This window comes from Daucus carota, chromosome 6 (genome assembly GCF_001625215.2).
Source record: "Daucus carota subsp. sativus chromosome 6, DH1 v3.0, whole genome shotgun sequence".
Taxonomy (NCBI): domain Eukaryota; kingdom Viridiplantae; phylum Streptophyta; class Magnoliopsida; order Apiales; family Apiaceae; genus Daucus; species Daucus carota.
In genome coordinates, this window is record NC_030386.2 from 33498287 (window position 1) to 33957239 (window position 458953).

The window sequence follows — 458953 nt, forward strand, 5'->3', positions numbered from 1 at the left end:
ATCTGAATCTTATATAAAGATGGACGTTGACGACAAATTGAGTACATTAAAATTGAGTTGACTAAGCGGATTTTAAGAATTTAAACCAAAATGATTTGATATATTCAAACCTTTTATGACATAAATTATTTATGATTAATATTATCCTTTCTAACTCATTATACTATTTATGTTATTTCTTGAGAGATAGTGCCCTAAATAATATATTTTTTAAATGTAAGTGTCTATAATATCAGATTCTGCATTACGTGTCCAAAATACCCAATGAAACTCGCATAGCATTACGTGTCCAAAATACCCAATGAAACTCGCATATTTAGTACGCGTATACTTAGTTTAAAGCTTATCCTCTGTCGTCCCAGGTGCTGGGTTCGACCCTGGCTCACTCCGAGAGTTTCGTAGAACAGATACTCATTTGTAAGGTTATAAGCCATATTTGTCAAAAAAAAAAAAAAGATCAAGATACTAGTGTGGGACCTATATCTAATTGCTCCTTTGCTTTAATCTAAATATTGCTTCTCTGGATATGTATTATACCAAGTTTTCGCATATTTTATATACGTGTACTAACCTTCGCATCTTTCATATGCGTATACTACCTGAAAAGAAAGATAAATACGCAACCGCTAGATGCGTGCCTGTGACTAGATGAAGAAGATATACCGACACTCGCATTTATCAAATGCGTATTACTCTAAACGCATGTCCATGATGCGTATCCAGTTGGGTATTTAGGACACCTGTTCCGTTCGTGGTTATTTCAGACCTTTCTCTTTTAAAATTAGTTAAAAAAGGCCTTCACCCATTTGTTGAAGTATCTTAATTTTAAGTTAGAACTGATTTGTATGAAAAAAATATTATATATATTTTATCTAAAAAATAAAAATTCAAATATATCAACTTTAGCCGTTCAGAAAGTTTTTTATACAGTAAAGTTTAGGGGAAAAAAAGAAAAGAAAAATCGGCTCAAAAAATATTACCCAGAAGGCCAGACCTGAAGAACCGATAAGACTGGGGTTTTACACTACTAATCCAACCCACAAAACCCTCACAAAGGCCTGATCCAATAACCCTCGCCGGAACAAAATTCCGATGGCCGGAGCCACCAGGTTCCTCCTCGTTGTCGGCAGCCCACTCTCTCTCATCCTCCACCGCCGCTCTTTCTCTCTCTACAAACGTCTCTCCCACACCCCCTTCTCTCACTCCCCTCTCCACATCCGCCGCAACTTCAATCTCTCTCTACAACACCTCCCCATCAATACCAACTGTTCCGCGTCTTCTTCACAACCCCTTCACACCCAATCAAATTCTATTAATGATGATCATTACAATAGCTATTCTGGTAATAATCAACAGCACCCTTGGCCTGAATGGTCTAATTTTATTCACACCTTATCTTCTTCTGTAGCTGCTGAGCCACAGGGGATTGTTTCCGATGATGGTTTCGTGTCGAATGAGTACTTGTCGCGGGAGTTTGTTGATGATGCTGCTTCTTGCTTGGCGTTTGCTCGAAACCGGCCTCAGCTTCTGGGGTTCGATACTTTCCTCATTGTATTTAATTTATTGTATATGTGTGCTAATGTTGATACCAAACAACTTAAAACCCGACGAAAAGTGAATTTTATGTATATAAATTCAGGGAAGTTTGTTAGAGAGATGAAATAATATAATGGGAAACAGAAGAATGGATATAATTATATGCTGATACCAAACCAATTTTGGGTTACCAAACCAATTTAGGGTTACAACTCGAAAAGTGAATTTTATGTTATATTATGGAAAATATGAAAATGCATAAATATATTTTAGGCAATTGTATGTGTTTGAACTTGTTTGGGAACTCCAATAGATTGGCCATCAAAGGAGCGATGCGCCCATTCCCCATGAGCATTGCCAACCTCTATGCAACCAGATACGTTTAATTAATACTTTTGATTTCCTTATGAATTTATGTGCAGGTTTCTATCGAGGAAGGATATGGAGGTAGTGGTGCAAAATGGGACTCCTTTTCTTTTTCAGAGTGCTGTTGATACTTCTCGGAGAATGAGGGCATTTCTGGGCTCTGCTGGAACTACTGTAAGCATAATTATCTCAGTGCAATATTGAAATGTCATGTCATATATTCACGTTTGTGCTGTGTTTTTTTAGTTTAGCAAGACAAGTGTAGGAATGCCAAGACCACTACTTTGTAATGACGAATTTGTATGAAATGATATACAATGATTTAATAGGATTATTTTTACTGTCCATCAACTATGAAGAGAACCGAAATGTGGAACCCAAGTTTAGAATCTTACGCAAACTAACAATATGAGGATTAAACTGGAAGGGCATTGAGGAGCAGATGACTTGAAAATGGCGCACCTCATTTGCTTAGGGGCCTCTTCTGATAGTAAAATATTAGTAAAATAGAACTATATAATTTAGATGCTGTATATATTTGGCTTTGATCAGTTGACTATATAATTTGTTATAATCATTATTTTGTACTGTTTCCACTATTTATATTTCAACATAATCTGGTTCTCATGTATTATACAATTGTTATTATTTACTAGCCTAATGGCTTTATTTTTAATGATATATCATTTTAATTACTATTTATTTCTTCTCATTTGAGTTGCTTGTGAATGTCAGTAATTGTTAATATCATTGATTTGCTATCTATCAATTTTAATATACCTTTCGCTCCAAGGATCGAGGAGGGTCTTTTGTGTTGGATCATCGTTCACCTTAATTAACATTGCCGCAACCATATAAAATACCTATTAGGAAACTCCGAGACCTAACTATCTCCGTCCTAAACAAATTTTCAATCTAGTAGTGTTAATTTCGACCAAGATGTGGAATGAGGGAGTTGGTGATGAAATGTGAAGAACGATAGAAGGTGAGACATTGGAGTTTGTTGACTAAAAATGTTGACCATGTTGATAATTGGAAAAAGCTAACCAAAGCAGAAAAACCTCCTGAAGGCAAAGCAAAATGTGCAATTAGAAGTGCACTATATATGTAGTATGCTAAAAAAAAGGAAAAAGAAAATATAAAAAGGATTACAATCCGCTGTGCTAGCAATATCAGGATGAAACTGGAAGGATGTTGAGGAGCAGGTGACCTGAGGAAGGCGCACCTCACCTGCTTAGGGGCCTCTTCTAAGTGAAGCGTAATTCAACCAATTTAGAGAAAAAGGTTATGAGTTGGCCCAGATCATATTGAAAAGACTGGTTTATGCATAACAATTTGGAAGTATGTGTGGAGACAACCCTAATTAATATCCCTCCCTCCTTGCCTGCCAAGGGGCCACTTCCAACTGATGTCTAATTTGACCTGTTATTAAAAAAACGGTTATGATATAGCCCTGATCCGAATCATCAGATTGAAGAATATAAGTTTATACATAAGACTATATAATTTAAAGGCTGTATATTTTAGCTTCAATCACTTGACTGTGGAATTTGTTATGATCATTATTTTGCTCTGTGTTCACTATCTATATTTCCACATAATCTGTGTTTCATGTATAATATAGAATGTTGCTATTATTTACTAGCCTAATTGCTTTATTATTAAGATATTTCATTTTATCACTATCTATTATTTATTCTCATTTGTGTTGCCTCTGAATGTTAATAATTGTTACAGTAATACTTAATATCATTGATATGGTATTTATTAAGTTAATTTTATCCATTTTAATTTTACCTTTCATTTCTAGGATGAAAGAGGGTCTTTTGTGTTAGTGCATCATTCACCTTAAATAAGATTGCCGTAACCATATAATATACATATTAGGGAACCCCGAGTCCCTAATTATCTCCGTCTTAAACAAATTGTCAATCCAGGAGTGTTAGATTAACCGAGATGTGAAATGAGGGAGTTGGTGATGAAATGTGAAGAAGGTCGGAAATATTGAAGTTTGTTGACTGAAAATGTCAACCATGGTTACTAATCGGAAAAAGCGAACTGCAGTGGAAAGGGACCCCTGAAATTTAAGCACAAAGCAGAATGTCCACTCCTAAGTGGATTGTATATGTAGTATGCTAAACCAAACACAAGGATATATAATAAAGAGTATGGAACATAGCATAAGCAAATACTAAAAACTGTTTAATACTTAAGCAAAGCATACTTACGTATACTTAGGTGATAATGATCATTACACTAGAATCACTAGACTTGCATAAAATGAAACATAATTCTATGATATAATCGCAGCAAAAAAACCCAGAGCAGAACTAAAGGGGAGAACGAGACTGAAGCTTATAAAACTGAAGAGAGGAGAAGAGAACTTTAGAAGGCAAAGTAAATGCTAAACCTTGTCCGGAGGATGACCAAATATATTTCTTTAAGAGTTTGTTAAAGATGTCGCAGGTCAAGACTTGCCCAACTGCTAATTGTGTGCTAAAGCCCAATAGGATCAAATAATCAACCTGCTAGGGCACCGAAATTAGATGATCAAGTCAAAATTTCTCCTCTTCTAAGTAGTGTTTGTTTAGCCTTTTCTGTCTGCACTTTGTCTGCCTTTTGCCCACTGCGAATACAGTCATGTGTGCTTCTAATACCATGATGTTTATAGTGATTAATCGTATTCTTAGAATCTAATAGATCCAATTTGGCTATATTCCTTGCCTTTCTTCCACAAAAATACACATGATCTCCCATATCTGAAATATATAACACCTTGTATTCCAAACATATATACCACTCCACCTTGTAAGTTGTAACCTTTTTCAGCAATAATGACTAGTTTTTGCTACCTGTCCAGCCTAGAGATTGATCTAGCCGGAATTTTAAAGGAATAATGCATCCACTGACAGTTGAGATTCCAGTGAGACCACTTATAAACAAAATAACTTACTGAACGGAGCTTGAGCAATATGCACTTTGATATTTATGCCAAACATAAAATATGCTATATATCTCACAGTGATCTTTACAATTGGACAGTGGTTGGCTCATTGTTCTCTTTTCTTTTGCTGTTGGAAATAGGAGTTAATATATTAGTATTTAGGTAAGAGTTATGTTCTACTAATTATAGCCAACATCCTGTGGTTATAGGGTTGATTTAGGATATGCTATTGCCGTTTTATGTGATGTGTGAGTTTTGATGGCCCCTTGGCTTTTTTGTATTAGCCAGTCTGACATCCTGTGCCCACCAATAGACATAGATATGCGAAACTGATATTAAAGCTTAAGGCAGCTATATTCTCATGGTTTTCTTCTCTTGCTATGTTAGCCATATTGTGACAACATGAGTTATCTTTTGGCATTTAGTTATTCCCCGACTAAATATGACCAGTCAAAACTCACAAAATTTCATCAGTGACATCTTTCTGATTGTTTTCATTGACTCTTGATTCTTTCTAGTCAGCTATTTTCATGTTAATGATATATTTTTCTTATCACTGTTTATTCTAATATATAATATTTGGTTTGACTCGTCCTTGTGACTCTCTTATATATATAAAATTTTAATTAAGGTGTTGGAGACTGATAAAGCACAAACAGTTGATTTGATGAAGTATGTATTGAGTTATGCAAGCAATCCAACGGTTTCGTTGGAAAAAACCGACTACAGTGTAGAGCTTGTTGAATCGTCTGTTAGGAACCTGTTAAATGAGTTGGCAAAGGTTGTTAATATGAAGGCAGGTGACTGGATATGCCCACGGTATGTCATCTTTTTGTTTGCATCAATTCAGAGCTTTAAAGTTTTAAACCAATCCACTGCAGTTTGTTTGGCACACAAGGCTTTAAAACCTAGATGGCTGCTATTATTATTATATGCTTATGTAGCACCATATTTAGTGGTATACTTTGGACTATAAAAGCTTAAAATTTTCCACTATTCATTTGCAAATGGCATATCCGCTCATGCATAAACAGGAGTTGTACTGTGGCTGAAAAAGAATGTTGGGTTTTAATATTGACCTAATTTCTTTTTAATATTGACAGCTGTAGCTTCATGAACTTTGCAAGAAATGGTAAATGTCTTGAATGTGAGGAGGCTAGACCAAGGAGACAGCTGACAGGTAGAGAGTGGGAATGTCCCCGGTAAGTTTTGTTTAGTCTTGTGATCTAGTACGTGATTGTAATGACAAAGTAGAGAACCATTATTGTGCTTATGTCAAAACCCACTTCATGTAGGTGTTATTTCTACAATTTTGGAAGGAATACAATGTGCCTTAAATGTGACTGCAAACGTCCAGGTGAACCTTTGTCATCTCCTGTCAGCTCTAGCTCAGGTTTGGGATACAATAACGGAGACAATGCAAATAAGCGTCAAATTGATAGAAAATTGGCTGACAACGAAGAGAAAGCACAGCTATGGTTCAATAAAGTCTCGCAATTAGGCAATTCCTCGGATCTGAGCAGTGCAGCAGCTGATGAAGACTTTCCTGAAATCATGCCAATTAGAAAAGGAGAAAACAGGTTCGTTGTAAGCACTAGGAAGACACCATTGGAAAGGAGACTGGCCAATACCCAAAATCAAAGAAGCGTGGCTAGTGAATTACCTCCCGAGAGTAATGATTTCCAAAATGCGGGTTCAAACCTCGGAACATCATTTGGCCGCAGGTTGGACCAAATTATTACTCGCACACCGACCATTCCTGAAGCTGATAATAGAAATATTTCTGAACAAAGTAAAGATACGTTTAGATCCAATAAACCTGGATCAGGTTCTCTTCAAGACGGACTTTCTAAAAGCAGCAATTCTGGATATGTTCCATTTGTGCCATTACCTGCAGATATGTTTGCTAAAAAGACAGAAAGTTCAAGTAGTGAGAAAGTTAGTGCAGAGAGTTTAAAATCAGTCTCTTCTGAGACATATAATAGTCAAGCTGGTACTGTTCCTATGAGGAATGCATCTCGAGAACTAGCAGAGCCTTTCCAGATGTCTGAGAACCTAGAGAATACAATTGAAAATGAGAACAAGGAGAAAGAACAGGTGGACAATTCAGATGGATGGTTTAAAAGGGTAGCTGAGCTGCACAATGCTCCTGGCAGTACAAATGCTATTTCAGACAAAGACTTGCAGGATATTATGCCAATGCGCAAAGGAGAAAATAGATTTGTAGTTAGTAAAAAGAAAGACCGTTCATTGACTTCATCTGTGTACAAAAAGCAGATGGCCATGGAACAGGCAAACAATAATAGTTTTGTCCCTTTTGTTCCATTTCCACCAGACTATTTTGCTAAAAAGAACCAGCAGCAGGCAGACAATACGACTGTAGATGCTAAAAAGGAGGATTCAGGGAGGAGTCCTGAAAAATCAGATAATTCAAGACAGGGGTACTTAAATCTTAATCAAGAATCAAGCAAGGAAGATCAACAAACCGACAGTGCTGTAGTTTCTGGAACACAGATAAGTGGTTATTCTTCTGGTTCGCGTGCTCTAAAAAATGAAAGGTGGAGTACTGATGCATATTCAGGTAAAGACGAAACATCTTACACCGGACCACCAAGTACTGGCGATACTAACAGAATTATGTTTAGCTCTCATAGTAGTGTCATTGAAAATGCTAGTAAGAAAGACAGTGTATCTCGTACTGAAGGACCAAGCACCAGTAATTCAAGTCAATATTTCTCCAATACTCAATCTTCAGGAAATATGGCAGGATCTACCACCTCTTCACCAGAGACCCAAAAATTTAATAGTGGGTGGAGTGGCAAGAGCTTGGAGGGATCAGCAGTTAAGGAGACTGATCCTTTAGACATGTCGGAGGAGGCCAAGGCAGAAAGGTGGTTCCGACGTGTTGCTCAGATAAAAGACTCCTCTGAGCTTAGCCAGATCCCTGATGAGGACTTCCCTTCAATAATGCCAATGCGGAAAGGGGTGAACAGGTTTGTTGTGAGCAAGAGGAAGACTCCAATGGAGAGAAGGTTGACCTCTCCCCAATACCGAAGGAATCTTCCAGTCGTGAGCTCAGATCCTGTGAAGAAAGAAGACGATAGTAACTGAATAATAAGAAACTCAATTGTTTCCCTTTTAGAGTATCAATTTTTAGCCACTGCTAATCGATTTCTTGAAATTTTGTTCCTCATCTACAGGAATTAGCAAAACAGCTGTTTATATATATGCATGCGCATTGTTAAGTGACTGAATACTTGATTTTTCAGGGTTGGCCTGTTGTTGCTCTGCTCAATGTTATATCATCATGGTTCCGAATTTCCCATTCTTATCTGCAAACATACTAAGCTAACGATAATTTCATTTTCAATTACTCAAATAAATAAATAAATATTAAATAATATTTTACGTGTCACAAACTATATCTCAGGTTCATTCTATTTACACGTTATATATGTGATAAATCTTGTAAAGTTGAATCTCAATTAAGTAATAATTGATAAAAATAGTATTTTTATAATATTGTAATATTTTTTCTGGTCCAAACATTATATAGACAAGTATATTTTTTCTCTCGATAAACTAATATTTTTCTAATACCAATATTATTATTTTAAGGGGGTTTAACTTAATTTTTTTATATGATTTCAAAGTTTGTAAAGAGTACCTGGGAATCTGGGATGTATATGTTTAGGGAGGGGTTCGGGTAAAATCTCTGTATTATAATATAAAAGTATTGATAGCGTGTAGAAAACGTATAACGAATTTTCTATGGTGTGCCCATGAGCACACAATAATTACTAACTTTCATGAGAATACTAATTTTTGATTGGTAGATGGATATTAAATGTTGATGGCCCCTCTGCATTCACACCAATTCCACCAATCAAATGAAGCTATTTTCATGAGAGTTTGTGCTTAGCATGTGCACATGAGCACACACTAGAAAAACCGAACATATAAAACAAATGTGCTCATCAGAGGAATTTTTTTTTTTTTCTGCTACGTAATCAGAAAGTTGAAGCATGTGTATTAACAGACGTGCAAATTTAATGATGATTTTAACAGTTGGATGGTGAAGATATAGCCGAGATCATAAGTCCTGTGTTACGATAAATATCTATTAGATATCTTGTGGGATTTTTTTTATCTCTATTTATAATTTATATGATCCTTCTCACTCCTTGAATTAGAATAACTACTTAATGAGAAATATAAATGTTGAAAAAATTAATGATTTTTCAAGCACCGAAAAGTAAGAAAAGTACTCTTTCCATTCCAAAATAGTTGTCACATTTGATTTTGTGCCGATCAAATTGACTAAAGTTTGACTGAAATTTATTAATATTTTATCAATTGACAAAATAAAAATAATATGTCACCGGAAATAATTTTTAATCCACTTTAAGATGTAATTTTCAATTTTTTAAAATAATGAGTGATTGATTTATAAATTTTGATCAAAATTTAGTCAATTTGATCAAAAAAATAGAAATGTGATAAATATTTTGGGACCGAGGGGAGTACAAAACCAACATTAACGATAACTTAACTGCAAAACGTGTCATAGATTGGAGATAATCATTAATCACACGTAAGTTTAAATTTAGAGACTTTTTCACACGTTTTTAACACTGTCCACTGTCCTTTCTTTTTATCTCACCAGCTTCTTTCTCATTGGCCTCCACGCTACACGCGTGGCTCAATATACATCGCATCTCTATCTTCTTACAACTAACTCCCCAGTCTCTCTCACTCTCAATCTTTGCCCCAAGATGCCGCCACTTGTCTTTCCAAAATGCCTGACAAAAGCTTCACAATTTCTTCTTACCTCCCTCAATTTTATTACATTCTTGTTTCTTGATTTTCTCGACTTTATACTCTGCATTTACTTTTATTACATTGATGGGTTCTTGGAAGGAAAATCAAGCCCTTGTTATTGTAGAACTGGGAGTGAAGACAAGAAGTGTGATACTGAGGTTTCTGAGACTTTGTACATGAGAAGAAATGTGTTTAGGAAGCTGAGGTTTGTTCGAAAATTTGAGAATTTGAAGGAGAATGGGAATGGTGTTGTGGGGAATAGATGGTCTGATTGTGGGTGTGAGTCTTGTGTGGCTTGGATGATGAATGCTCATCAGAGGCTTTTTGTTGCTGTTAGTGAAACATCATCTCAAGGTAGCCTTCTTCTTAATTTTATGATTTGTTTGCTTTTATTTGAATGTTCATTTTGAGTTTGTTAATTTACATGGTATCAAGTCCTGAAAGTCTTGGAAAGTGTTGATTAGCTTACATGTGAATTCGTATCAACGTGTTTCTGGTGTGTTGACCCTTTCATTGCATAAAGTTTGCCTGATATAAAAAAATTTGAGTAGCAGGCCACTTTCACCGACTCTGGTCACTCAACTCAAGGGGCATTAACCGCCTAGTTTTGTAATTTTTTAAATTTCTTTTTTGTAAATAAAAATTTCGAATTTTTATATATTTTTTAAAAAATAAGTTACGTACTTATGGGGTTTACGACCTTAAATTGTGTGTCTAAAGTCAACAAATTCATCTAATTTGAGATGAAGGGAGTATGTAGGATGCACAATGCGAATTATTCTCAAATGTGTGCTACACTGGCCTTTTGAAAACATATTTCAGTAGATGAATATTTTCCAAATACGTATTTCATAGATTCGGATCTCTATTAAACAGGCTGAACTTGTGTATGTTCTTTCATGCATCTAGATGCACATGTTGGAAATGCGTATTTCATGTTCCTAGTTGGGCCCTTCTTCACGAATGGGTGATATTTGGACCAATTCTTGTTGTAACTGTGGTATTTTGGCCATTATTTCTAATAATTAAGTTAGTTTGTTGATCAACAGATCATGAAATTGAATCTTTTATATATGAAGGGAAATAAAAAAAGCAACACTATGAAGCTGAACACATAAGCCAGAGAAGTTTTAAGTTTTTACAAAGTTAACCCTGACATTACTCTGGTAGTCATATATGTTGAGGCAAAAAAGAAACCTTACTCTTCGTTATGCTTCTTGACTCAGTATACAGTATCATAGCTTATGACTCTAATTTAAAGACTACCGCATGATAAGATACTTCATATTTTAAGCATTACGAAGTCCACATGCCTGTTTGCACTTGTTTGTATTTTCAGATTAATATATAGAATAATATGACACTTATAATCCGAATAAAAAGGTTGTTGACTGTAGAGAAATAAATATTGCAGGGTGTTTGTAGTATATGACGTATGTTATGCAACAATAGTGGTTGTTAACATTTGCATTAATTATGTCTGTCGGTTCTTTAGATATTTGTTTTATGGCTCCAGTGCTCCCTCGGTTTATTGTAGGTCGTAATTCCATTAGAAATATCCACCCCACACAATACTGTAGTGAAGTTGGTGTCGTTGGGGGACCATTTAGATCTGTCATCCAACATTTGTTTTGTTTTAACTGATAAATTATGGAACACATGCTGGCCAATAGACAGAGAAAGACGTGAGAATCATATTATACAAACAAAATATGAAAACAGGAGTAGAAGGAATCAAGATTAAACATATATGGTGTTTAGTTAGCAGGCAGTCACTTTCTACCATTAATGTTAGATAGCTAATGTTCTTTCTCTGAGGTCATTTTACTTGGAACTGAGATAGTATTGTATTTGAAATTGTCACGCGGAAGTCATTATGTCAATTTGTTTTCTGTCTGGCAGCCAGCCTAGAACAGGTCCATGCAAAGCCTGCTGAAGATGTACTGTTCTTGCATGGATTCCTCTCATCTTCAGCATTTTGGACAAGATCTGTCTTTCCAGCATTTACTGAATCTGTAAAGGATAACTACAGATTATTTGCAATGGACCTGTTGGGATTTGGAAGAAGCCCCAAGCCAAGGGATTGCCTATATACTTTGAGGAATCACTTGGAGATGATTGAAGAATCGGTTATCCATCCATTCCAGTTGAAGTCTTTCCATTTAGTTGCACACTCCATGGGCTGTGTACTTGCACTAGCATTAGCTGCCAAGTACCCAGACACTGTGAAATCAGTCACTCTAGTAGCTCCTGTAATTGAACTTTGTTCTCTCTCTCTTTCTTAATATTATACTAGTATCTTTTTGAAAATCTAACTATATTGATTTTATAAATGCAAATGGTAAAAATTTTGCTGGCTGGTGTATGAAGCTTTGGGGGGAATACAAGCTCCTCTTTCGCAATCATATAATTGCTTGGTATAAGCTAGTTATGTTCTTGGTGTGTTTTGCAGCCCTACTTCCCATCTTCAAGTACCGATGCTGGCACAATAGCGCTTAAAAGACTGGCTGGAAAGAGTTTATGGCCACCCATTTTATTTGGTTCATCTGTAATGACCTGGTACGAGCACTTGGGCAGATGTGTCTGTTTCTTTATCTGCCGGAACCACAGAACATGGGAAAAGATTGTAAAGCTATTTACTCGCAAAAGGTAACAACTGTAATATATGCCTGCTATAATATGCAGCATTAGTAAATCATAATTTGCTCATTTTGTTTTTCTTACAGGGATCTGCTTCTTACCCTTAATACTATAACACAACACACACATCATTCAGCTTGGCATTCAATGCACAATGTGATATGTGGAGGAGCAAAATATATGGATGAATATTTGGAAACAGTAAGGAAATCAGGAGTAAAAGTTAGTGTTATTCAGGGCTCTCAGGACCAGGTAGTCCCCTTGGAATGCAGCAATAATATCAAGACTAAAGTCCCAGATGCCGAAGTCAGAGTAATTGCAGATGAGGATCATGGTAGTGTAATTTTAGGTAGACCGGAAGATTTTGCTAGGGATCTGAAACTTATATGGGCATCAACAGCAGATGCAAGAGTGCAAGGTGTATGATTTCAAGTAACAAATTAAATTCAAACTTGCTATTAAAAAAACTTGAAAGCTATGTTGCTGATCTAGAATATGAATACTTTGGTGAAAGTAAGTCTAACAATGTATTAACTCATTTTAATATATAATATGAAAAATAGATTATAGTAATTTAACTTGGAAGTTTCATTTGTTCCTTATTTTAATTCAATATTTGAAATTTTATTATTGAAGTACTTAGTATTATTTACAATATAAAGAAAGCGAAAGTTAGTTTTTTTTTTACTATTTATTATTAAATATATGTTAAGATAATCTAAAAGAAGAGACAATTTTTCAAAAAAATATAAGTAACAAAAAGAATGTTACAGTCATTTAAGAAATCCTCATTAATCACTTAATAAATATGTTTTATTCTTTTGGACACCAATTTTCTTCCGAAATTTTATTATACAATATTTACCCTCATATTTTTCTCTTTTGTAAAATATTCCTCCTCCCTCCATTACCTCTAACATAAGCTTTTAGGAATATTCATCTTAGGAATGTTCTCCTTGTTCTTAATCAATAAACTGCAGCACGTTGATGCTCAAATGAAATGACCTTTGTTAATTGTTACTTACTTCATCCCTTATTAGATTACATGAGCTGTGCAATCACATATTATGAACCGGGCAAGCATGTTCATTGGTCCCATAATTATATAATTTATTTTTAAAATTTTAGTTTTACAAATAAAAATATAAATATAAACTTTTTATTTACAGAAAAAAAGATTTAAAATAAAATTTTAAAATATCAATATTCAAAAAACAACCGACTCAACTAGCTTAATTTGGAATCGGGAGAGTAATCAACATAGCTGAGAGAGCGTTTGATCATGGAAAGGAAAGAATATTACACTACTGAAAAATTTGCTTCGAATATTACTCAACAAGTGGCAACCTAATAAGATGATCGATTGTGTGGAATCTTGAATTCAGATCTGTATATAAGATTAACATTACATTATATATATAAGAAAACTTTCTGGACACCTTAAAAGTATGTAGTACTCCTTGTAATTAATTAACAAAACAGGCTATTACTTAGCTAAGACTAAAGTGAAGCTGAAGCTCAATCTCAGCCTCTCTCTTGTGGAAGTTCCGATGACAAGAACAAGCATGACAAGACAATGCAGCCGCAGATCCCTCTTCTCCGGCCGGCATGAACTCACAACAACCATCCACAGCATATCTCCCCAAGCTCGCTGCATGGTTCTTTCTGCACTCCTTGTACTTGACCACCTCTTCATGCAACTCCGTTTTCTTCTTCTCTTTTATCACAAAATGCCCCGCAAAAACCTTCTTGGCTTTATGATGATCACTTTCATCCTCTTTGGGCTTCATATAAGTGTCTAAGTATAAAGAGATGCTCGAAAAATATGGAACCTTGGTGGAGAAGTTGAGGGATATATAAAGAGATGGAATTGAAAAATGATGAACATGAAATGAGTAGTGTGTTCTACATATAGATATGTTTGATGTATGAAAATAAATAGGGGACATATGTGAGAGTGGGAGCTGGAAAAGTGGGTTCTCGTGAAATTGATAGGTGATATAGGGCTTTATTTCTCGCCTCCTTTCTGAATGAAAAAGTAGGTTTTCGGGTTTTGGTTAGTTGAGTTAGTCGGTTGCTTTTTAATAGTATTTCTTTTATTAATTCAAATGCATGCAAACTACATTATGGTATATACACAAACAATAACCTTTTAGATTTGTTATGACACAAAAAATAATGAAATATTGATTTCGTAGTGAGTACTTGGATTTTTTCTTTAAGTGCATGTAAATGTAACATGTTGATGTGAAGACTGGCAGAGGTGGAGAATGCTTATTTCAAACTGGGGAATTTTGAAGGACAATTTGTATTGACTTTAAGGGTGATCGACCATGCGCATATTAATTCTAATGAAAACTCGAACGGCTGATCTGTTTTCAGCGTGTGGTTAGGAATGTGTAATTCCACCTGCCTGATATCGACCCGCATTCAGAGTGATGAACTGAAATAATAATGAAATAAAACAGTCTAACACATTAAAATATTATATATTATAAGGTGAATAAGAAAAGAATACGGATACAATATTTTCTTAAATACTCTTGAAGTAACCGTTCTTCTTATTATTATTTTTATTTAAATAATCTTTTGATTAGATTTGGTTTGTTTTTTTAGATCTACATCATTGGAACTTGAGATTTATTTTTTTCTTACATTCAAGCATAATTTATCGGATTCGAGAGTTAATCAAGTATCTTGTGATTTCGACCATCATATCTAAGTTTTTTTTATTTGTTTTCAGTTTGTTTTTATTTCGGTTTTTGGCTTGTTTTTTCAGTCCCTGGGTTTTTTTCTAGCTTCTTGATTGTAAGCGGGGGTTTGATTTGATGACAAAATTTTGTATGGAATCGCAGTTTGGCCGACAGCTCGGCATGATGAAGAGGGTAACATTAATTTAATGAAAATACATTAAGTGGATACTTATATTTGTATATACATTATTTTCAAAATATCGTTTAACCATCTCTTCATGGCGATTATAATTTAGGGAAATATACAAAACTACCTACCTTTTCTTTTATTGTTTTCAAAAATACTACCTTCCAGAATTATTTTTAAAAAATACCTTTTCATAAATTTTTATTTTCAAAAATACTGTTTGCAACTTTTGCAACCTCATTTGCAACTACAGGCGGCGCCAGCCGTGTTGCAACCTCTTTTGCAACTTCATATGCAGCTGAATTCCTGATTTCAAGTTCCAGTTTTCAAATGTCATTTTCGACCTCATTTTCGGAATCGATATATATATATATATATATATATATATATATATATATATATATATATATATATATATGGTTGCATATATGGTTGCATATGGTTGTATTCAGTTGCATATGGTTGCATTCAGTTGATTCTATTGTAATCTAATCAGGATTTGTAATTGCATATATGGTTGCATATGGTTGTATTCAGTTGCATATGGTTGCATTCAGTTGATTCTATTGTAATCTAATGGCCCCGCCAGGGGCACACCATACATCTGTTGTTACTTACAGTTTTCAGTTGCATTTAGTTGCAACTGAGGTTGCAAATGAAGTTGCAAAAGTTGCAACTGCAGTTGCAACCTCATTTGCAACTTTTTGCAATCTCATTTACAACTATATATAGTTTTCAGTTGCATTTAGTTGCAACTGAGGTTGCAAATGAAGTTGCAACTGCAGTTGCAAAAGTTTCAACTGCAGTTGCAACTTCACTTGCAACCTCATTTGCAACTTTTGCAACCTCATTTGCAACTTTTGCAACTTACAGTTTTCAGTTGAACTAGTTGCAATTGCAGTTGCAACAGTTGCAACAGTTGCAACTTTCCATTTTTATTTGCAACCTCATTTGCAACTTTTACGGCTGCGCCGCCCAAGGTTGCAAATGAGGTTGCAAAAGTTGCAAATCGTATTTTTGAAAAAAAATTTTTATGGAAAAGTATTTTTAAAAACAATGAAAAAGATGGTAGTATTTTTAAAAAAATAATTTTACAGATGGGTATTTTTAAAAGATCCCTATAATTTATTGTTTGTTTATAAATACAATCAGAAATGTCACAAAATCCCCCGCACTTCGGGGCCATATAATTTTTTATTATTAAATTACACATTCTTTTGCAAAAAAAACGAAAAAATATAAATTTCTGAGTTGTGCCTCAAACTCTGCACTCTACGTGACGGACGTAGTCCTTTACATAAATAATAATAATAACAAAATACTATCATAATATCTTGTTTTTTTTATTAAAACTAATGTTTAAGATTATATATATTAAATTTAACAATAATTAGGTATAATATATTAGTTTTTATCTAAATTTTAAAAGTCAAATCTATGTCTACAATCGAACATGAAATCTAAAATACATTTTTTAAATAATGACATCTATACAAAATTATATTATATTTAATTCAAATTGTTAATTTCATGTGAGATTCCATTATTATAAAAGTTTAGTTGGTTTGAAATTTCAAACTTGACAAAAAGGTATAAAAAAACCTAAATCAAATATTTGATTATACTGTAGTATTTTTTATTTTCATACAATGTTCTTTATATGACAATGGCTTCTCTAGTCTTACTTCCGTTACACGCGGCATATTTTAATTAGTGATAAAATTAATAAATAAGAATTAGTCCATATATTCAGGCCAATCATATCAATAAAAAGAAAATTCATGAACTTTAGATATGGGATAAATATCAAGTTGGTGACTCGTTTCGTCCAAATGTATCAATTGAGTGACTGATTCCTAAATTGACTCAAATGAACCACTCATTAGAAAAATTTGTATAAAAAATATCACTCTATCGTTAGTCAAAATTTTGAAAGTACTATATATTGAGTTTCGCACATTTTTTATGAATGGTATTACATCTAAATGAAAGATTCCGAGTTCTAGTATTTTAGATAATATTTTTAGATTTTTAAAAATTTATCTCCTATTTATTTTTATTTAAATCAAATAAAACAATCAAAAAATTAAAAATAAATAGTTGATAAAATTTTAAAAATCTAAAAATATTAGCAAAAATAGTAGGACGCGGAATCTTTCATTTGGATGTAATATCATTCATAAAAAATGTGTGAAACTCAATATATAATATTTTCAAAATTTCGACTAACGATAGAGTAATATTTTTGATACAAATTTTTTTAATGAGTGTCTAATTTGAGTCAATTTGGAAATCAGTCACTCAATTGATACATTTGGACGAAACGAGTCACCAACTTGATATTTATCCCCTTTAGATATCCTGTACATGTTATCAAGCACTAGTGTGAATCAGAGAGCTTATGAAATACTATGTACTATGATTTACTTTTTTTTTTTTTTTGTCAGGTACTATGTAGTATGATTCACTTTGATGGTTCTCTGACAGTGCAAGTCTAATAGATTCATTGTGTTTCAGATGCAAAGCTGCTCCCTTCATCCCAATTAATTGTATACAGTTTTATTTTTGGGCGTCCCATATACATTCCAAAAATAGTAAACTTTTATAATATAAAATATCATTACACCAACTACATTCTTTTACTATCTCCATTTTATAATAATATACACATTATTACACCCACTACTTTCCTCCAGTATCTCAAATCTATTACTCCCTCCGTCTCAATTTATAGGTCCAGTTTGGGAAAAAAATTTGTCCCAAAATACTTGTCCCTCTCTTCTATCAATACAAATTTATCTACATATTAATTATGATTTTTTTGAAACTCAACATTATTCTCATTTCTCAATGCACTAAATCCCTATATTTATTGTGATTACTCAACAATATTCTCACTTATCAATGCACTAATTAATGATACATGAGATAAGATTCTATCTAACCAACTTTTTTCTTAATATGCGTGTTTATTCCAAAATGGACCTATAAATTGAGACGGAGGGAGTATTAAATATAAATGGGTCCCACCACCATACCCACTTTTCATCTAACTTTACCCCTTTCTTACACACTTTCTTGGTCTCCGTGTCAAATGGCTGGAACGGTGGGAGTAATATATTTTTGTTTGTTAGTTGTATCTTACTCCCTCCGTCCCCCTCAATTGTTTACATTGGAGGGGGACATGGAGACCAAGACAATGTATAAAAAATGAGTAAAGTTAGATAAAAAGTGGGTAAAGTGGTGGGACCCATCAATAACACGGACAGAGGGAGAGGGAGTAATTCTTCATCGGCTCTTTTAAAGCTTAGAAATAACAGGAACTGCAAAGAACAAACAAACCAACAGTAAACAACTCCTGCAAATCTGTAAGCCAATAAGTATTGTTTTTGTTACTTTCTTGATTATACCATGTTAAAATATATGTGAAAAAACTACACTTGCCTCTATTATTCAAGTAATTGCCTTCACATCACAATTATCTATTTTTATCACTATATGGAAACCATGGTGTCTGAAAACTCTGTTTCTTGTATATATTGTTTCCTTTCTATTGCTTGTTTACAAGAAATACAAGTATATGCAATTCCGAACTTTTTTCAGATACACTGAAAAAACAGCTTCATTTTCCTCTAACTGTTCCTGAATACTTGCCAAGCCCTTTACGGAAAATTTCTTGGCAATGGAAATGATATCCAGTGTTTCTCAGCAGGTGATTGGAAACGAGAGTATCGGTTAGATCTGTGTACTTTCAATCTTATAGCAGGAACTTTGCGAGCCACAGCTTGCCATATCATTTGAACAGCATCACCCTTCTGTGATGGATATTGATACTCAAACAAATGCTCAATCTCCTGAAGCCTTGTCCACATTCTAGTCCACTCGTCTCTACTTATGCTCCTAACTAAATTTATGAGAAAATTTTCTTTGACAGCATCTGAATTACGAACAAATATGCAGAACTCTGAGTAGTCAAGAACATCTTCATAAGGAAGTTCAATTTCATTGCTGATGATAACAGGAACACAGTGGCTAGCTATAGCATCAAATAAGCGGTTTGATGAAGGGGTGTCACCCGCTATATTGAGGCAAAATTTAGATGAATGCATTCCATTTGTAGCTGTGCCTATCCCATCTTTTTGTACAGTACCAAATGAGAAGTGCACATCCTTTTCCTCCTTTAAAAGGTAATATATTTCTTGTCGAATAATTCCACCCTGTAAATGAGATACATAATCAGATTTACACTAATAAAGCATTAAAGTTACAAAGATAGAAGGCGCTTAAAAGCAAAATATTAGACAATGTATTATTTAAGGGTTTTACGCCCCTGAACTAATCAGACCTTCACACTTAAATTTTCTTCTTCATTAAACATCCTTTTCTCATTAACTATTATCGTGAATGGAAGGCAAATTTTTACAACTGACAGTTGCTCGTCTGTACTGAAGTTTCTCCGTCGTTTACTTATCTTGCACCTATGCTAAAAATCATACCATTTATAACCCTAATGCACATCAGCTTTAAACAATCCTTGCAGATGTTTATGATTGCAATTCTAGGGTGAGTTAAAAATTTTGAAAAACTTAAAAGGAATGTAGCGTTAAGTTGCAAATCCTTACTGTGTTTCTCTACAAAATAAGATAGAACTCTGCGCATTTTAAAAGAAACATGTCCAAAGATAGCTGAGCCTACATAAATTTAAACATCTCTATTTTTCCCAGCTAAAGATTAAATTAATCAATAAGAAGAATATTGAGAAGAATCACTTACATCTTTTCTATATATGGCTCCCTGGAAAAACAGTAAAGTTGGGCGGCTGTCAAAGTCGGAGGTGTCATTGACATAGCTTTTGATGACATGTTTGTATGGTGCAATTATATCTTTTTCAACATTAGCTATATTCGGTGGATATCTTCCAAAATCTGAAAGGATGAACATGCTAGGCCACAGCTGATTCCTTGCATCTAATAGGCTGTTTGGATGGTGTGCAAGAATTATATGATCTCTGCCCCCCGACTTCTTCCACTCCTCTTGAGCTGTCACATATTTAACTAACTTCTGTTGAAGCAAGTTGTTATTGGTACCCTTTTGGTGTGGATTTAGCCTAGAAAATCGGTTATAGCTAATGCACGAAAAGAATGGAACAAATATAACATCAGCTTCACTTGAATTCCGAACTCTTATTGCACTCCGTCCATCTAAATTAGAGGCAAACTCTGAAGACAGGAGATCAAGTGTAAGATAATACTCTATACTGTGTTGCGAGTTCAAACCACCAGGGTAATGAGGAACTTCAGTCCGAAGATCTGGCCAAACACTTTTACCATCACCCTTCCATCCTAAGAGCGCAAAATGAAACACGGGAGGCAAATCATACATGTATACTTTAAGCCTATCTTTATTGTTACCACATTTCACTAAGATTGTCTTTCGAGGTACATTGTCATTACTTCGATTCCTGACCCCATTATCAAACACGCCAAGAAACTTGGAATTGGTTAACAAAGGACTATCAAGGAAGTTAGGTCGACCGGTGGAACGCAATATAGAGAGCCAAGAAATTATGAACAAGAGTGATGCCAAAGTGAAAAAGCAAAACATGGATCTCTGAGAAAGAAGCCCAATTCGGGGGGCACATCTATCTCCTCCCATTGCAAGACAAACTCAAATAATATTCAAAATACTTTCTATAAAATGCCAACCAAAATCACATGAAAACCAAAGGCATTCTAATTTGAACCAAGATAGCCACATAGAGATCACATGATTTCAACAAAAACCAACCAATCATCAATCAAGAAGATTTCTCAAGGCCAGAAAAACAATGAAACTCCTTTAGTCTCTGAATAAGTACACTCCAAATCAACGAGACTCCCAACAAAGAACCAAAAGAATCCAATCTTTTTATCAAGAACCTAAACAACCCAACTCAAGAAACACAAAAAAAGTGGGTAAAAACGCAAACCCAAATCAAGAAAGTGAATGGAATGTAAGATTCGCTAACCAGGAAAACGGAAGATGAAAGAAAAGAACAGTTGTTGACCAGAATGTAGTTTGATTGGTACCCTTGAAGAGTAGACGAAGACAGAAGTTTGTTGATCAATCACTCTCTCTTTCACACACACAAACACACACAAAGGAGAGTTTTGTAACAGATATTCAAGCAAGCATAGAAATAGGAGGGTCTGTGAAGAAGCGGGCTTGTGGTTGTGTTAAAAAACACATACCATGCTTTGGTTCCTTTTTCTTCGTTTTCGTGCACTAAATTTATTTGTACTCTAATTTCATATTTGATGTCATTTGGTGCTTTTATATTTTAATTATTTTTTTATTCAATTGAGACAGTTTTTTTTCCTTGACAGGCAACTAAGACAGTAACACTAATAATAAAAAGGAACTGAGTTCTGTTGGGAATCTTGATTGTGTCAATTTGGGTTCATTCATATTTTATAGAAGAGTTCAAATTTTTTAAATTAAATTTTTGTCAACAGGGGGCTGTCATATTTTCTAGAATTATGTTGATGCATATTTATTATTAAGTGCACTAATTCAAACTTTTTATGAAAAATGCTAGTGATATTAGAATATGTTTTCAGAGAATGTAATGGTGAAGTAGAGAGTTTACTTGGAAAACAATAGGAGAAGCTCACCTAAACTTGTTAAAGTAAAGTATGAATATTGAATACAAGTAATATTGAAAGCAGTTAACCAGTGCACCTGTTTTACTCACAGGCAGAACTGGAGTAGTAGTATTAAATTGAACCAGTGTTTAAATTGTTTTTAATGCAACCATTATTGTATTAAATTAAATACAATTGGTCAGATGCCCACATGGTAAGCAGTATTTGCCCAACTTAGATTTTCTTAAATACAATTGTTTTTGTCTTATACATTGATTTTACCGTTATAATCATGATCATAATCGAGATTAACTGGTGTAGGTGCTGACTAGAGACTAATTGAAATAAAAATTAGATATCTAATAATATATAATAATATTTGGTATATTGGTTTTACTTATTTAAAAATTTGAATCGAGGAGATATCTTCGACGGGATTAATCGGACAAATATAGGAATCGAGGGTTTTTAGAATCATATTTTTCTCATTTAAAAATGCGCGTATGATTGTATTCAAAAAGTATTTAAGCAGCCTGTTTTGCGAGTAATGGTCACTGCCAATGGCGGCGTACTGGAAAACGGGCGTCAAGGGCCTTGTGAATTCTCAACTCAATTAAAAAAAATTTATTCATATTATAATTATAATTATTTCATATCTAAACTCCTTTCTAAAAAATTTAATCTAAAAGTTTCTTTTCCAGATATACACGAAATTTTTTGATCATATAAATTTTTTATGTAACTAAAGTCTACTTCTCAGGACCACTACTGCCATCTAATTTCTTCCCATTAATTTCATGTTATTCTCAGAGTCTCTTTTGTGATTGTTTAAACTAGCTGGAGAGGCTTCAACTACAAGTCTGCAGGGACTGCTGGTGCATTTCTTGGATCTTGTGAGAGTATAGCCCGGGAAACCAGATTATAAACATAAGTAATTTGTTATAGTAATTTGTGCAGATCTGTATCCGTCAGATCCACATCGTATTAGTAAATGAAGTCTTCCCTGTAATGCGTGTGGAGTAAAATTCCAGGGCTCTGGTCGGAAATTTCTTGATAATCTACTCAAATCTGATACTCCTTCCGTCCTTATTTATCTGTCCACTTTTAACATTTTCACGCATATTAAGAAAATTTAAGTTTGATAAGAAACTTCTATCAATACCCTTATTTAATGTCTTAATTGTAGGAAAATACTAATGGGATTACTCCATTATCCAATACAAATTTGATGAATCAGTGAATAATAGTCATGATATTTATAGCTTGAAGAACAAAGTCAAAGACTCTTTAGGAAATGAAAATTTTTGCTTTGGTTATATAAATGGACAGATAAATAGGGACAAGTTTTTACTTCCAAAGTGAACAGATAAATAGAGACGGAGGGAGTAATTCACAGTTGACAAAATATATGAAAGCTTGTGAAAACAAATCATTTCAAGTCATCCCTGACAGAAGGAAAAAAAAATCAATTCAAGTCATTTAAATTAAAAATGATGCACTGTTGTAAAGATTGTCTGAGTTTAGGAGTCTGTACATGAGTTCAGATAGTCAAGCATTGACCCCCTTGGATACTATACCTAACTTTTTAAAGATATTAGAAAAGGTACTATTTCATGTCAAGCAATAACAAGAAATCTAACTGTAAAACCTCTAAGAAGGTGGAACTCTACTTAAAATTGTTTTGACAAAGTAATCATAGGTCTGAGAATGTCATTACAATCATCTGGACCGGGTTCAAGCATTACACATGAATCTAGTAATGTTTCAGCAACTTCACCACCAAAGATTAAACAAAAATTGCAGATGGATTTATAACATATTAGCAATTTGAAATCAAAAATTTAACTGAAGAATAATTTCATTGGCAATATTCTCATTATTGAAGCTTTAAGAGCTGTTATGTAAGCAGCTGCTCATCTATATTACAGTTTCAATCAAAAGCAGATTAAGTGAGGACTATATTACGCGAGTGCATCTCAACTTAATCAAAGAATTGGGAGAGCAAAGTTCCCACTGCAAGGTCAGAACTGAAACTGCATTTCAGGTAAATATCCCAGAGCTTCAAGGTTACCAGCCATTGCTTTGTTCATTGGTGGTGGTCCACACCTAAGAACCTGCATGTCCAATATTAAAAGATTAAAATCTGTAGGCCTTCATACCCTCTCTTTCTTTCTACTGTAAGTAAACATCTTACGGTATTCTGCCATTTAAAAGTATATAGAGGAAATAAAAACAATACTTTTTCTATCTATAATGTTCTATGATTAACTTTCAAAAGCCGTTTTGCATTATACTGATAAGTCATAATCAATTTGAATGTGGAAAGAAATAAGTTGCAGTTATTAGTGTATATATAAACCAATCTGTCTAATATTGACAAAATCATAATAGTCATTAGTAAAAATGTATTTTCAATTGTATATCTGAAGTGCATAGTTACATATTTCTGAGTAACCTTTCTTTTATATTTCTATAGTTTAAGACTCACAAAAATGATTATGCATAAATGAGATCTTACAAGAAACTAATGTTATAAATACTGACAACAATAAATGAAAAAAATCATTCATCTTCATGTAAATTACTATAATTTTCGTGATATCACCCTGAACAGAAAAGCATTATATATTACTAGTATTTACAGGAAACTAATATAGAAAGGTTAAGATAATACTGAAAATAGATTCAGGGTCCAGTTACAAGTTTAATGAGTAGCCTATTGAATTTAGATGAATATAGTTCAAAATCTGAGATCATAATAATTAACTATGATGATAAGTTTCAGGAGTGTTCTAATAAATTTAGATGAAAATAGTCCAAAACCTACCTGAATATCAGTTGCTGGCGCTGGACAATGCTCTTGGATCATCTCCTTGGTTACAAACCCCACACCGCCATTCCAAACTTCTGGTGGCTGCAGAATTATATGAAGCTATTAATTGATTACATACACGACACAAAGTTATTTACGACCTGCATTTTGGCTAGGCATTGAACAAGCTGGGTAACAAATCTCTTATATTTTAAACAACAAAGATTAGCTTTGAAGATAGTCTTCAGGCTTACAAGCTCAGAATATTTATTTATAAACACGACAGATCTATTGATAACTAAGAGCATCTCCAAGAGACTCTTCATTTAGGCTCTTAACTTGAGATTTGAAGAGGGAGAGAAAAAATGTTGCTCCAAGAGACTCTTAAGTGGCTCTTAAATCTTAAGAGCCTCTTGTTTCTCCTCAAAGTTAAGAGCCACCACATGGCTCCTAACTTATTTTTTTACAATAAAAAAATCTTTCCCTCCAATTCACCTCCATCTTTCACTCTCTTTTGTTGTAGTGGAGCCCAATATATGAATAAAGTATGAAATATAAAAGAGATATAGAGAGTATTGTTGGAGTTTACACTCTTAACTTTGTCCTAAATTGCTAAGAGCCACATTTTTTATATTATATTTAGGAGCCAATAAGGAGGCTCTTGGAGATGCTCTAAAGATCTAGCAGTATGCCTCTTCATGACTAAAGATCTAGCAATATTCCGTGTCACAGGGGCGGGGCAAAACAATTGGAGGCCCTGTGCGAAATCTAAACCTTCGGCCTTTAATTATTACTCGATACAAATTCAAATAATTTTTTTCCACATAAAATGAACTATCTTTTTATAAACAAGAAGCATACTAAAAAATTCACTTAAAAAAAGCAGAATCATGAACAACACTTTCAATATGTATAACTAACTTTTTGTTGTGAATTTCAATATGTATATAGCATGGAGTCATAAATTCAGGGGGCCCTTATTTCCAGGGGCCTGTGCGGTCGCTCAATCCGCGCCACCCCTGCCTTATCAAATACTAAATGATATTATCACAGACATTACATCAGATGACCTAATTTTACAATATCCATTTTATCATATCTACCAATAAAAACAGGGTACAAAGGACAGAAGTAATGCTCCAGATTTATTTATATAAGAAAGCAAGTTACCTGGTTCAGCACATAGTATATTTTGAAGCGATCAGGGTAGTTTGTAGCAAGCCCATCAAGTTCTTCCTGTAAATATCAAAAATTTTAAATGACATTAGTTTGTAATAAGTAGAAGCTTCATAAATTGTTGGGTTCTTTTGACATTCACAACATCAAACACAGTCTCATTCCCAATAGATTATTCAAGCATGGTAGTGCAAAAAATTTCCTTGCAATGGAAGAGTTTCACTTATACCTTCAATCACCATATAATCTCATTCCCACTATGGCTTGCAACACAAGAGTTTCACTTAACCTTTAAATAAGATATAGTCTCATCCCTAATCTAGGCTTTTCATATAAATACCATATAATGCTTAAACTCTGGACTTTGTAGTCCAGAATTTCTAACATTGTACATTTAGAAAGGATGCATATATTTGATTTGAACATATGTAGGAGATACAATAAACATTACCTTTAAAAGAATGTCATCAACTGTAACATTTGCATAGATAAGATGCACCTTTGTGGTATCATGTGGGTTCTCTAAGATAGCTCTAGCAACCTGAAATTCAAAAAGAAATTTTGACATATCAATACCAGAATCTGAAAGATAAAAGCCCATAGCAGAAGCATATATCTCTCCCAGAACAAATACAGAGCCGAAATTCATACCTGAAACATTGGGGTGATACCAGAACCACCAGCAAGCATCCCAAAGGCTCTCACTTGGCCCGGTTGATACTTAAAACGGCCCTGTTAAACATAAGTGTCATCAAATCAACCCCTTTTGCAGCATTTTCATAATTTTATCAAGCAACAAGCTAACAACAATTTGTTTAGCATATATTGTGCAGTTTGCAGATTAAAAAAAATTTAACAGAGTTGACATCAAGTATCGTATGTTTTAAGTACTTGGGATAAACAAGCCGGAATTAAAAATGATACTACTAAATAAAACTACACAAGCTTTTAATAACAAGTAACCTGTATGACAGTGTGTCCTTATCATTCTGGCCTAGCTTAGTAAAAACTTACTTTACACTTAAAATCAATATATTTTTGGTTTAGTAGGCACACAAAAATATCCCAAGCTCAATCTTAGTTGATACTGACGTAGTTGCAGAAGTTCGGTGCGGTGCACATTAGCACATACCAAGTTTGGAGTGGTGATATTATGAGATATTACAGGTACGTTATAAGTCTTACAACCAGTTGTACTAAGACATGAAAAGACTAAGTCCAGAATATTATGATAAATTCTTTCATCCCTCCTATAATTATGTATAACCAGCTAATGAGGCTACGTGGAGATCATGGTTTGTCTGGGACCCCACAAGAATATCATATCAAAGTAGATTCAAACTTATCCTGATACATTCAACAAAACAGTAAAGATTTTTCAGAATGTCATGTACACGGCTTTTTACCTTGGGTCCCTTTACTTCCATATAATCACCAACGCGCATTTCACGGAAATGATGAGACATCCTTCCTTGTGGATACATCTATATGAAAAAATAGATCAGCAATCAATCTAAATGAAACTTTGAACATTAGCATGTGACCTGTGAAATTCAAACTAGTATCTCCCAAAAGGAAGAAGTTTGAACAAATACCTTTATCACTAACTCGAAATATCCAACATCGGAGTCCAATGTAGTTGGAGTGTATGGCTTTATCACATCTTCACCTTGGCTGTCCTTACCCCTGTATAAAAAAATTTACATTCACAAATTTCATAAGATTATACAATGGAACAGGTATAAATGATTAATTGCTTGTAAATCATACAATCTCAAATTCTCAACGTAACAATAAACAAAGCAATATCTGGACAAAAAGGATTGGAGTCAAACAACTAACTTGCAACTTATGTGTTGTCCAATTGGAAGGCCAAGAACTGAGGTAGGACTTGGAAGACCAAATTTAAATTTGGCAACATTATGACTCAGTTGTTTGCGCTCCACAAGCTTGAATTTCTTAAAGCTATCCGCACTTAAGGATCCTTAAGAAGATATCAACAATTCAATCAATTTACAGCCACTTGCAAATCATATTTGAAAACACAACAGATGAGATAACAAGAGAGACAAATAATCAAAATTTTATTTTTTTAATCAACATACAAACAAGGATCGAATTCAGTGCATTTTATCCAGTTCCAAATAATATTTCAAGATGCAAAAGATGAGGTACAATTGGGGGACAATAGTCAAAATTGGACAGGAGAGAGAGGGGGGTAGGTAGGTAGGTAGGGAGAGAGAAGAGAGGCAGGTAGGCAGGGACTAGGGAGGTAGGGGGAGAGAGAGAGAGAGAGAACCTTTAGATTTCTTGGAGGAGATAACAAAGGCAGCAGTGGCAGCAACAACAATAGCAGCCACAGCAACACCCAGAAGCTGGATCTCAGAGAATCCCATATAATCCCCCATTGTCCCAAATGACCCTGGAAGAAAAAACTACTTTGTATATTATATGAGTGAGCGAGTCAGCCAAAGAAGAAAGTCTTCTGAAAAAACGTATATTGAAGGGGTTTTAGTCAAGAAAAGTGAGCGCCCGAAACACCATGGCTGGCTAATCTCTACACATGTGAATGTACATGCATACAAAAGTTAGTATAAAGGGAGTATATGGTTACAGAAAATACCTACGACTGAGAAGATTAGCCGCCGCCGGCTCGCCCCTGGTATTGGTTCTTGGTAGAGGACAAGATAGGTAAAATGTTCTCTAATTCAAATTCTAGGAAATTCACCCACTCGCCCGTTTTCAATATGCTCATTCACTATTTATGATTCTCTTCCAATTCATATTACTTTGACCGATATTTAAATTTTTTCCAAACACCCAAATAATTTATTTAAAAAGATTATATAATTTTTAGAAAATACTTACTCTATATTTTAGAATTTATTTTTATTTTTTTCAGAAAGATTATATAACAAAAATATTTTTAAATCTAATTCTAAAAATACAATTAAATTAGCATTCAACGTTGTAATATTGCTGAAAACAATTGCTTGCAACTTAAGTTGCATACATGCTTGCACCACATTTTAAAAATTATTTCTGTATTATATGTTATTGAAAAATCCATTTTTTGGAACCAAAATCGAACAGAACACGCATTTTGCCATTTCCAGCTCAAGAAGCCTCAATCGTGCAAGTGTGTAACTTATAAACTATAGAAGTAATTTCAATCCATATGGCTGTTCAGCTTGTTTCTGTTTATTATGATACTGTAATTGATAGATAGATCATAGTCCTTACTCCTTATTGTCCTTAATACCAACCATACGATGAGTAATACCATTGTGTGCGGCAATATCAGGCCCGACCCGAAACCCGACTTACTGAGACAAAATCTGAAAGTGATCCGAAATGACCTGAAATTGAAATTTCATTTCTAATAACTTCAATTTTCAGTTTTATTCAATTTTAATTGATTTTAACTTGACCCGAGATCGACCCGATTATTGACACAAACACGACCTATTACCTGAAATTGCCACCCCTAAACCACTACCACATGACAACCATTTGTTCATTCGCAGCATACACGTTTGTTCATTTGCTGATTAACTCATAGCAGCTGGAAGGGTTTATCACACTCTTTTCTACTCCCACGATAATAAGAAAATGGAAAGAAGAGCGCCTCTCCCTGTTCTGTCACTACATGTTCACTAAAAATTAACCATGATGCTGCTAACAAGGAAATGGAACTCACAGCAGCACGCCAGTTCAACTATCTATAGATAGAAAACATCATTCATGGGAACGTTAATTTTGCAACAGATTTGTTTTGACGGGAGATAGTACGAAGCTATCTTCCAACAAATATGTCCCCTAATTCACTATGTTACACTCCCCCCACATACTAAGCAAGCATAACAAAAGCCTCTGATATTTGATTTCTGCATTACCTTTCTCAAGTATCACAGTAAATAACTCAAAAAAAGGATAATAAATATCCATAGAGATCATTTGGAACAACTCAGGCTTCCGAATTCAATTTTATACACAGCATAAATAGGGTTAGTATGAGGTAGTTGCATAGGTAAACCCAAGTTCCTATAGTTGCACAAATCATACTTATAACCAGATACTGTCAACCAACATAATGCAAACAAAAAAAAAAATCTGCAAGTTAGATTTTCTACTACATATGAGGACATCTATCCGAAGATCATTCTGAACAATGTACATTTATGACAGTTTTCCATTCTGAATTGCTAACCATCTACGTCATCTATATTATCTTCGAACAGTATAACCATGAACAACAGACATATCTCAGCACATGTTCGGGTACTAAAACATCAACAAATTTGTGGATGTTCCAACAACAAAGGGTTCCAATATCAAACGAGTTAAGAAGTAAAACATGATGCCCAGTGTGATAGAAATAGGAAGGGCGGGTAGCGCTTGACGATGCACAGCTAACAAAATAAGAGTGCAACCCAAACCCGATATAATCGCAAGATAACAAGCATAGACAGTCATCAGATCATACATTGCGGCTCTACCCACAAGAACGCTATAGAAAACAAAGTCACCAAGACCAAGCTTAATACCTCTACTTGTGGTCACTTCAGTATCCAGAGCATCGGTACTCACCTCACCTGCAGCATCCCTCATCCCTAACAATTCAATAAGTGGAGATCTCTCCCCTTGCATATCTCGTCTCCCATGTTCTGAACCACCTGAATTAGGCACCAACGGAGAAGTCTCCCCTTCATCTCTTACTACTTCAATGTCATCACTTTCAACCTGAACAGATGTATACTCCACACCACTATCCCGATTCCGAGTATCATTTCCCCTTGCCACCATTTCAACCTCTACAGACTCTGAATCCGAAACCCCGCCAACCAACATTCCTAAACCAGTCCTACCACCCCGATTGGAGACCACCGGCCTCGCCTCATAAACCAAAGCCGGGAGCTCCCCATCCCTACTCGACGCCAACTCAACCAAAATCTTAAGCGGCCCACCTGGCGCCAAAACAGCAACCAAATCATACAAAGCCAAGGCAATCAACAACGTCCACGTGGTCCACTCGGGCAACTTAGTGAACCAAGCAGCAACAATAATCCCCAACACAACCATATAACTCTGCCTCAAGAAAATCGGAAACCCATCCGAAAACAACGAAAGCACGCCCACCAAAGTAAAATTAACCATCAACACGAAACAAGTGATCGAATCAATGGGTATCGAAAAATACTGAATAACACTTAAAAAAATAGACCCGCCCATTGTCCCAAGCACAAAAAATGCAGAGAAACGCATATAGTTCTTCAAGAAACCAGTAAAATTATAATAATACAATAATACTAACAAGAAAGTAACAGCAGCAATCAAGATTACAAAGACAAGGGCATTAAGAAGCGAGCCTTCAAGCTTTTGGGTGGTTGAATCTGAGGCTGTTTCGACGTAGACAAGATTGGCGGCGGTTCGGATCTGGTCGGCGCCGGAATTTGAAGAGGACGAGAGACTGTAGACTAACAGAACGACGAGAAACATACAGATGGATACAGGGGACATGACGCCGATGATTTCGGACCCGATTGATTCGAGAATGCTGCCATTTTCCATTTTTTCGGGGAGGGTTTTGATCGGGAAAGTTATTAGGGTTGTAGATACAGGGGATTGTGTGTAATTGCCATTTGTGTTTGTTAATTTTTAATTTTGTTTTTCAGCTTCGGACTGTAGACTTGTAGCAGATGACATTACAGGCTCCCTCTCGTTTATAACCACTTTGTTCCACCACTTTTCAAAACTAACCAGTTTTTTTTCGAGTTTTCAAAACTAAACAGGCTAAATCAAACGAGAAACAGCGACCTGAACGAAAATTTTTTAGGTCGCGCTTTGAAACAGCGACCCAAACATAAAAAACCCCATTGGGGTCGCGTTTTCAAAGAGCGACCCAAGCTGGGTAATATGTCCTAATTTCTTAAAAACAACCCTAATTATAATATAATAATTTTCTTTAAAATAATATAATATTTTTATAATATTATATTATATAATGATATAATATAAAAAAATCATTTAATTCTTATACATTATTTGTGATATATTTTTTTTAAAAATAAAATCATTAATCGGATAATTCTTATACATTATTTGTGATATTATATTTTATATTATTATATTTTGTAATGATATAATATATATTTTATATATATATTCGAATATGTTAAAAGTGAATTTTTTTCGATATATTTATATTTTTGGATAATTTAATTCAAATAATGTATTTATATAGGTTCAATTATATTTATATATTTATTCGAATGTGTTAAAAGTGATTTAGTTCGATATATTTTTTTTTTTGAAATTTTAATTCAAATAGTATATTTATATATGTTAATATTTTCTTATGAATATTATATTAATATTTTAATTCCGAATATATTATATTCGTATATTATAGCATATTAATATTTATATTTTAATTCAAATATTAATATTTTAATTTAAAATCTAAATATTTATATTTTAAGTCAAAATAAGCATAATTTAAAATCTAAATTCAGATATTAATATTTAAGTTACAATATTAATATTTCGAATATTATGTTTTTCATTTGATATTTTAATTTCGAATTTTAATATTTTAATATTAATATTTTAATTTGAATATTATGTTTTTCGAATATTATAATATTAATATTTTAATATTATAATATTAATATTTTAATATTATGTTTTTCGAATTTTATGTTTTTCGAATTAAAATATGAATATTATGTTTTCGAATATTATAATATTAATATTTTAATATGCTTGATTGTATGTTGTGGCCTGTGGGTAGGGTTTTGATGGTGGTTTTTAAACAGCTTGGGTCGCTGTTTGAAAACGCGACCCTTATGTGGCTTTTTCAAGCTTGGGTCGCGTTTTCAAAGCGCACACCTAGCTTGCAAAACTCTCCCACTCGGGTCGCTCTTTCTCGATTCATTTAGACTGGTTAGTTTTGAAAGCACGAAAAAAAACTGGTTACTTTTGAAAAGTGGTCGAACAAATTGGTTAGAAATGATACGGAGCCGACATTACAGTATGTTGATTTTCTTTTTGTTACGTACAATACCATTTTACTTCCTCCGTCCCATTTTATGTGGGCTGGTTTGACTTTCATGAAGATTAAGAAAAAGGTAGTGTATATAGTTGAAAAGTATGTAAAGTGGTGGGACCGATCAATATTTAATACTCCCTCTGATTCTTTATACTTTGCCCATTTCAAATGTCGGCACTGTTCATGACACGAGACAAATTACTTGTTTACGTCTAATTTATAAGACTAAATATAATCATGAGTGATCTCGTTGGATTCATATTTACGAGTACTTTAATACAGTGAAACTTTTATATTTAATACTAATACAAAATTAAAGATATTAATGATCAAAAGTGTGTGTTGGCAAACGTGACAAAGGCAAACGGGAAAAGTATTTAGGGACGGAGGGAGTAATAGATTTGAGATAGTGGAGGAAAGTAGTGGGTGTAATAGTGTAAAAAGAGATTATAAAATATAGAGGTAGTGAGTGTAATAGTGAAATGTAGCATTCAAAAATAGTAAGTATTCATTCTTTTTGGTACGTCCCAAAAAGCATTTGAGATCACATAAAATGAGACGGAAGGAGTAATATTTTGAACCGGAATGTATAATTTTTCCGATATTGTCCGGTGGAGTAATTTTCAGCAATAAAAACCTAAATACCATTATCGGAAAAAATTGTTCAAAAATCATTGTACAATCTAAATTATTAAATTATATCATTTTTATATTTCAATTTTTAACAAGATTGTCTAGACTTAAAAGTCGTAAACATCATTTCATATAGCGTTTTATACTAAAGTCACATCATGTTATGTTTTGTGAGATTTTAAGGCCTTAATATGAACAATCTACTATTTGATTAAATTTATTTTTTAGAAACAAAAGTATGTTTTTGAAAAAAGTACATGTAACTCTACTTTTTTCTGAAATAATAATGTTTTTCACATCATGAATATGGAAAACCTATCTAACCTTTATATCCAAAATTTTTGTAAAATTATGCTTTTTTAGAAAAAAAAAATAAACACTTAATAAGAACTTAATTTTCATAGCCAAACACGCGTATGTAACATTTTTTTCTCAAAAATCAAAATGGTGGACTATTCGACACTAATAAGTGATATTTCAATTCATTTATCCTAATTCTAATATTTTAAATATTACTTAAGAAAATTATGCTATACGAAACCTTTTTTTTTTATTTTCTTTCCTTTTATAATCTAGACTGCCTTATAATCTTTACTCGTAAGAAATAACTATTCTTTTTGAATATGCGTAGCGTTATAAGAATACAAGTATTTTTTATTTTTTTTCTGAAAATAAGAATACAAGTATTTTAAATTTACCTAGTTTCGGTTCTCTCCGTATTCTGTTTTATTAACGGAAGTGACTCGTTAGAGAAAAAGATTCATGGCAATCATCAGCTTGTTTTATTTCTTGCCGAATAAAATTAGTTGCTTCATGCACTTATTAGTGCAAACTAAAAGTATTGAGGGGCGATATGCCAATATATATTGACATACATTCATGGCCAGGGAAGCTATCAGCCACTCGAGGCCTCAGGTCTGCAGTATGAGAGCAGATTAATTGAAACAAACCAGGGAGTGATATTAAAACAGATCAAGGCAACTTAAAACAGAGCCGATTGAGGAGTACATTTATCACATCCATGTTACATTAGTACCAATTCTTGTGTCTAAAATACTTATTTCATCCTAGCTTCTAAAGAATGCCAATAGTTTGTTCCTGAGTAATATATTACTGTCATTTTACAATAAGTTGCTGGTGCTGCCAAGGAACAGTGATAGTTCTACACTTAGTACAAAAACAGTAATATTGGATTTGATGGAAAAACTAACATCATTTATGATAGATAATACATGTGTGCGTTGCTTTGGGGGTGCGGATGTGTCGGCCAAAACTGGTGACTACCAATTCCCATCCATAGAACACCACGAAGAACGGTGATGGATCAGTCGTCTGAGCTTCAGTTAAAATTGCCTCAACAACCCGATTGTCAGCAACTCGACTTCAGAACGACTGGTTGCAGTCCACTGTGCAGACTGAAGACAACAGATAAACAACCATTGTTAAAAAGAGTTTACCTAGTCACTAATTTCTAGAATTTTACTTATAAGTCGGTTATGAATTATAAGTTGTCCAACAAGTTTACTGGTTAAGTTGAACGTGCCCTTAATGAATTATGGTGAGGACCCGATTTATTAAGCGTAGACTATTGGTACAAAATTGAATTTTTTAGACTTAAACATGAATGCGATGTTTTATATAGTATTAATGATCAGCTTGCCAGCTAACCTAAATTATTAACTACTAATTCTTGAGGAGTGCAGAGCTAAAGAGGAGAATTGTAAAGCTTTCTATCTCGGGTGAGTTTTGGATTAGCAACCTGCTTAAGCAAGTGAGCCTCACTGGGAAAAGAGGGAGAGAGTAATGGAGTAGCAGAAAGAAATTCCTCTCTTTATTGCTTAATTTCTAATTTCAGGCTCATTGACTTCTGTTGATGCCATTTCTTTTAGTAAAGGTTTCCAGAAAGGTGAGCATTTTCCTCTTCTCTAGATCACTTTTGTGTACATTCACATGTTCATGTTACTATTTTATAGAGAGATGCTTCTCACAAGCTAAAACACAGAAGATATATACACTCGTAGAGGAAGGGGAATATAGAGAGAGAGCGTGCTATGGGGAGACCTCATTGCTGTGACAAAGTTGATATCAAGAAAGGTCCATGGACCCCTGAAGAAGACATAATTTTAGTCACCTACGTCCAAGAACATGGTCCTGGAAATTGGAGATCCGTGCCTACCAACACTGGTAAGCAATCATGAAAAAAGATCAATTTTTATAAAGATGTGTTTGTTTCAAATTTTGCACTTCGGAATTCAGAATTCTTATAATCAGGTCCTGAGAAATATTAAAACCCTCTATACGAATCATTTGTAAATATCTTTTACCAAGACAAAAGGCTATTAAATAATCGTTACTGATCTTTGTTTTGAAACAAATGAAAGGGCTGCTAAGGTGCAGTAAAAGTTGCAGACTGCGGTGGACTAATTACCTGCGGCCAGGAATCAAGAGAGGCAATTTTACCCCACACGAAGAAGGAATGATCATCCATCTCCAATCTTTACTTGGTAACAAGTATGTTCATATCGTATTTTTCCCTCCACTCTTTTTCAGTTTCTTTAGCAAACGCAGCTTCAGGCTTCTTACCTGAACATGCATGTACAGTTCAGTTGAAAAAGAGATAGTATTTGTTAACATTTGACTGTAAGTAACATATTTTTGCAATGTTAATGTGGTCAGATGGGCAGCCATAGCTTCATACCTTCCGCAAAGGACAGATAATGATATAAAGAATTATTGGAATACACACTTGAAGAAGAAGATCAAGCAGACAGCTTCTTCAGAAGATCACGTTCCCCACATACTAGCATCATCAGATCAGTCCAGGAAAAGGAAAATATCTGATATAGCCACAAGAGATCTTGCCCCAACAGATCCTACTTTCCATAATAACTGTTCCAGTTCAAACATCTACGCCTCGAGCACAGAGAATATCTCAAGGCTCCTTCCTGGTTGGATGGGATCTTCCATGAAAACAACAGTTGATACTAATGATGTCGATGCTTTTTCCAGTGGTGGCTCCAATGGAAAGATAATTGGAGACTCTTTTACAACAGTTCCTCCACGTGACAATCGTCCCAAGGCTGAGCAACCAGAAGGTATAGAATTAATGTCTAATGAAGTGTCTGAATCCATATTATCATTTGATAAATTAAATGCCACCATTGGCAATTGGGATTACAAGAACCCTTCTAACAAAGATTCAGATAACGATGCTGATGCCAATATGAAAGATGATTATGACGCGCATATGAGAAAACCAAGGCCAGCCGATGAGCATAAGAACAATCACCCTCCACTGTCGTTTCTGGAGAATTGGCTTTTGGATGAAGCCTCTCCTGCTCAAGTGGGAGAAATGATGGAACTTCCCTCCATTTTCTGATGAATTTGTAGAATCCATGTACTCTACTCTTTAATTATTCTGCAGAGTAATCTTTGTTTGCTTGGTTCTAAAAATTGGAATCTATTGGCAAATTGTAACTTGGCAATAATAAAACATAATCTTAATGAAATTTTCTCAAGACTGTTAGAGCTCTTGATACATCTATTGTTCTTATTCTTGTTATAAGGCCTTGGCATTATAACTCTACAGGTCTTTCATATATGTAAATCATTGGACCTTGAATTAATGCTTTCAGCGCTTTAATCAACAGAGCCACATACTTGGAAGCTTATTGCTTCATTTTTGTTTCACTCGTCTTCAAAATTTAAACTAATTTGAGGAGGGTAGTAGATATAGATATCTTCAACAGTTAAATGATTTTCACTTGTATTTCCATGAACTTAGTAGACATCATACAGTTATCCTGACCATATTTTTGATAAATGGTCTGTTTCTACCGAATTAAAAATTGTATTTTGGGTGATTTGATATTTTAATGAAATCTTGTTCTTCTCGTCAATATAAATATATAAGAAAATTGATTTACGCAACATTTATAAAAGAATATGCACTGTCCCGTTTTATTAAATAATTTAAATTATTATTTTTTAGCACTTAAACATGAAAAAGAATATTTTTAAACAGTCAAAATATTTTCATATATGTGCATAAAATTCAAAGGAGATAGTCCTGACAGAATAGTAAATAATGATTTAAAGTAGCAGTTCGAAACAACTTTCTGGGTAAATCGTAAGTGTTCACTAGCTGCAAAAAACAGTAACTCGGTTTGTTTAGACAGAGTTTTTCTTGCTCCTGGAAGTTGTGTTATTGTAAGTTTGCCGGAGAGAAATACTATTATTTTTTAGTTTTATTTTAAAAGCAGATGATTAATCATAATTAATTATCGATTAATTCTTGATTAGTATCTCGTGAACTGATTAAATTCTTGATTAATCCCTCATTGCTGCAGTTAATTTTCTATTAATTTTTATTTTCGTGATTTCACCGATTAAATCTTATTTTATTTTTTTATAACACCATCTTTGAGTATTAATTACGAATTTGTAAGATTAATGTTGTTTGGGGTTGCTATATTTAAGTGGCCAGCATTGGTAGGTAGCCTCACCAATAATACATACTAGTTGATAGCCCGTGCCAAGCACGGGTTTAAATAAAATTTTAAAATTTGTTATTTATCGGAATAATAATGTCTTTTTAGTTACATTGTCATATTTTTATTATACCTATTTAAATTATTGTTTTTATATGATATTTAAATTATTGTTATTTAATATAAGACTTTCTATATATTAAAATTTGATCCTACTTTGAATTTATTTCATAACAATATGGGTCCCTGTTCTATGGAGTCCACAAAATAAGAGTATTGGCGTCCAAAATTATTTAAAAATAATCTACTCGTTTCAATTTTAATTGTTTTTAGTCTACAATATTTGTAAACATCTGACAATTTGCAGGTTATGTTCTACAATATAATCATTGCAATCAAAAGATAAAACAATTATATTATAAATCACTAAACACTATATATGTTCTAAAATATACTCCCTCCGTCCCTTTGGGATGTATACGTTTGGAATGGACACGGAGATTAAGGAAAGTGTATAAAGTAGTGTAAAGTAATAGGAAAGAGAAAAAAAAGTAGTTAAAGTGGTGGGACCCATGTATATTTAATTGATAGATTTGAAAAGGTAGATGGAAGTAGTGGGTACGTGGGTGGGATTTTTATACTATAAAAATTTACTATTTTGGGAAAGTTTTGAAATGTATAGAATTGAATGGGACATCCCGAAAAGGAAAGTGTATAGAAATCAGAGGGACGGAGGGAGTAACTCATAAGTTGAATAATGATATTAATGATTGTAAATGTTGGAAGATGTTAATGATTAATTGATAATTATATATTTAAAACTACTTAAAGATGGTAAATTATATAAAAAAATTTGAATAATTAAAGATATTGTTTATGATTAAACTAAAAGATTATGACTGGTACTTACTGCGTCTTAAATGCGTACTTTATGGAACTTAACTCTAACATTATGCTTTATTTTAGTAAAATTACTATGTTGTTTGATGATTTTTAAATAGTGAAAATAATATTCAAGATCAACACATATAAGTTCGTTTATAGCGTCTTTAATCTTGAACAAAAATTCAAAATTTTAAGTCACAATTATTTTATTCATTTAATAGGCAAACATTATATATAATTCTAGTTGGAGTTTTTGTAGATCTAACAGTTGTTGTAGTTGTTTGATAAACTGATATTGTAGTTTGACAAAATTAATTAACTTTTCAAAAATAATTTGATATCAAATATTTTGACGTATGTGTAGAGCTTCTTTTATTATAAGTTGAAATATGGATAATGACTTCATTTTCTTTGAGTTTCTATTTGTCAAAGTCAGTGTTACCACCGCCTTATTCGTCTTTATCGCAATCTTCTGAAAAACACTGAATATTAATAATAATTATTATTAAAAAAAATATGACCAAGTTTTTTGATACTTTGGTATCAATATTGAATCTTGTTTGTTTTAATTCTGAAATATGATAGAAATTTTATAGATTTGTTTCGTAAATTAAATTGTATGAGTTTTAAAAATTAAAACGAATATTTGACGCATGTCTAGAGTTTCGGTTCTTTTATTATATATTGCAATATGGACAATGACTTCGTTTTTTTGAGTTTCTATTTGTCAAGTCAGTGTTACCACCGCCTTATTCGTCTTTATCGTAATTTCCTGAAAAACACTAAATGATAATAATTATTATTATTAAAAAATATATGATCAAGTTTTTTGGTACTTTGGTATCAATATTGAATCTTGTTTATTTTAATTCTAAAATATGTTAGAAGTTTTATAAATTTATTTCGTAAATTAAATTGTATGAGTTTTAAAAATTAAAAAAAATATTTTTGTTGACATTATTACTCTATTGATAGGATATTATATTACTATCAATATGAAGTCCCTATTTATTTAAACTCTAAAGCATAATAAAAGATTTATTGAGTTGTTCCGTATATTAAATTATTTGAGTTTTAAAAAATTAAAACAAATAATTTTGTTGGTAATATATTTTTATTAGTGAGATAATTGTTATAATACAAAATCCTGTCAAATATAGAATTTTTTTGATAATAGTAATAATTGTTAAATAAAAAATAATATGATTATAGCCAAATTTTGATATGAATTTTATAGAACTGTTTCATAAGTTAAATTGTTAGGGATTTAATTGTGCGTATAGGATAAATGTTATATTACAAAATCCTAAACACTATGGAAATCTTTTTATAGCAGGATAATAATCTTAATCAATATTGAAAATTTTAATAATAAAATCCGAATTAATATAGAATTCTTTTCATAAATGTATAATAATAATTATAAAATCCTTAAAATGTATAATAATAAGTATAAAATCCTAACAGTATGAAAATCTTTTCATAATTCTATAATGGTTATTGTTATTAAATAAAAAATTCATATAACATTGTCCTAATCAATATTAAAGTTTTTAATAATAAAATTCTAATCAATACAGAAGTCTTTCATTGTCCTAATGAATATTGAGGTCTTTAATAATAAAATTTTATTCTATATAGAAGTCTTTTGATAATAATATAATAATGACTATAAAATCCTAATCAATACGAAAGTGACCGAATTTTGGTACTTTGGTACCGATGTTCCACCGAAACGTGGTTTCGCTTATTAATAAAGGGTATTGATGGGCACCACTAAATACCCTTGAAAGAGAGGCAATGTGTATACCAATTTTCGCTTTCATACAATCTCTGGACATCCACTAATATCTCTTTCAATCTTTTCATCCATAACTTACTGCGATTGCATATCGAGCGAGTGATCCGGTCGCTTAGAGCGTTAATAAGATGGCCTCAAACGACGTTGGCTATAATAGTCGATTAGATTGGACATCTAAGACATTATATAAAATTTGTTGAATTAGTAAATGATATTTACTATATTGGTTGGTTATAATTTAATAATAGTATGTTATTAATATTTAGATTGTTATAAATAAAATATATCAGTTTAATATGGTAAATGATGTTTGATCATTCGCAGTCACACCGCAGATTTCTTACAAAGCTGCAGAGGTTCGACAAATTTAGTCATCCATAAAATGTTGGTTATAATTAGAGCATCTCCAACGGCTTTGGCTACAATGGGTGACTAAATTGGACATGTAACAGATTATGTAAAATTTGCTGAACGTGTAATACATTTTGCTTCGACGGTATTGGCTATATTGGTTGGCTTTAATTTAAAAATAGTATGTTATTAATATTTTGGATTGTTATAAATAAAATATATCATTTTAATATGATAATAAGTGATGTGTAATCTTCCGGATTTTTTTTCACGAAAATTATCGATTTCCTGCAGATTTTCTTACAGACCTGTAGCGGATCGATAAATATAGTCATCCATAGGAAGTTGGCTATAATTATTGATAACAGGTGGGGGATGGTTGGAGCGCGAATTTTTGCTATAATTTTTATTTTTGGCATGACAACTAGAATTTTAGCCAAAGGGTCTCCATGGTTGGAGATGCTCTTATACACCGCTCCCTCTGTTTTTTTTTATTTTTTATATGACGCTTTGACTTTTGGCACACACTTTTAAGTGCTTTGAACGGGTAGTTAAAAATATTATTTTTTGAATTTTCTTTTTCTGAATAAAAAATTTGATTATATATTATTATTCAGAGAAAAAAAATTAAAAAATAATATTTTTAACTATCCGGTCAAAGCACTGAAAAGTGTGTGCCAAAAATTAAAACGTCATATAAAAAAACAGAGGGAATAGTGGATATGGTTGGAGTGGTGATTTATGAAGACGTTGTTGTAAATTTTATTTTTGATAACCTAACTAAACTTTTAACAAGGATTTTTCATGATCGGACATTGTTCTAAACTCTGTTTAAAATTTCACTTAAAGCATATTCTCCTTTACTATTTGATGTTAAAAATCCCTCTCGTCTTAAAATGTTCTTTGGCAAGACGGTTCAAAATTTGGATGTCAATGTGCTAAACTAATTTAGAAGGGTTCTTTTTCTTTTTTTTTTTTTTGGTTTCTTAGTGATATAATATCGTTTATTTTACATATAATTCAACTCATTTTTTTTTTATTTTTTTTTTTGACGAACAATAAGATTTTATTAAACATAGAATTTAAGAACACAGTCGGGACAAACCCCCAAACTGACAACTACAACCTGATTGTGAAACAAAAATCGAGCTAAACAAATAGCCGTTTTGTTTTCAGATTGCTTAACAGATAGAATATAAATATTCTTGATATTAAAAATGATTACAAAAGTTTCTCGAGCAATCCAGTCGACACCGACATCACTGAAAATAGTAGAATCACAATTGATCTGCGCACATAAAAAACCGGTGATAGGCCAGTGTTCATATCCATCAGTTACACCAACTGAGGTAGGGGGTACAGATGCCCCATATATTGAACAATCATTTGTTGTGCGAGGTGAGCTCTCGCGATAACCACAATTCCAGATTTGAAGCGGGTTGTCCAGATCTCCCAATACACCGTAGAAATCATTCTTCACGCAACATGACAACGAATCAAAAACGCAACAAGACATACACCCAAAAATTGGGGACAACCAACAACCCAAGCACAGAAATCAACAGGCTTAATTCAACTCATTTAATGCTAAATATTTAAATAATTTATATATGAAAAACTCTTTTTCGTTGGAGTAAGTCCATAATATCTCGTATATAATTAAAAATATAGAAAGGTAATTAATTTTTATTTTTACAAATTTAATATTATCATTGACGATAATAGAATGATAAGAGTCTATATTCAACTATTAAATCTTTTATTCATCAATCTATTTTCTTATGCACAATTTTTTTTAATGATAATTACAACAATAACGGCTAGAGTTTTAAAATACCTATATAATTTATGTTTAAGATTTTTCTAACTAAAAGAATCCACTTTCAAGCGTTCAATATAATTTCGTTATAAGTATGTTTGCTAACATACACGACCAACTTTTAATTATTCAACTTCAAAATTTTTTTCGATATTTTAATCATAATAAAAGCCTTGAGGCTTCCACTCACAATTTCACATATATAAATTTCAACTAATTTTGAATGATATATTTTTATTTTTTAATTTAAAACAAATGTCTATAAACATGTATTTATGAAAACGGTGTTGGGTCTGTCCCTATAATAAAATATGTATTTTTTAAAAGAATACTATATTTTATTAAACAGGAACTTCAACAACACTCTCTATTTATATTCCATAAAAACAATACCTGATTTCTTGGTGTCACATTTGCTTCCATATCATCTTGTTAATGAACCCATAATCATCAGACTCGATTAAATTTCTCCGGGTTGCATTTTTGTATGAATAGTATACATGCAAAACCAGAAACTAATAAAAATGCACTACTTGCTACTACTTGCTAATCTCTTGGAAACAAAATATGATGCTTAGGAACCATGAGAGTACTATCATACTCGAGCATAATTAGAACATTAATTCGTCTCCTCCCCGGATTTCAAGTAAAAGCGATTGAGACGTTCCGACGCTCTTAGCACCTGTAGGAATTGAAATATAGACCAACCTTGTCAATTTATAAGGAAAAAATTATGTCATTCTAAGATCAAAATTTAAGCAATGAAATAGCTCCAGCTCCCTTTCAAATTTTCAATCACTTACTTGTACATCCCAATTTGTTCTATATGTCAATACAGACAGTGTGATGGACTGACAAACAATCCCACATATCATTCCAATCCATATGCCCTGTACAGTCAAGGTAGACAATCAAGACAAGAGATATATGCAATATAAGAGGCATTTTGATTTTAGTTTACTTTTTATATAGTTGAACACCGGTTTGCTGCAGATATGGTAAATATAAATAAATCATGTATTTTAATTACTCTATTAATCCTGAATACTAATTTGCTCAAAAACTACGGCAATGGTTTTGTATTTGATATTGATTCATTTAAGTAGTGTCCACGAACCAGTGGTAACAACTAACACTATACATTTTCCTTTTTAAAGCTTACTTTCATATGGAACATATAAATTAAAGGAAAATTATACCTTAACTTGAAGACCAACAACATATCCGAGGAAAACTCCAACCGGAATGCCAATCAAATAATAGCAAACTAAATTGACAATTGCAACAGTACCCTGCAAACCGGCCCCAACTGCCACCCCTGCAAAGGTTAAAATACAATAACAATAGATAATTAATTCAATGCTATATTTTCTTCAAACGTACTTGATGTGTCAAGGCTTTGGAATTGAAAATATTAGAAGACATGACTTACCTGAAAGAACAGGGTATATACTATTCAAAAACACCGAGAAAGTGAGTAGTACTGAGAGATCAGATACAGTGTCTGCGACTTCCTTGTCATTTGTGAAGAAATATGCGAGTTCTTTATGGAAGAAGAAGCATAAGCTAGAGAAGATAACTCCAATTAGCAACGAGGTGGCCATTAAGACTTTAATAGAGAATCTCACTGCGTTAGCATTCCCCTTGCCGAGTTCATTTGCAACCCTTACACTGTAGAAACAACAACCAGAGGTAGAAGTAAACAAAATATGGCTGCAAGCACACAGAACTATAAGGAGTACGCATTTATTGAAGAGTGACATACCATGCAGCTCCCAGAAAGCCAAGGCATATCATAAATTCCCATCCATTAATGTTGAGGCTGCAAATTTATGACAATGAGCAGAGGATTCTTTGGTGTAGAAAACATAAAGAATAAATGATTAAAGAGAGCTCTCACCAAATGGAGAAGGCAGATATAGCAACCTCTGCATTATCCATATACCCTGCAATCAAGACTAGAACAGCATTGTACCACAACTCTAGGCTATAGAGATAAGAAAGAGAAAACTATTTAGTATAAAGAAAGTATAAACCATTATCAGTAAATGCTAGAAACTTTGTACTCGGAAATTTCTTACACTTTTAATCACAACCACAATGCACAAAACATAAATTATATCATCAATCTTTTTCTGCGTGTGTGCATGCGTGCTTATATGTGAGTAACTGAGTATACTCTGCCTTGCAGACAAATTTATCACTAGAATATTGGATAAAGATGATGGCAAAGCATGAGCGAATATAACTAAAGTTAAAAAAAGTGAGAATTCAAACACTTACCAGACCATCAAGCCAGATGACAATGAGAGCTTGACTACAGGGAGAATATCCAAGAAGGCAGCTTTGGAAAATCCTTTCCATGAATGAGGACACCAACCACCAAAGATGTATATAAATTCTCCAATCACCAGAAACCAAGATGATATAGATAATGCACTCATCGCACCAGGAACCCCCCAACTGAAGTAAGTAACAAAGAGCCACGACAAAGGTACATGGAGAATGAACTGGAAAACTGAGATCCAGGCAATAAGCTTGTTCTTTAACTGAGCTTGAAGGTACATCTGAATAGTCAGGCTAAAAACAAAATTGTACACGAATGGAATGAACCACAGTGATATATATCCTCCCCTTTTTGCTATAGACTCTTCCTGGCCGAGTAGCATGAATAACTGGCTTCCAAATATGAATACTGGGAGCAAGATAGTCAAAGTAATCAAATCAACAATCCATGACCGTTGCAAGTAGATACCCATCATATGGTATTGTCCTGCTCCAAATGCTTGCCCACAAAGGGTTTCAGTTGCACTTGACATTCCTAACTGCAAAAGGAAATAATAAGTATGATGTAATATTTACAACTAACAAAGAAGTTTAAAAATTCTCAGTTCCAAGTGCAAAGGTAACTGAAAGAGTTTATAGATATTAACTCACCAGTATTCCATTTACAAATCGAACTGTGATGGTTTGCACAAGAGCATAGCCAGCAAGGTCCAGTGGACTTATATGACCAATAAATGATTGTGTGACCACTATGGTTCCAAATGAACCCACTCTTGATATGACTCCAGGTAGTGCAACCCTCCATATATTCTTAGATTCTTGTAAAATCTTTGATTTTAAATCAGTTTCTTCTTCTTGAACTTTTGGCACTATAAGCCTCTCGTTCAATCCATTCTCCATACTTCTGCAAAGTGTTCCAGAATGATCATCAGAGGGGTACAAAATGTGCTTCTCGCCACAAAATTTTGATGCAAAGAAGTGCTAGAGCATTTTCTTCTATGTTTTGCTATTTAAATATACAACTTACCAACTTCAGGTTGCCCGTTTATATCAGTAAGAGACTATTACTAAGGTTTTCATAAACAATTCTATGTGTAAGAATCAGAATTTTTGTTAATATAAAAATACCACATATCACTCCCAACACCACTAAACACATGTTGAAAAATGAAGCAGTGACATGGGAATTATATTCCCATGGGCCATGGTCATGGACTAATGCCATATTTAGCTACATTTCCTAAAATACAATAAGCAATAACACCATTACTCCATGAATATTTCCATGAACTATGGCCAGAGCAGTTGATTGATTGTTGAAAAACATGCATATCTCCATGGATCCGGATCTAAGATGCACAAGCAGTCAATTAAAATATTACCTACTTTATATTTCTGGGCCAAATGACCCCAGTACCAACTACTACTTTTTACTACAAAATAAAGTAGGAAAGCTTCTTTTTCTCTTCAATAAAAAGGGTGTCTGCTCCTATTGTTTTATTCAACATATTACTATAAATCAAAGTCAGAAACCAACAGACCAGATTCACTTTTTCCGGTGAATGAGGCCTTTATCTTCTACCAGTTATTGTATTAGAATTTAGGAGGCAAGACCAGAGAAGATGATCTTAACTTGAAATATACATGATCAGATATCATGAGAGGGTCAACTTAAACTGATCAAACATGACTACAAGAGTGAAGAGGTAATAATGGAAATACAAGTACCAAAAAAGAACCACAAAATCATCAAGTATGTAATATGTTTGTCAATGATTATAGTGGGACTAAAGCAGAGCCATGTTTTATTTGCTTATCATCTAAACAGAAGTATAAGTGTGCATATAAATTTCAGAGTCTTGATTATTGGGTAGCCTAGCAATATCAGCATAACATGAAAAAGATGAGAAAGGAGATGAAATAAATGCATTATATCGAATACCCACAACAAAATTCAAACTCGGGTACAAGTTCTTGCATCAACTTAAATAGAAAAACAGAGGGACAGAGAGAGAGAGAGAGAGAGAGAGAGAGCGAGAGGGAGAGGGAGAGGGAGGGAGGGAGGGAGGGAGAGAGAGAGAGAGGGAGAGAGAGGGAGAGCGACTTACAAATCAGGCAGGAAAGAGACCGAGTTAGGCAGGTGGAGCACAAGAGGAGATCGGGAAGGAGAGGGGGATTATAAGCAAAAATGGACAAGTAAAAGAGCAAGAGTGATTAAGAGCAGCAGGATGTATCACATGGTGAGGTTTACGTCCACGTTAGTAAATTTTAACAATCTTTATTTGCAGGTAGGTTGTTTTAAAGTTTATACAAGGCGATGAAACGAGAGAATGTAACAGCCACCGGGTGGTTAGGTGGATTCTATGGTTCTCGTGTTTGACAAGTAGCTAGCTCAAACTTACTTTCTTTTTTACTGGGATTTATTAGTAGCACAACTTGTCTTCTTTTGTTCCTTAGAAAAGTATACCACTCATCTCTTTTCGGTCTTTTCGTATCTATGTCGAATTTCCACCCCACTTTTGTTCCGTAAAATAATAAATTAAATTTCTAAATATAAAATTTTAGCCGCTCATCTGAAAAAAGTTCATTGTCTTTTAGATGTAAACCCGAAAACACGGGTACAACTTGTATGACTATAAGTCTATAATTCTGTGAATTTCTATTAATAAATTATTTTAGATATTTTAATTTTTGAACTAGTTACAGTAACAATTAATTTGGAATGAATGTAACTGCCAGTACAATAATACAAGATGAATGGTTGTTCAGAGTGCATGTCGCGCGTAATCCCGTGTAGGCTGTAGTTGTGTGCATTAGTCAACGAGTCCCTGTAAATAATGGAGACTGGGTTGACTGGTTGGTGTGTGTTTTTTACACTCCAGTCTTGACAATTTACACGTACATTTTCACCAGTCTTGCATTTGGGAGATATTTGGATCGGCAAGTTTTAAAATTTATCAAATATTTTCTCGTATCATGTTTGCACCATTTAAGCTGATACGAGGACAAAGAATTTTGCAGTCCTTGCTCCTTAAGAAGGCATGAGCAGTACACTGAAGTGAACCCTTCAAGTTTGCATTTGTTATTCATAAATTAATAATGTATGCAACCTCAAATTAGTAGAAATGCAGTGCTAACTACTGCCTAACGAAACAAGAAACGACACTTTATTTAGGACAAAAAAAATATAGTAACATGTGTGAAAGGTTCTCTAATCTCAAGCATGATTAGAACTTTGGTGCCTCTCCTCTCCGGAACTCAAGTAAAAACGGTTGAGACGTTCCTTCGCTTTTTGCACCTGCAGAAATTGAAATTTACGTTTTGATCAGTTTAAAAAAAGTAATGCTATACGCACAAAATTGGCGTTATGCCCTCAACCCAACATTACCAGTATTAATCTTTTCTTTTAATTCGTGCACTGTTTTAATGAATATAATAGCTCCCTTAACTTTCAAGTTTATAATTACTTACTTGAACATCCCAATCGGTCCTCCATGCTAATATGCACAGTGTAATAGACTGGCAAGCAACTCCACATATCATTCCGATCCATACTCCCTGTACAATCAAGCTTCCATAATCAAATTATACTCAACAATAAGAGGCAATTTTATATAATTTGATTTCTAAAGTTGAACAGCATTTGCAGAATGCTGCTGACAAGGTGAAACAGAAACAACCCATGTACTAAAATAGACTGCTGACTGCCTTCCCGGAGTCGATGTAATAGTAGGAAATTGAGATAACTATATCTACTCCATTAGCCCTGATCGACGACTTCACAAAAACCACGGAAAATGGTTTTTGCTTAAAATTGATTCTTTAATTAGTCTCCAGGAAACAGTTTCATTTTTGTAGCTTACTTCTAATTTAGGTGGTACATATCAATTGAAGGAACATCATACCTTTACTTGAAGACCAACAACGTATCCAAGGAAAATTCCAACTGGAACGCCAATCAAATAATAGCAGACTAAATTCACAATGGCAACAGTTGCCTGCAAACCAGCCCCGACCGCCACCCCTGCCAAGGTTTATAATGATCAGGTAAAATTAACTGTCACTGTGAGCGCAGAAATCACTCCTACACTTTGTTATAATGATTATTCTTAAAATCTCAGGGCATTGGAAATGTAAATTGTGGAAAATATGGGACTTGCCTGAGAGAACTGGGTATATACTATTCAAAAACACCGAGATGCCTAAGAGCACAGAGAGATCTGAGACAGTGTCTGCGACTTCCTTGTCATTTGTAAAGAATTGTGCAATCTCTTTATGGAACAAGAAGCAGATAGTAGAGAAGAATACTCCTATAACCAACGAAGTGGCTATTAAGACTTTGATAGAGAATCTCACTGCATCAGCATTTCCCTTGCCGAGTTCATTTGCAACCCTTACACTGTACAAAGAACAGATCAAGGCAGAATTTAATAAATACAGGCAACAAAATTATCAGGAGTACGCCTGTTGTAAAAGAGTGACATACCATGCAGCTCCTAGAAAGCCAAGGCATATCATTAGTTCCCACACGTTAATGTTGAGGCTGAAAAACTACGACAATGAGTAGCAGATTGTTTGGTGTCCCAATCACAAAAAGATTATTAAAAGAGGAGAATTATTACCAAATGGAGAAGGCAGATATAGCGACCTCTGCATTTTCCATATACCCCGCAATCAAGACTAGGACAGCACTGTACCACAACTCTAAGCTACAAGGATTAAGACAGAGAAAAATAATCAGTGTATGCAAACCATTTCAAAGTTGAGCAGAAGTCTTTTAATATGAATAGCAAGCAAAATGAACACCACACTGATCCTATACAGAGGTATCTTCCTTACTCTACTCTCTGCTTAGTGGATACAGAATGATTGCACACATGTGTGTGTTGCAACTGCCTTGTAGACAAATTTATTATTAGAATATGAGAATAATCATAAAAGTAAAACATGAGTGAATATAACTAGATTTAATAAATGAAGTGAGAAATGCCTTACCAAACCATCAAGCCTGATGACAATGAGAGCTTGACTACAGGAAAAATATCCAAAAAGGCAGCTTTGGAGAATCCTCTCCATGTTTCAGGACACCAACCACCAAAGATGTAAATGAACTCCCCAAATATCAGAAACCAAGATGATATATTTAGTGCACTCATCGCACCAGGAACCCCAAAATCGAAGTAACTAACTAAGAGCCACGACAAAGGCACATGGAGGATGAACTGGAAAGTCGAGATCCAGGCTATAAGCTTGTTCTTTAACTGTGCTTGAAGGTACATCTGGATAGTCAAGCTAAAGACAAAACTGTACACAAATGGAATGAACCACAGTGATATGTAACCTCCACTTTTTGCTATAGACTCTTCCTGGCCAAGTAGCATGAATAATTGCCTTCCAAATATGAATACTGGGAGCAAGATAGTCAGAGTAATCAAATCAACGATCCATGACCGTTGCAAGTAGATACCCATCATATGGTATTGTCCTGCTCCAAATGCTTGCCCACAAAGAGTTTCAGTCGCACTTGACATTCCCAACTGCAAAAAGGAACAATACATAGGATACAATTTTATAGGTTAAGAAGACAAAAAAAAAATCAATTACCAAGTGCAGAGGTGATTGGGAGAATTATTGATTAGAACTCACCAGTATTCCATTTACAAATCGGACGAGGATGGTTTGCACAAGTGCATAGCTAGCAAGATCCAATGGACTTACATGGCCAATAAATGATTGTGTGACCACTATAGTTCCAAATGAACCCACTCTTGATATAACTCCAGGTAATGCAACCCTCCATATATTCTTGGATTCTTGCCAAATCTTTGTTTTTAGTTCAATTTCTTTTTCCTCTTGAGCTTTTGGTACAAGAAGCCTCTCGTGCAGTCCATTATCCATTCTTCTGTAGATTAATGACCATAAGCGGCGGAAAAACATGCAAAAAACATGTACCAACAAACCTCGCCCCCTCCCCCCTCTCTTACCCTAACCCAACACACACAAACAAATTTTAATGTGAAAAGATCCTGCAGTGCTTGCTTCTAAGTTTTGCTATTTGACTAAATCATTTATCTAATTTCTGACGGAACTGAGCAAAGATGTTTAGAACATCTGTTTTGTAGCAAATAATTTACTTGTTAGCTGGTTTATGATAGTTATTATGCATCTCAAACTATGTATACATATAAACAGAATTCAAATTACTTTTAGCTGAGATCATAGCCAACACCTGCAACTCATTTCTGTACAAGTTCTGGATGCGGAGAGAGACTTAAAACAAGGAAGAAAAGAAACATCAAAGGATCATCATTATTTTAATGACAGATGTAGACAACAAGAAACAAATTTAAAGTGTGAATGAAGTCATAACAGACAAGAGTGGTGGGGGACTGGGGGTGGCCGGGTGGCTAAAGAGAAGAACATATGATTCAACCAATCAAATATGACCACAGGAGACCACAGGAGTCAATAACGAATTAACATAAACTAGTAAAGTACTACAAATCGTCAAGATGTTAATAATTCAAGTTGGGCCGAAGAAGAGCTATATGATTGTAATATCCTACATGATCATCTGCATATAAATAATGAGTATCGACCATATAAACAACATAAAGACAGGCGCACACAAATACGGACTATGGAGGGGAGAGGAAAGGGTGACTTACAATGAGGAAGAGCAGCTTGAGCACGATGGAGAAAGACTGGAATGAGGAATGAAGGGGCTGGCTTATATGCAACAAAAATGGACAAGTAGAAGAACAAGTCATTGAAGGCAACAATATGTGCCACTTGATGTAGTAACAAGATGTGCCACATGATAATGATAATGTAGTAATATCTTTTACACATATATGAGTGTAAATATTAACAATCTGTCTGTGTGGGTACGTTGTTGCAGACTAACAGAATTTTTACAAGGAATAAGAAGCAGCAGAAATGCAATAACCACCTAAGACATCGTATTTAGTTAAAGTGTATAGTAGTAATTCATTAAGGAATAACTTCAATTGACCAGTTGGTGTGTCTTTGTATAACTAAAAAATCTGAATTTCGCAATCCGTCAAACATCAACCCCATATGGCCATTAATATTTTGAAGAAGACAGGGGAGGGGAAGTAAATGATATGGACAGAGTCTGCAGAAAGATGATGATTCAACATTTTTCTTTGTGCATCTACTGTCATCAAATTATTTCGGGCAAGACCCAGGTCCCCGCAACTCAATTAAACCCGGAAATATCAAGAATCTCATGTTGCACAACATTAGGTACATTACCAAAATAGTTTCAAACTAGAGATTCGAGAAAATTGTTTTAACCAAAATTTGCGGGGTTAAAAGCCAAGCCTATTTAATTTCTATAACAATGGAGTATGTGTTTTATGTATGAATATTTAGAAGATCGAATGGACAAGTATCGAAAAGAAAGTAAAAGATAAGAACACAAGCAATTTTGGTGACGCGGAAAACCCCTTGTAAAAGGTTAAAAACCGCGGGTGGAAATGTCCCAGCCAAATGTCCACTATAATGTTGAAGTACATCTTACAAGCATGAGAAATACAAGATACAAGTACAAAAAGATGCTGTCATCGGCTCCAAAGCAGTTCACGTCCGTCAACAATGTCCACACGTCGGCAGCAGGTTGCACCCGTCGGCAGAATGATTTTGGGGAGATGAATATGTAGAGCTCAGTTGGTAGAAGATGAAGAAGGCCAGAACTCATATGTTAATGTATGTATGTGTACGTGCATTGGTTTGTATATCTAGGGCTTGATTTAGGGTTTATAAGTAAGAAAAAGAACGATATTAGGTAGAAGATGAAGTTGTAGGCTTATAGAAGTGGGTTGATGATGATAATGATTCTGAGTTGTAGTGCAGTTATGTAGTATGTGGGAGATATATCAGAATGTGTAATGTAGTTATCCTCTCATACATATTTGAGGCTATATATAGCTCATGTAGTTAGACTCCTACTCTCCCTCTAACTCCTATTTTTCCTTCTTCTCTTGCTCCACGTGCATGTTAACTCCCTCCTATATTGCTGGCACTTCTTCAACTACTGTTTGAATTCTCCTCCTAAATAGGTGGGCTTGTTAGGACTCAGTCTTCATGCTTATCCACTTGTTACATCACAGTTGCTTTCTCGTCATGTCGATGATTCATCCCGTCATGTTCATGTATGTCCCGTCATGTCTTGACACCTGTAAAATCTGGGTACAAACAATAGTCAAGACATGACGGGTACCAACTGAGCTCTACATATTCATCTCCCCAAAATCATTCTGCCGACGGGTGCAACCTGCTGCCGACGTGTGGACGTTGTTGACGGACGTGAACTGCTTTGGAGCCGATGACAGCATCTTTTTGTACTTGTATCTTGTATTTCTCATGCTTGTAAGATGTACTTCAACATTATAGTGGACATTTGGCTGGGACATTCCCACCCGCGGTTTTTAACCTTTTACAAGGGGTTTTCCGCGTCACCAAAATTGCTTGTGTTCTTATCTTTTACTTTCTTTTCGATACTTGTCCATTCGATCTTCTAAATATTCATACATAAAACACATACTCCATTGTTATAGAAATTAAATAGGCTTGGCTTTTAACCCCGCAAATTTTGGTTAAAACAAAAATTTAGACAGGCTTTTTAAGCTGCTGAACATATTTAGCATCCCATTCACAAAACATGTATCATCAGCAAAAAAAGGTGGGAAATACCCGAATCTTTAGATTTTCGTTGAAAGACAAGTCCGAGATGTAGTAGCTCGAGCTATAAATGCTGAGAAGACTTCCATTGCAAGAACAAATGACAGAGGGTCGCCTTGTCTGATGCCCGAAGCTCCTCTAAAATATCCTTCTACCGCACCATTCACTTCAACTGAAATCATGGCAGATGTGACACATTTTTACCCTGCTGAGAGGATTCGAAACTGAGTTAGAGCTGTCTCTGTATGCTCAGTGATTGATGGGGAAGTGAGTCGTGAAACTGAGTTGGAGTTGCCTCTGTTTAACTCGCTCGGGTCAGGTTTGATCTTGATTAGTCCATTCATTAAGTTATGTTGAGTTATCGTAATCACGGGACTTTGGACATAGAGGGCTTGCAATCAGGAAAATGAAAGGATCAGCTTCATCAATGGCTCCACCATGCCAACAAACACTCAGATTTGCCATAATTTTACATTAAATATTACAAAATATAAATTGTGTAAATACAATAATCTACTTTACACAACCCTCAAAGTCCCACACACCAGATCAATGCAAACCAAACATATATATTCATTTATCTCAAACTAGGATACATAAAAGTAAGGTGTATGCGGAATTCAGCCTTACTCATAAGAGAAACAGAGGCAGTTTCCAGGGAAGTAGGTTGTTTACCAACTCTCCCACAACTATAACAGCAAAAAGGTAACTTTGAACTTCAAGAAATCACAAAAAACTCGTTCTTGAAGGGATCAATATGGACACTCAAAGCAAGCGAAACAAAATCCAACACCCAAACCAAATTATATACTAACTAATACAAAGCCGCTAAAACTCAATCTCCCTAGGGGGAAAAATCAAAATCGGAATACCAAACACAAAATCATCTTCTTTTTCTCCTCATATGTTATTCTTCATCAGAACTGCTTGAACTGGAACCTGAACTGGAGCTGGAACTAGAGCTTGATTTATGAGACTTAGTCTTTTTATGCTCGACAGTGGATTCCTTCAAATCTTTTGTCGTTTCAGCTTCTTGGAATAGCTTCTCTGCAGTCTCTGAGCTAGTTTCTACCACACCAGATACTTCCCTCCTGGATTCAAGAGAATTACTGGAATGCAATTCATCTACCATTAGGTCCGCTGTCTCTATTTCAGAATCTGCAATTGGCAGCTTCTCTGCATTAGCTGGAGATACATGCACTGTTGCTGCATCAAAGTCATCATTAGATCTTGCTTCATCAACATGCACACCGAATACAGTTTCAACTGGATCGTGGGATTCAGCAGAGTCTAGATCATCACCATCTGAGCCACGAGGAATCAGTCTGTCAACGGATTCTCCAAGCTGCTGTGCTACAGCTGATTGACTGTCTTGAACTAGTTTGGATTTAGTAACTGTTATATCAGATTCGCTCTCATGAGGAACCAAACCTTCATGCAGCATCTCAAGTCGAGAATATTCACCCACAGTTTCCTCCAGAGACAGCTTAGCATTGAGCAAACTAAGAGCATATTGTTTCTCATTATCAGTTCCAATAACCTGATCTATGTCTGATTCGATATTATTGAAAGAACGTGGTTCAAGAACTGGCATCACAAGTTCAGTCTCTGCATTCAGTGAATCTTGCTGTAGTTCGAGAGATGATTTTACATCATTGATTAAATTGGATTCAGGCAATGTTGGGTTGAATTTGCTCTCAGGCAGAACTGAACCTTCATTTATCATCTCATGTTGAGAATACCCATCCAAACTTTTACATGGAGACAGTTCTGTATGCACCAGATCCAAAGCATATTGTTCCTCACTTCCTTTTGCATCAACCTGAGCTGAGGCTGATCGAATACCATCAAGAGAAAGTGTTTCATAAACCGGCATCCCAACTTCAGACTTAACATGCAATGGATCTTGGGGAAGCATGTCAGATTCCCCAGAACCAACATACAATTTTTCTGACATAGCTTCAGCTGTTTTATAACTGTATTCACTATCATGGATCTCTTGCACCTCAAAACTCTGAATGCCAGTATCTATCTCTCCCTCATTTGGGTTTTGCAATATATTTGAATTGGCAAGTTCTGAGGCAGTTTCTGCTGGAAGTGGTTTATCTTTGGTTTTCTCTAAATTTGATAGATCCACAGCATGTTCCTCACATACATTTGCATCAAGCTGACCCAAGACAGATTGTATATCATCAATAGAACGTGCTTCAAGAACCGGCATCCCGACTTCAGATTCCCCGAGTCCAACATACATTTTCTCTGACACAGGTTCAGCTGCTTCATAACTACATTCATTATCATGGATTTCTTGCATCCCAACACCCCAAATGCCAGAATTTGTCTCCCCTGCATTTGGGTTTTGCATTATATTTGCATCGGCAAGTTCTGTGGCAGTTTCCTCTGGCAGTGGTTTACCATTAGTTTTTTCAGAATCCAACAGATCCACTGCATATTGTTTCTCACTTACATTTGTATCAACCTGTCCCAAGGCAGCTGGTACATCATCAACAGAATGTGCTTCAAGAACTGGCATCCCAACTTCAGTCTTGACATGCAATGAATCTTGGTGAAGTATCTCACGCTCCCCAAACCCAACATACACTTCCTCTAGCATAGGTTCAGCTTCTTTATAGCTGAATTCATTATCATGGATAGATTGCACCTCAACAGCCGGAACACCAGAATTAATCTCTCTTGCATTTTGATTTTGCTCTGTGGCAACTTCTTCTGGCAGTGGTCTATCGATAATTGTTTCAGAATCCAATAGATCCGCAGCTTCCACCTTAAAGATCTCTCTGTTATATGAATCAAGACGCTCGCCAAAACTTGTTTCAGAAATCTGAAATGCTGAAGCCTCTTCCATTTCCTCAGAAATAGTTGCCGGCTCCTCGACCCCAGATGCTCTGAATTTCTGCTCATCACCTAGAGCAACTCCAGTACAATCATTTCTGTTTTTTTGTTCTTCAGAAGAGTTCATAATATTGTGCATCATGAGGAAGCTCTCTCCACGAGATTCATGAAAATCTGATTTATAATCTTCAATACCAAAGTCACCAACAGTGTCCAATTCATGTAGCAATTCTTCGTCTATCTCCTCAATATAATCTAGATCCTCAACGTTGTCTTCCATATTACCAGTAGTAGAATCTGCTTCAATCCGAAATGTGTCGTGCTCTAAGACATGAATTGTCTCATCACATCCAACTCTATCAAGGATGTCCTCATCTAAATCTGCTCCAGGTGCTTCAAGTTCTATAGCCTCAGGTAGGATGGATGAAGATTCAAAAGTTTTAGGAGGGTCGATATCCTGATGAATTTTATCAAGTTCTTGGAAGTCCAAATCTATCAAGTTGGTCGACTCCTGATTAGAAATAAATGGTCTTAGTTTATCTTATTACAAAGCTTAACAAAATCTTTGTGCTTATAATACTGAAGAGTTGCACAGTAACCTTTTAAGTAACATTAACACATCTTGCAAGTATTAAAATGAATAACAACAAATGAAAACCTTGCTTTAAAGATACAAAATATGTGAAGATGCCAGAGTTATAGATAGATAAAACTTAATCAGTACTATTAGTGCTCTTACATGCCACAACTAACAAGAAGCTAAAGAAAGCTGAACTTTCAGTTTGCATTTTACACTCAATTACTTAACACTTCTAAACAAACTATTTATGCAACATAAGAAGTTGAAGCTTGTTTACCAAGAAACTGAAATAAAGCATGGCATATACAAATAGGCAAGTTTAAACATGCATCAAATTACTTAGCAAAAAAAAAAACAAAAAAAAACATGCATCAACTTTCGCAGTTTACTCGTAAGTTTGTCCCAGTATAAAGTAGCAATAAATTGCTGACAAGATAAACAACTCTTAACAAAGTATTTCACCTCACTCTTATATACTAGTATCAATATACTCTTGATCCATCTATTACCAAATTAAATATGTATAAGAACTAGATGATGATTAATAACATACCTAAGTCTGAAAACAAGCCGAGTGAGTTACTATATATCTAAAACAAACACTAGATAGCTAACCAGCATATGAGCATATCACATATAGGATTTCTGGCCAGAAACATAATGTCTACGATTCAAGATATTGTGCAAATGCAATGCCAATATTGCAGAAAAATTGTTGTTGACATTAGAATAGTTTGTTTTAATAACAAGTAAGTCACACATATTTGAGGCAAATTATCAGCATGTAATGAAACAGAAATTAACTACTTACTTGTAGTCCTTTAGTATTCCTTGGGAATTGTTCATTTTCAGATTGATCCGTCAAAGGCAAACCTCTCTCAAACTGTGACATGTGCTCTTCTGAAGGAGGTTGATGCTGTGCAAGAACCAACTTCTCATCTACTTCATCAACAGGAGTTTCGACAACGTCTTGATTATTGACTTCATATTCTTTCTGGGTAAATGAGATCATTCTCGGAACAAAACTTGGTGGTGAACTGGTCACAGCCTTTTCCGTGAGCAAATTAGATTCTACAGAGGAAGAAGAGACTTTCTCATCTAACGCTCTAGGGGTTGAATCATAAACCGGCTCCTTCTTTTGAGCATCATCCACCAATTTTCTGGTGATTTCAGTATCTGATTTTTCCATTGACGATTGATGTAAAATGGTAAAATTCTCATTGGAGTTGCCTCCCAATGGTTCTGAAATTGACAATAGTTCATCTTCATTCCCTGCATATATCTCTTCATTTACTTCCGAAACTGATGACAAACTCTGAGTAGATTCTACTGCTTCTGTATTCAGATGAACTTCATTTGTGTTGGGTTCTACAGAAGTAGCTGCAGTAGTTGTAGCAAAAAAGCTTGACACCTCCCGATAATCTTCCGCATCTAACAAGTGGACTTTGTATTCATCGTTTACGTCAACTCTCTCCTCTTGATCTATATCATTTGAGTCTTCATCTTCAGACGAATCACTTCCATGTCCAACATGTTCAGAAGGGTGCTCAGGGATGGAACCAAGTTCCGGTTCTGCAATAGAATTCAACTCCGTTTCATTCACTAAATCTTCTTCAATGGGCTTTTCATGTTCTAAATCTCTCTCAATTGGCTTCTCATGTTCCAAATCTTCTTCAATGGTCTTCTTATCTTCCAAATCTTCATCAGAAGTAATTGACTCTGTTTCAGGCACAGAACTTGCCTTAGACTCACTAAGGTCACTTGATTGTCTATGAAATGAACCATAGCTTGTTCCTTCTGAAGTCATCCGCTCTGGAATAAAGTAAGGTTTAAATTTGCTTTCATGTCTCGAAGTTCCAAATAAGGAAGGACCAACATTGAAAGTTTCATTCCTACGGAAGATGGGCTCCTTTGACTGAAGTGTCATCACATCTTGTTGAAAATCGTCTCCCATCAGATCAGGTTTCTCTTCGCTCGAATCATAAGGAAGATCGAAAGGGTTCCTTCTCTGTGACATAATTGATGGTGCAGAACCAGGAATAGGGGGCAATCCCATGTCATCATCATATGGAAGATCAAAGGGGTTGCGCCTTGCAGTTGATATGTGTGCAATACTGAAAGGAAGATCGGCACTATCAAAGTCTATCAAGTTTCTCTCTGTCATCATCTTCATGCTTTTCCGTAATCTTCGTCTTGCAATGAGACTCTCCAAACGCTTGTTTCTTTCCAGCTCAGAAGTACCCAAATCCATAAGATTTTTTTGGTCAACTTCTGTCCATCTGATAGCAGATTTATCCTCATCAATATTATCTGCATGTCCCTCTTGTTCTTCCTCATCATCTACATTTTCTAAGTCATCTTCATGGTTCTCAATATTGCCATCCAATTCATTATCCTCACTAGATGATGACTCTGAAGAACTTTCTGATGTACCATCAGATCCCTCAAGGGACATACGAGTAAGTTGAGGAGCATTTTCATCTAAAAGAGGGTGAAGCTCATCAAGCAATGGTATAATATCTGCCATTGAAGCATCCGGAGAGGAACTTTCAGCCCCATCTGACTCAGAATCTGATTCATCATCATCATCATAATCATCATCATCCTCTTCATGTTCCTCATCCTCATGTTTCCTCGGTGAACCTAGTGGAGATGTTCGATCCAAGGTCTCGGCACCAACATAAGCCTCGAATAAGTTTGCATTTTCAAATTCATCAACAGTCTGTTGAACCGGAGTGTACAAATTTGTCAGTACTTCACCATCCCCCTCCCTCCTTTCATTCTTATGCCCAAATACCACATCATGCGAGTCACTCTCTCCATGATTTTCCCACTTCTCAAACTGAAACTCACGAGAACTCTCCTCTATCAGCGGTGCACTTTCAGCTAAACCATCGTGATTACCAACATCACTGAAATCATTACCAGTTGATCTCACTTCTTCAACCAATTTATCCATATCACTTCTACTCTCACTGTATCTTTCAACCCTATAGCTCCCATCCCTCTCCACCACACTATGATCCCACCCACCCCCAGTCCGAAGCGACGCAATCTCATGATTAACCTCTTCTTTTTCAATTTCAGGTATATTAGGCTGCCCAAAACTCAACAAAGTCCCAAGCAAAACAGCAGTGGAAACAAGAACAGGGGACGCAGAAACCAAAAAGGAAAACAACAAAGGAAAAGATCTGTGCATAAAAAACAAAACAATCACCATACCCACAAAGAATGGATGCTTACACACTGATCTATAACATGTTCTAACACTAAAGATCACACCTTTTTTAACCTGAACACCATCCATACCTCCCACACCTAATCACAACTTCCTTCTGCACAATCTATACAGTAAATAACCAAGAAAATCAAATATAAAGAAACCCCACTTGCTCAATCAAACAAAATCTCAAGAAAACCAAAAAAAACCCAATCTAGACCAAATCAGGCAATAAAAAAATGTAGATACAGAGAAAAAAGTGTATATTACCAGGCTGAGTTGATGAAATAGTGATGAAATAAAAGCAGAGTAATATTATTTAGGCAATATGAAACAGAGAGACAGACAGCTATGAAATGTGTACATGCGTTTCACTTGAGGCATTGAATTGGTAAGTGATAGCAACATGGTGGGGGCGTGGGGCGGTACCGAAAGAAAAGATGTGTGTATATATTCAACAGTACAGTGTTAAAGGAAGATAAAGTTCATTTTCTTACCTTTTTCTTTTTCGAAAGAGAATGGCACCTAGTATTTAGGGTTGTTAATTCAGACAGACAGAGACAGGGTTATGGACTATTATAAAACTAACGACTGTTGTAATAACAACTAACAAAAGCCCATAAACACGAGTTGTGTTTTTTCCTTGCGTGCACGTTGTGTTATAAATGGAGACGAAGATCTTGTCCAAACAATTTTTGTAAGAGCAATGCTAGGTACCCCAAAAGATTTTCCCAAAAATTGTTACCAAATGATGTGGCAAACAAGTGGAGAGTTATGATTGGGTGATGGATGAATCTACAAGGGGGCCTCATTATTTTGGGAGTAAATGCAACCAATCAGGATTAGACACCTCATTTGGGAAAAAAATTTGGGACAATTTTTTGGGGTCCCTAGCATTTTCCTTTTTGTAATTAATGTGACAAGTTGTAAGATAATTTTTGGAGTTTGTGTTATAAATTGAGATGGGTAAACTATAAAACATAAATTAATGTTGTGCATTAGCATGTAAGAATGCTTTCAAAGTGAGGTTATTGAATACTCCTATTATTGACGAGTTCAATCAAAGGTTGATCAAAATTAATTGAATAAAAAATTTATCATTTAGTTTATTCGGCATTTGCGTTGACGGGTGTATCTAAAAATATGCGTGCTAAGCACCATAATTTCTATTACAAGTACATTAAGATCTGACGTGATTTTGAGATTGAAGAATCAGCTAGGTTATATACACTTTAGAGCATCTCCAACTGCGTTGGTTATAATCGTTGGTTAAATTGGACCTGTAAGATATTATGTAAAATTTGCTGAACCTGTAAAACATTTTGCTTCAATGATACTGGCTATATTGGTTGGTTATAATTTAAAAATAGTATGTTATTAATATTTTTAATTGTTAAAATAAAATATATCGGTTCAATATAGTAATAAATGATGTACAATCTTCCTACAGATTTTCTTACAGACCTGTAGAGATTCGACAAATTTAGTCATCCATAGGAGGTTGGCTAAATTTATAGATAACAGGTGAGCATGGTTGGAGTTGAGTTTTTGGAGTTGTTGGCTAAATTTTTTTATTTTAAGTAAGCGAACTCATTTTTTAGCCAAGGGCTTTAGATAGTTGGAGATACTCTCATATGCTTATTTTCTTATAAGAATGTCATTAATTTGTATGTACATATATCCAAGTATAGAAACTAAAATAAATTCTGCATGCAATTTTTCGGCTAAATGAATACATCAGTCAATTTTGAATACGAGTAGTTTGAAATGTTCATTAAAGGTACCTCATCTCAAATAAAATCATAATTTATTTTTAAATTAAATTTAGATTGAACAAACTTTTTCTGTCAAAAAAAAAAAAGGAAGAAAAAGAAGAGAAGAACAAACCTTACCAGTTGTTTGGTGTAAATATGTAATACGTATTTTCTAAAGCATACGTGACCATTAAGAAGAGCGCCCATCTGAGTTAAAGTTTAACCAATTACCCTTCAATTATTCGATTTGAATGCTAATCACGTCTTAATACTCAACCAAAATCTGATTGCAAGCATGTAGGGTTCTTCAACGTCATAAACACAATCATTCTCAACTGAGCAAACGATCACAGTATACATCTACTTTTTATTTACGTTTTACACAAGCTTACAATGGTCATATATCAGTAACAACCCTCCACCTTTTGTGAATGGCTTTTCTGTTCCAGGATTTAAACTGTGTACCCTGGCACCTTCGCGTATCCTAGTGATACTGGAGTCTTGTTCTTTTCCGATATCAGTCCAGCATTTCAAATCAGATCGGATTATCTGTTTTGAAACTTTTAACCATATCTGAGTGTCGATGACAAGATTTGTATATACTTATTCTGAAATTAAAAAGGATAACTAAAAAACAAACTATCGTGGTAACTAACATGGATGGTCCTGTTTAGGCGTGGCCATGTCTGCAGCATCTATTCCAACATTTGCCCCATTCTTGGTGCTCTGAGATTCAGTTCCAGTTTCTTCATTGATGCTGTCCAAGTGTGATTTCATCATTTAAGTGACATTCATGAAGATATTCCTCAGAGGACTCAGATTCTCCGTCAGTCAGAGAATGTTCATGCAGTGATTCAGGCAAGTCAGATGAATGTGGACATCCAGAGTTTAAGTCAGACATATTCATATCTTCCCCCTTCATTCTTTGTGCATAGGTATTATAGTCAAACCCAACCTTGTTATTACCACCAAAAGCAGATTCTAACTTGTCCATGTCGAATATAGATTCTATTAACTTTCTGCACTGTGGATCATTTGAGTACACAAATTTTACTTTTTCGTACATCTTCTGGTCAATTATCGGTCTTACCATCTGCAAGAAATGATAAAAAAAATTACTTTAACTCATATAATCATGTTCAGAATTTTGGAGATCTTTATCAAGTACAGCTCAACAACGTAAAAAGAAAAAGAACTTTTTCAGCAATTTTATTTAGATAAGATGAGTTTGAAGCATTCAAACAATGTTAATGTTTAAGCTATTGTTTAAAGATCTCCAGAATATCTGCTTACCGAGCGTTGGGACAAAGTTGTAATGAATTAACCAACATTTTGCGTCTGATTAGAGAGTAATATTCAATTTGATTGGTGGAGAAAAGTTCACACTTAAAAGTCAAGAAGGTTTTTTTAGTTAGGGTACATGACAATATACTTTCTCTCTTGGATTATTGCTATAATTATCATCTTTTGCTACATTCACTTTCAGAGAATCAGAATTCACAATTTCTATATGCTGTGGTCATATCAATTTTCTGGAGAAAGGCAAGTAATAACTAACAAGGCAAGGTCACTATCCATACACTTGTGACTTTAATGACATATCAAGGTGAACGTAGGCATGCTGGTTAAAATGCTAACCTCAAGAAAAGTACATCACATAACTGAAGAAAACAGAGAGTACATACTGGGTAGAAAGCCTCAAAGACTTTTGGTGGATTATACAGTATTGCCAGGCCCAGCCTTTCTGGGTAACAGTTCTGCAGTATGTGAGCCACATCCTTGGTGATCTTCAATGATAATTTGGACTTGGTATAGCCTTGAAAATCAATAAGCCACACCATCTGATCCTGACCTGATCCCATTTTCTTTATGGCTTTCTCTATACAATAAACTAAGTACTTAATTTTCCCTTCATTCGACGTGGAATTCTGACATAATTTAGATGTAAAGAAAAGTTTAAAAAGAAAACAAGCAAATCCTAATATATTGCTTGATGTAAACCTAATGTTAATTTTTGATATATTATGGATAAAAGTTTTATCGACCTCATAACCTGGTCTCATGACAACTATGGACCTCCCATGCTTGTCAAAGTAATCAGCTCTGTAAATTTCTCCCGTCTCTGCTTCATGAGCAATATCTTCCTACATAGTGGTAAAACATATATCAAGAAATCATTCAAGATAGATATCAAACATTCAATACAAAGATTCCAGTTTGATCTTGATTCCACAAGAAATTATACCCGTACTGTAGAAATATCACACTGATATAAAACATCGTTTCTCTAACCACAAAATCAAGAATTCACTGCTCGAAGAGAGAAAATACAAATAGTTGCTTGAAAACTCCCTAAGTAATCAGGAGGAGTCGTCTAAATTTTTGAATGTAAAAATTTTTCAATTCACGGAATTGATTATTCTACTTGCATGACACATATACAATGGTTTACTGCCACTGATGGATCAGTAAGTTGCTTTAGCTTTAAGAGTCAGCTGGCAACCTTGGAGAGGGGTACCACCACGAGGGATCAGTAAATAAGAAAAAAAAATTAACAGAAACAACAGTACGGGTAATATCAACCATATAAACTGAATACACACCCATTGAATCTTCTCGGGTTTGAAAACCAATCGCCACTTATAGGCATCCTTCAGCATTTTTGTTGTTTTTTTAATGTTCCAGTTATTTGCTCCTAGAAACCTCAGCATTGATGCTTCTGAAAATAGAGTTGGATACTTATCGGCAGCAGGACCTATCTGCTTCTTAATCTGACAGATCTGAACTAAAGGAGAACTTGATTAATTTACAACATTAAGAAAAACATTACGTCTGCTATATAACTATAACTGAGTTTTTTCTCTCTTTCTTTTGGAGCAGCTACATGAATTTAAAAATTGTACGCACTTTCGTAGCAAAAAGGAAGAAAAAAAACTGTATGCACACTATGCCTCTATTGAGGCTTGAACCTTACACCTCCAGTAAACTAGTACCTGAACTTAGGAGTGGAACTAAGAGTCTTTCTATTTCTATTCAGATGTTCTGATGTGTTTCCACGAGTCCTTGAGACCCCGAGAAATGGAAATTCTCCCTGGTAAAGTTCATTACACGTGCCACCATTTGAATTAAAGAAAACCATGAGTCCACAACTGGGCTGAACACTATTGTGAATTTTCTGAAGTTATGGGGCTCAAAGTTGCAACAATTACAACCAATGTCTGACATGTTTAATCTTCAATACAAATCTGACTATGATTTAGCAATTCACATAAATGATGTATTTTGGCATTTATATCTTGTTCTCAGTATGTATAAGTATAACACATAAACTATCAGTATTTATGAAAGATTAAAAGATTTTTTAAAGGCCGATGCTTAAGAGGTAAGATACTGGACCCGAAACAAAACAAATAATCTGAAAAGAATTTGGCATTGAACAAATTAGGAGAGAACTCCCACATAAAGTATGCCGCTAACTAAAATGGACACAGATTTTCTATATTCATCCAACACTACAAAGTACATGCTCTCTTGACGTCGTGCTAATTCACTGTATCAGTGTCAGGGGACATGATATGTTAAGCACTTAAGCATGTTGCCCGCAAGATGTTCAACTTCTACATCGTGTATTGGACACAATGTTTAACTATGACCACCCTAAACTTGAGAAGAATTATACATTTCAGATTTTAATACGCTTGCATAAAAAGTGAAACAACTAAGATGATCTTTATTTGATACAATTGTAGAAAATTCTAGCGAGATTCTTAAACACTTTAAAGAAGTGCTAGTTGTGTTTGTTCATAGATCTGCGAATAATGTAGCCCATAAGATAGCACAGGCTGCATATTCTATGTCAGGTGCTCAGGAGTAGTACGATGTTGCTCCTGAATTTATTACATGTGATCTGGTTTTGGAGGAGGTTTAATATATGCAAGTGCTTTATTTTCAAAAAAAAAAAAAACATAGCAATATAATCTATACCAGGGATTGTTGCTCCTCAGGTGACCAGATCTTCTCCTTGGCATTTGCTCTGAACTTCTTGGACATAATTTCAAACTTTGTGATAAGGTTGAGACAGCACAAAAAATTGCAGATCACTCACACTGCATGCGGGTGTGGAGGCAGTGTCACAAAGGGAAAAGATCGTATTAAACAAATTAATAAGTAACACTGCCATTAAATCACCAAAAACGCACTAGATATGCACAACCAACTCCTATTATTAGAACAAGAAATGATCTCAAACTACAAGAACAACTAAATGTACAAATAATATTCATAACAGAATCCAATCTTAAATAATATCTACACTACATAAATATACAATCTACTACACATACTGATAAGTATTGAGAACCAATCCATCTAAAACCTTAAGGTGTTAGAGGCCAAATGGATCTTATGTCATATTTCAACACTCCCGCTACTCGAAATCTCATTTCTACTTGAGAATCTAAGCTCTGATACCATGTTGAAAACCAGCCAATCTAAAATCTTGAGGTGTTAAAGGAATGCCCCAAATGGATCTTATGTTATATTTCAACAATAAGTTCGGCACAAAATACAAATACCTTGCACCCTAGTTTAGTAGTTTGTAGGCGAAGTTGGATTGTGTTTTAAACATGAAGCTGCACACACACCCGAGAATACATGAACCTATAATATGACATAGAATCCACAAATGTGACACCGCCAGGCGCCACACGAGTTATTAAAAGTAGAACACAAATTTATGAATAAAAAGTGCATACGAGACAAAGCGATCAAGCAGGATTAACAAAGATAGCATAGAGTTCAACTTGCGATATTCATATAATACATACTATAAATAAAGTATGAGAAATGAGATGAACCTAAAATCATAATACCAAAAGCAGGAAGGAGGAGACAGATTTAGGTATTACCTTAAGAAGCTTGGACAAGAGTTAAATGAAGATCCTGGTGTCGACGTGTCGTGGTGTGTTGTGTTTTTTTCTTTACATTTTGTTATTTAATAATTGAAACAAGTGAGAGAGAGCGTTTCGTGTGGGATGCATCAGTTCAAGACTTCCGGTGCACTTTAAAATGTCCTTTTCACACATTATCAGAAATCGTATAGTTTTAACTCAATTTTAATCGTTTCCACAAGTATCAAGGACTGAAATTCTAATAAATGTATATTTAGAATATAAAAAAAAGGAAAATCTACAAAACTACCTACCTTTTCTTTTATTGTTTTCAAAAATACTACCTTTCAGAATTATTTTTAAAAATACCTTTTCATAAATTTTTTTTTCAAAAGTACTGTTTGCAACTTTTGCAACCTCATTTGCAAAAGTCGATTCCGAAAATGAGGTCGAAAATGACATTTGAAAACTGGAACTTGAAATCAGGATTTGTAATTGCATATATGGTTGCATATGGTTGTATTCAGTTGCATATGGTTGCATTCAGTTGATTCTATTGTAATCTAATGGCCCCGCCAGGGGCACACCATACATCTGTTGTTACTTACAGCTTTCAGTTGCATTTAGTTGCAACTGAGGTTGCAAAAGTTGCAACTGCAGTTGCAACCTCATTTGCAACTTTTGCAACCTCATTTGCAACTATATATAGTTTTCAGTTGCATTTAGTTGCAACTGAGGTTGCAAATGAAGTTGCAAAAGTTGCAACTTCATTTGCAACCTCATTTGCAACTTTTGCAACCTCATTTACAACTTACAGTTTTCAGTTGAACTAGTTGCAATTGCAGTTGCAACTTTCCATTTTTATTTGCAACTTTTGCAACCTCATTTGCAACTTTTGCAACCTCATTTGCAACTTTTACGGCTGCGCCGCCCAAGGTTGCAAATGAGGTTGCAAAAGTTGCAAATCGTATTTTTGAAAAAAAAAATTTATGAAAAGGTATTTTTAAAAACAATGAAAAAGATGGTAGTATTTTTAAAAAACTAATTTTACAAATGGGTATTTTTAAAAAGATCCCTAAAAAAACCCGTAACATCCATCCACCCAGCAAATTGTTGGTATTGCATATATCTGTAATCTAAATATATTTGGTATATTTTACCCACTTATTTAACAAAAATAAAGACTTATTTTAAGAAAAAAAATTATATTTATATTAAAAATTTTATATAAATAAGTCATTTATTTTTAAAAATATAATAAATCACTTATTTTCAAAAAATATACACATTTTCGTACTTTTCTCGTAAATAAGTGAATGTACAGCATCATTAATGCATGTCAATATTCACAGATGCTAACATATACTCCCTCTGGTTCTTTTTACATTTCCCGTTTGAAATGTCGGAACTGTTCATGACATGAGACAAATTACTAATTTGTGCATAATCTATAGGATCAAATATAGTCATGGGTGATCTCGTTGGATTCGTATTTATGAGTATTTTAATACAATGAAATTTTTATATTTAATACTAACACGAAATTAAAGATATGAATGATTAAAAGTGTGCATTGGCAAACGTGAAAAGGACAAACGGGAAAAGTATTAAGAGACGGAGGGAGTATTTATTATTATGATTCATACAACTACTATTATATGATTCATATATGAAAACAAAGGAAATAGGAGTGACCTGAGAATCATCAACCATGTCTTACCATGCAAGAGTGCAAGACAGAGCCTACTAAATTATACATGTTTCAAGTATATTAATTTGATTAGTTTTCCATTGTTTAGAGTACATCAGTTACAGGGGTTTTCTTTACAAAAAGGAAAAAAAGGTTCCAAATCAAGCCACATAGGTGTACAAATTTAACATAAGCCTGCGATAATTAGAAGCTTTCTACTGTGCTCCAGTTTCTTCTGCGGTTTAGTTTTCATGCACTTTGTCCTCATCTTCAGTGTGCTCAGCTTTTGATTTTTCTGAAACAATCTGCCCAACCTTCATGTACTTCTCCATAAATTTGTATTCCCAGTCTTGCAGAACTTCAAGCTCATCAGGACTTAGACCATCTATATTTCCTGTTAGATCTTTAGACTCAAATGACATGAGCGCTAAAGCTCGGCTTGCATCTCTACCAGCAAACAGTGCATATGGCCCTCCAGGACCATAGAACATCCTGTAGTCAGGTCAAAATGTAAGATACGATATGGATCTATGCAGATAGACCTACTAGAATATTATGTACAACCATTACTCACATTCAACATACAAGACCATTTCACATAGTAAATAAAGTAATACATTACATTGGCTCCTGTTCATGAAGATTAATGTCAAACATCAATTTCTATGTAAGTTTTTTTGGGCTAAATACCTTCTATCTATGTTCGCTTTAGTGAATCCAGATAGTTCAAAAATAACATAATAATATCCAACTTCTTTTAGTATTAATGCAGTATAATTATAAAGCCAATAGGAATGAATATTGCCTACCAAACAAACAGCTATCAAACCTAAGGAGACGCTACTGGGATGAATCTCTCAGAAACAAAAGAAACACATCCGCATCAGTATTGTTATCCACTTATCTGTGCACCAGATATTAACAACCACGTTATAGTTAACATCTATGACTAGCATATCCATTTCATCTGTTGAAATAGAATTACAATTGCATCACCGTTAACACCTCTAAATAGCATATCCATTTCATTTGTAGAAATCATGTGCTGTTTCCGCTTAAAATTGTGCAGAACTCTGCATCCTTTACTGTAATATTCTTCAACACTTGCGGAATTACCACTTCCCTGATGCCACCCAAGAGCGAGAGATCAGCCACTAAAGTTGCCACAGGGTTACAACTGTTAACATAAGAGTGAGTTGTCTGTATATCATAGCTTAAGAGGTCTCAAGAGAGCTAGAGCCAACCCTGGGTGTTTGAACTAATATTCTCATAGTACAATTGTCTTGTTGTTCTGTGAGTTCGACAAATGATTCTCGTTTATTTTCATTTTTTGCAAAGGGAGTTGAAATTAGGAAAGACTTTATTCCCCCTCATATCCGCCTGCTGCTTTTGTATTTGCAGCACACTGGATGCACTCTACATATAACTTGTATTCTATATCCGCAACCTTTTGCATTCCATCCGAGGTTCTTGATAGAATATATTTTTATATATATTTTATATGATTTTATTCTCATATTTTATTATATTTTGCACTGATTTGGATTTTATTTAATATATTTTCATGTTTTATTGTAGGAAATAAAGAATTCTAAGTTGAGAAGGATTTGGAGATAAATTAGCTATTTTGGAGCTAAATTCTATTAAAATTCGGATTTATTGGGTTCTACCCGATTTATGCACTGTTTGGGCCATATCTTGAGTTCTGGATGTCGGATTTGGACGATCTTACAGCCCACGCGAAGCTCTTGGAATTTCCTTTAATTCAGAAGTGGTTCAGTAAGCAAAGTCCAACTGAAAAAGCCCGAAAACAGAGCAGCAAAGGAAGTTGCGAATTTTGACAAAGAATCCTACCTTGCTTGGGAGTTCTATTTTGTATATTAATTTAAAATATTAGAAAGACTTTTAATATAAAAATAGGATCAGATTTTATTATGAGGGGATTACCATTAGAATAGACATACGCTACTTTTAGTCTTTTACAGAGAGTTAGGTTTTCTTCTCCTTCTCTCCATACTTTATTCTAGACATTGTTTTCTCCATTAATATAAGTTTGAGGTATTCCCTTTTCATCTCTTGTTTTACTTGTTAATGTTTTATATGGCTCTCTTCGTTACTTTTGTTGCTTTAGTCGTTAGTATGTGTGAGTAGTTCCATTCTAGGACGGAAGGGGAGCCATGTTTGCACCATTATAATGCTTTATTTTCATTAATGGTTTAATGGGTAATGTGTAATTCTAGTCTATATGTCTTAATGTTTGATCTGTGTAATTGGCCAATATCATAGATTGATTGTATGCAAATAGGAGTACAAGATCGAGAGATGTACTTACTAGAGGCACACATAAGATTAGCGGGATTGAAATTGAGTGCGAGAGCATCAATGGATTCCTGAGAGTGTTAATGCTTGAGAGAGATTAACAATTGCTCTAATTACATGACTTGTTGAATTATTATATGAATAGCTAGTTTTGGTGTAAGCATGGTGAACCTGAATTGTCCTAGACTTTAGTTAATTGATTTAAATCATCTTTGCATTGCTTTATTTAGTTAGTAAAAAATTCTTAAATATTCGTTTGTCTTGTGAAACAATTTGCAATAGTCAGATTAAGATTCGTGAAACTTGTCTCCCTGTGGATTCGACCCGTACTTGCTAGTATCTGTTTACAACGGGCACCGTGCACTTGCGGTAGATATAAATTTACACATCAGTTCTCCTCTTATTTGTAGATTAACATCCAGACCATCCACAACCGATACAGGACACAGAACAGTTATTGGGTATTGGTCGGCCTTCTTAGCACCATAGGTTAGGTTCAAAGGCAGGCTCTACCTAAACTAACAGTTTAGCATCTAGCTTCATCTAAATATAAGATACCCAAGCACCTGTACATAGTTGTTACTTATGATTTTTTTTTTTTTTTTTTTTTTGAGTATGGCTATAAGCTAGCTAATAAGTAATATCCATTCTATAAAATAAATATCCTGGCTCGCGCTCTAATCTGTTCCAAATATAAAACCTAATCGCATCATAAAAGCTTCAAATACAGAATTAATACTAGACACGCAATATAAGATAAGATAGGTATACCTGGAGCGAGAGACATCATAGATTTGACCTTTAATAGCCATGAGCAAGGGCTTGTTTGGATCAGAGCCATCATAAGCTCTCAATTCCTCAACAGTAACATCGCCTAACTGAACAGGCTCCCGGAGAACAAAGTCGTTGCTGCGTTTGACTGCCCTGTAATCATCGGCGGCGACGAACATGCCGCAAACGACTTTGTAAACAACATACATAAGTGCGAGAATAGTGAAGAAAGCCGCCGGAGATAGGCCGGTGTAGTAGCTGATTGTATCCGTCACCGTCGCGTACAACCCCATTGCAGAAGTGTCTGTGTGTGTGAGGGAGGGGGTTTTAATGTTGGTAGGTGGTTTTCTTACACCTCTGCCCAATTTTTAAATAAAGTGGACTGTCGGTGAAATCGAGGCGAATACAGCAGTAACTTATTTATCATTAAATTTTTCCTGGAAAACTTAGGGAATTTACCGTATACAGTTTTTTGGAACTTATTCGCAAATATACCAAGAGCATCTCTAGCGAATCCTAACATAAACTATGTGATTATGCATTTTTTAAGAAATCACTATATTTTATTGAATGGAAACTCCAACAGCATTTCTTTTTTTTTTTGAAGGTTCCAACAGCATTTCTTATTTGTATTCCCTGTTATTATTATGACATTATATTCAACTTGTAAGTAGGAGAGAGAGGTGAGGAAAAGAGTGGAGAAAAAGAGAGAAATGGATATTTTATTGTTCAAAATAGTATGAGGAATGAAGTGAGCATCCTAACTTTTCAAGGAATTGCTAGGACTCCGCCAGAGTTGTGTTTTATATCATATACTTTATTATAATAGCTTAGGACACCATATAACTAGACTACTGGAAATATTCTAACTTTTCTAAAATCCTGTAATCATATTATCTTTTGTAATCATATTATCTTTTTGGTCTTATTCACAAATATACTACATCCTCTAATTTATCTTTTTCTTTTTTTTTTATTACCCATTTCTTTTCATCTCTCACCTCACTATGTCTGTCATTCCACAATCACGACTCCCTCATCCATCAACCGCCGCCCTCGCTCGAAGACGTCACCGGCGATTCACGAGTCTTCTACGATGATAACCCATCACCGCAACTCAATAACACAGTGAACAATGATGATAAGAAAAAGACTAAGCAGGAAAGAGGCGGGCGATGAAATTATAAGTGAACCCATAAACTTTGATACGTAAGAATTCAGGCAGAGTTTAGTTGATATGGGATGATTTGCTGACAGATATGTTTAGCATATTCATCTGCTGAAGCGGAGTAAACTGTAGGGATTTTTGTTCTGTCGATTTTTTGATTGCAATGATTGTTGATTTTGTTTTATTCATTTTTCTGTTTTTTACTTATTATGCAACTAAATATGATTTTTAAAGGATTTTTAAGAAGTTGTATTTCTGATTACATGTACGATTGCTAACATTTGCAGATATGATTGCTTACGCAATGACCGTATTTTTACGAATATTTTCAGAAAAATAATATCTTTATAATTTGTTTAAAAAATTATAGTATTTTTGCAAAAATTCTTTTAAACTTGATTATTTATATATAAAAAAAAGCTCTATTAAATATATACACATTAAACCGTGTTTTTTATTTTTGCCACGTAGACATAAAATCGTATTCGTGTTTGTAAATAAGTAGCAATCCCGCGGCGGAAGCAACGCCACGAGGCCGGTGTTTACGCCGACCCATTCTCCTCTCTCTATACAAAAACAACAGACAACCAAAACCAAATCAAACAAAACAACGATGGATTATTACAGAGTACTGGGTCTGAACAAGAGCGCCACAAAATCAGAAATCAAAGACGCATTCAGAAAACTCGCCGTCAAGTTCCACCCGGACAAGCACACCGCCTCCTCTAAATCCGTCAAAGACAGCGCCACTCTTAAATTCAAACAAGTCTCCGAAGCTTATGATGTTCTAAGTGATGATCGCAAACGCGCCGACTATAATTCACGATCATCATATACTTCTCACACCTCCTCTGCATCTTCTTCTTCTTCTTACAGTCGTAATTATAATTATGGACACGGGTATGGATCCGGGTCCGGGTATTCAAGTCATAACACCACCGGGTATGGGTATTCATATAGAAGGGCTTCTAGTGGGCTTGGTTTTAAATTCGAGAAGTTCGCTCGTTATCTGACTACCCGGGACTTTCTTCTCCATGCTACGTTTATTGGGTATGTTGCCATTTTTCACTCATATTTTTTATATATATATAGTAGTTTTGATCAGGTTGATTATTATTGTTATATGATTTTTAAATGTCTGTTAGTACGGAGCGTCTTAACCAGCAATTCCAGCTAAGGGTGTTGTGAATGATAGTATCTATTAGTGATTGCGATTTAAACTAAATTATTGATCGGCAATTTTTAGTGCAAAGAATTTCATAGGGTAAGTTGTTCAAATAGGCCAGTTAAAATACATATTGGAAAACAGTGAGTCGAGTGTCCACAAAACTTAATGAAATCCTACTAATCAAGTAACTCTGTTTACACGTGTTAATATTGTTTGTAATTTATTATTAATAATGTTATTGTTATTACTATTGCCTGGCCCTGCATTCGCGCACATACTGAAAAAAGAAAAGAACTATGGATTTTTACAAGGTGTTGGGTATCGACAAGAATGCTACCACATCTCAAATTGAAGAAGCCTATAGAAGATTAGCTCTGAATTACCACACGGATAAGCATGTTGCTTCTTTTAAATTAGTTGCAGACAGTGCTGCTATCCTGATAAAGCAAATTTCTGTAGCTTACAATATGTCCAGCAATGATAACAAACACGCAGACTATGATTCCTGTCACTTCGGATCCTCCTCTTGCTCTTCTTCTATGTAATTTAATAATTGTTATGTACCTGGGTGCTTGAAACAAAGTGAGAACATAAATTCTGGATACAAATATAAAATGGGTATTGTAGTAGTTGCACCAGTTCCTCTTCTTGTTATACTTGTGATGAATGCGGGTTAATGTATCAAAGGGCTTATAATGCTGCTGTCGGGTATCAAAGGGCTTCTAGTTCTAATACTGTTGGTGGGTCTACTTTGATAGACAAGGGTTCTGCTTTGAAACATGAGGGTTGTGCACGTTACTTCACTGAATTTACTACCCATCACTTTTATCTAGGTGCTGCCTGTTTTGGGTATGTTATATTTTACACTCATTACATAAATAAAGCGGAATCACACACAAACACGCTAACCTAAATTATTCAAAACCTAGATAGTGGCGTAGAACCGTTAAAGATATATCCCCAGTTATTAAGAAATGAGATGATGGTTGTGAAGTGTGTTCATAGAGTGTTTGTGATAATAGCTTTTCTCTAGGCTAGAATTGTGTTCTGACAGATGTTTTCTATCAATTAAGTTTTAATGCTACCTATAGTATTAACAGAAATTGACAAATCGTGGCTTTCAGTTTTGAGTGATCACCGATCAGAATTTGGGAAAATTTTTATTTTTGATGTGCTAATAGAGACTCTGTACCTTATAATACATAAACGTATCCACTTTGGCTGTGCCATATAGATGACATACTGTTGGTTTAGCCGGGCTTCATTAAGTTGCCCTTTGATCACATCCAGACAGCTCTTTATATTAGGAGCTTGTAAATGCGTGATTTCTTCAAGATGATTTATTCAACTTAGATCTGTTTAGGTCAGGCCCAGCTCTTAATCTGGCAAATTTTTAAAGCTTTTTAGTTTAAGACGGTACAGGGAAGATTGTGTTATCTGCTTTGCTGCCCAGCGCACATATAACAATGCAGATGTTAGCTGCTACTAGATGCTGATTGTTCTCTAATGTATATATGTTCATTCGAATTAATTCGTTGCGCCACTTGAAGAACCCTTTCACTAAACTAGAAATAAGCAATAGTATTTCATTCGTAGAAATCAATACATAAATAGATTGTGAAATCTGCTTTAATTTAAAAGGTTTGTTTTCTCCGAGCTGTGAGATTGTTGTAATTTCTCTTTATATTTGAGTGATTTGAATGCCGGATCCTGCTTTCTTAGAATGCAATGCATAAAACAACCCTTGTGTATGAAGTGCTCTAAAAAATGAAGCACCTAAGATCAGTTTAAACTAGAATGTGTTTCCTTGGATAATAATGACTGGGGATGACTGGATAAAATATAGTTAGAACTTCGAACTGATTTTGCGACATTTAGAGTTGTATAACTAGTATGTAACTTATTCCTCTCTTCCATTGTACAAGTCTATGTTGGGGTCCATTCCTTGGGATTTCACTTGAGCTGTCATTCATTACTTCCACCTTCTCCTTCACTGATTCTATCATGTTGATTTGCATCCACCTCGTATTTCAGTTTAATATTTTGAATGTTTACATTATGCCGAGCCTTTTAAAATATATAATTATTAATGTATTGAATTTAAGCAATTGTTGTGTGGTTTTTTACTAATATTTTTCGTGTACATATATTTTTGCAGTATAATACTTAGCGGAACTTTCATCATCGACAAAGGCAGAGGGCTTATATGGAATCTACAAAATTCCGGGGTAACGTGCTACAAATTTTTGTTTATATGAATATTAGAGCTTGAGGGTCTAAAGCATCTTGTTATAGTTTTCTTTTGGTTGTATCAGAACAACTTTAATTTCTTATTCTGAAATCAGGGATATCAGAACAACTTTAATTTCTCGTTCTGAAATCAGGGATGAATCATTACTAATGAGGTGCGTATATTTTTCAGAAATCTTTTGAAGCTGCCATGGACAATATACAGAAAGCTAAAGCAGACAAGGAAAAGGAATAAATTTGAATGTTATCTGTTCTTCCTCTACACTTACCTTCCGATATATATACATAAGTTGTTTTTATTCCCTACTCATGAAAGTTCCATTTTAGTACATGGATGGGTTGTAGAGTTTTCTCATTGAGGTGTTGAAATCTTTTAGATAGTTATAAAATCGGAAACCCCAATATATACGTGTTTTTTTCCCAGAAGATGAGTTGAAATGTATATAATAGTTTGTGAAGCATATGAATTGAAATTAATTTTTGTACCATTGGCAAATAACACGGAACTGGCTGTGAAGATAGAAGTACTGAGACACAAAGAAGAAAGAAGCATGAGGATGGGTCTAAACTCTAAATGGAGATGGTTTGTTGCCAATTATTCAATTGAAATGATGACTTGTTTATCTACAGTTGTATACATGTCCAATCTTATCTCTCTGGTAGCAGAATAGCAGATGACCCATCTTTTGTACTAATCAACAGCAATATCTTAAAAATGAATAAAAATGGGAAGATAGAAAGTGAGGTTTCTTTTGATGAAAAAGTGAGATGCAGATGTAAATCCACTGAAGAAGAAGACAGGAAAACACATGGCAAGCAAGTCCAATCTTTACAAACCTAACCTCATAAACTACACGTTTCATTCCTTTTTAGGCGCGGCGAAAAGCAATTATATTGTTCCTTTTCTATCAATTATCATAGACACTTGACAGTCTTTTCACCACCTTTGTGCTGTCCAACAATTAACTAATCCAAGATAATGCCATCGAGTAATGCTCGTGTTGAGAATGACTAATATACATATACAGAGTTAATGTATCTACATGACTATATTGTCATATAGAAGGACAAATCGACAAATATTCTCCAGATCTTTCTCTGCCATTACTCTAAGTTATTTTTTATGAACAACACCATCGACAAAAATTCCGCTCCTCAGAAATTCAATACATCTGTGAGGCAGTCTGTGGCCATATATACTCGTTTCTCTGATAAGCAGTCTGTGGCTCTATTAAATTATGCACCACTGATTTTTTTAATTTAATTTATTTTTCTCGAGCTACGTGATAAAACAAAATCATTCCCAGTATCGTTTATGTACAAATTTAAAGATCGATAATGAAGTATTTTTCAGGAATTTTGCAAAAATATTCATGTTTTCAAATTTATTTTCAAAAAAGGGTGAAAGTTGCAACAAAGTTGATTTTTAGAATACTGGCGTTGCAAACGAGGTTGCATCGTATTTTTGAAAAAAATTCTGCAACTCTGAGTATTTTTGGAAAAAATCCTTTTTTTAAACCAAGAACAAAATTTTCTAAATTGCATCATAGTCAGATAGATTTTGTTTGTATTATCATGATATACATACATAATAATTTTTTTAATTATATCAAAACTAATATTATTTCTTTTTCTAAAATAATACTGTAGATAAAGTAATTAACATATTTATTTTTGTAAAGAAAAAAAAGTTCCCAAAAGAAAAAACAAATTATAAACCCTCACTTGCCAAGTTGCCATCCATGCCCTTACAGTGTGTGTGTGTATATATATACCCGCACAAACCACCAGCAAACAAGGCGGTGCGAGACGCAGGGACATTAGTACCGCAGTTTCAACGCCACCGCTTCTCCACTTATCATGTATATTCATTATATCTCTCACGCTCACTGCCTGCATATTCTTTTATTCTTATGCATGTTTATACGTTAACTCTTTTCAATTTAATCTATCCTTTTAACAATAAGTTTCAATTTATTCTTGTATGTGTCGATTGTGTTCTTTAAATTCTTCACTATGTTATCTTGATTCGAATAACTATGTTTTCTTGATTCGAATTATGTTTAGTATCTATAGTAGACGATGAGTACACACACTCGTACAAGTCAGTTGTATAATACAAATCACCGGTGACGCTGGTAGTCTAGTATGTGTTGTATCTTATTTTTTTATTTTTTTTTTATTTTACTGTTGATATGATATCTCTGTTATTTTAATTAGGATAAATTAGAAACAACTGGAATGATTATTCGTGGACTTGCTTTGGTGTTGTAATGCGCCTCGTGGAATTTGTAACCGATTTTTGAATGAATATTGTCTTCATTATGTTTTCTTCTTTCAACCTGATTCTTTGCCTATTTATATGTTTCTTGCGATTTTATATAATCATATAATGTAATTACCAGAGTTTTTAATTGGCATTCAAATTTGGTGTACATGTGCAGTTCTGTTGAAGCAATGGAAGGTTTTAACAATTCGGTGTCGATGTGCCCTGTAGACCAACACTGTTCTCAATGGGCGGAAGAAAACATGAGCTATTGCCTGTGCAGCACCACAGATTTGATCTCGTTGACATTGGGTGTGATTAGTGTTCTTAGCTGGGGGGTTGCTGAGGTACCTCAGCTTATCACTAATTACAAGGAGAAATCGGTGGAGGGTCTTTCTCTCATGTTCATAACGACTTGGATACTCGGGTAATGTCACTACCATCGAAACTGTATCTTTAATGAACACGTGTCTGTGAAATAGTTGTAGACTGTTATACACTCAGCATACCTCATGCATACTCTCCATTTGAGTCTATTTACAATTCCATATTAATCCCTATTATCGTAACAAGAGTTTAATATATTCTTAAAAAATATGCTTGGCAAATGGAAATAAACAAAGTCGCTGATCACACGTCAATTCTGTTCGTGAAAACATTACAAAGTAAATGTTGGATTATAATTTTAATCTGTATTAAGGATTATCGTTTCTTGTGCGCCAGAGAGAGGGTACATCTGACAAGTAACGCGTGGTGTGTGCATAGTTGTGGCGATAGTTCTCTATATTTAGTTTGAACTAATACAAGATTTTGTAGTTTCTCCTTGATACCTGTGGCATGATGCCCCATTCACATAATTTAGTTGTCCTTTATTTTATTTTTCTATTTAAAAATAACTGATTCATATATATTCGAATAGTTCACTTATCATATTTTCCTGCTAAAGGTTCAAATATATAATAAGATGTAATAATCTTAGCAGTAATTGAAACTGGTCAACCAGTGCCTGTTGTTATAAATGATTACTGACATGAGTCTACGTGTCCTCCAAGTCTGTTCTGCATTACTTTCTTCCTCCTTTCTGCCATCATTTCCATTATGGGGAGGACTCTTGTCAAATTTGTAATGAATATCTGTTCTTTTTCAATAGTGTTGCTTAAACTTGATCTCATTTTGCTTTGGCTCTATAGGGTTTTAGAATAATGGAAGCCATGCATATTTTTTAAAGTCTTGCCTCACCTGGTCTTTTATAGAAGAAATGCTTTTTGTACTGATACTTTTAGTCGCCAGGTGGGAGTTTTCATCAGCATAGCATAATTATTTGGAATTTAGAAGCTTCGTTTTCTCTGTTTTTTTTCCCTGCCATCCTCGGCCATATATGTTTCTCCGGTCTGAGGATATATTAATCATAAGCTTCAGATAATTCTCTCTGTAAAGGCATCGGGGAACTGAATAAGTTAGACTTTGAAGTTACTCGTTCAGATGTTGAGAACAGATAAATTTGTTCCATAATTCAATAATTCGATGTTTTAGTACCCTCAATATTATATAAGAGTATTTGTTGCTATCAGAAGCATGGAGGTGTGAGATTCTATCTTCTTTTATTGTTGACTCATTTAGTCAATCTGATTCGAGGTATTAATCAAAGGGACCTGATGTTTTGAGGTATGGAAGTGGGAATCCTTTCTATTTGTTTGAATTTTAATAAATCCATCCACCACATTAATTAAAGAGGATTCAATTTTCTCATTGAAAGGTACGTTCAGTTTCATTCTATAATGATGCACAACAATTTTTTTTAATGTTTATTACACAGACTTTTGTTCTCTATTTTGTCAGAAAGATGCAAGTAGCCAAGTATTATCTTAAATTTATTTTTACTACACTCCTGTGTATCTTTTGTGTAGTTCCAAAAAACATCTCACGCATATTGCTCATCATTTTAACTTTTAAATCATCTAGTTGTTTTTTAGCTTCTAAAGTTAAAGCTTTGGCACACCTTTTTTTGCAGAGATTTGCTTAATCTGATTGGATGCAAGCTAGAACCAGCAACAGTGAGTTGTTCTTTTTCTTTATGTGCTAAGAGAAAAGTCTTTAACTCTGTATCAATTTATTTGCCCACACAAGTTTTAATGGTTCACCCAAATGGAGTTCAGAAAGGATTGGCACCAAATATATTGATTGTCGAACACTTCATTTATTTATGTAAGATATTAAAAGCAGTATTTCTTGATTTATTAAGTGAACTATCTTTGATGGATGTAAAAAATTTGATGAAAGTTGAGAAGATTCAGATATTTCTGTACATATAAATCTTAATATGGAGAGATAAAATTATAAAAAAATAACCATAACTGATCCAGTTTTTTTATAAGTCCGCAGTGTTATTATAAGCATCTAACCAAATTAATTGTCTGGGGGTGTAAAGGCGCATAATTTGAAAAAATCTTCGATGCATTTTACACATCCATTATATGCTTGTGTAATATAAACATTTGACAAATTTTCAAGCTCATTCCACATGACTATAAACAGAGTTCTCTTGATTTACATCTTCTGTTTGTTATTAATGTGGGGTGTGCTTTAAATTTGTTTCAAGAATTAGTGCACTATTATTCATCCGTTTTCTTTTCTCTACAGCTTCCAACCCAATACTACATGGCATTGGTAAGTACAATTTCTAGTCCTTTAAGATTAAGTGTAGTAAATTTATAATAATGAATGTCTTCTTGTATGTCCTTGTCCCTTTCAACGCCATTTTCATCTGACTACATTCTTATCTTGGCAATTTGCAGTTATATACAGTGACAACCTTGTCTCTTGCTACACAGACCATATACTATGGTCACATTTATCCGCGTCTGAAAGCCAATAAACGACACTGCAAGGTTAGAAATCTTTTCCTTGCTGATATTCTAGTTTGTACAGCTTCTTAGCTGCTTGGTTCTTCGGTTTCATATGTGTGCTTGCAGTTTAATGTCGAATGTACTATTACTATATTTGTACCTGTGACATTTATGGCGTGGAACAAGAGTGTCCTGTTTTAACTTATATCTAGTACTAATATACTTATTTCTAGTTATTTTTTTTGTTGATTTTCTAGGCAGAGTATGAGAAATATATGGTAGTTGTACTTGGTACTGTTGTCAACTATTTCAAAACAATTTCCATTTGTCCTCTTAAATCAAAAGATTTCTGCTTGTTTTGGACTCATGTAGACTGCTTTTAGTGTTCATGTTAACATAGTGTTTTGTACTTTTAACAACTTGTGGTGTTATCCAATTGGTTTACTTTGTGACTTGTCAATTTTATCCAGATTGATAATGTAGAGAAGCGCAGACCACATAGTAATGATATTGACAAAAAACAAGCTGATAGTCCTCGTGGGTTGGAAATTAGAAGCCAGTTGCTAGCATGTGGAGTTGCTCCAAGTATACCAATCCCTCTTCTATCCAACGATCGTGGTTCTGTTGGGGGAGAGTTTTACTACACGTAATTTATCCTCTCTTAATCTCTTTAGCTGTGTACACTTTAATTTGTCATTATTATGTCAATAAGTTTAATTAAAAGAAGCAAACTAGCTATCTAATATAGGTGATGCAATAAAACCATAATAAGAAACTGGTTGAAGTGACATAGATTTACATTTTGCGCTCAACCTTATAATTGGTAATAATGTGATGTACTAGTTGTGAGTACACATATCTCTGTAAGTTGTATTTTTTGTTCAAATATGTTTTTGGCTGATTTTGTACTCCTATAACACCTATGAGTACCAGATGCTTGAAAGTCTTGATACTTATGAACTCTTGGTTTCGGTCATAAGCACTACACACACTTTCTAAAATGTGGAAACGTGAAGGTACGTTGATAACTTGTTAGCATTCCGAGATGGCAATAGAATTTAAGCTGCAACCAATTGGCATGGAAATCGGAATTGATTAGATCAGATATTACATAATAAAACTTGCAAAATTTATTACTGTTCAGACCCAATACTTGATTCCCAGATAGTGATCATATATAAAGAATCTATAGCTGATACTATGATTCATTTGTATTTGCAATGGTTTGTCTGACCTATATAGTTGACTTGTAGATGTACTGTGCATTTTCTGGTCTGGTATGCCTTCATGCATAATTTTAGGCTTTTATAAATTTCAGGTCAGCAAGATCCCTATCACGAAGTCATACTCCAACATGTGGATTTTATATGCCAAAAAGGAGTAGTTCTGGCTATGAATGTATCCCTGCTGAAGAGTCCTTATTTGGGGAGCATGAGTCAACTCAGTCTACACCTCCTTCAAAGACTAAATCCTTGATGTGTGCTGTGAGTGTTATATAGCTTTTTTTCTTAGCTTTGCCGTCATTTACATTCATTATAGACATTCTTTAGACTCACGTACCTAATTTTCAAATTTTTTGTGGTCTTCAGGTTTCTACTCTGACATTCTTTCTAAGCATTTCTAATCTACGGCATGTCGATAGCAATGCTGCTGTTATGCAAAATCAAGGATATGTGGTGCATATGGGTAGAAAGCTATTACAGGTAGGAGAAGCTGTATATTGCACACATCTGGTGGTAACATACTTGGTATATCTATTTATAGTCAATAGCTGCACCAATTTTTTGCTATTAGCTCGAAAGCAACACATCTTTATATATCCTTACCATCCACACCAGCAAGTGCATCAATCTTTCTGTCCTCCTCTATTGATGTGTGCCAAGATCTTGTCATCTTATTGCATCCAGTATTTAGTCACATTCTGCTGCAATTTGTACATATAAAGGATTGATATGAAAGGTTAAGAGATTTTTTTTAATGCAATTTTTAGGATCTTAATGAAAATTTTAGGATAATGAAGGAACTTGATTATTCATGACTATGAGCCATGAGGTGCATGTGGAACGGTTTAACTTTTAGTTAAGAGTTGCTTTGTGATTCTTATTGTAGATTACTATATAATTGCGAATTTGAAGCTGGAATTTTTTCGAAAGTTGTAGTGGTGGTTCTATTCTTAATTGTACCTCAACTGCAGGTAAATGAAAGCTTATTGATAGAGTACGGAAGCAGTGGGGCTGCTGATATTGGCAGCTATCTTGGCTGGGGAATGGCAATTATATACATGGGTGGACGTCTTCCTCAAATTTTTTTGAATGTGAGACTTTAAAATTCGTTAAAAAATACTATACTAAAAAAGTGCCAGTAATTTTTTCTCTTTTACTGTGATTATATTTTGGTAAAGCAAGTACATCATAATACATCAGTATTCTTAGAACAGACTACTTTTTGTTTTCTAACTTCTATTTTTAGTGTGGAATTGCTGTCCTCTAATATTGTTACAACAGAATATTCTGTATTTATACAAAAGAATTTATAAGCAAGAATATATTTGAAGCTGCAGTTGTGTATTTATGTTTTGGAGATGTACACTTCAAGCATTAAACATGACTACTTCTTCCTCACTTAAGTAAAGTGATATTAATAAATATAAATGACTTACAGCAGTGATATGGTATCTAACTTGGTCGTGTTTGACTTGCAGTTCAGAAGAGGCCATGTTGAGGTAAATCCTGTCTTTTAATGTTGGTAGAACTTGATTCCAAAAATCAAAAGCATCTCTGGACGATGACGAATATATTCCTCTACTAATATAAAACAGTTGCTATAATCTATACAATTGCACACAATTTTGTACTCCCTCCGTCCCCCTCATTTGTTTACATTGGGGGACGGGGGCTTGGCATGCATTCTAATGCTCTCGTAAAACGTAGTTCGATAAATTATTTTGTACCTTTTTTTCTTCTGAATAAAAATTTGATATTTAAATTTTTATACAAAAAAGAAAATTTTTAAAAATAAATTATAGAACTACGTTTTATATGCGCCTTAAAACGCGTGTCGAGCAGTGTGAAAAAACTGTAAAGAAATGAGAGGGACAGAGGGAGTAGTTGCTTAACATTTCTTCACTGATGTGCAGGGGCTTAACCCACTTATGTTCATATTTGCTCTCGTTGGGAATATCACATATGTTGGAAGGTTAAGATTCTTCATAGCAATATTAGTAGTTAATTATTTTATTTTTTATTTCATATTTTCTTTGTAAAGTTCCGCTAAAGAAATTTATTTAACTGACAAAAACATGCCTCTACCAAGGCTTGAATCCTCGACCTCTTGTTACCAAGAGAAGAGGGGTATCTACTGGGCTACAATGACTGGAATTTTTATTGATTTATTGAGAGCATCAAATCTGTTTTAAGAGAAAAGTTAATAGTATCTAAGGTTGATGGTCTTATATATTTTCTGCAACTATGAACTAATTGAAACCTACTTTTTATCTAGTCTAAATAGCTTAATCAGCATACTTTGTTAATATTACGTGTGGATATTTGCAGTATACTTGTGAGCAGCTTGGATTGGGCAAAACTAAGGCCAAACCTGCCATGGCTGGTGGATGCTGGAGGTTGCGTGTTTCTTGATACTCTTGTATCCTTAACATATTTGCATTTGATGGACTATGAGTGTCGTGTGGGTACACTTTTAACAACTTGACTTCCAAATGCATATGCAGATCACTTCACTGTCAAACTGTATTTATGTGATCCAAGAAGATATAGTGTGTGTTCCTTAATCTTTTTTACAGATACTAGTTCAATTTATTTATTTTTGGTATCATCCACCACAAAGTCACGAGAGTAAGGATGAAAGCTCCAACATTACTTAGATGAAGACAGACTACCTGGCAGCCAAAGGTCTCCCCCCCCTTCTCTCTCTCTCTCTAACACACACACACTCACTCTTACTTGTGCATCCAAACATGAATACACTGCTTGGTTCTGTATTATGTATCTGCTTACAAATACCATAAGATGCATCTGTAATCCTTCCTCAGCTCCCTAGTTCTCACCATATCTTAGCTTTCAGGAAATTAATATGATTCTATGGAGATGCATGAGTTATGTGCCGGTTTCTCTTATATAGAGCTGATACATCTCTAGCTAAATGTTTGGCGCGTTTTTCTTTTATACCTGACTCTAATAGAACTAGTAAAAAGAACGTTCTTCTGAAAAAAATTTTGTGAGAATCTTGGTTGTGGACCTCCTGGTAAAAATGAGGTGTATCATGCATAAAGGTTAATTGAACTATAATGAATTAAATGGTATTGTCTAATTGAGTAGTTGTTACTTAACTAAAAGCAATTGAGAAAAAAGTAAGTCTAGTTAGCAGTGTAGTTTCAAGAATATGACTTGTTTGATGTTACAGAATATAGTGTATCATTGTTTATGAAATTTACAATTTTCCAAGAGAATATTGTATAATGGGGTGCACAGCTGATATTCGATTTATCACTGTTATCACTTTTAGTTGTTCACTCACTGTAATGAGGATCGAACTAAGATAGGAAATTTCTAACAGAATCCCTGAGTTTAAGATCCTTATACTGTTAAAAGTTAAGTGTCATGCAACAGCAGTTTTTTCTGTCGGAAGTTGTATACAAAGTTACATTTTTCACTTAATAATATTGTAGGTCATGCATCTGGCAAGAAGCTGCAACTTCAAATCTTCTGTGAGAGCTGCTCGCGGTAGTCATCTTAGCTGCTCCTTGCCACCTGATAAGCTCTTGCACACAAATTAAGATTTGACCTGGACGTGGTTTACGGGGGCCTTGCTTAAGATGAATTGAGACATCTGTTTCATCTTATTTTGTCAAATGGATATCAATTTTGTATTATATTTTTCCCATCCGCTTACATGTTCTTTAAAATTGAGAATCTTTTAACATCTCTACAAAATTTTCTGTCGATAATGTCCTGTCCTTCACCTATACTTGAAAATCATCTCAAATTCAGTGGTTGATTCATTACTCTTTGTGAGCCATGCAACTGGAGCATAAAAGATTTGTTGAGTGCAAATTGGCAAGTTTTATAAAGGAGTACATTTGTTATCTTTAACTGCAAAATTTTTTTTTAAAGCTTAAAGCCATGACAGAAACCTAATCAGGCAGAAGCATGTATGGTTATTGGGATTTCTGGGGCTTAATCTGTTAACACTTCATTTCTGATGGCAAACAATAGAGTTTTCTATGCTGTCAAATCCTATCCAACTATGTTTATGAACTATAGCGTCCACTGAACAAGATTTATGAAAAGACCTCAACAGGTAAAGCCTTGGCAATACAACGTTTTTGAGATATCAACAAACTTGAATACTTGGTAGTTGGTATACATCATCAAATTCTTAGATTCTTTGTGACACATGATGCATTCCTTCAAAATTGGCCCTAGTTTTCATTACCCGCGTTAAGACAGGCGATGCATTCCTTCAAAATCAGCACACAGTTATCATTAAACAACCTTGTCCTTCCCCCTCCCCCACCCTCTCCCCCTCAGGTCCATCTGATAATGTAAAAACTCATTGATAAATGCAGTTATAGCCGATCACCACAGCAGCGATATTACCGTCACAAGGTAACTTCACTGAGAGATGTTCAACACTTGAAGAGCTCAGGAACACCTCCAAAGTTTGAGAACTGCTATCCAATTTAGATTTAGTATTCGAGAGTTGAATTTCTCTCTCAAAAAATGTAAATCTTTTGTGTCTGGATATTTTCACAGTAATGTAACAACTCCAAAAACTTACACAGTAAACACAAGCTGGCATACACTTGCCAGGTCCTTCATGTTTGTTTCACTATGATCAATCTGCACCATCCAACCTTGAGGACGGACTTCCAAATTTTCAACTAAGTTGCTTGCAATCTGCAACTTTCACTAAAGATGAAATCCCCATTAACACAGTTCTATTATTCTGAAGAATCTTCGATATCACTAGCACCATAGTCATAATTATGACCATGACAGTTCTCTAGAATCGAGATAACAAAGTCAGTGTCCCGTCCTCCTCTTTCACCGTCATTATAAAGTACCTGGTTTGCAGTCCTGTCCTTGATTTTCTCCTTTTCAATTTTCAACTCTTTAGTATTCCTACATCCCATCAACATAAGCTCTAACATTTTTCTCCGAACATCATGAATTGGGTTAGTCTCAATTAAACACCCACTGCTATATGCTTCTCTAAGAAAAACCAATTGATTGCTTCCTTTGGTGGATATGTAAAATATTCCAGGGTGCTTCAAAATAAGCTCCCGGAGATTAACTTCAATCCCTAAATCTTTCCGAAAGTGTACAATCCGCTCAACCTCAATCATCTTCTCCACCGTCAAACTCAACAACTCATGAAGGATTGCAACAGCACGTTTCTCAAACCGTTCAATGCCTCCACAAGTACGAACCCGCACGACCTCATTAACATCATAAGGCTTAACATAATTCATTCTTTGCCAATTCTTTAACTTCTCCTTAAACCCCGCCCCGATCTTAAAACCAGTCGGGAAATCAATAGGAAAAGCATACTTGGTCTCATACTCACTCAACCACTTCTCTCTATACTCCCTCTCCCTCCACTCCTCAATCTTCGCAACACGCAAACTCTCATCATCTCTATCAACCAATTCCACTACTTCCAAATCAACTAATCTAAAATCCTCACTATACTTCCCAAGTACCGAGTCACGAAAATCTTCCGGTAACCCCAACTCCCTCCTAACCAACCTCAAAGCATGTACATGAATTCTCCCATTAACCGACATCAACAAAATCTTCTTAACCCTTTTCACATTCTCCAATTCCAAATCCCTAACAACATCTTCTTCCTCATTCAACAACCCCTTCATCTTCTCCGTAATTCGACAACACACATTCCGCTTAACTGGGTGAGTAAATACATCAAACACATGGGGGTACTTGCGGAGAAAAGCGCCAATGCCAATGTTAAGTCCAATGATGTTGTTCCAGCGAGACATTAGTTGAAGAGAGACAAATGGGCCTCGTTTTTTATCAATCATGAGCTTGTGGAGGTGAAGAATGAGGTTGAGTTTCTTGAAACGGGCTGAGAGTTGGTCGAGTTTGAGGTCTCGGGTACGGGTCTCTAAACGGGTTCTTGCGGTGCTGGTGGGTTTTTTCTTCCATCGGAATTGGGTGGAGGAATTGAATGGGCCGAATGAGATTGAACAAGGGGGATTGAGTTTATGTTTTGTGAAGGTCTGTAAAACCCTAGTCATTTTCACAAGTAAGATGCTGAGGTTTTACGCCAGAGTTTCTTGGAACCTCTTTTTCTTGCTGAGCTGTCCTTTTTCCGAAAAGTAAGCTGACTTATAATTATTATTAATCATGATTCATGATATATTATTTTCAGAAATAAGTAACTTGCGAAACAAACGCGTTGTGCCGTTGCATAACAATAACAAATTAGGAAAAATTAGAAGCTAGGTAGCAAGGCGGGAATCAATTGAGTGCGTAAAACCCTAGGAATACACACTAGTTGCTTTAGTTCCCCATTGAAGCTGAGACTCGAGAGAGAGACAGGGCAGCAATTGAAGAAGAAGAATGCCGTCGTTCCCTCATCCAGAATCAGTCACCATCTGTGAAATCAACCGAGACCTCAGTATCTCTCTCTCTCCCCCCCCCCCCCCCCCATCCTCCCTCCCTCCCTCTCTCTCCCCCTCCCTCCCTCCCCCCATCCTCCCTCTCCCTCCCTCCCTCTCTCTCCCCCCATTTTCTCTTACTCTTTCTATCTCCTTTCACTCTACCACTTGTTAACTCATATGTGACTATGTGTATATCTATCACGCAGTTACTGCCGACAGTCTCTCCGATGATCAAGCCAAAGAGGCTTATGGCAAATCACTTGTATGTTCATTAAATTTTCTTTGATTAATACTCTCTTTTTTTGTTCTTAATTTCTGTGTTTGTATACTGTATCTTTATTACATATTTTTTGTTTGTTCATTTGAAGGGGATTACATTTACACCCATTCCGTTTCAATCTGATTATCTAGTAAACACCGATGATGATACCGGGGTCCAGACCAAAACTGTATTGCAATCAATCCTCAGTGGTTCCTTGGAAAGCCTTCTTCGCCCCAACACTGTATGTTATTCTCGTATTTGAGCTAATAGATAATGACTGTAATAGTAGAGTTAATACTGAGCTGCTTGATTCAAAACGTTATTATGGTTATTGGTGTATACATAGCATACTTGTTATTGCTTATGGTTTAGTTTTTTTATATAAGAAGCTAAAGCTAGTGGAATTGCCAACTTCCTATCAGTACATTTGTAGTGTTTTATTCTGAGTTGGATCACACAGCATTGTTACTTATTTAATACGTTCTATTTTGAGTGCTTCTACTACTTGAGAATTATATGTTTAGTATAAATACTGTGCTTACTGCTTAGGGATATATAATTATTAAATTCCCCAAACTATGAAGGTGAAACTGTTACCAGAAGTTGATTTTCATGGAATTAGTTGGCATCAGCATAAACGTATCATAGCATTCACTTCTGGCCCAAATCAGGTGACTGTATGTGATTACGATGATTCAGGTCAGTCTTGTTTCTATATAGTGTTTGTAAAGAGTCTATCATTATAAATTTTCTGCCAATTTTTTCTGCTGGATCATTACTTATTTAACAATCTCTCAGTACTGTTGAGAATGTTATTTTATACCATCCACTTCCCTCCTTTTTTTGGTTGAAGGAAAGGAGACATGCATTTTGATAAGTGAGTCTCAGAGAAGTGTTAAAGCTTTGGAGTGGAGGCCAAATGGCGGCAGGACACTTTCTGTAGCATGCAAGTAATACTATGTTCATCTTTTTCATCTTCATAATTAATCTTTCTGTTCATAGATTTGAGTTGTTTTAACTTAAAGTACAATTTCATTCTTTAACTTCATGTATCAATTTCATTATTCATGATGAAGCTACTTGTACACACAGAGGTGGAATTTGCATCTGGTCTGCTTCTTTTCCTGGCAATGCAGCGCCTGTGAGATCTGGAGTTACTGCAGGAACCATTTCTGGAAGTTCTGGAATTCGGTGGACACTAGTGGATATTCTCCGAGGACATGCTGATGAGCAAGTTACTGCGCTGTCATGGAGTCCAGATGGAAGATATCCAAAATAATATTCATGAGCACTCTTTCTCTAGTCAAGTAGTTCTGATGTGAATCTTGGATATAGTATCATCTTTATCATCCATACCATTGTAGTAATGCATGTCAGTATCCTGGACTCCTTGTTCTATTTGCCCGTAGGCCATACTCTTTCCTAGTGTTTGGTGTCCAACTGTAAACTGTTTCTGTTGAATCGCATGACTAAATTTGAGATTCCTTGACTGCTTCCCACATATTTGGCATCTGCATCATACGAGAGCTCGTCTTTCACAATCTGGGATGTTGCACAAGGTAATTTGCCATCGTTTCTATCAGCACTAGTAGAACTGGGCAGTATAAATTAGCAATTAGTTTTCTCGTGGATGATAATTGTTCAATGATGAAAATTTAAGAGTATGCTCTTCTTTATTATTCCCTTGAACTTATGTTTAGTTAAATGAGTGATGATGACATGCCACTGCAATTAAGTTGTTAAATTCCAGTAACTCTCCTTTTGTACTATTTTTAGTTGAGTGAGCCTACATCTGCGAAACTGTTTACCTCAATTATATATGTGATGGGACTTGTTGGACTTCTAATTCTCATTTCACATATTGAATATTCATCGTTACTTCTATACAATTATATTTGACTTGCCTGAGGATATGCCATTGTAAACTTTGTTAATGTGTGAGGCTTCTTTTTGAAGATTGAAAGAATCTCAGTTATGACCTAGCTTGTGCAAGCCTTAGTTATGGACTATGTTTGTCCTGGTGCATGAATCTTTGGTGCCAATTTGCCTATTTTGGATCATATATCGCCATATCTTAAAAGACCTCTTGTTAAGCTATTCCTATATCTAAATCGTAGTGTGTTTTGATCTGCATTTACTTTTTTCATGTGCAATTATATGCAGCAGACCAATATTGCACACTGGCACTCTACTATGTTTGCTATAATATGTTTACAATATCCCAATATTTAACCTAATTTCTTCGTCTTTATTCGGTTATTGCTGCCTCCCTTACCCAATTGATGTCTAGATTTTACGTTATTATACATGTGGCTATCACATTATATGTTTGGAGTCCCTTGCGTAAATTTGTGGCTTCACTTTATATTCTCTTAATCATGTAAATACATTTCTTTTGAAGATAATTTTTACAAGAATTTGTTTCATAAGTGTGATTCTTTTTTACATCTTTTTTTTCCAAGTATAAGTGTGATTCTTTTACCTAGCTTGTAATAACTTAAATATGTATAACAGGGCTAGGTACTCCAATTCGACGGGGCTTAGGGGGGATATCAATTCTTAAGTGGTCTCCTACTGGAGATTACTTTTTTGCTGCAAAACTGTAATGTCATTTAGCTGCTGTCTTGCAGTAATCTACTTCGATAAATTAATTTAATAATTTGAATTATATGGTGATGCAATTTCATTGTTTAATTTTCTTTCACAGTGATGGGACATTTTACCTTTGGGAGACGAGCACATGGGCGTCAGAACTATGGTCTTCAACTAGTGGTCTTGTCACGGTTAGTAAAATTTTCACCGAGTTCTGTAAGGGTAGTGATTAATTACCAAGTTCACTTGTTAGGGGGAGAATTATCATTTGAGTAATGTGAGTGATACATCTTCGTCAGGACTTGAACACTTGGCCATTGTATCACAGAAGTTTATGAGCTCTTTTTAAGCTATTTGTAATAAGCTTCTGAAATATTACTAGCCTAACTAAAGTTTCTTTAAATTGTAAAATTTACCGTTTCCTGATCTTTCAGGATCGAAACATAATGGGGCCCATTCCTGAGTTTCAAGAGATTTAGGTAGCAGAATGGAAGTTGTTTTTTTATAAAATAAAATAAAATTTGGTGTTGTTCACCGCGTCCCATTGGGGAGTTTGATTCTGACTTCCCCCAATTCTAATTTCATGATGTAGTAGACTAGTATTTTGCACACAAAATGTATTCAAGTGCTGTATATTTTTTTATGACTTGTAATCTCTTAATATGACATGCCATTTTCGGGTTCATATGTTGTAGGTCACATTTATATGCTCTGATATTTTCTTAAATTTTGTGGGTGTGGTGTGTACTGCACCCAGTTCCAACACTTTAGTGATATTACAGTTTTTAAGAAACAGCTAAAAAACCATAAGAAGTTTAAGCTGTCTTTAGTAATTCGTCTACTGTAATATGATAAAATTTTAAAAAATTATTGATTTATATTTTTCACTGAGTTTGTATGTCAGAACCACAACCAAGCAAGAAACATCCTGCACTAAGGTTTCTGGTTATTGTTTGTTGTAGTAAGTATGATGCTGTGATCTTATCCGATTTAGACAGAAATTAGAAAGCTTAAGATGTCTATAATGCAATTGGGAAAGAATCAGTAACATTACTTTAAATTTAAAAAGAGAGTGAGGAATTCTGTTCTGAAATATAGTTCCACATGAAGCAATGACTTTGCAGGAGAACTAAGTTACAAGGACATGCTACATGTTTCCATGTCACTGCTAGTAATACTTTACAAAGAATTGATACTTGTTTGTGGGTCAGTTTGAGTCATCATTTAGGCAGAAATCAGATTATCCTTGTTTATGATATGTTAACTAATTTGTAAGCATTACCAGGGTGCATCATGGGATCCTGATGGGCATATGGTACTCATCGCTTTCTCAGAATCTTCAACATTAGGTTCTATCCACTTCGCATCAAAACCACCATCACTGGGTATGTAATTTCTTTCAACTTTTTCTTTTAACTTTTTCTAACTCCTTACATTGTTCAAGAAAATGTAGTAAAATTTGGTTTTGAGGCTCGAACTTGGGATCTACTATCTGTTGAATATTTTGAGGACTTTACAGAATCTAATCAGAGCATGTACTGGTTAATTTTAATATGAATTTCTGGGATTATAGGTTGTAGATATGCCTATATTTCTGTTTTTTATTTTTCTAAAATGATCTATGGGCGTGGGCCTGTTTGCCAAACTCTACTTTTAAAAAATAAGCCCTTATTTTTTTTAAAAAAAATGTTTTTTTTTAAATTTTTGTTTGGATATAAAAGTTAAAGAGGTGTTTCATATTCGTTATTTAACAAAATAATAAGGCCTTTTTAAAAAAAGTACAATGCTATGTACTTTCTTCAGAAATAAGCCCTTATTTCTGAAAAATTAGTTTAGCTTAACAGCCTGTATGTCTGGTGTTCAATAGCGGCTAGCAGTCTTTCTGAACTCTCTTCTGGTCAAAGGCCTCCTTAGCTAATGTTGTGCTTGGTTGGGGTGAATGAATATGGAAGGAATGGAATGAAATTTAACCTATGTTATGGACAAATGTTTATAAATTTTTTTTTCCTCCATTCCATTCCTTACACCCTATACTAGAGATCACACCCCCAATTTGGGAATGAATGCTTCATTCCTTCCGATACTCATTTTCTTCTCAAATCTTATCATAACAATTTTGCAGTCACTCAATATTTTTCAAAACTTTTCTCCTACCTCGACTATTTTCATTTAATTTTAGCCATTCCATTCTCCCCAACCAAACACAACATAAGGAAACAATATTTCTTGATGGACAGGATCGTACTACACTTCTAGTGGTGGGTTGTCTTAACCTCACTGGACTTACAAATATATTCTAGCTTGAATCTATATTTATTTGAAATTCATTGAACTTATTGTGTACAGCAGAACCTCGATAAATACATAAGCTTGTCAAATGAAAAATTTTCCGGTCCCAACATGATGGTGACAACATATTTTATCCTCGAAAAATGAACAGTATCTTCCGGTCCCAATGGGTATTCATTTGTTGAGCTTTAAGTGTGTTGTATTTTTTTGCTTAAGAAAATGTACACACGTTGTTGCTCCTTACATTTCTGTTCCTCTATATTATTCTCTTTTTTATTTCTTTCTTTGTAAAATTTAGCAACACATACTAGAAAATTTTATAAAAATTTAGTAATGGTGATATAATTATTTAAGATTAAGAACAATATGTCATGTAGTTCCAATATCTTTAATGATAATATATCAATTTCATATGTAAATAATAATAGAGTGAGACTACTAAATACTACTCCCTCTGTCTTAATCATTTCTTTTTGGGTTGCCCCTTCCAATCCTTTACATTCAAAACTTACCAAAAATAGTATAATTTTATGATATAAAAATTAACTACATCCACTACTTTCCTCCACTTTATACATTATATATCAATCGGTCCCACCACTATACCCACTTTTCTCTCTCTCTTTCCCACCATATTTTTTTCTTAGAATTTGTGACCAACCATTTGTAAACTAATGGGAGGGACGAAAGGAGTAATAATTATTGTTTTGTTATTTTTTATAATTGTTTGGGATGGAACCATTGACGTTTGATAAAACTTTTGAAAAAGTGTTATATTAATTGTAATAAATAGTCGAACCTTAAAACTTTGGTATTGATTAAATAAGATCCATTTACGCTTCTTATGTACTGCCTCCAGAGTTTATGAAAATATATAAAGTAAGATTAGTGAGGATAGTGGTGAGACCGATTGATATTTAATGTATTAAATAAGTATAATGGAGAAAAGTAGTGGGGTAGTTGATTTTTATATTATAAAATTTTACTATATTTGTTAAGTTTGGAAATGCAAAGAATTGGATGAGACATCCAAAAAAAGGAAAGTGTTAAAAAATGGTTGGGACAGAGGGGGTAGAAGAGATATGATGTACTTAATGGGGAAAATGCCCCTGAGGATGACCTCCAAGAGGTTTTCATGAGAATAGGCTAAATTTCAACACAAAAACAAGACAGATCTTCAAATACCACAATCGTTCCCAAAAAAACTTGCATACGAATTTTAAATTTTGATCCCATTAACTTAAGTTTTGTATGGTTTTATGATTTCCCAAAAAAAAGGTCAGGCATGGATGATATTTGTTCATTGTTATTTTCTCATGCATAAATTATCCATCTCGATCTTCAGTTATTCTGTGCTCTCCTTGATGTGAAGAGTGATATACAACTCTTGTTTGGTACTGAAACTATATAAAGGGCAGATCGTGCCACATCATGTACGTACATTTTAAAGTCTACAATAAAGTGAAAAAAGAAAGAAGAAAGTTAGACTGTGTTCTGTCTGTTGGATCAAAAGAAGCTGCAGAAGAGGTCATTGAGTATATTTTTATATATAAAGGGGGAGATGAAGAAATCAAAGAACTTGAAAAACTGCAACCCTCGAATACCATGATCCTTTTTATAGTCTAGATATTCCATCCTCTAAATTTGGTTGACATGATAATGTATCTTTTAGAATTGTTGTAGTTTACTAATCTGAAATGTTTTCTTGGTCCGATTATATATCACAGATGCACATTTGTTGCCGATTGAATTGCAAGAGATCCAGTCCTTGACCCTCAGGTAGTAGCAATATGTGGTTCTGATTGAGAAATATTCTGTCCTACATTATTATAACCAGATTTTTTGGTGTACTGAATTGCTAATAAACTTTTACCTTGGTAATGGCTAGATTGCAATTACATAAATGTAGCGCCTATGTGTCCTAGAATTTTGCTTTAATAACAATTCCAGTGTTAATTAAAGATTTTGTTTAGTTGTGCATGTAGATGATATGTAATTCTCTCTCTATATATAGACACGTACTCGAATTGAATGAAGAAAATTTAGTTACTTAATACAAAATTGTCATCAAGTTTTATCCGACGTTAGTTGGGGACTGATTCTTAATTATACTCCCTCTGTCCCTTTCATTTCGTAACATTTTTTTTCGTTGCTTGACACGCACTTTAATGCGCATATAGAACATAGTTCTATAACTTTTTTCTAAATTTTTTTTTTTTCTAAATAAAAATTTAAACATCAAAGTTTTATTCAGAAAAGAAATTTATTTTAAAAAAGTTATAGAACTATACTTTATAGGATCATGTGCCACGCCCCTGTCCCCCAATGTTAAGAATTGAGGGGGACGGAGGGAGTATAACTTAACGAGTTCAATTTTAGTTAAATACATTGAAGAGAACAAGATCATTCACTCAATATGCAAGAAGATAATTTCTTTTTAGGCGAAATTTCGAAGTATATATCTTGTTTATGATGTACTTTGATAATTTACTTTATTTAAAAAAAATATTTATATACATTAAGGGTCCAATTTTGGGATTTTGCACAGGGCCCCTAATTGGTTTGCCCCGCCCCTGTATATGTCTGTGTGTGTGTGTGTTGTGTTGTTGCTTCGTTACCGGGAATATTTTCTTGCATGGGACCTTGCAAACTATGGTTAATGTGAATTTTGACATGGCCTAGAATGCATAATTATAAGAATAGTCATGATGCTTTCCGGTAATATTTGCAGCCGAGGTGTTGAGAAAATAGCATGGGACGCTTCTGGAGAGCGGTTGGCTCTAACATATAAAGTTGGGGAGAAGCTTTACGAGGGTCTTATTGCCATATATGATGTGAGGAGGACTCCCCTAATATCGGCGTCACTAGTGTGAGTTGATAAGTTGTCAGTGTAAGATATTTTGTGTGAACAAGTATTTCGTTGTAGATAACACTATCTCTTTTCTCTCTAATTTTATGATCGCTAGTGGGTTCATTAGAGGTCCGGGTGAAAATGTGAAGCCAGTTGCACTTTCTTTTCATGACAAATTCAAACAGGGAGCACTACTGTCTGTGGTAAGCATTCTAAAACTAGTTCACAGTTTATATATGGATATTAACTGATTAAAATAACAATTTCATTGTGGATATTTACTGATTTTGTTTTGGGAATTGTTGAACAGATAGTATCATTTGATGCTTATTTGCCAACACGTATATTATTGCTGTATGATCTTTTTTTGTTTCAATGTGCAAGAACAACTATCTAACTAATAAAATTATATTCTTTTACAGTGTTGGAGCAGTGGTTACTGCTGCACCTACCCCCTTATATTTCATTAACAGTTTCCTCAATCCAGGTAATCTTATCTTAGCTCAGGTTCTCTCATGTAGTGCTAGCTTCTGGTTGATAAGATTTTATTTATAAGACTATTGATTATCACAAGATGGTGTTTCTGTTTTCCAGCTGTGAGTTAAAAATAAAAAAGTAGGCTTCAAGTTCCAGAACCCAAAAATTTAACTTTTAACATGATAGATGTACAATATGTGATTAGCATGCTGTGTGGATATCTTCACATACTTCCCATATCAATATAATTCCTTTTCTTTAAGGTCAAAATTATTAATGTTCCTCTATCGCTCTAAAAAATGCGCCCTTCCTCTTGTATGTATATGTTTCAGTGATTAAAGTTAAAGATTCTAATCACCGGTTCTGCGACTTCATCTTGTATGTATATGTTTCAGTGATTAAAGTTGAAGATTCTAATCACCGGTTCTGCGGTTATTATAGAAGACACAGTATGGTTAACCAACTAAAGCCACAAGAAGAATGGCCTCTAGCAAGGCTGGAATTGCAGCTAAAACATTCCGATGTTGAATTCAATTATTTTTTTTTAATTATTTGAATTCAAGTTTGAAGCCTAAGGAATGGATTTTAAATTTTCATGTCAATAGAAACTTGTAAAAAGAAGCCAATTGTGCAGTTTGATTGAAGATTATGAGTAAGGATTCAGATAATTTACTCTAGTGGAAGATGGAGTTATGTTGGCATATGTCAACTTGCTTGCCTTGTTAGGTGTGTGATATACATGCTAGTTTATGATTTGTGTCATGTTCTATTATTTTACTGGATATATTTTTATATTTAATTGTTTATGAAAATAAAATTATATTAGACTAATATCTGTGAAGAAAAAAATTAAAATAATTTTTTATTATAATAATTGCTAAAAAGAATTATTTGCATCATATTTGATTTTATATTAAAATTACAAAAGGTGATGTAATTTATGCAAAGTTATTATTATTATTTTATTATCTCAAATAAAAGTAGGTATTCAAATCATATCAATTACTTCCTCCGTTTCAAAATATATGTCCACTTTAGAAAAAAAATTTGTTTTAAAATATTTGTCCACTTCAACTTTCAATGTAAATTTATATTTCCAAAATCAACTCTCCTTCACATATTACCAATTTATATTTTCAAAATCAACCCTACACCACATATTATGTTCAATTAATGACTTAATGCACCTCTTTTTTCTCACAATCCACTTTTCTTAAACTGTGTGATTTTTTTAAAATGGACATATAATTTGAAACGGAGGGAGTATTTTTTATCACTGAAATTAATGATATTAATTAAGCATGGGTTTTAGGGAAAATGAATATGTACACATATTAGTTTATGTTGTGTGGTTTTTTTTGAGTAATATTTTAATATTATTCATTTTTAAAATTAGTTTGAAGACATTTTTATAATACCATATATCATGACAGAATTTATAACAATTAGTTAAAATGGATCTAAGTTAAGTTAATAATACTTTTGTTTTATTTGTTGTAAAATGTGAATCATTTAGAATATATTTAAAGATAAATAGACGTGATTAATATATTTGAATTAATAATATCTAGTAGTATAAAGAAATTAAGGTATAAAATATTTTGGCAGGAGAACCATATATAACTTAGAGAACTAATTACCCAATTTTCTTTGAGAGTAAAGAAACTGCTCACTGTGTATAAATTTATTAACATAAATGTCATTTTATAAGCAAAGTTTGTGTAGTTGTGCACCCTCCACCTCTATAATATAATTAAAGATCTCCGGTTTATCACCAAGAAACAATGACAATTACTCATGTTAAGGCTTGGAGATAACCAGAAACATGAAAAAAGTAAAGAGCCTTTTGAGTTCCATCACTTTGTTTTTCCCTCACTGTATATTAGTTATGTTGTTAACACATCTATGCAAGTTAAGGAATGCTGAGCAAGAGTGAACGTCATTCCTGTGTCATCAGCTTCAACGTCAGCTGTAAGTGGTGCCTTAACTGGTGTCACCTGGTATACGTAAATTGGACAACATTATTTAGCAAATAGAATAACTGTTAACTCAAGTATTAAGTTCTTACAGATGCTAAAAAGCAAAGTGACTCATACCTTTGCTGGCTTGTCAAAAGAATTCTCATCCATAACATTGTCTGAAGTAAGAACAGTACTGACTGCTGATTTTGTGTTGATCTTCACCCCATCAATGCCAATCTTCATACTCACCGGGACACTACCAATGTTGACAAACTAAACAGAAAATACAAAGTAAATATTGAGGAACCAAAATAAGATGCAGAACCAAAAATGTTCCTTGTTGATGGAAGAGGCAGATGGCAGTTATAAGAAGCCTAAGAGTGTGAGTAGAACTAAAAAATGTTCTGATTGCTCCGAATTTTGAGTTGAAGTACCTTTAATCTCAAGTAATACGTAACATCATCTGTATTTTTCCATATAATAGCAGATGCATGGAGTGAATTCGTTGAGCTTGCTTGAAGTGTCGAATTAAGAAGGGTTGCGCCATTTGACTCTATGAAAAACTGTTGCATCCAGTAACTAGGAGTACCATACGCCTTCGCAGAGTTTAAGACAATTGCATCGGGGTTCCAGCTGTAAGAAAAATAATTCTGTGTTGTAATTCTCTGGTACTGGGAAAAATCTTCTAAAATTTAGATAGCAGAATGCTTTTAAAGATCGGGAAGGCAACATACCGTCTGTCATTTGTGTTCACAAATAGAGGGGCATAGCTTGCCATTTCAACAATATCACTGGAGCAAAACACACAATACAAAGCCTCAGCATCTTATTTTATAGATGGTTAAAGATGCAATGATTATGCAGAAAAACAGATAATTTTTTGTGCAGATCGCCTCAAAGACATTCAAATATGCATAATAACAAACCAAAAACATAAAATTAAACTCGATAAACAAGACTGACCTGTTCCTTTCAAGCCCGAGAAGAAATCCAGCTTCTGCCAGTGCTGCCAAAAGACTTCCTGTCCCGGCATCTTCTTTCGGGGTCACAGCATATTCACTTACAAAAGCCTGTTTGAAAGTGTTATTAGTGTAATGAGTGGCTCCCTGACCTGAATACAGAATTAAGGATATCAACAGAAGGAGGTGTATGGACGTACCTTCGGGCCATCTCGTGCTACATAATCGAAAGCATTATACTTTGAAAACATGTTGTTTGCGCTGGTATATATCTAATTGGTCCAAAGCACCGAAAGAATTGAAAAAAGAAAAAGAAAAGGGATTTAAATTATATGAAAGCTCCGATTTTGTAATCATATTCTGGGATTCCAGACTGATATACTTTTGTAATTAATAATTGCAATAGAATCTTACATGATAATCATACAGATCTGCAGGGTGATCCAATTTCTGAGAAGAACCATCGCAGTTGGATATTATTTTAATCTCTGGGTAATAATGTTTTATAGCTTGGTAGAATTTAAGGTAGTTCCCTGAATCAGAAAAGTGAATTATGGAATTAAAGAGGTGAACATCAGATTAGATTGAATTTGGCTCTCATGATAAATTTAGATGATTTTATGAACTCAATTTTATGAAAGCATCTAGTTTTGCACAATGGCATAAAAATATCACAAAATGCATACCGCGGTAACCTTGGATTGGGCATTCCTCATTCCCAATAGCAACATATCTCAAGTCGAAAGGTTCTGGATGTCCCAGTGCTGCTCGAACAGAACCCCATGTCGTTGAAGCATCGCCTTTGGCGAACTCAAGACCATCTAGTACTTCCTGCAAGTGAGAATATAGGAATAAATTAGTATATGCTTGTCTAATACTTCTGGATGTGTAACTAGAAGAAAGATAGGAATGGTGATCTGGATGTGTAACTACAGGAACAATAGGGATGGGATGGTGATTGGTGAATATCATGTCATAATAGTGGACTGAGATCATCTTCAAGTATTACAGAGCAAAAGTTAAGAAACATACATGAATAAATGGTAAGATAACGGACATATTAACTTCGCCATGGAGACTGATTCCTGAGGACATAAACATTTAAAGAAGAGCAAAGATAAATATCCATTTGAACTGTTACGGTTCTAAGACAGAATATACTGGATCTACGAATCCTGTATGTGCAGATTACCATTGTTAAATACCCATATTGGCAATGCACCCAAGTCTTCTGCTAGCTGAAAAAAACACTATCATATCAGCATTGACTTCATTAATATGAAAGTTCATCAAACAACTAACTTAAACTAGTGGATATTTAGTGCAGGGAAGCATATGACGTAACCTGGAAAAACTCGAAGTGCCCTAGTCCATCATCTGTCCAGTAATCCCAAACATCACCATAATGTCCAGGCCTCTCTTCCCAAGGACCAATAGTATCTTTCCAGCGGACTGCATTAGGTAATCTACCACCTTCAACAAAGCAACCACCTATACCAATATATAAGTTCAGATTCTTTAGTCATGATGCTAAAGCTTTTTACTAAATAGGCTCACAGCCAGAACATAGAAATAGTTCTCCCAATAATGTGAGAAGTTAGCAGCTAGCTCAAAACAATAAAATGTTTCATGCTATAAGCATAAACTCATGCTGTAATTACCTGGAAATCTGAGAAATGCTGGTTTAAGATCCGCTAGCAATTGAAAAAGATCTTTCCGGAAACCAAGACCCTGAGGAGATATGTAGAAAACTGTCAAGTAAAAGGGTGCGTACTGAGCATACCAAATTTTTGAGGATATCAAATTCAAACTCCCAAAACTAGCTAAGTAGCAATTATCAATTTAATGTAAAAACCAGTTAAGCTATTACAACTATAAAGAAGAGACCAAATGGCCAATACATTCAAATATAAATCAGACATGGTTGAAGTGTTCTGAATAGGTATAAGAGAATCTAATGATTATGTGCCTAAACAGTTACATACCTTGTATGTGTCCACTGGCATTAATGAAACTTGATCAAACCATATAACTCCTGCCTGAGTTGTTGTGAACTGCAGTCTTGAATTAGGATTGGTTGCTTTCGCTACAAACAAAAACTCCATCCTAGTCCAATTTGAAACACTAGAAGCTCTGCAAAAATAATAACAAATCAAGTGTGGGCTAAAATTCTAACAATCCACACACAGCTGCACTGTATCTTACATAATGTTAGAAGTAGCCAGTGGTTGTGATCCAGTTGAGTCTGTCAGGGATACAGAAACGTTAATCGGATTATATGACCGGAGATATAAAATCAGTTTATAGCTCTTCCCTTGTTCAATATTCTGCAACAGAGAAGGGTCCAAATTACAAGAGACTTGGTAAACTAGCTGCAGTAAGACCCCGGAGTCTTACACAGATAACCTTGAAGAATACAGCAATATTTGTAGTGAAAGACAAAGTCTAATAAGATAAGGCAGGGATGATGACAGTAATTAAGCACAACTGTAGTATACATATATTTACCATCCCCCAAAATCCAGGGTTGTAAACCCCAACCCCTCCAGCTGGACAGATCAATGGACCTTTGCTATCGCAGAGAACATCCATCCGAAGTGCAATTTTATTACGATCAAAGCATGACGAACGGTCTGTTGATAAAACTACCAATGATTCATCTCCAATTATGAACCAAGGAGCAATATCTGAGGGAGTGGCCTGGCCCCCAGCTTCAAAACCTGGACTTGGATCAAGTAAATATCTTTTAACAACTAGTTTCCACAACAATTTGCTGAGCAAACATACTACCTCTAAACCAATAAAAAGTATAGCGTCATGTTAGTACTTCAAATAGGGAACACATTTTCCCACAACCAACATTCAGGTAAGTGTGTACCAAAAGCTTTACCTTCTTCAAATAATAAATTTGTAACTAATTCCACTACTTTTGCAAGTTTAATCAAGAAAGCAAGTAATGACTAATCAATAAATGGTGATTAAATAATGTGTCGGATTGATTGCAGTGTTTTCCCAGGCTCTGAGCACATTTGACAGAATTCAGAAATTACCTCTGTTGTCTACAAGCTCTGCCCACAAGCCACCAGCCCCGGCATGGTTGATCTCCTGCAGGATGACCATATCAAATTTTATCTTCCAGGATGAGCCAGATGTTGGGCATTCTATCCACACATATATGCATCAATATTTTGTGCATTTAGCAAGACCAGCATTATTGCTTGTTAGAATCTTATAACAGAAATCATAACATTCTAAAATTCATAAAATTTTAGTTCACTCTACTATCCTTTGCTTTTGGTTCAGACTTCAGACCATCATAAAATTCATGAAAATTGAAGCAAAATTCATCATAACATACAATTCCAGAAACTCACCTCAAAGAATATACCAAACAATGTATCTGGTATGGTTCTTGCAGACTGTTTAGAAGCATTTACGAATAACTGCGCAGTAATATCAGTTCCAGAACACGGATAAAAAGAACACAACCCAACCAAAATGCAAACCAGAACACTGCAAGGACCTCTGCTAAAACCCATTTTCCTCACAGCATTCCAGTGCCTGGAGAATCAAGATTAAAGTACCTTCTTAACCAATGTACACAGAGCTATTATCAAGGCAAGCATACAAAGATAAGCAAAGCAAGACTGCTAAAGTCAACATGAACTTATGTTATCTACACTGAAGGGTCTTGACTGCTTGCATCATCCAAGTGGAATGCAACAAAATAGAGCTAATAAATTCAAGCAAGTGGCCACAGCTGTTACTAAACATCTTAACTGAAAAAGATATGCAGCATTTAATGAATGAGGAAGATATTATACAAATTAATGGTTGTAATTCAATCTTTTATCATACTGCATAAAATGACATTAATCATTAGTACATGTGACATAATAAACCAGTTGATATTAGTAGCAGTAATCATAAGTAAAATTATGATGTGATGAGTTGAATGATCAGTGAGCTTGCCTGGAACAATAAAGGCTACTAAAAGTTCTCTCCTATGAGGCTGTGATTAAAATTCAGTAATTAAGACTTGAGTGAATGAGTGTTGGAATAAAAAGAAAAAGGAGCAGGATATATAGAAAAATAAAATGGACAAAAAAGTGAGGAAGAGAAGGTAGGGAAAAGTGCAAAGAATAGAGTAGTAAAGGGAAACAAGTGGGTGAATGTGGACAGTGAATATGTAGTGAAATGGAAATCATGGTTTGGAATTTAAGGCTGGATACATTGGAAAACTGCTTTACTACTTTTGTCCTTTTTTTTTCTTATCACAAGATTTTGTTTCTTAGCTTCACTTTCTTTGCTTGTTTCCGTCATCCGCGGAATCAAGTTTGGGAACACCGAAATGAATATGTAAGTGGTTGTTTGGTTAGGTATCAGGTAAGGGGTATAAAATCAACCAAACTCATACTCAGATTATGAGTTTTTGAAACTCAAGGGCACGAGGGCTGGTATGAGTATTTCTTATTTTTCAAAAAAAATATTATATGTACAGAAAAATGTTATTAATAATATATAAAAATATTTATAATTTTTTTCAGATAAAATAATTTAATTTAATAAATAATATAATAATTTTAAAATTAAATAAATTCATTCTAATACTCAACCATACACATAATATCAGCGATGATACGTACCACCTCTAATTTCTTTCCAAGCCCATATGGCTCCAAGAACCAAACAACCCTCAAAGGATTGGAGTACGACTGGGTTCATAATCAAAATATACTCCCTCATCCTAATCATTTCTTTATCTTTTTTCTTTATTTTTATGATGTTCATGGATGTTTTTATATTTTAAAATTTATCAAATAAAATAAAATTTTATAATATAAAACAACATTTCACCTATTTTTCTATTCTATAATTATTTTATAATATCAGCCGGTCGCATCATTATCATTCAAACGTGTGACTGAGTCACTGAGGGAATATAAGATTTGGATTACGATCACTGTTAATAATTATTCTTTTTATTAGTGTTTGAGTGAAATATTGCTTCACAAAAATCTGTTATTAATTTTTCTAATAATTAGTCCGAGCTCTAATTTTTAGACTTCAGCATGGGCTTCGGTTGGCTCATGCTGCCAATCTGTACGTTCGTCTCCTCCCTCCCTTAATAGTCCTTTTTCATTTTTAAATGATCATTTTTTATCCAAAAAAATTAAAAGTAACTTTTTATATTTTAATAATTGAAAATTATATTTTAAAATAATTATATTATATTTTACAATAATATAATCTTAATATTTTTCCAATTATAGTATGTATATATATATATATATATATATATATAATATTCAATCAAACTTCATTTCATTTGACCAATAAAAAATAAAAATGGACAATCAGAAAAACACATAGAAAATATTATTTATTTCTTCTCATAGCGCCAAATTGTCCATCTTATATTATTTATCTGAAATAAGTTGTTTATTTATGAAAGAAATTCTATAAACAAATAACTTTTTATAAACATAAGCAAACCAAATAGATTAAACACTTTCAAAATACTTAAATCTAGATTATATATCTCTATAATTTTTTTTATCAAAATAAGTCTCTCGTCTTAATATACCACGCAGTGGTCAACATCAATTGAGGGAAGTGGTATAGTTTCATGTTCTGCAACTTTAATACTCCCTCCGTCCCACCCATTTCTTATCAAATGGGCACGGAGGTCAAGGACCATCCTTCTGCATCACTGCATGTATGGTTGTTGAACCTTTTTGACAACATTTAACTTGATACTAGCCAGTAGCAGGTAGCACCGGCTATTATTCTGCCCATAGCGCCCAATATTATAGTTTTAAAATATGGGTATCTTATCTTTTGACGTATACTTTTAAATTTTTTGATTATGTAATCAAAATTATAATATTTTCGAAAAATAGAAATATAACATTAATCATAATATTATAATTTGAAAAAATAAAAGTAATAATTTTAACTATAAAATGAAAAAAACTTAGAAACTCTTATCAATAGATCAAGGAATTTATATTTCAAAGACAGAAACGTTCATCAAATTTAAAATTCTGATTTTAGTTTAGTATATTATTCTAATCTTGTATGCCTATGCTGCTAATATCTTATTTATTAAACTATAGAAAATTATTGGTTTCCAAATCTTATGAAAATACACCATGGCCCCTAGTTTGGTTGATATAGAAAATTCTTGACGTAACAAATTAAATAAACTAAACAAAATCAATGAGAGGTTAACCGACTAAATGTAACTTTTGTACCTTCTCGCAGAGCATACGGTTTGTAGAAAACGATAGAGCAATCATTTGTTTTAATTCATCAGAATAATAGAATATGTGGAATAACAGGCTTACTTGGATTATACCAGTATTATAATATCAACTCAACGTGACAATGAACTATTCTAGTAACAGAAATAGAGTAATCAATAATCATGAACAGCTGGCTCTCAAATCTTGAAAGAGATAGTTGAATTTGGCAATATCAAAATTGCAAACTGAAAATTTATCTGAACCAGAAGAAACCAAATGTTAAATGTGCATTGCTCTCTCGCAACATCCTAAGTCTAGTGTTTTTGTAAGAAAGTCTATCACTTTGTGTTCCGTTAGATTGTGTTCACTTCATGGAATGAAATGAGAGGAGAATGGAAAGAAATTATATGAACAAGTTTTGTGGAGATTGGAGAAAGTATGAGGCAATAATGATTAAATATGAGTGAGTTAAAAAATTTCATGAAAAAGATGATGAGAAAAGATGATGAACAAATGGAATCAACATTCCTTTCAAAACATGTGGGTTAGATTTTTAGTTAAAATAGTTAGAATGGAATGACTCAAGGAATGAAAATTATAAACAATTTCACTAATCACTCACAATTTATAATACAAATTTCATTCCATTCTCCCCTCATTCCATTCTATAAAGTGAACACAACCTTAAAGTATAAGATCCATAAAAAGGCATCTTCTAACACCTTAAAATTTTAGAGGGAATGATTCCTACATGGTATTAGAGCTAGCTTTGGCGGGAACTCATACATTCTCAGTCATTCTTATTAAATAATGTGATTTTTTTAAACTGTTTTTATACTTATTGCCTATTTATATATTATTTTTATTTGAAGAAAAACTTAAAGATTATTTAATAAAATAAATATTAAATTTACAAATGATAATATTTAGAGTGTCTTAATATTTTTCTGAAAGAAGTAGAGTAACAAAGCCTTTAAAATCTGTTAAAACATTTATATTAAATATTTTTGTCAAATTTAAATTTACTTGTTTAAACACCCGAGATGCTCTGAGAACTCCCTAGTCCAACAGCAGTTACAGGCTTACAGCACCATCGTATTGTTTGGTGGTACTGCAGTATATATAAGATAGAGTATACATACTATATAAGATAGAGTATACATACTCCTGCAAACATATTTCACACGAATTAAAATAAGCGAGGACAACGTAAAATAATGGGGCCGTTTGGGTGATTTTAAAATAAATGCTTCTTATTTAAAATAAATAAGTGGAGTAGAAGTTATAAATAAGATAAAACTTATAAGTTATTAAAGTGTTTGGAAAATAAGTTATAAATAAGATAAAACTAAGTGATTAAAGTGTTTGGCAAATAAGTAGAATTCCTCAAACAAAAGCTAACTTTTTATAAGTGTTTTTTGACTTATTAGACAAATGATACTCTTAACTTATAATTCAAAAGCTGGAATTATAAGTCCTAAACAAACCCCCAGAATATGCCGACATCACTCCTTTAACAGCAATTATTTCTGCGAAGACTGGGGTGCTAAATAAACGTGAAATCGGAGTATATATGATAGAGTATATTTTTACATATATTTTATATGATTTTATTCTTCATATTTATTATATTTTGCATTTAATTGGATATTTATTTAATAGATTTTAATGTTTTATTGTAGGAAGCAAGGAGTTCCTAAACTTGGAAGAAATTGGAATAAAAAGCTTAATTTGGAGATTAATTCGAAGGAAATTCGGATTTATTGGATTGCTTGCACATGACTCACTGTTTGGGCCATATCTTGGGTTCTAGAAGTCAGAATTGGGTGATCTTACAGCCCACGCGAAGCTTAGAGAATTTTCTTTAATTCAGAGATGGTCCAATATCCAAAATCCAATAGAATCAGCCCAGAAAAAGGACAGAATAATCTGCTGCGAATTTTCATTGGAAAAAAACCAATTCCGTTTGGGAAACTGTTTTGTATTTCCTTGTAAGCATTAAAATCATATATATTTATAGGGATAGACATTAGAAAAGAATTGTATTGTATAATTAGGTTAGGTTAAAAACACTTTGTCTCTTCTTCTTCAAGACTTCGGGATTGAAGATTTCATTGTATAATCCATCTTTATTTTCTTTTATTTTATTATGCTAGAGTAGATTTTATTCTGGGATTGAGTTGAACCCTAGTTGTGGTTGATGCATGATTTTTGATGATCTCTAGTTGATTATGTTATTTGCTCTTGCTTATTGAGTTGTGCTAATTAACAATTACAGGTCAGACGTGATTATGTGTATTGTTTGAACCGATATCTATCTACCATCGGAAGTTGGATTTAGATGGTTGTGATTTATCCAATAAGGACATGAACTTCTCCATGGAAATAGGTAGAAGGAATTGTTTGGAAGTTAGGATGCTGTGTTTAATGTCTCTAAATTGCATGATACCATGGAAATAGGCTTGATTGTATGTTTAGAGAAGCCATTAATACTCGGAAGAGGTTATTGGTATTTTATAGGGCGCATTTTTCCTCTTGGGTGAATCATCTGATTAATTGGGGGAGAAAATCATAATTGCATTAATTCATGGTAGTGGGGAGACTTGATTCTAGATATGTTTATTTAATTGTTTTCTAGATTTTATTTGTATTAGTATAATATTAGTTTAATAATCTCCATATTTTTATTGTGTTACTTGTTAGTTGGATTAAATCGAGAATAACTAGTATTTGATACATTTGTCTCTGTGGGATCGACTCTGACTTACCCTACTACATAGTTAGAAGGTTTGTTAGATATTTTATTATTTGATAGGCACGCGACAGCCTTGTCAAATTTTTGGCGCCGCTGCCGGGGACAAAGCGGTATTAGATTAGTTTGTTTTTGATAAGATCCAACTAATTTATTTTTTTTTTTCTGTTGCTTCGGCTATTATTCTTTTTCCGTTTAATCTTTCACTTGTGGTTTTTCTTGTTTCTTGCAATTTCTGAGTTTCAGGTTTTTACGACAGGAAAGTAAGCAAGTGAATGGAGGAAGAAGAAGAAAGCATGGAAGCACTGACTAAGGCTATGCATTCATTATCTCGGACAATCGATGAAATCAAGTCTATACCTTCATATTTGGTTACTACTTGTGAAGTTTGTGGTATGCGGGGACACCATCGAAATTTTTGCCAATTCAACACCCCTTATTATCCAAACCAAGCACCTTATTGGGATGGTAATTTCGATTACACTACCAATTACAACTCTAACCAAATACCACAGTACAATCCATATCCTAGCACATACAACTCTGGTGGGGAATATTATCCTAATTTTTCCTACCAAAACCACTCACATCCACCACAAAAATCTAGCTTGGAAACTGCCTTGGAAACTTTTATCTCCGAATTTTCTCAAAGTCAACCATTTAATCCTCAGTTTGACGAGATACAAGTTAGTCCATGCCAAGCTCAATTACCTGAAATCATTTACCCTCAACCACCACAAAACTCCAACTTGGAAATTCTTTTGCAAGAATTTATTTCATCACAAGAGAAAAAGAATGAAGAGTTTAAGACACATCTCAATAAGATGCAAGCTCATATGGCGCAAATGACTCAACAGGTAACTCAACTCGTAGAGATGCGCACTCAAACGGATAGAGAACCTACGAGTCAAATTAATGATGCAACTTTGTGGAATGGTGGAGAGGTCAAAGAGTCTACAAACGAGGTTAGTAAAAGTAAGATAATTTTTGATTACTTTGATGATGAAGATGATGATGATTTTGAAAATATTATCTTTGCTGACCCATATGCTTCTCAAGAAATTAACTTATGTGAAAAATCTTGTGATAACAATGATGTTGATTTCTTAGATGACTCTTTATGCATCCTATTTGATGAGGGTGATAATATGTCTGTGGTGAAAATTGATTTGAGTAAGGATATTGTGAATTCAATTGTGGTAGATGAGATAGAACCAAGTTTGAATGAGATTGACTCAATTGATGTTAGAATTGAGAATTTGTATATGCCTTTTGTCGATCCGATTTGGGAGGATTTTGTGAAAAGTAGCTATAAACGTGTTGGTGATGATTTTTATAAATACTTTCACATACCCAATTTTCTTGAGCATCATATATGTTTCATGTGTCAATTTATATATCTCCTTCATAATTTGATTGGTGCTCAAATGATCAGATTAATTGAAATTAGGAGATATGTACATTTATTTGCTTTTTCACCTCATTGATAAATATTAGTTATTTAAATAAGTCGAGCTAATGACAATAAACAAGCGCTTCTTGGGAGGCAACCCATGATTTTTAAGGTTAGTAAATTTTTATTTTTATTTTTTGTATTTTTTAGGTTAAAATTTTTTATTTGTTGGTTATTTTTACTCCCTCAAAATGCCTTGATAAATTTTGTGAACTGTTTCAGAAAAAAATATGATAACAGTTTATTATGGCGCGAAAAAAATAAAATGCCTGCACTTCCGTGCTGATTATCAGCTGGCGGTGCAAAAGCCACTGCTCACTCGTTAACGCTGCTACAGAACAATAATACGGCCATTCTCTCTTTCAAGACCGGGCGTCTCGACTTACTGCTGTTTGTCTGATTAATCTCTGCTCACTTGCTGTTGGTCTAATACAAGCCCAAATCGGGCCCATTTGGGGTGGACTAATCAATCAGTCCGGAGGCCCGCAACTGCTCAGCATGACACGTCAATGTCCAGTCCTTGATCATCTGCCTAGTTAGCAACAGCCAGCAGAATATGTTCAAAAATAGTGCTTGCGAACGGAATCGAACCCAGCCTATTGAATTATGAGACCTGCTACACCACCACTGGAGTAACTAAAGTTTTGAGCTATATTCCAAAATTTTAATATTTGAAGAGAACATGGAGCTGGAATATCAATTCAACGAAGCCACATATTATTTTTCCGAGCTGGCACTTCGTGCTTATGCACTAGGGGAGTATTTCTAATCTTTCTTTGTATAATATTTTAGTTTATTCTCTTTTAAGAATATATTATTATTAATTTATTCATTGAGGACAATGAACCATTTAAATGTGGGGATGAGTTCTTAATGAATGAAAAAAAATCCAAAAAAATTTATATATGATTAAAATTTAAAAAAATAGAAAAATTTAAAAAAATTGTATATTGCCATGTCTCTTAAGTTTAGGATTTTCATGTTAGTTGCATTTAAATTAGAGCATATAGTGATTTGATTTTGTATGCATTTTTTTAGTAGATTTTTAGATATTATTTTCTTTTTAGTTCGCATTTGCATAATTCATGAAAGTATATGGTACCAAGTTAATTTCTTGTGATGAGCTTATTTGCATAATTTCTTGGCTAGTAATCTTGATCATATGTGATGTCTTGCATGCTTAGAAATTGCTTGTGCGGAAATTTTAATTACACTGTAATTGCTCTAGAAACGAGACTTAGGCTTGCTTAATTCTTGAGTCTTTGCTATGAGTCGAGCGTAGAATTTTGACTATTCTCTTTTAAGCTTAGAGTATGTAAATCTTAAGTTTGGGGAAGCCATGGGATGTATATGCCTTTCTAAAAAAACATGAAAAAAAAATAGAATATTGCAAATAAAATATCGAGTACTCCTTTGAGATCAATGGGTGACAATATAATGTCATGTGAAAGGGACGATCCATGTACTTGTGTTGGTATTAAGCGCAATTGTACTAGAAATAAATTTTCTTGGGGACTTTTCACAACCCTTGGTTACTGGAGAATTACTTGACTTAAAGAAAAAAAAAGAAAAAAAATGAATAATGAGCTTGCGAAGTCTTATGGTGGTCGTGACTCACTTACCCTGAGAAGCGTCCCAACCTTAGATCGAGTATGTAAAAAAAAAAATTATAATGGATAAGAAAAATATAAGAGAGGCATAGAAATTCCTTTGTGACCCTGAGCTATAGTTGACTCTAACGTAACAAAGTGTTTAAGCATTATTCTGATTAACGGCTCATGGTTAAGACTCTGTTGAAGTTTGTTGGTCTCTGTTTTGTTTCATTAGAGAGCATGTTGAGCACACACGATGCACTCCGTACTTGCAGTGGATGAGTTGCATGACTAATATGTGAGATAGATGAAATTCTTGATTGTTGCATATTCTGAAGATTTTATGTTGACGAGGTTAATGCTTTCATGATCGGATTCTAGGCATATTCATTTAGATTGCATTCATATTAGTTGCATGTTTGAGACTTGGCAGAAAAAAATAGATTTTGTGGGTAAATCTTCTATAAACCCTCACGAGACAAAACTCGTCCTACTAGGGCTGCCTAGGGGTTTAACGGCTTGTTGCATGCGCTCAATGCAATCGTGTCATCTACGAAAGTGATGGTAGTTAGTTATAGATATTTTTATTTCTTTTATTTGCCCGAGGACGTGCAAAAGCTAAGTGTGGGGATGTTTGATAGAGTATATTTTTACATATATTTTATATGATTTTATTCTTCATATTTATTATATTTTGCATTTAATTGGATATTTATTTAATAGATTTTAATGTTTTATTGTAGGAAGCAAGGAGTTCCTAAACTTGGAAGAAATTGGAATAAAAAGCTTAATTTGGAGATTAATTCGAAGGAAATTCGGATTTATTGGATTGCTTGCACATGACTCACTGTTTGGGCCATATCTTGGGTTCTAGAAGTCAGAATTGGGTGATCTTACAGCCCACGCGAAGCTTAGAGAATTTTCTTTAATTCAGAGATGGTCCAATATCCAAAATCCAATAGAATCAGCCCAGAAAAAGGACAGAATAATCTGCTGCGAATTTTCATTGGAAAAAAACCAATTCCGTTTGGGAAACTGTTTTGTATTTCCTTGTAAGCATTAAAATCATATATATTTATAGGGATAGACATTAGAAAAGAATTGTATTGTATAATTAGGTTAGGTTAAAAACACTTTGTCTCTTCTTCTTCAAGACTTCGGGATTGAAGATTTCATTGTATAATCCATCTTTATTTTCTTTTATTTTATTATGCTAGAGTAGATTTTATTCTGGGATTGAGTTGAACCCTAGTTGTGGTTGATGCATGATTTTTGATGATCTCTAGTTGATTATGTTATTTGCTCTTGCTTATTGAGTTGTGCTAATTAACAATTACAGGTCAGACGTGATTATGTGTATTGTTTGAACCGATATCTATCTACCATCGGAAGTTGGATTTAGATGGTTGTGATTTATCCAATAAGGACATGAACTTCTCCATGGAAATAGGTAGAAGGAATTGTTTGGAAGTTAGGATGCTGTGTTTAATGTCTCTAAATTGCATGATACCATGGAAATAGGCTTGATTGTATGTTTAGAGAAGCCATTAATACTCGGAAGAGGTTATTGGTATTTTATAGGGCGCATTTTTCCTCTTGGGTGAATCATCTGATTAATTGGGGGAGAAAATCATAATTGCATTAATTCATGGTAGTGGGGAGACTTGATTCTAGATATGTTTATTTAATTGTTTTCTAGATTTTATTTGTATTAGTATAATATTAGTTTAATAATCTCCATATTTTTATTGTGTTACTTGTTAGTTGGATTAAATCGAGAATAACTAGTATTTGATACATTTGTCTCTGTGGGATCGACTCTGACTTACCCTACTACATAGTTAGAAGGTTTGTTAGATATTTTATTATTTGATAGGCACGCGACAGCCTTGTCAATATATAAATGAAGTGGGTGCTGATTAAACTTTATTGGGAATATAAATGATGATACTGCCTTTTCTGCTAGGTATCCAAATATATAAATGTATGCAGTGCATTATTAATCTCATGCATTTTTGCTACTGCATAATGTGAAGGAGGTTGTTCAGACATCCAAATCCTACCAAAACCATCACTACTCGATCCACAGTATAATAGAATAAACTGTGCATGCAAGGGAAACAGCACAGCAGCTCCATATATTCTTTATAGGCTCCATTTCTGTACGCGAATGAGTCACCGGCTCACGGGCATGTTGCTTAAATAATTTCAGTGTCGTTTTGTCGAATCACTCTAGTTGTTGCCAGCAGGGTAGATCTTGTTTATATCTGCTCCATTTCAGTCCGTGTATCCAAAATATTTACACAAATTTTGAAATATAAAAAATTGAATTGGATATAGTGTATAAAAAGTGATTGGAATAAAAATAATTTTAAAAATCTAAACTAATTTCTTTTCCAACTCTTTTTAACACAAATTTCTGTATTTTGTTAAAAATCAGCATAAGATATCTCATTACACTTTTTAACACATTTATATTTTAATCAAATATTTTAAGTTGAGATCTAAGATTTCTTCTTTCATAATTTTTTATAACATATTTTTTTTATATCTCTTAATCAAAATTATAATAATATATATTTTATTCAAAAATGATAATTCATAAATAAGGTACAAGTCTCACTTGATCTAAGCTATTTTGTTACGTAATGATTAAATTATGAGAAATAACAGAATCAATGAGTAGTGGATGTTATATGAACTTGTTGAAACTATTGTTGGGCCAGATTGGCTGTTTAATTTATTTATGGGCCGCTGTTAAAACAAATATGGATCCTTTGGAGGCAGCCAGGCCTATATCTAATTATTATTCTTTGTCTTAAATCATCTGATAACTAAATTTGTGGTATTTATAAAATAAAAGTATATTTATTATTATTCATATAAAAATAATTTTTTAGAACAATATATAGTTTAGTTTAAACCTCCTTCCCAAAATCTTAAAATTCTCTCTGCCTTCCCGAAAGTTAGGGCAGTAATACTCTCTTCAAAAAACCTTTTTGGTTGCATTTGGAAATGAAAAGATTCAACGGTCATGATTACATGTTTGTTCAATTTCGATAATATCTGTAGACGTCATAGGATTTTTTATTATTAAATTATTTTTCTTTTTCAAAAAAAACAAAATATAGTTTAAAATTTACATTATTTGTTTTGATAGTATTTTTCACATGGAGTAATAATTTGATGTGCCTACAATAATAGATATTTCTTAATCGAACCTATAATAAGAATTAATATCAACTTATATTTCAATTCATGCAAATAAATATTATTATAATTCATTTAATTTATTTTATTTTCCATAAATAAGACATTTTATAAATTAATCAAATATTTAATACGTTGAAAATTATTCCCGGCGGGCTAAATAAGTTTAGGGTCCGTTTGGTTCGAATTAAGGAAACGGAATGGAATTCGGAAAAGGAAACGAAGAGAAAGGAAAAGAATGATACTGAATTGTATTATCTGTTTGGTTTTGATTCGGAAACGGAATGAAAAATTATATGATTATTCCTATATTTTATTTTTAAATATTAAATAATTTTAAAAGAGTCAAATATATTTACCTTTATAATTTGATATATTTTATTATTTAAAATTTTCATTAATTTATAAATATCTTGACTTATAAATTACACTAAAATTATTTTTAATATGTAAAAACTAAATTAAAATTTATTTTTGATCTTCAAAAATATTTTACATATTATTTTTTAATGTTATTGACTTCTGAAATAAATTATAAACGAAAATAAAAAAGAATGAAGAAAGGGAAAAAAATACCTGGTTGGGGGTGGAGAATGGAGGATGAAAAATTTGGGTAGAAATGAAATGACAGATTTCATAAAACAAAGGACACCAAAGTGAATGAAACTGATTATTTTTTTTTTCTTTATTAGTTACCTCTGACCAAACGGCCTCTTAGTCTTACTCTGCGTAGCACAAGATTTTTTTTCTTAATATAAATAGAGGGACTCCACAGCATCCCACGTGGCAGCATAGTCTTGTGAAATTTGGACAAACATGCATCCATTCATATCCAACACAACACTAGTGAGCATCGGGAAATATGAAATATCACATAACAAAACTCAAAGTAATAAAAGCTTATGAACAAGGGAGCAAGCTTAAAAGAAAAACATACACTACACTTTTGTTCAAACAAATCGCTCCACCGCACTTTCTTTGTAGCTCACTAGCTGGTACATTTCCATTCAACCTAAGATCTGCTTTGTTTTATTTTTATATTATCCGATTTGGTTACTCTTATTTTTTTGCATGTATATATTAGGTACTAAGAAGAAGTGTTCTTTAGGTGTTTTTATGTTGTTGCATGTTGGGATGTATTTTTTCATCGATTTGGGGGTTTAAGGTTTCAGTTTGGTCTTTGAGTGTTGGTTTGTATATTTGCTTTACATTGTTGTGAAGAAATGTTTGATTGCTTCTTCTGTTTAAATCAATTGTGCTAGTTATAATGTGTGATTATGTTTATGGAGATTTGTTAAAGACAACACAGATGGAAATAAAATAACTTATCTGCTTAAATTGTAAGTTTGGCCTTGACATGTTGGCAAATAAACTTGATATGTCACTCCCTTGTGGTAATTACTATTTCTGTTGGTTGATGACTACAAGTTCTAAGAGGACTGTATAAGGTTTTTAATTTTTCATTTTGTATAAACTGTAATAGTGTAGGCTTGACAAATGGGAAAAGATTCAGGATCATCTTCTGGTTTTATTAACAAGAATGAAGTGTTAGATGTTAAGCCATTGCGAACCATATATCCCGTATTCCCAAAGCAATCCGGTAATCCATCACTAACAGGATCTTCCTCACCCGGTGTCACACCGTTTTACCCTTTTTTGGTTCAAAAGGAGTCTAAAGGACCAAAACCTAATCAAGCAGGGCCTTCCACTTTTGACAAGACATTACTATCACCAGTGCCACTAAATTCTTACAAAACTCCATCCCAGTATTCAGATGGAGATTCAGGACCATCAAGAAGGGACATCAGGAGTCATAAAGGTGTATCTGCACTCGATGATGGTTATAGCAACTACCATAATCAGAGTGACCGGTTTGGAGAAGGTACCAGTAAGAAGCGAAAAGGAAAAACACCGAAAACAACTGCTGTAGTTGATCGCTCAGCTTCAGTGGATGTAGACGACATTGTTGCCAAATCTTTGAAAGAGTTTAAACTTATTGACTTGGAACCTGCACAACAAACTGATGGGAACAAGGAGTTAATTGATCAGATACTCATGGTTTATAATTTGTTGCGGAGAAGGATTATTCAACTTGAAGAATCCAGGGGAGATAATCCCAAGTTTACAAGACGTCCAGACATGACGGCAGGACAAATGCTGATGAGGAAAGGTATTCGGACAAATAAAAGGAAGATAATTGGAGCTGTACCTGGGATCGAAGTTGGTGATGTTTTCTTTTTCAGGATGGAAATGTCTCTTGCAGGTTTGCATGCTCCAGTTATGGCTGGGATAGATTACATGGGTGTGCACATGAGTGGTTTGGAAGAACCTTTGGCTCTGAGCATCGTTTCATCTGAAGTATATGGAGATGTAGATGAAGACGGGGATGTCTTGATTTACAGTGGACAAGGTGGAGTTGATAGGAAAGATGGAAAAGTGGCTGATCAAAAGCTGGAAAGAGGTAATCTTGCTCTGGAGACAAGCATGCATAGAGGTAATGAGGTAAGAGTTATAAGGGGTCTGAAAGATATTGCTAATGCAACCGGAAAAGTATATGTGTATGATGGCCTGTACAAGATCCATGAGTCATGGAAGGAGGAAGGGAAGGGTGGATGCAATGTTTTTAAGTACAAGCTTGTTAGAATACCCAAGCAGCCTAAAGCTTTTACTCTATGGAAATCAATTGAGCTGTGGAAGGATGGTGTTACTTCAAGAACCGGTATGATCTTGCCTGACCTTACTTCAGGAAAAGAAATTCTGCCAGTTTGTCTTGTAAATGAGGTGGATAATGAAAGGGGTCCTGCTTACTTTACATATACACCTTTCCTCAAATATGAAAAACCATTTAATTTACCAAAGCCTTCACCGAGCTGCACCTGTAGAGGTGGATGCCAACCTGGGGACATTAAGTGTCCTTGTATTCAAATAAATGAAGGTTTTATTCCGTACGTTTCTCCTGGGGTTCTTGTGAGTCGCAAAACAATGATACATGAGTGTGGTTCTTCTTGCTTATGCCCTCTTACTTGCCGAAATCGTGTGTCTCAAGCCGGTTTAAAAGTCCATCTGGAGGTGTTTAAAACAAAGAATAAAGGTTGGGGGCTTAGGTCTTGGGATCCAATCCGCTCCGGACAGTTTATTTGTGTGTACGGTGGAGAGGCAATTGATACATCCAAAACAATGGAACTTCGTGGTGAGGAAGATAATTATTATATATTTGACTCCACTCGTGCATATCCTTCAGTAGAATGTTTCCCGGATGGTCATGCTGAAGTCCCTCTTCCCCTTGTTATAAATGCATATAGGTCTGGTAATGTTGCTCGTTTTATGAACCACAGCTGTTCGCCAAATGTGTTTTGGCAGCCAGTTGTAAGAGAAAATTACAATGAAGCATATGCTGATATTGCCTTCTATGCATTTGGACACATTTCTCCTCTGCAAGAGTTGACATTCGATTATGGTATGGTCCAGGAAAACACACAGATGAAGAAAAGTTGCCTATGTGGTTCTTCTGAATGCAGAGGTTTTTTCTATTGAACTACATGGAGCTGTTGCTAAAGCTGCCTACAATAAAAGGTCATTTCTACACCATTTTTAATGTTTCTCTCATATGATGTGGTCTCGATTGTGCATTCTAATTACTGTTACTTTATACTGCATATTTGCCACCCTCAAATAAAACAATGCTTAGGCCCAACAGATATCAGAAATGTCACTCAGGCAACCTCCTAATCTTAATAATACGTCCCACCTCTAAGATAAACCTCCTGAATACCAAATAGAAATCATCAACTTTTTCTAACCACAAACCTTGAAATGAACTGCTAAAGATTGCTGCCAAAATAACTGGCAATCCACCATAACCCCCCATAGTCTGCTGTCATCAAGTCTTAAACTTTTTTGTTGTTTGACATTTAGTGGTCAAATTGACCGATTAAATAATGCAGATTATTTATATTATTGGATTGAAATAAATTTTCTTAAAATATCACATGAATTTTTTTTTAAAATTAAATTTAAAATGTACTCACCAGTTAGACTTAAAAGAAAGACTTTATATATTAGGTAAACGTTTGGTCAAATTGACCACAAATTCAACGTAGGACGGTTAATTTGGGATGACTGACACGATATTATTAATGCTTCGGTTTCATCCTTGCACAATGGTTGCATCATCCTTTTGGTGCAAATTTTCATAGAATTGTAGATTATGATTTTAACCAAGCTCTCTCTCTACTCACTTTAGGCAGGTGGTAATAAAACATTTATGGATGCATCTCCTCTCTGTCTGCACACAACCAGAAGCTGTTATGTAGCTAGGAGGACCATGATGTTGTCGAATGCAGCAGAAATGTGAACTTCTGTGGGTGTTAAAATTTTAGATTGTATAATGAACTCTTGCTGGGGCATACTTTTGTTTTTGTTAAAATGCATAGTGTGGTTCCAGGCTGCAGCACAGGTCAATGCAGTAGTAGGTGACAGTAGTTTTCCCCTTTACTCTTCACCTGTTTTTTGCAAAATCTCACTTTATGAATTTGTAAAATCTTTTGCTGATGGTAAATTCCGATTGATGTGTCTGACCATGACTTTAGTCTATGAGAGATTTGCTATTACTCGCCACTAACTTTCAAGGCATTGTTTTCCTGAAAAGTTGCAGCAGTTCATTCATTCATGAATCAATGCGATTCTCACGGTTACACTGACCTGGTAAATGTTTGCAAGTCTTCAGTTGTTGCTCATTAATCAGTTTCTGGTAGCAAGAATATTTGGATCGAGTACATTTCTTGTTTGTTCAAACCTATGATAGAACTATAATGAGTCCGTTTATATCATGAGTATCGATTTAAAGGGAGGTTTCGTTATCCAGTTTAATTTCCTTCCCGGAGTTCTGCCAAGTCTAAAGATTGATCCGCCTTTATCATACAACAAGCAGGCAAAAAAGACCAAATAAAATCGAGGTATCTGATGATGCATAGCAAAACATAAGAAAGCCAATATTAAGTTTGAAAGAAAATGATCACACACGAAGGAAATGTAGATACTTGTATAATGTAAACAGGAAAGAGACTTGTCTAACATATTTATTCATTGTTGTGCTCCAGAGTTTCATGAAAGAAAAAAGAGAAGAGAACATAATGAAGGGAAAGAAACAAAAAATATTTAAAAAATTCTTAAGTTTATGAGTTATTTGTAAAACAGTGAGGGCAAATTTTGAAAAGAAAAGAAAGGATTATTTTATTTATTTTCAACAGAAGATTGTGAGAGCTTGTATTTCAATTTCAGCTCTGGAAGAATATCCAATCCACAAACAAGTGTATTATTACTTGAAAGTTGTGTCCTTTTCCAATTCGTCAACGTCAAGTACTTATACAGAGACATATTTCTCAACAGCACCAGTGGTCTAGTGGTAGAATAGTACCCTGCCACGGTACAGACCCGGGTTCGATTCCCGGCTGGTGCATACAGAGCAATGAGGAAGTTGCCATTTGCATTCATAAGGGTTCGAATGACATCAGAATTGTCAGTTGAAATGGCTTTAACTTGAGCTCTGTCTTTTTACGCTTTGCTGCGATTTTTGATCAAATGCATGCTGAGTTTGTAACATCTTGTACATTGACCATCTATTGGCGTTACATTTTGAAATAAAACTTATACTTGACTATAACTTATACTTAAACTTAGACATGAAAAATTCTAAAAACAGCTTACACTTATCCTAAAAATTAAAACATAATTATGGACGGATACCTTTTAGTCAGATTTCTTAACGTTTGCCTTTGCATTGTCCCGTAACAGTGGCCGGACAACCACCCTAAAGACCCGTACTGCAAGTAAAGTTCCCCCGATCGGAGCGATCCAGTAAACAAGAAGATGCTCCTTTGATAAATGTGTGCCGCTAGCATAATCCCATCCGATAACCTAATGATTGCAAATAATGTTCATATTAATATTACCTTTAAAAGTTAAAATATGTCTGCGACAATTTATCACCTTGATATATTTCCCCCTGGTAGTATCACTGTATTCTACTTTCTTGGTGCAATTGCAAAAGGTTTAGGAGAAGGTATGGGAATATTAAGTCAAATACTTACAGATGCTGGATTTATATATCCACCAGTAAGATCTGAGAAAACTATATGTAGAGCGATCTTTGAAATACTGGAGATCCATGTTTTCCTGAAGAAGCTTCCAGGAATCTTAGCAGCAAGGCTAAGTGAAAGCAGGACAATCACAAATGCAAGAAATCCTTCTGTTAGTGCTCCTTGATGGATGTCAACATTTAGAGGCGATCTGTGTCCTAATTCAGGAAATGTTCTAATGATGTAGCTAACTCCGGTAATTGATCCAATAATCTAACAAGATAAAAAAACATCTCACAATCAAAATTCTGGGAATTGATTTGATTACTTACAATAAAGAATTTAGTTTCTTTTTCAGAACACAGGACTACATCCCTATCTCCCAATGAAAAGATATTTACTTAGAGAAGTTTGTCCAATCTTCACTTAATTTTGCTGCACCTGGAAACAATTTCTAGATACGCCGCTGACTGACAAGACTTCTGCCTAAAAGAATGTATTGAAATTGCAACTACTAATATTTGTACTTTATATACACAGTTAAACTAAAGCAATCCCTCTACTCTTATTTGAGACGATTTCCATCTTATTAAAGTCTTTTCTGTTGCTTTCTTAAACTTTACGCTCTATGCATCAATAGTGCGTTTATAAAAAATTATTGTACCTTTTTTTTCTGATTGAGGTAGGCATGGTACTATATTAGCAAGAAGTACATCAATGTCGTGAACATTGTAAACCATTTCTCAAGCATATTCAGTCATGACATAGAGAAAAGGCCAGATATGAGAAAGCAACTGAATCGCACATCATATATAAAGCTAAACTAATATGGGGGCAGTTACTATCCTCACGTGTGCTGTGCTGTGTGCCATTACTGGCTAGCATGTAGAGATTTTCTACTGCAATAAAATGGAATGTAATAATCTCTTTATGAAAAATAAAAGAACCTTATGGGTTTGTAGGATGTGCTATATAACCATAACTACAACCTCTGTAATCTAATAACTAAAGTTCATAAGCAAACTACATGCACAAAGGTGGACCAGATTCAGTCCATTAATGATTTAACCGAGACAATATTGTGAATAGGCGCAACTAGTATTGTTATGCTCCTGATAGCTGGATCACTTGAGGTACAGTCCAAATTGTCCAGTATGGATCTGTGCCCTCTATGCTAACTCTTGACGTTTTTTTCTATTGTATCAATATATGTGAAAAAGGCATATCGGTGGTGAAAGAGACCTTATAGCTAAACAAACTGGTGATTTCATGGCAGCAAAAAAGACAACTCAGGAAAAGGGGGGTTACAGCCCCTAATGCAATTCTGAAATTCATAGCAATAAAATTGATATTCAAAGCTCATTAAAATGTTATGTTGTAGCTCAAATCACACTAGTTTAACACATGCTAAAACTACATTAGTTCTTGAACTTTTAGCATTAAGCCAATGATATGATCTGTCATATATATCAGATGGTAACAAGAACTTGTTGCACAAATTAACTCAAGTCCGGATACTTGTTAGAACTACAATATAACAACCAAGAATAAATGAGTGTGAGGGCAGTGGTGAAGGTGCTTCGAGTAGCGTGAGTGCTAAGAAGATCTGGAGATTTATAAATACAAAACAGAAAAAAAACAAAATTCAAGAACAATAAATTCAGGCATGAATTGACAGTTAAAGATTGCGGCTAACCTGGGCAGGAATTCTTGCACCAACTGTATATAGAAAAGTAGAGGAATCACCAGACAATGCAGGAACAAGTACCATGAGGGGATTGTAGGCCCCACCCTTGGTGAGCATACCCAACCATGCAAAGAAAAACATGTTAATAACAGAGATAGCACACTTAATGATTTCATCTTTGGTTTCAAAACCTAACCCTAATGGCTTGTGTACAAAAATCTTTATGAGAATGCTTGACCATGGCCACATAAAGCACATCATAAAATCTGATGCAATCAATCTTAACCCACCCATTTTTTTGAATATATATTGAAGATCTTATGGGTCTGTTTTCTCTTCTTTGATATGGTGAAACAGAGATGGGATTTAATTCTCTAACAAAGAATTAATTAATGATGAAATGGTTCATCATAGAATTACTGTTAAGATTGCATAACATACAGATCACCATGCAACAGTTTCTTAATGGAGTGGGTGTCCAAGAAAATGTCTTACTCTTTGGATTCAGTTTGGTATTTACTTTGAAGAACTTACCTAGTCGGAAATTTAAATTAAAAAATAAAATAAAATTTGTTCACCTCGGTTTCTCCGGTTTTTTGGCCACATGGAAAGAAATGTGTATTTTTTAGTAGAAAATTAGATATAAAATTATGATAAATTCTTTACATAATAATTTGAAATTGTATGATATTTGGTATGATTATGATTTGTAACTATATTTTTCATTGGTTGTTAGAAACATAAATATAAATTATGCTCACAGTACTTATAATCTCTCATTGATTTTAAAAAAATTTAGACAAGCAAAACTATGCGGAAAAAGAAGATTTATAAATAAGATAATTACTTACAATTATGTGATAAATGACATGTAATCATGAAAATTATTTATTTATAATATTAATTGTTATTTTTATTATAAGATAAAATGAAAAATTGAGGGAGTAAGAAAAATAATATTATAAAGATTGAAATATTCATCTGAATAAAAATATTTTTTAAATAAAATTTCACAAAATTCGCTTAAAATAATAATTAAAGTACTCTCATGATCAATTTTTCTTTAACTACAAAGTCGAACAGGTGGAATCGATATCTTGTTCCAAAAGAAATTCAGGCGGGGCAAGCAGTAAGAAAACACTAAACACAGTTTAGCAAGCAGCAAATCAGAGGAGAGATGGCTAGTATCGGAACAGGCTACGATCTATCGGTGACGACATTCTCGCCGGACGGGCGTGTATTTCAGATCGAGTACGCCTCCAAAGCTGTCGACAACAGCGGCACCGTCGTTGCCATCAAGTGCAAAGACGGCATTGTTATGGTACATCACTCCCTCTTTTCTAGGGTTTCGTGTCTTTCTGTCTTTGATTTTTTTTTATATATATTTTTGCTGATTGTTATAATTAGGGAGTTGAGAAGCTGATTGCATCTAAGATGATGTTGCCCGGATCTAATCGCAGAATTCACTCCGTTCATCGCCATTCCGGCATGGTACTTACTGTTTCTCTACGCTCCTTTCCCAGATACAGACCTATAAATTTATATTTGTGTGTGCGTATTGGTTGTAATGTATGTTTTACTAACTGATGCACCGAACGTGTTTGGGTTTTGTTTTGATTGTACAATTGAATTCAAAGTGATAACTACTGTATCATATAAACCAATGTATTACCATTTGGCTCGATTTATACTTTTGTGCCCATGTTCTAATAATATTATTATTACACTGTCGGACATAATCTAGGCTTTTTATCTGTCAACATTACTTATCACTGCCTCATTTTTGTTCCAGCACTTCTTTTATGATTTCTTTGGGGGATACACCCAAAAACCTAGGGCTGTGTGTGAATACTATTCACCAAGCCGTAAAACCATTTTGTTTTGATTGACCTCACAATTCACAAATCTTATAATTATCATCATTAACATTCTTCTCACAAATGATTATATAGTAAGTGGACCCTTTGGTGCTCTAGTCTATATCAAATATACTGTGAAAATTGGGATTAGGTTCTGAGTATAGCCTGCGCACAAGCTTAGGATTATTTTCACCCTTGTTGTTCCCACTCTCGCTTACAATTAATATCTCTTTCTCATTTCTCCGGTCTTTGGTTTAGTTTGTACTCCCTCTGTCACACCGGATTCTTTACCATTTCCTTTTTTGGACGTCCCGCTCAATTCTTTACATTACAAACCTTTCCTAAAATAGTTAATGGGTCCTATCACTTTCTCACTTTTCCTGTCTTTTCGCAGTACTTTTACTCCATTATCTCTCTTTTATATATTAAAAATCAACGGGTCCCACCACTTCACCCACCTTTTTTCTCTTTACCACTACTTTATACATATTTCTTAACCTCCGTGCCCAAACCCAATGTAAAGAATTGGGTGGGACACTATACGAAAAATACAAATTTAACATGTTCTTATAAAAAAATTTGCAAATTAGTTGCCCTTTTTCCTCATTTTGCCTTCTTTATTACGTCCTGTGATGATTCTACTTTCGTCATAAGTTCTCAGATTGTGTCATTTAGTTGGTCAAAGTGTCGATGTTATAGTCAAAGGATAAGTTTCATTATTGCCTGTTTTCTTAGCAAAAATTGTTCATGGGTTAAGAAAATGTCTAGCAGCCCCTTTGTTATTTTTTTGCGTGCAACGGATAAGGGGTGTTTTTTGAATAGGGTCTCTATAAAGTTATATGACTGATACAAATATGGTTGTCTAAGTGAGTTTGTTGAATGCATGCTGTGGATAGTGGGTGTTGTTCACGTGCTTTGGATAGGATGTTTTGTTCACATGCTTTGTATAGGGGTGTTGTTCATGTGCTTTGGATAGGGGGTGTTCTTTACATGCTTTGAATAGGGGGTATTGTTCTACTAGGATCTATAAAAAGGTATATGACTGATCTCAATCTGGTCGTTAAGAATCTCACACACCTGGGGGGTCAGTATTGATATTTTTCTACCAACATAATAGACAAAAAGAGGAAGAACTATAGATAAAAAATTAGTGAGGATTTTGCAGCCATTATGGAGTCGGCACCCCCAAAAATATTTGCCAAACACATTTGGTATGATATGGTTGATAATTAGGAAGATTGATTACTTTAGGAATTGTATATAAGTTTAAACAGCCAAGATAGGATCTAATGGGCTGTTTTTGTGTTCATGTATGTGACTGACATCATCATCCTCATATTGGAATTTTTTGTGGGATTTTTCTTTATTAACAATGTAGTGCTCATTTTGAAATTCTTATTTTGTTGCCATACTGATATGTTTTCTTGTATAGGCTGTTGCAGGATTAGCCGCAGATGGAAGACAGATTGTTGCACGTGCCAAATCCGAGGCTAACAACTACGAGAAGTAAATAGGCATTTTTTTTCTCTTAATAAGATTGAAATATTATATGGATTTGAGTTACTTGACAACTGTGAGCAATGCAAAGGGCATAGAAATTAGTAAAAAAAACACGTGATTAGAATATCGTAGGGTTATGATAAAGCAGGACCTTGTGAAATAGTCACAAGGGTCCCATACTCCCATCCCATACACGGTGATAACAATCCTTAAGGAAAGAAGTTTTGAACATAAAGTTGTTAATTTTGTGCGAGAGGTGGATGTTATTAGACCATGGTCTATATAGGGACAATTTTTAAGCTAAAAAAAATGCCCCTGGAATCTTTTTGTCCATTGCATTGAGTGATAAGTTGCTCATACCATTTAGATACCCAGACAACAGCTCTCCGCCACATTGATTGTGGTGCGCATGTCATAAAATATAATGTGCATCATATATACATATACAGGCCAACATTCAAGAGAGGGACTCCTTATATGGAGTTACATAGCGCGCCACTATAAATCATCAATTTTATTATAAAGTCTGTTATAGAATAAATATAAAACGTGATTCTAATATAAAATACTATAAAATAAATCTATTTTAAGTAATTTAACACTTAAAATTTGATTAAAAAAAGTATATTTTCGAAACTGATTCTACAACAGAATAATTCTGGATGATTATCATTCTGTTATAGAATCATGTTGAGATATTGCATAATTTTAGATGATCTTTGGAATAAAAAAATTGTATAACTTCGTTTTCGGTTTAATAATCAAAATTTGCAATTATATTTCATAAAAAATATAATAGAATATATATTATGTATATATTTATAATGGTGTGCTAAGTAACTCCATATAAGAGGGTATGCTATGGAGTGCTACCCTACATATACATACTGACAAGAATATTGGAAGGGAAAAAGTGTCCTTTCCATTGCTGGAGAGTCCTCATTATATAACAATAATACAAGCTGAATTTTCTCCTGATATCCAGCTAATTAGCAGATTTTCAGCCTTTACAACAGTTGTTATAGTCTAAACATGGAATGTAACTATTTACAATGACACCAAATCTGCTTATACAGCTAATATATCTAATATCTAATTAGGACTGCTAATACATTTGACACCCTCCCTCAAATTGATGCTGCTGGTAAATCTTCAAGCATCAATTTGCCAACAAGAAAGTTGTGGCGGTGACGTGGCATCGATTTGGTAAAAATATCAGCAACCTGTAGAGTAGTGGAGATATGTGGGAGAGTAATAACCAGGTGGTCATAAGCTTCACGAATAGAGTGACAGTCAACCTCGATGTGTTTCGTCCGTTCGTGGTAAACAGGGTTAGCTGCAATTTGAATGGCGCTGGTGTTATCAGCATGTAATGGAGTTGGGTGAGCTTGAGAGAATCCAAGTTCTGCAAGGAGCCCACGTAGCCAAATAATTTCAGAACAAGCAGCAGACATGGCACGATATTCTGCTTCCGTGGATGACTTCGACACACGGTTCTGCTTTTTGCATTTCCAAGATATAAGAGCATTTCCAAGAAACGTACACCAACCAGTAATGGATTTTCTAGTGTCAGGGCAGCCAGCCCAATCTGCATCACTGTACGCTTGAAGCTCGAGTGAAGAAGTAGCAGGGAAGAATAGGCCACGACTAGGAGTTCCAAGAATATACCGAATGATTCGTTTGACAGCTGATAGGTGGAAATGTCGAGGACATTGCATGAACTTACTTACTATATGTACAGCGTAAGAGATATCCGGTCGAGTAATGGTAAGATATATAAGACTGCCAACTAGCTTCCGATATAAAGTAGGATCAGAAAGTAGCTCTCCTTCTTCTCTGCTATATTTGACATTAATTTCCAGTGGGGTTTCAACAGAATTAGAGCCCTTGAGTCTAGCTAATTCAACCAAATCTTGAATATACTTCTGCTGATTCAAGAAGATACCTTTTGGTCGATAATGTACCTCTAATCCCAAGAAGTAATGGAGCTGACCAAGATCTTTCATCTTGAAAGTAGAATTCAACAGATTTTTAAGATGATCAATGGCTTGTATATCAGAACCAGTGACAAGGATATCATCCACGTAGACAAGAAGCACAACAATACCCGTACTTGTCTTTTTCAGAAAAAGGGAGGAGTCAAATTTACTTTGCGTATATGAAAAACCAAGGAGAGTCGATTTGAATTTTTCAAACCAGATTCTAGGTGCCTGCTTTAAACCATATAAAGAACGCTTCAATTTGCAAACATGATTAGTTGAAATAGGCATACCATTGGGAAGTGTAATATAAACTTCTTCCTTAAGATCACCATGCAAGAAAGCGTTCTTTACATCCATTTGAGACAATTTCCATGATTGAGACGCAGCAAGGGCTAGTATGGTTCGCACGGTGGTCATTTTAGCTACCGGTGCGAATGTCTCCTCGTAATCTATGCCATACTCTTGTCTGTTTCCAAGAACTACTAGTCGAGCCTTATACCGCTCAACGGAACCATCTGGATTAAGTTTCACAGAAAACACAAACTTGCTGCCCAGAGGTTTCGCAGATTGAGGACGTTCTACAACATCCCATGTTTGGTTTTCTTCAAGTGCAAGAAGCTCAGTTTCAATAGCTTCCCTCCAACACTCATGCTTCATTGCCTGTTTATATGATTTGGGAATAGGAATGGTGGATACAGTAGTTGTCAATGATACAGGATTAGGAAAACCATACCTATCTGGAGGCTGACTCACCCGAGTGCTATGTCTACGAGTGGCAGGTGCAGCTGCTTGAACGGGATCAGCAGCAAGGGAATCATTTCGAGGGGGTGGACTAGCTTGAACATGATCAGCAACAAAGGAATCAGTATGAGAAGGTGGAGTAGCTGGAAGAGGATCAGAAGTTGGTGTTTCTGCTATGGTATTCTGGTTTGGCATGATTTTAGTGCGTCGTTGATACACCAGAAGTGGTTTAGGTGATAGATGTTCAGATTCGGATGTCACTTGAGTGGATAAAGGATCTGTATACAGAGGTACAGCTGAAAATGTTGGGGAATGATGATCATTGTAGGTAGAGAAAAAAGGCTGATTTTCCAAGAAAATTACATTTCTTGAAACCCGAGTACGTCGTATAGTAGGATCATAACAGAGAAATCCTTTCTGGTGTAGAGCGTACCCTAAGAAAGCACATTTGTTTGACTGAGCTGTGAGTTTTGTGCGTTCATGTGGAGGAAGGTGAACATAACATACACATCCAAAATTACGAAGACCTGAATAATCTGGAATGCGACCAAATAATCGAGTGAAAGGTGAAACATGATTTAAGGATGGTGAGGGTAATCTATTTATGAGGTACACAGCAGTGGAGAGAGCTTCACACCAGAACCTAGAGGGCACAAATGATTCCAACAAAAGGGTACGTACAACATCGAGAAGATGTCGGTTTTTTCTTTCAGCTATCCCATTTTGTTGGGGAGTTGAAGGACAAGACCTTTGAGATATAATGCCATTGGCTTGCAAATACTCTTGAAACAAATGAGACATATATTCACCCCCATTATCAGACCGAAGAATTTTAATTTTAGTATCAAATTGGGTTTGAATGTAGGCATGAAAGATCTTGAAGGTGGAGAGTACTTCAGATTTGGAACGAAGCAAATATATCCATGTGAAACGACTATAATCGTCAATAAACGTGACAAAGTACTTATACTTAGCATGAGACACAACTGGTGACATACCCCAAACATCACTATGTATTAAATCAAAAGGTTGAGTTACATAAGATGTATGAATGGGAAATGGTAGAGTTTTACTTTTTCCAAGTTTGCACGAATTGCAATCGAATTGGACAGAACTAAGAGAAGAAAACTTTTTATTGCCAAGTACACCAGATTTCAACAAAACACGAAGAACATCATTATTAGGGTGTCCTAGACGCTTATGCCATGCATGGTAATCAATACGGGCAGAATTACAAGAAACAATAGGAAGCGAGTGACATGGCGAAGGAAATTGGATAGGAAAGAGACGTTCAACTTTAGGCCCCCTCGTGATCACCCTCCCTGACTGCTGATCCTGCACAACACAACCAGATTTTGAAAATGTCACTTTGCAATTATTTTCTACCAATTGACCGACAGAAATGAGATTAGTGGTAAGGGTAGGAGAGACAAAGACATCGGTCAGAGAGGAAGAAATATCACCAGTTTCTGTAATAGGTAAATGACTTCCATCTGCCGTACCGATTTCAAGATTTCCACAATATTTATTTATATTTGTAAGAAAATCAGCATTATTTGTCATATGATTAGAAGCTGCAGAATCAAAGTACCAAGTAGGTGTTTTGAGGGCAGATTTACCAGAAATTCCCAAAGTAGAAAATGCCGAAATGATCATTTGCTGAATCATTTCAGGTGTCACAGGTTGAACAGGAGCAGTAGCATTTCGTGTTGTACCGCCTGTACTTGAGGATTCAACCAAGGCTGTGTAGGCTGTCTCAGATTTCTTTGGTGGACGAGTAGGACATTCCTTGATTATATGTCCATCTTTCTTACAATAATTGCAAAACTTTTTAGAACAGTTTGAAGCATAATGTCCAAAACCTTTGCAAGAGAAACATTGAACATTACGCATATCTCTGCCTCTTGGCTTACCTTGTGTTGCATACGCCACATGAACTAACTCAGATTTCTCTTCTTTCATCGTGTCTTGAGTGAGAAGACGTTGTTCCTCCCGAAGCAGATCATTGAGACATGTATCCAAAGAAGGAAGAGGATCTCGATTCATAAGATTTGACCTAGTAGCTTCAAACTCAGATCGCAATTTCATAAGAAATTGATCTCTTTTAGTAGTTTCATGTACATTCTGAACTGACTTGAGGCCTTCAGCAGGTACAGAAGCATAGACAATATCAGCATATTCAACCCATAGATTCATGAAGTGTGAATAAAAATCAGAAATTGAAAGACCATCTTGTTGAAGTTTGCCTATGTCATGTTCTAGTTGAAAGCGACGAGCAGTGTTTTGCTGACTATATATCTTTTTGAGATAAGCCCACATCTCAGCTGAAGTCTTAAAAGGCCTTAGGTTCAATATAATGTTGGGATCAACGGATCCGAGCAGCCAACCCATGATTTGTGCATCTTTAGTTTCCCACTTAGCATATTTAGCCTTGTCTTTTTCTTTGTCAGGAGCAACAGTGGTGCCACTAACATAACCCCATAAATCCTTACCTTTGACAAAGATCTGAAAGTGAAATGACCATGCTGAATAATTTTTGCCGTTTAGGCGAACCAAGAGAGTATCATACTTATCGAGAGACATGATTCTGAGAGAATGATCAAGAGTAACTAGGAACAAGAATCTTTATCAAGATACAAGAACGATGAAAAAGAATTGATCAGAAACAAAAGGCAAATCAGAACTGTAGCTCTGATACCATGACAAGAATATTGGAAGGGAAAAAGTGTCCTTTCCATTGCTGGAGAGTCCTCATTATATAACAATAATACAAGCTGAATTTTCTCCTGATATCCAGCTAATTAGCAGATTTTCAGCCTTTACAACAGTTGTTATAGTCTAAACATGGAATGTAACTATTTACAATGACACCAAATCTGCTTATACAGCTAATATATCTAATATCTAATTAGGACTGCTAATACATTTGACACATACACATACATACAGATATGCAGACAGACAGACACACACATATATGATACATCATCAATATTAGCATATCTGTTACCGTTTGGTGTTATTTATAGGCATGTCATGTAATACTATATCTGTTGACTTTATCAAGGATTAATTATAGATGCACAGTAAAATATAGACTTCTGCTTTAGAACTATATTGTTTGTGATAAGTTGGAGTCAGCCAAAGACTTATCATGCGGACTTATTATTTAATCACTAATGTTGATTAATTGGTTATGCAGTCTATATGGTGACCAAATTCCGGTGAAAGAACTTGCTGAGCGTGTTGCCAGCTATGTGCATCTGTGTACACTTTATTGGTGGCTCAGGTTTGTTTAGAATTGCAGGGACATGCTTATTATATTTTACCTTATGGTCTCTTTAGTATGCTTTTTTGTACGCACTAATTATGATACTGCAGGCCATTTGGGTGTGGAGTAATTCTTGGAGGTTATGACAGAGACGGGCCACAATTGTATATGATAGAACCTTCAGGAGTATCCTACGTGAGTTTTTCCAAAGATAGTTGTACCATTAATTTTTTTATATGCTTTGAGTACTTATATATAGCTGTTTGAATATACTTCATATGCTTTATAGTACTTGGGTGTTGTTTTAGCTAAATTAGTACTTGGGGATGTTTTGCTTTGGGTTTTAATAAAATTTAAATTTAGTTTTGTAACAAGGTTGTAAGTTTTGTTTTTGTATTGCTGTGAATCGCTTCTCCAGAGATATTATGGTGCTGCTATTGGGAAGGGAAGGCAGGCTGCGAAGACGTAAGTTGTTTTTTATTTTTACTGCATACATGGCGGTCATGTGATATCTTTACTCTTACAATAGAAGATTGTTTATTTTCAAGAGCAGTAACTTTGATGATAAGAGTATTTTTTTATTTTTACTGCATACATGGCGGTCAGGTGATATCTTTACTCTTACAATAAGATTGTATATTTTCAAGAGCAGTAACTTTAATGATAAGAGTGTTTTTGTAATTTATTTTAGAAGATATATCTCAATATCCCAAGCTCTATTATGTACTTGGGGTGTCGTACACCTAACTCAGATTTGATTGTATGCACTGGCTATCCCACAAGTCACTTTATTGAATTTCCACCATTATGTTTGGCTGTTGCAAGCATTATAGTTTCTGCCAGCCTACCACTTCACTTGTAAATTTTCTGGTACACTGACCTTTGTGCTAATAATGCTGTGTGGGTCCTTTAAGTGCTAAATACAGTCACACTCGTTCAGATGTGGTACCCGTACACAACTAAATTGTTGTAGCATTACAGCATAGATTTGCCTGATCTTTGTTGATGTTCAAATTTAATCTTGGTTGTTTGATTGTAAGTTTATAAAGACTGAGATTCCTAATATTTTGTTTTGTATGGGTGATTATTCTTGTTAACTTTTCTTATGATGATAATTTTTTAAACTGATGTGCTCATAGTCGAATTATATGATGTACAGAGAGATTGAGAAATTGAAGCTATCTGAGATGACTTGCCGACAAGGGGTTATAGAAGTTGCCAAGATGTAAGTGCTACTTTAACATGGTAACGATTTTCCATTCTTCTTGATGATCTTAGTTTGTCATGGTATTTTGTTTTTGTGATTTAAATGCAATGTGACGAGATCCTTTAAATCTTGCTTTTTATGGCATCATTGCTGCCATTGCAATGCTGAGTATAAGCAGATATAAACTAATATATTCTTCTTAAGCCTTAGTCTTTACTCTTTAAGTAGGAAATAAGAACAATGTGGTCAACATGTTTCAGATATGTAGTACTCCCTCTGTCACATTTTAACTGATGTTTGACTTTCTAGCACATATATTGAGATGTAAAAAAACAATATCTACACTCAATAAAATAATTCAATTCTTATATCAAATAAAAGTTTAGGTTCTAAACTTTTATCTGATATAAATTTTATAAAAAATTATCATGTTTAGATGTGATTTTTTTAACATCTTAAAATACGTGTAAAAAAGTCAAAAGCAGTTAAAATGAGACGGAGGGAGTATCATTTAATTGACATTTCTCTAGACTATACATATTTTGTCGGTGCAAGAAGCAAGTTGTTATCTTTATCAACTTAGATATTAAAACTTAATTTATGTTGTCTTCAAAATGCTAAAAGAAATGGCAACATTACAAATTATTTTAAGTCCCTTTGGTGTTTACTTTTTTATTTGCACATTTTGTGCTGATTCAAATACTAATACACCTTGCCGGTTTTTCTTATTGCCAAGCAGAATTTTTGGTGTACATGATGAGGCTAAAGACAAGGCATTCGAATTGGAAATGAGTTGGGTTTGTGACGAGTCAAAACGCCAACATCAAAAGGTAATATGATTTCAAGTTTTTGTGGTTCTTCATCCTTCCCCTGGATATGATTCTTGTATTATTAGTATTATACATCAGATATCTACGGTAATAATGTTTATTGCCTGTTTTAAAAGTATATACATAGCTTTGTATAAAAATAGAACAGGAGATAAACCCATGTTGGTTTTTAGAATTTTCTTAACCAATCTCAAAGTGGTCTATTGTAAAACATTAGTGGGGCTTCTATGGCAGTGCAGTCACAAGCCTGTTTATCATCAGTTAATTCATACTGTACATAATAGAAAACATTTTAGATATCAGGTTCTGTAAAAACATTTTCGCAACAATACATATTAATGAAGTAATGTATCTTAGAGCACATAATTATATGCTCCTAGATTCTTTTACATGAAAAGAGACAGAGACATCAAATCCTTGTTGAAATTCATGACTAAATTGTTTGAGACTATAAAAGGAATGATCCAGGTTTCTGATTTATACAAAATAAAGATTAAAGAGGCATGTTTTGATTCGCACATCTACTCTATATGTTTGAATCTGCTTAAATATCTTTAAAGCTGGAGGCGAGTTGTTCCCTTAGGTGTTCCTGTCAACTCCTGACAGCCTTTTCGTGCATCTTTTCCTGTATTGTAGTTAAGTGATTATAAGAAATAGATGAGTAGATGATTAAAAATTTGAATCTTTTTTCTGATGGCATTGGATATCTGAATTTTAATAATCTAGTAATAAGCACTTAATACAGTACAAGCTGGATACTCTGAACGTGCAAACATATTTTTGTAGAATAACACAATATTCGGATTAAAGTACTTTATTAAAGTGGTTAATTTGCATATTGGTTGTCAAAAATGTGTTGTTTATAAGGTGGTTCGTAATTTTTACTTCTTGGTTTGAATATCTTCATATCTTCATGTTGTAGTTATAATTAGAGTATCTAATATTCTGTCTGTAACTCTGTATGTTGTAGGTTCCCGATGAGCTTTTAGAAGAAGCCAAGTCTGCAGCAAAAGCTGCACTTGAAGAGATGGATGCTGATTAGTTAGCAAGGAATGTTTACAGTGTTTAAATATGTAATTCTGTCTGGGCATCTCTTCAGATTATCAAGCTTAAAATGATGGGTTAGTCTAATCCAGTTTAAGCTAACCCCAAAAATAGTGCTCAAAGCTTAATTATTCACTTGACCTAGAGCTAGCCCTGTCTATTTTCGGAATGTAACAGGACTATCTTGGATATGTTAATTGCTGCTTCAGTATTATGTACTTACTTGCACTGTATATGGTGCTTTTATGATCTCTGTGCACTATATATGGTGCTTTTATGATCTCTGTTTGCATGTATATTTCATAGCACAATGTTCTGAACCCTAAACAGGAAAAATTAATATGCTTGGTGCATAATGGGAACTTCATTATAAAATTATCTCTGGTAAATTAGATTTAAAAGCTAAATTAAATATAATGTTATGGGTTGTTACTTGCTACGTCTATTTATTATCTTAAACAATAAAAATCAACAATTTTGGATTCATTCTTGACATTTTCCCCGTACTTTCGCCTATTTAATAAGAGTATTTTTACTCATTTAAAATTTTTAATGAAAATTTTTAATACATGTTATAAAAAAAAAAGAAATATAGAGATTATGTAAAAAAAAATGTACTCAATGGTATCTTTCTATAATCTATGATTATAGCCAATCTCGTAAAAAAAATTAAGAAGATTTCATATTATTTATTATCATATTTAATAATTTGATATATTTTATTTATAATAATCTATAATATTAATAAAACACTATTTCTAAAATATAGTTCATGTATGATTGAAACAAAATGTTTCAGGAGTTCAACAAATATTACACAATATTCTACATGTCTTGCATATCAAATTTAACTAACTACTTTTAATTAAATACAGCTAATTATGATCTAATGAATAATTATTTATTTTATGATATTTTTGACGTGTTATCTCATATATTTTTGATGAGATAAAAGTTTTAGATCTGTTTTGAATAATCTCAATTTAAAAAAGATATTAATAATAAATTGTTAATATTTTATTAAAAGTATAACTAGCATAAATTTTTGATTTTAGTAGTGCAATCATTTTTGCGTATTCAATCTATAAAATAACAATTTTGTATTCGTAGTAATTTATATTAGGCTTAATTATACATTTGCCCTTGAAGTATGATCATGTATACACATTAACCTTTGAAGAAAAAAAGCATACACATCAACCCTTGATGTATTGAATGTGTATATTTTGGCCTTGCCTCTTCAAAAATTAATAAATCGGTTGACCAGGGACATCATAGTTGAGGATAATCTTGGGAGTAAAGTTTGGCATATACATATTAGGGCCCTGTACCCTGACAACCGCGTGTTAGATAAGAGTTATCTAACACATTGTACGGGGGCCGTTAGATTTATATTTCAAGGGCCTGGATCCAATTTGAGATTTTAATGTATCCGTTATAAATAACCGCGGATAGGGAAAACTCCCTTCCGCGGAAAATATCCGCGGATACATTAAAAACTCAAGATTGAATCTGAGCCCTTGAAATATAAATCTAACGGCCCCGTACAGTGTGTTAGATAACCCTTAACTAGCACGCGGTTGCTAAGGAATAGGATCCTACATATTATGACGATAATTGTACAAATATCATTACTTGGATAACAAAACACACTGTTCTTAAAACCCTATAGGAGCTTAAATATTATGTGTTTATTTGGGTTGGGTAGGTTTGTAAAAGCCTTATCTACTGAAATATTTCAACGTATGGCTTTTTTAATAAAAAAAAAATATCCACCACATAAATTTTATTCTATTTTAAATTAATTTGAAACTTGAAATATTTTATATTTTAAATATTTTAAAGCCTAATCTACTGAAATATTTTAATTTAATTTTATATTTTTGTTAAATAAATTAAGTTTAAATAAAAAAATAAAATTACATATAAGTTAATTGTATATGTATACTAATATTACGGGGCTGAAAATTTGGGATCCGCAATTTAGCTTCTGCGGAAATTACCCTAGCTGTGATGTCCTGGTCAATTGTGTTTTTAAAGAGGCAAGGGCTTGAATGTACACATTCAATACATTGAGGGTTGATGTGTATGATTTTTTTCTTTAAGGGTTTATGTGTACACATGATCATACTTTGAGGTCTAATATATAATTAAGCCTTTATATTACATATTTGTATCTAATAAACTTTTGGCTTAATTATACATTAGACCTCAAAGTATGATCATGTGTACACATAAACCCTTAAAGAAAAAAATCATACACATCAACCCTCAATGTATTGAATGTGTACATTCAAGCCTTTGCCTCTTTAAAAACACAATTGACCAGGACATCACAGCTAGGGTAATTTCCGCAGAAGCTAAATTGCGGATCCCAAATTTTCAGCCCCGTAATATTAGTATACATATACAATTAACTTATATGTAATTTTATTTTTTTATTTAAACTTAATTTATTTAACAAAAATATAAAATTAAATTAAAATATTTCAGTAGATTAGGCTTTAAAATATTTAAAATATAAAATATTTCAAGTTTCAAATTAATTTAAAATAGAATAAAATTTATGTGGTGGATATTTTTTTTTATTAAAAAAGCCATACGTTGAAATATTTCAGTAGATAAGGCTTTTACAAACATACCCAACCCAAATAAACACATAATATTTAAGCTCCTATAGGGTTTTAAGAACAGTGTGTTTTGTTATCCAAGTAATGATATTTGTACAATTATCGTCATAGTATGTAGGATCCTATTCCTTAGCAACCGCGTGCTAGTTAAGGGTTATCTAACACACTGTACGGGGCCGTTAGATTTATATTTCAAGGGCTCAGATTCAATCTTGAGTTTTTAATGTATCCGCGGATATTTTCCGCGGAAGGGAGTTTTCCCTATCCGCGGTTATTTATAACGGATACATTAAAATCTCAAATTGGATCCAGGCCCTTGAAATATAAATCTAACGGCCCCCGTACAATGTGTTAGATAACTCTTATCTAACACGCGGTTGTCAGGGTACAGGGCCCTAATATGTATATGCCAAACTTTACTCCCAAGATTATCCTCTAACTATGATGTCCCTGGTCAACCGATTTATTAATTTTTGAAGAGGCAAGGCCAAAATATACACATTCAATACATCAAGGGTTGATGTGTATGCTTTTTTTTTTCAAGGGTTAATGTGTATACATAATCATACTTCAAGGCCAAATGTATAATTAAGCCTAAACTTTTTCATCTTACAGAAGGCACATCACAGATATATGAAAAGAAAATATTTCGTGGGAATTAAAAGCGCAAACCCCTAACCAGAAGGCAACCAAATTGAGTGTTTGAAGTCTGTGATTATCGTCTTCAATGGCGTCCGGTAATGAATATTATACTCGCCCTTGTAATTCTTGGAATTGTGATGTTTACATTATGTTTTCTTGGTTTTTTATATACGTACTCAAATTTGTTTATGTTGTTCTGTAGATGCTGATATGGAAGATTATGGGTTTGAGTACTCTGAAGATGAACAAGAAGAGCAGGACGTGGACATTGAGAATCAGTATTACAATTCTAAAGGTACTTTTTCCTTTTTGCCTCTTTTCAAACTATTATATATGATCAATTGTTATATCTATATTTATGTGCTTAGTTATTAGGGTATCTTAACTTGCTTTGCTTCGTAAACAAGATTATCTTATGGGGATTTTGCTGCTGTGAACTTATTGAGATGAGATGGCCTTTTTGGGGTTTTACTGTTAACCCGCACCAGGGGACAATGTAGCTCTTTTGTACTCCCTCCGTCCCAGTCAATAGTATACATTGGGGGACGGGGGCGCGGCACGGACTTTAATGCTTCAATATAGTATAGTTCTGTAGATTATTTTTAAAATTTTCTTTTTCTGTATAAAAGTATAACATTTATACTTTTACTTTTATACAAAAAAAGAAAATCTTAAAAATAAGTTATAGAACTATGTTTTATAAGTGCCTTAAAAAGCGTGTCGAGCAGTGAAAAAGGAACGTATACAATTGACTGGGACAGAGGGAGTAGTTAGGAAGGTAGTTGAATTACGAGCTGTTTGTGTAGTAAATAAGCGTCGAAGTTTAAATTTAGACTCGGGATTTGGTTCTCTTCAACTTGAATATTCGGTTATTTTGAACCTGATGCTATTCACCCTTTAATGATTAAAAAGTTTTTTGGTGGACTTCGACTTGTAATTTGGGTATGACCAGTTTGAGATTGGTAGCAACTCTATGAGGTATTTTAACTACGGTTATGGGTCAGGGTAATAGAAAAATCTTCTGCATTGATATAAAGTACTCATATAGGAAATTTATCTACTATTCAGGTGACTTGGTCCGTTTTTTATTTGGAAAAAAGGGTTGTCAACTTTTTAACCCTAATGCCATGGGGATGTATTTTATTTAAGCTTCACTAACACTGCAAATTTTGAAAACCACTGCTGCTTGTAATTAAGTTTTAGCTAGCAAGTCTAAACTTTAGTTGAATCTTGAATATATTCAATTTAGAAACATTGAAGTTGCTAAACAACGATACTTAAACTTTAAATATAAGTAAAATATACGTGTACAACATCCTGAAGAGAAGAGATCAATTTAAGTTGAACATTGAGTAGCAGTGTTGTGAAAATCGCGCTTAATCGCGCGATTAATCGCGCTTCGCGAGTAAGCGATGGTTCCGCGAGTTGCGTATGAGCGATTTAGCGCGATTTTGAAATTGTCCAAAAATCGCGTTTAACTCGCGATTACTCGCAAAAACTCGCCAAAACTCGCAATAAAAAGCGCAAAAACTCGCAAAAGTATAGGAGGACCGAAATACCCTTAGGTTAAAAAAAAAACTACTTATATCTTTATAAGTTATAAACTACTTCCTCACAACTTATTGTATATCAGCCGTCATTTTCACTCAGGTATGCCCTATCTCTCTCTGTCTACTTTATCGATCTGTCTTCATCTTCACATCTCTGTTTCTCTCGACCTTCTCTCTTCATCTCTCTATATTTCTTTGATATCCTGGCCTTAAATATATAGCATATATGCTAAATTTTATATACTATTTACAGTGTTTGTCAGGTGTTCGATTAAATTCCCCTTAGAAATTACTCTTTTAAAAGTTACTGATCACTTGAGCCATAGTTAAAGATGACTCGAAGTGTTGATATTTAGTGGAAATTTGGGAATCCAGTTAATGGTACTAAATGTTATTGATTTATGATATGATAGTTATGTGATATTTCCACTATGTTGAAACCATTATTTTTGTTTGAAACTAATATTAGAAGTAACATTCTCGAATTTTTATAATTATATAGATAATTTCATTTTTGTCCAAAAATCGCGCGAGTAATCGCGCTTCGCGAGTTGCGCTTCAAAATTGGATCTTGCGCTTTTTTTATTTTGCGTGTTTCACAACACTGTTGAGTAGTTTGTCTAACGATTAATTTCTGCCTATATATATATATATTTGGCATGCCTTTTTAAAACAATTATAATTGAGGGAAGCAAATTGCTTCAGATCTTGTATTTTGCTTCTGCGCAAACCCTGAGAGTGCTTTTTTAAAATCAGTAACTATGTTAAAGTTTGTAATAGTTTCATTGAAAAACTTTGATGCTTTCAATTTGTGCATTATTTCAAAGGACATGATTTTTGTGATTATATGCCACCTATTAATCGTATGAGCCAAGATTTTATAAGTTGTAACACTATAAAACTTTGGCAGGTTTGATTGAGACTGATCCTGAAGGTGCCCTTGCTGGTTTTGCTGAGGTAGTTGAGATGGAACCAGAAAAGGCAGAATGGTAGGCCTATTAATGTATAAACATGTACATGGATATGATTATATGAATACAAGAATATCAATATTGGCAGTTATTTGTTAGCAGGATTTTTTTTTCTCAGACCTGATTCAGTTCATCTGATAAATTGCTCATCACTTTAGGATTGCCATATCAATTTATGCATCTCTGGATCTTGTAGTCGATCTATATCCCGACTGGTTGAAGATAATCCTGATAATAGATCTTGTTTCGGTTTATTTTGTAGAACCTAGACTTGTTTTCGTTTTACATGTGTTTTGTTCTGTCTATGTTCCTTGTGATAAAGCTCATATTCCATGGATTTATTTTTTCTTTGACGCGTGTATAAACAATCTCCTAGATGTTAGGTACATATTAGTATATTACTATCAGCACTCTTTGTTCCTCTGAAGACATTGCACAGAAGTATAATGATCATCTGCCCCATGCGTGTTACAAGTAAAGTCTAAAGGTTCCAGCAGTACAAAATTTAAGTACCCAATGATTTTTCTCGTGTAATTTCTTCCAAAACTGCAACAGAATAGGAAACAGTAAAAATTTAGTAATTTAATTTACTGATGATGTAGTCTAAAGTGACATAAGATTCTGAGCAATTTTCAAATGTTGCAAACTTTTCTGCTACTTTTTTTCATCAACTTTTTTTTTTTTTTTTGACTAATATGGCTTATAGCCTTACAAAGTGAGTATCTGTTCGAAGATATTCTCGGGGTGAGCCAGAGTCGAACCCATAACCTGGGACGACAGAGAATAAACCCTTAACCACTGGGCTATCCGATCGTGCTCTTTTTCATCAACTTAATGCAATGTAAACCATATTACTATACTTGGCAAGTTTTATTATTTGAAAAATCCTTGCTAAGTGTGCGCTAAGAGATCATTGTTCAGTATAACATAAATGAACATGTATTTTGCTTTAAGGGGTTGTTTGGATCATGGGGTTTCAACAACCTGATTGATGGGAATGGCATCAAAATTCTAATACAATAATGTATTGGAATTCCATTCTCATTAAGCGGATTGAAATCCCGTGATCCAAATGGCACTAAAGTTTCAACTGCCCTGAACCTACAAAGTACTTTATTTTGTCTTCAGGGGATTTAAAGCTCTTAAACAGACAGTCAAGCTTCATTATCATTTAGGGAGGTACAAAGATATGATGGAAGCCTATAAAGTGATGTTGACGTACATCAAGTCAGCAGTGACTAGGAACTACAGTGAGAAGTGCTTAAACAGTATTATGGATTTCGTTTCTGGGTCAGCCAGCCAGAATTTTGCGCTTTTGCAAGAATTCTATCAGACTACTCTGAAGGCACTGGAGGAGGCTAAAAATGAAGTAAGGTTACTAAAGTGTCGTTATCTCTTAGAAAATTATTCTAATCACAGAATCATTGATGATATATTTGTTGCTCTTATGTAGAGGTTGTGGTTCAAAACAAATCTGAAGCTTTGCAAGATTTGGTTTGACATGGGTGAGTATGGCCGGATGAACAAGGTATGGGACAACCTAAATGTGTTCTTAGTTGGTTCGTTTAATTTGGTAATGTCAACATCCTAATTCTTGTTAACAGATAATGAAGGAAGTCCATAGATCATGCCAAAAGCCGGATGGTAGTGATGATCAAAAGAAAGGTACCCAGCTTTTGGAAGTGTATGCTATAGAGATTCAAATGTACACTGAAACAAAAAACAACAAGAAACTCAAGGTAAGAACTGTTAAATGGTTGCTTTTTTTGTGTTCTTCTCTTTCTAAGAGTATCATGATCATAATTTAGCTGGCAAAATTCAATATACATTACCATTAGTGTGTAAAATATATGATTTGCGAATTCTAAAGAGTACTAAATTCTTCTGTGCACGGAAGGACTTGTGGCTGAAGTGACATGACATGTTTGAAATTTTATAAATGTTGGACCTATAAGATTATTGACACCTTTGGGTTTTGCTTATGTCGTGCTGACAGGCGACAGCCTTTCTCCTGCTAAATCATGCTGTGAGCGTGAGGGGTGATTAGAATTTAACAACATAATGCATTATACTTTTATATAAATAAATAAGATAGTGATAATCAGCAACTGTGTCCTGAGCTGAATAAGAGTGCAATTTGTAAGAGCTAAATTTGAATGACATATGTGATGTTTTTTTCTGGCGGAGATATTTATTTATTTATCAAATAATCGCATTGAAAGTTCTATTGAACTTATTTTTACAGCAGAGGATTTACAAACATATCGTTGGCAATTTGCTTACATGATAATATGAGTTGCATGGTCCCAGATTCAGAGTCTTTTCTCGGTACCAACATAGTGTCATTTTCTGATTTATCATAAACTTTATTATTTGACATTAGATTAACAAATGGCATTTACATATAGGTGTGCATGTATGTGTGTAGTAATAGTCGACCTATGCAATTCTTGGCTGGATCTTTAGACTTTGTGAACCTTTTCTTGTTTTGCAATTATGCAAATCTTTTTTAGTGGGCCGACACGTGTTTTGTATTTACTATTTTTTGTTGGTTCATGAATTCATTACAGCAACTGTATCAAAAAGCACTAACAGTTAAATCAGCAATACCTCACCCAAGAATAATGGGAATTATTCGCGAGTGTGGTGGTAAAATGCATATGGCAGAGCGCCAGTGGGCAGAAGCGGCGACAGACTTTTTTGAAGCTTTTAAGAATTATGATGAAGCAGGGAATCAAAGGCGAATCCAGTGTCTGAAGTATGTGCAATATATATATGGCATGTTGTTCATGCTTGCTTGCAAATGGGACATGAAATATTTACTCATCCCTCTGTTAACGTGTTATTTTCTCTACTTAACAGGTACTTAGTTTTGGCGAACATGTTGATGGAGTCTGAAGTTAATCCATTTGATGGGCAGGAAGCAAAGCCGTATGATTTGGATTTTAGACATCATCTTCATTATTCTTTAATTTCTTTGTATTCTTCTCTCTGTCCCTCTTTATGCATCAGCTAAGAATGCTATTTTTCTCATCTGGCAGATACAAGAATGACCCTGAAATTTTGGCAATGACTAACTTAATTGCAGCATATCAACGGAATGAAATAGTGGAATTTGAAAAGATACTCAAGGTAAGATTTAATTCGCTTTGTTATTGTATTTTTTTCCCTGTGTGGTAAGTACAATAATTTGTTGTTGATGTTCACAAATATGTTTTATGCAGAGTAACAGAAGAACTATTATGGATGATCCTTTTATCAGGAATTACATTGAGGATCTTCTTAAAAATATCAGAACACAAGTTTTGCTTAAGCTTATCAAGCCATACACAAGGATTAGGATACCATTCATATCAAAGGTAGAGGAGTCTATATTGCTATATACTCGGATATACTTTTGCACAAACATATTTCTTTATCAATGATAGTCTTTGATTCTGATTACTCTGCTAGCTGATCTCCTTTCACATTAGGTCACCTCAACTTGCTGCGAAGTTTGCAATGCTGATACATTTACTAGAGTCAGTCTTGGTAGTTTTTCCTGAATACTTTGCATGTGTTTTACCAAACTTGAATGTCCTTGCACACATTAGAGTTTAACTCTCTAATGGGCAATGGGTAGGTAAAACAAAGAATCTGGGTTGCGTAGCTTTCACATCTTCAACAGTAATGTGCTGTTTGGATCAAATGTATCTCTATTATCCTCTCCCCATCTCCCTCTTTACATGAAGTAGAAAATTTTGTACTTCACAGTTGCACATATGCAACACTAGGGAAATTTTTAAAATGTTATTTGACAAACAACTTAAACTTTTGCAGTGTCCTTTAGTTTTAGTATCATTGTTCCTGCTGACAGATGTGTATGTATTCACATTGATTAGCAAGGGAAATATTGTAATGACCACACAACCCTGCAGTCTGCCGGTCTGTATGTAAAGGCCACTAGATGAACTAATTTGTTTTTGCTATAGTCATTTTTTTGTTTAGATATATTGATAACTAAGTCATGGAGGTATAAATGATCACCTCGAAGTTATTTCTTGTACAGGAGCTTAACGTGCCGGAGGGTGATGTTGAGCAGCTGTTGATCTCACTAATATTGGACAATCGGGTACAAGGACATATTGATCAAGTAAATAGACTGTTGGAGCGTGGTGACAGGTCAATTTTTGTCTCTTGAATAAGTACAGGCTTATATGCTATTTCGTTTATAAATCCAAGTACTAAGTGGACTATCTATTGTGCAGGTCGAAAGGAATGAGAAAGTATGCTGCCATAGATAAATGGAACACACAACTTAAGTCTCTTTATCAAACCGTAGGTAGCAGAGTAGCTTGAGTTCCTAAGAAAGTTGGGGTGATTTGACTGGCACAGGTTCTCTGAACCCAGTTTGGTGAACTTAAAAATGGCAAGGCTTAATTTAGTAAACCGGTAAGAGACTGGGCAGATTCAAGGATTATCGTTGTCAGGTTGTCACTTTTTCAATATGGAGATTATATACAGTACATAATATGCTCAACCCCAAAGGTACAGAGAACATGGGGTTTCTTTGGGGAGCACTTTAGTGGTATTTGTAGTGAAAAATAGGATGGACATACATGAAATACAAATGTTTTACTTTCATATTTCTATTTTCTGTTCTTGCTTTTTCGGTCTCAATCTATCCTCTGGGGTTCCCCTAATCAAAAAAACGTACATAGTATGCTCGAATTGTGGTTATACAGAACTATGGTTAGATTGTAGCTAACAACGAACATAGTTAATATGTGATTACATCATAGTTTATCCAGATACATGCACAACTATAACAGTTTTCCAGAATGCTGGAGGCAACAAAGAAAACTACTACATAATGTGCTCCAGTGAAGTGGACAAGTAAATACGAAACTTGTGTTAGATGGTACTTGACACCTAACATCATTATTATGTAATTTTATTGGTTTTGTTCGATACCAGCACAACTTTTAACAATAACTATATAAGCTTCTTTCCAAATCTTTGTAGCAATGCTCAAGGCAGCATTGAATACTGATACATTGGCTAGAAGCATAACCTGTTTAAGCTCTAGCTTATTTTTACATCTTCATTTACTTACTTTCTTCCTCCCGCAAGTCACATTCTTTCAGAGTTTCCTCTGCTTTCTCTATCGCTGAGTTATTCTCATTTAGCACACCATTTCCCACATGTGAATCTGCCTCGCTCACATCTGCAATCCAATCTCTTATTTTCTTGACAGCTTCCTCATCTGTTTTTTGTTTCAGGTAAAATTTATTTACATTAGATTTGCCAACACACAAAACGAACTTAAAATACTGTTGTTGCTTTTTTAAATAAAACAGATTGAACTTAACACCTAGTCTCGGAACAGTGTGTCCGTAGGGATGATTTATGATGAGAGGATCTTCAAAGGCGGACGCAAGTTTCTCGGAAGGCACTTTGAGCCAGTCCTTGGCTCCAATGCAGTGAACAGATTTGACTTTGATAGGCTCTTTGTAGGCAATTTCACAAATAGATGGAGTTTTAAACTTTGCCCCTGCTATGGACACAAATAGTTTCATGGGTGGATGATCCTTCAATATCTTCCCCTGCACTAATCCACATTCTGTTACATCTTCTTCTCATTTTAGTTGAAAAAGTATTTGTCAAGCGCGAGATTACCTGTGCATGATAGCCCAGGATGAGGGCAGCCAGAATTGATCCCTGATGTTATTAACAGTATGAAAACATAATTCAGATTTCCTGTTTATGTAATTGCAGATACTCAGCTATATCGTAATCTGATAGACATGCCTGAGAGAAGCCGAGCAAACCGTAAAAGGGGCCATTGCTGGTTATGTAGTCGCACAAGCGAGTGATGCATTCTTCTAGGTTAAAATACACGGTGAAGTCCTGTTGCACTATATGGTTAAATAGAATAGTTCACAGCATCATAAAATACTTAATGTGTTTATGAAGATGAGAAAGATTTAGCTTACATTTTCATGTTGGAACCATTCAAAATAAGGGGGTGGGAAGTAGCCTTCTATCTCCGACTTGCCTCCTGCTGGGAAAAATCCGTCGAGAAATTCCTGCATTATGCAGTAATTCAGTCACCCCTTTATATATAAATTCGAAGAACATACATGCGGAGTATATAATAATTACCCATTTGAAGAGAGTGAAGAAGTATACCAAGTGAAAGTCAGAAAAAACAGAGGCGGTAGGAAGATCCCATTTGGAGAGCTGGTTCTTCAGGAAGCTACCGCTGGTTCTGAATCCATGAAGACATAATATCTTCTTCTCCTTGTTCCTGTTATTCTCAACACTAGTGTCTCCCATTACTCTCAGTTCTCACCTGATTCTTTTATGTGTTATGCTTTAATGCATAAACTGGCTTGTTGAGTTCAAGTGTTAAATGAGTGAAAATTCTGTGTTTCAATAGGAGTAAGCAGTTAGGTGGCAACAACCAGCTTTCAGTCCATTATAACTCGGTGGTTGGTAGTTTGCTTGGCTGCTACCAGTTGCCCAAGTTCTGGTAATAAGTAGAGAAGTTAACAACTTGTATTGTTAAAGTTAATTCCATAAAAAAAATTACTCCCTTAGTTCCCTCAATTATGTGTATTGGGTTAATATTCTTGTAATTATAGTTTTATAATTTATTTTGAATTTTTTTGGTTATTAAAAAGTTTTAATATATAAATTTTTATTTTAAAAAAAATAATAATAAATTATAAAATTACATTTTATAGAAATATTAAAATATGTACCTTTGAAGACGGGAAAATGAGTGGGAGGGCAGGTTGACAACTACAGTTTAACAATTTTACGAGGGAAAGATCGTGATAAACTTGATCGACTGTATATTTACGTTGCTATTTTTATTGATAAAACTATTTGGTCTAATATATTTAGACTTAATTATTATTTTTGCTAGTTATGTATCATAATCATGATTCTAAAAATTTCTATTCGGGTGATTGATTCTGATTTGATTGTTAAAATCTAATTAATCACTATAAATTCTTCTTAAATGATATGTTATATAATTAATTAAATTAATATATTAAATATTATTATAATATTTATTCAATTTTTGATCATTCGATTTCCTAATCAGCAATTTATAATTTTTACGATGATCACAATATATAATTCAAACTCTAAATTTGTTACTACAATGAGAATAATTATTATTTTATTATTTTATTAAAAAAAATAGAGTCGGGGTGGCATCACTAATTCGTGTTGTAATTATAAATTTTGCTGCTTATCCGTGCTCTAATCTCTCTCCCTCAAATAAAAATAATAAAATCTCTCTCCTCTCTCTCTCCGGGTGTTTTTAGTCGTTGAAGAGAAGTGCCTTGCAGACTCAGCCCTGCTCCAAGATTCACCAATTCTTGCCCCGGTGCTCTCTCTCAGGTAATTTTTCATACGGGTCTTCACTTTTTTCATACTTGTTTTTCAATTTTTGGAAAATATATTCATTCCATTATCTCCGTGATATTAATATATAAATATGTATGTATTTATGATTCTGCTGTGAATTTGCTCTCTTTGGTTTTGATCTTTCTGCAAAAGATTGTTTTTGAAGTTCAATTTTCTTGGTACATTGAATAGCCCAATTATATACATATTTGGAAGATTGTTCTTGCTTATGTGACTTTCTCATCTTCAAGATTTGTTGTAAAAACTTTGTTGCTTAGTTTATAAAGATATAAATTGAATTAATAGTGTCTCACTTACTGCTGTTAAAAAGAGTTAATTTTTGTGATCCAATTGTGAATGTGTTTAGCCCACAATCGTGGTAACTGCAACCACTACTTGTACATTGTGAATTTGAATCGATTAGGGTTTATATGGAGTTCCCCGATGTTGATGATGCTATATTTGTTATATTCTTGAAAGGTTTGAACAATTAGCAATAGCCTACCACCGTGGTTTATTTTCTTTGTATTTTGGTTATTTGTCTTTTGGTAATTGGTGTGCTAAAAATACGCCAAGTTATTTGCTTTACATGTCAGAAATAAGTAACACACGTCATACTGTCCACCATTGCGATGGTGTGCCAGGAGTAGGCAGTAAAAGAAAAAAAATCTCTTATGGAGACATTGGCAGTTGTAAAGATTTTGCTCACAGAATCATTTTCTTTAATTGCAGGATTTCTGCATCGCCTAACTGTCATCATCTCTTACCATTATAGGTCTATTGCCAAACTAATTCTTATTTTGGTTGAATAACATCTGAAAACTTTATATCAAGGTATTGGCAAATGGTAAGTTCTACTATTCTCTGCTCTCTGGCTGCTAAAAATTTTTTTGGTCTCATTATACCCACTCTGGAAAACTTGTTAATTCTTATTCTTATGTGTGGGTTTCATTATGCTGATATATGTTGTACTAATGGTCACTATTTTGGCCGTGTGCCTGTTACGTGTTAATAATACTTTCATGTTAGGAAATAATTGCACCTCTATTCTAGTCATTTGCCCTTTTATATAATAAATACTTATTGACATTAGTAGAGATCGTGTGGTTTAAATCAATTGCTTCACACATGTTACGTCCAGAATATATAAATAGTATGTTATGATTGTGGCGTGATATGAGAGCAACACGCGTGATTACATGCTTGGATACTTATTGTAGTAATTGCTTCACACATGTTACTTCCAAAATATATAAATAGTATGTTATGATTGTGGCTTGATATACACGTGATTACTTGCTTGGAGACTTATGGTGGTAATTTTTCACAATCATCTCGTTGTAAGTCATTTATCTTCTTACATTTTCTTACAGTTTTCTTACTAATATTTGTAGGCAACAAACGAAAATCTTCCGCCAAATGTTATAAAGCAACTTGCTAAGGAATTGAAGAATCTTGATGAAATTCCTCCAGAGGGAATTATAGTTGGGGTGAATGATGAAGATTTCTCAACAATATATGCTGATATAGAAGGCCCAGGTAATCAACTTTTAGATCCTACTTCTGCTTATTTTTGGAGAATCTGATTTTGAATGTTGAAGTATTTTACTCTGCAGCTGGGACTCCATATGAAAATGGCATCTTTCGCATGAAGTTGATATTATCTCGCGATTTTCCACATTCTCCTCCCAAAGGTTTGTGTCTATATGTCAGCTATGGTGTTCATACAGACCTATCAGCCAATGCAGGATATTATGCCTATTTCTTGGGGCTTGAGGGTTCTGTGATTGAGAACTTGACACTTCTGTTTGAACCATGAAAGATAAACTAATATTATTAGTTTGAACCTTAAAAGATAGAACACACTTACTTTCTTCTTGTTATTTTGTTATATTGTATCGGTCAGGCTAGCACCTATATATATACTAGGCAATGTTACCGATAGAGCTACTAGTGAATTTGTTATGTGCTCGACTGCTTGGTACTTTTATAAACACTTGTACACTTGATACTTTGTAGTTTTGGTTAAAAGTTTACAAATAGTAACTGCATTACTATTAACTTTATTTGTTGCCTATAGAGCGTTCTCAAAAGCTTGTTTTAATGCTATATGTAAACTATCTCTTGTTTTCTTCCAACATACTATTCAAATATATGATCTCATTTGTCTATATAGATCGCGCTACATTAATGTTTGGTTTGTTATCTATTTATTTCTATTTCTCCTATATATTCGTACTGAGTATATATCCGTTTTGATGATTAACAACATATGCTGTCTATTTCAAGTTCCCTCAGCATATCTATATATATTGTATAGTGCATAAAAAGGCAGCAGGTACTCTATTATTGCGTGGCCACTGAGCGTGATTGGATAGCTCAAGTGATGGGTTTATTCTATGTTGTCCCGGGATACTTGGGTTTGACTCTTGCTCACCCCAAGAAGTATTAAAACAATTGCTCATTTTTTTAGGCATATAAGCCTAAATATTCAAAAAAGAAAAAATAAACAAAATTTATGTGGCCACTTAACGTATCACAAATTTATGATATGTTGAGAAATAAGTCTAGGCTGGATTAGCAAAGACATATTAGGTCAAGCTATAATTTTGATGGTGGTATTAGTATCTGTAGAACAAATAGAGATTAAAATAGCTTATACATTGTAATTTTTTGGTGATTCCTGCTTGCAAAGATAGGCTGTGAAGGATTTCTTAGACATGACTAATTTGACTGTTGTCATTTTAGGGTATTTTCTGACCAAGATCTTCCACCCAAACATTGCAATAGATGGTGAGATCTGTGTCAATGCATTGAAGAGGGATTGGAACCCTAGTCTTGGCTTACGACATGTACTAATCGTAAGTTTATTTATGTTCTATCTGTCCTGGCGTATTTCGACATCTTAACTCTCTTGCATGCTATTACATGAACATATTCAATAAATTCTTTTATCTATGTTTTGTGCGCTACAGCATGATCTATGCTCTAATCTGGATTATTTTTTATTTGTGTTGCTGATAATAGGTAGTCAGATGCTTATTAATTGAGCCCTTTCCTGAATCAGCTCTAAATGCACAGGCGGGAAAGATGCTGCTTGACAATTATGAAGAGTATGCTAGACATGCCAGGTGAGAACATGCTGGTGTTTATTGCGTCCTTGCTTGTTTTTGGGAATAATTAAGATAATAGACCTTAATACCTTATCATTTGACTTTCTGACACAACACATCTGAACAATATTAGTTGGTTTCTGCAAGCTGTCCTGATCCACAATCCACATGTCACAATACAATTATTTATTGTATAAATAATTTATTTTGTTATAAGATGGTCTGCATTTACTCAATCACATAGTGGTAGAGAAAATACTTTAATTTGGCTATTGTCATGCATTTATTGCTGCGTCAAAATTTTTTCCATCTGCTGCTTAGACTCGTACAGAAAGACTTAGCCAGCTTGAACATATTGCATCTCACACTTAGTTCATGTAATGCAGACATGTTAGTTCTTGATATCAATTTGCTTTTGCTACTGATTTAGTTGGCAAAAAAAGTTTTGCTAATATATTGCTACGACCTGTAATAAAATGCAGGATTTTCACAGCAACTCATGCTGTAAATTCGAAGCGCATGAAATTTAGAATAGGAGATGTTTCAGAGTCAAAAAATGTGGACCAGGAGAATTCCGCTACAGGTGCCGCACTCCACTTGCCGCAAGCATCTGTCCCTACCTTAATTTCTGCAGCAAAAGGAGCAACCAGTCAAGATCAAGTAGTTGTAGGTACAAACTCTATGGCTGAGATGGGAGTTGTTACATCCGCAACCTCGGCAACAGTGCCACTGACTAAGAAAAAGGAAGTCTGCGGGTCACTAAAAGTTCAGGCAGACAAAAAGAAAATTGATGCAAGAAAGAAAAGCTTGAAAAGATTGTAAGAAACGGGAATTTGCCTATCATATTGTTTTTCCTGGATTAGCATGATTGAACTTTCGGTGTTCTATTTGATAATTAGATGGCAAAAAGAATATTGCCTGAATGTCGGTATCAATGTCTCGAGTACTTTTGACATAGCAAATGGGAAAGCGATATATTAACCATTCTTCTTGACTCTGATTCTTGAATTATTTCCAACTGTCAATTTTATTTTTAGGTTTTGTTTTGTCATTTTCCGCCATTTTCTGGAAAAGTTATTCAACTTGATGCTGCAAGTAAATAGCAGATGTACTTGTTAGGAAATCGGACGAAAGATTATTTCTTTGGTTTATGGAACGAAGACAAATACGGAAATCATCTATTTGGGGCTGTGAAAATCTTGGATTTCCTAACATGTCGCGAGTTAGATTAGAAATTCAAAAACTACCAAAGTGGAGGCCTCACTGCAACTAAATCACAAATGTAACTGATACTTCTTAACTACATTTGGATACATTTCCTCCAACAATGACATTCAAACGTTCTGCATGTGTATACCATTTAGATATAGAAAAGAACCAAAATCAGATGATCTCTTATCAAGAAATCAGCTCTTGTATGCTTTCAAAAGCTCAAGTCAGAAGCTTCTTCTAATCACAAAAATTACCCAAATCAGAGAAGCACTGATGACTTCCGATTCTCAAGAAAGCAGAGGCTTTATAAACAGAAACTTAAAACTACTTGCTCGGCATGATCATACTACATCTCAACCTCTCAATGTGAGCCTGGAAAAAACCCTACTATGAAGAATGTATCTCCCAAAACATAGATGAAATAAATAAGTGTTCTGTTCTATTTGCCACCGGAGCCCAGAAACTGGAAATACTCCCTTCCTGCAACATTCTCGGTACTCACAGTAGAGCTGTACAACCTCTCTAAGCAGGCAAATTAACTGATAATTATGCTAAACAGTGCTATACAAAACCAAAAATAATGGAAGAACAAATTGACAATAGAGAAATAATTTTAAAGCTGCTAATGTTAAGCTCAAATCACATCATAAAAAGGAAACAGAATATCCACAGCCACAATAGCAACTACTAAAACTCTTACAAGTTTGACCTTTAAAACCATTGAATAAAATGGTTACAAAATACTAGGGATCCATTATACTAGTTAAAAAACTTTGCTCTTCCAGATATTTTTTGTAAGCAAATGTTTTGTGGATCTGGTAGAGTTGGCTTATCACTTAGCCATCATCACCTTGACAAATTCTTCATAGTTGATCTGCCCATCACCATCAACATCGGCTTCTCGAATCATCTCATCAACTTCTTCGTCAGTCAGCTTCTCCCCAAGGTTGGTCATAACATGGCGCAACTCAGCAGCAGAAATGAAACCATTTTGATCCTTGTCAAACACTCGGAATGCCTCCTTGAGTTCTTCCTCAGAATCAGTGTCCTTCATCTTTCTGGCCATAAGGTTTAAGAACTCGGGAAAGTCAATAGTTCCATTACCATCAGCATCCACTTCATTTATCATATCCTGTAGTTCAGCCTCAGTAGGGTTCTGTCCAAGCGACCTCATGACAGTCCCAAGCTCCTTGGTAGTGATGCAACCTACATATTTTTCAAATGAAGTTTCAGTCTATATATGAGGAACTGAAAAGATATGTTAGGATTTTTTGAGGACAGCAAGGGAGGTAAAACACAACTAGGTCAAGCAAAATAGATGAACTCGCAAGCAAACCTAAAAGAATGATAGTAATGCCTTTCTTAATTCGCAAACATCCAATTGACTAATAAACTATACACGCATATAGCATAACGACAAGGTTAGTCTAGATTCCTATCCCATAAAAGAACTTTGACACGCAAAGTAAACAACTAAGTTTCAATTATTTAATACACTTATGTATAACAGAACTTTCTTACGTCACCATAATCTTCAGCAGGAAATAGTTATCATTTCAACTAATAAAGGCACAATCAATACACTGGAGAACTTTCTTATTTAATACACTTATGTATAACAGAACTTTCTTATGTCACCATAATCTTCAGAAGGAAATAGTTATATCGTTTCAACTAATAAAGGCACAATCAATACACAGAGAACAGGAGTTCTACCGTCTACGGCCCGCCAAAAATGTCAATATAGGTCTATTTAAACCAGATGAGCAAGGTTTGTGGCATATAATAAGCGACATCACAAAATTATCACGATAATCAGCTTGTCCAGATCAACTTAACAACAAAGGCAGTTGTATATAAACAACTCATTGTCAAAAAAAACATAAGACCTCTATATAAAATGGATGCTATTACATTCAAAAGAAATTATTAACCTAATAACATAAGATCTCTATGTGTACAAATCACAAAACAAATCTTATCCGCCAAACCACACACCCCGAGCTAAAAGATGTAGCTCTAAAACACGATCTAAATCACTAAAGCTCGCAAACAATAATCATAATCACGTAAATCAAAAAATTATCCAACTAAAAACACCGAAACGAATCAAAATAAGCCTAAATCCAGCACAAAAATTAGCAAAAAAACGTACAAAATCCACAAAATTGACAGATACACAAATAAACATATATACATCATATATAAGCCTACATCTATTACTAAAATCCACAAAAATCATATGAAATCCACAAAATGGCATATACATACATAAACATATATAAAAATCACATATAAGCCTACATCGAGAACAAAATATCACAGAAAACAAGTGAAATCAAAGAAAAAACCAGATCTGAGCAATGAAAAGGCGGGAAATGATAGAAAAGCTAACCATCGCCGTCCTTGTCAAACAGGCTGAAAGCTTCCTTGAACTCGGAGATCTGATCGTCGGTGAGTTGATCGGCCATTGACTCGGTTTAGTGAAAAAGAGAGGGTTTGATTAAGGAGATGGAATATACGTACAGAGTATATGTATGTATATGCTGAGACGGACAGGAGGAGAGGTAGCGTTATATATCAGCGAAATGTGGGGTAGTAAGAGAGGAAGGGAGAATAGTAAAAGTAGGGAGGGTCCTACTCTTTATTTTGTACGGACACGCTCTCTTGCTGATTTTTCTTCGGTTTATTTCCATTCTTTTGTTCTTCTCTTTCCACTTTTACCGCTTTGCCTCTCTTTACCCTTTTTCATTATTTTTAATAATTTAAATAGGATACATATTTATTTGAACAACTTTAATAGTGTTTTCAAAAGAAGATATTAACTGTCGTTCATGAAAGTAGAATTATATGGATTATGGATTGATAATGTACTCCTCTGTCCCTCTCATTTCTTTACGGTTACTATTTTGGGATGTCCCTCTCATTTCTTTACGTTACTATAAATAGTAAGTTTTTCTCATCATTACACCCACTATCTTCCTCTACCATCTCATATTTAACAATAAAAACTACTATTATACCCACTACTTTCCTCCACTATCTCAAATCTATTATTAAATATTGATAGGTCCCACCACTTTACCCACTTTTCACCTAACTTTACTCATTTTTCATACATTGCCTTGGTCTCCGTGTCCCCCTCCCATGTAAACAATTGAGGGGGACGGAGGGAGTAGAGATATTAGCAATGTATATGAGATATTATATCATATGAATAGATTTGATGAAACATGGATATGTATATTAATAGAAATAAGTGTCTCTTTCACAGGATATACATATAAGAATGGCATAATTAAATAACCAACTTATCAAATATATATAGTGAAACATCAAATTAAAATATTTTATTCAGATTTCAGACTTTAATATTTTAAATATAGCATATTCAAAATAATGTTCAATAAATTAAAATAAAAATAATGAAAACATCTCGAAACATGACTGAAATTTAAATGAACATCCATCCTCACGCCACACTTAAATTGTTTTATTTACAATTATGTCTTAAAATCTTATTAACATCCTATTTGTTGGTTGATTTTTCTTACAATTTTCACTGTATCAGAAAAATGACTGGCATTATAATGACGAACTGTTCGTGAATATTTACATATCAAAGACAGACTCTGTGGTAGAAGGGTTGAGGTTGATATTAAATGCCCAATCTATAACTTAAACGAAGAAATGTCACTCCATTCACTAGTAACTTGTCCATCAACAATTTTATGTCGTCAATAGTCGGGGCATATTTAGACATGCCGGTAATAATGTTTATAGAAGATTGGATGGTGGAATTTTTTTTTTTGACAAATATGACTTATAACCTTACAAATAAAAATATATGAACAAGATATTTATGATAGCTTGGTCTATATGGAACAATAAGAACGAGATTCTGTGAAATCAGAAGGGACAAAATCATATAGAGATAGTAACATCAATCATGCAAATCATTAACAATTGAGAACATGCACAGAACAAAACTTTCAATAACTTGGTTGGGTTCATATTCATTATTCGAGCGGAAGGTGACATGTGCTCGAACAAGCCACAACGAGAGATAAGGTCAACATGGATGTTGCTAATTTTGAGGATTCAAAACTCTTTAGTTTCGCAATGACAACTCATAACCACAACAGCAAAATGGTAAAGGTTATGTCGAGTTGTAAGGAATTTTTAATCTAGATGTTGTGGAAGCTATAAGTATTCGAGAGGCTCTAAGTTGGATCAAGAGGAACGACTAGCCGACTGCTATAGTTGAGTCTGGTTGTCTAAGTGTAATTCAGGCTATCAGGTGCACGTCAGAGAATATTTTGGGAGAATGATAGATGAATGCAGAAGTTTACTTGAAGATTTAAGTTCTAGTAATGTGATTTTAAAATTTATAAGATGATTCGCGAACATAATAGTTCACTATTTAGCGAGATACTCAAGTTCACTAGTTCATCGTAGGTGGGGAATGGGAGATACCTATCCTCAAGATGATTTGAAGACTGTAATAAGATTATTTGACTTTCTGGCAAAAAATTTGTAAATAGAGAAAAAATTATTTTCAGAATTTGTTTTTTTTTTAATTATCTACAACATATTTCTTTGTATATAGTTTTATCAGAGCAAATGTTGTACGTTACGAGCACCATTGTGAATAAGAAAAATGTGAGAAAAGTAATTTTCATATATTTGTAGGTGTGATATTCTATATAACGGGAAATTTCTTTTGGATTATTATTTCATTCTTTAAAATTGACCATCAATTTCTAACATTGACATATTGCCAATTTTAACGAAAATTCTATACCTTTTCTAGCATCTTTCGCCAAATAGAAAATCGGTTTATTTATATTAAAACTTTAAATAACAACCGATACAAGCAACAAGGCAACGCGGTATGCACACGGACGGCCAACGCGGTGCAGTATATGGCTCATGACCCACCTTGAAAATCACAAGAATTTTAATATTAGATGCCGGCGGATCTTTTGTGTAGCGAGTTCATGGAAATGGTCATGCAATTTCTTTTGGACATCAACCCCTATTTTCTTTTCCTTCTTTCCGCACATGAAGATCGGAAAAAAAATTTCTTGCCCAAAAAATTGTTGGGCCCTGGCCTCTATTTAGCTCGCTATGTCAGGCCCTGAACTAATTATCAACTACATGTCATCATTTTCATTCTTTTCCCAGGTCCATCCTCTGTACAGATTTTTAATATATCTTTATTAAAAATTTAAAATAATTTATATTAATATATATTTTATTAACTCATGTTTTTTAGTATTAAATTTATACTTGTATAAAATATAAATTTGTGACTGAATTTTATACATTCTTTCATCTTTGTTGCAGAGTTTCATATTGTAATAGGGTGATCATGTATTGTTTTAATTTATTGAAAAAGTGGCTAAAGATCACTGTTTTGAAGAAAAAAGAACATGAAAGTGACCCTTAGTCATTTTCCTGAATATAAGAATAATGTATGAATATCTATTTTAAATTTAAAATTCTGACCAATAAAATATGAAAATAGGTATAATAAGATTTTGCATATAAAATAATAAACTTTTGTAATTTTCTTTATTGGTATATTTACAATCTGAAATTCCTAAAATTTATAGTAATATTTACATGATACATGGCCTCAAAATAAGAGCTTGACGATACCAATCTCTGCAAAGACACTAATTTACGTTTAAAAATTAAATTAAATCATGCATGCATACTTTGATTTGCAGCTGAAATTTGTTTTACACGCATATATTTAAGGAATACAACAACTAAAAACAGAGTTTTCTCTTGCATGCTTGAAAGGGCAGTGAGTATAAGTTGCTCGGCTTATAAGAATGTCCCAAGTCCTTAACAAACTCTTCAATCAAGTCTCTGCAAATACAATCCTGTATCACCAATCCTATTCTTCCCACATCCCTCTTTTCTCCCCAAGCAATGTCCTTGCACACCTCTTCTACACTCTCAATCATCGCCTTGCTGCTCCGTGGCAGAGGAGAAGTGACAGCCTCGCGCTTTGCCCTCACTGATTCGATCATGACCTTTTGCACGAACAATGACTCGTAGGTAGCTTCGTCCTTCTTCCTTGGTAGACCCTTCTGTGGTTGTGGCACTGACATTCTACCTGCATTTGGCCAGTTGTTGTTTCCTTTTTAATTTAAAAAAAATTAAACACATCATATATTGAAAATTCAGTGCACTAAACCGTTACATTCATCTGCAAACTGTCATAATGCCTGACATCTTCCATTTTTCTTGACATTTAGGTATAATTCAACTACGGAAGTATGATCAACCAAACATACCCGGTATATACCACCCGAATATAAGATAAAAGGTGGGATTTATGCCGTCAGTAGTCATTACCCCCTCCCCAGACCCATGGAGACGTTCCTACCACCCGACAACTATAATAATAGTAGTAATAAATATAATTAAAAGAAGATTTAAGGTTGTGTAGGACCAAGTACTTGATCAGTGGTTGAAACATGATCTATCCGAATTATGAACATCCCGCGCATGTTGGTGAGGTTGCTCTCTTGTATGCACCAGCCACATGCAAAAAGGCCCCAAATTGAACAAAGTGCTCTGTTGTATATATTCCACTATAATCTGTAATGATGCTGTGTGCTCCTGCTCCTACTACTACTTATTACTTTTCTACCTTTTCTTTTAATATTTAGTTAATTATGCTGCTTAATTCTTCTTCTTTTCTTTCTGGTCCTTTACCCAGGCATCTTTTGACTGAATCATTCAACATATTGCGTAGAACAGTTGGTATGTATAATGACACGCAAATGCCAGGAACAAGAAGAGCAGTACTCTGGAGTCCTGGACCACGCCAATTTACATGCTTTATCTTCACTCAGGATTGATTTGTCATTTTAGATCCAACTTCCAAGCATAAACATCAAATTAACTTGAATTATAACCTCAATTAGTATGTCCCCTTGTACAATACTCCTAATCAAATTACTTTTTTTGACAAAAATAACTATAAACTTAGAGTTGCTCAGAATCAGTTAACAGTCATAAGACTCCTCTGTCAAACAAGGCCGATGTTTTCTTGTCGTGCTCAAAATTACATATCACTTGGATATCCCACATATATGTTCCATGTGTTTTTAAATTTATATACCTACCATGTATTGAAAATGACATTAAAGCTCTGCATTATTAATTATCAGATTTAATGGAGTGACAAGTGAGAATAACTCAGAAATTCAAGACATCGTACTCTATACTTAATATATGTACACGGAGTCCAGAAAGATGAGAGATTCGAGTTCTATGTGTCATCTTGTGTATTGTTTTCACTGGACCACTATATATCACGAGTATATAATATAGTGCAGGCGACTAATTTGAATTATATTAGAGTAAAGATAAACTTGGATTATAATTATATTAAATCTGATGAGGGCAGTTAACAAAAATATTATAGAGAATCTCTTTGTGTTCTGCCTTTATGGCTTTATTAGCAGGAAACTTTGTCTTTCATTTGAACTTACAATTCAGACGTTCATGTCCGATCTAGATTGGTGATTATATATATATTGTCCGACTCTCGAGTCTCGACTACATAACAACTTAAAAGTCCGAGCTAGACTGATGATTAACTATATGTTGTTCCGGTCACACAAAACTTTAAAGTCTAAGGATCGAATGTTAGTCTGAGTAGTACTAATATGAATTCAAGGTCTGATCCATATAACAGTCTAATCAAAAAGAGCGAAAATAAGGATATAGATGCACCTGCATGCTGTAACTGACTAACAATATATTACAATATCCACAAGATGTGTGATTTGTAAGGGAGAGCAGTATGTATGAGCATAATGCCAGCAAGTATTATCAACATATTTTTGCTTATATAAAAATGCCGACACAGCACGCACACATGCTGGTATAAGAATTATAGAGCAAGTAAACCAAAAATAAGATGAGGGATAAGAAAAGTGACTAACCATTTTTAGTAGTCGTTTCCCTGGAACAGTTGGTGCTAATTAGAGGAGCACGAGCCAACTCATCCAGTACTGACACTGGACTCGTATGCTCATTCACAATGCTGTATTTAATATCTTCATCATCTCTTCTTGTGCGTCCACATCTTTCATCCACCACCGTTCTAGTCACCACTACAGACGTCGTCGGGGGCAAAGGCGAGCGCTCACAGTCTGAATATCTGATGGACTCGATAATCATCTTCAGCTCTTTCAAATCCTCGTCGCATCTTTCCAAGTCAAACTTCAGCTTCCTCCTCTCCTCCCAGCTAATAGCATTTATATTATTATCAACACTCGATTTTTTTATTTCCGCTTGACCTGTTGGACTTTCATGCGAGGAGGACACTTTAGGTATAGTGTGGCTGCTGCTGCGATGATCATGTTGTGCAACTTTTTCTTGCTTTTTACCTGAAATAAAAAATACAAACAAACATTAGTTAGTACTAAATATATGTTACAAATATGGCTTATAACCTTACAAATGAGTATCTGTTCTAAGATATTCTCGGGATGAGCAAGAATCAAACTCAGGACTGGTACGACAGAGGATGAACTCTTAACCACTAAGATATCCAACCGTGTTACAAAAACATTTTAAATACATTCTATATGTTAGAAAGACCTGAGGTGAGGAATTTGCGGCGATGACGATGTCTGGAGAGGAGATGGAAAATGCCGGACATGCAACCGACGGATTTAGCATGGTGGTGGTGGTCGTTGGGCGGTTGCGGAACAGACGACATTACACGGCGAGAGGAGGAGAGTGCGGAGTCTTGTCTCTTCAACATCATGTGTGTGTGTGTTGATAGATATACGCGTGTAATTGAATGAGAATTAGGAGGATGTTTGATGGGGCTGGTAGAGTAGCTAGACAGAGGGCTGATATGTAATTAAAGGAGAGAAAAACGGATCAACGGAACGGGGAGAGAGAGAGAGAGAGGAGGAGATAGAAAGGGAGGTTGCAGTAAATAAAGTGACGAGAGCACGGTAATCGCATGAGCTTTGGGGAGGGACCAGGGAAAGTTATTCAACCGGCATGTATGTTCATTATTATTGCAGGAACAGTATCTTACTTGTCTCAACAAATCTTCTAAAGCAAAGACCGAAGGGTGTGCGAGTGTTTGCTAGTTTCACACTTTCTCTTGACGAATGCTAAAATGTAATAGTGGGCTTTGGCTTGAATTCATATTCCAAAGGCCCAATCATAGGCGGTGATCGTCCAAGTTTCATTATTTTATGCAATATAAAGCCCGCTAAGATTCTTCAAAACGGCCGGGTTAGAGAAATAAATCGTAAAAAAATGGAGTTATTTTTTTTTTTTTTGAGTTACTTGTAATGTAAAAATCAATCCTGATTATTACAGTAAGTTTTAAAAATAGCGGACTATTTTGTAAGTTAGCCGTGCGTGCTTGCCCTGTGAACAAGTCCATCAACATCCATGAATTCAGGGGGCACTTTTCTCGTAATAATGTATGAAATGGTTTAATTATTATAAAACAGTCTAAGTAAAATTTACTCCTATTTTTAATATGTGAAATACAATCTTTTCAAAAAATCTATAATCATCAAAAACAATCTGAAAATTCTTATATATATACGTTATGATATTTTATAAAAAAAACATATTTTAAAACTGCAAAAGAAAACTTCCAAAAAGTAAAATTAAAGAAAAGAGAATTTAATGGGAGAAAAGTACATTTACCGGGTCCACAATGAAAGTACAAACCCAAAAGAGCCCACAATAGTAGCCCAATAAATCAAAAGAAAAGGCCCACAAGCCTGCCTACCCACCACAATCCACAAGTACAAAACAAACACCACCACGCTGTTCAAGTGTTTATTACAATCCAGAGACCACAAGTCCAATCTCAATCAAACCCCCCACTTTCTAACTCCACTTTATTACTCAACTGAACACACTTCATCCACCTAGAATCCTGTCCTTACCATCCATCTCAACATCTCCCAGTAATTAGTTTTAATTCCAAACCTGAAAAAACAGCAGAAATGGTTGTGTTTAATTCGCGTGGAAGCGGTGTCGTTTTGGTGGTTGTCCTAACGGTGTTTTTAACGGTGGTGAACGGCAACATAGAAGGGGATTCGCTGTATGCGTTCAGACATAGCTTAACTGATCCAGACAACGTGCTGGATAGCTGGGATCCAACTCTGGTTAATCCTTGTACTTGGTTTCATATCACTTGTAACCAAGACAATCATGTCACTCGCGTGTATGTTTTACATTCACTTGCTCCCCCACGCTCTTCTTTTCATTTATGCATCTGTTTATAGCATTTGTTTATGCATATGCGATGTTTTGTATGTTTAATTTGGGTGTTTATATGTTATAAGTCGAGATTAGAGGTTTTCGGTTTGTTTTTGTGAGGGTTTTGAACTTTGATTTATAATGTTCGGACCATATATATGAATATATTAATGGCTTGGCAGTGGTTAGACAATTAGATTATAGTTGTACTATGGTGTAATGTAATTAAGTTCGTTTTATGTGTTTCTAATTGAGCAATTTTGGTGACATTAGTTTTAACTTTTAACACTTGTAACGAGGAAAGTAATTTAAAAATTAGTTGAAAGAGAAGGATGTTTGAAAGTTGAAATTATACAGCTGGGGAGGGGGATTCTTTTCTCTTGTCATATATTCATTTAGTAGTGTATCCTATTTATACAGGTAGGAGAATGTTTACATTACTAGTTACTACATTTTGTGTGGCTGTGTGCTGCGTCATCCATATGTTGATAGGAGATTTGGTTACTAAACCTCAACCCCGTTCATTGGCAGATATGATATGTATTTTGGACCAATGGTAGGCATAGATTAAAATTTGAAGGATATACGTGTCCGTAGATGGATAGGGACTTCTAAACTGCCTGCTTTTAGTTAAGTTTTAGTGTTTTGCTGATACTTTTAATTTCAGAAATATGAATTTATTATGTGATGTTTAGTAAAATCTATATGCTTCCAAGAAATTAATTTTCACTCATGGCGTCACTACTTAGAGACGATCTTAGATATTGACATCTCATAATGTGACGTTTTCTAAAAATTTGACTTGTCTGACAAAGGAAGGATAATATACTATTTATGTCTTAAATTTTTCTGAGTAAAATTATTTCCACTTAGGTCCAGTTGTGCGCTTGTTTGTCATGGTTCAAGTTGTCATTTACTGTATCTTATTTATTCCTGCAGTGATCTTGGCAACACAAATTTGTCTGGTCTTTTGGTACCTGAGCTCGGAAAGCTTGAACATCTGCAGTATCTGTGAGTACTTTGGATCGATGTATCTGTGATTGTGATATATGCCTGTTAAAATATGGATTAGTAGTTATTTTATGACCTATATGTACAGATATTATTTAACCAACTTAAATTATTAAACAATTTTTTTTATTCAGCGAACTTTACAAAAATAACATTCAAGGAACTATCCCCAATGAGCTTGGAAACTTAAAAAGTCTGATAAGCTTGGACTTGTACAACAACAATCTCACAGGGATCATTCCTCCTACACTGGGGAAGTTGAAGTCTCTTGTTTTCTTGTAAGTTGGCCTTATCTTTGTGTGTGCATTGTATTTATATGTTTGCGAATATGTTATCTGGTAATTATTCAAGAAGAAGAATGATAATCTATACATTGAAGTTTGTTAGTCTATATGTGTTTATGTCACACATGCATACCATAATTTTAATTGTAATTTATAATCTTTCTGGCAGGCGTCTTAATGACAATCATCTGGTTGGCAGAATCCCTAGGGAACTTGTTAATGTTTCCACCCTAAAAGTCGTGTAAGTGATCAAAATTTATTTAAGTTGTCACTGGTCCTTGGGCGTTCAAAATACAAACAATTACAGTATGTTATAATTGTTATTTGCATGTGTTACAGTGATGTCTCAAGCAATAACTTGTGTGGAACAATTCCTACAAAGGGTCCATTTGAGCACATCCCATTGAGCAAGTAAGACTTACAAAATTATGTCATTTGCCTATATCTCGGTTTCATACTAACCCACATAAGGATTTTACTTACTAACCTGCATAAGGATCTTAATAAATACTACACCACCCCTGCAAATTATCTGTTTTTGGACCCTAACTCGTACTCGCATTGCAATAGGAATGCCCTATAGTCTAGAGAGCATTATTTTTACGAGTTGTATATATTATGTAGAAAACTCGTGTGATTACGTCTACCCCTTACCTCTCCCACCCTTGCTCGTGATGTATGATACCTCTATCACTAATTACCTCTGTCAATGGATTTTGCAGCTTTGAGAATAATCCACGACTGGAAGGACCAGAGTTGCAGGGGCTTGCAAGTTACGATACAAACTGCACATGAATAAGATCTGATGTAGAAAGTTTGTGAATCCTCTTGTGTTAATTTAGTCCTGCGGCCCTATAAAAAATATATATTAGGCTAGTTGTCTTGTACTATAAGATGGTGTGGGTATGCAAAGGTTTGTTGCAACTTGCAAACAGCAAACGTTTGTGAAAGATCAGTAACAACAAATCTGGATTATGTTCTGTGTTATTGTAATGCCGAGTTGCATAAATTAGTATTATGGATATTTGGGCAAAGAGTTTCAAAGTAAAAAAGAATAAACAATAGATACTAGCAGAGGTTCTGTATTCTCTGTATTAACCGACATCTTCTAAAAGTATAGATTGATAGCCAATTCAATCGACATCCAAAGTATAGCCAATTTAGTCTGTTATAATTGTCACACCCCTGGAATCTCTGTTCTTCGGTATTAAAGAACATATATATATTATTTATAACAATTTTGAATAATTTCTTCGGTCTTCCTCAAATATTTATATTTGGGTTGGACACGGTGATTAAGAAGGTATTTAAAGTAAGAGTTAAAAGTAAAAAAGTGAAAATAGTAGCGGGACTCATGTATATTTAATATATAAAGTAAGTATATTGGACAAAATTAGGTTGGGTAATTGATTTAATATTATAAAATTTTATTATGGGGTCGTTTGGGCGAGTTTAAAAAAAGTGAAGAAATAGATTAGAAGTGATAAGTAAATAAGTTAATAAAGTGTTTGGAAAAAAAGTAGAAACCGTAAGAGAGAAGCTAGCATTCTCAGTTTCTTAAAAGTGTTTATACTTATTTACACAAACTGGTCAAGAAAATCAGAAGCCCAGAAGCACTTTCGGTTTTTGAGAAACAAACAGCATTTACATTTGGTAAGTTTTAAAATGTAAATAATTAGATGGAACATCTGGAAAAGGAAAATGTAAAAAAATGTTTAGGACGGAAGGAGTAACGTATTACGGTATTTTTCAAAATATATATGATTGTTATGAGTGACTTTTTTATATGATTTTTTATTAATGAGTATAATTTCATAATTTCTGGCTTTTATTTGCTAAAAAATTAGACTTTCCAGCGCTGATATTCGAAGTAATGTTTCATTTTCGTGTTTTCCATTTTTCCGTCACTTAATGCTTTTTAAGTGAACTTTTGTACGAGATGCAACAGGACGTTTAAAGCCTATTAAGTTGGTGGCATTTTAATTCTTAATTGTAATTGGGCGATGAAGACTGATGAGATCTGTACCAAATAAATTAGGTGGGCGTCATTTTATTATTAAATGTTTAGAAAATCCCTTATTCGGACCCTCCTGATCCTGGGCTGACTTTGTAGTACGGGTTGACCTGGCCCACCTTTTGAATGTAAATTCAAGGGCCTGATTGAACAGGCAGCCATGAGTGATAACGAATGCCTCGACTTCATTTACGAAATCTGCTGGTAGCATTTATTTTTTTATTTTGAGGCATAGTAGTAGGAGTCCCTATCATCCATGAAAGTGACCGACTCATGAATGTATTAAATTGGACATCAGAACATTTACCGAAAATCTGGTGACACTTTCGAAAATGGAAAGGAAAATACATAGCTTTCGTATATGCTTTTTTTATGCAGCTTCACTCTCTTTCACGTTTTTTATGTGCTTTAAATTTAATTCGGAACGATGACTACAATAAAAATTTCTTGACAATTCTTTTTCTCCCCTAGTTTGTGGAAGCGTAGCGTTACGTGACAGTTGGGAGCTTGAGGATCCAAAATAAATGCACGGATGATAATCAATGTTTGTGTATGAATGCTAATCAATATCAATATATATAATAAATGGCTTTTATGTAAAATGAATGTCAATGCTTTGATGAATACTCCAACTTCCACTTGATAGTTGATAGTTTTTGCATATGCTTCCTGTGTGCATGGAGATGGAACCAATGCTGTCTGACATTTTTCTTTTTGTCTCTGTCATCTCAAATCTCTACCTTTATTTAAATAATTCTATATTTCATTTTCTACTACTATTTTCTTTCCTATGTTTGTGTTAAAAATTATTAAAAAGTTTATAGTATATGACTTCAAAAGTTGTTCGTCTTTAGACCAATGATGAGGGCATGAATGTATGGATTTTGGATGTAATGACTCTAAGATATAGACATATTGTTATCGTATTATTAATCCATGAATCCTCCCATGGACCTGGGGTACCATGAGTTGTTAAAATAATCATAATTTGAATAAAATAATCATAGTTTGAATCAGATTCAGCAACATGGTTACTGAATCAAAACAAAACAGAGAATCAGGAATTTGCATCCACTAGTCCGGGTCTTCGGTGTATGAAACGCGCAACAACCCTTCAATGTGGCAAACACATGGATTTATCACCTAACCCGGTAGTTAACATCTATTCTGTGTGATATTTTTCCCTTATGAATATAATCATTCATAATGTATTACTCAAGTTTGCTGTTTACTTGATCATATTCTTTTTTCCCTGGGAATTCATCTCGAGACCTAACCCATGTGAATAGGTTTTAAAGTTAAAAGAATGAAAAACACTTTTTTGAGAAAAATAAAAGTACCAAAGGTTTTATTTTTATTTTTTTCAACATTCTCTGATCTTTTTCAAAAGGGAAAAGACATGTGAAAACGAACATTTTGTATATTTGTTACAAGAGAAGTACAGAGTTTTCTTTTCCCCATCTTTCCAAATATTTTGCATACCTAACTAATTTATTTTGAATAATCATAAATTTAATATTCTGAATAATATCAGCTATAAAAAATGCTCTACATGCTTTGTTTCTAAGCTGGTTCGCCCATGTGCATGTGCATATATGCTCCTGAAAAGTGATGCTTCCCGATAACACGATAAGTTATACTGTATCACATCTACTAAGTTTACTAATATTAAATCAGCAGGTCTAGTAAATTGCATTCCTCTTTAAAGATTTCTATAAATATACGGGTGAACGAACCTCTCATTTTTAATTTTAAAAATATTTATATTCAGTTGGGTTTTCTACGTGATTGTATAATTATTCGGAGGTTTGTTCTAATCGAGTATTTTCAAAATATTGATAAAATCTGTTCTGAATTTATTAAAAAAAAACCTACTTAACTGTGGGGAAAAAATGAAAAAAAGAAAAGAAAAGACCTACTTAACCAGATTGTGTGAAAAGAAAGGTAGGTACTTCATACTTAAAACCGCGAGTTCGAACCCGCTGGTCAATCTAAACTACAATCTTTGATGTGATTATTCTATTCAAATCACAACTAACCCTTTTTTTAACAGCAGTTTTTTGTTTTTTTATGATGATCACAACAAACAACTAAACACCAAAACTATGCCCCCACCAAATTAGTTTAGTCAATGACCAAAATGATAGTAGTTCCGTAGCTAATTTTCAGAATTTTTAATTAATTCTGAATCTTATTTTTGTTAAAATAACTTATAAAATTATTATATTTATATATTTTAAGTCAACTGTAAAGTAAATTTGAATTATTATAACATGAGATGTATAAACAATAATACTACCTCCATCCCAAATTAGATGTCCCCGTTGACTTTGGGCACGTAACTTTAGGTGCATTGTCCGTCTACTTCCGAAATTTATTTTTTTATTTTTTCTTTTATAAATGAAAATTTCATATTTTAATTTTTATTTGCAAAAATAAAATTTTAAAAATAAGTCACGTATCTATGCGGTCAATGAACCTTAAATTGTGTGCTCAAAGTCAACGGGGCCATCTAATTTGGGATGGAGGGAGGAACAACTAAAAAGCATATCTAGAAATATTTTAGAAAACAAATAGTTTTGCATTTTATAATATCGTATTACACTATTTTATATAAGCTATAATGGTATTTATACATGTCGAATCCCGATGTTAATGTGATTTAAATTAATCGATGACATGATTTTATAGTGAATGACTATTCAGATTATTATTATTATTGTTTAATATATTGTACTTGTAATATTTGTTAACAAAATATGCAGCAAGATCATGTCAAATTGATAAACTATCAACACTGTCATGTTTTATAAGTTTGTGAATTGGATTAGAAAAAATAAAGCTTGTGAATCGTAATTTTGCAGCGAAAATCAGGACATAAAAATTAAAATAGCGGGATGAATTTATCAAAAGAGAAAAAGGTAAGCAGTAATTACCACCACTAATTGGCGAAGAAAATCCAAAAAAGCACGACTACTGACTAGCCAGTGGGAAAAGGTGACAAATGCAGCCTTCCAAGTTCCTGCGTAAACAGGTACGATAATAGTGTTATATAAATATATATTATATATAGGGAGAGAGGAGACAGGACAAGGAGCTCGTGTTCTGAAGGAGTTACAATGGAAGACAAGACAGAAGCATTGTTGAAAACAACAACATACAACAGCAGCAGCAGCAGCGAAGACGAAGAAAATGAACACAGCCACTACTATGAGAATTGCCCAGGTTGTAAGATTAATAAAGAGAAGGCTTCAAATCCTCGTATTCCTCTCAAACATCTATTCTTCCTCTGGGTTGTTACTCTATGTGCAGGTCATCTCTCTCTCCCTCCCTCCCTCCCCCTCTCCCTCTCTCCCCCATCTGTGTGTGTATATGGGTTTATTTCTTCAAATTAAATACACCCAGATACATATACAATTGTATTCTACATGTTAAGCTTAATTGATGTGTTGTATGCTTCCCAATTACATTATCATCTTTATTATTTGGATCCTGACTCCTGACACGCTTTCTTGTTGTTTTTTTCTTGCAGCATTACCGATTTCATCCCTCTTTCCTTTCCTCTATTTTATGGTATGTAGTCATCAGTAATTACTAATTATAAAATTAATCTTGTATAAACATATACTTACATGATTTTGAGTAAATCATGGTCAATTGTTTTTGTTTTCACCGGTCAAAAGTATGAAATTTGAGGTTAAATTTTAGTATTTTCTATGAGCTTTCCCTGTTCAAAATTAGTTGCTCAAATCTGACAATGATAAACTCCTATTTTAACTTGCAGTTCATGTTTTAGCTTGGTCACTTGAATACCAGAATATGATCTTCATTCAACTTTAATTGTTCGGTTTCCCTTGTTAGTCATGGACGACTATATGTCTCCAAGTCATGCACTTCATCAATATTCTCAATTCCTAATTGTTCTGTATCAAGTGTAATAACTCTGAAGTAGCTCAGTAAGAGCTGTTTTTTAACTTATTGATGCCTCTGTGGAGCAAACAATGAAAAATAAAAACCAGTTAAAAAGAAATAAATCAATGGGGTGGTTTGAAAGTCGAAAGTAGGAACATAAAATGCCATGTCTTACAGTTGGAACTTGGATATAATAAAATCCAACACAAATCAGTGAAATACCAACCTTTTGGATTTCTGATCTTCTTCCTTCACTTCTTGCCAATATATCACTCAATCAACTGGGGAAATATATTACGGTTTTCCCCGCTATGCATATCAAAATAACTGGCTTATTTTATATTCTTGGTTCATGTAAATTTCGAGGAAGGTTTTTGCAGTTATTAAACAAGAATACTGCAACTCTTATGGAAGTGACAGTAGTTGACAATAAACATACAGTCTAACCAGAAAGAGTTAACCATCTAAAATGTGTACATATCTGCCATTAATTTAGGTCGATTGAAACCCATGAATCTGTATGCCCGTCTCTTTCCACAACTCTAATAAAAGAAAAGAGAATCAACGACATTAAGATTATGTCTATTAGTGCCCGTTCTTGAATACATTGGACTTTTGTAGACTTTCTACTTGCAAGTTTTCTATTATAGCCCATCTCAAATTCCATGTTCTGCAGATCAGGGACTTGCATATTGCAGAAAGGGAGGAGGACATAGGCTACTATGCTGGATTTGTAGGCAAGTTTCTGATCTTTTAAATGTCTTTGCACATCAAACATTAATTTTTAACTTCTGATTGCATAAACATCTCTGACCATTCCAGGTTCCTCATTTATGGTTGGAAGAGCTCTGACATCTGTTCTTTGGGGAATGTTAGCTGATCGCTATGGTCGAAAACCTGTAATAATATTTGGCGCAGTTTCAGTGTTAGTTTCATGACACGTGTATTAGTCAATTTATCGATATACTCAAGTAAAGAAGGTATCTGTGGATACTATCTGACTCCATACTTTTTTGTAATTTTAGGGTTATCTTTAACACTATCTTTGGCCTTAGTACAAGCTACTGGATGGCACTTTCTATGAGGTTTCTCGTAGGAAGTTTGTGCGGGATACTTGGCCCAATGAGGGTATGTCACTTGCATATAATACTGGCCAGTTTAATATTCTAAATGCAAATGCTGCCTAGCATTCTTTTTGCTTAATGTTTAACTTACAAAGCAATACACAGTTCCATTCCAGTATCTACACAATCTTATTTAACAATATTGATCAATTTTGTTACTGTATTGATATTATTTGTTTTTTCAACTAGTGTCGGGGGCTTGTATTCAACTCTACAAGACTACGATCAGAACGCAATTAACTCTACATAGGATTAAAATCAACCAAAATCTTCTGAAGTGCATAGTTTATTATTATACTATCACAATCTGTTCAAATCTAGATTGAGTACCCCTCTGCTCCCCCATGTTTTAGTAATATTTAAGATGAAAATAAATTTAGTATACGAATTATAATCATTGCAACCCATGTAATCATATTTTTTTGAAATAGATATTTTTTTTATATTAAGTGTAGAAACATTACTTTATGGATTGTTATCAGTCTTTTTGTCAGGAGATTATTATTAGTTGCACTATGTATAGAGAGAAAAATTCACTTGAGCACTAACTCTGAAAATGGTTCTTAATTTCCTAGTCTGTTAGATGGATTTGGTTAAATTTTTCCACTGCAATTAAAGATACATGAATATCTTTTGCTTTTGATGCAAGCAGGCATATGCTTCAGAAGTTTGTCGTAAAGAACATCAAGCTTTGGGAATGTCAGTTGTATGTTGATTATTCTTTTCTCAATGGTTTTATCTGTATATTTTAGCTCTATTCTTGAATCCTCACGAGTTGTGATTACTACAGATTAGCACATCGTGGGGTGTAGGGCTGGTCATAGGACCAGCTATTGGAGGTTATTTTGCACAGGTACAGATACTTTTTAGTAAGTTCGTCCTTTCTATTACCTGATATGATTAGTTTTTGCTCGAACAACAATATGCCAATGGCTTTTCACAGTTCCACAGGTAAGTTGTGTCAATAAATGTTTAGTTTGATTTGAAGTAAATATTTTGTATCGATTACTTACTTAGCTTGTTTTGATTTGTATGTTTTGTAGCCAGCAGAAAAGTATCCCAATATATTTTCTGAAAAATCTCTCTTTGGGAGGTACAGAACACCCCCCCCCCCCCCCCCCCCCCCAAATTACTATCGATATGTAATGTTTTCTCAATATTTACTGAATCTTTTAATGTGTCAATACTTTGTTTTCAGGTTTCCCTACTTGCTACCTTGCCTTTTAATATCACTCTATGCGTTGTTTGTATCCATCATCTCGTTCTGGCTACCGGTATGTTACCCTGATCTGGCATTTCCAGTTCCATTACAGTAGTATCCTTGCACAAATTTTTTTTTTTGATAATGTTTTTGGCTAAAATGAAAAGTCAAGTTTCCATACCATATTTGAGTGTCGAGTTTAAAACATGGGGACTAGAGGTGAAAAATGATGCCTGGTAAAATGAATGTACAGTATATTTATATGGTTGTTAAAATTCAGATGGAGCTTAAATAGGCACTTGATACCCTTAAATTTTACAGTAAATCTTAGTCATGTCAATTGTTGAAGAAGCTTTCTTATGCTTAAAGATGGTAAATCACATTTATATGGTAGAATTATACAATTTTATGGAGAAACATGTTTTTGGAATTATTTTACTCCCTTTTACTGGTCATGATGTGCAGAGTATAGAGAATAATAACATTTTCCTATTGGTTTATCCTGGTTGGTACAGGAAACACTGCACAGTCATCATGAAAATAAAAAAGAACAAGGTGGTGAAGCTGATGCCTTGGAGGGTGTAATATGTGAGTCTGTTGTTGATGAAGTAACTCATTCCAAAGAGATGCTTCCAAGTGCCAAACAAAGCCTTTTAAGAAACTGGCCCCTGATGTCTGCTATACTTGTGTACTGTGTTTTCCAGCTCCATGATATGGCCTACAGTGAGGTTATTGTCTTCTTTTCTTAAATGCTTCATATTAATTTGAATGATAAATTAGCATTTTGCTGATTCATCAAAGTCCACAGTATGATATGTAGAATGAATACATCCATCGTTGTTGACTTGAACCTCTGTTCTGATTTGGTTGATGGTCCAAACATAGTTTACAGTGCCTGTATCTTGAAACTGATGCTAATATTCTTAGGTGGAAGTGGAAGGCGAGAATTTACATTAGTTCAACTTCTCTTTTGGTTCAGTGACCCTTTATCTCCAGACCTAACATGTGTGCACAGATGTATTTTTTATTGCTTTAGGACGTGTATAGCTTACTGCTACAATGTAGTGTCAATAGTTCATGTGACCTATTTTTCGAAAATAGTCCCATATTGAACTTCTCTGATATTTGTGTTACTTCTATCTTCTTTTATTTCTTTTTTTTTTAAAATTATATTTTATGTTATGTGGTGTATATATTTGAATCAATTCTATCTTACAATCCGAATATATTTAAAGCCATGTCATATTTTTTCAGATATTCTCATTGTGGGCTAACAGCCCGAGGGCGAATGGAGGACTGAGCTATACGTCCGCAGATGTTGGGGAAGTTCTTGCAATTTCAGGTATATAGGTAGGACTTTGTAGTCCTATAAGGTCTTGATTTTGTACAGTGCACTTGCATCTTGATAGTTGAGACCACCACAACAGGACAAATTATGATGACGACATTTAATACATGGGGTGTGGCTAATTTGACTTAAAACTGTAGTAGGAAGTACTATGAAGCATTGCTAAAACAACGCATGGTGAAAGTTATAAATGAAAACACATTATGGGAGGTGCCATGGGGGCAAGTAGGAATGTACATATTAGGATAATATAATTATGTTTGTTGATTCCTCTCTTTCTTTTTTCTATTTTGCCGAGTATATTCCTCAGTAGTAGGTAATATATGTTACTAAATTTGGTGAAACTTATAGATTTGAACATGTTAGGGATCCGCGATGGTGGCAAGTAGGATTATATATATCGGTCTGGTGAAATTAGTTCTTTTCACTAAATTCTGTCTCTCTTTTTTCTTTGCCAAGTAGATTCTTCAGTTCTAGGAATATATGTAGATAAATCTGGACTCTGATAAATGATCTCCTTGTTTGATGTGTCAGGACTTGGTCTATTATTCTTTCAGCTATTTCTTTACCCTGTCGTAGAGAGGAGTTTTGGGCCCATAATGATATCTCGTATCGGAGCTGTATGTTTCTAAGACGTTGATTTTTTCTGACTATACTTTGTGACTTTATCCATTTATTGTTGTTTTAAATCTTTCTATTTTCCGTATGAAGGCTGTTACCATACCTCTGCTATCAAGTTACCCATTTATAGCTATGTTGTCTGGGATCTCCCTTCTCATGGTTCTCAATTGTGCATCTGTGGTCAAGAATGTCTTGTCTGTAAGTAAATATCCAACACTTTCTAACTATTCATTATAATGAATTTTATATTTCATTATTCGATGAGTTATTTTCTTGATGTGGGATAGTTAAGGTATTCTGCTAATGCATCAGTGCTACTGTTTAGTACCATTTCTCCTGGTTTATATATTACAAACTCCCGGTCTTAGGTATATTTAATGCCAAGTCCCAAATTTCTGCGTATTCACTGGATCTCTTCTCTTTAGAATCTCAGTCTCCTTTTATATGCCAATACTAAAAGTGTTAAAGGAATAACAATGGATCAATTTTTGGTAATAAGTTTCTGATTCTGTTTCTTAATCATAACCAGGTATCAATATCTACAGGATTGTTCCTTTTACAGAACAGGGCCGTGGTAGGTGTTGCGGATTAAGTTATAGTATATGTACCCTATTCTACCCCTTTTTTAGGCATTTGATAGTAAGAATAAGATGTTAACAACTCTCTTTCAACTTCAGTCCAGTGAACAACGAGGAGCTGCGAATGGGATTTCCATGTCAGCCATGTCCTTCTTCAAAGCACTTGGTCCAGCTGGTGGAGGGGCAATGTATGTTTTCTTATAAGCTTATTGTGCAAGATTGTCTGTTACTCTCAGTGTTGACAGTTATTGCAAGATTCCCTGAATCCTGATAATGTAAAAATAAATTTCCAACATCAGATCTCCAGAAAACTGAAGCTAAAAGACTAATACACTGATAAATTGACATGTCTCATTACCTAGTAAACTCGCGATATCACTGCCACAACTTGCATTGTTTTTTATGGCAATAAAATCTAGTACGAGAATATGACTATAAGCAAGCAGATTGATCCATTTAACTTATAGTTTACCTCTGAGTTGGTCAAGAATTATGTCAACATAATTACCAGATATAGATCATAGACTCATAGTGTAAAGCTGACCTATGACTTCATGCAGCTTCTCTTGGGCACAAAAGCGGCAGAATGCTAGTCTACTTCCAGGTACACTCTTGATAAAATCGACAAGCATCAAAAATTCCCAGCCAGTAATTTTGATCTTTTTCTATTTACATAATCGTGTTCTTATACATTACTACGTACATAATGCAGGTGTTCAAATGGTTTTCTTCATCCTAAATGTGGTTGAATTCATTGGACTGCTTATGACCTTTAAGCCGTTTCTTGTGCTGCCTAGCACTGATTATTCATAGTGCACTCCCTGCCAGCTCATAGCATTCAACATGAGGAAGCTGCCTTGTTCATAACTCGAGTTTTTGTATTTCGAGTGAATCACTCAGCAGTGAGCACAAAGAACTGCGTCCTGCGAAAGCTGTACATTTTAAGAATTGTTCACGGGGTCAGATTAATGTAGAAATATGTTGTAATCATAAAATAAACCGTCTTTAGAACGTGATTATAGCTATTAGTTTGGTGATATATAAGAAAGTATACTGTCCAGTGTCCATATTAACAATGGCATTAGCTCCCCTTGTAACATGTACAGACATATATGTAGTTAACTCCTTATTTTTTATTTTTCTTAAAATCAGAATTATGAATATTACACAAATTAAAGTCTGACATGTATTCTTTTTTTTTTTCTTTTGACGAAACACGTGAGAACTCTTAAACTCTTTTTTTTTTTTTTTACGAAACACACGACAACTCTTAAATCTATGACAATAGAAGAAATGAATCTAAGAAAATCATGATACAAAATACGAATTCTATGAGAATAGAATAATAATTTGTGCAAGCCCATAAATTCAGTTAATTTAAGGTACTTTTAAATAATCAGTGAAAATTTTAAGCTAGTATGTCTTTAATTATATATTATAAGTAATTTATAAACTATTAAATATATGATAATAAAAATAAATTTGATCTATTGTTAATAGCAATTTTTATTGTATTTCATATAAAATTATAAATAAAAAATAAACGATAAAAAAGACACCTCTCATAGTTTAATCTGATTTTACTTGTTTTAACAATAAACTGCGTAATCATTTTAGCCGTTAAAGCAGTAGAAGACTGTTGAGATCTGGGCCGACTACAAAAAATATTTGGGTCAGTAAACGCGGCCCATGCGTTGGCACCCAATGATCGATCACCTCCCTCCAACACATCCAGCTAGCAACACAGAAAACCCGACCACCGACGGCGACTACAAAACATCCTTAAACAATGAATCCACGTCGGAGTTCTTACACCACCGGCGGCGGAAGCCAGTCGATATCAATAGACCCCAACACATTCTTTCAAACACAACCACAAACATCAAACGTCGTCGCTTCACTCAAGATGTTCTTGAAGAAGCCTCACGCTTTTCCTTTTCTTCTCTTTGTTTTCCTTTTGCTGACGTGGGTTTCTCTCAGGCTCCAACACTCCGCGAGCGTTTCTTCTTCGGCTGCTAAAACGGCGGCGTTTAATGATCAGGATTTGAAATGGGGGGATGAGAAGAAGAGTAGTCATAGTGTTGAAGAAGATTATAAGGCTAATATGATTAGGTTTCCATCTTCTGCGACCCTTTCCGAGATTACTAAAGATAAACGCGGTTGGCTTATGGACCCTGTTTCTGTTGCTCTCGAATCTGGCATTCCTGGTAATCTCTTTCTCTCTCCCTCCCTCCCTCTCGATTGTTGAATAATTGGTTCATTAGCCTTGAATTTATGCATTTGATTGTATGATAAGTTATTGGTAATGTCCGATCGGTTTGTGAATGTTAGCCTTGAATGCCATTTCATGTATGCCAAGACCCAAGTAACTAGAAAAAGAGTTATATACTGTACCCAGATTTGCATGTTTGTGATCATAGGAGTGAACCTATGGTGTATCCTCTCAGACCCTAGGCTTGAAATTTGTAAATTTTGGACTAGTTACTTGGAATGATTGGACTGGAAATTCTATGAGCTTTAGAGTAGACTGCTTATGTTTGTTGTCAAGTGTTGAGTGGGGTGGCAGACTGGCAGTAGAGGAAGAGGACAAGTATGTTTGGTAGGATACAAATTCATACAGTATGTTTTGTGATCCACCTTTTGTGAATTACTGTGTCGATGTGCAAATTACTAACTTCATGTCACTTTGTTGTCTGAAATTAATTCTTGCATATAATTTTTGGGATGTATTTTAAAGGAAATTTTATTTTGTAAGTAATTCATTCCATTGAAGCAAACTATAAATTATCGCAGGTATATAATCTTCTTCGCCGGTGGTAGTTAATTGGAGTGTGATTTGATGTGATTGGCAGTTACCTGTAAGAAATACCAAATAACATTAAGGCCCTCTTATTAGCTACTGCCTATTTAAATAGTATAAAGATTGTCTAAATTCTAGAGCAATGCATATAAAGTGTCTAGGCTATCGAAAATTGTAACCCCGGTACAAAGCATACATGAAGATTCGAGGTAAAGTGATTTAGGTTTAATTTTTATGCCTGCAAGGATTGGGCGGGCTACACTGAAATTGGAGTGTAATATGCGGAATGTAATATATGATAATTTCTCAAGCTAATTAGAAGATCCTAAATCCTTATCGAGTCACTAGAGCAAGTTCAGTGGTGTGCTATATCTTGTTCTATCTTTATATCATTAAAACAAAAACAAAAAATTACCACTCCGATGGTGTTCCATATCTTGTGCTAAAACAACAATGCTATAGTTTGGTCTAAATATAGAACAAAAGATAGAGCTCTACCTATCTTTTGTTAGGTAGAGCTGTAATTGCCACGTCATCAAGTAGCGAAAATAGTGGGGTATTTGGTGCAGAGTTAGGTAGAAAATTAATTTTTCATTCAAAATAGTAATGTACTTGGAGAATAAATTTAATTTGGAACAAGATATAGAACCAACCATTGGAAACATGGTGTTATTTTAGCACCAAGAATCACTTTTTGATGCTACATATAGCAATAGTTCCATCTATTTTTGCACACTCATTGGACTTGCTAATCAGCTTAAAATAGATGCAAAATCCCAATATGCGGTCCCCGCATGTTTAATTCAAAAGAAAAAAAAATGGTATTGCCCTGCATGTTGACTCTGAAGTACTCCCTTTATCCCAAATTATTTGTATTGTTTGATTTTTTGTGGACAAATCGACCAACCTTTGACTGATAAAAACAATTATTCTCTTATGATCTTAAAAACTGAAAATTACTTTTTAAAGTATAATAAATGTAGTCTGTAAAAATATTTTTTTATATTTTTAAATAATCTAATATATGTAAATTTCAATCAAAGTTTGATCAATTTGACCAAAAAAGTCCAACAGGACAAATAAATTAGGACTGAAGGAGTATTTGTTATCATTTTCGAGGGAGTAGTGTATTTGTCTATACTCTTCTTCGTATTAATTTTCTATAAATAAAAGAGTCTAAAACTAATATTATGTAGTAAATGTTGAAGATCGTCATGTCAAAGCTGACAAATACAATCAACCTTTCAATTAGTCAGTCCATGTGTTTCACATAAAGTTTAGGAAACACCAAAGTACATAACACGACACGATTGCCAGGTCTTAACGATCTTTGTGGTCAAGCATAGGCCCAACGTATGAATGATGCTCTCCCAAGGAAATCATGTATTATCTTTTAAAATATATGTTTGCTTGGTTCAAAATGGATGACCTATCTTTACAATTTGAAGGTATTAGATAATTTGTTGATGCCAATGGAGGTTATATTAGTGTAAGCACAACATTATGTAAAATGTGGAGGCCAGTCTTTGGAAGTGTTGGTATACTATTTATTATGCTTTCGATAGTAATGCTTTTCCCTGTATTAATTGGAGCCTAAGTACCAAAGCTCTAGTTGGTCTACAACTACGAGAACATAGGGGCTGAAGGTCGGGAGATGTGGTGAGGTTTCTGTGCTTCCCTCCCCATTCAACCCCGTAGTTTATCTGGAATACATTTTGCATGGTAACTAGTTTGTAATCTATTTGTTCTAAAGTCTTCATAACATCTCTGTTACTCATAAAAAAAAATGTTCTAAAGTCTTCATAACATCTCTGTTACTAATAAAAAAAAATGTGGTCTTTAAGGGGGAGCCCAGATATGTGCATCACTTCATGTTGGTGAGATTCGACCCGGTAGCTTGAGGGGAAATCATAGACACTACACATGTAATGAGACTTTTCTCATTTGGGGAGCCAAGACAAAATTCAGGGTATGTGGTCTGATCTTATTAAAGCCAAAATTATTATTGAAATGGAAGTATAAAGTATCATCTAATACTTCAAAGTTCTTTTATAGACTTGTCAATGTTCCTACTTATAAAAAGGTCGTCTTTTATCAATTCGTAACATACTGACAGCTAGATGTTCTTTTTTGGGTGTTACTGAGTGGGGAAGAAACACCATAAATGTAAAAGCTCTTTCTCTAAATGATTAGAACCAAACTTTTGACAAAGAGCACAATAAAAAGGAAGTCAAAAAGCTTTGATATTATGTTTATAACTATCATTAATCTTGACCCCTCGCTTAGTAAGTATTAAATGACCTTTATGTTTAATTTAGTGTTGTTTTATTAAAACAACTGCCTTTACATTCTTTATAATAATAATAATAATTTTTTGATTTTTTTTCTCTTGGGAACCGAATGGAGTTCATTGATGCATGTACATATGTTGACATGTCCGAAACTGATGTCTGGACCATGAACTGAGTATAGATGCAAAGACAAATTTGAATGTCTCAGAATTACTCAGGTTCTGTAGTGTTTTCATAAAGATGCTACTTTAATACAACCACATACTGTTGTGAAATCCACAGTTGGAGAATAATCTGATGGAAAAAGGGTATACCGAGGTCATGATTGATGCAGATGATGTTGCTGTGATAGTGAGCCCAAGTGGAACTGCCCATGCTCTGGTTAATGTCGATCCTGTACGGACTACTTTCTTCTTGGGGTGCCAAGACAATAGAATCGATTATAATAGTTCTACTTCTGATTTTAATGTATGGAAAGATCTTTAGTTATATGATGAACACTTGTTTATGTAATTATGTATACATAATTTCTTTTCGTAATATATATTAGAGTATACAGCCTTTTTCAATGAAATGATATTGTGGATGTCATTGAGTTTCTAGAGTTGCCAATGCTGGTCTGATCGTCTTGGTTTACTGCCCCCTTTCATCAGAGAATCATAATATCTGTTTTGACCACTTTCGAATATAAACCTTCTAGAATTCTATCCCTAGCTTTGCTTCTCCTCTTTGAATACACAAAATGGTACATATACACCATGTCAAAACTAAGGTTCTATCGCGCTGATATCAGTAACACAACAATAAGATAATTGCATAAAATTTATAATCTGAAACAATAGTCAAGCAATAAAATTTTGATTGCCACAATTCAGTCTCTATAACCACTTAAGATTCAATTAACATCAACAGAAACTTGTGCAAATGAAACGACTTTATTCAAGGTTCAACTTCCTTTTACAATGCTAGTTCTGCTCTCATGGTGCCAAAGTAATAGGAACACAACCATGGTTTCCTAGTGTCTTTAGCCAGGAGGCCAATTCATTTGACGCCCTCCAATGAGGTGGATGTGAATATGATAAACAGATTGACCTATGAACATCAAAACATGTCTGTTAAAAACTGAGGAATATCAAAAATACCCAACAACTGTACAGGAGAACAACAAAGATTATAAAGATACTAACATCCACTTGGGCCGTCATTGATCACTACTCTGAAGCCGTCATCAAGACCTTCTTGTTTAGCAACAAGCTTTGCAGTGTAAAGAAGCTTGCCAAGAATTTCACAATGCTTTTCCTCTGCCTGCAGGATAAGAGCATCCATAAGATAGCAAAAATTAAAAATTTGAAAATTTGAACAAGACAGAAGCAGACTCTGCCAAGTTGTAAATTGCTAGAATTGGGGATCATTCAAAATTAGAGTTACTCAAACCTGCTAGATAATTTAAAGTTTCATCTACAACTGCTCCAGTTTCAACAGAACTTGGAGCAAACAAGGTCATCCGTCTCCTCCAGTAAGTAAATAATAATTCACCATGTTATAACTTATAAGAAATAAATTGAAGGGCACCTTAGAGAGTCCAGTCAATCCATCTCTCACTTTTGGGATAATCACAATGTGTGTTGGAGCTTGTGGAGAGATATCTCTAAAAGCTAGTACCTTCCAACAAATAAATGTGAAAAAGTAAGGATCAGCTATAATGATCATGAACATATTTACAAAGGGCTATAAGCACAACCAACAAAGTTTCAGTTACTTTCTTTAATTTAGAATGATTAGAAAGCAAAGGAGTGCTGTCGGGCTTGACCGTGTGAGTGGCATACAAAGAATAGTTCTATAAAATTTAATAGCCCAACCAAATTTTCAAGTCTTTTTTAAACTTGAAACAGACTCGAGGTTATTTCTATTTATTATTCAAATAGAATATATCAAACAAAGCATCACTATGTAACTACCAGAACTTTAAAAGATCAAAAAGATCAAGTTTCAATCACAGGAGATTATAACAAGACAATTATTTTCAAATTGGCTTCATCTTACTATGACCAGGACCAAATACATATACCAATAGAACACCCAAAATTATAATATAGGTAATCATCCCAATTCCCAAAAATAAGAAGTTGCTGGTGTGTGTGAGTGTGTGTGTGTGTGTGTGTGTGGTGGTTGGGGGTGGGGTTAATTTCATATCACTTTAGATAACTTATTAGCCTAATATGGTCCCACCAAGAAATCTTAGGGTACCAGAAAGTACTATTCTCTACTAGATAAAACTGCAACAAGTATTCGGCCTTGACCAAAGTTTTAAACTTTAAAGCAATGCAGCATTACCTTATCATCCTCAAAAACCACTTTTGCTGGAATTTCCTTTTTAATGATTTTATCAAATCTGCACATGTAAACAGAAAGATTCTGTGAAATATCTTGAAAGCATACTTGAAGTATACCCGGACTTTAGCACTTAACATTTGATTGTACATTATGCAAACCCTATGGTCAAAAGAAATAATTTTTTAAGTACCACTGAATAAGCAAATGAAAACTACATGTGCAGTTAGCCATCTCAACTACATTAGAATTTTAAACTAAAAAGTTTATAAAGTTCTTTTTCTGCAAATTTAATTTGAACAAATAAATTATTCAGAATAGATTTCATCACTTAACATATACTCCTATACAATTAAAAATGAAGAAGTGAGAAATGGAAAAGTAAAAAAAAATTCTTAAAATCGCAATAATATCCGAAAAGGTTTCGATTAAACAATGCCACAATCTAAACCTACAGATGAGAGAGATCCTCAGAGCTAAAAAGATGAAGTTTTAGCGAGTCATATAAATATTGGTAGTTGGAATTTGAGATATGATGTTGTGAAGCAATAAGCTGCGAAGCCAATATGGTGATTACACAGATTAACGTATATTAGCTTTATGAACCAAGAAGCGGCAATTTGTTTGCATCTTAGGGTTTTTGAAGAATTGATACAATTAGAGGTGTGCGTGCGTGTATTTGAGAGAGAGAGGAGGGTATTAGGGAGGGAAAGAGAGAGAGAGAGAGAGAGAGAGAGAGATTACATGGTGGGAGCATCGGAAGGTGCAGCGGCGAGAGCAGCATCTTTTTCGGCAGCCATAGCAGTGAGCTGAGACTTTGGAGTCTATTGAAAAGCAAGGTCACTTTAATCACCAATTCAGCATACACAAACTAATTTCACTATTTCACTCAAGTTATTCGGTTTCATTTTAAGCAATATTTATGTGATTTTTTTGACAGATATCAAATTATAATAAAATAATTATATTTGGTTTTTATTATTGTATGAAATTAATATCTAGATTTAAATTTATATAATATGAAATTATTTTATTTAGACGTCATTTTCTTAATATAAAAATTTAAAGTAAAATGACACATTATTTTTCTTAAATAAATATGCCAGACTTGCTAATATTTACCTTATTTAAGGGGAATTCTTTTCTTTTTTTTTGTCATGGAGGGGAATTCTGTTAAGTAATGACAAAGTGAGGCTAGAAATTATAGATGATTCACTTTCCAATTGCAAAATTATGGAACCTATCTAAATAAAATTTTGAAAGTTCGATCATGAAATAGTACGAACATTGCATGTAACTGTCAGCAGCTAAGAGATTGACTATTGGTTCATGATTAAATCTGGTTAACAGATAAAAATATCGAAACCTCAAATTAAGGTTTGGTATTTATATAATATTTCTTCATCAATTGAGAAACGCATTCTCATCCCTCTCATCCTCGTTCTTATCTATCGTTCAAACACCCCTTTAATTGTTTTTAAACTATTCTGCCATCCTCTCAATTTTGTGAGCGCTTTGCTAGCATATTTGTAGCTGTAATTTTATACAATTAACAATACAAGAGCAGAAAATAACAATACAGGAGGACAGTTGCCCAGTAAAAAAAAAAACAAGAAAAAAACAGCTCTATGGTCTGTTTTTGTGTTTTTTTAAAAAGTTTCAAGTTAAAATGTACAAGGCAACTTATAAGTAACAATAAACTTCCCTCTGGAATCAATCCCCGGGGTACAAGGCAGAGAGTTGCATATTTATATTTCCAAGGAGACTCCACAACTAATTTGACCTACTGAAAACTAGAATAACATTATCAAGCACCATTCTACTTTTTCTTCTTCAGAAATCTGCCGAACTTGTCCGGCGAAGTTGATACTTCGGCTCTGGAAGTTGTACGCAAGGCAACAGATTCTCTGCCTCCTGCAATAACCAAAACAGTTAAACAGTATACATTAAGGATGAGGATGCAGCATCTTGATATCTATTCTTAGCGGAGAAAAGGGGTGTCATGCTGATAATGCCCATGTAGGAGGAAATATTTGCAAATTGATATCTACTGAAAACACAAAATGCAGTGTTACAATATCTTGTATTAATTTCTCATCACTGGTCACCCTCCAAAGGGAATTTCAGCACCACAATGCAGTTTTGTGGCTTTTTTTCTAGATCTGTACCATTGTCTAATAAGATTTTCAGATCTAATTGAATATAAAGGCGGAAGTTGATGGTAGCACCAAAGCATCATATATTAATAGCAAAAAGCCAAGAACATTAAAAAAATTACACAACAAACCCTCAGACTATGAGATGCGAATTAAGAATATAAAGTTCAGTTGTCATCAATAGATAAAAGGCATATACTTGACTACAGTTTATCAACCAGAACAGCTGATCAATATTTATTATTTCACAAGGTACTAGTTATACCAGTCATGACACTGCACATGTATGAAACAGTACTTTAATCACCCATATATATTTTTATATGGATAAAAAAATTTAGTCTCTAAAGAAACAAATGTTATATATGTAGATATATATATATATCTTATGATATATACATATATCATATATCTTAATATGATATCAAGAGGCAGACTCGTAGACTCATTCAGTGTCACTGTATGATTCAACTCATCTAAGGATAACTCAACTTAATAAGAACTATAACATATAAACACTGTTGTAGCTGAAGAAACCAGTATACCAAAATTATGCATGTCCTCTAAGAAAGAATAACCGACACCAACCCATTGACCAAATCTGTTCAAGAGTAAAACGTTATGAATCTTCTTACAAATATAATATAATATAATACTCGTATAAAAATACCAACTGTGATCAATAGTTATTTATTTTCTGTACAGATCTTGTAGTAATAAATGACTAAACTATATATCATATTCCTAATCAATACATAATTTATAAATATTTACTTAAAAGTAATGGATTCAAGTATTCACAATTATATATTTTAAATATTGTGAATGGAACAATCACAAATTCAAAATTATATGGTTACACAGCTGCACTAGGTATTTTTATCAACACAGCAATTATATGTACTGACAAGAAAAACAGGTAAGCTAAATACATCGGACAATCAAGACAAATCAACATCTAATTACTTTACTAGCGTGGTAATCGGTGATGAAATGAATATATAACTATTGTACTTCCTCATTCTGCTACATTGTATTCGGACTCAGTCTATGCCAATTGCCAGCCATTCGCACTTATTAAGGCATCCGGCTCCCACAGTTTATTGGTGAGACACTCCGTTACAATTCAGCTTGCACCATTGTTTGAATGATCGAACTAACTTGTTTTAACTTAAAAAAACATCCCTGATTTTTCTGCCCTTGCATAGAGAATCAGACAAAAATGATGGATTGAATAGGTATTTAATACATCATAATAAAGCAGCACCAACAAGAATGTGCTTTTTTTCCTTGGCCAAAATTCTACTGAAGAATATATTGAGCCAAAAAAAACATTGATACCACATAGGCTATGATGCAGGCGTGGGGGAACAGAGCCTAAAACAGGGTAGTATAGTACTCCGGCCACAATGCTGTGGGCGATGCATCCCAATGTCCCATCATTGGTATATGACATATATGATTAACCATTAATTGTACACTCACTTCATGTCACTGGTGTTTTCAACACTATTTACTAGATCTTTTTATTTGATTGCTTAGTATGCTGCAGGCTGCAGCACTATGGGCTGCAAGGCATGCTGAATTATAAATAAAACGGATGCACATAACAAATCTCAGAACCATTTTAAAATACAAAACAAATTCTCTTTTTGCTAAATGTGCAAGAAAGTGAAAATACTCGTGAATTAGTATTGTCATGTCCAATGCATAGATAAATTTTTATAATTTGAATCATTCAGCATTTAATCTTTTCTAACTTCACCATAAAACCTTATATCTATTACAACCTTTCTGCATATGCCAGATCAGTCAGCGCTTTGTCTACACCTTTTCAAACTGGCCGGGGATCTATTGATAGCACCCGCTTGTTTTCAATATTATACTATTTGTTTAAATAAATATGTGGCTGAAACCCCCTCTTGACCGTACCAAGAGTTGGGCCAGGGCTTGAACCTATGTATATTATGTTCAGCTTTTTTATCAGGAACGTCTTTTGGAAAATAGGAATAGTATTGTTATCTTTCTGTGAAATATAAAGATCTTGAAACCTCGATTCACTTGGTCACCAAACATAGAAAAAACCAATAATTATAACTACCAAGCAACTAAAATTAATTTCAATCCATTATTTCTATAAAATTATTCTAGCTTGAAAACAACAATCAACGGGACAGGAAAGGATACAGTTTTAAATTAAGACATGAACTAAAAGATCAACATAATGGGAACTGTCCCTACTAAAGGAAGCTTTGGACATATCACATTGAAGAGAGACCTGGCCCTTACTAGTCAAATGAGAATACAAAAATAAAATATCCAATGGGAAATATTCTCTTTTAAGTTTATAAATTGAAGGCCAATCGTCCATCTTTTAAATGGATTCTGATTGGCTTGTAAGTTCACATCGTGAGTTACTTTCCTACGTGGTTAGAACTGCTACTACAAATTCTACAGCATCCGAGGCATAATTTTCTAGCACAAATTTTTTTACCATAAACTATTTATGCCATAAGCAACTTATATTACAAGATTTTAGAAATTTTCAAGCATTTCAGACATGATTGTCCAACATAAAAAAATTCTCACACATACAAATATATGGAAAAGTGACACCACTGGTCAGATGAAAATACTTGTTAAATATGCAGTACGAGAACATACAACAATGAACAATACTAAAAATTACCTTTTGTCTCCTAAGCCTTTCATTTTCCTCTTCTAACCGTTGCACCTTGTTCTCAAGCTCGTGAGTGTAAGCCTGTCAATTAAAATAACAAGATTCATTACTTTTTGGGAAAACATAAAGAAAAGTAACTAACATTAAAATGTTTATAATTAACCTGCTTTCTTGCTCGTGACCTAGCAGCAGATTCTCTATTCTTAATCATCCTCTTCTGCCTCCTTTCGACAGTTTTCTCAACAACATCCCCTGAAGCATTCCTTTTCCTCCCAGGAGTCTGAGTATCTGAAAGTGTACCCATTAAAGGGGAAGGTGAAATAGTCATTTGGGTCTCATTATACACATCCAAAATTGTATTTGAACTCAGAGAAAGAGATGGCTGAACTATATTGCCCGGCATGAAAACAGACAGCATATTCTGTTGTTGAGTTGGCTGATGAGTCGAGGGGATCTGGTAGTTCAACCAAGGAGTTTGTGGGGAACTTTGTTGTGGGAGTGCAACCGGCTCAACCCCAAAAACAGGTCCCGAAGCTTTTCCTCCTTCAGTAACTACCCCTGCTTTAACCAAGAAGTCCTCCACAGTCATCTCACCAAAAGTAGAGTTTCTTTCACGGTTACTCATCCGAGTACTATTTTTATTCTGCCCTTGCTGGATGTCCTTCCAAACTTCATCAACAGTTTTCTTGCTCAGATCCCGAGGTAAGGTTACACTTGATTGCCTATACAAACCGGACCCAGAAGCAAGCAGCCCATTTTGTGAAGCCCCATAATCAACCCTCCCAAGTCCCTGATTAGCTTCTACAGTCCAAACACTCTTGAGAAACTCATCAAGATTCATACTGGTCAAAGGTTTCCCCAAATGCCCCAATTGGCTTTGAACCTCATCCAGAGTAAGATTGTACAACGAGTTCTGCTGAGCCAAAAAATCCTTCCCTGACTCTTGCATTTCCCTACTACCACCACTACCATAACTTCCCTGAGATCCCATTGTCTGAGTTCCCATTCACCACCTCTATATACACTATTAATCACCTATCACACAAACCCAGAACCCAAGATCAAATCTTTAATCAACAACAATGCAACTTCCTCAATCTACAACATAACAAAAACCCAAAAAAAGGATCATCACATATCACAATCATATACAATCCATCAAAACCCTACATAATGCTATACCAAGAACTCAAAAGTCACACCAAAAATAATAGCAAGATCAAAACTTTCAACACCCATATAATCACTGAGCCCAAAATCACTTCAATCACAGAAAAAAGACAATCAATACAGCAAAAAAAAATCAAACCCAACAAAATTCGAAAACAAAAAAGCAGCAAACTTTACCTGAAAAAGAGAGAAAGAGAAGAATGGAGAGTAAATGAATCAGCTAAAAGCCCTCATAAATCCAACATTCTCCAGAAGAGAACAAAAAGCCATAAACCATGCTGAGCTCAATCTCTATCTCTAATTAGAAAAGGAGACAAGTGTATATTTCTCACACTATACAAGAAACAAACGCACATTCTATTCCCCAGACCAAATATATACACACACACAAGAGTAGTAATAATATAATATTACGAGTCTATGTATATACTATTGATTATATGCAGTGCTGTGATGATGATGAAGAGAATTAAAAATGGGGGATTGAACAGAGGACAAATGGAAAGAAAATCTGAGTGGAAACAAAAAATCATGTCACATAAAGACTTTCTTGGAGTTATTATATTTTTAAAAAAACATAAGTGTTTTTAATAGTCCTGTATTTACATGCCGGGTGATCAGAACTGAATCTAAAAATGAAGCCAAAAAACGGAAACCATACAAAAGGGGACGTCCCTTTTTAATAATTACACAAGAGGGTCCTTTTTATTTCTTTGGGTCCTTCTAATTGGCTTTGTCCTACTCATTCGAGTAATCTACATTCTACACCAGTTTCAATTTACAAGATTAAGTTGAACATTTTGTACTTGGAAAAGAGAGAGTTGACTTGACTCTGCACATTTTAATCCACATTTTTTTTCCGAAGAGAATTATCATCGCAAGAAATGATAGATGAAAATGAAAAACATGAATTTGTATTCTCAACCTTAATTAATATTAAGATCAACAATCATGTGGATCTTTTTAAAAATATCTTTGAATAAACTAAGTCGCCTGAAAAGCTGACCCATAAGAATTACAGTACTTACTAAGAAAGTCCTTTTTCTCTTATTCTTCATTTTAATAGACTTATAAAACTTAGATCTTGGGACTTGCTGATAATGGCAAAGATATATTCGGTGCCTTTAACTAGGTTTCTTTTACTTAAATATAAAAAGAAAAAAGGCCTTCTCTTACCCCATGAGAAAAATTTTGTTGACAATTTGTCTCCGGCCAGCTCAACTTATGATCCCGACTTGGACCTGCTCACGTCCATTCACAATTTCTTTACTTTTGTAGATCCTTCAGTTAAAAATAAAAAGTTGTTTTTATGTAATTTAAAATTATTATGAAAATTATAATAAATTGAAAATTGAATTTGTGCTTAATATGTTTTACTGTGCGTAAGCTAGTCAGAGAGATCTAGATAAATAACTTCTCATATTTAATAATTCAGAAAATGTCAACGAAATAATTTCATCATATGTCATTTTTCTTTTTCTGATTATAAATAATATGAACATCATTTATATGCGAAGAAATAAAATTTAGCAGATACGTTTGATGTATATTCCAACATCATTCATATGCTTTCTTGTTGTTTCTTCCCATACTACTGAGTCTTCAAATTCCACCGACCACGCCTAATATATGCTCCCAAAGCATAGTTGTAAGTTGTAATCACCGTTTTACATGTACTGAAACCAAACATTTGTACCTTAAAACTCGAACCAAGCCCATTACATTTTCTTTTAATTTTAACTGACTAGTAACAATTATAATAATCTGTACAAGCAGATATCTAAGTTGAATAACTTGCCTGTTATGTATTACAACAAAAACATAATACATGCGCGCAAGGAGATCTGGGAAAAGGTTGCAAGCATGTTGGCGACATGCTTAGACATTCTATAATGGTAGCCCAGGAATATTATTTCATTAAACTACTAACATAATAATCATGCTTTAGGTATCAGCAAGCAAGCAAAAGAAAGAAGAAACAGGAACAAGGGTGTACTCGACGAGCTTCTATAATATACAGGTGACGAGCCAGTGCATATATTCTCTCTCTCTAGCGGATGATACTCGGGGAGCTTTTTAATATGGTGGTTTCGAGCAAGTACATCTGATGCCTTCTCTGGCTTTTACTTGTTGGATTAGGCCGACTGCTCTTCTCCTTGATCATCGTTCATGGTCTTCAATAAACAATCACCGCCACATTCAACAATTTGCTTTGCAGGAACTGAAGTTTATTGGAAGAACCTTAAAACTTAGAACAGAAGGCTACAGAGAGATAAAACAATATGGATCCGGGTCCCTGACAATCGAATGTCCGGACATAAACATACCATCAATGAGAAAAAACAGCTAATGGCTTAACCCTAGATTTTTTGTGCATATGTTGGGGGCACTACATTGTCATCTAGAGGAAAGGTTTTCCTCGTCCAGCGCCTTTTTTTCTGCTGATTGTTCTAGACAAACACCCAAATAATATATGCAAACTATACTTGCTCAAGAATTCTTTTTTCGTATCCTTTTTGGCCAATTCAACATAAACCACCACCACATTCCACACCTCTGTTTCCAGGAACAAAAGTTTAAAGCGCCTTGAGAAAACAGAAGGCTAAAGACATGGAATAAAATAATACTCCCTCTTGGTCGTCCTTTGATTTTTTGCATGTAATTTTAGAAGTTTTGAAAACATATTTAAAATTAGTATTTTTAAAATTTTATTTTTCTGAATAAAACTAACATTCAGAAAAATAAAATCACCAAAATTTTATTTTTGCTATATGATCAAAACACCTAAGGTTACGTATAAATAGGACCACAGATCAGTTGAAAAGGAAACATAATCATCTCCTGCTTATAAAATTTGTCTACGTTGATTATATTTTCGACTATAAATATTCAAGAACTTGAAGCAAAAATTGTAAATGAAAGATACAAATTGTCTTAATATTTAGGTTAAGCATTTACTGCCTTTCCCATTCAACTGTAAAGAGTAAACCAGCTCTCATTAAAACCAACAACAATCTAAAAGAAAACTAGACAATGAAAAAAACCCAGCATTAGCCAAAGGCCTTTCGCCCTTGCAGCACACTTACCATTATTACCAAGACCGAGAGGTTGAGTATCCAAGCATCCTCACAGGTAAAGTGGAGCGAGTTGGTTCAGGTTTTAAAAATAAAATATATTAATAACTCAACATTAGATGCAAACACAATAGATTAAGTAGAACATAGGTGACATCTGAAGTAATATTTGTTTTGTTGCTGCGACAGAAATTTCATAGTTCACCATAACAAATATCTAGTACATTGATAAATGAAAAAATATAAAATCCAGCATTCTTCAAAACCTTTCTACCATTACTCAGCAACTCTCTTCACATTTGAAAAATATTGCTTCTTGTATTTGGATCTAACCAAAAAAAGGGAAGAAAAGAAAAAGTTAGTTTAATAGGCAATTATATTCTCCAAATACAAAAGTTATAGATAAAAAATAAATCTATCAAATACATAATTAGTAATACATAATTTAGACTTTCTCTAGACTTTCAATTTTATAGTTGTAAAGCACAACTACAAGCTGATTTGCATCTCTAGGTATATCAACTTGGGACACTTCAAGTTGAAGCTACTGTTCCTGTTCGGTGGGGAATCAAGTGGTCAATTGCTAACAAAATACCAAGGCATTCCGTTTGGTCTGAATGAATTAAAATGAAATCCATTAATTCCTCCATTCCATTCTTCAGGTTCAAAGTAAATATCGTCCCTTACAAGTGAATGCCTTTTCTTCTCTTTTTAAGTAAAGCTCCTCCAACATGGGTCATTCGTTCCCAAATCATATAAGAAAATAATCACATCCTATCAATTTTCAATCTCTCATCTCACATTCCATTCAGTATTTTCACCCAACCAATTGAAGCTTTAATTTCAGTAAATAGTTCTGCAGTCGTTGACTAAAGCTCTTGATTTATTCTATCAAGAGAGAGAGATTAGCACAACATCTATCACATTAACCCACGTGTCGAAACTACAGGATATATTTCTCCAACTGTCAACCAACTCATCCAACTGTCAGACCAATTCTAAAACAAACCTACAAATGTAGTCGGACAGCAAACACTAAGCCATAATTCAAATTTTATTATTAAACACTACTCTTGCTTTTCAGAGAGAGACTGGGCTATATAAATAAATGAAGTAATAACCAGGAGACACCTATACAGCATTACCCTAGTTTATGGTTTTCTATCAAGTGCTCTCAGACCTAGAGCCCCAAAGCCAAAAGTAACATGTAAAAAGGGACAGAGAGAGTACAGAGAAACACATTTGAGACACCCTTCAACAACCTTTTCTCCTCTCTCTCCTCTGGTATCCTTCTGGAGAGAGAAGGATCTCTCACCAACTAGGCCAATCAACAATAGAGACCAGAGAGAAAGTTGGACTCTGCATCCAGTGGACTCACCTATGCTATGATGCTATCTGCACCCCTTTAGAAGTGCTATTAGACATGTTTGAACCCCAAAATCTAACTCATGACAAAATTTTCCTCAGAATTAGTGTGGGACCCCATAGCAAACTGTCTTACCACTTCAGTTCACATATCCTACAGAGGCCAAGCGTTTAACTACTTGAATTCTCTATTATTAGGCCAAGACCCCAGCAGCCTTATTAAAATTAAATCAATGAGCTGTGGAAAAAGCATAAGCTAATCAGCTATTCAACTTGTGTGATAAAAACAAAATTTAGCAGTCTGTGGCATAAATTGTATTCCCTGCAAATGTACTCTGCTGGTTATGGATAAAATAGAAATTGCTTTAACTTTTGCCAATTTATCTTCCTCATGGATAAATTACAAATAGTGTGCCTTTTAGATGAAAAGGCCATCTAATTCCTATGCAAATTACACCTATTATGTATTTATTGTCCCCTACTGTTGATGGCTTCTACAAGACTATCTACTTTGTACATCACAAATTCCTATTTCCTATCCTGACAACGACTGGTTTCATAAACAAGAGTTCTACAATTCTGCATGGCCTTTAGCAGTCCTCCATCTCGCTAATTAAATTGACAGGTGACTAGACCAGTAGACCTTTACCTACAGAATAGTTACACTTAATATCTTACCATTTAAAACCTCTATAACAGCAAATTCTAAAAATCACCCTGAAAATATAAACCAACTATTATCAACCATTAAAAGAACTTACCTAGCGGCCAAAGAATGACGGAAAAGCTTGTCCTGTGGACCCCAAACCAGAAGACTGAGGCCTTGCAGCAACTGCTGCCGTTGACCCGGCAGAAGATCCCAGCTGACTTTGATAAGCACCTAAACCCTGTAAAGAACTTTGAGCAGCATAACTAGCTATCACACTCGGACTAACGCTGTTAATCCCATAATTCCCACTAAACCTGACAGTTTGAGGATTCACTCCAAGAGACGTAGCGAGACCACTCTGATTTAAAGCCATCATCGGATTAGCCAACCCAAACCCTGGATTTTGTCCCATCAACCCAACAGCAGGATTCACATAGAATCCCGGATTAACACCCACATTATAATTCATAGCACTATTAATATCAGTCTGTGGAATTCCACCAAAACCAGCAGCCACATTACTCAACACCCTCGCCTGGTTTTGATTCTTATTATTCTTCAAACCATCCACCGCAAGCCGACACTCTAACCTGCAATTATCAAACATCTTAACCGGCTCCTCCAAAGCCTTCTTACACCCATCAGCATTTTTATAAACAAAAATACTAAACCCCTTAAACTTCCCTGTAACCGGATCCATGCCTAAAGGCCCTTCCTCCAACTCCCCAAACTTCCCAAAAAACAACTTAAGCGCATCCGGACTCACATGAGCACCCACATTAGCCACGAAAATCTTCCTCCCACTCGGGTCCTGAACCCCATTCGTCCCAGGCGGTCCAGCAGACGCCAGCTGGCATGAAGTCATCCGATTCCCAATCTTCTTCTGCTTCTCCTTAAGCGCCTTCAACGCCGACTCACGAGTCTTATAAAGAATAAAAGCAAAACCCTTGACTCTCCCAGTCGCCTTATCAGTAGGAACCTTACAATCCTCAATTTCCCCAAACTGACTAAACGTCGAGAACACCTGATCAGAAGTCGCATCCCAACCAAGACCATGAACAAACACCTTCCGATGAGCCGGGTCAGATTCAGCAAACTCAGTAATCCTATCTAGCAATTTCTTATCCTTCAGCGCAGCGATTTTCAAAAACTCAATAATCTGGTCCTTACTAAACGGCTGAAGCAATTCATTCAATTTCTCCGTTTTCACCGCTTCATCTTCTTCCTCCTCCTCCTCCTCCTCTTCAACTTCTTCTTCCGATTCTTCCTCCTCCTCTTCTTCTATGACGGCTGGCTCTTCTTGTTTTTCCTTCTCTTTCTCTCTTTGTTCTTCAATTTTGGGGATTTTCTTAGAGTTTTGTTGTTGGGGTTCATCTAATTGGGGCTTTGAAGAAGATGGTGTAGAGATTGACTTTCTCTTCTTCGCCATTGATGTACGACGCAATTAACAAGGCTAGGGTTTGTTGATAATTGGGGATTGTGTTGCCTCTGTGCTCTCTCTTCCCCAATTGGGTTTATTAGGGTTTTGTCCTTTAGGATGGACGGATAGTTATGTAAATCAATTTAGGGTTTATTTTATACCGACTAGAGTCCATCATTGTTTTTGTATATTTTATTTTTTTATTTTGGCTATGTATTTCTGTTACGCTTTATTTCCTTCTTATTATGATTTAGATTTTAAAGATTTAATTAAAAATAATATCCAATCTTTAATTTTATCATTTTGTATTAATACAGGTTAATATTAAATTTACAGGAACATAGGTTCTTTAACATATTTTATTAGTCTTTATATAGAAATATTTTTTTGAAATAGTGACATACATAATCGATATCATAAGATGGTATAAAAAATTGTTTCAAAAAAAATGATATATAAAATTCTTGATCTCGATATTTCGTGAAATCGTTAAATATATATCAAACCTCGCTCTCACGGGACAATTTTTCGTCAATGGTTATATGAATTTGTATTACCTTTTATCCATCCATCGTATCAATAATCAATAATCAATAAACTTATATAAAGCAGAAGCGAAGGGCGTGTAAGTGGTGCGTCTCACATCGCTCCGTTCTATTTTTCTAATTTTTTTTCCTAAGAAGCTATTGTTCGTGTTCTACACATACGACGGTGAGAGACCGAATACGCTTTATAAACAATGAGTTACACTATTATAGATATTTTGAATGATGATACAGATGATTGATCGACAAGAGCAAGAGTTTGTCGTAGTGGGAGTAGACTGCTATCTAATGAATTTAAATTGATACTTTTGCAGACAACCAATAAAAAAAATTGGAGGAATGCATAGATTGGAATTGATACACCGCGACATGATTGATATTTGTATAATCAAAACATAATGTTTATTCTATTAAAACTGGGGATATTCTATTAAAACTGGGGATGAACTGGGAATGTTTCGAAGTTTGATATTTGTATAATCAAAACATAATGTTTATTCTATTAAAACTGGGGATATTCTATTAAAACTGGAGATGAACTGGGAATGTTTCGGAGTTGCATCTTTAACATCTTTTTGACTTTTACAACATTTTAAAATTAGATGAACTAATATTGACACTGCCATTTCTTCTATTTAAATGAAGCTATAAATTATTGATGCCACACAATTATCATATTCTCATAATATTTAGGTTTCTGACAAGCGAAAATACTCCCATGTGCTACACCAATGTCAATTTATTCAAAAAGGTTGGGCTCGTTCCATTGGTTATCTTTCATGCTTATTATTCCAGGAACAAAACCTGCAAGTCTTGATCTTTTTCCTTCTTTGACTACCCCTTTTAATGCATTCTCTTCTTTGTTTTGATGAACAATGCAACTTCAGAAGACGGTAATAGCAAAACAAAATGCAGCCGAAAAAGTTCAAGTGCTTAACTAGCAACACCGGACTACCAAAGTTACAAGTTCAGCAGCAGATGCTGCTAACTTACTGGGCAGCCAAAAGGTCTGCAGTTGATATACGTGCATACTAAAATTCATAGGAGGAGCCAAGAGCTCAGTTGCTACTTAAAAACTAACTTATCAGCAGCACTAAACGAAGAACATAGAGCAGCAAACATTTTTGTGCAGCTTTGGAAGTTCAGGCACAGGTGGCGCTCCAACACCAGTAACACCTCCGTGGGACGAAGACGTCTCTGACATTTCATCAAACTTCTTGAATAGCGAGACTAGGCTGGCCGCCAAGTGTGCGTAGCGGACAGGTGCAACTGCAAATGAGAAGGAAGAAAAAACATCGTCAGATGAATGGTTAAACAACCTGTATGCAGAAACAACCTGTATGCAGATATCACTTTTTTATTGCATTGGTCGTAGATTATCACCTATGGATATCGCATTGTTGCTTCTCTGGTAGCTGCATCATCATGTAAGAGAAGATATTAGCAAATAATGAAACTGTCTTGAGACACTGTTAAAAAGAGTAATAAAGTGACCAACTTACACATAGGACAAGGCATGAACAAGTTCCTGAAGGTCATCAGCTGAAAAACCAATCTCATCGTATAAAACATGGTAATGAGTTGGCCTTGTTGTCCCCTAGACAGATTAATCAACAAGCAACTTAGGTTTGAAAAGGAAAACAGAAGTAGGCAAAACAAAGAACCAAACGTCATGACACAGCCAGATAAGAAAAATATTAGGTGTCTTATTCTTGTTGTATAGCAATAGACCTGAAGCGACTACAGTTTCAATATTCCATATTACTCTGCTACTAAGTATCATATCTGGACCCTGGCAGTCATACATATCTGTCACACCACCTCAGGTTTCAGTTTTATCAAAAACCAAAGAGTCAATCAAACAAGAGTAGCATTTTAAATTGCTTTAAGCCACACTTATCTATTGTAATTGCGAATGTAATAATATGGATGTTGCTGTGGTGAAGGGGCTCAAATGTCATGTAATACATTGAAGGAAAGATGGTCCTTAACTAGGTTTTGACTTTCATGGCAAATGAGGTTTTGTCTTTCTTGAGTAAGAATATAATTTTGTTTTCAGCATCTGTTGTAGGAGGGCAGGGAGTGGCAGCCTGCCTTTACTTGACGTTTGGGTAAGTCTTATCCCAAAAGCTATAACTTCTAGTGATGAGAGAAACTACACTAGCACTTATTACCATCACAGATACACTATTAAAGCTAGCTGCTGTTGTTGACATGGGCTACCTAACAAATGAACCATACCCTAGACAATAGTGATGAGAATAATAGAACTATTATTAACATATAGAAGCTTAAAAACTCACTATCATCCCAGCATGTGCACACATGTAGAAGTCATTGTTAGATGGGTGACAGACTTGTGTATCAATAACAGTTCCTGCAGGGAGTAAAAACTTATAGATTTAGAAGAAAAAAAATTGTCCCAGAAAAGGTTTTAGAGGGAGGAAGAATTTATAGTACTTACCAGGAGGAACATTGTCTTGAGATCCTTCTAGGAAGAACTTCGTGTGGTGGTTCTTTTGAGCAACAATCAAAGTGAACTGTGGTGACCAATTTTCATCTAGGAACTTGCAAGCCTGAGAGAGCAAAGAACATTGAGTTCCATCACAAGACCAAAAAGAATCCAAAGCTTATTCACAAAAGGTAAAAAATGCTTTTGGGAAGAAAAACCTCAATTATCTGATCCAGCTCCTTGTTTAGAACCTGGTTGAATTGTGATTCGCTGACACCATCCCTATAAAGTGAAACAAACTACATTACTACACAAACCAACTGCAAAGTTTCAGTAACTTTATAATGGCTGCCACACATGTACCTAATCAGAAAACTTCGAGCTACTTCAGGCTAAAATTAAAACTATGATTCATTGTTGATAACTCATGCCTAAGTTAGAAGATAGCCCTAACTGGCAAAGACATGATGCGGCCATAAACAACAGAATGGTAAATAACTATTGTTTCAATGTTATATCATATTTGATGCTTCACATATCCAACATAATTCACAGGTAAAGCTGTCATAATTAGTTATCAACAGTACAAAATTTTACGACTAGAGTTGAGTGGATAAACACACTTCAGCATTTAATAAAGCCGCAATAAACCTGAATATTATAATTTGACTGGGCTTTTGTTTCCCCGAGCTTGTATAGAAGTCCAACAACAGCTCCCTGCAACGGAAGCCATACATATATGAGTAGATGTGGTGGAAAAACTATTACCGTAAAAAAAACTTAAACAATTGAGCAAGTCATTCCCTACAGTTAATTTACCTTACAATACCACTATCATTATTGCCAGACCCAGGTTTAAAAAGACCATCTATCATCTCAACTTTAGGGGACTGGGATCGAACAGATGCCCTGTAGCGCGAAATAAGAGGCCAGTGCCTTGAACTGACAACCTAAAAAAACTCAAGGTAAACGAGGACATGCATTAGTTAAGAGAAATTACTTATTATGCACTATAATGTATAAGAATGAAAAAGAATATTAGTAAAATAAGAGCATTTTATCTTAATAAAACACCAAAGCTAACAGCAGAATTAAATTAATGGGGAGTAGCCAAACTTACTGCAGCAATTGAAGGCACATCAGCATGACCAGGAGATCCATGCGAGACATCCATGCCAAATATCATGGTAGGCTTGTTTGATACAACAGGAAGATTTCGTGCAACTTCACCAGCAAGCAAAGAGTTCAAGCCACCAAGCTAAAGGACAGAATACTAATTTAAGCCAGAATATCACACAAGATTTCAGTTGCAAATATCATTCAGAAAGATAAAACACGATGATAACCTTGGCATTAATCTTCAGCAAAAGGTTGTTCAGATACTGGTCATTGACCCTGAAGGGACACATACACTGATTAAAGATTCCAAACTCTGAGAGATTCTTCTTCTTCCATGGACCTAGACGTAAAAATAAATTATATCATAAATTGTTATCACTACTAATTAGCGTAGAAAAACATGCTGAAAACAAGTATATCACCAACCATATAAGTCACAATTCTTCCTATCAGGAAGAAGACACAGAATAAAGCGTGGAGGTTCCGTGGGGAATTCTGCCATCAACTGATCAAACATTTTATCAACCCGAATTGGTGGCGGTGCTCGTCTAAACTGTGCCAACTCCTCAACAACAGCTTTTGGTGGTGAGAATGACTGCAGAATGGATTGCCACATATAATTACACATAAGCTGTAGAAAATATTACAAGTCTGCAAAGAGGGAATACTGAAACTCACAATTCCCTTTGTTTCTCCGATTCTCGCCAGATCTAGACAGATGTTGCGAACATCACACCGGGCAGAAAAATTGACAACAGCCCAGTCCCCAATTTTAGCAGGCTCTGCATATTTCTATTCATGGATGCCAACTGCTTTAGTACCATATCAATATTTGCTTCATGTAATAATTTGCATTTGCGTATACCTTATTGTTAAAGTTCCATCGACCATTTCGAGTAAAAAGTTCGTCATTACCACCTGCCTTCAACTGCAGCACATAACCACTCAAAAAAGTTGAGGATCATTAAATGATCAAAATTGACCAAAAAAGGTAGGAAACCAGGGGCAATATATTGTACACCAATGTTAAGAGAACAGATCATATCTACAATACCTTTGGAGCAACAAGAATTCGACCATCTATCTTAGTAAACTGACTCTGGATAGTAACACCACATGAACGTAGCATTGGGTCAGCAGCATAATTGTTGTTTTTCATTGTCTGCACCAGTGACCACATAAAATATTATTGAACTACGTTCATTATAAAAAGTAGATGAGATCTGCAGCAAAAACAAAAATTTAACATACCTCAGTCAGGATATTTATCTTTTCCTGAGGCTTCTGTCTTGACTTTTCTACCAGTGATGATCTCTGAATAACAGTTAATGCCTTTGTGTAGCGTTGCAGCGAAACAAGAGTGCAAAACTAAAGAGGGATATCCAAGGTTAATATTGATATAAAGTTGCTTGGAGAGTAGTAGTAAAGAAGAAAATTCCACCTCAATCGGGAAATAAGTAGGCCGTTTTGGTTTGCCAACATTAATGCAGGGTAGCTCTGCCGAGTATTGTAACTTCCTCCCTTGAGTTTTTACAAAATAGTCATACACTGACAATTCAATATTTTCAGCTTCGCCATTTTCATCTTTGGAACTGCGGGACCTCATGGAGAACCTAATAATATAGATATGCAACCAACTTAAGACGAATAGTTACTGAAAATAAGGCTTTTCAGTGTGCAACTGAAACAACTAATATGAGATAAACAGTGAAAGCTTACATCTGGTCTTGGCATTTGTTCTCACTCAATCCAGTAATTTTGTACTCCTGGTTGGTCGTCGTGATCTTGATTCTCAGATTTTTAATCGTTCTTTTGGCCTGTCAAGAACAAAACTTATGCATTCTATCAGCCAAAATGCTAAATCAGAGAGCAAGCACTCAAATTTAAACAGAGCAAACCTATTACCTTTGCCCAGTCAACCTGAAACGGATCTCTACAATTTTGATTGGCAATTATAAAATCAACCAGTGGCCCTGGCTGTACTATTGTCGTTGTAGACCCATCTATACATACATATACGAGGATACATTACCATATAAGATGAGAAAAAATTTATTGATGGCAAAAAAAAAAAAAAATAGTAAATTTACCCATGTTTAAGGATAGTCCGCCTTGGGTAGCTCGAAAACTGGAATGAAACCCTCTGCAACCAAGGACGCCTCCTCCTAGATCTGTGAAATTCCTTGGGCTATCATGGAAAAATGACTGGCGGACAAGTAGACATCCTCTGCACGAAAACATAAAAGAGCATAACCGATGGAACAAAAAAAAAACACAAAAGATATAGAGTATTTTACATACTGTTTTGCCGCAATCTGCCTCAAGATAATGTCCAAGACTCTCAGAGCCTCTTGAGAGTTCTCTGTCTCTTGACCTCTCAAAGCATTTCCAATAGCCTGAACCGGAATCTTGGCTGCAAAACTAATGTCTACTTTAATTGTTTTAGACTGGGAGGAACGCCTCATCCTCTTGATGTCACCCCCATTTGGACTGCCACTTCCACCATTCTCCACAGTCCTAAAACATGTTCCCCACATCAGCATCAGAAAATAAGTCTAATTATATCACATAAAATGGAGGTCATAAAAATCACTTCACCTCTTTGACACAACAGCATCAAGGACAACTGTAAACACCATTTTGTTGCGCGGGAGAGAACCAACTGTGAACAAGCTCTTCTCCCCGTCGTAAGCAAAATCCCTGCCTCCCAACTCAGATTCATAAGTCTCATAGACTTTGTCCAGCACTTTCCTACCTATACCTTTTCCCTCGACAGGGCGATCATCCTCATAGAAGAGAGAAATCTACACCAAGAAAGGGGGCATTAATAATGCAAAACAAGGAGGAACACCTATGGAGAAACACGAATGCACGACAAGAACTTACACAGTAGTGATAAAAGTGGCCACTAGTATTACCAAAGCCGACTTTGAAATGATTGGTAATAAATGTCGTCTTTCGTCCTCTAGACCCAATACCGGGCCTTTGCATTAGGACTCGCTTTGGTTTTGATGAGTTGTTATTAAGATCAGGGTTCTTTTCTGGTTCCTTTTCTGGTTGAACTTGTTCAGGAATAACATCTGGTGGTATTTCAGCTGGTGGTGGGGGCAGAAGCTCTGAATCGGGATTCTCCATTTCCTATAAACCATGAAGCATAGTCAATAAATCATTACATTAAGTATTAGGATCCAATTAAATGGCTGACACTTCTCATTGCATAAGCCATCTTTATAAATTGATAGCAACAAAAGTAAAACTAACTACTCCAATTCTATAAGAGTTAAGTTGACCACAGAGCTGGAAAAGCTAAATATTTGAAGCGAAGGTATGTACTTGTAGTATTAGGAGAAGGTTTAATCTTTCATAGCAAAATACTACTTGTTACAAGAAAAAATACTAGTGAGCGGAAGATTAAAACCTAAACAGTCTTTATTAGCGGAAAATAATATACAATAAAATGGAGACAATGGACACCTAAGTAAAAAATATGAAACAACTTTAATTTTTCAAGGTCAAGAAACCATGAGCTAGTTATAAATTTGGGATAGTAAGAGAATTCTCATAAAACAAAATCAAGAAAGGATAAGAAATACTTTTACAACACACTAAAAAATACAATATCTGTCTTACTTGCCACCAGATAACTAAACAAAAATCAAGTATATTTATCTTCCAAAATCAGGCAACTGAGGTAAATTTGCAGGAGAGACTGAGAAACCCTAATGACTTCAATTTTACAAACTTACCCTTTAATAAAATCCTTCACAATGTGAAGGTAGGGAGCAGCAAACTAGGGATTCTTTTAACAAACTAAACAACACTTAAGGCTCTTCAAAGATCTAACCTTTATGGCTGTAAATCGACAAAAACACAGAGGGTTTTACCAGTGGGGCTAAAAATACTTAAAAATTGAAAGCAAAGGGGGGACACACACACACATAGTATTGAAAAGATCACAGATGAAACCATGGCCGGCAGCAATTATTTCAAGGATAAAAACCTAGAAACAGTAAAATACAAATTGGGGTTTTCAAGAATGTCAAAAAACAAAAACAGGAAGAACAAAATTAAGCCTTTTACCTAACATAAACAGAAATAAAGAAAAAACAGACATGCAACACAAAAGAACACAAGAAAAGGAACAAAAGATGAAGGTATCACAAGTACATTTGAAAACAAACCCCCCACACAAAGCCACAAACCATAAACGAAACAAATTCAACACAAGACACACACATAGTAACAATTAAGGTCAAAGAAACAAGGGTTTCATCAAATTTCACCTTAGATGAAGAACAGTGGTTTCTGGTACACAGAGAGAGTGAGAGAGAGAGGGAGGGAGAGAAAGAGATGGTTGAAGAACAGTGAACAAGAAAAGGTGTGCCTGTCTGGGGTAAATATGAAATAGGGAGGGGGCTCAAATATCAATCCCACTTTTTACTGAAGTGCATTTAATAATTCATGTACTAGCAGTAGCTGATGCCAAGCAAAACATGAAAAACAGATGGAAGCTACGGTTACAATTTTTACAAATACAAATCGACTATCCACATATAGTACTACCAATCTTATCTAAATTTATTTCGGCTGTGTAATTGTATTTAAGACACAGTTGACTAGGCTTTCACCGCCACTCTGATCAAGTAGTTACAGTTATGCATCGAAAGAGTAATGCCCGTGCGTGCGTGGTAAAAACAAATAGTACCACAGTAAAAACAGAACACCTGCTTACCTTCTGCATTCAACGTAAACTACCGACCCTTGACACATTTCTATTTTCGAAATATTTTTCATCAAAAGTTATAAGTTATTATTTCATTATTTTATAAAAAACTGAAAATTATATCTTAAAATAGATTAAAAGTTATTTTTGGTGAAATATTTTTTTTACTTTTTCAATTGATAAAATATTAATAAATTTCAGTCAAAATTTAGTCAATTTGTCCGGCACAAAACCAAATGTGACAACTAAAAAGAAACAAAATATATTTTCCCGATCTAAACATAATTGGAATTAAATGTAATATTTATTCAAACCGTTACAAAAACGAAAAAAAAAATAGAAGATGCGAAAAATAAATTCTTGACAAATATATCGAAAAACAGGGGTTCAATATAATGTGTGAGTAGTTTAAAGTGGCGACAACGAATGATGTGGATCTAACAATAAGAATAGTACGAGGGGGGTTTGGTCTCCAAGGTTTGAAGCTTGAAGAGGTCACATCGCCTCCAAAATGGATAAGCACCAATGTTGCTACCTACCTGCTACTTTTATTTTTTTACCCTGTAATTTTAAATAGCCGATGTCCCACTTATATCTCGTGACAGACTGGTACAATACGTGCATGGATCTTTTACTAAGACCCAAGATTAGTTTTGTACTGGGCTGGCACTGGCCCAAAACATCTTCGAAACCCAAATTTTCAAGATTTGGAATTTTGAAAATACTTGGAAATGAACAAGCGGAAATATTAGGTGCGGGCCGGATTGGAGGAACATAACCGCAACAGGTTGGGAACATGAACACGAACAACTTGTTCTAAATAAAATATATCTTGAAAATATAAGTAAAGATATACCAGAATTTGATTTATTCGATCTAAGCGAAGCTTCATCGGCCTATGAGATCTCATGTGATATGACCTGAAAATAATATAGGAAAAAACAAAGAAAAATTATAACATGATATGTTATCATTATAAAAGTCTTAAGCTTGTCGTTTATATCAATGATATAAGATCACGTTTGTGAACATGTATTTCATTTCAAATTTTGGATTTCAAATAACATGATTTGAGATGTGATTTCAAATAAAATTTGAACATAACTTTTTTTATATCCAAACATGTCATTTGATTAAGTCCTGTAACTTAAATGAAATTCGAGTTTCCAAACTTGTCATAAAAAGATTTGATATATGAACATTGCAATGGGATCTGGAACTTTTGGAACACAAATTTCTTGTATTACAAATACAGATGCTCATAATTCTTAACATAAAATATCTTTAACTGAGATTTTTGCATTTTCATTTCAAATCTTACACGTACAACGTATAACCAAGATAATCATATAATTTCCAAAATAAAAGATGTTAAAAACAAGTAAAGTGTTAAAAGGAGAGATGAAACGATTGTGATTACCCAATCGACATATATAAGGGAGCTTAACAAGTTTGGGAGATGCTGATACTCGTTTGAAGATATACCTTGAACAGAAAGAAGACGAAAGATAAACAAGAGCGGCACAACGGCGGATTTGAATATAAAAAAGCACGAAGAGAGGGAGAATGGACGATTTAAATATATAGAAGTAGGGTTTGGTAGAATAAAGAAGATATTGGGTTAATGGGCTAGGAATTTTGGGCGCGGATTCAAAAATATAAAAGCAGGGTTTAATAGAAACAAAATAGCACGTTATAAGTTATGGATCGGGGCGAGTAAAAGCGTGAAAATAGGTAGAGCGGACGATGTAAATATATATATAAGCAGGGTTTGATAGAATACGTTATAAGTTATGGACTGGGCCGAGTAAAAGCGTGAAAATAGGGAGAGCGGACGATGTGAATACATATATAAGCAGGGTTTGATAGAATAAAGAAGATTTCAGCTAAGGGCAAGGAATTCTCGACTAGGTTGATTTGAAAATATAGAAATAAGAACATTCAATCAGTACTAGACTATAAGTTGGGGGCTGGATCGATTAAATACATAAAAACATAACATGTATTATGGTAAATGATATTTAAATAGTATATGATTTATATAACAATATTAAACAAGTCGGATTTTATTGTTTAAGTAACTCGAAAATGTTGTTTATTTTTTTAAAAAAAGAACCTACTTGAAATGCAAAATCCCGACCTTAACTTGTATTTTTGTGGTTTGGATGTATGCAGATTTGAGGTCGTGTCAGATTTTGTCATCATAACCTCCTTTTAACAACTCTATGGTTCAAATTTTTTTATTCCAAAAAATAATTGTGAGTGTAGTTCAGATTTACGTACTTCTCTCGATTTGTTATTTAACAAATTTAATTTTGCATTTTCTAACCATTAATGAATGAAAAAACATCTCACTCATCAATGTATATATTCGTTTATAACACAAAGAAAAAAGTGATGCAATATATGTTTTGTGTTGTATTTTTTTATTAGGAAAAATTATCTTATAAATCACGATGTATCTTACATTTAAATTTAGTGTCGTATTTTAAACACCAACATTCAAATTTACATTTATATACAGTAAAAATAAATAAAGTCAAGGCTGAAACGTCATAGACCTATTTTAATTAAAATTGGAAATCTTGTAATAATTTAATTATATTGCAGTATAAAATTTTAAATCGATGACATGAAAATTTAAAAACCAGAATAGAATTATACCTTACAAAATAATTTATATGATATATTGTTATAGATAAAGTAACCTATTACACATGTACTCCCTCCGTCCCCCTGAGTAGTATACATTGGGGGACGGGGACGTGACACGGACTTTAATGCTCCTGTAAAATGTAGTTGTGTAACTTATTTTTAAAATTTTCTTTTTCTGAATTAAAGTTTGGATGTTATATTTTTATTCAGAAAAAGAAAATCTCAAAAATAAGTTACGAAACTATATTTTATAAGAGCATTGAAATGCGTGTCGAGCAGTTGAAAAGAAACGTATACAATTAAATGGAACAGAGGGAGTAGTATTTAAGGACCGTGAAATTTCGGGATCTTGATGTCCCATTTGCAAAATGGGGGTTGAATGCAAACTCTTATATTTCAAATTTTTTGATCAATAATAATCTTTAAGTTTATACCGTAACAAATAATATCAAAATATGAACACAAATATACCAATATTAAGATTAAAATTAATATATTGATATTAATTTCAGAATGCTACAACAACCTGGAAAACTTGTTTTCCAACCTCTAATATATTCAATCAAAAATAATATAATTATCAATTTATTTCAACTAAAAATATTAATGAAATAATTTGGGTTTTTCTAATTTGTGCCCACTAACAACTACTTTTTAAGTGAGGTGAAGGATTTTTACTTGTCCTGCTTTTTGTGCATATGCAGGGGACATGATTATTAATGAGTATTAGTCAATAGAAATACTCCACCCACTCAAAAAGTGGTTGTTACACACACTAGAAAATCTGAAATAATTTATAATATATATTTGCACTATTGATCTAAATTTATTGTTAAATATTTATATTTTCTTGTTTAAATAAAATATTAGAAATGATACTCATATCTACTTCATGGTCTCATAAATTCATTTTTTAAAAATTTGAGATATGAGTTTTAAATCGATTTTTTAATCATACATAATTTCAACGAAACGATTCCTAATCCACTTTTGTTTTATATATATTTAATAAGTTATTCATATATATAAAACACTATATTATAATAATTATTGTAGAGTTATTTTTATTCTTTCCGTCTGGAAAACAATGACCCTTTGATTTTTTCACGAATTTAAATATGCTTGAGAGAGATATTTATAAATTATTTTTCTAAATATTCTTTTTTTCCAAAGGCAAAAATTTTAAAAATTATTATTTACAAATGCCTCTTCTAAATTAATAAAATACGTGGAAAAAGAGAGTTGGCACATTTTTGTGGAGGATTTGCATTTACTTATTATGTTTGCGGGTAGATTTACGCTCTCCGTTTTAAAATATAGGTTGTTTGAATTTTTGGCACACGCATTTAAATTTTTTGACCGGTTAGTTAAAATTATTATTTCTAAAATTTTCTTTTCTTGAATTATAATATTAATCACATATTTTTATTCAGAAAAAAAAGGTTTTGAAAATAATAATTTTAATATGCGGCGAAAAAATGTGCCAAAAATATTAGAAAAATTACTTTGTATACTATTTTTTCAATCTTATTTTCAAAAATACTACCTTCTCTAAAATCTTTCCAAAAATACTATCTTTTTGAAAATATTTTCAAAAATGCGGTGGTTGCATATGCAACCATATATGCAACTGCAATTCCTGATTTCAAGTTTCAGTTTTCAAATGTCATTTTCGACATATATATGGATTAAGTCGCGTCGAAAATGACATTTGAAAACTAGAACTTGAAATCAGGAATTGCAGTTGCATATATGGTTGCATATGCAACCATAATATTTTTGAAAATATTTTCAAAAAAAGAAGGTAGTATTTTTGTAATTTTTTTTAAAAGATGATAGTATTTTCGAAAAAATTCTTTTAAAGTTGATTATGAATAAAAAAAGCCCAAAATATTAGTGGGTTAACCGGGTAAAATCGGGCTCAGGCCGCTCAGCCTAAAATAGCAAGCAAACAAAAGCCCGCCCAAGATAAACAGTAAACAAAGTGGGCCAAATTGTTCAAGGGTTGTAAAATATAGCGAAAGCCTCTCAGAGGACTTTTGCAGGACGAAAAAACAAGGGGGAAGAGCTTGCAGAGAAAGAGGAGGCTGAGTCGCCACTACATACTATTCGCCAATCTGTAAGTTGTTAATGTAGTCTTGTAATTCTTTTTTCGGTACTGGTTTATTTTCGATTTTTATCGTCTTTTCTGCCTTGAAAGCGGCCAATTCGAGACTCCGGATTTATCGGTGGCAAATCGATGTTTTGCTAGTTATTTAGTGGCTAATCTCATACTTAACCCTATCTAAATAATTAGGAATCTCGCAATGTTTTTTCAACTTGAATAGACTGTACGTTATTTCTGTGATTTTGCGGTATTCATAGACGTGAAAGCTTTTTACCTGACAGTTAGTAGCGGACTGCTTCATTCGGAAATAGTTGCTGTTGTTGCTAGTAGAAATGTCGTCCTTAAGGAATGCTCTTCCCAGAAGAGCTCACAAGGAACGAGCACAACCGTGAGTTTCTCGAGACTCAGAAATCTCGTTAACTTCTTGATTTTGACCTTGTTTTAACACATGATTTCTTGTAATTTGAATAGGAGTTCGAGGAAAAAGTTGGGGCCTCTTGAGAAACATAAGGACTATGTCGTGCGTGCCCAGGCCTTCCACAAAAAGGAGGAAACTATTAGGGTGAGTTTTGTGTGCCCTTCTTTACATCGATGTTGGTTATATGTATCATCAGCTACACAATTTTACTCGTGTTTTTCTGTAACTTAATTATGAATTTTATTTAGAAGTACTTAAGTTGTAATTACTTCTTCTTCTTACAGAAACTCAAAGAAAAGGCCGCCTTCAAGAATCCTGATGAATTTTACTTTAAAATGATAAACACAAAATTGGTTAACGGAGTCCATATGCCAGAGTAATATTCCTACTTAAACTTGACTGGTTTCTCCCGTAATTTCATTTCTTGTTTTAGTCTGATCAGTGACTTCATTGCAGGAGCCAGGCAAATAAGTACTCTGAAGAAGAGCTTATGTTGATGAAGACCCAAGATATTGGATATATTATGCAGAAGATTCAGTCTGAGAAGAAGGTCAACTTTTACATTCAGTTTGGCTGTAAATATATCAGTTTCTTCAAGTTTGTTTATAAATATGTGTATGCAGAAAATTGAAAAGCTGACTTCCGTGTTGCATTCTACTGACAATCAACCATCAAACAAACATGTACGCTTTGCAGAGGACAGGTGAGATTCTCTATGCTGATAAAAGCACATTGCTTCTGAGATGCAGTCTTTTTTTTTTTTTACTGAGTTGTAGTCATTTTACATTCTGGTATTTCAATAAAACTTTATGTTCTTTAATTTATAAATATGCAAATTAGGTTTTATTTTCCGTGGGTGTGCATCATGTAGAATATCCTTGTGCTTATTATAACGGTAAATCAGTTTATGTCACCATATGTAAGTCATTGTTCAGATACACCATTCTTAACTTAGTAGAGAAATCATACAGCAAGCTGAAAGAGTTTGTGAGAGAAAAATAAACCTTAATTAGAGAATTAACCGACGGAACTAAGGGAAGAGAATACTAAGGAGTGGGAGAATGTTTTCTTTCTTGACATATATTAATTGAATTGTTTATTTTTTTAAATTTATAAAGCATATCAGTTCACACATTTTATAGTACCTGAACATATATACATTGCAAGATGGGAGTTAATATTTTATGTATAGCACCATCTGTTATGCCCTAGGGTCCACTTTTGCAAAGATGCTCTCATGGTCCAGTTATGGTGTCGGCAGAGGGTCCTGATGACGGAATTGAATTACAAGTCGCAATAAATCATTTAAACGCGTTCCTAAAAATTTCCAGCAGTTCTTAAAATGACTTAATTCGTATTTTAACGACTAAGGTAGCAATACAGGAGTGGAGCTTGTAGAAATTATTCAATTGTCACCTTGAAGAAAGTGAAAGAAATAACAGTGGATGATGTACAGCCTAATTTACTGGCTTCTCGTTTTCTCTTACTGTTGTCTATTACTGGTGTTTTGTAGGGATGAAGCTAAAGAGATTTTGGAACAGATTTCAAGAAAAGAGAGCATGCCTACTATTGACATCCCATATCGAATCAAAAAGTGAGCAATATTGTTTTTGTTGAGTTTGTGTGCTGTTTTCTTGGATAGCGGATGTTAAATTACTGTTGTGTTCACAGCAGCAGTATATTACTCGGTCCTTATGTCTAATACTTTTTTGTGTTAAATAATGAAGTCTGATCCTTTTTTTCCTAGCTTATTTTTTTAAAATACATCATAAAACTTCTGACAGTTTACTCTAATGGAAACTCAAAGGGATCTATACAAACATAAATGGCATTATTTTGATATATTCTATACCTTAGTATATTATTAGAATTACGGTATAAAGTCTTGCTTAAAGTGGAGAACTTTACTCTCCCCTTCTCTTTCCATTAGCAAAATTTTCAGAGGACAAGCTCAGTATTGACGGGCAGAATTAGCCGTTTCTTTGATCTTGTTTTTTTAGTTCGTTTCTTCCAAATATGCCAGAGTTGTAGTGGCTTGTTCAAGGAGTCAAATTGTTTGTAGCTTGTTCGACGTGATTTTTCTTCTTGTCTACAAAAAATAAGGGATGATACAAGACATCACTACTTGTGTTAATTACTTAATTGTACTAGTTATAATGTTTACACTTTATGACTCTCCAGACATTTAAATATACTGTGTCGCTGTAATGAATACAAGTCTGTGATTACAGGACATGCAAATCTAGAACTACTCTATTTTCACTCTTTATAATAGAGTCCTTAGTACAAGTATTGTTGCACTCAGGAGTATTTAGTTGACTGTATTCTGTTCATGTGGTAAAATCCGAAACTTAAATTGCAGGAAAACGAGTGTGTCATACAAAGAGCTGGAGGAGAGAAAAAACAGACTGAAGGGGTTGGAGAAACTATACGAGGATATGGCATTGAAAAAAGAGCTCCAGGTACCGACGAAACTATCTTCATGACATTTTCCCCCCTCTTATTTATAAAAAAAATTATATTTTGTCTTTTGAAAGTTACGTATGACTTAAATGCGCTTTGATATATTAGAAAAAGGGCAAGAAGCGCAAACTTCGTGAAGATGAGATAGTCAGTCCAACATCCAAACCAGTATACAAGTGGCGGCAAGAAAGAAAACGTTGAAGCTCCATGATATCTAAAGTTTATCGTCTTACCCAGCTGATTATCTACATCTAATGTGACACTAGGTGCTTGAAATTTGTTTGTTGATGTGTTTAAATTCGAAGATGAGTTTATCAGATGTCCCAGAATTTTCCTTGTGATTAGAGGCAAAGTTAAGGGGAAGCTTCATTCTCTAGAGTAGAAGCAGCTTACATGTATCTTCAACCTTTTTAGTTTTTACCTGATAAAAACAATCCAGCTGTGTACTCATGCATAAAACCCTAAACAATAGACAGTGTTATTTGAAACTGTTCTGATTCCTTTGTATGAGCACATTCAGTTCCTGAAGGGACTTGAATTTCCGGTAAAATTTGTAGTGTATTATAAATAGTATTATAAATAGTTCAATCCGTGTTTTCTATCTTGCCTTGCAATGGTTAGCAGTTTAATTAATGAAAGCAAACTTGATGTAGTGAATCATATTTTACAGGACTTGATGGTGCATTTTATTAAGATCATATATTGTTGCCAAAACCATCAAGTGGCAAGTCGATTTTCAAAATGTGTTGCCCAGTTACGGATAAGTTGAAGACAAATGATTAACATGTTAACGACTGTTTGTATTGCCCAAGTACTATGGTATGGAGACAAGAATCTTTGATCCAGCACTATGCAAGTTTGTGGTCTCTCTGGTGCATGGTTCCCGCCAGTAGGTGATACTTATTCTGTATGTACGCGGTAGGTGATACTTATTCTGTATATACGATATACATGGCGATACTTATTCTCTATGGTGCCCAAGTATGCTGTATGTGCTGGTACGTGATACCTGTTCTGTGTACAGTCTGCTCTTGTTAAGGGATGAGCAATCATCTATGTTGTGCCCATGAGTCATAACTATATTCCTTCACTCTGATTTAGACCCATTGTATACGTTAGTTTAATTATCAATCAATGTTCACAATAATAGTTCAGAAGAACATCATAGGACGAAGGCCAAATTGGTCATCCCCTTCGCAATGTACTGTAAACCAGAAGAGGCCTATACATTGCATGGTGATTCTATGAATTCGATGCATTTAAAACCACATGTGAATGCCTCATGCCTAAACTTCAGTGGTGAGTGGTGTACCATCTTTACTATAGCCAATTTTACAACATATCTGAAGTTTTAACCGGAAATGGATTATTACAAAAATCTAGCAGCAACGTGCTCTGCAATTGCCATGCTTGATGTAATTCCCGGTGATTCAATTCCAAATAGGTTCACAAGACCAGGTATCCCATGGATCTCCTCTCCCTGCAAAATGGTTCACATATAAATATTAATAAATTCAAAACTATATTGCCTAAATTTAAATTTAAACATTCCTCACACCTTCCAGGCAACACACAAACAATATAGATGCAGATATACAAGAAACTGAATTTATTCCATCAGCTAAAAAAGAAAAGCAATATGTAGATGCTCCATCGATTTTTTTAAAACATGAAAACTCCATATTAACTATCATTATTTCATTCAATCCATTGGCACTGGCTTATGAAAAGGCAAACAGTAGCTGGCTGGAGATGGGGGAACTCTTTAAAGTGACAGCCACTGTTCACTCGGTTCTATTTTGGCAATTGGCTTCTGTTCTCAGTGTCATGGTAAAAATCTTTGCATTGATAATGCAAGCAATATTTCATTCAACACCACTCAGAATTATAACAATCCACCTTTCCTCATGTTATAGCCGTCCAATTAGAAGAATTTAAAGGCCAGTAATTTATTCACTATAAAACAAATGGAGATGATTGTATAGTATAAATGAAAAAATGTAAGAAACAAATGAATAATACACTCAATCATAAATTTGGCAAAGAAATATTACTTTCTGCCCCATCACTGAACCTGGATTAGGGCCTGTATTATTAGACTAAAATAAGGACTTATTTCGAGAAAAAATTTCATATCAACATAATATTTTTTAGTATTAAGTATTTAGTAGGTGTTTTATATTCTATATTTGCAGAAATAAGTCACTTATTTTCAGAAAAAAAATTCATATTTATGTACTCCCTCTATCCCTCTCATTTCTTTACAGTTTTTTCACACTGCTCGACACGCATTTAAGGCGCATATAAAACATAGTTCTATAATTTATTTTTAAAATTTTTCTTTTTTGTATAAAAAAATTTAAATATCAAATTTTTATTCAGAAGGAAAAAATGTTCAAAATAATTTATCAAACTATCTTTTACGAAAGCATTAGAATACGTGCCGAGCCCCCGTCCCCCAATGTAAACAAATGAGGGGGACGGAGGGAGTACTTTTTATATAATTAACGGACTATTTTCTTAAAATAAGATAAGCCAAACTGTAAAAGAGAATACTATTACTGTAGATATACTTGTGCATAAACATAATAATTAAAATAATCTTTATACGGCCTATATTGTCCAAAAAGACAATAGAGAGTCGCACAAACCTCCTTTCTCGAGATGCAAAAAGTCAAAGGAGACTAGTTTCAGGAAGAAGGGAGCCAGTCACTAAACTACTACATTTGTGAGGAGAACTTTGCTTCCAAGAAGGTAGTTACACCAAAAATATTCTTCAAGAAAATTGGCTATTGAACTAACAAAGAACAAGAAATTGGAAAAGATATTGGAAACCTGTATGACGAAATCAACAGAGCCATGTCCAGGACCAGAAAGTTTTGGCCGAATTCCAGCATAGCTAGGCTCCAGCGATCCATCCTTCAGGTCAGGATAATACTTCCATATCTCAGAATAAAACTGATTTGCACGGTCGGCACATACAGAGTAATTAAACCTGGAATAAGGTTGACAAATAGAGCATTAGTAAGTAAAGCACCTTTGTTTAATAATATGATTGAGAATACTTCATTATTAAAAGCAATGCTAAAAAGGATCAATGTTTTCCATGACTGAAAAAGAAATAAAAACCATCTAATTAGATTGTACAGTTTTTTTAGACCTAACAATTTAGTAAAGAAATATGTAGAGTGTTCTTTTCTATCAAGTCACAAGGCACAGCATGTAGGGACCATGCATACATCCTATAAGTGCAATATTTGTAAGATCAATGAGCATATTAAACTTCTTTCCGCATGCAAGACTAGGCAACTAAAACGCTGCGACTAATCAACCCTCGAAACATAGTTAAACAAATTAACCGAGAAATAAATTAAACAATGAGATGATTAAATTGAAAGCACAATTCATAAGTGTTCTGGTATAAAGTAGTCAAAGCTTAGAATAGGTGCCAGGCAAACAAGACAGAAACATGGCCGACGAGTATGGCCCGTAATATACTTCCTAAAATTTATGTAAACATAATCTATACAATCCGGTAAAGTTGTGACAACTCAATCTATTAAGCACGTGAAGGGAATATATTCTGTGAACTTGAATTAGTTTTATTTCTGCCATGACATGTGCACACAGAACCTCAGACACTGACTCGAAAAATAACTGATCCATATCGACAAAATTGATCTAACTCAATCACCCTGTATTATTTTCTAGAGATGACCAGCAATGACATGCTTTTATGAACCATTGTATCAGCATAATGATTCCAACTGGATCAGAACTTACATGCATCTTGCACAATCACAACTTATGAAAAAAGTAAAGATGTCAAATTGAATCATGACCTCATTCTATGAACAAAGTTGAGCAAACAATAGCGTAAAGAAACTAAACTTACTTGTTAAGAAAGCTTGATATATCGTCTATACCATCTATCCATTCAACGTCGGGGCCAAATTTGACTTGTCCATTTAAATCTAGAGTAACATGAACACCAAGGCCACCATCCTCAGGTATAGGATAAATTAATCGCTTGAATGGAGGAGCTTTAATATTTGTTAAAGTGAAGTAGGAGCCACGAGCATAATATGAACCAGGAATAGCTCCACAATTAATGCCACTGAATCGTTTTGCTAAGAGTGGCGCACTCAAGCCTGCAGCGTTCACTACAAGCCTGGGAATGAGCATAAGGTCTGGGTGCAATGAGGATCTTCCATCACAGTTTTCAAGATCCTTGGTTCCGGAAATATGAAGGTGGATATGATTCCCTTCAAGATGACCACCAGTTACAGTAGTATTAAAGGAGAAAGTTGTTCCATGACTTTCAGCCTCCCCCTAAACCCACAATGTGGTGACTATCCCTGTCAATATAATTACAACTCGAATAGAAGCAAATTGAGATGGTAATGCTCAATAGCCTTTTGTTTGAAGTAGATTGGCTCCAATTCTAAATGACCCTTCTAATTTTTCATTATTATTGTTTAAAATATTTTATTTTATGCTAGTTTTTAAACCTTTCTAAAAAAGCATATAGCCAAATTTGTGCTCGAGAGTGCAATTACATGTCTTACCAACAAAGATAGCATTAAGGAATGAGTATCAACAATTCCCGAGGCGGATGACAATATAGCTTTCACACATTGCAATTCAGGCTCCATTCTTTTAGCTTCATTACCCTCCATCATTTTCAGACCATCAACTCCATTTTGTAACCCTTGATCCATAAGAACATTTAACTTTGGAATTTCTGAAGATCTGGTGGCCACTATAAGCTTACCAATCTTCTTATAAGGAATCTCACGTTCTTTGCAGTAATCATAAAGCATTTTCCTCCCACTTACACAAAAACGTGCCTGAGAAACAAGATATTAGTACAAATCTAATTCCAGTGAAGGCAAAGAACTAACCATTTAAAAGGACTTGTACATTTTAGACTAATTTTAAAATACATAGTACGTAATAGCTTCAGCTCTTGAGTTCAAATCTGAAGGAAATTGAATTAAAGAATAAAATTAGTAACTTCCATGCCAATTTGTAAGAGTAGAAATTCGGCCTTTCTACATTATTTATTTTCTGTTCCAAGTAAAATCATCCCCCCACCTCAATTTTTTTTTAATCTTATTTCCATCCATATCCCTTCTACTTCAATTCCTTACAAAAACTCAAAACGCAACAGCAAAACTCATTCCAATTCGATTTACTGCTACCCCGTGCTTTTGTTCCTAACAGAAGTCGGGATCAAAGCCTAAGCATCCTAATAAGACTGTCGAATATCAAAACCATACTATGCCTAATTGCTTACTATAAAGAAACGCAAGAAACCCGAAAAACCATATACATTGAAGAACCAAGTATCAACAAATACAACAAGCAACACATAGACAAGGGGGCTTAAAGAATGTAGACCTTGAGGGAGTTAGTGGGGTAATAGATGCCAGCGTGGACAACTTCACTGTTTCTTGAACTAGTTCCAGTCCCAAAAGTAGAAGCAGCCTCCACAACCAAAACATCTCTGCCGTGATTCACACTTAGCTGTTGGGCTATAGCTAGGCCCACTACTCCGGCCCCTATCACCACGCAATCCACCTTCTCTTTGCTTATCGATAAATCTTTGTTTCTACTTGTTACACTCTCCTTTTCTCCCTTCGTTGTTGAAGTATGATGAGATGCCTTCATATTCCTTCCCGTCACCACCCGTCGGATTAGCGTCTTCGCTTTCAACATCTTCTCGGCTCCGGTGATCGGAGGGATTGTTGTTTGGAACCGACTGCTTTCTCGGATTTTTCTTTTTGGACGTTGATAATTTTGTATTTATATTTAACTAGTCTAAATATGTAAATAAATTTCTTTTAAAATTTTGAATTTGATTTAATTAAATATTCGCATTTGAATTTTATTTAAAATCTTCCCTCGTGTATTGACGTTTCTTCGAATAAAGAATTATGCAAGAATTTTTTATTTTTCTTACAGAATTTGAGTTAAGACAGAGAACCGATCTTAATCGATTAAAAAATATATTACACTGCTAAGGCCTAAATATATATTTCAGAACCTTGGTCAAGATAAATCTTAATCATGGAATATCTAGTCATACTCGAAATTTAAACAAGTTTAGTTTGACCAACAATCTTCATTAGTTAGGATCACTATTTAGAAATAATTCTATTTTCATTTTTTATTATTATTATTATTATAATATACCTCCTTTCATTATTATAATAATAATATACCTAAACTAGCAAGGAGGAGATAGAGAATATCAAAAGTGTATGAAGTACAAAATATTGAATATTAGAAGTGTAGAAAATGAGAAAAATGAGTTTTTTATTCAAACAAATAAATAAATAATGATCAGTAAATCAATCATCAATATACTTATATAAAGGAGAAGCGAGGGGCGTGTAGGTGGCGCCTCTCATATAGCTCCGTTCTATTTTTCTAATTTTATGAAATTTTTGGATGAAAAATATCAAAAAAAAATTGTCTGAGATTAATTGATATGGTATATATCTTGGCATAAATTAATTTGATTCTGTTTCAAATTATTTATGGAATATAATAAATTGCAAGTATTAATCTGATTCTGTTTCAGATTATTTATGGAATATAGTAGCTTGCAAGTTTTTTAATCTGATTCTATTTCAGATTATTTAATTATAGAAAGGAGTAGCACACAAATCTCTCTACACCTATAAATACCCCGTTAGGTTGTAGAATTTTGAATCATCTAAACACAACCTACACTCTCTCTCAATATCACAGTTTGGGGGTGTGCATTCGGTTTGGTTAACCGAAAATCGAACCGAATAACCGAAATAATTTCGGTTCGGTTAATCAAAATTTATATTTCGGTTTGGTATTCGATAGCCAAATTTTCATTTTTCGGTTATTCGGTTATTCAGTTTTTTAACGCGGTTAACCGAAAACCGAACAGTTAAACGAAGTTTTATTTACTTTATAAAAAATATATCAGGTGCAGGTGACATTATCATATGAGGACCGGCTACTGGCTTCTGCCTTAAAACTTTTTTATTAACTTGGATTGTGAACTTAAATATTTTTAACGACTGTCTTAAAGTGACTCATTGGAGACTTGCAGTTGTAATTTTTAAGTAACAAATTATCTTAATGCTTGATGCAATGATGTTTATTTCAAATTATTTTCATAGCTTTCACTTTTCATTGGTTTTCTGAAAATTTCAGTTAATAATTTCGGTTTTCGGTATTAACCGAAATTTAAATTTCGGTTCGGTTACAAAACCGAAATTAATTCGGTTCGGTATTCGGTAGAGTTTTTCATAGAATTTCAGTTTTGATTAATCAAAATAAATTTTGGTTAACCGAATGCACACCCCTGATCACAGTGATATATGTTTGTTGGTTATTTTTTATAATATTTGTTTTGGTCGTCAAACGTATTTGTTGTTTGTAAGCTTACTGTCTGTTTTATTGGGCGATCGATGTATATGGCTAGATGTCATCAATCAGTTATGTTAAAAAGCCGTATGCTTTTTATATGCAGGAATTGGTGTATATGTCTAACAAGCAGTGTTTGGAAAAGTTAATGACAATGTTAGTCAAGAACATGATTACTTTTATAAAAAAAACACAATAAGAAAAGTTAATGATAATGTTAGTCAAGAACATGATTACTTTTCAAAAAATAATAATTAAAATTAAGATTCGTCGTGCTTTAAATCGTTAATTATATGTAGAAATTTATTATCATTTTTTCACTCATGAATTATAGTCCAATTTTGCAATTTTAAATATTAATATTGGTATTGCAGCGAGATGTTTATAATATAAAATTTATTTTATTTTATAAATATTAATTTTGAATCATTAATATAATTTTTATAAATCGCTGCAAATTGATTTTATTCTACAAATATTAATTTTGAATCATTAAGATAATTTTTATAGGCCGCCGCAACGCGCGGTTTCTCAACTAGTATACTTATATAAAGGAGAAGCATGAGGCGTTTAGGTGGCGCCTTTCACATCGCTCCGTTATATTTTTCTAATTTTCTGGATATTTTGGATGAAATCATATCTAAAATAAAAATTGTCTTTTTTAGTTTCGGATATATTGGAAAAAAGTTTCAGAATCTGATTTTGTTTCAGATTATTTATAGAATATAGTAGCTTGAAAGTTTTAATCTGATTTTGTTTCTATATAAAAGAGAAGCGAGGGGCGTGTATGTGGCGCCTCTCACATCGCTCTGTTCTATTTATCTAATTTTCTGAAATTTTCGGATAAAAAATATCAAATTTTAAAATTACCTTTTTTAGTTTTGAATATATTAGAAGCAAGTTTCAGAATCTGATTTTGTTTTAGATTATTTATGGAATATATCAGGTTGGAAGTTTTAATCTGATTCAATTAATAATGGGAAAGAGTAGCACACAAGTCTCTCTGCACCTATAAATACCCCTATAGATTGTAGAGTTTTGAATCATCTAAACACAACTTACTCTGTCTCAATACCACAACCCTACCTCTCTGGTGATAGTTCTCTTGCTCGATTTTTAACTCGGTGGTACCGTTCTTCTGCAACGATAAGTGAAGGCTGTTTATACAGTATTAAAAAGATAAATGTTGTTGCAAGCAAAGGTAGTTATAGACCGCTATGTGGGAGTCAACAAATTCAAATACGGGAGAAGAATATAGTCTTGACATGATATTGATGGATGATATGAATAAATTAACTATTAATGATGTATGTTTGTTAGTTATTTTTTTATAATATTTGTTTTGTTTATCGGACATGTTTGTTGTTGTTAATTTTTATATGATTTACTTTGTACACAGGAAAATATTATTCACGCATTATCTGTTTGCTCCGTTAAAACAACTTTTAAGTGAAGGTTGTTCATACAATATTAAAAAATAAAAGTTTTTTTTTTAACATAGGAACCCGCAGCCGCTACCCAGGATTTTTTAGTCGAACTTGTGACCAAGAGGATACTTGTCCCCTCTTTAACCAGCTGAACCAACCCTTGCGGGCTAAACATATTCAAACAAAAAAAATAAAAGTTGTTACAAGCAAGGGTAATTATAGACCGCTATCTCACGGATTTAAGTTATGTTTTTGTGCATCCAATCCAAAAAAATTGGAGGAAGGTGACAATGTAAGAACATAATTACTTTTAAAAAAAAACACAAATAAAATTAAGATTCGTCGTGCTTTAAATTGTTAATTACGTGTAGAAATTTATTTTTATTTTTTCACCATGAATTATAGTCCGATTTTGCAATTTTATATATTAGTATTGGTATTATATCAAAATTTTTATAATATACAATTTATTTTATCAAATATTAATTTTTAATCATTAATATACTTTTTATAAGCATCCACGAAATTATTACACTCTACAAATATTAATATTAATCATTAATATAATTTTTATAGGCCGCCGCAACGCGCGGTTTCTCAACTAGTTTATAATAATAGGAAATAGCTGATTAGAAATTACTATGTTTTTTGTAACCAAAAAAACAGGAACTAATACATTTTATTTTATTTTCGCCAGAACAGGAACAACAAATTAGTTCACTTGTTTACGCACAATCAGTTCAGTACAATGCCAAAATCACCGTCACATATCTATCTCTTGACAGTATAGTTACAGCTGTGATAACAAGATCTGTATTATCTACAGCATAATTGTTGGAATACTTTACTCAAGATTCTGAGACTCGAAAGATGAACAATGTCTGAACATATTTTTGCACTGGCTTCATTAGTTTAGTTAGTAGCCCATTTAGCTAAAATTTTCGATTTGCTCTGTATATTAATAAATATTTATATGTTCTAGAATATGGTCGTGAAAATAACAGGTGCACGAGCAGGTAACAATCAAGATATTGCAACCCCAGAAAGCAAAACCACTTGCATTGCTACACGGAAAACAAAATTATTCCTTCGACTGACACATTACAAAATTGTAGATTTTGGGTCGAAAAGTGAGGGAATGTTCAGAGCCGGAGGGGGGAGGGGGACTTCTCATTCTCAAGCAACTAGGAGCTCAGCTGATTATGCTTCATCCAGGGAGTATTAGTTGCCGATTCGCCCACGTGGTTGCTTTTTTGATCACTCGCCTGAACACCTCCATGCAGGCAGTCTATTTGGTCGCATCTTGTGAACTTAATTCCAGTAACTTCTACGGACTGTCTAGACTTCTCATAACTTATATACCAAATTCAGGGTGAGGGATGAATCAGTTACTGTTGTCCTCGCCAAAGAATGATTTACAGAACAGTGTTTAAATAGATGTATAATTAGAGAAAAGGTGCATCAAATTGTCCAATGTTTCTGGATAAAACTTTCTTGCAAACAAGTAGCAAGGTCGCTTCATTCCATTCCACATGCAAGGTCTTGTCAATACCTTCTTCTGCATATAGCAAATAGTTCAGCATATATACCTCAGGATTAAAATGTGGTACAAAAAGAATATACACTATCAGATTACATAAAATATTGAAATTTAACTATACCTTTTCATCACTTGTAAAATGTACACTGGTTTCAATTGACTGCAGTGTACAAATAATTGGACGGAATGCGTTAGAGAAGTATATGTGGAAGTATATCAAAAGTACAAGCTAAAAGAACGGATTCATACGGTCATGGTCTTTAGAAGCTCAAATGTGACATCTTGAGCCCGAAATGACCTTGGGTGCCATTTCATTTCGGACCAATCTACAAATGTTACCGACCAACTTGTAATTCCATTAGGATCAAACATCTGAAAACAAAATGTCATTTGGAAGCTAAAAACAAATTCATAAAGAAGAATCATTACAGCACATGATGCTCTTTAAGTACGAACCTTAAACAGGGTTGGCAAGTAATGTTCATCTGAATAGCAATTGCGGTTTCCTTCCATCCCCGGCTGAAGAGTCAAAACTTCAAAGTCAATACAATTATCAGGCGGAAAGTCAACATTTTAGTGTATATACATGTATAGAGGGACAGTGCTAACAAAGAACTTCAAGCCAAAATGGCTTGAACCAGAATTTGAAAAGAGAATGCAAGATAAAATTTAGTGAGCATTTACATAATAAATGGGCATATTTCACTAGCCTCAATAGATAAAGAGAAAGTTTTATACATTTATGTCATCTAATTCTGTAGTTTTCTCTAAATAGATATTGTTATTTATATTATTTACTTTAATCTACATTTAAAATTTCAAATAATTTCATTCTTAGTTATGCTTGCCGGCATCTTCTCTTTTATTTATTTTTGATTGCAAAAAAAGAAGGGAAAAAAAATCACCTAGAGGAGGAAAGTTGTAACATGCCAAAAAAGGTTAAATTTATAATCAGGTTGTAATTTACAGTTTGAGGGTTTGTCTCGGCTGGGTTTCAGTAATTTATTAAATTCTTCGCTTTTCGTCAAAAAACAAAAATATTAAGATCACACCTTATGGTGGAAAGTCTTACCATCCTAAGTGCAATATTCATAATTATGTCATTCTCTTGAAATTGTTTTTCACTTACCATTTTGCAGTTTTCATTATATAGAATATACCTTATTCCCTAATAAGATTTTCATTATTCTATTTCTAAAGCTTATTTGTATTCTACCTTGAAGACTTCTTAGAGTTTTTTATTATAGTTGCCGTCATCATATTTAAATGTTACATTAACAGCTCAATTAAATTTGCGAAGATGTTAAAGGTTTAGCACTTGGCATGACACAGTTCAATCTTTGAAAACAGCCACTGGATGATATATAAGAGCAAGCCTGCATACATCAGGACTTTCCCCTGATGCTATTCCAGAGCTTTGTGTTATGGATATAACTTCTACTGAGAGCAACAAGATTTTCAAGCAACACTTAATTTTACCATAGCCAGGCTACTGGCTACAACTTTTCTCAAAATTGATCTATTTCAGTATTATATACATAGCATACCAGGACAATGAATGCTTCAGTATCGTGTTAGAGTATGCACGTGTTACTGCACAAACAGGACGAGCAGAGTACACACATGCGGGTGAACTAGTAAAGTTGTTTTTGATTATATCACTTAAAATGAATTTCTTATTTATACAAAATTGTAAATTGTAATATTATAGACTTTATTATTTATTAGGACCCAACCAAGTAGGGGTTTCAACAGTACTACCTTTGAGGCTCTGGGCCAATTTATATAAACTAGCTTGCACTTTAGAGAATATTTTAAAGATAGATGCACATAATATCTTTATAAACAATACTTCAAATTTTTGTATTAGAAAAAAAAGTTTTAGATAGTCTTATACTATGTAGTGGTAGTTACAATAATTACTAGAAATGCAGGTTAATTAATTTAAAGAGTGGTAGTTTATATGAATTAAAAGAGTTTCCGACCTAAACGGCTAAACCAAGACCCCCTAAAGCAGTGTGAAGTAGTGATTTACACTCATAACTTTGATTTGGTTGCTTAAGAAATTTTAATGCCCCATGATAGAGTTAAAGCATAAACTTACACTAAAATAAAACCATGAAGTTTCAGTTTATACAAAAGAACCATGGTAAGTTTAAGCATAAACTTACCCTACAGTAGAGCCTGAATTTTGTATAATAGAGATAATCAGCAGTAACTAATATTGCATGCTGCCTCTTCAAAGTGAACCACTGCAACAAAGAGAGCAATAATTTATTAATCTATGATATATTTGAGCTTTGTGGTGATAAAAAAAGAGTCAGGAACCATCATCCACAAACCAAAGGTCTTTCAATAAAAAATGTAACAGAAAATATAGTAAAACTTCAAAGAGTCATAATAACAACACAGTTGTCAGTCATTTATATTTAGGTTAATAAGCCATCTATATCATTTTAAAGTACATCTTGGAAGATACCTGTGACGCTTTTCGAAAGTATTGCATTTCAACTTCTGGCAGCATATGCTCGGAGTACCTACCAATACCATGGGGACCTGGATCTTCAAAACTAGAGTGAACAGGTTTGTGTAAGGATGTAGTTGGAAAGAAATTTCTGTATTTTACAAAATGATAATAAAATATTGGCAATCTTGTAAAGATGATATACACATCAAAATTTGACTTCAATAAGTTCGTCAACTGCACAAGAGTTTTTTGCTTTTGCTAAGTAACTACACAAGAGTGGGGCATATACTAAAAGACTGGTATTTGCGGAAGTAGCGAGGTGTAGAGTTAAATTTTTACACAAGCAGACAATACATGGCAGCATTTGTATGATTAACATAACATTAACATAAGAATGTGCTGTAAGTTAACTATTATATTCAAGTGCAAATGTAACTATGCGATTGGACATCACAAGTTGATAAGAGTATAGTTATCTTACCTGTCAAGAAAACTGACGTTGGTAAATATAAGGAAGTTGTACACGTAATCAAAATTATGAATTGGTACACAACTGCAAAAAAAAAGAGAGAGAGAGAGAGCAAAGATTGTATAACTCACCATGTAAACAATGATCGCACCCAATATTCAATCATTAAGTACAGAAATTCATATGGCCAACTTACCTATCAGAAAGCAAGACAAATTGTTGATTATCTGGATCTTTAAGTGCATTTGCTAATAGTCTCCTCTCCGCATCTACCATGGATATTTTTCCCCAGACAACCTATCTCGCATGACCAATTTACGTGTTAGAATTCTTTCTTAATACATGTAGCTTCTATATACTAACATATTTTAGTTCTACATGATCTGTCATGTATGATATAACACATGGATCTTGATTCGAGTTTTGACTAATTAGTTGTGGGCCTTGTGGCAAGTTTAAATCACTTCATAGTTGATGCCTATAATATTACAGTACAAGAGCGCTAGAAAATCAATTTCACAATCTTATAAATACACTAATGCCATGTAAAAGAATCATAGTCGCCTATGCAAATTTAGTAGGAAGAATTTCAGTTTTTTCACCAAAAATAATTATAACTGCATGTATCCTGCTGGGCCGGCTACTTCTTATGTAGGAATAGAAATTTGTACCAATTACTTTTTGTGATCTCTGATGTAGGTTATAAGACATTCATCTCGGTACACGAATTTATGCATCTTGGAAATTTTGTAAAATGCAAATAGCACGTAAAAAGCCTTCAAAGTGATCTGGACGTGACTCTTTAGTCACCTGGTGACCTTGATATAAGATTATATATATATAGGGATGCATCGTCTAGCAAGTGCAGAAACCACTCTAGATACACAATAAGAAAAAGAACTTGAGATCAGAAAAAGATTGAAAATATGTGCCATGTGGTTCAGCGGCCTCACTCTATTAGCCCCCAACTAAAGATCTCTAAATTTACATTTTAGGATCTAGCTAGGTTTTTAAGCCCATGTCTATAGCCTAAATGATGGATACTGATATAGCTTAAAGAAATTCAGCATTATCTTAATGTATATCCATATTGTTTGGATTCTGTCACTACATAAGATTATAGTATTATACTCCAATATTAATATAGAAATGAATTTTACTAAAAGGAAAAAAGTATATGCAGTCGTAACATAATCCAAACAAATTATACAATCATCCCTAACACCTAAAATAAGAAGCTGCATGAAAAAATTCTTACATTAACATATTTGCAAACTTTTTTTATAACTGATTCAATAAAATTCTCGATTGATATTTACATATTTCCATAATATTGACTGTATATGTACTCCATCAGTTGCAAGTTAAACATCAGGGGTAAAAAAGGTGATGGAGGTGACAATGCAACCAACTGGATATATAAAATCATCAAGATATCAACCAACTTGGCCAAAGAAAAGCATCAACCATATATAGGCCACACATGGTAGTAGTAACGAGATTAAGAGAGAACAAGTGTCTCAAAAGGAACAAATACCTTCTCACTATGAATATTCCGACCAGCAAAATAACGACTGACATGTACTGGCTGTTCCCTAGAGGCGTGTATATAAACAGTGAATCTGTCCTCATGTCCCTGAGAAATTTTAAAATAAGTAGAGTCTCGTATGTGAACAAGGTGTTCCACTACACAAAGAAATACACCAGAAATCTTGTTTAGAAGAAAAAAGTTATGTTTATGTTATTTGAGACTAAAGTTGAAGTCCCTGCCAGTATAACATTAATATTAGTGATCTAAATTTGCAAAGTATTTTATATATTTATCTTTGCACATTCACAAAACGTATTTTGTGCTTTTATATTTATAGTTGACATGTATATGAATAATTTTTTATAGCAGCTGCAGAACTAAACCCACAATCATTTCCTTGGTAAAAAGAACATAATAGCATTACTTGTGCGAGTGAAATGTATACTACACTAAAATATTGAGTAACATAGTCAGACTAATGGCGACCTAGATGTAAATAATCAAGCACAAAACTGTAGATACAGTGTCTACCTAAAAGGACGGTCTAGATGATAATTTTTAAATTAATATATAAAATATTATTTTTTATTCCAAATGACAATTTCCTACATAACTTGTGTCATTTCATTAAACTAACCTAGCAAGCTTTGAGTCTCAGTACACTGATTTTGCAGAAAAGACTTTTTTATTTGAACTAGATGTCCTGCAAATTTTCTTGCCACATAGTTTGCTGTTTGTGTTTCTAAATCGTCACTCAACAGATACTGTTGAATGACAGATCAACTTGTAAATTCATTTACAACTCACCAGATGCTAAAACTAGAACTGCTCTGAACTTCTGATAGCTAAACACAATAGAAAGCTTTTAGCCTTGTACAAAACTAAGCAATTGAACCCTTATATAACATAAAATTGATTTGACTTGGGCAACTTCAATTAATATTAATAATAACACAGTAAAGGAAGCTTACCTGAAAGAACATATCCCACAGCCTTTCGAAAGGTAATGGTCCTGGTGTCAAAAACATGAAAGCGATTTTTGGGTTTTTTGACTGAATTGTAGGTGTGTGCAAAATTTCCCTAATTACGACATGAGCTGCTGTCTCTTCATCAGTTAATTCTTTAACAGGAATAGCTGGAATTTCTTCAACAGCACAACCGCCTGAAGACAATAAGTTACAGGATGTGGAAGCACTTGGTGGATATGTATAGACTGTAAGCAGAAAAATGCTGACCATACAAACTAGAACAACAACCAATTTTGGCCCCTTTACATGTGGGCGATGGCGTGATCCAGCTGTCACTAAGTCTTTCATATCTGGTCTCCACAAGTGACTTATCTCAATCTACTATCAAGTCATCACTAAAATTATTAATAGAATCGCTCTGATGATTATGCACCATATGGCATTGTAGTTTAAGCAAGAAGAACAGCTTCATTTCAGTTGAGGATTTCAAACACCAATAGCTTGGAGGTGAAATGCATAGAATACACAAGCATAGGACCTGCAATCCATCAAAAAATTGTACTTCAAATAGCACATTGATGATCTCTCCAACAAATAACAATTTAAGGAATTAGCAAGCAAAATGGAAATCAAGTAGATAGGAATAAGAAAATATATTCTGCATGATTAAGATCCCAATTATTGATCAGCATACTGGAGATGTACATAACCAAGAACCAAATTGCATATAAGGTTTTCCTTTCATGTCAGTCTCATAGTAAGCTATTTAAATACTAGGATGTTAACAATTTTATTGTGTTAATTTCTTGACATTCGTATAGGCATAATTACAATCTTGCATCTAGTCATTACTTGATACGATATATACCTTGATGTGTCTTGTATAAGAGCTATAATGAGTTCGCAGATGTCTAGTTACACTTTACACTATCTTTAGTGCGCCTAATAGGTCTAGTAAAATTAGGACCCATACTGCATAGCATTGGGTCCTACTTTAAATAGGTCTTATTATGGACACAAACACACTTTAAAATACATATCTACAAGTGGCTTATTTGGTCTTAAATGCAGAAGATGTTTGGTTTAAAGGAAATAAGAAGGTCTTCACAGTAAACAATCAAACTCCTAAACATTGTCACTGCACTGCTTTAAGCAACATATCCAGTTTTCTAGCTTTCAATGAAAGGTATTTTTAGCTGCACTAAGAAAACTACATAACTCAACTAATGGCCATAATGATATTAATGTTTTCACAGGTGCCCTTGATAAAGACTGATTAAATCTGATTTAAAATTGATATTATGTATATTTATCTTGTTTTAGGTACTAAGTTATGTACTCCCTGTTCATTAATTACTAGTGGTGTTAGAGAAAACATGTATAAACGACATGTATTTCTCCTATACTTAATACTTATAAATAGTAGCTGCTTTATCTGTTACAGTGACTAATCAAAATATATCTAGTCTCTTACTCTCTTCTACTTCTCCTCGTCCAGTTGAAACATAGACATATTAAACGGAATCACATTCAATAATTTATAATCTCTACTTCTACATTGATTCCAAAATTAATTGAATCTATCAAAAGAAGTCAAAACAGATCACATATCACATTCAGCCAACTCAGTTCAAAAAGGGAACAGAATTAGTACACTAAATTTTCACAAAACCCGATCCTACACAATTAAATCGAGGAATTCAATCACAATTTTGATTCGAGTAAAGTCATGAGTCATCAGTGTACATGTTTATTCATAAAAATATGATGAGATACGTGTAATAAAAAGTAAGTACCGAGTTAAGCAGAATCAAACAAATGCAGCTGAGATGAGGTGAATCTGATCATTAGGAGATCCAAGACAACAAGTAAATCAAACACAGAGAGATTCCTGTAGGCTTGTTGTGATTATTACAGTGACACACAAGTACATTACACATGGAGTGAACATACATAATAATCTAGTATTGCATAAGTGTGTTTGTGTTTAAGAGATAGAGATCTAAATGAAAGAGATGAAGGCAGGTTAGATTTGAACACATGGAGTTTGAATATTTCCTTGATTTAGACTTTTTCAAGGCTTACATTATAAATGTTGTTTTATGTTTATGCCCACGAGTGGAAAGTCGCCGTGGAAAGCGGGTCGGATGTTTAAAATGTAGTCCGTGTTCGGCGCGGGAACTTTTATGTCCTTAAGCCTTGGATCAGTGTCTAACTTAGTTTTGGACCAGACTCAGCCCAAAACTAAAATAATCCATGTTTGTTGTCCCATTACGTTGGAACATGAAATATCTTTGTTTCTAGTCTCGAGGTTTGAATATTTTGTAATATTTCAAAATGAATTTATTTTGGAGTAATTACTAAATTAACTTATTTAATTGGTTGCTGAACTTTTTGATCCCCGAATTAAAATATAAAAACAACTGAGGTAGAATTTTAAATCTTACTTCAACTTAAATTTTAGAATCTAACTTTTTATTCAATATAAGTTTTATATTTGACTTTATATATATTTTATAATGAGTTTAAAAAAATCATTAAAAAATTTAAATCCTACTAGTAACTTGTATAAACAATTCCAAGTTAGAAAGGGTAAAACTTATAGTTACAAGAAATATGTCCGCCGATATAAAATCATTATGTTGATCGCTTGTTGGTCCAAATTCAATTTCTATAAAAATTAAGAGATGTATTTATTTATGATTCAACTTGATTTATCAAATAATTTGTACTCGTGGATTAATTAAATAAATTTTATTAAGAGTTACATCAAATATTATTTGTAGAGATAACTTATTTTTTATAACTTATATTTTAATATCAGTTTAGTCTTTTATGTATTATGAATGTTGTTAATATTAAAATTTTCTAAAACTTAATGCTTAGCCACTTAAACAAATAAGCATCTAACACAACTCTTTTGATATCATCAAGTATCATACTAGTTAGTTTATTATAATACGAGCACTTATCAACAATTTAAGATTCATTAGGAAATTTGTTATTTATATAACACTTATGTGTGAAACTAGTATTGTTGTAAGTGATATTACAAAATTTTATAATAATATTTAACAATTCAACATAGTACAAATATTATGTTGAAAACTGTAAAACGATGCAGGAAGTTTTTGATGTATTCCTATTTTTCTTCTTTATATGTAAATTTAATTATAAAACAATATTCTGCTTAAAAATAATTCTAGTGGATTCTGATTCTCCTTTTTTAGGTTCGAATGGATGTTGATGAACTTCAAGTGAACAAACAATGATTTTTTAATTAAATTTAGTTATATAAACTGGATTAAAAATCCTTTTCATGTAATTTGATTAATGAACACATATGTTAGAAAAATAATCGCTCCACATATATATTTGAAATAGTTATCATTGTTAATAAAATAATTATCATACTTTTTTAAAGTTGAAATGTATTTTGAATGCAGGGAGTATTATGATTTTTAGTAACTAGTGAACATATCCTTATATTGGACTAAGATCGACAATTTAACATTAATTTGTTTAAAATTTACAGGTGATCAAAGTAATAAAATCTGAACTACGACATCAAGAGCATAGACATTGACTAATCGCCACTCTTTTCCAAGTCAAGACTAGGAAAGAAAGAGGTAGTTTCATTTTTCAGGCCTTCAACTGTACAACTACAAGTGTGTAAATGTTTAAATTCCATAACATATTTTTGCATCTGTTTCATCCGGATTTATTCGGACAAGGTCGTCGTCGTGCATCAGGAGGTTCAGCACATTGGGGACTCGAGAGCATTTTTAGACCCAAGTCAAGGTCATGCTATCACCTAACACCAAAAAATAACTAACTTTGCTTGCAGTATCGGTTAGTTTTGAGGGTTGACTTGAGCAAACATGTGTAACAATACTCATAAAAAAACATTTATCTATTGTCCATTAAAACAACTCCAACACGACTTTACTATCAAGGAGCATCAACTATTTCTTGAATTGATTGAGACTTGGGCCATCAACGGTCTGGTCCAGTCGCTAGTGTGACATAAACTAGAGATTTCTATACAACAACTTTATACTTAATTCAAAAATCAAACATTTGAGTCTATGGTGGAAGTTTAAAACTTATGTAGTATACTGCCGATAAATAAAGATAAATGATCATTTGATTATTTCCCATGAAAACCGAATTTATCAGGACAGGATAAACAGCAGCTACAGATTTGCTATATTAACGTTTTAAGGTGCAGCAGAAAAAAGATTTAAACAACACAAAGAGATTCTTAATCAAGTACAGTACATATTGTTAGTCTGCAATAGACCAGACACAACTTCCCCAACCAAATATGAACAAACATTAACCAACACCAACATTACACATAATACTCCTAAGCAACGTTACCTTAAGCATACATCATACAACTTCCTATATTAAACATTACATAAGTCATATAATAAGTCCTATAATTACTTACTACTTTCTAATATAATATACTACTGTACTGCATCTAGATATATTTATCTTGCTGACATAATCACATACTTCTTCACGACTCCAGCGTCGGAAAGCTGGAGATGGACTCCAAACCGAAACCTCCACCTCCACCGCCGCCGTCCACCGCCGTCGCCGGAGCATAACCACCCAGAGGCCCCGCGTATGTAGGACCCACAACTGGCTGAGGCTGATACTGATAACCAGCCATAAAAGACGAGGAGTCAAGCGTGGGCCAGCCCCCCTGAACCCTATTAACCAACCGCTGCGGTTCCGGTTTGAGGAGCGGAGCCACCGGCACCTGCCCGTTGCCGACAGAAAGCCCGGTCACCTGCTGGACCATCCGCCTGAAATTCGCCGGGTCAGCTGTTATAAACGTCGTCGTGTTGCGCTTCGACGCGCGTGACCTCCGCTTCGTTATCTTCCCATTCGCCACCCCATTCCGGCGCCTCGCCACACCGCTATCCGGGTCCGACCCGGACACACTCGGGCTCTTCACCGACGACGTCGTCTGATCGGTCTGCACAGGCTTAGTCACCACCCCAGTACTGCTGTGATTCAAAGTGTGAGCAATCCACGAATTAATATCCCACTCCGAGTTATTCGAGAAATCCATCTTAACAATTCTGAGATATCGTGCAGAGAATAGCAATTGTATATATAGAATTCGAATTAAATGTTGCAGATAAAAAGAAATCGGATAGATATGGGGAGATAGAGAGGAGATAGATTATAATAAAGAGAGAGAGAAGAGGAGTTGAGAGATGAGCTTGGGGAATATATAGAAAGGCGGTGAGATATACAAGTGCGCATGTGGGGGACGCGTGTCAGCTTATGTGTACCAAGACAAGCCACTCAAGTCTGAACCTACAGTGCAGCCGTGTAGCTTTTGCTTTATTTTGGACTCACGGCCCCACTTCCTACTGTTGTCACTTCTCTTTTTTCCTCTTTTTTAGAAGGATTTTTTCTTTTTTCTTGGGATTGCTGAAGATTATATGCTTCGATTATTTGAAAAGACACTTAATTTTCAAAAAAGAAAAAGTGGCATGTGTGATTTATTTAGGTTAGGTTTACCATATTCTTACGTTAATATATATATATGTTGATTAAAATTTGATTTTTTAAAATAGAAAACGAGAGGGTTAAAATTGGAGTATTAGCGTGGACTTGGTCATGGTAGTAGAGGACCAAAAGACGAGCATTATTATTTATTATTGCGGAAATGTCCATGTTACTAAAGATTTTATACAGTAATAGATGACTTCATGGCTTGCGTTGTCTGTTAAATTTCTTCATCTTTTTCTTTTCGGCGAAAGTGACTAGTTACACTTGCGAGTTGGCAACCATGCTTACATTTTAGAACGTACTGAGATATTTACGGTTTTGTAGTAATATTTCGATCTTTGAGTTTGATATTTTTATATTTGGATCTTCACGTGAGATTAAATGAAAAAATTGAAAAGAGCAACCGACATGATCTTCACATATGCTTTATCTCCTCCTAATATTTAGAAAATACTGGGATTTGCTTAACTAGGCAGGAAGTACCAATCACTACCAAATGATAAATGCTGAAACATGGATTTACTCACAATTGCCGGATATTTGAATGGGACGGGAGGTCATATTGAATGCCTATTGCATCAAGTGAAGACTTGAAGTCTTTGTAGTTTTCGGATTTATGTTCTAAGTTTTTAAATTCCATATTATTATCAATTTTCTGAATATTTAAGTATTTTAATAACTGTTGGTTTCTTATATCAGCTTTGATAGTAAGAAAATCATTTTAAAATAGAGTAAATATCAATTCGAATTTTGATAGTGTTCTTTTTATATACGTATTTTTTATTGAATAAATTAAATTTGATTTGATCGGATAAAAGTACGGAATGCCACAGTCGGAGTTCACTTAAAATTACTCCCTCCATCCCCTTGATTTATATACACTGGGGGACGGGAACGCGGCACGGACTTTAATACTCCTGTAAAGTATAGTTTTATAACTTATTTTTAAGATTTTTTTTTTTTTTTTTTTTCTACTACATCCGCAAATCAAACCCTATTCTCTCTTTTCTCTCTATTCTTGAAGTAGCCGTCTCTATAATCTGAGGGGCTTCCATCGGTTTTTACCGGTGGAAAGCCCCAATCTTTTCTTCTTTTTAACAGTCTTTGTTCATCTTTTGCTTTTGTTCAATAAGTTCCCAATTTATTTGGGTTTTGTTTGGTCTCTCCTTGTGTGAGAGTTTGATTTTGATTTTATTTACTGTTCGTCATGTCCGGGTATCCAGATCTGCAGGATTTTGATGGTGTTGATTTTCATGGTGTTGATTCGGTGATGAAGGTTATTATGGTGATACATCTGTGGTCGATTGCTCAAAACAACAGTTGGAGGATTACAATATGTATATATCTCTTCAAAAAATCGTTTGGTTGCCTATCCAAGATGGAAGGATTCAACAACGATATTATTATGCGTTTGTTCAATTTCGATCATGTATGTAGATGCCGTATGACTTTTTATTATTGAATTATCTTTCCTTGTTCAAAAAAAGATTTTTTTTCTGAATAAAAGTTTGAATGTTATATTTTTAGAGTTAAATTTCATGTCGTCCACATATTTGCTGTAGTACCGTAGACCACTATGTTCTGCAACTATAGAATGGCATAAAAACATTGCAAAATGTGTGAAACTTGTTATCTTGTGAAATACATTCTATAAATATCACTATTTCATGAAAAATATTGAAAATCATTTATGTTCGACAAGTAAAACACATATGTTCTGTAATATGTAAATAAGTTCTGCAAACTTAACATGTTTTGCAGAATAATGTGTTTTTCACTATTTAACTTGTAGAATGTTTAGGATTGTCAAAATTTTTAACAAAATAATGATGTTTATAAAATATGATTTGCAAAATAACACATTTTGCAATGTTTTTATGTCGTTCGATAGTTGCAGAACATACGTGGTCTACGGTACTACAGTAAATATGTGGACTACATGGAACTTTGTTCTATATTTTTATTCAAAAAAGAAAAATTTTAAAAATAAATTATAGAATTGTATTTTATAAGAGCATTGAAGTGCGTGTCGAGCAGTAAAAAAGAAACGTATACAATTAAATGGGACGGAAGGAGTATTGTTTATGTCAAAAAAAACATCTCATTTGGAAATTTAGTAAGAACTCTACATTCACGTCATTCATGACATCATCCTGGTATTTTTGATAAGGAGGAGAAAGAGGTGTGTGTATAATTTAGCAAAAAAAAAGAAAAAAAGAAAGAAAGAGGTGTGTGTATAAAATTGTGTAATTGCGAACTTATGTAGATGTATGTATATACTTTGGACGTTACAGATTAGATAAGTCAGTTAAATCCAGATATTTAAGGTGTTGATTCACATAATTTCATAAATAAATTTAAAGAAATAGATAAAATTTCAGTAATCATATTTTCTTTTTTGTTTTTATATAAGCAAATCATATTACTACTGGTGCATGCAAGGAAATGAGTTGACAGTTACATCGAATGTTCTCCCGCAAGTAAGAGAGAGTTAGGGTCTTTTCTCAACTCTCAACTCTTAACCAGAGTAAAGCTAATTATTGGTTTATCATCAAAGTTTATTTTACCCAAATATTCTCCAACTAGTACAATAGAGATATACGTTATTTGTGTTCTTACCCAACTACTACTCGATCAGTCGGATTTGTTCATAAATAGCTTTTACTTATGTCCATAAACTAAATCTTAATCTTTAATAATAAATCAATTTGCTTACAAGATTAATTATACGTAATTTCCATAAATTTTCTCCTTCCGTGTGACATGGAGTCACATGATACAACATCTACTAATAATTGCACACTTCATAATAAAAAGTGGTAATGGCATCAAAGTAAGTGAAACAAGATTCTTAATATGATGTGCAAATAATTGTGGAAATTAGAGTATAGTATATTGGGAGTATCCGTGTTGTTAAAGAAAAGAATGAACGATCAACAAAAAAGTAAAGAAGGGATAAAAAGAAACGGACGAAAAAGACAGTTAAAAAAGATAACAAATAAATAATGGTTCACAAGCCAATAGATAGATTAGTATGTTGTGACAGTGAGGGGCCGTATATGCCATTTCATCTGAATTACGATAAATACATAGCTAGATGGTGGCCGTTGCTTCAGTTTCAGATTCTGATCCCGAGCAGAATAGCTAGATGTGTTTAAGAAGGTAAACACTAAACACACAAACGAGATGTTGCGTCAAGTTTATATGAGAATTTAATGATTTAAGATACTGTCGTAAATTTTCCATGCCGTAAAATTTCCCCATCCGTGTAATTTGAGTCTTCCTAGCAGGAATTAGCTGAAAAGTAGTCCAAAAGCATAAACATCTGGCTTCTGAAGAACGATCCATGTTCTGATATGGTCTCTTGTGACTCCATAGTCTGTCAGCTTACATTTATAACCACAGTTGAGATGATACTTGGAAAAGTTTGCATAATTGGTTCTAATATGAAAACCTATAAGTATAAATTCGTACCAAAGGCCATACACATGTGCAAGTAGGATGATATTATAAAATAAAAAGATCGTAAAATCAGGATCATTATTTTATATATCTAAATCCAGCAACAATTCCTATATACATTCTCATTATTGTTATTATAATAATATATTTAAAATAGTCAATGAAAAATAATGACAATAAAAGTATAGTAGTAGCATAATAGAGATCCAAAAAGAAGAGAAATCAATTTTTTATTTCACAAAATGAAATAGGAAATGACTAGTGATTATTAGAAAACTACTTAGACACTGGCAGAACCAGAACCAGGATTTCTAAACAATCAAACCTAAAACAATACTACTCTGTAAGGTTAGCAGCAAATCCAAATCAAAAGTTTACTTACTTTTATCTTAAAAGTTTTGATCGAATTTCGAAGGTCAGTCCGGACTCGGGACCGTAACTAGACTGACAACTCCCACCAACCCATCCCTACTAAAGAAAAAGTTCCGCACATGCCTCCAAGTCTTATTTTTCACAGCATCCGTGGCAGGAGAAATTTCCATCCATCTTCGATAATAGTTTTTGCAGAGGCTCACAGGTAAGAATCTTTATTATTACTGCCACCTGTCACACTGGCCGTTGCAGTAGTAGAAGCTTTCTAACTCATCTGTAGCAGTAGTTTTAGCAGATGTTGTGGCAAGTGGAGCGTCTGACTCTTTCTCAGTATTGTTGGCAAGAGGAGCACCTGGCTCTTTCTCATCACTGGCATCTGAAAGAGCGTTTCACTCTTTTCTTTTTTCCATCAACAGCATCTGAAGGAGAACTTGAGTCTTTCGTATCACCATCGATATCCAAAGCAGCACTGGATTCTTCCGCATTACAAGCATCATTATCTTATGAAGCGTCTGTCTCACTCTTATATCGAAAGAAGCACTTGGTTCTTTCTTATTACCAGAATCATCATCTAAAGGTGCGCCCGTCTTATTTCACCTCATCATACGAACGAGCATGTGTCTCTTGCATTCCCTTATTTTTGTTCTCAAAGTAAGACTCTCTCTTGTATAGAGAAGCAGATAAGCACATGTCGCTGAAGTGAAGACTGATCAATAAAGAGACACAGCAGACAGATCTGCCTGAGCATAAATGAAACCACTAATAATTTCATAAAAAAGATATGCTTCCTGTGCAATCGTAAGAACAAGGTGAAAATTTGAAGCAGCATTCCACATGACGGGGATGATATTGGTAAATGTCAAGAATGACTCCTGTGTTGGCAAAATGAGGAATCCTTTGTAGAAATAATGAAAGGTTAAAATCAATTGGCGCCTTCTCTTAGAACAAATCTTGTTCACAATAAGAAACTAGAGTACGAACTACCTGATAACATGAAAACTATAATACTATTCAAATGAACAGAAACAAAAACAGGGAAAGAGTACAGAGAAGATGATGTTCCAATTATTGCACTAACCATATCAATTCCTCCGGTTTAAAGTTCAGAACAAATTATACGACAACATATATACAGAAAACACCAGATATATTTAACATATCTGAGAAACAGTCTTGGTAGTTGGTACATTCTGAACATGGACTGGATAGATGATTTTAAATTAAAAAATAAAAAAAAGCCATAGAACAATGATCAAATCTTTGCAACTCCAAAAGCACAAAATAATTATACAAAACACAATATTACCCAGTGATCATAGTACCAGCACCTTCATCCGTCAAAATCTCAAGCAACAAGGAATGTTCCAACCCACCATCAATAATACTCGTAGTTCTCACCCCTTGCGCAAGTGACCTAATACAACAATTCACCTTGGGAATCATCCCACCCGCAATCTTCCCCTCTTCCATCATCTTCTTCACACCCTTAATATCAATCTCCTTAACCAAACTCCCTAAATCATTCCGATCCTCCAAAATCCCGACAACATCAGTCAACAAAATCAACTTCTCCGCACCCAATGCTGCAGCCAGCTCGCCAGCCACCGTATCCGCATTAATATTATACATTTGGCCATTCCCATCGGCCGCCACAGAAGCAATAACCGGGATACATCCATTATCAATCAAAGGCCTAATAACACTGGAATCAACCTCTGCAATATCCCCCACAAACCCCAACTCCTCAGCATTAACCGCAGGCGAAGCAGTCAACAACCTGCCATCAATCCCCGATAACCCCACCGCAGTCCCCCCGGCCTTATTAATCAAACTAACCAACATTTTATTAAGTTTGCCAATTAAAACCATAGACACAATTTCCATAGTGGAAGCATCAGTTACCCTCAAGCCATTCAAGAAATTGGGCTTAATCCCGAGTTTCGCAAGCCAAAGATTAATTTCGGGGCCACCCCCGTGAACAAAAACAATGCGCATACCAACACAGGACAAAAGAACAAGATCAGCAATAACAGAAGCTTGGAGATTACCTGATTTCATGGCAGCCCCACCGTACTTGACCACAATCGTTTTGTTTCGAAACTTCTGGATGAAAGGGAGGGCTTCAGAGAGGATACGAACACGGGTGCTTGGTGAGGTTGCGAGAATCGGGTCGAATTGGGAAATGGAGGCGGATTTGAGGGGCGGGAGTGAAATTGGGGATTTGGGGAAGTGGAGATGATTAGGGTTAGGGTTTATGAGGGGTTTTGGAGGTGGGTTTAGGAGGGGGGTTGATTTGGGGAGGTGCAGGGCTTTGGCCGCCATTTTGCACACAGTGTCTGTGGAGGGACAGAACAGAATGTACTCTGTGTTGAACAAGTGTTCGAGTGTGTGTTTTGCATACCATTGAAAATATAGACTTATTTTTCATATTTATTTTGTATACTTATTTTTTTTTTCCAGAATTTTGTATACTATTAAAAATATAGACTTTTATTCTGTATTCTGTGGAGGGACAGAACAGAATGTACTCTCGTTTCATATTTATATTACTTTGTATTCTTTTAATTAGTAGTAGTAATAAAATTTAAAAGTCCTATATTTGTTTTTTGCGCATAGAATTAGTGAAATGATATGGATATAGAAAACGTTATAGCAGCCAAATTTATTTCAAAAACAAATCTTAGAATCGTGATTTTTTTTAATAAAATGAATTCTTTACATTCATAATAATCTTATAAATTAAAAAATTTCAAAGTCATTTATGAAGAATCTTGGATATCTAGTTTGAGTTCCCCAGCATGATTTCAATGTATAATGAATCCGAGTGGTTCAAGAAAAGAATGGAATGATGATCAAACAATGAAAGAACAAGAAGCGGACCAAAAAGACGGTTTAAAATATAGCAACCTACAAAATATTGCTTCGCAAGCTAGTACTATAGATAGATTAGTATTTATGTTGTGACAATGAGGGGCCGTATATGCTACATCATCTGAATTACGATAAAGGCACAGCTACATTGTGGGCGTTGCTTCGATTTCAGAATCTGACTCCGGTGGAGAATAGTCTGTAACGCTATACCCGTGCTTTATCTGCCACAGAGCATTCACTACCTGTTCGCATCATGCAAAACCAAAAGTACAATCATTTACCTAAGAACAATGTTGTTTGAGAGCGCAATTTTCCTAACACTTATTAAGCAACTGTCATAACACGACTCCAGGGTGCTATTGGCTCTATCTCAACTCAAAAACTAGTCTAGTCTGTTATGAAATTTATGAATCAACTAGTACGTACCTGGTCAATCGAGTATCTTCTATACGGATTTGTGCTGAGACATTTTTCTGCAATCCGAACCATCCAAAAAAGCTGCAGAATATCATGTGAGCCTCCAATTTTACGGTCCAATAAATCAGGGTAGTTTTTTTCCCTCAGAAGCGGCCTTGCCTGTTTTCGACATTAACAGAGAAGGGAGAATACACAGATGAGGTTTTGCGTAGGGCTTAATGAAGCATTATACAGAGTAAATTAGCAAAAATTACCCATGCCAATAAGCTTTTCCCATGGGTATCGGCTAAAGTCTTCCAACCAGTAATCAGCTGTAAAAGAACTAGGCCAAAAGAATAAACGTCTGTTTTGCTTGAATGTATCACGGTCTCTTCATACTCTGGTGCTAAGTAATCAAATGTCTTCAGCACCCTGGTCTCTGAAGAGCGATCCATGTCATGATATTGGTCTCTTGTGGTTCCATAGTTTGTCAGCTGCATTTAAAATGATAGTGTTATGATGTTCTGAAAAGTTTGCATCATTTGTTTTTTATATGAAATTAAAAAAGATTAAGAATTGATTGTACCAGAGGCTCATAGTCATGTGTAAGCAGGATGTTATCAGGTCTCATACTTCCATAGAAACTTTTGCTGTGAAGATACTGTAGCCCTCTGGCAGATCCGACTGCTATATTTACCCTTCTTTCCCAGGTTAGTCCTGTGCTTCCATCTGAATCATTTACGGTGATTAGGGGAAGAAATATCTAGCTTCATCCTGTAACTAAAGATAGATGATGAACAATATTGAAAATGTCGTTTATCTTACTTGATAGATGTATGCTAAGTGAGCCATTGCAGACGTACTCACAGACTAGCAACCTTTTTTCAAGCTCTTCTGAATATGATCCTAACACGCTAACTACATTCTTATGTCTAGCCTTATGAAGTAGCTCAACTCGATTCCTGAATTGCATATAACTGGTGGTTTCCAGAATGCAACTACTAATGACAATCTTTGTTCCATCGTTCAATATCCCTTTATAGATTAACTTGTTATTGTTAGAGAGTAGATTCTGCTCGGAAAATCCAGCTGTAGCACATTGTAGTTCCTCCAAAGTGAATGCTCTTACATTTTCATCTGTATGTCTTGGGGAAAAACATACTGAACACATAGAGTTCTGATGTAATAATGGTCGCTGTTCCCCTGTTTCAATAAGTGATGTCACATGAAATTTTTGGTGATGTTTTCCTTGTCATTACTACTCTATGAGTTTCAGGTTGAACGTACTTGTGAATTGACGGAGTTCTTGGAATTGGTAATCTTCAGGTTCTGGTGCTTTCCGCGCTCTTATAAATTTCACCCCTCCATCCTTCCTCATCCTCATTATACCACATGTGAGATTTTCCATAATGTATTTAATCTCTCCTTTTAGCTTCCTAGGAGTGTAAGATTTAGTAATAATCTTTTCATACATAGTAAATTTATATACCAAAATTTATAGAATCACTGCTCAAAAACTAATTATGAATTACCTGTCAAGGATAACACATGTCGCATCAAAGTTGTTGGCCGCGTGTACAGTGGCCTCTTTAAGTAAGTGGCCTGGTTCTACAGATCCCTCTATTTCAATCTAAATTACATGAAAAATTTAACTGTTACCAGAGCTTATTTCAGGTTAAAAAAACTCGAGGGCAACCAGAAGTGCGTGTGTGATGCATATCTGTATACACATAAGAAGGGGAAGTTGCCGCTTATCAATAACCTGTTGGTTTCTCATGAGGGAAAGTATGTTTTTCATCTCCCTGTTGGTTTCGAACTCAGCTAGCTTCTTCCTTATCTCTGTATCAATACTTTCTTGTCTTTTCAAAATTGTTGCGCTGGAGTGTAATCTACTCTTGGACACAGCTGAACAATGCAAGCATAAGATCAGAAAAGCAGAATCTATTGTTTCTGGAATTGAAATGAATTAGACGAACAAAATCTACCTAGTAATCCGCAGGCTCTCAAGGGTGATCTATTACTAGTCTTCCTAAAAGGCTGCACAATCCGCAGAATTTTCATCTTGTCACCAGGCTTAAGAGATAAGTGATGCACCGCCCCTCTGATTGGATCGACTGATAGCTCTCTCGATGCATCTTGAATAACCAGCACCTTCTGAATTCTTGATGACATTTCAATATCGATTAGCTAACAAAGATCCTTTTTTCCGAATCAAATAGTATATGAATGGAAATCAAAAGGTGGTTATAAATATAATAGCTAGCTGTTACACAAAACATACATATTTGATGAGTGAGTCAACTGCCATATATACTACTGTACTCATGTTAAGCCACTGGCAATATGGATCTGTACGAACTTCTTGTTTAATGCTATGCTTATCAAGTTTGTGTACTATGTCTTGTCAGATACAGACAAATTGCGAAAGAAGACAAGATACATTCGACATTTTTATTAATGTCGATTACATCAAAGTGCAAGTTCTTGGTTTCTAACCATCTATCTATGTTCAAATAGCTTCAGGCGGCTTGTCTACCTATGTTTTGTTTATTCTTGACACATGATCATTGACTCGTATATGTATAGATAAGTTCGAATTTTTTGTCATCGTTAGGACGTGGCTTTACCTAGATTTGGATATTGAGACAGCGGACAAATGCTAGTTTTGTTTTAACAATGTATACAGAATATAAATTCAGCTAAATTTTGTCCGGCTTTCAGCTACGGTTTGTTTTAACAATGTATACAGAATAGGAATTTCAGCTAAAGTTTCCCCAATTCCTTTTAGCTGAAATCGCTAAGTATCCTGATACCGCACCTAACTACTTAACTTCGGCGGTTTGTTATCTTAGAGACAAAGTGATTCCCTGTGATACGTATCGTATCAAAGGCGAGTGTAACAATAAGTATTATGAAGCACCTCGAAGACAAAACAAACAAACAAGAAGCTTTTTACAGGCTAATGATATAAGTGAAAGGAACATGAAATGCAGTGCTTCCTCTGAAAAGTATATGCTTTCTTTTTATCGTTTAGAATGCAACGAGAACAGAGGAAAGGCAGAGCAATAATAAGCTTCCATAAAATCTTTGAAGCAGTTAAAAATTATTTTTAACAAATCATACATTTTCAATATTTACAAGGATGTGACGCGGTGTGATCTGTAAGAAGAAACTTTAAAGAGTTCATCCTTGCCGCTATACTGCACATAGCATCCGTAACAGGAATGGATCTTATGTGCATAATTTCGCAAAGGATGTCAGCATGGAAAGGGAAAACATTGTTCTCTGCACTGCTGAGAAGTTTTTAAATACAAATTATTACAAATTAACATGAACCGAATAAAAAGGACATGAACAGAAAGTTAAGAAAGCAAGAGAACCAAAAATATAAAGGGAAAATGTGAGAAATACGTTAGCACCAGGCAACTTGTTTTTTAGCTGGAGATATTTATTCTTTGCTTATTGCTCTGATGTTGGAATGGTTCAGACTTGCAGAGAAGACAAGTAAAGAAGAGGAGAAGACAGCAAAAGGAAAAGAACAAAGCAAAGAAAATTCCCAAAGAAAAGAGGGATGAAATAAAATCTAATTCCACCAATGATTCTATTCTCTTCTCTTAAATTTTCTTTCATCATTTTTATGAAATGAATTGCGCAAATGTAGTAGAACTTAGTTTGCACTGAGCAAACAGGCTATAAGTTGAACTGTTGAATTGATTCAAAATTTTTACTGTAATATATTTAAATTGACTTGTTATTAACATAATAATCTGCTGATACAACTTAAAAGTACACACAACAAGCCCTGGAAAATTAATATCCCCTACATTCAAACAACAAACACAGCAGTGGAAGAACAATAGTATTTTCAACTTACAAATTAAATTATGTAAGGTTACAAATGCAGCACCAGTAAATCATTTAAAAACTTGAAAATGGAAAACATGGAAACAAATTGCACACACCAATTGCCTGTTCTTCACCCCCCATATATCCACATTATTTAGCCGTTTCACCTGCTGCCTGGTGATTACCAGATTGAGCTGCTGCCTGTTGGTCACGGAGTTCTTTATGTTTGATTTGCCCCAACAATTTTGCTGCTAATGGCAGCCCGTCACACCTCTTCACGATTTCTGCCTTCAGTTTTTCTATACTTGCTGGCAACTCAGTATTACCTTCATTAACAGTGTCTTTAAAGATATTCCAGCAAGTCTCCAGGTCCGTAAGAGGCTCAATGCAACGCAAATTCTCTTCTTCTCCAACCATATTTCTCACAACTTGTTCAACTCGGCTAGTCACTATTACTGTGCCACCACACTCCTTTGGCAATCCATAAGAAAATTTCTCATAAATCTTATTTTGATCATTCCCTGCATCAGAATCAGCCATTTTGAACCACTCGTCTGGGTTATGAGCATCATCAAGAACAATCAAGTACCTCTTCCCAGTTAACTGCAAGCGGAGAGCGAAGAGTAATCCTCTTATACTTTGCTTTTCATCTACCTTATTGATAATCTTGTCATCAATTCCAACACACCTCAACATTCTCTTGACAACCTCCTTTTTGTTATCCACATCTTCACCTTTCTGCTTGGACAAACAGACCCAAATTCTTGGAAAGAAGTATTCCATCACTTTAGGCCGGCTGAAAATGGACTGGCAAAGAGTAGTCTTGCCAACTCCAGCCATTCCATGAATCCCAAATGCCTTGAATGTATTAGTATCTTTGCGAGGCAGTAGAAGAAGTCTCTCCAAGGACAATATCTTGTCCTGAAAACCATGTACTGTCTTAACATTCACCCGAGTACTCCAACGATACTCCACTACTTCAGGAGTTGTCTTGGCTGGGCTACCATTTTTAATAATAGTAGGCTGCCGGGTGCCAGGATGGCTGGATTCATCACTCTTCTTGGGGGGTTCTTTAAGGTCCTGCTTAATTTTCTTCAAGGTATTGGAAAATTCTTTGATTGAAGGATAAGAGAAGGGGTTTTGGGTTATCATTTGCCACTCGGTCAATAAATTGTTGATGTAGTAGAGCTGTTCCCTCAGCAAATCTTCCTGGCTGACAGCCTTTTCCTTACCACCGCCAGGAGCAGAGAGAGCTTTTGGCTTATTTTCTGGAGCACCCTTGTCTGAAACAGGAGAGGTTTCGGATTTATCAGCACCACCAGGTTTCGCCAATGTTGCAGTCTTGGAGGCTGCCGACTCTTTCTCACCATCGCCAGCAGAGGCAGTGGGAGTGATGGACTTATCACCCGTCACATCGTCTGTGGCAGGAGTAATTTCGGATCCATGTTCACTAGTCGTTTTAGCCGTGGTTCCAACAATCGAGTCTTTCTTATCACCACCACCACTGATCACACCTGATGTTATAGGAGCAGTATCTTTCGTCTGTTCTGGACCAGTGGCATTATCAGATTTGGTCTGTTCTGGATCAGCATCATTATCAGATTTGGTAGTAAAAAGCAAAGTGCCCGGCTCTTTCTCATCAATCTGAGGAACCGCGCTTGATTCTTTATTATCAGCAGCATCATCTGAATGAGCCTCCGTCTCTTTCTTATCATCATCCTCCGCCTCTCCCGTCTCTTTCTCATCACCAGCATTCTTCGAAGCGGCCATCTCTTTCTTGTCATTTCCAGGAGCTTCTGACTTTTTCACCTCATCTTTCTTAGGAGAAGTAGAAGCTGGAACAGAAGGCTTGGAAGCCTCTGGAAGTTTCTTGACCGCTGACGGAGGAGTGGTGGTAGCGGCGGCGGCGGCGGCTGATTTAATTTTGTCTCGTTTCTGTTCAACCAAAGTCTTAAGCTCAGTGAACTCCTTGTGAAGATTAGGGAGTAACACCTTGGCAGCGAAACGGATTTTCATCTTTTCGGATTCTTCAATGGCATCAGCCAGCTTTTCCAGAATGTAAGTCACAATCTCATCTCCCATCTCGTATTTACTTGATCTCTCTCAACTCAATCTAATTAACACAACTTCTCTCCTCTTCCCTCTGTTGACTCGCATATATATATATATACTCGTAGCAAGCAGCAGAGATAGAGAATGTGAAGTTGAAGATTTTTTTTAATTGGGCTTTTCTTTTATGCAGGAAGGTGGCATGAAACTATAGTTACGGTGAAGCTACCCAATGGGCCCAAAACAGGGCTGCTTTTATAAGTCTTGGTTTAAGAGAAAGAGATATTAATATACCTTCCTTGCTCCCTGCTGCTTTATTAAATTCCTAGCATCAGGACTTGCTAATTTCATACTCCAAAGTCTAATATGTTATACTTATTCTAACAATATCGATTTATATTTTTTTAAAACAATTATAGTCGAAAGCTTTGGAAATACATTTTTAACTGAATTAATCATTATTGTCAACAAATAAAATGCCTCTTCTCTTGCTGCTGCTTCTTTTCTTTTCTAATAAGACTTAGAGTCCTTTTAATATTATATGGGTTTATGTGCACATGCTAAGCGCGGAATTTGATATGTTTGGGAGATTTTGATTGGTGTTGTTGGTGTATTTGCAGGAGGTCCACTATTATTAAGATATGAGATCCAATCAAAATCTCTCAAACTTATCAAATTCCGCGCTTAGTATGTGCTCATGGGCACACACTAGAAAAATCGATATTATATATGTATTTTGAATCTGTAACTTTTGTTTCACATATTAATATTTTTTGTATTTAATAACTGAATTTAGATAAGTTTTTTAACTTGTAAGATTGAATATTTATATAATAAAGTTTAAAAATAAATTATGAAATTATATTTTATATGTATATTAAAACTTGTGTCAAGGAATACAAAAAAAATATTAAAAATTGAAGAGAAGGAGATAGTATATTATTATTATTTCAAGTTATTATTAAAAGAATTTATTATCTTAATATGCTGATAGATGATGTGATATTTTTGTCGTATAGTTCCAATAAATATATTCAATATCATGAGGTTGATTATAATTATAAATAAAAATTTATATCATTAGAGTATATCGTGTGTGTGTATAAATTTTATTTTTAATATGTCACTTGAATTTTGTAGGCTTGGATATGCTCTCAACAACAAAACCAATCAATCTATTATCTATTATATATCTAATAGAAGAACTGTGAGTAATTTAATTCGGAATGACAAATATGCCCTTTGCTCATTATACATATATTTATATATATATATATATATATATATATATATATCAAGGTTATTATTGATTTTTTATACTAACGTATTTATTAGTCATTAATATGTAATCATTAATATACATTAATTACTTTTAAATTAAAACTTCAATACAGATACGTATATTATATTTATAATTATGATTTAATAATACATAAATAAATATCCAGCGTTGTAAAAAGTATAAATCAGTAAAATTTGCGATTAATCAGAATGATTAATCTAATAGAGCAACTTTTTGTCAAATCGGATCAAAATCCGTACAACTATACATTAATCGGTTAATCGCCATTTTTTTGAATGATTAATATAAGAGAGCAACTTTTTGTCAAATCGGAACGAAATCCGTCCAACTATACATTAATCGGTTAATCGCCATTTTTTAGAAAATTGTATGTATCTATAAATGATTTTTAATTATTACGATTTAATAAAATTATATATACACATACATATACATATATATATTAGAATAATTATAAATATAATATATAACTATATTACAAAGACTCTGATTCGGCAGGAATCTCGTTTCTTACATCAATTTTTTAATAATTTTAGGTGAGTGGTAATTTAATTATATTATAAAATTTTAAATAGTGTATGTTTTTTGTATTTATATTTTAATAAATATCATGATAGTGAGGATATGTGTGTGTGCATGCATGCATGCATGCATATATATATATATATAGACACATATTAACCAATTAATCATCGATTTAACTAAATTTTGCAAATCCGGTTAAAAATCGGTCCGATTATCGATTAATCAGCCGATTTTTAAAATATTTCATTATTATGATTTAATAAAATCCAGTGTTCTAAAAATCGCCGAGTCGGCCGAGTACTCATTCCGAGTACTCGTTTTTAACCCCTCGTCCGATCCGAGTTCCGAGTAGTCGGGTTCAAAACCGATTTATTAAAAAATCAGTCAGAACTCGGTTTGACTCCGAGTAATCGAGGTCAAATCCGAGTTTGACTTATCAATTTTTTATTGTTTTATTTGAAATTATTTCAAAAGATATTAAACGTAAATTTATATATGCTTTGGTCTTGTTTTTGCAAAGTATTGATATTAATTAGAAAGTATATGTGTTTTATTATTAAAACTTGTGAATGATTATTACGTCAAAAACAATCAACAAGTAGCTTTTATTTGAATTTCATTATTTCAAGTGTGTTATTAAAATATTAATATTATTAGACAGTTTTATTATTAATCAACATATAACTATATATGAGAGAAAAAATTAATTCGAAAAATACCCGATTAGTTATCCGATAACTCATTCCGAGTACTCTCCCGAGTTCCGAGTACTCATTTTTCTGGAACCAAACCGAGTTGGACCGATTTCTGATTTTTACAACCTTGATAAAATCATATATCTATATATATGAATAATTATAAATATAATACATAACTATATGACAAAGACTGTGATTCGGCAAGAATTTCATTTTTATATCAAATTTTCAATAATTTTAAAAGAGTGATAATTTAATTATATAATAAAATTTTAAATAGTGTATATTTTTTGTATTTATATTTTTTTAATAAATATGATAATAGTGAGGATAGATGTGTACACATATACATCAACATAATACGACTTAAAATATGTATAAATATTAAATTTAAATTATTTTTATAATATAAATTATCTCAACCTGAGAAAGATGAACAAAGAGATACATGATATATTGGAAAAATAATTTAAAGCAACCCGTGCTTCGCACGGGTTAAGAAGCTAGTTAGTGTTAAATGTATGACTATCAACATCTTAAATCTAACAATTATTTTACGTCTTAGTTTAGTGATATCCTTAAAATGCACCTACGTGAACTCTACATTTCATGACAAGGATGCTAAAAAATAAATAGAACAAGTTAAAAGAGTCGTGGAGTGAGGTCCAATAGTATGTGCTATTGTGCTACCGGTAGTCTGGACTTTGGACCATGTTTTAATGGACTGTCACTGTTTATGACATACTCGTTTTTATAGCTATGTATGCTCGAAAATGACATAAACGGTAAACATAACGCCACCAATTAGTCAACAAAGTCACGTCGTGGGTCAAATTTTACATCACATATGTATGCTTGCAGATGTTCTAAAAATGGCTCTGCGCTTTCCATCCAAAAAAAAATATGGCTTCTCGTTCCGGATGGTGTGGATATATTGGAATGACTAATTGAAAAATAGGTACACATTTTGCATTATCAAAATATTAGGTATACACTTTGCAATTTGTCCAAAGATACACAATATCTAGTTTACTCAAAAACAAACGCTACATTAGTGTAATTAATTTGTTAAGGATTAAACTTTCAACCTTATGTAAAATCTTGTTTTTGGTATGTCTTTCAATGTCATAGTTATGGATGTCCATTTACCTATTTTCTAATCACACTTGAGCATTAACTTTCTTTCATTTTCTTCGAATCTTAATTTAAATCAAAGACAAAAGCAAGAGTTGTTTCCACAACAATTTGCGGGGACCACTTTGACCAAATATTTTACCTAATCAGGTAAAACAAACTAGAAAACTCGGAAAGACCTTAAAATAGTACAGATTAATTTGTCACATTAGAGATAATTCATGCTCCATCTGTACTGTCCAGATTGTTTATATTGAAGGAAAAGATTTATCACGTATTTTAAAAAAATTATAAATTATTATTTCAAAAATTATTATTATTCTAATATTTAAATATTTATTTAAAAATAATGTATAAAATTATATTTTAGATATTTAAAATATATGTCAAATAATTTTAGAAATTATATACTTTATATACTTATATATAATAAGCGTAAGGGAGATAATTTGGTCGCATGGTCCTCTGGTCCAAAAGCTTATCATCCGTTGGATCTTATATTGAATAAATAAGCACCGTTAGATTAGAACAAAATTAAATTCTGTTCTAGAAGGCAACTGATATCTACTTGCATGTTTATAATTCCTTTTCTGAATTCAAAACAAATTCTGTCTTTCACATGTATATGATTTTTTCTAATCCTAAATAAATATTTCCTACCAGTTTTATTCGTAGAATCATATAAATCTCACCGTCACAATTTTTTTATAATATATTTTAAAATTAATAAGCCGGATTTATGTGAGGAACAAATACAAAAACTTTTTCTTAATCCAAAATAGATTCTACTTTCTTATTGCATATTTATGATTCCTTTTCTTAATTCAAAACAAATTATGTTTATCAATTTTAATTTAGAACCATATAAATTTTTTGAAAAATATTTAAATCACATTATAATAATTTTAATATAAAATACATTTATTAATATAATCTAATAGGAGTTGGCATAACGTATTCCACTCAAAATATATTAAAATTTGATAGATAGAATTTAATACTTTGGCATGATACATACGAGAAAAGGAATTGCTTGATTAAAATAATTTATTTGAAACCATTAATGGCTGTGATGATGTATTTACCAAAGTTCTAACTTACAAACAAATCATAATTTCAAATTTTATTTTATTGAAAATTTTAATTTATTATTTATAAATTAAATTTTTTCACACCATTTAAAATATATTTAAAAAGTTTATAAATAATTAAAAAGCTCCCGTGCCTTGCACGGGCTATAAGCTAGTATATATAATAAGCGTAAGGGAGATAATTTGGTCGCATGGTCCTATGATCCAAAAGCTTATCATCCGTCGGATCGTATATTGAACAAATAAGCACCGTTAGATTAGAACAAAATTAGAATCTGTTCTATAAGGAAACTGACATCTACTTGCATGTTTATAATTCCTTTTCTAAATCCAAAACAAATTCTGTCTTTCATGTGTTTTTGGTTTTTTTTTAATCCAAAATAAATATTTCTTACAAATTTTAATTGTAGAATCGTATAAATCGCACCGTCACAAAATTATTTTTATCCATCGGATCGTATATTGAACAAATAAGCACCGTTAGATTTAAACAAAATTAACTTCCGTTCCATAAGACAACTGATATCTACTTGCATGTTTATAATTCCTTTTCTGAATCCAAAACAAATTCTGTATTTCACGTGTTTATGATTTTTTTTTAATTGAAAATAAATATTTTCTACCAATTTTATTTGTAGAATCATATAAATCGCGGCGTCACAAAATTATTTTTATCTAATATATTTTAAAATTAATAAGCCCGATTTATGTGAGGAACGAATACAAAAACTTTTTCTTAATCCAAAACAAATTCTACCATCTTATTACATGTTTATGATTCATCTTCTTAATTCAAAACAAATTGTGTTTATCAATTTTAATCTCGAACCATAACAATTTTTAGAAAAAAATTTTAATCACATTATAATAATTCTGTAAAATACATTTATAAATATAATCTAATAGGAGTTGGCGTCACATATTTTACTTAAAATAATTTAAAATTTGATAGAAAGAATTTAATAATTTGGCTTGATACATACAATTTTAATATATTATTTATAAATTAAATTTTTTTACACTATTTAAAATATATTTAAAAAATTTATAAATAATTAAAAAGCTCCCGTGCCTTGCACGGGGTATAAGCTAGTATAAAGAAAAGAGCGAGAGGGAGCAAATGACTGGAAAAAGTTGTGGCATTTGGGATGGTGTGATAGAGTTGTGTGGATATGAAAAAGACATGGGAGTGATGATTACAATAAAAACAGCCCATAATAACATTCAATAATTCATCATTAATAATAACAACCACGTGGAGCCCAGACAGCATCCTCAATCCCACGAGAGCTTACAGTAGTTAATAATCCTATGCACCCCGGCTCATTCTAGCATCAACCCACACTCTCTCTCTCACATTGACTCTCTTTCTCTCTCATTCTCCAATCCCAATCTCGAGTCTTGACCCATACGCTCATCTCTCTCCCTTCTTTCAATGTGTTTATATATGCACTGGACAATCTAGCCTCTATTTGATCAAGGTACATACTTGCACATATATTTTTTATAATAATTTTACAGTTCTTGCATTTCATCTCTTCTTAATTTGTTTGTGTGATTTTTGTTAGATGCATTGTATGTTTCTTGATTCTGTGGTTCTCTTTAAAGATGTAACTGATCTTCTGGTACAAATTTGATGAGTTCTGTATGCTTTTGACTTGTACTTTGATCAACTTAATCTTTATCTTTATAAAAATTGAATCTTTATCTGTGGTAATTGATTGCTCAGTTTTGGCATGCTTCTATGTTGTAAGCTTAGATGTCCCTTATTGTGGCTCTAAAATCTTAGTACCCTTGATTCCAATGTAGTTCACCCATTTTTTTATAATTCGGTTATGAATCGCTTCCAGACTTAAAACTGATGCAATGATTCCCTGATATTATGAGTGTTGATGTGATGAGTACTTTGTTGAACTTAAAACACATGTTATCCGTATAATGTCCATCTGGTTGGAAGGAATGGAATGAGGTTGGAATGATAAGAAGTGTTGCAAAAGGTTGTATGAGGGAAGAGTCAAGAGTGAAGAATATGAAAGATGCAAAGTTTCTGAGGTGATGATTGTGAAAATATGAACAAGGAGGAATGATCCTTCTTTCTGGAATTAGTAGGATCAGGCTCTAGTGTAGATTCGTATGAATGGAATTAATTAGGTAGCGAAAATTATATATGTGATTATATATTTATACAAGAGTGCAGAAGTGGTTGTATTTTCTGTATTACATTTATGATACATTGATATTATACTGCATCCTTTCAGTTAAAAAATTAAAGAGTAGATATGTTGTTTCAGCCAATTAGCCTTGATGAATCTGATATGACATAAGTAATCTGTTAACAATTCTTTTGTAAATTTTCTATGGAATTGCTAGTGTTAATCCAGTGAATGGTTATTAATCTTGTCTAGGTATCATATACAAGGACCTGAGGTAATAAAGAACTCTAGAGCAATGTCTACTGGTGGAACTACCCATTGGTGTTACTATTGTAGACAACCAGTTACTCTTAGAGAACAGAATGGACTTTGTATCAACTGTTGTGGAGGGTTTGTTCAGCAGCTAGAGGATTTACCAAGTCCAAGTCTGAATGTTGATGATCACAACCAGCGCCCCGGATTCATGGAAGCTGTCTCAAATTTTCTTAGGCAGCAAGTGGCACAAAGACAAAGGATCAATATCTCTGAGGCTAGAGGAAGAGCAGATTCAGGAACGGAAAGCGGACATTTTTGGGGTCCCTGGCCTATATACAGTGGTGATATGCCAGTTAGAATGCCTAACAACGGCGGCCTTCTTGATCTTTTCAATGAGCTTCTTGGATTCAGGCGAGAAACTGGTGGTGATTATTTTGTAGGACCTGGAGTAGAAGAATTCTTTGAACAATTCCATGTTGAAGATAGACGTGGTCCTCTCCCTGCTTCCAAATCAGCAATTGATGCTTTGCCTACAGTTAAGGTTTCGAAAAAAGATGTACGCTCTGATTCTCACTGCGCTGTTTGTAAAGAGAAGTTTCAGGTAGGGTCTCAAGCTAAGAAATTGCCTTGTAAGCATATATATCACTCAGATTGCATTGTTCCTTGGCTTGCCCAACGCAGCTCATGCCCAGTTTGCCGTCAGGATGTCACACCACAAAAACCAGGTAGTGGCAATAAAAATTCAAACAGAAGAGAGGCAAGTGGCACAAACAGGCAAAGGCAGGGTCCATGGTCTTTCTTGTGGCCTTTCCGCTCATCTCGTTCCAGTTCTTACCATAACGGAACAGCTGGAAGCAGTTCCTCAACAAACCATGGTGTTAACCACCACAGAGAACACTTCGAGTGGCCAGTTGAGTAGGAAGGTTGGTCATACAAACATGGCTTTCCATAATTCATTTCTGCCAATGTACTTTTCCCTTTAGTCGAATAAATTAAATTTACTTGGTCACTATAATGGGGCCTGCCACAGGTATATGTTTATAAAGCTCAATGAAGTTGTGTAATTTTGCAGTATCCTATTATACAGTATTTTCAACAATTTATCAGAGCACCCCCTACATTTTGTTAGGTTAGACAAAAGTTCATAGCGTTTAAACTCTTTTTTCATGAGGCATATATAGGTTATATCTCCTGCATACATGTGAGTGATATATATTTAACACCAAAATTAATGAAACTAGCCAACATATTCGAACATCTAACATAAAACCGTGAATAATCAAAATGCAGAAGTGCCATGTCTTGAAAGCCCTCACAGTATCATTAAACATCTTTATCATGAACCATATCAAAAGCCAAGACTATTAACACATACAGAGAACATTAATGGAGCGAGGTCGGTAATAAAAATGAAGAGCTCTAAACTTAAATCCTCGTAAAACATAGTATTAACCAGCATCTAGTTTGTAAGTTCCATAATGGCAGAGACAATATCCCCATTAGCAGCTTTAAGAGCTTTCACAGCCTTTGGTCTTAACACCCCGGCTTGAGTCATCACTAACTCTATGTCTTTTGGTTCCACACCAGTTTCATTTACATCTTCCTCCTCCTGAGCAGTTACTGAAGGTTCTGGCTTTGGCATTACATGACTAAGATTAGGCACTTTGAATTGCTCTGCTGCCTGAGTCTGCAGTTGTGAACTCAAATCTTCAATCTTTGCTTCCTCAAACATGACATATGTGTCTGAATGGGGACTCTTGAAAACATCTGGCTTCGAGATGACAAATAGGATCTGAAAAAACATTCAAGGTAGTAAAAGTATCTCAAATATGAGACCGTTCCAAGTGCAAATGATACCTATTAAACACCAAGTGGATATTTGTTGTAAAATAAGGACACATACATTCTTGCTCTTCTTTACAGACACACGGCTAACGTCCAAATAATATAAACCAATACAACCGAAACAAAATATTTATCTTTTCTGACTAAGAAACAAAATGCAACTACATGAGAGTTTAAATTAAGAAATTTGAAAATGCAATAATGTACTTGCTAATTCAGTAGATGTGCACTATAATTATCATTGATATCCGAAAACGCATACATCTTATATTCGTACTTGTATATGATACTCCAATGGGATTGACAAGACTCCTCTCAACTCATTAAAGCAGACTAAATTGTCACTAAAAAAAGAAGATAGGGTAACAATAATGTTAAGGGGTTTATCATTTTTTCAGACCACACTACCTGCAATAACGCTCAGAAAATAAAAACAGCTTGCATATTACAGAATGCAGCCAACAAAGGATTACAAACTTCAAAACGGTGGCTAGTTTCAAGTGTCTATTAAGTTACAACATAAGACTGTTGAAATGAACCAAATTACTGCGACCTGAAACCAAACCCACATTGATCACCTACAGCTAACCCGACAGCAATAATTCAGTCCATTTTCACCTTAGAACCTCAACCATCACCACGGCTTACCCCAACTACCAGGAAAAGCCCCCTTTCCTGGTGAATTTTGAACCCTGGCACCAGGAAAATTTTCCAATCCATCATCACTTCTTTTTCCAAAATCTGCATCCTGCCTCTCATTGCTAGCACCAACTCTTCTGCCATTATTATTGTGCATACCCTGGCCCCGATCTCCATATGGCCTTGGTAACCCACTAGGATGTCTATCATGACGGCCACCGGGTGTGTAATCTCCCCTGCCTACATAGACCAAGCTTAGTTACAGATTTAGAATGCATAGAACTACTAAAGTCTGGTACCATACACAAGACTAGAACAAGAGAGTAATTTTACGAACAAACATTTTAAGTTCTCAGCTTATCACATTAAGCCACGTTAGTCATAAGTCGCAATTTTAAACTCAACCAAACAAACTCTTCATCTCTAGATTATAATCTATGATTAGCATAACCCTATCATTACATAAGATCAGCAAAAATATTAATTCCACACTAACTTTCAACCAATTGTAAAGCCCATATGTATAGCTTCCCCGTTGTTGCAACTTCAAAATTGGAACCCACAAAGACCATAGAACTAGCCTCCTTCCCCAAGTGACATTTTCTTTTAATATATGATCTTATATTACCTTGGTTTTAATTTTATAATGCATTACAGAATTATGCACTGCATTGTTGATTAATACACAAATTTGTGGCTCTTGAAATCAAAAGCTTTTAGAAGTTGAAAACCATGAGACTTATTATATCGCTTGCAAAGTGGTACTCTTGTCTCATCTTTCATGTGAAATGTTAAAGAATCTCATTGGCAAAACAAACTATGAAATCTTGTCAGAGTATTTCATTATTTTTAGCAACAAAGAAAGGTACTATCAGATATAATCAAATAAGTAATAGCATGCTATGTATGAAGATTTCCCTAACACGAGTGAACATTTTTGTTTTGTTCAATCAAAGATTAAAAAATGAAGCAGTTACCTGTTCTAGCACCCATACTAGAATTTCTATCACGGTCCATGGCCTGGCCTCTCCAACCACCATCATTGCTGTTGGAACCACTCCAACCACCAGAAGATCCCCCAGGTGCAGAACTTTGCATTGGAACCATTGCAGCAACCGACCGGATTGATGGAGCCAGGTCATGTGGATCATCAATATGTCTTTGGAAGTATGCTACGAGGCGATCAATGTCCTCGAACATCCTTTTACGGAACTTAAATCCCTTTGGGTACATGCCAATATACTCGTGATGCGGATTTGTACTCCTTATATATGTCAATATAAAGGTTCCTGGATGTTCATGGGATATGCCAAAGCAATAGACGATTCTTGCGGGATAATCAGCTTTCTCAGATCTTAAAAACTCATCAATTTCTGCTTTACTGCCTTTCTTAAACTTGCGGTAGCTTAACATAGTTTTTAAATGAGCTATTAATGGATCAACATACCGATCCATCACCTGCAATAAAAAAAAAAAAATATGCACATGACAGCCCGTCTTACTATTAATTATCATTTGTATATATGCCTACAGTAAGTAAGATAGCAAATCAACATCCCCTCCCCTTAAATAAAATTGGGGAAAGAAACTGAAAGGGAAATTATACCAACTTTGGAGTCGGCATCACACTTTTCTTGTGCAAATGTATAGTTGGTCTTATCCAATAATAAATACATTCATCAACTGAAGTATAAACCATTCCACATACGCAACATCAGGTTGCCAGGTAAAAAAGGAACAGGATTTACATGTATAGTTTCATCTACATCAACATGAGATAATCAGGAAAAAAACCAGATGGACAAAATCCTAATTGGCATAGTATATATATAAAGAGAAGACACCAAACTTCCAATTGAGGATAACAAAAAAAAAAAATCCTAAGCAAGTCAACAGTGCAAAGAAACTTCAGAATCAGATGCCAAAAAAGAAAATACAGACCTCGTCTAAATCTTCAAACGTGTCTTCACCGATTTTCAAAGTTTTGCCAATACGAAGCATGCTAGTTATGTCCTTGTTGTCCTTACCACCTTCGACGATGTCCTTGTGAGCATAAACCCCGTCATAAATTTTGATTGTCAGTGTCAAATACGAAGGACTGCGAGAACTAGGACGGACAATACTTTCACCAGGTTCCTTGTCCGATAAGAACTATGCATCACAGAAATATTAATAGTCAGATTGCATATAACTAAACCATTAAGTCGCATAAAGTATTACGTCCACTTATAAAGAAGTAATAGGCCATCACAAAAAAATTAAATATGTATATACTAATATCAAAATTAAGTGTATACGCACGTGCATCTTTATATCACACCCAATTCATGTACTCGTGAGATAAATAATGTAACTAAGTACCCGTTGCTGTATACAAGTCATGAAGCATGAAGAATTATTATCAGTATAAATCTAACCTCCATAGCTTCATCAGCTGTAATATTCTGGAAGCGGGGATGAACTATCATCCGTGGCTTAAAATGCTTTTTGGCCAGCTCCTTCTGCTTACGAGCAATATTATCTTGAATACCCACCAACTGGCTACGATCCTCGTGATAGTATGGATCTAAATTTCGATGATTCTGATACCTATCACTACTCATCTCACTCTCTCTGGAACTTAGAAAAACCTGGTATCGGTTCTTAAGAATTGACCTGATTCTACAAGCTACAATGTCACCTTCATTCAGCTTCTCAGTCAAATCATTTACCTCCCTCCAATTGTCTGTGTAGTCTTCCTTACTAAGAATACCTGTTAATCCAGAGTCCAGAACACAAACAGCCCTCTGGGGCTGCACCCTACGAATTGTTGCCTGCACAATTCTTCCTTCTGCTATGGTGTCCTCGGTCTCCCCAGATATCATGTAAAACTCCTCGTCTTGAGTTGGCTCTGCATATTGCTTTCGCCAATCCTGGAAACCTTGAATCAACTCCAACCTAATATTATTGAGGGTTTCTAATTTATTCTCATACTGTTTAGATTTAGCATACTCATGAACCTCAAGCGTCTTTAACAGGTGTGGTTTCTCTCTTACATGCTCTATTGCCATCTCTAATACATCTTCATCGTCATTTATTTCATCTTGAACATCTGCCAGGTAAACATCTTTGGCCAGTTCTTGGGCAAGACCATATGATTCCGGATGTATTCGTGTATCATCCAGCAAATCAATATATTGACTGCTGCTAGCAGCCATCCCACTCCGCCTAACTCGTAAGAAACCAGCTGCATTGACAAAAACCTTTTTCCCAAGGCCATACGCTGTCAACAAGTCTTTCCTTGTAAAGATAGACCCAGCTCTTACCAAGGACTTCATCAAAAACGCTGCTTTTCTAGGTCCAAGCCCAGAAACAAACTGCAAAGAAGAAAACAACCATTCGTGGCTTGCCGCCAAATTAATGTCAAGCCCCACTTGATTAGTCACATCTACCATGACCTGTTCAACCATCTCATACTTGTCATCAGGAGTAAGAAAGCTCTCCAAAGGACTAAGCTTCCAAGATAATATTTCCTTCCCTGGTCCACATAATGTAGCAACCATTGCTAATGGGTTTTGAAGATAACGTCCGAGAGCAACAGCACGCTTTACAATACCTGAAAGACAGAATAGACCAAAGAAAAGATATTTATTATGTATTCCTAAAAGGTTACTCACATTTTGACCTAAAAGTATAAAGGTTGAAAACATATATCTCAAAGTAAAAAAATGAACCTCCATGCCCTTAAAGTTTGACATTTATACACCCCGCCCCTTCATCTGTATTTTTCTTCCAAAAATACACTCCAACATCAATACACATGACAATTTAGTTCCATTCACCAGAAAAAATGGCATGACACGGAAAAACTAGTGTGGGTGTTCGATCAGGCCATCTCCAAGCTTACCACAACAAATTTCATTCTTAATTTCAAGGATGTGGTAAAAGAGGGAGTCTTGCAAGGTTTATTCAAATTGGAAGACATGGTGAAAATAGGTCAGACACAGACTAATTTTGTCAAATGGCCTTACACGTATGTTTGGAAGATATATATGAAAAAAGGGCTGGGATGCACGAAAGACAAACATTAAGGGCACAGATTTCTTTCATACTTTAAAGGTTTGTGTGCCTAAACTCAGTGATTTAAGTGTAAATATATGTATATATCCAATTCTAAATGAAAAGTCAATTACCTGACTGTGAAGGAAGCTGGTCCGCCGAAATGCGAGAATTCTCATACAAATGCGGAAGGGTTTCATCACCATAGATAATGCTTAAACCATCCATTTCATGGCCAACATCTCTAGGATTATCTTCTACCATCCTAAAAATGATCTGTGACAATAGCAAGAAACAATTAAAAAGGATTACAATTCAGGTAACATTGCATATAAAAAAATAAGACTGCTCAATGTATACATATAAATTAACTAACAGGAGCTTTTACATGAAGGTCAATCAGTAAACAATTGTCATTTATAGGTGTACCCAGAGGACAGCACGAAAGTTAAACATTAAATGGAACCCTGTCCTTTAATTGATTTGTAGCTACAGGAGATAGAGAGAAGTAGAAGTAAGAGTGACCAAAACCATCTCAAGAGTGTATACCTCATATATATCTTCCTTCAACCGTGCACAGGACAAATTTACAGCTCCTAGAACAACAACATGTGGCTGATGGTCAGTCATGAACTTATAAACCCTTTGCTGATCAGTCTTTTTGCGTTGTTGGTCATCAACACTTTGACCGCGGTTACTGAGGGACCCAGCATACAACACATCCAAGACTTCTCCAGATGAATCCAACATCACAAAAGTGGTTGCAGGCTTTCCTGGGCCCCAACAACAAGCCATAACTCTTGGTGCAGCTTCTTCCTCTGAGTTTGTATCACTTTCTTTCCGCTGATATGGTGCCACTGCAACTTTATCCCACAACCGTTTTCCATAATCTAAAAGTAACCAACTTTTTGCTCTGATGGTCAACAAAGACCTTGCTTCCTTCTCCATTGAAGGGAAAAGATAAACAAAAAATGCATCCTGCAGTATCAACTTCCTCTGCTCGTTCCATAACTGAGCGGATTTACTGACTCCGTCACTAAGATAATAGTCGTGAGCATCACCTATTAATTTATTTAGGACGGATTCTGGCAACTTAATTGTTACTTGGATAAGTTTCTCCTCCTCTGCTTTCTGAATAAGCAGCCACTGTGCATCTTCAAATCTGGTTAGTGGCTTCTCACGTAACCATTTTATGCTCGCATATTGATGAAAAGTATCAATAGCTACATTCCCATCTGGTGTAGGACTAGTTGATACTTTCGCATTTTCCATAAAAATGCTACGCACATGTTTCCTAACACATGGTTCACAGCTAATCTCCATTGCTGCCTGGAACAGACAAAGGTTTAAGAGATTAATTTATGCTAATAAAAGCAAATGTATTATGCCAAGATACTCTTACTTCACATAAAGTTTTTATAACATTCTCACCATGTGCCTAGCACCTTTAAGTACATTTTGTGGTGTTTCAAACATCGCACATGTAAAATTTGAAGCCATCTCCTCTGGGGTTTCCTTGGCATCCTCCAATTCATCCATTCGCTGGCAAGATAACATGTCATTACTCAGTAATCAAATTCATCCAGTATAAAGTAAAGTTGTATAAACAGACCTACCATTTTCTCAAGAGAGATCTGCAGTCCAAATTGCTCAGAGCTATAGCCAAACTTATTAGCTACCTCCCATAGCCCAGCCTTACTGCAACTAGTATAAAGTGACTTTCGTGTTGGCCTCTTATATTTCCCTTCTTCTACGCTAACTTCCCCTGGAGGAAAGTGCAAATTGAGCTTTAAGTCAACATCATCAACCTCTCGATCTGACTCGGCTGCCTTCAGTGATTTGCTAATCGATTCAAACAGCTGTTTGTTCAAATTTAGCCTAGTCTCATCATATATGCTACGGGACTCCTCTTCATATCGCTTGTTATAGTATGTCTGTAGAGCATTCTTTCGTTTTTGGAGAAGTAACCACTTCCTATCCAAGTCTACTATAGCCCAAAGTAACTGCAGTAAAGCCAACATGCATTTAAATTTAGTTATATGTAGAGTGTAAATCATTAAGGCACTGCAATGAATCTTTGATCAATTAAGGTACCTTGTGCCACTTTATAACTGGCTTCTTGTCAGCCTTGTTCATATTACTCTCAGTGTCATGCTGGTCTATATCCTTGAATAGACTTAGGCACTCTTCTTTTCGATACATAGCGATATAAGGCACCTGTTCAAGCAAATGTGAGATATTGAGAAAGTCATCTGGTAATGAATATGCATTATCCCCAATAAGCATTACTTACATCTAACTTTTGAACGTGCATGAACTCCAGAAATCTCATTATGTCTTCTTTAATTATTGAAAGTTCATGACCACCTTCTTCAGTACTCCATATATTCCTCCCAAACAGATAAAACATGTTTGTGGAAAGCTGATGACAAATCCATAAACTTTCGTCATCAATACTTGACTCATCTATAGGCGGAGGCCCAGTGCTTTTTTCATATATCTGCAAATCAGAAAACAAGAAACGGTAATTAAATAACCAGGCCGATATACAAAAAGATAAACTTTGGATAAAAAATTACCTGCATTCTTTCTGGAATATCTGCTTCCCGAATTTCATCATCCTGCTCCGTCATATACTTCTCAGAAAGAACACTCGGCTCAAAATGACCTCCGAGCCCCCGTTCCTTCCATTCACCACTGTCATCATAAGATCTGCTACTTGTCTTTGATGTTCCTAGCTTCCGCAGCTTTAACAGCTCATCAACGTCACCAAAGATGTCATGAGCTTCCTGCAGGGCTGATGATGAAACTCCTGGAGCCTGTCTAGATTTTTTCTGTTTTACCTTCTTCCTCCTGCATGATGATAATTCAATATACAAATCAAAAAATGATGTAAAACAAGACAATGTCAAATAATCAATGTCTGGTCCAACAAAAATGTACTTTATAGGAATTCCATCTTCATCGACTTCCTCTTCGTCAACTATAAAGTCAGCCATCTCATCGACATCCTCAAGTTCATCTTCCTCTTCGTCTGGGTGTTCTTCTTCTGCAATGTCTTCGAGTTGTGGTCCTGCAATATTGTTGATATGTTTTATTGAAGTGGAGACATTCATCAACAATTCCATAAGAAATAACGTTACTTACCCTCATCACCAAATAAACTACGCTTGAGCTTCTCCTCTGCTGTTCGTCCAACCTTCCCGCTGCTATGAAAATCATCATCATCAGAAAATCCAGAATGATCATCCTCAACATCCTTCCGAGCTTTTTTCAAGCGTTTAAATTTTTTACTTCCCTATATATAAAACCTTAGCATATTATTTAATATGTAGCAGGTGAAAAGTTGCAAGCACTACAGTGCAAACTGAAAATTATAACAACACCACTCTTAAACTGACCGATGGGCGATGAACGGTGATGTTGTTATCCTGTAGGAGCTCATAGTCATCTTCGTCAAGTTCATAATTTTTCTCTGATTCCCTGCTTAGATTGCAAAAAACAAAATTGAATAAATCTTAATCATAGCCATATAAAACATGTTGAACGTGCACAAAGGGACAGTCACCTTTTTTTTCTTTTCTTCTTCTTCTGCCTTTCTTCATCACTCTCAGCACCTTCGTCCTCTCCATCTTGTTGTTCCTCCTCATCAACATCATCTACAATGAACCCATCCTTTTCGTATTCATCTTCTCCTTCTTCTGCTCAAGGTCATTGGCAGAAATAAACCATAAGCTAAATATATCCCAATACTAAACAAAAATTCAAATCAAGTAAGCAACATTCTTTAAGTCTGTATAGCAACAGTACATGTAAGCAGTCATGTTCTGGTTTAACTCGATAAAATAATTGATTAACAGAATATTAAAATAAGACTGTGTTATAAATCAAAGATTGAAATTACATTCATATCATAAATCACAAAAAGATTTCTAAAAAAACTTATAAATACATTCCATGGGTATTCGAAGCTACCAACATACGATGAAACACATATATACAAAGAAGATAAAAATTTATATCTAAAAGTTGAGAAATTAACCTTGAAATTCATCAAGACAGCATGTATAGAGTGAAAAACAGAAGGCAAATATGATAAAATAAAGTAAATCTAAATTAGTACCGTCTTCCTCGTCTTCATCTTCATCGTCGCGATCTTCTCTCTGATCAACTTCCTCTTCTCTTTCTTCTTCTTCCTCCAATTCCACCTCTGTATACAAAATTCACAATTGTTATCGCAGCAATTACACATATAAATCCTAAAGGGAGAGAGAGAGAGATTGGCACCTTCGTCATCTGAAACTACGGCCATTTCTCGAAAGGAAGAATTGAAACCCTAGAAACTGTAATTCTAGGAAACCCTAGAAAGCAAGCTCACGGCGCTTTGAAATTGATTAGATATCTCGATTGCGGAAATATATGCAGTACAAATAAGAGCTAGTTCGTGTACAGAGATAGATGTAATGATGTATCGTGTTTAAATAGGCCGACCGATAGAGAACGAAGACTAGGCCTCGTTTATTTAGGGCTCGTTTATTTGTGGCCTGGTCAGGAAAATTAAGCCTTCAAAATTTTCAATGGTTTCGAATTTGGCAAAAAAAGCGTATAGTTCACCGATGACGGTCCCCGCTACGTTTATCCTAGATGATGTAGAAGTGACACAATTTTATATGATATTGGATAATAAAAAATTATTGAGAAATATAAGACGGAATTCTAGACAATGGTATGATGAACTGATAATGATCCGATATCAGAGAAAATGAAAGGAATTCAATAGGTAAAGATAAAAAGAAAGAGGTGAAACAACATTGATGAAAAACGAAGAAAATTCAATAACAAATATAACAATGTTAGTGATAAAAGGAGAGACGGTGGAAAAATGATGATGATGAAAAAAGAAAAAAAAAACCTTCAATGGCAAATAACAAAGATGGCACTGTCAGTGGTAAAAAGAGATAGAGGAGACAGAGAAAAAAGAATGAATCGTACGAGAAATAAGGGTAACAATCATAACTGAAATTTGAAAATTTGCAATCAAGAATCGTTTAAAAATCCATCATGCAACATTAATTTGATGCGAGACGATATGAAACCTGGACGAATAACATATATCTAGTATTAAAAGAAATACAGTTCAAATTTGCCGGGAACGGGAATGGCGCCAGGTGAGGGCGCCGCTTAAGATAAACGGTTAATAAGGTGAAGAAGAAGCACCGATAGAATTTTGTTAATCAAAGAATTTAATAATAACAAATTTAGAGATTATTAATTTAATTGAAATCATAAAAGAAACGTGTTTAATGATTTCGGATTTGTTAGCGGAAATGGAAGAAGTAATAATTGAGTTTTGTTGACAAAAGAATTTGATAATAATAAATATAAAAATTATTTGGGATTGTGCTTTCTTCTAGAGAAAGATGTTTTCAGTTGTCAGTAAAAAAAGAGCTATTAATCTGGTTTAATAAAAAAAACATTACTACTCCCTCCGTTTCTTTTTTCTTTTCCTGTTTGTGATGTCGGTACTGTTCATAACATGAGACAAATTACTAATTTACATCTAATCTATAAAACTAAATATAGTCATGAGTGATCTTGTTAGATTCGTATTCACGAATACTTTAACACAGTGAAGTTTTTATATTTAATGCTACTACAAAATGAAAGATATTAACGATCAAAAGTGTGTGTTGGCAAACGTGAAAAGTACACACAGGAAAAATATTTAGAGACGGAGGGAGTATCAATTAGGTTTATCGATGCTTTTAGGAGTTTCCTGTTTATATTGTTTTCTGGGATGGTTTGGAACTCATTGTCCTATTCCAAAAATCTATCACTTGATAAATAATTAAATTAATGCTGAATCATTGTTTAAATTTCTCATATATTTGAATATAGAAAACACCACTTTTTTCTTCTGTCACAAAAAAGAAGAAGAAAGAACCGCATTTGGAGTGTTTGAAAAGATGCGATGTTGAGAGCAAAGCTGCGGCACGAATTTAGTAATGTATTGCAATCCTATATTTTAAATTTGGCTATTGTTATGAAAGCTAATAAAAGACTAGGATTTGGCAGAATAATCATAGAGTAGTTATGTAATTTTCCCACGTTCTTAAATTTGAGCCCAGCGATTTTCCTACTCTTTCCTCTGCAAACTCGGTAAAAACTGCACGTGCTGAAGCGTCCCAGTTTCTAACCATCTCTTCCAGCGAAATTGGGTGTGAGAGTGTTTGAATCGACTGATTAAGTTTCAAAACTAACTTCTCTGACATATCTTTATAAACTTCACTGCACCACAAACACAGAAGCTATCTCAGCAAAACTAAAAGGCTAAGCCAGGCAGAAATTCTTATGGTTTCTGTTCAACTAACAGGCTGAAATTATTTCAAATCCATGTATATTTTGCTTATTAAGCAGATAGTATTGTCACATCTTGCAAAAAAAAAAAGAGAAAAGAGTTGCACCCATATCAAGTGGGAATGCAATTGTGCATTCGTTTATCTACGAGATATTAGAGGCAATTTAATTGAAAGGCAAAAAATTTAGGCTACTTATATAGATTCTATATGATTTCTAACCTCCACTGGCCAGGCATTGTGTCTAATAGCATAGGTGAAGAGTGAGGATAATCAGCAGGAACAAGCCATAGCATGATAAAGTCCGGCAACTGAGATACATGCAAAACAATTTAATAGATGGCAAGAGAAACGTGAATTTCCAAAACTAGCAAACTAATAAATCTTACTGTTGGCGAGGACGCATATTGCATTCTTAAGGATTTAGCAAGAGTGCCCACGGCATTATATGAACACCTAATAATTGTTCCATCACCAACTCCAGCTCTAGCAGCATCTTCAGGCAAGCCAAAGTCCACATCTAACGAGGTTTCAATTAGCTGCAGGTTTATTGCTCTGATCTCCCCAAATATATCTCTATTTTGCTGCATAGAAGAAAATTAACATCTTTTATATATATAAAAAACACACACACCAAAAAACCCAGCATATCACAAGAAGTAATTGTAATAACTAATTAGTAGGAAGTAATTGAAGTAATAATCTTAGGAAAACTGTTGACAAGGATTAAAGGGACTATGCATGTTCAACTGAAATGGTAGCAAGAACAGCAGGTAACCAAATACTATGTCTTTGCCTCACTTTTATTTAGAAGAAAGAGATAACCCAGAACATGAAAGATAAAGAGCTGAATATAGTGGAGATTGGCGCTCATTTGTATAATCATGACCCAGAGTGACCATTATTCCTATAGTATGACACTGATCCCTATCACTCAACTTCACCTATTATGTAGCATTTAGGTTCATTTCGACCATGAAGGTTACTACACATATTATTATTATATGCATGCACAGGTAAAAATATGTGAACACGGCAAAAATAAAATTATTTGGTGCATATAATTTAGCAAAAAATCTGCTTTCTCTTTTCATAGTTTAAAACTTTATAATCTAACACACATGCCAGATCCATATATCATATATGTGACAACTTCAATACATGCTCCAAAGCTCAGACTTAGGCGATAGCCGATATGGCACTCGCCTTGGAGCCCATAAAACAACTAAAAGATTGTCCACACTGTTTATATATCTTAGGCAATGCCTCAGAAACAGTAAAATAACGCCCATCTCCCGCCCCCTATGTTGTCTCAATGCAGGTCCTTTGCGCATCCAAAAAATAGGCAAGTTAAGTAAACAGACTCTTGAGGTGTACTAAAATTTTGTAGACATCAAACTCATTAAAAAGGTTTACGTACACTGAACAAACGGATATGCATCTATATATGTAATACCTCCATCTTTAGCTTCTTAATCCTATAAGTCGGAGTTAAAATCATGTCAGCCGCCTGGTTGCACCCCCTTTTTGAAAATGTCCCTCTGCTGAAACTTGATAAAGAATTAAAGGCCATTGCACTTATTTGCCGATTCACTTTATCATGTGAAGGGATATCACTTGAGATGATATTTCTTTCTAGTATCGGATATCCTGATCCAGTACCATTGTTATCGACCAAATTGATTACTGCATTAAATTCTTGTAACGAGGCGCATAATGCCTCGGTAGACATTGATTCAACCTGAAACCAAATATGTACCAGAAGTGACTATGAAATAATTAGTGTGAAAATGTGCAGATTGTGATAACAGTAAATATGGTATGTTAAATTAATTCGAAAATTATTTGATGGAAAGCCGAAATTCATGCATCACTTAAAAATAACATCAAAGGCATGTGATATATTGTCTTCCAAATGATACTCCATCTGAGAGTAGTGGACACATTAATATTTTCTCTGTTCTATTGTAATTTCCATTTGTCTTTTGTACACGACTTTAAGGTGCATAAAAGATGTACTCACTGCATGATCTTTATTAGAATAAATTTTAATAACATGCATAGTATTTTTTTCATAAATCATAAAGTACGTGCTAATACGTCTAATGGCAGTTCTTTAGAACCAGAGGGAGTATATGTGTGCATGTGTGTGTGTCGGTGCCTCATGCTTGTGCAATTATGTTTGCAAAATATATTCCACAAACCACTTTGATCAAGCGCTTAACAGGTTGCGGCTGTAGGCTAATTTCTTGAGTATCGAACTCTATGGACAAAGGAGCTCCTGTATCTTGGGAGCTTCCAGCAGGGGCATATTTCCTGCGTGATGTTTGGGACTGTTCAACTGGTACAACGGGTCTTTGAAGGTGTATTGTATTTTCTGTGCAAAAAGATTGGTTCTCATGATCAGTGGATGGTAAGGAAGATGTCAATATCTGAGGGGAATATCCGGCAGATTGGATGCATAGTTTGTGATGCTCAAGACCGTATTCCTTTTGCACTACCATCTGTTGCATTTTCTTCTCAATCCGTGATTTCTGTACTGGTTGCTTCATTTTCTCGAGATTCATTATTTGGTTTTTTGCTTTTTGTTTGACAGCATGAGAATAATTAACAGAACTTGTAAGAACTCTGCTCATGGTTGGTACTAAGGAACTGGCAATGTTACTTGGCAATGGGTTCTGTTGTGAGTACAGATTCTGTTTGTGTAGAGATTTCCTTAAACCATGGTGCAATAGACTCTGACTTCCTTTCTCCACGCCAAACTGACATTCTATATTGGGTGAATCCAACATGGTTATCTGTTCTGCATAATTAGTAGGAGACTGCTGTTTGAAGCTTTTAGGACTGTTCTGGAACGAAGACAAAGCATATCCCACCAACTTGTCATTGCAAAGTGAATTTATCGAATTTTCACGTGAAACCGAAAACCCTTGCTGTATTGATGATTGTGGCAAAGATGCATGTTGGTTTGTCAAGCCTTGATCCATCTGACTAGATATCATCTCCATGTTATCATTTTTCTGTGAGTGAGATTTAAAATGATCAGCAGGTGGATGATGTTCATGATGGCTCATAGAACCAAGCCTCTTGCTCCTGATTGCTTCAAGATGCCACTTGATTGTATTCAGACGTTGCCTAACTTTATCCTTGGAGTAACGGGCTAAGTCAGCTTCCCTACTGGACAGAACCCTTGTAATCATTCTTGCAACACCCAATTTTTTCTGATGTCTCGTTAAAGATGCCCCACTGAGGGCCTGTCGACAAAACAATATGAAAGAATGATAAGATACAGGTAAGGTAATTTTAGAATCAAACAAGTTGCTATCAGTTTATGATATTTTTTTACCAATGCTGTCAGATAATTGATGTGCTACAATTAAATAAGAATATTAATGGCAGGTCAGAGTAATTGATGTAGCTCAAATTTAATTACCTTGGGGCATGGATCTTTGACCATCTTATGTATAATCTCTACTTCTGATGAGTAACTCTCCCGCAGCATTTGTATCTGAAAATAAATAAACCGTGAATTCCAAGATATTTGCAAAAAAGACTAAAATGCTTGATACTATCATTATGTATCTAATAGGATAACAACAATAAATTTACAGTCGAATTAGAAAGATATATACACGAGTTCAAAGAGGATATTCTTAAAACTATCGTGATTTTGTCTCTGGGATATAGTACTAGCATTTGTCCAAAATAAGTTAATGAGGACAAAGGAATCATAATCACCGCCATTAAAAATCCGACATCCTCGTCCAATATCCCAGATCTAAGTTTTTGGCACCAAATCCAGACGTCTTGTCAGCATTTAATATAAGATCACCATCCTTCGTATCACAACTCTAGTAACACCAAGAAAAACAGCTAACCCATTCCAAAATACCACAGGTAACAATGCAGGTCCAGGTCGAATATGGAATCATGTACCAATTTCGAATTCAAAATAAGCGAATCTGATAGCCCAAATACAAAGACATTTACCCATCCACGACACACCGTGACCACCAAGAATATCAAGATTCTTTTGGGAGTGATTTGTAGTGATACTTAAGCTTTTATACACATTAATTTGCCCCAAAAAATTCATTTACTTAATATTATACAGGTGTGTACACCCATTGGTGACATAGAGGTGAATATTATATTTGATTGTTCTTTTTTATATACATTTAAGATAATTAAATGAACGAAAATTTCCAGATTGAAACAAAGAAGTTAGGAATAACACACCATGTTCTGGAAAAGAAGTAAAAAATTAAAGAATAACACTGTAAATTCAATTGTATGGATGATATCGAGCATTCGCTCTTCTTAGAAGCTTGTTTGGTTGCACACAATCACAAAGTCTATCGTGGCTGGCATGCATACATCCATACATCTTCATAAATCAACTACGTCTCCCCTAAACAGTATTACCTAAAAATCAGAATCCCTAGTACAAAAAGAAACCGTAGATCCCGATACCCAAACCTAATTAGCGTGGCATATGCAAAATTATAGTAAAGGTTTCCCTTACTTGAAAGAGTAGACATACCTCAAGGTGAATATTATGGTAGAGCTGTTCATCCAGGCTGAGAGCAACATCATTTGATTGATTCAGATAATTTGCATTAGGCCAAGGGTTCATGGTCCTTATTCCCTCCATACTGTCCATGCATAACAAACTACAACGAAAGGTAATAAAGAATTGGTTCGCTTCCATCTCAAATTTCCACTAAGAGCTTAAAAATGGTAATCGTTTGGCATATACACATATAACAGATGGGGTGTATGCTGCAATTGATGGGGGGAAATAATTTGTACACGATACACAATATTTTCGACTCATAACATGTCAAGGTAAAATTGAAAAAAATTATAATGGCCATGGAAACAGAAGAAACAGAATCAAACCATATAGTTGATAGAGATCTCCAGTATCACAGTAATGAAATTTGAAAAAAAAGAGTAAAAATGAAGAATAATGGTACAGATAACAGAACTGTCCGAAATCAGAACTGCCACAACCAGCTGAACTTATATTTATTTAAACATATAAAAAAAAACATAAACCAAATCTCGAAACTAGTCTAGAAAACATGAATAGCATAATCAATCTGATGAAAACAAAAGAAAAAATTGGCATGAAAATAATGTAATAAGCCAGTAGTAACATGCCCATGCAGAAGGGCAAATATATTGTACGAGTAAATTAAAGACGTGTGTTGTGTATTATTACCTAGGAGTTGAAATTGGGTGTGAATTCGGACAAGTGAATGTGCCGAGGTTTATTCATTTTGCAGACGAGGCATTAACATGAATCATCGGTGGTAATAATAAGATGAAAAGATAGCAAAGTTGTGTAAGAGATGAAAATAAAAGAAATTGAAGCAGTAATAATGGTGAAAATGACAGACCTGAAGTGAGAGTTACTGTGTTTCCATAAAAAAATAGAGGTGAAGGTGAAAAGGAGATGAAATTGGGGAAGTGATAAATGGGTTGATTTGGATGCCACTGCTTGAATGACTGTGACTGCGCGCGTGGAGACTACAGAGAGAGGAGGGAGAGAGAGGCTTGGGAGGAGGAAGGCCCCGGAGGAGGGTTAGTGGGGGTTTATTTTTATTTCCTATTTCAAATTTTGATTTCGCTTGGACAATCATCTAATCAGCACTGTTTTCTATAAAAAAAATAAAAATAAATACACGTTACTCCAACAAGACTACAAGAGGTTAACGGTAACGTAGTACCTTATAATTCTCGTGGATATATTTCGAATTTTCGAGTCTGAGTTTTGTATTTGTATTAGAAAACTGATTCTCATATTTTATTTTATTTTAAATAAGAAACCGAAGCTGTCTTAAATTTTCTTGTGTGATTGATAAGATTTAATTTATTTAAGGAATGACTGATGAAAGGTAGTGAACTGATAAACACCTTCCCTTGATTTAGGACATGTCTTTATTATCCACTAAATCATAACTTTTTGCATTTCTGCATAATGCCACCCTCAATCGTTTTTACGCCAAATATTCTCATCCTAAGTTAAGTTTCACTCACAGAGTCGGTCACATTTATCTATTTGATTTATTCCTGTGTGATTGTAGTATATACATGGAATTGACATGTTTTTCCAATAAAAATTATCAAACGGTATGCCAGGACTCCCCCATCATCATGCAAGACCTTTAACTCTGAGCAAAACATTTCGATATAGTTGATCTTGACGAATAATGTTGGTGTACAATACAATAATTTGTGATTTACAGAATAAATACAGTCAGTACTAGTGGATGTGGTCTTGCTGCTGAAAGAATGATCGGTGTATCATCTTTAATCTTAACAGAGACGACTTTACCTTTGGTACACTTCAACTTAATTTTATGTGGAGCCGATTGTACCTAGTAAATTCTCTCTGCTGTCGAGACTGGTTGTAGGAAGATGACAATGACTGTAATGTTATCTTTGCTGCCTCGTGCAGCAGCTTCGGTTGCTAATCTCTTTGAGCACATTCCAGGTTCTTTCACAGTATCCTTTATCAAACTCACTACTTCCGCATTGCTCATAACGTCCCAAAGCCCGTCACTAGCCATTACCTGACATACCATTTTCCGGTTCAACATGGTTCTCCCTTTTTTTTATATTGTATATAATTTTAAAGTAAACATGGTTCTCTTTCATTCAAGCAGTTCAAAGGAGCACTAGATGCACTTAAAATATCTGGAATTGGCTTCAGCAATGAATGCATCAATTTTATCTACAGTTTGTTTATGCACCATTAAAGAACAATCAAAATAGTAGTCCTTACAAGGTATTCGTCCTCCGCTGATAGTAAAGTTTCAGTTATCTCAGGTTCTGCAGTTACAGCAGGCTTCAGATCATCATCACCAATTGACCGCGTAACCTTGTCACAGAGAAATTTTAAAAAAATATATAAAATTTCCTACTGAATAAGATAAACCAATTTTGCAGTTTTTGAGCGGTTCACGGTTAGAGATACCTTCTTGCCAAGTTGCTTTTTATATATTCAACAAAGTGCTCATTTTGAAATTTTTGCAAATACTTAAGTGCATACTGTCTATCCATATACTTTTGTAATATCACTTAAAGATAGAAAGTAAAATTTATAAGGAAGACAACCTGAAGAGCAGCTGGACCAACTCTCCATGTATCAACCTGCCATTTGACTTCCCCACCTGAACTGATCACACGCTCTCTCTCTTCAGGAATGCTAGCAACATGATCCTGACATATTAAACCTTGGTTATTTACAGCATAACAGTATAGAAATAAAACAACCCATCACTCTGGTTGCACTAAATTAATAATTACACAATTCCCCACTTACCCTACTCAAAGCATACGAATGGCCAGCTCTACATAAAATTGTCCTGCAATCACCAGCATTAGCAACATACAGCTTGTCTCTAACTATTAGAGCAACAACTGCAGTACAGCCAGGATGCCAGTCTTTCTGTTTAAGTTCCTTGGATTTACGCCTAAAGTCCAACTCATTTCTGAAAGCTAAATCTGCCTCCATGAATGCTTTCACTAGTGCAACATCAGGACTGCATTACATTTAGATGCAAGATGTTTCATTGCTTTAGATTTAAAATACTAATAGAAAATACCAGATATTGTAGAACACTTGAAAAGAGCACATCACTGAAAGGTACCTGTTCGTGGAGCCCAAAGTTTGCAGTAGTCCTGGTAGTGCTCTAGCTGAAAACTCAGCAGCAGCTGCGCCTGAATTTCGACAACTCTAATTAGAATTGTGATAAATCTAGTTATGGGAATTTGTGTACATGACATACACCATAGATTCTTATCTAGCAATAGCAATAGCCAAAAGTAGAAAAGACTAAGGAGCATTTTATTACTAAGAGAATCTTTACGTCAACAGTTTCTACTACAATCTCACTGCAGACGCAAAACAAAGGGGCTGCGCCAGAATATTTGCATATTGAAAACAAGCAGTCCCTTTTGGGACCAATAGTTCCTTGTAAGGTTTTATTTTCTAGTGCTGCAAACAAATTTTCATTTTAAAATTATAGAAACTTTGCCTGTTACTTTCTCACTGCTTAAAACCAGAAACTAATGAAAGAACAGAATTTAGAGGCAAGAGAATTTGGTCACATTCGATTCTTAATGTACTGCAATGGCACTGGAAAGTGTTGGGTTGGAAGAATATCCTAATAATTAAATTACTGTATAACTAATCCCGAACACCTTTCCACTAAACAATAACCATTCATTTATTACAATTTACTTCCCCTTCAAGAGTACATAGCGCTTCAGGGGTGACCTTCATGACTCGTGAGTACATAGCACTTCTGGGATGACAACCGGAATATAATGATACGACTCCTGTAATTACGAACTATGAAGCTGTTCATCCTTATTGAGGAGCGTCGCCTATTGCTATATACAAACAATTCAAGTTGTCCTGGAAGATAAAGAGAACGTATGACTTACCTCGATGACCATCAAAGATCCCAAACATATAAATGTCCTTATTATTGCACAGGTAGGGCATAAGGAAGTGTGTATCCTCCATAGTTTCCCTTCTTCCAGTAGTAGCAAAGGATCCCCAGGATAGAATTGGATGGTATAACATAGAATCATTTGAAGAATCAAGCCGCCAAATTCCTTCACAAGAATCTGCAGAAGCACTTCTCATAAAACGTTCACCCTGAGAAAACCAGTTGATGCTTTGTTGGTATGATCGAAGAATTGTGGTTTCTGGGGATGGAGAAGCTAAGGAAGTTTCAGGAGGAACCTTTTCCTCCTCCGTTGCTCTAATGATACTCTTCTCTAATATAGAATCGAGTACAATAATTATATCATCAAAAGAAGGTCTATTATGAGGATTTGCTTCCCAGCATCTCTCTATCAGTGACACTATTCTTTGTGGGGCACCAGGCTCATTTCCAGCAAGAACAGGGCGCAATCCTTCAGATACCACAGCTGCTGTAAGTTGTTGCTCTGTGTAATTCATTTCCAGCACAGTGTGGGCCTGCCAGCATAAAATTATTATTTGCCACAAGACACCGTGATAACAAAAGAGTAGTGGTTGTAAACAAAAGCCTGAAGGATAATTATCATACATAGCGTTGTGTGATCTTATGCACTGAAATTATTCATGAATTCTCTTGTGTGATATAGTTGAGAGCAAACTTTTAACTTGCAAATGCATAAATACCAACTACTAAGATACAGCCATTATTACTAATAGCAAAATTTAAAGGGAAATTCGAGACTAACCTGTGCTTCTGCTCGAAGATCAGTGTAAGGGACCACACCAGTAAAAAGCTCACTGCAAAGTGTAAAATATTATGTTAATTTGGAAGTTAACTTCAAAGAGTAATATTTTTTTTATCTTCAAAAGTATAGAAAATTTTAAAGCGTAGGATCCTGTATTAATACAAGTTTGTATGTATCGTGTCACTTAAATTTAATAAAATAGTTTTAAGAAAACAAACACAAACAGATCACTTGATTCAAAGAAATATGGACAAGCATTTGAAATATACTTGTAATGTTGACTGAAGGTGTTGATTCATGGTTCCAGGAACGCATGGTGTAGTGTGTGTGTAGACTAGAGAGAGAGGGTATGGTCAACAATGCATGATGCACCTATGGAGTATCATTTACTTCTGCAAAACTGGAAGGTTTTGTGGCCTGGGTAATGTTTTAAGATGTACACCAGACTGAGATACAATTAGACCGCTATTTTCTGTTAAGCAAAAGAACTTTCCAACTTTCCCGTAGTTTAACTGGTTTACTGGCAGGAAAAAGAAGCCTTGCTAAAAAATCTTACTTGATTGATATTCCAAAACTGTAGACATCTGATTTTTCAGAATGTAACTCCTTCCTCAATATTTCAGGTGCCATGTAAATGAGTGTGCCTACCATGTTTTTTTTATGGAAACCACCAGTTGGTTTGCCAGAAGATCTCCAATTTTCAGTGGAAACTTGTTTGATATCTCTGATGTACTCTGCTAATCCAAAGTCTGCCAGATGTGGATTAAGGTTTCCATCAAGCTGCATAGAAGACGTGCGAGTATCAACAAATAATACATCAAGAACTCAAGTCTTGTACTCATCCAAACCAGGGGAAATGAGTGGCTGCTAAATTTTCACAAGAGTAAACTTGCTCAAAGCAAGAATGGGTACTTACGAGAATATTTGCCGGTTTCACATCTCTGTGTACAATACCATGATCATGTAGATACTTCAGAGCATTTGCTGTGAAAAAACATGAAATTTATAAGCTTGGTTAAATATACTGATCAAAGTCTGTTTAGTTAGTGAATCCAAAATCAGTACAAAGGAAAGTTGCATCTAGAATCCATGTACACTGAAATGAAAAACACAAAAAACCAAAAAAAACAGTATACATAATTTATTATTAAGGCAACAATTTTTTAGTTTTGAAAATGAAAAACTAATAACAATTAGACGTGGCTCATGAACTGATTTGCAAATCCTAAAGGCTTCTATTTTTCAGCAGGCTTCACTAGGCTCTGACTGAATAGCGCGTGGATCGATTGAGGAATGTAATTGTCCATTCTCACTCAGCCAGCTTCTCTAGGCTCTGGCTGAATAGAGCGTGGATCAATTGAAGGATGTAATGTGACTAATGTCTAGTGTAACTCTACATAACGTGGTGCTTATATACAATGGTTGGCCACTACATAGAACTATAGAAGCAATATCAAAGCCATATAAATCAACATTTTTCGTGTTGTTTCATTCGTTGGTCGTGGTCTAGAAGGAGCTTTTCTCAGGCCTAGAGAAGCTCATGCCATAACAGCTTCAGTGCATTAATTCAGATTATTATTTATTACTAAACCAGGGTCACCTAATTATTGATGTAGATTTCGTTACTTAGGCGAAACTTGCTACAATAATCTTATGAAAGACATATCAAGCACAATTAATCTCCTCAGCTAGCATCAAATCAATTTAATATTCTTACATATGAATAATATTTATGAACTTGTTGCGTGTAATGAAACAGGATAAAGGTTTTCTTATTCTTGAAATATAAACAGTAAAACCAGAAAGCAACTTTAAAGGTTTCTGCAAATACATGATCTAAATTACCTATCTACCTCAGGACCATCCCACCGCATATGTTATGAAATATTTTGTGAAAGCTAGTCAGATACTCGCTAGGAACTACACACCAATTTGCTACAGCAAGAAACAATTAGCCTATAAGTGCATGAAAAAAGGGAAACCAAGCTGAAAAAGAGCGGCCTGACAATGTATTAGCAAATGGAGCGATTTTTTAAAAACGTATAGCTACACGAGAGCTTAAAATTGTTCATAACTATTACCGAACTTAATGTGGAGGCTTTTCATACAATTGGAATTTTCTGAGGCGTGAAGGGATCAGAATTGTCCCTTGCGTTTCTTGTGATATAAAATTTTCCTTCAAAGCCTTATTAGTGCGACACAGACACCATATATGTATACTAATTTCGTTTATAAAGTAGAAAATCAGAGTCATTCAGGTTATACCAAGCTGCAACGTGATTAGTAAAGCCTGATCAATACTGGGACACCATTCATCCACATGTATCTTGTCTGCAAGACTTCCAGATTCGTAGAATTGGAAGAAAAACATGTAATTCGGAGGCTTCCCGTTTGCAGCAACTAGCCTGGCAATCCCTGGATGATCCAACTTGCTTCATTTGCCACATTACATACAAATCAAATACATAACCCAAAATCATTACTGTACCAAACATCTACATATATAACTCCCTGAAACACCTTCCCCCCTCTCTCTTGAAAAGTATGTAAACAAATTAGTCCACTTCTATGCAATTATCATATGTAATTATGAACGATATTTAAAATTAATGTATGCAAACTTAAGAAAACAATGTTCAATCTGTACATACATAAATTTAATACAATGTGTACATACATAATACAATGTGTCCATAGAAACAGAGATGAAAATAAGTAAATAATATAAAATTAAGGACTGACCATAGAAGCTGCAATTCCTTGTGAAACCTATCAATGTCTTGAGAAGTAGACAAGATGGGCTTTTTAACAGCAACTCTTTGACCATTCAAGGTGGCTTCATAAACAATACTCTCAGCCCCTATAACATGAAAAATCTTGACATCAATAAACAGGAAAATAGAACATAAAGAGATATGTAAGAAGAATTGTAGGGATATGTTACCTCGAGCAATAGGGGCAGAGAGAATATAAGAAGAAGAGGGAAGATGAAGAGGGATTGTTTGGCTGCGGCAACATCCTCGGAAACATGTGTTGTCTTCCTCCCAACCCATCGTAACTCCGAGACTTGTTGGGTTCTGACCTCTTGTGTCTTAGTTTAACTTCTTGATGTATTCTCCTCTTCTTACAGCTAAACGACATCCAAACACAATATACTTATAAATTGACCAATTATCGTCCTTTTCCAGAAAAAAAGGTCAAAATTGAGAAAAGCTGAGCAATTAGCTAGCGTATAGAAGATAATAAAACAATAATGCATCTAATGTTTATTTTTTTTGCTAAATAATAATGCATCTAATATTTTTCTAAAAAAAAATGCATCTAATATTTGATTCTTTTTGGAAAATTATATTCTTTTTGAAAAATATACAGCAAAGATACCATACACAGATATAATCATTTTCTAGTTTTTTAATGTCCATTCATTTATATATTTATTGTAAAATATATGAGTATTATTTTACCTATAAATCATTGTACATGATAAGATATAATATGACTTATAATAATATATTATTTATTTTAGATTAATATTAGAACATTCAAAAAGAATTCAAAATTTTGCGAAAAATGAGTTGTCAATATATTATTAGTTCATCATTATGAAATTAGAAAGAAATGCATTCCGAAAAATTATACGAAGAGGTGTTAAGTTTTCATAATGATGTAAAAAAAAAAAAAGAACGAAACATTTTTTCACTAAGTTCTCTATCATTTTGTCTTGTAATATTTTATTACTAAAAGTAACTTAAAAATTTATAGTGATATTTTCATTAAAAAAATTGAGTTGAGTATTGGGACTCTTAAATTTTTAAAAAACTAGCTCTTTAAGCTATATTATTTATATATCTTAATATAAGATTTTGTTCAGTGTCGAATGCAAACAATGTTTTGATACCATTTGTGTATACCCGGAAAAAGTGTTCTTTTGAGGTATATTATATTATTATTTACGTAGCTCCAGATAATACCAAAACCATTCAATTCTAGTAGTTCTTTGTTGGCTCTGCCCAAGTAACTCGCTTTTAGACTGTAAGATGTCATAGAAAAGAATATTGCTACACACTTAGATACAGTAAAATTTATTGTAATCGATATTAGCCGATGCATCTTAAGAAGAAAGCACCAAAATACATAACATGTGGATATGAATTGCCTAATCATGGAACACAAAACTTGTTACTAAATGTCCAGAGGCACTCGCTTGTATAACTCTGCTGCCAATCTAGGAGTAGCAACAGCTTGCACTGGTGTTTTCATATAGGTCACCATTCCAGGGTTCTCTGTCATGTCAACTTCCTCTGGCTTCACACCTTCTGGCGGAGTCCAAGTAAAATGGTGCAAAAGATGTCCCAACATAGATGTCACCAAGTTTATGGCAAGCTGAGCACCAGGGCAAATTCGCCTCCCAGCACCAAATGGAAGTAGTCGAAAATCGTGGCCTTTCATGTCAACATCTTGTTCCAAGAATCTTTCAGGCCAGAACTCGAGAGGGTCCTTCCACAATGCAGGGTCACGGGCAATAGCCCATACATTAACGTGCACGATGGACCCTTTAGGGATGTCGTAGCCTCCGAGTTTGGTATTGGCACTGGCTTTGTGAGGGAGCATCATAGGGGTGGGAGGGTGCAATCTTAGTGCTTCCTTGGCTACACATTGCAGGTAAGGGAGCTTGGAGAAGTCAGCCTCAGTCATAATCCGGTCTGACCCGATTACCCGGTCTAGCTCCTCTTGGGCCTTCCTCTGTACCCTTGGGTTCTTGACTAGCTCCGCCATTGCCCATTCTGCTGAGATTGAAGTTGTGTCCATTCCTGCAGTGATCATGTCCTGCACACCACGAGTTGGAGTTAGATACTAGTGCATTGGTTGTTCGATCATTAAATCTATCAACTTCAGCAAGTTGGCATATTCATTTTCAGGTAAGCATCAAGCAAGTTGGCATTGAATGCTGGTACGCTGGCTTCTTTTTCTTCATAGGTTCAATCAAGAAATTATCTAATTTCAAATAAACCGTGTAACTTAGTCTAGGGAAAAAGGGTAAAGTCTTGTATGCTTACCCATAGAAGAGTGATAACAGTGTCATCACTGAGATCATACTGTTTTTGAAGAGTAAGCAAAGCATCAACAAAATGATCTTTAGCACCACCAGTTTTGTTGCGTGCAAGAGTATGTTCTGCCATGATCTGCTTTGTAAGGCGTGCCCGACGAGCTTCGTGCTGGTTAAGTACATCATTTTCTCCTGCGAACATCCAGCGAAGCCATGGCACATACTCTCCCATGAACACTTTAGCACCAATCTTAATACCATTAGAAACAATTCCCTTGAATTCTTGTCCTTGCTCATCAATCCCACCTGCCGCGTTCACAAACCTTTTCCCAAATGACAGTCTTGTTATGTTGTTAAACGCTACTGATCCTAAATAAGGCCTTAGCAGCAAACTCTTCCCCTGCTTATCTGCAAATACATAAAAGGACTTGTTGATTAAATACTCTGTTCCTATATCTTGAATTTGACATCTCTCATCATATTTAGAATGCAGAAGGAAGTTTCCAATATTGACCTACCACATTAACTATCCAGAAGGCACTTAAATTAAAAGACAGGCTCCACTTTTTTCTGCAAAAATATGGACCCATTTCCAATAACAATTTCACATTTCTATACTATTTTTCGGAATTTAGTAATTATGTGGCATTAAACATTTATTATTTGTAAAAATAAATACTTATTTTTAGGGAAAATATATAGTTACGTACTATATAAAAAAATACATGACCCATTAATGAGAAAATAAGCCTGTTGAAGACATTGCCATGAACGATGATTGTAAAGTGTGAATTGTAATGGAAATTTAAAGGTGCACAGGGAAAATGTTAGGTATCCCGAAAATTGTTTTCATTTTTTAAAAAATCTTAGTTGGCATGTTTGATCGATTCAACTCACATCAATAATAATATAACCCTCGATATGCACATAAATCACTCAATTAAAATTAGTCATTTGTTTTTGACAAAAAAATAATTTAATCATTTGTTTTCTACTCATTTAGGAAAAATAATTGAGACAAGATTTGGAATAAAAAATATTAGTGGGGAAAGATGATCTAACAGTACTTGATAACCAAACAATACCCTGTACCAACCCCATTCAAATAAAACATCGGCGAGGGGGTATGAATTGTACTTGTTCCAACGTAAAAATCAACACACGCCAAGTAATTATCTAGACTTTGTTTGTATGGACATGTACGAACCACGTAGACCATACTCGAAATATACAAAACTAAATAAATACAGTAGTTGTATAATTAGACCATGGACCTTGCTTAGACTTGAGACAGATTTGTGCATCGAAATATGATGAGTGGGCTGTTAATACGAACATGTCCACAGTCCACAGCTCGCAACCTTACGGACATACTTACCGCGCTAATTTATTGCGATAAGTAGAACAAAAACACTCAAACACTCACAATAAATGCGACAATAACAATTAAACACAAAATCTCCAAAAATAAACGCCATAATGATAATTAATTAAGTCTCATGTATTGACCTAAAAAATAATTGTTTATATTTTATCGGAAAGTATGTGGCCCCAGTCATATCAAAATCCAAATATGACTCATGAGACAGAAACGAAAAAAAGAAAGAAGAATACCAGAAGCAGTGCAGTCCTTGAAAATGGACTCAACCATCGCAGTGACTTCATCTTCCCTAATAGGCCTCAAACCTTCCAGTCTCTTGGGAGTAAAAAGCTCCAGATTACAAACCTTCCTCACCTTCACATAATGAGGCCCATAATCGGCCCAAATCAAATCACTCCCTCCTCTACTAAAAATATCAGTAGCTTTGTTCCTGTGCCTATCCGCCAACTGCTGATCATTCTCCTTCAACACTTCCTTAGCCAGCTCACTCGTTGTCACAACAACGTTAAGCCTCGAGTCGAGGCGCAGACAAAAGATGGGGCCGTAGACTTTGGCAAGATCAGCAAAGCAGCGGAACTTGAGTGGCGTGATGTCGTAGAGATTCCCGACGATGGGGAGGGGGCGAGGGCCGGGAGGGAGATTGAATCTCAGCCGTTGATATATGGTGTAGAGAGCTGCGAGAATGAGGAGGGAGGATGCAGCGAGCAGGAGGAGAGCCATGGGGAGAAATGGTAGGTTGGGTTGGTTTGTTCACAAGTGTGGAATATAAAGAAGGGGTAGGTGGAGATTTGACCATATTGTTTTTGTAGAAGAGTAGCTACGGGAAGAGTCGAATTGGGTTTAGTTTGTGCTGATGGTCACGCATAGACCACATCACCGCACCAACCACACGGCTACTGTCAAAGTAATAAATGAAACTGATCATCGTGGTAATTTAGCACAAATTTGAATTTTTTAATCTTTACTAAAATTTAAAGTATCATTGTTTTTAAAATTCTGATTAAAATATTGATCATGTATTTTTATCAATAAAGTAATTTTAATTATGTGATTAAATAATTTAAATTTTATGTTAAAAAATTAAATCATGTATAATTTAAAATGGAGGGAGTAATATTTTTAATTAACTTTGTTATAATGCTGATTGCATGATTAAATGAGACCAAGGATAGTATTGATTATATTATTTTATAATCAATATCATTTAATTACCAAGTTCAACTGATTGTATAATTTAATTAGGAAATATTAATTTATTTTGTATTTGAATTTAAGTTAATATTTTTTTTTAATTTAGAAATATAAATATCAATCAAAAAGTTATAAAAACCATATACTCTAGTCGAGATAAACAGTAGACACAAGAACGGAGGGAGACTTTCACTTTAACTAAGCAGACCCAGGAGTTGCATACACCTTATAAAATGAAACCCTAATTACAGCCGCAGCCTCCTCCAATCAATTGAACAAAAATGAGTTTGTCAAAGCCCAAGTACACTCCCTCCTATGACTTCCCAGAAGAGATCTTGTCGGAGATTTTCAAAAGACTCCCTGTTAAGTCCGTCTTACGTTGCGGAGCTGTCCAAAAATCATGGTACCATATTATAAGATCTCGTATGTTTGTCACTCTCCACTTAAATCATCAGAAACTCACAGCCCATGATAATCCTAGGTATCTACTTTTTCACAATGTTAAGACCCACATGTTTACTGTATATTCTGATGATAATCAATTTCAAGAATACTGCTCAGTTGAATACCCTTTTGACTTTGATATTAATGAATGGTATGCATTATCAAATGGGTTGGTTTGTGTGTCTTCCATGGCTTTTCGAAAGCCTAATTATGATCCTAATTTGTATATCTGGAATCCTCTTGTCCAGATTTATACACCTCTTGGGGTTTCACCTCTTTCGGTATTTACTCATGAGGAGATTGGTTGGATGGCTGGGTATTTACCTGAAGTTGATGATTATGTGGTGGTAAATGTTGTCAAACTTGAACCTGACCCCTCTGACCCCGACGACCCCGGCTCACCTGACCCCTATGAAATTGATCCGCATTCAGCAGTGATCGGTGTTTATAGTCTAAAAACTAGGTCTTGGAAAGCCATATATCAGGATGATTTTTTAATATTTGGCATGTGTACTGATCAATCTGTTTTTGTTAATGGTACTGCATTTTGGGTAGCTACGGATTTTGATCAGCAATATATTATGTACTTTAATACTAGGACAGAAGTACTGCGAAGAATTTTGGTGCCCGACTGGTTTGGACTCCAGGATCGTCAGCTTGACTATCCTGTTTTTCATCAATTTGGTCAGTCGATTGCTTACTTTGTTTTGAACGATGAATCTCGTCACTTGGACATTTGGGTACTGAAAGAAGATGAGATAGATGTGTTTTCTTGGGAGAAATTAATGAGTGTTGATCTAAGTGAAAATGTTCGGGCTGATGTCTTGGGTTTAAGGAACAGTGGTGAACCAATACTGACAAAATCAAACAATTTGATTTCATATGATCTTGATACTCATGAACCATATGAATTCATTAGTTCATGTGATTGTTTGACTCTAAATTTCAGTTATAAAAAGGGCTCTAAACCACCATTCATCATTAAACCTTTTGTGGAGACTCTACTTTGGCGTGATAAGAGAAAATGTATAGCATTGGGAACTTGCTAGAAGTCTTCTACTCTTCATGTTCTGTTGCATATGTAGACGGTATTAAATGTGCATCGTAAGTGAACCTTGAACAAGGGAAGGGGTCAACATCTGATCGCTAATTAGTTAAGGGATTGTCAGTTGGTGTGGATTACTAATGCTGAAAAGGATGAGACAGAGCAAAAGACTTCTGAATTTTATGGATTCTAGTTCTATCATTGCCTTAGTTCTGCTTTATAACGTGTCATATTTGCGAGATTATCTTGTTTTGGTGTTATTGAGACAAATTGTTCGCATAGTATGATCTTAGAAATGTTGCTGGTTTTCCTATCTCAAGTTTTCGCATTGCTTTTGTAGTTTATCAATTTTATTATTTTTTCTTGGGAGCAATTATGCAAAATGGTTACATTTGTACCAGTGTTAACAATTATGGTTGTTTGAAATACTTGGATCATGTCCTATATGCTCTTATGGAGTTCTATCATATAGATAACCTCGCTATTATGGAGTTCTATCACATAGACAACCTCATTTTCCTCTAATGTCATGTGCAAATAACTTGTTTCCATTCTTGTTGATCATTTGTTATATCTGCAATCCTCATGTTTAGATTTGTCACTGAAAAAGATTCAGTGTGTGAACCTCAATGGTTGTTTGGAGCACTTGAATCATGCTTATGGGGTTCATTTATTCAGAACACTCGATAATAATCCTGTGCAAATAAGATGCTTCAGTTTTTTTAGCGGTTTGTATTTGCAATACACATGTTCTTAGTTGCATATAACATCATCATTAAAATTATATATATCATATAAACAAAAATACAATTATAAGAAATTTAATACTCCCTCTGTCCCAATCAATTGTATATGTTCTTTTTCACTGCTCGACATGCATTTTAAGCCTCTTATAAAACATAGTTCTATAAGTTATTTTTAAAATTTTCTTTTTTTTGTATAAAAATCTAAATGTTTTATTTTTATACAGAAAAAGAAAATCTTAAAATTAAGTTGCAGAAGTATCAGTTGATAATCATATATAAAACAAACAACATTCTTCTCGTCTTCAAATCCAAAAAATTATGGTTCGACCAGAAATTTGGTTTTTTGATCAAGGAAGAGTGTGCAACCGGATGTTCGAATATATTGTTTCTACAATGACCCGTCTAACTTCAGTTAAAAAAAAAAAATTAAGAAAAATCACAGCTGAAACACTGAAGCTAAGTCATTTTAGCTACCATTGTGCTAAATAATGAAGCTTCATACTGGACATATCTCTTCTTCTTATCTTGAAGCTCCTTGTACACAAGCTTCACATCTCTGCAAATCCATTGAATTGTTTTTAGGATACTGGGGCAAAGCAGTTATCAACTACATGTGCTACTTTCAGCACAAATATGTGATGTCTGCAAGAGAAGGTTTCGGCACATACCTGTTGTCTGGATCAATTACTAGAGCTCGTTTGATGTCATCGTTAGCCTTTTCTAGTTCAGACATCTTTAGATATGCTTGGGACCTTCTAAATAATGCCTTGACATTTAATTGATCAAGTTCAAGAACCTGAGACATCAAGCCGTGAAATATTGCATGTTAGATTTTAGCTTTTCTTTGGGAAAATAAGAATGTTCACAGACAATCTTTCTTCACTTAGGAGCATAACTTTGTAGGGTTCTCAAGACTGTAAATCATCTGCCCTATGTGGCGAAGTAAGACTTGAGATCTTAGATAACATAGTATGCGGTTCAAGATAAACATGTCTATCTGTTCATAAACTCTAATGGGATATGTTGAAACCTTTGTACATAGTCTTGAAGCTTCAAGAAATTCCCCCAGTTTAAGCTTACAAGCTGCATTGTTCAGATGACATGACAACTGCAACGCATTTGCCTGGCTCTTCTCATCAGCGCTGAAAGAATGGTCGTACTCAACATATTTTGAAGCCTGTATAGAGATCAAGTTAAAAGGTAAGAAAGAGATAAAGGGTTACTGGTAGTGGTAAGTCCTACTCATATGTATTTAGAGGGAAGAGTTGAGCAATGTGCTTGTAGATGGCATGCCTTCTCATACTTTCTGGATGCACGCCAAAACTTCCCGGCTTTGAACAGTACATTTCCTTCGTCTTTCTTGATTTCACAAGCTTTTAACTTTTCATCAGTTCCCATTTTCCAGAATGGCGCCTCCTAGAGAAACCAAGACAAATTCACCAAAGAAAGTATAACGAGTCTTACAATACACTTCAATTCTAAACACTTCATGAGTTTTTATCTCATAATGTAGTTCACAAAATAAGTAAAAACAATTAATCACACCTTACTGAAGTCAACTAGCTCGACTTCATAAATAAGGGTTGTTTCTGCAGAAACAAAACCCGCATCTTGATAACCATCTAAGAAGTCGGAGCTAACTGTCACAGTTGCTTTTTCACCTCTCCTCATGGTCATTACTGCCCTGTCCAAACCCTCATTTATTTGTTCTGTTCAGGAAAAAAGACTAGACAAAGTGTGAGCACAATGAAGATCATAGCAATATACAACAATTTTATTTTTTCTTCACCAAAGGAATGCTATCTATGGCTTGAATATGGAACTCGTTGTCCTTGCTCTAGTTTTGCTAGGTTTAGTACAAATAATGGAGAGAGTTTTGATGTACCTTCAAAGCATGTATACTCGAATGGCTCTTCATCAGAACCTTTTCTTTCAAAAATAGTCCCGTCCTCAAGTTTGCCAATGTAGATCACTTCAAAAGCAGAGCTCAATTCAGGTTTCATAAATCCATGTACAAGAAAATATGCCAGTACTGCATATTTGGAAAATTGGATTATATAACTTCTGGATGTTAACTATAAATAAGTCACCTTTTGCTTGGGATCCGTCATTCGGACGATCAAATCCACTCCCATCTCTCACTATTTTCTTAAGTACCTTCTTATCTCCCATGACATCAGTGACACTTTTCCAGGAAATCAGCTCAAGATCGATGATTAAGTTGGAATATGATGGTATTCCACTATCAATTTGACTACTAAACTTTTCAGTTTCTCCGCATCCATCTGAAGCAAACGAGTTAATAATGAAATTGGTAGGTCTGGGAAAAGCAAAGCGAGTGGTGCTACAGTAGGGAGCATAGTGTCAACTTACAAGAGAACTTAACTGATAGCTCTGCTTTCTCGCCCTTTCTCATTGTCTTGACCGCTTTGCTCATGGCAGGACATAGATAGCCTATTAAATTTGAGCACAGGTTAAGTTTTTCAGAAATAATAAAGAACATATTTCCAGGTGGTATCTGTAATGGTTATAGAATAAGTGCTACTTACCTTCAGATACACAGAACTCGGTTCCCTCTTCCGACTTTGACACAATTGTTCCATTTTCCAGTCTTGCATTGTACTTGACTAAAAAAGTTTTGAATGCAGTTAATTTAGTACCTCTCCATGCATAAGAAAATTAGGGAGTATTTCATGATATATTTTTGATGAAGCAAGTATGCAAATTATATGTAGCTAGAAATTGAAGAAATTGTACCTAAAACCTCATCAAATTCCTTAGGGGTGGCCCATCCCTCACCCTCCTCTACTACCTTCTTCAATATCCCTCCATCCTCTGTAATATCTCTAATCGTATTCCACGATAGCAATTCAATATCAAACACTAATGTCGAGTTTGGAGGAATCATAGGTGGACAACCACTCTCTCCATAGGCTAATTCTGGAGGAATGGTTAAAATGGCTCTTTCACCCTTCTTCATGGTAGCAATTCCCTCATCCCAGCCTTTAATAACTTCACCTGCAATGCAAATTGATGACACGTAGTCACGTATCGCATGTACATTAGTAATCTGAGCCAACGCGTCTCGTTAATCAGAAATGATAAAGTTAAAGCAGTTAGAGAAATAGAAGCGTACATTGGCCTAATTTGAATGTGAATGGCTTTCCATTTTTCCAGCTAGAATCAAATTTTTCTCCATCTTCCAACGACACGCTGTAATGAACTGTTGAACAAGATAAGCCCAGTTGTCGACAGCTCGGCAATACATTCATAGATACTCTAAGAAAACAAAACGACAAGTAAGAAAATGGAAAAGAACCTTGAATTTGGTCTCCTAGAGAAGGAGTTTTCCATGAAGTTCCCTTCTGGAGAATTATTTTTTGCAGGCCTTGATTTCCAATAGTAACGTGAGATTCAACATCCGGCAATGAATTGTTTTCAGAAAGTAATCCGAGTGGCATGGCCATTGGGTTGGTGATAAGGTGTTGGATTTGAAGGAGATAAGCAGTTACTTTCCCTCCTCTTGTTTTGTTTTTCTGTTGAGATGTCTGTTGCTACTAACTAGTCATTTCTTATCAGTACAGAGTAAATTTTTGGGAAAATAGATTTTTTTGCCATCCAACTTATTATTTATTTAGAAACCTACCACTGAACTATAATTTTTTTTCTTTTTTGTCACTAATGTTAGGTTCGGATTTTTTTTTTGTCACTAACGTTAGGTTCGGATTTGATTATTAACACTATATTATTTTTTTAATATTATTAAAATATAGTGTTAGTCTGCAATATAATGGCGATCTATGTCTATATCTTTATGTAGTGTCCTAGGTACTTTGCCTTGGAGGACGAGAGTTGGACACGCATTTTGAGACTCCAAAAAATTTCAAAAATTATTTTATTTTATTTTTTCTGAATAATATTTAATGTTGGTTTTTTTTCCTTAAAAAAATGTTGGATTTTTTTTTTTTGTCACTAACGTTGTGTTTTGATTTGATTATTAACAATATGTTATTTTTTTAGCATTATAAAAACATAGTGGTAGTCTGTAATATTATGGTGATATGATATGTGTCTATAAAAATATATACAGTCATCTATATGTCCCCTAGCTAGTTTACCTTGAAGTACGAGAGTTTAACAGGCATTTTAAGAACCTAAAAAATTTAGTTTTATGAACTATTTTAAGACTCCAGAAATATATAGTATCACTTGACTTTATAGTTCTTTACCACTACTTGTCCCGTATTATAAGGTTCCCACTTTTTATAAATATAGTTCCATAAGTTAATTTTGAGATTTCCTTTTTGAGTAAAAAAATCCATATTCTCGTACTCGACACATATGAAGTACTACATATAAAGATATAGACACAGATCACTATTATATTGCAGACTACCGAAAAATAGATTTCCAAAAAATATCGTTTAGATGGTCGGAAAATTTAAATAAAGGTATGATTTTAATTAAATATAATAAAATTTCCCAAAATGCCCCTTCAAAAGTTAACGGTAACGGCAGAAGATAACGGAAAGGGTGCAAAGTGTCTACGGGTTAAAAGTAAGGGGCTGCATAGTGTTTATTCCAAAACTATTAGGTGCAATGTGCAACATGCTGAAATCAAAAGGGTGCCAAATGCAATTAACTCTAAAAAGAATAACATAGTGTTAATAATCAAATCTGAACCTAACGTTAGTGACAAAAAAAAATCCGAACCTAACATTAGTGGCAAAAAAAAAAAAAATTATAGTTCAGTGGTAGGTTTCTAAACAAATAATAAATCGGGTGGTAAAAAAATCTATTTTCCCCAAATTTTTCTCACTTTTTTTTGTCACCTCGGGCTCAGGAGGTAAAATTTCTAGTCCTGATTTATCAACTAGCTTACCAAGTTGTAAGTAGAAACATTTTTCTCGTTCAAGAAACGTGACTCATGGCTGTATTTTAGTTATAAAAATACAAAAAGTATATTATAAATTTTTATTATAATAAAAAATTAAAATGTATTAAGTTATATAAATTAGAGAATATATGTATGTATCTATATAAATAAATAAAAATAAATAACACTTGGGACATAGATTATATATACGCAGCCTCGGACAAATAATTTTTTTCGTAATTAATGTACCATCCCAAACCCCGATCCAGTAAACATTTCCGAAAGATTTTTCGAAAGAAAAAAAAAGTTCCCAGAAATCTACCCAGCATCCACCAAAGAGTCCAAGACTAGAGAAAGTGACAAAACCACAAAAAATACACGACTCCCAAAAGAAATGAAGTCCGGCCCCAAATTGGAGAAGGACCAGCTAATGGTATAGCCCAGTTTGACCTATGAAGCCTAACGAATCTCAATTGGGCCTGATATCCATTTGACCCATCACTCCTTTTTGTGGAACCTAGTCCCTAGACGTAAAAAATCTCTTCAATTTTTTTTCCTTTGAAAAACGTAAAATATCTCTTTAGTTCTGTTTTATATTTTAACTGAAAAAGTCAACTACAACTGTGCGAGAGGTAGTATTTGGTTATAGGAAGCTGTAGAATTAGACATTTTGTTTTAAAATTTTCGACATCCGTTCAATAAAAATTTATTTATTTTTACTGAAAAATCATATATCCTAATATTAAATAAGTACATATTCCCCACCTAAAACCACCTAATAATTTTCTAATAATTAATAAACCAACCTAAATCCATAAAAAAAAAAAGTTAAAAGTAATTCTTGGACAGAATAAGTAGAGATTTGACAAACAAAATTAAGTACATACGTCAAGGTACATGAAGCTGGGTTAAGCGGGTGATCCTGAAAGAGCATCAATCATTTCACTCGGTGGTGACTGGTGTATCATGTTGGAAACAAATGACCAATCCCATTCCTTCTAGCTGTGATCTACTATTCGACTTCCCCGCTGCAACAAGCTTAGACAAACATTCTCTCTCAGTGGCGCTATTTGATTTATACGTTTTCTGTGTGATCATGTCCTGTGAGTTGTTCTAGTAGACTATACAATCCTCATTATCACTTAATACTTTCTATTTCCTCCAATTTTTTATTTCTTTTTGAAATTTGCTGTGTGATCTTGTCCTGACTTGTTCTGGACTATAAACCTAAGGCGTTATGAGATGTAATTGGCTCAAATATTATATTCAACCCAACTTATAAGCCAAATAATTTAAAGCAGGACAGATAATTCAATCTGTACGTAAGATGCATGATATGCATGCATGGTTCAATATTACAAGCGTCACTCTTGAAGGATGCGTTCCCACAACAAGTGTAAATTAGATTTAGATTTAAGAAGAACACTTGTGGCAGTAATTCATCCCACAACGACCGTAAATTGATTGACAGATGAATCCGATCCATGAGATTAATTGTTTTACCATTCTATTGGATATTGCATATCCTACACACTCAACTATATAAATCTCCATCATGAGCTTCACACTGTCCCGCCCATTAACCCTTAATCTGCCATCTGACGTAATCTGTGAATATTGCTATATAGATATAAACGTATCAACTAGAGTATAATATATAACTCGCAAGTTCTTGATTATTTCAGATAAGATATGCTGCATGTTATGGATACCAGAACCTTTTATTATTAAATGTTTGTTAGCAAGACTAATATGGCAGCATTAATAAAGTGAGTTTGGCAACTTTTTGGAGTTGATTGATGACTATACTCGAAACATATATATCTATTGGGTGACGTTTTATGGTATAATGGATAACATGATGATTATTTTAACGAAGATTTGCTCCAACGAGCTCCTCCACTGTTTAATTTGTAATTTCAATAATGGGGATCAGCTTCAAGTTTCAACAATTGTCTATACTTTGGACCAGTGCTCAGTCGATACGTTAATGGATATAACTATTGATAGTAATTACTTACCGGTTAATTATTTTGTGCTGAGGCTTCTATTAATATGGATCGGAGGAGGTCTATATATCATTAAATAAATTTATTATGTTGGTTGAAGTGTGCATGCAGCCACTAGGATCGGATTGTTTAGGAAGAATCAATGTGGAGACAGAATAAATTTAGAGTAATAGCTGGCTCGTAGTTTTTCTTTCATTATAAGTTGATATAACAGTGCACTTGAATGTGTTGAATCTGATACTCGCAGCCTACTTCTCAAGGATGGGAACACATGATTAAGTAACATATCACCAGGGATTATTATTCTCAAAGGTTTAATACTATACATTATGAGTGTTGGGACCGCTAAATTCTTATGTATCTCAGTGGATGTTGGCATATATGCATTATGCCAAGATTCACATATCATATATGTGCTTCTGCATAATATATCAATTACTTAATTGCTCATTTGTATAAGTTTCTAGAGGTAAGTATATATGATGACGCATGAGTTTTAGGGCCGAAATGCATGCATGATCCCGGTACCTTGCTAGCAGGCCGTTGAACATGATGTATATTGATCTATCTTCCACATACTTATAAACTGCAAAATCATCCTCCAAATTTTTGCATTAATATTTTGTAATTGACTTGCGCTCAATTTAGGTTATAATTAAGATTCAAGACGACAACTAATATTTTGTTCTTTAAGCATTAATGTCGAATTGGAGCTGGGCATGAAGTAGCAAAGATTGGACATGTCTTATATTTGTGAATCATACATGAGCCAGTGACAACAGAGAGAGTGTGTGGCCACTTGAGAGTGTTGTCAAGGAATGGAATAAAATGAAGTAGGAATCTGAATAATATATATACATTGGTTTAGTAGATGATCTGAACAAGAGTTCTTACGATAATATATACATTATTATATGCATGGTTGCGGGAATAAGGAGGAATATCTCATATCTGTCATAAGCGCAGACATGTCGCCATACACTGGTTTACTTGATTCCACCCATCGTGAAACACACATACACTATCAGATTCTATCCTGGATGTTTCGATTCCAAACTTCATATGCCTTTATCTCCTTTAGCTTATCACTATTTCCAGGTATCAGAAATACAGCCCTGCTTATAATTAATATTTCCCAACACAAATAAGCATATATTCCCTTGTGTACACACGCATACAATGCATTTATGCATGGGTGGGATGAGAACAACCGAAATAATTAAAGAGATCTTAGTGTAGGCCGTATATTTGGTTGCGCAATTAAAATTTTTAATCGCCCTTTCTAAGATTTCCTGATACACATGAATCAACAAACAGGCGTTCTCAATACTGTTTTGCTCGTCAGGAATATTGAAATTATCCTTGAGGTAGAAATAGATATATATTTTAAAAGAAATATTATTTTCAGAAATTATTTTTGGAAAACATATATTTCTTCTATCATGAAACAATTTATGAAAATTGGTGAGAATTGTTTAGCTTAAATATATTTCCCTCTCTTGAGAAAGGAAAATCATTTTCTGTAATTTTAAAGTATTTAAGAAGAATTTTTTTCTTTAATAAATATTTTCTTCAAAAGAAAACATAGAAAAATATTTTATTTTCCTATGTTTGTTTGAGTTATATAATATATTTTATAAGAAATAATATGCAATAACGAATCTACAAATTTGTTAAGAGAAGTTTTCATCAAAAAAATTATATGAGCAATAACTCCTATATAATAATAAAATATAGCTAAAATGTTATATTGATAATATAGAATGAAATTTTGGAAGTGACGCAAATAACTTTAGATTATAGAATTCGTCGGAACCGAAACATGTCAGATCCATTGGCAACAAAGAAACGGCGTACCAACTACCATGCAATACCAGCTTGGCAGCTTCACCTAGCTTAGAGCTTACTATATTCTGTAACGGAGATTCTGTCATTCACCGTTCCGTCGAATGGCAAATCTTTGATTTCAAAAAGCGGAACATAATTTAATTGTTCGCATATATGTTGGCATATTAAGCTACACGTTCCAAAAATGATGTATTTATTTTATTATGTATGTATGTATCGTATACTAAGAAGTTTAAACGTATCCTGCTTGTGAAACATTTAGTTTAATATGTAGAATGGACATCTTTGTTCATTTTCACCACTAAACTTTGCAATTTGTCCACCACCACTGCAATACATATATCTACTAAGTGGAATCTGAATCAGGTGTCTACTAGGAAACCAAACTCACACTATATGCTCTGTAAGTTGAGAGATTCTAATGTATTCACCACAAAAGAACACTTTGTATTCTTTGCAAAATTTATTTACTTAATCCATATATTGTTCGATTCATTATTAGATCCTCAGATATTTAGCGAATTTTTATTATGTCTGGATATTAGAAAAAGGAAAGTTGTGCATTTGTTTCTCATAGCAAATTTTCATTACAAATATATACTAGTCTTACTATTAGGCTTGGAACAAGGACACCCCCAAGATCCTAACAATATCTACCAAGAGTAAAATCTGAAGTAAAACATCACAAAGGAGAAGTGTTCAAAACACTGACAATAAAAGTACAAAAAAGCCCCTCTATCATTTCTCTCTCGTCTTCTTGCTGTCTTTCTTCAACTCCTTCTCAGGTGATCATGGCTTCGGAGCTTCCACCGCCAACATTGGCAGAGTTGGGATCGGTGCGCTGATCGCGAATGCAGCCGGTGACATGACAATTCTAGTCTCGTTCTTCTGCATTACATCTTCATTGTTGGCTTCAATATCTTTGATCATCATCATAGCATTGTTATTATTAACATCCTTGACTGGTTCAAGAAATTCCTCCGCTTCTTTCTCCTTGTATTCCTTGTACTTTCCCCATAGAACAGCGTAAAGTCCGATCACAATTAGTACAGCACCGAGGACTCTGTATTAACAGTACACAATTAGTTAGCACAGGTTTTTTTTTTTTACAATATAAGAAGGTATAGATGTGTGAATAAATAGTATTATTACCCTCCTAGGAAAATCTTTTCGGCAAGGATGAAAGAGCCCATGATAGCAACAATGATCATCATCAGAGGGCTGAAGGCCGTTACGAAGACCGGCCCTCTTTTCTCCATGACTAAGCCTTGGACATAGTATGCAATGCTAGATGATACAATACCCTGCATGGCATGACTAATTATGTTAACGCGTATAGTTGGAATTAAGATTTTAGGAAAATAAATAGAGAATGCGGAAGCACGTACAGCATAGGCAGCAGCAAGAAGGTTCATGTCGAAGCCGATTTGCCAGACATTAGGTTTGTGCTCCATGGCAAAAGTCACAGCAATTGATTGCAGAGTACCCATGAAGCACACGAGTGATGTGAGTGACAGAGGAGCCGTGTATCGTCTCATCGTCACGTTCTGTAAAAAAACACACAGCCAAGCATTTTAAATTTCATGAAAATACATATGCAAATTCACGTCTAGAGAATGATATGTCACAATTTAGTACCTGAAGAATGAAGAAAGAAGCCCAGGCGAAAGTAGCAATGATAAGAAGAATAGAGCCCTTAACCCAGTCCTTATCGGAGTCCACAGGGGCGCCAGGGGCAGAGGATTTAAGGGGATGAACGTGGCTGCTCCATATCATTTCGACTACTTTTCCTTTGTACAATGTCATTAACATGGCTCCTGCCACGGTCAGCGCGGTTCCTAACACCTTTGCCTGACATCTTATTTTCTTCATGTCTAGTATCTCCATCCTATATAGAGAACTCGCTTTGTTATTGATTGGAATTCTAGTTAAAATATACGATGAATTGCATGCATGTGGAGATTAGTATTTACCTGCAGAGAACTGCCATGACAAATGTCATTGCAGGGAGCATGTTGCTCATGGCACATGAGAAAGTAGGGGATGTGAATTTCAATCCGGCATAGTAGAAATTCTGATCAATCACCGGTCTGTACATCAATTACAAGAACATAGTTCAGCATTCGCGTTACTCCAAATTCTTGCCAAAGTGGAAATTAATGTAGAACTAGCTACTACAGTACTCACCCAAGAAGTCCCAGCACAAATATCTGCATGAAGATCGAAAACGACATCTTTGGCCTTATTTTCCTGCAAATCACACCACACGAACCATTTCAGTACCCTAGTTTCATGATCTTCTTAAACAAGATACACATGAAATAATGATATAAATCTACCTCTCAAGGACGAGAGCAAAGGGGGCAATCACAGCAGTAGCAAAAGCATGTCGATAAACGACGAGCACATAGTGGCTCATTCCTCTATTCAGAGAAACTTTGGTGATGATATTCATACCAGCATATCCGAATTGCAAAGAGATCATGGCTATATAAGGCTTTGCAGTCTCCATGAAGTTCCTAAAACTACTTTTACTTTGAATTCCATCCATACTTTTTGAATATTTGTTGTTCGAAGAAGTGGATGGCAGAGAGAACTGAATTGAGAGAGTAGAAGAAGAGTAGAGCAGAGGAAAACACTTGTGTTTGTCCTAAGAAACTTGAGTGAAGCACCCTCCTATTTATAGCCACCTTGTAGGAGATGGATCGAATTATCCACAAATCACTACAATAATATTATATCGACACAAAATTCATTTAATGAGTTTGATGCGTGCCCGGGTCCTACTTCAAAACATGAATATTGTGGCACTCACCAAATGCATTTGAGTATTCAATTCTCCAATTTGTATCTACTAATTAGCTTTCTTCTATTATAAGTTAATCACATACAATTATTGCTAATTTAATTTTCAAATAATTGTATTCATATTTGAAAAAAGTGTTATTTTTTTTATCATTATCATTGTAACAATCGTATGTAATAAATTCGTAACAGTATTTCGTTTGGAAAATTTTATATCCAGAGCAAATTTTTTATGCTTTTTCAGCTCTAGATATAAAAATTTGGTTTGGATATAACATTTTCCTTTCGTTTTCACGGGATACATGTTTGTGTATCATTGTTTATGCGGGTAATATGGGTTCCTCGTGTCCTCAATTGGGAGATTATTAGTAGTATAATGTCAGCTGGGCACCACATTAGTGCTTTAATTTCATTTATTCCTTGCTGCAACTAGGAACTCCTCCATTACTTGGCCAGAGTGAGGGGTTTCATTTTAGTGCTTGCTGATGCTCTCATGGATTGTTCTGTGGTGGGCTCCATCTCAATTCCTACAAATATTGTCGATACGCCCGACGTCATCTCCCTGCTGCATCGTCTGATACATGTTGTATCCAACTCTCTGATTTTCATATCACCGTATCAAAGATTTGCATGTCCATTATTTGCAACCTTTTTCAAAGACTCATATTTTCACTGTGCAGCTTCCATTTCTAAGTAGGCCTTTTCAACTTCAATACTTACCTTTAGCACAAAAATATATATATATTTGTGTAATAAGTTAGAATCTATCTTAGAATCAGAAAATAACTTAAAATCAGAAGTTAGTTTAAGAACATTTTTAATGACTTTATTCTTTTTAATTTTTTTATGAAAGTTTTATATAATCATAATTTACTCAGAAATCACTTTTATTTACCAATTATTAATTATTTAATCTCAGCTAAACGCCGTCTTAATCTTTTATGTAGACTACTGCGAACATATAGCAAAAACACACATGACCTATGTACCGGAACTTTCATGTAAGCAGCTTTAACCGTACGACTTGTTCGCCTATAATCAGGGGCACCGCTGCTCATGTCATAGAAATTTGTTGTATACTCAGCAGCTATGTACCATAAAGATTCAATTTATACTCACACATTCAGCACGCGTTCTATGTAGAGATAAGGGCGGAAAGAGAGGCTAATTATTCGACTGAATTTTGCATCATTTTGATGGATTCTCGGTTCTACGTCTCATCTGTCTTATCTTCTCTCGCTCGATATATATTGGATATGACAATTTGGTCTGACGTTACACGCACTTCGAAAAGAGGTGCCCTAGTTTTCCCTTTGTTCTCCGTATAAATTCTTCCCGTTTCCCTAAATTAATGTGAAAATCTGAATGAGATTCCGCATGTTTTCATGTGTAAATATATACATGTTCTAGATTGAAGCTTTAAAGAGCAGACATGCTTGATTATAGAAATATCAAAATATCTCACGAGCTGTATATGCATACAACATATTTTGAGACCGTGCAAATTCCGATTTGAAATGTTTATATGCGAGATGCGACAGGTTGTGTCAGGCTGTCAGCTTCGGGGTCAGAATCTATGTGCACTATATAGTGTCTAGCTACATGTGTATGAATCTTACGAGATTCCATATTCCTTAACCAAATAGTTTGGAACTTTAAGTCTGGAGCTGAACTGAGAAATGGGAATCTATCTGGTGTTGGCATGAAATCTTTAGCAACTTGCATGACTGATGGTGAATTTAGAGAATTTCAACACAAATTTAAAATTTGGAATCCGATTCTTAATTTTGAATGTGCTTGTATACCTGCAATACACATCTCTCTCGAAATCGTCCATTTGCAGAACCGAAGAAGACCTGTGATATTTTGACTATTTTCTCGTCTTCACTTATTAGAGCGAGATTTTATTTTTACAACTCGATTAAAAAGCTTATTCCAAGTACCAATCTATGTCCATCAGGTTGTCAATGGAGCTGGTTAAATAAGTTCGAAAACATACGTGGCCATATCTCATCTCACGCATTTTACTCCAAGTGACTGGCATCAAAATGATTCGATCAGTATATACTTGATCTGATATATTTCATTTCATCGACGAGACTTATAAGAATTATAAATATAAATTCCATATAAGTGATCAGAAGCAATATGAGATGTCGGGAACACATCTTTATCACTAGACCATTCCATCACGCTCTACTTTACCAGGATCAGTGCAAACTCCAATTGTCAAATTGTATTAAAGGCAGCCTCTCGGATAATTAAGAAGTCATGAATTTCCATTAATTACTACCGAAATAACTGTCGGCTTGAAAACAAAGATCTAACTTTAACTTATCTATCTATATTATAAAGCCTGTTGTTTTTTTAGGCTCCAAATGACCATTTGACCCATATGTATTCACTGTATTTTCAAAAGCAGCTCTGTACAATACCCGTATGTATACGTACGTGCAATCTAAACCATTCTTTCTCTTACCAAACTTCCACGCGTCGCTCATCCCTCCCAGATTCTCTTACCCCAAATCATCTTCCTACATTCAAATTTTTCAAAATTAATACGACTGTTGCAGGTAAAACTTCTTCCCCCGTTTTCTTTTTTGTTACTTTTCATTCTATTCTCAAATATCTCCATTGATTGTATCACTTCTTCATTTTTCAAGTTTTTCAGATGTATTTGCTTCAGCTGTAATAGATGGATTCTCTTGAAAAGGCTCCTCTCAAGTCACCGGCACCGAAATTGGGTAATTTTCTATGACCCATCTCTGCCAATTATAAATTTGTAAGCGATTTTGTTGTGATTCTGTTGTTTGCTCCAATTAGTGTTGTCTGACTCCATTTGTTATTTACAGTTTGCAGGCCATCTGTTTGCATAAAGTGTTAATTGAGTTTGCATATTTTATGTTTGTTTATATAATAAATCAATATTAAGTGATAGATTTGCTACAAATTATGAGTTGTCTTTTGTTGTCATATGAACTTTCGTGATTTCTATAATTAATAAATATTTCATTTTTTCAGATTTTGTTTCTTTATTTGTAGTATATCTGTGTGATGTCGTATTTGTGATTTTATAGATTATTATTGAGGGTCGAAGTTGGTTGTCTAATTGGAGATTGAAAATCAAAAATGGGTAACAATTTTGGCATGTTAATTTTACAAGGTTCTTACATAGAAGGTATACAATGTATTTTCACGAATTTTATTTTAATATCATCTATTTTTCGTATAGATTTTTGTCTAACAAAAGTATGTAGTCATTGACATATTAGATATTACCGAACTATTTACTGTTGTACTCCTATCTATAATCTCTCACTCTTGAACTCTATCATTTTTGCAGTTAATGGCAGGGATGGTTCTAGAGGATGGATGGTCATCTATAAGCTCAACGCTTCAGTTTTTCTCCCTAATGTCTCTTTTACCTGGCATTGGATCACCTTATCCATGGCTCAGAGAAATGAAATTAGAAAAAATAGGTTTATATCTGATCCATCTCATGTTTATATCATTGGACTGATTATGAAGCATTGCAATACACATCTGTAATGAAAACGATTGTTAATCTACTAATGTAGTTTATTTAATCTAATCATTTTCATATTAGCATACAGTAAAGTACTTGAGTAGGCTTCTGAGATTGAATCCGAGACATATTAGACTAAAGTCGTATATTTATGTGTTTGTGGTATTTATGCGCTTCTTGGTTTACAGATTGTTGGGAAGAAATATGTAAGACTCTATCCTACTTCGTTGTCAGAGGAATTTTGCCTACATTCTGAATCAATACGATGCAATTCTAGCAAGGTATGCCTTCCTTAGACTCTGTGTAGAAACATATATATAATACAAAGACCCAAACTGGGGACCTTTGAATTTATTTTGGATTCATTTTATGAGGGTAGGATATTAAAGTTCCCATTTAAGTTTGATTCCATACAGCATAGAAATCATTTATACATTCTGTCTAAATGAATTATAATATATTTTGTGTAATTTATTTGTAAATATATATTATTTGTATTTTGTTTGTAATTATGTTACAAGAATAATTTATAGTATATTCATCTTAATTATATTAATTCCAGTCCTTTTTAATTCCCTATCCTGTTAGGAAGTATTAAAAGATTTCCACTCACAAAAATATTAGGAAAATGTTAAAGGAATTATATTTAAAGAATTTGCCCCAATTTCCATTTGCACAAACAGCTTCAGTCACATAACACTGAAAACTTCTATTTGCTTGATTTCTTTCTTGATTCCTGTCTTTAATAAATTTATATTTGCTTGATTTCTTTCTTGATTCCTGTCTTTATTAAATTTCTATTTTCTTGATTTCTTTCTTGATTCCTGTCTTTAATAAATTTCTATTTGCTTGATTTCTTTCTTGATTCATGTTATTAACAGTTTATAATAAATTTCATTTTCTAAATGAAGAGGGTTTTTAACCGTTTGACTAAGAGGCTTTCTACTGTGTTTAACTCTGCTTATAATTTTGGATGGAGTCTCCAGAAAAGTAGCAATCTGCAAGATGATAAGACGCCAATAAGATCTGGGACTGAATGATTGGAGTTCTGGCAGTGAATCTGATTACCATGTCATTTTTACTTGATGAAATCAAGAAATCAAGGCCAAGCTTTGGAGTGGTATGTCTTACTTTTACTTCACTATGATTTCATGATTCCGTAATATTTAAAGAATCTCTTTACTCATCCAAATAAGTAAAAAATATTTTTAATTTGATTAAAATACATACAATTCGACAAATTTGCAACTTTCTAAGATGTAATCTGTCAATAAAAATGATTGCATTTCCTGTTGTAATTTTGCAATTCTGTTTAGAACTTAATTGTACTGTATTATATGCTAAACCTCTGTACGCCTATATATTATATAATTTATAAACATAATGTTGGCAGATACAACCTTTCAGAAGAGTAATCTTTCTAGGGATAAGACTCTAAATGGATGCAACAAGCCAGAAGTCGAGAAATGGAGTTGTTATTGCATTGGTCTTGCTCACTAGGAACATTGGTGGCTACAGAGTGGCTGAGATGGCTGATGCTTCTAGAGCCGTGAAACAATGGGGAAATCAATTTAATTTCTTACACGTCTCAGTTCCAGAAATAAATGGAATCAGACGTTCTAACCCGATTCAGTTTGTTCACAAGGCATAGGAAATCATCAAGAGAAAGAGAGAATATGCAGCTGTTTTTCTCACTAGCAGAATATCAAAGACAATGAGGATATAGAGGCCATGAGATATGCACACAAAAGAGTAGCAATAAAGACTTCTGAATTTACACCATTTTGTTGTATTACAAAAAATGATCTAGCATTTTTATTGTTTCAACAATGCTGTATTTTGTGAATTAGACCATGGCTCAGTACATTCATAACATGCTGAACAACTCGAGCATGACTATATATCATATATGATCAGACCACTGGAACAAATGTTGTTAGCTGATCATTTGGTCAAGGGATTTATTTCATGGTAGTTAGGTTCAGCAGGTATGTATATGTTAACTAACACATGTTTTTCATCCTTTTCATCGGCTTATTTGTGGAAGTTTTATTTATCATCAACTGTAGAGCCTTACTATGACAATAGTTAGCTGTATGAAAGTTGTATGAATACCTGTCTATAGTTTCCAACTACCAATGATTTATATTTGACATATTTCCATTAAGATCCAAATCCTCCATTTGCAGGATAGTAGTGTGTACACTATAAAAGCTTCATTAGAAAGTTGCATAAGGCTCAACACCAGTTTTGGTCTGAATGCACACTGGCATTTAACAAGTAAGAAGACATTGCAACCTACACTATAAAAGCTGTAGATGACCCGAGGACATTACACTTTCTTTCAATGATGTTCTGTCTTTGTGGGAAGAAAAAGATAGGCAAAACTCTTGAGAAGATATATGTTCCAGAAGAGCAATGCCTGAAGAACATTGATGGTGAGGAATTATTTAAATTTTTTTGCTTCACATTATTATAATAATTGACCGGGGCAAGTCCTGAAGAACATTGAAGGTGAGGAATTTTCTAATTTTTTTTGCTTCAAGTTATTATAATAATTGGCCATTATCTTACTGATCCTGACAAAGTTGTTTACTAAGTTTTTTTGTCCTTTATGTTAAACTCTTTGTAGAATCCCCCAAATCCGATCAATGTGCTGCTATTTATCAGTCATTCTACATTTATGAAGGGAGATTGAACCAGCTTTGAGATTGAACCTTCATTTGGTGTGGAGGTTTGAGCACTTTATCCTATGTCAAATACACAACTGTGGACGAGTATCTCAAAAAATTTGTCTATCCCAAATCTATTTTGTCTGCTACATTAAGCATAATACTACCTTTGTACTGAACTTATATAGTTTTTCTACCTGTGATATGTCGAATACTTCATTAGTTTGGGTTCGTTTCTTGCGACCGTTTAACACAGCAGAGCTTTAGAGTATGCCCTTTTGTTGAATAAAATTATGATTATGGGATTGTTTTTCCGCCAATGCTTAGTACTATATAATTGGTTGTTGTGGTGAGCTTCTGCAGCATGCATGAAGTTCTTATTCATGATATTATTGCACTTATTTCTTTTTTTATTTTGGTCATATAAGCTTTGTTTCTTCGTGGAGATTTGAGCTTTAACAAGTTATTTGGACAAATCCCATATTTATTTCGGTCGCTAGAGTCCAGTCTAAACTGTTGGCTATCACAATCAACGCTGTTAAATTATTGCTTTCATCGCGTAAGTTTATTAAATTTGACAGAGAATAAATGATATACTCACTGGAGTAATCTTTACGAGGCCAAGACTTCTTGGATGCAACAAGTTAGGCGCTTCTGATCAAAAACAATATTTGAGATTTATTTAACAAAGAAGTAACAAAACTTATTTTTTAAATAATAAATATGAAACTTTATTTTAATATTTTAAAAAAATTAAATGTACCACCCGCAACACTGGCAAATATTTATTTTATACCGTTCCTATAATATAAAATAATTTTCTTATTGGTTAACATTGAAAAAATATTAATGTGCGGGGAATGTACATTAAATTCTTTACGTTTCAAAACCAAAACCAGAAATCTAATTGCAAAACATAAATTATCCGCAAAAACACAATTAAAGAGAGGAGAAAAAGAACATAACGAAAATGAACAAACCATTTCTTAAAATAGAAATTAAATAAAAATTTATTATTTAATTAAGTTAAATAAAAGATTTATTGTAAAAATTTGGAAAAATAAATATAAAACTTTTTCCATAATATTGAAAAAAGAATTTAATTGTACAGCCCGCAACGCGGGCAAACATACTAGTCTCCATAATACTTGCAACACAAAAGCATGTAATGAGGTGCATATAATGAGGTGAAGTTCGTTCCGATGAATAGCGAGCAAGATTTGTGTCCAATCCGAATCATACGTCATTTCGCATTATTAGAAGAAACCAAATCAACAATAGAGAAAATCTGAACAAAAGCATTCGCAGGAGAAAAGCGCCGCGAACAGAAAAAGATTAGATATTTACAAGGAACTTCACTTTAAAGTACCTGTGCTTTATACTAACGACGCAATTCAAAAGGTTCACTTTGAAGCGTGCAAGTAACCTGTTGCAAAGCTTTTGGAATGTGACAAAATTAATTCATGCCGGTTAATTCGCAGTTTCATTGCTGGTTAAATCGCAAGTGGAAATGATGAAACGCAAAACCGACAAGCTTGAAGAAGCATGGTTGTATCCTTCAAAGCCACAATTTTACAATCATGTGGAAGTGACTTGATGTTTCATATGACCCCCCAGCTGACTTATTCATTCTAATATGCGCTTCAACTGTACAAATTAATTAATGTCCGCCATGTCTTCTGTATTATACAGTAATTATTGAGATTATTGTTCTTAATTAATTAGCAGTTTAATAACTTTATAGTCCAGCTGACAGACTTTGAAACTAGCTAGTAATTTCTAAGTTGGCTTGGTACAGGAAATTAAGGGAAAGTGGAGCACCGAAACATACAAGTAGGCGGGTTGATCCAAATGGGCATCTAATCAGCGCCAATCATCGCGACACACACCAAAGTCGAAATGTATTTGCATATTTGTATATGTATTGTATAATGTGTGTGAGTCTACGTAATTCACCCGACAAATGGTTGGTGCTGCCCCCAACTCAACATGCAGGGTTTACTAATTAGTAATTTCAAACTCTTGCATAGGTGTTACCGTATCACTAGCTAGCTACCTTTTGTTTATTCCCTTTATTTTATATATTTTAAAATGAGGAAAGAAAACTCTCAATACAGAAAATTCAGTGAAATTGCGCAATGCAAGTAGACGTACACAGATCTCTCTCTCTCGCTGTCTCTCTGTGTTTTCTCGACATAGTCTATAGATGTGTGTGTAGAGGAGGGAGAGAGAGAGATGGTAGGGGACTTCCAAATGGACAGTTTTATGAGTGCTGTACATTTAACCCTAATGTGCTGCAGTAGGACTCTTTTGATTGTATTTGCCTTGATTTTGTCGCTTTCTCCGGCTCCAATGCTCCGCTTGCTTTAGATATTCAAACATGCACATTTTAACTGCCTAGCTTATGCACATAACAAGTTCGTGCAACATTATATCCAAATCATAGTGCAAGATTTCGTGACAACCTAATACAGCTACTACTATGTTCACATATCTAAAATTCTATTCACATAAAAGCTTCATTTATGTGAATTATACTCTTAAAGCACCGAAAACTTGATATTAATGTCCAATGATGATTGATAGAGTGTAAAAACTCGGATTCGCGGCGTAGTACTTGCTTTACTCATTTATGTTTAACCTACAGACATTTGAAACCCGATTTTTATTACTGACCCACATTTTATTAAAATTTGAATTTTTACAAGTTAACAAACTTTTATGTTTTCTTAAACTCGCTGAAATTAGCCACATCTGTTATTTTAATCTTATATTTTGTTTTTTCTTAAACTCGCCAAAAAGATGAATCACGAGTGAAACAGAAGTCCCGGCTGGTCACATAAAATTATTTAAATGATGGAATTTTTTTGTATATATAATTGAGAGGATCTGTGTGTAACAATTTTGAATGGAAAAGTGACGCCAGACCCAGACGCATTAATACCTCAACCTAGTGGAAGCCATCTAAATAAACGTACTCCTTTAGCCATCCACTTACGTTTCTAATTCAGCAAAGTAACCATCATTCATTGTAGAATTGGTTTGCTATATCGACGTATCAGAACAGATGTTTCTAACTGTGCTGCCTAAAAAAATTCTCATTAATTGGTGGAAATTTGAACAAAAGTACAAACTTTGATTGAATATGAAATTCAAGAATATAAAGCAGAGGAAGTATAAGAATTGAACTGTGTAAATTAGAATTGCAAATTTGTCAAGTATCTGAGTTGTTTATGGTTTTATCCCCACAATTTGTCGTCCCTGTCAAATGCTTTTACGATGAATTTTCTCAAATGCTTTTACTGATTGATTAGGTGTCTCTGTCGATCAAACCTATTCATTATTAGTTGTTTTACCTAATACTCCATCAAAATTTCGTTTGGTTGAAAATAGCGAAAGGAAAGTGAAAAAAAATAATCAAAAATTACTTATTTTTGTAAAGTGTTTGATCACATTGTTAAAATCATTATTTTAAAACAAATTTGAATTACAATATTAATTACATTTTTTTTATCAAAAAAACATGTTTTACTAAACAGTAAAAAATTTACAAATGTGTGTAAAAAATACAAAAAATTTATATTTCAAGATGGAGGGTTTATTTAAAACGCAAACTGCATCCAGACAGATAATTTTGGTCGGATAACTTTCTTGCATACTTTTAATTTACAGCTACTTGTGCGTAATGATAAATATGAAGTATGAAACAATTGCCCTGCTTCTTAGTTTCAGCTTTCAATACCCTCCTTCAATAAAAGATAACAACGTAAATAGTAAAATCCGAAAAAAGGAAAAAAACAGACAACGTGTATATGAACGTAATGGGAAGGAAATTAATTTGATCCACATGTTTATGATAAATAAAGGGAAATTAAAAGCTGGAACCAACAATTTTCCGCGTCTCTCACTTTATCAATAATAATGATACTGGTGTAATGCACTAGCTCCATATTTTTCATTTTTTTTATTTCAAATGCACTAGCTCCATGTTATTTTAATGTAAATTATTTATACACTATATTAAAGATCCAGTAAAGTAACAAGCAGATGATCACAAGAATAGATTACCTAAACCGCCTACTCCAACTTAGGGCAGTAAAATGATCCGGGTGATCCCGGGTACCCCTCTGCTCAAGTACCGGATCATATTATTTTTAGGTTGTCCGGATTTGGGTCCGGGATCGTTTTATTCGGGTATAAACCGATCCCGGGTATTTGAGATTCGGATCCGAACCGGATATGATCCAGTATCGTATTTTCTATTTTTTAACCGGGTAGTTTATGATCCATCGAATATGAGCCGGATATGATCCACTAACATCAAATATCATTATTATTTCAGTTGTTCAAATAATTATCATTTAGTCCAAGTAAACATAATATTATAAAGTATAATAATTTTGAATTAAAACTTATAGTTATGTGTTGGTATATGTCATTTATTAAATATATATGAAGATAATAAGCATTATCACATTAAATAAATCATATTTTATGAAGATATAAACTTAAATAAGATAGTACAATTTTATAAAATGATAACTATTTACTTGCAAATATGATGATGTTAAAATATAATAGGTATATGAGTTTGAATCGAATATGAACCGTGGATCATATTCGGTTATTCGGGTAGGATCATATTATGAAAAATTATATGAGACCGAATCTGAGTGGGTATAGGTGTGCTCGTATCCGGGATCATATATTATACGGGCTTAATTTTTCCACCAGATTTGGATCGTTTTCAAAATGGATATGAGACATGTATCATATTTTCGAGCCGAATATGAGCCGAGACACCGGATAGTCCGTATCGATTTACAGCCCTACTCCAACTTGTGTTTTTACCTTTTAGAAGGCTTTCCAAGCAACTACTAAATGCAGCCACAATCACCAACCCTATTTGATTGATCATATCATGTTAATCCTGATTCAAGTGCTGTCAGATTTACTGGCTGCCCCGCTGGCCCTCTCATGTAAAGTTGATGTAGATTTTGATAAAATTTATCTAAAAGTGATTTTTACGGAACCGGGGAAATTGTTATTTCGGAGAATATTATCAACTTACGCAATAATAATATTCTCAAAAAAAAAAAACGTACGCAATAATAATTTATATAAATTAGGTTCATTTATCCGTAATCGAATAATACCCTACACTCTGTAAATGAATATTATAGGAGCATAATATAAGATCACATCTAAAATTGTGTTCACTTAAATATAATTGAATGGAGGAAAAATATGTTGAAATGAATGCTTATTTCATTTCTTCGTCAAATTTTCTTATAATCTTCACATTCTGAAATTTAGACTTATCCATATTTAATAATTATTATTGTCTCATTTCCTTCTTCTTCCACAAAATTTCTTTATAATTTTCCATCCCATCTTTTCTCATTTCATTTAATCCAAATGAACACAAACTAAATGTATATATGATATTCACTTATTTTTACATAACTATAACGGTGGATAAACTTATTCAGATACATATCCTTTTTTTTTAATTAAGATTTTACTAAATATTATAATTAATGGGGAATGCTCAAATCCAAGATGATTGAATCACAACATGGTGACTGTGAGTGAATCGAGCTTTATATAAACATTAGTCAACTCATATCCTCGAGCTTTCATAACTTGATCCCGACTTCAAATCGAATAGTACTTTATAAAATTGAATTGTGTTACACTAGCATACACGCTGAGGTCACCCGCTAAAGAAAAAATAAAAAATGTGTGGCCCAAGCCCAGACCTAGGACCTAGCTATTGAGCAATTTATGCCGGCTCTAAATACTGGGCTTTTTGCTATCGGGTTTGAAATATTTTATACCCAAGGAATTCGTCTCTTTTTTTATAACGAAAAAACAAAACAAAATAATTTCTTGATATAAAATGTACCAGGGAGTTTTAATAATTTCCTCTTTTCCAATAATCTAATTTTAAAAATCTAGCCGAGTCAAAAGTTTGATTGCCAAACGCAACCTGACAGTTGACTAGCTTACAGGTTTTATTATCATTTTTTTAAAAAAATAAAAGAATCTCTAATATTGTAATATCGGTTTTTTTATAGTGTGCTGAATACGCACCGTAAATATAAAATTTGATAAATTTATTTGCTTTTATTGACTTATCTCGTTAATAATGATGGATCCCTATATTTACAACAACCACAACGATAAAAACATCTAAATTTATAAATTTTTAGTATTTAGCATGTGCTCATAGAGTACAACTATACAAACATATATATTAATATATATATTATTATTCATAAGCAATTAAACATACTACTGGGCTTTGCATGATTCAGGCCCGAAACAACACTCAGGCCAGAAATTCGAGACAATGCTTATGCTCTAGTTGATGTCGTGCTCATCATAGTGACATAGTCAGTGCCTCAGTGGAGCACGGCCCAGGAATATAAATTAAAAAAAATTATGAATAAATCCAAAACAAAGTTACACATTTTTTTTATTTCAAAAATAATCTATTATATAATATCTCAACATGATTCTATAATTGAATAATAATTATCTAGTATTATTTTGTTGTGGAATCAGTTTCGAAAATAAACTTAATTTTCAAATTTCAAGTGTTAAATTACTTATAATAAATATATGTTATAATATTCTATATTAGAATCACACTTTATATGCATTTTATAATAATATTTATAATAATATTAATGATTTACAATAATATATTATATAATTTCATATAAGAAGTAACTCTTGTAATGTTGTTTGCGTAGACAAGAACTCATAAACCGGTCTACACACCCATTAAATTAAAGGGTGCTGTTCCCTGACAACTGATTGTCAGGGAACGTTTAACCAACACACTGCTTCTCAGCCGTTGGATCATCGATCCAACGGCTGGGATAAAAAAAAAATTTAATCGATCCGCGCATATTTTCAGCGGAAGGCACCCTCTGTTCTTGCCCATCACTGCTGAGCCGGCGACGGAGATCGAAACGAAGCCGGAGTGGGTGAATCCGTGTATGTATATATTGATGTGATTATGGTCGACTGCTTGAAAACGGAGGCTGTTAATGGTGGTGGTTTGCGTTGATTTCGCGGCGGCGATATATCGCCGGAGCTGTGGGTACGGGGCTGAAAGAAGGATGAAGTGGGTTCAAAGCTTGTAGTCACGGTTGATTGGGGGTTGAACAGGCTGGCGGTGTGTTATGAACAGAGGATAAGGAAAAGTGGCTGTTGCAATCGGTGGTGGCGAGTTGGTGTTGCAGAAGAGATGGGTTGGATCTTGGAGTTTTGATGTATCCGCGTAAAAATAACGCGGAACCCCTGCTATCCGCGTATAATATGCGCGGAACGTTAAAAAAATTTCTTTTTGTCCCAGCCGTTGGATCGTCGATCCAACGGCTGGGAAACAGATTGTTACATAACTGTTCCCTGATAATCAGTTGTCAGGGAACAGGACCCTAAATTAAAGTCAGGTTTCAATAATTAAAATCATCACAAACCAACGAAAAATTAAAGTCCACTGTACATGCACAGGAGAGTGATTAGATGAAAGCTTAATCTAAACTGGAAACCAGCCGTAAAAACTGCACCATCCATTCCCTTCTCATATTCTTTTTCCGGATTTTTTTGGTGGTCTTTTCTGATTTCGGTCATCTTTTTCGACGAAATTCTCTCTCCCAATTCATCATTTTTGATGATCACACTCCTCTCGTTTTGTACACTTCTCTTTTCCAGTCTTCCTCTAAGGTGATATCATTTTCACTTAATTTATACACTTCCTATTATTCTTATTTTTTTTATCAAAAGATATCTAAGAGCATCTCCAATGGTGCTCTTAAATCACTCTTCAAAATATAATATAATATTTGGCTCCTAGTGAGTTAAGACTAGGGGTGTGCATGGTGCGGTTTGGTGCGGTTCTGGACATTAACCGTTACCAAACCGATGAATGCGGTTCGGTTCGGTTAATCATCATTAACCATAACCGCACCAATTAAAACGGTTTTTCGGTTGCGGTTAACCATTAGTCGGTTGCGGTTTTTTTTCGGTTTTTCCACTATTATTTGCTACTCTTGTGCATAATGATTTTTTTTAAAAAATATAAAATTTTCATGAACATGTACAATATGTTCGGTTACTATTTACTATTGTTTCTATACGAGGATATAGGAAACATTACATACTTTCATCTAAAAAACCTTAATACAGAATAAAAACTAAAACATACATATTTTGACAAGAAATTAGATGATGTCAAGTCAATAAAATTACCTAAAATCAACTAATCATGAAATTCAAATAAAAAGTTTTCAAAAAGTACATAAATAAAAAAAGTAGAATAGGTTTCATAATAAAATTTGATCAGCAGAAATATTTCCGCTTTGTGGCAAATCACAATAGCCCTAGTTTTCGATCAAGCGCTCCTCCAAATATTTGGGTGCCCGGTTATTTAACTGACTCAGCAAGTATGCAGGTATGGAAGAAGAACCTCCATATAAAATTAGATGTGAAATTTAAAAATGAATAAGGTGTTTTATTACTATTTTTAATATATATATATATATATATTTATATTTATATTTATATATATTTCGGTACGGTTAATTTCGGTGCGGTTTTAGCATAAAACCGAAAATAAAACCGCACCACTAATTTCGGTTTTTTATCTCGGTTAATTTCGGTTTTAATTGCGGTTTGGTTTTTTTCGGTGTGGTTTTTCGGTTTTTTTAGGTTTTTTTTGCGGTTTCGGTTTTTCCTGCTCGCCCCTAGTTAAGACATTGAAAAAGATTTCAACTCCAATACTCCTCTTTATACTTGCTCCTTTTTCATATTTTATTCATATAAATGAGAGAGAAAAGTAAAAAGTGAGAATTGTTGGAGGTAAAGTTGGAGGGAAATCAATATTATATTCATGAAAAAGAAGTTAAGAGCTCTTACATGCTCTTTAAAAGAGAGGAGAGATGATGAGCTCTTAAATTTTTAAAGAGCTTCTAGGAGCCCATTGGAGCTCTAATTTAAGGTTTACTCTTTAAATTTGAAGTTAAGAGTTCATTTAGAGAGTCCCTTGGAGATGCTCTAAAGTGTCCAAATATAACAAATATAACTACAGTATCTCTAATGATGCACTGATATTTTTACTATGTGTTTTCCCGGCCAAGTTGCGGAGAGCCACCCAAGTTAATATCAATCCTTTTCCAAATACGTCTTCATCTACATTAATTTGTTCGGATCTAATTGTCCGTTTATGGACAAAAAATTGACACGATACCAAAACAAGTATTTCGTCTGTCTATACAACTCCTTTATTTGAGCACTTTATGGACGCAATGAATAATTAGTAACCAGTGATCGCATATTTTTAAGGACTTGTCTAACCTGTGCCCTGAGGGCTGAGGGCTGAGGGCACAGGTTTAAAGCATTGATTAGGCGTTGTGATCCGTGCATCATGCATTACAGCAAGACAATGCATTAATTTTCAAACTAGAAAATTCAAATGTTCATATTTATAAAGTAAATTTAACATTTTGTTTATCTATATATTATATTATAATACTAGTTATTTATATTTTTTAAAAATGTTAAAATAATATAAAATCATAAAATTTATCATTAATGTCAAATTGAGTGATTTTAGGTAGGAGCATTATTTTAATTAGAAAATTATTGTATATGCAGGGGGGCCTCAATATTATTTATGGGATGAAATTAATTAAAACTTGTCATATAAATATGATAAAAAATTATTCTATGTTCTCACAATTTTGCAAAAATAATATATTATTATAAATATAAAATTTAGAAGATAAATTAAAAGTAGGTGTAAAGTTAATACTAGTTTGAATGTTTCTATACAAAATACGGATAACTATACAACTATTAAAGTAGCTGAGCGGTATTAATTATGAGTTATCCTGTGCCCTAAGGGCACAGGTTATACATTCCGTATTTTTAATAGAAACAAATAAATACTTACTACATATCGAACTTTCTTACTATATTCGGAGATTCCATATTTCCATTCATTCCAACTCTTTCACGTTACCCATAAACAGGGTGCTACACATGAATAAAGTTAGTCGAATTTTATCTGAGCTGCTTCAATTTTATCTCGAACCAAATGAGCCGAACAGACAAAAAATTCAGCTCAAAGTTACTTATAAACCGAACAGATTTTCATATTTAAAATCGGTTTCTTTTAATAAATGAATAGGACTAAAATCACTTAAACGAGTCCGACTCGAATTTTGTTCGCAAATAAATCTATCTATATACGGCCTCCAGACAGAGAGTCATTCAACAAATAAAAATTAGTTTTAAACAAGTTTTAACGAAGTAAACACAACGACTACATGATGTGGAATAAATATATAAATATTATCCTGCACTAGTAACAGAAAAAAGAAAATTAACATCGTTATCAAGCTTTTTAACTGAAATAGATGACATGTAGTGTTACAGAAATCGGGAATCGGACCTAATCAGTTGAGCTATCAATTCAGGGATTAATCGAAAATCGGAGATTAATCGCAGTGAAAATCGGATTTATCTTAATATCAAAATATTATTTAATATTTAGTTATTATTATATTAGCTATTTAGTAACTAATATATTTACTATATTCATAAACTCTATAATTATTCAAATTGAAAGTAATATAGTATTTTAATTTTAATAATTTATTATATATACTTCGATTAAGAAATATATATAAAAATTAATCGGATTTCAAAAATCGAATCGGTAGTCGACCTTGCAGAGGATTAATCGGTTAAATCTGAGATTTTTAGAACACTGTGTACTACATATAAAATTCAATCAATTCGATAATCTGGTATCCTGTATCTCCGCCCTTCTAATTCGCCACCGCTAGTGCCTAGTTTCTTATAAACTGTTAAAATCTTAACGGCCGTTTTTTTTACTTAAAATCTTAAGAGCCGGTTGAGAGTGAGCTTATAATAAATATTTTTTTATTTAAAATAAATTTTTTATTAAAAATCAAAATGGACATGTAATAGAAGTTGGGAGAATGCTTATCACGTGGAAACTATTTGTTAGGTAACTCAAGGATTGATTCAGAATTTAGTCTTTTAAGATATTATTATTTCATATAATATTCTCAGGTTTTTTTAACAAATGTTTTTTCACTTTATTGAGATTTTATGGAAAAGTTTCATTCTTAAAAATCTTAAAATTTAAGAATTACACAAATCCTAGGGATCATTTGAGTTTGGTCAAGCTAACTAATAAAGCAAAAAGGAAATGAGTGGTTCATTTTATGTGTAATAAAAATTGGTTTTCGCTCTTCATTTTCATATTCAATTATAATATATACTGTTAAACAAATAGATTAAGTTATAGGAAATTGTAAATATTTTTTATTAATTAAAACAATTTATATATAATTCATTAAAAAATTAGTGATATTTTTAAATAATTATTTATATTAGTTTATTAAAATATGAATAAATGATATCATAATTATAATTATTTTTGAATGTTTAAATTTTTTAAAAATTATTCCTTTCGAGATAAAAAATAATGTACAGGTAATTCATTCCTCCTATTTCTTTTCCAGAATTCAATTACAAATCGATCAAAAACACTTAATTTACATAAATAATTTAATAACGATTGCCCATTTCAGGAATTTCTATTTTCCTAGTAGTATATAGTGAGTCGCCGCTTACAATCCACTTCTCCTTCCCAAGTGCAAGCTCTCTGTTTGCCTAAAGAGATGGAACTAATATCAACCATCTTTTCCCTCATCCTCTTCTTCACTCCCTTCATTTTCTTTTACTTTTTTCATTTACCAAACCCTAAATACGGCTTTAAATCCTACCCACTCCTCGGATCCTTACCCGACTTCATCAAGAACCGCCACCGCTTTCTCGAGTGGAGCACCGAAATTCTCGCGGGCTGCCCCACCAACACCGCCGTCTTCCGCCGCCCCGGAAAGATCCACGGCGTCATCACAGCCAACCCATCAAACGTGCAACACATGCTCAAAACCAACTTTGAGAATTACCCAAAAGGCCCTCGCTTCATCACACTCCTCCAAGACTTTCTTGGACAAGGTATATTTAACTCGGATGGGCATATCTGGAAAGTCCAACGTAAGACAGCCAGTTATGAGTTTAACACCAACTCACTCCGGAACTTTATTGTTCACATCTCAACGGCTGAGTTACAAACCGGTTTGATTCCGGTTCTTCGTGAGGCCGCTGAAAGAAACCGGGTTGTTGATTTGCAGGACCTTTTGGAACGGTTCGCTTTTGATAATATTTGCAAGCTTGCGTTTAATGTGGATCCGGGTTGTTTAAAAGGGGTTGGAAATAATGCTGGCAGCGAGTTCATGAAGGCGTTTGAATCGGCCGCTACGTTGAGTGCCGGCCGGTTCATGTACATTTTTTTGTTCGTGTACAGGATTAAAAAGTTTTTTAATATGGGGTCTGAAATGCAGCTGAGGGATTCAATCAGGATCGTTCATGAGTTTGCGGATAATATTATACGGTCGAGATTACAGGAACGAGTTGAGCGAAAAGGCGAGGATTTGTTATCCCGGTTTATTCAAGACTCGAGCAACTCGGCCGAGATGCTACGAGATATTGTTATAAGCTTTATTTTAGCAGGCCGTGACACAACTTCATCATTGTTAACCTGGTTTATCTGGCTATTATCATCTAGGCCAAATGTGGTTGATAAAATACTCCAAGAGCTTAAAAAAATTCGAGAATATGATACGGATTCGGATACGTATAGCTTCGATGAGCTACGTGAGATGCAGTATCTCCATGCAGCGATATCGGAAGCGTTACGGTTGTATCCACCTGTACCGGTTGACACCAAGTTGTGTGAGAATGATGATGTTCTGCCAGATGGTACAGTGATCAAGAAGGGGTGGTTTGCAACATACAATACCTATGCAATGGGGAGAATGGAGAGCATTTGGGGCAAAGATTGCCTCGAGTATAGGCCGGAGAGGTGGCTGGATGAGAATGGAGTGTGCAAGCAAGAAAGTTCATTTAAGTTTCCGGTTTTTCATGCAGGTCCGAGGATTTGCTTAGGGAAAGACATGGCTTATATTCAGATGAAGTCTATTGCGGCATCAGTGATCAAAAGGTTTACGTTTGAGGTTGTGAATGTCAAGGAAGATGCTATTCCTGAGCATGTTTTATCTTTGACCTTGAGGATGAAAGAGGGGTTACATGTTAGTGTGAAAGAAAGGCTCCTGGAGACCTGATCCGCTAACAAAGCTGGTGATTCGTATTAGTGAGACAGATGATTTATAGTATTGTGACAGGCGATTTCTTGATCTCCAGAATTTTTAGATTTGAAATGATTTGTAATTGCATTTGCATCCAGTGTTTTTACGTATGTGATATGAAATTTGCCAGTTTGTCATAACCAGTGTCTGGATGAGCACATACTGTTGTCTCTGCGTTGTAAACACCAAAGGGTCTAAACAGAGGAATAAATGATAAAATCCAAAATGGGGGAAAATTGAGGAGTGTGATCTATGAATTGGCACATTTGCTGGGACATGCACTGGCATCTGCAAAACAAACTTTCTATTTGAAGGCACTAGGTAATATTCATATGCATAAACCGTTTTTCTAGTACGTGCCATGGGAACATGCTAAGCCGTAAGCATAAATTACATACTCCCTTCGTTTCAAATTAGATGTCCACTTTCAAAAAATCACACAGTTTAAGAAAAGTGGTTGTCACAAATTAATTGCATTAAAGGAGCATAATATGTGGTGTGTGATTGATCTAGGAAATATAAATAAGAGATATGTGGAGGCGAATTGACTTAGGAAATATAATTTTGCATTGAAAGTTGAAGTGGACAAGTAATTTGAAACAAAAAATTTTCTTGAAAGTGGACATGTAAATTGAAACGGAGGGAGTACTATGGCAAAATTGAAAAACTATTACTCCCTCCGTCCCAAAATAAGTGTCGCTTTGATTTTATGCACGTAATTTAAGTTGCAAGAAAAACATATTTCCACGTATTATTTTCCAAATTTTCTTTTTTTGAATAAAAATATACATGTTAAACTTTTATTCAGAAAAAGAAAATTTAAAAAATAATATATAGAAGTATGATTTTTTTGCACCTTAAATTATGTGAAAAAAGTCAAAAGGACACTTATTTTGGGACAGAGGGAGTACTACCGATGAAAATGCCAACAGCAGGCTCTGTATCTGTCTAATTATTAACCTGGAGCAGCTGCAGTCAACAATATAACCGATTAACCTTCTGATATTCAATTTACAAGGAAATGCAACATATTTCTGGCACGACTCCATGAGGCAATTTAATGCATAGTAACAGGCATTCCACTGTGGTTATAATCTCGATCCAACACATCCCAAGTATCCTCAAGCTTTAACTACCCTTACATCATTGAATGTAGAAACCTGCAGGTTTTTACTCCTAGTAAATGCACTCAGTCAAGCAAGTAATAGAGGAGACACTCAGTAATTATACTCGTCTCCGAGGTAAATCTCCTGAGCTTGAATCAAATAAGAGAGCTGACGCTTTCCTCAGACCCTTTAACTGGTTCATATCCTATCTGCAGACAGCCCCTCATGCTAACCCCTTTATTAACGAGAACTCGTGTATTCTTGTACGCTCACTTGATTATCATGTTTCGGCATTCCCTTTAACACCATTTAATGGCTTTCCTATGACTGATGATTATGTTTGCTGCCATACCTAATTGCTCATTTCCTTTACCTTTTTCAAAGATTTCGAATATGGTCAGTATTTCATTGTGCATTGTTCCAATTTCATCATGTTTATTGCTTTCTTTTGCTTTAGATTATATGAATTTTAATGCTGCAAAATTTCTTTAGATATTCAGTTCTAAACAAAAAGTTCTTGCTTGCAATTATGTGGCACTCAACAATTCGGCGAAGAGGTCCTTGAATGCCCGCCACTGAAGCCCATATTCTGTTTACCTCTAGCTCTTGGAGGATGGATAGTTTATGAGTGTTGAACAGCCCTTAGCAGTTCTAATTTTCTTTTTTCTTTTTTTTTTTTGATAATAGCAGTTCTAATTTTCTAAATGGTTTTTGTTTTATGTAGATTCTAATATTTGTGTTCATATGTTTCTGTTGATGAGAATACAATTTTTAAATAGTTAGACTTATAAAAATATTTAAATTAAAATCTTAAATAAATAACAAGAGGAGTGCCGGATCACTAATTATTTTTAATATTTTAATTTGAATTAAGTGATTGAATCTATAGTTATTTAGTTTATTTTATAATTATAACATCACATATATATTAAATCAAAATTATTGGTCAAGTATACCGGCTTTTTAATTTATTGATAATTTTTAGTATAATTGAAATATATTTAAACATTCAATTTATAAGCTTTTCCAAAGCTTAACACATACCTCAATAAAATACATTAATTTAACCATATTCATTAATCCACAATATCACCCGATTATAAAACTACTATACTCTTTAAAGTATTAAAAGTAAAAAAAAATTAGGGAAGCCAATTCAAAATATTCATAAAAGACCTGATCCAAAATGGATAAAATACAGCAAACTCAACCAACCAAGCAACCAGCTAAGCTAACCTCCAAAAAAATCTCTCTGTTTCCATTTCCTTTATCCTCCAATCTGCCATGGCTGCTTCAGCTGTTACACATCTTGCCACCATTTTCACATCACCTACTTCAAACTCCCCGTCCCCTTCCTTCCGTAAATTATCAATAACTTCAACACTAAACAACAGAATTATTACTAATAACAATGATAAGAAACCGTGCTCTCAAAGCTTTAATGATGATCATACAACTACTAGAAGAGAGTTCTTGAAAAGTAGCTCTGCAATGCTGGCTCCGATGATCGTAACTAGTACTAATTCTCCGGCTGCTGAAGCTCGAGAGGTGGAAGTTGGCTCCTTCCTCCCCCCTGCTCCTTCTGACCCTTCTTTTGTTCTCTTCAAGGCCACTACTAAAGACACCCCTGCTCTCCGTGCAGGTATCATTACCATTCCCTTATCCGATACGTCTGCTTTCGTGTCTACTGTCTAGTTTTTAGAAATTATGAATCTGTTATGTTGAATTCAGCTCCTATGATTGTTGTAACTTAAAGTACCATCGTGTAACGCCCTTAATGTTGTGACTCCACTTTTTAAGACAGTCTCTATGGTAATGAAATTTTAATTTAGTTGTTCGCAGGAAATGTTGAGCCGTACCAGTTTGTGATTCCACCGACATGGAAACAAGATCGGATAGCAAACATACTGTCAGGAAATTACTGTCAGCCCAAGTGTGCAGAGCCTTGGATAGAGGTGAAATTTGAGAACGACAAACAAGGAAAGATTCAGGTAGTCGCTTCTCCTCTAATACGCCTTACCAACAAACCAAACGCAACAATTGAAGATATTGGGAGCCCGGAGAAGCTCATTGCCTCACTTGGGGCGTTTGTCACTGGGAACACATACGATTCTGATGAACTCATTGAAACATCAATTGAGAAGATTGGAGACCAAACGGTAAATTCACTCCTCTATAAAACAAGTGCTTCTGTGTTTACATTTGTTTTTCTTTTCTTTGTGCATCTGAAAATGGTTGAGTATAACTCGTTTTTGGTGTATGCAGTACTACAAATACGTTCTGGAGACTCCATTTGCTTTGACGGGTTCTCATAATCTTGCAAAGGCAACAGCAAAGGGAAATACGGTCATCTTGTTTGTGGTAAGTGCAACAGATAAGCAGTGGCCATCATCTCAGAAAACTTTAAAAACTATTCTCGACTCATTTCGAGTGTAGGCATGTAAGGTAGGGATCAGCAAAAATCCGAAATTTCTGCATTTACGCATGAATAATTTTTCGGCCATGAGCAGAACTATGCTCAAGATGAGATGTACTCCATTGATTTATGCACAAAGTAAAATGTAAGGTTGCACAGCCTCTTCCTATACAAGTGTAGTAGTTTTGTTTATACCATAAAGTGCTGATTCTATTACACCAAGCAATTTGAGCATGTTGTACACTTGCTATATTTTTCAATGTGATGCTCCATAGTTCAATGAAACCATGTTGAGTTACATTACAAATGTGCAAAGTATACTTAGATTATGAATGTGTTATAAATGTGTCATGCTCTTGACGAGAGACTTGCTTACCACACACTGATACCACTCACGCACTGCTACAGAACTTTTTATACACACGTAAACAATCAACTGAAAATTTGCACAAACATTAGGGGCAGAAGAAATGTAAAATATGTATAGTACAAAATATAAAACGATAATAGTTACAGGAAAGAGATCTTTAAAGGCTACAAAACCATTCTTAGAAGAAATTCTATCTACTACATTTGATCAGGACTGTTACTACACTTTTTCCATTCCTTCGGAATCCCTACGTCCACTTCTCAAGCAGTCCCTAACATATTAGATCCCTTGAATGGAAGCATGCACGAATAAGTCACATACTTGACACTGTCTAATAACACAACAACAAATATCCTCGATAAAGGCTTTGTTCCCAACATACCATCAGCACCAAAGTCGCCAGCCTCCCTTGGATCAACAAGAACAGAAACAATCATCGGTGAATAAGTACTATTTCTGTTGGACTTGTCCTTCTTTGAATTACTACGGCCACTTTCTTCACTAATGTTATTGGCTGAGCCTGGAAGCGGAATAGGAAGACCTCGAAGTATCTTTCTATTCTGTCCCTTGTTTAGGTGTGTGGAGTTTCGTTTTTCTTCCACAGAAACATTCCTCACTGAATTAGCTGGAGTTATAGATCCTGGAGTTGGAGATACATCAAACTGAAATACTTCAGTGCACATGCCAGATCGTAGCACGGGTCCTGAAAAACATTTTTAATTAGTACCTAAATAAGGAACAGACAAGTTGGCCATGAATTTGAAATTTTCATATGAAAAAAAAAGGTATTATTGACGTTCAGAAATTGGAAAGAAGCTAAAAATATTTTTTTTTCAGAAGAAACAAGTTAACATTAGTAAAACATGCACCAATATTATACAGTTTAGGTAAGAATGAATAGTATGTACAGATGTTCATATAATATCTTGTAAACTTATGAATTACAAGGGTTAAAATTGGTGTCACTTATTTGGTTTAATCTGTCAATTATTGTGAAAGACGATAAGCAAGAAATTTGAACATCCTATACTCCTTAAATCAAGAAAAGGGAGGAAGGATCAAACGGGAAAAAGGGTTTACTGAGTAAATAACTATGGATGAATCTATCCAGTTTGTTACTCTATAAGGTTGTCACTACAGGGGAGAGTAGTATATATAATTTAAGTAGATGGGATACCATGAAGTTATTGAGTCTATCTGCTTATATTTCTAAAGAGTAAATCCCCCTCCCAAAAGTGACAGCAGCGTTGCTAGAGAGCTATCAATATCAGCACATAATTTTCTTTGGCTACTTGTGCTTAACATAAACATACAGGTCCTAGCATAAATAAAGCAAAACCACCATATCTGATATCTTTTTTATTCTAGAATTAGTTGAGACTTTTAAATATACAGTAAAATATTATGTCATCACACTCGAACCCCAAGTAATTAAGAATTTAAGCAGCCAATTCATCCTCAAATGCAGTGAAGGCTTTAGAATTAGTCAGTTTTTCACTCAAATTAACAGGGAAGCATTGAATTTTTAGTGACAGCAGTTGAAAAGATTTGATGAAATGAAATTTTTTAGGCTACCTCACTCTTAGGAATTAGGATATCAAGTTCAGAAGAAACAGAACTGATTAAGAGCATCTCCAATAGACTCTTTAAAAAAGCTCTTACCTTCAAATTTAAAGAAGATATCTAAATTAGTGCTCCGATAGGCTCCTAGAGGCTCTTTAAAAATTTAAGAGCCTCTTACCTCTCCTCTCTTTTAAAGAATATCTAGGTTTTCTTAACTAATTATTATTATGAATATGATATTCACCTCCCTCCAATTTTATTCACTTCTCTCTAATTCTATCTCCAACCTTTTCCTCAAATAAAAATACATTATAAATAGGGAGCAAGTATAAAGAGTAGTGTTGTAGTTGTCACACTATTCAGTGTATTAACTTTACTCATGGGCATATATTTTATTATTTATTAAAAAAAAATTAGGAGCCTTTTGGATATGCTCTAAACTATAGACAGATTCCTTAGCAGTTAGCAAGGGACATATAGTTACCAGAATACTCTTGCTAGATAAAAATGTTTCCCTAATATGTTGGTCACTTTAGTTGTCTGCGAATCATGCACTAATGCTTTAGCTAAAAGGGAATATAGCATTTACTTCTAGAAATGTTTTGTTGATTTGATATCCTAGAATTATATTATAAAATTAGCATGCCTTGTGCTTACTGGACTTACCCATGCACTTCATGTTGTGTGGAAATAAGAAAATAGATCAAGTGGGAACAATTGAAAAGTGAATTAAAACATAGAGACACCTTACCAAAAACAGAAACTTCCATTCCATCTCAATAAAATACCACAATCTTCATTTTCCAATATATATGAAAATGTAATCAATTTGATCCGCCTTATAAAGAAACTTACCCCCTCAAAAGCTGTTGGCTGTTAAAATATGATATGGCCAATATTACTATAATTTTAAATATCCCCCAATTTTAAGATGACAATGTACATAATCTGCAAACTAAGTGGGAAATTATATAAAGATAATATGATGTTGATTATTTTTCACATGACTCTAAATGATTATAGACTTATTAAAGTTAAATGTAGCTTCTTCATATTATTCGGTAGTTTGATAAGTGTAAATATGCCCTAATACTTTCTCTTACCAGATTACATGGTAACTGCATTCTCATCCCAATTTTTTCAAGAACTTTTTTCTTCTAAACCATCAATATTTGAAAAGGAAGAAATGGGGAGAAAAGAAAGAAAGAAGATTGCAACTTCTTGAGGCTTAAGTAGGCATACTCCAAAGTTCAGGCAGTAATGTACTTTATGCATGAACAAAATATTAGGGAAATACCGTAGCAGGAACAAGATAGCTAGATAGGAATTTATCGATTTAACAGCATGTGGAATGGTAAAACAAAGATAATTATAGCGCCACACATGCACATATAGAACAATAAGTAAAAGATCAGAGGATGCAGTTTACTAACATTTAAAGTTATGGAACAAATAGCAAAATAATAAATTAAGAAACAATTACCTCCAAGACCTTCTAGAAACCATTGCTGTAGTTCACCATTCCGTGGTGCTGAATTCGGATCATCCTTGCCAGAAGGAAGAACCTTGTGCCCGGCTGTACTTCGGTATAGATGCGGCAGATTTTCAATATTCTGCCCTCCTGGATAAGATATTGCAGGCGCCAAACTGGAAGGTACAGCCAAACTATTTTTACCATTTTTTGTTTGTCCATCTTCATTAGATAATTTAGCTTTTTCGCTAGCAAGAACAGAGTGAATTATCAAATTGCCATCAATTTTAACAAGCTTATCATTTCTCGGTACATACAAAGACGCAACAAGACGATCACTAACATTTCCTGAAGGAGCAAAATCCTCAGAACTAGTCTGCTTCATATTTGCCCTTGCTGCCCCAAAATGACCTCGGTGACAATCAAAATTACTATCATAATTCTTCATGTTCCCGTTGTCAAGATTTTTACCCGAAAATCTTGTTCCACTGTCATGATCAGTTCCATTGACCACCAAAACCTTACCAACATGATGTTCCTGGCCAAATCTATTCTCTTCATAATCTGACCGACCCAACCACATTCCCGTCAAACCTCCATGTTTGACACTTACCATAGGAACTAGTCCGCCAAAAAGCAAGATAAAGAACAGAAAACCAAGAAAGCTAACACTCGCCACCTTCTTTGTTTTACTTCTACCCTCTTTCCTCTTACTTTCTCCATTCTTACTAATCTTATCATGTTGCACTTTAGGTTTTAATCTAGGAATCGGAACCAATGGAACTTGTGATCCCTGTGGTTTCATATAATAAGGTGGGTAAGGCGCCCATGGAAAACCCATGGGAGCCATTGCCGGAGTAGGATACATCCCCATTGGCTGTGGCCCAATAGACCCACAATTCATTTGCTGCTTCAAAGTATTATTTTCAGCTACAAAATACGAAATTCGAGCATTCAAATCTTGAATAGTGGAATGCATAGCCCTTACCTTATCCTCCAACTCCTCGATATACTGCTTCTTCTTCTGTCTAGAAAGATGCGCGCTTTCCCTGTTCCTAATCAACCTAGCTTTCTTCTTCTCATCTTCATCATCCCCCTCATTTGATTTCAATCGATCAGTAACCTCATTCGATCTCCTCGACTTAATAGTCCTAATCACAGAATTTCCTTCTTCCTCCTCTTTCTTCCTCTTGTGATCAACTACCCGATTCCCCGAAGCAGGCGAGTTATCGAACGACCGAACACAATCATCAGAACCCTGAGACGAAACAGGCCCGGAACCACCAAAATCATTATTCCCAAATTCCTGACAGAAATCACGAGAATTCGAATTCTCGGATGACGGATTGTTCAAACACTTAGAATTATCGGAGCTCTTTCCACCGGAGATATCAACAACGACATCAGATGATGAGAAATCGAGATGATTTGCATCGTCGTGGAAAGAGTCGGGCTGAATTGAATTGGAAGATGGATTGATGGAATTGAGGAGGTTGTCAAGATCGAGGTCGTCGAGGTTGAAGTTCAAAACGTCGTCGTAATAGTGATCGGAGAAGGCTAAGTCGTCGGAGAGGAATGGGTCGTCGGGAATAGGTAGGGTATCCAGATTAGGAATCGGGTCGTCAAAAGCAGGATCCGCCATCAGGACAATAGCAGCTGGTGTCGAACATAATAAAATGGCTTTGGTCCTAATCCTTGCCCTTTTTAAGGAGACTTTGGGTCTAGTTATTAAAAGTGAAAATAAATTAATAAATATATCGGATTGAATATCTACTTCTATATATTAAAAGAGGATCAGGGGCAAAAAGAGCAAGTAAAATGTCTGTGAAATTACTTGTATACCCTCATTTTTCACACAATTTCTGGACTGCACTGGCCTCTTTGTTCTCTCTGATCTTTCTGGCCGTTTCAATTGTTCCTCTGTTTTTTGTCTTGGCTCAAATTATGTTGTTGCAGAAGATGTTTAGGGTGCGCCTCGACTTGGTCGGCTTATTTCGGAGGGAGGAATTGGTTTTGATCGCAACTGAAAGTCATGACCAGGTATACATCTCATGCCCTGGTTTGTCTTAAATAAAATTAAAATTTCACTTTGATGTTTAACCTCATTTTTGGTGATTATTAGTTAATGGGGTTTATTTATGTGCATATATCTATATCAATGTGCGTGTAAATTGTAATTATCTCTTGTGTTTTCGGGTTCCTTAAATTGTACTTGGTTTGAACTTAGTTTGTGTTTCGGTTTACAGGTCTACTTGTGTTATTTATATGAATGTACAAGAATGTTTCAAGATTGTCATTATTTTTCTTACATTACAGACTTTTTGCTTTCCATTTATTCAGTGGCCTTTGCTCCAGAATTGTCACTGGCCCTTTTTAGATCAAATACTCTTCTCCACATTTGCGCCGGAGCATTACTTTGTTTGTCCATACCAGTTGAGCTCTCAGGAAATTGGCCAGACATATCAGGATGCGATGGTAAGAATGTTTGAATTAAAACCATCTTCTTATATGATCAATATAATGAATTTATTCTTTTATAGCAGTTTTATAACCAAATATTTCAACTTTGAGGATGTGTTGTATTTGTTTTTCAAAGTTAGCATAGCTTATAGACAATGTGTAGTTCTTCAAAATCATTTTCACTGTATGATATCTTACAAATTATCTTTTCTTCGGACATGAAATGCCTAAATTTGATCGTAGGTTTTGCGATGACTGGTTGGAGAGTTGGATATATTGCTGGTCCCAAACACGATGTTTCAGCATGTAATTAGATTCAAAGCCAGGTAAATCATTACTTTTTACAGATAGATTTTGCATAAGTTTCAGGGAGCACAAAATTCTGAAGTTGTGAAGTAACCTGATCTTATCAGATATAATAAACTTCTGTCATTTACGATCTGATCGGATCTCATTACTTGAGAATCTTTTGGGATTTGAATGACAGTATGTCAATATATATGAATGATAGGGCAACTGCTGTATATCTCATTCATGTGTGGCAATATTGATGTGTATATATGTGCATGGGTGGGTCATGGGTGTAGTGACTTCTGGATTTCAATATTATTTTTTACTTCAATGCAGAGACAATTCACAACAGTATCTTCCTGCAAGGAAAAGATTTAAACAATTCACTGTATTAGTGAAAAAATATGGTATAGACATTGAGAGTGAGATCAGCCAGAGTTTCTATTATTGGAAGATTAATCATGACTCGTGGGAAGATTCAGATGCAGCGGATGGAGATTCCAGTGCATCTCCAACTGACTTTTACTAGCGTCGAGCAGGGCTTTTGAAGAAGGCCAGGTAGCTGTCTGTGCTGTGTATTTTATATATGTATCAGGTATTTTGTAGAGGCTGCATTCTTATTTTTACTCATCTATCAAAACAAGTACCTCAAATCTACCCGGGGAGCTGATCTTGATGTTGAGGATTGCCAAACCACTGAAAAACAAATTCAGGTGTCTTCCTTTCACTTTCAATGAATTTTTTTATAATATTAATGTTAAGGAGGTTCTGTAGAAAAAAAAAAAAGATATTTTGTCATTGTCTCAGAGCCCCAATAGAAGATGTATCGCTTCTGTCGGAAGTAGTGGCCATGGTAGGGTTTGGGTTATTGTATCATCAACTCCTAAAGCATCTTTCAGGTGCAGACAAGATCATACAGTTTCCTGGCCAACCTCAAGTGGATTTCAGCAATTCTCAGGCTATATTACTGTAGATAATAACAAGAATGAAGGAGCTCTTTTTTACTGCTTTGTTGAAGTAGAGATTGATCCTGCTTCCAAGCCTTTGGCTCTCTGGTTGAATAGAGGTTTGAAAGATAAAATTCTGTCATATATACCCGCATTTTGATTTCTTGCATCTTTGGTAGGGCCTGGTTGTTCTTCTCTGGGTGTTGGAGCATTTTCTGAGAATGGAGCTTTTAATTACACCAAATGCTGATATCCTGGTTAAGAATGATTACAGCTGGGAATCAGGTACAATCGTCATCATTGTTCCAATTTTAAAAACATAGCTTTCTCAAATTAGTCACTCATGATGTGCTTATATATTACTGTCTCCTTACATGTTAGAGGCAAATGTGCCGTACTTAGAGACTCCAGCAGTGGTCGGGCTTTCGTATTCGACATGATTCATCTACAATCACAATGAAATAACAGCTTTAAATCATGCATTTGCATTCTTTGTGTATTTGTGTTTCACATTTTTTTCCTCAAGGACTGTTCTTCTCAAGTCGAGGCGATTCATAATTCATCCAGAGGTGCTAACAGTTAATTTACTGACCACAATAATGTTGCCAATATATTTCAATATAAGCACATACAAGTTTCAATAAATCTGACAAATTTTTTAAGTACGAAAAACATTTTGTTGAAAAAACAATTAGACACATAAGACAACAACCCCGGTTCTAAGAGTCCTATAATTAATCTTTCTCACATGTCCAAGAACCCCACCACTCACCAGTGTCTTTGAGCAAGTACTATAATTTGACATTTAAAGGTGATTTTTGATATTAAACTGACAGTATGTGTCCAATGGTAGTGATTGCTCTTCAAACAAATTTGTTTATTTTCTTTTGAATTTTATTTTGTTGCAGCAAGTCAGTAGGAAAATAGATGTATGCTTGGAAGATGAAATTGTTAATTATCTAAACCGGAAAGAAGTTCAGAAGGTCCTTCATACTCAACTTGTTGGAGTGCGAAAATGGGATGTTTGCATTGGGTAAGCCTTGCAGTTTACATGTAAAGTGTAGTATACAGTCATACAGAACTGAAAACAAGAAACTGTTTTTTACATGAAACCGACATCGAGTCATTGAATTAACTACAATCATAAGATTTAGATGATTTGAATCCCTTGCCGCATGCTCCAAATTTAGGTGTTTTTATAACCAAGCAGAATCAGCAGCAAATTCCAAGGCATCTGATCAAAAGCTAAACAGCAGAAGGTCGGTGGCAGGGGAAGTGGAACACTGAATACAATTTATCACTCAGAGACCTTCAGTTGCAAGATTTGGCAGAAGATGGCAATGGAGAAGCAAAGGTCTCCATTTCTCTCTGTGTTCATGAGATCATTTCCCATTTCCTTTTATTTTTCCTTCTCTTTTGAATATATGCTTTTGCAGAATTGCGGATTAATAGAGAATGATTAATTTTTACAGCATGCTGGTTTTGGGCTGTCAGTAGACGGAAGGATTAGCACTGATTTTACAATAGAATGCTGAAATTGCTCCCTTTCATAATATAGTAATTTTGCAGGTACATATCTTCCAATCCTGAAAGTTTAGTGGCCAATGCTATTGATCTATGCACACAATCTTTTGATACGGCCGAATAGGGGAATAAAAATAATAGAGGCTGGAGAAATCCACAACCAAAAATTTAACACATACTTGTAATTCCACAAGACGCATGTTTAAATCTTCATAAATATTCGTACAAACATGTTCAAGAACCTTGGCAGACTTGCTTAAGAACTTTCAGACAAACAACATATTAGAATATAAGTATATGCTTTGTTTCTTTTATTTAGTTCATAGTTAAGCATCATGTATGTAAAAACAATGCCCTCAGGCTAAAATCTCAGTTCAAAGCTGCAATAAAGTGTTTCAACGGAAGTGTTTGTTTTGCTCTTGATCATATACTGATATTCATGTAGCTGCATGCTCTAAGGTTGAAGAATATATGCAATTCTTTTATTTAGAAAATTTTGAAAATTTAAATTATTCTATTTAATAGCCGTTAACAAAAATATAAAATTTAACAAATAAAAACAATTCTGGAATTTAGGATTTTGATATTTGGATAGTTTGAAACAAAGGTAACTATCAAAAGTTTAATAACTCAGAATTTTAATATGTATGCTGAACAGTAGCCAATTTGCAGATGTTCCTATTTTTTAATATGTAGGAAAGACATATCAATCTTCCAATAGTTTCTCAAAACTTGATAGTGTCTGTTTTCTCCGTCTTCAGGCGTTCTTAGTGCTGATGTTTTTGTTCGCTTTTCTTAGCTCCGTGGCTATAACGTGTTATACAATGCATGACTGATGAATATGGGACAGCAACAGAAACAAAAGTCATGGAAGAAGGTTTCACCCCAAAGGAGATATGCAAAAAGTACAAGTTCTTTCCTCAGTCCTGTTACAAATCAATTTTATAATCAGCCTATTTTTTATCAAAAAATAATATTATTAGTTTATTAATCATCATCTGATGAACCAAAAAAATATTCGCCAATTTATGTAACAAACTAATACTAGATGATAATTTGGTATTTATATGCAAAGCCCAGAGTTTTTTTTTAGAATATAATGAGATGGCTAGCAAATTATTAGACACTGAGTCCTTACTGGAGAAGGAGAGAATTGATAGTGAGAACAAGTTTAGCTTTCACAAATATCTTGTGCTAGCATTTCATTACAATTTCAGACCTCGATCTGAATTTATTATAATGGAAATTAAATATGTGTTGTTGCTGTAATTAATTATTTAGGACCATCAGTAACAAAGCTTTGGTTCCCTAATGTATTTGAAAACTCATTATGACTCTGACTTGTTCTCTCACCTTATGGGACTGTTCATACTGATACGAACTTTGCTGACTAATATGGTTGTTTACAGAAGTCTTTTGGTCATACTGATTCTCTAACTGTTGGTATCCTCTATGTAGCAGAATTTGGTCGACACATGTTCAAATCCCGCTGGTTGGCAGCCTGACAAGAGCCCAGGAACAATCAAGAAACAACTTTCACCTGTAGCACCAGTCCTAGAACAAGTATGGAAACAAAAAGGCAAGAGAATCAAAGAATTATCTTATGTACAGTCTCAAATACAAATAATATATGGTGAAATCGCGGTTACTGTTGAGCACGTAGGTAATCCTGAAATTGATGAGTCTGTTTTATTACCGAAGAAATTAGAAGAATTTCATGTTCAGCTTCGACAACTGCCAAAAGAAAAGGTAAAGTTTTTTATGAATGACCTTGTATCAGTATGTGCTCGGTCAGCCAGAAAGAGAATTATTGTCCCTTCTTTTTTTTTTTGTTTGGCAGAGTGAGAGGTTGAAAAAAGTCCTTGAGCTTGTGAGCACAATTCATGATCTTTGTGCTGTCCGCGGAATAGACTTTTTTAGTACCGTGACTGAAGTCCATCCAAGCCTTAACTATTCCAGTGGCTTGCAATCTAAAGGCATTAACAATGACACTTTATCTCGGCTGGCTACGACTGTCTCGGCCCTACAAGAGGATAAGCAACAAAGGTTGCATAATATAACAATATTTATACACAAATATATTAGCTGCAAGCATGCAACCTTTTTTCTATGTAAATCTATTACTTCATGAATTAAAATCATTTCAATTAGTGTCCGTGATGTTTTTTTTAATCCTTTCCTTTTCTTTTTTGGCTGACGTATATCTTTGTTTCATCTCTTTCTACGAGATCATGAAAAAGTTTAGATTTTTTTGTGATACAATGTTGCCAATATAGTTTATGTATTTTATCTTTCGCAGATAAAAGAAAGACAATGGAAGAGCTGGCTGTCTATGTTCTTTTGTGAATCACATGAGCTTGCTTGATGATAAGTTTAGAATTGTCTCAAATAAAAATCATGTGCCAGTGATAATGGTGAAGTTAGTTACTTCATGGTTTGTAGAGTATCATACTTAGTTTCATTTAATTATTTGTATTATGAAATTTGAATTATGAAATATATTAAAATTTCGCTTAGCTTCTATTTTTTTAAAATTCTTATTCATACGGAAAGTTTTAGTCATTTTTCTGACTTTTCTTTTAGGTTTTCAATTGTATATAATTTGTGCTAGCCTTGCACGGATTTTTACGCTAGTTTTTTCTTAAATTACATACTACTGATATAAGGATATTTGGGAATTTTTTATATTTTATTTCCCAAATATTATAACTCCATTTTTTTGAAAGAACAGATATCACGACTTCACAATTAACTAATGAGTAAAATATTTTGACAAAAAAAATACACTATGACTAAAATATAAAAGAAAATATATACCAAATTGTATGAATGCAAATCCTTTTCGCAATGAGCTATTACTATTTTTCTTCGAAGAAAAATGTCTGTCTTTTTTAAACATATTCTCACATTTAAACGTTTTCTAAGAAATTTAATATTGAGAAACCTTGAAAAATTAAAAAAAATTAGAATATCTTATCTGTAATTTGTTAATAATTTAAGAATATAATTTTTATGTATAGTTTAAAAATAGTTCGTATTACTTAATTATATTTTATTAACAAAATTTAATCAACATAATATATTTTATTTATTTTTTAAAATTTGGAAAAGTATTTTTTTTCCTTGAATAAGAAAAATAAGTATTTTAAAACACATTACGTTATTACTCCACTGCCACCTCGAGAACCAATTGTCCAACTGGAACTGACTGGCGGTGGCAATTCCACGCGTGACCGACAGCTGTCATCCAGTGTATTGTTAAAGAAAAAAAAATTGAAATTTGTATATAAAAAAGCAGGTAGCCCTAAATTGTGGTGTTCGGAAGAGGCAGCAGCAGAAGATAAGAAGGAAGACGAAACGAAACTGCCTTCCCCTGGGGAAGACTAATAATCTAACTATTCGATTCACACCCGACCCGATTTATACATCCAGAGAGATTTGTATCTAGAGAGAGAAAGAGTGAGGGACTTTCTCTCTCTACCAATGGACTCTTCTTCTACCAACGTCTCATCTCAACCACAACCGTCCGCTGATGCCGCCGTCGATCCCTTCCTGGTTGAGGCTCTTCAGAACCCTCGTCATCGTCTCACCAGTAACTCTCTCTCTCCCTCTCTCTCTCGTGCTGTATGTGTCTATGTTATTATATGTTGTTGGATTTGGAATATATGTAGGTAATTATGTGTTTTTTATTGAGGAATTCTGGTATCTGTTAGATCTGATAGAGCAATTAGGGTTTGTGTTGCGCGGATTTGTTGTGCTTGACTATGAGAATTGCATCGGATTACAGGGTTATTTTAACGTCATTTATCTTTGACTGGACTTATTTATGCTTGAATTATGATGAATTCGGGTAATTTTTCTGTATATGCACAAGAGAGGTAACACGTGATTGATCTCGGTAGTCGGTAGTGTATTTTCAGATTTATACGACTCACCTGCCTGGAGCCCTATCTTTGAACCCTGTAGGAATATTGAGCTTATTTTACATTGCCTCTCCTCCTTGCCCACTTAAACAACAATGCTCCACACCTTCATTCAAGCAAACACCTGTTTATAAGACGTGTCCGACCTACCCAATTTACCCTCTCTCTACTCCATCTTGACCTGGAATAGGCCTTTCCAAAGGGCAGGACTTCTTACACTTATAGCCACATGTCCATCAGAGATTTTATGTTGTTTTACTATCTTTATATTTTTAAAGCTCAAGACTGTGAACTTTATATTCCCAGTTCTGAGTTTTTATCTTTCAGCTTTAACCAGACTTTTTAACACATAATCCTCTTGGCAACCCTCCACCATAAAAATCTTGTGTGTTTCATTGTTATTGAATTTTAATTAAAGATAAAGAAAAGTTGTGAAGCTACCAATTTTTCTCGGAGCTCAGTGGAAGGCGGTATATCCATGGCTTCCCTCTAGAGGGATAAGTATAATGATATCGGTCTTTTCATCATCTTGAACTTTTTGTTTCAAGCAGTCTTATTCATGAATGTTTTTTTAAAAAATGGGTTTATTATAAGCAAGACTTTAGGAATATTTAAGTTATGTTGAAGGTATAAGGGTTGGATCACTAAATCAAATCTTGCTGACGTATAAAGATTTCACACAGTTAAACATGTTGAAACATGATACTACGATAGTGATTTAATCATTTAATGTATTATCTTGATATAACCTTATTACATGACAGGAGAAGTATTATTATGCCTGTGACATCAAGCCTACTAGTTTTGGTCTGGATGTCCGAATAGCATTATTTGCTCGTATGTCTTAATATACATACAAGTTCATTGTAGTTTTTTTTAATTGTGTTTAACTATTTATCTTTGTGGATACAATTATTTTCTTCTCTGTTCTTAATATTAGTTAAATTAAAATCAGTGTTGTATGGAATGCTTGTTTAGGCTTAGCGGCTTTCTGTGATTGTTACAATCCCAATTCCTATTTCCGATTTGTAAGTTGCTTTTAGCACCTGACTGTGCCAAATAACTGGAACAGTGATTTACCAGGAAGCAGGAGAACTATATGGCTCATCATTTAAGTCAATAGCCATGTTTAATAGTCCATTAGCTATATATTTGAATAACGTTTTTCTGGATATATAAACTAAAAGCTCTGTCTGCATGTGTTTTAGTATGTACTTTCTGCATGCTGGTTTACACTGTACAGCAAAGAAATTATTATGTTGTGTGTGTTATATACTTTTTTACTTGTGCTGATATTATTGTTTTGGTTTATCGGCAGTCCTTCGGATGGAACTTGATATTCAAAACTTTCTGAAAAATTCTGATCAACAACAGTTTGAGTTCCAACATTTTCCGACTTCTTACCTCCGTCTTGCAGCACACCGTGTTGCTCAACATTATGGTCTGCTTACTGTCGTTCAAGATAATTCTTTAGATGGTCAAGGAACAAAAATTGTTGTGAAGAGGCTGGCAGATAGTAATTACCCTGATGTCTGTTTGTCGGAGATACCTGTAAAACAATCTGACAGTGAGAAGCTTGAGCAGAAAAAAATTGTCATAAGACCAAGGCCTAAAGCCTCTTCCAGTGGATCTAGTGAGTTGGGGAAACGAAGTTCTGTACGAACTGTGGAAGAGAGGAAGGAAGAGTATGACAGGGCAAGAGCTCGTATATTTAGCGGTCCTAATAGTCCTGAGTCAGAAAGCACAGTGCCTCGGGTGCCTCTGGAGGTGAAGAAAGAAAATTATTCAGTGGATGAAAGTGAAGCTATAGGTTGTGGTGTCAATGACTTTGACAGGAACTTTAGCGGCAGGGATGGTGGTGCTCCTTCACGAGTGGCCATTTTCAGAGATAGGGAGAAGGATCGGTCAGATCCAGATTATGATCGAAGCTACAATAGGTATGTATGATATCTTATTGTGATGTATATCTCTCTGCCCTTTATATGAATTAAACGTCATGGGTTTAGTTACCTGAAACAGTCAATTTTCAGAGGTAAGGACAAAGGTTGGAGTATTCTAACCAATTTATACTTGTCCTGCCAATTTTCGTAGTCATCAATTGAGCCTAGATGAAGTAACTCATTTGCTCTTCCATGCTTATTCACATGGCTGTGGGTACGGTCCATTAGTAACTCAGAAATTTTCAGTCAAATAATAACTGTCATATAATTTTGTTCAGAGTCGTGTATTTTGAATCTACTTTAAACAATTGTTTATATCTTTATCAAGTAGCAAAGTATCTCAATATAATCAAATACGCACGTGGATAAAAGTGTAATTATCTGTATAGGATGTAGATCAAGAAAAGATAACAAGTTGCATTGGCATAATCGTTTTTTAAATATAATTTCATGTGAAGCATATATAAATTACTAGTAGTTCAGTAGTATATGTTATTAATATAAAGTAAATTGGACTTCCAAATATTTGTGATTTATAAAGTTCTGAAAATAAATTCATGCTTGAGCTTATCATCTGATTGCAAATTGGTTTTATCAGGTTAAGGTGACAAGTTTACTTGTTATTTATATAGTTGGTTTGATACATTCTAACCTCTAAAAGATTATATAATATGATGGATGCAGGTATGTCAGGAATATTCCCAACACTCAAAACCTGAACTTGGCACCTATCAACATGCAGACATTTCAGCCTCCATATCTGCATTATGATTCTCTTATGCCTCACATGGGACAGCTGCCAAGTGCTCATGCTTCCATTGGGTACAGGAGTCCTGTCATGAACCCCTACTGTGCTATTGGACCAAATCAGACATCAAGAGATACTGTCTACATGCAATGGCCGTCTCATGCAATGATGTATCCGCAGCCATATGATCAGTTTAGGCATGCTGTTTTTCAGGTTTGTTTCTGTGCTTACCCAGATTTGCTGATGGTTTGTTATGTTTTAGGCAAACTCCTTCATGTGGGAAAAAAATAGCTACTTCCATCATCATCCACACCTTCCACAGTTATGCCTGAATCATTTCGGAAAGACATTAAATAAAAGTAGAGGGGTGTGAGGGAAAATAACATTATTGTCATCCTGATTTTTAACAAGCCATAAAATTAAAAGGAAATCATAAAAAATAAAAATTTAATGTTGTATCTGGAATGAAAATAGTTAATAGGCTCTTGCTCATTTTATTTCTTACCCCGCTTCTGAGAGGAAAGTATAGCTTTCTGATTTATTTATTTGAAAATTAATATATGGACTCAACCCATTTCCGTTTTTATACATTTCCTCCCCATTTAGAAATAAACTCAGGTGAATGGCCTTAACAACTGACATGGAAATTGAATTTTTGTTCTATCCTGGCCATGACATCATTTGTAGTAGAATGATCGCTCACTGGGGAGGAGTGGTATCGGGGAAGAAAAGTAAGATCCTAGACGAGCCCAATCTAATAATGGACAAAGGATGGGGGTGGGGTAAAGAAGGAATTCTATCTACATATATTTATATTGTGTGAATATTGTCAATTACAAAAATTTAAATACAGCCTAATCTCACGAAGAGAAGTGAATGGAATATCCATTAAACTCTAATCCTATTGCGCAGGATATTGGTATTTAAAGTATATGTGCGAGCTGTGCTGCACATGAAAAAACTTTAGCAGAAACTTTCTATTTTCATCAGCGACATTCGTTCTAAATATATCCCATAAGGCTTTACCTTAAACAAGTATCACTACTTAATTTTTTTTCTCACTTGGTAAAATGTTAAAAATATTATTTGATCGATAAGGTTTTTTTTAAGTGGGTTATAAATTTCCTAATTCTGTCATTTTGTTTTTTATAAACTGTTGCAGGCTCCATTGTGTCAGCAGCCGCTGAGTTTTGAATACTCCCAACACCTCTGAAATTCTGTGGTAGCTTCAGAAGGGGACTAAACTGATTCTTATCATCATCTCTATTTATTTAGGGATCCTCTTTTAGACTCATTGTCAAGGAATTTTTCTTTTTAGATTTCTTATTGAAGAACTTTAGTGTCTTACTTTTCGTTTTCTGGATCTGAGACATGAGAGGGATGGAGAGGAAATATATTAAAATACATTACTCCAAAATACATGTATTATCTGTAGAATTACTAAATGCAACTCTTTATTTGGCTATTATTTGTGTTAAAGAGAATTTACCTGGGTGCCCGATGTAGTCCCCAAAACACACAATTCGATCAACAAATGTGGAGTTGTCTGACACTGTAGATATGGGAAGTGAAAAAAAAAATTAAAAAATCACCCAAATTCAAATTTAAATTAAATAGTTCTACTTATGAGCTCTAGGAGGTCCCAACTTCCAATCCATACGTTACAGACAACCAACATGATATGTAAACAATTCAATTTTTTGATAGTTTAGAGTTATATATTTATAAACGAGTATTTGTTCAAATATTTCTCGTTCCAAATGAGAGTAAAAGTTGGGTGTCCTGGGAGAAAATATGACAAATCGTGCTTAAAACAACACAATTAGTATAAACAAAATTATCGAAAACATATCAAATTGTTTTACGCCAAAGCGGAGTCCGGATATCTTCGAATATGTCCAACCACACACAAATGTCGTTATGACAAGATCTCAAATTTTATTGACATGCCATCAATCTTGACCCTCACTTTTAATATAAGCCTCATCTATAACTAAAGCCATGTGAGTTGCAATTAAGCATAATTTAATGCTAATCTAACCTCCAAGATACCCTTTCATCCAATCGAAGTCAATACTTAAAATATCACTTGCATCATGATTAGAACCAAACTCAGCAAGTACATCGAGCACCCAAAACGCCAAAATATTATTCTCCTTTCAAACAAAAGTCGACAACTATCTCTGTTAAAATAATCAAATTATCTTCCCAGCCTACTAATACAGCACTCTTTTCACATAATTTGATTGATTTCACCCTTACCGACAACTGTTTAGCTTTACAGAAAATTCACAAAACCATCATGACTGGCAATTTTTTCATCCTTTCAAAGTACTCCCTCCATTCCAAAATAATAGTTGCTTTGACTTTGTGCATGTAGTTTAAGGTGTAAAAAAAACATGCTTCTATACATTATTTTTGAAATTTTTTTTCTGAATAAAAGTTTAACATCCATATTTTTATTCAAAAAAAGAAAATATGAAAAATAATATTTAGAAATATATTTTTTATGCATCTCAAAATACGTGCAAAAAGTCAAAGCGACTATTATTTTGGAATGGAGGGAGTACCTTTCAGGGCGATATATCATCCATTATTGGTGATTAAGAATTCGAGTTTAAGGGATAGTTGGTTATAGTTGATAAATCTGGTTAATGGGAATCTTTTTAATTAATAGTTAGATAAATAATTTTATTGTAAAAAAAATAAAAAATAAGAATCTTATTTTCACTTGCTGAGTAAATCATTCCTTTCACATTTTTAGAGATATCCTCCCTCCATTCTTTTATTTCTCATTTCATTTTTATTTTCGATTCTCATTTTCGTCTCTCATTCAAATTTCTCCACGCGCTGTGTACATAAGCTTATTATGGTTAATTTTCTGCATAAATTTCATAGGGAAAAAAGTGGAAACCTGCTGTGATAAGAACAATGATATGTCTTAAATTGGTATTCAAAACAATTATAAATATCACGTTACATTTTCATATATTACTAAAATATTTTTTAAATTTGTACCCGGCAACGTTTTTAATAACAAAGACGACGCAACAATGAAGACATGAGCAACAGTTTGTTTCTGTGGCGCAGTAAAAAGGTGGAACAAAATATTGATTACAAGTGAACAAGTAGCAAGAAAACAAAGATCCACCTCGAACACCCCTCCCAACTCAAATATATCCATCCCTTCATCATCCATCTCTACACTCACCCTCACCCTCCTCCTTCTTCTCTCTCTAAAACTCTCTCTCTCTCTCTCCCTCTCCCTCTCCCTCTCCCTCTTCTTCTACACTGAGAACAACTGTATTAACAGATAGAAAGAAAAATAATCATACCCAGAATCTCAAACTTTGTTGATCAGGTCAATCTCCAAGTCCTTTTGATTCTTTCCCTTCTTTTTTCTTGTTTATTTATATGAATTTGTTATACAAATCTTGATTCTTGTTCCAGGGAACATAAAGTTTCAATCTTTACACTAATTTCATACATAAAAGTCTTGTGAAATTGGGATAGTGTTTGGTATTGTAAATGAGAGAAGATGAATCAAATTGGTTTAGAAAATGGGAAGAGCAGCTCCCATCACCTGATGAACTCATGCCCTTATCTCAAACCCTGATTACACCTCATCTTGCAATTGCCTTTCATATAAATTCCACTACTGGTACTAGTACTATTCCTCCACCACAAGTCCACAATTCAGCACCACAGCCACCACCATTGCCTCCCTTTCAATCCCCTAATTCCGGGGAATTCGAGTCCTCGGGTGGCGATGAGCCAGCCCGGACACTGAAAAGGCCTAGGCTTGTGTGGACACCGCAGCTCCACAAAAGATTTGTGGATGCAGTGGCCCATTTAGGAATCAAGAATGCGGTGCCTAAGACTATAATGCATCTTATGAGTGTGGATGGATTGACACGGGAGAATGTGGCTAGTCATTTGCAGAAGTATAGGCTTTATTTGAAGAGGATGCAGCAGGGGAATCTTTCTGGCCATGCTTCTAGTGGCGATACTGCTACTGATCATTTGTTTGCGAGTTCTCCAGTGCCTGCTCATTTTCTGCATCAGGGGCGTCAGAATTCGGAGCATTTTGTGCCGTTTGTGGCTGTGCCTGTAATGCAACAGCAGCAGTATCACCAGCAGATGGCGGCGCAGTATAGGCACGTGAGTCCTCATTTTGGGTCTCCCCCAAATGAGCATTCTTTCGTGGCGAGACAGGCACCTCAGCAGGTTCAGAGAATGGTGATGCCTGTCCATAATTCAGTGGCTTCTTCGTATATTGATGATTTGGAATCTGCCAATGCGAGGAAAGTGCTCACTCTGTTTCCGACAGGGAATGATTGAGTTTAATGTGGTAAATTGTTGTTTAAGGCCTTATGAAACGTGTCTGCAACTTGTTAGAATTGGAACTTGCAGTTGTTCTTGTTACCTGGGTTGTTAATATAATTGATTAACAATAATGTTGTGGTCTCGTTAAATCAATCAGTTATATGAATTTCTCCAACATTTCTTTTGGAAGCAGGTCAACTATTTTAATTCCTTGCTTTGCAGTTTTATTCCTAGATGGATATTGAGGCCTGATGTTTTAGCTCTGAGATACTGCCTACTGACTGTCAATATCTAACATAATACTTGAGCCAACATAGATGGCAATTTAATTAGTTCACGCTAATCTGCTAGATAGGTATTATTGCTGTGTTAGATAGCACTGCTTGAATTTGTTGATTTTATAGCTGATTTAAAGTGAATTTGTTGGCGTGTATGGTAACTAACAAGATTCGGGAGCGCTGGCAAAAAAAAAAAAAACAAGGCTCGGGAGCTATATTCTTTTTGTGAGGAATTGTTTTACATTAATGCTACGTGAATTACTTTACCATGGATGCATTTCCTCAATTGAGCATGAATGTCATCTAATGTGCCCTGAATGATTCATGGGTTGTGATGAATAGCCTCTGCCCTGGTTCGGGGTCTTGTGATGAATAGCCTCTGCCCTGGTTCGGGGTCTTGTGATGAATAGCCTCTGCCCTGGTTCGGGGTCTTGTGATGAATAGCCTCTGCCCTGGTTCGGGGTCTTGGTAGAACATGGAGACCCAAGATTGCTAAGCCCCTAAAGAGGCAAAGTAGTCCCTGGATGGGTATCCAAAAAGCTCCTATGATCATGTGTATACATTAACCTCCAGTTCAAATTGCACGCGCACGAATTCGCTTGCTCTTCTCTATCATACAGGTCTACACTTGATTTTTCTACAATCAATGTCACATGAGCTTTTACTTGCTCTATGTTGCCTTGGTAAATGCTGGTTTATAGGTTTACAGTTTTGCTATGTCATTTACTTTTCGAAGGAGATGCATCAATTGAAGTTTTAAATTTATGCCAAAATGCCTGACATGAATACCTGACAGATTTTATGTATTACAGTAGTAAGAGTTTTCATGTTTTCTTCCCCAAAATCAAGTGCCCAAGTCTTACACAGGTCTGTGGTCATGTCCGAGTGTCAAAGATTTTAACATACTTATTTAGTGGTCAAACCATTGGCTGGACTTTTAAAGAAGCGCTACAAATTTTTATTTCATTATTATTTTTTGCATTCTACCGGAGCTAGAATTTAAAATTTCTACTAATTTAAAGGTTAGTCGGAGTTTAGCCTCTGCACAAGTTGGAGCTACCTATATTCAAATGATGAGTATTTGTGAAGAGTAAAAATAGCTTCCTTTTGCATGTTTATTGGTAATGACTGATGAGGGCTGATGACATCCTGCATATTTCAGTTACAGAGGAATAAATGTACTGTGCTATCTCCAATTCAAAGCAGCACTGAGATGTGCACATCTATCTGACCTTGTCGACTCTTTCTCTTCTTTGTTTCTATTTTGATCGTCTAGTCAACATGAGCATGTCTGCTCCTAGCATTGGTACATACTAATGTCTAAAAGATTAAGAAAATATATAATTCTATTAAGACGATAATATCATAAATAATAAACGTGGTAAGCTGAATATATTTTTGTAGAAATAAATTAGTGCCGGACAGCTCACATATATTCGGTTTCGGTTAACCGAATGCTCACCTCTGGCCCTAACTCTATGTACGTGAGATTAGGCGGGAATTCAGCGGGGGCATGGGTGCTTAAGTATCCCTGATTATAATTTAATAATAAAACTAAAATTATATATATAAGCACATTCTAAAAAAATAATAATAATGTTTAATAATAGATTTGATATGCATGATCTTATATTTGATATCAAAAACTATCAAAGCTTGAGACTTTTTTTAATAGTAATTAAACCCAGTTTCAGAAAATGTAATGAAACATTACCAGTTTACCACTGAACGCCACATGAGTTGTCAAACTTAAAATGGCCTCAAAATCCATCTTTTAATACTCTATGTATGGTTAGTGAATACTCCACTGTCCTCTGAATAAAATATGGAGCTTGGAAATGCTACAACTCAACAACCAATGAAATCAACATTGTTTTAGCAGTATGTAGGCCAACATAAAGCCACCCCATGTGTATCCCTTTCTTTTGGAGACAAAATGTGAAATCTTAAACTTGGATTTTGATTTTCGAATAATGCACTGCAACTTGATATCAAGCCCCTTCCCTTCCTCCAATAAGCAGATCCAGATTACAGTTGTGAATCAATGAGACATGACAAATCATATCTGGATTCAAACACATGTTCTTCCACTTGGGTCAATGTTTATTCACTTGTTATGCTTTAAGATAATCAAGGGCGGCTACATTCAGTTCATTACCAATACTCTACATGCACATTATGCACTAATTTAAGATTAGATGCTTGGATATACAAGTATCTTACAGATCAGACACCAGACAAGATCTATCTGTCCACCATAGTTGAGATGTAAAGGAATGCGAATATACTAGTACAAGTAGATAATTAAAAACTAAGAGATCTAAACCATAATTAATTATTTCACTAAATCAAGAGAAAACTCATCTTAAGCCTCCACTCTCTTTCTGGTACAAGGTACAGCAATGTACAACCATATCTCGCCACATTGATGCGAATATCTAACAAGATTAAGGAAATAGATAAATTATAATGCAAGCAGCAGAGTCAGATCCTCTGGTTTAGATTTTGGCAACATATCTAATTTAGCCTTTCAGGAAGAGGCTTTAGAATAAATAAACATACAGGACTCTGTTCTGGATTAACAGGATGTGTGCAAGCTCAACTGTAGTATCTTTGATGAAGTCGGGCATCCAAACTCCTGGGTCAGAAGCACAAAAATGACCCGGAAAGTTATACATGAATTCATTAACTGTAAACATTTACATTCTAATGAACTATTATTATATCAACTTTGGTGATTTAAGTATCTACTATACAATCTCGTATCATAATTATTATTATGATTATATTTCTCTAGAAAAAAAAATATAAGTGATATGATCTTTTCATATTTGCTGGGCCCTCTTGAGCTGTTCACCACCGTAGTATAAGACCTGCCTTTACTCCGCACTTTTAAAGCCACGACCCGTAACAGCTTCTTTGAGCCTCCATATCAGAATATCACAATCGGACTGGCAGAGTTTCATTTACCAGAATTGGGGTCAGACTGAGTATCCCATAAGAAGTGACAACAAGGTAACTCATGGAGAAGACTTTGCATATAACAGGGTTGATGGGAACTGAAAAGGCCACTGCATTATAGATTTGATAGGCGTCCTGTTTAAACAAAGAGACACGTGGTTTGAAAGTATTAACAGCAGGGAGATAACATAATTTGATAAGATGATAAAAAATTTGATGTGAACATTCTAAGTTTTTTGTTTATTACAATATCAAGAATCAATAGTAAATGGGGACTGTGCATGACTGCGTGTAAACTACTAAAATTCGTTTAAAAAAGAGACCTCTATGAAGAAATTTCAAGTTGGTTAAAGCTTACAATAAAATTTTTGTTAAGAGCTGTCAGGGATATTGGTGAACGATCTTGAACTTTTTCAGTTAATACATTTTAATTTTGACATGACGTTTTAAGTTTGTATCATTGTACATAATTGTCTTCAAATTTAAGTTTATTGTCTAATAAATATATAATTTCAAGACATGTAATTTTATTTTAGAACAAAGGAGATATGTCAATAGTAATTATTCAAAAGGTAATAAAATTAAGAACATGTTGGAGTCCGCTAAGCAATGATACAACAAAAAGCATGATTTGCTCTCTATACCCATTCAGTACCATTTTAAGAAACAGTAAGGTGCCATTTTGATCATGGGATTCCAACCCTGTTAATGGAAATGGAACGAAATTCTAATACATTTTTGTCTTGAAATCTCATTCCCACTCCCATTATCCGGGTCCCTAAGATACCATGAAAAGGAGTCCACAATATGATAGAGGAAAAGTAAAAAATACGAAGAAAATATATTCCTCTTTTCATCAAGGTGAATAGCACAAGTAAATCTCATTAATTTATTACTCCAGTTCATACAAAATCATCAGATGTCCGACGAGACTATTTAACAACATATCACTTTCAGATATTGTGTTTAAGACATGTTTTGAACTTTAAATGGCCAAGCAACAACTTATTTTGTAAAAATATGCGCTGGGGTAAAGTTAATAACATGACCAATGGGAAAGTCTGATCCACAACTATCTGGGTCCCAGTAGTAGTAAAATGTGATAAAAAAATGTAGATCAAGAGGATACATACCAAAATGAATTCCAATGAGATGTGCTTGAGGATGACTGACAACCCAATTCATCTTCTGTTGCAGTTGAGTGAACCATTCTCTGAAACTTTGTTAGTAAGGTTTGATCAAACTGCACTAAAGATGGTTGTGCTCGACTAATTGCATGTTCTAGATGTTTCATTGATATACACGAGGCATCAAACGTTTCCTGAAATTACGAAGGAAATAATAACAAACAGTTAGTCATGAAAATCACTAGAATTTTTTATAAACAGAAAGACAAAATTCTAGGTGTTTTATGGGGTTGAGCTAACTTCTAAAGCGGCAAGAGCTGCTTCACGGCAGATTTGGAATATGTCAGCCCCAGAACAACCTTCAGTGCAAAGAGCCAGCTCCTTAGGGGAGACATCAATACTGCATGGCATTTTGCACAAGTGGACTCTAAATATATCCTCACGGTCCACTACATTTGGCGGTCCAACATATAGCAACCGGTCAAATCTTCCTGTCAAACACAGACTATTCAGTAAAGAGGCTTCTCAAATATGACAAGTTTAGAAGATAGATGCATATAGTGAAACCTAACTCCAAGTGTGAGTGCATGCTTGGCTTTACCTGGTCTTAGAAGGGCAGGGTCGATATTATCAGGACGATTTGTAGCTGCAATGACAGTAACATCAACTCTCTTCTGCAAGCCTAGATTTGAAAACAAGACAAACAGTTATACGAAAGCAAAAACACCTCTGCCGTCATGAGGAAAATATATTTGATCAACTCTCAGATAAACATCTCAGAAATAAATGCACATGCTTATTAGGGGGAAAATGAAGAGAAGCGTTGAGCAACAAAACCATAAACAGATCTTAAATAAAGGCATGGCTGACAACTCTTAACAGTACTTGAGAATCATTAATTATTTACCATAATAGTATAATGTAAATGATAACTACCAACCATTTCAACTTGGTCATACAAGTATAATAATTCATATTACCATCCATTTCAACAAGAAGTTGACTGATAACACGATCACCAACTGAGACACCATCACTTTCCTTTCCACGAATGCTGGCAAGGCTATCTATTTCATCAAAGAATATAATAGATGGAGCATTTGCAGTTGCCTTGGCAAATAGCGATCTTACAGCCTTTTCAGATTCACCAACCCACATGCTAAACAGTTCTGGCCCCTTTACTGCAAGGAAATTCAACCCTGCTTCAGAAGCTACTGCACGAGCCAAAAGAGTTTTGCTACAGCCTGGAGGACCAAACATCAACACGCCTTTAGGGGGAAGAATTCCTAAGCTTCTGAAAGAATCCTGGTACTTTTGAGGCCATTCCACAGCTTCCTTCAATTGCATCTTCACCTCCTTTTGGCCGCCAACGTCTTCCCAACTAATCTTAGGAATTTCAAGTATTACCTAAAAATAGATGGAACTCGTTAAGGAATGACAAAATTGGCAGGATAAAAGGAGCAGATGGAAAAAAATCATTTCTGCATCTTTCTATAAATGAGAAAAAGGAAGTCAACATCGAGATACCTCTCGCATAGCACTTGGCCCAATTTTCTTCCTTGCCCTTTCAAAGTCATCAAAAGACACCCTCAAGGTGTCTCTCTCTACTGCAGAAGTCCCACTTACATTCAGAATTTCATTATCGAGATTCTCTTGTCTCACGGGTGATTCTAGCGCGGACGAGCAGGTATAATCCAAATGATCTTGTGAAGTTGAATCATTTATATCATCTGGACCATTAAAGCCTTCGATGATATCAGGGGATGAGAAAGGTGATATGTTGCAATGTGGTTCATCATAAGATATCTGCAAGTCCGTATAACGCCTAAGACATATCAATTTTGCTTCATTGCATAGAACAGCCAGATCAGCACCCACAAAGCCGTGTGTAGCTTTAGCTAAATATTGAACTTCTGTATCTGAAAGTGAGTGTTCCTTTTCCTTAAGAAGTGCAAGCAGTATATCATAACGTTGGTCAGGAGATGGAACACCTGAGCACAATATTATAGAAAAAAAATGATCATCTTATCATTTAATTCAAGTGATGCACAACAGTGATGCTCGGCACATAAAAATCACTCATATATAATACACCCAGTTAATTGAGATTTACTAACTTCTAAAAGCATGTAGAGTAATAAAGAGTGAGCACAAGAGGAGTGGACAAGTTATTCTTATGTTCCTGAAGGACCGTTTTCTGATCAATTTAAGGTCCGAAGTCCATAATGTATAATAAGGCAAACCAATGGGTCAATCAAATTAACATATGTTCATTATGAAAGGATGTTCAAAAGTCCACTGAAAAAGTTGTGCTATATATATCTTATGAGAAGAAACAGTGGCTGATCCAGAGAGCTTTTTTCAATGGGGGTACTATATACATTTAAGTAGTCAGCATGACTAGTAGAGAAAACTGCCGGAGTTCGAAAATTTTATACTGTATTTTTGTCCTTCTCGATACATATAACTTAATTCAAAACTAATTTAATAAATTACATAGTAATATATTATGAATCAAACTGTAAGCTGCAGAATATATTCTTTTAAACTTTATAATTCACATTTTAAAAAAATACTAAAATAAACACTCAATATTTATATGAGGGTTATCCATGTAGGTCTGTTAAACAACTGTAGTCTTCTAGTTTGGGGAAACTTGAAAATGGACCAGAAATTAAGTGATTGGGCTGCTGTTTTGTGCTTTGGATTAATAACTATAGGGACACTTCTATTCGGTCACTGAGGGCACCTCACTAAACCCTCCAAAAATTTCTTCTCTACCCCAAACTAGGGCGGGGTCCATTCCCCACAAGCGTGTACTGCATCCGCCCCTGAGAAGCAAGATCTGGCACGTGCAAAGTTGCCCTCTTTTAATCTACCAAAAAATTTACTGATCACTAGAAATTTCTACATCGGACACACTATCTATATGGTATGTATGTCGTAGTAACATGGCTTATAATACAAATGCAAAGGGGTAAGTGGTAACACATAGATGCATGCTGTTATGAAACATAGGAAATCATTTCTCTCCAAGGATGACATTTTGAAAATATTTACATCTACAAGACTACAATCAGTTTTAAGACATTGCAATTTAGCTAACTTTTCCACTCATTCACAGAGCGATTTCAGGATTATATAGTTTAAGGGATTCGATTAACCAAGCCATAGATAGAAAGATAGAAGGAAGTGTACCAATATCGATTTCTATGTCAAATCTTCCGGGGCGTCTAAGTGCAGGCTCAATACTGTCGGGCCTGTTGGTTGCAGCAATAACAAGTAGACCCTCAACGCTAATTATGCCATCCATTAAATTTAGTAAAGTTGCAACCATCCTTTGAGAAAGTTCCTCACTGCCTTCCTTGCGTGCAGGAGCGATGGCATCCAATTCATCAATGAAGACCTATAGAGGGAAACTCGTCTTTATCGGCAACAAAAAATCAAAATTATGCAAATTTGACATTATAAAATTTAATGATGTATAATTTATAACTTTTGTTAGTTTGGTACTTCTGAAACAATAAACATGATTAGATGTCTAAGTTATATAATAAATATACTCTAAACATATTTAAAATTCAATATTGACTACTCTACATGGCATACTGGCACCCCTTAAAATGCTGTGGTGCAGTAACAACAATGCTACAAACATGTAACTGAAAACTGCATTACTTTATCCACAGTGCACTTTTCACTTCTTCCCACATAGCACCAAGTGTTTAATAATTATTCTATACAAAGTAGATGACAAAGTAATATCAATTCTTGTATTTGGGCATAAATTTCATGTATATCAGAGAATATCTGATCTGACTAGCAACCACTAGACCCATCGAAGCATCATACGGAATATTCAGCGCTGTTCCTTTTTCTTTTCTTGTGAAAACTTTGAATGTTGCTTTGATAAATAAAGAAACTACATGAGAAAGTAAAGAGATCTAACCACTGCAGGTGCAGCGCGGCTGGCTGAATCAAAAACCTCACTCAGTGCTTGCTCACTTTCTCCGTAGTACTGGCTTACAATTTCAGGTCCTTTCACATGAAAGAGGTTGACTCCAGTATCATTGACACACAATTTTGCCAAAGAAGACTTTCCCGTTCCAGGCGGACCGTAAAGCAGCACTCCTTTTATTGGGCGTAATCCCAGACTAAACAAATAGAAACAATTTAAATAATTTCTAAATTAAGGGTGGAAATAAATTAACATATCTTTCTAAATATTTTGTAGACAGAAATGGGATTGATGTCACCTGCAGGTAATTACCTGACGTTAGAATAGTTTGCAGTATTAAACAAAAGGGTCTAATTTTGAATGCAGAGTTGAAGCTGCATATACAATCATGCCCATCTGTTTTTGTACTGCAAGAAGTTCTAATATCAGGTAATTCGCTGAGGGTGACCAAAAGCCTGGTCAGCTCTGCATTGTATTGTAAAAATACTAACTATAGGTTTATAAGAGAAATGTAATTAGCTACAGTTGAAGCTATAATATGCGATCCAAGACACTGTGAAATGTTATTGGCTGGACTCCAACACAATTACTAGGAAAAACTTCTTGCATAAACATTTGAATTCCTTTCTGTGACAACTTCCTACATACATCTTATTGACTAATACAACCTCGAGGCACTAAAAATAACCCTTTCAAGATTGCCAAAATGCAGGATACCCTTGAGAATGTTGAGTCAACATATCAAGGAACACACATTAGGCAACAGAAATGATAAAACATACCTTGAAAACTTGCCATTCGATGTTGATGAAATTATTATATCCTTCAGTTCTGCATATTGTTTTGAGATGCCACCCAATTTCGGAATTTCAGAAGTTGCATGAGATCTGACTTCTTTGTAATTGAGTTCCTGACGTAGTAAACCTTTATTTTTAGCAGGCGGAAACAAATACACTTTCGTAATGTGGTCCACCAGAAAAGCTTCATCCACATGGTCCACCAGATCAAAATCTTCAAAAGATATATCGGAATGACTGCCATCAGTGACATTCAAGATATGATGATTTGCAGACAATTTATCAGCACCCAGAACTTGAAAAGTGCAAATCTTTGAAAGTATTGGGATGACAACAATATTTCCACAGAGTAGCCTACGAGAAGACAGCCATGAAGTAGCACAGGTCTGCAGAAGATTCTTTGCGCTTTCATTTTCCAACACTTCTTGGATATCAAATGAAGGAATAGTAGTTCCATTATTATTGGATTTACTTGATACTGATTCATCTTCTCTAGTTGTACTAGCTCTTGGTGTGCTAACATGACTAATACTAGGAGAGCTAAATTTTGACTGAGAAAATGGGGTCTTGGGAGATGAAACCGCTCCATTTTCAGCTGGAACATTGGTTGTTTCAGCAGAAAAGGCATCTTTATTAAATTTATTTGAGTTCGTTGTAGATTCGCTGTTCAAAAAAACAAGCTCAAGATATAATTCCTTGCAGGTTGACACTGAGAGGTAATTAGTGCTTTGTAACTTGCCATTCCCATTTGCAAACCTAGTTGTAGGCTGCAGACAAACCGGATGAACAAACAAGATACTACCTGAGGGAGGGGAACCCATTGTTCGTGAAAGGCTCTGAGATAATCGCACTCCATTCTTTAAAATCTACAAAGCAGCTATCCCAAAATAAGCAAAATAATAATAATAATAAATGAAATATTACGCCCTATGGTATCATAAGATATAATGGGCACATCACTCCTTTTGGCACCACAATCTGATGCTAAAAAAATCAGAATCTGTTTGTAGATATTTCCTGCCTTCTTATGTTTCAGGCAAAGGTGATAATATTACAGAAAAGAAATATTAAAAATATATGCATCTCAAACGAACCTTCCTCGAAGGAAAAACCGCTGCCAGAGCAAAGTAGTTACCCACTTCACCAACCATTTGAAGCTCTGAGGCAAACTCATATTGTTTTTCACATACATCAGCTAATGATCTGACAGGAGAGTTAATAACAAACTTATTTGTTGAAGAAGCGAGAGAAACCTGGAAATGATTAGTGCATTAGTTAAATCTCGAAGGTATTTAAAGCTAGAATATAGCAGATGATATGCCCATGGTAACTTGCATGTTTCAACATTCAGAATTGTATTTCACATTTGCTTAATATTGGAGAAGAAAGTGAAGTGAAGAGATAAATAATGCAATATCCTTGAGCTGGTTAGAAAAAATCAGAAGAGAGGATGAACATATAGATGTCCCCATTGCTTACAGGTTAGAGTACTCAGTAGTATTTTTTTCCCGCAATACTGGTTTGTCCTATTCTATCTGTGGATACATTAGATTGACATGTGCCCTTCAAAAGGTTTCATTTTGCTTAATAATTGAGGAATCTGCATTTGCAGAAAGCTGTCTATAATTCAGCAAACTTGGGTTTTGCGAGCGCGGGGTGGGGGGTTCAGAGGGACCCGTTTATCAATTACAAATGTCTACTTCCTCCACTCTTCTGAATAAAATAAACCAACTAACCAAGTATCCCGACATACAATGTACATGTAATGTAATCTTGTAACCTGAAGCATTAACTTTAAAGGTATCTTGATATTTATTTTTTTTAATTGAGTAATTCTGATATAAAGTGTTCCAAAGAACTTCCCAGGGGATCCATATTACGTGCAACTTGCAAGTCTGTCTGCAAAATACCAAAGTTCAAGTTATAATATAAATTCCTCTAAATTTAGAACTACATAAGTTAACATTAACTGAAATTAATTTCACATTAAAATCTGACCATATCATCAACTAAAAACACAAGTGAAATCATATTGGGACGAAATTAGCTAACATCAAGCTACACAAATGCAGTAACACTACCTACATTCCACACGAATAATATCGAATTGGGATTAGAGAAACTAAATACACTTACAGAGACTGTGGCACCAGGCGATAACGAATGCGCGAGCATCGAAGGTTCCGAAAGCCAAATCTTACAAGTCCCTCTAAAAGACTCTGTATCAGCATCTTCCGTAATTTGAGCAACAAGGGCATTTTTACCAATCAAAGATGGGAACTTTCTGGAAGCTTCTTCGAGAATTGATTGTACATCAGCTTCACTAGTTTGTTGTGGTGGAGCTGAATTAGGGTTCCATGGAGATGTAACACTGCTACAGTCTGATGAATTTGAGAATTTCGAGGCTGATTTTGAACCCTTTTTGTTCTTGGAAGGCATTGTAATTACAATATAATTGTATATTATTAGGTTAATTTGGGATTTACTGCTTCTCAGTTGTTGAATTGGTAGCAGGGGATTAATAAGTTAAACCCTAGGGTTTAGGGTTTATCGTGCCTCGTTCTTTAGCTGTTTCATGTTTGATACTGTTTCTAAACTGTTTCGGGTCGGGTCGCTACATGATTTTCGAATTTGAAGCCGTTTCCTGATCCAATTTCCTTTATTGAAATTTTATTATTTTATTTTCTACTTCCATTTTGATCAGAAGAGAAGAGATTTCTTATAAATAATCGATAAATATTAAAATAATATGAAAATATTGATTGCTGAGGTGAATTGAAAATTTAGGAATTAACAACAAAAAGGGTTTGCGAGTTATATATCAAGCACAACATTTTCTAATATTTAAATTTTTACTATGTAGATATGTGTGAAATTGAATTAAATTAATGTGATTTTATATTAGTGCTGCATAGATCAATCAATCAACCATCGATATACTTATATAAGGGAGAAGCGAGAGGCGTGTATGTGGCGTCTCTCACATCGCTCCGTTCGATTTTTCTAATTTTTTGGAATTTTTAGATGAAAGATATCAAAAATTAGAACTACCTTTTTTAGTTTTGGGTATATTAAAAGCAAGTTTCAGAATCTGATTTTGTTTCAGATTATTTATGAAATATAGTAGCTTGAAAATTTTAATCTGATTTTGTTTCAGATTATTTAATTATGGGAAAGAGTAAAACACAAGTCTCTCTGCACTTATAAATACCCCTATAAATTGTAGGATTTTGGATAATTATGGGAAAGAGTAGCACACAAATCTCTCTGCACCTATAAATACCCTTATAGATTGTAGATTTTGGATTATCTAAACACAACCCCCTCTCTCAATACCAAAAATTAGAACAACTTTTTTTAGTTTTGGGTATATTAAAAGCAAGTTTAAGAATCTTATTTTGTTTCAGATTATTTACAAAATATAGTAGCTTGAAAATTTTAATCTGATTTTGTTTCATATTATTTAATTATGGGAAAGAGTAGGACACAAGTCTCTCTGCACCTATAAATACCCCTATAGATTGTAGGATTTTGGATAATTATGGGAAAGAGTAGCACACAAGTATCTCTGCACCTATAAATACCCCTATAGATTGTAGGATTTTGGATCATTTAAACACAACCTCCTCTCTCTCAATACCACAACCGTACCTCTCTCTGGTGATAGTTCTCTTGCTCGATTTCTAACTCGGTGGTGCCGTTCTTCTGCAACGATAAGTGAAGGCTGTTTATACAATATTAAAAAAATAAAGGTTGTTGCGAGCAAAGGTAGTTATAGACCGTTATGTGGGAGTCGATAAATCCAAACACGGGAAAAGAATATAATCTTGACATGATATTGATGAAGGAGTTGACAAATCGAAACACGGGAAAACAATATAGTCTTGACATGATATTGATAAAGAATATCAATAAATTAACTATTAGCTAGTGATGTATGTTTGTTGGTTATTCTTTTATAATATTTGTTTTGTTAATTGGACATGTTTGTTGTTTTTGATTTTTATATGATTTACTTTGTATACGGGAAAAAATTATTCATGCATTATCTGTTTGCTTGGTTCAAGCAACTTTTAAGTGAAGGCTGTTTATACAATATTAAATAAAGGTTGTTACAAGAAAGGGTAGTTATAGACCACAATCTCACGAATTTAATTTAGATGTTTTTGTGCACAATCAATTTAAAAAAATTGGAGGAAGGTGACGATATAAGAACATGATTACTTTAAAAAAAAACACAAATAAAATTAAGATTCGTCGTACTTTAAATTGTTAATTACGTGTATAAATTTATTTTCATTTTTTCACCATGAATTATAGTTCATTTTGCAATTTTATATATTATTATTGATATTACATCAACATTTTGATAATATAAAATTTATTTTATCCTATAAATATTAATTTTGAATCATTAATATACTTTTTATAGACAGTCACAAAATTATTTTATTCTAAAATATTAATATTAAATCATTAATATAATTTTTATAAGCCGCCGCAACGCGCGGCTTCTCAACTAGTTTTATATATTATTGTGGTTGAGAAGGATATAAATAGATGTCAGGGTAGAATTTAGGAATAGAGATGGGTACGAATATTAATTTAAGTGATTAATATAATTTTGATGATTAATTATAAAATCAAAGAAAAAACATGTTTTCCCAAGGTAACATTAATAATTAATAATAATAAATAACACAGGAAAGAGACGTAAAATAATGTGAAATGCAAAAGATTCGAGTAGTGTTGTAGACGCTTAGATTGTGGTGGGAGCCAATGAAGAAGCGTCATGAGAGAGCCCTTTCAAATTTGCCGCACATGATCGGACGGCCACAAATCCACAGATCAAAAATATGGCCGTTGAGAGGAAGCCCTCTCTGATAAATTAAATACCGGCATTTGTCTTCTGCTTCAGCCTTTGAATTCTCACTGTTTACTTTCTTTCATTTGTGCGAGACGACAAAAAAATAAACTAATCACAGGCTCAATAGATTATATATTATATCAAATTTTGGGTATTTAATGGCTTCGAGACCTGTTCTTCAACAAAACATAGGTGTGTTAGTCTTGTTTCTCTCTTTTGTTTCATCCACGATCTTGATCCTGTTTGCGTTGTGCAAAAATGTAATGATTTTGTGCTGTTTTTTTTGTTTCGTTTATGCTTTACTCTAATATATGATTGTGATTGTGTTGCATGATTGATTATGATCCTTGTTTTTGTTTGACTGATTCTTGATTCATACAGATTTTTTTTTTAATTTTTGTGTTAGGTTCTTTTTATATGATCCCACTTTTCCTTTAATCGATTGATTCTTGATTCTTAAACCCTCTCCCCCCACCCCCTATCTCTCAGTGCAATGGCTGGATACGAAAATGGGGCTTGTTTGCTTTTACTTGATGTAATCTCTAAACTTGGGTTCTGCATCTCGTGTCTAATCTACGTAAATATTATCAAATCTTGGTTATAAACAATTCGGTTCTGTGGATTATTTAAAGATTATATCATTTTAATTCTTTGATACTTTTGTGTGTTAGAGGTAGTTTTTTGTTTTGGGGTTTTTAATCTGTTGCTGATTTGCAATTTGTTGCAGCAGCGGCAGACGGAGGAGAAGAAGCAGTAAAGCAGAAAAACATGGCAGCTGGTGAAGGGAGGAATCGACGTGCGCTTGGTGATATTGGGAATCTTGTTACTGTCCATGGAATCGAGGGAAAGCAGCAGCAAATCCCTCGAGTCATTCGCCCCGTTACAAGGTAAGGGAGACAGAAACAGTAAGACACACACAAACTCACCTACACAGTTCATGATTTTTATTATTTTCGGATGATATTTGTTGAATATTTGGTTTAATTCTGTGTGAGGAGTTTCTGTGCGCAATTGCTTGCTAATGCACAAGCAGCTGCTGAGAACAAGGTACATTTTAATAAGTACAACCCCTTCTTGTTAATTTATTTATATGTTAAAATTTGTGTTCACTATCTTGTTTAATTTTCAGAAACAAAGGGCTGTAATTGGGGACGGGGTTGTGGCACATAAGGCTGTTCATCAAAAGAAAGTCACTGTTATGCCAAAGGCTGAAGATATAATCGTAATTAGTCCAGACACCGAAGAGGTGAAGAAAGTTGACAGACACTTGAACAAGAAGAAGGCCATTGAAGGGTCTTCAAAAAAGAAAAGCCAGACATTTACATCAACTCTCACAGCAAGGAGCAAGGTGCATATATTTAGTTAACCAATTTCTTTTTATAATCAGCAATATTTCTTTTTTAGTGCTAGTGGTTTCTTATTGAATACCTATTTTGTAGGCTGCTGCTTTTGGAATAACTAGAATACCCAAGGAGCAGATTGTGGATATTGATGCTGCAGATGCCAACAATGAGCTGGCAGCAGTTGAATATGTTGAGGATATGTACAAGTTCTATAAGCTTGTTGAGGTGCATTACTATGTTGACACATAAATATAAGAAATTTCCTTGATATAACGTATTGCCAACACCTGACTCAGACTCTTGTCTGGTGCAGCATGAGAGCCGGGTTTTCGACTACATAGATTTCCAGCCCGAGATCAATGAGAAAATGAGAGCCATACTTGTAGACTGGTTGATTGAAGTTCACAACAAATTTGAGCTGATGCCAGAGACCCTTTATCTTACAATCAACATAGTGGATCGCTACCTGGCAACCAAGTCAGTGGCAAGGAAGGAACTGCAGTTGGTAGGCATTAGTTCAATGCTTTTAGCCTCTAAATATGAGGAGATCTGGGCACCTGAAGTGAATGATTTCACTAAAATCTCAGACAATGCTTACACTAATCAACAAGTGCTTGTTATGGAGAAGAAAATCCTCAGCAGGCTTGAATGGAATTTGACTGTCCCTACTCCTTACGTATTCCTCGTTCGCTTCATCAAGGCCTCTATTCCAAATGAACCTGCTGTGAGTATTCTAAGCAAAACTTCTGCAACTTTATCTAATAGAAACTCCTTGTATGATAACAAAGTATTGAAATGTTTATGTGTATAGGTGGAGAATATGGCCTATTTCTTGGCTGAGCTAGGCTTGATGAATTATGCAACGGTTATGTACTGTCCATCAATGCTTGCAGCTTCTGCAGTTTACGGGGCACGTTGCACTCTGGACACGGCTCCTTTCTGGAATGAGACACTCAAACTGCATACTGGTTTTTCAGAGCAACAACTAATGTATGTCAATCATAGCCATTTCATTTTTTGGGTTACTCTGGATTTCGTTACTGCGTAGTACTTAACGATACATTTGGTTGAAACAGGGACTGTGCTAGAGCGCTTGTTAGGTTCCACTCATGTGCAGCAGAAAACAAACTGAGAGTGATTTACAGGAAATACTCTCTTGCTGAGCGAGGAGCTGTTGCCTTGCTCCCACCGGCAAAAGCTCTCCTGAATGTTGCTGCTTCGCCACACTCGTGAGTCACAAAAACCAGATGAAAATTATCCTACTTAAGTAATTTTCAGATTGAGTGTTGTTTAGACATGATGAAAAACAATATTTTCACCAGGATTTAGTTTCACAACATATGAATATATATATATCAGTGTGTTTATTATGCTAATCTCTGCTTCTCTTTTTCGTATGCTTCCACAATCTTTATGACAATGAAATTAACCAAGACTGAAAACACACAAGAACATATATATGTTCCATGGTTAGAAATTACATGAGATGCCAACTACAAAAAACAAAAACAAACTAGTGTGCCAAGATTGAAGGGGCTAAAGGCCTACACCAACAAAGGGGGTGGTGGGGGGCAATACAAGATGAGGAGGGGGTATTCTCGAAGGAGCAGCAAAGGGGAGATTGCTGAGGATGAGCAAACGGAGGCGCCGCGGAAACCGATGTTGATTCACCATGTGTTCCACCACTCTGGACACCACTTCTGTGTACTCCTCCAGAAACTCGGCTACTACAGCAACCAGAATCATTCTCTCTCAGTATATGTTTGTGTAGATAGATGTATAGATCACAAGTGCTTCACTGGTTTAGGCAAGATTGGTATATAAACACACGAAGGCGGAATGGGAATAAATAGAGGGATACTGTGGACGGAGTCATGTGTGTATGGGGAAGTACGTATGTTTAGTAATTAGCCAAAACCAGAGGTAGCGTAGCCCACTGCTTTGATTTCCACAGCTTTGGTGATGCTTACGGATGAGCAGTTCACTATTTCTTCATGGTTTTTGTTTGGTTTTGCTGACTATTTCTGTCACCCCTTGTTTTGTTGCATAATTCAGCACCAAACTTGTGGGCCCTGCACCCTCAACTTTGAGAATCTGATTCCTTAAAGTAACTCATGGTCCCACCAGCTTCATTCTTATCCGTTTCCAACCGCCAGCTGCCAACGCTGTTTGACTGTAGCTACTCTCTATTGGATTACAGTTTTTCATTATCACGATTTATTGTAAATCTATTTTTTCTTTTATAAATTAGAGTATTTTAATCAGATTGGAATATATTTAATAAATTATTTAAAAAAATATTTATAAATTTTTCAATAAATTAGGATCTTTAAAATAGTTAAATTATTTAAAATGGAATAGACATGTTTACATACGCGCATGAATAATGTAATTAATACATAAATATTATATATTTAATTATATGATTATCATAATATAAGTTAAAGTATTGAGGGGGTGTTTGGCCGGGGCTTAAAACCCGGCTTCTGAGTTTATAAATTAAAATCACTTGTTTGTGTAAAAAGTCAAAAAGCACTTATAAGAAGTTAGGATTATTAACTTCTACTTATTTTCCAAACACTTTAATCACTTATAAGTGCAATGACTGATATAGATCTCTTAAGCAAAGCTAAATAAACAAATTATCTTTTATAGAATAGTTAGGGACCGTTTGGATAAATTTAAAAAAAATGTTTTTTGTTTAAACCAAAGAAGTAGACTAGAAGTGAAAAGTTAATTGAAACTCATAAGTGATTAAAATGTTTGGTAAAGAAGTAGAAGTCCGAAAACAAAAGTTAGCCTTCTCAGCTTCTTATAAATGCTTACGTCTGCGCCAACGAATCAATAAAAGTGGAAACCGACTTCTTGTCAAAAGAAGCCAGAAGTGACAATAACCAAACACGCACTTACTATAGACTAGAAATTAGAAATGGAAATAAGTCGATTGACCTACCGATTCAAAATATATCAGGATTTTTTTGAAAAAGTCGGACTCTATGTTTCTCAAGCGCAAATAAAAAAAATGTAATTTCTTTTTTGTACAATATAAAATGAATTTAACAAAATTTTCATGATAAGATTTTTTAATAAAATTAAACATAACATCAGTAAAACATATTTTAAAAAGTAATCGCTTTTTATATAAAACAGATATTTTCAGAGAAATGAAGAGAGGGAAGAAGTATATGTCGAGCTCAGTGGTATACTGTCATTGTATAGTTTGGAAGTATTTCTGGAGCTAGTAAATAAAACCATACACGTGTACATAGGTGGGAAGTAGGAGGCATGTCATGTGGTCACATGTGATCTCCATCTAACTTGCAGCTGACAAGACTCACATAATCGGGAGAGATACTACAATTATCTTTCATATTATAATGAAGTAGATTGGTCGCAAACTAATAATAACACAGGTGTCAAACCAACATTAGCAATCGCTTGAATCTAGCCATTTCGATTAATCCGTATATTTCAAAATTTAAAACCCAAATATCAACCTAACTGTTAATCACCACCGTTCATCCTCATCATCAACCTCTATCAATCCAACAATTATTAATTAAAAGATATCAGCCGGTAGATCTCCCGTTAATATCTCTCACCTTTTAAATATAAAACGCCTTTCTCAGGGTTGCCACTGTCTTCTCACTCTCACTCTACTCACTTCATTTCTGATCATTTCTCTCTCAATCAACTCATCAGGTACCTCTCTCTTTTCACATTTGTATTTATATGTCTATGTATATGTCGATGTCGATACATTAATCACATTCACTTTTGATCTCGGTCGTTCGTGTAATCGCATTGTTTTCTCTAATTTATGCGTTTTTAGAAGTTTTTTGATGATTTAGTTGAATTTTTGCGCTGATTGAGGATGAATTGCACTGCGTTCTGAAAATTATGTGATACAATTATGATTTTTAGTTATCGATGTATCGAAGAATCTATCTGAATGACAGATCTGTATGCGATACTGTTGTATTTTGAATTTAGGCTGTTTGCAGTGCAGAGTTGTAATGATGATTGTGTAGTAGGCTTCGAAAGTTTGTGATCCGTGTTCGTGTTGTAATTATGTGTCCCATTGCTAGATCTGCAGGTTAAATTTAATAAATTAAGTTTATGATTTGGCTAGATCTGTTCATCTTTTAGATTTTGCGTGTAGATGTGAAAATTGTGATGATTCATTGCTCAGAATGATCAGTTTTGAATTTAGTTGAATTAAGTGTATGTTCAACATCGCGTTTAGGTATTTGAGTTGATTTTCACGAAAGTTTATCTGTTTTTAGGGAAGCTAGATCTGCATTATTTAATCGCCGCTTGTGTTTTTTGTGACTTGATTATGCATTTCAGGCAATCTAGAAAAGCAAAACCTACATTGTATAAACATTTGGCTAATCAACCTCCAAAATATTAATATTGCTTCTCAAAATCGTCGATATGACATATAAGCTTAAGTTCCATGCATATACGAAGAGCGAAAGACTATTGTTCCTTACACTTGATAAATATGTTTTCAATTTCCATCACTATTTCTGTTGATTTTTGTCTACTTTTTCCCTATAAAATATTGTTGAATTTGAGATTTGGATGAACTATGTATGTATTACTTTGTATAATATTTGTATTTCCCCCCTATTTATAGGAAATATGAGGGAAATCCTACATGTTCAGGGTGGTCAGTGTGGCAACCAGATTGGATCAAAGTTCTGGGAAGTTGTGTGTGATGAACATGGAATCGATCCAACTGGAAAGTATGTTGGAAAGTCGGATTTGCAGTTGGAACGCGTTAATGTTTACTACAATGAAGCTTCTTGCGGAAGGTTTGTCCCACGTGCCGTTCTCATGGATCTGGAGCCTGGCACCATGGATAGTGTTAGAACTGGTCCCTATGGGCAGATCTTCCGCCCTGACAACTTTGTATTTGGCCAATCTGGTGCTGGTAATAATTGGGCAAAAGGACATTATACCGAGGGTGCAGAACTTATTGATTCAGTTCTAGATGTTGTGAGAAAGGAAGCTGAGAACTGTGACTGCCTGCAAGGTAATTGCTTGGTCTAACAATTCAACGAGTTTTGTTTATAGTCTCTAGGTAGAGTATTCTATGACAATCAATATCTCTAGTTTTATGAAATCGTGGTGTAAATATTAACATATGTTATTTAATGAATATTTGGATGTATCGTATAAGAAACTGAGTGAGTGCAGTATGTAGATGTAAAATAAACTTGTATGTTTGTTACAATGTGGTTATGGAGAATATTTTATGCAAGTCATCTTCTAATTCCAAAATTTGTTAGTCCAACATAATCAAGGCAATGTGGTTATGGAAAATAGTTTGATTGTTACTATTTGGTTATGGAGAATATTTTATGCAAGTTATCTTCTAAAGCAGATATGGTTTTCCAAGTTTTTTAGTCTGACATTATCAATACAATAGTTGTTGAGCTTTACTGCCTATTTACTTTTTTATTCCATTCTTTTTTTTTTTTTTTTTTTGAATTGTATGGGCTTTTTTGATATGTTTGATGCTTTTCATTGCTTGTGACATATTATATCTCCTCTTTGTTTTTCGTAGGATTTCAAGTCTGCCATTCTCTTGGCGGGGGGACTGGTTCTGGGATGGGTACCTTGTTGATTTCAAAAATAAGAGAAGAATACCCTGACAGGATGATGCTTACGTTTTCTGTGTTTCCATCACCAAAGGTCTCGGATACCGTGGTAGAACCTTACAATGCCACCCTTTCTGTTCATCAGTTGGTAGAGAATGCAGATGAATGCATGGTGTTGGATAACGAAGCCCTGTATGATATCTGTTTCAGGACTCTAAAGCTTACAACTCCAAGCTGTAAGTACAATACCTTGTTGACTCGTAGTAGTTGCTTTCCTTAAAAAAAAATTTAATTAATAGTTTTGGAGTTACTTTTATTGTGTGGTCAGAGCAAGAATTTCCTGTCACATAACTAGTTAACTACATACATTCAAAAACTTTAAGTGGGCTTTAGAATGGTGGTGCAAATTTTATTTTGTCCGCATTTGCATGTTTACATTGCTTCTTCTGCCATAACAGTTGGTGATCTTAACCACTTGATTTCTGCAACAATGAGTGGAGTTACCTGCTGCCTTCGGTTCCCTGGTCAACTGAATTCTGACCTCCGCAAGCTGGCTGTAAACTTGATTCCGTTCCCTCGTCTACATTTTTTCATGGTTGGGTTTGCTCCTCTGACTTCACGTGGTTCTCAGCAGTATCGTACCCTTACAGTTCCTGAGCTGACCCAGCAAATGTGGGATTCAAAGAATATGATGTGTGCTGCTGACCCACGACATGGCCGTTATCTCACTGCTTCAGCCATGTTTAGGGGTAAAATGAGTACCAAGGAAGTAGATGAGCAGATGATCAATGTTCAAAATAAGAACTCCTCTTACTTTGTGGAATGGATTCCCAATAATGTGAAATCAAGTGTCTGTGACATTCCCCCGAGGGGCCTTTCAATGGCGTCGACTTTCATTGGGAACTCGACCTCTATTCAGGAGATGTTCAGAAGAGTGAGTGAGCAATTTACTGCTATGTTTAGGAGGAAGGCTTTCTTGCACTGGTACACTGGTGAAGGTATGGATGAAATGGAATTCACTGAAGCAGAAAGTAACATGAATGACTTGGTCTCAGAATACCAGCAATATCAGGATGCAACTGCTGATGAGGAAGATGAGTATGAGTACGAGGAAGAAGAAGAAGGCGCGGACCAAATGGCATAATCCTATGCTTGAACTTGGTCTATCACATATGCTTATATCGTCTTTGAATTGGTTGAGAGTCCGTCTTAGGAAGGGACAAACCTGATGTAGACTAAAAATTTGAGTACTTGCTATATATTGTTCTGCTCTCCATGTCAACTGGGTAATAATGGTAGATATCTCAAGGGGACAGAGTTTAGTGATGTTGTTTTGATATCCAATTCTAGTTCGGTTATTGGACCTATTTCTGATGTGCTATGATTTCATGACTGCAAACATTATATTTGTTGGTAAATTTGTGCGTGCTATGAGTTTCTTGCTAGTGCTCCCGGCTCTCGATCGCGTTTAGTGGTACTGTCCATGCGTCTTATTTTTAGAAATGAAAACAAGTACCTTATTTTTAGAAATGAAAACAAGTACTTCTTTAATACTCCCTCCGTCCGACCATACATGTATCTTTTGAAAAATTTATGCATATTAAGAAAATGGTAATTTGATAAAAATTTCTTACTTGTACCCCTAATACATGAATATAGACTCTTATTCAACTTTTATTAATTGTCATATAACTTTCAAGAAGAGTAATTTTGAAATAATGTCCATATATTTGCATTGGAAATTAAAAGTGGACAAATATTATGGGATAAAAAATGAAAACTGTGACTGAGACAAAGGAAGTATATTTTACTACAACCGAGTTCTTTTAATTGTATTTTTAGTTGTGCAACTATTTGAAATGTAAGGATATTTTGGGCATCTCAAGAGGAATATAGACAAATTTGTTTGTTTACCCATTATAAATTACAAATGTAATAGATTTAACATTAAAAATATTATTTAGAGGTCTAGTTGATTTACCTTTTTTAAAAAAAAAAAAAATTGTATTAGAAACAAAGAGCCACAAAATATCCAGTTACATTTATTTTTTCCGAAAAAGACATGCAAAATGTGGAAGTAGAATAACGATACCTTCCATTGGAACACAAATGACATATAAAATGAGGAAGCAGCACAATGATATCATTGATCCAAATATGTCAAATATAATCCGAAAGTCTCAAAATGAATTGTCTCCGCGATACAAAAAGCTGGAGTGGGCACTTTGTTTTCTAGGAAAATATGGAAAATAAAGATCCAACGGATTTGCAACTTTAGAGTAACACAAAAAGTTAAAAACAGGATTTGGCATCCCTCCCTCACTTGACTAGTAAACGTGCAGGGTAAATATCAAACAGCTGGCATCATGCAGAGTTATGTACATAGCAAAACTTATAACATGCTAATGACTTGGGAAGAGCAACTCACAGGGATATCAGAGTCCTGATATCCTCTATCTTAATCTCTCGCTGATCTCTGGGGCCACCCTTCCTTTCAAAAGCTTCTGAAGCCATTCTCTTCTTTTTCTCCTGAAGCTCCAATATCCTCTCTTCTATGCTATTTCGGGCAATAATTCTAACAACTCTCACCTCTTTTGTTTGCCCTATCCGATGTACCCTGTCCATTGCCTGTTTTTCAACCGCTGGATTCCACCATGGCTCTAGCAGGTACACCCTAGAAGCAACCATAAGATTAATACCAGTACCTGATGCCTTGAGACTGGCAAGCAAAACTGTAGGACCATCAGGAGCTGGAACATCAAAATCTTCGATTACTTGAGCTCTCTTTTTCGCATTCATTGACCCATCCAAGCGCAGTATCTTGAAGCCAGCTTTCTTTAAAGGCTCTTCGAGTAAAATCAGCATCTTTCTAAACTGTGAGAATATTACAGACTTTGTGGCTGGATCCTGATCCCGTGTTGCTGATAAGAGTTTCAGGAGAGCAGATATCTTAGTTGATTTGCTGGAAGATGGAACTTCAGTAATATTGCTAACTTCTGGTGGGGGGAAGAAGAGATCAGACTCTGATAGCTCATGTCGGCATAGAGGGCAGCAAGGTTTGGCATGTTTTAGGGTCTTGAGAATGCAGGACTTGCAATAAATGTGAGCACAGCGTGTGATCACAATATTTGTTGGCGTTGATATGCAGATTGGACAGTCAAAATCTTCACCGTCCTCTACCATTGCAACCATCTTCTTTAGCAGTTCTGGATTATTAGTCAAATCTGTTTTCATACACTTATACTTGTCAGTTTTCATCATAACCACAAATTACAGCTACAGAATATGGTGTCAAAAAAATTATTATTATTATTATTCACAACATTATATAAGCAAACCAAGGAACAAATATCTCGAGGTTTCAAATCAATGGCTAATGCGGACCAAAGAATATCTTAGATTTTAAAAATCAATGTCTTATGGAATAAAACAAGAACACCGACACAATTTGCACAAATCATTTTGTTCAAACTTTCAAAAGGTGCCAGATTAGCTTTTAGCACTGTACATCATTACATCTAGGGATGGCAGAAAAGACCGATCCGAATGGATATCCGACCGTTTCGACCCGAATGGATTTGACCGAACCCGATATTTTGGATTTGGATTTGGATTTGGATTTAATTTTTAGACCCGAACGAGTTTGGATTTGGATTTGGATATTAGGTATTCCGTATCGAAACCCGACCCGAAATCCAAATCCGATCCGAACCAGATCCAAACCCGAAACCCGAAAAAAAATCCGAATAATCTATATTATATATTATATATTATATATTATATATAATATATTATTTATAATTTTTGGCCATGATATATGTATTATTTAACATATTATTATTATTATATATATTATATATAATATATAATATATTATTTATAATTAATTTTGGCCATGATATATATATTATTTAACATATTATTATTATACTAGTATTACTTTATGAGTCATCACGTGCAAGTGCAAACAATATTATTCAAAGAGAGCCTCTCACAGTCTCATTGTCTCACATTATATATCCCTAATTTCACATAGCCGCCTCCAACCCTCACTATTCATTCCAACCAATTTGAATACCTCTCCACATTCTTATCAAGTTTAACCCCACCTACAGCTAATCTCCCCCAATCCACAGCTCATCTCCGCCAGCAGTTGCGTGTGTAAACCCCCAACCCCACCCACCGGCAGCCTACCCAGCTGCTTCGTCTGCCTCACCAGATTGTATGGCGCCGCGAGCTTCTTCGCGAACGTGAACACTTCGCCTGTGCTGAGGTCGCCGAGGTTCCGGCAGCCGCATACCAACAAAACCCTAAAATTGTGTTTTTTCAAAATTTGTAAAAATACAGGTTTGGATAAAACCCGATCCGAATCCGTTGGATCGGGTTCGGTTTAAGTTTTTCAAACCCGTTCGGGTTTGGATCGGGTTCGGGTTTGGTGAAAATTTTCGGGTTCGGGTTTGGATATCACAGATATCCGAACCGATCCGACCCGTTGCCATCCCTAATTACATCTATACTGCACCCTTTTAGAATATTAGCGAGAAAAAGGTATTTTGCTTCTGAAATCTTCATAGTTCATTTGTGATAAAAACAAAAACAAGTTCAGGAAACTTGTGGAGTTACCCACGTCATGCCTATCATTCACACACATAATTTCTATTTAATCAATAAACACTATTATTTACATACAAAGTCAGTAAAGACTATTATTAATTGTTCACATACAAAAACTACATATCATTTCTATTAAATTGCTCATCTCTGTACTCCTGTAATTAGCCATCACTGTTGATATTTATTATTACCATAAAAAAGTATCTAAAAATTAGTATCAGTATAGGAGGGAAATTTTACTTGCAGATCTTATATACAAAACCTTCAACTAAATCTTACAATAAGTATAGCTTTCAGATTCACACAATGATTGACGAAAGAACAAAAACGAAAGGGGAAGTAAAAGAAGCTCGAATGGTCACATATCAGATAATCAAATTGGTAACGGGATTTAAAGGATGTGATTTATCCAATGAAATTAGGAGTAAATTAGGCGAACTAGGCAGACCAAGGTGATCCTAGGCGTCGCTATGCGTTAAAAACTAAGGCGGTTCAAAAGCCAAGCAATTTTCTGTTGCCTAACCGCCTAAGAGAGGCCTTGACAACTATGATGGCCACATCGACAAAAATGTAGGTACCAAAACAATGATCTTACAACCAACTCAAAGAACATATGCTTGCAAGAAAAGATAATAAATAAAAAAAAGTATTAGAGCTTTAAGCCTTTAACAACTGTATAGTTAAAATATATGAAATAAAGATAAAATAACAGACAACATAAAGTACCTTCTATATTGCTGGTTGAAAGAGATGCAAAAAGATCTGTAGGGCATAGGGCTACATCAGTGCAAATCTGGCGGAGTCGTAGAATTATACTAAGCACAGTTGTATAATTGCTTGTAAATTTATCGGATGTGATGTAATCCTGGACAACACTTTTAGCCTCTCCTTCCATTCGTTCATAAAGTTCCCTTTCCTCTGCAGAAAGATCAAAATAACAGATTTCCATTATCTTTGGCGGCAATCCAGTTAAGTCCTTATCTTTCGTCCTTCTCAAGGAAATGGTTGCCACTATAGCCTGATTGTTCAAAGGACATAAAATGAGAATCTTTTAATCAACTATAGAATGGGTTAACAGAATGATTAATCAACTCCAAATCATAGAGACTACTTATGGGAAAATGCAATATTAAAGGTAAATGAATGAACATTAATAATCCATCCACACATGTTTTCATTTGTAAGAGACCATGCAAGATTATAATAAAATGCAATAAATTGCTTTGCGGCTTAAACATCATCAGCCATATGATCTCCTTGCAGTGCCACCTCCACTAAAAGTGAATAAAGCATAAATATTATAAAAGATTATGAGTATCAGTGACACCACAACAAAGTTAGCTCTAATCGAGCAAAATTGTTATATAAAACGACTATCCATCTAGATTGGTTGACAAGAAAAACATGAAGAGGCAGGAAAATTTATCTCCGAGTCTCTGTGAATATGTGGTCCCCATTTGCCTAAACACGCAAGACAGGTGTGGAGCATGAACCAAAATACTTGCAAGCAGGTGCATGTGTCTAGCGTGGTATTGTGATTTGTGACACAAATATGTGTTGCATAGCTAAGACAAGGAGATTAAAATACCCATAAAAACTGGACAAAAGCCACGAAGATAGGTGAATGTAAATTCAGTGTAAGATAGTGAAACATAACACCAAGTGCAATTTAAAAGCAAAATATATATCATCAAATCTTATACATTTTAATACTACAATTCAAAACTGAATCACCATGAAACATCACCAAGATGCCAATGCATTAAATTTTTAAGCACATATAGAACAAATCCAAATTGATAAGGAAATATGTACAAACTATAAAGAATATACAGTATATTCACACTCTCATGTTATTGTTTTTGTCAAATAACTAGGCATGTTTTTTTTCCTTCAATATACTTGCCCATTGACAAAAAAAAAAAAAGACAACATAATAGTGAGCTAACACTTAACAATTAAACCGTATATGTTAGACATCAACAATCATTCAAACTTCCAAATCAACGGTTGCTGAAAAAACAAGTATTGTGAATAAGTAAATTGCAGAATATGCATAAAGAATGATAACATGTGTAGCAGATGTAGCCGACGCACCTGTAGACGTGAGAGCCCAGATTTATCACCATTGTCTATTGGATGCTGCACCAAGGTAGTCCAGTAGCTCTTATTTGCAAACGGCTGATATCTCAAAAATGCCATGAGAGAAAACAAGTCCATAGTTCCATTTTGTATAGGTGTTCCTGTGACAACCCACCTCCGCTTAGCACTTAATTTATTAACAGCGCGAGTTTGTTGAGCATTGGCATTTTTTATGATATGCGCCTCATCCAAAATCACCCTCCACCAATTCACTTTAAATGCTGGTGATTCTGAGGAGTCTTCAGACCCCAGTGTGCTGTATGTGGTCAGTACCAAATCATATTTTGTAAGCTCTATTGGGTCATCAGTTCTATCTCCATAATACAAGTAAACTTTCAACTTTCCTGGTTTTGTATGTTCCCCCAATTGTGCTATCCAAGTGGAGAACACAGAAGGCGGGCACACAACCAATGTTGACCTCGAAACTACAATATCAACAGGAAGTCCTTCATTTTTAAGGCTGCTCTTAACTTTTTTCTTTTTCTTCAAATTATCCACCATTTTAGTTCCTTGCCTCTTCTTTGAGTTCTTACCACCAAAAACATTAAATTCCTCACCCCCTTTATCAGCTACACTGCTCCCCGAGTTACTAGCTCCACTACTATCCACAAGACCAAATTTATCCAATGCAATCAAAGAAAGAAGGGTGAGAGTCTTACCCATCCCCATATCATCCGCAAATATCCCACCACACATTGCCTCCGGCCTTTGCTTCGTCTCGAACTTAGTAATCTCATTCACAAACACCCCCTCGCCCTTCTCCACCCAAAAAGGCGGTAACTCACCCTCACTCTCTCGTTTAACCAACCAACCCAATCCTTCCTTCTGATGCACGAAAAGCTCCGACTTAACCACTTCCTTAGGGGCCTCCATCTCCTCCAACAACCCCACCTCCTCCACACCCTTAAAAACATCATTCAACCTCTTCCCATCATCCTCCACGCTCTCCCTCACAACCGCAGCCTCCGAAAGGCCACCACACACGCCATCACTCCTAATCAACTGCAACCCACCATCCACAATCTCATTATACACCCTATCCAACTCCAACCCATTAGCAAAAACATGAATTTGACACGGAATCTTACAAAAATTCCCCCGTTTCTTATTATTAGGCACAATCCCTTGAATCTTGATCGAATTATCATCTACCAAAGGGGCTAAAACAGCAGCAACAGAACGCTCAATATTACCCACTTGCGCATTCCTAATATTTACAACTTTAATTGCGTTACGATCATACCTGTTAATGGGGTCACGAACTAGACCCACCATTTCTCGACCCTTGATTGTGCCGGAATAGTGTTGAACGCCGACGATGTTGGCTACGATAAAACCTACCAGGTAGGCTTCTTCCGGATTAAAATCGGTGGTGGTAGAGTCTCCGCCGGTGATCGCGGCGTTATCTTCATCGCCGGCCATCTTGTTAGGTGTGTAAATTGGGTTTAAAATCTGGGGTTTTATGCAAGGGGAGTTTTTGTATTTGAATGAGGAGTGAAGATGTAAAGGCGGGTTTCCCCAAACAAATTATGTAACTACTTTAAGACCCGTCCTCAAGTCGGGCTTATTTCAAATCGTACCAGATTATTATGATCAGATTCTGATCAAATTCAACATAAAAAATAATATATCATAATTTTTACGGGGCTGATTATGTAAATATTAAAAAATTATCAAGTGACAAAATTATTAAGTGACAAATTTTTAAACATTGCAATAAAGTTTAATGGAAAATATAATTAAGCATTTATTCAAATGATGTGGCAGAAAAAGGAAAAGAATGATACAAATTAGGATGGATGAAAATATAAAAACAGAGAAAATAATAATAAAAAATAGGAAATGTTGTACGACTAAAATTTGAAAATTGAAATAAAATCGAAAAATTAGAATTAACCAGATTTAACACCTGAAAATAATTAAACTGTATCAATCTAATAATATAAGTAGGGTAGCACTCCATAGCATACCTTATTATGTGGAGTTACGTAGCACACCATTATAAATATATATATATATAATATATATTCTATTATATTTTTTATGAAATATAATTGCAAATTTTGATTATTAAACCGAAAACGAAGTTATACAATTTTTTTATTACAAAGATCATCTAAAATTATGCAATATCTCAACATGATTCTATAACAGAATAATAATCATCTAGAATTATTCTGTTGTAGAATTAGTTTCGAAAATATACTTTTTTTAATCAAATTTTAAGTGTTAAATTACTTAAAATAGATTTATTTTATAGTATTTTATATTAAAATCACGTTTTATATGTATTCTATAACAGAATTTATAATAAAATTGATGATTTATAGTGGCGCACTATGTAACTCCATATAAGGAGTCCCTCTTTTGAATGTTGGCCAATATAAGTATACAGTAAAACCTCAGTAAATTCTAATGTTGAATATAAATGATTAAGGTCATTGCTTACACTCCATTATCCCCATATAATATCTTGAATATAAAATAGTTACAATTTATTATTCTATTACAATCCAAAATGATGTATTGAATATAAAATGATTGCGGTACGATACTTCACTGTCATTTTGTAATTAAAGATCATTTTTAAAAAAATATTCAAAAAACTGTTTTCAAAAGCTAAAAGGATAGATATTTTAAGACAAATCATTCTTTTCAAAAAGGACATATAAAAGAAAAATTATAAATTAAGGTTTGACCTTGAAATAGCACCTGGCCACCTGCACTCCCAATCTCCCATGCTAATTTTATTTTACAATCTACTATTTCAAATTTAAAACATTTTTCTCCAACCGATTCATTTTCGTTTAAAGTGTACATATTTGTATTGGCTCAATTTAACAGGGGTGTGCATGGTGCGGTTCCGGACATTAACCGTTACCAAATCGATGAATGCGGTTCGGTTCGGTTAATCATCATTAACCGTAACCGAATTAACCGTAACCGCACCAATTAAAACGGTTTTTCGGTTGCGGTTAACCGTTAGTCGGTTGCGGGTTTTTTTTCGGGTTTTCCACTATTATTTGCTACTCTTGTGCATAATGATTTTTAAAAATATATATATAAAATTTTCATGAACATGTACAATATGTTCAGTTACTATTTACTATTGTTTTTATATGAGGATATAGGAAACATTACATACTTTCATCTAAAAAACCTTAATACACAATAAAAACTAAAACATACATATTTTGACAAGAAAATGTCAAGTCAATAAAATTATCCAAAATCAACTAATCATGAAATTCAAATAAAAAGCTTTCAAAAAGTACATAAGTTAAAAAAAGTAGAATAGGTTTCATAATAAAATTTGATCAGCAGATTAACAGCAGAAATATTTCTGCTTTGTGGCAAATCACAATAGCCCTAGTTTTCGATCAAGCGCTCCTCCAAATATTTGGGTGCCCGATTATTTAAGTGACTCAGCAAGTATGCAAGTACGGGTCTGTGGAAGAAGAACCTCCATATAAAATTAAATGTGAAGTTTAAAAATGACTAAGGTGCTTTATTACTATTATTATTAATGGGTTCAATGGAGACCCAAAATTTCGGAGTCCTTAGAGACTTGTCCTGCATTTCTGGTAATATTCTTGTCCTGCATTTCTAGTAAACAACAATTGCAGAACATTGCAGTTTGTAGAATAGATTCTTGGGATATAATGACTTCAGTTACTACATGATCATCGGCATAAATTTTAGTTTTAATTCAAAACTATCTTTATAATTTAGACTATTCTTTTCCTGCATTTCCAGTAATGTAATATTAATAATTTGTCCCGCATATTTGTGATAAATCTAGGTGTTATTTTGTCTTGCAACAAATTCAATTCGTTGCAGGACAATGACGATGAGTTTAGTGCCAATCATAGTAATGTCCAACTACAACTTTGTTTTGTATGCAATTATTATTTTTATTTGTTAGAATTTCGGTGATTGAACGCCAATAATATGGAATTATTATTTTTATTTGTTAGGATTATACTGATTTAGAAGTGCAGGACAGGATATGGAGAGAAAACGAATGTGCATGACAAAGATCTGCGGCCCTTAGATGTTTAAAGATTGAATGGCTGAGATTAGGTCTCTCGTTCCTCCAAAAAAACCAGTCTCCATATAACTTTTCTCTCTCTATATATATATTTCGGTTCGGTTAATTTCGGTGCGGTTTTAGCATAAAACCGAAAATAAAACCACACCACTAATTTCGATTTTTTATCTCGATTCGGTTCTATTTGCGGTTTGGTTTTTTTCGGTGTGATTTTTCGGTTTTTTTAGGTTTTTTTTGCGGTTTCGGTTTTTCCTGCTCGTCCCTAGGCTCAAATACGAGATAAAATAGCCATTATGCATATATATATAGCTAACTACGCATTTGGAGTTTGGTTTTATAATACTGTTCCTATAGTATAACGGTATGACCGACTATAGCTATGCACCCGACTTGGTCCAGATAAGGCATGTTGAGCAATTAGGCATTGAGCCAAATCACCACTTGCAACACTACACTATACACAACCAAATCATGTTCCACTGGCAACTGAATATACAAAAGAGATACAATTAATCATATTGAAATGTTTACTTGCAAGAGATACAGAACTACCAATGATTTCACTGAAGATTGCTCAGATTAATTTTTTAAGAAACCAATATATCTAGTAGTCTAATTAACTGATGGAGTTGTTCCACCAGAGGACGAAGGTTCTTTTTGCAATTCCTTTACAACAGCGGCCAGTGCCTCGGGGTTTAAACCCAGATCACAGAGGGCAATGAGAACAGATAGTGTGTGACGATCTAGACCTGTATCAAGAATGTTAGACATGCCAAATGCCAGGTCAAGAGACTCCCTAGCAGTACGAGAAGCTTCAGGATCCATATGCTGACAGAGCGACAAACTCTCTCCCCTAAAGAAGTATATAGTTTGGCAGAAGACCCTGCATGTGGAATGCCTTTTGACTTATAACAACGATATTAAATGATAACCATTACTAGAACAGGAAAACACTCATCGTAAAATCTTACTAATATGTCGATTTTAATATCAGTAAGAGTAATACAGTTACTGGTATGTGTGTGATAGTGGTGAGTAATTTAAGACTACAGTAAGGGCTATAATCAGTTTAAAATATTAACTACCACATAAAGGAGTCCTTGTAAAAGGGAGAATGTGAGATAATACACAATAATAGCAGCAAAAAGAAAAATTCTTAGGTAGTGGTAGAAGAAAGCCGGCAAGAAGAATATGGCAAAACCGAAAAAGATTGGGAAAGCGTGAGATTTGCGGTTCAGGGAACATATAAAAAGAAACATGCAGCAGCGAAGGAGAAAAGTGAAGAATTAATCAAAACATTAAAATTAGATGAAAAGCATTGATATAGAAATTGTGAATCAACGTAAATAATCTTTAATTCCTAGTTAATTTTGAAGATCGCAATGAAAGTTTTTAACTGTAATATAGTTTGAAGTTATATTATTAGCAACATTCTATAGCCTATTATGTTATTCCATCTTAGCGTCCGCCCGCCCCAACGTCTATACAAAGGGTTGCGTATGGGCAATATTGAAACTGTACTTTCCAGTAGTATTGCGGCTGTCTTTTTTGCAGCTTTTGTTGTTGCCGGAACTATGTGGTATGGTTCAGCAACTACCCCAATCGAATTATTTGGAATTGGGCCTACTCGTTATCAATGGGATCAGGGGTACTTCCAGCAAGAGATATATCAAAGAGTTAGTGCTGGGCTAGCCGAAAATCAAAGTTTATCAGAAGCTTGGTCTAAAATTCCTAAAAAATTAGCTTTTTATGATTACATCGGCAATAATCCGGCAAAAGGGGGATTATTCAGAGCAGGCTCAATGGATAATGGGGATGGAATAGCAGATATGATGATGAACCACATTTGATTAGTACATTTTTTGAAGGATCATGTTTCTGCTATATTATTTCACATTAAAATCATGCTTGCTTTTCTGACAAAAAAAATAAATCACGTTTGCTTTGTATACAATTTGAATCAAGCAACTTTATTTTAAATTACAAGCTGCGGTGGAGGAAAAAATGAAGGGTATTCCAAAGAAATTTTAAAACTTAGATGTAACGTGAATTTACTTAATAATTTAAAAGTACAAAAAAAAATTATTCTATATATAAGATATGTTTAATTGATTAATTTATAGTGATATCTAAGATAAATATAAGAATAAAAATCATGACTATTGAAACAAAGTACAAGTCTGGAAGTAACGACATAAAGCTTTTTGTAAATTAATACTGAATGATAGTATTAATTGGCTCATATGTTCCTGGGAGATAGTAAATATAGCTTTCAATCATTGTGTACAGAGCAAGCATTATACTAACATAGCTCTGGCCAAAAGTGGAGGGTGAAGGGTCACACAGGTTCACCCCATGGTAGCTACCCTCCTTATTCCTACTTACAAGTACTGTTAGGTGATTAGAATATAGATACCTGATCATTGTACGTTATAAGAGACGTAACATATTAGAAATCTCATCCCAGCTATGCATGAGATACTTTCATATAGTAAAGGCCAAATGGACTAAGTTCGGCCCTCAGGTACCTTCCAAGGGAGGATTTTGCACAGATTTATTGTCTTATCGACACACTGGCAACAGAAAATGATTTACATTTTGAATGTGTCGAAACTAAGTGCTACATTATCCAGCAGCGGTGAGAGACACTACTAAGAATTCTTGGGATCCACCACTAAAATTCCCTAACATCTGATTCTTGGTCCACTGTACTAGGCAACACAGAAGACCTTACAGTAGATTTAGAACCACGAATACAGTGGTAAATAACTTCGATCAGTTGGCTGCACTCTTCATTAGTTGATGAAATTGAATTGATTATATATTGTTGCGACTAACAAAGAAAAGTGCAGTGTTACAATTCTGAACCTATAGAATGTTTTAAATCCTCAAAAGAACAGATTATATGCTTAAGTAGAAGAGCAAGGTGTTAGATCAACTAATTAGAGAGGTCAGCTCGAAGCATAACAACAAAAGCCGCCAATCAAACTTCTCTAACTTCCTATAATAATTTTTAAAATGCCTCCTATGAAATGATTAACAAATTGCCACAGAGAGAAACAATATTTTGAATTTTGGAAAGTTAGGGTTTTAAACAAAATTTGAAATGAATAATTAAACTACACAGCTATATAACAATGAATACATCTCATATTTTCAGGATACGTAATAGTTGTTAATACATACATGGGGGGAGGGAGGGAGGGAGAGAGAGAGAGAGAGAGAGAGAGAGAGAGAGAGAGAGACCTGAAGTGCGAAACGGAGCTCCGATCTTTCACCAGACTAATTTTTTTTTTTTTTTGCTAAGAACACCAGACTAATTTGGGAAATAAAGAAGAGGGAGGGATACAAAGTTGGGCGGGCCGGATCTGGCTAAGAAAGGGAAAGAGTCATATGGATAACCACTATGAATTATGAAAGAGGCCAATAAGCTTTAGGGATCATTTGTTAATCACTGAACGAGAAATCATTCATCATTCAGATCATTTGTTTAAAATTTGAAGTTCTTGGACGACGCGTGAAGTCGGTGGGAATATAGCTGAATGACACAACCTCCGCACTGTGCCTGGACGCTTCAGAAAGTGTGTATAGTTTCTAATAGCCTTTTCCAATCCTGACGCATATACTTTGTTTTGAATTATATCATTTAATTTTAAATTAATTTTTCATTATATGTAAATTTATGTGCTGTATATATATAATTAGCATAAAAAATATAAACATGAATCTAAAGTTTATATTACCTGTGAAGATTAATTAATACCAAATTTTTGAAATGTCTTTGCTACATTTTATTAATTTTAAAATTTTTTAATTTATAGTTTTTGTTATATATATATATTGTTTATAATCCATATTTTACATAGTTGATAAATGTTTTCAATATATTATTAATTTATCGAAAAATTTTATTCGTTCAGAAATTTTATTTATACAAAAGTTTTACCGTTCAAAAATTTTATTTATCCAGAAATTTTATTTCGTCCAAAAATTTTATTCATTCAAATATTTGATCCAGATTTAGTAAATGAGCCCTTAGTCGTGGTCCTTAACATTTTTATGTGTATGAGTTGGGCCTTGTGGCCCTCGCAGAGACGCAGAGTAAGACGACTTGTTCAATTTTTTTAGCCACAGATTTAGATTTTGTTTTGAGTGGGGTGGTTGTGTTTTGGTTTTTCCTTTGAAGTTTTAATCTAATCGACAACCACTTTGTTTTTTCCTTACAAATCCATGTTCGATATTGACGTGCAAAAGTTGGAAGATATATCATTTCAAGAATTACAAAATTACTTTTATATTTTTTCGAAAAAATAAATATAATACTTTGTGGCCGTAAAAGTTTGTACATTTTCTCGAGGAAACTAAATTAAATTTTAAATTATATTGAACAAATATAAAAAATATAAAATATTATTTAGTTTTTTTTTAATTTTTAAGCTACACTTGGAAAAATACATTTAGATTTTTACTAACTAAGTATCTTTTCTGTATTTGTATTTATATTGTTGGAAAAATTATGGTCATATTTTGATTTTAATCAAAAGTTGTGAATGCATATAGTTTTTAAATATATTTAATATTTATTTTCGTCCCTCTCATTTCATTATAATTTAATATAGTGTCTCACACGTGTGTGTGTGTGTATATATATATATATATATTCATAAATTGTTTTTAGTTTCTTTTATCAAAATTTAAATTTTAAACTAAAAAATTCAAAATAATTATAAAATCATGTTCCGGTGTTCTTAAAATATGTCGAGCCACAAGTAATTTATAATTGTTGCTTGTAACTTTTATTTATCTCTTTCAGTCACGATTAATTAGAACGGATAACTCTTATCTAATCACTATTAATTGTTGCGGATTAAATAGAGAGACTATCACAAAACCGCCGCAACTTTTTTTTTTTTTTTTTTTTTTTTTTTTTTTTTTTTTTTTTGCTAAATGAACCGCCGCAACTTTATGATTAACATTAGAGAAGGCACTTTGTTTTCCATGCTATACACATCATGTGTGACTGTGTGAGCCTTCCCCGCAGCGTCGAAGATAAATCCTTATATGCTACACTCGAAAGTAAAAATTCACCATATTACGCATGTTACTATTTTATAGTCCATCTAAGTATCCCCTCATCTAGTTTTTCAGATCAACAATGTTGACCATATAGTTTTATTAAAACATAATCTGCAAACGATAGTCCTAAACAAACAACTAAGACGATCACGAAAGACAAAAATAAATTATACCCTTATTCGACAACGGAGCATATCTTCCATTCCAATAATTAATTACGAGTCAAATTTTTATGTGGAATAATCAAAGTAAACTTGTAGAAACAACCACGACAAAGAAAGAATAGACAACTTCCAAATCTAACTTGTCTATCTTGAATTCAAAAGATTCGTGAATGTGATGCGAAAACCATTCTCCACGCGGAAATATGACTAGCAATAATACTCCTCCGTTTTTTCTTAATTATCATTTTAATTTTTCATCGGCTTTACTCTTCACTTGTTTTTTGCTTTTATAAAACGGTCTTTCTAATGTGTGCCCAAGGGCACACATTAAACACTAAATTCTATAAAAATGACTTGTTTTGATTGGTGGAGTTGATGTGAATGCAGGGAGGCCATTATCATTTATTGTTCATCCACCAATCAAAATGAGTTATTTTTATTGGAGTTAGGGACTATTGTGTGCCCTTGGACACACCATAGAAAATCCCTTTATAAAAAACTTGCACGTAAGCGTAAGGGGCTGTTTGTGTTAACTTAAAAGAAGTGATTTATTACTTAAATTGGAAAAGTGCAGTAGAAATGAAAAGTAAATAAGTTAATAAAGTGTTTGGGAAAAAAGCAGAAGTTCTGAGAAAAAAGCCAAACGGGTCAACAAAATTAGAAGCCGGAAACAAGAATTGCTTCGGGAAACAAACACCCCCTAAATTTTACTTCTTATTCTTCTTTTCATCGGCTTTCCTCCGTATTCGAATATGAGTAAGGTCCTGGCGCAGGACTCCTATACTACTACTTGCCAATGATGACCAACACATATCATATATTATGCACAAAATTCGCTCACATCTACGATCCCAAGAAGGCAATAACAGAAGTATAGTACTAATAATCAAGACCCATGCTGCTTCAACATGTCACGGGTGTACCACAAGTTAAAATTTCCGAAAAGTTGTTACCAGAGCTAACTGATCTGAAAAAGACCATAATCTATTCACTATAATACAAACCTCATTGACCCCTCGAGTCATCTTTCCATTTCTCAGTAAAACAAGCCTCATTCTACTCCTTGATTATTAAATACTGTAAAAATAAAATAGTCACAAGATTCTTAAACTTTGGCAGACAGATTCTTTATTTAAACTTAGCACACCAGTTCTGTCACTGCTACAAAAACCCCACTACACTTTCTTTGTCTCCCACAACAATGGTGGCTCAAGCATGTGTTCTCACTGCAGCATTGCTACTCTCTACTCTACATTTTCTTGCTGTAGTTGATTCTCAGCCTGGTGCTGATAGAATTGATACCTTGCCTGGCCAGCCAAAAGTTGGCTTTCAGCAGTTTGCTGGGTACATCAGTGTTGGTGAGAAACAGGAAAGAGCTTTGTTCTATTATTTTGTTGAGGCTGAAACCAAGGCAGATTCAAAGCCTCTGGTTCTTTGGCTAAATGGAGGTACAATTACAACAAATACAATTTACAACCCATTTTTCCTTGTTCTTTTTATATATGTTTAATGAAGACGAAGATGATTCAGTTTTCGGGTTTTTTTGATTTTTCAGGACCTGGGTGCTCTTCTGTTGGAGCTGGAGCCTTTGTTGAGCATGGTCCTTTTAGGCCAAAGGGAAATGTATTGCTCAGGAATGAGTATAGCTGGAACAAAGGTAAAGCTGTGAGCCAAAAGTCCAGTACTATATGTGTCCAGTGCTAAAAATGTGCATATCTAGTTGAGTAGCTAACTTGAAAGCTTTATCTGTACTCTTAACAGAGGCAAACATGTTGTACTTGGAGTCACCTGCGGGGGTTGGCTTTTCTTATTCTTCCAACAAATCCTTCTATGACTATGTGAATGATGAGATGACAGGTTCAGCTTCCATACTCCATAACTTGGCCTTGATTTGCTGTTGAAAATATACTTTTCCTAGTAAAAGAAAAAAGAAAGTTGATTAAGATTAGTACTTGCTTTAATTTGTTAAGTACTTTCATTTCATTCTGCCATGAAGCTAAATCATTCTATCTGGTCAGTAGCTTAAAGATGATTCTAGCTTTTCTTTTAGGTACGAATCTTACTTTTAACTTCACTGTTCTGCTTTGTTTTACAGCGCAAGACAGTCTTGTCTTTCTTCAGCATTGGCTTGAGAAATTTCCACAGTACAAGGACAGAGATTTCTTAATCAGTGGAGAGAGTTATGGGGGTAATTTCTAGCTCAAAATGTAATTATTATACTAAACGTGATCTCATAGTCAGTTATAAAGTAGTAACAATAAGAATTCTGTTTTTGGTAGGACACTATGTTCCACAACTTGCACAGCTTATTGTTAAGACAAAAGCAAAGATCAATCTCAAGGGAATTGCGGTTAGTACAGCTTAATGAGATATAAAGCAGCTAAATTTGTTTCGAATCTACTGGTTTGCTGAACTGGAATACTTATGTATGATCAGATAGGGAATCCTCTATTGGAATTCAATACGGATTTCAACTCTAGAGGTGAATACTTCTGGTCTCATGGCTTAATATCAGACTCTACTTATGACCTGTTCAATACAGTTTGTAACTATTCCCAAATCCGAAGGCAAGCTGAGAAAGGATCTCTTTCCCCTGATTGTTCTAGAGTGATTAGGCAAGCCTCAAATGAGATTGGGAGATTAATCGACTCATATGATGTTACTCTTGACGTCTGTTTGTCCTCAGTCCTTTCACAATCTGGGGTTTTAGATAAAACAGTGAGCACAAATTTTTAACTCTCTCATGTTCATGTTTCATTCTCAATATTTTAGCAGCTTGTTTCACTCTTTTTTCACCTTGGCTTTAAATTACAATCAACAGCATGATTCTGAGAACGTAGATGTTTGCGTAGAGGAGGAAACGGTTGTTTACTTGAACCGGAAAGATGTACAGAAGGCTCTCCATGCTAAGCTTGTTGGCGTCACTAGATGGATTACATGCAGCAGGTAATTTCTACTTCTTCAAAATCTTTCATTTTTGTATGATACAACTATAAGAAACTTACATTTCTTGACAATGACAGTGTCTTGCATTATGATATGGAGAACCTCGAGGTACCTACGATCAATATATTGGGTTCACTAGTCAAGTCTGGCATTCGCGTTTTGGTATACAGGTGTGTTCCTAGGAAGTGACTAATTTTTAACTTATCATTTTAATCCGACATCACTTCTATTAAGATATATATGAAGAACTACTGAGCTCATTCACTTACTGGAACCATTCACAGCGGAGACCAAGATTCAGTTCTTCCGCTTACTGGAACCCGGTTACTGGTTGATAGACTGGCAAAGGAATTGAAACTCACAACAACTGAGCCATACAGTTCTTGGATTGAAGGTGGACAGGTTAGTTTTAGTTTGTCAGCTCAATCCATATATTAAAACTGGTAGAAGTCAAAAAAAATTATATAATGGTGATCAAATTTACCTGATTCCTGACTCGGATTTATATTCAGGTTGGTGGATGGACACAAGTATATGGTGATCACCTATCCTATGCCACCATTAGAGGAGCTGCTCATGAAGCACCATATACGCAACCAGAGAGATCGCTTGTTCTTTTCAAAGCCTTCGTGGAGGGTAAGCCATTACCAAAGCCAATCGGAACATCAACTACACAAACAAACAAGCTTCTTAATATCAGATTGTAATCATAGACATATTGCAATCTGGAAGCTTTTATTGCTAATTGTATCTAATAAGGGGGGGCCTGTCACCATTTTTCACAAAAGAGCAACACACTCAACAGCCATACCATTGTCATTTTTTTGCATCTCAACATGTAATACCAACTCAGTTCATGTTATGTTTTTGGCAACTATCCTAAGAAAGATACAGTCTCGGGTTCGATTCAGAGTACTCCTGAACTACAGACACCATTGCATTTAACTAATCTAACATTCTATTTCAAACTGTAATAATTGATAAAAGGGGTCCTCATGGAAACTATCTCTTTGCTTATTGGAATAGAGATGGGATCTGCGTACATTTCACGCTCCCTCGGACTTATTTACAAGTGAGAAGTAAATGAATTCGTTCTGTGAAACCTTTTTTTATCTACGGTGTTAAAAATAGGTTTAGCATGATTAAACAAAAAATAGGTTTAGCTTGTTCATATTTTTTTTCAATTGCCGCCAGGCCCGCAACAATCTCGTGGCATATAAAACACGCGAGGAAAAGAAATATTCCATGATCCACAAGTCCTGCCCCAAATACAATTGGGTTGAATAGACATCATTACTCACACCCTCAATTCCTCAAACCTCAACTTTCCAGCTCACCCAGTATTTTCATTTCTATTTTGTTATTGTTTTATTTTCCTAATTCACTCCTTTTTTGCTGTTTTCAAAAGATTAATTTAGGTGTTCACCTACTTAATTCACCACAATATTCCCAAATTTCTCGAACCAAGTCCAATGATTATTCTTTTTCACTTTCTTTCTAAACCAGACGACGACATTGCAAGATCAGAACAGATCTGAGAGCACTCCAACACCGACGATTGCATATCAATAATATGCATCCAACAAAACAATAGAGCAACATATTAGTTTTAACGCAGATGGAAGTGCAACAGATAATGTTCAATAAGAGCCAAGTATTTATTCATGAAACTGGTTCAAACCCTCTTACATCTAATTTCAGAGCTTTAAAGCTTTTTAAAAGAGATTAGAAAAAAGAAAAAGAAAAACTGACAAAAATTATAATGGGTTTATAATCTAAATGGCTCCCTCTTTTGACAACTATATGGCCCTCGTCGTGGTAGTAGTTGTGCATTGAAACTCTTGAGCATAAATCATTCGTGCAGTGTCCCCAGTATATCGTCATCTCGGAACAGATGGTACCTGAGAGAGTTTCAGGTTAGCATGAGAAATATACAAGACACACAGCATTGCAAAAAGTGTCAGGCTTGCAGGGAATAAACATGTAATGTGCAACTTTGTCAATGAAATGTAATGCCCATTGACACACCATATTTGACCACAACCACCAGCCTAACAATATCAGTTTAACAGTACTTTCAAGATTAAAACATGATTGATACATTTAGCTAACACCCAACCATACTATTATAGGCATGTACCATTAACTGTTACAGGCATGTACAATTATACTATTGCAGGCATGCATAATCACACATTATAGCCATGTAAAATCATCAAAAAGTTCCACAAAATACAGGTGTGCACTTTACTCAAATAGGTTCCAAGCAAAGACTTACTTTCAGCAGCGCCCAAACTACTTTAGAGTGGTATTGCTATATATGAGAACCAAAAAGTGATTTTTGGTGCTGAAGTAGTACCATGTCTTCAATCACTGTTCTAAATCTTGTTTCAAATTTAACTAACATCCATATACTCCATATCTTCTAATACAAATTTTTAACCAACTTCCGAGTACCCCCTCCCTTCCCCAACTACCAAGCACCTCATCTATTTCCATCTCTTTTTTCACTTTTTGATGAGGTTTCAATTATAGCACAAACTACACACCGTCAGAGTGATAGAATTTTATCTTGTGGTGCTATAATATAGATACAAGATTGAACTTTCCCTTAGAGGAAACTAATTTGTTTTCAGACGTAGCAAACATACCTTGCTATCAGACTATATGCAAAAAATCAAGTAACCTATCTCATACATTATTAACCCAGATATAATAAGCAGCTATATATCATCGCCTGCAAGATACTAGGTTGGCTAGAACAATTATTCTATCTATCCAACTTGATTTCATATAATTCAAGTATAGATATTATGAAAGACAGCAATCCTGTAGCACGGTCTATCTGGTGTTCAACTATTGAACTGCTACATTTACGTGGTCTATATTGAGATGCAGATATTGGTTTGGGTTTGTCTTTCATGTTTGGCACATCATAAAAAATATTTTGTGATTAAGTAGCTCTTATTCAAAAAAAAAAAGAGTAAATGATATCAGTAAATTGTCTTCTTTAATTTTACTTAGGGCTCTAAATCACCCAAACTGTTTGTGACCAACATTCATTTGGGTGTAATCGAACTTAAACTACGTGAGCTCATCTTTCAAGCAGGAAAATATAAACACGAACTCGAATGAGAAATTCTGTTTGCTAAAAGTTGTAAGCGGTTCAAATATAAGTTGGCGAAAGAGCTTGAAAACGTAACTCACGCACAAACTCGTAAACCTAGCTAGCACTCACATATCACAGCACATAAATGAGCTTTTGTCAAATCGAACTCAATAGTTTATATGTTCACATTTCACAAATACCTATAAGTCGAGCTAACCTCAATAAGGCACTCATGGCCAACAATTACAATACCAAATCTCCGATCCACGACACCATCTCGGTGTACCTTTTACAATATATTTTGGTGTAAAAATTACACCATTCACAAAAACTACTCCAACCCACTTGCGCTATATATTACATTAATAAGAATCTTTTGTCTATAACTAGATATATTTTTTCTGAACTTCTCAAAAAATTTTGTTTTCTTGTGATATAACACGATATAAATGGGACATATGGAACAAATTTGTTTTGTTAACAAACATAAGGATATGTTTGGTATTTTGAAAAAATCTAAAATGGTATAAAAATTACACCAAATCTGGTGTCACACTATTCATTTGCCATAATTTTTACACCATCTTCTAGTTGGGTTGGAGTAGTCTTTAAACCAAAAGTTAAACCATTTAAGAGTTTTGGTGTTGGGCTTGGAGATGCTTAAAAGAGGCTCACGCTCATCCAACGAACACAACTTGGAAACCAGTTTCAAGTTTGTATTGAACTCGAGGCCTAAACTTAAACACTGAATTTTAAGGCTTGACTCAGTTTATCACAGCTTGCTTTTACCAAATGAATGCACTTCCCTTCCTATTTGTTTTACTTAACAAGCAGTATGTAGCTTAGAGGACGTCATGTCCTCACAAGTTATATATGATGACAAAATGAAGTTAAGACAAGAATACACTTACTCTTTGTCGTCCAGTTTTACTTCAGTCCCTCCATATTCAGGTAATAGAACAGTGTCACCCTCCTTCACACTAACTGGGATCAGTTTTCCCTCTCTGTCATGGTGCCCAGGACCCACAGCAACCACTTTTCCGGAGTTCAGCTGCATCATCCATACAAAAGAAGTATGATATGCAATTAAATCAGTCCACGTCAGATTACACGAGAAGATAAAGATACTGCACGTTGACAATTTGGAAGCTAAAAATTTGTGCAAGAGATAACATAATATTGTGTTTGGCGGGGGAGAATAAAATGGAATGAATAAAAATAAATGAAAGTAATACAGGTAGGAGGGAAGTTTTAAAGAATTTAGTGAGTGGAAAATTGTTATTGGAAGATTTGAGAAGAAATTGGGTAACGAAGATTGAAGCCTTCCGTCTCAAATTGGGAGCATGATGGAACAGAGTGGAGGAAAGAATGAAATTTTCAAACAAATGTCCATAACATAATTCAAATTTCATTCCATTCCTTCAAATTCATTCACCCCAACCAAACACAAAATAACTATACGAACACAAAACTATATAAGAGAAATGTGCCTGCAATCTAAGCACAAATTAATGTAGTTTATGAAACACGTGACTCCTTTAGAAGTTGATGCAACTTGCAAGAAGAAAGGCAGACATGGTAGCAGAGGGCAGAGGGGGTGATGCGCCATCATTACAACCAACGTCCCAAGCGCAAGATCAGATCATCAGTTAGACTTCGGGTATATGTCTTAAGGGAGGTAACTGTTTTTGCTAGATTAATTAGTTGTCCAAGGATAATTACGAGAGAGGTTGGATCTTTATATAAGATTAGATATGCTATTGAAATAAGAGATGAGTAGCTGTGTAGTTTTCTGAAAATGTATTTGGGTTTATATAGAGTTGCTCCTATCATCTATATAATTTTTGTAGCCAGTATAACTATCAATGGAACGAATATTGCTTCTGTCCTAGCGTAAATTCTTTCGGCAGTAGCCTTCTCTAACAGACATTTTTAATGGAGAGCAGCAAAGAAAAGTAAAGGAACTAAGGCACAGGTTATAGAGAGCATCCCCCATATTATCTTTCTACAATCAGTTCATCAAATTCTCAACAAAGCAGGGTTTCCCAAGAACAACGCCCCTCAACATATCATGCCATGATAGACGGAACTCTAATGTTTCTGACAGGGACAAGTAACAAAGAGGCAAGGGGAAATAAATTTTGGCGGACAATCAGCCGACCAGTATTTCTCTATCAGACCACTCATGTCATTGTTGTAGACAATCACTCTCGGGCCAGAATCGAAATTGACCAGCAATAATTTATTAGTAAAATTGATAAACTCACATATGAGATATACAATTGTTTACGAAAAAACACAAAAGATTTTCTAAAACGAGAAAAACTTCTTTTACATTATGGTCTAAGCAGTATTCATAAAACTAGAACCCTAATTATAAACTAACCAATAAACATTAACAAACAAAACCAAAAACCAAAATGGGGTTTAATTTTGAGCAAAACCCAGAAACATAAAGCAATAAATTTTCATAATAATACATAAGAAACAACAAAAAAGCACTAATTAAAAGGGGGGGAGCAAGACCTTAGAAGTGGACTCAGGGAGTAGAATCCCGGCAGAGGTCTTTGAAGGTGGTATTATCTTCTCGATCAACACCCTGTTCAGGCAAGGAATTAGACGCTTCGCCATTTCTTTTACTTGGATTGTGTTTGTGTCGTTACCAATTTCAGAGAATGACGCAATTTTTGAAGATGATACTAGCCTATTAGGGTTTATAACAGGCAAAGGGTTTACTGTCTAAATTACCAGACTACCCTTTTGTCTCTCATTCCGCCCATTCGGAAACCACAGCAAATTGGTTTGTGGGTATGGCCTGTGGGTGATGATGAGTCCGGATTTAAAATAGGTGACATCAATCAATCAATCAATATCAATATACTTATATAAAGGAGAAGCGGAGGGCGTGTAGGTGGCGCCTCTCACATCGCTCCATTCTATTTTTCTAATTTTCTGGAATTTTTGGATGAAAAATATCAAAAATTAGAACTACCTTTTTCAGTTTTGGATATATTAAAAGTAAGTTTCAGAATCTGATTTTGTTTTAGATTATTTAAAAATTAGAACTATCCTTTTTAGTTTCGGATATATTAAAAGTAAGTTTCGGAATCTGATTTTGTTTCAGATTATTTATGGAATATAATAGTTTAAAAGTTTTAATTTGATTTTGTTTCTATATAAAGGAGAAGCGAGGGGCGTGTAGGTGGCGCCTCTCACATCGTTCTGTTCTATTTTTCTAATTTTCTGGAATTTTCGAATGAAAAATATCAAAAATTAGAATTATCTTTTTTAGTTTCGAATATATTGGAAGCAAGTTTCAGAATCAGATTTTGTTTCAGATTATTTATAGAAAGCGGGGGGCGTGTAGGTGGCGCCTCTCACATCGCTCCATTCTATTTTTCTAATTTTCTGGAATTTTTGGATGAAAAATATCAAAAATTAGAACTACCTTTTTCAGTTTTGGATATATTAAAAGTAAGTTTCAGAATCTGATTTTGTTTTAGATTATTTAAAAATTAGAACTATCCTTTTTAGTTTCGGATATATTAAAAGTAAGTTTCGGAATCTGATTTTGTTTCAGATTATTTATGGAATATAATAGTTTAAAAGTTTTAATTTGATTTTGTTTCCATATAAAGGAGAAGCGAGGGGCGTGTAGGTGGCGCCTCTCACATCGTTCCGTTCTATTTTTCTAATTTTCTGGAATTTTCGAATGAAAAATATCAAAAATTAGAACTATCTTTTTTAGTTTCGAATATATTGGAAGCAAGTTTCATAATCAGATTTTGTTTCAGATTATTTATGGAATATAGCAGTTTGAAAGTTTTAATCAGATTTTATTTCAGATTATTTAATTATGGAAAAGAGTAGCACACAAGTCTCTCTACATCTATAAATACCCCTATAGGTTGTAGGATTTTGGATCATCTAAACAGAACCTACTCTCTCTCAATATCACAATCCTGCTGTAAGTCTAAATGTAAAGACAACCCTATCTGTTACATAGGGATAATAACTCAACAATAGAACAGGACAAGTAAATAACACTACGCCTGCACCGGAATCGGAAGATACGAAGACAAAGGTTGAAGAAGCCATCTACAGTCTTGAAGGAATAAGTTCACTGGAAGAAGTTCATTAATATGTTCATGCCTCAGTGAAGAATAAAGATTGAAGTATTCAAGATTGTGGAAGCAATGAAGATGTTGTCCAAGTACTCGAAAGATTTCAGTGCAACCCCTGAAGCAAGATATTTCTATATATCTTGGTTGGTTATTTATAATCAACAAACTGAAGCATAAACTAACCCGGAACCGACTGATCAATGTTTGCTGACAAAGACGGTACAATGTTTAACTTCAGTGTTAGTCGCTTGTGAACCAGACCAGTGCACTAAGCGTCAGCACGTACGGAGCTTTGCAAAGTATTTATCGATCGAAGAATTGATCCAGTCATATCAAGTCATTTGTTCCAAAGCCAAGTCAAGCCAAATGCCAGCTATGCCAAAGCTTACTGCTCAAATGCCATATGTCAAAGCTTCCACAGAAAGCCATATCAGGAAGTGACATTTTATATATGTGTGCACTTATATATTTGTATATGTACAAATATAATTATATATGTATATATGTATATTTAATTAAATATAATATATATAATATATATGTATATATGTTTTTAAACATATGTATATGTATATTTATATGTATATATATTTAAATAAATATATATGTATATAGTATATGTATTTATATTTTACATAAACATTTATATATTTAAGTATATATATATATATTATATTATGTGCATAAATATGTGTATATTTATATCTATAGATAATTATATATATATCCCTATATATATTTATATTTATATTTACATATAATTTTATGTATATTATATATATTTAAATATATGAGAATATATTTAAATATATGTATATATATATTACTATATGTTTATATAAATATTATTTATATATATTTATATATATATCCTTATTTATACATATATTTAAACATAATATTATGAATATAATATGATATATGAATGTTGGGAAAAAATGTCTAAGTACATATACAGTGGAGTGAATTCAAGTGGAGCGCAAACTTTGACTTAGTCAAAGCTTGCGCCTCCTCACAAAACTCTGTACTTAGAATTTTCTAAGTACTCTCTATGTACACAGTGGTGCACCATGGGGCGCAATCTTTGACCTTGGTCAAAGCGCCAGTTAAGCTTTTGTCAAGAATTTCTAAGGCAATACTCTACAGGGGAACATACAGTGAAGAAGTTGGCGCAATGTTTGACTGTAAGTCAAAGCGCAACAATTGACTTCTTCAACTGGAAAGGATTGGCACATGCAAAAATATTCTAAGTAATTTGAGTCATAACAGGGGAACACTCTAGTGAAGAGGCGCAATGTTTGACCATGTCAAAGCGCAAGGTTTGACTTAGTCAAAACTTGCGCTTGACACTTAATCAACTCTGTGGCCTTGTATAAATTCTATCTCAAGCCACAGGGGTGTACGGTTAAGCGCCATGTTTGACTCTGGAGGGCGCCATCTTTGACTTTCACAAGTAAAACCACTGGAATATACATATAAGTATATTTGGGGCGCAACTTAGCTATACATATATGTATATATATGTGTATATGAAAGTGGCGCCAATCTCTTGTGATTTGGTGGAGTTAGTTTTATTTTTAGAAAACGAATCCGTCCAGGACGAACTCAAGTCGTCCAGGACGAACTCGTTAACCATGGTTAGTTGTTGGAAAGTCTATAAATAGGGCTTTGTGTTTTCATTTGAAAACAACTACACACTTTGTAAAGTGCACACACTACACACATACGAGAGCTTAGATAGAAGATCTGTTTTGATAGGCGTTTGTGTGTAGAGTGTATTGTAGTCTCTGTAGCCAACCTTCGGGTTTGGATTTATAGCACCCTTCGAGGTATTTATCAATATACAGATATACCTTGAAAAATATTGTGTGTTGGTTTAATATTTTCATATCCTCAGAAACCGACCCAATAAATATCCGGAACACGAAACCCATTACAGGACTGCAATTTATTTATCCGCAAGATTCGAAAGAATTTTAAATTGTAGTGAGTATCGTATTCAACCCCCCCTTCTACGATACTTTGGACCTAACAATTGGTATCAGAGCCAGGCTGATTGATATACAAATCAGGATCCTAATCGTACGGAAAATCAAGAACCTAGCTTTTGATATTTGATTAGGGGAAATGTTCTTCCGGTTTGTGTTGCTGAATTTGTCCGTAGGCCTAAGCAAGGATTATTTGTCGGATACTGAACTTTGGACCGGGACTTATAAATTTATACTTTAAATTTTAAAAAGTTTATTTTATAAATTTGACTTAATTTATTTTAAACTTATTAATTGAGTTTATTATGAATTAATTAAATTTATCTTATAAACTTAATTAAATTTACTTTATAAACTTTACTAAATTCATTTAATAAATTTGCTTAAATTTATTTCAGACTTGTAAAGTTTACTCTTAGACTTTATCAAGTTTATCATAAATTTTTATAAATTTATTATTTAAATTTGTATAGTTTATGATTTAAATTTAAGTTAAAATATAAAATATAAATTTTAGAGGATTTTAACTGATTATGGATATAAGTTCAAGTTCAAGGGTTCAATTTAGTTTGTTCTGGAAGCTATGATTTAATTGGAGACGAGACACTTGAATATTTTCAAAAATTAAATTTATATAATAAATTTTAATATATTTACTACATGAATTTGTAATAAATTTGTTCTAAACTTGTTCAGTTTATTATGAATTTATTTGAATTTATTTTTTAAATATAATTAAATTTACTTTATAGATTTAACTAAGTTTATTTTATACTTTATTTTCTTTCATCTTTTAAAACTTATTTTTAAATTTATTTTCTTTATAATTTAAACTTAGTTTAAATAATCAAGTGTCCCGTAACCTTTTTAATTATTCTACTCCAAGACAAATCAGATTGACATTTAGTTGAGACAGATCAGGCTGACAGATTACAAGACAAACACCGGGCTTTCAAATACCAGATTCTCAGAACCGGTAATGGAAGTACATTGATGACCCAATCCAATTGATTACTCAAAGAATCATTAGAAGCAGTTTTCTATGTTCGACAAAGCTGATTGTGATTCGAAGAAGATTCTATTGAAGACTGATTGGACACTACTGACAGTGAATTTTGAAGAAGGTACTTCAGGCCTTGATCTGAGTAATTACTCCTACTTGATTATCAGATCACTAGATCAGGATGGGAATTTGCTACATCTGCAGTGAAGCATCTTCCCAGGGCTCGGAATGTCAACTTTGAATGGCACCACTAGTAGTAGGAAAAGAGAAGTTTTTACGGAAGAATCTTCAAGGGATTTCAATCTAACTCAGTGATTCAGGGATATACAATTACTCAGTGAATTGTACTGATGCTAAATCCATCCAGAATCAACTGAACCAAAGACAGAGAACTGTGGAGGTTTAAGGATATAATTATCGAGTTACTACCGCACCAAATCAGTTTCGTGCATTTATGTCAGAACCTTAGGATTGAACAGAAGAGTTTGTAACTACTGAATTTGAGGAAGCTCAAGTCGACGAAAGTTAACACTTTTGAAGAATGTGAGGACATAACTTCAAGGATTAGCATAACACTATCTGAGAGGTTTAGTCATGTCAGATTCAGATGGAATCCATTGGTTTCAAGTGGAGACTCTTCGGGGTTCAGTTCGACAGGTTGTTTGAAAACTGAGTTGGTCAGTACACACAATATTGTTTGGTATCTTAAGCAAAGAAGGGTTGCTATATATATTGAAGCCTCGACAAACAAGGATGATAGGGCTTGTCTGAAATTCAAGTGGATGTTTTGAAAGAAACATCACAACAAGTTCTTATGCTATTTTAGGAAAGGTGTGAGCTGGATCAGTTGCTGATGAGAAGGATGATTATGGTTATCTGGCTATCCTAGCATTCTCTGAAGATGACTCAACTCGCACATCTCAGGTACGAATTCTTTCTAACTATGCATTACATATTTCTTTATATTCAAAGCATGTTATAAATCTCTGAGTAGAATTGTTTAACACACAAGCACAAGCATGATAGCATCACAATAGATAATGTTGAACTAGTATGCTAGATCACTGTTCTGGTAACTAGGATTGATGATAATCTTGTGCATGTGTCTTTAGCAGATTCTTAACATGTGTATGAATATTTAGGATTTGATTATTTGCAATGTTGAGATTAGAAGCTTTCCTTTGGAACACGACTCTTAGTTTTATGGGTTATGATCCTAGCATATATAACTTTGTTAAAACACTTAGTTTCAAATTCCCTAGTACAACTAGATTTGCTTATTTATCTGAATTGTTTGTTAAGGAATTTATTTGTTCTATGATGGAATGTCTACCTTGTGTCAGTAGAACTTTTAGGACTTCATGTTAGATCTAAAACTGACTTAGGTAATAGAGATAGTATAATGCCATATAACAACAGATTGGAATCAGATCCTTATGCTCTTGGAAGATTATTGAATATCTGTAATTCTGCTTTCTACCTGTTACACTTGTGTTAATTGGTTTAAGTAGAGAGTACTGAATCTTCTGAATTGCATAACTGCCTGTCTTGCTATTGTCTTATCTTTGATTGTTTGCCATGTGTATTCAACATCATGTCTGCTTATTTTCATGTCATGAATGCATGTCTTTGTACTTGCATTGATTTTAGAAAAGCATGTTTGAGAATCACATTAGGGCAATGTCTAAATAAGAAGTAGCATGTTAAGGTTGATTCTGTTGTTACCACTGTTAAAGAAAAATCTCTAATCCATCCGGACCCAGTTATGATTGGGGACCATAGAACACTTTCCATTTGTGATTGCAGGTTACATATGATCCATATGATTTTTGGTGCACTCTGTTTGCTGAGTAGCTGAAATCATATGATTCACCAAAAGTACCCTGTTAGCAAATGTGATCATGTGAGCAGTTCTGTCAATAATCTTTGAAAGATGACAACAAAGATTCTCTTGCGGGACATGCCTGTTTTCCTGGAATGTCATCATGGAAGTATATCTTTCTTGGAAGAGTCAAAGCACACAAATTCTGAGTATCAGACTGTTCTCTGACAAAGGACATTATGTCAGTTCATGGAATAGTGCTTTATCTCAAATCAGGAAAGATGTGAATCTGCTCGTAGCTAATATGGAACTTCAACTGAAGATAGAGTGAGCTATTTCGATAGTAAAGCCTCATCAGATGAGTATTAGCTATGGCACTTGAAGCTCTCGCACTTGTATGTCAAAACAAGGAGCTCTTTCTATTCATAAGAAGAGAATTGGTGAGAGGACTACCTCATCTGGGATTCTATTGGATGAAACTTATGAGGTATGTCAATAGGGAAGTCGAAGGAGCATCGCACAGAAGCAAAGATATGACTAACATTACTGAGCCGCTTCAGATGATACGTATGGATTTCTATGGATCAGCTAATGTCATGTCTGCAAACAAAGCTAGATATCTTTTTGCGATGATCATTGACTGCTCTAGATTCTTTCGTGTTGTTCATATGTGTTCGAAGGACGAGACGTCACAAATGAAGGTTGATCAAGATGAACCCTGATCATTGATAAATCCAGAAAGACACCATTCTTAGTGGCCAATCAGAAGCAAACACTAACTCTTGGTATGTGTTTGGAGGAAAATGCCTCTTTGCAAGTCTTGCATTTGAAAATCAAAGAATACTTTCCTCGGCTACTCAATGGAGTCTACAATCTACAGGGTGATTATGATTGATCAATAGAAGGTGATTGTAAGTCTAGACAGGACATTGAACGACACTTTGCTCCAAGCTGTTAAAGGTGATAGTATTAGTTTAATAATGATTCAGATCCAAGCAGAATCTCTTTGCAAGGATAAGGATTATTAAGGAGATCCCAGCAACAGCTTAGGGGGAGCATTTGGTGGATCTACTAGTCAAACTCAACACCATATTGAAGATGAACAGGACATATCAAGAACGTATCTGCTTAGACAAAGGGTTTGAGTCTATATCATTCCCGGATTCTAGTTCTTAAATGTTCCTAATGGTGAAGTGAAGACTAGGAGAGCTATTGTGAAAGGATGTTGTTTCTTTAGGTTTCAATCTGAAGTGAAACTTGAGGAAGATTCAGAAGCTCTTAATGGGATCCAGATTGAGTGATTGCACAACAAGATGATCTCAATCAGTTTGAAAGCAGATTGTGCGGATTCTAATACCTGACCTAAAGACAATTCAGTACTTAGTACTTGTCGGGTATTTAGATTCCAACTGGATGTTTTTGGCTATGTTACGAGGGACAAGCCAATTTGGTTGCTTAGAATTAATTCAAAAGAGAAGGTTATGAAGATGATGGAAATAGAATCTTCAAGTTCTACATCTTAGGGGACTCAACGACCTTCATGATTGAACTAAAGCACCATTGACGAGACTCGGGTTCAGGATATTACAGTGAGCTAGAAGATGAAGCTTCATGCAACATTTCAAGGACTTTGCAGTTGCAGATCCAACGGAATTTGTATATCTGTTTCTTCACCAGCTCTCTATGAGTTACTCTCCAACACCTAATGATCGTCACGGACATGGTATGACTTCTGACTAGCATATTATTTTAATATCTGTTTGCTAGAGTCATATTTGGTATCCAAATTATTACCTCTCATGATATAAGGCACACACAATACAACTATCTGTGCTGTGATACCATGATTATATTATATGTGGACTAACGTCACTTGTGCAAGATAATTGCTAAGTGAATGCAGATTAGTGATATGATGAGTTTGTTGGAAAGTTGCAATTCTTTATGGTCTACTAGTTAGCCTAAAGAATGATGGCAATAAAAGGAAGTCAAGGATATTTTAAATATGCGCATTTTGGAAAATTCTAGACCTGCCAAGACTTATGCCAACAACCACTGGACTTCATCAGTACAAGAAAGTAACATCAACTGAAATGTCAAGTCTCAGAGGTATTCAACTTATCACTTTACTTAACTGCAAGTGGATCACATACTATACTTTCTATAAGGTATTACTTCTTTCATGAGCATGTCTATCGTATTTCTTGAATGAATTCATGAGTATTAAATTGTCTATACATAGGACTTGTGAATTTATTTAAAATCCAGTACCTCGTGCTTTTTGCTATTCTATGTGATTGCCATGTTTATTGTTTTGCATGCTTAGATGGTGATTATATGTTTTAGCATGAGTGTTTGTTATTTCAAATTATTTAAATTATGGTGCATGACAATTAAGTGACTTATTTGTTCATGATTTAAATGATTAGAGATGACATGAAGCATGACTTAATTATGTTATTTTTCTTGATCTATACCTTTTCAACAATTGGTATCTAGTAGAGAACTTTGTCATAATATGGTCGTGATATATCTGTATTTGTGAACATACTTAGGATTATTTTCTAGGTTGAATTCACTTTTATAGGTATAAAATCTGAAGCATGACTTATTTGTTTCTAGACTTGTGACTTGTATCAGTAATTGGTATGTGGTTAGAATCTAGTTAGAATTTAGTCATGATATACTAGTATTTGTGGAGTTACTTAGATTCTCTCTAGGCAGAATCCATTTATATTAGTGTATATATGTGAAGCATAGCTATTTGTGTTAGATATTTGATGATTTATTAATTGGTATTTTATTTCATGTCTAACTGCATATAGGTGTGATACTTTTAGTGTTAGTGATATTTTGCATGCTTATATGTAGATCACTAATATTAATTGTTAATATTTTCTGCGAGGAGTTGTGTGAGTTTACTTGTACTCAATGCTTACATGTATAGGACTTGTGAACTTTTCTTCAACTTTCCCTCGGGCTTACGAATATCTTTGTATGATTGTCATGATTTTAGTTGTTATATGCTGATCTGATAATTATATGATATTGCGTAAGTAATTATTATTTTATCTTAGTTAAATTGTGATCCATGACAATTATATGCTTATTTGTTTCATGATTGACTTTGATAGATTAATAGAAGCATGATTAATTCACGTTTTGAAATATTTAATTGGTATCTCTTTTTGATGCTTTATTGATGTTTTATTTGTGAATTGATTGTGATGTATTGGCACTGGTGAAATACTGTTGCATATTTCTTAAAACCACTAGTGCTAATATATTTTAGGTGTTTAATATTCTGAGTACAAGGGAGACAACATAATCTTTATTCTGTCTCATATTTACGTTCTGGAGTGGTGAGTTTCTTCAAAGAAATTTTCTTATCAATTGATTTCAACAATTGGTATCCACTACTCTATTTCATAAATATCTCTTAGAATATTTTGCATCTATACATGTAGCGTCATAGGACGAGACATTGATTATCTTGTATTTGTGTACTTGGTGATCTTTGTCACTTACAGCGTCTGTTTTGACGATGTGCTAGTATGATGCCTTTTCACTAATTATTGTGGCGAGTTCTTTATACACTGTAGCGCATAAATTTTCTTGTTTCCTTTTTAAATTGTAGTGAGAAACAAGAGTCTGTGTCTTTTTCAAAGACAAGTTCATTTAAAACTTTTATGCATAGATTCAGACTCTCGTACTCAAACAAGTTTTTAATGGAAAACTTTGATTCTTTCATCAGTTGTGATTGTCATTCTTTATGAAAATCATTTTACGCTCACAACTGGTTCATTTTTCTCAAAAGATTAAATGCAATTGCTTTCATTCAAAATCATAGATTTTCTAAAGTGCATTTATATCTCTTTCTGTTCTTTGGAACTTAATCAGCCTCTTGGCTTTCCTAGATAGTCATAAGGTTGAAAACCAACAATCTTTATCCCAGACTATAAAACCAAATTCAGAACACATCCCAACTTTCCTCCTGGAGTGATAAGGAATAACTTATTAGACTAGAGGTCAATAAGGGAGAAACTGTACTTGTTGCAGCAAATAAGGATGTGAGGGATAGTGTACCCACAGCTCTACCTCTCAAGAAGAAAAGGTGTTTTTGAACTTGAGGTAACTGTTGCTCATCTGTATTCTCTCAAAAGAATATAGAGCTGAAAAGGCAATAAAACAGTCTCTGGAATCATTCTCTCAACAGGATGAGTCCATTGAAATTCGCTCGTCAGCCAGAGCATCTTGTATTGAGTCACGCACATCATCAGTAATCACTCTGATGAAGAGCCTAAACAAAAAATCTTATGGACACAATACAAGAGAGTGCACAGTGAAGTTAAAGGTTTTGTTCCAGAAGCAACTTCTTCATTTACCATTTTACGGTAGATAAGATGGTTGATGCCTTTACAGGTGTAAGGAGGAAACGAGGATCTCAATTGCCAAATCTTCAGGATTCTCGTCTCCCTCCCCAGATAAGAACAGATCTGGATCCAGTCGGAATGGATTTCCTATTTATAGGAGATTGGCAACTCTCTGACTATGAGTCAATTTATTGATGAGTCAGTTGAGGATCGGGGATTTACGAAACCCCATTGCACCGCCAGTGACCTCTCTTGAAGGGGCTATGGTGATTTTCTCATGCAGGTACAGAAGACCATACTTTGAGTGCTGAGAGAAACACTGTGAGCCAAACATTGAGAGTTAAACACTTGGTGAGATTCTGAGAAGAACCAGTGAGATATCAGAATGAAAAATATGTGAGCATGAGTGAGTGCAAACACATAGGAAATTGAGAAGAGTGAAACACTTGTGAGGTACATATAATAATAATTGGCATTGGAAGCTCACAAGTTGTTGAAAGAATTGACGGAAGCAACTACGGTTCATTCCATTTCACGTTGTGAACCTATGGTTGATGATTCTCTTGAATCAAGTGTCTTCACAGACATTGAGGAGGACTTAGGCCTTTGCCATAATTAAGCCTTTGTCTAACCTCCCAGAGCAAACAACTCTGGATCCTTAATTGGATAAGCCACTTAGTGGTTGGCAACTTGTGGACCATGATTCGGATTTATCTGATGAGTCTACAGGGACTGGGAATTACGAACTCCCATTGCACCACCGGTGACCCCCTTTAAGGGTGGCTAAGGTGATTTTCTTGCAGGTACTCAGCATTTTGGAAGCTCAGTATTTGTGTGGAGGGATACACTTACAGAACTTGTGAGTGACACCCTTACCCTAAAACCGAGAGAAAATTGAGTGTTGAGTGATACACCTGCAGAACGTTTAGTGAGATAACCACTGATTACCAAATTTATACCTAAAGGCAAAGTGGATACTTTCACTGAAATGTTCGACTGACTGCCGTTGGAGCCATGTTGAAGAAGTTATCGAAACCTTAACAGGGATCTAACAATTGGTATTGCGACCTAACAATATCGGGAAGCTTTATCATTTGGTAACACCAAAGGGACACGGTTGTCAGATTTTACTCATTACTTTTCCGTTTGGAACCTATTCTTTCAGTATAGGGACCAACCCAATTAAAGTAAACCCTTCTTCTGAACTCTTTCTTCGACCCCAGCTTTAGCGTTGTTTAGTTCTCTATGGGGAGATTATCTTCAGGTACAGGAAGTATTGTACACGTTCCTTGACCATATTTGATACCACATATCCTCGGAGGATTCCACAACTAAGGGGGAGAATATATTTAGGGGGAGAATATATGAAAGGGGGAAGAAAAAGTAAGTTAGCTTTCTTTAGCTGTCTACAACTAAGGAGGATTAAACTACTCTTTAGCTGTGTACTACTGAGGAGGAGATTCTTCTTTCAACTAAGGAGGAGGATTGATCTTTCATCTAAGGGGAGATAGCTACTTATCACAAAGGGGTACCTGATCAAGGTAATGGGAGGAGAAGTAATAACAACTCATGTACACCTCACCACTGTGTTGTATCTTTATTCAGGTGGTACGTGGTATGATTCCTAAGAAACAGTGGTATTGGTTCACCACTATCTCTGACAGAGGGAGAAGCATAAGCAAAGACTTGTTCTTTACTTGTGAGGATTCATGGTGATACATCTATTCTTCAGTAAGTGGTAGACAGGAACTTATTCATTACCACTGGAGAATTCAATGAAGCTGCTGATTGTTCTTTGCATAATGGAATGTTTTGAATTCTCTTCAAGACAGACTATGAGGATTATCTGGCAGGTAAGCAAAAACCAGAGAAATGAAGGTGATATGCACATCTGTTATTTCTATTCATGAAATCTGGAAATGTATTATATGATCCAGAAACTTTGTAGCATTATTTACTAGTCCAGGACTTTACTTTTTCTAGTGTTAGTTGAGTTATCCTCCAGAGGATTTGCTTGTTATGATTAACAAACAAATAGGGGGAGATTGTAAGTCTAAATGTAAAGACAACCCTATCTGTTACATAGGGATAATAACTCAACAATAGAACAGGACAAGTAAATAACACTACGCCTGCACCGGAATCGGAAGATACGAAGACAAAGGTTGAAGAAGCCATCTACAGTCTTGAAGGAATAAGTTCACTGGAAGAAGTTCATTAATATGTTCATGCCTCAGTGAAGAATAAAGATTGAAGTATTCAAGATTGTGGAAGCAATGAAGATGTTGTCCAAGTACTCGAAAGATTTCAGTGCAACCCCTGAAGCAAGATATTTCTATATATCTTGGTTGGTTATTTATAATCAACAAACTGAAGCATAAACTAACCCGGAACCGACTGATCAATGTTTGCTGACAAAGACGGTACAATGTTTAACTTCAGTGTTAGTCGCTTGTGAACCAGACCAGTGCACTAAGCGTCAGCACGTACGGAGCTTTGCAAAGTATTTATCGATCGAAGAATTGATCCAGTCATATCAAGTCATTTGTTCCAAAGCCAAGTCAAGCCAAATGCCAGCTATGCCAAAGCTTACTGCTCAAATGCCATATGTCAAAGCTTCCACAGAAAGCCATATCAGGAAGTGACATTTTATATATGTGTGCACTTATATATTTGTATATGTACAAATATAATTATATATGTATATATGTATATTTAATTAAATATAATATATATAATATATATGTATATATGTTTTTAAACATATGTATATGTATATTTATATGTATATATATTTAAATAAATATATATGTATATAGTATATGTATTTATATTTTACATAAACATTTATATATTTAAGTATATATATATATATTATATTATGTGCATAAATATGTGTATATTTATATCTATAGATAATTATATATATATCCCTATATATATTTATATTTATATTTACATATAATTTTATGTATATTATATATATTTAAATATATGAGAATATATTTAAATATATGTATATATATATATTACTATATGTTTATATAAATATTATTTATATATATTTATATATATATCCTTATTTATACATATATTTAAACATAATATTATGAATATAATATGATATATGAATGTTGGGAAAAAATGTCTAAGTACATATACAGTGGAGTGAATTCAAGTGGAGCGCAAACTTTGACTTAGTCAAAGCTTGCGCCTCCTCACAAAACTCTGTACTTAGAATTTTCTAAGTACTCTCTATGTACACAGTGGTGCACCATGGGGCGCAATCTTTGACCTTGGTCAAAGCGCCAGTTAAGCTTTTGTCAAGAATTTCTAAGGCAATACTCTACAGGGGAACATACAGTGAAGAAGTTGGCGCAATGTTTGACTGTAAGTCAAAGCGCAACAATTGACTTCTTCAACTGGAAAGGATTGGCACATGCAAAAATATTCTAAGTAATTTGAGTCATAACAGGGGAACACTCTAGTGAAGAGGCGCAATGTTTGACCATGTCAAAGCGCAAGGTTTGACTTAGTCAAAACTTGCGCTTGACACTTAATCAACTCTGTGGCCTTGTATAAATTCTATCTCAAGCCACAGGGGTGTACGGTTAAGCGCCATGTTTGACTCTGGAGGGCGCCATCTTTGACTTTCACAAGTAAAACCACTGGAATATACATATAAGTATATTTGGGGCGCAACTTAGCTATACATATATGTATATATATGTGTATATGAAAGTGGCGCCAATCTCTTGTGATTTGGTGGAGTTAGTTTTATTTTTAGAAAACGAATCCGTCCAGGACGAACTCAAGTCGTCCAGGACGAACTCGTTAACCATGGTTAGTTGTTGGAAAGTCTATAAATAGGGCTTTGTGTTTTCATTTGAAAACAACTACACACTTTGTAAAGTGCACACACTACACACATACGAGAGCTTAGATAGAAGATCTGTTTTGATAGGCGTTTGTGTGTAGAGTGTATTGTAGTCTCTGTAGCCAACCTTCGGGTTTGGATTTATAGCACCCTTCGAGGTATTTATCAATATACAGATATACCTTGAAAAATATTGTGTGTTGGTTTAATATTTTCATATCCTCAGAAACCGACCCAATAAATATCCGGAACACGAAACCCATTACAGGACTGCAATTTATTTATCCGCAAGATTCGAAAGAATTTTAAATTGTAGTGAGTATCGTATTCAACCCCCCCTTCTACGATACTTTGGACCTAACACCTGCCTCTCTCTGGTGATAGTTCTCTTGCTCGATTTCTAACTCGGTGGTGTCGTTCTTCTGCAATGATAAGTGAAGGCTGTTTATACGGTATTAAAAAAAAATAAAGATTGTTGCAAGCAAATGTAGTTATAGACCGTTATGTGGGTGTTGACAAATCCAAATACGGGAGAAGAACAGTCTTAAACATGATATTGATGGATGATATTAATAAATTAAATATTAGTCATGTATGTTTGTTGGTTATTCTTTTATAATATTTGTTTTGTTTATCGGACATGTTTGTTGTTGTTAATTTTTATATGATTTACTATGTATACATGAAAATATTATTCATGCATTATCTGTTTGCTCCGTCAAGGAAAATATTATTCATGCATTATCTGTTTGCTCCGTCAAGCAACTTTTAAGTGAAGGCTGTTTATACAGTATTAAAAAATAAAGATTGTTACAAGTAAGGGTAGTTATAGATCGCTATCTCACGGATTTAAGTTAAATGTTTTTGTGCACAATCAATCCAAAAAAATTGGAGAAAGGTGACAATGTAAGATCATGTTTACATTTCCAAAAAAAAAAACCACAAATAAAATTAAGATTCGTCGTGGTTTAAATTGTTAATTACATGTAGAAATTTATTTTCATTTTTTCACCATAAATTATAATCCAATTTTGCAATTTTATATATTAGTATTAGTATTACATCAAGATTTTTATAATATAAAATTTATTTTATCCTACAAATATTAATTTTTAATTATTAATATAATTTTTATAACCCGCCGCAACGCGCGGCTTCTCAACTAGTATATATATAAAGGAGGATGCGGACGTCTCCAGGACTGTTCGATTCAGTCTTCTGATTTTTCTCAAATTTCGGAGAGAAATATATAATTATAATTAAAAAAATCAGGTTTAAGAATTCTAAAGATAATATAGTTCTTTTCTTAACGAACTCTAAAGCTAATACTCTAAAATATAAAAGAAAAATCATAAAAATAATACGATTCTTTCTCTTATTTAGCAACAATCATAAAAGTAATATAATTCTTATTTTTAATTACCAGCTTACTAACGGAGTCGACCACGATAGCTTCGCATCTACCGCATCATCATTCTATAAGGCCACGGTTACGGGAGTCTCTACAAACTTTCCGTTTAATTTTTCTAATTTTTCGAGAGTCACTGGACTTACATGGCGTTAAGGTTACGGGAGTCTCTACAAACTTTCCGTAGGATGCGGGCGTCTCCAGGACTGTTCGATTCAGTCTTCTGATTTTTCTCAAATTTCGGAGAGAAATATATAATTATAATTAAAAAAATCAGGTTTAAGAATTCTAAAGATAATATAGTTCTTTTCTTAACGAATTCTAAAGCTAATACTCTAAAATATAAAAAAAAATCATAAAAATAATACGATTCTTTCTCTTATTTAGCAATCATAAAAGTAATATAATTCTTATTTTTAATTACCAGCTTACTAACGGAGTCGACCACGATAGCTCCGCATCTACCGCATCATCATTCTATAAGGCCACGGTTACGGGAGTCTCTACAAACTTTCCGTTTAATTTTTCTAATTTTTCGAGAGTCACTGGACTTACATGGCGTTAAGGTTACGGGAGTCTCTACAAACTTTCCGTTTAATTTTTCTAATTTTTTGAGAGCAAATATGTAAAATAACTAAAAAATAGTAATTGTAAAATAGATATAATTCTAAGTAGTTAAGAAATAGGAATTTTAACAAAAATATAATAACTAAAATCTATGAAATTCTAAGTAGTTAATAAATAGGAATCTTAAAAAAAAAGATAATTCTAAACAATTAAGAAATATGAATCTTAAAGAAAAATATAATAGCTAAAATCTATGAAATTGGATATATTTATCCAATTATAATTATAATTTTATCATAATGTAAATGATTCTTGATTACTATTGAGTTTGAAGGGAGTGCGGCTCAAATTAATTTTTATCTAAATAATTATAAATTTTTTATTAGTATTATGTTTGACGGGAAAGCGGCTAAAATAATTTTTTATCTAAGTTATAATATAATTTTTTACTAAAACGGGCCGACACTTTAAAATAATTTTTTATACAATTATAATCTTTAACTTTATCATAATTATAATAAATTTTATCAGTAGTGTGTTTGACGGTAGGCCGATTCAAACTAATATCTATATTATAATTTTTTGTTGTTAGTATTGTGTTTGACAAGAGAGCGGCTCAAACTAATTTTTATCTATATTATTATATTTAATTTTATCATAATTATAATAGTTCTTGATTAATATTGTCTTTGATGAGAGGGCGGGTCAAATAATTTTTATTACTAGTATTGTATTTTACATGAGGGCCACTTAAACAAATTTTTACGTTAAATTATAATTTTTTTTATTAATGATAGATTTAACGGGAGCATGGCTCAAAATAATTTTTATGCAATTATAATAATAATTCGTATCAAAATTATTAAAAAAGATTCTTGATTAATAGTATTGTGTTTCAGGGGAGGGCGGCCCAAATTAATCTTTATCATAAATTTTCTATTAGTATTATGTTTGACGGGAAAATGGTTAAAACAATTTTTCATCTAAGTTATAATGTATTTTTTAATTAAAATGAAACCACGGCTTAAAATAATTTTTATCCGATTATAATCTTTAACTTTATCATAATTATAATAATTTTTCATTAGTATTGTGTTTGACGGGCTACTCAAACTAATATCTAAATTATAATTTTTTGTAATTAGTATTGTGTTTGACAAGAGACTGGGTCAAACTAATTTTTATCTATATTATTAAATTTTATTTTATCATAATTATAATAATTATTGATTAATATTATCTTTGATGGGAGGGCGGTTTAAACAATTTTTTTAATTAGTATTGTATTTGACAAGAGGGCTTAATATTTTTTATTAATAATATGTTTCACGGGAACATGACTCAAAATAACTTTTACGCAATTATAATACTTTCGTGTGAGAGAAAATATAATTATAATTCAGAAAATCAAGTTCAAGAATTCTAAAGGTAATATGACTCTTTTCTTATTAAATTCTAAAGGTAATACTCTAGAATCTAGAAATAGAGTTCTAAACGTAATACGTTTCTTATTGTTAATTATATATTAATATAGAAATTATTAAAAAATTACAATTCTAAAAAAATCTAGAAACCCTCCACTTAATTTTCCTAATTTTTTGTTTGTAAGTTAATATACAAATTACCAATGAAGTACAGTTCTTATAAGTAATCCTGTAAATAGATCATCGTACATGTTACAAAAACTCATGTACCTTAATGCTACCGCAATTTTAATAGAGGATACAGGACGGTGACGTGGCGTCTCTAGAATTGTTTGATTCGGTCTTATAATTTTTTTAAAATTTTGAATAGAAAATAGAATTATAATATAAAAATCATGTTCAAATATTATATAGATAAAAGGATTGCAAAGATAGTACAATTCTTTTAACTATTTAGGAATCATAAAATAGTAGAATTATATTTATTCAAAATAACAATTATTGAACAAATATAATTAAATAATACAATTCTTATTTTCAAAAGTTATACAATTTATAATCTTATTTTATTAATTTTTTAAAATTATATATCTAAAAAATAAAAACCAACATCTTCCATAATCTTAAATTGTCTAAACATGTTCGTAGCACTAAACTCACGTCGTTCCATCGTGACTAAGAAGATAACATCTCTATCATGAAAACATCTTTGAGATCTTCGCAACCTCATTCAAATAGTATGCATGGATTTACGACCGGTCTCAACAATAGTTCGATTCAGTCTTATAATTTTATTGAATTTCGAATAATAAAATTTTTTTCTTATAATTTCTTAAATTTTGGATTGAAAATATAATTATAATTTAAAAAAATCAAGTTCAAAGATTCCAAAAGATAATACACTTTCTTTCTTTCTTTTGGATTCTAAAGGTAATACAATTCTTTTTTTATTTAGGAATCCTAAAAGAAATAGGATTATATTTATTTAAATTAACAATCATAGACAAAATACAATTTATATTTAATACTTGGAAAGTAATACATACAATTTTTATTTTTGATTCGGGGGTGTATTCGATTGGGATTTTAATGCATTGTTTTTAGTCTATGGATTTTAATGGATTGTATGGGATTTTGATTTTGTGCGGATTCTTGATGAAATGTCGCAGAGTTGATAGGATTCAGATACAATGCTTCAAAATCCCATTGAATTTGATGGGATTTCAAAAAACTTAAAATACACTGAAAAATGCCACAAAATCCTTCATTTTATGAAATGAAAAAAAATCCATCAGGATTTGAATACCATCAGATTTTAATGGATTTTAAACAATCCCAATTGAATACCTTCAAATTTTAAAGCATTATTTAAAATCCCAATTGAATACCACCAGATTTTGTAGCATAATTTAAAATCCCAATTGAATACCTCAAGATTTTAATGGATTTCAAACAATCCCAATCGAATACCCTCGGATTTCATGAATGCAAAAAAAGGCTTTAAAATCCCAACCCAATACACCCCTCTTAGTCTTATAATTTTCTTAAATTTCGAGTAGAAATAAGGGATTGTAAAGATAATAATCATTAAAAAACTAATAGCAAAAAATTAGAACCATAAAAAAAAAAATTTAGATAAAATATAATTTATATTTAAAATTTATAAGGTAATACGTACAATTTTTATTTTCGATTAGTCTTATAATTTTCTTAAATTTCGAGTAGAAATAAGGGATTGTAAAGATAATAATCATTAAAAAACTAATAGCAAAAAATTAGAACCATAAAAAAATAATAAATTCTAACTAATAAATAGAAATCATAACATAAAAATAATTAATAAAATAAAATAGGATATATAAAATAGGAATCATATATTGATTTTATGATAATGTAAATGATTCTTGATTAGTATTGTATTTGACGGGCACGGGAGGCGGCCCAAACTAATTATTATCTAAATAATAATAATTTTTCTATTAGTATTATATTTGAAGTGAAAGCCGCTAAAATAATTTTTTATCTATGTTATAATTTTTTTTTGTTAAAACGGGACAACAGTTCAAAATAATTTTTATCTAATTATAATATTTAATTTTATCATAATTAGAATAATTTTTATATTTATTAAACTAACGATCATAGATAAAATACAATTTATATTTAAGATTTGAAAGGTAATACGTACAATTTTAGTTTTAATTTGGTCTTATTATTTTGTTAAATTTCAAATAGAAACTAAAGGATTGTAATGATAATAATCATTAAAAAAAACTAATAGCAAAAAAATTAGAACCATAAAAGAATAATAATTTTTAACTAATAAATAGTAATCATAAAATGAAACTAATGAATAAAATAAAATAGGAATTATATATTGTTTTTATGATAATGCAAATGATTCTTGATTAGTATTGTGTTTGACGGGAACGGGAAGCGGCCCAAACTAATTTTTATCTAAATAATAATAATTTTTCTATTAGTATTGTGTTTGACGGAAAAATGGCTAAAATAATTTTTTTATCTATGTTATAATATTCTTTTTGTTAAAATCGGACCACGATTCAAAAATAATTTTTATCCAATTATAATCTTTAATTTTATCATAATTAGAATAATTTTTATTAGTATTGTGTTTGACAATAAGCCGACTCAAACTTATATTCAAATTATAATGTTTTGTTATTAGTATTGTGTTTGACAAGAGAGCGGCTCAAACTAATTTTGATATAAATTATAATATTTAATTTTATCGTAAAAATATTAATTATGGATTAATATTGTCTTTGACGGGAGAGCGGTTTGAACTAATTTTGTTATTAGTATTGTGTTTGACTGGATGACCACTTTAATAAATTTTTATACTAATTATAATATATTTTTTATTAGTGATATGTTTAATCGGAAGATGACTCAAAATTATTTTCATGTTATTATAATATTAATTCATATAAAAATTTATACAAAATTTATAGCGCCGCCGCGAAGCGCGGCTTTATTCACTAGTTTTTTTTGTAAGCATGAAAAATTTAATTTGAACATATTTTTCTTTTAAAATTAGTGTTTACATGAAAAACTGTTATCCAGAAAGATGGTTTTAAATTAGTTGTTACATCAAAAACTGTTATATGTAAAAATTGTATCAGCATTTGTTTTTTGCATAAACAGTTAATAATGCATGATATCGTTTGGTGATTTGGTCTAAAAATTGAAAATAATATATTTTGATGTTTTCAGATATATATTTGTTTTAAAAAAAATAATTATTGTATTTGGAATTTTGATGTATAAGTGACATTCATGATGGTTCGATAATTTTGGTTTGCAAAAATATCTAGGATCATAACGTTCATGATGGTTTGGTAACTTATATTTTGATGTATAAGTCGAAAGTGTTATTAAAATTATTCTTATACTAATTTTTTGTGTCATTTGTTTAGCTTTATATTAAACTTTTTTATTCAATTACTTGAACAAAAATAATAATAGGAAAATATTTTTTTTTCATATCCATATGTCATACACACCTATTCCTTAAATATCAAAAACTTATCCTTATAATCTAAGACATGAATTTTAAAATATATTATTTGAGCCAAATACCAATCATGGGTAAAAAAATACACAATTGTAGAACTCTCAAACCAAACGACTCGTCTTAAGGTCATGCCGCTAAATTTGTAACATGTGACTTAACGTGATAATCTGAGAGTTTGAGATGTCCGTTTCAGTAATTTTGACTTATTGATAACTTATGAGTTATTAAAAATATAATAATAAAAACAAATGTGTTTTAGTGATAATTTTTATCAATAAAATTTTAAATAAATAATTTATTAAAAAATACTAATTTATTTTTAATTTTAAACCAATTTCTAGATTTATCGAACCAAAAAACCTTTTAAATTTAAAATTGAAAATGACTTTATATCCGGGCCGCCGAAGTGATAGACTCAGGGTGTGAAGATCAGTGGAGTAGTAATTTACAAGGGCCCGAAAGCTGGACAGAGGAACAATAATATAACGGTAGTGCATTAGATTTAACGCCTGAGCGGCTAGGCCTACGAACCTAATACAGTTAATGAACAGAAAGAATCTAGCTAGGACCAAAGCCCAAATGTAATAAGGGAGACACAAGTAGCCCAGTGCTCCAGTAGGCATAATCCACAGATGGAAGGCAAAAGTTGATTAATCCGGAGAAGGAAAAGAGAGACAGGGTAAATTGATACTGGGTTTGTTGAGTTGAACATGATTAGCGAGCAATGATACAGGTATTAAAGTCTATAATCAGAAGTGCTGTATTAAGTAGACACTCCATTTCTTATTGTTGCTAATCAATGCCCCATGACCTTGACCCATACTAATTTACAGCGTTTAGTCCGCAATTCGTAATGATGCACTTATTTTGTGAATAAAATATCGAATGCTCAAATTATAGTCCAGGAATGAACAGGCTAAAGCTGACCGACTAGAGATGTGATATCCCGTAATTTTTAAAATAACATTAATAGATTAGTATTAATAAAAAGGGATTAAAATTGGATTATAATTAGGATTTAAAATTGAATTAAGATAATAGAATTAGAATATGAATCAGACTTGTATTCGGATAACGGATAGGTTTAGGATTAGGGTTTCAAGACTCTATATATTGATTTTGTTCTCTCATTCTTTTATATACACTTTTGAGAGCCACCCAACCTTCTATTCGTTTTTATTACAAAAATTCGCAGGGCTTTATTCTCATAAATCAGTTGTCTTGTAAAATTCGTAGTAAATTCAATTCTTATCGGATTTCGACGATTCTTGATGTTTCGGAAAGCTCCTTCAATCTCCTACAACTTTCGTTCACAATGTTTTCTCAGATTATGTTCGAACTGTTCTCAAAATTACAAAACTTAATCAGATCCTGCTTATTCTTTGAGTTCTGAATCAGCGGACGTTTTATTTAATTCCCAATTCGTTATAACTCCGATTTCGATGAGCCTTACCTTTTCAGAAAGGTCTTTTCGTTCTCTACGACTTTCGTGTTTTGAGTTTTTCCAGAAAACATTGTTTAGAGGGTCAAAATAGTATATTATTGGTCTGGGCAGATTGCAATCATGGAGATAATTGGAGTTTAAGTTAAAGTCGGGGTTCGGGAGTTTAGTTGGTCCCTTGCGAGGTTCGTTAGTCTTTGAGTTTGCTATTTTCGAGGTACGGATTTCCTTCTCTTTATTCAGCACTCCTCTTGAAAATAAACTATTTTTGATTTGTACGGATTTCGTTCTCTTTTATTGAGCACTACTTCTATTAGTGTTAGACTGTTAGGTAAATTTGATTACTCTGTTTTGATCCTTTCTGTTCGGCGTTTTGGTACGGATTCTATTCCTTTTATTCAGCGCTACTCCTTTTGGTATTAAATAATTTTGATCTGTCCTATTTTAATCCGTCCGATTTCTCAAGGTTGTTTTGCGCTATTCATTTGACTGTTTTGATTTCTGAAAAAAATTTAAAAGTCTGTTTTGAAAGATTTAAATATTTGTGATGCGGTTTTCAAAGATTTTACAAAATATGATCTGTTCAGTTTATTTGAAATATCTGTATCAAGTGATTTTTAAAACTGTGAAAACTATTTTATTTATGTGAACCCTTAGAGAGATATAGGGTAACTTACTACAGCCATGTCTTTGCGGCACCATTGACATGACACTTCCGTGACAGTGTGATTGGTCACGGCGTATCCTTCTGTTAGCTCTTGGGAGGAGCTTTGGCCATTTTGATTATTTGTTCAGGATACGTGGATGCATCCAGTTCAGTTTGATATGATTTGTGATTTGACGGTGACGTTGTATATGCCGTACACGTTATCCGATTTGTTGCACACATTAGGTACCCTATGATGTGTGTATTTGTATATGTTTTGATCTCGGTATGAAATATCCTAACCTTCGTTGCATCAGCCTATTTATTTTAAAAATTATTGTTTTATACGATGGTAAAAATATTTTTAAATGTTTCTTGTTTTGTAAATGCTTCCAATCCGTACTGGGCATTTGGCTCATGCCGTATTCTTCTTCTGGCAGGTACTTAGGGGGATTCGGGACTGTGTGATGGAGAGCTACCCTCAGTTACAGTGACTAAGACTTATGGACCATTAGTGTTTCGAGGATTTAAATCATTCAAGGAATTATTAGTACTCTGTTTGCAGATTTTGGATTTGTATGTAACCTCTCGTCTTAATTTAAGATGGGGGTGTTACAAGAGACAATTGCATTCCCACTCACTGGCACGTTTCTTTCCATTTCTAAAGGGTCGTCTTTGTTAGGAGTATTTGTTTCGGAGAGGATTAGTTCTTGAAGTTAAGAACTTTAAGTATGAAATATATGTGTTTTGGGTAATAAATAGACAATCACTTGAATTTAAAAGAAAATGATTTAAAATGAAAGATTGATAGAAAATGTGTTTTTCAATAAATAGTAACTTTTACTTTTATAGTTTTTCTTAAGTTCTCTTTCTCAAGTTCTGATCTGAAAGGGAAGAGGTATAATAATAATATATATAAAAAGACATGGTAATGAGTTTGTTGAATAAGAGCATTGAATCCGCCAAAGCAGAGAAAACTAAACAATTTTACATCCACTTTTATAGAATGTCAAGGATTAGTATTCGGGCCCAGTCACATTATGGCTAAAAAACTCATCAATTGTTACGACTTAGGACTTTCATATGCTGTAATTTTTCCTTCTCTTGAAAAAATATATATATTTAATTATGTATGAACAAAAGACACAATCATTTTAGAAGAGAAAATGACCACTACATTCTTTTTTATATCAAATCCTACCTTTTGTGACCCACTTCTTCACTTTGCATTGCCACACATAATGATTCTGAGGAGGAAGTGTACTATATACGTGTGAAATATTTACTTACCACGACAAATTTTATGAAAGGGTCAGGTAATCGTTTACGAATTGAATGCTAGGATCTAGGATATAAACCTGTGGTTATTAGAAAATCACTTCCACAAGACAACTTCTGGGACTGACATAACTTTGCAAAAATTAAAAAGATGTTTATTACTTATAAATAAGAAACTAAGTGAGAATTAATTTTTATTTTATATATTTAAATAATTCTTTTGATGTTCACAACATAAAAATTATTAATAAAATAATAAATTATTAAATATTATCTTTTAAAATTTCATTCTACATGTTTGAAAAATCAAATTTCAAAAATTAATATAAGTCACAAAAGAATTTATATTTTCAACTTAATTTTTACATTCTGACTTGTAAATTGAAATTAACTTATAAAATTATTACAGAATAAATTTATTCTGGCCTATAAGTCGGGTTTACAAGACTAGCCATCTTTCCTGACAAAAATTTGGATAAGACGGAACATAAATACAGCCTCGAATTAAATGTGTTTGATTGGATTATATACAAAACTAGTTGAGAAACCGCGCGTTGCGGCGGTCTATAAAAATTATATTAATAATTCAACATTAATATTTATAAAATAAAATAATTTTGTGGATGTCTATAAAAGGTATATTAATATTTCAAAGTTAATATTTGTAGGATAAGATAAATTTATATTATAAAAATCTTGATATAATACCAATACTAATATATAAAATTGCAAAATTAGACTATAGTTCATGGTGAAGAAATGAAAATAAATTTATACACGTAATTAACAATTTAAAGCATGACGAATCTTTATTATTTTTTTTGAAAAGTAATCATGTTCTTGATTGTCACCTTCCTCCAATTTTTTTGGATTGATTGTGCATAAAAACATCTAACTTAAATATGTGAGATAGCGGTTTATAACTACCCTCTTAAAAGTTGCTTGAACGGAGCAAGCAGATAATGCATGAATAATTTTTTCCTGTATACAAAGTAAATCATATAAAAATTAACAACAACAAACGTGTCCGATGAACAAAACAAATATTATAAAAGAATAACCAACAAACATACATCACTAATAGTTTATTTTGTTGATATCAACCATTAATATCATGTCAGGACTATATTCTTTTTCTGTGTTTGGATTTGTGGACTCCAATATAACGGTCTATAACTACCTTTGTTTGCAACAACCTTTGTTTTTTTTAATACTGTATAAACAGCCTTCACTTATCGTTGCAGAAGACTGGCACCTCCGAGTTAGAAATCAAGCAAGAGAAAGATAGTTCTAATTTTTGATATTTTTCATCCAAAAATTTCAGAAAATTAGAAAAATAGAACGGAGCGATGTGAGAGGCGCCACCTACACGCCCCTCGCTTCTCCTTTAAAAATCGAGTAAGAGAACTATCACCAGAAAGAGGTAGGTTAGTGGTATTGAGAGAGGAGGTTGTGTTTAGATGATCCAAAACCCTACGATCTATACGGGTATTTATATGTGCAGAGAGACTTGTTTGCTACTCTTTCCCATAATTAAATAATCTGAACAAAATCAGAATAAAATTTTCAAGCTATTATATTCCATAAATAATCTGTATTTCCCATGATTAAATAATGTGAAACAAAATCAGATTAAAACTTTAAAGCTACTATATTCCATAAATAATCTGAACAAATCAGAATAAAATTTTCAAGCTACTATATTCCATAAATAATCTGTATTTCTCATAATTAAATAATTTGAAATAAAATCAGATTAAAACTTTCAAGCTACTATATTCCATAAATAATCTGAAACAAAATCAGATTCTGAAACTTGCTTCTAATATACCCGAAACTAAAAAAGGTAGTTCTAATTTTTGATATTTTTCATCCAAAAAATCCAGAAAATTAGAAAAATCGAACGGAGCGATGTGAGAGGCGCCACCTAGACGCCCCTCGCTTCTCCTTTATATAAGTATATTGATTTCAATTTTTGATATATTAGTTGAGGGATAGGTCACAAGAATAGAAGGAAGGCAGCTAGTGTTGGAAATTTGTCATTTTGAGCACCAATTTGAGTGAGGCTCGGCTATGTGCTCGTGGCGGGTTATGCTTGGATTATGTTCTCCTCCGAGAGAGCTTTCCAATGCATGTTTATTTACTCAAAACGACTAAGGAATGGATGAGTTATGATGATTCAAAGTTGTTTTCTTGGTAGTGGAAAATTGGAGAGAAAACTTGATTCCCACGTTGATTCAATAAAGAGCCTTTAAAGGCTTTATATAGTAGAACACTCTTCTGGTGTTTAACTTGTGTTAGTGTGTTATGCTCCACTACCTACGTGCGCGCAGGGGGTGCAAATTGTGGGATTTCGAGGCAAATCTCGTGGCTTCGCAAGCCTTGTGCGACCTGCGGACACGAATGCAGCAAAATCTGGGCCCGAAGAATTACGGACTAGTTTTGCTGAATTTATTTTTCCGATTTGATTTCGGATTAATTGCATGGTTTAAATTAGTTCCGATTTGATTTCGGATTTATTTTTAACCGTGTGTATTAATTAAACGCGTTTTAATTAATTGCGAAGCGTAGCGCACAAGTCTTGCATTGCCTATATATACACATTATAGTTTAGGGTTTCATACACACGAAAACACACAGCCTCTCCCTTTCAAAACCCTAGCCGCGTCGGTCATAGTTATCAGTCTTGTTCTGGTTCGTCGAAGGTGCTTATTGCATCGTTCAATCCGTTTAATCCTGGGAGGCGATCGTTCATCACACACGGTGAGGGCGAAATACGCTTTAAGGAGACAGTTACGCACTGGACTCGGATTTCCGTTCATATATCCTTCGTTCTGTTTTGTCTCCTTACGTTTACTGCTTTATCACGCACACACAAACGCACGTATTAAAGTGTTGGTTTTTGCACAGATTGTAAAACAGCTGGTCCCTAACCATAAACCAAGAAACACTAGGAACCCAAAAATGATTGATCTCACATGACCCCGAGATTGTGAAATTAAATGAGGTCAAGCCTAGGTGAGTATATAGTGAGTCCTCCTACCGTGAGAATTGATCTCTGTAATATTTGTCTTGTTTAGAAATAGAGGCTTTCCTGTCAGAATCCCTGAAAATCCTCCCTAAATATCCTCTAGAATATATTGTATAATTAGAATGATATTGTTGATAATACTTACCATATATATTTTAGGGTTGTATAGGATGTCAGTGTAATATACACTATATATACATTGTAAAGAATACATAAATGATATATGAGAATTATTCTTCTCTGTAATATCAGCACAGAAGCACAGAACCTATTGTTCTCTAATCTGTCTATATTTTTCTAGTTGGTATCAGAGCCTACTGCTCTCTACATATCGTTGTAAACCATCATGGTGAATACAAGTACAGACTCCTCTCTTGAATCCTCAACGGGTGGACCTTTTGTCTCCTCGATGAATGCTCCAACAATGAATGTGATGATGCCCTTAGAACCGATGTCAATTCCTGGCGGAATCAAATTGAAAGGAGGTTCTAACTATGATGTTTGGTCTCAGTTTGTTACTATGTTTATTGTTGGGAGAGGTAAAAAAGGATTTATTACTGGTACTAATAAGCAACCCGATGTTGGTGATATAACCTATGATAAATGGGTCATGGATGATGCTATCGTAAAGGGATGGCTTATCAATTCTATGGAAACTGATGTCATGATGTTGTTCATCCGTCTACCCACTTCAAAGGCGGTTTGGGATGCTGCAAGTCGCACCTTTTTTGAAGGTGCTGATAAATCAATCATCTATGATTTATCACGAAAGGCAATGTCCACAAAGCAAGGGGGAGGCCAATTGCAACTTACTATTCAGATCTGAAGTTTCTTTGGCAGGAACTTGATCATCGTAAACCCATCACGTTTACTCAAGCGGAGGTTATTAAGGTAAGATTGACTGAAATTGAGGAAGAGCGTGTTTATGTATTTCTTGCAGGTCTGGATGACACATATGATTCTATTCGAGGAGAAATCCTACGCACTGATCCTCTTCCTAGCATTGAAGTTGTGTTCTCAACACTACGACGGGAAGAGCAGCGTCGTAATACAATGCTGAGTCAGGGAGATGTATCTGAGGTTGCTATGGTGGCTAAAAGATATGCTCACTCTCCTCTTGCTCAACAAAATTCTACAATGACAGTGCTTGGAAAGTGTTCATATTGTGGCAGTAACAAACATATCATCGAGTCGTGTTTCAAGAAGAATGGATACCCAGAATGGTGGAATGAACATAAAGAAAGGTTGAGGTCCAGAGGCAAGGGGAAAGTAGCTTTGTGTGCATCATCTCCTCAGCCGGTGGAAAATCCGGTACCAGCTCCTGATTCTTTAGTTGGTTCCACTCCTCACTCAATAGTTGGTTCAGCTCTTGTTCAAGAGTCAGGTAACCAAGGTAAGGCATTAGTTGCTACTAATTCGGCAAGGGATAATGGATGGATTCTTGACTCTGGTGCTACGAATCATATGACTTTTGATTCATCTCTTTTACGTGATCATTGTTTGCCTAACTGTTCCACTATTGTCAATGCAAATGGAGTTTCATACCCTGTAACCGGAGCTGGAAGAGTTGATTTAACTCAATCTCTATCTTTAGAACACACTTTGCTGATTCCTAATCTCTCTAACAACTTGCTTTCTGTACCGCAAGTTACTTCACAATTAAAATGTTTAGTATTAATATATCCCAATTTTTGTCTTCTCCAGGATATCAACAGCGGGGAGATAATTGGGCGTGGTACTAAGAGAGAGGGTTTATACTATGTTGATGATGTATGTACAAGCCTCGCCATGTCTGCAAAAGGTTCTATTTCTTCTGTTAGGTCCCGATATAGGGGATAATTAAGCTAGAAGGGGGGGTTGAATAGCTTAATAGCCAATTTAAAAATAATAGTGTAGTTTTAAAAAGTTTATCCCCTTTTTAAAAGCTTGTATCGAGAGTTTAAGCAGTTATGATGTGCGGAAGTAAATGAAAAGAAAGACAAATACCACACGAGCGATTTTATCCTGGTTCGCGGTGGCTAACTCAACCCTTGGAGTCCACTCACCCCTACTCCAGTCCCCGAGCTCCTCCCCGGACTCGAGATTTTCTCTACTATAAAGAAACTCCTTTACAGTAGGCGGAGAAGCCTTTACAAATATATATCTTGGAGCGTAACTTCCCGTTACCTCCTCACTATAAATGTAAATTACAAGACTTGTCTTGGAGCGTAACTCCCCGTCACCTCCTCAAAATCGTTGTATCTCTCAATGTGTAGTCTTTGTTCTTCTAGCCTTAAGCGGGTCTTGGATCTTAGGTCTTAGGTCTTGGGTCTTTCCTCTTCCTCACGGTGCAAAGACGACTAACTCCCCGTTAGCTCGTCTAGGACTTGGGTCTTAGAACGAAGATCACCTCACTTCACTTCACCTCACTGCAAAATCTAGAAAACAATATCTACGAAAGACAACCTTGGTTATAAAAAGAGTTTTGGACAAGATTCACTAGTCCGAGTGTTTCAATAATATTCTTGGTCTTAGAATATTAAAGATCAAGTGTTCCTTAAGCTATTATAATGCTTAAGACCTTGAGAGTATTCTTTTTCGATAGATTAGTCTTTGTAATCGAAGAATACGTTTATCGTACAAAATCCACCAAATAAATTATCTTTGAATGTCTTGGAGTTTGTAGATAAAATAAGTCCTTTTAAGCTCTTTTGGCTATATGGACGAATATACTTGTCTTTGACTAAGTATATTGAATACTTCGGGTATGATAACCTTCGAAGTGAATATTACGAAGTGTTTTATTTTACAACTTCGTTTCAAGATAACTCCTCTTTAAGTATAAATATCGTTTTGCACGAGAGAGTGAGTTCTTGACTATCTTTAACAATTGCACTATGATATAGAGTTTTGGGCCACAATAATCCGCAATAATATCCGCGCTATAATATATGTATATAGTTGATTTTAGAAATACCGAGCGAATCTCGCGTGGGACAAGCTACGGGTATTTTGTGGTGTGTGAACAAAGTGTTGGTGATATATATAAATATACGTATAAATCAACTCACTAAGGTGAGGACCACCACCAAACTCGTTTAAGCAAATATTCTCACGAAAGCTCAGCACGTATGAGAATCTTCACGTCAACAAGATAGGGTATAACACTCACACGCACGCGTAGGTATATTATAGATAATACGGGCGGCCAACTCTTGTGCTTTGTATTGTTAAAGAGAAAGAGAGCTTTGAGATGAAGAGAATTTTGGCTTGATAGCTCTTTTAAATTCGGTCGGTTAAGACTCGGATAAGATGAAGCTAAAGAAACCACTTACTCGATTTTCGCAAAAAGTTCGCCGGAAAAATTCGCCGGAGGTTCGGTAGGAATTTGGCTTATGGACGAACTTCGGACAGCCCTTCGGAAGGTCGGAAAGAGTGGTTTGGGTGCAAGCAAAGTGGTATGGGGCTTGGTTAGGTGGAGCAAAGCCTCGATGTTTAAAACCTCGAGAATATACGAATATACCGAGCGGAACGGAGGTTTTAAAGATGAAGTAGATGAAAAATGTGTTTGTATAAATTTGGAGAGAGCTTCTACTTGCAAAATCTCAGCACTTTGTTGCTTGTTAGCTTCTTAGAAATGAATGGGGGAAGCCTTGTATTTATAGGCAAAATTTGTGGAAGCATTTGAATTTAAAATGATTAAATTCAAATTAAAAACACATTGGTCCCACTTGCCCATGCTTGTCATTCTTGTCCCCCATGCTTGCCAATGCATTAAATACACTAGTTGACCTGCATTTATTGGCACACATCTCAATGCTCCATGCTTGTGGATAAGGTGGCACGCATTTCGAGAAACCGATTAAATTCCGTTACACTAAATATTACAAGATTTCGAACGTGCTCAATAAATTCCGGAAAAAATATGATAATTCTTAGAATATTGGAAAATGGTATTCTGCCAAGTTTGGTAATTTTTGGTCAACTCTAGCTTGGTCAAACGTTCGGTGGAAGATCGGGACGACAGACAGAAAAACGCTCCCGAACGAAAGTCCTCGAAAAATTACGAAACTTTAACCATGCACTAAGAAAAATATATAACTGGCTAATCTCAAGTTTCAAGTCATTTGGGCAAGTGGAAGTATTTTATTTGGAATTAAAACGATTAAAACGTTTTTCGGGTCCAAATAACGAACGAAGATTCTTTTGAGATTCAGACGAGAGTTTTTGACCAAAGTTAAGATTTGATTAAATACTTAAAATATATTCCCTTAAATATAAAATACTTTTGAGGATGGGAAAATATTTTAGAGTATTTAAATCAATTTTATTAACGAATACCGATATTTGAAAAACCGATATAGTTCGTCTTTTAGTCAAATCACGTAGACTTTTTGACGAATGTTTTTATCCCAAAATACTTAGAAAAATATTGTTCATGATAAATCATGATTTTGATAAGTTGAAAGAGCTTTCTAAGTATAGGAAATAATTTTCTTTGAAAAATAATGAATTTGAGAGACCGAGAAAAAATATCCCAAAATAAGATAAAATTTGATATTAATATTTTTGAGATAAATATTAATATGGAGAATATAAATCCTTCTAGAGAAAAATAAGACTTTAGAAAAATGAAGGATCTATAATTTTTGAAAGATTTAAAATAATTTATTCCGAAAAAAATTGTTTGAATATGGAATAAATTACCTTAAATATATTTTGGAAATAATGTTACATGAGATATTTAAAGAATATCATATGTAGATGATATTTCATCCTTGCTCATGTATTTTTGATGTTACAATAGTAAGAGAGAGGCAATTGATAAAAATTCCCCAGCATGACTATTGCGTAATAAAAATTCTTTTTGAAAAACAAGTGTATTTTGGTAAAAAGGTATTTTAGAAATACTTGCCAAAAATGACTATCCACCTTTGATTAATCAATTATATTAATGACCTATTGGGAGGATTACTAAATGAATTTAAATTTAATGTTTGTCACAAATACCAAAACAAATATATAAATAATTGTTTATCGAAGATATCCTTTCAATCTTCCCCTTTTTGGTATTTGTCGAACAAACACAAAATTTAAATTTTAAAAGTGTGTGCTTCCCCTTAGTGTATGCATGAGTTTTGAAAAATAAATTTTTCACACATGAAAATCCTAGAAGCACTGGTAATCCTTGATAGTCCCTGCAAAAATAAACATTTGTTAGAATAAAATATATTTTGTCTATTTTTGGCCTTGGGGAAATTTTAAATTTTGATAGCTATATAACTTAAATTTAGATACCACATGTTATGATACCAAATGTTATGAAGAAGTTATATAGCTTCTCTTCCCCTTTTGTTTGACAAAAGACCAAAAAGAATTATTATACTCTTTTCGGAAAAAAAACTTCACTTCCCCTCTTATAATTGTTGGGAGGTAAAATAATTTTTCTTTCTTTAAAAATAATGGCTTCCCCTTAATTGTAGAGGGGTATAATAAAATCTCTTTCCATTTCCTTGAAATAGAGAGACATAATTGAGAGATGTAATTTGTAGGGAGATATTTTTCTCTTCAAAAAGAATTTGTTCCCCCTTTTTGATAATATTTTAAGGAGGTATAAATCTCTTCCTTTTTTTTTTTTTAATGATAAAAGAGACAATTTCTTCCCTTTGTTATTTATTTGAATATGCTTGCTATTTAAGCTTGACTTTGGAGGATTTTTTTTATATAATTCAACCAAGTCTAATCCGTGCAAGTCGAATCTTTCATGAGATTTCGAAAAATATCGAATAAAGTAAAAAAATTTGGAGTTCAAAAATTTTGCTTGAATCTATAAAATTCGAAAATCATATTGATTTTCATATTAATTTTCTGTTTATTCGAAAAAAATATTTATTCGAATAACATTTAAAAACTGATAAATCGAAATGGCATAAATATTTCGAGATGCATTTGTATCGAAATAAGTTGCTTAGTTATTTCGAAATTCAGATTATAATTCCTGTAATTTCTTTTCGAATAGAACAGGTAATTAAAGTGCAGATAAATGCTATTTTTAATCTGCATTGATAAGACATAATTTTTGTGTGTGCACGTGCTTCTGCAGAAGTATCACAACAATTAATAAACTGAATTTTATTAAAAACAAACACACTTCCTAATCAGTTTCATAACTGACTAGTTGAGATTCATACTAGTTAATACAATAAAGAAGGATTTCTCCTTCAAGCTTCCTGGAATCCAAACAGCACACCTGAATACAAGAGAAAAAAAACATACAAACTTTTATTTTAGTTCCAGCTCCAGGAAACACAAACACATCACAACAGCCAGCCAGCAGAGTGACAAGCCTTTCGGACCACACCAGCTTCATTCCACCATTTCAGAGTATCATTCATTTATGATTTTCTCAATAGTAGCAACAAATCCCAAATTTTGATCAAAATCAGTCAAACCAGGCAGATTTTCAAGATCAACAGTAGCAACCATAGCAACATTCTTTTTCTCATCAACATCTTCATTCAAGCCAACACTCTTTTCATTTGGTTCAGACACACATTCTTCTTTAGGCATTCCTAACTTAGACTCAATCACAGCAAGCCTAGAACTGATTTCTATGTTCTCATCTTCCAAGCCCCTAATCTTGGTATTATTATCATTGATTTTAACATCCAAGTCATTGATAATTTTCCTTAATATCTCATTTTCCTTAACAGGGTTGTGGGAGGCTTCCACCTTTGCTTTTTCTAAGGAGGAGAACTTATAAGGTTTGATTTCACTTAGGGGTACTTGGGGGGTTACAAGATCCTCCACATAGCAGAATTCAGCCCTTTCTACAATGTTTCTAGGCATAGGAATGTGATACATGTCAAATATAGCAGTGAGAAGCAATCCAAATGGCATAAAGTCAAGTTGGTAAGCTAAAAACATGTGTAAAATGATCACATAAATGATGTTGAACTCAACTGAATTAGTGATCATTTGAAACATAACTTTCATGTCAACAAAGTCAAGATACTTATCCATAAAAGGTTTGGGTAAGATATTGGCTCTAAGGATAAAAGCAAGTTGTTGATAAACAGGCAAGAGATGAGCAAAACTAATACCACAGTTTTCAACACATAAGCCAGTTGGAACTTCAGACCCACAGAATAGCTTGATATATTTTTCAAACTCATCTTTGTCAAACTTAAATGCATCATACACGTTAATGCAAGGCTGTGTAAATAAGTTAGGATCAATTTTTAGAGCCTTACACAAGACATTCACATCAACATGCACGTGCTTATCGTGAACCAAAGTATCTATCTCAAATAAGCCTCTATGATTAGTAGTAGTGATCATATTTCCATAGAATTCTCCCATAATATGAGTGTGAAAATTTTGACCCCTATAGAAAATAAGATTATCCCACTTAGCTTTTAAGATCAGGCTATGAACAGGGCCTTGTTTGGGAACAGATACCATCATGCCAGGTTGACAAGCCATGAGCATCTTCCTTACTTTTCCTATGTTGGACAAGTTGACAAGTTTAGGTCCAGGGGAGAAGGCTTTCTTCTTATGAGATTGGACCTGAGATGAGGAGTGAGGGTATGGTAATTTTTGATTGAGGTCAAAAGGTCTAGCAAAGGAGAGTTGGTTTGTTTTAGGGTTAGGGTTAGGGTTTCTTAGGAAAGGGTTTCCTGTGTAAGTTTCATGTTGGTTGTTTGATTTGTGTTTCTTGTTATGAGATGAGGAGGCAGTGTTGTATTTGTAGCTAGTGTAAGGTGTGGTTTGGGTATTGAAGAATTGGTTCATCTCCATTTGGGTTAGTAGGTTAGGGTTGTAGTTTGGGTTAGGGTTAGGGTTTTCGATGTGTTTGTATTCCATCAGTGAAGTAGTGAGAGATGTATGTAGTTGAAGAAAGTGAAAGTGAAAGTGAAAGTATGTGCATGTGCAAGTATATGTTTGGCCTTATATAGTAAAGGTCAGGGGTTGGTAGGGTTAAATAAATGGAAGTGGAAGAGTTTGAGTAATGTCAGATTGGTACAAGTTGATTCTATGGGCCCAGCGCATGTGAAGATGTGTTTTATCAAGTATATGTATGTGTAGTGCCTAGGTTATAGGTGAAATAATAAACAAATAGGCATTCAAGTACTTCTGTGCATATACAAACAAACACATAACAGGAAAAGCACATGCAAGTGGTTTCTTAAAAGTTTATGTCAAGTGGTCCCCATCAAATCAACTTTTGCAGTGAATAGTTTTTGAAAGACAATCATTCTCCCTTTTACTTTATGTAAAAATATAGTTTTCAAAGTCCAAGATAGGGAGACAAACTACTGATCTTGTAAAAAGCTTAGAATGATGATATTTTGGCTTTTCTACTAGGGACAAATTCAATTTTACTCAATTACACATTCCATACAAGTAATCAGATAGCTCATGTAGATATGCACACATTTAAATAGTTACACAGTAAGCATACAAATCATTTACACTATAGTCCTGTTCATCTATTTATTTCTTCCACTCAAGTACATATCATATCAACTCATACAATTTGAATTTCACAAGCAAGTACAGAACAAATATGTCAGTTAAAGATAATGAGTACAATTTCACAGTTACTGGTATGCTCAGAGAAGATACTAGTTGATATACATCCAAATTGCATTCTAAATATTTAAGCTGGTTTCATATCATGGCACAACTAGCACATAATTATATTATTTATCTTCATATTACATACCCTTAGAATCAAGTAAGTAGTCACAGGGCAAAAATGGCAACTATAAGTAATGAGTACATTCAAGATTTACTGACACATAACACAGTACATGTCAGAAAATATATGTATCTAACAGGGATAGTACAACATACAGACAAGTTGCATTTAAATTCCAAATAGTTGCATGAAAATATCATGGCATGGCTAGCACAGAACACATACTTATCTTCATATTATATATATTTGCCAATTTATCAGCTTATACATCATGTTGGCAAAAGTATACAATAATCATACCATGCAGCATATAGCAATTAATTTCATATCAAGCAAAACATGCAATTTTACCAACTAACTCATGTAATCATTTAGTCATGATATTTTACAGCAAACAAGTATCATATGTTATGATCCTACTTAGGCAGTTTAAGGGCAATTTTGATCATGTAATCAAGTGTTTATGTCATGCCTTAATCTTTATCAGTTTAGGATATAATTTTGCACACATATTCATTTAAGACAAATATCACCAGATCAGCTCATTAATTATCATAAAAATAGGATCAGATAGCATTAATAAACCCAAATTATCACAGAATCATGTATTTTCACCCAAAATGTTTTGCATAAGCCTAGAAATCATGATTTATACAATTTATTAAGCATGTTAAGATCACATTACCACTGAACTTAACAAAAATTACCAAATGATCACTTTAGACAAGCGCAGGTAGAATTCATTAGAATTTACACATTTCAACATATTTTGCATTTAATTAGTCTAAATTCATGATTTTTAGTGTAGTTCACCTAGTATGCGTTTAGTCACACAACCATAGAACCCAAAAATCACCATAATTCAATTTAATCACAGAATTCACTTAACACTAATCCAACACCTTACAAATATGCAGAATCAAAGCAAATCAGTTCACACTCCCAATTTGCAGCATTTATGAATTTACTCATCACATATTAGCTCCACAGATTCTTCAAACTATGCATTTAGTCAGTCAAACATCAATGCGTATATATTTCACACATACACTTTTATACTGCCATAAAATCTCAGAACACCAGAAACTAAGCAAATGGACCAAAAATCATACTTATCAGCTCAAGTCAGTACTGAATCACAACATGCAGTTCATAAATCAGCCATATATCAGTTCAAAACATCTTATAAATCAACAAATCCCAACAACCAGTCCAATATGTATATGGTGCGAGTGATTTATGCAAGTATTTGTGTTCTAATCACTAAGGGCCGGATGCACATCCGTCTAGAACCCCTCACCTTGTCCAAGCGCTTTGTACAAGCTTGGATCCTTACCTTTTCAGCCGAAAATAGTTTAGATGGAGAGGTTGGAGTCTTTGTCTCGTTAAATCGACTGCGATTTAATCGAGCTCGTCTTGAAAGTAGTCTCGAACAGCTTCATCCAGCCTTGAACCACCATGGATTCACCTTAATTTGCACAGCCATGCCGTCCTCACCCATGAATTCGCAAACCCTAATTAGGGCTTCACTTTTCTCAGCGGCGATTGATATCTCAGCCTCGATATCGTCTCGATCCAGCATCGATCGAACCCTTTCGGCCATGTACCTGCAAAAATCTCGACAAAACTCGTTAGGGTTTTGAACACTCAAGTCCCAAAATAGGGGTTTTTCAATGAAATCGAAAGAGACAGAGATGTGTGTGGCGTAGGCATGTCGAGATGTGGCTCGAACCCGTCGTCAATTGAGATGTCGACGAGTGAATCGAGACATCTCTTGTTTTTGTTACCCAACCCATTAGTAATTGATCCGAATCTTATCAAATAACGATAGATAAGACTCGATTTGTGTAGAGCTTTTTGAAAAACAATCGATGAAGAAGGAGTTCGAGAATCGCCGGAGAGGAAGGAACTCGCAGGAGAGTTCTAGAGAGAGACTGTAGAGAGCACGGCGAAGAGAGATGTGAGGGAGTGAAAAAAAAGAAATTATTAATTTGTATATATATTTTAGCAATGAATGGTCCTGATTTGCTCCAGGGTTTTGATCAACGGTTTGGATTAAAGACTTTTGAAAACCGGGTCGGGTTTTGACTGATGGGTCGGTTTTTGACTGATGGGTCGGGTTTGACCGAATTTTAATTGTAAAAACTGTTTTTTTTTTTTTTTTTTTAAAAAGGTTTTTGACTTGTTTTTGATTTTGTAAAATCAAAATAATATTTGTGAGAATAGATAAAAGTAGTTTTTTCACATAAATAAATTTTATCCAATATTTTTAAAAAATATTTTGAGCACATATTGGATGAAATAATTAATGTGTAATAATATTATAATATAATTCTCCAATCGAAATAATTTGCCCAATTTATGTAAACAAAATTGATTTCATTGGGTAAAATATCTCTAGATGATATATTGGAGATATAATAGTATTAATAATTTACCCTTTAATTTAGGTAAATAAATATAATCCATATATTTTTAAATGGACTTTTGGCCATTTAACTATTTGTTGTTGTAAAGTTTGTAATTATTTTGGCAGGTATACTTTTATACTCATTTAGAACAAATGTCATATACTTAGTATCTTAGAAATACTTCCGGATATCCAAAAATATTCGCTCGCCCAAGTAATACCGTCAATGATTTCAATTTTAAATTTTGACTCATGAAAATCCGATCAATAAATTAATTATTGACAAATCTGAATTTTCAGAGTATACTTAAAATTTGGTTGACAATACTCCTTACACGTAAGATGACTAATATACATGATAAATATTCTAAAGAATATTTATAAGCCAATAATAATCACTTTGAATATTCCAACATTCCTAAATCCAATCGAAGTTTAGCGAATCGTTCAGAACTTAATGGTTTAGTGAAAATGTCTGCGATATTATTCTCAGTCTCTATATGAGACATTTTTATGTCGCCTTTATTGACATGATCACGTAAGAAATGATGACGTATATCTATGTGTTTGGATCTTGAGTGTAGCACGGGATTTTTGCTTAAATCAATAGCACTCGTGTTATCACACCAAATCGATATAACATCAAATTTAACATTATAGTCCGCCAATGTTTGTTTCATCCATAATATTTGGGCACAACATTTTGCAGCAGCTATATATTCTGCTTCTGTAGTGGATATAGATACGGAGTTTTGTTTCTTCGAAAACCACGAAACTAAACATCCACCCAGAAATTGACATGTACCACTAGTACTTTTTCTGTCAACTAAATGTCCGGCATAATCCGAATCAGAAAAGCATACTAGATTAAATGGTACACCTTTCGGATACCAAAGGCCAAGATTTATTGTGCCTTTTAAATATCGTAATATCCGTTTGACAGCGGATAAATGAGATTCCTTTGGTGCCGCTTGAAAACGTGCACACTTACACACACTATATTGTATATCGGGTCTACTAGCGGTAATATATAATAAGCTACCTATTATACCACGATATTTCTTAGTGTCAACTGGAATCCCTTTATGATCTTCCGTTAATTTATCGGAAGTAGACATAGGAGTAGATACGGGTTTTGTATTTTCCATGTCAAATTTCTTTAGCATTTCTTTGCAATACTTAGATTGCGATATATGAATGCCTTCATCGGATTGCCTAATTTGCAAACCCAAAAAGAAATTTAACTCACCCATCATACTCATTTCGAATTCCTTACTCATTTTTTCAGAGAATTCTTTACATAGATCATTATTTGTTGATCCAAAAATAATGTCATCTACGTATATTTGGACAAGTAATATGTCATCTTTTTCTTGTCGCGTGAATAATGTTTTATCGGCCGTTCCCATCTTGAAATTATTTTCTAAGAGGAATTTACTTAGCCTTTCGTACCAAGCTCTTGGAGCTTGTTTTAACCCATATAAGGCTTTATATAGCTTATACACGTATTCAGGATTAGTAGCATCTTCAAAACCGGGAGGTTGTTTAACATAAACTTCTTCTTCTAATATCCCGTTTAAGAAGGCGGATTTAACATCCATTTGATACACTTTGAAATCTTTATGACACGCGAAAGCTAATAGCATACGAATCGATTCAATTCGAGCTACCGGTGCATAAGTTTCATCAAAATCTATTCCTTCCATTTGAGTGTACCCTTGAGCAACTAATCTTGCTTTATTTCGAACTACCGTTCCATTTTCATCAAGTTTATTTCTAAACACCCATTTAGTTCCAATTATGGAAGTGTTTTCGGGTTGTGGAACGAGTTCCCAAACTTTGCTGCGAGTGAATTGTGTCAATTCATCTTGCATTGCGGATATCCAATCCTCATCAAGCAAAGCTTCTTTAGCAGTCTTAGGTTCAATTTGTGAAAGAAAACTCAGATGATTCACAACATTTTGAACTTGTGACCGAGTTTGAACTCCTTTAGTTAAGTCCCCTAAGACATTATCCAAAGGATGACTTCGAATAATAGGGACTTCTTTAGGTAATTCATCTTCGGTTTCTAACAATTCTAATGGATTATTAGGAGGGGAAATACCCATATCCATATTTTCGAATTGTCGAATAACATTTTCAACATTGTCTTGTTGACCATCTTCTTTATCAACAAGATCGATATACTTCGAGGGTGGTTTTGATTCATCAAAAGCAACATTCATTGATTCTTCCACCACAAGAGTTTTAAGATTGAATACTCGGTATGCTTTACTATTGTTTGAATAACCAAGGAATATTCCTTCACTTGATTTAGGATCAAACTTTGTAAGATAATCTTTAGAGTTTAAGATAAAGCATTTACTACCGAATACTTTAAAATAACTCAATTTAGGAGTTTTTCCATAATAAAGCTCGTATGGAGTCTTTTGAGTTATAGGTCTTAATAAGACTCTATTTAGAATATGACAAGCAGTTGACATAGCTTCGGCCCAAAAATATTTTGGTCGCCGATATTCATTTAGCATAGTGCTTGCCATTTCTTGCAAAGTTCTATTTTTCCTTTCTACTACTCCATTTGATTGAGGAGTATATGGGGCAGAAAAGTTGTGAGTGATTCCGTTTTCCTCACAAAAAATAGTAAAACTAGAATTTTCAAATTCTTTGCCATGATCAGTTCTTATATACACAATGGTATTATTTTGTTGATTTTGAATCTTCTTACATAGTGAAGAGAATGATTCAAATGCATCACTTTTTGATTTAAGAAATTCTGTCCAAGTGAAGCGTGAATAATCATCAACAACTACCAAAGTATAAGAACATCCTCCGAGACTTTGGACTGGAACCGGACCAACTAAGTCCATATGTAATAGCTCGAGAGGTCTAGAGGTAGATACCATAAATTTAGCTTTGTGAGTGGTACGTATTTGTTTTCCAATCTCACAAGCTTCACAAATATGATCTTTTTGAAAGTTTAATTTTGGTATACCTCTAACATGATCATTTGTTGATATATTTTTAATCAACTTCATGTTAGCATGTCCTAATCTTCGATGCCATAACCAAGGGTCATCTTGAGTAGAGATTAGACATATGTTTTTATGTTTACTAATATCACATGTGTACACATTTTTGCTACGAGGACAAGTAAGTACTAATTTTCCATCCTTATTTAAAATAGAACAATGAGTAGGATAGAAAATCACCTTGAATCCATTGTCACATAATTGACTAATGGATAAAAGATTGTACTTTAGTCCCGTAACTAGTTGTACATTAGCAATTTTGAAGTGTTCATTTCCAATATTTCCAATACCTATGATGCTTCCTTTGCTGCTATCTCCAAAAGTGACACTTCCTGCGGTAACCTTTTTAATATCGTTCAAAAGTGACTTATTACCGGTCATATGTCTTGAACATCCACTATCAAGGTACCACATTTCTTGTTTAGCAACAAAGCGCACCTACAAAACAAATCAATTAAATTTGTTGGTACCCTTTTGTCTTGAGGGTCCTCGGGTTAGTGTATCATAAAACGCATTTGGATTAGCATGATAGAGACTAGGCATGGTATAAGCATAAGTTGACACATAAGAGTTTCTAGATGCATTATTCCTAGCATATATGTTGTCATCAACATATCGAGTGTTTTTCGAGTAATTATATCTTTGTGAGTTTCCACCTCGATACATGTTATTTCTATCATTTCGATAATACATAGCATTTTGATGATAGAACTGTTGACTAGGAGTATAATGACTTCTAGATGATTGACCATTTTGTCGAGCATAATGACTTGAATTTCTATTTTGGTAAGCAATAGGTTTTTGATCATAACTAAACCTTGGTTGCTTTTGATTAAATGAAACCTTTTTGGTTGGTACATGTTCAACCTTCACATATGGTTTAGTTCCTTTTCGAACCCATATGTGCTTCCCCTTATTCTCACCATTCTTTATTTTGCAATATTGAACGGTATGCCCATTCTTGTTGCAATAAGAACATTTGTATTTTGGTGTAGCGGGAACAAAGGTAGTTTGTTTATTTTGTACAAACTTCTTTGGTTGAGCATTTTTATCATATCCTAATCCTTCATGATTATAGGATATTTTTGAATGTACCATTTTATCCAACATCTCATTTCCTTTTGTGAACTTTTGAATTGTAATCTCAAGATCTTCTTTTTCTTTGCTCAAGACTTTAATCTTTTCGTTTAAAATCTTTTCTTGATTTAAAACTTGAGCTAAGATCTTAGAATGTTCATCTTTAAGCCTTTGAGTTTCAAACTCGAATTTTTCATCTTTTTCTTTTAAGGCATGAACATTTTTGAGATTGTGTTGGAATAACGAAGTTGACTTCTCATGAGTTAATGACTCATTTTGAATTTTCAAATTTAGTAAGTCAACATGAAGCTTTTGAGTATTCTCATTTAATTGTAGCTTCTCGTTTTCCAATACTTCATTATGTAAGACCAAGGAGGTGTTTTCGATTTCCAGTTTAATCACATCATCCTTGTTCTTATTAATCTCATTTTTCAAGAGATCATTTTGTTCACAAAGGAATGAAATTTCTTCCTCGTATTTGAGGTTTGATTCCATGATCCGAGATAACTCTTTTGTTTGAGTTTTGTATAAATCATCAATCTTTTCTTTCTCGGACCACATAGTAAGGAATCGTTGACTAACATCATTATTTTGTCTACCCAATTCCAATAACAGTTCAATCAAATCACTTTTACACATATCTACTAAATTCAAATTTGAGAGACTAAAGAGTTCTTGATTATGTAAAAGCATAGGAGAAGTACTTACCTCTTGATTTGATGTGGAGGCTTCCGTTGAAGTAGCTTCATCATCGAGAGCATTCAAGCATAGATTAACAACTTCATCATTTGTTTCCGATGACTCTTCGTCTTCACTTAAATCCCATCCATTTTCGGCCACGAGAGTTCGTCCTTTAGAAAGCTTAGGACATTCTCGTTTAAAGTGACCGGGTTGCTTACACTCAAAACACACATCTTGTGTTTCCTCCGGAATTTGTTCCTTTGGTTTTGGAGGAGAGTAAGTATTGTTATTATTGTTGGCATTATTATAGCCATTAGGACTTTGATTAATCTTGCCCTTATTATAGCCCGTAGACGGATAATTACTCTTATAGTTTTGATTATAATTTTGAGAGTAATTTGGCCTTCCATTAGAGTTAAACACTCTTTGTTGATTATTTGATTTAAGGAAGCCTTTTCCGTATCTTTGAGCTTTGCTTTGAAGCACACGACGAAGTTGTCTCGTAAGAAGAGCTATTTCGCTTTCATCGAGATTTTTGATTTCTTCATTTAAATCTTCGTCGTTTTCATCCTCATCGATTAATATGGACTTTAGTGCCATATTTTTCTTCTTGTCTTCCACTTTAGGAGTGACAAGATCCGGAATATTATCTTCTTCGTATGCACGAAGATTTCCGAATAAGTTATCGATGTGGTAATCATTGAGATTATGCATCTCTTTGATTGTAGTAACTTTGACTTTCCAACTCGGAGGCAATGATTTAAGAACTCTACGATTTTTCTCGTTTTGAGTATAGTTCTTTCCGAGTTGAGCTAGTTCATCGATTATGCGAGTAAATCTTGTTTCCATATCGATGATATTTTCTCCATCTTGGAGTTTAAAGTTCTCGTATTCTTGGATTAATGTATCCATTCGAGAATCTTTAATATCGGTAGTTCCTTCATAGGTAACTACTAATTTGTTCCACATTTCTTGTGCAGACTTGCAGTTGTTTACTCTTTTGTATTCTTTTTCTGCAAGTGCACTTGTGAGAACCATTTCCGCTTTAGCGGCAATATTCATACGATCTTCTTCATCGTGTGTATATTCACTTACTTTCTTTTCGATAGTAATATCGTCGACTATTTTTGTCGGGATAATTATACCATCTTCTATGGCCATCCAAACTTTGACACCTTGACTTCTGGCATATATGCGAAATCGTGTTTTCCAGGTGGCAAAGTTGGTACCATCAAATAAAGGAGGTCTAGAATTTGAGAGACCTTCACTACAACCGATGGCATTGATATAAGCCATATCGGATCTACTTTTGGGAGTGCTTTTGTTATCAAATAGCACGTATAAAAGCAACTGCTCTGATACCAATTGTTAGGTCCCGATATAGGGGATAATTAAGCTAGAAGGGGGGGTTGAATAGCTTAATAGCCAATTTAAAAATAATAGTGTAGTTTTAAAAAGTTTATCCCCTTTTTAAAAGCTTGTATCGAGAGTTTAAGCAGTTATGATGTGCGGAAGTAAATGAAAAGAAAGACAAATACCACACGAGCGATTTTATCCTGGTTCGCGGTGGCTAACTCAACCCTTGGAGTCCACTCACCCCTACTCCAGTCCCCGAGCTCCTCCCCGGACTCGAGATTTTCTCTACTATAAAGAAACTCCTTTACAGTAGGCGGAGAAGCCTTTACAAATATATATCTTGGAGCGTAACTTCCCGTTACCTCCTCACTATAAATGTAAATTACAAGACTTGTCTTGGAGCGTAACTCCCCGTCACCTCCTCAAAATCGTTGTATCTCTCAATGTGTAGTCTTTGTTCTTCTAGCCTTAAGCGGGTCTTGGATCTTAGGTCTTAGGTCTTGGGTCTTTCCTCTTCCTCACGGTGCAAAGACGACTAACTCCCCGTTAGCTCGTCTAGGACTTGGGTCTTAGAACGAAGATCACCTCACTTCACTTCACCTCACTGCAAAATCTAGAAAACAATATCTACGAAAGACAACCTTGGTTATAAAAAGAGTTTTGGACAAGATTCACTAGTCCGAGTGTTTCAATAATATTCTTGGTCTTAGAATATTAAAGATCAAGTGTTCCTTAAGCTATTATAATGCTTAAGACCTTGAGAGTATTCTTTTTCGATAGATTAGTCTTTGTAATCGAAGAATACGTTTATCGTACAAAATCCACCAAATAAATTATCTTTGAATGTCTTGGAGTTTGTAGATAAAATAAGTCCTTTTAAGCTCTTTTGGCTATATGGACGAATATACTTGTCTTTGACTAAGTATATTGAATACTTCGGGTATGATAACCTTCGAAGTGAATATTACGAAGTGTTTTATTTTACAACTTCGTTTCAAGATAACTCCTCTTTAAGTATAAATATCGTTTTGCACGAGAGAGTGAGTTCTTGACTATCTTTAACAATTGCACTATGATATAGAGTTTTGGGCCACAATAATCCGCAATAATATCCGCGCTATAATATATGTATATAGTTGATTTTAGAAATACCGAGCGAATCTCGCGTGGGACAAGCTACGGGTATTTTGTGGTGTGTGAACAAAGTGTTGGTGATATATATAAATATACGTATAAATCAACTCACTAAGGTGAGGACCACCACCAAACTCGTTTAAGCAAATATTCTCACGAAAGCTCAGCACGTATGAGAATCTTCACGTCAACAAGATAGGGTATAACACTCACACGCACGCGTAGGTATATTATAGATAATACGGGCGGCCAACTCTTGTGCTTTGTATTGTTAAAGAGAAAGAGAGCTTTGAGATGAAGAGAATTTTGGCTTGATAGCTCTTTTAAATTCGGTCGGTTAAGACTCGGATAAGATGAAGCTAAAGAAACCACTTACTCGATTTTCGCAAAAAGTTCGCCGGAAAAATTCGCCGGAGGTTCGGTAGGAATTTGGCTTATGGACGAACTTCGGACAGCCCTTCGGAAGGTCGGAAAGAGTGGTTTGGGTGCAAGCAAAGTGGTATGGGGCTTGGTTAGGTGGAGCAAAGCCTCGATGTTTAAAACCTCGAGAATATACGAATATACCGAGCGGAACGGAGGTTTTAAAGATGAAGTAGATGAAAAATGTGTTTGTATAAATTTGGAGAGAGCTTCTACTTGCAAAATCTCAGCACTTTGTTGCTTGTTAGCTTCTTAGAAATGAATGGGGGAAGCCTTGTATTTATAGGCAAAATTTGTGGAAGCATTTGAATTTAAAATGATTAAATTCAAATTAAAAACACATTGGTCCCACTTGCCCATGCTTGTCATTCTTGTCCCCCATGCTTGCCAATGCATTAAATACACTAGTTGACCTGCATTTATTGGCACACATCTCAATGCTCCATGCTTGTGGATAAGGTGGCACGCATTTCGAGAAACCGATTAAATTCCGTTACACTAAATATTACAAGATTTCGAACGTGCTCAATAAATTCCGGAAAAAATATGATAATTCTTAGAATATTGGAAAATGGTATTCTGCCAAGTTTGGTAATTTTTGGTCAACTCTAGCTTGGTCAAACGTTCGGTGGAAGATCGGGACGACAGACAGAAAAACGCTCCCGAACGAAAGTCCTCGAAAAATTACGAAACTTTAACCATGCACTAAGAAAAATATATAACTGGCTAATCTCAAGTTTCAAGTCATTTGGGCAAGTGGAAGTATTTTATTTGGAATTAAAACGATTAAAACGTTTTTCGGGTCCAAATAACGAACGAAGATTCTTTTGAGATTCAGACGAGAGTTTTTGACCAAAGTTAAGATTTGATTAAATACTTAAAATATATTCCCTTAAATATAAAATACTTTTGAGGATGGGAAAATATTTTAGAGTATTTAAATCAATTTTATTAACGAATACCGATATTTGAAAAACCGATATAGTTCGTCTTTTAGTCAAATCACGTAGACTTTTTGACGAATGTTTTTATCCCAAAATACTTAGAAAAATATTGTTCATGATAAATCATGATTTTGATAAGTTGAAAGAGCTTTCTAAGTATAGGAAATAATTTTCTTTGAAAAATAATGAATTTGAGAGACCGAGAAAAAATATCCCAAAATAAGATAAAATTTGATATTAATATTTTTGAGATAAATATTAATATGGAGAATATAAATCCTTCTAGAGAAAAATAAGACTTTAGAAAAATGAAGGATCTATAATTTTTGAAAGATTTAAAATAATTTATTCCGAAAAAAATTGTTTGAATATGGAATAAATTACCTTAAATATATTTTGGAAATAATGTTACATGAGATATTTAAAGAATATCATATGTAGATGATATTTCATCCTTGCTCATGTATTTTTGATGTTACAATAGTAAGAGAGAGGCAATTGATAAAAATTCCCCAGCATGACTATTGCGTAATAAAAATTCTTTTTGAAAAACAAGTGTATTTTGGTAAAAAGGTATTTTAGAAATACTTGCCAAAAATGACTATCCACCTTTGATTAATCAATTATATTAATGACCTATTGGGAGGATTACTAAATGAATTTAAATTTAATGTTTGTCACAAATACCAAAACAAATATATAAATAATTGTTTATCGAAGATATCCTTTCATCTTCTAATAAAAAGGATCAAATTTGGTTGTGGCATCGACGTTTGGGTCATGTCTCATTTGGCTATCTAGCGTATTTGTTTCCATCTTTATTTTCTGAATGTACACCTTCAGACTTTCATTGTCAAACATGTATTTTGGCAAAAAGTCATCGTGTGTCTTATCCACTTAGTCCTAATAAAAAGAGTATGCCTTTTTCATTGGTTCATTCAGATGTTTGGGGACCATCTCCCACTACAACTACTTCAGGTTTTCGTTGGTTTGTCATATTTGTTGATGATTGTACTCGTATGACTTGGCTTTACTTGATGAAACAAAAAAGTGAAGTAGCAGGTCTTTTTCAAAATTTTCATAAAATGATCAAGACCCAATTTTCTGGTAATTTACAAGTTATACGTTCTGATAATGGTGGAGAGTTTGTAAACAAGTTTTTGAAAGATTATTTTAAAGAACATGGAATTTTTCATGAAACTACTTGTGTTGACACTCCACAGCAAAACGGTGTGGCTGAAAGAAAAAATAGGCAATTACTTGAAATTACACGTGCAAGTTTAATTGGTGCCAACATGAAACCACAATGGTGGGAAGAAGCCATTACCACTGCTGTTCACCTTCTCAATCGTGTTCCAACACGTGTTCTGCAGTTTCAAACACCATTGGATAAACTTGCTTCTTTTGTCGATATTCCATCTTCTCTTACTATTCCTCCCCGTGTGTTTGGATGTGTTGCTTTTGTGAATTTACAGAAACATTTACGTAGCAAGCTTGACCCATGTGCTCTGAAATGTGTTTTTGTGGGTTATCAACCGTTCCAAAAGGGATATCGATGTTATCATCCTTCGACACGTAAATTTTATGTGTCTATGGATGTTACTTTTTCTGAGCAAGAGATGTTTTACAACTCCTCAGTATCAAATTCATCTCTTCCGGGAGGGAGTCATCATGTTGAAGAGGTGAATTGGATGGAGTTATTACCAGACAGCTTTGTTCCAGCCAGTGTTCCAATGGTTGTTCCAGATAGTGTCTCAGAAAGTGTTCCGGAGGAAATTTCAGAAGAAAGTGTTCCAGAACTAGTTGTTCCAGACACTGTTCCAATAGAACATGGTCAGACTATCTCTTACACTACTGATGAAGACTCTCATGATAGTGCTGAACAACCCTCTCTCTCATCCATAGTACCCACGCCTAACTCTCCTCCGACTGATTATCCAGAGGTAGATGCAAATTTAAATATTAATACTAATAATATTTCTAAGCTTGCTAATTGTGATAGATATCAGTTGCCACCAAGGAGTAACCGCGGAGTACCAGCAGAGAGATTTTCGCCAGAACCAGTTAACAGAGCCAAATATCCGATTGCACACTATGTATCTACTCACAGATTAGCAGAATCATCAAAAGCCCTTGCTAATAATATTTCTGCAATTCATGTTCCATTTAATGTCGGTGAAGCATTGTCGGACGTGAAATGGGCAGAAGCTATGAAAGAAGAAATGACAGCATTACAGGAGAACGAGACATGGGAACTAGTTCCATTGCCAGAAGGAAAGAAAACTGTTGATTGCAGGTGAGTGTTCACCATTAAACAAAATCCAGATGGTTCAATCAATAGAAGGAAGGCAAGACTTGTTGCTCGAGGATTTACTCAAACCTATGGTGTTGATTACGAGGAGACTTTCTCTCCTGTTGCAAAAATTAATACCATACGAGTGTTATTATCTCTAGCTGCAAATCTTGATTGGCATATACAACAATATGATGTCAAAAATACTTTTCTTCATGGAGACTTAAAGGAGGAAGTGTACATGTCACTGCCACCAGGATATTGTATATCTAACAGTTCTGTTCCGTTGGTATGTAGATTGAAGAGAACAATATACGGCTTAAGGCAATCTCCAAGGGAATGGTTTGGTAAATTTCGCTCTGTTATGAGAAAATATGGGTATAAACATAGTAATGCTGATCATACTCTGTTCTTGAAGAAGACAGGTGATAAAATTACAGCTCTTATTATATATGTGGATGACATGATAGTGACAGGGAATGATCTTACCGAGATGGACAAATTAAAGGGCTATCTCTTTCAAGAATTCAACATGAAGGATTTGGGGAACCTAAAATATTTTTTAGGTATTGAGGTTAATCGTTCCAATCAAGGTATTTTTTTGTCACAACGTAAATATGTTCTGGACTTACTAAGAGATACAGGTATGCTTAATTGTGAGCCTATTAAGTCTCCAATGGAACAGAACCATGGGCTAGAAGAGTGCAAAGACCAAATTCCAGCAAATAAGGGAAGGTATCAAAGGCTAGTAGGTCGACTGATTTATTTGTCACATACTAGACCAGATATTGCATATGCTGTAAGCGTGGTTAGTAGGTTCATGCATAATCCGGGTAAACAACACATGGATGCAGTTGTGAGAATTCTGAGGTACTTGAAGTCAGCACCAGGAAAGGGCCTGTTATTTTCAAAACATGGTAATACAGATATTCTTGGTTACTCGGATTCTTCATGGGCTGAAAAAGGAGATAGAAAATCAACTTCTGGCTACCTTACATTTGTTGGAGGTAATCTTGTAACTTGGAAAAGTAAGAAACAGAAGGTGGTTTCGTTGTCCAGTGCTGAGGCTGAGTATCGAGCAATGGTAAAAGGTATTTGTGAGTTGCTGTGGTTGAAAGGACTTATGGGGGAGCTAGGTTTCTCATCTCAAAGTCCTATGAAATTGTTTTGTGATAATCAGTCAGCGATTAAAATTGCTGAAAATCCTGTCCAACATGATAGAACAAAGCATGTGGAAATTGATAGGAACTTCATATATGAGAAGCTGGAGAACAATGAAGTTGAGGTACCATATGTTAGTACAAAAAGGCAGCTTGCGGACATGTTAACCAAAGCCTTGTCCCATTCAGATTTTGCGGATTCTCTTGTCAAGCTGGGCATATATGATATATACGCACCACCTTGAGGGGGAGTGTCAGAATCCCTGAAAATCCTCCCTAAATATCCTCTAGAATATATTGTATAATTAGAATGATATTGTTGATAATACTTACCATATATATTTTAGGGTTGTATAGGATGTCAGTGTAATATACACTATATATACATTGTAAAGAATACATAAATGATATATGAGAATTATTCTTCTCTGTAATATCAGCACAGAAGCACAGAACCTATTGTTCTCTAATCCGTCTATATTTTTCTAGTTTTCCATCTTAGAGAAATACCAGTAGTATAGGAGTACTATTTCTTTATAAAAAACGAGTGAAGTTTCCGAGAATACCCCATGCAGCAGATTTAAAATAGAAGAGGGCGCAGCAGGCAGCAAAACTTATGCATGTGATTCTCTCTCCATCTTCTTCCTCCATAGAGTCCATACATCTGCATTGACTAAACCTTCTCTTCAAATTCCAAGGCCTTTCTTTCATTAGACTAATCAACTTGCTCAACAACAAACCTTAACAAAACCAAAGCAAGCAGCAAGCACAAACTTCTCTCTTTCATACATACAAAACTTTTTAGATCCTCTTACACTTTCTGTTCTCACTACCCACAAGTCCACCTTAAACACCATCATAGTACTCCCATATAGATATTCAGCGAGAGAGATTGAGAGAGATTCAGAGAGAGAGAGAGAGAGTCCACAGCTAGCTCTGTCCTTTTATGATTAGCTGGCCAGTTTAGATGTTTGGTAGCAAAAAACAGATGGGGCTGAAGAAGGATCAAAAGTTGGCAGCTTGTTTTTCACTTCTACTTTTAACCATGCTTCTGCACTTACAATTCACCATTTACCCTTGTCGTGTTGATGCTAGTAATGAAAACACTCACAAGTCCAGGAGTTTCAAACCAGCAGCAGCAGCCACTTCAAATAACAAGATCAAAAAAGGCTTCTTCGGAAAGGTGGATGGAGAAGATGAAATATTCGGCAGTGATAAAAGAAAAGTCAACACTGGCCCCAATCCTCTCCACAATAGATAAGTATCTAGATGCATAACCACTTAAGCTTGATTTTTATTTTCTTTTCTTCCTATATTTATTATCATTTCGAATCCATCAATTACTATTTTTGTTACATCTTTTGTGCCCTTTTCATCCTCTTGATGTTTTTCTATAATATATATTATATACACACAAAATGTATGTTAATTATATGTGGTTGAATGTCCACAAACGTTTGAGGTAGTTTATACATCATCTGTATATGGTAAGATTAGGTTTTCATGGGACTCTTTTCTTTTTTGCTGTAAATGATTGCAGAAATTTAAATATTCGAGCAGTCATGCCTTCACCGAGACTAAGACCCCTCGGACTCTTTCGAGCACATATATTATTTTTGAATTGCTCGAGGAGATGAAAATAATAATTCAGGGCTAGCTAGTACTAGTGTACACCAGTCCAGCAATAATGAGTACAGTATATCTGGAGGAGGAGTAGCCTATTTTCATTACAGTAAATTTGATGATGACTTTAATGAATGTAAATCTTACTGTATTTATGAAGGTTGTTGGTGTAATGAATATCATGCTGCTTTTCTTCTTGTTGGTTGTTTGATGCTCTGATCTTTTGCAGCTGGAGGTACTGCTAATATTTAGTACTATATATATAGATGGGACAGGTATATCTGAGCCAAACATACGATATTAATGCTAATGTTATTTTATTGACCTTGGCATTAAAATTTAAATAAACAGTGCTCCTTATGTACATAAACTTGTTGATTTTGGACATATAATTTAAGGTATATTGATCGTATAATCAGGTTTTTTTTTTTTAGATTTTTTATTATAAATTAAATTTTAAATTGAAATTTTTATTTATGAAATTAATTAAAAGAATATATGGAAAATAAGTGATTAATACACTTTATATTACGTACGCGAGGATCTAATTTGGGATGCAGGGTACCTTGAGGAGCGTTACCGAAAAAGGATTGAAAGGAAAATTTGAATTTTGATAACATCTATTTTGGGTTTAGCTATCCAAAGTTATTGGTGAATATTGTAGTGAATCACTACAATGGCTGCACCGTACAAAGATGGTAGCCAGTTAAGGTAGCCTCCAAAGCAAGGAACAACATGAACCACACCAAACTTACAAGGTAGGGTATTGCCGGATAACCCTGTCACAAACCTTAATGAAGATCCACAAAGACCAGATTCTTGATGTCGCCTATGGAAACTGGAAACAAAACCCAAGTATTTGTAACAAAAACGATTCTTAAATTAGTTACTACTACTTATAATGGCGATAATAGTGAATTTTTCTTAAATGAAAATTGAGGGATTTCGACTTTTTTCAAGAGTGAATATTTTTGCGCACGGAAAACTAACATTGTCCAAAATTTTCATAGTTGTCAAAAATAATTGTGCGGAAAAAGAACAACTAATTTAAAATAATTTTTTTTACTTGAAAGTGAAAATATAAATTGAAACTGAGCGATTACTAGACAATGTGTCATGACTCATGACAATAATAATAAGTGCAGCGGGAATCACTCGAGGGCTACAATAATGCCTGGTGAAATGGAGACAAGGGTCAAGGGCACCTTGTGAATTTTGAAGCATGATTTTCACGTAACAGGTGCCCTCTGCCACTTCAGTTTTATCTGGTGTTTGTTACTCTACGCTTCGCAACTCCTGTCTTCAGTAATATAAAAGAAAATGATTAATTATTTATTTTTATTGCAACTTAATTTCCAGAAGAAAATGTTCAAGTAAACTGAAATGGGGGACTTGTTTTCTTTCCTGGAAGATTTATATATAAAGACGATAGCTGTTTTTTGCGTATGGTACCCGTTTTTTCTTTTCCATATATAAATTTGATAAAAGACCAATATAACAAATTGGGAAAATCAAATGATACATGTTCAGACACAACTTACAGACATCGAAAAAGTGTCTGTTCTAGAATTTCATTATTCTTGACATGCCTTTTGATCTGCAGCGTTAATCTGTTCATATATGGAAATAAAGTGCCTACAAGTTATAGGTATATCATCATCGATCATCTTTATGTTTAAATGTCTATGATTGTATCTTTCTATATACGTAAACCTCCACAAACCTTTCTGCTAGCAGCTAGTAGTGGTGTTTTAGGATGGAGCACTGAACTAATTTAAGTTTGAACATTATCCCGTCAGAGATCAAGTCTATGTATATTTATCGGTTTCCTTTGTGCAATCATGCTGAATGTGTATATTGTATTGTTAGTTTTTGATTTTTATCAACAATTTGTGGCGGTTTTGACAGCAAACCTGCATTGTCACAAGAGCTACGTATTACTACTGCATAACTGCATTGTAGAAATGGTTATAATCATTGAAGTATTACTATTGGATTTTGCTCTAAGAGTGTATAATTTGATAGGTGTATATCATGATTAACTAGCATAAGATCATGTATACATTATTGAATTGAAGTTAGCAACTGTAATTAGATTGATATAGATATCTTGAAATCATTTTGTCCTGGGGAAAAGCAATACTATTTGCTACACTGATTTCTTGTTTACATTTTTTAGACATTTCTTCATACCCAGTAGCTCTGGTACCTTTGACGGGAATATGGCTGGGGCTGGGCTATATTGCATTCACTCTTATTTTTAGACCGTTGCTGGCATTTTTTTTTAAAAAAACAAAGTACTTAAAAAGGACTAAGAATACTATAAATTGATCAAAATTAAATTTATAGAAGTTGCACTCAAGTTTTGGATCAAGCTGCTTTTTCCAAAATTTATCAAAATTTACAACATTCAAATATTCAATACTAAATATAAGACCATAAGAGGAGTTTATTAGAATACTATATGATCCCGGTAAGCCTGTCCTCCCCAGGATATCAATCTCGCACTTTTTTTTCCTGAACCAGTTCTGCATTCCTTAAACAATACCACTCCATAGTCTGGAGTTGCATAGACAATTAGTTTGACATGATACCGTCCTATACATTCAGATTACTCTGCTGCTTATCCCACCTATTACATTTCCACATTGTACTGAAGATACCGAAAACTGAACTAGTAATAATACGAACGTTACTTGTGTAGATTCTGAATTCTAAAGCAAGTCTGGGAAATGCATTCTTACTATGAACTGAATTGCTGAATACAACAATACACAGAAAAGCAACTTGAGATGTGAGTAGTATTGTTTTTTGATAATACTACACGGCTACGTCCTGATTTCTGCAGGAATAAGCACTATTGTCTGCAATGGTTCAAAGAGAGGAAAATATAGGCATGCCTGTGAGAGTTGCACCACAGTCAACAATAAAGATGTTCCCAGTCACATACTGTGATGAATCGTGAATCAAGTATCGAATGACAGATGTCAATGCTGGATCTGATGTGCCAGACGTTTGTAAGGGTACAATTTTCTTGGCCACATCTCGAAACCATTTTTTCTTAAATATTTCCACTGTCATCTCAGATGGAAAAATGGCAGGGGCTATTGCGTTTACTCTAATTTTATGTCTTCCAAGTTCCAAGGCCATCACCTGCAATAGCCAAAATTAGGAACAGAACAAAGCCTTGAATCAAACTGTATACAAGCGGAAACTTAGCTTGTCCAATACCTTTGTCATGTGGTTCATCCCTGATTTTGACGAGGCGTATGCGACACTTCCATGCTGTTGAACCCTATTTAAACCAAAACCAGTGGAAATGTTTATAATCGAGCCTCCTTGCCCCGCATTACGCATGTGTCTGCCAATGTACTTCGACAACATCCACGCTCCTTCTAAGTTTGTTTTAAAGACATCTTCCCATTCATCTTGAGAAATATCAAGGGAAGATTTTGTGCCACCTAACAAACACAATACCAGAGCGAACACGACAGCATGTGGATATGACTAGTACTTCAAAGACATAAAAGTTAATAAGAATTTTTTAGGAATACAACACACTTAGTAGATACTTAGCCTCTATTGCACACACTTTCTAAGTGAGATGGCTCTAGCTAAGAGAGGTTAGTTATTCTACACAAAAATTGAAAATGTACACTGAATAAGTGATGTGAAAGCCTAATGAAAATTACGGTAATAAGGAGGATGGCCAAGATGACGTTGTTAAGGGATTGAACTTCTTGTGGTTTGTAGTTTCTCTAGTTTGGTTGCTTAAGTACTTCAAGCCTTTGTTTTGTTCGAATCAATTGTCATGGTGTGAAGTAGTTTAGTCTGATTGGGAAAGTTTATGTTATGGTTACTTCTCCTCCTATTCTCGGAGTGTCAAAAAAAAAAAATGTCAAAAGAAGCATATGAGGAGAAGTCCTCACCCGTGCTCCATTCCATGTAAATTTTCTTTTAATTATTTCTAGTTAGGAATAAGATAGTAGATGATTCAGCAGCAGCAGGCCTAGCATTCAGAGGAGCTTTCTAAGCTGGAAGACCAATTACCACAGCAAGCTCCTGGGAGGGTTATCAACATAAGGCCTTTCAAAGTTTGGTTGTTTCCATGAACTTCTCTGTTTGTAATATGTGGGGGGCGGGGCCATATTGTATACGCTTTTGCTTAATTAGAGGCTTGCCTCCATTTTAATCTATCTATTAACTGGCAGAAGAAGCATAAGACAGTCGAGGGAAAATCGTGGTAAAGAAAACTGGAAGCTTACAAGCCTCAAATAGTCAAAAATAGAAACACAAACTCTGTATTATTATCTGTAAATCAAGCTATGAGGGTATACTGGTATAGCATCATAAAATGTACCTCTAATTCCAGCATTATTGATTAAAACATCAATTCGTCCAAAGACATTCCATGCTTTTTGCGCAGTCGCTTCAATGATTTCTCCAGCAGCTGCAACATCCAGCTCAACGGCAACTGCTTGAGTAATAGTGGAGCTTCCATTAATTTCATCACATAAAGACTTGAGACGCTCAGCACGTCTAGCGGCTGCCACAATAAAGCAACCAGCCTCAGCCAAGTCAGTGCAGAACTCACGGCCTAGACCTGCAGATGCACCTGTGACCAGCACCACCTTACCCTCCAAATCGCACCATGTTTCTAATTGCCTCGATACTCTGTTCACCATTGGTATTGTCACAGAACAAAGTGAGTTGACTTGTTTTATCTCTAGTCCATCGTTGCTCACATGACCAGCCACCTAGGCAATTATTATTGTCTAATTTAATCATAAAGATGTCCCAGGAGAGTATGATTGTTTAACTTGATAATATTTTATATGGACCTACCATGAAGACCATAATGTTAGTGTTTGGTTGGGGAGAATGTAATGGAATGGAATGAAATGACTAAAAATACTTGAAACTAATAGAGATAGGAAGAAAGTTTTGTAAAAAAATTGAGAAAGTGCAAATTTGCTATGATGAGATTTGAGAAGAAATTGAGGATGGGAGAGAATGGAGCATTCCATCTCAAATTGAAGGTGTGATAAGTAGTACATGATGTAATGAATGGAATAGAGGAGGAATGAAATTTCTTAAAAATTGTCCATAAAATAGTTCATTTTTCATTCCATTCCTTTCAGAATCATTCACCCCAACCAAACACAACATAAGTTGTTTATTTTTAGTAAAGTTGGAAAATTTTGTGCATGTAGCACTGCTCGGAAATTAATGTCACATAACAAAATTTGATCATCAAGGGACATGAAAATGGAGGGATATATCTGTTCCTGGTTCGATGAAGTAAGATTTTCGATTATATAGATATAGAACACCCACATTCTTCACAAGTTAGTATCAAATAATTATTTTTTTGGTGAGTTGTACAGAAATTCAAAGCCTGGGAAATATGGGAACACTGGGAAGAGTTGCGTCTCGAATCGACTTCTAAGAGGAGACATGCATTAGGTATCTGATCACCTCCGTCAATGCTGGATCAACCATGGCCGTGTACCTGTTGTTAGGGATGGCAATCGGGTCGGATCGGGTCGGGTTTCATGAAATCCATATCCAATCCGTTATATTTCGGATCGGATCGGGTTCGGGTTTGGATATTAAAATGTAAAATCCAAATCCAATCCGTCGGGTTTTTTCGGGTTTCGGATCGGATTCGGGTTTCAACCGGATATCTTAAAAAAAAATTAAAAATTATAAACTTGTCTGAACTATGATAATTAAGTATTTGTTTTTCAAAATTAAGATTATTGGATTGGATTCTATTGGTTTAAATTAGAATAATATAAACTTAAACCATATTAATTTTCATTATTACCAATATACAATATATTTTATACAATATATTATTAATGAAGTATCTGTCTTAAATAGAAACCCTTATTCCTTTAACCTAGTCTATTGATATTGAGAGTATTATATTACATTCATCCAAATAATTAAATATAAATATGTTATATATATAGACACACACACACATTCATATTAAATTATTTATAATATATATATATATATATATATATATATATATATATATATATATATAATATTCGGGGTTTTTTCGGGTTTCGGGTTCGGATCGGGTTCAGATAGGATTTCGGGTTTCGGATCGGGTTTCGGATCGGTAGAGGTCATATCCATATCCAAATCCAAAAAATTTTGGGTACAAAAATCAAATCCATATCCAAATCCAAATCCAAAAATTCGGGTTCGGTATATCCAAAAATTCGGGTTTCGGATCGGGTATCCGTCGGATCGGATTATTTTGCCATCCCTACCTGTTGTTCAGAAAGTTCTCAAGTTCTTTGGCCATCTCAGCCAGGACAAGCGATGGTGCAATAATAGCATTGAGCTCGATTTCAATTGATATTTTGGTAGTATCATTTACAAGTCTAACTGATACTGATATGGAAGAATATACTTCTGTAATTTTAGTTAACCTGAATTATCCAGAGTAATCACTAGTCTATAGTTAATACTTAATCGACAGCACATCAAGCTCAACCCTGGTTTTTTCCTATTCCAAAAGTAAGAAGTAGCAAAAGAATAAAGCCTCACAACTCTGCGCCCACCCAGCCACCAACCCCATCAAACCACGCTCGCCAATTCAGACCAACTGCTCACTAATTTGTTTGACTTGCCGGATTAAATTGTCCAAAACAAAACACAGATTTCTTGTACACGTTTTAGTAAGATAAGTCCTCGTCCTCGGACACAACGTTAGCACATATATTGCATAAAAGGTCAAATAATTTGGCATTTTAACATATAATGTCTTTTACTCTGTTTTCTCCGCCATATAATAAAATAAGGGAACGCGATGCAACATAAAGCTCGTTATCAGAGTGAAGCGGTAGAATCAACTTATTAAATCCAGTTGTGGTAAGTAATGTACTAGATACGGATAATCTTACAGAAAGATATGAGTTCTAAATATTTTGAAGTAGATAGAAGTGAATTCAATTTTCTGCCTCGACTGTACTTGTATGCTTATCCGTTCAATTGTATGATACGGAGGAAGTGAACATTGGGAGTTTGCAACTCCAAATACAAGTTATAGAGTGGAACTACCCTTGTTCCCTGTCTGAAGAGGAAAGTGAACACTGAGACTCAATTAAGTTCTGAAACTTGTTTCAATATGCCTAGCTAAGAATTGAACGACTAATTTCAATAATTGCTGATTGGCAATTTGCAAGTTGCAAATAAGATATATGAATGATGGCAACTAATCAGTCACATGATATATTAAATCATGAAGCGACATGAAAGTGGGGGGATATACCTCTTCTTGGATTGGTAATGTAAGATCTTCCATAAGATATAATATATAACCTCCGATTCTTATAAGCAAGAAGAGCATCAAACATATATTTTTGCCAAAAGCAGTACAATAAAATCAAAGCCGTGAAAATATGGGAACACCAGGAAGAGTTGTGCCTGAATCGACAATGAAGATGTTGCCGGTGATATACTTGGAAGAGTCATGCATCAAGTATCTGATCACTTCCGTCAATGCTGGATCAACCGTGGCCGTGAACTGCAGGGGCAGAATTTTCTTCACCACATCTTTAAGCCATTGTTGTTGAAAGAGATCTTTGGTGATCTCAGACTGGAAGATCGATGGCGCAATAGCATTGACCCTAATGTCGTATGGACCAAAATCCAAGGCCATTACAGTAGTCATGGCGTGCATTCCTGCTTTGGATGAACTATATGCAAGACTCCCATTGCTCTGCACCCTGGTGAGCCCAAATATGCTTGAAATGTTGATGATTGATCCTTTAATCCCCGCATCACGCATTCGGATTCCAATATATTTTGAACATAACCATGCCCCATCCAAGTTTGTCTTGAACACATTATCCCATTCCTCTTTCGTTAATTCAATCGTCGAACTTGTGCTCCCTGACCAATACCAAAATTGACATGTTATGAGCCATCTCTTACAATAGTTTATAACATTCTAAACAGACCAAACTTAATCAAACCACCATAACAAAAATACAACCCACGTCTTAAACCTCACAGAAATTGCCAATTGTTCTCACACAAACAGAATTTGGGGTACGCAGCATTACTATTTCACAATTTCCGTTCATTCCTCAATTTAGCAATAAATGTTCATTCTCACCTCAAACCTTCCTAAAATTCACATCAATCACAAGTCTTTTTTTTTTTTTTTTCACAATCTTTGATTATATTATCAGCTTCACAACACACATCTTTCTATGTAACCACTTGTAATAATCTTACAATTTTCACCATACTCAATATCACAAAAAAAAAATATTTATAAAAATCGCACACGTATATGAAACTAGTTAAATGTGAAAGCAAAAATAACATACCTCTAATACCAGCGTTATTAATCAAGCAATCAACACGGCCAAAAATACCCCAGGCCTTGCCCACAGCCGCTTCAATACTAGCCGGATCCGCGGTTACATCAATCGCAATAGCCACTGCGCGAGGAGAAGCAGAATTTCCATTAATCTGGTCACACAGGGACTTAAGACGGTCCACGCGCCGCGCAGCAGCTATCACTTTGCAGTTAGCTTGAGCTAGGTTGATGCAGAAGTCCCAGCCGAGTCCAGATGATGCACCGGTGACGAGAACCACCTTGCCGTCTAGATCTAGCCATGGCTCCAGCTGGTTTGAAACCTGAGTTGTGGTAGAACTTGACATTGGTATGTCAGTTGGGAGTGTTTGCTTTTTGGTTGCTTTTGCACGGACTGGTTTAGCGTGGAGATGCGAGGAAAGAGATTGAAATGTTGATATATATACACGTTAATCGTTATGCTTAGCGTCTAGCGGGGAATATATGTTTTACTGATGGCAAATAATTAAATTAGTGGAAATGTGGAATATGTCGGAACCGAAAATCGGATTGAAATATAGATTAGATTTTTGTTAAAATAAAAATATAATTTATAAATCAGTGAAATTATTTTTAAAAATTAACCAGAAATTTTTAGAATACTAGGAATACGACTAAAATTGGTTAGAATATAATATGATAGACAGTTTATTAACAAATTATATGTTAATTACATAGGCATGGTGCTCATCTTCATTTATCAGAAATTTTATTTAAAGATTTAGAACTTTAAACTTAAATAAAATTAAACACCTCCAACAAATTTTAAATTTTAAAGTGTAGATTAGAAAAGTATAATCTTTTCTAATGGACCCTTAAGTACAGTGTTTAGTGATAAGAAAACACAAATTGGTCACACAGGGGTCAGCGCAGACCAAAACTGACCATAAATAAGCACGTAGTGCAACGAAAAGAGTGTATCACTAGCCATCTTGTATCTATGTTGTTTATACAAGTGTGTCGTGTGTGTAATAAGAGTCCATAATCAACGGAGGCGGCTGGCGGGCGCACGCCCAACTTGACTGCTTCCCCACATATATGCACCTTATAGTTTCACTATCTTCGGCCTTTATGTCCCACTGATGGCCCATTTCCAATCACAGGCCCATCCCAAATCCATGATTCTGAGTCAGCCCAACGACCCAATACACAACCCGGACCGGCCCATTCGGTTTCAAATTGGGGAATATCTTTCTGTGCAAGACAAGTGATATATATGCGTACCCTATCTTTCTCAAATCAAATCTGATTCAAAACCTAGTTCTCATATTACTCAAGCTCAAAACCCAGGTATGTTCTATTATTACTCAAGCTATTTCTGTAGTAATTTAATTTATATTATTTCTTTATTTTGTAGGTTTCATTGATCTTCGATTTTATTCACTACTCCTCGTTTCTTGTTTATACGTTTGTTAACTGTTTGATGAAAGTCCCGTCAGAATGTATTCCGAAGTAATTGAATCATTTAATAATTGTCTTAGATTTATTAAATTCAATCATTCTCTTTTCTTTTTGATGTTGATGATTAGTTTTCGAATCAACATATTCCAGCTGTTACGAATCAGAGCACCAAATTCCTATGATACAATTTTGTATAAATCTTGTTAAATACTATGGTACTATTATGTTCTCAATAATTTACTCTTTGAGGAGGAATCATATGTGTAAGTTTATTTTGCTTTCACAATCAAAGAATTAAGGAGGGTTGCTGTCTGTAAAACTAAGTCTTAGTTGCAATGTGGATCATCGCAAGAAAGGATGAATAACATTTCTGTTTTGACACATAAGTATGTGGTGAGATCAATCGTTGAGGACCTTAAACTTAGACACTGGATATTACTTGATCCCTTTTTATTTGTCTTTGTGAACCGTTTTCTGTTATGGAGTAGTGTTGTGGAAATTGAAATAAGGCTTGAATAGTTCAATAGTATCAGTACTTACTATACTTGGTATATATCTCAATGATATTGCCAATTTGTTAAATATTAGTTATCAATATTCTATTCATGTGTGGTGTTAATGAGTCATGAGTCAGATGGTCTGTTTCACAATATTAAAGTGTATCTATGAAGAACAATATACCATCCTTTTAGTGCATTTTAGAAGTGAAGTGTTGGTAATTTGGGAACTAATAAATAGTTAAATACAATTATGTTATATTGACAAGATATATTATTATTTTATCATGTGGAAAAATGAATACTCCCTCTGTCCCACCCAAATGTTAACATTTGGGCACGGAGGTTAAGAAAATATGTAAAGTAAGAGTGAAAAAGTAAGAGAAGTGGGGATATCGGTGGGACCGATTGATATTTAATGTATGAAGTAAGTATAAAGGAAAAAAGTGGTGCAGGTAGTTGATTTTAATATTATAAATTTTTACTATATCTGGTAAATTTTGAAATGTAAAGAATTGGATTAGACATCCCAAAATTGAAAGTGTAAAGAAATATTCGGGACAGAGGGAGTATCAATTTCAAAATGATCTTTAGTATAGAGTGCCTGGTAATTCAAGCCGGGATGATCATGTGACTTATTTGTTATTTTTTTATTTTAATGAGACCACTAATTGTAATTAATATAGATTATATGTATCTTATCAAAGTATTAGTAGCAGATGCCACTAAGGTTATAGGATAAATGATATCAAAAAGAAGCCGTCCAATAATCTAATTAAGCAAAAAAATTTGAAATGATTAGATTTGTTTTTACATTGTCTGATAAATACATTTAGATGGGTAAAAATCATTTTAAATCTATTGCTAATTATGTTGGGAAATTTTATTTTGTTCAGATAATTTTTTAGTTAATTGTACACATGAGCCCTATAGGCTATAGGTATGATATATGTAATTAAACTGACAAGATTTAATAGCCATGTTATGACGTTTAATAGTAATAAAATAGACATTCACACAAGTAATGTGTTGCATTTGTAGTGTTGAACCAATCTCAACTTAATTTTGTTGTCCATGATTACATGAATTATAGCTTTAAGTTCTTGTATTCAGCTTATACAAATGATACTAATAGGAATCCGCATGGAATTTTAACAGGCATGGAAAGGCTTCATAGGATGTTCGCAGGTGCTGGAGGTGCATTGGGTCACCCGCCAGCAGATGCACCAACTCTAGATTCATCTGAGCAAGTGTACATTTCTTCCCTGGCCTTACTCAAGATGCTTAAACACGGTAATATATATATATGTGTATATGTGTTCTGTAAAAAAATTATGTCTTAAGTAGTACGGGGTTTGATTTATCTATGGAACCATATTAATTGGTCAGTCGTTTGTTAATCAATTGTGAAATTAAATTATGTGGAAATGTTTAATATACAGGGAGAGCAGGAGTTCCGATGGAAGTCATGGGTTTGATGCTGGGTGAATTTGTCGATGAGTATACAGTTCGTGTTGTTGATGTGTTTGCAATGCCACAAAGTGGTACTGGAGTTAGTGTGGAAGCTGTTGATCATGTTTTTCAAACCAACATGTTGGATATGTTGAAGCAAACGGGAAGGTAACAATTTTTCCCATTATATACCTCCTCCAGTTAGCGCCCCCCCCCCCCCCCCAAAAAAAATAAAAATTGTTTGACTGTTCCTCGATTATTATAGACAATAATGAATATGTCAAACTAATGATCTGCAGACATAATTTACTTTAGACATATATGATCCTCTCTGAATGGGAACGTTAACGGATTAGCATAATGAACAGAGTAGTATAATTTTGTTTGTGTACATGGAGTCAGTGATGTGTATTATTTTTACAACCCTGCTATAACTTACCCTGTTACATGGTTTTTTTTCCAAATCATTCTGTATAATATACAATCACATAGTTGGCGCAATGAATAATGCGGCTACTGAAAAACTTTGTTTCAGGCTACTTGTTTTGTAGTGATAGTCAATTGGTCTGTTTGCTGATTATTCCATCTTAAGGTCTTGTTGTTAGTTTTGTTTTTATATTTGAAGTTATGGTTTTTTTGGATAATTGTTAATGAAGGTTGTAGGTGTAATGGAAATTGTCGTATCTTATTTTAGTTACTCCTTCGGAAATTGTGCATTTGTTAAATTGGATACAGTGTAGTTTATGTTATATCTCATTTGGTTCACCATCTGTTTTTTCTATTTTCTGATGTATAGACCTGAGATGGTGGTTGGATGGTACCACTCACATCCTGGATTTGGTTGCTGGCTCTCTGGTGTGGACATCAATACTCAGCAGGTCAATGCCTAATATAGTTCTGTTTCCACTTAATCTCATGTTGCTTCTGTTTGAAATATACGCGGAATTTGTTTGTGTGCAGCAGCTTCTATGATTTTCTGTAGTAATTGACACTTGACACTGCTTTTAGAGGTGGCAATATGGTTGCAAAACCATGAAACCTATCCAAACCAAAATTGTGAGTTTGGATCAATATGAAATCACATTTGGGAAAATGGATTTGGTTTGGTTTCTAATCTCACATTTCTCACAGAATATAGATTTAACTACATTTATGTCTCTCTTTTAAGATTTTCTATAACCTCTCTTTTGGCTCTGGGATTCACTCTGGCTAGTGGCTACTATCCATGTTTAGGTATAGAATTGTGAGAGATTCAGTCAAATTACATACATAACTAGTAACTGTGTTCTTACTCAGCGAGCTTCCCGAGTCAATGTTTGTGTACTGTGCATACACTTAAAAGGCTGGATATACACTATATTTTACCTTGGGTAAATTATGAAAACTAGGAAAAGATGTCGAATTTAGTTGCTTGCAATATAATTTTAATTTTGAAACTTATATTACTATAGTTATATGTTTAATTTATCAAAAGCTTTGGCTATCTATTTCTGTATTCATTCAGACCACCTGTAACTAAAAAACTATATGTATTAATATCAAAAATTTATGAAAAAGATATCTAAATTTTTACTTATTAAAATACTTTACCCATAATTCAAACTAAAACCATAACCACATTTATTAATATTTGGTTTGGAAATGATTTTGGTTCATTTATCCAAACTAAATCCATTTTATGAGAACCAAAACCAAACTGATCACACATTTTGCCACCTCTGCTTTGGTAGCTTCTGGAAAGCATTATTTTTAATATATTGTTAGCCAGAACTTGTGTTATTTGTGGAACCCCTTTCTTTGTCAAATCTTTAAGTGCTGTGCATTTGTGATAAATCTTGTGTATCCTGTTGCATCGACCCTTTTAGTTGAGGACAGCAGATGTGATTCGGAGTGGGTTTGACAGGTTTACATTCCGTACTTAGTTGTATTTGCAGACTGCATATAAGACTTCTGATTTTTGTTCAGGCCATTGCTACTAACAAGTGACAAGGATGTACAAAGTATGCAACAAAAAAATGTTTAAGAGCAAATTAAATAAAGAGGGCCGAACTAGGATCTGCGTGATAATTAGAGATTAATTAATGTAATGTGCTGTGGTACTGATAGAGAATGACTATTTTATAATGCACTGAGCCCCTGAGCATATGTATTTAGTCCCACTGTGCTCTTAAAGGTTGATAATATGCGTTAACTTTTTATTTTCATGTAACTTACATGTGACGAGTATATTTAGTCATGTAAAAATGAATTTCATTATTTTCTGAACATGTGGGAGACAATATTGTTAGTATATGGCAAATGAATTTGCTGACAAAAGATATGTGACAGAGCTTCGAAGCCTTGAACCAAAGAGCTGTGGCTGTTGTGGTTGATCCTATCCAGAGTGTAAAAGGAAAGGTTGTCATTGATGCTTTTCGATTGATTAACCCCCAAACTATGATGCTTGGCCAAGAGCCACGACAGACAACATCAAACCTTGGACATCTTAACAAACCGTCTATTCAAGTGAGTGTGAAGCTACTTTTGCCCCCGTCCTTCCTAGAATTTGAACGTTTATATTTATTCTGCATCCATGAACTCCTTGGCAGGCATTGATCCATGGATTGAATAGGCATTATTACTCGATAGCAATCAATTACAGGAAAAATGAACTAGAGGAGAAGATGCTATTAAACCTTCACAAGAAGAAGTGGACTGATGGATTGACACTGCAGCGGTTTGATACTCATTCAAAAACCAATGAGCAGACAGTTCAGGTTAGTGAAAGCGCAATAAATACAACCCATCTTAGAAAAACCTGTTTGGTTGTCATGTTTTCGGTCAAAAATGGATGTTAATGTATCCTTATTTGCACTCTACTCCGAAGAGTTGGGGTCAGGTAAGGTCTATGTACACTTGACCTTCCTGAGACCCTTTACTTACCGTGGACTTCTGTGTAGGACAGAATGGATAGGTATGGTATGTTTTGATTTATTTGACCGGTGACCTTAGCTGCAAAATCCCTTACATGCTTTAATATCTTTATATGCTCCCAAATAGTTAAGTTCAAAATTATATAGCATATGCTTTTTTGGAGTGTAAATTTGGGATGGTAATTTTTTTGTAAATTTGTATAATAAAGTGGATCAAAATTATAACGGGATAAGCAAGTGACATGTGTCATGTGTGGCAGGGTTACTTGTGAACATGATAACAGAATACCTTGTTCATCCAATTATTTGGGGACTGGGGTAACTGAAAAGGATTTGTACAACAATAAGTGAACAAAAGATTAACATATTATAATTAGTTGATGACCACTAATTCTACATAAGACTTATTTCCATCTTTTCACTCTATCTAACCCTGAGTTCATTTCACAAGTTATAGCTACTGATTAATATCATATATTACTTTCCTCTGTTCATGCATCTTGCAATTTGCATATATTTAGTCACCTTCAATGAGAAATTCACTACTCTGCATATTTAAAATACAAATATTAGTCATATTTACAATTACCAAATTAGTTGATTATTAGCACTGAGTATAATATTATAGATTTATTGGAGTACTGTAGCTCCAAATATTAGACTAAACTTGCTCTAATTGTAATTATGTTAAAGGGTTAGATACTCTCAGACTAGATTTGCTGAAGGTATAATAGCCAACAAAGCATTACTTGATGTTTGTAGTGCCTGTTTTTTGTTCAACTCACCACTGAGCTTGGGTGGTTTGTTTTATTGTTAAATACTTCTGGTTTTCTCGGCAACTATACTATTGCAGAAGCAATAACTTAATTGATGCATATAGAAGTGGTAAACTAGTTCTTATACGGTGTTTGGTGGAAATACAGGAGATGCTAAATTTAGCAATTAAATATAACAAGGCTGTTCAAGAAGAGGATGAGTTGTCTCCGGAGAAGCTTGCTATTGCTAATGTAGGGAGGCAAGATGCAAAGAAGCATCTTGAGGAGCATGTCTCCAACTTGATGTCTTCAAACATAATCCAAACCCTGGGTACCATGCTCGACACTGTTGTGTTCTAGAGTGTAGTGCTCTGTGTTACTCATGGGTGGTGTTCAGGGGCAAAAAAACGGGATTCATTATTCTATGATTCTATTATGTTGCCTCTATATATCACATTAGAAGCACCAGGTTGTACTTTCTTGCTGATTCGAATTCTCTCTTTTCAGAAAAGAAAAAAATGTCACTATTTATGGTTGTATTGTAAGAATGTGTCCAATGATGTAAGAGTTCTGAACCAGATTTGCAGGAGTTAGTAATGAGTTTAACTGTTTTACTGCAGCTGAACATATTCATACCACTGAATTAAAATCAAAAAGATTTGCCACCAAAAGTTGTTCTGGGAAAGGACTAGGGTTTGTATGAGTAGTCAAAAAATGTGTATCATTCGTCACGCTGGGTATTAAATAATCTTAAAGAACCAGTCTTTCATTGAATAGGTGAAGTAAATATGTGGTTGGACTTTATGGGCAGAACATGTTTTTCTCATGCTAGGTAACCAACCTTTTCGTCACCTTAAATTTAAATTTAAGCATTGCATTAGCATTGGTATACCCATATATTAGCGGCTACATACCTTTCATCGAATTTAAACACCGCAAGTTAGTTTATCTTTTTCCCGCATCCAGGATGTGTAGGATGTGTATGACTTGGTATAGGTCCTTTTATTTTTCTTTGCTAATTGGGATGTTATCACTAACGAGCCAGGTAATACGAAGTGAATAGTTGGAATATCAAAATCCATCAAGTGTACTGTGTCCCCGGGGATTAAATTTATGTCTCTGGGATATGTGTCTGCACTGGCCGGTTGCCATGGGATTATCAGACGTTGACTTTGAATGCTTGACTGGATTATCAGACGTTGACTTTGAATGCTTGACTAGGTGTCCACGGACGACTAAATGTCTCATAGTAGCACCGCACAATTAATACTCCCTCCGTCTCCGTCCCATTTTAACTGCTTTTGACTTTTTTACATGTATTTTAAGATGTTAAAAAAATTACATCTAAACATGATTATTTTATATAAAATTTATATCAAATAAAAGTTTAGAGTCTAAACTTTTATTTGATATAAGAATTGAATTTTTTTAATTGAGTGTAGATATTGTTTTTTTACACCTCAATATACGTGTTAAAAAGTCAAACATCAGTTAAAATGGAACAGAGGGAGTATAGCATAGTAATATATGTATATATATAGCACATATATTGTATACAATTTAACAAATATAATTTGTAGTACTAGAAATTGGAATCTCTAAATTATCCTTATATAGAAATAACAAGAAAAAACCTAACACTAGAACGTTCTTCCTTCTTAACCACAAATATGATGTCTTTTATTATTATATTATTAAAGAAATATTAAAAATAAAAATACTGGTAAATTACTCAAAGACAAAAGTTTTATCATTATTAAATGTAATTATAAAAAAGAATATAATGTTACTAACTTTTAGTTATTAGTTTTTACAATTATAAAATAGTTAATAATGTAATTGTGAAAAAATTATATTTATTTATATTTTAAAATTAATATTTAATATATTGTTGGTGAAAATCAAAACTTAAATATTTGTATAAAAATTTTAATATTATATTTAACCGTTCACATCAAACCGAGTTTAAAATTTTAACATATATAAATAGTAGGACTAATAAAAAATAAGATAACAATTATGAATTATACGTAAATTTAGTAAAGATAATATAATTTTATCGAGTTTATAAGCTAAAACAATATAATCTTCTTCTTTTTTCGCCAGCTAAAGTTAGCTTATTATACGGTAATAATAAGTATAAAATTATGGTGAATTCACAATTAGAAAACGAGGAAGTCTAAATAATAATGAGAATATGGACAGAGAATCTGCAATCCCTATGATGCTTCACCAAAGCATAATCTTTTTGGATGGACTAGTCAGAGAATAAAGCCACACAACTGCAATAATACACACCAGATATAAAATAAAAAACAAAGATATAAATAATTATGCGCGTTCTGCACAAAACATAAACAGCGTTTATATTAGGACACGACCCTACGAGTCTATGACTATGACAAATATCAATCATTAATCTCTCTTTTATCATATGCTCCTATCCTTTTTATTAAAATTTCGAGTCAGAAAACTCAGAACTGGCAAAGTGGATTCTGTCTCTATTCACCTAACGCCAACTAATTAAGCTGCTTAGTCAATTACTACAATTTACAACCATGTTTAAGCATGAGACTGCGGTAAATTAGACTAAAAACTATGGCACCCGAGGGGGTTAAGTTCCGCTTGTTAAGCAGCTTGCTTTTAATTATTCTTAAATTATAGGTTATGATATTGTTGAAATATAACATAAAATATATGCAAAACTATATTCTAATATATTAAGATTTTAAATGAAAGGGTTATCGACATGAATATCAAAACTTAGTCTGGTGCAGATAACAAATTCGATTTTCCGTCTAAATTGATACTCACCTAATATTTAACAAGATTCGAGATGAATGCAGATATTCGAAAAATACCAGTATACACCACGAATTTTTTGGGGGTATTAACGATATTCCTGGTGTCATTGGATTCGGTTAATAGACAATGAAAGTTGTTACCACTTACCTACTCTTGACCATGATGCTCAACATCATTTTCTTCTTTACAAACAACCTCTTGGCAGCTTATACTGATCTTGTATAGTTGTATTACACTGTCACTGTGGCCTCAGAATCGAAAATGATTGAGAGACAAATGATTTTTTAAATTTGTTTCCGTTTTAGGATAATTACACAACAAATTCTTTAGGTATATGTTATAATGGTTTGCTTGTATATCAATTTTCTTTTAATTAAGGAGGAACTTAAAAAATAAGATTGGAGTCACGTTTTTCTTATACATTATTTTTCCGTTATTTTCTTATGTTTTTCAAAAAAATTATTAGAGCACAACATTATAGACTCGTTAACAAAAGACTGGTGGAGTATAATTTAAAATACTTTTATATATAATTTGAAATGAGTTTGATAAGCGAATAATTATTTTTTATGGAGTAATATTCTAATCAACCAAGACGGTAATACGTTATTGGAGTGGCTTTTTTAATATTCCTATTAATCGACTTGATTTAAGCTATTTGGTGGAGAGAATTAATAAAAGAATAAAGATACAGAGAAAGTCACATTTACAAAAATATATTCCCCTTTATCATTTATATATTCTCGGTAAAAAAGTTTTATGCGATAAGGTGGAGAAGGAATAAGAATTTTGGTTGTCCTACAAACAGCTCCACCGCGAAACATGAGCATGTCAAAGGAGGCAGGAATCAACAACATAGTGCTTTAACATTTATCTCTTTCGTTGTCCTTTTACTTTTATATTCGTTATTGCAGATGGAGTTCGCAAACCCTCCTATAAATACTATCGAATTAAATAGAGTAGAATATAAATAATAATCATATTTATATTTGGGAAATTTTGATATATCATTTATTTAATTAATTGATTTATTTAAGATGATGATTATAGAGCGGTTATAGTATTTTATATCATGGACTAGAGATAAAATTATAGTCGTAAAAATTCAGACCCCCAAATACTCGGTATATGCTGCATTAATAGTTTTAGATGCTCATCGGGTGGCAGTTTTGGGTAATGGGTCGTGTTCGTGTCAGCAACCGGGTCCATTTCGTGTCAAAACGGGTGATTTTCGGGTCACTTTCGGGTTTTGTCTCAGTAAATCGGGTTACAGGTTTGGGTCGGGTTCGGGTCGTGTCTGATATTGCCAGAAGCAACTTTTTATTGAGATTCTTCTTTTAAAAAAATTTATGATTACAAAAAGATGCCCATGTAACTTTCCTAATGAGAGAGCATCTGGTTCTTTCATTGAGCTCTTTAGAAATAAACAAACAAATTTTCTTGCAATCGTGTGCTTACAAATTTTTTAGATACCCCTGGATATTTAAATTGATACAAGATGTTCTGTTACTAAATAGAAGATCGATGAATGAAATAATTCAAATAATAAAGTTATATATTTTATCATTTCGGGTTGGAATTAAATTTCATTTGTACCATATATAAGTTTAATTTCTTTCCTTTCAAAAAAATAAAGTTTAATTTCTTATACAAGTAAGAATCGGAGATCGACCTCTTTAAGAAAATTTTGTAAAAGGTGACTTCCGTTATAAAGTTGGCGCTTAACGGACCTTAACTAATAGAATACGTACAATAGAGGTCTCCATAAATGAATACGAGTAATAACTACGTACAATTGAATGTACAATAATATATCAGAAGATGAATAAGGTAGGGAGGTCCCGAGTGAGCTCCTACAACTATTGCTAAGGTTCCACCAGAACTGGCCTATCCATGAATTAGCCCCACCCGCCAGACACGTCCCCGAGTGTCATAACGAGATCCATCAAGTCTCAACAAATTCGTGGTAGATAAAACTAACTTTGCAGCCTTCACACACTGCAATTATACAGACTTATAGCCAGTCTATATATTTTGAAGTCTCGAGACCCGACAAATACATGTTATAACATACACAACACAAGTGTGTCAAATTAACGCATTATAAATATGTGATCAACAACATTCGTTATTTTCATATTGTATATTTCAATGTAAATTGAGCATTCAAATTTATCAGATTCAATATGTTATTACATGTGTTTGACAAGAAGCCGACGCAAATATAAAATGATTGCAGTCACTTTTGGGAGCTGTCACTTAGCATTGACAAAGATGGATGCATCGCTATGTATATTATTGATTGAATGGTTTGGCACTATTTCAACTTGTTAACGAAGCATGCATGTGCTTCTCCCCTAAATTACGAATATAATCTGAATCACCTCACATATACTGTATAACATTTCGATGGAGC

General features: G+C 34.3%; 64 protein-coding genes, 2 long non-coding RNA genes and 1 other non-coding gene across 104 annotated transcripts; 28 read left to right on the top strand and 39 right to left on the bottom strand.

Moving 5' to 3' along the window:
• The first annotated feature begins 964 nt into the window (after positions 1 to 964).
• On the top strand, positions 965 to 8164 carry LOC108227733 (zinc finger protein VAR3, chloroplastic). The gene is made up of 5 exons (XM_017403041.2): positions 965 to 1532; positions 1959 to 2076; positions 5478 to 5665; positions 5950 to 6048; positions 6142 to 8164. Exons 1-5 carry the CDS (start codon positions 1093 to 1095, stop codon positions 7955 to 7957), a joined length of 2661 nt encoding a protein of 886 aa, XP_017258530.1. The 5' UTR covers positions 965 to 1092; the 3' UTR covers positions 7958 to 8164.
• Positions 8165 to 9507: 1343 nt separating this feature from the next.
• LOC108224857 (probable lysophospholipase BODYGUARD 4) lies at positions 9508 to 12880 on the top strand. Its single transcript, XM_017399601.2, has 4 exons — positions 9508 to 10021; positions 11570 to 11919; positions 12120 to 12316; positions 12394 to 12880. Exons 1-4 carry the CDS (start codon positions 9622 to 9624, stop codon positions 12731 to 12733), a joined length of 1287 nt encoding a protein of 428 aa, XP_017255090.1. The 5' UTR covers positions 9508 to 9621; the 3' UTR covers positions 12734 to 12880.
• A 5822-nt stretch (positions 12881 to 18702) lies between these two features.
• Positions 18703 to 21308, bottom strand: LOC108226622 (probable arabinosyltransferase ARAD1). Its single transcript, XM_017401610.2, has 2 exons — positions 19961 to 21308; positions 18703 to 19404 (listed from the first exon to the last, which is right to left on the bottom strand). The coding sequence occupies exons 1-2, from the start codon at positions 20840 to 20842 to the stop codon at positions 18850 to 18852; spliced, it is 1437 nt and encodes a 478-aa protein (XP_017257099.1). The 5' UTR covers positions 20843 to 21308; the 3' UTR covers positions 18703 to 18849.
• Positions 21309 to 23596: 2288 nt separating this feature from the next.
• LOC108224396 (NADH--cytochrome b5 reductase 1) lies at positions 23597 to 28519 on the bottom strand. Of its 3 annotated transcripts, none has more exons than XM_017398998.2 (10): positions 28422 to 28519; positions 28098 to 28220; positions 27641 to 27782; positions 27394 to 27484; positions 27205 to 27282; positions 26450 to 26530; positions 26250 to 26339; positions 25793 to 25858; positions 24638 to 24724; positions 23597 to 23924 (listed from the first exon to the last, which is right to left on the bottom strand). In XM_017398998.2, the coding sequence occupies exons 2-10, from the start codon at positions 28204 to 28206 to the stop codon at positions 23832 to 23834; spliced, it is 837 nt and encodes a 278-aa protein (XP_017254487.1). In that variant the 5' UTR covers positions 28207 to 28220; positions 28422 to 28519; the 3' UTR covers positions 23597 to 23831. The 3 variants fall into 3 exon arrangements, with proteins under 3 accessions (XP_017254487.1, XP_017254486.1, XP_017254488.1); XM_017398997.2 differs by having other exon boundaries at positions 28098 to 28233; positions 28422 to 28497; XM_017398999.2 differs by having other exon boundaries at positions 28098 to 28236; positions 28422 to 28496.
• Positions 28520 to 29892: 1373 nt separating this feature from the next.
• LOC108225010 (presenilin-like protein At1g08700) lies at positions 29893 to 31492 on the bottom strand. The gene has a single exon (XM_017399803.2). It carries the CDS (start codon positions 31367 to 31369, stop codon positions 30083 to 30085), a length of 1287 nt encoding a protein of 428 aa, XP_017255292.1. The 5' UTR covers positions 31370 to 31492; the 3' UTR covers positions 29893 to 30082.
• Positions 31493 to 35182: 3690 nt separating this feature from the next.
• On the top strand, positions 35183 to 37116 carry LOC108226723 (transcription factor MYB60). Of its 2 annotated transcripts, none has more exons than XM_017401714.2 (4): positions 35183 to 35388; positions 35456 to 35666; positions 35864 to 35993; positions 36159 to 37116. In XM_017401714.2, exons 2-4 carry the CDS (start codon positions 35534 to 35536, stop codon positions 36859 to 36861), a joined length of 966 nt encoding a protein of 321 aa, XP_017257203.1. In that variant the 5' UTR covers positions 35183 to 35388; positions 35456 to 35533; the 3' UTR covers positions 36862 to 37116. The 2 variants fall into 2 exon arrangements, with proteins under 2 accessions (XP_017257203.1, XP_017257204.1); XM_017401715.2 differs by having other exon boundaries at positions 35485 to 35666.
• A 6168-nt stretch (positions 37117 to 43284) lies between these two features.
• Positions 43285 to 47547, bottom strand: LOC108227489 (protein DETOXIFICATION 24). The gene is made up of 9 exons (XM_064079320.1): positions 47223 to 47547; positions 45766 to 46018; positions 45112 to 45653; positions 44729 to 44815; positions 44594 to 44650; positions 44261 to 44499; positions 44028 to 44146; positions 43632 to 43718; positions 43285 to 43510 (listed from the first exon to the last, which is right to left on the bottom strand). Exons 2-9 carry the CDS (start codon positions 46012 to 46014, stop codon positions 43448 to 43450), a joined length of 1443 nt encoding a protein of 480 aa, XP_063935390.1. The 5' UTR covers positions 46015 to 46018; positions 47223 to 47547; the 3' UTR covers positions 43285 to 43447.
• Positions 47548 to 48173: 626 nt separating this feature from the next.
• On the bottom strand, positions 48174 to 51922 carry LOC108227487 (protein DETOXIFICATION 24). Of its 2 annotated transcripts, none has more exons than XM_017402646.2 (9): positions 51783 to 51922; positions 50761 to 51016; positions 50110 to 50651; positions 49737 to 49823; positions 49601 to 49657; positions 49275 to 49513; positions 49020 to 49138; positions 48586 to 48672; positions 48174 to 48412 (listed from the first exon to the last, which is right to left on the bottom strand). In XM_017402646.2, the coding sequence occupies exons 2-9, from the start codon at positions 51010 to 51012 to the stop codon at positions 48332 to 48334; spliced, it is 1464 nt and encodes a 487-aa protein (XP_017258135.1). In that variant the 5' UTR covers positions 51013 to 51016; positions 51783 to 51922; the 3' UTR covers positions 48174 to 48331. The 2 variants fall into 2 exon arrangements, with proteins under 2 accessions (XP_017258135.1, XP_063935389.1); XM_064079319.1 differs by lacking the exon at positions 51783 to 51922 and adding an exon at positions 51319 to 51425.
• A 2449-nt stretch (positions 51923 to 54371) lies between these two features.
• LOC108227351 (uncharacterized) lies at positions 54372 to 60968 on the bottom strand. The gene is made up of 2 exons (XM_017402449.2): positions 58062 to 60968; positions 54372 to 57181 (listed from the first exon to the last, which is right to left on the bottom strand). Exons 1-2 carry the CDS (start codon positions 60555 to 60557, stop codon positions 54728 to 54730), a joined length of 4950 nt encoding a protein of 1649 aa, XP_017257938.1. The 5' UTR covers positions 60558 to 60968; the 3' UTR covers positions 54372 to 54727.
• A 1521-nt stretch (positions 60969 to 62489) lies between these two features.
• On the bottom strand, positions 62490 to 67264 carry LOC108225410 (uncharacterized). Of its 5 annotated transcripts, none has more exons than XM_017400265.2 (7): positions 67132 to 67246; positions 66799 to 66883; positions 66209 to 66330; positions 64828 to 65004; positions 64270 to 64368; positions 63910 to 64152; positions 62490 to 63317 (listed from the first exon to the last, which is right to left on the bottom strand). In XM_017400265.2, the coding sequence occupies exons 3-7, from the start codon at positions 66272 to 66274 to the stop codon at positions 62973 to 62975; spliced, it is 930 nt and encodes a 309-aa protein (XP_017255754.1). In that variant the 5' UTR covers positions 66275 to 66330; positions 66799 to 66883; positions 67132 to 67246; the 3' UTR covers positions 62490 to 62972. The 5 variants fall into 5 exon arrangements, with proteins under 5 accessions (XP_017255754.1, XP_063934902.1, XP_017255751.1 ...); XM_064078832.1 differs by having other exon boundaries at positions 64828 to 65009; positions 67132 to 67245; XM_017400262.2 differs by lacking the exon at positions 66799 to 66883 and having other exon boundaries at positions 67132 to 67264.
• Positions 67265 to 68857: 1593 nt separating this feature from the next.
• Positions 68858 to 72306, bottom strand: LOC108225017 (membrane steroid-binding protein 2). The gene is made up of 2 exons (XM_017399809.2): positions 71894 to 72306; positions 68858 to 69295 (listed from the first exon to the last, which is right to left on the bottom strand). The coding sequence occupies exons 1-2, from the start codon at positions 72184 to 72186 to the stop codon at positions 69046 to 69048; spliced, it is 543 nt and encodes a 180-aa protein (XP_017255298.1). The 5' UTR covers positions 72187 to 72306; the 3' UTR covers positions 68858 to 69045.
• A 1229-nt stretch (positions 72307 to 73535) lies between these two features.
• LOC108225253 (chaperone protein dnaJ 72) lies at positions 73536 to 76940 on the top strand. Its single transcript, XM_017400082.2, has 3 exons — positions 73536 to 74111; positions 76388 to 76457; positions 76652 to 76940. Exons 1-3 carry the CDS (start codon positions 73675 to 73677, stop codon positions 76712 to 76714), a joined length of 570 nt encoding a protein of 189 aa, XP_017255571.1. The 5' UTR covers positions 73536 to 73674; the 3' UTR covers positions 76715 to 76940.
• Positions 76941 to 78203: 1263 nt separating this feature from the next.
• LOC108227266 (probable vacuolar amino acid transporter YPQ2) lies at positions 78204 to 86707 on the top strand. The gene is made up of 14 exons (XM_017402322.2): positions 78204 to 78341; positions 78924 to 79172; positions 80757 to 80799; positions 81386 to 81412; positions 81541 to 81633; positions 82062 to 82237; positions 82910 to 83075; positions 83181 to 83294; positions 83786 to 83905; positions 84293 to 84313; positions 84728 to 84786; positions 85143 to 85233; positions 85391 to 85499; positions 86276 to 86707. The coding sequence occupies exons 2-13, from the start codon at positions 78937 to 78939 to the stop codon at positions 85469 to 85471; spliced, it is 1227 nt and encodes a 408-aa protein (XP_017257811.1). The 5' UTR covers positions 78204 to 78341; positions 78924 to 78936; the 3' UTR covers positions 85472 to 85499; positions 86276 to 86707.
• A 710-nt stretch (positions 86708 to 87417) lies between these two features.
• Positions 87418 to 88991, bottom strand: LOC108227265 (protein ROOT PRIMORDIUM DEFECTIVE 1). The gene has a single exon (XM_017402321.2). It carries the CDS (start codon positions 88865 to 88867, stop codon positions 87551 to 87553), a length of 1317 nt encoding a protein of 438 aa, XP_017257810.1. The 5' UTR covers positions 88868 to 88991; the 3' UTR covers positions 87418 to 87550.
• LOC108226270 (aladin) lies at positions 88977 to 98459 on the top strand. Its single transcript, XM_064080240.1, has 15 exons — positions 88977 to 89250; positions 89440 to 89495; positions 89602 to 89736; positions 90080 to 90194; positions 90349 to 90445; positions 90588 to 90761; positions 90996 to 91054; positions 92010 to 92097; positions 92203 to 92278; positions 93373 to 93472; positions 96104 to 96155; positions 97108 to 97245; positions 97343 to 97430; positions 97650 to 97714; positions 98100 to 98459. Exons 1-14 carry the CDS (start codon positions 89193 to 89195, stop codon positions 97695 to 97697), a joined length of 1284 nt encoding a protein of 427 aa, XP_063936310.1. The 5' UTR covers positions 88977 to 89192; the 3' UTR covers positions 97698 to 97714; positions 98100 to 98459.
• Positions 98460 to 99361: 902 nt separating this feature from the next.
• On the bottom strand, positions 99362 to 104749 carry LOC108192823 (alpha-L-arabinofuranosidase 1). The gene is made up of 18 exons (XM_017359319.2): positions 104597 to 104749; positions 103999 to 104185; positions 103675 to 103729; positions 103133 to 103344; positions 102830 to 102951; positions 102610 to 102757; positions 102286 to 102355; positions 101970 to 102115; positions 101817 to 101862; positions 101657 to 101709; positions 101311 to 101455; positions 101039 to 101157; positions 100825 to 100896; positions 100629 to 100735; positions 100400 to 100456; positions 100100 to 100298; positions 99801 to 99938; positions 99362 to 99701 (listed from the first exon to the last, which is right to left on the bottom strand). The coding sequence occupies exons 2-18, from the start codon at positions 104161 to 104163 to the stop codon at positions 99591 to 99593; spliced, it is 1965 nt and encodes a 654-aa protein (XP_017214808.1). The 5' UTR covers positions 104164 to 104185; positions 104597 to 104749; the 3' UTR covers positions 99362 to 99590.
• An 11984-nt stretch (positions 104750 to 116733) lies between these two features.
• On the top strand, positions 116734 to 120453 carry LOC108226722 (histone-lysine N-methyltransferase, H3 lysine-9 specific SUVH1). Of its 2 annotated transcripts, none has more exons than XM_017401713.2 (3): positions 116734 to 116874; positions 117363 to 119452; positions 120123 to 120453. In XM_017401713.2, exon 2 carries the CDS (start codon positions 117377 to 117379, stop codon positions 119411 to 119413), a length of 2037 nt encoding a protein of 678 aa, XP_017257202.1. In that variant the 5' UTR covers positions 116734 to 116874; positions 117363 to 117376; the 3' UTR covers positions 119414 to 119452; positions 120123 to 120453. The 2 variants fall into 2 exon arrangements, with proteins under 2 accessions (XP_017257202.1, XP_017257201.1); XM_017401712.2 differs by having other exon boundaries at positions 116741 to 116874; positions 117368 to 119452.
• A 797-nt stretch (positions 120454 to 121250) lies between these two features.
• Positions 121251 to 124018, bottom strand: LOC108226271 (probable aquaporin SIP2-1). The gene is made up of 3 exons (XM_017401214.2): positions 123653 to 124018; positions 121969 to 122229; positions 121251 to 121795 (listed from the first exon to the last, which is right to left on the bottom strand). Exons 1-3 carry the CDS (start codon positions 123935 to 123937, stop codon positions 121628 to 121630), a joined length of 714 nt encoding a protein of 237 aa, XP_017256703.1. The 5' UTR covers positions 123938 to 124018; the 3' UTR covers positions 121251 to 121627.
• Positions 121267 to 121337, top strand: TRNAG-GCC (transfer RNA glycine (anticodon GCC)). The gene has a single exon. It is a non-coding gene; the product is annotated as a tRNA-Gly (tRNA).
• A 695-nt stretch (positions 124019 to 124713) lies between the features above and the next one.
• LOC108224371 (proteasome subunit alpha type-3) lies at positions 124714 to 136357 on the top strand. Its single transcript, XM_064079995.1, has 9 exons — positions 124714 to 124964; positions 125051 to 125134; positions 126935 to 127008; positions 132928 to 133014; positions 133107 to 133191; positions 133415 to 133461; positions 134156 to 134221; positions 134943 to 135033; positions 136004 to 136357. Exons 1-9 carry the CDS (start codon positions 124821 to 124823, stop codon positions 136073 to 136075), a joined length of 750 nt encoding a protein of 249 aa, XP_063936065.1. The 5' UTR covers positions 124714 to 124820; the 3' UTR covers positions 136076 to 136357.
• A 2946-nt stretch (positions 136358 to 139303) lies between these two features.
• LOC108227280 (COP9 signalosome complex subunit 2) lies at positions 139304 to 146516 on the top strand. Its single transcript, XM_017402343.2, has 12 exons — positions 139304 to 139444; positions 139552 to 139644; positions 141810 to 141888; positions 142999 to 143239; positions 143324 to 143398; positions 143475 to 143609; positions 144441 to 144628; positions 144733 to 144801; positions 144912 to 145002; positions 145095 to 145229; positions 145919 to 146031; positions 146118 to 146516. The coding sequence occupies exons 1-12, from the start codon at positions 139435 to 139437 to the stop codon at positions 146206 to 146208; spliced, it is 1320 nt and encodes a 439-aa protein (XP_017257832.1). The 5' UTR covers positions 139304 to 139434; the 3' UTR covers positions 146209 to 146516.
• Positions 146517 to 146607: 91 nt separating this feature from the next.
• Positions 146608 to 148300, bottom strand: LOC108226272 (dihydrofolate reductase). Of its 2 annotated transcripts, none has more exons than XM_064078831.1 (6): positions 148042 to 148300; positions 147846 to 147938; positions 147666 to 147759; positions 147529 to 147575; positions 147224 to 147455; positions 146608 to 147115 (listed from the first exon to the last, which is right to left on the bottom strand). In XM_064078831.1, the coding sequence occupies exons 1-6, from the start codon at positions 148186 to 148188 to the stop codon at positions 146958 to 146960; spliced, it is 771 nt and encodes a 256-aa protein (XP_063934901.1). In that variant the 5' UTR covers positions 148189 to 148300; the 3' UTR covers positions 146608 to 146957. The 2 variants fall into 2 exon arrangements, with proteins under 2 accessions (XP_063934901.1, NP_001409290.1); NM_001422361.1 differs by having other exon boundaries at positions 146801 to 147115; positions 147529 to 147570; positions 147661 to 147759; positions 148042 to 148279.
• Positions 148301 to 149127: 827 nt separating this feature from the next.
• LOC108227282 (ubiquitin-conjugating enzyme E2 22) lies at positions 149128 to 153382 on the top strand. Its single transcript, XM_017402344.2, has 7 exons — positions 149128 to 149268; positions 150007 to 150121; positions 150669 to 150813; positions 150891 to 150968; positions 152023 to 152135; positions 152302 to 152405; positions 152870 to 153382. Exons 2-7 carry the CDS (start codon positions 150119 to 150121, stop codon positions 153207 to 153209), a joined length of 783 nt encoding a protein of 260 aa, XP_017257833.1. The 5' UTR covers positions 149128 to 149268; positions 150007 to 150118; the 3' UTR covers positions 153210 to 153382.
• Positions 153383 to 154248: 866 nt separating this feature from the next.
• On the bottom strand, positions 154249 to 156147 carry LOC130540432 (calmodulin). Its single transcript, NM_001422360.1, has 2 exons — positions 155995 to 156147; positions 154249 to 154805 (listed from the first exon to the last, which is right to left on the bottom strand). Exons 1-2 carry the CDS (start codon positions 156068 to 156070, stop codon positions 154432 to 154434), a joined length of 450 nt encoding a protein of 149 aa, NP_001409289.1. The 5' UTR covers positions 156071 to 156147; the 3' UTR covers positions 154249 to 154431.
• A 3137-nt stretch (positions 156148 to 159284) lies between these two features.
• On the bottom strand, positions 159285 to 162551 carry LOC108224353 (uncharacterized). The gene is made up of 3 exons (XM_017398931.2): positions 162234 to 162551; positions 161573 to 162019; positions 159285 to 159729 (listed from the first exon to the last, which is right to left on the bottom strand). Exons 1-3 carry the CDS (start codon positions 162400 to 162402, stop codon positions 159377 to 159379), a joined length of 969 nt encoding a protein of 322 aa, XP_017254420.1. The 5' UTR covers positions 162403 to 162551; the 3' UTR covers positions 159285 to 159376.
• An 895-nt stretch (positions 162552 to 163446) lies between these two features.
• Positions 163447 to 166191, top strand: LOC108224354 (leucine-rich repeat protein 1). The gene is made up of 6 exons (XM_017398933.2): positions 163447 to 163839; positions 164814 to 164885; positions 165020 to 165163; positions 165339 to 165410; positions 165509 to 165580; positions 165892 to 166191. Exons 1-6 carry the CDS (start codon positions 163619 to 163621, stop codon positions 165962 to 165964), a joined length of 654 nt encoding a protein of 217 aa, XP_017254422.1. The 5' UTR covers positions 163447 to 163618; the 3' UTR covers positions 165965 to 166191.
• A 4003-nt stretch (positions 166192 to 170194) lies between these two features.
• LOC108224596 (protein ZINC INDUCED FACILITATOR-LIKE 1) lies at positions 170195 to 177150 on the top strand. Its single transcript, XM_017399267.2, has 17 exons — positions 170195 to 170495; positions 170716 to 170756; positions 171772 to 171832; positions 171918 to 172020; positions 172121 to 172223; positions 172872 to 172925; positions 173010 to 173072; positions 173263 to 173312; positions 173418 to 173493; positions 173936 to 174148; positions 174675 to 174762; positions 175303 to 175388; positions 175480 to 175587; positions 175919 to 175963; positions 176067 to 176155; positions 176528 to 176571; positions 176680 to 177150. Exons 1-17 carry the CDS (start codon positions 170303 to 170305, stop codon positions 176778 to 176780), a joined length of 1518 nt encoding a protein of 505 aa, XP_017254756.1. The 5' UTR covers positions 170195 to 170302; the 3' UTR covers positions 176781 to 177150.
• Positions 177151 to 177620: 470 nt separating this feature from the next.
• LOC108224514 (uncharacterized) lies at positions 177621 to 181644 on the top strand. The gene is made up of 3 exons (XM_017399162.2): positions 177621 to 178174; positions 180612 to 180736; positions 181341 to 181644. Exons 1-3 carry the CDS (start codon positions 177757 to 177759, stop codon positions 181542 to 181544), a joined length of 747 nt encoding a protein of 248 aa, XP_017254651.1. The 5' UTR covers positions 177621 to 177756; the 3' UTR covers positions 181545 to 181644.
• Positions 181645 to 181851: 207 nt separating this feature from the next.
• On the bottom strand, positions 181852 to 184277 carry LOC108225094 (adenylylsulfatase HINT1). Its single transcript, XM_017399909.2, has 5 exons — positions 184134 to 184277; positions 183393 to 183450; positions 182631 to 182720; positions 182246 to 182363; positions 181852 to 182150 (listed from the first exon to the last, which is right to left on the bottom strand). The coding sequence occupies exons 1-5, from the start codon at positions 184187 to 184189 to the stop codon at positions 182083 to 182085; spliced, it is 390 nt and encodes a 129-aa protein (XP_017255398.1). The 5' UTR covers positions 184190 to 184277; the 3' UTR covers positions 181852 to 182082.
• Positions 184278 to 185001: 724 nt separating this feature from the next.
• On the bottom strand, positions 185002 to 190002 carry LOC108224626 (ABSCISIC ACID-INSENSITIVE 5-like protein 2). Of its 2 annotated transcripts, none has more exons than XM_017399299.2 (4): positions 189573 to 190002; positions 188389 to 189323; positions 188235 to 188306; positions 185002 to 185303 (listed from the first exon to the last, which is right to left on the bottom strand). In XM_017399299.2, exons 2-4 carry the CDS (start codon positions 189229 to 189231, stop codon positions 185223 to 185225), a joined length of 996 nt encoding a protein of 331 aa, XP_017254788.1. In that variant the 5' UTR covers positions 189232 to 189323; positions 189573 to 190002; the 3' UTR covers positions 185002 to 185222. The 2 variants fall into 2 exon arrangements, with proteins under 2 accessions (XP_017254788.1, XP_017254789.1); XM_017399300.2 differs by having other exon boundaries at positions 188389 to 189260; positions 189573 to 190000.
• Positions 190003 to 191155: 1153 nt separating this feature from the next.
• LOC108227772 (UBP1-associated protein 2A) lies at positions 191156 to 196043 on the bottom strand. 4 transcript variants are annotated; one of them, XM_064079352.1, is made up of 2 exons: positions 194596 to 196043; positions 191156 to 191569 (listed from the first exon to the last, which is right to left on the bottom strand). In XM_064079352.1, exon 1 carries the CDS (start codon positions 195910 to 195912, stop codon positions 194596 to 194598), a length of 1317 nt encoding a protein of 438 aa, XP_063935422.1. In that variant the 5' UTR covers positions 195913 to 196043; the 3' UTR covers positions 191156 to 191569. The 4 variants fall into 4 exon arrangements, with proteins under 4 accessions (XP_063935422.1, XP_017258592.1, XP_017258590.1 ...); XM_017403103.2 differs by having other exon boundaries at positions 191156 to 191616; XM_017403101.2 differs by lacking the exon at positions 191156 to 191569 and adding an exon at positions 192547 to 192797.
• Positions 196044 to 197358: 1315 nt separating this feature from the next.
• Positions 197359 to 204443, bottom strand: LOC108227592 (protein argonaute 4A). The gene is made up of 23 exons (XM_017402828.2): positions 204303 to 204443; positions 202906 to 203157; positions 202618 to 202823; positions 202321 to 202536; positions 202110 to 202246; positions 201925 to 202022; positions 201739 to 201836; positions 201461 to 201632; positions 201271 to 201387; positions 201074 to 201181; positions 200885 to 200947; positions 200698 to 200811; positions 200446 to 200614; positions 200247 to 200359; positions 200021 to 200158; positions 199720 to 199850; positions 199552 to 199617; positions 199119 to 199182; positions 198913 to 199024; positions 198752 to 198825; positions 197951 to 198045; positions 197832 to 197863; positions 197359 to 197717 (listed from the first exon to the last, which is right to left on the bottom strand). Exons 2-23 carry the CDS (start codon positions 203152 to 203154, stop codon positions 197542 to 197544), a joined length of 2748 nt encoding a protein of 915 aa, XP_017258317.1. The 5' UTR covers positions 203155 to 203157; positions 204303 to 204443; the 3' UTR covers positions 197359 to 197541.
• Positions 204444 to 209378: 4935 nt separating this feature from the next.
• Positions 209379 to 212973, top strand: LOC108224999 (probable U3 small nucleolar RNA-associated protein 11). Its single transcript, XM_017399784.2, has 9 exons — positions 209379 to 209516; positions 209786 to 209892; positions 209976 to 210066; positions 210207 to 210298; positions 210379 to 210472; positions 210546 to 210625; positions 211436 to 211516; positions 212285 to 212384; positions 212494 to 212973. Exons 2-9 carry the CDS (start codon positions 209837 to 209839, stop codon positions 212584 to 212586), a joined length of 687 nt encoding a protein of 228 aa, XP_017255273.1. The 5' UTR covers positions 209379 to 209516; positions 209786 to 209836; the 3' UTR covers positions 212587 to 212973.
• Positions 212974 to 213622: 649 nt separating this feature from the next.
• On the bottom strand, positions 213623 to 218179 carry LOC108224905 (L-2-hydroxyglutarate dehydrogenase, mitochondrial). Its single transcript, XM_017399665.2, has 5 exons — positions 217789 to 218179; positions 216954 to 217235; positions 216281 to 216717; positions 215221 to 215380; positions 213623 to 213865 (listed from the first exon to the last, which is right to left on the bottom strand). The coding sequence occupies exons 1-5, from the start codon at positions 218104 to 218106 to the stop codon at positions 213755 to 213757; spliced, it is 1308 nt and encodes a 435-aa protein (XP_017255154.1). The 5' UTR covers positions 218107 to 218179; the 3' UTR covers positions 213623 to 213754.
• A 4088-nt stretch (positions 218180 to 222267) lies between these two features.
• Positions 222268 to 230204, bottom strand: LOC108225222 (glycosyltransferase BC10). The gene is made up of 11 exons (XM_017400048.2): positions 229997 to 230204; positions 228204 to 228738; positions 227239 to 227337; positions 225898 to 225998; positions 225714 to 225785; positions 225245 to 225335; positions 224937 to 225017; positions 223222 to 223284; positions 223015 to 223137; positions 222887 to 222925; positions 222268 to 222783 (listed from the first exon to the last, which is right to left on the bottom strand). Exons 2-11 carry the CDS (start codon positions 228546 to 228548, stop codon positions 222655 to 222657), a joined length of 1143 nt encoding a protein of 380 aa, XP_017255537.1. The 5' UTR covers positions 228549 to 228738; positions 229997 to 230204; the 3' UTR covers positions 222268 to 222654.
• Positions 230205 to 232442: 2238 nt separating this feature from the next.
• LOC108226519 (calmodulin-binding protein 25) lies at positions 232443 to 233461 on the bottom strand. Its single transcript, XM_017401486.2, has one exon. The coding sequence runs from the start codon at positions 233287 to 233289 to the stop codon at positions 232729 to 232731; it is 561 nt and encodes a 186-aa protein (XP_017256975.1). The 5' UTR covers positions 233290 to 233461; the 3' UTR covers positions 232443 to 232728.
• Positions 233462 to 238615: 5154 nt separating this feature from the next.
• Positions 238616 to 239967, bottom strand: LOC108224333 (acetylglutamate kinase, chloroplastic). The gene has a single exon (XM_017398903.2). The coding sequence runs from the start codon at positions 239892 to 239894 to the stop codon at positions 238875 to 238877; it is 1020 nt and encodes a 339-aa protein (XP_017254392.1). The 5' UTR covers positions 239895 to 239967; the 3' UTR covers positions 238616 to 238874.
• Positions 239968 to 240449: 482 nt separating this feature from the next.
• Positions 240450 to 243194, bottom strand: LOC108226781 (serine/threonine-protein kinase CDG1). The gene is made up of 9 exons (XM_017401772.2): positions 242825 to 243194; positions 242602 to 242744; positions 242372 to 242469; positions 242127 to 242275; positions 241665 to 242042; positions 241426 to 241568; positions 241115 to 241333; positions 240870 to 241019; positions 240450 to 240685 (listed from the first exon to the last, which is right to left on the bottom strand). Exons 1-9 carry the CDS (start codon positions 243009 to 243011, stop codon positions 240587 to 240589), a joined length of 1566 nt encoding a protein of 521 aa, XP_017257261.1. The 5' UTR covers positions 243012 to 243194; the 3' UTR covers positions 240450 to 240586.
• Positions 243195 to 252744: 9550 nt separating this feature from the next.
• LOC108227140 (probable E3 ubiquitin-protein ligase RHC1A) lies at positions 252745 to 254967 on the top strand. Its single transcript, XM_017402140.2, has 2 exons — positions 252745 to 252966; positions 253891 to 254967. The coding sequence occupies exon 2, from the start codon at positions 253934 to 253936 to the stop codon at positions 254810 to 254812; it is 879 nt and encodes a 292-aa protein (XP_017257629.1). The 5' UTR covers positions 252745 to 252966; positions 253891 to 253933; the 3' UTR covers positions 254813 to 254967.
• Positions 254968 to 255352: 385 nt separating this feature from the next.
• Positions 255353 to 256373, bottom strand: LOC108227141 (nascent polypeptide-associated complex subunit alpha-like protein). Its single transcript, XM_064080192.1, has 2 exons — positions 256365 to 256373; positions 255353 to 255685 (listed from the first exon to the last, which is right to left on the bottom strand). The coding sequence occupies exons 1-2, from the start codon at positions 256371 to 256373 to the stop codon at positions 255353 to 255355; spliced, it is 342 nt and encodes a 113-aa protein (XP_063936262.1).
• On the bottom strand, positions 256059 to 264961 carry LOC108227139 (transcription elongation factor SPT6 homolog). Of its 2 annotated transcripts, XM_017402139.2 has the most exons (17): positions 264703 to 264961; positions 264539 to 264625; positions 263984 to 264116; positions 263817 to 263898; positions 263563 to 263713; positions 263359 to 263488; positions 262995 to 263268; positions 262709 to 262915; positions 262510 to 262632; positions 262032 to 262418; positions 261847 to 261957; positions 260965 to 261744; positions 260550 to 260691; positions 258795 to 259972; positions 258319 to 258528; positions 257355 to 257835; positions 256059 to 256617 (listed from the first exon to the last, which is right to left on the bottom strand). In XM_017402139.2, exons 1-17 carry the CDS (start codon positions 264725 to 264727, stop codon positions 256373 to 256375), a joined length of 4746 nt encoding a protein of 1581 aa, XP_017257628.1. In that variant the 5' UTR covers positions 264728 to 264961; the 3' UTR covers positions 256059 to 256372. The 2 variants fall into 2 exon arrangements, with proteins under 2 accessions (XP_017257628.1, XP_063935140.1); XM_064079070.1 differs by lacking the exons at positions 264539 to 264625; positions 264703 to 264961 and having other exon boundaries at positions 263817 to 263900; positions 263985 to 264048.
• A 1353-nt stretch (positions 264962 to 266314) lies between these two features.
• LOC108226842 (mediator of RNA polymerase II transcription subunit 15a) lies at positions 266315 to 272349 on the bottom strand. 2 transcript variants are annotated; one of them, XM_064079089.1, is made up of 8 exons: positions 272177 to 272349; positions 271315 to 271444; positions 270205 to 270279; positions 268976 to 270025; positions 268228 to 268512; positions 267161 to 267355; positions 266994 to 267082; positions 266315 to 266703 (listed from the first exon to the last, which is right to left on the bottom strand). In XM_064079089.1, exons 2-8 carry the CDS (start codon positions 271432 to 271434, stop codon positions 266496 to 266498), a joined length of 2022 nt encoding a protein of 673 aa, XP_063935159.1. In that variant the 5' UTR covers positions 271435 to 271444; positions 272177 to 272349; the 3' UTR covers positions 266315 to 266495. The 2 variants fall into 2 exon arrangements, with proteins under 2 accessions (XP_063935159.1, XP_063935158.1); XM_064079088.1 differs by having other exon boundaries at positions 271999 to 272349.
• Positions 272350 to 272943: 594 nt separating this feature from the next.
• LOC108227430 (protein kinase and PP2C-like domain-containing protein) lies at positions 272944 to 279181 on the bottom strand. Of its 2 annotated transcripts, XM_017402559.2 has the most exons (12): positions 278965 to 279181; positions 278763 to 278880; positions 278286 to 278452; positions 276937 to 277004; positions 276577 to 276800; positions 276021 to 276072; positions 275232 to 275772; positions 274433 to 274502; positions 274105 to 274324; positions 273897 to 274001; positions 273565 to 273660; positions 272944 to 273352 (listed from the first exon to the last, which is right to left on the bottom strand). In XM_017402559.2, exons 1-12 carry the CDS (start codon positions 279071 to 279073, stop codon positions 273158 to 273160), a joined length of 1965 nt encoding a protein of 654 aa, XP_017258048.1. In that variant the 5' UTR covers positions 279074 to 279181; the 3' UTR covers positions 272944 to 273157. The 2 variants fall into 2 exon arrangements, with proteins under 2 accessions (XP_017258048.1, XP_017258052.1); XM_017402563.2 differs by lacking the exon at positions 278286 to 278452 and having other exon boundaries at positions 278965 to 279164.
• Positions 279182 to 280039: 858 nt separating this feature from the next.
• On the bottom strand, positions 280040 to 283239 carry LOC108227431 (cytochrome P450 98A2). Its single transcript, XM_017402564.2, has 3 exons — positions 282682 to 283239; positions 281078 to 281475; positions 280040 to 280847 (listed from the first exon to the last, which is right to left on the bottom strand). Exons 1-3 carry the CDS (start codon positions 283166 to 283168, stop codon positions 280203 to 280205), a joined length of 1530 nt encoding a protein of 509 aa, XP_017258053.1. The 5' UTR covers positions 283169 to 283239; the 3' UTR covers positions 280040 to 280202.
• A 553-nt stretch (positions 283240 to 283792) lies between these two features.
• On the top strand, positions 283793 to 285556 carry LOC108226273 (F-box/kelch-repeat protein At3g23880-like). The gene has a single exon (XM_017401217.2). The coding sequence runs from the start codon at positions 283921 to 283923 to the stop codon at positions 285130 to 285132; it is 1212 nt and encodes a 403-aa protein (XP_017256706.1). The 5' UTR covers positions 283793 to 283920; the 3' UTR covers positions 285133 to 285556.
• Positions 285557 to 286150: 594 nt separating this feature from the next.
• Positions 286151 to 289432, bottom strand: LOC108225311 (70 kDa peptidyl-prolyl isomerase). 3 transcript variants are annotated; one of them, XM_017400146.2, is made up of 12 exons: positions 289194 to 289430; positions 289011 to 289097; positions 288632 to 288892; positions 288424 to 288501; positions 288248 to 288328; positions 287965 to 288159; positions 287760 to 287846; positions 287420 to 287583; positions 287168 to 287290; positions 286905 to 287051; positions 286543 to 286670; positions 286151 to 286430 (listed from the first exon to the last, which is right to left on the bottom strand). In XM_017400146.2, exons 1-12 carry the CDS (start codon positions 289339 to 289341, stop codon positions 286331 to 286333), a joined length of 1599 nt encoding a protein of 532 aa, XP_017255635.1. In that variant the 5' UTR covers positions 289342 to 289430; the 3' UTR covers positions 286151 to 286330. The 3 variants fall into 3 exon arrangements, 2 of the variants coding, with proteins under 2 accessions (XP_017255635.1, XP_063935788.1); XM_064079718.1 differs by having other exon boundaries at positions 289011 to 289087; positions 289194 to 289370; XR_010284595.1 differs by lacking the exon at positions 286151 to 286430 and having other exon boundaries at positions 287178 to 287290; positions 289194 to 289432.
• Positions 289433 to 295148: 5716 nt separating this feature from the next.
• On the bottom strand, positions 295149 to 297271 carry LOC108225006 (WAT1-related protein At5g07050). The gene is made up of 7 exons (XM_017399799.1): positions 296947 to 297271; positions 296795 to 296857; positions 296581 to 296697; positions 296246 to 296495; positions 295996 to 296154; positions 295760 to 295911; positions 295149 to 295670 (listed from the first exon to the last, which is right to left on the bottom strand). Exons 1-7 carry the CDS (start codon positions 297156 to 297158, stop codon positions 295397 to 295399), a joined length of 1227 nt encoding a protein of 408 aa, XP_017255288.1. The 5' UTR covers positions 297159 to 297271; the 3' UTR covers positions 295149 to 295396.
• Positions 297272 to 299753: 2482 nt separating this feature from the next.
• LOC108226923 (uncharacterized) lies at positions 299754 to 304052 on the top strand. 3 transcript variants are annotated; one of them, XR_010284303.1, is made up of 9 exons: positions 299754 to 299985; positions 300076 to 300156; positions 300490 to 300590; positions 300756 to 300891; positions 301127 to 301219; positions 301925 to 302058; positions 302332 to 302926; positions 303128 to 303452; positions 303571 to 304052. It is a non-coding gene; the product is annotated as an uncharacterized LOC108226923 (long non-coding RNA). The 3 variants fall into 3 exon arrangements; XR_001807756.2 differs by lacking the exon at positions 300490 to 300590; XR_010284302.1 differs by lacking the exon at positions 300490 to 300590 and having other exon boundaries at positions 303128 to 303376.
• Positions 304053 to 315254: 11202 nt separating this feature from the next.
• LOC108225200 (cytochrome P450 CYP94D108) lies at positions 315255 to 317009 on the top strand. The gene has a single exon (XM_017400023.2). The coding sequence runs from the start codon at positions 315340 to 315342 to the stop codon at positions 316843 to 316845; it is 1506 nt and encodes a 501-aa protein (XP_017255512.2). The 5' UTR covers positions 315255 to 315339; the 3' UTR covers positions 316846 to 317009.
• Positions 317010 to 319166: 2157 nt separating this feature from the next.
• LOC108227446 (psbP domain-containing protein 6, chloroplastic) lies at positions 319167 to 320585 on the top strand. The gene is made up of 3 exons (XM_017402586.2): positions 319167 to 319617; positions 319818 to 320134; positions 320241 to 320585. Exons 1-3 carry the CDS (start codon positions 319260 to 319262, stop codon positions 320409 to 320411), a joined length of 846 nt encoding a protein of 281 aa, XP_017258075.1. The 5' UTR covers positions 319167 to 319259; the 3' UTR covers positions 320412 to 320585.
• Positions 320586 to 320818: 233 nt separating this feature from the next.
• LOC108227445 (bZIP transcription factor 17) lies at positions 320819 to 325542 on the bottom strand. Its single transcript, XM_017402585.2, has 2 exons — positions 323808 to 325542; positions 320819 to 321464 (listed from the first exon to the last, which is right to left on the bottom strand). Exons 1-2 carry the CDS (start codon positions 325435 to 325437, stop codon positions 321022 to 321024), a joined length of 2073 nt encoding a protein of 690 aa, XP_017258074.1. The 5' UTR covers positions 325438 to 325542; the 3' UTR covers positions 320819 to 321021.
• A 122-nt stretch (positions 325543 to 325664) lies between these two features.
• Positions 325665 to 331533, top strand: LOC108227447 (65-kDa microtubule-associated protein 1-like). 13 transcript variants are annotated; one of them, XR_010284072.1, is made up of 12 exons: positions 325843 to 326270; positions 326499 to 326581; positions 326883 to 327104; positions 327191 to 327259; positions 327354 to 327778; positions 328402 to 328526; positions 328684 to 328847; positions 328966 to 329062; positions 329817 to 329922; positions 330479 to 330766; positions 330858 to 331063; positions 331317 to 331533. XR_010284072.1 is itself a non-coding variant. In XM_064078875.1 (10 exons), the coding sequence occupies exons 7-10, from the start codon at positions 329914 to 329916 to the stop codon at positions 331318 to 331320; spliced, it is 510 nt and encodes a 169-aa protein (XP_063934945.1). In that variant the 5' UTR covers positions 325843 to 326270; positions 326499 to 326581; positions 326883 to 327778; positions 328402 to 328526; positions 328684 to 328847; positions 328966 to 329062; positions 329817 to 329913; the 3' UTR covers positions 331321 to 331533. The 13 variants fall into 13 exon arrangements, 1 of the variants encoding a protein (XP_063934945.1); XR_001807965.2 differs by having other exon boundaries at positions 327446 to 327778; XR_010284064.1 differs by adding an exon at positions 325665 to 325835 and having other exon boundaries at positions 326136 to 326270; positions 326883 to 327778.
• A 768-nt stretch (positions 331534 to 332301) lies between these two features.
• LOC108228069 (uncharacterized) lies at positions 332302 to 337093 on the top strand. Its single transcript, XM_017403544.2, has 4 exons — positions 332302 to 332609; positions 334259 to 334877; positions 335565 to 335841; positions 336791 to 337093. The coding sequence occupies exons 1-4, from the start codon at positions 332501 to 332503 to the stop codon at positions 336839 to 336841; spliced, it is 1056 nt and encodes a 351-aa protein (XP_017259033.1). The 5' UTR covers positions 332302 to 332500; the 3' UTR covers positions 336842 to 337093.
• A 1663-nt stretch (positions 337094 to 338756) lies between these two features.
• On the top strand, positions 338757 to 340129 carry LOC108225250 (transcription factor MYBC1). The gene has a single exon (XM_017400078.2). It carries the CDS (start codon positions 339157 to 339159, stop codon positions 339967 to 339969), a length of 813 nt encoding a protein of 270 aa, XP_017255567.1. The 5' UTR covers positions 338757 to 339156; the 3' UTR covers positions 339970 to 340129.
• Positions 340130 to 342823: 2694 nt separating this feature from the next.
• LOC108192795 (calmodulin-interacting protein 111) lies at positions 342824 to 351677 on the bottom strand. Its single transcript, XM_017359283.2, has 11 exons — positions 351212 to 351677; positions 350170 to 350328; positions 349061 to 349941; positions 348270 to 348474; positions 347519 to 347726; positions 345848 to 346311; positions 345301 to 345727; positions 344922 to 345002; positions 344621 to 344811; positions 344327 to 344514; positions 342824 to 343328 (listed from the first exon to the last, which is right to left on the bottom strand). The coding sequence occupies exons 1-11, from the start codon at positions 351512 to 351514 to the stop codon at positions 343253 to 343255; spliced, it is 3183 nt and encodes a 1060-aa protein (XP_017214772.1). The 5' UTR covers positions 351515 to 351677; the 3' UTR covers positions 342824 to 343252.
• Positions 351678 to 353870: 2193 nt separating this feature from the next.
• Positions 353871 to 356661, top strand: LOC108224553 (G2/mitotic-specific cyclin S13-7). 4 transcript variants are annotated; one of them, XM_017399212.2, is made up of 8 exons: positions 353871 to 354134; positions 354673 to 354829; positions 354941 to 354989; positions 355072 to 355290; positions 355382 to 355510; positions 355599 to 356009; positions 356097 to 356275; positions 356362 to 356661. In XM_017399212.2, the coding sequence occupies exons 1-8, from the start codon at positions 354101 to 354103 to the stop codon at positions 356516 to 356518; spliced, it is 1335 nt and encodes a 444-aa protein (XP_017254701.1). In that variant the 5' UTR covers positions 353871 to 354100; the 3' UTR covers positions 356519 to 356661. The 4 variants fall into 4 exon arrangements, with proteins under 4 accessions (XP_017254701.1, XP_017254700.1, XP_063936366.1 ...); XM_017399211.2 differs by having other exon boundaries at positions 353872 to 354134; positions 354670 to 354829; XM_064080296.1 differs by having other exon boundaries at positions 354067 to 354202; positions 354670 to 354829.
• A 60-nt stretch (positions 356662 to 356721) lies between these two features.
• On the bottom strand, positions 356722 to 357031 carry LOC108224554 (uncharacterized). The gene has a single exon (XM_017399213.2). The coding sequence runs from the start codon at positions 357029 to 357031 to the stop codon at positions 356822 to 356824; it is 210 nt and encodes a 69-aa protein (XP_017254702.1). The 3' UTR covers positions 356722 to 356821.
• A 1668-nt stretch (positions 357032 to 358699) lies between these two features.
• LOC108227743 (tubulin beta-1 chain) lies at positions 358700 to 362339 on the top strand. 2 transcript variants are annotated; one of them, XM_017403052.2, is made up of 4 exons: positions 358700 to 358987; positions 359928 to 360326; positions 360861 to 361130; positions 361353 to 362339. In XM_017403052.2, the coding sequence occupies exons 2-4, from the start codon at positions 359933 to 359935 to the stop codon at positions 362036 to 362038; spliced, it is 1350 nt and encodes a 449-aa protein (XP_017258541.1). In that variant the 5' UTR covers positions 358700 to 358987; positions 359928 to 359932; the 3' UTR covers positions 362039 to 362339. The 2 variants fall into 2 exon arrangements, with proteins under 2 accessions (XP_017258541.1, XP_017258543.1); XM_017403054.2 differs by lacking the exon at positions 358700 to 358987 and adding an exon at positions 359029 to 359080.
• A 670-nt stretch (positions 362340 to 363009) lies between these two features.
• LOC108224919 (putative SWI/SNF-related matrix-associated actin-dependent regulator of chromatin subfamily A member 3-like 1) lies at positions 363010 to 369184 on the bottom strand. Its single transcript, XM_017399681.2, has 3 exons — positions 367606 to 369184; positions 366235 to 366526; positions 363010 to 364118 (listed from the first exon to the last, which is right to left on the bottom strand). The coding sequence occupies exons 1-3, from the start codon at positions 369070 to 369072 to the stop codon at positions 363319 to 363321; spliced, it is 2559 nt and encodes an 852-aa protein (XP_017255170.1). The 5' UTR covers positions 369073 to 369184; the 3' UTR covers positions 363010 to 363318.
• Positions 369185 to 372170: 2986 nt separating this feature from the next.
• LOC108226603 (mitotic-spindle organizing protein 1B) lies at positions 372171 to 375088 on the bottom strand. The gene is made up of 2 exons (XM_064078852.1): positions 374948 to 375088; positions 372171 to 372584 (listed from the first exon to the last, which is right to left on the bottom strand). Exon 2 carries the CDS (start codon positions 372524 to 372526, stop codon positions 372314 to 372316), a length of 213 nt encoding a protein of 70 aa, XP_063934922.1. The 5' UTR covers positions 372527 to 372584; positions 374948 to 375088; the 3' UTR covers positions 372171 to 372313.
• Positions 373201 to 373551, top strand: LOC135147275 (photosystem II CP47 reaction center protein-like). Its single transcript, XM_064080193.1, has one exon. The coding sequence runs from the start codon at positions 373201 to 373203 to the stop codon at positions 373549 to 373551; it is 351 nt and encodes a 116-aa protein (XP_063936263.1).
• A 2959-nt stretch (positions 375089 to 378047) lies between the features above and the next one.
• LOC108227870 (serine carboxypeptidase-like 45) lies at positions 378048 to 380797 on the top strand. The gene is made up of 10 exons (XM_017403238.2): positions 378048 to 378389; positions 378497 to 378598; positions 378703 to 378798; positions 379037 to 379129; positions 379221 to 379291; positions 379378 to 379659; positions 379763 to 379887; positions 379965 to 380057; positions 380172 to 380289; positions 380400 to 380797. Exons 1-10 carry the CDS (start codon positions 378143 to 378145, stop codon positions 380592 to 380594), a joined length of 1422 nt encoding a protein of 473 aa, XP_017258727.1. The 5' UTR covers positions 378048 to 378142; the 3' UTR covers positions 380595 to 380797.
• A 727-nt stretch (positions 380798 to 381524) lies between these two features.
• Positions 381525 to 385847, bottom strand: LOC108227871 (10 kDa chaperonin, mitochondrial). Its single transcript, XM_017403239.2, has 3 exons — positions 385523 to 385847; positions 383908 to 384047; positions 381525 to 381788 (listed from the first exon to the last, which is right to left on the bottom strand). Exons 1-3 carry the CDS (start codon positions 385625 to 385627, stop codon positions 381740 to 381742), a joined length of 294 nt encoding a protein of 97 aa, XP_017258728.1. The 5' UTR covers positions 385628 to 385847; the 3' UTR covers positions 381525 to 381739.
• A 55139-nt stretch (positions 385848 to 440986) lies between these two features.
• On the bottom strand, positions 440987 to 443119 carry LOC108224309 (uncharacterized). Its single transcript, XM_017398860.2, has 3 exons — positions 442687 to 443119; positions 441558 to 441787; positions 440987 to 441479 (listed from the first exon to the last, which is right to left on the bottom strand). Exons 1-3 carry the CDS (start codon positions 443009 to 443011, stop codon positions 441201 to 441203), a joined length of 834 nt encoding a protein of 277 aa, XP_017254349.1. The 5' UTR covers positions 443012 to 443119; the 3' UTR covers positions 440987 to 441200.
• Positions 443120 to 443664: 545 nt separating this feature from the next.
• On the bottom strand, positions 443665 to 444753 carry LOC135147140 (uncharacterized). The gene is made up of 2 exons (XR_010284671.1): positions 444617 to 444753; positions 443665 to 443838 (listed from the first exon to the last, which is right to left on the bottom strand). It is a non-coding gene; the product is annotated as an uncharacterized LOC135147140 (long non-coding RNA).
• Positions 444754 to 445659: 906 nt separating this feature from the next.
• Positions 445660 to 447152, bottom strand: LOC108224490 (uncharacterized). Its single transcript, XM_017399131.2, has 2 exons — positions 446687 to 447152; positions 445660 to 446243 (listed from the first exon to the last, which is right to left on the bottom strand). Exons 1-2 carry the CDS (start codon positions 447021 to 447023, stop codon positions 445735 to 445737), a joined length of 846 nt encoding a protein of 281 aa, XP_017254620.1. The 5' UTR covers positions 447024 to 447152; the 3' UTR covers positions 445660 to 445734.
• Positions 447153 to 447866: 714 nt separating this feature from the next.
• On the top strand, positions 447867 to 454351 carry LOC108192982 (26S proteasome non-ATPase regulatory subunit 14 homolog). Its single transcript, XM_017359533.2, has 7 exons — positions 447867 to 448005; positions 449772 to 449906; positions 450056 to 450233; positions 450862 to 450943; positions 452394 to 452570; positions 452654 to 452821; positions 453901 to 454351. Exons 2-7 carry the CDS (start codon positions 449774 to 449776, stop codon positions 454090 to 454092), a joined length of 930 nt encoding a protein of 309 aa, XP_017215022.1. The 5' UTR covers positions 447867 to 448005; positions 449772 to 449773; the 3' UTR covers positions 454093 to 454351.
• Positions 454352 to 458953: the final 4602 nt, after the last annotated feature.

What these genes read in the sequence shown, in the direction of transcription:
- LOC108227733 (XM_017403041.2), top strand. Translation starts at nt 1,093, where the DNA reads ATGGCCGGAGCCACCAGGTTCCTCCTCGTTGTCGGCAGCCCACTCTCT. An exon ending in AACCGGCCTCAGCTTCTGGG is followed by an intron (nt 1,533 to 1,958) that starts GTTCGATACTTT and finishes ATTTATGTGCAG; the next exon opens with GTTTCTATCGAGGAAGGATA. An exon ending in GGTGACTGGATATGCCCACG is followed by an intron (nt 5,666 to 5,949) that starts GTATGTCATCTT and finishes TAATATTGACAG; the next exon opens with CTGTAGCTTCATGAACTTTG.
- LOC108224857 (XM_017399601.2), top strand. Translation starts at nt 9,622, where the DNA reads ATGCCGCCACTTGTCTTTCCAAAATGCCTGACAAAAGCTTCACAATTT. An exon ending in TAGTGAAACATCATCTCAAG is followed by an intron (nt 10,022 to 11,569) that starts GTAGCCTTCTTC and finishes TCTGTCTGGCAG; the next exon opens with CCAGCCTAGAACAGGTCCAT. An exon ending in CAGTCACTCTAGTAGCTCCT is followed by an intron (nt 11,920 to 12,119) that starts GTAATTGAACTT and finishes TGTGTTTTGCAG; the next exon opens with CCCTACTTCCCATCTTCAAG.
- LOC108226622 (XM_017401610.2), bottom strand. Translation starts at nt 20,842, where the DNA reads ATGGGAGGAGATAGATGTGCCCCCCGAATTGGGCTTCTTTCTCAGAGA. An exon ending in GAGCCATATATAGAAAAGAT is followed by an intron (nt 19,405 to 19,960) that starts GTAAGTGATTCT and finishes TCTCATTTACAG; the next exon opens with GGTGGAATTATTCGACAAGA.
- LOC108224396 (XM_017398998.2), bottom strand. Translation starts at nt 28,206, where the DNA reads ATGGGGGATTATATGGGATTCTCTGAGATCCAGCTTCTGGGTGTTGCT. An exon ending in TTGATGACATTCTTTTAAAG is followed by an intron (nt 25,859 to 26,249) that starts GTAATGTTTATT and finishes TGATATTTACAG; the next exon opens with GAAGAACTTGATGGGCTTGC. An exon ending in CGCCAGCAACTGATATTCAG is followed by an intron (nt 23,925 to 24,637) that starts GTAGGTTTTGGA and finishes TTGGACATGCAG; the next exon opens with GTTCTTAGGTGTGGACCACC.
- LOC108225010 (XM_017399803.2), bottom strand. Translation starts at nt 31,369, where the DNA reads ATGGAAAATGGCAGCATTCTCGAATCAATCGGGTCCGAAATCATCGGC.
- LOC108226723 (XM_017401714.2), top strand. Translation starts at nt 35,534, where the DNA reads ATGGGGAGACCTCATTGCTGTGACAAAGTTGATATCAAGAAAGGTCCA. An exon ending in ATCCGTGCCTACCAACACTG is followed by an intron (nt 35,667 to 35,863) that starts GTAAGCAATCAT and finishes AACAAATGAAAG; the next exon opens with GGCTGCTAAGGTGCAGTAAA. An exon ending in CAATCTTTACTTGGTAACAA is followed by an intron (nt 35,994 to 36,158) that starts GTATGTTCATAT and finishes TAATGTGGTCAG; the next exon opens with ATGGGCAGCCATAGCTTCAT.
- LOC108227489 (XM_064079320.1), bottom strand. Translation starts at nt 46,014, where the DNA reads ATGGAGAATGGATTGAACGAGAGGCTTATAGTGCCAAAAGTTCAAGAA. An exon ending in TATATACCCTGTTCTTTCAG is followed by an intron (nt 44,147 to 44,260) that starts GTAAGTCATGTC and finishes TAACCTTTGCAG; the next exon opens with GGGTGGCAGTTGGGGCCGGT. An exon ending in TTGTTGGTCTTCAAGTTAAG is followed by an intron (nt 43,719 to 44,027) that starts GTATAATTTTCC and finishes TTGACTGTACAG; the next exon opens with GGCATATGGATTGGAATGAT.
- LOC108227487 (XM_017402646.2), bottom strand. Translation starts at nt 51,012, where the DNA reads ATGGATAATGGACTGCACGAGAGGCTTCTTGTACCAAAAGCTCAAGAG. An exon ending in TCATCAGGCTTGATGGTTTG is followed by an intron (nt 49,824 to 50,109) that starts GTAAGGCATTTC and finishes TAATCCTTGTAG; the next exon opens with CTTAGAGTTGTGGTACAGTG. An exon ending in TTGTTGGTCTTCAAGTAAAG is followed by an intron (nt 48,673 to 49,019) that starts GTATGATGTTCC and finishes TTGATTGTACAG; the next exon opens with GGAGTATGGATCGGAATGAT.
- LOC108227351 (XM_017402449.2), bottom strand. Translation starts at nt 60,557, where the DNA reads ATGGATGGTGTTCAGGTTAAAAAAGGTGTGATCTTTAGTGTTAGAACA. An exon ending in GGAATACTAAAGGACTACAA is followed by an intron (nt 57,182 to 58,061) that starts GTAAGTAGTTAA and finishes ATTTCTAATCAG; the next exon opens with GAGTCGACCAACTTGATAGA.
- LOC108225410 (XM_017400262.2), bottom strand. Translation starts at nt 66,274, where the DNA reads ATGTCCAAGAAGTTCAGAGCAAATGCCAAGGAGAAGATCTGGTCACCT. An exon ending in CTGAGGAGCAACAATCCCTG is followed by an intron (nt 65,005 to 66,208) that starts GTATAGATTATA and finishes CCTTTAGTTCAG; the next exon opens with ATCTGTCAGATTAAGAAGCA. An exon ending in TCATGAGACCAGGTTATGAG is followed by an intron (nt 64,153 to 64,269) that starts GTCGATAAAACT and finishes AAATTATGTCAG; the next exon opens with AATTCCACGTCGAATGAAGG.
- LOC108225017 (XM_017399809.2), bottom strand. Translation starts at nt 72,186, where the DNA reads ATGGGGTTGTACGCGACGGTGACGGATACAATCAGCTACTACACCGGC. An exon ending in TATGATGTCTCTCGCTCCAG is followed by an intron (nt 69,296 to 71,893) that starts GTATACCTATCT and finishes ACCTGACTACAG; the next exon opens with GATGTTCTATGGTCCTGGAG.
- LOC108225253 (XM_017400082.2), top strand. Translation starts at nt 73,675, where the DNA reads ATGGATTATTACAGAGTACTGGGTCTGAACAAGAGCGCCACAAAATCA. An exon ending in CTCCATGCTACGTTTATTGG is followed by an intron (nt 74,112 to 76,387) that starts GTATGTTGCCAT and finishes ATATTTTTGCAG; the next exon opens with TATAATACTTAGCGGAACTT. An exon ending in GGAATCTACAAAATTCCGGG is followed by an intron (nt 76,458 to 76,651) that starts GTAACGTGCTAC and finishes TATATTTTTCAG; the next exon opens with AAATCTTTTGAAGCTGCCAT.
- LOC108227266 (XM_017402322.2), top strand. Translation starts at nt 78,937, where the DNA reads ATGGAAGGTTTTAACAATTCGGTGTCGATGTGCCCTGTAGACCAACAC. An exon ending in GGGGGAGAGTTTTACTACAC is followed by an intron (nt 82,238 to 82,909) that starts GTAATTTATCCT and finishes TATAAATTTCAG; the next exon opens with GTCAGCAAGATCCCTATCAC. An exon ending in TGGGTAGAAAGCTATTACAG is followed by an intron (nt 83,295 to 83,785) that starts GTAGGAGAAGCT and finishes CCTCAACTGCAG; the next exon opens with GTAAATGAAAGCTTATTGAT.
- LOC108227265 (XM_017402321.2), bottom strand. Translation starts at nt 88,867, where the DNA reads ATGACTAGGGTTTTACAGACCTTCACAAAACATAAACTCAATCCCCCT.
- LOC108226270 (XM_064080240.1), top strand. Translation starts at nt 89,193, where the DNA reads ATGCCGTCGTTCCCTCATCCAGAATCAGTCACCATCTGTGAAATCAAC. An exon ending in AATCTGGGATGTTGCACAAG is followed by an intron (nt 91,055 to 92,009) that starts GTAATTTGCCAT and finishes TATGTATAACAG; the next exon opens with GGCTAGGTACTCCAATTCGA. An exon ending in TACTTTTTTGCTGCAAAACT is followed by an intron (nt 92,098 to 92,202) that starts GTAATGTCATTT and finishes TTTCTTTCACAG; the next exon opens with TGATGGGACATTTTACCTTT.
- LOC108192823 (XM_017359319.2), bottom strand. Translation starts at nt 104,163, where the DNA reads ATGGGTTTTAGCAGAGGTCCTTGCAGTGTTCTGGTTTGCATTTTGGTT. An exon ending in AATATGGGTATTTAACAATG is followed by an intron (nt 101,710 to 101,816) that starts GTAATCTGCACA and finishes TTATGTCCTCAG; the next exon opens with GAATCAGTCTCCATGGCGAA. An exon ending in TTATCTTACCATTTATTCAT is followed by an intron (nt 101,456 to 101,656) that starts GTATGTTTCTTA and finishes TCTCACTTGCAG; the next exon opens with GAAGTACTAGATGGTCTTGA.
- LOC108226722 (XM_017401713.2), top strand. Translation starts at nt 117,377, where the DNA reads ATGGGAAAAGATTCAGGATCATCTTCTGGTTTTATTAACAAGAATGAA.
- LOC108226271 (XM_017401214.2), bottom strand. Translation starts at nt 123,937, where the DNA reads ATGGGTGGGTTAAGATTGATTGCATCAGATTTTATGATGTGCTTTATG. An exon ending in GTGCAAGAATTCCTGCCCAG is followed by an intron (nt 122,230 to 123,652) that starts GTTAGCCGCAAT and finishes TTATCTTGTTAG; the next exon opens with ATTATTGGATCAATTACCGG. An exon ending in GATATATAAATCCAGCATCT is followed by an intron (nt 121,796 to 121,968) that starts GTAAGTATTTGA and finishes TGCAATCATTAG; the next exon opens with GTTATCGGATGGGATTATGC.
- LOC108224371 (XM_064079995.1), top strand. Translation starts at nt 124,821, where the DNA reads ATGGCTAGTATCGGAACAGGCTACGATCTATCGGTGACGACATTCTCG. An exon ending in GCAAAGACGGCATTGTTATG is followed by an intron (nt 124,965 to 125,050) that starts GTACATCACTCC and finishes TGTTATAATTAG; the next exon opens with GGAGTTGAGAAGCTGATTGC. An exon ending in AACCTTCAGGAGTATCCTAC is followed by an intron (nt 133,192 to 133,414) that starts GTGAGTTTTTCC and finishes TCGCTTCTCCAG; the next exon opens with AGATATTATGGTGCTGCTAT.
- LOC108227280 (XM_017402343.2), top strand. An exon ending in GATGGGCAGGAAGCAAAGCC is followed by an intron (nt 144,802 to 144,911) that starts GTATGATTTGGA and finishes CTCATCTGGCAG; the next exon opens with ATACAAGAATGACCCTGAAA. An exon ending in GGATACCATTCATATCAAAG is followed by an intron (nt 145,230 to 145,918) that starts GTAGAGGAGTCT and finishes TTTCTTGTACAG; the next exon opens with GAGCTTAACGTGCCGGAGGG.
- LOC108226272 (XM_064078831.1), bottom strand. Translation starts at nt 148,188, where the DNA reads ATGGGAGACACTAGTGTTGAGAATAACAGGAACAAGGAGAAGAAGATA. An exon ending in TTACGGTTTGCTCGGCTTCT is followed by an intron (nt 147,576 to 147,665) that starts CTCAGGCATGTC and finishes ACTGTTAATAAC; the next exon opens with ATCAGGGATCAATTCTGGCT. An exon ending in TCCTGGGCTATCATGCACAG is followed by an intron (nt 147,456 to 147,528) that starts GTAATCTCGCGC and finishes GGATTAGTGCAG; the next exon opens with GGGAAGATATTGAAGGATCA.
- LOC108227282 (XM_017402344.2), top strand. An exon ending in TGCTGATATAGAAGGCCCAG is followed by an intron (nt 150,814 to 150,890) that starts GTAATCAACTTT and finishes TTTACTCTGCAG; the next exon opens with CTGGGACTCCATATGAAAAT. An exon ending in TCCACATTCTCCTCCCAAAG is followed by an intron (nt 150,969 to 152,022) that starts GTTTGTGTCTAT and finishes TTGTCATTTTAG; the next exon opens with GGTATTTTCTGACCAAGATC.
- LOC130540432 (NM_001422360.1), bottom strand. Translation starts at nt 156,070, where the DNA reads ATGGCCGATCAACTCACCGACGATCAGATCTCCGAGTTCAAGGAAGCT. An exon ending in GTTTGACAAGGACGGCGATG is followed by an intron (nt 154,806 to 155,994) that starts GTTAGCTTTTCT and finishes AAAAATATGTAG; the next exon opens with GTTGCATCACTACCAAGGAG.
- LOC108224353 (XM_017398931.2), bottom strand. Translation starts at nt 162,402, where the DNA reads ATGATGTTGAAGAGACAAGACTCCGCACTCTCCTCCTCTCGCCGTGTA. An exon ending in CCGCAAATTCCTCACCTCAG is followed by an intron (nt 162,020 to 162,233) that starts GTCTTTCTAACA and finishes TTTTTATTTCAG; the next exon opens with GTAAAAAGCAAGAAAAAGTT. An exon ending in GGAAACGACTACTAAAAATG is followed by an intron (nt 159,730 to 161,572) that starts GTTAGTCACTTT and finishes GGCCAAATGCAG; the next exon opens with GTAGAATGTCAGTGCCACAA.
- LOC108224354 (XM_017398933.2), top strand. Translation starts at nt 163,619, where the DNA reads ATGGTTGTGTTTAATTCGCGTGGAAGCGGTGTCGTTTTGGTGGTTGTC. An exon ending in GACAATCATGTCACTCGCGT is followed by an intron (nt 163,840 to 164,813) that starts GTATGTTTTACA and finishes TTATTCCTGCAG; the next exon opens with TGATCTTGGCAACACAAATT. An exon ending in GTTTCCACCCTAAAAGTCGT is followed by an intron (nt 165,411 to 165,508) that starts GTAAGTGATCAA and finishes CATGTGTTACAG; the next exon opens with TGATGTCTCAAGCAATAACT.
- LOC108224596 (XM_017399267.2), top strand. Translation starts at nt 170,303, where the DNA reads ATGGAAGACAAGACAGAAGCATTGTTGAAAACAACAACATACAACAGC. An exon ending in CTACTATGCTGGATTTGTAG is followed by an intron (nt 171,833 to 171,917) that starts GCAAGTTTCTGA and finishes TGACCATTCCAG; the next exon opens with GTTCCTCATTTATGGTTGGA. An exon ending in GGAAGTTCTTGCAATTTCAG is followed by an intron (nt 174,763 to 175,302) that starts GTATATAGGTAG and finishes TTGATGTGTCAG; the next exon opens with GACTTGGTCTATTATTCTTT.
- LOC108224514 (XM_017399162.2), top strand. Translation starts at nt 177,757, where the DNA reads ATGAATCCACGTCGGAGTTCTTACACCACCGGCGGCGGAAGCCAGTCG. An exon ending in TCTCGAATCTGGCATTCCTG is followed by an intron (nt 178,175 to 180,611) that starts GTAATCTCTTTC and finishes GTGGTCTTTAAG; the next exon opens with GGGGAGCCCAGATATGTGCA. An exon ending in GAGCCAAGACAAAATTCAGG is followed by an intron (nt 180,737 to 181,340) that starts GTATGTGGTCTG and finishes TGAAATCCACAG; the next exon opens with TTGGAGAATAATCTGATGGA.
- LOC108225094 (XM_017399909.2), bottom strand. Translation starts at nt 184,189, where the DNA reads ATGGCTGCCGAAAAAGATGCTGCTCTCGCCGCTGCACCTTCCGATGCT. An exon ending in CCTTCCGATGCTCCCACCAT is followed by an intron (nt 183,451 to 184,133) that starts GTAATCTCTCTC and finishes TTACATGTGCAG; the next exon opens with ATTTGATAAAATCATTAAAA. An exon ending in TGGTTTTTGAGGATGATAAG is followed by an intron (nt 182,721 to 183,392) that starts GTAATGCTGCAT and finishes ATTTGTTGGAAG; the next exon opens with GTACTAGCTTTTAGAGATAT.
- LOC108224626 (XM_017399299.2), bottom strand. Translation starts at nt 189,231, where the DNA reads ATGGGAACTCAGACAATGGGATCTCAGGGAAGTTATGGTAGTGGTGGT. An exon ending in GGTCACGAGCAAGAAAGCAG is followed by an intron (nt 188,307 to 188,388) that starts GTTAATTATAAA and finishes TTTAATTGACAG; the next exon opens with GCTTACACTCACGAGCTTGA. An exon ending in AAAGGCTTAGGAGACAAAAG is followed by an intron (nt 185,304 to 188,234) that starts GTAATTTTTAGT and finishes TGGTTATTGCAG; the next exon opens with GAGGCAGAGAATCTGTTGCC.
- LOC108227772 (XM_064079352.1), bottom strand. Translation starts at nt 195,912, where the DNA reads ATGGCGAAGAAGAGAAAGTCAATCTCTACACCATCTTCTTCAAAGCCC.
- LOC108227592 (XM_017402828.2), bottom strand. Translation starts at nt 203,154, where the DNA reads ATGGAGAATCCCGATTCAGAGCTTCTGCCCCCACCACCAGCTGAAATA. An exon ending in GAATTCTTGTTGCTCCAAAG is followed by an intron (nt 200,948 to 201,073) that starts GTATTGTAGATA and finishes TATGTGCTGCAG; the next exon opens with TTGAAGGCAGGTGGTAATGA. An exon ending in GATGGAACTTTAACAATAAG is followed by an intron (nt 200,812 to 200,884) that starts GTATACGCAAAT and finishes ATCCATGAATAG; the next exon opens with AAATATGCAGAGCCTGCTAA.
- LOC108224999 (XM_017399784.2), top strand. Translation starts at nt 209,837, where the DNA reads ATGTCGTCCTTAAGGAATGCTCTTCCCAGAAGAGCTCACAAGGAACGA. An exon ending in AAAAGGAGGAAACTATTAGG is followed by an intron (nt 210,067 to 210,206) that starts GTGAGTTTTGTG and finishes TTCTTCTTACAG; the next exon opens with AAACTCAAAGAAAAGGCCGC. An exon ending in GTACGCTTTGCAGAGGACAG is followed by an intron (nt 210,626 to 211,435) that starts GTGAGATTCTCT and finishes GGTGTTTTGTAG; the next exon opens with GGATGAAGCTAAAGAGATTT.
- LOC108224905 (XM_017399665.2), bottom strand. Translation starts at nt 218,106, where the DNA reads ATGTTGAAAGCGAAGACGCTAATCCGACGGGTGGTGACGGGAAGGAAT. An exon ending in ACCCCACTAACTCCCTCAAG is followed by an intron (nt 217,236 to 217,788) that starts GTCTACATTCTT and finishes CTTGTTTCTCAG; the next exon opens with GCACGTTTTTGTGTAAGTGG. An exon ending in ATATCAAGCTTTCTTAACAA is followed by an intron (nt 215,381 to 216,280) that starts GTAAGTTTAGTT and finishes ACCTTATTCCAG; the next exon opens with GTTTAATTACTCTGTATGTG.
- LOC108225222 (XM_017400048.2), bottom strand. Translation starts at nt 228,548, where the DNA reads ATGAAAGACTTAGTGACAGCTGGATCACGCCATCGCCCACATGTAAAG. An exon ending in ACTTGCCAACCCTGTTTAAG is followed by an intron (nt 223,138 to 223,221) that starts GTTCGTACTTAA and finishes TTTTGTTTTCAG; the next exon opens with ATGTTTGATCCTAATGGAAT. An exon ending in AGCTTCTAAAGACCATGACC is followed by an intron (nt 222,926 to 223,014) that starts GTATGAATCCGT and finishes TGTACACTGCAG; the next exon opens with TCAATTGAAACCAGTGTACA.
- LOC108226519 (XM_017401486.2), bottom strand. Translation starts at nt 233,289, where the DNA reads ATGGATTTCTCGAATAACTCGGAGTGGGATATTAATTCGTGGATTGCT.
- LOC108224333 (XM_017398903.2), bottom strand. Translation starts at nt 239,894, where the DNA reads ATGGCGGCCAAAGCCCTGCACCTCCCCAAATCAACCCCCCTCCTAAAC.
- LOC108226781 (XM_017401772.2), bottom strand. Translation starts at nt 243,011, where the DNA reads ATGTCATCAAGAATTCAGAAGGTGCTGGTTATTCAAGATGCATCGAGA. An exon ending in AGAACTCCGTCAATTCACAA is followed by an intron (nt 242,043 to 242,126) that starts GTACGTTCAACC and finishes TTATTGAAACAG; the next exon opens with GGGAACAGCGACCATTATTA. An exon ending in ACTTAGCATACATCTATCAA is followed by an intron (nt 241,569 to 241,664) that starts GTAAGATAAACG and finishes TAAATGATTCAG; the next exon opens with ATGGAAGCACAGGACTAACC.
- LOC108227140 (XM_017402140.2), top strand. Translation starts at nt 253,934, where the DNA reads ATGTCTACTGGTGGAACTACCCATTGGTGTTACTATTGTAGACAACCA.
- LOC108227139 (XM_017402139.2), bottom strand. Translation starts at nt 264,727, where the DNA reads ATGGCCGTAGTTTCAGATGACGAAG. An exon ending in AGATCTCTCTTGAGAAAATG is followed by an intron (nt 261,958 to 262,031) that starts GTAGGTCTGTTT and finishes TTATCTTGCCAG; the next exon opens with CGAATGGATGAATTGGAGGA. An exon ending in TTAAAGGTGCTAGGCACATG is followed by an intron (nt 261,745 to 261,846) that starts GTGAGAATGTTA and finishes TGTCTGTTCCAG; the next exon opens with GCAGCAATGGAGATTAGCTG.
- LOC108226842 (XM_064079089.1), bottom strand. Translation starts at nt 271,434, where the DNA reads ATGGACAGTATGGAGGGAATAAGGACCATGAACCCTTGGCCTAATGCA. An exon ending in TCAAAGATCCATGCCCCAAG is followed by an intron (nt 270,026 to 270,204) that starts GTAATTAAATTT and finishes TTTTGTCGACAG; the next exon opens with GCCCTCAGTGGGGCATCTTT. An exon ending in TTAAGAAGCTAAAGATGGAG is followed by an intron (nt 267,356 to 268,227) that starts GTATTACATATA and finishes TCTTCTATGCAG; the next exon opens with CAAAATAGAGATATATTTGG.
- LOC108227430 (XM_017402559.2), bottom strand. Translation starts at nt 279,073, where the DNA reads ATGGGTTGGGAGGAAGACAACACATGTTTCCGAGGATGTTGCCGCAGC. An exon ending in TGAAACCGGCAAATATTCTC is followed by an intron (nt 276,801 to 276,936) that starts GTAAGTACCCAT and finishes TCTTCTATGCAG; the next exon opens with CTTGATGGAAACCTTAATCC. An exon ending in CAGCGGAGGACGAATACCTT is followed by an intron (nt 273,353 to 273,564) that starts GTAAGGACTACT and finishes ATGGTATGTCAG; the next exon opens with GTAATGGCTAGTGACGGGCT.
- LOC108227431 (XM_017402564.2), bottom strand. Translation starts at nt 283,168, where the DNA reads ATGGCTCTCCTCCTGCTCGCTGCATCCTCCCTCCTCATTCTCGCAGCT. An exon ending in CAAGGACTGCACTGCTTCTG is followed by an intron (nt 281,476 to 282,681) that starts GTATTCTTCTTT and finishes ATGTATTTGCAG; the next exon opens with ATAAGCAGGGGAAGAGTTTG. An exon ending in CTGTTATCACTCTTCTATGG is followed by an intron (nt 280,848 to 281,077) that starts GTAAGCATACAA and finishes CGTGGTGTGCAG; the next exon opens with GACATGATCACTGCAGGAAT.
- LOC108226273 (XM_017401217.2), top strand. Translation starts at nt 283,921, where the DNA reads ATGAGTTTGTCAAAGCCCAAGTACACTCCCTCCTATGACTTCCCAGAA.
- LOC108225311 (XM_017400146.2), bottom strand. Translation starts at nt 289,341, where the DNA reads ATGGCCATGCCACTCGGATTACTTTCTGAAAACAATTCATTGCCGGAT. An exon ending in TCTAGGAGACCAAATTCAAG is followed by an intron (nt 289,098 to 289,193) that starts GTTCTTTTCCAT and finishes CTTGTTCAACAG; the next exon opens with TTCATTACAGCGTGTCGTTG. An exon ending in GCTATCAGTTAAGTTCTCTT is followed by an intron (nt 288,160 to 288,247) that starts GTAAGTTGACAC and finishes CGTTTGCTTCAG; the next exon opens with ATGGATGCGGAGAAACTGAA.
- LOC108225006 (XM_017399799.1), bottom strand. Translation starts at nt 297,158, where the DNA reads ATGGATGGAATTCAAAGTAAAAGTAGTTTTAGGAACTTCATGGAGACT. An exon ending in TTTGTGCTGGGACTTCTTGG is followed by an intron (nt 296,698 to 296,794) that starts GTGAGTACTGTA and finishes ATTGATGTACAG; the next exon opens with ACCGGTGATTGATCAGAATT. An exon ending in TTCTTGCTGCTGCCTATGCT is followed by an intron (nt 295,912 to 295,995) that starts GTACGTGCTTCC and finishes CATGCCATGCAG; the next exon opens with GGTATTGTATCATCTAGCAT.
- LOC108225200 (XM_017400023.2), top strand. Translation starts at nt 315,340, where the DNA reads ATGGAACTAATATCAACCATCTTTTCCCTCATCCTCTTCTTCACTCCC.
- LOC108227446 (XM_017402586.2), top strand. Translation starts at nt 319,260, where the DNA reads ATGGCTGCTTCAGCTGTTACACATCTTGCCACCATTTTCACATCACCT. An exon ending in CACCCCTGCTCTCCGTGCAG is followed by an intron (nt 319,618 to 319,817) that starts GTATCATTACCA and finishes AGTTGTTCGCAG; the next exon opens with GAAATGTTGAGCCGTACCAG. An exon ending in AGAAGATTGGAGACCAAACG is followed by an intron (nt 320,135 to 320,240) that starts GTAAATTCACTC and finishes TGGTGTATGCAG; the next exon opens with TACTACAAATACGTTCTGGA.
- LOC108227445 (XM_017402585.2), bottom strand. Translation starts at nt 325,437, where the DNA reads ATGGCGGATCCTGCTTTTGACGACCCGATTCCTAATCTGGATACCCTA. An exon ending in GTTTCTAGAAGGTCTTGGAG is followed by an intron (nt 321,465 to 323,807) that starts GTAATTGTTTCT and finishes AATGTTTTTCAG; the next exon opens with GACCCGTGCTACGATCTGGC.
- LOC108227447 (XM_064078875.1), top strand. An exon ending in GACAACTGCCAAAAGAAAAG is followed by an intron (nt 330,767 to 330,857) that starts GTAAAGTTTTTT and finishes TTTGTTTGGCAG; the next exon opens with AGTGAGAGGTTGAAAAAAGT.
- LOC108228069 (XM_017403544.2), top strand. Translation starts at nt 332,501, where the DNA reads ATGGACTCTTCTTCTACCAACGTCTCATCTCAACCACAACCGTCCGCT. An exon ending in CCCTCGTCATCGTCTCACCA is followed by an intron (nt 332,610 to 334,258) that starts GTAACTCTCTCT and finishes GTTTATCGGCAG; the next exon opens with TCCTTCGGATGGAACTTGAT. An exon ending in TATGATCGAAGCTACAATAG is followed by an intron (nt 334,878 to 335,564) that starts GTATGTATGATA and finishes TGATGGATGCAG; the next exon opens with GTATGTCAGGAATATTCCCA.
- LOC108225250 (XM_017400078.2), top strand. Translation starts at nt 339,157, where the DNA reads ATGAGAGAAGATGAATCAAATTGGTTTAGAAAATGGGAAGAGCAGCTC.
- LOC108192795 (XM_017359283.2), bottom strand. Translation starts at nt 351,514, where the DNA reads ATGCCTTCCAAGAACAAAAAGGGTTCAAAATCAGCCTCGAAATTCTCA. An exon ending in ACTTCTTGTTGAAATGGATG is followed by an intron (nt 345,003 to 345,300) that starts GTAATATGAATT and finishes TTTCAAATCTAG; the next exon opens with GCTTGCAGAAGAGAGTTGAT. An exon ending in TCTCATTGGAATTCATTTTG is followed by an intron (nt 343,329 to 344,326) that starts GTATGTATCCTC and finishes TTGTTTAAACAG; the next exon opens with GACGCCTATCAAATCTATAA.
- LOC108224553 (XM_017399211.2), top strand. Translation starts at nt 354,101, where the DNA reads ATGGCTTCGAGACCTGTTCTTCAACAAAACATAG. An exon ending in TGTTCTTCAACAAAACATAG is followed by an intron (nt 354,135 to 354,669) that starts GTGTGTTAGTCT and finishes AATTTGTTGCAG; the next exon opens with CAGCGGCAGACGGAGGAGAA. An exon ending in GTCATTCGCCCCGTTACAAG is followed by an intron (nt 354,830 to 354,940) that starts GTAAGGGAGACA and finishes CTGTGTGAGGAG; the next exon opens with TTTCTGTGCGCAATTGCTTG.
- LOC108224554 (XM_017399213.2), bottom strand. Translation starts at nt 357,031, where the DNA reads ATGATTCTGGTTGCTGTAGTAGCCGAGTTTCTGGAGGAGTACACAGAA.
- LOC108227743 (XM_017403052.2), top strand. Translation starts at nt 359,933, where the DNA reads ATGAGGGAAATCCTACATGTTCAGGGTGGTCAGTGTGGCAACCAGATT. An exon ending in GAACTGTGACTGCCTGCAAG is followed by an intron (nt 360,327 to 360,860) that starts GTAATTGCTTGG and finishes TGTTTTTCGTAG; the next exon opens with GATTTCAAGTCTGCCATTCT. An exon ending in AAAGCTTACAACTCCAAGCT is followed by an intron (nt 361,131 to 361,352) that starts GTAAGTACAATA and finishes CTGCCATAACAG; the next exon opens with TTGGTGATCTTAACCACTTG.
- LOC108224919 (XM_017399681.2), bottom strand. Translation starts at nt 369,072, where the DNA reads ATGGCCGGCGATGAAGATAACGCCGCGATCACCGGCGGAGACTCTACC. An exon ending in CTGGGCTCTCACGTCTACAG is followed by an intron (nt 366,527 to 367,605) that starts GTGCGTCGGCTA and finishes TTGAACAATCAG; the next exon opens with GCTATAGTGGCAACCATTTC. An exon ending in TTCAACCAGCAATATAGAAG is followed by an intron (nt 364,119 to 366,234) that starts GTACTTTATGTT and finishes GTATGAAAACAG; the next exon opens with ATTTGACTAATAATCCAGAA.
- LOC108226603 (XM_064078852.1), bottom strand. Translation starts at nt 372,526, where the DNA reads ATGGATCCTGAAGCTTCTCGTACTGCTAGGGAGTCTCTTGACCTGGCA.
- LOC135147275 (XM_064080193.1), top strand. Translation starts at nt 373,201, where the DNA reads ATGGGCAATATTGAAACTGTACTTTCCAGTAGTATTGCGGCTGTCTTT.
- LOC108227870 (XM_017403238.2), top strand. Translation starts at nt 378,143, where the DNA reads ATGGTGGCTCAAGCATGTGTTCTCACTGCAGCATTGCTACTCTCTACT. An exon ending in CTGGGGTTTTAGATAAAACA is followed by an intron (nt 379,660 to 379,762) that starts GTGAGCACAAAT and finishes TACAATCAACAG; the next exon opens with CATGATTCTGAGAACGTAGA. An exon ending in CTTGGATTGAAGGTGGACAG is followed by an intron (nt 380,290 to 380,399) that starts GTTAGTTTTAGT and finishes ATTTATATTCAG; the next exon opens with GTTGGTGGATGGACACAAGT.
- LOC108227871 (XM_017403239.2), bottom strand. Translation starts at nt 385,627, where the DNA reads ATGGCGAAGCGTCTAATTCCTTGCCTGAACAGGGTGTTGATCGAGAAG. An exon ending in TCCCTGAGTCCACTTCTAAG is followed by an intron (nt 384,048 to 385,522) that starts GTCTTGCTCCCC and finishes TGGATGATGCAG; the next exon opens with CTGAACTCCGGAAAAGTGGT. An exon ending in GTAAAACTGGACGACAAAGA is followed by an intron (nt 381,789 to 383,907) that starts GTAAGTGTATTC and finishes AAACTCTCTCAG; the next exon opens with GTACCATCTGTTCCGAGATG.
- LOC108224309 (XM_017398860.2), bottom strand. Translation starts at nt 443,011, where the DNA reads ATGGTGAACAGAGTATCGAGGCAATTAGAAACATGGTGCGATTTGGAG. An exon ending in CAATAATGCTGGAATTAGAG is followed by an intron (nt 441,788 to 442,686) that starts GTACATTTTATG and finishes TGTGTTTGTTAG; the next exon opens with GTGGCACAAAATCTTCCCTT. An exon ending in GGATGAACCACATGACAAAG is followed by an intron (nt 441,480 to 441,557) that starts GTATTGGACAAG and finishes TGGCTATTGCAG; the next exon opens with GTGATGGCCTTGGAACTTGG.
- LOC108224490 (XM_017399131.2), bottom strand. Translation starts at nt 447,023, where the DNA reads ATGTCAAGTTCTACCACAACTCAGGTTTCAAACCAGCTGGAGCCATGG. An exon ending in TAATAACGCTGGTATTAGAG is followed by an intron (nt 446,244 to 446,686) that starts GTATGTTATTTT and finishes GGTATTGGTCAG; the next exon opens with GGAGCACAAGTTCGACGATT.
- LOC108192982 (XM_017359533.2), top strand. Translation starts at nt 449,774, where the DNA reads ATGGAAAGGCTTCATAGGATGTTCGCAGGTGCTGGAGGTGCATTGGGT. An exon ending in ACTCAAGATGCTTAAACACG is followed by an intron (nt 449,907 to 450,055) that starts GTAATATATATA and finishes TTTAATATACAG; the next exon opens with GGAGAGCAGGAGTTCCGATG. An exon ending in ATGTTGAAGCAAACGGGAAG is followed by an intron (nt 450,234 to 450,861) that starts GTAACAATTTTT and finishes TCTGATGTATAG; the next exon opens with ACCTGAGATGGTGGTTGGAT.